The following is a 409,206-nucleotide window of genomic DNA, read 5'->3' on the forward strand; positions in this document are numbered from 1 at the left end:
ACTGTGTGTAGAGCACTGTACTAAGCCCGTGGGAGAATACAATAGAATTGGTGGACATAATCCTACCCACAAGGAACTTACAGCCTACAAGGTGCATGAGGTAAGTTTTGTGATCAATTTTATATCTCTGGGAAGGAAACTTTCAAATAAAGTCCACTTTTGTTTGTTATTAGGTCATTTCATCAATCCTAATGTTACATTAAGGAAAAAATCCCTGCCCACATGCTCTCTCTCTACACACATATACATACACACACACACACTCCTGTGGCAGCACCTGAAACATAGGAACAATACTGAGACAAAGGATCTTCTACTCATTCAGTAACCATACCTGTTGTAGGCCAATTCTTTCAGACTCAGTTCTCTCCTTGTAACTCTCTCTTTAGTATAGGTTGTTATGGATACTGCTTTTTTTAGCTCTGTGTCCAGTTGTCAAACATCATTGGTCAGCCTCTACAGAAGGTTTTTTGTGGGCTGTTTTTTTTTTTACTTCTTTGTTTCAATACAGATACCAAGCAAATAGACTTCCATCACTAGCTAGATTGTAAAAGAAAACATAATTATTTCCGCCCAGTGGACTCAATTTTGCAAGGTCAGCCTGAACACAGCTCCTCCAATTATCTTCATCCAGAAGAGACCTTGAAAGACTCAGGGAAGGCATTTGGCCCTGTTTGCCATAAAAGATGTGTTTATTCTAGGAACCTTGATGTTGACTGTTAAGTCATTTGTACTCAGTGAATGGTTTGCCTGCGGAAGAGAGGGGCCTTAGAATTACATTCCTCTACATGCTCACCTCCCTCCTCCTTTCCTTAAGAAATAATAACAAAATGATGGTAACAATAATAATAGCACTATTTGTTAAGCACTTCCAGCATTGGGGTAGATACTACAAGATAATCAGGTGAGACATAGTCCCTGACCAACTGTTCCCCTTCTCCGGCAGGACGGTCCAAGGTTCCGAAGGGGTGATCCCCCCGGGGACCCCTGCCCCGGGCCACCCCTCCCTCAGTTGGACCCCAGAACCCCTCCCCAAATTGGCCCCTGGCCGGACCCAAGTGAGCCAAGCCTGGCCAGCCACCGGGGCAGCTGAGCCGAGCCTAATCGCCCAAGGATGATCCGGTCCAGTGGAGCAGAGCCCAACCGAGCTGAGCCGGGCCGGGCTGAGCCAAGACAAGTCTTGTTGAGGCCCAACTGAGCCGAGCTGAGTCACTCACCTCCTCCAGGAGGCCTTCCCAGACCGAGCCCCCCTTTTCCTCCGCTCCTCCTCCCCTCTCCATCACCCCGACTCCCTCCCTCTTCTCTACCGCCCCACGGCGCTTGTGTATATTTGTACATATTTTTTGTTCTATTCATTTTATCAATGATGTGTCTATAGCTATAATGCTATTTATCCATTCTGATGCTATTGACGCCTGTCTACTTGTTTAGTTTTGTTGTCTGTCTCCCCCTTCTAGACTGTGAGCCCGTTCTTGGGTAGGGATTGTCTCTATCTGTTGCCGAATTGTACTTTCCAAGTGCTTAGTACAGTGCTCTGCACACAGTAAGCACTCAATAAATACAATTGAATGAATGAATGAATGAGTTAACTGTCGTGGGCAGGGACTAAGCCTGTTTGGTTGTTACATTGTACTCTCCCAAGTGCTTATTACAATGCCCTGCACACAATAAGCACTCAATACGATTGAATGAACCAACATGGGGCTTACAGTCTGAAGGAGGGGCAACAAGTATTTCTTCCCCATTTTACAGATGAGGAAAATAATAAGGGATTGAAAGATGCTTTAGCATTTCCTGCCTCTCAAAACAAGGGTGTCACAAAGACTGGGCTGTGAAGAAAACAGGTTTGAAGACAGGGACCAGACCTGTGTGGATTCAGCCTCAGATGAGACAGAAATCTTTTCCCAGACCAGATAGGAAGACTCCAAACTCTTAAATCTCTTTACTCCTCCAAATACCACGGTCAAACTAAATTTCTGAGAGTCCAGTGACCTTTGCAAACCTGGAATTATCAGCTTCCTAATGGACCTAACTCTCCCCTTAAAGCTCAGGAGGAGAAAAGACACTAGCCTCCTCAACCACCTGGAAAAATTGTTTCCTGTGCTCTGCTCCCAGATTATCTGGCACGGCTGGGTTATTCAATCGTATTTATTGAGCACCAACTGTGTGCAGAGCACTGTACTATGCCTGGCTATTGCTAGGACGATCCTCTTGCTGCTGAGGGGAATTGCATTCTGGGCTAAGAATCTCCCTTTCTTTGTGCTGAATTCTAGGGTGGGAAGATATAGTAGGGGAACGGAACCAGGAAGACCTATGACAAAATCACCATAGGCGCCTCAGTGGTGTCCTACAAGGGTGGATGTAGCATGTGTGTGCAGAGCTGTTTTGGGTGCATGCAGACACGGGGTTCTGCCCACCAAAAGACTCTCAGGAAGGTATCTAGGGTAGGATTCTGGTGGCCATTTTGTTCAGTAGGGCTCTCACGGGAAGATGAAAAGGGCAATAATAGTATCCACTGGACTCTGAGTTGGCCACGAACTGGATTAATATATATAGTACAATGTACATCTCCTGCTTCTGGGTCAACCAAGGGTGTGTCCAATATTCTTTAAAGACATTGGCGTTCCCCAAGCTGGCTACGGTTACGAGGTAAATCAACTCTTAAAAACAAAATGTTGTTGTTATACTGTACTCTCCCAAGCGCTTAGTATAGTCTTTTGCACAAAGTCAGAGATCAATAAATATGACTGAATGAAGATATTTTCTAAGGACTGGATTTCTTTCTAGAGTTTTGTCATCAGTGGGGCCATGTCACCTAGGTAAAATCAACAGAATCTGCTCTGCCACTTGGAATACAAATGAGTTCAAGATACCACCTTTTGGGGATGCCACCAAACCTTCCACTTTAAGCCTCCCTAGATAAAGCTATTTCTATCGCAAAAAAGAACTGAAAATCCAGAACCAACTAGTTTTTGTGAGGTTTCCGGACAAACTTTCTGATTGAATACATTAGGACAGGCATCAAAATATTGGTTTGAAGAAATGGATTCACCACTTCGAGTTCTACATCTGCAATGTTTATCTGCCTATGTGCATCCTTCAACTAGCCAGACCATTCACCCATTTATCCCATTTCCCAAGTCAATGCCTAGGATGCAGACAGACTTTAAAAAGGTTCTACCAGATGGTTGAATCATGCAAGCGCAGAACACTGTTACTGAGTGTTCAGTGTGTAAATCAGGAGATAAAATCCTGGCATGTTGAAGTTGTGGGGAAACAACATATTGAGATCAGAAGCCAATCTCTCCACTAGGTAGTTTAAGGGGGCCTTGGGAACTAGCAATCATTTAGACATGGATTTATTTGAGAATAAATAGTCCAGTGATATGCGAGGGAATTAGATGGGTGCAGTGGAGTGGGATACATGAGAATTTGTTTCATGCCATCCAAAATCAGTTAGTGGTTAAATGCTGTGAAAGAATGAGGATTTCTGGGCCAACGCTGAGTGGAAATTATGTCCACCACATCTGAGGGCCTTAACTTGAGAAAAATGCTCACTGTAGTATCTCACTCTGACACTTCTAATGATTTTCAAGGAAATTAAAGATTTGAATTGGAGTTGCTTTAAATCTATTACCTTATAATACAGGCACTGATGGGGAGGATCTGGGCTATGTCATTTTTGCCTGAAGAGATTCTCCATCCTATACACATCAAGTGTGCTTCAATACTGAGTAATATGTGAGGATTAATTACAAAATGTTTTTACTACCACACATCATTGTTGCTTAATTCTGTTTTCCACTTTTATGCTTAATATTAATAATATTAGTAATGGTGAAATTTAAACACTATGTGCCAGGCACTGTACTAAGCATTGCGGTAGATACAAACAAATCAGTTTGGACCACAGTCCTTTGGCCACATGGAGCTCACAGTCTTAATCCCCATTTTACAGATGAGGTAACCATCACAGAGAAGTTTAGTGACTTTCCCAAGGTCACCCGGTGGACAAGAGCTAGAGCAGGAATTAGAACCTAGGTCATTCTGTCTCCTAGGCCCATGCTCTATCCACACTAGGCAACGCTGTTTATCCATGCATTTTCAAATAGTTATTTTTAGGGCTTCCTGTGATTGGTGTGGAATATAAACTCAGTTTTCATCGCATTTAGTATCGTCCTATAGCACTAGGCTGGCTGAGATGGGATGCTTTATCATCCACATAATGTTAGTTCTAAGTGGGCCATCCTAAACCTAGAGAAATGGGACTAAACTCGAGGTTCATTTTCATTCACATTTTGAAATCTAAGTATCCCAGCATTAAGTGAAATGGAATATTTCTCTAGAGTGTTTATTTATTCATTTCTAAGAACTCTACCTTTTTGCCTTTTAATGCTCCCCATAGGAATTTTAGTCTATTGTTTCCATCTTCCATATCCACTTCTTTTTATAATTCATAAATTGATAGTACTGTGTTTTGTCTAAAAAGATCATGGAGATATTTGGGGGCCAAAGGTCTTTCTTTTAAGTGAATTCTTAAACTTAGCAGAAAGTCATTCAGTGGTTCAACTGACCTGTCCCTAAGTACACAAAAGTTCTGAACAATGTAAAATATTAGAACAAAATGCTATGGTTTGTGGTGAGTTTTTAATTCTTTAGTTGCTTGTTTTTGTGTAGTGGTCTCAATGTGGGGACTTTGGGACTAATTTTTCTTTGGATAGTGCTTTTGCTCTCCCTTGCCTTCTAGTGCCCTTAGTAAATGGCAGGTAGCTAGCATATGCCAGTGACCTGGAAAAACCCAAGCTACTCTCACACCATCCATGCCACCAGCTTTTAGCAGATGTGAGCATCCCTTATTTCAGCTCCTTCTCTGGGCTGCCCTGCTAAAATCAGGACCAAGAAGAGAGGAGCAGAAGAGAGCAAGGGTATCACAGTTGGCTCAACTGTAAGCTCACTGTAGACAGGGAATGTATTTACCAAGTTTGTTGCATTGTTCTCTTCCAAGTGCTTGGTATAGTGCTCTGTGCACAGTAAGCACTCAAATTGATTGACTGATTGAATTCCCTCTGCATTTCACTCAGGCTGGGGAAACCTGCTCTTGTTCTTCCCATTTTTGGATACTTGCCCCAGCTTGGACTATCACTATTGCCAGGAGTAATTTTGAAAATATGAGTCAACTAATAGAGCCAACTAACGATCTTCTACAGACTCCCATTTGGTTCAACTCAATTTTCCTTTTAAGAACAGGACATCCTAAATTACACTCCTGATTAAAAAAAAAAGTATCTCTGGGGGAGCACTGAGTTTCAACCGCACTATGCTTCTGAGATGAATGAATCAACAGAATTTATCCCAGTGCTTAGAACAGTGCTTTGCACATGGTAATCACTTAACAAATACCATTATTATTATTATTATTGAGCACCTATTTTATGAAAACTAGTGTACCAAGCACTTAGCAGAGTGGGTGGAGTCTTCTATCAGGAACCATGAATCAGCCTTGGTCTTGAGACTTCAGGATCAATAACCTATGCAGAAATATTGATTATGATGGTACTGGTTTGTGAGCCCACTGTTGGGTAGGGACTGTCTCTATATGTTGAAAACTTGTACTTCCCAAGAGCTTAGTACAGTGCTCTGCACACAGTAAGCACTCAATAAATATGATTGATTGATTGATTGATTCAGTGACACTCACCTTTCTAGTCCCTGCCAGTTTTAATCCCGATAAGGCCCAGAGAGCAACCAGTGAGGTAGATGGGCATATATTACCAAGTACCTGTTGGATATCCTGTTTCCCAGAACAGGACTTTTTCAACTGGATCAAAAGCAGTGCTACTTGGAAAAGTTTAATAAAAATTAAGGGCTTTGTCCTGCCCTCAAAAGTACAATCTAACTGGGGAGACAGACACAAAATAATTTTCAGATAGAAAGAAGAGAATCGAAAGGTAGATAGACAAATGAGTCTGTAGTCAAATAGTGAAGCATATAAATCCCTATGTGTCCCCCGGGGGAAAGAAAAATCAAATGGGCAAAGTCTCCTGGAAGGAATGGGATTTCAGGAGGGCTTTGAAAATACAGAGTACTGCGGCATAGCAGATTGCAATCTCACACTTCCTCTTTGCTTCAAGAGATCAGGTGGTTTGCAGGAGGAGGGGGGGTTATGACCTCAGCTCACCCATTCCCCCAACCCTGAGGATCATCACCTGCCTTTGCAGTACCATGCTCCAACCCTCTTCCTTCGTGGAGGCTAGATGAAGCAGGGAGAGAGGGAAGGCCATGTAAATATTAAGAATTCTGTTTCTAGGTGGAGATTGAGTGGGGACAGTTAGTATTAGTTGTTGGATGTTTAAAAGCTTTGTTTTATGTGCTTGTCTTCCCCTTGGGGAACTATCTTCAAATTATGCTCCAAGTATTAATAAAAATAATTATCATTTTTAAAATTAATAATTTCCTGTTCTATAAAGCAAATCAGTCCCAAAGTTTTGTTGGTTTGCTGGCTTAATCCAGGGAAGTCATAATTATGCCAATTTTTTTCAGATGAGAAACTGAGGCATAGGGAGGCTTGAAGTAGCATTCTGGCACAGACAATGCTATAGCCATCAAACTTGTTGCCAAGTTGCAATATATATTGCAATATATATAATATACAATAATATATAATATTATATAATATATATATACTATTATATATATAATATGTATACTAAAGAGAGAGAGAGAGAGAGAGAGAGAGAGAGAGAGAAAGAGAAACAACTGTAGCAGACATGATGAAGAATAAATTACAACCCACAGGGGTGTGACAGGTAAGACTTCATCTAGGAAGAATTGTAGAAGAATCTTAAGCAGTTGAGAAACATTGAAATTCTACATCATCTTGTTCAGGCCTGTGGATCGTGGAGATTTTTAGGGGTCGAGTCTATCTGGAAGTCCTGCTAGCCCCTCAAACTCATCCCCTTAATCAAAGATCTACAGAGATGGATTAGATTCTTCTTCATGCTTTTTACATTCAGCATGACAGAAGCCCTTAGAAAGCTGTCTTTGCTCTATCTCAGATTTTAATCCAACATTTTACACCAATGTCTATACCAATACCTTAATGTGCTTAACAGCAATGTCACAAGCCTGTCAGAGGTTCAGGCCCGCCTTGTACCCAAAGTCATTTCGAAATTTCGAATTTCTGGGAGTGGGGCATAGTTTTTCCCAAGAGCAGAAAGAAGGGAAGTCTGAAGAGTCTGTGAAGAATAGGTGCCAGTGTGAGCTGTGACCTGTTGGACAGGTGAAGGAAGTCCTTCAAGATGATCGACAATCAAGGCACCTTTCCTTTGTTGACTAAGTGGTTTAAACTACATACTGTCTGTGCATTAGCTCTTTAAGATAATTGTAGCAATACAACATCACTTAAGTGAATGAAATTGTACCCTTCAGCCATAAAAGACTAAACACTGGAAGCCTGGAAGCACTGTAGAAATGGGAGGGGACAGTTTTAAAGACAATGCATGTAAACGCTCAATAAACAGGACTGATTGACTGATTGATTAGGGTATCATCAGTAGCTTTTACCTCTTCCTAGCCACCAGACACAGGCTTCTACCTAGAGGATATGCAGGAGGAGACATATAAACGTTAAAAACAGAAACTGCCCGTGTCAGGTGGCATCATGTGGCTGGCAGATGATTCAAGTGAATCAAATCCTGTCTGCTGAGGGGATTTGCAGAGAAAACCAGAGGATGTCGCCCCATTAACTGGTCATAAATCAACCCCTTCAACTGAGTGGAGGAAAATCAGATAGGAGCTCCCAGGCACATCCATAACCCAATCAAACGCCCTTAATGCAACTAGCATCCCTGTCACATACCCAACCTGAACAGTTGAATCTAGTTGTGTATTCCTTTCTCTTCTCTCTTAGATCCAGCCAGAAAAGATCTTCCTGTTGTTATTCATTTCTTTCAACTTAATTAATGCCCGAGATATGAGAAGCAGTGTGGCCTAATGGAAAGAGAACGAGCCTGGGAACCAGAAGACCTGGATTCTAATCCCGACTCTGCCAATTGCTTGCTGTCTGACCTTGGGCAAATCACTTAACATCTCTGTGCCTCAGTCTCTTCAGCAGTAAAATGGTAAAACAGTAAAGCAGTAAAATAGTGTTCTGCACATAGTAAACACTCAGTAAATACCATTAATTAACAAATACTATTTTAAAAAAAGAAAAAGATCAAAAGGAAGTTAGAGCAGGTTAATTTGCTTATTTTCATAATTTGGGTGTTATCTTAAACTACACATTATTTTCCAGCCTTTTCTACAAGTCTTAGCAAGTGGTTTAGCTCATGGCCTAACTCCATGGCTTTTGTTAAATCAAATCCTCAACTTGGCACTATCACTCTTTAACCTCAGTGGTTCTAAATAGTACCTTGAACATCTTGCCTTTAGTATTTAATGGTGTGATGTTTTGTGTTACTATTTAAATTGCAACTTTGATCTTGTTTGGTTTGGGAATCTGGTCAGCCACGGTCACTGTTCCTACAGAGAACTCTCCACCTGGTCCTGGTGCGGGTTTATAATCGCAGATCTGCTCTGGATGATTTGTCAGATGATCAGTGATTTTAGCCCGAGTTTGGTGGTCTACAACAAAGCGGCCCCATTTTTGATCTCCCAAGGAAAGAGCCTTGTTGGAGTCTAATGAAATGTAACTGCTGAAAACTATCCCTAGCATACCTAATATTTTCAGTCATTTTTTTCTGAACAGGGACAAGGGAGGAGGGGATACTCACTATTAAATGCAGTTGAGAGCAAGACATTAACGACTTACAAAATCAAAAATCCAAACTGTGGATAGTTCATACCACATTTAAGGCAGACTCTTTGTTTTGCTATCAGTGTCCTCCTTCCCAAAGCTCTTAGTACAGAGAACACAGGAACAGACAACTTTAAAGATTAGGTTCTTTAAAGAGTCATCTGCAAGAAATGTCTTATTGTGCTTTCTACCTGTGGAGTTCAGAGGAAGAGCACAGTAAATTTAGCAAACCACACTTTGGCCCACTATATTTCAAAGCCTGTCAGGTTAGGGAATAACTCTCCTTGAGGCTGAATCTGGGCACTTATTAGGGCATGAATCTGGGCAAATATCACCCTGCTTTCCTAACTGCTCATAACCCATCTGCCAGATGTGAGGGCAATCTGGGGTGGGCCAAGAATGATTGGGAAGTCTGTATCTGACCCAGATGAGTCCGGCACTTGGCTCTCAGGGCTGAATTCTAGACTGTAAGATTGCCCTACTGTGGACTGTAAACTCTTTGTTAGCAGGAAATAATACTTAGGGCACTTGTTAAGCACTCACTATGTGCCAGGCAGGTGAGGTAACAAGCACAGAGAAGTGAAGTGACTTGCCCAAGGTCACACAAACAAGTGGTGGAGCAGGGATTAGAACTCTTGACCTTCTAACTCCCAGGCCTGTGCTCTATGAGCTACCCCATGCTGTTATACACAGTAAGTGTTCAATGAATATTACTGATTTTTGTTAATTTGTTTTGTTTTCTGTCTCCCCCTTCTAGACTGTGAACCCACTGTTGGGTAGGGACCGTCTCTATATGTTGCCAACTTGTACTTCCCAAGCGCTTAGTACAGTGCTCTGCACACAGTAAGTGCTCAATAAATACGATTGAATGAATGAATGAATACTGATTGAACTAATACTACTGAAATATATCAGAGGACCTGGGTTCTAATTTCAGCTGTGCCACTTTCGTGTCCTTGAGGAAGTCAGTTAATCATATTTATTGAGTGCTTTCTAGATGCAGAGCACTGTTAATAAATGCTTGGGAGAGTGCAGTATATCAGAGTTATGGGCAGAGAATGTGCTTGTCTCTAGACTGTGAGCTCGTTGTGGGCAGGGAATGTCACTGTTTATTGTTGTAGTGTACTTTCCCAAGAGCTTAGTACAGTGCTCTGCACATAGTGAGTGTTCAATAAATACAACTGAACACAACTGAATGAAATGGGAAAAGGAGATACCTATGTTTTTTCCTCGATCTCTATAATCTCTGGAAAAAAGAGCTTGGGGGTCAGGAGACCTAGGTTTTAATCCTGGCTTTGCCACTTGCCTTCTGTGTGATCTTGGGCAAGACACTTAATCTCCATGTACTTCAGTTTACTCATATGTAAAATGGGCATCAAATGCTGCTTCTCTCTTCCCTTTAGTCTTTGAGCCCCAGGGCTGTGTCTGGCCTAGTTATCTTGTGTCCACCCTAATGCTTAGTTCAGTGCTTAGCACATAGTAAATACTTGACAAATGCCATAATAATAGTTATTAATTAGTGTCTCCTTTTGACTGTAAGCTCCTTGTGGGCAGGGAACACGTCTACCAGTTGTACTCTCCCAAGTGAATGATACTACGGATGCCTGTTTACTTGTTTTGATGTCTGTCTCCTTCCTTCTAGGCTGTGAGGCCATTGTGTTCAAGGATTGTCTCTATTTGTTGCTGAATTGTACTTCCCAAGTGCTCAGTTGAGTGCTCTGCACACAGTAAGCGCTCAATAAATACGATTGAATGAATGAATGAATTAGTACAGTGCTCTAAATAAAGCACCCCAAAATACCAGAAAACACTCAAGCAATACCACTGATTGATTTTTGAAGGTGGGGGTTAGCTGATTCATTGTTGTGGGTTGGAGTCATGTATTTATTTCCTCATGAGGATATTTTTGGTGTAATAATGACTCTGAAGAGACAGAGCAATTGTCTTTATGAAGGCACAGGCAGCAGAAAGGAGAAATGAGAGTGGAGATGCCCTCTGGGTGGACTGTTCCTTCAGAATCTCTTAATGATGAGGTAGATAGCAATGAAAGCACATTTCTAAAATCGTGCCTATGAGGATGGATGGAAACAGTGATGCCTTAACTTCATGGGTAAAGTGGACATCATCCCTGCGCCACACGTGCCATGATGAATCTCGGGAGGGGAGCGAAGAAAGTGGCAGAGAACTGTTAGCAGGAGAAGCAGTGTGGTCTAGTGGATAGAAAATGGGCCTCGGAATCAGAAGACCTGAGTTCTAATTCTGACTCAATCATTTGTCTGCTGTGTGACCTTGGGCAAGTTGCTTCACTTGTCTGTGTTTCAGTTATCTCCTCTGTAAAATGGGGATTGAGCCTCTGAGCCCCATGTGGGACAGGGACTGGGTCCAAGCTGACAACCTGGTATTTACCCCAGAACTTAGTACGGTGCCTGGCACATAGCACTTGGTTCAGTGGAAAGAGAGCGAGCTTTGGAGTCAGAGGTCATGGGTTCAAATCCCGCTTCCGCCGATTGTCAGCTGTGTGACTTTGGGAAAGTCACAACTTCTCTGTGCCTCAGTTACCTCATCTGTAAAATGGGGATTAAGACTGCGAGCTCCCCATGGTACAACCTGATCACCTGGTAACCCTCCCAGTGCTTAGAGCAGTGCTTTGCACATAGTAAGTGCTTAATAAGTGCCATTATTAACAAGTACCATAAAAAAAAAGAAAAAAGAAAAAGACCAACTTGCTTTGCAAATAGAGACTCTTGTGGAAGTTTTTTTGTTTTGCGTATTTTATGGTATTTGTTTAGCGCTCACTACATGCCAGGTACTATACTAAGTGCTTTGGTAGATACAAGCTGATCAGTTTAGACAGAGTCCATGACCCACATGGGATTCACAGTCTTGATCCTCATTTTACAGATGTAGTAAATCCGGCACTGAGAAATTAAGGGATTTGTCCAAGTTCACACAGCAAAACCTAGGTCTTTATGACTCCTGGGCCTGTGCTCCATCCTCTAGATCAACCTGGTTCAGGGTGCCTTCTTTAATCTTTGCATAACCAGGAGTTTCCTCCCTCATGGCTAGCCCATGGCTACCTGCATGGAATTAGCAGAGCATGGCTTGATTAGTTCCAGGAAAATATACTATGAATAGAATAAAAAACGATTAAGCATCTCTAGTGCCTAAGAGAATGCACTAATGCGTATTAGTCACTTAAGATTACAGTGGAACAGTAACAGATTGCCTTTAATGAGAAATACAATTGGTCTATGTTTACTTATAAAAATACCAATGAAAAAGTATCAGAGTATCACTATTATTGTGTCATTAGCATCATCATCACTCACATTTTTGGAGCTCCTTATACGGGAATCTCTGGTATTTATTGAGTACTTACTGCATGTAGAAAAGCTCTCTGACCAGGAAGCGTTTACAGTCTGGAGGGAGCTCACTGTACTGTAAACCCATTGGGTGGGGTTGTCTCTTATCTGTGGCCGAACTGTACTTTCCAATAATAATAATGGCATTTATTAAGCGCTTACTATGTGCAAAGCACTGTTCTAAGCACTAGGAAGTTACAAGGTGATCAGGTTGTCCCATGTGGGGCTCACAGTCTTCACCCCCCATTTTACAGATAAGCGAACTGAGGCCCAGAGAAGTGAAGTGACTTGCCCGAAGTCACAGAGCTGACAAGAGGCGGAGCCAGGATTTGAACCCATAATAATAATAATGATGATATTTGTTAAGCGCTTACTATGTGCAGAGCACTGTTCTAAGCACTGGGGAGGTAACAAGGTAATCAGGTTGTCCCACGGGGGGGCTCACAGTTTTAATCCCCATTTTACAGATGAGGTAACTGAGGCCCAGAGAAGTTGAGTGACTTGCCCAAAGTCACACAGCTGACCGGTGGCGGAGCCGGGATTCGAACCCATGACCTCTGACTCCAAAGCCCGGGCTCTTTCCTCTGAGCCACGCTGCTTCTCAAAGCAGCTTCTTCCAAGCGCTTAGTACCGTGCTCTGCACACAGTAAGCGCTCAACAAATACGATTGAATGAATGAATGAATGCAACTAAATTCAAAGATGCTGTCTTTACCCACAAGGAGCTTACATACTAGATGGACCAAATCTAAAATAGGCTGAAGAGTAGGAACATAGGTACAATGATAAATAGACAATAAAATATACCCAGACATGCACATGAGCACTAAGGTGGCTGATGGAATGATATGTATTCCTAAAGACCCATTTTATCCATTTTCTTCCCTCACTTTTACACCCACGCAGCGTGCTGGCAAAGCCTGACAGATCCGAAATAAACAACAGAAATGAGAGTGTACCTTGGCTACAGCACAGAGATGTTTCATCAAATCTTTCCACGCACCAAACATATTGTGTGGAAAGCTTCCAAGTCCAATGCTATCCCTGTGTCTTTGCTGTTGTGTAGAAATTTTCAATTCGTCTCTCTGTCCTTATGGGGCTAGTGAATGCCTTGAGAATGATCTTTATTATAGCTATACCATATAATTAACAATATATAAAACAGGCAGGGAAAGTGTCTAATGCTAATAATAATGACGGCATTTATTAAGCACTTACTATGTGCAAAGCACTGTTCTAAGCGCTGGGGAGGTTACAAGGTGATCAGATTGTCCCATGGGGGGCTCACAGTCTTAATCCCCATTTTACAGATAAGGTAACTGAGGCACAGAGAAGTTAAGTGACTTGCCCAAAGTCACACAGCTGACAATTGGTGGAAGCAGAATTTGAACCCATGACCTCTGCAGTCGCAAAGCCCATGCTCTTTCCACTGAGCCATGCTGCTTCTCTACTGCAGGTAGAAAGGCTCTCTGACCAGGAAGCATTTACTGTCTGGAGGGAGCTCACTGTACTGTGAGCCCGTGAGTCTGTCAACTCTGTTGCATAATACGTGTCCAAGCACTTAGCACAGTGCTTTTGAACGTAGTAAGTGCTCAATAAATACCATCGATCAAGCTATTAAAGAGCACTTATTGATCGGAAATCATATCTACTGGCATAGGATAGTTGGAGCTTTCTTCAAAGGTAGAATGACCCTTTTATGTAAGGCATAATATATGTGAGCATCATTGTGCTAATATTAGACTGTGAGCTCGTTGTGCGCAGGGAATGTGTCTGTTACATTGTTACATCGTATTTTCCCAAGTGCTTAGTACAGTGCTCTGCACACAGTAAGTGCTCAATAAATACGATCCACTGCCCTGAAAAACATATAATTTGGAGGGCAGTTGATAACGCTTTGAGTTTGTATTGCTACCGTAGGACCAAATGCATGGGAGTGATTGCTTCCTCAATAAAACTTGTAGTCTTGGTCACCCCAGTCCTCTGAATCAATCAATCAATTGTATTTATTGAGTGCTTACTGTGTGCAGAGCACTGTACTAATCGCTTGGGAAGTACAAGATGGCAACATATAGAGACAGTCCCTACCCAACAGTGGGCTCACCGTCTAAAAGGGGGAGACAGAGAACAAAACCAAACATACTAACAAAATAAAATAAATAGAATAGATATGCACAAGTAAAATAGAGTAATAGATATGTACAAACATATATACATATATACAGGTGCTGTCAGCATGTCCAATCAGGACATAAATATTCCAAATGAGTGCCTTTCTAGCATGTTAGCTCTTTGCAGCACTCCTAGTCCTCATACACACTTCAATTCCTGTTCTTCTTTCCACCCCGTAGGCAAAATGAAAAGTTGGCACCTATCCTAACAATTTCACTCTTCCAAAGCACTTTTATGTCAAATGATCTCCTTTTGTCTTTACATGTCCTTCGCCGTGATGTAGGGAAAGGCAGAAAGAAACTATATTATACTTACTTTACAAATAGAACAACTTGATCAAAGTCACACAGCAAGCAGTGGCTGAGCAAGGAAAAGAACTCAGGTCTCCCGATGCTCTTTGCATCCATTCGTGTTGCTCATCTCATTTGCAGAACTGGCAAATAAAGCACATGATTTAAAAAAAAGAAAACATTAACCACATAGCTACTTGTTGGCCATTACAGTAGGGTTAAGGTGATCTTATAGCATCAGACTCCTGTGCCAACTCAAAATTTAGCACTATCCAAATCTTTTTTTTTATCCAAAAACTGACCATGGGGGCTACTTCCCCAAGGAAACTCGAGAATATTTACAAAATTGGAGATGAGTAATTCCATGAGAAAACATGATTCATTTAAAAATGATCAACACTTCCAAATATCATGTTACAAAATACAAGTTTATTCTGTTGATGACAGTGGAGACACTGACAGATGTGCTAAGTAGACTTAGGTTACCTAAGTCAGAATTAGGCTGAATTCATAAAACAGTACATCCATATTGACTTTGACAAATGATAGGAAGAACAAAAAAACTTTTAAACATAAAATTGGAGGGATTTAAGCCTGATTGTTTGGGGGGTAGTTATTAGGCTAATTTCTGTAAAACCCTAAAAATAATCAGTGTTATACTAGGTGTGAAGAAGGATCATTCAGCCCAATAAAGTCAATTTTGTAATTAGATGGAGAGGATTATGTTTTTGAAGAACCTCGTATGAACAACGTTTGACTATGTAGAGAAGCAGCATGGCTTAGTGGAAAGAGCACAGGCTTAGGAGACAGAAGCTATGGGTTCTAATTCCAGCTCCACCACTTGTCAGCTGTGTGACTTTGGGCAAGTCACTTAACTTCTCTGTGCCTCAATTCCCTCATCTGTAAAATGGGGATTAAGACTTGTGAGTCCCCCGTGGGACAACCTGATCACCTTGTATCCTCCCCAGAGTTTAGAACAGTGATTTGCACATAGTAAGCGCTTGTAGCGATTGTCCTCTTTTGCATCCACTGTCCCAGGTAAATTCACTTCCTTAGCTTTTGTCTCACATAATTCACCTTCTAAACCCTTTCTGAGGCTGGTAACATCTTTCACCTTTCTCTCTAACTTTGCAATTTCCCTCCTTAGCAAACCATTATTCTTTGAACCCCTTCTTGAGTGTATTGATAATTACTGCTTTCCAGGTATTCTGTATTAACAAATTTATCTATTTAACACTTTCTCTGTGAAGATGTGCCTTTACTATGTAACTGCTGCCTCCACATGATGAGCCAGTAATGAGAGGACTCTTTGTACTGAAAGAAGGGAAAGATGTTAGTGGGAGATGGAGATTGTAAACTCCTTGTGGGCAGGGTGCTTATATCTTGTTACTGTTGTATTTTCTTGGACCATTAGCACTGCGTAGGCACTCAGTAAATACCATTTCTAAATCTACTGCTGGGAAAGAACATCTGATGTACTAATGAAACCCTACTGTGAAAATTGGTTCCTTAAGACCCTACTTTGCATGACACAATGAAAAGTCTCATACTATCCTTTCCTCTTACAAAAAGCCTTATTTTAACTGTAAATTTAATGGCGAATTGTTCCTGTTGACAATTGAACTTCGTTGTGGAGTAGTTTCAATGAAATGTACTTGTCACCTATGGATGGCTAGTTTGATTTTTGACTGTTTTTTGTTGTACATCTTTTCTCTATGCCAAGTTTTTCTCCATCACAAAATATACTTCCCATACAAACCCTCTTTGTGCTATGCACAAAGTAAGCACTCAAGAAATACCATTGATTGATATCTCCCTTGAATGTTCCACCTGCACCTTAAATTCAACATACTTGAAATGGAAATCTTAATCATCCCTCCTAAACACACTCCTCTTCCCAATTTTTCCAACTTTGTTGAAAACACAATCATCCTCTTTTGCCTGATGCTCAAAATACCATTAATTGATTGGACTCCTCTCTAACTTTTAACCTTTCACGTTCATTCTGCTATTACATCCTGACATTTATTTCTCTAAAATATTTTTGAGATCTGCCCCTTACTTGCTACCCAAAAAAATCAGTGCCATGGCTCTCAATTAGATCTACAACAGTCTTTTCATTTACTTCCCTGCCTCCAATCTCTCTCTTCTTTAGTCTATACAACGAAATGCAGCCTAGATCACCTAGATTTAGCACATCTCTCCCCTTCCTCGAAACTTCCAATGGCTCCCCGTTTCGTTCCACATTAAACCCAAACCTCTGACCACTGTCTTTTAGGCTTTCCACCAGCTCTCTCTAGTTTGCTTATTGATTAATTTCACCTGCTCCCCTTGAACTTGCAATTTACACCTCTCAATTTGTCATGCTCTCAACGCTCTGTCTCCAGCCAGCCCCTTGCTCAGCCCTTTCCTTGGCTTCAAATTTTCTTCCCCTCCCCATCTTCAAATTCCTTCTGAAAACCCCCATCTTCCAAGAGACATACCCAGTTAATTTCCTTCTTCCCTATTATCTCAACAGCCAGCCAGTAATTATGTAGCCATATTTTTCTGAAGTATTGATTCAAATAGTCTCTTATTTATAAATACATTTATTCACCTATACATCTTTCCATTATCTTGTTATAACCAGTCCTACCCATGTGAAATCAGGACTCTCTGTCCAACTTGATTACTCTGTGTGTGTTCCAATGTTTAGCACAGTGTCAAGCACTACGTAACCACTTACCAAATACCACAATTATTACTGTGTATCCTTTTTCTCCTAACTGTAAATACTTTTGTGTCAGTCTTCCCCCATTGTACTTTGAGCTCCTTAAGGGCTGTGACCATGTTTTCACCTCTTTTGTACTCTTCCAAATACTCCCTGTTTTACACACCTTAGGGACTCAATGAATGAGGAGCAGTGTGGCCTAGTGCAAAAAACATAGGCCTGAGAGTCAGAGGACTTGGGTTCTAATCCCAGCTCCACCACCTGTTCTGCTGTGTGACCTTGAGCAAGTTCCTTAACTTCTCTGTGTCTCCGTTACCTCACCTGTGAGCCCCATGTAGTACCTGATTACCTTGGATTTACCCCGGTGCTTGGTACAGTGTCTAGCACATAGTAAGCACTTAAATACTATTGAAAACATAATCTTTGACTAACAAACCCACTGTATGCTGTAGAAAATAATCTCCCTGTTACTTTATTCCCGGGATCTGAAATCCAAAGCCCAATGTCTTTCTTTTTGAGTTGACATTATCTCCCTTTGGACTTGCTGTGTTAGCGGTAGGAATGACAATCCCCAGGAATCAAACTTTAGGGACCTAATTTTTCTTCTTAACTCTTCCAGTATTTCCATTGAAGGCCTTAGGTAAATCCATTAGCTCTCTACACCCCTACGTAATCTCTTAGTACTCAGCAAGGTATGAATTGAGTCAGACCCTTTAAAAAACTTCTACCTGATCTAATCTAATCACATTTCCTAGAATGCACAGGTTCATTTCCATGTGGAGCAATCAGAGGGCTCCAGTCTTCCAAGCCGCATCCATTCAGATCAGCTGTTAAGCACTGTGGATTCTTCTCGTAAAATATTTCCAAATCTGCCCTTTCCTCTTCAAACAGCCACCAAGGGAAGTAGTGTGGCTTAGTGGAAAGAGTATGGCCTGGGAGTTAGAAGACCTGGGTTCTAATCCCAACTCTGTCATAAACTTGCTGTGTGACCTTGGGCAGATCACAGAATACCTCTGTGCCTGTACCACAAATGTCACCTTAGTTTTTTTTGTTTAGTTTTTTATGGTATTCACTAAACACTTACTATGGGCCAAGCACTGTTGTAAGCATTGGGGTAGATATAAGATAACCAGGTTGGACACAGTCCATGTTCCACATGAGGCTTGTCTTGATCCCTATTTTACAGATGAGGTAACTGAGGCACAGAGAAGTTAAGTGACTTGCCCGAGGTCACATAGCGGACACGTGTCAGAGCTGGGAGTAGAACCCAGGTCCTTTTAACAGTCTATCCACTATGCCACACTGCCTCTCTAGTTGAAACACACATCGTACCATGGTTGCTACCTCAGCCTCCTCACTGATCCCCCTGTCCCATTGTCCTTTTGTCCCATTAATACATATTCCTTCTAGACAATTCTCTCCATGCCTCAAATGTGTCCACTGGCTGCCCATCTCTCTCGCTCCTCATCAAGCAAAGCTCCTTACCACCGGCTTCAAGTCTCTTCCCCAGCTACATTCTATCTTGCACACTTCACTACTTCCAAATTCTCCCCCTAAATGTACCCCAGCCTCTCTCCCTCCATCCACCCACCCTCAGCCCTCCCTACCATCAAAGCCATCTTGAAATACGAGCCTTTCTTCAGAAATTCTCAACACCCAAAATTGTATCAAACCAAGAGCTACCCCAAGGACTTATGTATTTATTTTTATCCATAGTCAGTACTTGTGAACATATGTATATTCAATTATATATTTAATTATTTATTCGGATTCCACTATTTGTGAATGTGTCTGTGTTTGTCTCCTTTAGAGAGTAAACTTATCGTGGGTAGGAAATGTGACCTGTATTTCTGTTGTGTTCTTCCATGCACTAAACACAGTATAGGGGTGTTCAATAAATGCCATTACGGTAGGACTCCTCACAAACACAGGAGTGCACATGCAGCTAAAGGGAAAAAACTGATCCATGATAAGCATTGCTTTCTTAGAAATGAAATTATCCATAGTTGTCTGTTTTACAATGTAATGTGCATGACAAGTACATTACGGAGCAGGTATTATGCATTATTACCCAACCCATGAGAAATCCATTTTTTATAGATTTCCTCTTTTTTTTTTTCTTTTTTGCTCTCCCAGGATGTTCCTTCTACAAAAGTGCTGCTGTGTGTTTTGTAAAAATGACATAAAAAAAATCTCCCTTTCCCACCCAGTTCTCCACATCCAAAATACTAGCAGTCAATATAGTTAGGAACCAAATAGTCAGAGATGCAAAGCTCCACAGGAGAAGGTTACAATATCTCTGGATTTGCCGGGATTATCCCTGGCATCTCTTTTCCTACACCTCGTTCCTTTAAAACACTTTTGCTTTCCATATGCCATCTGAATAAACAACCACAAAAGGACATGGGAGCCAGTATCTGCAGTTTTGCATGGGAGTGACTCATGTCAAACACTGATTATGGAGGATGTGAGTCATTTTAGTGCTCTTAGGGAGTTTACACTTTCAGCTCAACGCAATCATCGCTCTCCCTGACACATCAAGTGCTTTGAGAATTGTGCACTATATTAAACGATGCTACGGAACGCAGGAGAGATGAGAAAGTGTGTGTGCAAATTGGACCGGGCACAGCTGTTCCAAACAAATTGCAGGCATAGTACATTTACATTTCAAGATGAGAGGAAAAGAAATCATGTGACATTTTTAAGAGCAGAGTTCGCAGCTTGAGAGCAAGCGGTGGAATTCTGACACCTTCACCTCCCCCAGGTAAATACCATTCCTCTGATAAAACAGAAACAATTTGATTTAGAGGATTTTTACAAAGCATTTTATTCCTGAGTCAAGACACCTTCTTTCCTTCAAACCATTTTAAAAAGAGACTTGTTTGCCCGCCAGTCCAATCCTGGTGGTGTTACTTTAGACATAGCTACCTCCTCTTTCTCTTTTCCCCAGGGGAGTAGGGACTACTCACCCTAATATTAATGTATTGCACGGACTTGGCTTTGATTCAGGAGGGGGAGATTTCCAAATAATCCTATAGGCCCCAACCCAGAGGTGTACTTTCCTTTAGATTGCAATCAATCAATTAATTGTATTTATTGAGCACTTTCTATGTGCAGAGCAATGTTTTAAGTGCTTGGGAGAGTACAACAGAGCTGGGAGACACATTTCCACAGTTCCTTGTGGACTGGAAACCTGGATTTTGCTTCTATTATATTTTCTTAAGTACTTAGCACTGTGTTCTGCCCTCCATAGATGCTCAAACAATGTCATGAACTGATTGATTAGGGGCAGCAGCTATTCAGCAGAGTGTACTAATGAAAATGCTGCAGCAAACGATTTGCTTTCCGGGAAGATAAGCTAATTGAATGTCAATCTAACCTGGTGCACAAATCGTTTACTATAAATAATAAAATTGCTATCAGGGAGGAGCTCAGACACTGGGTGAAATAGAGCCTAGTGTTTTTCATAAAAGTTACGTTCCAAAATCTTTAAATATTGCTTGTCTTAGAATATGCCCAAAATAGTGGAGTGCATTTTAAATTTCTTACAAATTAAACCAACAGGAAAAATCACAGGAAAGATGAACATTTTGTCAGGTTTCTGAAACTCCCTGACTCTTCCATAAGCAAACCATCTGTCACTGATGATGGAGATCATTGGTTAGGCAGAAATAAGGACTATATATAAACATAGAAAGACTACATTTGAACTTCCAGAAAAATAGATTACATACGTATGTATTATATATATATATATATATATATATATATATATATATATATGAAACAGCACTTATTTGGAGCATCCCATGAAAGCTATTCACTATACTTTCAGTGTTAGGGTGTCTTCTTCTTGGGCCTTGGTTGCCACCCATCACCAGCTGGGTTTAAAAACATTCATACAATGTTTCTTTGTCCAATTATGAGTAGCAGCATGGCTCAGTGGAAAGAGCACGGGCTTTGGAGTCAGAGGTCATGGGTTCAAATCCTGGCTCCACCAATTGTCAGCTGTGTGAGTTTGGGCAAGTCACTTCACTTCTCTGCGCCTCAGTTCCCACATCCGTAAAATGGGGATGAAGATTGTGAGCCCCCCGTGGGACAACCTGATCACCTTGTAACCTCCCCAGTGCTTAGAACAGTGCTTTACACATAGTAAGCACTTAATAAATGCCATCATCATTTCCCAGACGGAGCCCCCTTTTTCCTCTCCCCCTCCCCATCCCCCAACCCTACCTCCTTCCCCTCCCCACAGCACCTGTATATATGTTTGTACAGATTTATTACTTTATTTATTTTACTTGTACATATTTACTATTCAATTTATTTTGTCAATGATGTGCATCTAGCTTTAGTTCTATTTATTCTGATGACTTGACACCGGACCACGTTTTGTTTTGTTGTCTGTCTCCCCCTTCTAGACTGGGAGCCCGTTGTTGGGTAGGAACCGTCTCTATATGTTGCCAGCTTGTACTTCCCAAGTGCTTAGTACAGTGCTCTGCACACAGTAAGCACTCAATAAATACGATTGAATGAATGAATATGAGTCATTTAAGAAACATTCTGCCATTGTTCTTGTACGTCAACATAGGGACGAAATGTGCCTACCAACTCTGTGGTATTGTGCTTTACTAAGCGCTTAGTACAGTATTCAATCAGCCAGTAACTTGATTACCTTGTCCCCTCTGACTTCACTTTGCTGCTCGTCTACTAAAACCCAGCCCACACAATTTGCTCATCTTACTGCTGTACCCTGATCTTACCTATCTCATCACTAACCTCTTGCCTACGTCCTTCTTCTGAAATACTTTCCCTTCTCATAACCGACTATCACTCTCTCCACCTTCAAAGCCTTATTGGAGGTACATCTCCTCCCAGAGGCCTTCCCTAAGCCCTTATTTTCTCTTCTCCCGCTTCCTCTGTGTAGCCCTTGCACTTGGATTTGCTCTCTTTATTCATCCCTCCTTCAGCCAAACAGCACTTATGTACGTATCCGTAATTTATTTATGCTAATGTCTGTCTCCCCCTCCAGACTATAAGCTCGTTGTGGGTAGGGAACGTGTCTACCAACTCTACTTCTCTGTATTCTCCCAAGTGCTTAGTACAGTGCTCTGCACACAGAAGGCACTCAATAAATACCACTGATTGACTGATATCACCCCACCAGCCAACTCTAGCACATATAAATGATTTATACCATCCACGGTACTTTGGTATATACATGTGTATGCAGTGATTTATTTTACCACTCCAGTTGCACTCTTACTCCCCAAAGAGTGGAAGTTCTTTGTGGACAGGGAATGTGTCATTTCTTTAGTCTGTACTTCCCAAGTGCCTAGTACAATGCTCTGCACCAAGTGGGCATTCAATTCATGACACTATCACTACTACTACTGTAGACTGCAGGCTTCTTGTGGCAGAGAATGTGTCTACCACCTCTACTGAATTGTGCTAGAGCTTAGTACAGTGATCTCCATACAGTAAAAGCACAATAAATAAGATTGATTGATGAATTGATTTTACTACAAATACTACTGTTGCAGGAGCAGCTCATCTGTGTCATGGACATAGTTTGTGGATGAACTCAGCAAAGAGTGAGTGAGGAATCCCAGATGGATGTGCTTGCCCCTACCCCAGGCACTGACTCACTTGAACCACAATTGATTCCATGTCCACAGTCACTGAGAATTACCACACTGAGGCTGAATGAGAAGGGCACTCACTATTTTGTTATTGGCTGAGGCCTATGAGGCTGGTGGAAGAAGGGAGTTTTCACCTCTCTTGCCCTGTTGCCATGGACGCGTAACTAGGCACCAGAATAGGGATCTTCCCTGCTGGGACCATCCAGAATAGGCTGAATTGCTCAGATCAGCATTACTGTAATTGCAGAGCAGGGCTTGCCATTATTTCAAGGCCAGCAGGGTTTATGGGCTCCTTTGGGTTGGCGTATCACATCACTAAACTGCCAGAAAGCTCTGATCTTGAAGGAAACATCAATGCATCAACACATTGGTGAGTGAGGGCCAGTGTAAGACACTGCCTCAACGGTCCTAGCATCCAAGAGAGACAATTACTCCTCTCCCCTCCTTCAAAGCCTTACTGAAGGCATGTCTCCTCCAAGATACCTAACCTGCAGCAGGCATCAGGTCTGACTGATTTTTTTTTTAGTTCTCTTCACTATTTAGGTTAGTGTTTGCACCTCATAAGGGCTTAATTCAGGTTAGTAATAATATTAATACTTTGCTGGACACCGCTTTGCTCACGGGGCACTTTTCAAGACATAACTGCAACATTAAGCGAGGAGGAGTGCTATGTAGCTCAGCTCTTGAGCTTGCAATTTCCTGTGCTAGAATGACAGACCAGTGATGCAAACCCTTTCTATCATCATGAAAACTGACATATTGATCAGTTGTGCCACAGAACATGGATTTCTCCCATCTATGAACTAGAGATACAGACCTCAGTGATAATGTCCTTTGTACAGAAGTTAAATCAATTTACAGGCAACAAGAGTAGCTATTCTATTTGGGGGAGAGCTCAGTAATATTGAAACAAAGCCTTTCTGAGGCTCAAGAACATTGAATTTCCCACATCAGATTGGGCATAAATCGCAGCAACTCAAACTCACCAGGGTAGCATTGCTGAGGTGTCACCAGAGCTGCTCAAATTAAATTTGAAGATAATTTCTGAGGGCTCTGTGACTTCCCATTGTAGCAATTATGCTCTTACATTCTGTAATGGGAAATGCAAATTCTGGCTGGGAATTCCAAAAAGGCCCCACAGTCTGGGAATACATTTACCACGGGCCTGGGAGTAGGAGGATCTGTGTTCTGATCCTGGTTCTGCCATCTGTCTGCTCTGTGATCTTGGGCAAGTCACTTCACATCTCTGTGCCTCAGTTTCCAGAAGGATTGTAAAATAGAGATTTAAATACCTGTTCTCCATCCCGCTTAGACTGTGAGCCCCATGTGGGACAGGGACTATTCCCAACCTGACAACCTTGTACCCCAGAGCTTAGAACAGTGCTTGGCACATAGTAAGCTCTTAACAGACACCATATTTATTATTAATTGTGAGTTATTATTTGCCCCATGTTCTCAAGTGGATGTAAAATAGAAGGTTGGGCAACCAACACTCCAAAATGCACTGCACTCTTTCTGTCATTATAACAAGCTCCTAGCAGTGAGGGCAGAGGGCCTAAGCACCATACAAAGCACCATAGGACCCATCCCTGCCTTCTAGAAGCCTCAAAGCAAAGCAGTCCATTGAGCTCTATGAACTCCAGGCCGTTAAAATCACTAAGCAAGTCAGTCAGTTAATCGTAATTATTGAGCACTTACTGTGTGCAGAGCACTGTACAAAGTGCATGGGAGAATACAATAGAACAATATAACAGACACATTTCCTGCCTACAACGAGCTCACTCTCTAGAGAGGAAGCTACAGAATGCTTTTTTGCTCTTCCTCTAATCTGTAACATATGTTGTATCTGTCTTCTCCATTAGACTGTACTCTCTTTGAAGGCAGGGCCCCCATTTTTTCTACCTCAAGAGCTTACTAGAGTATTCTGCTCATGACAGGTGCTTAGTAAATACTACTGATTGACAATGGTAGAGAACCATATTCCTACCACTGCAGAACTTGACATTCCCCACTTTAAACCATGAGGAGCTGGGGTTTGATGGCTGCTCCAGCATGGAAGGACAGACAGACTCTGTCTGTGGGCCATCATCAATAAATCAGTCATTAGTGTGCTTCTGACTGCTTCCTTTGTGCAGACCACTGCACTAAGTACTTGGTTGGAATAATAATAGTAATAATAATAATAGTGGTATTTGTTAAGTGCTTACTATATGCCAGGCACTGTACTAAGCGCTGGGATAGATACAAGCTAATTGGGTTGAACACAGTCCCTGTCCAACAAAGGGCTCACAGCCTCAATCTCCATTTTGCAGTTGAGGGAGCTGAACCACGGAGAGGTGAAATGACTTGCCCAAGGTCACACAGCAGGAATACGGCAGAACCCAGATCCTTCTGACTCCCAAGTCCATGCTCTATCCATTAGACCACGCTGCTTCCCCAGATACGATCCCTAATAATAATAATTATTGTGGTACTCATTAAGCAGTTACTATTTACCAAGTAACTATTTGGTAAATACTAGTAGATCTGAGATACTAGATAAAAGATAGTCAAGTCCCACATGGGACTCACAGTCTAAGTAGAAGGGAGAACAGATTTTGAGTCCCCATTTTTCAAGTGAGGGAACTGAGGCCTAGAGAAGTGAAATGTCACTTCACAAGTGACACAAACAGACAAGTGGCAGAACTGGGATTAGAAGACAGGTCCTCCTACTAATAGGTCCGTGCTCTTTCCACTAGGCCACACTGCTGCTTTTGGTTCTCTCCTTCTGCCCTGCTCTCAATCATATTTATTGAGCACTTACTGCACTAAGCGTTTGGGAGAGTTCAACACAACAATATGAGACACATTCCCTGCCCACAGTGAGCTTACCATCTAGAATCTGAAATCAAGGAGCTAACACTCTAACAGCGCAGGGACATGGCCTCTGTGCAGAACAGGAGGTGGGTCTTGGCCCAGGGAGGAATTGTGAGAAGCCCAGGATTCATGGTCTTTTGGTCTCTGCAAATATGGAGTGAGAGAGGGAGGTAATCAATCAAATTTACTGAGCATTTAGTGGATACAGAGCACTGTACCAAATGCTGGGAGATTCTAGATATGCCCACTTTTGCTACAGTGCAGTTGGCAGGGTTGGAAGCATAAGCTGAGTCTTAGTCTAGGACATCTTCACAATCACCTAAACATTAGTAGTAGTAATAATAATAATAATAATGGCATTTATTAAGCGCTTACTATGTGCAAAGCACTGTTCTAAGCGCTGGGGTGGATACAAGGTGATCACGTTGTCCCACAGGGGGCTCACAGTCTTAATCCCCATTTTACAGATGAGGCAACTGAGGCTCAGAGAAGTGAAGTGACTTGCCCAAGGTCACACAGCAGACATGTGGTGGAGCCGGGATTTGAACCCATAATCTCTGACTCCAAAGCCCGTGCTCTTTCCAATGAGCCATGCTGCTTCAGTAGTAGTAGTAGTAGTAGTAGTAGTAGTAGTAGTAGTAGTAGTAGTAGTAGTAGTAGTAGTAATTCAGTAGTAGTAATACTACTACTACTAACAATAATAATTGTGGGGGGTTTTAACCAGAGTGGCTCAGTGGAAAGAGAACGGGCTTTGGAGTTAGAGGTTATGGGTTCAAATCCCAGCTCTGCCAGTTGTCAGCTGGGTGACTTTGGGCAAGTCACTTAACTTCTCTGGGCCTCAGTTACCTCATCTTTAAAATGGGGATTAAGACTGTGAGTCCACCGTGGGACAACCTGATCACCTTGTAACCTCCTCAGCACTTGGAACAATGCTTGGCACATAGCAAGTGCTTAATAAATGCCATTATTATTATTATTGTTATTATTATTAAGCATTCACTATTTGCTAATCACCATATTAGGTGATGGGGTAGATCTAAGTTAATCGGGTCGGACTCAGTCCCCGTCTCAGATGGGGCTCACAACATAAGCTGGAGGGAGAAGAGGGATTTAATAATAGTAATAATCATAATAATGATGATGGCATTTATTAAGTGCTTACTATGTGCAAAGCACTGTTCTAGGTGCTGGAGAGGTTACAAGGTGATTGGTTGTCCCACGGGGGGCTCGCAGTCTTAATCCCCATTTTACAGATGAGACAACTGAGGCACAGAGAAGTTAAGTAACTTGCCCAAAGTCACACAGCTGACAATTGGCAGAGCCAGGATTTGAACCCATGACCTCTGACTCCAAAGTCCATGCTCTTTTTAAATGACTTGGAGAGAAATAATAATGGTGCTGTTTCCTAAGTGCTTTCTATTCATCAAGTACTGTAGTAAGCGCTGTGGTGGATATAAGATAATTAGGTCAGACAGTCTGTCTTACATGGGACAAGATCCAAGAAAATCAAGTCCCACATGAGCCTCACAGTCTAGGTACAAGGGAGAACATATACTGAATTTCCATTTTACAGTTGAGGAAACTGAGGCACAGAGAAGTTAAATGACTCACTCAAGGTCACCCACCAGACAATCAGCAAAGCCAGAATTGAAGAAAACAGAGAGGATGAACTGAGGCTTTTGTCCAATTTGCACCAGGAAGAGGTTGATTTAGGATCTCCACTCCGGAACACAAAGGGCGAATTGTGCCTGTTGTTTCCAGAGGAAAGTCCCCAGACTCACACAGCTGTGCCCCCTACAACTGCCACACAAAAGTGACATCAGGATGGTCAACTGTCCATAAAATCAGGAATGGTCCATAAAAACGAACTACGATTGGTCATGTCCGTAAAACTTAAAGAAACATTTTGATATCTGCGAATACCGTGACAACATTCACTATTCCTCTGGTTCAGTCCCAAGCTGCTTGGATTTATCCATCAATCAGGTATTTATTGAGCTCTTACTGCACTAAGCATGTGGGAGAGTACAATAACAACAGAGTTAGCAGACACGTTCCCTGCTGACAATTGTGCACATAGCTTTAATTCTATTTGTTCTGACGATTTTGACACCTGTCTACATGTTTTGTTTTGTTGTCTGTCTCCCCCTTCTAGACTGTGAGCCCGTTGTTGGGTGGGGACCGTCTCTATATGTTACCAACTTGTACTTCCCAAGCGCTTAGTACAGTGCTCTGCACACAGTAAGCGCTCAATAAATACGACTGACTGAATGAATGAATGAACAAGCTTACAGTTTCGTAGGGAGACAGACATTAATAAGAATAAGTAATTCACAGTATGCAATTTAAAGATATGTGTTGTGGGGTTGAGGGCGGGGTAAATATCAAATGCCCAAAGTTTGCAGATTCAAGTGCATAGATGATGCAGAAAGGAGAGGGAGTGGGGGAAAAGAGGACTTAATTGGGGAAGGCCTCTTCGAGGAGATGTGACCTTAATGATGCTGATCTTAATGATTTACGGATGTGGGCAACCCAGTTCCAGAGAAACAAGAGACATTGTAAAATGAGCATAAAAATGAGTCAGCAATTCCAGAGAACATTGCCCTATCTTCATCCAAACACCACGGGCCACTCTTCTGGCCTGTTGTACCATCTAGTAAACTAGCTCCTCTGATCCCACCCAGCTTAGCACCCGACAGATGGCCTAAACCTGTGCTCTGTCAGTAGCAAAGTTTGGAATATTTAAACCATGTAGAGAATAATATTGTCCCTGGATCCTAGTTCACAGCATTACTATTTTTCCCGGGTAACCACAGATATTAAAGTACTTATGCACCTTGAAAGTATTTGCTTTCATAGCACGTGTCACACTTCCAACACACTCATAAAAAGGCTTCCCATGATGCAATGGATTAACTGGAACTCATTAGCAGGAGGAGAGTGTTTACCCTGAGTGAAAACATACATTTAGGATTGCAGAAATCTCATCTGCATTATACGTAAACATCTAGCTCTCTTAGGGGGCTCGAAGAGGATGCTACGGAACGAGATTTGTATCGGCATGTGCAAGTGTGGCCAGTCAAACCAATGGATGACTAACAGCCCCTTTCCACATCGGTGCATGAAAACATTGCCCCTTTCTGTACTATTACAGTATTAACCACAGTTCCCGGCATCATTTACATTTCTCTCTAGGTGTCATGATTTTCCCAAAGCCTCAGTTCCCCCAGGGTGCACTACCTTCTGCTGTTTTCCACCGTCTGCTTCTCTGCCACAGTGATTATTCATGTACTCCGTGGTGACGTTAAAGAGTTTCTTCTGCCCACTGTGCTAACACTTACCCCATTTCATCTCACCATAGAGAAGCTGTCTGGGTATTCTGCTGTCATTCATTCTCTTCCCACGACCCAGCTATATAATTTGCATCAGTGATGGTTTGACTGACTGTGTCCCTGAATGTCATGGGACTGATAACCTTGTTCCTATCCTAGAGCTTAGAACAGTGCCTGGCACATAGTAAGCACTTAACAAATATGGTAAATGTAATAAGTAAATATGGTTTTCAACTCTGAGTTGCTGATACTGACATGTAGCATTTGTCACCTGCAGGTTACTAGGTAACTTCAGTATTTCCTAGATTAACTGTCAGTCCAAAGGACTTACCTCAGCAGTTGTGATATGCTATGATATGAACCACCTGTGCTTCTGACCCCATTCCCTCTCATCTTATGAAATCTCTCGCTCCATCCCTTCTCCCCTCCTTAACTTCCATCTTCAACCACTCACTCTCCACTGGTTCCTTCCCCTCTGCCTTCAAACATGCCCATGTATCTCCCATCCTAAAAAAACCCTCTCTTGACCCCACCTCACCTTCTAGTTATCGTCCCATATCCCTCCTACCATTCCTTTCCAAACTCCTTGAACGAGTTGTCTACATGCGCTGCCTAGAATTCCTCAACAACAACTCTCTCCTCGACCCCCTCCAGTCTGGCTTCCATCCCCTTCATTCCACGGAAACTGCCTTCTCAAAGGTCACCAATGACCTCCTGCTTGCCAAATCCAACGGCTCATACTCTGTCCTAATCCTCCTCGACCTCTCAGCTGCCTTTGACACTGTGGACCACCCCCTTCTCCTCAACACGCTATCTGACCTTGGCTTCACAGACTCCGTCCTCTCCTGGTTCTCCTCTTATCTCTCCAGTCGTTCTTTCTCAGTCTCTTTTGCAGGCTCCTCCTCCCCCTCCCATCCTCTTACTGTGGGGGTTCCCCAAGGTTCAGTGCTTGGTCCCCTTCTGTTCTCAATATACACTCACTCCCTTGGTGACCTCATTTGCTCCCACGGCTTCAACTATCATCTCTACGCTGATGACACCCAGATCTACATCTCTGCCCCTGCTCTCTCCCCCTCCCTCCAGGCTCGCATCTCCTCCTGCCTTCAGGACATCTCCATTTGGATGTCCGCCCGCCACCTAAAGCTCAACATGTCGAAGACTGAGCTCCTTGTCTTCCCTCCCAAACCTTGTCCTCTCCCTGACTTTCCCATCTCTGTTGACGGCACTACCATCCTTCCCGTCTCACAAGCCCGCAACCTTGGTGTCATCCTCGACTCCGCTCTCTCATTCACCCCTCACATCCAAGCCGTCACCAAAACCTGCCGGTCTCAGCTCCGCAACATTGCCAAGATCCGCCCTTTCCTCTCCATCCAAACTGCTACCCTGCTCATTCAAGCTCTCATCCTATCCCGTCTGGACTACTGCACCAGCCTTCTCTCTGATCTCCCATCCTTGTGTCTCTCTCCACTTCAATCCATACTTCATGCTGCTGCCCGGATTATCTTTGTCCAGAAACGCTCTGGGCATATTACTCCCCTCCTCAAAAATCTCCAGTGGCTACCGATCAATCTGCGCATCAGGCAGAAACTCCTCACCCTGGGCTTCAAGGCTGTCCATCCCCTCGCCCCCTCCTACCTCACCTCCCTTCTCTCCTTCTACTGCCCAGCCCGCACCCTCTGCTCCTCCACCGCTAATCTCCTCACTGTACCTCGCTCTCACCTGTCCCGCCATCGACCCCCGGCCCACGTCATCCCCCGGGCCTGGAATGCCCTCCCTCTGCCCATCCGCCAAGCTAGCTCTCTTCCTCCCTTCAAGGCCCTGCTGAGAGCTCACCTCCTCCAGGAGGCCTTCCCAGACTGAGCCCCTTCTTTCCTCTCCCCCTCGTCCCCCTCTCCATCCCCCCGTCTTACCTCCTTCCCTTCCCCACAGCACCTGTATATATGTATATATGGTTGTACATATTTATTACTCTATTTATTTATTTATTTATTTTACTTGTACATTTCTATCCTAGTTATTTTATTTTGTTGGTATGTTTGGTTCTGTTCTCTGTCTCCCCCTTTTAGACTGTGAGCCCACTGTTGGGTAGGGACTGTCTCTATGTGATGCCAATTTGTACTTCCCAAGCGCTTACTATGCACCTTTACTGCACATAGTAAGCGCTCAATAAATACGATTGATTGATTGATATCAGCTCCATGGTTGAAAAAAGTATTTCTCTTATACAAAACCACCTTGCATAGACTGCAGCCATCTGGAACATGGAAGTTCAAAAACACCAAAAGGAGTAGGTAGGGAGCTGGGTTCTTTGACCTGGCAGAAAGATGGATTGTGGAATTTACTGAGAGTCTATTTTCATTTTACAGCTTTGCATCCCTGGTAATTTATTTTAAGATGGCATGCCAACCCACCCATGGTTTGAGAAGCTTTGTTTCTGCACTCTCACAAACTGGGAGCTAGACAGTGAGTGTGACCCAAATTTGTCAACTCTGTGCCATAATGTGATTGTCTATACATTCTAAAACCTCCCTATACTGCTGTACTTGTAGCCACTTGCAAAACTTCTTTTAAAATTCAGAGACAGCCTCTTTCCTTCTCTTTTTTTAAAGTATCAGTATATAACCCAGCTACTAGAAAGAAGTACACCATTTATAAGGTTCTTCATTAATGCAAATCACCATGATTATAGTCAGCAGTATTTACGTGGCTAGAGAACTACTATAAACAGTTGGGAAATACATAGAAATAGTAAAAGGTAGAATTCCTGACCTCATGGAGCTTACAAACTAATGAGGAAAGCAAGCTAAACAACACGAAGTACAGTCACACTTTGTGAGACAAGGTCCATAAGGTATTAAACGTAAGTTTAAAAAATGATGGTATTTGTTAAGTGCTTACCGTGTCAAGCACTGTTCTGAACACTGGAGTAGATAGAAGCTAATCAGGTTGGACACAGTCCATGTCCCTTATGGGTCACAGTCTTAATCCCCATTTTACATATGAGGTAACTAAGACCCAGAGAAGTTAAGTGACTTGCCCAAGGTCACACAGCAGACAAGTGGCAGAGTCGGGACTAGAACCCAAGTCCCTCTGATTCCCAGGCCTGTGCTCTACCCACTTGACCATCAATAAGATGAGCCATCATCATCAATCTAGTCATGAAGACTTCATGACATAGGACTCGAATAAAAGCACTGATTACAGAACTATGGGCATGCCCAGCATCACTTGCGCTCTCTCGCCCAAGCATTCATCATCTCCCTAGGACAGTCATTTCAACAATTATATAGGTGGTTGGATTGCAGCAAACTGTGACGTGTCCCTAAGAATTGCATATACAAAACCCTCATTTGCGGCACTGTTATAGCATCCCAGTGTTAAAGGTGTGCTCTGCGACACTAGCCCAGCCTTGAGGCACACTGACTGATTGCTAGGGAGAGAAGCCACCTAGTTTAACTGAGGACTAGTCAGGGAAATAACACATAAACCAGGAGAATCCCTCACTTGTCTCATCAGAGCCAGAGATGGGGTCTAGAAGAAAAAATGGTTGACTGGGTTGAAAGAAACAGAAGTTAAGATTAGAATGGAGAAAGGATCCATTAGCTGTTTCCCAAAGGTTTCCATCAGAGGAAACCTGGACGTGTGAGCTGTTATAGATGACAAGTAAAATTCAGACTCCAGATGTTGACAGGAGATCTGGAAGAGAGGAACTAGAGAGGTGTGGAGAGCCTTGGACAGAATGGGAGCAGGCCGGCTGGGTGATGACTGGAGAGTATGGTAGGCGAAAAGATGGCAGTTTTTAGTATGACAGAGATTTGGGCATGTTTGAGAGCAGAGGTGGAGGAGCCAGAGGAGAGGGAGAGGTTAGCTAAAGGAGAGAAGAGGAGAATGGGAGCATGGATTTTTCAGAAGGCAAGGGAAAGGGTCCTAAGGCACAGGTAGTGAGAATAGCTTTCAAAAATTGGTCGGAGGCTTCGGGGAGACATTCAAAAGGAGGATGAGTGTGTGGATAAGAGTATATTGAGGAGGGGACTGGAACCATCCGGTCGATGATTTGTTAACACCTTAGCTCACCGATGAAAATAATTGTGAAATGAGCACCACTTAAGGAACAAAAATGATTGCTTTTGTTGCTAGTGACTTCATTTGTCTCAAAAGGACCTCCTGATTGGAACTGGCTTGCCTCCATGATGACTGAGTGGGCTGGTAGCAAGGGAAATATGCTCACCATTGGGCCAGAGAGACATTTAATGTCGGTTTTTTGTTGTTGTTGTTTTGCTAAGATTCATGTTCTCCTTTAGAGCACTTCAAATCATTGTCAGACTTCACTGAAGAGAAAAAAGTAAATCCCACAAAGGACCGGGAGAGGGCATTTAAGGAAATGGATGAAGGAGAGTGTGTAACGACAGACGAGCCTTTCAGAGAACCTTCATTTAAGAACCATTCATCATGTAAGCTATGAGTCCCAGTGCTCCTAACTCACTCCTCATTCCTCTATCTTAGCTTTCCATCAATACTGAGTAGCGGACATGGCAGAGGAAGAATTAGGTTCTTAACAAAATGTAATTTGATCAGGAAAGTCCAGTAGGAAGAGTACAAAAGCGGGTGGAGGGATGAGCAACGTAATTGTGGGGAAATGGAGCCTTCTACTCAGACACGCCCCGGTAAAGAAGTGTGGTGGAAGTTTCCAACTGGATTTTCACGGGGTTGGGTCCGTGGACCGGGAAGTTGAACCCCAGTGGGTTGTGGACCCAAATGATGGAAATGGGTTTGCTCACTGTGGAGACTCAGGAACCAAGTCCCGGAGTTCCCTCTGCCCAAATGGCCACGGGGTCTTCCTGTCCACATTCTCCCTTCAGAGGCCTCTGCTGAATGAGGTTCCTCTGTCTGAGACCAGTGATCTGGGCGAAGCAGTAGCAGAGGTAGGATTAGAACCCAGATCTTCTGACTCCTAGGTCTGTGCTCTTTCCCCTAGGCCACGCTGCCTTTTTGGTGGCAGTAAGAGCTGTTGCTGCCACCACTGGCTCCACCATCATCTCTACCACAACACAACTACAATTCCCGTGGAGGCTTCTAAATGGGCCAGTTCAGCTGGGGCCACCCCACAATCGTGATCCAGCAGGAAGCAGCTACAGTCCCAGCAGAATTAGTCTCCCCACATCTCCCTTGCCTGTCTACTTCTCTTTTCTCTCCACCTCCCTCCTTGGTCTCTTGGTCTCATTTGGAGTCCATTCCCATTCATTCGGTCATCACCAGCATTTGCCGAGAAATCCAGTCAGCTTGGTTCCACATAACCTTCCAAAAACTTCTCTATCCTCCGCTTCTTTCCAGGGACAAATTCAGCTCAGCACAAGATTCCTCAGATGACGGGGAATCCCTGGCAGGCACAGCTTATCCCAGGTTGCCATTGTTACAATCAATTAATCAAAGGTATTTATTCAGTGCTTACTATGTGAAGAGCACTGTAGTAGCGGCTGGGAGGGTACAACAGAATTAGTGGACATGTTCCCCACCCATAACACAGAGAAGCAGCGTGGCTCAGTGGAAAGAGCTCGGGCTTTGGAGTCAGAGGTCAGGGGTTCAAATCCCGACTCCTCCACTTGTCAGCTGTGTGACTTTGGGCAAGTCACTTAACTTCTCTGGGCCTCAGTTCCCTCATCTGGAAAATGGGGATTAAGTCTGTGAGCCCCACGTGAGACAACTTGATTACCTTGTATCTACCCCAGCACTTAGAACAGTGCTTTGCACACAGTAAGCGCTCAATAAATACAATTGATGATGATGATATTATTATTATTATTATTATTATTATTATTATTATTATTATTATAACAAGCCGACAGTCGAGAGGATGGCCATCAGAGGGGGTAAGGGGCATATTAGCTTGGATCCCACTGTGCAGGAAGCATGATACCACCACTGCATGGTAGTCACCCATTCCCATTCCCACCTGCAAGGAGCAACAGAAGCAGCAGCATGGCCTAGCAGATAGACTACGGGCTTGGGAGTCAGTAGGACCTGGGTTCTAATCCCGGCTCTGCCACTGGTCTGCTATATGTTGGGCAAGTCACTTCAGTTGTCTGTGACTCAGTTACCTCATCTGTAAAGTGCATTTTAAAACTGTGAGCCCCATGTGGGACAGGGAATGTGTTCAACCTGTTTAGCTTGTATCTACCCCAGCGCTTAGAATAGTGGTTGACATATAATAAGCACTTAATATTATTATTATTATTATATTATTATTACTAAGGAGGCTTGATCTCTCCCTCCCTGATGCAATATCCAGGGGGAGGACAGCTTTCCTTCTCATGTTAAACCATTTAGTTTCAGGACCACAATGACTATCAAAACTGCTATCCGGCAACTGCCAGGTGGCCAATGGTACTATGGACAGCTCTGCCACTCTGCTGTGGAGACTTTGGAGGAAAGTGGGATGCACATACAAAATTCTTACTTACACTTCACAGTATGCTCCACTGGGCTCACCTTCATAATAATAGACTTCTAGACTGTGAGCCTGCTGTTGGGTAGGAACCATCTCTATATGATGCCAACTTGTACTTCCCAAGCGCTTAGTACAGTGCTCTGCACACAGTAAGTGCTCAATAAATACGATTGAATGAATCAATGAATAATAATAATAATAATGATGGTATTTGTTAAGCACTTACTATGTGCCAAGCACTATTCTAAGCACTGGGGTAGATACAAGGTAATCAGGTTGTCCTATGTGGGGCTAACAGTCTTCACCCCCATTCTACAGATGAGGTAACAGAGGCATAGAGAAGTTAAGTGACTTCCCCAAAGTCACACAGCTGACAAGAGGCAGAACCGGATTAGAACTCACGACCTCTGACTCCCAAGCCCGTGCTCTTTCCACTCGAAGTCTGTGTCCCAGAAGGAGCAAGACTGGTTGGGATTAGAGCATGTGCGTGACACCGTGCAAACCACCGACAAAGTAATGGATTCCCTCTGACAGGTTCTTAGTCCTCACATGAGGCTCTTGCTTATCCACAGGAGGAGACTCCATCAACACTTTTTTAGCAGAAGAAATGCAAATCCCTGGGAGTGAAGGGGAGAACTGAACTGAATAGTTATGGAACATGAATACCGACAGGCCAAGGCAAGGCTAGGCAACGCAAAGGCATCCAACAAAGGTCTATAAGGCATTAAGCAGAAATAATGTTGAGAGGTGATTCAGAAAGAAGTTCTCAAGGCCAAAGAAGAGAAGAGAAATTGAACATTAGAAAGAGTCGACTTTAAAAAACATGGCAGTTGTCATGGAAACTCCCCACTGGAATGCAGAGGATTAGATTTTGGAAATCAAAATTCAAACAAGATTTGGAGGCAAGAAAGAAGGGAAAGTACAGAGCCATGGAATGAAGTTAAAGACCTTGGAATGAATAGACAGATTGAGTTAGAGTTGCTTAGGGCATAATTGCGATGAATTGTTGTGAGTCCGTGTGCGTGTGTATGTATGTGTGTTTGTGTATGGAAAGGACAGCACATTGTTCACAGATCCAAATGTGACAGCTTTGAAATGCAGATCTGTCCAGCCAGAAGGTCAGTGAGTAAATGTCTTAGTAGCTTCCTTTTGTGGCACTATAGTGTTCATGACTCATGCTGCATAACAATGTGATAGGTGGGTGTAATCTCTTTTAATATATTTCAAGGAAGAAAAAGCTGGGGTTTTATTTTTGCACTAATGTTATTTCTATACCCAAGTTTCTAGAGAGTTGGAAGATGAAGGCACTTGCTAATTTCATTCTAACTAATAAGCACGGCCCTTCACACATCCCAGTCAACAGAGGAACACTCAGGCATGAGTATAGAACTCATATAACTGTTTGGCAGCCGCTGAAATAGAAAGCAAAGAGGATAAAAGGATTTGTACAACAGCACATACCATGCACAGATTGAACAACAATAAGAAAGTGGCAGTAGATCCTGAAGCCTAGATTATATCATTCCTGGATAAAATATGGTAGGTGGGTTCTTCAGGAACCTTATGCTATGAGAATATGGCATTTTAGTAACCAATGACTCAATGTGAAATAACAGTTTTGTTTTGAATTTTCTATTATAGATTCTTACCCCCTGGTTTATTCGTTTTAAAAGTTTGGCATTGAAACTTACAACTGAATTTCAGAACCATTTCTCTAATCAGCTTGAAAGTACCAGATTTACTCTCATAATTGCCACTTTTTTGCATAAATCTTGCAACATCAATAAAAAGGAAGGGATATCTCTCTAGGCAATATAAGATTTTAATCTAGCAGTAAGGGTAGCAGGAGAAAAGAGAAGAGAAAAGAGGAGGAAGAAAGGAAGGTTGTAGGAAGAGGAAGGTAAAAGGGCACAGGAGACAGAGTGCTTACTTCAATTGCACTCTCCCAAGTGCTGCTTACATTAGGCATTCAATAAATTAACACCCTCCCCCCACCTTTATCCTTTTCCTACCCGGGAGTTTGCATAAGTCAAGAAGATACTACCGCCCCAGCATGAGTTTGCACCTGTGTGGCCTGTAATGCTTCTGATCCTTCTCTTCTTCCTTCACTGCACTTGCCGCTATCACTGCTTACAAACATAACCTTTAATTTCCTACTCAAAAATCAGGGGGTGGGAGAGGATTTGTAAGGAGAGCCAATTATGTGAGTAAATATGGTAATTTGGTTCAGGAGACCAGTTAAGTTAGTCTTTCATAATAGATTGGAGTGAAAGTGCTTCAGTCTGACAGGAAAACTGTACACAATAGGGGTATGTCATAGACAGGTCTCCTAAAGTTCTCCGAGTTATCGTGAACAGGAGATGCTTGAAACCAAGGAAGTTTATTCTATTGAGTGAGTAATAAAGTAGTATTAGAACCTTCAAATGGTTAAGTGCTGTGACTCAGCAAGTCACTGATTTTCTTTGGGAATGTACAAGAATGGACTTCTACCATGTCTGATAAAAACACAGTAGATGCTTCATAAGTTTCAATGAGGGAGCTTTGGAAGGCCAAAAAACCTTGAAAGGAAGGGAGACTGTAGGAGAAGCAGCAGCAGAAGGAGGAAAAAGTGGAGAAGGAGATATATAAAAAGGAAGAGGAGAAGGGGGAGAAGATCCCAGCTCTGAGAAAATCTCAAATTTTAATACTCACCCTACATTCGGTGCCAAGCCCACGAGCACAACCATTTCGGTCAAACCTAGTCACATTGTTTCCTGCACCCTACAAACCCAGATTGTTGGGAGACTGTTCCCTAATTGTGGCTTCAAGATCTGTACAGAAGGGTAGAGAATGTTACTGCACAACTAAGCATTCTTTTTTCTAATCTTGACCATCGGGTCATGAATGATGGTCATGGCTGGTGTGGGGCAGTGGGTGTGGTCACCTCTACTGGAAAAGCAACTCAAGCATGTGTCCTGCTGATGGCAGGTTACCCTCTACCCCACCCATTTTAAATAGAGCTCTTACGCATGAAGGGATGTTGGTCATTTAATTTTGGATATTCAGTGACATCCTGGATGTTTGAGCTAGTAATAATAATAATAATGATAATAACGGTGGTATTTGTTAAGCGTTTATTATGTGCAAAGCATGGTTCTAATTGCTGGGGGGGATACAAGGTGATCAGGTTGTCCCACTTGGGGCTCACAGTCTTAATCCCCATTTTACAGATGAGGTAACAGGCACAGAGAAGTCAAGGGGCTTGCCCAACGTCACTCAGCTGACAAGTGGCGGAGCTGGGATTCGAATCCATGACCTCCGATTCCCAGGCCCACACTGTGAAGACACTCTCTCCAATTCCTTCCTCCTCTAGGCTCTAAGTTCACTGTGGGCTGGTAGCATATCTACAAACTCTGTTGCATTATATTCTCCCAAGTATTTAACACGGTGCTCTGCACACAGTAAGTGCTCAATTAATACCATCGATGATGGGTTTTTAATAATGACGATGCTGATTCATGGAAAAGAGTAATCAGATCTTTTGCGATTGAAAGGCTCAATACTGATAGTTTATTTCTTCTCAGCAAATCTGCCTATTTCATCTTGGAATCTCCAACACAATTTTTTGCCTTCCAAATCAAAGGAGAAGCAGTGTGACCCCAGTGGATAGAGCACGGGCTTGTGAGTCAAAAGGACATGGGTTCTAATCTTGGCTCCACCACTTGTCTTCTGTGTGACCACAGTCAAGTCACTTAACTTTCTTGTGCCTTAGTTACCTCATGTGGAAAATGGGGATTAAGACTGTGAACCCCATGTTGGATAGGGCCTGGGTCCAACCTGATTAGCTTATATTTGCCCCAGTGCTTAGTAAAATGGCTGACATATAGTAAGGGTTTAACAAATATCATTAAAAAAATCAATGACTATTTATTCATTCATTCAATCGTATTTATTGACTGCTTACTGTGTGCAGAGCACTGTATTAAGCGCTTGGGAAGTACAAGATGGCAACATATAGAGACGATCCCTACCCAACAATGGGCTCACAGTCTAGAGGCTTTATGAAAAGGAAATCCAATCTTGGGCCAATCTACCCATTGAAAAGGAGAGAACTGACACATTTGGGCAATGTAATAGCCAAACTGGATTGTTGAAACACTGTGCTCTGGCCAAATCTGGTGTCTAGTTGGGAGGAAGCATGGAGAGGCTGCGCCTATAAAGGCTATGGTGTTGGTCTCATATCCACAAAGGGGTCATGGTTAGGCCCTAGAGAGGGAGCCCTTAAAAGGCAGGTTGTCAGAGTAACTCAGAGGCACATAGAAGCGGGACAACCAGTGGACATCCAGTGGACATCTACTCCATAATAATAATAGCATTTATTAAGCGCTTACTATGAGCAAAGCACTGTTCCAAGCACTGGAGAGGTTAAAAGGTGATCAGGTTGTCCCATAGGGGGCTCACAGTCTTCATCCCCACTCTACAGATGAGGTAACTGAGACCCAGAGAAGTCAAGTATAGATTATATCATTGCCTATCAGGGGTTCTTAAAAGAGGTACAGATCACTGAATCCATGTGTAGGACCAGAGGCTAGATTGCCCACTCCTTTTGCTCATGTCCTCTCCTCTTTCCCGGAATACCCTCCCCCTTCATACCTGCATACTACTATCATCCCTATATTCCAAACCCTACCAAAAGCACATCTCCTCCAGAAGGTCTTCCCTGACTATTCTCATCTTCTCAACCATTTTTTCCCCTACTATTGCATGAAAGATGCACTTGAACCTTCAACCCCTGAGCACTTAGATATTCTTCCCATCCCTTCCTGCCACAGCATTTATGTACATGTATTTAAGCTCCATTGCTCCTCATTACCTGCAAATTATTGTAACATCTGTCTTCCCCATTTGATTGTAAGCTCTATTTACACGTCTACTTACTCTATTATATTCTCCAATTATACAATGTTCTGTACCAAGTGTTCAATGAATATAATTGAGTGCTCCAAATTGAGTGCTCCAAATTCCATACTTCATGCTGCTGCCCGGATTATCTTTGTCCAGAAACGCTCTGGACATATTACTCCCCTCCTCAAAAACCTCCAATGGCTACCGATCAATCTGAGCATCAGGCAGAAACTCCTCACCCTGGGCTTCAAGGCTCTCCATCACCTCGCCCCCTCCTACCTCACCTCCCTCCTCTCCTTCTACTGCCCAGCCCGCACCCTCCGCTCCTCCACCACTAATCTCCTCCCTGTACCTCGCTCTCGCCTGTCCCGCCATCGACCCCCGGCCCACGTCATCCCCCGGGCCTGGAATGCCCTCCCTCTGCCCATCCGCCAAGCTAGCTCTCTTCCTCCCTTCAAGGCCCTGCTGAGAGCTCACCTCCTCCAGGAGGCCTTCCCAGACTGAGCCCCTTCTTTCCTGTCCCCCTCGTCCCCCTCTCCATCCCCCCATCTTACCTCCTTCCCTTCCCCACAGCACCTGTATATATGTATATATGGTTGTACATATTTATTACTCTATTTATTTATTTATTTATTTATTTATTTTACTTGTACATTTCTAGCCTACTTATTTTATTTTGTTGGTATGTTTGGTTCTGTTCTCTGTCTCCCCCTTTTAGACTGTGAGCCCACTGTTGGGCAGGGACTGTCTCTATGTGATGCCAATTTGTACTTCCCAAGCGCTTACTACAGTGCTCTGCACATAGTAAGTGCTCAATAAATACGATTGATTGATTGATTGATTGAGAAAGCTAATGTCAAACTCCTAGATGATTAAAAAAATTTTAAGTTGTTTTAAGACAACAATATAGATCTACTGGAGCAAGGACTCTCGGCTACAAGTATTGATGGGAAACGTGAATGGGTGCTTCTCCGAAATAATGTTCTTGGAAAGGCACTGAAGATTGTGGACAGGGAACGTGTCTACCAAATCTGCTATACTGTAATCTCCCAAGGGCTTAGTACAGTTCTCTGCTCATAGGAAATGCTCAATAAATACCATTGATTGACTGATTGATCATAAGGATTGCAGGGAAATGTCATCAAGGTTCATTCAGTAAAAATCACTCAAAAATTTAAAAAGCATTTCTAACAAAGTAATAAATACACCACCAACATCTTGCAGCTCCATCAACTGAAATGAAATGGAGGCCTACACAGGACATAAAGATTAAAATAAGTAACTTGCACGACTAGTGGTGGCATGCCAAAGCCAAAAACATCCAGAAGAATGCTGATGAGGTTATAGTAGTAGCCATTGTTGTAGTAGTAGAGGTGATAGTAGTAATAGTAACATGAGTATTAGTAGCACTTATTGCCCACAAAATCAATGCAATACACAATACTAGGGAAATCCAGAATAAAGGAGTGACACACTTCCTGCCCACTCTAATGGGGAAATACAGGTAAAAAATATTTACAAGGACCTTTCAAGCACAGCAAAAACAGACAAAATATGAAGTCGTGTCCCAAACTCCAACTTGAGTCAAAGCTATAAAAATGGTAAAGCAGTCAGATCTCATGGCATTCCTGCAGATATCTATAGGCAAGGAGGAAGTATGATTCTCAGATATCTGCATGAGCTCTTTTTCAGCATATGGAACAGTGAAGAAATGCCCCGGGATTTCAGAGATACCACTGTAATTCATTCATTCACTCAATCATATTTATTGAGCACTTACTGTGTGCAGAGCACTGTACTAAGTGCTTGGGAAGTGCAAGTCGGCAACATATATAGACGGTCCCTACTCAACAACGAGCTCATCGTAATCACCATCTTCAAGGAGAGAGAACTGATGTAGAAACCGGCAGGGTATCTCATTGCTTTCCATTGCTGGCAAGAGTCTACCAGGAACCTTTTCAGACTATGAAGAATATAGTCAATGGAGCAATTATTATTAACTGGTATGTAATATGTACATGGCATGGGTTGAAGATGCAGCCAGGTTTGAAGGTGCAGTAAGGAATTTTGGGCCAGGTATGCTTCCAGTACACTAGGAAATTCTTCTGTAAGCTCCTGGGGGGCAGAGATCATATCTATTCACTCTTTTGAAATCTCACAAGTGCTTAGTACAGTGCTCTGCCCCCTGGAAGTGTTCTGATTGATAATAATAATAATAATGGCATTTATTAAGTGCTTACTATGTGCAAAGCACTGTTCTAAGCACTGGGGAGGTTACAAGGTGATCAGGTTGTCCCATGGGGGGCTCACAGTCTTAACCCCCATTTTACAGATGAGGTAACTGAGATCCAGAGAAGTTAAATAACTTGCCCAAAGTCACACAGCTGACAACTGGCGGAGCTGGGATTTGAACCCATGACCTCTAACTCCAAAGCCTGGGCTCTTTCCACTAAGCCACACTGCTTCTCTGTGATCAACCTGCTTCTGTGTGATCAACCTGTGGATACAATGAAAAGTCTCTGAGAGAGTCATCCAGGAACTGGAGCATATTTATGGCTATGCTCTTGAGGCCTATGTAATGATAATGAAGATGGCATTCGTTAAGCACTTACTATGTGTCAAGCACCATTCCAAGAGCTGGGGTAGATACAAGCTAACCAGGTTGGACACAGACCCTGTCTCACATGGGACTCACAGTCTTTATCTCCATTTTATAGATGAGATAACAGGTACAAAGAAGTGAAGTGACTTGCCCAAGGTCACACAGCATACAAATGATCGAGTCAGAATTAGAACCCAGGTCTTTCTGAATCCCAAGTCCATGCTCTAACCTTTGGGCCATGCTGCTTTCCTATTTACAGTTAAGGAAATTGAAGCAGAGTTAAGTGACTTGGCCGAGATCAAACAGCAAGTTAGAGGCAGAGTCAGGATTAGAACCCACATTTCCTGAATTGCAGGACCTTGGGATCTTTCAACTTGGTCACATCATTCAATGTTATCTATTTAGTGCTTACTACATGCAGAGAATTGTACTAAACACTTGGGAGAGTAGAATACAGAAGAATTAATAGGATCATTCCCTGTCCATGGCAAGATTAGACTCTAGAAGAGTAGAATACAGAAGAATTAGCAGACTCATTCCCTGTCCATGGCAAGATTAGACTCTAGAATGCATGCAAGGATAGGCAAATCTACATCATTAACGTCATCTTCAAAACATTAAGTTGGTCATGTTTTTATGATGTAGGCCTCTCTACATGAGTCCATGACCAGTACACCTTGATGTCAGTGCAATTTCCATAGATTTCTCTCATTCCTTTTACCTTTGCGATCCCATTATCTCCAGTATCATCTACGTAAACCAATCCAACCTCAGCACACTCTTATATTTAGCAACCATCTGAGCTGGATTAGAGAGGTTTTGCGAAGTTGGAAATAGTTACCAATGAGAGAGTGGGGAAAATCAGCAGCATGGTTTAAATAGCCTTTTTCAGAACTACCTTATAGGGTTGAATTTGGCTATCGGGAGAGATAGCAATGTGTGGGAGGCCCAATCAGACATAATTAAAGAAGAAAAATACGATAATCCACAATGGGAAACTGTAGCTATCTGATCCATGGCAGTTTGTTCCAATAGATTAAACCAGAGAGTTCGTGAGGAAATGCTTCAGCCTGTTTATTTGCTGCTACAGCTCAATTTGGCGAGAAATGATTGCTCTTTGCTTCTTGTTAGTGCTCATGGGGTACTATGGCAACCAAGCTGCATTAAAAGGGGATGGGAGGGTTGAGGGGAGATGCTGCTTAGCAACCTCAAGATTTAGACAGGCAAGTACTGGCTTAAACTGCGACTGTGAAAAAAAGAAAATGTCAGTTTCAAGGGGAAACATGAGAAAAGAACAGAGAAACCGTGGTAGGAGAAGCTGCAATTTTGGAAAATAATAGAGGAAAATGGATGAAGGAAAACAACTTTAAAAATGAACACATAGGAAACAGTCAGCTTCATGGAAATGGAATGCTTTTCTTCTTATTCAAATATCAATGCCGGACCAGGGAGGGAAAAGCATTAAAACCGGTCAAAAACGTCATCCACTGTGATGCGTCACCTGGATCTTCTTTAGCCATCAATCAATAACATTCACCAAGTATATTTTTTAGGCTAATCTTATTTAACTTTGGTCAAGTGAAAATATTTCTCTTCAGGATTTCCCATTGTGAGCTGGATTAATTTTTCCATTTTCTTAGAATTTTCCTGGTAATAATGGCCGCCAAATGGCAGAGTGGACGTTAGGAATGAGCAAGATCACTAGGAATAAGATGGGTATTGTTTATCAAAAGTAACCTGACCACACGGTGCGATCAGTGCTTTGCTGGACAATACGTGGAGCTATATCCTCCACACATACTGGACAGACACATCCCTTGTTTATTTCCTTTCACACCAAGATCAACTCATATGACATCAATCAAATCCTTAAACACTGATCGTGACGGAGCTCAGTTGATCAGTGCTCTAGTAAGGGGAACTGTTAGATTTGGGCAGCTTTGCTGTCCCACAGCTTTAAAACAGGTAAGAGGCAGGTTAATTGAAGCCAGAAGTGGCCATTCCTGTTCTGGTACTATATTCTCCCTAAGGAACTGTCTTCCATCACTCATGGCAGCAGAAACTCAGGATACAGAGGCGAAGCAATCTGTGTTTTTGTTCACTGAAGCTCATTCCTTGCGACTTTTCACTCAGGTGTTTCCTGAGACAGACATCTTGACTGGGAACTCTCTGGAAAGTGACTTCCCATCTACATGAAAACCTTGGAGATCAGTCACTCCCCTCTGGGCCAGTCTCTCTCTCTCTGGAGAGTATAGATTGCCCTGTGCCATGCAGCAAATCATCAGGGATGGACAGAAAGGAAATTCTATGAAGACAGACTCTAATTCTTCAACTCTGAGAGAAAGCGCTCAACTGTTTTAAGAAATCCTTCACAAAACTCCCATTCAAAGCCACATCCTGAAATGTTCATGAATCCGAAATTCCCCCCACCCCAAATAATAATTAATAATAATAAAAATGGTATTTGTTAAGTGCTTACTATGCCCCAGGCACTGTAGTAAGTGCTGGGAAGGAAACAGGCAAATTGTATAGGACAAAGTCCCTTTCCCACATGAGGCTCACAGTCTCAATCCCCATTTTACAAGTGAGACAACTGAAGGATAGAGAAGTGAAGTGACTTGTGCAAGGTCACACAGCAGATAAGTGGTGGAGGTGGGATTAGAACCCATGACCCCACTACTCCCAGGCCCATGCCCCATCCACTTCACAGTGCTGCTTCAGGAGACTCCTTCAGCTATGCATCTTTCCACACTATCTTTGAGTTAAGGAACAGTGTCGCTACTAGACCAAGTTTAACAAAAAGTCATTCTTGAAGGTAGAGGGATGGAGTCTATAATAATAATGATGGTGTTTGTTAAGTGCTTACTATGCGCAAAGCACTGTTCTAAGCACTGGGGGGATACAAGGGGATCAGGTTGTCCCATGTGGGACTCACAATCTTAATCCCCATTTTACAGATGAGGTAACTGAGGCACAGAGAAGTTAAGTGACTTGCCCAAAGTCACACAGCTGACAAGTGGCAGAGCTGGGATTTGAACCCATGACCTCTGACTCCAAAGCCCATGCTCTTTCCACTGAGCCATGCTGCTTCTCTCTTTTGGGTCCCTTCAAGCTATGTGATTCTAGTGAAACACGAAGAGCAGAGGAAATCACATTTATTTATCTACGTTATCCTGTCTCAACCTGTTCAGTAGGACCCATATGAGAGGCAGCATGGCCTAATGGAAATCACATAGGCCAGGAAGCCAGAGAACCTGGGTTCTAATTCTGGCTCCATCATTTGCCTGTTGGGTGACCTTGGGCAAGTTAACTCATTTGTGCCTCGGTTTCCTCAGTGAGATTCAAAACCTGTTATCCCTATTACTTAAACAGTGAGCCCCATGAGGGACAGGGCCTGTGTCCAACCTGATTAACTTGTGTCTAACCCAGCACTTAGAACAGTACTTAGCAAATACTATAATAATGATAAAATTAAATAAAATATCACCCAACTCAGCCTTACGCTCACAGTTCATAATTAGTAAATGTTGAAGTTGATAGAGTCAGGCAAATTTTAGTAGTTTCTCATACACTGTTTGTTTATTGACTCTTCAACTTTAAAGAGAAAGAAGCACTTTACTAACTTAATTAGCTGACTACTAATTCTCACCTCCTTCCTTTGAGGTGAATGATGCTATAATGGAACACAACATTGTAGGACCTACTTGGATATTGCTTAAGGGGGTGAAATACTAGTCAAAACCAAGAAAAGAAATGAAAGAAAATCTCTAAAAAGCTCATAGTCCAAGAAAATGATGATGTTGGGCAAGTTACTTCTTCCAGTCAGAGGGGCTACCAGCTCTCTCCACCCACCTTTAGTCCTGGAAAGCAAGTTGCAGCCATGACTTAGGGTAGCCTTCACGAGGTGGGGTGCTTTTTTCTGGCTGAAACGTTGGATCATTCATTCATTCAGTTATATTTATTGAGCCCTTATCTGTGCAGAGCACTGTACTAAGCACTTGGAAAGTACAATTTAGGATCCTCCTCCAGTGTGCCTGATCTGGCTGCTGTGGGCCAGTCTGACAAGTCTTCAGACTCATCCAACAGAGTCCTGCTCCTTACAAGTGCACACCCATACCCATGGATATGTTCTCACTGTCATTAGCATTATATTTGAATTGAAAGACAATACTACAATACTACTAGAGTCTATAGATTCTAAGCTCCTTGTTGGCAGGGGACATATCCACCAATTCTGTTTTACTGTACTCTCCCAAGTGCATATTACAGTGTTCTGCATACAGTAAGTGCTCAATAAATACAATAGATTGATCGAGTGATCTGTCGGGTGCTGCCTTAGTTTTTTCCCCAACAATGGGACGTAGCCTTCTTTTTTTCCCCAATGCATATTCATACATTTTAGCCAGAGAGCTCTCGTGAACCTCATTTTAACAAACAGGTTTTTTGTTTGTTTGTTTTTAATGGTATTAAGTGCTTACTATGTGCCAGAAAATTTACTAAGCACAGGGGAAGATACAAGATAATCAGGATGGACACAGTGTATGTCCTACATGGGGCTCACTCTCTAAATTCCTTTTTTACAGATGAGACAACCAAGGTACAGAGAAGTCAAGTGACTTACCCAAGGCCATATAGCAGACAAGTGGCAGAGCCAAGATTAGGACCCAGGTCCTCTAACTCCCCAAACCATGGTCTTTCCACTAGACCACTCTGCTGAAGATCATTTTCCTGCCCTTTAATCTATTCCTCCTGGAGTGGGATGGCCGAAGTCTGCTGCTTCATGGCCTGGAGTGCCACATCCATCAGAGCCCCAGGCCAGAGGGGGAATGCCTCCTGAATGGAGTTTCTCTCCCTGTTCTTCATCAGTGGGGAGAAAACTGATCCTTTCAGAGCGTAGAGGGCAAAATTACCCAGACATTGGGCAAATCATGGCGAAGGGTCGGACCAAGCATAGCTCTGCCTGGAGTGGAAAGGAGTCTGGAACTCATCCCTCCCAGCTGTGTGGACAGAGAGTGTGTCCTAATCAATATTATTACCCCTTTTCCAGTAGAAAGAACACTGTGTCACATTGTAAGGGCTTAAGAACTATCATAAATAAATATTTGAAATGTGCCACCTCATAAAATAGACTTAGTGACCAGCTGCCATTGTTAGGTTTCCCTGCTTCCAGACATAGTAGTATGAATATATTCAATATTATTTAATATTGGTCCACAATTATTTTTATGGGAGCCTGGTATTATTTACCATCATCCACTTCACCCAATTTCAAATGGGTACTCTATGTGGCACAGTATTCAAAGTATATAGAGTTACTTCTAGCTTCATTATCCCCAGCCTCTGGGGATATTGCCTAAAGATCAAGCACAGATAAATCAAAAATCAAATATTCAGCACAATTATCACTGAAACCAATCCCCGCAGGCAGAAAAAGATCAATGCAGCCCTCTCTCTTTGAGACTGGGCCTGCCAAAGGCTTGCAGGCAATGTGTCATCAAACCAAAGATATTCTAACATTCTACCTCTACACTCTTCCCTCCTGATCTGAATGATTTAACTGGAATAAACATCCTAAAATCACCCCTGATTGCCAAAAAAGTGCTGGAGTTGAAGCTACTCTGCTTCAGCCTGTAGGTTCTGTGACGGAATCAGAAATATTTGAATGAACAATCACCCACCGTTGGTGAGTGCCCAGAAACCAGCACTGGTTTTGACTTTCTGGAGTTGCATCAAGCCCCAGGTGCTCCTACTTAGCTACTACAGTGGTGGCAATTAATAACAATAGTTGGGGTATTTGTTTAGGGCTAACTAGGTGCCAGGCCCTGTACTAAGTTGATACATGATAATCAGATCCCACCTGAGGAAGAACAGGCCTCGAATCCCCATTTTTCCCATGAGGGAACTGAGGCACAGAGAAGTTGAGTGACTTACCCAAGGTCACCAGGCAGGTACATGGCGGAGACAGCATTTGGAATCGGTTGCCACTGGATAGAAAATGGACAGGAAAGGTAGTGAGGGTGGCACCACCAAGTTCATCTATCCTGCCCTACTGCTGTGGACCTTCCTTTTGGGAGCTCACTAGGAGAGGAGGTTGATTTGCAGATTTGGCCCTGGAGCCTGAGTTGAGTTCTGATCAGAGGGACTGCCTCCTCTCCAACTATCTGAATTATGATAATCAACTCTTCATTTCTGGGAGCAGAGGAAACTGTTCAATCTACATCACAGTTCCTGAAGTTGATCTCTAAAACTTAGATTAATGCTGGGCTCCGATAGAGCTGATATTGGGTAAGAGTCAGGATGGCAGTAGTTGAGACCCAGATTGAAGCCAGGGGTCAGACATCTCTAAACTGCTGGGTCAGGAGAAATAGTCCTGGTTGCCTAGGGCTTTTGATGATGTAGATTATAGCTTGGTTAAACTCAATTTTTGGAACTGTCATTGATTAGAATTGCACAACAATTCACCTTCAGATATTGAATTCTAGCCCTGGAAATGAGAGATTTATGCTATGGCTTAAGCTTTTGTTCCAAACACCTCCAAAGGAGGATTACATTTCAGCTCCAGCAAGTTTGAATGTGGATTTATGCCATTTCCCCAATGTCTGCAAAGTCCACTTAAGCCCTGCAAGCACTTCCAGTGTCTCTGATTGTTCAGGTCCTAGGGATAGAAAGCATTTTTGCCTTCCAAATCACTTAGCAGCTGGGCTAATTGTCCAGCTAGGGAACCAGCTCTTGAAACAACTAAAATAGATGAGTTTTCCAGTCCCGCGTGGGAGACTTTCAAACATATGGCAGGATGTCGCCCCAGTGATAGCAAATGCCAGAATGGATAACACAAGTAAAGAATTCAGACTATTATTGCCATTAGCCAAAAGAATGCTACCTTGGAGTTAAAGACTGCTCTAGTCTTCTTGAACCTCTTTTACCCTGGATGAATAAGGTTTCTTCAAAGCTACTGTGGCCATGTCTCTCAAGAATAATACTTTCAAATTCACCTTCACATCATTCAAGAAGCTAAAATGATGCCCTGGGAAATAATGAGGAATAATATTTTTAAAACTCCTTGTGAAAATAGTTGCAAAATTTCCATAAATAAAATATTTGGATGGCTTTCAAGCTCCAGCATAATCAAATGTACATTATAATAAACAGTGATGGAATATTGACAGCCTGCTAATGTCTAGGTATGGTTTCACTGCAGAAAACCAGACATTCTCTAACTTGACAGCAATACATTAACACCATATAATGTGAATCTGTGTTACATGCATCATTGAGCCACTGGGAATTACAGAGTTTGGTTTCTGAGGTCTAGGATTTTTTATAGTCCTCAAGACTGCAAGCCTGTTGTGGGCTGGAAATGTGTCTACCAACTCTGTTGCATTGTACTCTCCTGAGCGCTTAGTACAGTGCTCTGCCTCAGAAAGTGCTCAATAAATATTAACTGTTGATCGATTGATTATTTGTTTAAATATCTGGAGAAGTATTGAAGCTAATGGCAATCAGGGAGGTGATTCCAGGACTCCTTACCATCCTTAGCTAGAACCCAGGAGCGTGTGATGGGGAAGGCTCAGGTTGAGGAGTAAAACCTATCTTTGTCAGTTTCGTACTCGGGAAAGGAGTTCAACGTTGATTATGAAGCTCAGTAAATACGACTGAGTGAATTATGGTTTTCTTCCACTTCGTTCTTCCTGATATTTTAAGGACATGGCTCACAGTGGATAGAGCATGGGCTTGGGAGTCAGATGTCATGGGTTCTAATCCCGACTCTGCCACTTATCAGCTGCGTGACTTTGGGCAAGTCACAACTTCTCTGTGCCTTAGTTGCCTCATCTGTAAAATGGGATTAAGATTGTAAGCCCCACACGGGACAACCTGATCCCCCCAGTGCTTAGAACAGTGCTTTGCACATAGTAAGCACTTAAATACCATAATTATTATGTGGATTCTATTTTGTGTACAATTCACTTTCATTTTTGCTATTTGAACCCAGAGACTCACTGTTAAAATCTGGAGAAAAAAAAAGAATAATTCCAGAGGTCAGTGTACTAGGGTCTGATATGCCATAGTGCTTTATTACATTCACTATTTCCACTGCTTTTAGGAATATCAAAATCTTTAATATTTTACCTAACTTTAGGGCAACAACAATATTGCTTGTATTTATAAAATTTAGCTTTTTGGAACAGAACAGCCCCTCTGGCCCATAAGGCTTAGTTTAGTGTACTGCTTTCAGTGGGCACTAAATAAATACCATTATCACAACTAGGATCATCATCAGTCAAAAGGATTATTTGTTGCTACATTCCACACGTTTATGAAAGCATTAGTGAAGCTCCAGGAAGGAAATTTTTGCCTTCCCTTCCCCCGCACCCATCTGCTTTTCCTCTACCTTTCTCACACTTTCTCTGCAGGTAACCATAATAACAAGGAGCCACTCTGTTGTTTCCATATGAATGGATGGAGAAATGATACAGGGGTCCACACCAATAAATAATATTTATTGAACACTTACTGTGTGCAGAGTACTGTACTAACCACTTGGGAGAGTACAATGTAACAATGAATAGATACAGTCCCTGCCCACAATGAGTTTACAGTCTAGAAACCAAACAAGGTTACAGCAGTGGGACTAAATGTGTGAGGCAGTAGGGAGGGAAAACTAGGGTGGAGGATGAATTATGAGTCAGGGAAGGCTCCCGGAGGATATATGATTTTAGTAGGGCTTTGAAGATGGGGAGGGTGCCAGATATGAAGTGGGAGGGAGTTCCAGGCTGAAGGATGATGTAAGCAAGGGGTAAGCAGTGAGAGAGGTAGGTTAGTACTGGAGGGGAAAAATGTGCAGGCCAGGTGGAATGGAAAAGGAATGGAGAAAAGTAGGGGAGAGATAGTTGACTGAGTTTCATGAATCTGATGTAGAGAAGTTTCTGCTTGATGCAGAGATAGATGGGTAACTCCTGTTGAGGAGTGAGAACACATGCACAGGATGATTTTTTTTAGAAAAGCGATCACAGCATCTAAATGAAGCATGGACTGGAAAGAGAAGATGCTGGAGACAGGGAGATCAGCAGGGAGGCTGATCCAGTTGTTCAAGTGGGATATGACAAGAGCTTGAACCAGAGTGGTAGGCATTTGGAAGAAGAAGGAGAAAATCCCAGACATGTGAGGAGATAGAATAGACAAGATTTAGTGAGTGACTGAATATGCTGACTGAAGGAGAGAATGAATTCATTCATTCATTCTTTCAATCGTACTTGAGTGCTTACTGTGTGCAGAGCACTGCACTAAGCGCTTATAAAGGATAATGCCAAGGTTGTGAACTTGCGATACTGTATGGATGGTGATATTTGTCACAGTGATGGGAAAGTTGCAGGAGAGGAGAATTTAGGAGAGAAAATGGAGAGTTACATTTTAAATATGTTGTTTGAGATGATGGCAGGACATCCAAATAGACATGCAAGAGGAAATGTGAGACTGGAGAGAGAGGGAAAGTTCAGGGTTGGAGATGGTAGATTAAGGAATCAACTTTATAGAGATGAAAGTTGAAGCTGTGGGAGCAAATGAACTCCCCAAAGGAGAGAGTATAAATGGAGAATGGAAAGGGAGTGGAAAAGAGCCTTGATGACCTCCACAGCTGAGGATAAGAGGCAGAGGGGGAGCTGGTGAAAGAGACAAAGGAGGAGTGACCAGTGAGATAGGAGGAGAACCAGCCGAAGACTGTGACAGGGAAACTGAACTGATGCTTCCAGGAGAAGGGAGGTGGCCCATGCTATCAAAAGCAATTAAGAGGTCAGGAAGAATTAGGGTGGAGTAAAGTCCTCTGGATTTGACATGGGTGAAATCATTGGTGACTCTGGAGAAAGCAGTTTTGGTGGAGTGGAGCGGGCACAAGCCATATTGCAGGGGGGTCAAAAAGGGGGTTGAAGGAGAGGAAGTGTAAGCAACTGAAGTAAACAACTTATTCAAAGAGGTTGGACAGGAACAGTAGGAGGGAGTTGGAGAAATAGCTGGAGAGTGCAGCAGAGTCAGCCTTGCTGTAGCTTAAGAATCTTCACTATAGTCAGGGATTAGCTTGACTTTCTGCTTTTTGGGCCAGGTGATTGTCTCCAAGCCCAACATTTCTGCTGGTTCCTGCTTGCTGTCCTGACTTATTGACGGTACTGCTCTCCGTTTATCGGACCGGCCTGCTCGCTTGGACCGCCCCCACCCTGGCCCCAGGCCCTGCCAACAACTCCTCATCCAGCTCCTGATAACTACTGAGCCTCCCTATTTCAGTCATTGTCAAAGTTCCGTCCTCTTTACCATCACCATGGTGACCAGCCCACAAGCTGCCATAGAGCAGTTGGCTGAAGGGAGCCAGGTTACTGGCCTTGATATTTTGAAATATACCATTTGCTGCCGAGATCAGGCCTGGATGGTGGTTCACATGAAAGGAAAACTGACCCGTGATCTGCCAAGTACCTTACAAGCCACGGGTGCTTCTGGGCCAACTGGCAGTTTTCGATCCCGATCTGTGGATCTGCCGCTGTGCTCACTGAGCCGACGAGCCAGATGGGATGAGATCTGAAATCATAATATTCACACTGAAAGCCGGGGTGTAAACCAGGCTGGATAGAAACAAATCGTGATTCTGACGGGGGAAGTTTAATCAGCCACCAAATTAACTCCTAAGCTCACTCGTTGTCAGGAGATTCATGTTTGGATGTGAAATTTCTGAAAATTAGGCACACACACATACACATACTCAGATCCCTATTTCAGTCATTTTCAAAGTTCTGGCCCCTTATGCTTCTCATAATGCAATACTCTAATGTGACACTCAAAAGAAAAAATTGGCATCAACAGTTCGCTAAAAGATCAATATTCAGAAACGAATAGTATTTGAAGAATCAGTTCGAGGTGCCATTAACACGGAACTGATTGACTAAGAACGTTCTGAATTATGCATGTATTTAACATTGCTTCTACTAAAATTTTTTATAGCCATTTCATTCTTTTTAAAATATAATGTAATAGTCTATATGTATATTGCTTATTAAGTAACAATCACAATTCAATCAAATTTCAGTATTTCTACTAATAAAAACTTAGATCTTAGAGGCTTTTTTAATCCACATAGTTGATGCATTAGGTATTAACTGTGTTTACTATGTTTCGAGCACTGTTCTAAGCACTTGGGAGAGTATAATACAATAAAGCTGGTAGGCATGTTCCCTGCCTTCAAGAAGCTCACACTGTAGATTGAGAGACAGATATTGAAATAACTATGGATAAGTATATAAAGACTTTGGGAAACAGTTAAAACATCCATTATGAATGAAGTGTGCTGTCAACAGGAGGGTTTTTTTTTTTTAATCTGCTGTTCTCTTGACTCTGATTTTTAAACTTCAGAGACAAAGAATTCCTTCCCCCTGGGAATCTTGAACTTTGTGTAGGTCATCTTTCCAGGACCAAATCTTAGCCATATCACACAGGTAAAGAATCTCCATAGAATATGCCATGATATTTTTCACCCTTTGCCTGATATTCCTGAACAAGCCACTGGAATTATTAAAATGCTGATTTTCACAGGAACCCAGAGGTGGAAAGGATTTTAAGGTCATCAAACCCAGTCCCCTGCCTTTGGGCAGGATTCCTATTAAATAATTTGCAGCCCTCCAAATTGAGAAACATTGCTTAGCCACACCTTATTGCTTAAACCCAACTACATTTCATGAGAGCGCAGTATATCCATTTGGTTACTGGCTAATGCTTCTTTGGAGATGTGAAAAATCACTTCCCATCCCAGCTAGGAGTTTTAAGGATAATAATGCCTGTCTGACATATTCATTCTAACAACATTACTTGAGAGGTTGTTGTAATGTCCTCTTCAAGCATTTAGTACAGTGCTCGTAGAGTAAGCACTCAATAAATTCCATCGATGACAACGATGTAAGAGAAACTATTGCATTTGGCTTTGTGTGGTTGGCCTAAAAGCACACACAGAGATGTAAGGTCCTTGTGGGCAGGTATGGTCTACCAACTCTATTATACTGTACTCTCTCAAGTGCTTAGTACAATGCTCCATACACAGTAAGTGTTCAGAAAATACCGATGATTGGTTAAGGCCCCCTGTCAAGTTTTCCATTCAGAAAATGTCTTTTGAAGTAGTTCCTATTTCTCCAGAGGTAAGGGGACCATTATGATCTGAAAAGCAAGACTGATAGCTGAAATCAAATCATATGGTAGCCAACAGCCAGAGAAATCTAAAGGTCCATAGGGAGGACTGCCTGGATGGGCTGGTGGGGCTTTTCCTCTAGAAAAGTTGCCTCTTAAGTGATGGAATTTCACAACTGACCCCTTTGTTCATGAGATAATGCTCAATTAACAATGCAGTTTGGAGAGGCTAACATTCCAGATTTTATACCATCATGCTACCATAGAGGGGAATAAGATTATTAGAAACTGTTTTTAATTATTATTATTTAGTGCTGTCACGGCAACACTCATCTTTTCTTCCAGCTAAATACCGGGCACTGTTAAAGATGCAAAGTCATACTCCAGTCCTTCGTTCATTCCTCCTCTAAAGTGTAGGGCAACTTTGAGCACTGGCTGAAATGCAATCACAACAGACCTTTTTCCAAGCCAGAAAGAATAAAATGTATTTAGTGCTACTTCTCCTGGCAGGATTCATACTGAGTGCTGGGGTTGAAACATTAGGATATATCTCCCGGGCTCCCAAGAGTTTGGCTCACTGAAACACCCAGAGGAGAGGGCAAGTTGATTTTTAAGAGTGAGTCGGTGTGGAGGAGAAACAGGGGAAAAGAGAGGAAAATTCATCTGAATGTAATGAGTGGCAGCCATTTGCCACCCACCATTTCTCTGAAAATAATACTAACAACAATATTTGTTAAGCTCTTAGTATATGCTAAGCATTCTACTATGCACTTGGGTAAATTCAAAATAATAGGTCAGACACAGTACCTATCCCGCATGCGGCTTAAAGTTTTAGTGGCTCACAGCCTCTTCCAGGAAGTCTTCCCTGATTAAATCACAATCTTCTGATTATGCCAAGCTAACACATAGTCTAAACCCTTATGTACCTTATCTCTATCCTCTGTTCTTTGTACATATGTATTTTAATTAATGTGCTTATATCTATAAAAATTTTCTGCTCAATTGGCCATTTCATCGATTTAAATGAATCATCTGCTGCTTCATCTTTGTCTTGTTTTCACATTTTGTAAATAATTTTCCTCTATCACCCCACTTTAGACTGTCATCACCTTGAGGACATGAAATATGTGTATTTGGCAAGGATTTAGAGCAGTGCAGTCAGGATGCTCAGTAAATCTAATTGAATCTAATCGATTATTGACTGAATCCTACATTCTCTCCAAGTCTCATAAGAGTAGTTACCAGTGGGCTGGATAAGGAAATCTCAGTAATGCATGAATAATAATACTAAAACAAGAGTAAGGGAAGGGGTGGATTAAAAAGGCATCTGGAAAATAAAAGCAATGAAATGGCTAGAGAATTCAGTAGATGTAGATCCAGATTTTTCTGATCCCAGAGTTATGTTATATTTCTTTTATTGGAGACCTGTTCCCTGTGTTTCTTATCATCATCATCATCTTTGAGTGCTTTCTGTGAGTAAAGCACTATAGTGGGCACTTGAGAACCTAAAAGAAATAGGAGGTACAGTCCCTCCCTCGAAGGGTTACCAATTTATTATCCTTTCTGAGAAGCAAAAATGTTACTGTGTATTTGATAAAGCAACAAGTAATTTATTTCATTCCCAAAACTGAGCCATTTACACACAGATCTGTCCTTTTCTTAGGCATGCTATCCCAGTATCACCCCCCTTCAGATAGTTACTAATCTATTCTGTATTCCATATTAGCATTAATTTCATTCGTTTGAATGAGTTTCAATTTCAGTGAGTCTTGTAGGTGATCCAGTCCTGGTTGATCTTCTTAAGTCAACTCGTCCTTCCTTATTTTCTTCCCCTTCAGTACTGTCCTCATTTCCTCACGTTTTCACTGCTACCTTTGCATTAAACAGGTCACTTGGTTTTGTCCAGGTAGAGGACAGTAAATCTAATTTTTGCTACTTACTGTCTTTTTCAGTCTCACTCTATCATGTTTCTTACTTGATCCACATCAACCAAATTCTAGTTATCTCTGTCCCATAACCTTGTCTACTGTCATTTTCCATTCGTTGCAATCATCATGAAAAGGCTTCAGCGGCACGGCAAATTTTAATGGTTTTGTTTAAATCCACACTGTTCACTTACAGTACTTTCTCCTCATTTGGCTTCATTTCTTATTCCAGTCACTATTTGACCTCTAATAGAAGAGTCAGCCAGGCCTCCAGAAGGGAAGCTGTGATTTAGATTCTTCAGGACCATTAAGTAGGTTCAACATGTCCCTGCATGTCTTCTGAACAAAAGAATAGCTTATTTATTTATAATATTGAATTATTTACAACCAAGCCCCATCTCATATTCTGTTCCGCTGATTGTCCTCATTCTCATGGTTGGCTGGTCACCTTGGGGAACATTCCTTTGTTGTATTTGATTCCCCAAACCTAAACTTCTATAAATTACTGAAAAAACAACAAATGCAGAGAATGTCCCTAGAGGTGCCTTCTGCTTTCAAGCCAAATCAATCGTATTTATTGAGTGCTTACCATGTGCAGAGCACTGTACTAAGAACTTGAGAGAGTACACAATAACAGGTACCCACAACGAAAGCTAAAGACACGACTGGAATATGGGAGGGGTGCCACAGTGCTTAGGGGATATTAGCAGTGCTGAAGAGATGGTGGAATCTTGTGTGGCTGTCACATATTTGGAGAATGTTAAGACTCTAAAAGATCGTAGATCCAGTTCTGTGAAAAATCATAGAACAGGATTGACTTGGAAATGCACAGTAATAATAATAATAATAATAATAATTTTGACATTCGTTAAGCACTTACTATGTGCCTGGCACTGTACTAAGCATTGGGGTGGATACAAGCAAATTGGGTTGGACATAGTCCCTATCCCACATGAGACTCACAGTCTCTATCCCCATTTTCTGGATAAAGTAACTGAGGCACAGAGAAGTAAAGTGACTTGCCCAAGTTCACACAGCAGACAATATTTACTCTATTTATTTTACTTGTACATGTTTATTCTATTTATTTTATTTTGTTAATATGTTTTGTTTTGTTGTCTGTCTCCCCCTTCTAGACTGTGAGCCCTCTGTTGGGTAGGGACCATCTCTATATGTTGCCAACCCGTATTTCCTAAGAGCTTAGTACAGTGCTCTGCACACAGTAAGCGCTCAATAAATACAATTGAATGAATGAATGAATGAAGTGGCGGAGTGGGATTAGAACCCACAGCCCTCTGAGTCCCAAGCCCGTGCTCTATCCACTACTCCACACTGCTTTTCATAATTCCAATTCTCACAATGCCAATGCAACTTTAAGTGCAGGTGGCCTAGTCGTGAGAGCACGGGCCTAAGAGTCAGAAGGACCTGAGTTCTAAACCCTGCTCCACCACTTGTCTGCTGAGTGACCTTGAGTGAGTCACTTCATTCACTTATTTATTCAATCGTATTTATTGAGCACTTACTGTATGCAGAGCACTGTACTAAGTGCTTACTTCACTTCCCTGTACCTCAGTTACTTTATCTGTAAAATGTAGATTGTCTGTGTAGGGCATAGACTGGGTCCAACCTGAATAGATGAATCTACCCCAGCGCTTAGTACAGTGCATGGCACAGAGTAAGTGCTTAACAAATACCATTACAAAAAAATGCAAAGCTAGTAAGTGGGGAGTCCCTGTCGCTGAGCAGACTAAGGTTCCTAGAGTCATTCTCCCTTAGCCTTGTCTCAGGGTTTGTCCCACCAGAGTCTAAACTCCTCATGGGATCTTGTCTACCAACTCTGTTGTATTATACTCTCCCAAGTGCTTAACACAGTGCTCTGTCACAGTAAGCACTCAATAAATAGCACTGCAATTAATGCAGAGCATAATACTAAGTGTGACCATGAATTCCTCACAGTTGTTACTCTGCAAACTGTCAGGGAAGTTCAAGTGATCAGAAATAAGATGTCTGTCCTGGAGCACAAGGCTTTGGGAAGATACAGATCTCAAAAGGAAGAAATTAAAATACGACCAGCAGCTGTGGCTAACAAATACAACTGTATGGCAAGGATCAATCATAGGTCATGCCCACATACACTGATAAAAGTCTCACCGTCAGGAACTTCAACTTTGAATCTGAAGAACGGCTCAGAGCTCATTCACAAAGGAAAACAGCACCAACAGCATTAAATAGAAGTGAGAGACAAGGAACCAAATGTTGGGTCAAGTTTTGTGGGCTCCTCTGGGTCCACAGCAGAATTGGAATACTGAAATTCAGACATTTCAGCCTGTTGTGGGCACTGGAATGCTTAGGCAGAAATATAGAAATATAAATCTCACTGTAGACTGCATGGAAAAAAATATCTACAATGCCAATTAATCATTGGGAGTGGAAAATGAATCGGACTGAAACTGAGTGAACTGACATGATTATAAATAATTATTTAACAAATTAACATTGAACTCCTAACCCAATATAGAAATTTGAACAAGTCTTGAAAAACATGATTTTTTCTCTTAGGAATACATTTTTCACAAAATTCTTGTATAGGCAGTTATTTACTGTACACAGTATGACTCCAGCCCACCACTGAGTTTTTGTCTTCACAGTATTTTTCCATTATTTGTCAATTGCTGGAGTTTTTAGGACATTAGTTTTAATGTTTCCTATATCAAGACAACTTGACAAACACAGGCATTGTAAATCAAGCTAATGACACAAATCTCTGTGTGAGATGTTATTTCACAATTTGTCAAGCCCATGAACAATTCAGTTACTGAGGCAATATTAGGATAGATTCTTAGATGCAGAAATTCAGGTTTCGACAGTTCATTTTTTAAAAAAATATATATCATTTCTTCTTATCCCACTCCCTTCTGCATCACCACAGCACCTTGGATTTGCACCTTTATTCATCCCTCCCCTAGTCCCACAGCATTTATGCATATATCTGTAATTTATGTATTTACATTAACATCTTTCCCCAATCTAGACGAAGCTTGCCTTGCCCACTACATGTGTCTATAACTCTATAGCTCTAACAATATAACTCTATTATGTTGTACTCTCCCAAGTTCTTAGTACAGTTCTCTGGACATAGTAAGCACTCAAAAAATACAACTGACTGGTGTAAGCCTTTTGGTGTACTTAGCAGATACACTATACAAGAAGGAAAAAAAAATTAAAGTTAAAAAAATGTTCGGGGTGATTATACCAAATGGGTATGACAAGGTTTTTGTCTGCTTTTCCCCAGATCATATTATTCCAGTAGTTTTCAAGAATGCATATATCTTGCTCTTAAACATTCTCATAGCAAAGGGGGGAATGGAGAGATAAGGGTGCAAATCTATAATTTACTATTTTGGGACGCTCCTTTTCGGGTTCAGCAATCTCCAAGCAGTACTCGACACTTGGTCTGAAAGGAATGATACTTTTGGAACCAACCTGTCATTTTCCTATCTTTATAGGACAGAATTTTCCTTTCTTTAAAATGCATAAGGTAGAGCTGTTCAAACATGTGGGAAAGAATCCATCTAAAAGGAGAGAAGGTGTGCTTCTAAACTGAATAATTACTTGCAGTCAAAACAATGAGAAGGAATTAGAGTCAAGGACCATCAGAGGACCAATTTTATGGCTGAAAAGGTCAAGATAATCAATCTCAGTCTAGGCTGGGGAAGGGTAATTATTTACTAGTAAAATAAACCTATCTTTTAAGATCTCATTTACAATCCACCCTTTATCTGAGGGTGAAAAAAATGTACATCCATATTGCAAGCGAAAGAGTTAATGTTAACACTATACATTTAGTTTGCCTTTCTCTGGACCAGTGAAATTGAACTGCATCAGATTGGAGTAATGGAAGTGGAATTAGGGAGTGCTGCTGACCCAGTTTTCTACAGTAGTAGGGCCACACATGCCACATCAGGTGAAAGGCAAGAGCTTTTCAAGTTCTGGGTCATATTTGTTGCTCTCCTTTGGCTTCATGGCAAAGCTGGAATGCCAAAATCCTGACATTTTGGCCCAGAGTGGGCCCAAGATTGCATAAGCAAGAATATTGATGGCACAGAGAGAAAAAAACGAGTGTAGATATCCATCCAATCAGACTACTCTACTTCTCTACTTTTTGATGATATAAGGTGCCTCTCTACTCCAGGTAAATCTGGGTACTAATTACCCCCAAATCATTTGAAGGTACCTCAAACACCAAGTCTAAATAAAACTCAACTGTGCTTGAGAGGTTGACATCAACAAGCTCAAAACCACGTGGAAAGCTCAGGTGCAGTCAGCTGAACAGAACTGATATTTTTGAGGACATCCGGACCTCTTTGATGAATCATGATCCAAATTCTGGGTTCAGTACTTAGACACCTTCACATAGGCATAGGCAATCCCCAGAATAATGAAAAGAAACTCCTCCTGGGTATGTCCAAGATTTCCTATGTTGTATTACCTTAATTCTTCTATTGGGTAGAGAACACTAATAATTTTGGATTGGGGTGTAATTTGTTCTAAACGAAATGTAATTTCAATGTAACCTTATGATCTGTTTCTATTCCAGAACAGTATTCTATTAAAGGACTAAAGTGCTAAGTAGAGGGAAAAGTATAGCAAGGTTTGCAACACCTCCAGTTTGAAAGGGCCCCCTTAATTAGAAATGAAAATTATTTACTCTGGCTAAATCTTTTGTGAAGAACAAATTTATCAGAATGTCCTTATACTGCAGGGTTGACATTTCCTTCCCTAACCTTCATGCAAAAAGCCTGCTGTTTACTGACCGCTGTGAAAATTTCCAAATAGTTGGGTCACGCTGAGCAGATTGTTCTCCCAGTAAACAATGTTAATAAGGTAATTGTGCAGATCTGTAGTAACTGTTTCCTTTTGGATCACTGGTGCCATAGCAAAAAGGGCCCCAACATTCCATTGGAATCCATTTTAGTAGCTTTTCAAGGTATCATTTGTAGAAATTTGCATCAGGGTAAAAATAAACCAAGACAGCAGAACAGGCTTTTATATAGGAGTGCATGGATTTTTATGAGTGTGTGTGTGTGTATTATGCATATCAACTCTGATGTATCCACATCAGCAAAAGTACTTATTGAGCACTTATTGGGTGCAGAGCACTGTACTTGTGCTTGAAAAAGAAAAAAAAAAAGGATTCATTTCCCCCCATCCCCAAGGAGCTTATAAATGAGTAGAGGAGCATAGGATTTAGATTACTGCAATCACTTTAGTCACTGGGTAGATCCGCCTTTCTTAAGTGGAAAAAACAAGGAATTTGTAGGAGCCACGGTCTCCTGTGAACTGAAAATAAGCAGTGGAAGTTTCTTCCTAGCCACATATTTGAATGAAAAGTAACTACTACCTCAGTTTTGGAACAATATATTAGAGGATGAGCTGCTTTTACTTAGCTGCCTTTTGAAAAATTGCATTGCATGAATGAGATTGCAAAACAAAAGAATTAAGTCTGTTTCCTTGAGCTCTGCTGAATGAAGTGTGGTAATTCCTCACAAATACACAAAGTTGCAATGGGCTGCACCTGTCATTCTGCAATTTTATTCTCCTCTCAGTGGCCCCATAAAATAAAGTACAGTTTAAAGAGGTTTCCACAGATTTGAAAACTCTTAAGAAAATTCAATACTGATTTTGTGGTCTGTGCGAGCTCATTCCTCTAACCAACTGATCTCACTAGTATTAGTCATTTTTCCTATCTTCATATTACTTTTGTTTAAATACCTAAAGGTTTTAGATTATTCTCTTGTAGACACCCTAAAAGATTTCAGGTTTATGCTGCTGTTTATATTCCTACAAGTGATTTTGATTATGTAACAGCTGTTTCAAAGAGCTACACACAAGAGTGTCCTGTACCACTCCCAGTATTCGTTAAGGTGATTCATGTAGATAACCTGTTTGCTACTCTGAGCACGAAGCCATTATCGCGTCATTGTCTTTCTATTGGGGTAACAGCTGGCTTTGCATTAGGACCAAACAACAAGAAATAATAAAACGCTTCACAGTGAGAAAATAACTTTCCACAAGAGAAACACCACATAAAATATCATGATGCCCCTGGTAAGTTTTTCGGGAACACTTCAACTCTATTAGCATTTAAAGAGAAATAAATTGTAGAAGCCATTCTCCTTATGTAAAAACAAGATACTAACCTTGTTTTGCTAATTCCTTCATGCAATTTGTTTCCAGAGCTTCATACCACGGTTTTTAATATAAGGCTATTGTTTTGTTATTACTAGAACACAAGAAAAACGTACAAAGTTTCTAAACGAACATTAGATTTCTGAAGAACTGCATGCACACGCACATGCACACACAAACATGCACACATACACACGCACAAACACACATACACAGAGCCAGGTAGGTTTCTATTGAACCTCTTAGGAAGGGGTATTTCCCCAAAACATCGTCAATGGTGCTGACACCAACCTGCTGTTTGTAATGTTCTGCTGTGTGGATTGTGGTCCTCTTGAGGTGCCATCGGAGGGGAACCCTTAATTCCAGATATCATTTCCTGAGGTCCCCTATGAGGTTTGCACTGAGCCTAGCATAACCTTAGTAAACTCTTAGGGAGTCAATCCCAAACACACTCAGAGGCCTGGAAAGAAAATCTAGGATTGCTTTGCTCCAAGGGATCTGAGGACAGGGAAAAAGAGCCCAGTCTTGTCCGCGTAATAATTATGGTATTTGTTAAATGCTTACTTTGTGCCAAGCACTGTAAGTGCTGGAGTAAATACAAAGTTGATCAGGTTGGACAGAGTCTAAATGGAAGGGAGAACAGGCATTGAATCCCCATTTTATAGTTGAAGAAACTAAGGTGCAGAGCAGTTAAGTGACTTTCCCAAGATCATAAAGTAAGCTAGTGGCAAAGCCAGTGACTTCCAAGTCGGTGCTTTTCTGCTTTAATGGGAGAGAAATGAAGGGCTTCCCTGTCCTCCAGACACCACTTCAGAGCGTGAGTTGATGAATGGGGAGATGGATCTTCATTTCCAACCCATCCCTGTCTGATTGGTCTGTCTGTCCCTTGGAGGGGCAGTACAATCCCTCCCAGGGAGCCACGACAGTTTACACCCTCCCCACATAGTATAATGCCCACATTGGTTAGTCTACGACCCCAATCCTCACTCCAGCAGGAGGCCTAAGCCCCTTCCTCCCATTCCTCATGGAAAGTCTGGCATTCTTCTTCCCCATTGCCACACCCTGGTCGGAAGATCAGGCAGCCCAATAACTTCAACTAAGAAGATAGGAGGCAGTAAAAAAAAATCATTTATTTGATCATTTTGAAGGATTTCTTTAGAATAAGAACTGTCCCACAGACTACACCAATATGTCTGGAACCCTCTACCCGATTTTTCCTTTTCTCTCTTTTCCTCTCTATGTGTGCTCTGTTATTTCCTATCTCAGTTTATCTCTGCCTCTTTTGTCCATCTCTTTTTCTCTATGTCCCTGTCTAAGCTCTAGCTTGTCCCGCTTTCCTGACTTTACCCTCCTCTGGGAAATTTGAAATGTCATCCCTGTCCTCTGCATCTCTCTGAACCCCAGAAAATATGGCCATCGTACCTCTGGTCAAGAATGGAGGAGGCCTCACAGGTCAGGGTAAGTGTCCTGAAATTTCTGGCAACAGAAGGGGATCATGTATCCAGCAGCCCTATTCAAAGAAGGCATATCATACAATTGTAAGCCCCATATGGGACCTACCACAGCACTTAGAACAGTGCTTGGCACAGAGTAACCATTTAACAAATACCATAATTACTATTAATTTTCATGCATTGGCAGTGCCCAGCTTGGGGCCAAAAAATGCGCGTACACTGCCCTCTGAAGATTGCCCCTTTTTGTCTGGCTCTGAGGCTTTGATTGACTCTTTCAGAATCCTCTCCCACCCCCTACTCCAACTCCCAGATACTCAATTTTTCCTACTTCCTTCCCATCTTGCTTGTCCATATGGATCTCAAAATGGATTGAAGAAGTGTTTGGAAAGAATGGAAAATTATTTTGATAGGGTAGGACCAGTTAATCACCTCCCACCTCCCACATGAACCTTGGCCTGAGGGTGAGGGAGAAAGTATTCAAGGATTGCAAACTCTTCTACTCCTGCCTGTCACACCTGTGTCTGCTCACCACCTCTGAGCTCCAGCTGTGGGAAGCTCCATTCCCTTACGACTACTACTAATAATGATGGCATTTATTAAGCACTTACTACATGCAAAGCACTGTTCTAAGCGCTGGGGAGGTCACAAAGTGATCAGGTTGTCCCACAGGGGGCTCACAGTCTTAATCCCCATTTAACAGTTGAGGTAACTGAGGCACAGAGAAGTTAAATAACTTGCCCAAAGTCACACAGCTGACACTTGGCAGACTCGAATTTGAACCCATGACCTCTGACTCCAAAGCCCGGGCTCTTTTCCACTGAGCCACACTGCTTCTCCACGCTACTAGTCTCACAACCCAGATTAGCCTATGCAGGATTTTCCCAGAGTCCAGAGGTGTCAGGCCAACCAAAGATACCAGATGTGACAGAGCAACCAGGGTCAGCATTTATTTGATTATAGGGAGCTTTTATCTAATTTTAAGATTGGGTCAATATGTTTGCCTGACTTCTGGATTGCAGGTTTCTCAAGTAATTCCCAGAGGCCAAACACCAGGGCTCAATGTTTCTCAGTAAATACTCTTTAGCAGCATTAATGATAGGACTTTTGCACTGGCTGAGACCAGTTTTAATATTTATTTGATTACTGAAAATAAACAGGAACAAGATAAATTACTCTTGGCAGCCAAGACTTTAGCCTTTAAGACTGGTTCATGAGATTTAAAGGATAAATTTAATGTAATTATTCAGGGGAAGCTTTGAAATGAAGAGAACAGTAATGCAACACCATGAAAACTGTAATCTAATGATACATAAATTCTTTTTAATTCAGAGATATTAATTTTCTTTCTCAAAGGGATGAAAAGGATGTTTTCTTCCAGAGAATACTGAGGTCTCCTGGGGCCTTCTAAAAAAAATCCTTCAATTTCATTGCTCAGATTCTTCTATTGTGAAGCTGACCAATGATCTAAAGCACCAGATTTTTGCAGACTTTTTCCCGAAAAGCAGAAGAAACACTTACAACATATCAGGTAAATGAGCGAGAAGAAAATCAGGTAGTGAAAACGATCTCCACTAAGTCATCATCCTTGTTTTTTTATAAAATCATTATTGTCAGCATGGAAGGATGTGCATTATTAGCTGATGGCTCCACAGAGGAGTGCTAATTATCTTTATTGGAGCTGTTCTGTGTCACTCACCTCTTTGGCAAATGTTTTTAAGAATTGAACACCAAAGGGGTCAGATAGTCATAAAGCTTAATAAACCAATGTGCCCTAGTGGTTAAATCACAAGCCAGGGACTCAGAGAACCTGGGTTCCAATCCTGACTCTGACACTTGTCTGCTGTGTAAGTCACTTCACTTATCTCTTCTAATTTTATTTCTAATAAAATGTAGTGTCCATCTGGGACATAGTAATCCCAGACTCTGCTTGTTCAATCAAAAGGGAAACTAAACCTGTAAATAGCATTGATTGATTGTGCACATATTACCTCAGGCCTGACTCTCCCTGAGGACTCTCCCTGAGTGTGGATTGAGATAACTATTTTAGGAGCATCCTAGGTTCACTAGTCCAAAGAAGTATTTCCTCTCCCTCCACTCCTCGAGCCCAGTAAGGTACCAACCACAGAACCATCCTAATCCTCCTCGACCTCTCAGCCGTCTTTGACACTGTGGACCATCACCTTCTCCTCAACATATTATCCAACCTTGGCTTCACTGACTCTGTCCTCTCCTGCTTCTCCTCTTCTCTCTCTGGCCTTTCATTCTCAGTCTCCTTCATGGGTTCCTCCTCCCTCTCCCATCTCCTAACTGTAGGGGTTCCTCAAGGGTCCCCTTCTATTCTCCATCTACACTCACTCCCTTGGTGCACTCATTTACTCCCATGGTTCAACTGTCATCTCTAGGTGAATGATATCCAAATCTATATCTCCTCCCCTGTCCTCTCTCCCTCCCTCCAGGCTCGCATCTCCTCCTACTTTCAGAACATCTCCATCTGGATGTCTGCCTGCCAACTAAAACTCAACATGTCCAATACAGAGCTCCTTATCTTCCTTCCCAAACCCTGTCCTCTCCCTAACTTTCCCATCACTGTGGATGGCACAACCATCCTTCCCATCTCACAAACCCGCAACCTTGGTGTCATCCTTCACTCTGATCTCTCATTCACCCCATATATCCAATCTGTCACAAAAGCCTGCTGGTCTCACCTTCACAACATCACAAAGATCCTTCCTTTCCTCTTCATCCAAACCATTACCATGTTAGTACAATCCTTCATCCTATCCCAATTGGATTACTGCATCAGCCTCCTTTCTGCCTTCCCAACCCCCTGTCTCTCCCCACTTCAGTCCATACTTGACTCTGCTGCCCAGATTATCTTTCTACAAAACATTCTAGGCATGTCGCTCCCCTCCTTAAAAACCCCCAGTAGTTGCCTATCAACTCCATATCACATAAACACTCCTCTCTATTGGCTTCAAAGTTCTCCATCACCTTGCCTCTTCTTATCTCACCTCCTTCCTCTCCTTCTACATCCCAGCCCTCACACTCTGCTCCTCTGTTGCTAAATTTCTCACTGTGCCTTGTCCTCACCTGTCCCACCATCGACCCCTGGCCCATGTTCTTCAGCGGCCTCTGGCCTTCAATGTCCTCCCTCCTCAAATCCACTAAATAATCACACTTCTACACTTTGAAGTCCTACTGAAGGCTCACCTCCTCCAAGAGGCCTTCTCAGACTAAGCTCCTCCTTTTTCTCTGCTCCTTCTACCCTCCACATCACCCCGACTCACTCTGTTTGTTCTACCCCCACATCCCACAGCACTTGTGTATTTATGGACGTATCTATAATTATATTCTTATTGATGCCTCTTCACTTGTTTTGATGTCTGTCTCCCCCTTCTAGACTGTAAACCCTGTGTGGGCAGGGACTGTCTCTCCTTATTGCTGAATTGAACTTTCCAAGCACTTAGTACAGTGCTTTTGCACATAGTAAATGCTCAATAAATATGACTGAATAAATCAATTGGATGAATGAAAGGACAGCAGTCATTCTGCCCATCCAGCTGCAAGTGAATGAGGCCTATTTGCAAGACAGCCTTGAACTATGAGGGTTCATCTACCCTGTAGAACAGTTAGTTGTCTGTTGCTGGAATATTAATGCCTGTTACAGGAGAAGATCCTCAGTTTTCTATATGGGAGGAAAGAGACACTGTCATCTCTTGCAGAAAAAAAATCCCAAGTGTTACGAGAGAAGCAGTAGGATGGCTGTTCTAGTGTTTTCTTCCAGCCCCTAAAAGCAGGTTTCACTCAGGTAAGAAGCCACTTTATCCTTTCTTTATCCTTTAATTATTATATGGGAGAATGGCAGGATGAATAAGGGTTTTTATGGGGTTGTAGGTTTTGTGGTTGAAACTGAGCATCCTCTTGCATTCTTTCCAAGTGTATCTTTGATTGAAATATTAATTCCTGGTCACCATTTTATCTAGGGAAATATTCTCTCTTGCCACATCCATAATGGCTTGCATAATGTTGCTATCCAGGTCAGACTCCTTGTCTTCCTCATTCCTTCTGAGTGGCCTGGGTTAACTGGAGTGCTGTTAATTCTGCTTCTCAATCTGGGTAGTTCAGAAAGAAGAGCCCCAGTCTCAGAAATCTGAGTATCATGGCTGTCCTATTTTTTTTCTGAAAGCTTCTAGAAATAGAGATTTCACAACCTCTCTAATCTAGAACAGAATATCATCACCCTGATAGTGAAGACTACAGAGTTTTCTCTCCTCTCCTATGGAGCTGTTTTGCTCTTTTCTTCGTGGTCCTGAAGGGTAATTCACAGCCCAGTGTGACCAAGAATTATATTTCCCAGGCATCCTTCTCCATTTTAACTTGAGTAAAGACAACTACTCTGAGCCAGTAGCTCATCATGAATTTTCTTCCAACACTATTTGGCAAATTCAGTTATGTAGAGTCACTCAGGACTTTCCTTTCCTGGCACAACAAACACTCTTCCAATCTGGTTCCTCCTCTATTGAAATTAAGTTGTTTTTCTAACCAGAAGCCCTCAATGCTCAGTTAATTACTTTTTTGTCACATTAACCAGATTTTATCTTCATCTTAGAACATTCAGTGAACAAGGTAAATTGTTAGTTAGCTGACAAAGACCAAGCTGACACAATAAAGTGGCTGATGACTCTAATTCAGAAATACCCAGGAGTAATTAATTCACAAACTGGCATTTAAGGATCTGTATCAGAAGGACACCTTTATTCACTGTGATATGTAATAAAGTTGGAATGTCTTGAAGAAGGAAGAGACTGTGGTCAAAGGAGCTAACTTTGCCTTCAGACATCCAGCCTCTCATCAACCTACTTAATAGAATATCAGAGGAGCTGGGTTTTAATTCTGGTTTCCACATTTGCCTGCTGGGTTGCCTTGGCCAAGTGACAACTTCTCTGGGCATCAGTTCCTTCATCTGTAAAAAGGGATTAAATACCTGTTCTTCCTCCCCTTACACTGTAAGCACCATGTGGGATAGAAAATGGGTCTGACTTGAGTATCTTGCTTCTATTCCAGTGCTTAGTGCAGTGCTTGGCATATACCGCAGTTATCATAGCCTCATTACATTAATTAAGCAACCACTTGGTGTAACAGAGTACTGGGAGCTGGGAAAGTTACACAAAATTTATAGGACTCAATCCCTTCCCAATCTCAAAAGGAATGTAATTTAAGTGGTACGCTGGCAGAATGCAGCCTCACTGGACTGTGAGAAAGGCATTGGCTACAAGAAGCATAGTTAACTGCTTAGGTTTCAAATCTATTCAGAAGGATATCGAAAATTAAAGGCTTAGACATTAACTAGAAGACAAACTTGGACTAGCTAGCATAACTATACTAGAAGGCTCAAAACTAGACAGGGGAAAGTATTAGTAGTTCTAGTGGTTAAGGGAACAGTGTGAGGGAATGGATGGAGGCAAGAAGGTTGAGAGCGAGATACAGTTAGGAAGTTAGCTGGGTAGGAATGAAGTGAGTGGGCTGGAAAGTAGCAGGTGAAGATAATAGATACGTAAGGTGGGATAAGTTGGTGAAGTGATTTGAATCCAATTGTGAGGAGGGTTTCGAGATTTGGAGAGCTGTGCGCCAAGCAACTCTTTAGGAAGGTGATCCACACGTCAGTATTAAAAAAAATATCTGTATTGGGAAGGAGCTAAAGAGCTAAAAAGAAGCAGTGTGATTTAGTGGCAAGAGCACAGGCTTGGGAGTCAGAGGACGTGGGTTCTAATCCAGCCTCCGACACTTGTCTGCTGTGTGACTTTGGGCAAGTCACTTAACTTCTCTGTGCCTCAGTTACCTCAACTGTAAAATGGGGATTAAGACTGTGAGCCCCCACTATTTGCCCCAGCGCTTAGACAGTGCTTGGCACATAGTAAGTGCTTAACAAATACCATACTTTTTTAAAAAATTTAAAACAAATAACTTAGAAGAAGATTGGAGCATGTGGAAAAAGTCTTAGAAGCCCAGGGAAAAATGTGGGAAATGAATGAAAAGATAACAACAAAAGAGAATGCTTGCATGGTCCACTGGCAGGTCGAGAGAGGTCAGACAGAATGGGTTATTTTCTCAGAAGTGGAGAGCTCACCTGAGAAAGGAGAACTGGAAAGTCCTTAATGCTTCCCAAGGGCAAGCAGGAATTAAAATATTCCAAAGCTGTAAGTCATCTTTTGCAAAGAATGATGAATTTAAAAAATAAAAGGGTCTTCCAATATTCTACCAGATGGAAATCAACTGGGGATTCAGTTGGACAATTGACTCTCATGGGGTAATAGGTATACTCAGGGGATGGAAAGGAGATAGCAGAGGGACTCAGTGCATTATTTCAGGCTTTACTGAGCAAGATGTTAGGAAATCTACATAACCAAATTGATTTCAGAAGCAGATAGTGTAACTGAATCATACCATGATGATTATTCAAGGTGTGTTAAACCAAATTGACACACTAGATGTAGACAAATTATAGGGACCAGGTTGCATCTGCTCATATTTTCTGAAAGAACTCAGAAGAAAGTTGTAGAATTGGGACTCATTAGATGCGGGCTTCACTGGGTTCTCAAGCCACTTGGTAAGCCATCACTTTGTATCAATCTCAGAATTAATGAGGGTTGGATGGAGCTGTCCTTTCCATCCTCTGCAAAAGTCAGGGGAAAGCAAAATACAAGAAAGGAAAAACAAAACAAAGAACAACAAAGCGACAGAATAATGCACAGTTGTTTTCTGCCCAACTAAACAAACAGGAGCATCCTAATAGGGCATGTAACAAGTGGTTGCCTTAGAAAGCAGGGTTATATAGCCATACTTCTATAATTGGGTAGATTTGGAAGACCCAATCCTAGCAGCTGTCTGACTGCAAAAATGATCCCACCATCAGCTGCCACTCTGCTGAGGGGAGACCTGGCCAAGACAATGTGAATCAAGATCTCTTCTCGTTGAGCTACCAAGATGTCCAGTCTCACCTAGTGCTGTGTTAGACTATGGGGATGAAAGCTTTTCAGGATCTCAGTCAGAGGGATTTCAATATGGAGGGATACTTGAAGAGAGTGAATGAGTAGGATGGAAAGAACCAGAAACTCCTTGAAGGCAAGAGTCATGTCTACAAATTCCACTGTGCTTTCATGAAGGAGACAAACTGCAATAGGGTGATCAAAATAAATACACCGACTAGGCATGTATACATGTGCCGTAAAGACACTGTAAATAAGTTCATAAGTGCTACAGATATTGTAATCATAATCAATCGTATTTTTTGAGTGCTTACTGTGTGCAGAGCACTGTACTAAGCGCTTGGGAAGTACAAGTTGGCAACATATAGAGACAGTCCCTACCCAACAGTGGGCTCACAGTCTAAAAGGGGGAGACAGAGAACAAAACCAAACATACTAACAAAATAAAATATACTGTAATAGTATTATTTTCAAAAGCATTATTGAAAGTCAACAATCTCTACTGTTTTCTGAGTTCTCTTTCTCAAGGCGTAACCAAAAGAGGTTTCAAATTGGAAAGGCAAGAGAATCTGTAGAGGTCCAGAAAGTTCATTTAAAAAGGGTAGTTCTGCTATTTTCATTAATGTTTTGCTCGAATTGGTTTCCGATATTTCTAGCGCAATATTCAAGAATGCCAATTCTGTTCCTCTTTTATCACAGTCAGGTCTAAAGTCACCAAGAGCCAACATTAGCTGAGGACCAACACTGACATCTGCTGATCGAGGAAGACACTTCGATTGCATAACTGACAAGATTTCCCATTTTATGAAGCCAAGCTAAGTCAAAATTCAGCAAGCTAGTAAAGACATACACATCTCCTCACTTGTTCATTCTCAGTTGATTTTAGAGAGCATGGTGAGTAATAATCTTACCACTAAACGCAGATACTGGAACACAGGTGGTGAATTAGAACATATGACCATGAATCATGCCATTACTAGGCCAAATGCATGGTCCATCCAAGCTGTGACAACGACCTCACAGTGCTTGGATGGTTGTACTCTTTGACATCTTCTGTGATATTTAGCAATGTGCCACCTAATACCTAATGCAGTCTCAGGACTGCATCTGGAGAGTTTCCTGTATTCTATCGGTCTTGGTTATGGAAGGGAGAGTCAAGTAGAGGTATACCCAGTCCATCCTTAGTATGGGCAGTGGCTAGCGAGTGGAAGGCAATCTGCTACAAGTCAAAACTCACCTTTTCTGGGCAGCAGCAGCCTGGGAGAGATTCGAGGGCAGAGATTCAAGTTTATTGAACAGAAGAAGGCAATGGTAAACCACTTCCGTAATTTTACCAAGAAAACCGTATAGATACACTACCAGAATTATTGCAGATGGAGGTGGGACGTTCTGGGAGAGATGTGTCCATGGCATCACTATGGATCGAAGTTGACTCAACAGCACAAGACAAGAAAATATCACCTAATATCCCTTGCCTTGCCTCTAATTACCCATTTGAATTCTATAGTTAGGTTTACCATATGCTGCGTGAAGAAATAATAAGCATATTTGTTCATCACTTTCTATGTGCCAAGCACTGTACTAAGCACTGGTGTAGGTACAAGATAAATAGGTTGAACACAGAGCCGGTCTGAAGGGGAAGGGAAAAAAGGTATTAAACTCCTATTTTGCAGTTGAGGAAAGGAAGGAAAAGAAAAGTGAGGTTAAGTGTCCATGATTAGGCATCGGGAAACGGGCAGAGTCAGGAGGAGAACCCAGGTCCCGTTTGTCTCCCCCTTCTAGACTGTGAGCCCGCTGTTGGGTAGGGACCATCTCCATAAGTTGCCAACTTGTACTTCCCAAGCGCTTAGTACAGTGCTCTGCACACAGTAAGTGCTCAATAAATACAATTGAATGAATCAATGAATGAATGAATACCAGGCCCATGCTATTTCCACTAGGCCATGCTACTTGAAATGTTTCCTTCAATTTGCTTTGAACATTTTACTTCTGAGACCCATGGGGCTGTGGGTCATTGTGAACCACAATTCCATGTTCACCTGGTTTTTCTTGTTCTGATTTTATAGACCACTCATATTTTTCTCTCAGCCTTCTCTTTAACAAATGAAAGGAACCCAATCATTTCATTCTATCATCAAATAGAAGCTGATTATCCCTCTTTTTATGGTATTTGTTAAGTGCTTACTATGTGCCAGGCACTCCACTAAACATTTGAGTAGATACAAAAGCTAATCATGTTAGACATAGTCCATGTCCCATATGGGGCTCACAATATTAACCCCCATTTTACAGATGAGGGAACTGAGGCACAGAGAAGTTAAGTGACCTGTCCAAGGTCACACAGCAGAAAACTGGCAGAGCCAGAATAAGAACTCAGGTCATTGTGACTCCCAGGATTATGTTTTATCCAACAGGCCATGCTGCTTCTCTTTTTGACTCTATTATGCCTTTCCTAAAGTATCACAACCAGAATTTCATGCTTTAATTCCTGTGAAGACATATCATGGCTTTATATAGCGGAAACACCATGCCTTTTATTTTGTTCATTCATTCAGTCATACTTATTGAGCACTTACTGTGTGCAGAGCACTGTACTAAGCACTTGGGAGAGTACCATACAGCAATAAACAGTCACATGCCCTGCCCACAACAGGCTTACATTTGTTTTCCTGGTGGTGCCCAGAAAATGGTTGGGCTCAGTATTTCTGAATGCTGCTCTGCTCTAAACTGAAGATTGAAAATAGCAGTCAACAATGACTCAGATACCTTTCCTGAACTGTGACTGATAGCTCAGAGCAATCATGATACAGCTGTAATGTGGATTATTTTTTCCCCAAGAGGTATATAACTTGCAGTTGTCCAATTTGGAATGTAGCTGTCATTTTTCTGTTCAAGTCTCAGTTTTTTCAAAATCTTCCTGCACTTTATGCCTGAACTCATAGCATTTCACTACGTGCAAGAGGTTAGTGTAACCTTAAAATTTGGAGATTTTATTCCGCAACCTTTCTTCCATGTCAATGATAAACTGAACTATTCTCAGTGATGTGAAAAGGTTCACTGTGATCACCATTGTCAGCAGTATTTACTATGTAACGACTATGTGCAGAGCCTGTATTATGCATTTGTGAGCATGCAAGAAAATAGAGGACAAGACCCCTGACTTGGAGGAGTTTACAATCCCACGAATTGGGTGGGAGAAAAAGGCACAAATACTATACATAAAAAAGGGAAAAACATAAACACATTTAGTAATGAAATGAAACCAACATGGAGTTCATAAAATATTAAATAAACATAATAAACTGATATATCAGAGTTTAAGACTGCAGATGGGATAATGATGATTATGATATTTGTTAAGGACTTCCTATGTGGCAAGCACTGTTCTCAGCACTGAGCTAGATGCAAGGTAGTCAGATTGGATACAGTCCCTGTCCCACATAGGGCTCACAGTGTAAGTAGGAGGGAATAGAAGTTAATCCCCATTTTACAGATGAGCTAGCTGAGGCATGGAGAAGTTAAGTGACTTGTCCAAGGTCACACAGCAGACAAATAGCAGAACTGGGAAGACAATCCAAGTCCTTTAAATCCTAGACCCATGTTCTTCCACTAGGTCATGCTGCTTCTCATTATTTTGGTAATAACGTTCACTGTGATAATAAAATATCATTATTATGCGCCTGTTAAATTCTTTTCACCTTTACTGGACAATACTTACACATTATTTTAAGAGTTTGTTAACAAATTATGATTATAACCATCTCCTGAAACTTCAATCAATCAGCGGTATGTATCGAGCACTTACTGTATGCAGAGCACTGTAATGGTAACAGTTGGTAGAGTCGCTTGCTGACCACAAGAAACTTACAGTTTAGAGGGGAAGACAGACTTTAAAATAAGTTAGATATGTACTTTAAGTGCTGTAGGGCTGAGGATGGGGTGAATAAAGGGTATGAATCCATGTGCAGAGAAGCAGCATGGCTCAGTGGAAAGAGCCTGGGCTCTGGAGTCAGAGGTCATGGGTTCAAATCCCAGCTCCGCCAATTGTCAGCTGTGTGACTTTGGGCAAGTCACTTAACTTCTCTGTGCCTCAGTTACCTCATCTGTAAAATGGGGATTAAGACTGTGAGCCCCACGTGGGACAACCTGATCACCTTGTATCCCCCCAGGGCTTAGAACAATGCTTTACACATAGTAAGTGCTTAAATACTATCGTTATTATTATTATGATGTGCCAGGTCAACACAGAAGGGAGAAGGAGGAGGATAAGTGATGTTTTTGATCAGTAATGCCTGTTGGAGAAGATATGACTTTAATAAGGCTTTAACGGTGGGGAGAGTGACCATCTGACAGGTATGAAGGGGGAGGTAGTCCCAGGCCAGAGGCAGGTCATGGGCAAGGGGTAGGAGGTGAGACCGTCTCTATATGTTGCTGACTTGTACCTCCCAAGCACTTAGTACAGTGCTCTGCACACAGTATGCACTCAATAAATATGATTGAATGAGATTGAGATACAGTGAGTAGGTTGGCTTTAGCAGAGTGAAGTGAGCGTGTTGGATTGAAGAAGGAAATAAGCGAAGTAAGGTAGAAGAGGGCAAGAAGACTGAGTGCCTTAAAGTCAGAGGTAGAGTTTCCGTTTGATGCAGAGGTGGATGGGCAAGCACTAGAGGTTTTTGAGGAGCAGCGAAACACAGATCAAACTGTTTTTAGAAAAATGATTCTGGCAAGGGAATAAAGTATGGACTGAAGTAGGGAGAGACAGAGGCTGATGCCTCCTCACTATGCTCCTGATGCTCCTCAGATTGGGTAAGTGCTTGGATCAATATGGTAGCAGTTTGGATGGAGAGGAAAGGAAAGATTTTAGCAGTACTGTGGAGGTAGAACCAACGAGATTTGATGACAGACTGAATATGCAGTGTGGCAAAGCGACAGAGTACGGGTCTAGAAGCCAGAGGACCCGGGTTTGAATCCAAGCTGTGCTGTTAGCCTGCTGTTTGACCATGGGTGCGTCACTTACTTCTCTGTACCTCTTTTTCCCCATCTGTAAAACGGGGATAATACTACCTGCCTTGTCTCCCTATCTCACAGGGTAGTTGTGAGGGTTGAAATGAACTAATTAATGTGAGGGTGTGTGGGTAATAAAAGCATGATAGCAAACCAAGGTATTATTATGGAGAAGCAGCATGATGTAGTGGGTAGAGCACAGGCCTCGAAGTCAGAAGGTCATGGGTTCTAATCCCGGCTCTGCCACTTGTTTGCTATGTGACCTTGGGCAAGTCACTTCATTTCTCTGTCCTCAAATATCTCATCTGTAAAATGGGGATTGGGACTGTGAGCCCCACATGGGACAGCGATTGTGCCCAACCCGATTTGCTCGTATTCACCCCAGTACTTAGTACAGTGCCTTGCACATGGTAAACACTTAAGAAATACCATAATCATCATTCATTATGAATGAGAAAGATGAGTCAAGAATGATGCCATGGCTATGGCTTTGTGAGAAAGGGAGGTGAAAGGTAGTGAAGACAGATCTTTAATAAATACAATTGATTGATTGATTGATTTAAGAACAAGTGAGAAGTTAAGGAGACAGGAACCTATATTTTTCACTTGAAATAATTAATCATTTGAACTTTTCATTTGCTAGGTTTTTTTCCTTAAAAATAATTGCAGAACAGTACTTCATTTCCTATCTTTATTATTCATCCTCCTCTCATTATGATCATTCATTTTCTTATGTTGATATTTTGCTTGAGACATAAATATCTTTGTGAATGGCTCGGGTTAAGTGAACTGAAATCAAGTGTTTTATTTTTCATCATCTGTATTATTCATTCTCTTATGATTCATTTTCTTATGTTCATATTTTGCTTGAGGTTTATAAACATCTCTATAGATGACTCAGGGATTAAGTGGACTAGATTCTTAGGCATTGTATTTTGTTTTTCATCATTTCAATTTTTAATCATTTTGTTCATTACAACAATCAATTTCCTGGGGTTTATAAATATCCCAGTCTGGATAATAAGCCCCACGTTTTCCAGGCAAATTAAAACTAAAATGTGTTGCCACCACTGGCAGCTTCACCCCACAACCACGGTGAGATATGGGTTGGACTCTGGGGTTACCCAAGTAAGGAGATAATGCCTCATTCCCATTACCTAGGCACTTTTGCTTCCAAATTCCAGTTAACCTCAATCCAGCTGAAACTGAGACCACTAAATTCAATGGAGACATACCCAATGGCAAGCCCATGAGGACCAAACTAAAAAGAGATTGCGCCAGGAGCAGCATTGTTCTGGAAGGGTAGGAGGCTTTTCCCCTGCTAGCCTCCCCAACAGGTCTCCTGCATTGGCTGTCATGTGCATTGCTTCTAAACATACAGTTTGAGCATGTCAGAGTCCTTCTACCTTCATTGGAAGCAAAGAAATGGGGGTCGCAGAGAGAGAATGGTATCAGCCATAGGTAGATCCAGGCTGATCCCTGTTTGCCGCATACACCACAGCTTCTACTTCATGTTTCCAGTGCTGATAGGTAAACAACAACAAGAAGAGGGAATATAACCTTCTTGAGGGCAGGGACTGCTTCTAGTGATTCAACCGTACTCTCCCAAAGGCACTGTGCAATTCACTGCATACACGTGCTCGGTAATTCAGTTGATTGATTGTAGCAGCTAACAGTAAATTCCAGTCGGAAAGAGAGAAGAGTTGTAGAAATTTCAGAAAGAGGAGCACCATAAATGAATTAGCTACAAAGAAGTGGCAGAAATGAATGCGTCATCTGGGCTTTGCAGTGGGGGTTAATGACCACACTATGATTATCTCATCAGCTAGCAGTGGAAACTTTGATAGTTAAAAAGCTTCTACGTGAAAATTCTAATTAGCCTTACTGAAGTACTAGCTAGGGTGCGAATATTTAGAAAATCACAATGGGATTTCAATCCCATAGAATCTACAGGAGAATTATGGTGGACCAAGTAACAATTGCATTGAACTATTAGAAATCAGCTTAAAGGGGAGAAGGAACATATTCTTATTGAAGAAGCCGATAATTATCTTTATGTTTTTGATTTAAGTGAAACTGTGGGTCAGAAGAACTGCTTTGTGACATCAAACAGCACGCTTTCCCAAAGTTCCCCCAAGTTACACAGCCTCCTGCCCTGAGTCACTCTGATGATCCCATATCCAAGTCTCAAACAGAATCCACTCATGACCTTGAACTGAATTTTTTCAGTTCACATTTCATGTAAATTGAAATAGGAAGAAACCACTTAAATTTCTGGCATAAGACATGGTATTTGTTTAGATTTTTTCAAGTTTATACACACTAGTACCTTCACCTACTGAATCAGTAGCCTCCTAGTAGAATCTTATTAGGAAAGAAATACCCAAAGATCTGCAGGAAATAAATAAAAAACCTTCCAATAAAATCACCTACAAGATCAGGTTATGCTTCTGAGGCATTTGCTGAAAGCAAATAATATATTGTTGTTAAAGTGGGATGGCAAAGACGGGGATGAGATGTGAGACAGTAACTCAAAAAGGCTGGGCAAATCAAGGACACAGTAGCTTATGGTGAACTTTGTTTAGTTCTATGTCATACGCTGAAAGGGAGAGAAGAATAGCATTGATAAGGACAGGGAAGAAAAGTCTGGCAGAAAATGAGTTTTTAAGACTGATAAAATATAAGAACTGGTAAAACTAAGTGCCTAAAGTCTTCCCAAAGAGCCCTTACAAGTTGTACCCCCAAATCCTCAGGACTCCAGGAGTTGCCTAATGCAGTCTTCTCCCTCCCTCTCCACCACCAGACCATCACCAGAGTCAAGCCCTCCCCCTCCCCACCCCTTGTGTTAAGAAAATTTATCATTGTAATACTTCCATCTCAATGAGGTCATAAGCAGGCATGTCCATCTTCTTCTAATATAAGCTCGTGTTCTATCTAGACATACACACTGATTCACTGACAGACTGTGGGAAGCACTGAATTAAACTCTGGGGAAGCATGCAGAGGTGAGAATTAGACATTGTCCCCGTCTCACAGAGGCTCAATTAAATAGCTTTAATCCAGGCATTCAAATATCATTTGAATGAGAGTTCATGAAGAAGTTTACAATTTTTATTTTCAAATTGCTTCCTATACTCTCACCCTTTCTGTCCATTGAAAATGTCTGGGCTACTTATTTACATAGCCTAATGAAAACAAACACTTCATTTTTTTAAAGGATGAAAGACCACCATAAACTAAATCTCCAGGAGATTTGGATAAGGGTTCTGATCTTTGTAGCCAGGCAGCTGCCTTTGGAAATTGCACTGATGAAAAAGCCATCCCCAAGAAGCTCTAACCTTTCTGTTATTCATGGCATCATCTTCCTGCAGGGCTCTCCAGGGAATGCCTTGGCTATTTCCATCTACGTCTTCTTTATGCACATACTACGCCAGCAGTGAGAACTTGTTCTTTGATGACTTCACAAGCAAGTTTATCTTTGGCTTCCACTTCACCTTGTATAGCAGCATCCTCTTCCTCACCTGCTACTTGATGATCATTCTCCCCATGAGTGAACGAGATAGGCAGTGATGATGTGTGCTGCAGTGGGGATCGTTTCCCTAGCTCCTTTCATTCCTAAGACCTTCCTGATTACCAAAGTCCTAACTGATCCTCTTGCTTTGACCTAACTAGCTCAGAAAACCTCTTGGTTGTCAAATGATGTAATTTGCTTCTAACATCACCTTCTTCTTGCCCTTGGTGTTTATGACTCTCTGCTATACAGCAATTACCTGCAATTTAACTCAAGGACCTCATCCTCACAGCTATTATAGGCAGAAATCTGGGAGACTTGCCATTCTCCCTCTACTAGTGTATTACATCTGTTTTTTGCCCTCTTGTGTCTTGAGGGGCGTTTGGATTGAATTTGAATTCGTTTCCTTTAGCTGCTGCACTGGAAATCAACTTCACGGTAGTTACATTGTTTCCAGGCCGTTAGCAGCCATAAACAGGTTTGGTAATAATAATAATAATGATGGCATTTATTAAGCACTTGCTATGTGCAAAGCACTGTTCTAAGCACTGGAGAGGTTACAAGGCAATCAGGTTGTCCCACAGGGGGCTCACAGTCTTCATCCCCATCTTACAGATGAGGTAACTGAGGCCCAGAGAAGTTAAGTGACTTGCCCAAAGTCACACAGCTGACAGTTGGCAGAGCTGGGATTTGAACTCATGACCTCTGACTCCAAAGCCCGTGCTCTTTCCATCTTTCTATCTGCTGTATTAGGAAACAACTTCTGTCAGGCATTCAGCTCTCTTTCAAGATGCAAATCAATTAACTGCAGTAAGCAGCTAGAAGTTAGGAGGTTGCTTCTTGAAATAAAGTCATTCCTTTATCTGAAAATAAACATCTGAATGTTCAGAGCTGTCACTTCTGAGAAGTTCAGGGACATTTCTCCCTCAGTAAAACACACAGAGGTTACTACATATCTAAGCAGTGCAATGTGGCCAGTGGCAGGCTACTGACAAGGAGTTTTCAGTGAGTTTTCAGTATACTGGTGACTGTGACCAGGTAATCATGTGGCAAGTGTGATTGGTGAAGATAATTTTTCAATGTAAAAATCAACTTGGGGAGGTCCCTTTGGCATTTAAGTATTCCTATTAAATTGCAAGCTCTTCAAAGGAGAAACCTTGTCTCCTATTTTGGAGGTTTGCTCTCAAACATCCAGGTCTGCACACAGTAGTAATAATAATAATATGGTATTTGTTAGGCGCTTACTATGTGCCAAGCACTGTTCTAAGCACTGGAGTAGATACAAGGTAATGAGGTTGTCCCATGTGGGGCTCACAGTCTTAATCCCCATTTTACAGATGAGGTAACTGAAGCCCAAAGTCACGTACCTGATAAGTGCTGGGATTCGAACCCATGACCTCTGACTCCCAAACCCGTGCCCTTTCCACTAAGCCATGCTGCTTCTCTAAACACCGATGGTGTTAATGATAAAGATGATGCTAATGAGGCAAGGCTACTGATAAATTAAGCAAACCTAGCAAAGTTACACTTAAAAGGTAAGGTCAACACTTTGCGAGACACTAGCTCTGAGTCTGCCTGGACAAACTTGCTATCAGTGTGTCTGCATGGCTGCTCCTTATGAAAGGAATAGGGATGAGAAAGGGAAAGGAAGAGAGTAGCATGAAGAAAGAGTCAAGAAAAAAGGGAGGTGATAAGGGCAAAAAGGAAAGGGGGGGAATGTATTGAATCAAACAAGTAAAGAAAATCCATGCCATAGGTGGAAGGCTCCCTATGCAAGTAAGTATCCAAAGCTCAAAAACTCAAGTGTATTTTAGCTTTCTGGTTTGAGTTTTATATAATTAGTTTTATAATATTTCAAAGAAGTAGTTTTCAATAAACCATAATACAGTTCTATGTGGAGGCCTTAGAACACTTTTAATGATGGCACTGTGTGACTCTTTTGATCAATTGTAATTGAATTTTCATTTTAAAAAAGCAATTTTTTTCCCTTTCTAATTCTTTGGAGACAATCATAGCAGGTTTTTGACAGACCAATTTGTGAATTGCCATGCTTCAATGATGCTGAACAGTAAAAATATGAATTAAAACAAATTATAGCAAAGAAAAATTAACTCTAGATTGTATTTAGTCAGTATAGTCCACTGTTTTTTCTTGGTCAACACTATTTTCCATTACAATGACAATATCTGCACAGTACTCTGTGGAACAAAATGGACTTCTGGCATCCAACAAATATCTTCCAGAGTTCCCCAAGGCAACAGACCTCTTTCTTGAACTACATTATCACTAATCCTATCTCAGAACTCAGTCTACAAACCCTCATGTCAACATGTTCTCCCGATCGACAGCCTACACAACAACATTTCTCCTATAGATTCTATGGGATTGAAATTCCATTAAGTGATTTTCTAAATATTCAGCACCTTAGCTAGTACTTCAGTAAGGCTAATTAGAATTTTCATGTAGAAGCTTTTTAACTATCAAAGTTTCCACTGCTAGCTGATGAGATAATCATAGTGTGGTCATTAACCCCCACTGCCAAGCCCATATGACGCATTCATTTCTGCCACTTCTTTGTAGCTAACTCATTTATGGTGCTCCTCTTTCTGAAACTTCCACAGAAGTTTCTCTCTTTCTGACTAGAATTTACTATTATATGGGAAATTCTGTTTTAGACATGAAAATAAGATTCCCACTAATCTAAGCTCCTGATGGAAGGGAATGTTAATAATAATAATGACATGCATTAAGCGCTTACTGTGTGCAAAGCACCGTTCTAAGCGCTGGGGAGGTTACAAGGTGAGCAGGTTGTCCCACGGGGGGCTCCACCACTTCATAATAATAATAATAATAATGACATTTATTAAGCGCTTACTCTGTGCAAAGCACTGTTCTAAGCGCTGGGGAGGTTACACGGTGAGCAGGTTGTCCCACGGGGGGGGGCTCACAGTCTTAATCCCCACTTTACAGTTGAGGTAACTGAGGCACAGAGAAGTGAAGTGACTTGCCCAGGCTCACAGTTTAGGTAACTGAGGCCCAGAGAAGTGAAGTATTTATTTATTTATTTTACTTGTACATATCTATTCTATTTATTTTATTTTGTTAGTATGTTTGGTTTTGTTCTCTGTCTCCCCCTTTTAGACTGTGAGCCCACTGTTGGGTAGGGACTGTCTCTATATGTTGCCAACTTGTACTTCCCAAGCGCTTAGTACAGTGCTCTGCACACAGTAAGCACTCAAATACGATTGATGATGATGATGATGACGACTATGTTGTACTGTACTTTCCTAAGCATGTAGTACAGTGCTCTGCCCATAGTACAGTGCTCTGTACACAGTAATTGCTTAATAAATACCAGAGATTGATTAATTCCCTATTCCTACCCCTTCAGTATGGCTTTTATATTTGTTCCCTGATTCCTCACAGCTCCTGTCTGCACTTTGTGCCCCTTTGTGAATTTACCACCCCTGTCTTTCTCCCTGCCACGGCCTGAAAGGAACCACCTACCCACCCTGCCCTGCCCCACCAGCCTGGTCCCCAGCCTTGGCAGTTCCAGAAACCAGGGCTGCAGCTGGAGAAGATTCCAGACTCACCAACAAAACAAGTCAAAATAGGAATAAAATTAAGCGATGCCCAAAGTGGACAATGGGGCTGGGGTTAGGGCGGGGGGTGGCTATTCGGGGGCACAAGGAGGATGTACTCAGATGTTGCAGAAAAAAAGGGGGGAAGATCTTAAATGCTGGAGTGTTGGGGATGATATGAAAAGCTTTAAAGAGTGGAAATAAGGTGTGGGTGGGAAGGGGGCAAAACAGGGCAAAAAGTGGGAAGAGAAAGGGTTGAGGGTGGGTTTACCTGGTTTCTATCCAGGGATGCCCACATGGCATATCCATGGAGAATGAAAATAGACCAAGTGATGCCTGTCCTTCTTGCAAGGGGTTTGCTGCCACCTTGTGACTGAGTCCCCCTCGTAATTGTCTAACAACCTGACACATTTACTGATTTTTTTGCCATCTTTTTACTCCCTCCCCTAGGTTATAAAAAAATGGGATTAATAAGCGTGGTGAACGAAAGCGTGGTAAATAAAACTTACAGAACTTCACCGTGAGTGAACGAAAACTTACAAAAATGTAATCGGATAAAGGGTTGGACACTTTCTGGAAGAGGCTACGTGGGCTGCAAATGCTGCGAGACGGCCTAGGGAGAGAGTCGGCCTTATCTGGGGAAAAAAGCTGGGTCAGGATACTTAGGATCTGCCCCATCGCCAGCAGTCCTCAACCAACACCACTTGAGGAGAGTTCCCACATCATGGCCCACAGCCTGAGGTCAACTTGCTGCCCCTATTGATGTCGGTGACATCCTCATCTGCCTAAGGGCTGTGGCTGCTCTTTCTGCTATTCAGGCCAGCGATGGTTACTAGCATTGGGAATATCTCAAGTATCAGGAAAGAAATTAAAGATCATCTGGCTTACACTGCTTTATCCAGAAGAGGTTTGACCTATTTATCTCATATCTACAGCAGTGTTTAGTAGTGTGTTTGGTACATTATAATTGCTTAAACACCCAAACAACACAATTATTATAATTATTTCTTCCCAACACTTAACTGGCACTCCTATTCCACACCCTGAGACATTGATTGGTCCTGGATACATCACAGAACCCAACTACTTGCCAATACAACATAAAGATGATTTTTTGAGTCTTAGTAGACACAGGCCCAACCACATCATAAACAACCCTCTGAATAAACAAATTGATACTTAGTTTTTTATGGTATTTTGTTGAGGGCTTACTATGAACCATGGATTGTACGAACCACTGGGGTAAATACAAGTTAAGCAGATTGGACACAGTCTATGTCCCACATGGAGCTCACAGTCTTAATCCCCACTTCATAGATGAGGTAACTGAGAAACAGAGAAGTTAAGTGAGGTGCTGAAGTCACAGAGCAGACAAGTGTCAGAGCCAGGAATAGAACCCAAGTCCTTCTGACTCCTGGGCCCATGTTCAATCCACTAAGCCATGCTACTTGCAACACTGCTTGGTTAATTTCATGGACTTCTGCTACCTACCAACCCTCAGCAAAGGAAAACCCGGTAAACAGATCATGGTCAGAGATGAGCATGGAAAGTTCAAGGCTCGACCTGAAACCAAAGTGACTCAGGTCTCCAGTAACTGAATATTTCTTTCTACTTTCTATAGTGTGAAAAGCATTGTCTCTTACTGCAAGGCAAGTATGTACAGTCTATATTGCATTTACACATCAGAAACCAATGAACTGTGTACACTGACTAATAAACTATCATTCTCCATTATCTCAGTTTTTAAAACCAGGAAAGCTAAATATTTACTCAACTGCTCAAAGCAGTTTCCACAGAGGTAAAACTAATTGTTTAAGTATCTCATGGGCAGCAGATCACTCCATGAATTTATCATTCAGGAAAAAGTACTCATCCAAAGAATACACACAATTCTCTGGGTGACCATAAGTGAGGAAGCTGAAAAAAACACTCCAAAGCCTTTTTTAGAATGCTTCATTCTGTTTCTCATACCAAGACAGAAGATGCGAATATTTTTTTGAGCTTTTGTCTCACAAATGGGAAAATTGGAGGATTGTAAACCTGAAGAGGGTGGGGATCATGTCTACCAACTCAGTTGTACTCTCCCAAGAACTTAGTATAGTGATCTGCACACAGTAAGTGCTCAAATACCAATGATTAATTGATTTTATTAGGGCACAAGTGGGACAGGACTTGGGAGGGCCAAGCAGGCTTCAATGAGCTGCTGGACCAGAGCAAAACAATTTGGGGTTTTCTCATCAGATTTTCTCTAGTCTTTCAGGTAGCTGGGAGGAGCAAAACTGAAAGTCCAGCTGAAAAAAGCCATGGGAGTGAAAATAATGGCTCCTCTGTGTTGGCTGGAACCCCCTGATGACCCACTGACCCTCAGCATTGGTATTTGTGATTTCTGATCTGTATCCAATATGAAGAAGGGTGTGAAGAGCAATAATAGTAATTAATAATTGCATATTAAGCTCTTAGTATGTGCCAAGGACTAAACTAAGAGGTGGGTTAAATGCAAGATAATCAGGTTGGACCAGAGTAAGGGGGAGGAAAACATATCTAGTCTCATATTTCAGATGTAAAAACAGACACAAATAAGTGATTTGCCCAAGGTCACACAACAAACAGCAGGGACAGAATTAGCACCAAGGTGCCTGGACACCCAGGTCCAGGAAGTTTCAGGGTGTTTTGCACAAGGCAGTTCCACCACTAACACCATTGTTCCCTTCAACCCCTGCTCCTGCCCTATATGAGTGTGACAGCATTATAGGCAGGGATTCTTTCTATTTGTTACTGAATTGCACTTCCTTAATGCTTAGTACAGTGCTCTGCACACAGTCAGCACTCAATAAATGCGACACTGAATGAATGTCTTTCTTCCCAACTGTGCTCCCTCTGTTCCTGGAAAACAGAGAGAGAGAGAGACAGCGAGAGACAGAGACACAGAGACACACAGAGACAGAGAGTGTGTGTGCGCACACATGTGCTTGTGTGTTACTTTTAGAAATAATGTGATCAAGACTATCATAGCAGATCTGGGAATTAGTAAGATTGAGGCAGCACGGTAAGGTGAATGTAACTGGTATATTTCAGACAGTAACTGCTCAATTTTATTTCTCAAAGTGACAAGATTGTTTCCTTCATATCTAGCTTCTTGAGGGCAAGGGTCAGGCCTACTAATTATTGTACTCTCCCAAACGTTTAGTACAGTGTCCGGTATAGAATAAGCATTCAACTACTATTGCTTGATTGATTTAACCAATCCTATGGTACTGTGACTATGTCCAGCCTCTTTATTTTGAACCCACCTCAGTGCTTAGCACATAATAAACTTAGCATATACAATTTAAAAAAACAATTTTTTAGGAATTTACAGTAGAAGTAGAAAACACAGCCCTATTTTTGAGTAGTTTACCATCTCTTCCCACCACTTCTGTCTTCAATATATCAGAGAGCTTCTAGTGAATGACCAAAGGGCCCTGGGGGACTTTGTTTTGTGAAGTGCCTGTGGGTACATCCAGAATTTGAATCAGGCCTTTAGAGTGCTGGGTCAGTTTTAGTTCTTTTATGTTCATGATTTACTTTGCCTTCTTTGATGTTAATTAAATCATATTTATTGAGCACTTCCTATGTGCACAGCATTGTACCAAGCAACTGAAAGAGTACAACAGAGTTGGTAGACATAATATTTGCCCACAAGGAACTTACAGTCTAGAGAGAGAGACAGATATTAAATGTATTACGGATGTGCACTAAGTGTTGTAAGGCTGAGGGTGGGGTGAATATCAACTGCATAAAAGATACAGAGCTAAATGCATAGGTGACAGAGAGAGGAAAGGGAATATGGGGAAAGGAAGGCTTAACTGGGGAAGGCTCATGGAGAGTACCTGATTTTAATAAGGCCATGAAGGTTGGGAAAGTGGTGATCTATGTTACATGAAGGGGGAAAGAGTTCCAGGTCACAGGGAGTATGTAAGCCCGTAGGGAAGGATGATATTGGGGCCATTATGAGCAGGCAGGCTCCGTTTCCTCATCAAAGGCTGAGCTGCAAAGCTAAATGCAAACCTAAATAAAATTCTAACTAATAAGGAGATTTTACAGCAAACTATTTGAAGGATGGACAGGTGGACAGGTGTCATTCTCTCAAATGATAACAACTGTGGTATTTGTTAAGTGCTTACCATATGCCAAGCACTGTACTAAACACCGTGAGTGATACAAGTAAACCAGATCTGACCCAATCCCAGTCCCACATGGGGCTCATCATCTAAATAAGGGAGAACAGGTATTGTATCCCTGTTTTGCAAACGAAGAAACTGAAGCCTAGAGAAACTAAGTGACTTGCCCAAAGTCCCACAGCTGGCAAGGGACAAAACTGGGATTAAAACCTAGGTCTTCTAACTCCCAGGCCTGTGCTCTTTCCTCTATGCCACTCTGCTTCCCATCACTGTTGACGGCACCACCCTCCTTCCCGTCTCACAAGCCTGCAAACTTGGTATTATCCTCGACTCTGCTCTCTTGTTCACCCCTCACATCCAAGCCGTCACCAAAACCCGCCGGTCTCACCTCCGCAACATCGCCAAGATCTGCCCTTTCCTCTCCATCCAAACTGCTACCCTGCTGGTTCAATCTCTCATCCTATCCCGACTGGATTACTGCATCAGCCTCCTCTCTGATCTCCCATCTTCCTGTCTCTCCCCACTTCAAACTATACTTCACGCTGCTGCCCGGATCATCTTTGTGCAGAAACGCCCTGGGGATGTTACTCCCCTCCTCAAAAATCTCCAGTGGCTACCAATCAATCTATGCATCAGGCAAAAACTCCTACTCTTGGCTTCAAGGCTGTCCATCCCCTCACCCCCTCCTACCTCACCTCCCTTCTTTCCTTCTCTGGCCCAGCCCGCACCCTACGCTCCTCTGCCGCTAACCTCCTCACCGTGTCTCGTTCTCGCCTGTCCTGCCTTCAACCCCCAGCCCACGTCCTCCCCTGGCCTGGAACGCCCTCCCTCTGCACATCTGCCAAACTAGCTCTCTTCCTCCCTTCAAAGCCCTACTGAGAGCTCACCTCCTCCAGGAGGCTTTCCCAGACTGAGCCCCTTCCTTCCTCTCCCCCTCCTCATCGCCTTACCGCCTTCCCCTCCCCACAGCACTTGTATATATGTATATATGTTTGTACATATTTATTACTCTATTTTACTTGTACATATTTATTCTATTTATTTTATTTTGTTAATATGTTTTGTTTTGTTGTCTGCCTCCCCCTTCTAGACTGTGAGCCCGCTGTTGGGTAGGGACCGTCTCTATGTGTTACCAACTTGTACTTCTCAAGCACTTAGTACAGTGCTCTGCACACAGTAAGCACTCAATAAATACAATTGAATAAATGAATGAATGCTTCTCTTCAGGGTCTAATATAGTTCTCTGTATAAGGTAAGTGTTCATTGACTATTAAAGAAAAATGAAGGGAGAAATGAATATTTCTCCACTCTAGTCTTCTTATTTTATGCCATTCTCCCAGACAGACAAGTTTTAACTCCATTACACTTGGGCAGTTGTCAGTATCCAAAGATGCCTGTTTCCTTGACAAAGAAACTCTGCCCTCCCTGTCATTCTCAACTCAAGCCATGCAGATTTTCAGCTCTGGATCCAGAGTCAGGTCAGAGTCAAATTTTCACTTGGATTCCAAAGGCAAAAACGAAGCAGGGATTTTAGCAGGAATGAGGATTGCAAGAGGGCAAGCTTCAAAGAGCTAATAAATATTCACTATTTGTGATCTTTTTAGCCCCCTTGGAAACTCTTTGGTGTTACCCCTGTGGGCTGTAAGCTCCTTGTGGGCAGGGATCACATCTATCCACTCTCTTGTACTATACTTTCCCAAGCACTTACTACAGTCAATCAATGGCATTTATTGAGCAATTATTATGAGCAGAGAACTATACTAAGCACTTGGAAGATTACAACAGAATTAGCAGGCACATTCCCTGCCTATAATGAGTTTAGTGTCTAGAGGGGGAAACAGACATTAACATAAAATAGTATGTAATTTAAAGGAATGTACATTAGTACTGTAGGGGTCAGGGTGGGGCAATTATCGAATGTCAAATGGTCACAGATGTAAGTGCATAGATAGACCAAGAGGACAGAGTAAATCGGGGAAAAGAGGGTTTAATTGGAGAAGGCCTCAGAGGATAAGTACTGAACTCCGCACTCAATGCTTAATAAATACCACGAATTGATTCTCAGAGACCTTATATGATCAAGACTGGGGAGTTCGGCTTAAATGGAGCGAGAACCTGTCAGTCAAAATGTAAAGATTTGAACAATGGAATGAATGTTGTGTGATTCAGTAGACTAGCTATGGTGAACTGCTAAGAATCAAACAAGGAAGGGGGTAGAGGACTAGAGAGAGAGGGAGAGACATAGGGAAATCCTACATAAAATCCCATTAGACCACATGGAGTTAGATGATCCTACATATTTATCCTCCCTTGGCTTGGTTCAAACTTGGGAAAAGGTCTTTCTTCCCAAAAAGTGATAGCACTGCTATTTCTTTTGCCTTTAACTTCCTGGGAAGAAGAGATTTAAAACTTCCTTTTCTGAAAGTATAATGGATCAGCCTCATTCCCTTCAAGCTGAAGGAACCATTAATCCTTCTGATAACCTGAAGCTGATAAACTAATGAGGCAGAACAGCAAAGTTTTGCCAGATCTTTTTGGAATGCTGACGAAATTTGTCTCCTCATCAGAGCTTAGGCTTAATGAGTCCAGATTTAAAAATACTCATGGTACTCAGATCAAAGAATATTTGAATGAGTAACATTACATCTAAGGCCAGTCTCAGTTTAAATGCACAGCAGCGTAGCTCAGTGGAAGGAGCCTGGGCTTGGGTGTCAGAGGTCATGGATTCGTAACCCAGCTCCGCCACTCCGTCAGCTGTGTGACTTTGGACAAGTCACTTAACTTCTCTGGGCCTCAGTTCCCTCATGTGGAAAATGGGGATTAAGACTGTGAGCCCCATGTGGGACAACCTGATTACCTTGTATTTCCCCCAGCGCTTAGAGCAGTGCTTGGCACATTGTAGCAGCATGGTAGTAGTAGTAGAAGCAGTAGTAGAAGCAGTGTGGCGCAGTAGTAGAAGCAGTGTGGCTCAGTGGAAAGAGCATGGGCTTTGGAGTCAAAGGTCAATGGGTTTGAATCCTGACTCTGCCACGTCTGCTGTGTGACCTTGGGCAAGCCACTTAACTTCTCTGACCCTCTCTTCATAAGTATCTGTGTCACTTCAAACAGTTGCAGGGTTTTGAGGGGTCAGAGTGGTTTCAGTATTTACTGAAACTGGCAAAGCATGTTCTCTCTATGAAAACAAGGATACAAGCAACTATTGCATGCTGTCACTTTAGATGATTCATTCAATCGTATTTATTGAGTGCTTACTAAGTGCTTGGGGGAGTACAACAATAAACAGACACATTACCTGACCACAACAAGCCTACAGTCTAGAGAAGAACTTACAGTATAAAGTCTAGATGGTGACATTAGACATGAAGGGAAGAGGCAAAGGGGTCCCTTAAGCTCATTTCTAGGGAGGCATTATGGGCTAGTGGAAAGAACAAGCCTGGCAGTTAGGAAATCTGGGTTCTTGGCTTGGTCCACCACTTCCTTGCTGTGTGCCCTGGGCAAGTAACCTAACCTCTCTGGGCCTTTCAACTTGATCTATAAAATGGTGATAAAATATCTTTTCTCCCTTCCTCTTGGACTATGAGTCCCGAAGGGGACAGGGGTTGTAGCTGATCTGATTATTTTGCACCTACCCTAGCAAATAATCTCAGTGCTTAGCTCACAGGAAGCACTTAAATACCATGGTTATTACAATGATTCAGTGCCCCCCTCCAACCATCCTAAGGAGCAATTACTGAAGTTATGTCTTTTCCCAAGCCTTTGTTAATATGGTAGGGGCACTAAGAATCCACTTGCAGTAACTGCAGGTCGATGACACTAATCTTTTTTTTTTCCCTTAGCCAAAGTCTTCTCCAACTCAAAACTTTGTTTCCTGATCCAAGTGTGTCTCCTGGAAAGAGCACGGGTTTGGGAGTCAGAGGTCATGGGTTCAAATCCCGGCTCTGCCGCTTCTCAGCTGTGTGACTCTGGGCAAGTCACTTAACTTCTCTGTGCCTCAGTTACCTCATCTGTAAAATGGGGTTTAAGATTGTGAGTCCCACTTGGGACAACCTGATCCCCTCGTATCCTCCCCAGCGCTTAGAACAGTGCTTTGCACATAGTAAGAGCTTAACAAATACCAAAATTATTATTATTATTATTATTATTATTATTACATGATCCAGTTGGGTATTAAGTATTAGAATCCTAATAGCCACAAGGGGGCAGTCAACAATTAGGAGAATGATTAGTTTGAACTGATCAGAAAAGAAGGAATTAGAAGTGGAAAATGCTGCTTACGCTAAACTATAAAGATAAGAGATTTGGGGAGAGATTGGATTGTTCATTCAGTTCCCCCATTACCTATAATACCTCCTTTCACTTTTACCTTCCAAATCGAATCACCAGCCCTTTAGGGTAAGGGATTTTTTTGGTAGTTTTTTTTTTTTTTTTCTGATTTTTGTTAAGCGCTTACTGTGTGTCAAGCACTGTTTTATGAGCTGGGGTAGAAATCAATCAATCGTATTTATTGAGCGCTTACTGTGTGCAGAGCACTGTACTAAGCGCTTGGGAAGTACAAGGTGGCAACATATAGAGACAGTCCCTGCCCAACAGTGGGCTCACAGTCTAAAAGGGGGAGACAGAGAACAAAACCAAACATACTAACAAAATAAATAGAATAGATATGTACAAGTGAAATAGAGTAATAAATATGTACAAACATATATACAGGTGCTGTGGGGAAGGGAAGGAGGTCAGATGGGGGGGATGGAGAGGGGGACGAGGGAGAGGAAGGAAGGGGCTCAGTCTGGGAAGGCCTCCTGGAGGAGGTGAGCTCTCAGTAGGGCCTTGAAGGGAGGAAGAGAGCTAGCTTGGCGGATGGGCAGAGGGAGGGCATTCCAGGCCCTTTTCTAGAAAGAAGGTTTGACACAGTTCCTATCCCACGTGGGGCTCGTAGTCTAAATTGGGGGGAAGGATGATGTAATCCCCATTTTACAGATGGAGTAACTGAGGCACGGAGAAGTTAAGTGATCACAGCAAGGTGTCACAGCAAGCAGTTGATAGAGCTAGGATTAGAACCCAGGTCCTCAGACTCCCAGGCCACTCTCTCTCTACTAGGCTATGCCATTTCCTTTTATTATTATTATTATCATTATTATTATTAATAATGATAATAATAATAATGGCATTTATTAAGCACTTTACTATGTGCTAAGCAGTGTTCTAAACGCTGGGGAGGTTACAAGGTGATCAGGTTGTTCCCCGGGGGGCTCACAGTCTTAATCCCCATTTTACAGACGAGGTAACTGAGGCACAGAGAAATTAAGTGACTTGCCCAAAGTCACACAGCTGACAATTGGCGGAGCTGGGATTTACTTTTGTAACTTAAAGAAAGGACTTCGCATTTTAATGAAACATGTCAGTCCCTATTTTCTTGTAGGCCAGAAAAGATTACTACAAGAACACAACCATTTGTTGAACTGGACTAGAAAATATGGTTACAGGAGGTGGTGTGGGAGAAGCTGAGGATGGTAGGACAAAATTTTCAATGGAAGGGCTTAGAGATCCCCTGCTTTATATTCCTCTGGAAGCTGGAGGGGTGAGGAAATATCCATTTGACTGAAAAATAGTTTGGTATATTTAAATTTTTTCCCCCAAACTAACAGGAATGTAAATTAGTTTTACAAGCCTTCCTGTGCTAATACTAAATTGCTACAATGGAAAAAATTTGGAAAACAACTTACCTTGCAAGCAGCATTTCTTCTGTGATTGTAAAAGTACAGTTTATCCCCTTATCATATCACATTTCAGCTATGAACATACAATAATAAGTACCGATGTAGAAACAGCTCAGTTTCTGGGTTCTGAAAGGATTAAGAGTGTGTGAGTAGGCTTAGGGTTTTCCTGATTTAACACGATTTCTATATCCAAATTACTTATTAAAAGTGTGGGCTAAATCCCCCAATCCCACAAAATGTAATTTAAACAAGGAGAATACATTAATATTTTAACTGCTAAAATAAAATTATGGAGATTTACAGATCCATTTTTACTCTTGGGTGAAGCAGCATGGCCTAGTTGATAGAACACGGGACTGGGAGAGAGAGGATTTCTGTTCTGGCCCCTGCTCCACCACTTGTCTGCTGTGTGACCTTGGACAAGTCACTGTACTTCTCTGCGCCTCAATTCACTCATCTGCAAAATAGGGATTAAGACTGTGAGCCCCATATGGGACCTGATTAACTTATATCTACCCCAGCACTTAGAGTGCTTGGTTCATAGTAAGCACTTAAGAAATACCATAAAAGAGGGATAATTGTTCCCATCTCCAACTTTATCAGCATAGTTGGCATGTATTTGGGAATGTAAAATTGGGAAGGTCTAGTCACTTTTAAAAGCATCACAAAAAAAAATTAGAGAGGATTCTCCTTCTATCCAATCTGCAGTCTGTAAATTTCTTCAGTACATATGTAATGTTCCAACATCCATTGTATTTATATTTACACCCAAACAACAGTTTCAAAATGCTGCAGTTTCATTTTATAACAGATGCCACCTGATCCACATATGAGTCTAAAAATGGGTGCCAAAGGGAATGTGATATTTTGAGCAACAAAAGGTTTGACACTATCAACTCCCTTGTCTGAGCCTGGCTGGGCAGAGGAGGAAGGAGGAATGTAGAGAAGGATTCCTCGCTTTCGTAATAATAATACTAATGATATTCTTTAAGCACTTACTATATGTCAAGCACTGTTCAGAGTGCTGGGGTAGATACAAGACAATCAAGTCCCAACTCTGTTGGTATTACACTCTCTCTAATGCTTAGTACAAAGTAAGAGCTCAATAAATATGATTGAATGAATGAATGAATAAATATCACTGCACTAACACATGTTTCACCCAGGGCCCGTCTGTTTTCAAGGTTGCCTCGGTGTTGTGATCTCTGCAATGCCTTTGCTCTTAGAGAGCAGCAATTCTCCCAGTTGCTGCTCATCAGCCAGGCTGCTCTGACTGCTGGGGCCCTGATCCAACTTATATGTGCTCCTTTCCAGCTCACCATGCCACAGCTGGTTGGCTTATCTGCTGAAATCCTGTTTATTCCTGCCTCTCATCAGTCACAACATAGTTTTCCCTCTTCCATTACTGCATCAGCCTCCTTGCTGATTTCCCTGCCTTCTGTCTTCTCTCCCCATCCAGTGTAAACTTCACTCCGCTGTCCAGATCATTTTTCTACAAATACTTTCAGTCCATTATTCCCCACTCTTTAAGAATCTCCAGTGGTTGCCCAATCACCTCTACTAGCAGAAACCCTTCACAATAGACTTTAGAGCACTCAATCACCTTACCCCCTCTTGCTTTACCTCACTGCTTTCCTACCACACCCAGCTTGCATAGTTTGTTCTTTAATGTCAACCTACTCAATGTACCTAAACCTCATCTATCTCATGACCTACCTCTCTCCCACCTCTGACCTCGAACACCCTCCCTCTTCACATCCAACAGACACTCTTCCCACCTTCAAAGTCTTACTGAAGGCATATGCCCTTCAAGAGGCCTTCTCTGATTAATCCCTCATTTCCTCTTCTCTCACTCCCTTCTACATCTCCTTGATTTGTTCCCTTTATTCACCTGTCCCTTGGCCCCTTAGGATTTGTTATATTGTACTCTCCCAACAGTGCTCTGCACATAGTAAGCATGCAATAAATGACCTAGTGATTGATTATCTGAGCACTGCTTTAGTGCTAGGGAACTGATTGCATTCTAAGATCTCATGGTCTCATTGTAAATCTTGTCATGCCATTTGATGTTGAGTAATAATAATAATAATAATGGCATTTATTAAGCGCTTACTATGTGCAAAGTACTGTTCTAAGTGCTGGGATGGATACAAGGTGATCAGGCTGTCCCACGTGGGGCTCACAGTCTTCATCCCCATTTCACAGATGAGGTAACTGAAGCCCAGAGAAGTTAAGTAACTTGCCCAAAGTCACACAGCTGACAATTGGCAGAGATGGAATTCGAACCCATGACCTCTGACTCCAAAGCCCGGGCTCTTTCCACTGAGCCACGCTGCTTCTCCAGCAGTGAGTAGTTGAGTAGGGTTCTTCAGTGGCATTGATGAAATTGCTCCAGAAGCTTTGTATGTGTTTTCTGTGGTGGTTTTCTCCTTGCTGTCCACATCATTTTCTCACTAAGAAAGTAAGGGCCAAGATGGTTCCACGTGCTTTTCCTGAAGAGTGCCTCCAATATCACAGACATTCAAATATGGAACAACAGCAACTGAAAGAAGGGGTTTACAGGATTTTGATTTCACACATTATTCTAATACTCTTAGAGATTGAAAAATTGTAGAGGGGAGTAAATCCGCACACATCCATTTGCATCCCTTAAAGCAGATTGAGAGAAATGCATTTATTCTAAGTTACGAATAATTGTATGCCCCAATGAAGATTAATGGTGACAGATGGCAGCATTAGGAAAAGCAAAATGGGGAATATCAGAAAGAATTTAAGGGACATAGATATAAGTCTATATTTTCTTCATACACAATTCTGAGGAAATCTAAGTTCATTCTTGCTGTTCTTTTAAGCCTTCCTATCACAGTACCTTTGCAATATACTCTCTTCCAATAGGAAGGGTCTTTCTCAGGGTCTGAAAGGGACCAATTGAAAGGCTGGTAGAATGGACCCTCTGATCTGTAATGTCTGTAACATAAGATATTTCCCCATCATAGGAATCCTTTTGAGGATTTTCTTGTGACATGAGGTGGGCATGAGCATTAAAAATGATTTTTCATACTATTTTGGAACCATAATTATTTTAAAAAATGGCACTACGAGTCCTTTCATCATCTTCGAGTGAAAGGAGGTTTGGTGCTCAAGTAATTAGTTGTCTTGATTATTCAAAAATTTTCTCCATGCATGGAAAGGATCGTCCTCCTTTGTAAATCATGAAACCCTGACATTCAAGAAAGAGGAAGTTGAGTTGGATTACATGAAGTAGATTAGTCAAAATTATTTGCATTTATAAAGGAACAATGGGGGTGAAACCACATGGAGGTGATTGCAAATTTTAGGCCTCCAAAATTTGCTAGGCTTTAGAATAGATGAAGTGCAGGGCCCCCTGTTTCATGAATAAGATGTAATCCTTCCTACTGTGTCTCCTATATTTCACATCTATTCACTCTCCTAAGTCTTGTGCCTATTTGTTCAAAGACATGAGAACAGAGGGAGCTCAATTGTACACAAAAAGAACTTGAAAAGTTTGAGTGGTGAGGTAAATTTGATGATAAGAAAGAAGTATAGGTGTGAAGCTACACTGCATAATATTGAGTCACAAAAACAAAGCTTTGTTTTGCAAGAGACATACTTTTAAAGCCTAGGAAGATTGGTATGAATCTATTTCACTAATTCTCTTGTGCAAACCCAAATCTCATCTCTTCAGCTCTCTTCCTATGACTGATTGGCTATTACCGAATGACTTTCCTTCACTCATCCCATCAGTTCAGTTCCTTCAAAATATTCTGCCTTGGATCTAGAATCTTGGTCATCCAATCAGGTCCAGTAGGGCCAATTATAAAAATCAATGTGCAATTCATGACTTAGTTTTCTTACCCCCTCCAATACGCAACCCCCAGGCCATACTTCATCTTTAGTTTCTTTTGATGTAGTGTGGCTACTGGAAAGAGCCTAGTCCTGAGAGTCAGGGGACCAGGGTTTCAATAGCTCTTTGCCACTTGTTTGCTGTGTGATCTTGAGCAAGTCACTTAACTTCTCTGTGCCTCAATTTCCTCATCTCCCTCCCACCTAAACTGTGAACTGAAAACAGGGCAGGGACTGTGTCCAAACAGATACTTCATATCTACCCCGGAACTTAGAATAGTGCTTAGCATATTGTAAGAATTTAATAAATACCATAATTATTGTTACTTTTTCCATGGAATCCCATTAGCCTGGTGATTTTTCATGACATTGGGAAGGCCAAGGGCCTGAACAACAGTTTTTATTTCCAGATACCTTTCCACTGCAAATAATGTAAATTAGATTAAGTACAGAGAGCTATCTGTTACCTCCATCTGGAACACAGCCAATCACAGGAAACAATTAGGAAAGGGACTACTTAATTGGGGGAGAATTCCCTCTCTGAAAGGATCAAATAAGAGAGCTTTAGGACCCTGAGAACATTGGTAGGCCTCCTGGTTTTATGGTGGTGGGAGGAGATTTTGGTCAGTCACAAGGGGTAAAGGAGGGGCTGTCTCCATCCATCAGGATTGGAGGTGGGAAGATACTGGGTGATTTTCTCAGCTGCACAATTGTGTGAAACTAATGTCCTGGCTTCCAGAGATTATAAGAGAAAAGGAGCTAATAGCAGCAGATGAGAGGTGTCAAAGAGAAGCAGCATGGCTCAGTGGAAGGAGTAGAGGCTTTGGAGTCAGAAGTCATGGGTTCAAATCCCAGCTCTACCAATTGTCAGCTGTGTGACTTTGGGCAATTCCCTCATCTGTATAATGGGGATTAAGACTGTGAACCCCACGGGGGACAACCTGATCACCTTGTAACCTCCCCAGCACTTAACAGTGCTTTGCACATAGTAATGCTTAATAAATGCCATTATTATTATATGGCATCCAGAAATGTTGGACACGCCAGTGCAGCTAGAAACTTGGCTGCTTTTTCCCCCCTCAAAAAGTGGAGAAGGAAGAAGTGCACAAGAATCAGTGGGCCTGGCAATCAGAAAAACCTGAATTCTAATCACAGTTTTGCCACCTGTCTGCTCTGTGACCTTGATCTAGTCATTTTGCTTCTCTGTGGTTCAGTTACCTCATCTGTAAAATGGGGATTAAGATTGTGAATGCCATGTGGCACATGGAATGGGTTTAATCTGATTAATGTATGTCTACCCCAGTGCGTAGTACAATGCCTGGGACATAGTGTTTAATACCACAAAAAAAGAGATCGATGCCACACCAGAAGCAGAAGATCTGCCCCATTGTGGGTCCCAGCCTACCAACACACCCACCCATCCATTGTTCTGAGAGTCAGCTCAGCATGTGTTTGTGTATTTCTATATATGTCTGTATGAAGGCATAAGATGCAGTAAGGTTCCACTACACGTTTCTCCTAAATTTCTCCATCTCTTTCTGGTGTTCATTAAAGACACCTGATATTGTTGCCCACAAAGGGCTAGGAGGAAGAGGAGAACATGCAGGGGCAGATCTGGGATCCTCTTTTGACAGGTGAACACCTATAGTTAAGTTTTTTAATCTTATAATTATCAGAAAATAGCATTTCTAATGTGCTCTCTGCTGATTAAATATCCCAAGTTAGCCTGCCTTGTAGCCAGGTGTTCAACATCAGGGATAGTAAATGCATGACTCTGTACCACTGAAGAAAGACTTCTGGCTCAGAAATGATTCTCTTGGAATAAATTATCTTTTTCCAGGGTGCCACCAATTATTTCTCTAGGTGAGACAGCCAACTCAATTACAACCTCCAATTCAGAAAATGGAGCTTTGACTCATTTATCCTCCTGCATCTCCAAAGTATCCACTCAGTCAATAATGATTGAGTGCTTACTGTGTACAGAGCACTGTACTAAGCACTTGTGAGACTACAATATAACAGAGTTGGTGGACACTTTCCCTGCCCAAAATGAGTTTAACAGTCTAGAGAAATACTTGGACATAGCCTAGGTTTCCCGCTTAATTGATACCACCTAGATCGATCTGTCCGTCTCTGAGGACAAGGTGGGCAGACTTTATAGGAAACCCAAATCTGATGACAAGTTTGTGAGAGGTCTAGAGATGTAGGAAACACAGAAGCACATTTTAAGTTGAAATTTTTAATCTCATCCTCTCTTTGAAAGATCTTGATGTTGAACCTACAATGATGACTTATTCTGTATGTTCCTCTGTCTTTCAGTACCTAAAACTCTACCTCCTTAGTGTTGACTTCAAGTTCTTCATCAACACTCTCCATTCACTCTTCATTCCTCCCAAGTGATCTTCTAACTGTACCCAGCTCTTGACCCTCCTGCCTCCATCCATTCACTTAGATTCTCCCCCAGCCTGGATCTCTTCTTCTCCACAAATCCACAGGACTCCAGTCCTCCCTAACTTCAAACTGCTCCTAAAATTTTACCTTTTCTGATAAATCTTCTCTACTCAGTGTCTGCCAAACTGTACCTGACAGTCTTGTGCTTTTCAAGGAATCAGGTCTAAACTAGTGGAAATGAAAGATTTTGGGTCACTGTTCAATTTTTGTATACCACTAAAACAAACTGTTTTGTGAGCCTACTTCTTTGAGGACTCTCTGCTCCTCCCAGCAGAAAAGTGGAGGGTTTAGGATTAGAATCTAGGTCTTTGGCTCCCATGCCATTGTGGCACCACTTTCACATTTACCCAGGAGCTTCTTTATAGCCTATGTATTTATACCCTATCTTAGCACTTTCACACATGATAGACTCTTTGGATGTTTCATGATTTACTTGGCTATTTCATCCTGGCATATTTGCCCTAACACCTCTCTGATCCTTGTTCTTTCTATTGCTGCCACAATTTGTTAATACTTTGGTATGTCTCCTAGACATAGAACATGTATTTTACTTCTACTGGACTTTCCCAACTGTTTAATACAGTGCTTTGCACTCTAGGTGCTCAATAAATATTAATCCTACTACTGCTACTGAAGTGTACCAAAAATTTAGAGCTATGGCAGCAGATTTAAGAGCATAGTTACATATGTGCTTTTCTGGTGCCAATGCACAAAAATGGCATTTAAATTGCTCTCACATAGTATGGATTAATTCATTGGTTGCGGAGTATGGTACCGAAAATAATTATCTTGCCAGGTATACTAGTTGATTACATTTCAGCATATAGTTCTCATAACTAAAAGTCAACTACTATTCACCTGCCATTCGTTTTATATAATGTTTTGGGGTTGGACTTTCCCTTGACTGCAGAATAATCAGGTCTGCTGCTGCAGAATGGTGAAGAGCTATTGAATAACCTGGGTGGAAATGAGGCAATTCCCAAATCCACATCAGAGGCTATAACTTCCTGTAGGTCTAGCTGGTGATAATACTATTCAAAGCTGTTCATGTGCTTCCTCCTCCCATTTTGGATCAAAGCCTCCACTTAAAAAAGAAAATGAAAATTCAGCAGTGAGAATCAGGGGTAAATTGGAGGGGTTTTAAGGGTTTGGCTCAGTCCCCAAAGCAAAGAGGTTGAAAATGAAACTGCCTTTAAAATTCAAATTTCAGAAGGGGAGGTACACAAGGACTGAACAGGATTTAAATGTTTCATTTTTGTGCTGCCCAGCTCCTGGCTATAATGGAGAGAGAAGACTTTGGGTCCAGGATGGCCTAGAGGAAAGGGCACAGGATGGGAATCAAAAGATCCTGCTTCTAATCCTTGGCTCCACCACTTGACGACTTCTGTGTGACCTTGGGCAATTCACTTACCTTCTTTGTGTCCTAGTTTCCTTATCTGAAAATCAGAGATTAAAGACCGGTTCTCCCTCCCTCTTAGATTATGATTGGGACTAGGTCTAATCCGATTGTACTGTATCTACCCCAGCCCATAGTACAATGAAACAAATACCACAGTTATTCTGAATGAAAACTACCTTCCAAGGTTCAGTCCATGGGAATTCAAATTGCCTCACCTAAATCTGGGCCATGTGAATGGAAGAAAGAAGAAAAGCAGCATCAATAATTCCCTTTAATTCCCAATGGCAGTCAACATCAGCATCATTTGCCCATAACAAATGCAGAATATGATTGGCAATACAATCTATCATATGTGGATATCAAAAAATTGATTACAGATTCAAAACAGAATCATATAGGTTTTTTGCAGGCTTGTGACAAATACTTTTTTAATCTTGAAAAACCTTTAACTGAAATTTTGACTTTCCTCATTATTCCTTATTTGTTCCTGTTTTGTCAGACTCATATGTTTTCTCAATTAAAAATAACAATAAATAAATAAATAAATAAAAAGACAGAAATAAAAAGACATTCCCAGCCGGTTTGGTTTGATACACATTGGTTTGGGGCTGGGCCTGGTGTTCTGAGCAGAATGAAAGGGCAGTACAGAAGTAATTTCTGACTTCCCATTGATGATCTCTGATTTTGTGGCAAGGCACCCTGCTTTCATTTTTCTTTAAGTCATTATCTGTAAAATGGGTTAAATTCCAAGCTAAATTAACCATTTTACCAATTTTGCAGTAGGAAAGAATCACCATTCACACCTTGTTCCAGAAAGAAAATCACCCAGGGAAGTACAAGGGCCCAGAAAGACCCACTGAGCAGTTTTCAGATTATCTAGCATTTTTAACAAAGAGCAGTAAATAGAACACCTAGATGTCACAAAACAGTAATAACGGCTTTGAGTTTTGTGCTACTTTATTAACCATGTTCTTCCCCACCTACTAAGCCTTCCTAATAAAAAGCCAACTTCTCCAAGATGAATTCCCTGATCACTGTCCACCTTTCTGGCCATCATCCATTCCCCTCAGCTACCTCAGTATTGGGGAGAAAACTAAGCGCACAATAAATACGATTGAATGAAAAGAGCAGACCTATCTTCAAGTTTAGTATCTACTGGGTGCAAGAAACAGACGGAAATTACTAAAAACTTGAAAGAACAAATCCAAATGATAATGACCAGAGTGAACAGTTCATTAAATTGATATCAGGTATATACTTTAGTGTTGAGGAGAACTTTCTCTCTTTATGCAATAGGCTTCCAATACAGCGTTGTGCACACAGAAGGCCCTTAGGACTGTACAGTGCTCAGTACAGTGTTCTACAGACAATGGATATTTAGTAAATGTTTCTGTTACACTGATTATCAGCAATTTGAGATTGGTCTGTATTTCTTCACAGACTCAATCCTACACTTCCCTTGGCTATGCTTTCTTGTAGCCAAGGTGAATCTTCCTTCTCCCAAACTCCCAGGGGAGAGCTTAATGAATAGAACAACAGACCATGTGAGAGTCTTAAATGTGGTCAAAGGTTTATTCCTGAGCCACATTTTTCATCCACTGAAGGTCAGCTCTGAGGGGCTAATTACCTGTGGTGGGTCTCTTCCACACTTTCTTTTGTGGGTATTTTTAGATTTTGTTAGCAACTTCTTTCTGAAAAGGAAAGGAAGCACTGAAAAGGAAAAAAGTTTTTTTTTTTTTCATTTTGTTTCATCTTTTCAGCAAGCATGGTGAGTCTGTCCTACTCAAATTGGACTAGGACAAAGTGTGGAGGAGGGAGAGAGGAGGTGGAAGGTGGAGAAGGAAGGAAGGGGGAGATGGGGAAGAGGAGTGGGAGAGACAAATACTTGCTTAAATTCACCATATTAAATTGAAACTTCTTTGTAGGCAGGATACCTTTGGAGGTTTGTGCTTCCACAGAGACACTACTGGATAAAAAGAGGCAGTAGAAAAGGGAGTTCAGTGTAAATCAAGAAATGATGCTGTGGAAGTTTACTAACCTATGGAAAGGATAGATAGATTCTAAGAAGGGAAGGAGTTATTTAATGTAATAGTCATGCTTATTTATGTGTGATTATATACAGAAGTCATTTTGGGGGAGTCATGATAAGAACAAACCTAACCACCTCTTTCAGTTTTCCATAGGGTTCCTCTAGAATCCATCAATAACACAGCTCTTCAAAACATTATCTCTCCAATTGTCTTATGAAAAATTTTCATTATTTTACAGTTGGCTGTGGAAAACTCTACCAAGTGTACATCACTTCTAAATTTTCCTCAAGGCTACATCCTGAATATATTACCTTATGATGCCTTAAATCCCGATCCCCGCATGCTTCTGCTCTTATCACCAGTCACGATTCAAGGAGGAAACTGGCTTCTAAGGAAATGTGTTCTGGTGGCACACACCCCAGAAGGAAGGAAGCAGCAGCTTGGCCAAGAAATGAAAACTCTGCAGCCACGTGAGAAGAACTAAGAAGCCTTTATTTCCTTGATCAGGAGAGGCTGGGTGTAAGTCAGAATGTCAGGTGGGCAGGAATTGGAAGAGGTGGAGTTTGGAAAGGATCAGTGCTTTATTGGAAGTAATGAAAACGGCCTATCCAGCCCTAACCAATTAAGTCCATTTTGGAACCATCTGATTAGGGGTAGCCAGGGAGATTAACAATGTATTGGCTCCTCCCGCTAGTCATTCAACTGGAACAGCTGTCATAACCTGCTGAATTTTCAGTTCTAAATTGGAGTGACCTACTATCTCTCTGAAAGACACGCAACTGTGCTCACGCAGTATGGGAAGCAGAGTAGCCCACTGTAAAGAGCACAGGCCTGAGATTCAGAAGACCTGGGTTCTAATCCCACTGCCCTCACTTGCTTGCTGTGTGACCTTGGGCAAGTTAATTAATTATGACATTTGGTGAGTGCTTACTCTGTGTCAGACACTAAGCACTAGAGTAGATAAAAGTTTATCCAGTTGGTCAGTCCTGTCCTATATGGGGCTCACAATCGAAGTAGGAGGGAGAACAGAATCCCCATTTTAGATATGAGGAAACTGAGGCACAGAGAAGTTAAGTGACTTGCCCAAGGTCACTTAGGAAGCAATTGGCAGAATGGGGATTAGAACCCAGGTCCTCTGTCTCCAAGGTCCATGTTCTTTCCAATAGGCCACATCTCAGTGCCTCAGTTTCCTCAGCTGTAAAATGAGGATTAAATACTTGTTTCCTCTCATATTTAGACTGCTCCATATGGGACACGGACTGTGTCTGTCCTGATTATCTCATCTCTACCCCAGTAATTTGTACTTTGCTTGGCACATAAGCATTTAACAAATATTATTATTATTATTTAAGTTGGAATGGTAAGATACTCACAAGATGCCCATGTGAAATCTGGGGGCTCACTTCGCTTGGTTGCGATATTCGCATTACAATAATAGCCTTGATAATATTCTTTTCAGAAATCAAATTAAGCCACCTGAACCAGACATTGTTCCTTGAAGCCATTCACTGAGAGTCATAAAATGGAGTTTTTTTTTTTTTCTAAAAGGAAAGGATGACTTTCAGTTTACAGCCTGGCTAAAAGGAAACTAGGAAAGGGTCAGGAATCTTCAACTATATTGGAAATGGAGTTTCCTTGAGTGGGAATGTTGGGTAGGAAACAGGAAAAAACCAAAGATGGTTATCTCTATAATGACAGTCAGTTCTCCTCTAATGCAGGGTTTACATCCTTGAAGAAACTCACATTGAAGAAAACAAACCTTATAATATTCATGGCTTGGAGCGTGCTAATTAGGAATTGCAAGCACACAACTGTTTCTTATCAACATGTTCTATAACAAACAAACACGTATCGGTAGAACATTACCTTAATATCTAAACTTGCTTTGTAGAAGGACTGAGTGTGTTCCTATTTTCATAACCACAACAATATTTGTCTCAATTAGTGAAGTACTTTTATTATGCTTTAAAATGTTATTTTACAACTTAAGTCTTCTGTAAACTGGGAAATGGCATGTTAAATCTTAGCTGGCCTGGCTATTTATTTTTTAATGTATTTGTTAAGTGCTTACTATGAGCCAGGTACTGTTTTAAGAGCTGGAATTAGATACAAGGTAATCAGGTTGAACATGGCCCATGTCCCACATGGAGCTCACAGTCTTAATCCCATTTTACAGATGAAGTAACTGGGGCACAGAGAAATTAAGTGACTTGCCCAAGGTTATACAGCAGACAAGTGACAGAACTGGGATTAGGCCCAGGTCCTTCTGACTCTCAAGCCCATGCTCTATCCGCTCAGTTTTACACTTGGTTCCTTTTAAAGCTCCTTTCCTAGTCCCATCCCATATATCAATCCACTGCCTTGATCATTCTTGTAAGATGTTGTACTAAACACTTCTCCATACTCCTCAAAAACTCCAGTGGTTTTCCATTCCTTTCTACCTCAAGCAGAAATTTTTGGTCGTTGGCAACCAAGGACACAATCATCTCTCTATGTGCCAAGCACTGTTCTAAGCAGTGGGGTATATACAAGGTAATCAGGTTGGACACAGTCCCTGTCCCACATGGGGCTGACAGTCTTAATGCCCATTTTGCAGATAAAGTAACTGAGGCACAGAGAAGTTAAGTGACTTGCCCAAGGGGAGCCCTAAGGGTGAAGGGGTGAAGAGGCCCAGGACTCTGCCCCTACCAGGTGTGTGCAAACACACACACACACATACACACACAAGAGTCCAGTAGAGAAGGAAGTGAGAGACTCTAAACATATTCCTCAGCCACTTGTCAATTTTTCCCTCTTTTCCCAAAAGAGGAAAGTTCCATGAGTTTATTTATTTTGCACTTCATATTCTAGGAATCACAAAAAGTCAGTGACATCACCGGCTCAGAACAGAACGGTTTATTTTCTCTCTATCCTCCTTTAAATATGTTTATCTCATATGTTGGATCTTGGAGCAGTTTCTACAGCAACATACTTGCATTCCTTATACTTTGTTTCATCCTCTGTCTTGTTTATCACCAGAGAATCAGAATTTAAATGGAATCTTATCCCAGAAGCCTTAGTTCGGACCCTGTACTGTGAAAATGCTGCTTTCCCTATGCAATCATAACATGAAGCTTGGTTTTCTTTACTTGACCTGTTTCTATACAATATTTCTCATGAATGTTATTAAAACTCTGAGTTGTGCAACTTTTTAAATTCCCTAGAGCTCTACTAAAAAGTTAACCTCAACACAGCAAAACAAATGTTACCTCATTGTAATATTCCACTGCTAGAATGGGAGACTACTTTGTTCCCTAGAGCAGTAGGGCAGAAAACAAAGTCAGATCCAAGGCACCAGTGTCCTTTAGAAAATCAGTGGCATTCACTGAATTTTTTAGGGGACATTGGGGCACTCTGTGAGGTGGCAGGGATCATACCTGTCTATGGTAGATTCTTCAGGAAACCTCCTAGCCCATTCCACACTAACTAATCTTCAAAGGACTGCTGAGATGTAAAGAGTGAGGCTGGAATAGTCTGGGAGATAAGCAATGCCTAGATTTCCAATCTTCCCACTGGGGCTGAGGTCCTGGACAGTGCACAATCTGGAATTAGAAAAGATGTCAGATAAACTGCCTGCTTCATCAGTTTAAATTAGGCTCATCAGAGCACAATGCCTGGAGAGGGTTAATGTACCAACTAGGCTTATGACTAATAGAAAACAAACCACCCCCATAATAGTAACAATAATACTAATGATGGCATTTATTAAGCACTTACTATGTGCAAAGCGCTGGGGAGGTTACAAGGTGATCAGGTTGTCCCATTTTACAGATGAGGTAACTGAGGCACAGAGAAGTTAAGTCACTTGCCCAAAGTCACACAGCAGACAAGTGGTGGAGCCGGGATTCAAACCCATGACCTCTAACTCCAAAGCCTGTGCTCTTTCCACTGAGCCATGCTGCTTCTCATGCACTTTCAACTTAGCACTGAGCACTCATGCACCCCCATGCACTTAGTACAGTACCATGACCCCCAAAAGAACAAAATAAATACCATTTATCGATTGGTTGATAGAGAGGGTGTAACTATTGACTTTGACACTATGTGGAATGGGCTGAAGCTAGATATCAGACTTTTCAGCCACCCCACCTTACACCATCAGTGTCATTGCCTTGGTATAGAAAGGCCGCTCTGAATGTAGAAGACAGAGATATTCCTCTCACTGTAGTCCAGGGGCCCTCACATCTACTCTTGGGTCCTGTAGCTATGTCTGGGACTTGGTTAATTTGGGGTCCTTAACTAAGATTTGATGCTACATCTCTTTTGGAAGCAAAGGATGAGGAGGCCACCCCCGTGGGTGAACAGTGGCCTTTCTCTGTCACATGGAGAGGCTTGCTCCAGGGCATTTCAGTATTGAGCTTCCTCAGAATTGGACACTTCATTTTTTTCTGACTCTGCCTTTTCTGGTCTTTCCCTCCCTGAGACTCATTCCCAAAGGAGCCCTGAAATCTAGGGATTATATAGGTGAAGCTACAAATGGGCACCCAACAAATTCTCCCTGCTACAGAGGGGACTTTCTCCATGTTACCCAAAGTCTGTCAATTCTTTCAATCTTTGCTTTCCCTCCTCATCTTTCCTTGCTGCCCCCAGGAAGGTATTAAAGGCTCAGAAGTCTTGCTCAACCACAATAAACTGAAAATTCAAATGGTATCAAACTCACCTTTAGTCAGCTAGGGGGTTGGGGTCATGAGCACAGGTAACTTAGGTATGAGTTGAAAGGGAAAATGGACATCAGCAAATCACTGCATCCTAAAGCTGGAAAGTCCTGGGGAATTTAACCAATTCAACAAAAATCTTCTCTTAACATGAAAAAACATGGGCAGAGCCAATAGTCTAATGGTATGATTATTTAAAAATGGGGAAAAAATTTAAAAAATCCAGCAAGGTCTAGGCCTCAAGAAAACTGGATTTCTGAAGCTGCCTAGCACACAGAAAGGCCATTTAAAATGCATTGTCTGTTTAAAATTCCTACATTGCTCGGATGCCTGGTGCAAATTCATTTTGTCAGCCAACGACATAATTGAGCATCCACTGGGAACAGAGTCCCATGCTGGGTGTGATTTTAGTTTTCCTAGTTCTCCTACATAAGGCTAATAAATGCTTTGGACTAAATATGAACAAAATGTTTGTATTCTTATCTCTAGTTGGTCCATCATGTAAAATAAACTGAAAAACCAGTTTTTTCCAGTAAGAACAGAATTTCCACTGATAGAAATTTCACCTAGAACACTTTTCACCTACAGTGTATATGAGTAACAATGTCCCCAGGATTTCATTACACCAAGGTTTTAAAGTTTAAAGGTTTTCTAGCGATAACCAGTGGAGGAAGTAAACTGGAATGGGCTGGAGTTCAGTTCTGGTAAAAGAAAGATGTCTGGGATGGCCTCAGTGTGGCCTAATGGAAAGAGCACGGACCTGAGAGCGCTTAGTACAGTGCTCTGCACACAGTAAGTGCTCAATAAATACAATTGATTGATTGAGAGTCAGAGCATCAGAGTTCTAATCCCAGTTCTGCTTCGAGCAGCTACCAAACTCGATGAAACTGAGTTCTGGCAGCAGGATAGCTCCCCTGAACATGGGTTCAGCTCCCCTACCAGCGTGACTCAGTGGAAAGAGCACAGGCTTTGGAGTCAGAGGTCATGGGTTCAAATCCCAGCTCCGACAATTGTCAGCTGTGTGGCTTTGGGCAAGTCACTTAACTTCTGTGTGCCTCAGTGACCTCGTCTGTAAAGTGGGGATTAAGACTGTGAGCCCCCGTGGGACAACCTGATCACCTTGTAACCTCCCCAGCACTTAGAACCATGCTTTGCACATAGTAAGCGCTTAATAAATGCCATGATTATTATTATTACCAGGGGCTGGGAAGGCAAGAGAGTGCATTCCAGAGTCCTGAGCTTGCCTTGGCAAACACACCTCAAACAGTGAATCCCTCTGAGCAAATAGTACATTGTAAGATCTGTCCCAGCAAGAAAATACAGTTCATGTAGTTTTGTTTGAATGAAACGTTTCTCGAAAATGGACCTACTCAATCAATCAATCAATCAATCGTATTTATTGAGCTCTTACTATGTGCAGAGCACTGTACTAAGCGCTTGGGAAGTACAAATTGGCAACACATATAGACAGTCCCTACCCAACAGTGGGCTCACAGTCTAAAAGGGGGAGACAGAGAACAAAACCAAACATACCAACAAAATAAAATAAATAGGATAGAAATGTACAAGTAAAATAAATAGAGTAATAAATAAGTAATAAATATAAATAAAAATATATAAATACTCATCTTTGTCCTTGAATTCACTCCTCCTAACTTTCCCATCTCTGTTAATCACATCATCATGCTCAATGTCCTTGAAGTCCACAACTGCTATTAATCTAGATTCCTGTCTTTCAATTCTCACCTTTAACAAACTGCCCAATCCTACCAGCTTTCCTTACATAATACCTCCCATATCCACCTCTTCTTTCTTACTCAAACAGCTATTACCTGTCTAAATTGTAATCATATCACTAGATAATTGCATCAGTAGTCTTTGTGGGTCTCTTCACTCCCTTCCAGGCCATTATATGCTGCTACAGGCACATCAGTTTACATCAATCAATTAGTCAAAAGTATTTATTGGGCACTTATTGTGGGCAGAGTGTTGTGGGCTGAGAGAGTACAGTATAGCAGAGTTGGTAGGCGTGTTCCCTGTCAGTGTTGCCTAGTGGATGGAGCACAAACCTGGGAGTCAGAAGGACCTGAGTTCTAATTCTGGCTCTGCCACTTGTCTACTGTGTGACCTTGGGCAATTCACTTAACTTTCTAATGCCTCAGTTACCTCATCTGTAAAATGGAGATTAAGACTATGAGCCCCATGTGGAATAAGAACTCTACCCAACCTGATTAGCTTGTGTCTACCCGAGTGCTTAGAACAGTGCTTGACACCTAATAAGAACTTAACAAATATGATCATTATTATTATTATCAGGGAAGTAGTGTTGCCTGGTGGAAAGAACACAGGCCGGAGAGTCAGAGGTCCTGGGTTCTAATTCCAGCTCCACCACTTGTCTGTTTTGTGACCCCGGGCAAGTCACTTAACTTCTCGGAGCCTCAGTTCCTTCATCTGCTAAAGGGGAGTTCAATATCTGTTCTCCTGCCTACTCCTGACTGTGAAACCCATGTGGGACCTGATTACCTTGTATATACCCCAGTGGTTAGAGCTTGGCACATAGTAAGAATCGCATGAATAACACATAAGCATTATTATCTCCATCTATTATAACTCTATCTTTTGTGGTTTAAAAGAAAATCCCAGAATCAAAGCTGCCTAGTTAAATTGATTAATCTGATTTCGTTTCTCCACATGTTCTTTGAGGTATTTAGCCGAAATGTCCCCATTTCCAGAATACCGACTGACAGATACATGAGAAAACAATTATTTTTGACATCACAATGATTTATTATATTAACCTATTCATTAAATTGTGCTTTACATCAATGAAAATCATCAATGCTACAAACTATCTTTTTAAAAGGTGATAATGCCACAATACAATCTCCTAATAGCAGAGTTTATACATATTATTGCACATAAACTACAGAAAACATTTCCCAAGGAAAAATAATTTACTGTCCATTTAATACTTACCCCTTCACCTAAAACATGGCAACAGATGAAAAAAGGATGAATTTTCCTTTCAACACTTAATTGAAGAATTCATGAAAAACAATATAGTCCAAATCCTGCAAGTGCATTGGAATCACAAAAAGGGTGAAATGATCGGGCAGAAACTAAGTAGTGAATAAAATGAGGGACAACAATCAAAACACAGAAAAGCAATGTTTCTCAAGAATAAGTCATTGCGGTCATCAGAAAGGATCCAGAATTGTCACTGCTGACACCTGGAACTCAGGGACCATAGAACAGGAATGTTAAGTGTGCTGACAGTTGGGATACCAAAAGGCAGTAGATCTTTGCCTATAATAATAATAGTGGCATTTATTAAGCACTTACTACATGCCAGGCACTGTTCTAAGTACTGGAGTGAATGCCACTTTTAAGACACCCCAGTCAACTGCTAAACACTCTAGAATTTTGAAATTCAGAGTAAGCCAGGGTGAGCAAGGTAGAGTGGGAGAGGATGAAAACTACCTGCTTGGAAGCGTAGATAGAATTTCCATTTATGACTTCCACTGTAACAGGTACATCTGGGTGATGAGATCTGAAGAGGTAAGCGAACATGGAAATTAAGAGGGGCATGGGAAAATTGTGTTGTTTTTGGATCTTTTTCATAGAACCATTGGATTACAGAGTTAGCAGTAATCTCAAGATATTATCTGCTTCATTCTCCGCTTCCAGTCATAGAAATAGCTTAATCCACCTAACTCCAACATATCCCAATTCCGGCAATATATCCCAGAACCAGGGCAGTTTTTATTTTTAATCAATTGTATTTGATTAGCCAGGTCAAAGTAAATTTGCAGTTGAATCAATTTCTTGACAAATCATCTAACATAAAGCTAGCTGAAAAGAAATCTTCTAATCATCCAAAGTTTTTGAAACAAAAAGTGAGTCAAAATGAGACACTCGACCTTGTTCCCAATAACTTTCCCTCATGACTTTTGGACAACAGTCTGTTCGGACTGATTTTGATTTATGGACCTTCAAAGATTTCAGTTGTTAAGAGGTTTGTCTTTCATTTAGATGGATGGTCATCAAACTGGTTGCCTGTCAGGTCTTTTATTCTCATCTTTTCCCTAGCCAACAGGAACAAAATAATTCAATAGAAATTGGATGTTCTTAATTTTTTTTGTTATTTTAGGGACAGCTGATCCTAACATACCTGAAGAAGATGTGGGATGCAAATCAGTGGGGTGATGCTTTATTGGGTAACCAGCAGGAGATGTGAAGTATAAACCTGGCAACAAAGTAATGAAACACTGTCTCAGGCTATTGGACACTGGGGCTAATTTGGGAATCCCACCAGTCTATAGATACATATAAAGTGACAAGCACAGGACATGAAGTACAATACGGGTAATTGGCCTAGATTAGGGAACAACTATAACACAAGAAATGGAGGATTGGGGATGGAGAGTGACGAAAGAGTGAATGAAAAGGGAAGGAACAAGATACACATGGGGAGGCTTTTGTGAACTGAACATTTTTCTTGAAAATTTAGAAATGGCACCCAATCGATGGGAAGTTAGTCTCTTTAAAATAGGGACAACACCTAGTGGATTGTCAGTTGTGACATGGGACTATTTGCTTTGTCCTTTTTTCCTTAAAGTTGCTGGGATCCTTAGACCTCGGCAGTTTTATCTGGCCAGCAGGCTTAGCTCCTCTTGCATCTGTTTGTTTATTTGAATTAGCCTTCAATGAAAAAGAAAACGTCTTTCCATCTTATACTACCACCTCAGGAAGTTGACATGGGTCTGGGTAAGAATGAAACAGTGTAAGGAACTGAAATTGTGATTCAGGACCAACATAAAGAGATGGATTGCATGTCTCCCCAAGCCTCCTGTTACCATAGTAAGAATGCCACTATCAAATGGGTCTTCAGGTAGCTTGAAGATTAGATTCTGCATTCATTTACAGTCACATCCTTAAAGTGAATTTAATGGGAAAGTTCCAATGTTGAATATTTTTATTTTATTTTTTAAATTTTCCACCTACAGCTTAGTGGAGTTTCTCTCGGTGCTGGGTGGAAAGGTAATTTGCAGAGCCCATCTAGACAGGACATCAAGGTTGAAATAGCCAAATGGGAAGTTCTGCTCATCAATTCCAACTCCCACTCTTTTTTGGAAGCAAATTGTCTTCGTTGAAAATGCAGCTGTTTTGTCTGACTAATTCTTGCCTTTTCCTAGATGTCCCCAGGCAGCCCACTTTTCTTTCCTCTGATCCACAAGCAGGAGGGATGCAATTTCTGAGCCATGTTTTTGAAGATCTCTATTCTTATTCTATCACCGTCCGAGGGTAACTACTGAAGCCCAAATTAATGCCCTCATCAAACCACTCCTCTCCTATCTTCAAAACCCTGTTAAAATCAAATCTACAAGAAGCCTTCCCTGATTAGGCTGTCATCTCCCCATCCTATCTCCCTTCCGAGTCACCTCAACCACCACCACTAGGAAATCAGGCATTCACCTGACCCCCACCTACACAGCTCTTATGGATAGATCGTTAAACTTGGTTGATTCCCTTACCTGTAATATATTTTAGGGTCTGCTAGACTGTAAGCTCCTTGAGGGAAGACACTGTGTCTACTAACTCTATTGTATTTTACTCCTCCAAGCACTTTTATAGCGCTCTGAACAAACTAAGTGCTCAATACACATTCCTGATGAATTGAATGATTGATTGATTTAAAGTGTTGAAAAATAAAAGAGCTGAGTGTCTACTCCTGCCATTCAATGACACCTTTTCCCAATTGTTTAGGCCATGGACTCCAGTGAAGAACCCTGCAACAGACTGCCCCACCTCAAGCTCCTTTTAACTACCCTCAATGGGATCCTCCATGCTTCATTTATGTCATTTCTGAAGCAGTAATCTACCTTCCATGAATGAGTAATTACATTCAAATACCAAATCTGCACCCACATATATCTTGTGCAGCCTTTTGTGGTGCATCCCCATTGTGCATTTGATCTCATCCTTCAAATACTGAATTATGAAAAGGAAAGTGACTAAATCAAGCTGGTCTATTTCAAGTTAATGTCACTTATAATAAAATGCCCCTTTCTAACAGAGTTAGAAAATGTTCATTACTGGGTTTTATGCTTTCCTTGATCTTCAGTTCCTTTCAGTTTTCAAGAAAATAATTTTTAATTATGATCTCATTATCCACTATTGAAGAGCCTGTAGAAGTGTGTAAACTCTTTGTGAGCAGGGATTGTGTTTACTACCTGTTTTGTACATTCCCAAGCACATAGTACAGTGTTCAGCACAAAGTAAGTGGTCAATAAAAACCACTGATTGAATGATTGATCAAGTCATATGCGATATCTCCACCAGCACCTCTCCCACGGATAAACTTCTTTTGATGGTGGAACCAACCATTTCCTGCATTTCCATTACACTGCAAGCTCTTCAAAACGTGGACCATTATCTTGTACTACTTTTGTATTCTTCTAAGCACTTAAGTACATGCTCTCTACCCAGCAGTCACTCAATAAATATCATTGATTGATTAACTTATTTGACTCCAATGACATCAAAATCTTGTACTACTTTTGTATTCTTCCAAGCACTTAAGTACAATGCTCTCTACCCAGCAGTCACTCAATAAGTATCATTGACAGATTAACTGATTTGACTCCAATGTCTTTAAAATGATAAATCAGAAAGCAATGGAGTAATGATGAGAAAGGCTCGATCGTGATGACATTTCCAAGATTAACTCATGATTAAACTCATTTTTCTTGTGTAATAAATCACATTCAAATTCAGGCCAACAGAGGTGAAAGATGAGGGAATGAACCCTACTGCAACAGTTAAACTGATGGGTAAATGTCATTTTCTTCCTACTTGAAAATTTCTCTGAACGCTTGCAGAGTAACATGGTTTTCTCTCTTGTTCACCATATTCCATTTATTCTGATGACTTGACACCTGTCCACATGTTTTGTTTTGTTGTCTGTCTCCCCCTTATAGACTGTGAGCCCGTTGTTGGGTAGGGACCGTTTCTATATGTTGCCAACTTGTACTTCCCAAGCGCTTAGTACAGTGCTCTGCACACAGTAAGCGCTCAATAATCATGATCGAATGAATGAATGAACATATACTGTACAAAGTTATTATGATGTAGATCGATTTTAACAGGATTTGGTTTTAACTCCAGCCCATTGGCCCTAGTCCCCTCTGTCATCTACAGGCCTATCCAAGACGATAAGATTCTACTCTGTTTAGTAATGCGGTTTGAAAGGCATTAAGAAAAACATCCCCCAGCTGGTTAAAAAATCAAGAAAACCTAAGATGAAGAGGGGCTGCGTCCACCTCAAGTTTCTGGCAGCCAAAGGGCTCATGACAACTCCCCTTAACCCCAGCCCAGGGTAAATCCACTGTCCACCGCACAGTCCGAATGTCCTATTTCCCCAGGGGAGGAGAGGGAGGCTATGTCACCATCGGACCACCTGACTGTTGTAGTCCTCTGTGACGGCTTCCCCAGTGACCCCATCCACCTTCTGCAATTGGTGGGTCTGGTGCTCTCGCCACAACCTCCTCTCTTCCCTCCTCTTCTCCCTATCCCTCTGGTGGTCCTGCTGTCTGGTGTAGTGGTAACGCTGCAGGAAAAGGTCCTTGGCGAACTCGTACAGCTGCACGTCCAGGAAGTTCAACTTCTCGATGCGCCGGCGGGTGCCCTCGTTGATGTCCACATTGGAGGCGCGGGTGATATTGAACTGGGTGAAGGGAGAGATGAACTTGAGGTTGAAGGTCCTCTCGAACAGATACTGTGTCTTCCGCTGGAATTCGGTGAGCCCGAAGAAGGCCATGTTCTTCAGGTTGTTCTTGGCGCTCTGCAGCAGGATGGCATTCCTCTCGCTCTCATTCATGAACGTCAAGTTGTAGCACCCCACCAGGCTGAGATCCGCCAGCATGCGGACTTGGCGGTTGTTGGCCAAGTTGTACCCGCATTCCATGAAGTCCCTCAAGAGGACCCCAGACCAGTCATCCCCTGAGTAGCAGGATGGCAGCTCATCTGGAGTCGGGCTTCTTCCATCACACATGTGCAGGGATGTCTTCCAGGTAGCACCTCTCTGGACGTGCTTCCATTCACTCAGGTACCGCGACACTGGATCTCTCAACATTGTGATGTAATAGAAGTTTCTGAAATAAATTGGGAAAAATTAATATTTTATAGTTGTTATTCTGACCATTGTTTCCTCTGGATTTTTTAAAATAAATTGAATTCTCCAGTGTTTGGACAAAGAAAATGTCCCAGCTGGCAGATACAATTAAGTATGGCTTCCATGAAGATTTATGTATGTTTCCTTCCGGTGAAAAATGACAGCCTGGATTTGGGGAGCAAAATTATTTTGTCGCCTACTTATTGTCTAGTCAGTCTCAGAAGATACTGCTGGATTTGCATTTCAGGAGACCCAGAAAGACAAATGAACTAGGTCGTTCTTCTTATACCCAACATTACTCACCCCTAGCAGTCCTTAGATCTAGAGCAGATCTAAAGCATGTTGGTCCATGGTCTCTCCTAGTGTAATCTACTTTATGGGTCTAGGATCACCCTGTCGACTGAGGGACCCCTTAGGGTAGGTAATGATGACATTTCCTTAGAAGCCATGGGACTACCCTAGTCTCCTAAGTCTCACTGAATCCAATGGCAAACTTGGACATTTGGTTCGAATTCTGCTGCATAACTTCTCATGGAATCTGGCAATGCAAGAAAGGAAGCTTTAAAAATTCCTCTATAAAACCCAAATACATCATTCATTAATTCCAGATATATATATGTGCTTATACAGATATACGATATGTATGTATATAAACACGATTGAATGTATGAATGAATCCGTAAAACAAAGGGGATGCTACTGTCCACCTGGTTAATCTGGCCACTCAGACCTCTCAGTTACCTGGGTTGCTGCATCCCCACCTGATGAAAATTATCTAAGAATTAAAAGGCTGTTGTGTGCTACCTCTTTGTTGGGGCTCAGAATGTTCACTGAACTAAAGCTGCCAGGGAATTTTGCTGTGGAAACATGCCCTGGGCCTGCCTGCTAATTGCCTGGAAAAGATTTGGGTCGACAGATGCTGTTTAGGGGTGATATTTGCCCCTTCTTCTGCATAAAGCTTCCCTTCTCATAAAAGTTCTCTGGGGTTAGGGGAACAGGGAAAATTAAATTGCCCTATGCAAGCATAGCATCATGCAACTCACATTTCAATAACCAGTCACTGGTATTTACTGAGCACTTACTGTGTGCAGAGTACTGTACTAAGTGCTTGGAGGACTACAATACGATAGAGCTGGTAGACACAATCCCTGTCCACAAGGAAGTTATAGTCTAAGGAGGAGACAGAAATTAAATTACAGCGAGGCAAATTGGTAGAAGATAAGAATAGAAGCTCACTGTGGATAGGGAATGTAACTGCCAACTCTGTTTATTATGCTGTCCCACGAGCTTACTACAGTGCTCTGCACACAATAAATGCTGAATAAATACCAATGATTGATTGATAGATTGACTACAATTGCTGTAGGCTGGGGCGTAACGAATCCAGCCTTATAAAAATTTGCTAACCCACATTTTTTTTTTTATTTGCTTTATTCGTTTTACCTGGAAGGGTGAATTTTTGGCTGTCCCTGCCTAAATTCGGACTTTTTCTGGATTAAATGTATATTTAGAAGGCAAATTCTACTTCTTGTGCCTCAGTTTCTTCATGTACAAAATGTGAAGTTTTCAATGTGCCACCTACCTAGCAGACAGACTTTTCCATAAAGCACTCCTAAGAAGAAAAATGTTCTAAAGATAGAAGGCAGTTAAATCTGGCAGCATCAAATATTTACTGCGCATAGAGGGATGTGAGGCAATGTGCCAGGTGTTTTTTACATCACCAGATAAGATATAGTCCTTGGCACAATACCCATAAAACTAAAATAAGATAGTCAAATCACAAGAAACGAATATCCTAGAAAGACACCAGCTTAAGTGTTTCCCTGCCCCTCACCCTGTCTCTCTCTCCTCTCTCCCTTCATCGTTCACTCTCTCTCCACCTCTCCTCCCATACTTATCCACCCACTGTGGGATGGGAAAAAGCTTCAGAAGTAAATGATCTTTATTCTCCCTGAAAGTTTTGACAAAGGAAGAGTTGTGTTCGATTGTGTTCCTTTGTGTGACAAAGAAAGAATTGTGTTAGAACAGTGCTTTGCACATAGGAAGTGCTTAATACCATTATTATTATTACTATTCCTTTTCGGATCATGGAGTGACCAAGTATTCTACGCCCTTGATAGGCTTCTTGGGAATCAATAGAAAATGAAGAATAGAGAGAAGAGATAACTGACAAAGAAGATTAAGTGGCTGGTCACTAGGCCAAGGTGAGAGGATAGAAACTGGATGGAGACGTAGACTCCATTATTACTGTTAAACTTATAGGAAAGGACAAACACATCTTCTCTAAAAAACAGAAAGAATCGTTACCCCTAATGACCCATTGCTCTTTCCCACTTCAGTGGAATTTGAGGACTGGCCAGAAGCAGCTCTAAGTTATCTGACAGCAAGTGACACTTGATATTTGTTTAGAGCCGAGTTTATTTCCTCAGTCTCCTGAAGAACCCTGTTCCCCAGGAGAGCGTCCTTCTCTGCCAAAAGGCTGAAAGACCAAGAGATCTTGGACAACAGCAGGCAGATTCAGGGACAGAGACTCCAGGGGTGAGAGTCTGGGGGCAAGATCACCTGTTCTGCTCTCGGACTCACATTTCATCCCCCATGCCTTAGCGTGGCTCGGTGGAAAGAGCCCGGGCTTAGGAGTCAGAAGTCATGGGTTCAAATCCCTGCTCAACCGCTTTTCAGCTGTGACTTTGGGCAAATCACTTAACTTCTCGCTGCCTCAGTTATCTCATCTGTAAAATGGGGATCATCATCATCATCATGAATCGTATTGATTGAGCGCTTACTGTGTGCAGAGCACTGTACTAAGCGTTTGGGAAGTACAAGTTGGCAACATATAGAGACAGTCCCTACCCAACAGTGGGCTCACAGTTCAAAAGGGGGAGACAGAGAACAAAACCAAACATACTAACAAAATAAAATAAATAGAATAGATATGTACAAGTAAAATAAATAAATAAATAAATAGAGTAACAAATATGTACAAACATATATACATATATACAGGTGCTGTGGGGAAGGGAAGGAGGTAAGATGAGATCCCCATAAGGGACAGCCTGATCACCTTGTATCCTTCCCAGTGCTTAGAACAGTGCTTTGCACAGAGTAAGCGCTTAACAAATGCCATTATTATTATTATTATTGTTATATATGCTGCCCAGAGCAGAAAGTGATGTTGGTCACTTTCTTCTCTGCCCACACTGTTCCCTGCACTGGCTTAGTATGTACCCATGTGTAACATAAAACTTGCTGTGACTATACAAATGAATCTTTCACTAATTTGTAAATGAATTATGGTATTTATTAACCGCTTATGACGTGTCAAGCACTGTTCAGGATAATCAGGGCAGACGGAGTCCCTGTCCCACATGGGGTTCACAAATTAAGTAGAAGGGAGAACAGGTATCGATCACCATTTTAACCATTTTACAGTTGAAGAGACGGAGGCATGGAGAAGTTAAGTGACTTTCCTGAGATCACACAGCAAGCTAGTAGCAGAGCCAGGATTAGAATTCAGGTCCTCTGATTTCTAGACCTGCATTATTTCCACTAGGCTACACCGCTTCCCATACTACATAAAAACTGTCATCTTTAGGAGAAGCAGCATGGCTCAGTGGAAAGAGCCCAGGCTTGGGAGTCAGAGGTCATGGGTTCTAATCCCAGCTCTACCACTTGTCAGCTGTGTGGCTTTGGGCAAGTCACTTCACTTCTCTGTGCCTCAGTTTCCTCATCTGTTAAATGGGGATTAGGAATGTGAGCCCCACGTGGGAAAACCTGATCACCTTGTATCCCCTAAGCGCCTAGAACAGTGCTTTGCACATAGTAAGCACTTAACAAATACCATAATTACTGTAAGCACTTAACAAATACCATCATTATTATTATTACCTTTACCAATGCACTGTCTGGTTGTAATGGTAAGGACACAATTCTGCTAACAAGTATACAACTCCACCAGATAGTACCTCCTGCTAATCAACTTCCAATTCATGTCAGTAAGTCTCTCAGGCATCCTAGGCACCTTACATATTATCCTATTGTTATCTTGCGACCAACCCAGGTATCTGGAGTATTTCTATATTAACTGTCTTTTCTCCAGCCTTTCCCCACTTAATTCAGCACAGAGATTATAGATTATTGGTATATAAAGAGGTTTAGTAACTCTTGCGTTCTGTCAGGACATCTGAGGTCACTTCACCAATGGGCTCGCATTTTCTAACGCTTTTGGAGATGTGACTTGGTCAGGACCAGACCTTGGGATCAAGACTTTGAGTGACATCTATATGAATTTTCACTGCATTTCCACCCCAATTTGAGTCCAGTACTCCCACTTTTGCATGCAATACCTCATCCAGTTATCTGAATCTGAAAGTGTTTCAGATTCACATATGCGGATCTTCCCAATTTCAAATTGGCCACTTTGGTCTGAGGGTGGGAGTGTACAGTAGTAAACTTGGCACCAGCAGTGGGATATGGGAAGCATCATGGCTCAGTGGAAAAGGGCTTAGGAGTGGGCTCAGTGGGTTTAGGAGTCAGAGGTCGTGGGTTCTAATCCTGGCTCTGCCACTTGCCAGCTGTGTGACTTCAGGCAAGTCATTTAATTTCTCTGGGCCTCAGTTCCCTCATCTGTAAAATGGGGATTAAGACTGTGAGCCCCAAGTGGGACAACGTGATTACTTTGTATCCATTCCCCCAGTGCTTAGAACAGTGCTTGGCACATAGTAAGTGCTTAAAATATACCATTATTATTATTATTATTATATGGACAAGGGAAGGCTTTTCTGGTAGTAGAGTCACAGCCCAATGCAAGTCGCTATTGCAGGTTCAATTCCACAAATTTTGCTCAAATTGTTTATAGCCCAATTGTTCCCCTCAGTTGGCTCAAATTGTTAAACTGAATCACTTCCCTCTCCCTTTTAAGGTCTTTGTCCTGTGTCCAGTTGCACACCAATACAGCAGTTTCACAAGCAAAGTCTATGCCGGATCTCTGATACTAATAATAGTAACCATGGCATTTGTTAAGCACTTATTAAGCATAAAACACTGTTCTAAGCTCTGGGGTAGATACAGGTTTATCAGGTTGGATGAAGTTCTTCCTCACAAGGGGCCCACAGTTTAAGTAGGAGAAAGAACAGGTTTTCAATCCCCAATTTACAAAGGAGGAATCTGAGGCCCAGAGGAGATTAAATGATTTGCCCAAGGTCACAAAGCAGACAAGTGGTGTAATGAGTAAACTGACAGTCATATCAAAATTAAGGACTGCTGATGGAATGATGATCACAATGATTATGATATTTGGTAAGGATTTACTACGTGGCAAGGACTGTCCTAAGCACTGGGAAAGAGACAAGTTAATCAGGTTGGTCACAGTGCCTGTCCCACAGGGGGTGCACAGTCTAAATTGGAGGGAAAATAGGTATTGAATCCTCTTCAAAATATTCCTATATCAATGATTCCCATCTGTACAGGAAACTTTTTTATGGCATTTATTAAGTGCTTACTATGTGCAAAGCACTGTTCTAAGCGCTGGGGAGGTTACAAGGTGATCAGGTTGTCCCACGTGGGGCTCACAGTCTTAATCCCCATTTTACAGATGAGGTAACTGAGGCACAGAGAAGTGAAGTGACTTGCCCAAAGTCACACAGCTGACAATTGGCAGATCCGGGATTTGAACCCATGACCTCTGACTCCAAAGCCCATGCTCTTTCCACTGAGCCATGCTGTTTCTCAAACTTCATTGTTAAACACCAAACTGAAACTCCATCCTCCTTTACAAATGAAACAAAGGTCCATGAATAGAAAGACAATAAGTATAATGCTACTATCACTACCATCTCTTGCATCGCCAAACATTAGCTTTATATGAACCATAACTAACCATGATTCATAACACATAAATACTGAAAAGATTAAATAGTGGGGAAGGATAGATCATGGCTAGATCGTTGCCCTTCAGGTTCAATCTTATTTCTAATAAATGTGTGCCCTTTTCCACAAACCCATTCTGTCATTATTCTTGTGTGACTTAGGGCAATGCATAAAGTGTCTTTAAATTCATAAATCATTTCCACTTTATCATTGCATATGCATATGTAGTCACTACAGTATAATGGAAAAGGATGGAGCATAAAGTAAAGGTAGAAGAAAAGCTACTTTATTTGGGGTTTTGGGGGGTTTTTATATTATACCCACTGAATTTTCTTCTCTGAGCTACTGATTATGAAGAAATAACCATTTCCTAATCTCATCTGTTGAAACTATGAAACTCTCCATGATTTCAATACAATAGGTGATACTAGAAACCTAGAAAAACTAATGCAATCTAACTTTTATCTATCTGCTCCCTTCCTTCTGCCCTGCTCCTCTACTTCTACTCATATTCACTTCCTTATGTTCCTGTCCTTACCACCTGAATTTGTTCTAATTAATAAGGCCATCTGCACTCATGTAGAATAAAAAAAATGCATTTACAATGCATTATTCTAAATGAGAAGCAATATGGCCTAGCGAAAAGCAGCATAGCCTAATGGATAAAGCAAAGGGCTGAGAGACAGAAGGACCTGGGTTCTGATACCAGCTACACCACTTATCTGCTGTGGGACCTTGGGCAAGTCACTCAACTTCTCTGTGACATTATAAAATGGAGAGTAAGACTTTGAGCCCCATGTGGGACATAGACTGTTTCCTATCTGACAAGTTTGTATCTAACCCAGTACTTAGTACAGTGATGGGCACAGAATAGGCACCTAACAAAAAACATAAAAAATACACATAGTCATTTAAATCTCTTGGGGAAAAAACATCAATTTGTTCTGCCTTTCTTTATTTGATCATACACTGAGTCCATTGGCTTAAATTGCAAATGGTCTCCAGGCTATTGGGTCAGATGTGTCAGAAAGTATGAATGTCTATCATCACTAAGACAACATTCAGGGGCATTTCTTTCTGAGTATACTTGACAAGTATAAATCTGAGAAAATAATCAAGAAATTCAAGGTAGTTTTCAAAACAAATCCAGCCAGACCTGCATCGAGTTTGATTTTCCAGTTAAACATTCAATACATGGATTAAAAGCATGTGAAAATACCTGAAAAGCAGAATCAGGCATTCCTAATATTCCTAAAAATTACTACAAATGGGCTATGACTTGGGCTTACATTTTCTCCCTAAACAAGAGGTAATGATCAAATTCTGATCATCACAAGACAAGACTGCTCTTTTTTCCTGAAAGAAGGCACTTTCTACAATCCTTATTCCTGGTACATGAATGAAGTTGAAAATGTTCAGTATGAAAATGCCAAAGTCAGAAAGGAAAATCATTTTCTACCTGCTTTCATTTTTGCCAATTTTACATAGTCCAATCAGAGCCACAAGGGGGCTCTCTAATATTTCCAAATATTAGGAATCAGGTCAAGGATTGAAAACATTTTGGAGAATGAATTCCCACAAATCGATATTATCTATTAATATCTAGATAATATTATAAGGGCCGCCATCATACTTACTAAGTTAACCTCATGAAAAATGATCAGAGCCTGTCAGAAAAAAAAAATCACACTTTTACTTAGCGCTTTCTCTTCCATGTAATAGTAATTGTGGTATTTGTTAAGTTCTTACCATGTACCAAGCACTGTACTAAGTGCTGGGGTAGATACAAGATAATCAGGTCATACACATTCCCTCTCCCATATGGGGCTCACAGCCTAAGTAGGAGGGAGAACAGATATCTATTAGCCTCATGTGGGACAGGAACTGTGTCCAATTTGATTTGCTTGTATCCAACCCAGTGCTTAGTATAATACCTGGCAAATAGTATGCACTTAACACATACCACAATTCTTATTATTATTGCATTCCCATTTTACAGATGAGGGAACTGAGGCCTATGTGGCCAAGGTCACAAAATGGGTAAGGGGCTGTAAACCTGTAATCCCTATATTCTGTCAAAAATGAAAATGACCTCTGAAGCACAGGGAGGATATAAAATACACCTTCACATTTTCAGATAAGTGAAGCCTGGATCCTGGAAACTCAGACATCACTGAGGATGAAAGCCTGGTGACTGATTTCACAATGCAGGGCAGAAAGTATTAATGCTATTTAGCTCTGCAGGTGTGCAGCTCATGCTGAAAGCCTGAAGATGCTCAGGGTGTTTTCAATCTGTAGCGTCTGGCACATACGAGCAGCAAATTAAAATACAGCCTCTAGCTCCAAGACAGGAGACGGGACTAGAATCTAGCACAGGACAAATGCAGAAAGAGAAGTTTCAGGACATAAGGGTCAGGGTTGGAAATAATGCATTTTCCAAAGCAATAAAGAAAAAGAGATCACCAACCTTCACCCACCACCGGGGAAATAACGAGGAGACAGCAAGCCCAGTAATCCTGAATGAAGTGAGGTAGAAAGAGGATGGAAAATGGGGGAGCCTATGCTTTATTTAATATTTTAATTATTTTATATTTTAATATCTGTCTCCCCAGCTAGACTGTAAGGTTCTTGTGGGCAGGGAACGTACTTACCAACTCTATTGTATTATAGACTTCCAAGTGCTGAGGACAGTATTCTGTACAACAATAATAATAATAATGGGATTTATTAAGCGTTTACTATATGCAAAGCACTGTTTGAAGCGCTGGGGAGGTTACAAGGTGATAAAGTTGTCCCATGGGGGACTCACAGTCTTAATCCCCATTTTACAGATGAGATAATTGAGGCCCAGAGAAGTGAAGTGACTTGCCCAAAATCACAGAGCTGACAGTTGTTGGAGCCTGAATTAGAACCCATGACCTCTGACTCCAAAGCCCATGCTCTTTCCACTGAGCCATGCTGCTTCTCTATGAATACTGTTAATTGACATTGATTTATTGTGCAAAGTGAGGTGGGTACTGGTGAGAGACATGATGTCCTTCCTCCTGACCTTCATAAAGGCTGCTGGATAATCCTAGTCATTTGGATTCTAAACCTCCAGGAGATGGTGGACAAGGCTATGGGCTTGCTGGGAATCAAGCAATCAATCAACGATACTTGTTGAGCCCTTCCTTTGTGCAGAACACTGTACAAAGCACTCGGGAGAGAACAGTATAGTTGGTAGACATGATCCCTACTCTCAAGGAGCTTACAGTCTAGGAGGGGAGACAGACATTAAAATGAATTTGAGGTAAGGGAAGCAACCGAGTATTAGTATATTGACACAAGTAAGGGCAGTGGGGATGAGGGCAGTACAAGTTCCTAAGTAGTCAGGTTTGGAACTAAGAACCGGCTGAAAAACCAATTATGAGCCTCTTAGGTACTACAGACATTGCAAATGTGCTCATGTTTGTCAGCAAATAGTGCCAAGGGTGCTGCTCTGGACCCATGTCCAGCTTATGTGACTGATGGTTGGGTAGGGACCGTCTCTATATGTTGCCAACTTGTACTTCCCAAGCGCTTAGTACAGTGCTCTGCACACAGTAAACGCTCAATAAATACGATTGAATGAATGAATGAATGAACTGGAAAATTCCAGACTGAATATGCAGGCACGGTCCGACCGGTGCGTGACTCGCTTGAGTCACATTTGGTTCCGATCCCAGGATCGGCGATTGGTGCTGATGAGAAAGTGCCTTGGGATCACTGCTTTCTTATGGAAAGCAGATAATTTATTTATTAAAGTTATTATTCAGTAGATGAATATTCCACTGAATCCAGCAGTGGAAGCATAACTATTAGCCAAGGAAAGAACATTAGGTAGATATCAGCGCTGAAGTGAGGACACGGCTGTTACTTTAGAAATATATGACAATACCACCCTAATTATCAGTGATAAATGGGCAAGAACTCAAAAAGATGCCTACCAAGGTAAATGGCTTAGCAGGTGCATTTCTACTGAATAAGTCACTTCAATTAAAAGCATTCATTGAGTACCTATAGAATGTCCTATAATGAACACTTACAAGAGTACAACAAGGAGTAGTCATATTCCCTTGGCCTTATACAGCTTAAAATTGTGCAGGGGGAGATAAACTCTAAAATGTTACAGATAGGAGGGAATTACAGAGTATAAAAATACATACAAAAGTACTGTGTGGTTGAATGAATCCCCAAATGTTTACATGGTAGCCAAGTGCTAAAGTGGCATTTATGGGAAATATAAATTGAGAAGATTAGGAATTAATTGGGAAGGGTCTCCCAAGGAAATGCGATTTCAGAAGAGCTCTGATGTTGGGGAGACATACACCTTGGTATGTTCAAGGTGAAAGACTAGAGAATTCCAGGCAGGGAGGAGGATGTGAGCAAGAGGTGGACAGTAAAAAAGACAGGACTGAAGCCCAGTGAGAAGATTGGCTTGGGAGGAATGAAGCGTGCAAACTGGGGTACTGTAGGAGAAGAGAATGGAGAAGTAGGAGGGAAAAAGCTGACAGTGTTTTTAAGCTGATGGTCAGGAATTTCTGCTTGATGTGGAAAAGAATGAATAACCATTTGAGGAGTGGGAGATGTGTGGAGAAAACCACTTGGGAAAAATCTGGGCAGTAAATCTACTTTGGGCTACTGCGTGGCACTAAGGAGCTGCCTCAGAATGCCTGAAGAGAGAGTTACATAACCAAAAGATATCTAGATTAGCTGGGGCAAGATATCAGAACCATCCAATAGACTGTAATCTCCTTGAGGCTAAGGATAGTGTCTACCAACTCTATTATATTGTACTCTCTCAAGAGCTTAGTACACTGCTTTGCACGCATTAAGTGCTCAATAAATGCCATTGATTGATTTACATTCTTAAAAGGAGAAGAAAAGTAAATTTCATCATGAAGAAAGGCTTTCTGGACGAGGGAGAGTTCTCCCCCCCCTCCTTTCTGAGATCTGTTCGACTGGCAAGACCCTCTTTAGTGGTAACTCAGCATTAAGAGCAGGCAATTGTGATTTTATATTACAATGTCTCCCCTTAATGAGAAGTTTCTGCTGACATACATTTATTAGTCTAAGCTAAAAGATACCTGCCCATATGGCTTATACCTAGGAAACATTTGCAGTCATCAATCTTTCCCCTAATGAGCACATTTTCCCCTGCTCCCTGACAAGCTATAAATCTGGTGGGATGGCCAAGAGTGTCTAATATGGGTTATGTCGGAGCCCCTGTTAACTGGCACAGAATGTGAGAAGAAAATTAAGCAAAACTTTTAGCCTCCCAGAATCACTGGAGAATGGTGAGCAAGCACTGTTCCAAACAAACCCCAATCGACACTGACCTTTAGTTGAAAGGATTTCTTTCACATTATTCCTTTCATTGCCCCCTCGTAGACGGTAATAAGGTGCTTCCTCTGCATTCTCAGAGAGGCACTATCAAGGCCTACAGCTGCAGCCAGTGGGATGTTAATCACCACCTTTCAACAGTTAGGGCTGACATGGGCAATTGGAGACCGTGGTGATTTCCTGTTGGGCGATTCTGTACCTCACCAATCCCACTTCCATTAACAGCACTCTCTGGCAGGAGCACCTTACCAGAAAAAGTAGATTTATGTTAATAAAGTCCTTATTCCGGGGTGAATTTAGCCGAGGTATTAAATGGGTGAATTTGAGTGTTGACAGGGCTAATCACTGGAAGGCAGCAGATGAACAGCAAGTGTCTGTGAGACTCTGAAACTGCTCTGGGAGAGGGGTCAGGTGAATAGATGTGGGATGCCAATGGTATTTCAGACTTTCTTCACACGCCATTCATTTGGAAAGGGATTTACTGTCATTACTCTTTTTCTCCCTTAAGGCTTTGGGGATAGGAGTTGTCATGTACCCTCTTTCTTCTACACTGCTAATAATAACAATTCTGTTACCTGTTAAGCACTTACTATGTACCAAGCACTGTTCTAAGCACTGGGGTAGATACAACACCATCAGTTCAAACAGTCTCTGTACCACATAGGGCTCACTGTTTAAGTTGAAGGGGGAAGGGGTACTGAATCTCCATTTTGCCAGTGAGGAAACTGAGGCACAGAGAAGTTAAGTGACTTGTCCAAGGTCAAACGATAGGAGCCAGAATTTGAACCCAGATTCTATGAGTTCCAGGCCCAAGCCCTTTGCCCCAGGCCACACTGCTATCATTGACACAATACATATTTGACTTTATTAAACCCCGTTTTTTAATAGCATTCATTAAGCGCTTGCTATGTGCAAAGCACTGGGGAGGTTACAAGGTGATCAGGTTGTCCCACGGGGGGATCACAGTCTTAATCCCCATTTTACAGATGAGGTAACTGAGGCACAGAGAAGTTAAGTGACTTGCCCAAAGTTACACAACTGACAATCTGAATCCATCCCCTATCTGCTTGTACAGGTGAAAGTGACATTTCATTCATTCAATCATATTTACTGAGCGCTTACTGTGTGCAGTGCACTGTACTAAGTGCTTGGAAAGTACAATTCTGCAACAGAGACAATCCTTACCCAACAATGGGCTCACAGTCTCGAAGAATAATTATGGTCTTTGTTAAGCGCTTACTATGTGCCAAGCATTGTTCTAAGCGGTGGGGTAGATACAAGGTAATCAGGTTGTCTCACGTGGGGCTCACAGATTTAATCCTCATTTTACAGATGGGGGAACTGAGGCTCAGAGAAGTTACACAGCAAGGTCACACAGCAGACAAGTGGCATAGCCGGAATTAGAACCCACGTCCTCTGACTCCCAAGCCCGTGCTCTTTCCACTAAGTCTAAAGAAGAGCTTTGAGATCACCTGCTAATGAATTTCATGACCACTACTCTTTGAGGGATTTGCCAAATAGCAGGATCACTGTCCATAAAGGCCCAGTTTCTTCATGAAGGAGGAGTTAGGGGTATTCGGGGAGATCATGCCTGGTAATTTTGATTTTGTTAACAAAATAATTGACAAGGTTATTGGGGCAAGAGAACAGGGGAGGCAGTAGGGGTTTAAGGAGAGAGGAATTTCTGCTTCTGTCTTTCCAGCGCTGTTTAAAATTAATTGATAAACCAAGTTCATAGTTTGATAAGAGAATAAATCTTTATCTGTTATGATAATTATAGATATTCCTGCTTAGTTACATGTATTCAATCATTTAAGGAGCTCACAACATTCGGAACACTAATACTTGGGCCCCCTACCTTTTAAAAAAGCCCGGAGCAGAAAATAAACTTAAGGGTAACTAAATAAATCAGAAAAGTTATTTCCTGAACTAGACCTGAAAAATATTACTTTTTCTAGAGCTGAGTTTGTGTTTCGTGTCTTTCCAATCGGCTAGACTCAGAGCTTCTGCAATCTGGAAGAAAACAGAGCATAGAAGAAAGGCTTAAAACTTTGGACATGCTATAATTTACTGATTGGATTTCAAGAAATCTGTCTTTTTTATTTAGCTAAAACACCCAAATGGGAAGAAAACAGATGAGCTGCTTCTGTCTGTTCTTGTCCTCACATTTCCAATAGCAACAACCCTGATGCTATATTGAACTAAAACCTGCTTCCCAACCACTCTAAGAATGCATCGTTATTCACACTTGGTCTACTATCATAGTCCAACAGACTTGTTATGACACTGTAAATAGTTTTTCCTGATGTTTAGTGAGATATTAAAATATCCTCCTGAAACTAAGTCTCATCTAGCATGGATATTTCCATAGAGGCCAACACACTAGTTCGTCTACCAGACTGTAAGCTCCTTATGGGCAGGAATCATTTCTCCAAACTCCACTGTACTCTCTCAGGAGCTTAGTACAGTGTTCTACACCAAAGATTGATGAACTGAAAAACTGCTGGTCTTCCATTGATTTTCTGAGTCACTGTCAGAGTGATTCAGGAGTCTGGTGCTATGCTGTCCTTAAGATGTCTCTCTCCTGGCAAAAAGTATTCACGCTTGTAAATACTCCACTCATACTCTTTTTTTTTCAGGCTGTACTGCTGCTGTTTATTTTTAAGACACTCAATTCTCTCCACTCCATCCTGATCTTCACATGACCTTCTCGCTGAGCAGAGCACATGTCACCTACCATTCCCTTAAAATTATTCTGACTGGAAAAAAAAAAAAGGAAGACATCAAAATGAAATCCTGTCTGCTTTAAGCCTCTGAAATCAGGAAGTTAGTTTGGCTGGGAAATAAGCAGCTATTTTTTTTAACAAGTTCCACTTCTTGCCCTATTGCTTAACAAATGCTATTGCATCTGGAGGACTTTGAGATGGTGAATTCTGACCAGCTTCACAGGGGCTTTTGTTGTCAGAGTTTACTCCAGGAATAAAATCAACAAGGACATAACGGGTTTTACCTCCTGCCTCCCTCAGGAATGTCTTTACTTGGTTCCATTGATTGATTGAAGTAGCATTTTCTTTAGTTGGATGTTTTTTCTATTCCTTTGCCTTTGTTAACCCTTTAGATTCAACCAAAGGCAAGATTACACATCCCTTATCTTTAGACAGGATCAGACAGGATCCAATTAACTCAATAAGCCACACTTTTTCCTGTAACTAAATTATTTCCTTCCTGATCTTAAATATAGATGACTAGGGAATCATTTAGTGAATGTATTGCCCTATGATTTTAATTCCCCAATAATTCTAATAGAAAAGCAGCATGGCTTAGTAGATAGAGCATGGGCTTGAAATCAGACCTACGTTCTAGTTCCAGCTCTGCCATGTGCCTGCTGTGTGACCCTGGGCAAGTCACTTAACTTCTCTGGGCCTCAGTTACCTCATCTGTATAATGGGGATTATGAATGTGAGTCCCATCGGGGACAGGGAAAGTTTACAACTTGATTAACTTGTATCTACCCCAGTGCTTAGAACAGTACTTGGCACATAGTAAGCATTTAACAAGTACCATTTTTCTTCTTATTAATATTAGTATTATTATTACTATTAACAAACCGGCCATTGGGAAGACTAGAGGTGACTCTAATCTCTCACTTGTGTTCTTTCAATCAATCAGTGGTATTTATTGTGCTCTTACTGTGTACAGAGAACTCTACTAAGTACTTAGGAAAGTACACTATAACAGAGTTGGTGGACATGGAGCTTGGGGTAGGAGAAGATTAGAATGGCCAGATTGCCAACAGAAAAGTACTTCTTCAAGGTCAAAGAGAGCTTCTATTTCAGTCTAGATAAGAACTCATGATCTTCTTTGTTGAGGGATTGTCTGGGTCTGTACATTCACTATCTCTGGAAAGTCGTATTGACAGATTGGATTGGGTTGACCAAATTCGGCATAAGAAGAGGAAAGCAAATACCGTGTCCACTTACCACCCCTAACCACCTCCACTGTACTGTGCCCTAGAGGAACCACTGCAGACATCAGCTGGCATAGAAGCAAGGAAAAAAATACCTGTAGGTTGACCACTCAACCACTTTTCAAATGTTGTTCCCTGTCCGGACTGTGTCGGGGTGGGGGAAGAAGACTGGCTTTGGGTGTTGGAAATTTTTGAGAGCCTTCAATGCCCTCAACTACTGTCTCTCATCCATTCTCTTCTTTTAAATTTTTCCCTTATTAAATTGCTTCATGTTTCTCACAGATCCTTAACCTCACCAGAAATCAGAACCAAGTCTTATTTCATTATTTGAATTCCTTTAGAACTCCATTGTAGATGAAGTGTTCATGTCAGTCATAGAAATGAAAGAAAACAAGAGCTATCCACAATTATAATTATTAATGATAGTTGTGGAATTTGTAAAGCACTTACTAGGTACCAAGGACTGTACTAGGTACTGAGATAGATAGACGATCATCAGGTTGGACACAAGCCCTCTCTCATACTGGACTCGCAGTCTATATAGGATGGAAAACAGGTACTGAATCCTCATTTTGCAGATGAGGAAACTGAGGCCCAAAGAAGTTAACTGACTTGCCCAAGGTCACGCAGCAGGCAACCATCTGATAGCAAAGCAGTTAAAGAAGTTAGGTGGGCTTGTAAACTCTTCTGCTAGATTACAGATTAGATATATCTAATCTATATTCTATAATCTAGATATATTAGATATAACTAATCCCGGCTCTGCCACTTGTCAGCAGTGTGACTCTGGGCAAGCCACTTAACTGCTCTATGCCTCAGTTACCTCATCTGTAAAATGGGGACTAAGACTATGAGCCCCACATGGGACTACCTGCTTATCTTGTATCTATCCCAGTGCTTAGAACAGTGCTTGGCACATAGTAAGCACTTAACAAATACCATCATCATTATTACTATTATTATAGTTCCTTGACAGCAGGTATCATGTCTACCAACTCTATTGAAAGGTACTCTCCCAAACACTTAGTATGAATCAATCAATTGTATTTATTGAGCACTTACTGTGTGCAGTGCACTGTTCTACATACTGTACTGAGCACTTGGGACAATACACTATAACAGAGTTGGTAAACATGCTCTCTGTTCACAAAGAGCTTCAGTCCAGAGAGGAAGACAGATGTTAATATCAATAAACAAATTATGGATATCTACATAAGTGCTGAGAGGCTGCGGGAAGGGTGTATAAAGTGTGCAATACTAAGTGAAAGGCAAAACAGAAGCAAGTGGGAGAAGAGGAAATGAGGGCTTAGTCATGGAAAGCCTCCTGGAGGAGATGAGCTATTTATACTGCTTTTATGGTGGGAAAAGTGATTTTCTATTAGGTCTGAAAAGGAAGGGCGTTTCAGGCCAGAAGCAGGAGGTGGACAAAGAAATCGAAGGCAAGATAGACGCGATCTAGGGACAGTGAGCAGGTTGGCATTAGGAGTAAAGCGTGTCAGCGGGGGTCTGGTAGGAAGTCATGGAGGTAAAATAGGAGGTGGCAAGGGGTTGGAGTGCTTTGAAGCCGATGGTAAGGAAATTCTGTTTGACGTGGAGGTGGATGGGTAACCACTGGAGGTTCTTGAGCAGTGGATAAAACATTGACTAATTTTTTTTTTAGGAAAATAATTTGGGTAACAGAGTGAGGTATGCACTGGAGTGGGGAGAGACAGGAGGCAGTGGGGACAGCTGGGAAGCTGATGCAGGAATCAAGGTGGGATAGGATAAGTGCTTGGATTAACATGGTTGCAGTTTGGATGGGGAGGAAAGGGCAAATCTGCCCACAGTAAATGTTCAACAAGAAGTACTACTGATTGATTGATAGTGGATGGATAGTAGCTCTGGAGCTGACTGACCTTTAGAAAACCTAAATTGGTTTTCAGCACTGTCATTTTGAGGCCACATCCAGGCGACTTAATCATTCTGTTCAAGGGAATCCATTCAGTCTAAATGGTTTCTTCATCACTTGGAAGAGTTACAGGACCACCCTGAGCACCTGCCAGGGAGTAACTTTTCCAGGTAGTTAACTTTTCACCTTCCAAGTAGTAGCTTTCTATCTGGAAACAGTCAATGCTCATTTCTGGCACAGTGATGCAGGGCATGTCCCCTGACACTGGCAGCTTAGAAATGTTCATTAAATGCAAACCATTTCAAAATTTGACTGCTCTGGTATCCACTGGTATTCACTGAGTGCTTAACGTGTGCAGAGCACTGTCCTAAACACTTGAGAGAGTACAATACTATATATGGAGTAAGTAGACATGATTCCCGCTCACAAGGAGCTAACACACTAAGATGGGAGACAGACATAAAAAGAGATTACAGATAGATATGGAAATAAGTGCTATGGGGATGGGGTGAAAATCAAAGTGCTTAGTGGTTACAGATCCAAATGCATAGGTGATGGAGAAAGAAAGGAAAATAGGGTAAGTGAAGGCTTAGTCAGGGCAGGCCTTTTGGAGAAGATGTGATTTGAATAGGGCTTTGAAGTTAGGAAAAGTGGAGGTCTGTCAGATATGAATGGGCCTACATGAAGTGACTTGAGGAGCTCAGCATGCTCCCGAGATGGAGATGGCCTCTATACTAAGCAAACAAACTGAAAGCCATCCCAGAATTTAGAGTTGAACCCCCTCACTTAGGAATCGCCTACTACCTCTGCTTTTCCAATAACTGTTCTGCAGGCAAAGGGAACTTCATTGTTGGACTGTCAGGCCATCAGCTTTCATGAACACTGAATTCATTTAATCTATTTTAACTAGGATGAGCACAAGCTTGATTTAGAAGGCAACATGATGATCCGAAGGGAACTATAAATGCATCTTAACCACTTGAGCTATTGAGTTATTTCTCTTGTTCTCAGGGAAAATGCTTCTGCTTCACAGGCTTAGTATGCATCCTGTTTGAGTTGTGGCTCTTGTTAGTGCTGCAATAATGTCTTCTTTCTGGCATTTTTCAAGGGCAGTGTTTTCAAATATTTATTGGCAGACAGCACTTCTTCCTCCCTAAGATCAGTGTTTTGGTGGCTAAGCATTTGGGAGACACATATGGGGAATAGGAAATTCTCAGGGGTGAAAGCTTCCTGAGATTCAGTGAATCCTTTACTCTTTATCATTCCAGTCTTAGCTTAGATCATACAGAGTAGTCCTTTGATTCTTAAATTGCATAACATTTACAGATATAGATAAATAGATCTATATAGAGACCTGCTGTTTAATAAAAGGAAGCTGACAGTGAGAACCTATCTATGCATGAGGGTTGCCTGAAATGACAGATTATATGGTGGACAAGACATTCCTTATTGTGTGGACCGAAAGTTGTTTTTGTTGCACTGGTGTACTTCCTGCTTGTAGGGCTTGCTGCTGTTTCTGAAATTGTCTCTCAGGAGCCTGATCTTTATAAAGCTTCCATTCAAGGAGAGCAACCTCAATCCTCTTTGATTTCTGATAGCCTGGTTGGTCTGCCTGCCATCCAAGTAACCCTAATAGTCCACCTCTTTGTCACAATGTTTGGCACTATGCTTCACTATCTTTTTTATTATTTTTTCTCTCTGTGGCTTGCACGTATATTCCTTCAGTTCCCCTAACAGCAGCTGTTTAAGTAGACAGTTCATATCCTCTCCTCTCACATCCTGTCAATCCTGTGTTGCTCTGCATATTTCTACAATGTTGGAGAGTCGACTGAGTTTCAGGGCCTTGTTACTGGTATGTCCATTCAATTGCTATTGAGTATGGTCTGAAGAGGACCCTGAAGAAACTGCTTCTGTGACCGAATGTGTCTTCTGTAGCAAGTTTAGGATTCCAAGCCATAGGTAATGCTAGCTATTACAACAGGTTAATAGACCTTCACCAGCTTGTGGCTCCCATTGTCGGTTGGAGTATGTCCAGGTTTGGGGTCTGGGTCCCTGGAGCTCCCTTGGATTTTCTTCCTCTTCACTTTTGGCTTCTGATGCCAGGGACCTGGAAACGCTCACCTTCCCGACCTAACCAAAATGCTCAGTGAATAAACCAAGATTGATAATGAGGGTGCTCTAGCACCCCAGGCTGCAAACCTGATACCTTCTTACTCAACCAAGAGATGAAGTTGAAACCACATCGTTTCAATCCCTAGGGTTGGGTCGGTACTCACCCTGCCCCTTGTCCCCACCAACACAGATGTACATACCTTTAAACTCTGCTGCTTCCCCCTACCTATAATTCGTTTTATTGTCCATCTCCCACCTTAGCACATAGGATCCTTGAGGTCAGGGATTGTGCCAAGTAGCTCTCTTGTACTGTCCCAAAGGCTTATAAGATACAACACTCCATACAGTGCTTAGTATCACACTCAATATTACTGATTGATTGATTACTCCCCCTCAGAGCCTTATTGAAGGCACATATCTTCCAAGAGGCCCTCCCAGACTAAGCCCCACTTTTCCTAATCTCCTACTCCCTTCTGCATAGCCCTGACTTGCTCCCTTTTCTCTTTCCCCCTTCTCAGCCCCACAGCACTTAGGCACATTTCTGTAATTTTATTCATTTGTATTGATGACTGTCTCCCTGCCCATCTAGACTGTAAGCTCATTGTGGGCAGGGAATGTCAATGTTTATTCTTGTATTGTACTTTCCCAAGTACTTAGTACAGTGCTCTGCACACAGTAAGCGCTCAAAAAATATAATTGAATGAATAAATGAAACGTATTGCTTGGTTTAAACCAAATTCAAGGAAAATAGAGTTAATGGCACACCATCAAGTCATCTGTTTTGAATATACTTAGAAAGAACACAATCAGGAGTAATAATCTAGCTGACAAAAAGAATTAACTGAATCCAAAGAGGAAATTATGGATGGGCATATCAACCTGGTAGTATTTCTTGAGCATACGCAGATCAACTGTACTTGGGAAACAGTACTTGGGGGAATACAAGAGATACAGGACACATGATCCCCATCCATAAAGAGTTTATCTGATCACAAACCTGTGGTTATTTAGTCAAAAATGAGAAGGTTATGGGGTGATTTAATAATTCTTCAAGAAATAAGGTAATCTAAAGAGGGCACAGTTTATAACCATTTCCAGAGAACAGAATACATTATACTGAGATAAAATTGCAGAAAGATATTTCCATTAGGCAGAGGGAGAACTTCAAGTCTCTTCGCTCATAATTATTTTCAAGCAACATTGGGAAATTTACAATCCTGAAGATCTATAGAATAGGATAGTCACATCATGAATAAATGAGTTTATCATGTCCCTACCATCTGTAGGGTTATATATAATTCTGTGAAACCAAAATGATCAAGTAAAGGAGATAATAAAAGAAGGTAAAGCAGATAAGGCAATACATCCTTGACTTGTTTGTTTGAGGGCTTAACTGGTTCTACGGACTGCCAAATATTTGACCAGAAGTGGTGAAATCAGACTGGTACAATCTGGTAAACAATGCAGATGAAACAATAGTTTTGGCAAAGTGTACTTGGATGAATTACCTAGGATTTTAAGACTTTTTTCCAATTATAGCAACTTTCACTCAACCCACAAAATGAATCTCCAGATTTATTTAGATAATTCTGTACTGTACTTGAGATAACATATTATTTTAATGCATGCATTGTCACAGGTTGGTTTTTTGGGGGCTAAAAGCAGGCAGCCAGGTCCCTGCACGTGCTCAGAAGATAAGATGCAGAGGCAAGTTAAAACTTTATGTTTCCACTGAACAAAGTAAATATTCATCTGTTTCATGAGAACATTAATAAATTATCCCCTTTTAATAAGAAAGCAGTGGTTAAAAGACTCTCGTAAATCCTTTTAACTGCTCCTAAAGTGAGCCATATGGCATCCAAAAAGGTTATGACAAGGACGTCATAATGTATTTGAAACCCAGGAGTATCACTGAATTTTTATTGTGCAGGTATCATATGAGGATTTATCTCACAATCATATTTTTGCCATTAGGGCTACCATGGAATATACAGGGCCACTATCAGTGAATCAAGTCTGACTAAACAATGCAGCTTATGCCATAAGAAGCAGCGTGTCTCAGTGGAAAGAGCACGGGCTTTGGAGTCAGGGGTCATGGGTTCAAATCCCGGCTCTGCCAATTGTCAGCTGTGTGACTTTGGGCACGTCATTTAACTTCCCTGTACCTCAGTTCCCTCATCTGTAAAATGGGGATTAAGACTGTGAGCCCCCCGTGGGGCAACCTGATCTCCTTGTAACCTCTCCAGCGCTTAGAAGAGTGCTTTGCACATAGTAAGTGCTTAATAAATGCCATCATCATCATAATGTTTGGGTGCAGTTTTCAGAACCTATTTTATTGTTCCCCCCAAGAATATTTAATATCTAAGAAAGTGTGTTTCCTACAGTACTTTTCAACTGATTAATGAGTTGCACAAAAGCAACACCCCTTTTTTCTACTGACTTCTAAGCAAAGTTGTGTCTTTACATTGAGTCACAAGCCAAAGTTGATATAGACTGCTTGATCTAACAGCATCGTTCTATTTTAACAAGCATACACCACTTTCTTATTTACATACACTATTTCACCAATCATTTTACATATAAATCTCAAGAACGGATTTACTAAAGTGGCATTTATGCCTGTTATCTTTCATCAAGTCATCTTCTAAATTTTACAAGCTGACATGAAGTAACCAGTTCAAAGCTTACTTTTCAAAAGGCTGGCCATCATTAATCTTACCTAGCATCACCACAGTAAAATCATTATACAATCAATCAATCAATCGTATTTATTGAGTGCTTACCGTGTGCAGAGCACTGTACTAAGCACTTGGGAAGTACAAGTCGGCAACACATAGAGACAGTCCCTACCCAACAGCGGGCTCACAGTCTAGAAGGGGGAGACAGAGAACAAAACCAAACATACTAACAAAATAAAATAAATAAATATACACCAGAACTGATTAACATTTGGTTATTTAGTAACACTCCAATCTACTTGTTTTAGTAGACTTCTAGACTGTGAGCCCGCTGTTGGGTAGGGACTGTCTCTATATGTTGCAAACTTGTACTTCCCAAGCGCTTAGTACAGTGCTCTGCACACAGTACGCGCTCAATAAATATGATTGAATGAATGAATGAATGAATGAATGAAGTAGCAAATTTTAGGTGAAATTCTAAACTGACTACTGGCTTCAAGGAAAAGGGCTTTAGTTGGACTAAAAGGAGAGATACCTGGAGAGAAGGTCAATGACTTAAAAGTGCTATCTTGTTTAGACCTGATATGTCTAACTTTGATGGATCAGATAAGTACTTGGACTCAGCATGATAGGACTTCCTTGAGATCAGAGATACCCCGAAGAATATGGTTTTAAGATCCATTCATCTTGCAGAAATAAATAACAGCTTCAATATGATCTCATGACATGCTATTCTCATAAGTGGGTCTGCCAAGCTCCGGCTGATTGCTTGTTGTCCCGTTCAATAGTTCCCATTGCTGGCTGGCAGCTGGAACCCTCAGTCCCTCAGAAAAAAAAAGGTCTGTGCCGGCCTTAAACACTGGACAGATAAAAGTGCTCATTCTACTAAAAAACCTGGGGTACAAATGGGGTGAGCTTCTAGGAGACTGCTTTCCTGCTTCACTAGATTGGGCAAATTTCATTCTTTTTCTAAAGTCATGTAGTTATTGGCCATGGTGATAATCGGCCACTGGGATCCTTAACGTCTTTTAAAAAAAGTTTGTCCAGGATTAATGACAAGGTGACAAGATATAATCCAGGGTTAGAGAGGAAAAAATAGGCTGGATCAAGCCAAGGGTAGCACTGCCAATACTTGAAACTAAAAACTCAACATGGAGCGAATAAGCTTCCCACTAACAAAGAGCAGGGGACAACCTTTCAGCGAGCATCAGCTTGGAAAGAATTGAGAAAGGAAAGCAGTGTGACCTAGTGGAAAGAGCATGGGCCTAGGAGTAAAACAACTTGGGTTCCAATCCCAATTCTATGGATTGTTCTGACAATTGTTGGCTGTGTGACCATGGGAAAGTTTCTTAACTTCTCTGGGCCTCAATTTCCTCAACTGTAAAATGGAGATTCGATACCTTTTCTCCCTCCTACTTAAGACTATGTGCCTCCATTCAAGAAGGGACTGTGTCCAACCTAATTAACTTGAACTTACCCCAGCACTTAGAACAGTGTTTGACACATAGTAAGCACTAACAAGTACCATAAAACCATCTCACATAACAAAGAGGTAAGACTCATCTCCTTAGATGAGTACTCCTGTTGAGATTTGGGACACCATTAGGAACCAGGTTCCCACCGAACTGATGTAATATACACCCAACTTTCTTCAATGATACCACAGATGCAGACACTACACCTAATGTTTACAGCACTCCCACCAATACCACCTAAGGATACAATGAATCAAATTTCAAATGATATGGCAAGGGAAATGGCAGCAGATGACAGGCTGGCCTGAATATGATCATCAGAAATGGGGTGGCTGTTTTAGAACTGAGATTTCTAAAAGATCGTCAGTGAATGTAGAAGCAGCATGACCTAGTGGAGTCTGGGAGTCGGAAGGACCTGGCTTCTAATTCCAGCTCCACCACTTATCTGTTGTGTGGCCTTGCTCAAGTCAATTCACTTTTCTGTTCCTCAGCAACCTCATTTGGAAAATGGGGATTAAGACTATGAGCCCCATATGGGACAGGGCAAATAACCAGATTGGACACAGTCCCTGAACCACATGGAGCGCATAGTAGGGAAAACTGATATTGAATCCCCATTTTTCAGATGAGGAAATTGAGAAGCTAAGTGACTTAGAGGTAAGACTTTTTGAAGATGATTATAGGAATTGGACAGAAACTAGATACATTCATATGTGATTCTCTCTGGGTTGAGCTCTTACGTCACTCACCCATGTTTATTCCAAACCCACTGAGATTCAGTCTGGTAACACTAACTTTTCTCCGATTCTCTTTTGGGTGCACACCAAGAAATTAAATGTACCCTGATTGTTAATCTTTCACATCCTGGCTTCGCCATTTGTCTGCTGTGTGACCTTGGGCAAGTCACTTCACTTTTCTATGCCTCAGTTACCTCATCTGTAAAATGGGGATTAAGACTGTGAACCCCACATGGGACAACCTGATTACCTTGTATCTCCCCCAGTGTTTAGAACAGTGCTTGGCACACAGTAAGTGCTCAACAAATACTATAATTATTATTATTATTATTGCAGTCATTAGCACAATGCTAGAGGCAAAACCTTGTGTTAGAGAATCCTGATCTACGTACCCAACACCAAAGCCAATTAAGAATCTCCTGATTCAAGCAGATGGGCATAAAAGAAAAGTACAAAGGATTGGGTTGGTTTGATGCTCACCTTGATTTACTATATACTATCAGTAAATGTTGCACTATCTCCCTAGTAGTAATATATAAGAAAATGACATGTAAAGGTGAATAGACTGAGGTAGAAAATATCAACAACCATGGACAGAATACATTCACAATTAAGAAATCGATCTGTTTGAGCTACAGGCAGACTCTAAAATCAATTGCCCTGCACAAGATGGTCAAAATTCAAAGCCAATAGCCTCAGAGCACAATAAGGCCGGACAATTTGTAAAACTGTACAGTGGGTGGCTGCCCCCATAATTCCCAAGCTGAGAATTAATGAGAATATCTGCTACTAACACCCATAAGAAAGATAAGCAAGGGTATAACATAGTTTATTCAGAACTTCTGTCTTTATAAGGGGCAGTAAGAAAAGCACCTACAAGGCAAAATACATCAAGAAATGCTACACTGAGCTACAGATTTCCTCTATTCCCAGAACGGAACACATTAAGGAATGATTCATCCTACCTGACTGATTCCAAATAACTAGATGGTTTTTAATGGCTGGTATAACTAACCTTAATGATATAATTGTATTGCTCAAAAACTAATAATTTCTCCTTCCCCATGACGGAATCTATGAAACTGAGGAAAAAATATGAATATTAAAAAATCCAGAGGGTTGCTGTAAAGAAAACACTGAGATTTCATTATCTATTTTATCAACTATTATTGCCTACCCTTAGAAAGTAAATATTTGCATGTAAATTATTTCAAATATTAATAAATACCAATAATTACCAATTGACTACAGATACTCAAATCAATCTGAAACAATGTTTCATCAATTTTCTTATCCATTCAAATACAAAATCAACACTTATATTAGCCTCTTTAAAATCTTTGAAAGCTTATACTATTTTCTTGTTCACCACACAGAGTTATCTGGGCAGTCTCTCCCACATGCACCGCCCAGCGGAACTATATCACTCTAAGCATTGCTTCAGTGCTACTGACATGACACCTTTTTGTTAATCTTCTGTTGCCCATTTCATGTTGAATACTTTGATAACATGTAAAGGGATGGAGTCAGAAACTCAGGCAATGTGGTGGGGGTAACGGAGGGGAGGGTTTAAAGGAGTTGGGAGATATCCCCTTGAGGTACTGCTGGGGAAAATGGGAGAATTCAAGAGAGGGTGGGAAAGGAGCAGGGGATATTTTAGTGAGATCACACCTTATGATGATTTCTCCCTCTAAAGATGTGGCCTTTGAGAACAGCTAATAAGAATTTGACAGTGTCATCACAAAACGAATCATAAAAGAGTCTGGCACAGTGAAGGTTACTTCCGTATTCAGAATGGTTGTAATCCAAAAGCAGTATTGGGGTAGGATTATTGTTTATTTGGCCAAACAACCCAAAAATATGATGCAGGACAAACAATTCAGAATTCAGCCTAGGCTCACCATGATAAATATATCACATTCATGACATCATAGAAACCAACCAGTGATAGCTTCAGATTTGAACTAAAAGGATCCTTTGGAAAAGGAGCCTTTACCAAATATCAGTTAGATTGAGGCATGCATTATTACATGATCTAGTAGACTGTAATTTATATTCTCTAAGGAGAATCTGAAAATCTCTAGAAGAATGTTTTCCATGGTATTTGTTAAGCGCTTACCTTGTGTTAAATACTGTTCTAAGCACTGGGATAGGTACAAGTTAATCAGCTAGGTCACAGTCCCTCTCCCATTTGGGGCTCACAGTCTAAGTAAGAGGGAGAACAGAGACGCTAAGTGACTTACCCAAGGTCACACAGCAAGCAATTGGCAGAGCTGGGATTAGATCCCAGGTCCTTCTAATTCTCAGGACCATGCTCTCTCAGCTAGGTCATGCTGCTTCTCATGGTGGCATTCTAAACATTGTTTATACTAATCTTGCCTTTTTGCAACAGGAAACTGATAACCACACTGATACCTTTATTGCATGTTTGATAAGGATACCATCTCTTGGGTAATTCTACCACCCTTTCATGGTAGAATTAGAATTAGAATGGTAGAAGTACCATTAGAAGAAAAATGCAACTGACAGAAGATTGGGTACATGAGGAAAATATTTAAGGATTAGGAAAAGAAAGGCTGTAAAAGGCAAGAACGAACATATTTTCTCTGTGTGATACTGATCTATGTCCAGAAGAGTAAATTCAGTCACCCAGTATATACACTATACCTCCAAAATGGAATGCAATAGCATAGAGTAATGCTAAATATCAACATTAACTTGGAAAAAATCCTAGCTTTGTGTTTACTGAAGCATGATGAATTGAAGAAGAAAACCATACAAACAATGCACCTTTTAATCTCCTTGTTGACAATGGATTAAAGAACTCAGAATGCTTCAATCACAAAAGTATTGAATTAGCATTTACTCATTTTCGAGAAAAGATCAACACAAATACATTTCTGTTTCACATTTAAAAATATTCATGTGTGCTCCAGTTTTTCTCTGACAGGAATATGAGAGGAAACTAATAATGCTTCACTGTATTTCCATCTCCTATAAAGCAAGAGCAAACAAGTAACATCCTATTGGCACGTCCAGATATACAGACCAAGTCTAATGGAAACGTTTCACCTCTTTTAATGCTAATCATGGTTTACATTTATATATGTGTTTACCACTGATTTGCTCAGAGCATTTTCAACTGACTCTTCCATTAACAACCCACCTTGTTCATAGGTAGGGCTGGCTTCAGACAGTGAAAGAGGGAGGCAACTACCTTTGGATTGCAGTCAGAAAGGATGTGTGCAGAATGGTTGTGGTTGAAAATTTGAAAGAACCCAGCCTCTCTCCAAAGGAGTTAAAATTGGTGTCCATGTTAACAGGAACCAAAGCAGGATGAGGAATTTGGAGCAAGGTGGGGTTGTCTAGGGTGCTTCCTCCCCTTTTTTTCTCCCCAACCCTCACTCTCAAAGAGAAGCAGCATGGCTTAGTGTAAAGAGCCTGGGTTTGGGAGTTAGAGCTGGTGGGTTCTAATCTTGGCTCTGCCTCTTATCAGCTGTGTGACTTTGGGAAAGTCACTTCACTTCTCTGTGCCTCAGTTACCTCATCTGTAAAATGGGGATTAAGACTGTGAGCCCCACGTGGGATAACCTGATTACCTTTTACCTACCCCAGTGCTCAGAACAGTGCTTGGCACATAGTAAGCACTTAACAAATGCCATTATTATTATTATTATAATCACTCTAGCTTCGGAGGTTCAGACAGCCTTAGGTAGACTTCCATATCACATCATTAACTTACACCCAGTATACTTTGGAGTAGTGTCACTAAAAAGGAAGGGCTTTTTATTTTTTCCCCCAATCTCAGGTCAACGAAATGTCTGACGCTGGCCCTGTTCATTAGACAAGTGTGTTTTGTGGTTTAAAATATATGTAATCCAGTGGAGGGTGTTTATAGAGCTTTATTGTGATTTTTTAAAAGTTGAATAAAGTTGGGTTTAAAATTTTGAAATTACAGGTTTCATTTTAGAAGGGTTTTTTTTGTTTGTTTGTTTGAAACCTATTAACCAATATCTGAAAGCAAGAACTTTTTTGGAAATTCCACTCCTTTTTGATGTCCTCAAATGCCACAAACGTTTAAAGGAGCACTGAACATCACTGCTATCACCTTGAACAGAAGCAATACGAGGGCAATCTCACTTAAGTTAGGATATCAGCTAATGTCAGCCCAAAACCTAACAATATCTGTGACAAAGCAAAAAGAATGACTCAGAAAGACTCATAAGAGATAAGCAAAAACCTATCTTCGTGCCAGCTACAGACTTTTTAAGCAATGTGAAGAAGGCAAATCTTTGAAAAAAATATTTCTAAGCATCTGAAAATGAGCAAACCGTCCAGATGATTATATTTTTGAAGGCAGTACAGATACTGACAATTTATCACACAAATGTGCTCTGTCAATAGTGAAATTATTGAATGTGTTTGTAAATCAACATACATCTGTTTTGGCAGTGAAAAATGGCAGTTATGGAAAATGAAATTTTGTTTGAAATTTTTTTCTCTTTTTTTTTCTAGTTTTTCAGAAATCAAATCAAAAAGGTAGAGGACACCCTTAGGGAGACTACTGAACTCTGTGGTAGCAGCACTGCATCAGGTTCCAGACCATACTGAAGACCTCCAGAGACCTAGTTCTGGCCAACCTTCTCCACGGCTCTGAAATTTGGATACCACACCGAATACTCTAGCAGTTCCACCAGTGACATCTGTGGATTAAACATAACACCCTAAACAACAAAATCCTAGAACAAAGTAAATTTCCACACATTGATGTTACGTGCCAAACACTGCCCTAAGCATTGGGGTAGATACAAGATAATCAGTCCCTATCCCATATGGGGCTCAGAGTCTAATTAGAATGAAGAACAGGTATTGAATCCCCATTTTACAGATAAAGAAACTGAGGCACAGAGAATTTAAGTGACTTGCTCTAAATCACTCAACAGGCAAATCATGGAGCCAGGATTTGAACCCAGGCTTTTCCATTGGACCCACTGCTTCTCAAGCAGCAAACTTGTCAGCAAAAAGGAGAGATTTTGTGGGCGTCCAATTCAGTCATGACCATGGATCCTACAATTTACTTATCAATCACACACACGCACCCAAGGGTATATTTCACCATCAGTGGCATCCGTTTAAAGTACCAAAAACTGAAACACGAACATAACTAAATTTTAAACACTGTATCTCAGGTAAAAATTTGTTTAATTTACATTAACAAGACAAATCCCACTTGTTCATCATAGCATCATTATTGTTAGGAATGTATGCCATCATTTTGTCAACAGAGACAGAAAATTCTAAGGTTGAGTGCCTTCTTCACCATCTCACAGCAGATCAGTGTCTGAGTTGGGTTGTCATCACACAAAATGGCATTCAGTCACATATTACAAACCATCTAAGTATTACCCAGCTTACATGGAGAGTTATACTTTGCATTGCAATCCAATCTGGTTTGGATTTCAGATACTTGGATAGTTTTAATTTTAATTTTCAACAGGCAATTATGCACTAATGTGGAGTAATGGATGGTGCTTTTGCTTGAGAATCTTCACTGAAAAATAAACTAATCACTGCAGATTTTGCAGAACAGATTACTATTCAGTGGTTGTGCCTGGTTTCACAATTTCAAGCACAAAAGTAAAGCATAAAACATGCACCTCACATAAGTGACACATTGGATGATATGATTCACCCTGAATCATTCCAGAATAGCAGCACTTTAAAGCTATATCCTGTAGAACTTTATTTGCAATATTCTTATAGTTGACTCTTAACTAAAATAGACAAGATGACAAAAGAGGCAGCCTAATATTGCTCAAAGCACTGATCGCGGTTTTATGGTTTCTTTTAGTTTCACAACATTCTTTACCAGCAATACCCAGAAGTAATTAAATCTGAAAAGCAACTGAAAGGATGTGATAGTTCATTGTGCTAATAGAGAGCTATTGAGCCAGGACACTGTAAATCCTAACAACATCCTGCTCTGAGCTAGAAAGCAACAGCCACTGTTCTTGCCATATTGATTTCCCTGATATCTTAAGAATAAACTATGAGGGACATTTTCTGGTGTAGAATGATGATAGGCAGTGGGGAGGTTGGATATAAACAATTCTCAACGTAATAGAAATCAAAACAACACTTTATTTTAAATGTAACCTTCCTCAACAACAACTGACTTCAACCCAAAAGTTAAATTGGTATTCTGTCAAAAAAATCTAGCCTTTAAACTGGACTATAATATTTGCATCAATAACTATCTTTTCTGGAAGTAGGTTCTGGGGGGGAATTCATGGGAAGACTAAGGATTTAGCTTGCACAGTGGAGTAGAAAATATATTCCCAGGGAAGATGGTGAAGGGAAAGGAGAGAGAAGACATGAGAACAGCTTGGAGTCAGAAGAGTCGAACTGAGAGGTGACAAAGGGGTGGGTTACCTTGGGCAAAAAGGAGAGCCTGAGTAAAAGGGACTGAGAGAAGAGGTAAACTGGAACTCAGTGATCGAGAACTTAATTATTTGGAACAGGAAGAAAAATAAGGATTTAACAGGAATAACAAGATGAAATAGCTAAATAAATAACTGAATGTATTGAATAATTGACTATCAACCCAATGCTCCCCACACCTTAGCTCTTATGTGTTGTATTCCTATCCTTAAAAATCAATCAATCAATCGGTATTTTAATGGTATTTTTTAAGCACTTACTAGGTGTCAAACAATGTTCTAAGTGTTGGGGAAAGTACAGGTTAATTAGGCTGGACACAGTTTCTGTCCTGCATGGGGCTCACAGTCTAAGTAGGAGGGAGAAAAAGTATTTAATACCCATTTTACAGTTGAGGAAACTGAAGCACGGAGAAGTTAAGTGATTTCCCAATGCCACACAGGAAGTAACTGGCATTGTGGCTTAGTGGAAAGAGCACAGGCTTGGGAGTCAGAGGACGTGGGTTCTAATCCTGGTTCCACCACTTGTCTGCTGTATGACTTTGGCAAATCACTTAACTTCTCTGTGCCTCAGTTACCTCATCTGTAAAATGGGGATTAAGACTATGAGCCCCACGTGGGACAACCTGATTATCTTGTACCTACCCCCGCACTTAGAACAGTGCTTGGCACATGGTGAGTGCTTAACAAATACTATAATTATTGTTAATTGGCAGAGCTGGGATTAGAACTCAGGATCTCTGACTCCCAGGTTTGTGCTCTTTCCACTAAACAACACTGCTCCTTTATTAAGCACTTTACAGTGAACTAAATGTGTGGCAATGCACGTTAAAGTTAGTAGACCCAATCCCTACCCTAAAGGAGCTTGCAATTTAGTGGGATAGAGAGGTATTAAAATAAATTAGAGGTAAGGGGAAGCAACAGAGTTTAAAGATACGTACTTAAGGACTAATGGGGGTTGAGCATGTGTGTATGTTTTCATATTTATATTCAATTATTTATTTATTTTTCATCCCATTAATCCTCGAGGGAGGAGGGAAGAGAGAGAAAGAGGGAGGAGGAGAGAGGAGAAGAGAGAGAAAGGAGGACTGAGGAGGAGGAGAAACTGATTTAAGTGCTTAATATGTGACAAACACTGTAAAAAGTGCTGAGGTAGATTCAAGATAAGGTCACACATAACCCATAGTTCAGGTGTGGCTAACAGTCTAAGTAGGAGGGAGAATAGGTATTGAGTTCCCATTTTCCAGATGAGGAAACTAGGCCACGGCGAGGTTAAATTTCACTGTGCTTCACATTCAGTAATTGTTGAATAAATATCATCAATTAATTGCTAAACTGATTAAGATGGGGGGAGATTAGTATGGTCTTGAGGAAGAGTCTGGATGACCTCTGGGTTTGCGTGATGAATAAACTGAAAAGAGGAAAAAGTAGAGGCACAGAGAGCAGCAAGGATCTTTTGCAAATTCCAAAGCCCTAAGGTAATGAGAAGTTAGAATGGGATGATGGCTAGGAGAAAGGAAGAGAATGAGTGAATGTCTGAAATATTGCAGAGTAGAAATAAGCAGGATTGAGAGTGAATGAAAGAAAAGAGTCAAGTATGATACCAGAGCTCTGAATGAAGGGGTCACGGAGGTATATCTTAATGATTGATAAGCCTGATTACAGCCTTATTTCGCCTATTTGCCTATGCACTTGATCTGCACCCATTAAGTCCTTGATATTCACCTGTCACACCGAGTCCCACATCAGTTTTTTTACACATTCATTCCCCTCTCTGTAATGTATTTGTGTCTGCCTCCCATTCTGGACCGTAAGGTCCTTTTTAACAGGGATCATTTTTACCGACTCTATCGCATTTTCTGCTCTTAAATGCCCAGTACAATGCTGAGCACACAATAAGTGTTCAAAAATTACCATTAATTGATGGATTAATTGACTGTTTAGGTAAGTTAGAAGTGGAGAAGTTTTAGGAGTGGTAAGGTTTAGACACTAAATCTACAGGATGAGAGAGATATTTCAGTGGCGATAGTCCTGGGAAAAAGGGGGAAATAGGAAACTAGAAAGATATTGAGAGGTTAAAGATGGGCTACATTTAAGGGCTGTAGATTTGGGTTTATCTACAAAGGGTCATGGCTGAAGATGTGTGAATAGATGAGTTTAAGGGAGAGAGTTAATAAGGAAGAAAATAAAGAGGAACCAGCAAGGAAGAAAGAGCTGGAGATGTTAGATCCTGACCAGGAAATCAAGTCCAGGAAGAGTTTCCAAGAGAAGACTGCTAGGCAGATAGAGATAAATATTTGTAAACCCTTATTAGGCCACCTCAATCTATCCTTTGGGAAACACCATGATAGTGAGACTGAAATTTTTAGCCAACATGTATTATTATTATTAATATTATAAGTATTATTATTATATTTGTGAAACAGCATGGTCTAGTGGAAATACCATGGGCCTGTGAGTCAAAGGACTTGAGTTCTAATCACTTCTCCAAGGTCTGCTGTGCAACCTTGGGCAAGTTATTTAACTTCCCTGTGCCCCAGTTTCCTTATCTGTAAAATGGGGATTATGACTGTAAACCCAAGTGGGACATGGACGGTGCCCAACCTGATTAGCTTGTATCTACTCCAGCACTTAATACAGTGCCTGGCATATTGTAAGCACTTAAGAAATACAATTTTTAAAAAAGCACTTACCATGTGTCAAGCACTGTTCTAATTGCTAGGGTAGATAAAAGTTGATCAGGTTGGATACAGTCCCTGTCCCATGTGGGGCTCATGTAAGAGGGAGAACAAGTATTGAATACCCATTTTATAGTTGAGGAAACTGAAGCACAGAGTTCATCATCATCATCAATCGTATTTATTGAGCGCTTACTATGTGCAGAGCACTGTACTAAGCGCTTGGGAAGTACAAATTGGCAACATATAGAGACAGTCCCTACCCAACAGTGGGCTCACAGTCTAAAAGGGGGAGACAGAGAACAAAACCAAACATACTAACAAAATAAAATAAATAGAATAGATATGTACAAGTAGAATAAATAAATAAATAGAGTAATAAATAGAGTTGTTAAGTATCACACAGCAAGGTCACACAGCAACCAATCAGCAGAGCCGGGATTCAAATACATGTCCTCTGAGTTCGAGGCCTGTGCTCTCTCCACTGGGCCATGCTGTTTCTCTATTTATAAAGCAAGCTATAAATTATTCTGGCTATAACACCACAACATCTTCATAAAAAATGACCCATTAGTCATAAAGTGTACAGCACCAACTGATCCATATACCACAGTAGCCAGCCTCTCAATCGCTCTTCAAATCCTACTACTAGTCTTTCACTGTGTTATTTTTCATAACAGAGTAGACAACTGAAAAAAATATGTTGGAGAAAAATAATGTCTCCCTGGAAAACCCATGAACACACAGCAAGCACTAGATTTTGTCTCATGTAAAATTGATCTCATTCTTCTCTCTTCTGAGTTGTCTCATTCTCTTATTATTTCTCCTCTTTGGACTGCAGTTCATTAGTTTAAAGGTCACAAAAAATAATCAGTTTATCAAAAGAGACAAAAGCTAACTATCACAAAGTGAAAGCTTTGAGAATTGAAGACAAGCTTCTTGCTTTCTGCCAGTCTTGATTTAGGCAAGGAACTGCCCGTCTCCAAACTCCTGTTCAAACAAGTGCAAATATGAAGCCTGTTCATCCAGTCATTAATACCACATTGGGGAGTTTTGTTTGATATCCTGAATATAAAATCACTTCTGCCTTCAATGTGGGAGTTATTGATTTACTCCTACTGTTTGGTTTAACGATTTTAGTTTGTAACCACGTTAGTTATTTTCCTGCAGGGTTATGTAAGGATTATGGTGTCCTTCATTGAAGTTATTTCTAGAGGTTGGATTAAAAAATAAATAAGCCTCTTTGTTTGGACTCATATTTTCATGGAGCAAATCAAACCTACAGTCACTAAAGAAAGAGAGAAAAATGATTAAAGTCAAATGAAGTGTCATTTGTAGCATATTTTTCATTCGGGCTCATATGTGAAATGGTACAGAAAGGAAATGTGCTACTATTCTGCCCATTTATATTCTCTTTTTGTATGTGTATATGCTTTTGTGAAATTATGTGTGAATGTGGGGCCGTGCCTAGGTTAGAGTCAATTAGGACAATTGTCCTGGGCTTCAAGTTTTGGGGACCAGCAGAAAGGTCTGCAGAACTCTAAAATTGTAACTCTAGACAGCTTCCAGTGCATGGGGCAGTAGGGACAGCTCAGGAGTGACTAAGCTTCTGAACCAAAGTTTCGAGCATCCCCTGGAACTTATTCTAACCTTTCTATTTTCCTCCCAGCCCTAAGAATTGTATTCTGTACACAATAAGAACTTAATAAAAATAATCACAATTAATAATTATGGCACTTGTTAAGTACTTACTGTATACCAAGCACTGTTATAAGCACTGGGGTAGATACAAGTTAATCAGGTTGGACATAGTCCCTGGCCCACACGGGGCTTAAATAAATACTATTGCTACTACTACTACTGTGAAAATATATATGGCCACATATACATGTGCATATAGAGATATACAAAATAGATGTTCCTGTCTTCTTTTTCTTTAGAACAAGGGCTCGACATTTGCTCTTTATCTAGGCATCTTCAACTAATAGGAGATTTTAAAAAATGATTTTAAATTTTCATGTGGTACATAGGGTGGAAACAGAGATGGGCCTCTTTAGGGAAAAACACGACTATTTAAGAATTCCTACACTTCAGAACCATTCTCTCATTTCTAATTTGAAATTGGGAACCAAAGATCATGTTTTATTGGTGCCATTGTTTAGTAAATCACAGCCCTGCATAGTAGTTTTAAGGTACAAAGCTTTTTTAATGATACACCCCTTCAAGTACTAGAAGATCTCTTTCCTTTCTACTATGAACATTGAATTCTTGCTGATTTACAACAGTCACTATTGAGGGGATAAAGAAAAGGCAATCAAGCTGCTTTTCTGTTTATTTTAGAGGATTCAATTTAGGTCCTTGTGTAAATGCTTTCATGCAAAAACATCACCATTTTTCCATTTCAGTACGCTTAGAAAAGGAATAGGTAGTTCTATTCATTAGGGGGATTTTTCACTTCTATTATGAAATATTGGACTCCATAGTACAATTTAATGACCACAAACTTTTGATTCATGAAATTTAAGGAAACTGTTATGCTGTCATTACCTTGTGAAAATATATTTCACTGAAGTGTGTGCTCTCTGCAGTGTTTTAATAAGAGGCTATGATTAGCATCTTCCATTAATCATTGTATTAACTCACATGTGACTTGATGATGATGACGAGAACTGTCTATAAAATGAAGGGGCTAACAGTTTAGTGCAGGAGACAGAATAAGATAAGTTACAGGTATGAGGATGAAACAGAATAATAAGATTCATTCATTCATTAAATCATATATATTGAGCACTTTGTGCAGAGCACTGTACTAAGCGCTTGGGAACTACAAGTTGGCAACATATAGAGACAGTCCCTATCCAACAACGGGCTCACAGTCTAAAAGGGGGAGACAGACAACAAAACAAAACATGTGGACAGGTGTCAAATCATCAGAACAAATAGAATTAAAGCTAAACGCACATCATTAACAAAATGAATAGAATAGTAAATATGTGCAAGTATAATAGAGTAATAAATCTGTACAAACATATATACAGGTGCTGTGGGGAGGGGAAGGAGGTAGGGCAGGGGGAGATGGAGAGGAGGAGAGAAAAAGGGGGGCTCAGTCTGGGAAGGCCTCATGGAGGAGGTGAGCTCTCAGTAGGGCTTTGAAGGGAGGAAGAGAGCTAGCTTGGCAGATTGCGGAGGGAGGGCATTCCAGGCTGGGGCAGGAAATGGGCTGGGGGTTGATGGCGGGACAGGTGAGAACCATGTACAGTGTGGAGGTTAGCAGCAGAGGAGCGGAGGGTGCAGGCTGGGCTGTAGAAGGAGAGAAGGGAGGTGAGGTAGGAGGGGGTGAGGAGATGGACAGCGTTGAAGCCGAGACTGAGGAGTTTTTGCTTGATGCATAAGCTGACAGGCAGCCACTGGAGATTTTTGAGGAGGGGAGTAACATGCCCAGATCCGGGCAGCAGTGTGAAGTATAGACTGAAGTGGGGAGAGACAGGAGGATGGGAGATCAGAGAGGAGGCTGATGCAGTAATCCAGTCGGGATAAGATGAGAGACTGAACCAGCAAGGTAGCGGTTTGGATGGAGAGGAAAGAGCAGATCTTGGCGATGTTGCGGAGGTGAGACCGGCAGGTTTTGGTGACGGCTTGGATGTGAGGGGTGAACGAGAGAGTGGAGTCGAGGATAACACCAAGGTTGTGGGTTTGTGAGACGGGAAGGATGGTAGTGCCATCTACTGTGATGGGAAAGTCAGGGAGAGGGCAGGGTTTGAGAGGGAAGATAAGGAGTTCAGTCTTGGACATATTGAGTTTTAGATGGTGGGCAGACATCCAGATGGAGATGTCCTGAAGGCAGGAGGAGACACGAGCCTGAAGGGAAGGAGAGAGAGCAGGGGCAGAGATGTAGATTTGGGTGTCATCAATGTAGAGATGATAGTTGAAGCTGAAGGAGCGTATGAGTTCACCAAGGGAGTGAGTGTAGATAGAGAACAGCAGGGGACCAAGAACTGAGCCTTGAGGAACCCCTACAGTAAAGGGATGGGTGGTGGAGGAGGAGCCCGCAAAGGAGACTGAGAATGAACGGCTGGAGAGATAAGAGGAGAACCAGGAGAGGACGGAACCTGTGAAGCCAAGGTTGGATAGCATGTTGAGGAGAAGGGGGTGGTCCACAGTGTCAAAGGTAGCTGAGAGGTCAAGGAGGATTAGGATAGAGTGTGACTGTGAGCCCACTGTTGGGTAGGGACCGTCTCTATATGTTGCCAACTTGTACTTCCCAAGCGCTTAGTACAGTACTCTGCACACAGTAAGCACTCAATAAATACTATTGAATGAATGAATGAATGAATGAATAGAGTAGGAGCCGTTGGATTTGGCAAGAAGGAGGTCATCGGTGACCTTTGAGACGGCAGTTTTGGTGGAGTGTAGGGGGTGGAAGCCAGATATGTACGGAAGGGATACTGGGGGAGTGCCTAAATGTTGAGGTGACACAGAAGTGCTGGAATGATAGTAGACGGCTGAGGCAGTAGGAATAGGGTGATGAGAAATTCATCAGAAAAGAAGATGTGAAGATGTGATTTCAGAAGGGCTTTGAAGATGGGGAGAGCTGCAATCTGTCAGATGTGAATGGGGAAGGAAGTCCAGGTAGAAGAGTTGTAGTGGAAGTGAGGGAGAAGAGAATGAGTCAGTTGGGAAGAGAGCAGGGTTGTAGTGGGAGAGGTGTGAGGAGTAGTCGGGAGAGAAAGCTGATTGAATGCCTTTAAGCCAATGGTCAAGATCTGCTCGATGCAGAGACGAATGGGTAGCCACTGGAAGATTTCAGCTCATAAAGCCTTCATGATTCTTCTCTACTCCATCCCTATTGTGCCAGCACTTTAAATCTTAAATATACGGACCTCAATTTAATCAGTAATTGTTTCACTACAGCACTATTTACAGTGGGTCTAACAGTGTTGAATGAGACCTGGGCATGGGAGAAAATGGGAAGTCACTTAACGAAAAGCTCCAACACACGAATCTCCTACTGCAGTTTTACTAACACTGACAGTTACCTCAAGCAGAAAAATCAAAGAGTAAAATAATGATTAAGCCGTCAAAAATGTGTACAAAAATCTTATTCCTCTAAAGGTTTTTTTAAATATTCATATAAATCATAGCTGCAAGAAAATGAATATAGCTAGCAAAGGGAGCACAACAGACATAGAAAAGGATGATGACCAGTATGATTGTCAGTCTTGGAAACTGACCCTTTGTAGCATCCAAATCATGGAACCGGATTTAGGAGACCTAAATGCGTCTTCTAAACCAGTGGCTCAATGCTGCAGAGCAAAATCCCCAAATTAAAGCATATGTAATTGTAACTACTACAATTCCCAGCCATGTGCAAGTGGTTGCAGTAGCGTGCTGACATCCAGAGTGTGCTACTCCATACAGGCAACCTATATAGTTTCCTAGGGCATTATTTTGCTAAAGACACCTTTTGATCCTTTCTCTCTCCACCTCTGGCCTCAGAGTTCACCCACCTTTTGCCTAGGGCATCCCTATATCTTGAGCTGGCTCTCATTACATTTGAAAAACTTGACACCATCAGAAGACCTACCCTCAAAGGATGTGTAGGGCAATAAGGATTCTAGCTCTACCAAGCAATTTTTTTTAATTCTTATGGCATTTGTTAAAGACTTATTATCTGTCGAGCACTGTTCTAATTGCTAAGGCAGATGCCAGTCAATCAGGTCAGATACAATCCCTGTCCCACATGGAGTTTGCAATCTAAGCAGAACAGAGAACAAGCATTTGAATTCCCATTTTACAGATGAGGAAACTGAGGCATAAAGAAGTTAAGTGACTTAAGGTCACCCAGCAGGCAACTGACAGAGTTGCATTAGAACTTAGGTTCTCTGATTTCCAAGCCTGTGCTTTTTCCACTAATAATAATAATAATAATTATGGTACTTAAGTGCTTACTATATGTCAAGCACTGTTCTAAGCACTGGGGTAGATACAAGTTAATCAGGGCAGACACAGTCCCTGTCCCAAATGGGCTCATATTCTTATTCTCATTTTACAGATGAGGTAACAGGCACAGATTAGTTAAGTGACTTGTCCAAGATCACACAGTATACATGTGGCAGAGCTGAGATTTGAACCCAGATCCTTCTGATTCCCAGGCCCATGCTTTACCCACTAAGCCATGCTGCTTCTCATACATCACGCTGCTCCTCTAATTGTTTCACTTGACCCTCAGTCAGTGTCTTAGGAAGAGGGTAAAGTTGGGAAGGTAAAGTGGGTATAGAGGAAAATAAGAGTTGAGAAATTAATAACTTTCTTCTGACCTTGAGGTATATAAGTGGCTGAGCTGGAAGACTGAATGTAGGCCTAATCTGCCAGGCAGTCATTCTTTCAAAAAGAAATGCTCGATTATAATCTGGATGGGGAAAACTTAAAGTAAGTGTCTGCCTAAAAACTCCCTAATGTTCAGGGAGGACCTTTCCATCCAGTTGCATAATCACCCGACCACTAGCCCTGCCTCTCAACCTGTCTGGGGGACCCTTTAGCCAGTGTAGTTTGCCTAACTTCACCTTAGGCATCTAGACTTTGCCTCGTTCAGTACTGCTACTCTGGAGGACTCTTTAGAGTCTAGGAGGAATGGGTCCCTATTCATTTCCAATATTTTTGAGAGTTATCATTGCTGAATTAGGCAAACAAAAACCTGGGGCTATCAAATCCTTCTCATGAGAAGTGGACAGATAGTATAATCTAACTGTAATTTATTTTAATGTCTGTCTCCTGTATAGATTATAAGGTCATTTTGAGCAGGAATTTCAACTACCAATTTTATCAAGTGCTCAGTACAGTGCTCGGCACACAGTAAGCATTCAATAAATACAACAGACTGAGTGTAACGAGACTATCAAAATGTCTAAGAAACTTATGAAAAATGTTCAACCTACTCTTGGGTTTGTCCTAAATTCTAGGATTGTCTGCCAGACTTTTTTGTGTTGTTTCGTTTTGATTCTGGTTCTTTTGTTTTTTACAGTGTTTTTTAAGTACTTACTACGTGTCAAGCAATGTCCTAAATACTGGGGTAAATACAAGTTAATCAGGTCAGATGCAGTCCCTGTTCTACATGAGGCTCAAAGTCAAGTTGGAGGGAAAACAGGTATTGAATCCCCAGTTTTTCCAGTTGAAGAAACTGAGGCATGGAGAAATTAAGTGATTTGTCCAGGGTCACAAAGCAGGCATGTGACAGAATCGGGATTAGAACTCAGGTCTCCTGGCTCCCAGGCCATACTATATCCACTAGACGACATTGCTTCCAATTCCACTTCAGCCATGGCACCTAGCATTCACTAAATTTTTAATATTGGTTAAGTAATGGGAATAATACCCCTAGATCCTTTTGCCATTACATTTATCTCCAAAAGTCCTATCTGACACACTATTTTGACAAGATCCGAAGACTCTGTCCTGTCTGATCTAGTCATGCTAACATATTCTCTGTACCTCAGTCTCATCTATCTCACCGAAGACTTCACGCCCATGTCCTGTCTCTACCTGGAATGTCCTCTCTCTTCATATCAGACAGGTAATGACTCTTCCCACCGTCAATTCCTTATTGAAGGCACATCTCCTGACTTGGTCATTATTTCCTCTTCTCGCACTCCATTGTGCATTTCCCTTGCAGTGGAGTTGCTCCCTTTTTTCACTCTTCCCTCAGCCACACAGCACTTATTTATATTAATACCTGTCTCGCCCTCTAGATGGTAAGAACACTGTGGGCAGGGAACATGTCTACCAAGTAAGCCCCTCCTCTGGACTGTAAGCTCATTGTAGGCAGGGAATGTGCCTGTTTATTGTTCTACTGTATTCTCCCAAGCGCTTAGTACAGTGCTCTGCACACAGTAAGTGCTCAATAAATATGACTGAATGAATGAATGAACTCTGTTATATTATACTCTTCCAAGAGCTCTGTTCACAGCAAGTGCTCAACAGACAAGAATCAAAAAGGCCAAGTACATTTTTTGGAGATTGACAAAAAGAATCTGTCAGTTAACATTGGAATATCACATTTTCATGCAAACTGAAGGACTCTAAAGCTGAACTGATGTCCAGTGTTCTACGTGATTATAAGACCTGTAACTACCACAGAAAACATATCAGGTCTCTTGGGTAATTTCATTATAATGCTCTACAAGTCATACTCAACATCATAAGGCAGGATATGGAATAAAGCCAACTCAATAGCATTGAGACAATATTCATAACAGAACTTTGCAGGTGAGACATATGAAGACATAGACAATACAGTTGCTCTATGGTGAGAGGAAATGCTTTTGCCACAAGGAAGGGAGACCAAAAATTGTGAAGGCTTAGTGAAACAACAAAACAGAAACATATTCTTTGCCCATGATGAGCTGGCAGTCTAGAAGAGGAAACAGACATTAATATAAATAAATGAATTTTGATATGTACATAAGTCCTGTGGGGCGGTGGGGGAGTTGGGGAGGGCAATAAAGGGAGCTAATCAGGGTGACACAGAAGGGAGTGGGAGAAAAGGGAATGAGGACTTAGTCAAGGGAGGCTTCTTGGAGGAGATGTGCCTTCAATAAGATACTCTGAGTGAAACTGCTTAGTGAACAACTATCCATCTACAGGTCTCTATTTATCCCTTCGCCACCTTGAAGAAGGAGTTTAAATCTCATTTCTACTTGTCAACAATTAATTATATATCAATCATGAGTCCCATCAGATTAGAGGCCTCTCCTCCCCAAATGTTCTTAACAAATGGAGGAACAAATGAGAAGCAATGAACTTCTGGGGAAGAACATCCATAATCCTTTTGTGGCTGACTTAAAAATATCAGTTTCCAAAGATGATGAGAGCAGTTCAGACATGCCCAGAGCAGTGAGAAATGACTGACTGTAAACATTAGATTAGGATATTACCCTCCCTTATTTTATGTGCAGTGCCAATTCCAGGTTTCCTAACTTTTCTCAGTCCTGTAACTTTCCTCTATACCTTAGTCAGACTGCATTGTTCATTCTCTTCAGTTTTATGTTAGGGACCATGGTTCTGATCAAATCTCAAGTAGCACAAAATGCACATCCAGATCAAATATACAAGTATGAGGTAAATGAAGTGTGGAACTGCACACTAATCCTCCAGACTCTGCCAAGTTTAGTCAGAAAAGCTGGCAAAGTTGGCCTTTTTAAAGTCTCCATTGATGCTGCTTTCCAAAACCCTCAGTAAGGGCAGGGAATTTTTTTTGTTCCAAATTTGCCTCATGCTTACATTTTCTCAAGTGACCTTTTTCATTTGTTCCTCTTCTTGACATAAATTTTCCTTCTTTCTGCACCTGGATGTTGAAATAATTAACATTCCCCAAAGAAATACATTGTGTTTGAGAGTTTACTTGTTTCATTTTTCCTGTGCCAACATAACAACCAAGTATGTTTGCGTTCCTTAAAAATGTGTTTCATTTCTCAGCCTACTCTGGGAGTCAGGGAATGCCACTGTCCAGACAGCTTTGACTCTTTTCTTTGCTGCTAAGTTCCCTGAAGTCACTGTTTAACTATGAGCATTCTTGCTTTGCAGTTGGTTTCCAAAAACTTACTTCTTCATCCTTAGGGAAAAAAATGGGCCTACTTAACTTGGTTGTTGTCAGACCTTTCACGCCACAAACTTTCCTGGTTGTCCTGAAGATGACCGTATACATTGCAGGGTCACCATTATCATGCTAGAGCTTGAAGTCTTAAAGCTCTAGTGTTTCCACCAATCCTGCAGCAGTTCCCAAAGGCTTAGAGGAAAGGAATTCAAAGAGGAAAAGTTCACTGTAGCCACAATCCAACAACTATTTAAAACCGTCCTTGAGAGCTCCTTGAATCTCTAACCCTTAAGCATTTTGATATTCACCCCACCACACCTCCATTAGCTATGTCTATCTCCCCCATTAGATAGTAAGTTCCAAATGCTTTAAATAATGCTTTGCTCACAGTAAGCACTCAATAAATACCACAACCGACTGCTCAAAAATACTAAATGCAAAGTTTAATTGATTGCAATAAAGCCATTTATTTCAAGTTCCATGTATTTAGGATTTTTTTTTCAAATGAGTGCTGGTTTTGCTTTGTGCAGATTGCCACTATTACTCTTATTCAATATCTCAAAGCTTATAACCACTTCAAACTGGTGATTTAATCAGATCATGGGACAATGGTGGTGTTTCCTGGAACTTTATCTTAATTACTGAATTCCAGTTAAAGGCAAAAGTGATTTTGCTTGGGAACTCAGGGCCAGTTTCATCCAATCCTAGACATTCCATAAACTGCCAATCAGAAACAGATGATAGAAGCCAATTACCGTTAAGTCACTTTAAAAGTATTTTAGGTTTTCCTTAGCAACTAGCGTTGCATTCATATGCCCATTAAAGGCAGTTACAAACCAAAGACACTGTACCCCAATTCTCAATTGTTTCATACTGGCAATAGTCAGTAAAAAAAAAAAGAAAATTTTACCTATAATTCTTCAGTGAGGAGAAGGACCTCAGGATGTCCTGCATGAAATCATTATGTTATGCTACATGCCTGCCATAAAACACACAACACCAAGTGTACTGTAGTTACCCAAGGGAGAAAGTGAATTTTTTCCCCACATCAGGTGGCCAAATATCAGAAGCCAGCCCCAGTGATGTGCTCAAAGTCTTTCCCACACTTTCAAACCTGGCCAGTGACACTTTGGGCCTTCCCAAACATTGGCATCACGCTTTAAATCTTTGCTTTGCTTTCCCTTGCTTTATCCAATCTGATTAATTTGCATCTATCCCAGAGCTTAGAACAGTGCTTGGCACATAGTAAGTGTTTAACAGGTACTATTATTATTATTAGCAGTAATAATAATAAAAATAATTGTTATTTGTAATAATGATAATAATAGTGGAGTATATTCGAGTCTTGGAGCAGCTTGGGATCACTTTGTTGGGGTGGAGGAGGCAGAGGAGGAGGAGGAGGATGAAGAGAAGTAGAAAAAGAAGGAGAAGGAAGAAGAAGAAGAAGAAGAAGAAGAAGAAGAAGAAGAAGAAGAAGAAGAAGAAGAAGAAGAAGAAGAAGAAGAAGAAGAAGAAGAAGAATGGAATTTGTTAAGTGCTTACTATGTGCCAAACACTGTTCTAAGCGCTGGGGGAGATACAAGGTTATTAGTTTGTCCCATATGTATCTTAATCTCCATTTTACAGATGAGGGAACTGAGGCACAGAGAAGTTAAGTGACTTGCCCAAAGTCACACAGCTTACAAGTGGCAGAGCCAGGATTAGAACCCACGACCTCTGACTCCCAAACTCGTGCTCTTTCCACTAAGCCACACTACTTCCCCTAGAGGCAAAATGTTTTCTTTCCCCAGAGTGCCCATTTTGAAGCCATGCCTCCTTATCAGCAGTTATCTGCTACTCAGCTTCTTCACATGGGCTACCCAGTGGACTATGTTTGTCCAAAAAGAATGTACTTGGATCCTATTACTATAGGCCAGGTTGGTCTATCTGCTGCTCTGGCCTCCCAACATTCCCCAGCTAGGCCATATTGCTTAAAAGTGTCCTTTTTGGAGATTTTTTTTAATGGCCTCGCTGTGCCTGCCTCCCTCGATTGAATTACAGCTGTTCATATCACTTTGTTTCAGAATTCTTTCATACCTTACTTTCTCCTTGGCAGGAAGTTACTGCTTCTGACCTGTGTCAGAGAGCCATCAATCACTCTTCTTTTATTCTCAGTTATTTGACTTCTATCATTTTTTTTTAAGATGTGCCCAAAATATGTGAAAAATCCCCCTGGCACATCATAGCAATCTAAAGAGTGTTGGATGCTGAAAATGTAGTATCCTCTATTTCAGTGCAGGATGTCACTGGCAGAAAGCCAAGAACTTTTCACATTTCTACCTCTTGATGAAGAAGACAATTGAGTAAATATTGTATGAATAAATGGGTCATTCTCGTAGAGCCAAGGGGCTCTGAATCTTCACCTGGCCATTCAGAGTAACCATCAGGACTAATACTGCAGTCTCTGCAGTGGACATACAGTACCTAGGAATTCTACTTTCCCTCACTGCCTCCAACGGTACTTGGAACAAGAAGCTATCGGAACCACGAAAAGGGAAAATCAAACCTTTAGGCATCTATTATTGAAGGCAACAGAAAGAGAAACTGAATTTTCCTATAAAGAATGAGATACATCAGATAAATGTATGCCTGTTTTGTCTATTTAATACAATTAGTCCATAAAGGAAATGCTTGATAGAATGGCCCATAAAATATCACTTTAAAAATTAACCTCAATTGGCAGGTGATGAGCCCTGCCAGGAAAGTGGAGAGCTGGTCCTTGGATATTTAATGAACTGCGATAATAAATGGCAAGGGGTCTGATGAGAAAGAGCCCAGCAGTGTGCCCGATGCTTGCTGGAAAGACTGGCTGACAGTCTGACAGTAAACACCTTCATCAATGATCTAGAAGTAGCAGCAGCTCATGATCCAAATATCCAGATGAAATTGAATATCAAGTGTCGTGAGTTAAGGTGAAAAAGATCTAATACTCATCTAAATATTCAATAAGAGGGAGAAGAGGTTAGAAGTAATGACAAGTCACTTTGCTTAACCATTTCTAAACTATTTATAGAAGAGAAAATGACATCCAACATATTAAATGCATAGGGAACAGTCTTGCAGGCTAGGAATATGAGGCTGGTGACGATGCCATTTCATCCCTACAATTTATGCCCACACTTCTCTCAGCTACATGGCACCAGAGCCTGGGGACAGAGGAGGGAAGAAAGGAGAAACCTTGCTTTTAAGAGCAGATATTTCTCTTCTTCCAGTTAAATCAATCAATGGCATTTTTTGAGCACTACAACAGACTCATAGATTTCCTCTCCACAAAGAGCTTAAAGCTTAGAGAGGTGCTTACAAACTAGAGCATTGCAGCCCAAGTTCTAGAATTATTCTCTGAGCTGAAATGAGGCTTGGTTGGGTTCAGTGAGATGAGCTCTTTTAATCAGTATGTTTTGGATCTATCTGTGCCTTAGAGGTCTTGTGATCAGCCCCAGTAAAATGCTGTAATAGCAGGATCTATGCTCATAAGCCCTGGGGCTGTGTCCCAGCAAACCTCCATAAAAATTAAGTTTTGCTCAGAGTATACATGAGGATATGAGAGTGGATGTGTCTTTGGGGGAAAATGTATGTTTGAGGGTGACTGTAAAAATGGGGAAAGGAGGGAGGGAGAAAGAACAAGAGAAGAAATAAAGAGGGATTGGGGTTGATGGCAAGGAATTATCTGATCAGTAAGTAGGGGACACACAAAAAATCTCAAGGACATCTTAGTGAAGGGAGAAGTCACGATCAACACATTAGGTAACATACCCAAAGCGGATTTGAATTATTGAACCAAATGACCTGTTTTAATGTTTCTGGCAAGACTACTATCAACCTGCAAAAACACAGAAGAGTAAAGAAAGCCCAAAACAAAGTGCATAATGGGAACCAGTAATTATGATGGCAATTACTTATTTTAAAAGATAAAGCCAGCGGACTGCAGTAAGCCATGTATCTAGAATAGTCTCTTTTATTGCAATGAAATGGTATTTTTGAGTTTGTAATTGCTTTATTGACCTCAAAATAGAACTCTGATGAGGGCATTTCCATCAAGATAAAATATTTATGAAAATACGAATGATTTTTAAAGTCCCAACACATAAACATTATGAAAACAGGCTATACAATGCCCAGGAAATTGCTATTACACCAAGAATAACAATTTGGTTTTCCATTTACTTTTCTCTTGGGATTTTTTTTTGCAGTTATTAAATCTCGAGTGGAATTCATTTTTCTTAGTTTTTAATGAGGAGTTTAATCTATTCTAAAAAAACGGAGCTTTGGGGCACATTTTTGGTATGTCTTTATCATTTTTAAACAATTTATAAATTCAATTATTTTTTACAATGAGGAATGAGGGTGGTGGTGCAAGGGGAGGAAAGAAAATGAGCAATGCCACTATTTCTCATAGAACAAAGTTAAGTGAACCAATTAGTTATATAATGAAATTAATTGAAAAGTTTGGGAATTATTTGAGATGGACAAAGTGTTAGTAATTACAGAAAAATCCAGAAATTTAAGAAGGTTCAGGTTTTCCATTTTTTATTTCCTATTCACTTTGGAGTGAAAACTATTCGAAAACTATGTGCTTCGCCACTCCTGGTTTGTTTTGCTGACCTTGGAGTTAGGTCTCTGACTGGGAATAGTAAATGATCCCTTGGGATTTTAGTTTGTGTGGATAATGGCAAATAAGCCTTTGATGTAAGATGAAACACATTATTTAAATTTCATTTTTCCTGATTCAGTTTGAATTTCCCCTGATATATTATCTTCATTAACCCATCATTTTTGGTATCTTACCTAATTGAAAAATCACACAATACTGACAAAAAATTGGTCAAGTTGCAGTTCTCTTTAGAAGACCACTCCTGGATGGTCCCAGGATTTTAACCACTTCCTCTTCTCCCACTACCTTCTGCATCATCCTTGCACTTGGATTTGCTCCCTTTATTCACCCTTTTCCCTCTAGATTGCCTGTCTCCCACTCTAGACTGTAAACTTGTTGTGGGCAGGGAATGTTTTTAGCAATTCTGTTCTACTGAAATCTGATCTGTAAGCTCATTGTGGGTAGGGAATGTATCTGTTATAGTGTTGTTTGTACACTCCCAAGTGCTTAGTTCTGTACCCTGCACCCTGTAAGTGCTCAGTAAATACAATTGATTGACCGAACTCTCCCAAGTGCTTAGTACAGTACCTTGCTCAAGCACTCAATAAATACAATGGATTGATAACCACCAAACTGGCTCATCCAATATGATGTGCACTCTCTTTGAATTCTGGTAAGAAGAAATAGAGGGTGGAGGTGGGGTGGGAGGGACCTAGAGGTGAGGAGATATCTTGGGTACCTCATGTCCAGTGATTTCAATTTTGTCAGCTAGTACTTAGCAAGACCCCCCTCTCAGGATTGCACCTGGAGAGTTTTCCGTACTCTACCAGTCATGACTATGGCTGAGAGAGTTAAGCAGAGGCATACCCACTCTGTTCCTAGCTTAGGCAGTGGCTAGTGAATGGAAGGCAATCTGCTACAAGTCAAAACTCACCTGTGCTGGGCAGTAGTGGCATGAGAGTAGAGGGCAGAGACTCAAGTTTCCTGCATGGAAGAAGGCAATGGTAACCCACTGCCATATTTTTACCAAGAAAACTCTGTGGAAACACTACCAGAATAATTGCATATGGAGGTGTGGCTTTCTGGGAGAGATGTGTTCATGGAGACAACTCGACAGCACAAGACAAGTTAGCAAGATCATGAAGGATGAGAGAGAGGACTTTGGTGGGGGGAGGACAGGTCTGGGAGTTTCAGGAGAGACTTTAAGATCTGGAATAGTTGGTAATAACAATAATGGTGCTCATTAGGTGCTTATTATGTGCCAAACACTTTTCAAAGTGCTGGGGTAGATGCAAGTTAATTAGGTTGGACACAGTCCCTGTCCCAAATGGGGCTCATGATCTTAATCTCCATTTTACAGATGAGGTAACTGAGGTCCAGAGAAGTGAAGTGACTTGCCCAGGGTCACACAGCAGACAAGTGGCAGATCTTGGATTAGAATTTAGGTCCTTCTGAATCCGAGGTCTGTGCTCTAAACATGAAGCCACGCTGCTTTTCTAAGGAGGGATCTGTACCTTATAAGCACTTGATATTCACCCCACTTTCAGCCCACAGCACTTATGTACATATTCTTACACTACCATTTCCCCTACCTGTAATTTATTTCAATGTCTGTCTACCCCTTCAGGTTGTAAGCACTTTGTAGGCAGGGATCCTGCCAAACTCTAACCAATTCTATGGTAATGTATCCTAATCAATGGTATTTAGTGAGTGCTTACTATGTGCAGAGCACTGTTGTGCTTTCCCAAGTAACAGAGAAGCACCAAAGCTTAATGGAAAGAACACGGGCTTGGGAGTCAGAGGTTGTGGGTTCTAATCCCGGCTCCACCACTTGTCTGCTGTGTGACATTAAGCAAGCCACTTCACTTCTCTGTGCCTGAGTTACTTCATCTGTAAAATGGGATCAAGACTGTGAATCCCACGTGTGACAGGGACCGTGTCCAACCTGATTAGCTTGTGTCTATGCCAGAGCTTGGTACAGTGCTTGTCACAAAGAAAGCACTTAACAAATACCATTTTTAAAAATGACGAGGAGACAGGGAAGGTGTATAACTATGTTTTCATTGACAAGTTATAAGTGTATAAGAGATTTGCATCTTTCACAGGAAAGATGTAAGCAAAAGTGGAGTTCCCCAAAGAAGACCACATCAGAGATAGAGTTAGCCTGCTGGCAATTACTTCTCTGAGAAAATTTCAATTCTGGTTTCAGGCAACACAGACAATTTAAGTACTTTAGTCATGTCATAGTGATCTACTGAAGAATTAGAGTTCCTTTTCCTCCAGGCTTCGAGTGGGCAGTTCCAATTATATGTTAGTGATCCTAACTGTGCATTACATCATTCAGCATGCAACACCTCTCAGACAAATGTGCATTCTATCCTGACAGGTTTTGGTGATGCATTGCGTAGTATCCTGCAATTTAAGGAACACTCCTTTTTAAAAGCACTTTAATACCTACATTGGGATGTTAGAAATTATTTAGTTCATCTAACACCCAGATTCATAAGAGAATACCATTTAATCCTGCCTCAGAACAAGTCTGCACTAAACAAGACTGCAGAAATGTATTTACCTTCCTTTCCTTAACTGACCCAAACTCTCAACCCTGCAGGCAGGACCAATATTTTTGCAGCCATAAGCCTTAAGGTCCAGCCACCCAGCCCATCCTGCAGGCCCTGGTACTGACACTCTAGCTTGATAGGCAGAGAGTGTTTCCAGCTTTCTCGTTTCCACCTATAGAGTGGCCACCGATGGCCCTTCTTTATCTCAGACATGGAGATCACATATAATAATAATAATAATGATGATGATGGCATTTAAGCACTTACCATGTGCAAGGCACTAAGTAAGCACTGGGGAGATACAAGGTGATCAGGCTGTCCCACGGGGGGCTCACAGTCTTAATCCCCATTTTACAGATGAGGTAACTGAGGCACAGAGAAGTGAAGTGACTTGCCCAAAGTAACAGAGCTGACAATTGATGGAGCCGGGATTTGAACCCATGACCTCTGACTCCAAAGCCCCTGCTCTATCCACTGAGCCACGCTACTTCTCATTACATTACATCATATATTACATGAGGCACGCAGTGTGGTGTGATGTCATCAAGGTGCCACTTTGTGTGATTTTGTGTGATTCCAGAGGGTTCCCCTGAGGGAGTCCACATGTCTCCCATTCATTCCAGAGCCAATGTGAGCCTGGGGTAGTGTTCCTAGACAATAATAATAGTAATAATTATGGTATTTTTTAAGTACTGAGCGTGGCTCAGTGGAAAGAGCACGGGCTTTGAAGTCAGAGGTCAGGGGTTCAAATCCTGGTTCCACTAATTATCAGCTGTGTGACTTTGGGCAAGTCACTTAACTTCTCTGCGCCTCAGTCACCTCATCTGTAAAATGGGGATTAAGACTGTGAGCCCCCTGGGGGACAACCTGATCACCTTGTAACCTCCCCAATGCTTAGAACAGTGCTTTGCACATAGTAAGCACTTAATAAATGCCATCATCATTATTAGTAGTATTAGTATTATTATTATGTACCGAGCACTGTTCTAAGCACTGGGGTAGATACAAAGTAATCAGGTTGTCCCACGTGGGGCTCACAATCTTAATCCCCATTTTACAGATGAGGTCACTGTGGCACAGAGAAGTTAAGTGGCTTGCCCAAGGTCATACAGCAGACAAGTGGCCGAGCCGGGATTAGAACACACGTCATCTAACTCCCAAGCCCATGCTGTTTCCGCTAAGCCATGCTGATAGATCTCAGCAGCAGGAGGTCAAGCTGAGGGAAGCTCAGGGATAAAAATTAAAAGCCGGTAATAAAAGCACCCACTGCTATATCAGTACCAGACAAGAGGCAGACCAGATGGAGACCAGACTGTCTGGTATAAAACCAGAAAACTTGCCACCCTACCTGTCCCCAGTCTAGGACAGCATCAACATAATTCCCAGAGTCTACAATGTCTGACAGGTGAGAAATGGGTGACCATTTGCCTGACTTTTGAGAGATGGAAACAGCATGGCCTTTGGAAAGAGCATTGGCATGGGAGACAGAGGACCCGTGTTCCAACCTCTGCTCCACCACTTGTCAGCTGTGTGACCTTGGTCAAGTTACATTCTCCATGCCTCAGTTACCACATCTGAAAAAAGGCGATTAAGACTGTGAGTCCTATGTGGGATAGGGACCATGTCCAACCTGTTTATCTTGTACCTACCCCACTGCTCAGTACACTGCCCGGCACATAGAGCTTAACAAATGTCACTAAAAAGAAAAATGGGTCATGTATATTCTCCAGTCAACTGAGCCAGTAGCTCCTAATCAGACAGATTCAGGACAATCAGAAGACTCACAAAGAACATTTCCTGGAAGAAATCTCCTTTCTGTACAAACTCATTCTAAGTACTTTTCAGCCCTTCTGGAAACACTCAAAGTACTAGTATCAAATCCTCCTATTGTGATCTGGCTGTAATATTCTTTCCACCTACCATTACATTTGCTCCACTGGAGTACTGACAGTGTCTGTGCAATAAAGTAGTTTTGGCTGTTTTCCTGGACTTCAGGACTTTGGGAGCTGCCTCAGAGCAACTGAACACATACAAAGTATTGGCCAAGTTCACAAACTAAAGCAATGCACACGAGCTGGAGGGAGGTTGTCAGAGGTAGCAGAAGCCTCAGCTCTCTGAGTCCCTGGCAGAACTATTACGTGAGTTGAGATCTCACCCTTTGCTTCCATTCATTCATTCAATTGTATTTACTGAGTGCTTACTGTGTGCAAAGCACTGTGCTAAGGTCTTGTTAGAGTAAAATATAACAATAAACAAGATGCATTCCCTGCCCACAATGAGCTCAACATGACATGTGGCCATGTACAACACACAGATAAGTCGATCAGTCTAAGGTATGTAAGGAGCATTTACTGTGTGCAGAGAATTACACAAGGTGCTCAGGAGAATACAATATAATAAAATTGGTAGGCAGGATCCCTGTTCTCATGGAACTTGCAGTTAAGTGGAAAACATTCCAGAAAGGAACAAACAGAGATGGTTCAATCTGTAGGGTGAAGGAAGCCAGAGAGAGCTCTGTTTCAGGGCTCCCTCCCTCTCCCTGACAATTCTGATGAGAAAACCAATGATTAAAGGTCCAGTGCATTGTCCTCAAACTACACAGCATAAAAGATGGGTAGGGTTTTGATAAAGTATGTTGTTGTTGTTTTTAAAAAAAGCCTAGTGTCTCAGAAATAAATGTGGAAACAGATTCTTCTCATTCTGTTGGCTCTTCGTTTGGAAAAAAAAAAAAAAGGATTCAGGCCAAAATTTGACTGACTTCCTCCTGCGGAGTTCCAGCCCAGAGGTAATTCATTTTAACCAATAGAAAATAAATTAGTTCAACTTACATTCCCTGGAAGTCAAATTTATTTAAAACATGGATTAAATAGCTCAATAGCACTATCTTGCTTTGGAAAGATACTAAATGACATTCTGCAAGTGGTTTAAAATAGACCATAATGCATCATGTGGAACCAGGTAAATATGTGTTTTAAACATCCGTGAATCTCTGTTTACAGCTCTTTGATAAATGGTAATGGTTCCAAAGAAAAACACTATGATCTAATGCACCCTTAAAAGACTTTCTCAATATGTACTTATGCAGGAGATCCAAGCAGCTTCTAAAGCAGTTAGGTTCTACTTGATCAATGGCAATCAATTATTATTTTGAAAGTTATCAAATAGTTAGAGTCAGTATTTTAAGACTTCCAGAAGTAACATGTTAACCCTTTTGATAGAATTCTAGGCTTCTTTCTCCTAGGCTGGATTGAAGGAAATTTTATTCATGGCAGTTAAGAATGAAAGTGAACATTTTAAATACGCTCAGTTGTGCCTGACGGGAACTGGGGAGAAAAAGCTGGTTTTCTCTCAGGGGTAGATTTCGTAGCTGGCATGCCATTGACCTAAGGCAAAAAGGATCAATCTGAGTCTTGAAGGTTAGGATTCATTCCTTGGAAGTTGGAACTGTTTGATTCTGTCTGCCATTTAGGGGTCACTTCAAAATTGGTGACATTATGGTTGGCAGAATTCGCCTTCTCAAACACAGGAAATTCAGATGTCTCCTATTTTGTGTAGAAAATAAGGATAAAGGATTGTGTTTTTGTCAGGAAGCCTTCCCCAATGAATTCACCACACTCTAGTTGCGTAAACCCAATATCCACCCTTAGCCCTTATGTATTTGATTAGATTTTTCCATCCTATTTATGTGGAAGTATGGATTTTTTTTCATTTGAACAGTCTATTATTTATTCTGCTACTTCATCTTCATATATTTACTTAAACCGTCTCTCATTACAGCCTTCGAAGCACACTATTTATAAATAGTTTCTGGTTCTTTCCTCTATAGATTGTAAACTCCTTGAGGGCAGGAAGCTTCTCTGGAACTCAACCCAAGTACTGATTACAGTGTTCACACTCAATAGGTGCTGAATGAATACCACCGATTGATTGATTTGTTAAATCCATCTAGGATGGGTCTCCTTAATACATATTGTAGCATTCACAGGAAGAAAGCACTTAAAACAGCACTTTGCACCCTCCATAGGTTCTCAAGAAATACTATTGATTGATTGCCTGAAGAAAGAGAAAGAGTATAGATAATCCAGTGAGACTACTCAGTCTTACTCTGTGGCCTGCCCTTGCTTTGACAGGAGACTGAGAGCAGTAATTCCACAAAGCTCTTGGGTATACTAGATTTGGACTTCAGAGCTTCACCCTTGCTACCTTCGGTCATTTGTTCCAAAGTAATTAACCCCTCTCTGCTAACTAGACCATATCAGTCAGAGGACTAACAAGTGAAAAATGTTTATTCAATATTGCAGGAGGGGAGCCAGGGAATTTTGAAAAGCAGATATAGATTCAGAGTAAAATGTTTTATTACCATTCGATGGATGGAAAAAGTAATCAAGAGACTTTCCTGTGTCAGTTAAGAAACTGGCAAAAATTCATACACACACACATATATATATATATATATAGAGAGAGAGAGAGAGAGAAAGAGAGAGAGAAGAAAAAATAATAAAAATAAAAAAAGAAGGATTGTGAACAAGCAATGAGGTAAGGGGAGGAAATAGGAGTGCCCGAGAGATGAGATAAGAAAAAAAAAAAGAAATGAAAAAGGACTATCAAAAGAGGAAATTTCCAGAGAGGAAGAGCAGATGTGAGGCTCAGGAACAAGAGCCATTTTCAGATTTTACACAGGTGGATTTCCCAGGTTGGGAAAAATATGATCTTCAGCTTCTATGGTCTAGAGCTCTGCTCTGCCCCTTCCTTGAAAATAAGTGAACCTCCTCCACACTCTATTTCCCTCCCAGGTAGCACAGGGATCTGCCAACATATCACTCCCTTTTTACCTCACCAGCTTCCCTTCCCCTCCTTCCCCTCCCATTTAAATTGCTACCATCACCATACACCCAAAAGATGACCACTGGGGAAGTGCAACAAGTTGGAAGAGCAGTTCGTCAAATCTAGCCAGGCTCTTGCGCCAGAGACTCAAGGAGAGGGAGGAGGAAAACTGGTTGCTTCTCTACACCTTCCAAGGGTGTGATGCCAGACTCCTGGGAGCATCAAATGGAGAGAAAAGCTCATTACTGTTGTATCTTCAAGCCTATTTTCTCTAACATGACTCTTGCCTTTACTTTGTGAGGTATTTTTAATTCTTAGGCATCTCTCCAATGAACAGTCTTGTTCAAGCAGACGTGGGAGGGGCAGTACAGCTTAGTGGAAAGATCAGGGAACTGGGAGTCAGGAGACCAGGTTCTAGTCCGAGCTCTGCCACTCACTTCAGTGTTCTTGGGTATATTTCTGAACCTTTCTGGGCCTCAGTTTTCTCATCTGAAAAATGGGAATAAGATTCCTGCTTACTTCCCACCACGTGAGACACACACTGTATCTGACCTACTTTTCTCATACCTATGCCAGTGCTTAGCACTTTGCGTTGGCACATAGGAAATACTTAAATGTCATCATTATTATTATGACCCTTAAAAAAATGGGGCCAGTGTACTGATATGAAGAGCTTTTACTACATATTCCACACACAGCTCTACAGAACTATTTCTGGACCGTTGTTGAGGAAGGAGTGCTAATGCAGTCCCTTTTTCTTGTACTGGATATTCTGCTTATACCCAGGCACTGAGGTGACAGTCTCCACAAAACACAGAATAAGATCAAACTGAGCAATTGCCAGGAAGCAGCAATGACAAAGACTTTGTTATTACTTCTTCAAACACAAGAAAACATATTTTCTGTAACTTCATGTTGAAAAAAGCAGGGAATCAATCAAATTGAAGGTGTCTACCTTGACAACATCAGTGCTATTTCCATCTTCCAATTAGATTAGGAGGTGTTGCAAATTATATGTTGGTCATCTTAAAGCCTTTACAAACACAAATTAAAAGAGCTGCCATTGAGGCTAACCAAAAGTGTTTCTTTGGAAAACTCTAACAGGATGCCCGGTAAAAGCCTGATTGAAGAGCATTCTGGATCAGTTACGTCGCTGCAGAAACAAACAAAAATCTGTCATATTTCTAGACCTCCCAACTGAAAATCCAACTATTTCTTGTGCAACATCTGCTCAATCACACAATTAATCATTAGTTTTTATATTGAGTAACAACTGGGGACAGAGGACTGAACTAAAAGCTTGATAGAGCATGCAGAATTGTGGACATGATCCATGTTCTCAAGGAGCTGACCATCTTGTTACGATTGTTGGCCTCAGGCAGCACTCCATAATCAATCAATCATATTTATTGAGCACTTACGGTGTGCAGAATACTGTATTAAGTGCTTGGGAGAGTACAACACAACAATATAGCAGACACATTCCCTGCCCACAACAAGTTACCATCTAGAGGGAGAGACATAAATAAATTACAGATATATACATAAATGTTGTGGGACTTGGGATGGTGGTAAGTAGGGGGAGCAAGTCAGGTCGACACAGAAGGGATTTTGAAAAGAAGAAATGAGGGCTTAGTCAGGGAAGGCCTCTTGGAGGAGATATGTTTTCAGTAAGGCTTTGAAAATGGGTAGAGTAATTTTCTGTCAGATATGAAGAAGGAGGGCATGAGGGAGGGCATTCCAGGCCAGAGGCAGGACATGGATGAGAGGCCAGTGGCAAGATAGACGAGATCTAGTTACGGGGAGTAGGTTGGCATTAGAGGAGCGAAGTATGCAGGCTGGGTTATAACTGGAGAGTAGTGAGGTGAAATAGGAAGGAGTAAAAGGTGACTGAATGTATTAAAGTCGATGGTAAGGAGTTTCTGTTTGATCTCTGCCCATGACAAACCCATGCACGTGCTTAGGGGGAGGGTGTGGATTGACCCACTCAGTCTCCCTTTCTTCCGTCTCTCTGCTGTGCTCTACCCCGAGGGATGCTCATTTTCCCTTTCCCTTTCTTTAACTTATGTGTCAATTTGTATTAAAATGCTTAGGCAGAAAAAAGCAAATAACCACATATTTAACCTCCTTCAGCAGCTACTTAAAATCTAGCCCTCTTTTTCTTCTTTCTTGAATGGCATAATTAAGCCTTGACTATTAGTAATTTGGAAGCTCAACGAGCTACTGCAGTACTCAATTAGTCATTCTCTCCACCATCAGACCAGTAATTAACACTTCACCTGTCTTATGTATAGTGGCATAAATGAAATGAAAACAAAATGAAATGGTGGTTTTGACAAAATGTGGTGCTAGATAACATGAAGGAAATGTTATGACTTTTGTAGCACGATACCTCTTTGGTTCAAAGGTAACTTTCATGAATGTGACATCAAACTGAAGTATATTAACTGTTTATTTTTAAAAACATTTGTGTTTTCAAAGTTAGTCATCCAAAGGATCTGCCAACATTGTCTCAAAATAAAATTGGAGGTTACTGTTCACCCACAAGTGGCAAAGGAATCCTTACACTGACCAGAATGCCTTTCAGGGTTTTTTTAATGGTATTTGTTAAGCACTTACTATGTGTCAAGCATTGTTCTAAGTGCTGTGGTAGATATGATATGCGCTAGATATGAGGTAATCACGTTGGACACAGTCTGTGTCCCACATGAGGACCACAGTTTTAATCCCCACTTTACAGATGAAGTACCTGAGGCATAGAGAAGTTAAGTGACTTGACAAAGGTCACTCAGACAAGTGGCAGAGTTGGGACTAGAACCCTGGTCCTTCTGACTCCCATCCGCTACAGCAAATGTATGGCACCCACACTGCCCAGCTGGTTTTCTCACCATATGGTTGAGTTTCCTGGACTTGGAGTGAGGCCTCGACTTCTGAGGATTAATTACCCAACTACACTGGTCACCAGAGAACAAAAGAGTCCTTCCAGTGGGCTAAATAATGTCCTAGAAACATGAAGCAATGAATATGCACCCACAATTCAGTTTTCTCACAGCTAAGGCTGGCAAATAAAGAGAAAATAAGATACACAGATAATCACAGAGGACTGATGATGATGTTTCTTTTACTCCCAGGACTTAGGTTTACTTGTAGTGTCAGCTCTTTGTCCAACATAGCACTCATAATATTTATGAAAATAATTATGATATTTGTTATATGTTTACCATATGTCAAGCACTTTTAAGTGCTGGGGTAGATACAAGTTAATCAGTTTGGATACACTCCCTCGCCCTCAAGGGGCTCACAGTCTAAATAAATCATGCACCTATTTATTTTCAATTGATTAGTTTATTCACTTCTGTTCATTATTCACCCCTATTGCCCTACTCTTTTATTCATTGTTTTCTCAGTCTATGATGGCTTATCTTCTTCGACAGATGGCAAGTCCCTATAAAATGAGAATTGTGTCTTGTACTTCCCAAACTCCCAGTACAGGTAGGGGCTTGTTTAATACTATTTATGATAATGATGGTGATTCAATCTTGATATTATTTTGAGGGAAACTGGATGAATATTTTCAAACTATGCATAATTTTATGAAACCACCATAGTTCCTTTCCTACATAATTTATCATACCGGGGATGGTTATAAGATTGATCTACCTCAGCAGCTTGGGAGTTTCAGTTTCATGAATTACTGATGGTTACTATTGCCCATAGCAAGTATGGATTGGGGATAAAAACCAGTCTGTTGTCATATATTTTAATATAAGGAAAGATGCTAAGAGATAAAGAATGTGTATCAGAAAGTGTTTTAGTCTTGGTTTTATTTTTTGTGAAGGTTTGTTTCCATCTGAGTCTGCCTTGTTCTGCCTAATTTCCCTCTAGGTTCTGCTTCTGACTAATCAGTAAATTAATGCAGAATAAATATGAGATCATTTGAGTTACATCGTGACTCTACCACATGTAAAGAACCCTGCAAACACAATCTAAAAAGGACCAATGCCTAATTTGGTCAACCAACCCACCTAATGAACATTGTATTAGGATCCAGAGGAGAATTTGGAATCTCTTTGAACAGAATTTGAGGCCAAGTCCCTATTTTTAGGAGGATCAATGGTAAGCATAGACCTAGGAATTCTACTCAGGATTCCATTAAACTCTGTAAGTTGCAGAGGCCATAACTGAATGGTTCCTAGGAAGACTCCAGAAAAACAAATAGGGCTTAATTCTGAACATAAATAGAGACAAAACAAAGAGCACTGAAGAAGAAGGTTCACAAGGAGATTATCTGCAGGTCCTGAAGGATTTTAGGACCAACACACCATTCACCTAGAAATCAGGTGCAAGGGATTTTCAGACACACATTGATTTATAGACCTATTAGACCCTACTGAGGCTTTTTCTATGGGAGAATAAAGTTGAGGACCTTCAGCTGTATATCACCAAACGAGGGCTAAAAACCACTGGTCACCTTCTATTTGATATTAGCCCAGGTAGATGGGAAATTTAAAACTCTGAAACAGGATGCAGTTGAGAGTTTTTGACAGGCCTCAGTGATCATGACTCAACCACCTTCCCAAATACAGTAGTGATCAAAATTGGGATTTAATTAGTAACATACATGGTAAAAGCTCACAAAAGAGGATTCTAAAGTCAAGAATTTAAAGACATTATTTAAGGCCACTGAGGTTATGATTGTCGGGCTAAGTTAAAAATCTGCTTAATAGAAGTCAGGTGACATATACTAGTCTGAGAATATTGAGAAAAACGCTGGGAAATAGGGTTTTACCTAAAATAAAGTCGAATTAATGAAATTATCTCACTCTAACTTCCTTTTGACACTGGGGATAGCTTGCGTAGAGAAATAAGTTTACTCCACAAATGTCCTTTCTGGCTGGGTCTCAGGAGAGTGGGCAGAAGTGTCCATCACGGCCAACAGCAAGCTCCAATTCTCTGATTTCCCTTCGCTTTGCTTTTGGAGGAAGTTGGCTCCACTCTCAGTGGATGGAGCTCTTCTACTATTGGCAGAGAGGACTTGCTCCTTCCAGAATATCCTCAACAATTCTGGCGGTAGAGTTTGTCATTTCACGACTCCTGTGACTTACACAGTCATCCCCTGAACAAGTCCAGTGCCACCAGCTTTGAACCTGAGAGTTGTATATGTGTGTGCATATACATACACACACACACATGCATATATGTTTGTGTGCTTGTTCTCCATGATCCCTCCTCTCTCTGACTATAGCAATTTTCACTCCTTCTCAGTTCTGTCTTTAAGCCTCTTTCAGACTTTTTTTTACTGATTCTTTATCTGCATATTTCTGGTTATTTTTCTCTCTGCTTCTCTGGGTATTTTTTTCCAGCTTGTTTTGGCTCTGCCCTCTGTCCCACTTTGCAATGCCAAAAAATATGATTATCTCATTCATGCCAGGACCATGAATAACTGTGATCAGAGAGGGCATTTGATTTCTCTTCCAACCTATTCCAACTTAAAATGTGAAGGGAAACTGAAACACTCAGCTTCCTGATAGATTGTCTGGCATCGACACAGTGCAGAAGGCAACTCTACCTACTTGCCAGTAAAGTAATGGGAGAATAGCAATTCTACTTTAGCAGATTAAGCAGACTCTCACAGCTATATATAAAAGGTTACAAACCTCTTCATTCCAACTCTGCTACCTATGCAACTGAGCTTCCAAATGTGCATCATCAATACCCTTTCTTTCTACCCGTTCAATGTGAATTTTGTTAAAAAAAAATCAATTCCTGACAATCAGAATGATTCTTTTTATCATTTGGGGATTCTTGAAAATATTTCAGGTGTGATAATTTTCAATACTTGATAACAATCAAGAAATTGCTAAATGTAGTACACAATGGGATCTAAAAATCTACAATTTTTGCTCTGATAGGACAATATGGCTGATTCTGTATAAGCCAACAGAAACAAAGTCAAACAAGAACTGAACATCTGTTACTCCATGAACATAATTAATATTAATGCAGGAATAGATGCTTTTGAGTGATTCAGTATTGAATCTTAATGTAGTTTAATTGTATTTGTTTACAAGCAACCCATGATTAATGTTACCAGCCAAGAACTAGAAATAAGCAGTCAGTCCTAATAAAAGCTAATATAATATTAAAATCCCTGAGCGCATTCTAAAACTAGGAACCACCCCAAATCTAAGCATTTTGCTGAATTTTTTAAAAATCATATTTTCCTGAAGATATTTGTTTGTTGAGATTGAACAGTCCACACGGCAGACAAGTGGTGGAGGTGGGGAACCCATGACATATCAAGCACTCAAGAAATACAATGGAATGATTGACTGAATGATTGATTTAATTTTACAATAATTGCATTTGTTAATCAATCAACCAATCCTACTTAGTGAGTGCTTACTATATGCAAAGCACCATCTTCCGTGCTGGTAGATGGAAGATAATCAGGTCAGACACAGAACTCAGGACTCACAGTCTGAAGGGGAGAGAGAACAGTTAAAGAATCCCCACTTTACAGCTGAGGAAACTAAACCACAGAGAAATTAAAAGTGATTTGTCCGGGGTCACATAGTGGGCAAGTGGCAGAGTCAGGATTAGAGACCAAACCCCAGGTCCATGCTCTTTTCACTAGGTCATGCAGCTTCTCAGTTTTTTCCGGAATACCTGTTCTTTCATGGGTTCAATACATGAGTGATAAGACCTTTTCCATGGAGCATAACTAGGTTTTCCCATTTTCCCTCTTTTGCATAGTTTCTGGCTAGTCAGTGGACCCCATCACCAAGAATTTTACCAAAGTGAACCGGGATCCATCAGAAGTTGCATTTCAGCAACTTCAAAATCCCATGAAAATATACAAATGACTATTTCTGCTCATGTGAGCCCCTGTGGGCCACAGACTATGTCTAATTTATTCTCCATTTTTCTCTTCCCATTGCCAAAGTACAATGCTTTGCAGGCAGTAGCTTTTAGTAAACACTAGTAAATGAATGTCAAATGTAGGGCAATAAAGTAAAATGCCAAAGAAAGCATCACAACCTCTTCAGCATTTCCTCTTCCCTGCTACTGTTGTTTCATTTGGAATGATCTATGAAGGGGCAGGACAGCACAATATAGATTTCTCTATTTCCGTAGAGGATGACACACTGTCTGGTTATAAAACAGCAAAGTTGTACAGTGGGGAATAAAAATGCCACTCTGGAAGCCTGCACAATTGTAAAAACTCAAGTAAACAATCTGGCAAACAGATATGAGTGAGTTGCCTTTAAACAGCACACCATAAACAAAATATCATACATTTGACTACATATGCAAAATGAAGAATTAAGACACACATAAAACCAGTAAGTGATAATCAGTCGTATTTGTTGAGTACCTTTTTCAGAGAAGGTGAAAAATCAGGACAGGAGATTTAGATTTGGGAATCATCCCCATAGAGATGTATTTGAAGCCATGGGACTGAATGAGTTCTCCAAAGGAGTAGGTGTAAATGGAGAACAGAAAGGGATCCAGAACTGGGCTTTAGGGGATCTCAGTTAGGTGTGGGAGGCAGAAGAATCATAGCCTATGGGAATCAGAAGGACCTGTGTTCTAAACCCAAATCTGCTGTTTGTCTGTTTTGAGAATCTGGGCAAATCACTTAACTTCTCTGTGCCTCAGTTACCTCAGCTACGAAGTGAGGATTGAGACTGAGTCCCATGTGGGACAAGGACTGTATCCAACCCAGTTTGCTTGTATTCACCCTAGAGCTTAGAAATGTACATAGTAAGCACATAGAAAATGCCACAATTAGAGGAGAAGCTCATGAAAGAGACTGTGAAGGAGCAGCTGGAAAGGTAGGAGGAGAACCAGGAAAGGACAGTGTCAGTCAATCCAAGTTGGATAATGTTTCCAGGGGAACAGGGGGTGCCACAGTTTAGAAGGCAGATGAGAGGTCAAGGAGGATTAGGATGAATTAGAGGTTATTGGATTTGGCAAGAAGGAGAAGATTTGTGACCTTTGAGAGGGCAGTTTCTGTGGAGTTAGAGGGAACAAAGCCAGATGGGAGGAGGTCAGGGGACAGACACACATCCATTATCCTCAAAAGGAGACCTCTTCAACATCATTACCATCATCATCATCCATTTTTGGATGGATGGATGGAATTGGAAGTGATGAGGATGATCAGGTTGATGATCTTCTCCCTTTTCCTTCTTCATTGTCCTGATTTGCTCCCTTCATTCATCTCCCTCCCAGCCTTACAGCGCATGCACGCGCGCGCGCACACACATACACACACACGCCCCTGTAATATATTTATTTATGCCTGTTTTCCCCTATAGACTGGGAGATCATTGTGGGTAAGGAATGTGTCCATTTATTGCTGTATTGTACTCTCCCAAGTTCTTAGTATAGTGCTTCGCACACAGCAAATGCTCAATAAATAGGATTGAATGAATAAAAGTTGATGTTTCTTTGGGAATGATGGACAAGGCATGGTTTGAGATTTCAGACCAGAGAATGTGTGCAGAGGAATTGACTACAGAATTGAAGGTTTGCCCAACACAACTACCATTCATTCTCCCTGTCAGTCATGTCACCAGTAGGACATGGGGCAGAACAAACAAGTAGGCCGGTAATGGCACAGAACATTGCAAAGTACACATAAGTATATTTCTAGAACACTGTGCACTAAGCATCTGGGAAATGTAACAGAAGTTTCTGCAACTTCTCATCTAATATCCTTGTTGTGCTCATATAGTGGGCCCATCACTATCATACTGAATCCAACTTATACCACTTTTTAATGTACCACAGTTATTCTATCCAACTGTTTATGCTGCTCTATGATGCAGTGGTAAGGTTACTAGAATCACATTTACAAAGTCAAAGCAATGGGGTGGGTTAATGCAAAGAGCCAGTATTATTATTATCATAATTAATAATAATGATAATAATAATGGCATTTGTTAAGTGTTTACTTGGTGTCAGGCACTATTCTAAGCACCGGAGTAGATACCAGTTAATAAGGTTGGACATGGTTCCCATCCCACATGAGGCTCAAAATCTAAGTAGGTGGGAGAATAGGTATTTTACCCCATTTTATAGATGGAATCTAAGGCACAGAGATGTTAAGTGACTTGCCCAAGGACACACAGCAGACAAGTGGCAGAGCCAGGATTAAAAACCAGGTCCTCTGACTTCTAGGCCTGTGCTCTTTCAATGAGGCCATATTGCTTCTTAGCTACTTGAGAATTTCTCACACATAAGTACTCAGATGAGAGGTGTTCTGCTGATGATTGTGGCTATGTAGGTAATGATTTAAAACTCTAATAAGCAGCTTTGGCTTTTGATTTGTCAGTACAATACTTTAGTTAAACAGAAATCTGGCTTCACATCAGTCAAAATGTAGTTTCACAAGATATTCTTCCATATTTTCACTAAAGGTCATTCTCATCTGAATGGAGAGAGAAAGAGAAGTTTTGCTGAACTGTGAACACAGGGCAAATGAGACCGCAAATTGGAAGAGACATGAATGATAATGAGGAAGAGAGTGAAGATTAGTGTGAAACTGTTTTTGAAAATCTAATGTGAGGCTATTCTCCCATCAGCAAAGTAATAATTTCAATGAACAAATTTGTGGCTTAAAAATATGAAATGATTTCCATATTTTGATATGTAATTATTTTGCTCTACATTTGCACATTTGACTATCATTTCCATTAATCTAAATGCATTTGGAAAATCTAGTTGTTTTAGCCAATAAAATGATAATGGCTTGCATTTGTAGAGATTTTTTATTTTTTCAAAGGTCTCATGTCGGTTGTCTCATGAACTGTGGGGAGAGGAGAGACAGGTATTATAATCCTCATTTTATAGATAAAGAAATAGAGCCACAGAGGGGTAAAGTCATTTGACCAATGTTATATACCAGAAAAGGGTCCAAGGTGGGCCCAGAACCCAGAACTCTCAACTTAGAGTTCCCTGCACTTTTCACTTCACTCTACTGACTCCAATCTGCAGGTCTTTCATGTTAATGATGGATTTTATACTGCCAGATAAAGAACACTTTTCCAGTGCTGCCAATTTTCCAATGTCGACAATTCTGAAATAGTATCTTGGGTGAGAAAGCAAAGAAATGAAGGTTAATTTTCTTTTCCTCCTTTAAGAGAAAAAATAATGTTACATTTTTTAAAAAATATCTATGCAAATTTGGAATATGGTTCAATTGAACAATCTTGGGTGTAACATGAATTTGTATCTTGAAAGACACACTGTGAATGTGGTGAAGGCCATCTCCATCTTCTAAGTCAAGTACCATACCAGGTACAGTTCAAATCAGTTCCTAATCCACATTAGGCCCTCAATAAACACCCAAGGATAGTGGCCAGCAGTAAACTGACATATACGAATATTTTCACTGTGTGAAACAATTGTACCTGACCTCTTATGCTCCTGGATTTTTAAAAGAAATTTGAGAATCACAATGAGTGTCATCATTTTTCTTCCCCAGTATTCATTTACAGTCACCCTTCAATTCCCTGCGAACCAAAATATAAGGAAAGAATGAAGCAATTTGTAAATGATTCTATGTAAAACTCTAATAATACCTGATCAAATGGTTCAATACTGCATGTCGCTTTAGGTCTGATCATCAGATTGAATTAATTCTAATTAATTTAATCAGTTTATGTATTTGTACTAATGTCTGTCTCCCCTATAGACTGTAAACTCAATGAGAGCAGGAAACATGACTACCAACTCTGTTAGATAGTACCCTCCAAAGCACTTAGGACAGTACTCTACACAGTAAGCCCTCAAACATAATTGGTTGATTGACTGCTAATCTTTATCTGTAAAACAGATTCTTCAAAGGCTCAATGTAATCCCACAGATGAATGTGAAAAAAAAAAAAAACAATTTTTCTTCTATCAGCTCTGTCTGGCAAGGAGATTTTGAATAGGTTTTAAACACACCTGAAGAATTCTTGCTTGGATGGGCCTTCCACTAGTTTTCTCACTGTCAAATGTCACTGCCAAATGTACTACAATTAGCTGTATGCTTCAAGCCATGAGCCACACCGTCAAGTGATACCAGGTTAGGGCTGTCTGCTCAAGTGTCTAAATCTTGAAAGGATGTTAAGGATCTGGATGACAACACAATGGGAACTGCTCAGCATGGGGAGTCTTTTAAAGACTCCCTATCGAGTGATAGGCTACTTTAGAGAGAAAATAAAATTCAGGTATCAATTCCTTCTCACCAGTCCCTTCCCCAGTATGTACTTAAAAAGCAGCTATCTTTCATCCCTGATTTTTAAAGAAGCCTCCAAATCGTAAGAAAACTTTGAATGACCCCAAGGAGTCTGAGTGCTTTCAATAACAATAATAATAATAATAATAAGTTATTTGTTAAACACTATGTGCCAAGCATTGTACTAAGCACTGGGGTACAGCCAAGATTAGCAGATAATAATAATGGCATTTATTAAGTGTTTACTATGTGCAAAGCACTGTTCTAAGCACTGGGAAGATTACAAGGTGATCAGGTTGTCCCATGGGGGGGCTCACCGTCTTCTTCCCCATTTTACAGATGAGGTAATTGAGGCTGAGAGAAGTTAACTGACTTGCCCAAAGTCACACAGCTGACAGTTGGCAGAGCTGCGATTTGAACCCATGACCTCTGACTCCAAAGCCTGTGCTCTTTCCCCTGAGCCACGCTGGTTCACCAAGCTAGCTCTCTTCCTCCCTTCAAAGCCCTACTGAGAGCTCACCTCCTCCAGGAGGCCTTCCCAGACTGAGCCCCCTCCTTCCTCTCCCCCTCCCCCCTCCCCATCACCCCTGCCCTACCTCCTTCCCCTCCCCACAGCACCTGTATATATGTTTATACAGATTTATTACTCTATTTTACTTGCACATATTTACTGTTCTATTTATTTTATTTTGTTAATATGTTTTGTTGTCTGTCTCCCCCTTCTAGACTGTGAGCCCACTGTTGGGTAGGGACCACCTCTATATGTTGCCAACTTGTACTTCCCAAGCGCTTAGTACAGTGCTCTGCACACAGTAAGTGCTCAATAAATATGATTGAATGAATGAATGAATGAATAGTACAGTGTTATGTTATAGTACAGTGTTATGGTACTTAGAGTTAACTTACAGTGTTATGTTATAGTACAGCGGTTAGTACAGTGCTCTGCAAACAGTAAGCACTCAATAAATACGATTGAATAAATGAATGAATGTATACTTAATAGGAAAATTTTTCTTGCCACTAATAGCCCCATACTCTTCAATGTTCTCTTAGCTGATTTAGAGTGACAGCTGATTCTGAAAAGCTGAGCAAAATGTGTTTCATTAAAAATGTGTAGAGGGGCAGTGTGAATTTTATTTTGAACATCAGAATAATGATTGAGGAAATGCCTTGAGTGAAGAAAGGACCTTCTCTTTATCATTTAAGTCCTTTTTTTTCCCCTAATAAAGGACAAGTGTGTAATAGCCATTAGCATTAACAGCAACAACACAAAAGGAGAAGAGACTATTCCCTCAGGAAAGAAAGCAGTTCCAAAGCTATGTGTTGACTCAACTCCACCTAAATGAACCAATATCTTCTGACAAAATATGTGCAAGGGTTCTAATCACTTTTCTCCATGCTCTACTTCAAATTTCCATTAACAAAACGACAGCAAAATCTGATAAATTCTGAGATTAAAAAAGAAAGGAGCAAACATAACATGTTAATATTTTTACTCTGTAAAGCCCTAATAAATCTTCAGCATACAGAATAGTGCTTCAGAGAATTTTACTTATCACTAAGAATTTTGTTGAGGCATATCAAGCCTTAACTGATTTAAATCAATAGTATTTATTGAGCACTTATGTGCAGAGCACTGTTCTAAGCACTTGGGTGAGTACAATTAAAGAGAATTAGCAGAAATGTTCCCTGCCTATAATGAGCTTACAGTTTAGAGATAGAAAAGTATAGGAAAATTCTGCTCCATAGATAGATGAGGATAATCAGGGCATTGTCACTGAGATTTGCAAATATGATTAAATTGCTGTAGGGATGCTGCAGGACGGGGCGGCGCTACAAAAATTTCCCCAACTCATGGCAGCCCAAAATCTGCAGCCAGCCCAGGCCACCAGCTGCACATGGTCCCTTGGCTTTGTCTATATCTACTCAGGGAGAGAAATCTGACTTACTTGGGGCCTAAGATGTTTAGAAGTTACCCAGTATAGAGTTATTATTGGTGGTGGTAGTAGTAGTAATAAGAATAAAAATGACCTTCAAGTTTTCTGTGTTTATAAAAAAAGAAACTTGATTTTACTCATGAGGTGACATTTTTGCTTCCCAAAACTTTTAAATTAATTCTCCATTACCAAAGCAAATGTGTACTTGCCAACTTACCCATTGCACTCTAAGTAATTAATTCTCATTAATGGCCCCATCTGTGCAATTATCACTTCAAACAAATTATCCATATATCAAGAACCTAAACACTGAGGGGGAGACCAAGTGTAGTTTAAGAGTTGAGTACACAAACCTTGACAACTCATTCATGCCTCTGCACAGGCACTTCTTCCAACGAAGTATGTGTTATTATTATTACTATTATTAGCACCACATGATGTTCTAGCGAGGCAGATGCATGTTATCTGAATGTTCCCTAGTGAAAATATGTTACAGAACAACTGAGGGGAGGTGAAATATAATTCTCCCAGTTCTGCTAAGTCGTGAAGGGTGGGGTCTTGCTAAGCCTCTTATTAAGGAAGCCCTACTCTGGACCTTTCACTCACCCTGATGTCATCCACAAGCAACCACTGAGTCTCCAGGCTCATGCTATGGGAAGAACATCCCCTAATTCCTTAATTGCATTCTGGTCAAATAGAAAATTCAGGTTAGAGAGGAACCTTTCCTGTAACACGCACACACCACTTTTTATCTTCTTGAGTGGATGCAATACTTTTATTTTAGAGGTTCCTTTTAAAGGAATTAATAAATCAATCAATGGTATTTAGTGCCTGCTGTGTACAAGCACTGTGCGAAGTGATTGGGAAAGTATAATAAAATAGAGTTAATAGCCATCATGTTCTCTGTCCACAAATATCCCTAATTTTGATGTTTATGTACCCTGCAGAAGCTAAACTCATTTACCTGACATTATGAGGGAACACAATAATTAAGACATAAATAAGAACACCCTTCAGGTTTTATAAACAAAATTATAGGGTTTGGCAGGAGAGTGTGGTGAGGTTCAGCTAAAGGTCAGCTGCCACAGCAGGCATGCTATGATGTTCTTGTCTGTGCTGCTTTTCCTTTGAAGGGAAAGGACTCTAACATTTTAGAGCCTTTCCCCTGTGGTGTCTGCCAACACTGATAGGGCTTGACGAATTTGGCTGGAAGAGAGGAGGAGGAGGAATCAGAAGGAAAAGGAGGGTCCGCTCCAGAGAAGCTACATGGCATAATGGATAAAACACAGGCCTGGAATAATAATAATAATGATGGTATTTGTTAAGCGCTAAAGACAGAAGGCCAGGGTTCTAAGCCCTGCTCCACCACTTTCTTGCTATGTGATTTGGGGCAAGTCACTTAATTCTTTCATTCATTCAATCATATTTATTGAGCGCTTACTGTGTGCAGATCACTGTACTAAGCGCTTGGGAAGTACAAGTCGGCAACAAATAGAGATGGTCCCTACCCAACAACGGGCTCACAGTCTAGAAGGGGGGAGACAGACAAAACAAAACATGTAGACAGGTGTCAAAATCGCCAGAACAAATAGAATTAAAGCTATATGCACATCATTAACAAAATAAATAGAATAGTAAATATGTACAAGTAAAATAGAGTAATAAATCTGTATATATATATAAGTGCTGTGGGGAGGGAAAGGAGGTAGGGCGGGGGGGATGGGGAGGAGGAAAAATGAGTAACCACTGAAGATTTCCGAGGAATGGAGAGGCATGTGCCCAGTGGCATTTTAGAAAAATGGCCAAGGCAGATGAGTGAAGTAAGGACTAGAGAGGTGAGACCCTGTACTAAGCACTTGGGAGAGTACACTACAACAGAATTAGCAGACATGTTCCCTCCCCATAACAAGCATGCAGTCTGGAAGGAGATACAGACATTAATATGAATAAATAAGTGATTTTTAGTATATAATATAAAGGCATATACACAAGTGCCGTTGGGTTGGGGGTGGGTTGAATATCAAATGTTCAAAGGTCACATCCTCCCTTCAAAGCCTTACTGAGAGCTCACCTCCTCCAGGAGGCCTTCCCAGACTGAGCCCCCTCCTTCCTTTCCCCCTACTCCCCCTCCCCATCCCCTCCACCTTACCTCCTTCCCCTCCCCACAGCACCTGTATATATGTATATACGTTTGTACATATTTATTACTCTATTTTACTTGTACATATTTATTCTATTTCTTTTATTTGGTTTATATGTTTAGTTTTGTTGTCTGTCTCCCCCTTTTAGACTGTGAGCCCGCTGTTGTGTAGGGACCGTCTCTATATGTTGCAAACTTGTACTTCCCAAGCGCTTAGTACAGTGCTCTGCACACAGTAAGCGCTCAATAAATACGATTGAATGAATGAATGAATGAATGAATGAATAGGGAGAGAGCGCTCCGGACAGGCTGACACTGTAGTCTCATTGGAATATGACAAGCCCCAGGGTGAGGACCATCTGGGGGAAGGGGTGGGAGGTAGATTGGGGAATTGTTGTTGAGGGAAAACTAGCATGATTTAGCAACAGACTGAACTTAATCTCTCTATGCCTCAGTTTCCTCAATGCAAAATGGGGATTCAATGCCCATTCTCCCTCCTACTTGGACTGTGAGTCCCAAGTGGCACATGGACTGTTTCTAGTCTGATTAACTTGTATCTAACCTAACACTTAGAACAGTGCTTGACAGATAGTAAGAGCTTAACAAATGTCATGAAGAAAAATTACCTCGGTTAGCACCACACCATTCTGGCTAGACAGTATTGGCCTGTATGGGTCAGAAGGTCATGGGCTCTAGTCCCTGCTCTGCCACTTGTCTGCTGTGTGACCTTAGGCAAGCCATTTCACTTCTCTGTACCTCAGTTACCTTATCATCATCATCATCAATCGTATTTATTGAGCGCTTACTGTGTGCAGAGCACTGTACTAAGCGCTTGGGAAGTACAAGTTGGCAACATATAGAGACAGTCCCTACCCAACAGTGGGCTCACAGTCTAAAAGGGGGAGACAGAGAACAAAACCAAACCTTATCTGTAAAATGGGGAGTAAGACTGTGAGCCCAATGCAGGACAGGGACTGTGTCCAACCCAATTTACTTGAATCCACCCCAGTGCTTAGTACAGTGCCTGGCACATAGTAAATTCTTAGCAAATACCATAATTTGGGGGTGGGGGGGTTGTTCTTGGGGGTTTGTAGGGTATAGAAATCACATAGTGAAATACACTGATGATTTGGGGTTGACCATGCAGAGTAGAACCTTCTCAGTTTCTAACCTAGAATCAAGTGTGTTATATTTACTCTGCTACCATGAGAAGACTAAAGAAAAATCTATCATGCCAATGTTGATTAAATACTTACAAAGGTGTGAAACAGTCCACTGAGCACTGGAGTTGAATCCATGGACACTGACCGTGATCCACGCAGGCTCCCAAACTAAGATGGGAAGAACTTACTCGCTGGGGGGAAAATGTCATCCTAAATCCTACAGTTCAGATTGCAAACTCCTTCTTGTATTGTAAACTGCTCAAGGACAGGGATATTTTCTTTGACTTTATCACATGCTCCCTATTGCCTAATAACAGTGCTCTACACATAGTATATACTTAATAAAAATGATTGAAGCAATGCCTTTCGAAACACTGGCAGTAAAAGCAATTTTAATAATAATTGTGGAATTTGTTTAGTGCTTACTATGCACCAAGCACTGTACCAAGTGCTAGGGTAGACACAAGACAAACAGATTGGAAAAAGTCCCTGTCCCACAGGGGCTTATGATTCAAGTAGGAGGGAGAACAGGCATTTAATCTCCATTTTACAGATGAAGAGACTGAGGCACAGAGAAGCTAAGTGACATGCCCAGGGTCAGGCAGCAGACAAGCAGCTGAGCCAGGATTAGAACCCAGGTTTTCTGACTCCCAGGTTTGTGCTCCTTCCATTAGACTGTTTTTCAGTTTAGTTCTTAACTCCTTGGGCTCCTCTCCACTCTAGGCTCATTATAGACCCTTTATCATAAATTCATGCTTTTTTTCTTGACTCTATTAGTACTTTCTACCCGCTCAATTCCCCTGATCACCTTGGCTTCTCACTCGTACACTTTGTCCAGCTCTATTATGAGCTTCCCACATTTCACCAAGCAGAACATTACACAATGTTGCAGCTGCAGTTCTCTGTTAAGGCAAAACCATGCCTTTTATCTTGTTTTCTATTCCCTCTGCGAGACCATTTTGGCTACCGCACACCTCGGATCGGTGAGTTAAAAGAACCGTCAACCACAGGTCAGGCTAGCATTGGATAGTTGTAATTTCATTAGCTTTGTCCTAGGTGCATTACCTTACACAGCTCATCATTCTTTCACCTCCTCCTTACTCAGTTTTGAGTTCCTCCTGCAGATTATGCCCATCTGCATGAAAGTTTCCCACCCAGGAGAGCTTAATATCATCTTGTGAATTTGGGAGATTTCACTGCACACTTCCTCTTTCAGATCATCCATCAAGCAATCACTCAATCAATGGAATGTACTGAGCACCTACCGAGTATAGAAAACTGTAGTAAGTGCTTGGGAAAGTACACTAGAATTAATACATGATCCTGCCCCAAACAGACACAAAGTTATTTACAGATCAAGAAGAGGAAGGAAAAAATGATTATATTGATCAGAAAGTGCTTAAATAATATCAATCAGTGGTATTTATTGAGCACTCACTGTGTGCAGAGCACTGTACTAAGTGCTTGGGAGAGTACACTACAACATAGTTGGTAGATACATTCCATGACCATAGTGAGTTTACAGTCTAGAAGACTGTAAGTAGTGTAACAGTAGTGTGTTTATGTTGATTTGTACAGATGTGCTATGGTGAATATGGATGCATGAAAACACAACTGTGCAGTAGTGCTGAAATGGTAGTTGGAGACTAGAAATGACCTGAGGAGAGGAAAATCTAATCAGGAAGTCTTCCCGGAGGAGATGTAATGTCAGAAGGTGGAAAGAAATACACACTTCATCAAGGCTTCTGCACCTTCTGAGAACTTTAAAACTCTTGGGGTCATTGCGGGGAAGGAGGTGGACAACCCATTGCTGTTATTATTTGCTTATAAATAGTTTATCCATTGTTTTCGAAATAATTCTGTGTTCCTCAAAATGTGATCCATATCCTTTGCTACCAAAAAAAACAAAAAAACAAAAACGGGGGTGCAAGTTTCTCTAATCATTATTTAACAAAAAAAGACAACAGTCTTCTGGTAAGGCAGTTGTCAATACGAGGTGGCTTGAATATCCGAGTTACCATTCATCCTGTCAGGTGACACTGAAATAGTCAAACCATAGACCTTTCCTCAACTGCTGGAGCAGAAGACAGGCAAGCCATTACCTCGATGAGGTTGAGAAGACTGTGGTTACTGACTCTTCTTGGAGCCATAAGGAGGGTGAACCATCAACAGGAAGTAATATTTTTATGGGCATTTATTTTAATTTGTTTTCTTTTTACATTTTACATTTTGTATTTCTCTTTTGCATTTGTTTTTCCTCATTCCTCCCATTTTGGATTGTAGGTTGCATTGATCTGGACTGTAAACTCATTGTGGGCAGGGAATATGACATTCCTTTCAGAACCATTGTATTAAGAGTTTCTTTTTCTAAAATTAAACACCCTTGATTTGTTTCCTGTTAGTCTTTCACTCTTTGTGAGAGGTACATTTTTATCAAGGTGTGGATAGTACTACAGGGAGACTGTTCCTCATTTACCTTTTGCTCCACGTGTAGTAGACTACTCAGAATTGAATCCAGGCTATTGTTTTCTTTTGTGGTTTAAAATAAGCTGCTACAGAATCCAGTCCCTATTGACTATGTCCTGTTTAAGCCCTAAATGGGTGTCAGGGTGAGATTTAATTTTTTAGGATACCAAACATTAACTAAAGTGACTTTTATCTTTTTAAAGGAAACCATTTCCTCGTTTTCAGTTTCAATAACAAATTGGCAAATTTTCCAGAAGTGCTGATAGGAGATTAAATTTCTACTGAATACAGAAAGTTATTTTCATGGCATTTTTTAAGCACTTACTATGTGCCAGACACTGTACTAAGCACTGGGATAGATACACTTGTATCTATAGATATAAGATAATCAGATATAGATCAGCTATAGATATATCTGTAGAGATAAGATAATCAGGTTGGACACAGTCTATGTCCCACGTGGGGCTAACAGTTTTAATCCCCATTTTACAGATGAGGAAACTGAGGCACAGAGAAGTTAAATGACTTGACCAATTCCAAAATACATTCTAGAATATTTCATAACTGTCAGCTGTTTAAGACAGAAAGGACGCATTTGTTATCCTAGCTCAAAGATAATCACTTGCCATTGGGTACAGGGAAGAACACAAATTTCACTGATTCCTGTCAGTCAAACTGTCAACTTTGTAAATCCTATTTTCAGCTGTCCTGCCGGTGACAAGCCAAAATTCATTTCGTCTGTTACTGAAATGATAATGAATAGCAAATGTACAAGCATCAAAACTGTCAGAATACCAAGAGACAAATGAAAAAGCAGCAACTGAACCAAAAGTGCTGAGGAGTCCAGAGATGCGTCATGGTCTAGTGGATAGAGCCTGGGCCTGGGAATCAAAGGACCTGGGTTCTAATCCTGGCTCCTCTACTTGTCTGCTGTGTGACCTTGGGTAAGTCCTGTAAATTCTCTGTGCCTCAGTTTCCCCATCTGTAATATGGGGATTAAGACTGTGAGCCCCCTGTGGGACATGGACTGTGTCCAACCTGATTATCTTATATCTACCCCAGCTTTTAATGCCAATTACAGCAGCAATGAATGAATTGTAAATGGTGCAAAGATATTTTCATCAAGCCCTGCCTGGATGGGCAGAATTCACTGGTGGCAATGTCCCCTTTGGAAACCAAGGACAGATTTCTATATATAAAAAGACAAGGGCTACTCCAAGCACTTTGGAATTACCATGTAAATTATCCTCCAAATTACATTCTTTAGCACAAATGAAAATATGTCTGAATGTCACACTTCAAGGAAAGTCAGACGCAGTTATGAAAGGTTTACTTTATCTTTAGTCCTTGTTATCATGGGAGTGTAAATTTCAGAAATTGAAGAGCAGCATAGTCTTATGAAAAGAGTACGGGACTGAGAGTAAGAGGACTTGGATTCTAATTATGACTCTGCCACTTGTCAGTTGTGTGATCTTGGACAAGTCACTTAACTTCTCTAGGCCTCAGTTACATCAACCATAAAACGAGAATAAGGACTGTGAGCCTCAGGTGGGACAGAGACTGTGTTCAACTTGATTTTCTTGTATCTGCCCCAGCGCTTAATACAGTGACTGGCACATAGTAAGTCGTTGCACTGAAAGGCTTAAAATAAGGAGCAAACATGATCATTTAGCCCTCAACCAGTAGACGCTGGCAAAGTGAAAATAGAAACCTAATCATGTCCTCAGGGCTCAGGTGATGTTACCACTCACTTTCAAGTACTTGAAATGTGAAGAAAATACCAGCAGGCCAACTGGGACAAGAGTATTTGGCTTCTTCAACATCTAGTATTGTGAACTTTGGAGGAAAAATTGTTACCGACCTTGTCAAATTAAATGATCCCTTTAAATACATTCACTTCAGCCTTTTTCCTCATAATGGCTGTTTTAAAAAAAGGACATGTCCAGTATGAGTGAACAAAGATAAAGGGATGGTAGGGAAGGGACTTAAACTGCTGATTAAAGATGAATCATAACTTGCCATAAAGGATCTGGTTCACTGCAGACTTCTATTACCGTCTCCCAGCAGAACCATATATGCTTGGCAGTGTGGTGTTTTAAAGCAAAAATATTAAAAAGATTTAATGTCAGTCTCCATTGCCTTAAAAGGAAAGAGAATATAAACATTAAACAATAGCCAGGTTCACTCAGTGGGGACTGTAAAATCCCAAGGAACTCTCTTATTTCATAACCTCACTGAGGTAATAGTCAATTCTCGTCTCTACCCAGTAGGTTTTGCAGAATGACAGCATCGAAGAGCCCCGACAATATTGTGGCCATTACCCCAACTGCCTAGTTTTCTTTTTGAGCCTGTAATGAATGGCTCAAAATTAAAATTCACCTACTCATCAGTGTAGCTTTCAGTGATTCATGCATCCAAAGACAATCATTTCCACACTCTGGGCAGAGAGAATCTTGATGCTTTTTCTACTCCTGTATGTCCTGAGTTTAAGGACTTCTTAAATATGTGATGGAAGCAAACTCAATAACTCTGCAACAGCTGTCACAATTTATAGCATCTCAAGTGAGTACAAGGCCCCTCACTGTTCTCAAGGGTTTTGGGGGTTTTTTTTTGGTAGAAAATCCTCAAGGTTTGGAAACATAATTTATATCCTATATTAGGAATTCCTTGGGTATTAAGCCCCTGTTTTACTGAATTCAATCTTTCTTTCAAAGGAAAGCACAAACCAATTTCCTCTTGCTACACTGTGTCTTCAAAAACAGAACAAATAAGGGCTTCCAAACTACTAAACTGCCCATCAAAAACTTCAAATGAAAATGTATTGCTTTTAATTCATGTTTTTTTAAAGCAAGCACAAGGGAAGTGAGCAGTGAAGAGACCCAAGTTTCACAAAATATGGGATTCTAAATTATTCATTCAAATCTCTTCCATACCCCCAGGACTCACCTGGTCCCATATGCTCTCGGTGATTGCCAGAAAGTGAATTGGTCAACCTGAAGGAAGGTCACCTGATTTGCCTCACTGAGAAATAGCGACTCTTCACAGAAAAGGCCCAGGATGGCTATCCCAGAGTAAACTTCCAACCTTACCTAAGTCCTTCACCCTGTTCAGAAGGAAACAAGTGCTTCTTGGTGTGGGGCCTGATAGGAGAGAAAATATCTGGTGTGGCTGTTGGTAACTGAGGCATGGAGAAATTAAGTGACTCACCCAAAGTCACACAGCTGACAAGTGGCAGAGCAGGGATTAGAACCCATGACCTCTGACTCCCAAGCCCGTTGCTCTTTCCATTGTGCCACGCTGCTTCTCTTCACCATCCTCCTCCTCATCATCCCAAATCTGCCTTTTCTCCACCCAATCTGCCTCTATAAAAAACCCACTCCTACTTACTCTCCTATCCTGGTAGGTAGTAATGATGGTAGTAATGATGAAGCTCTAGGGAAGGAACTGGGAGCAAGAGTTCTGAAGACTAGCATTGGAGGTATTTGAAGGTAGCAGTAGGGGAGGGGTTAAAGTGTGATACCTGACCATCATTAGGGAAAGGTTTGTATGGGAACTTGAATGGGTCCAGGGAGGATAGAGGGCTGAACTCTAATTCGAGTGGGTTTGCATATTAACAGGGGAAAACTGGAGGGGAAAAAAGGGATAGGAGAGTGAGTAGGAATGGGTTTTTTATAGAGGCAGATTGGATGGAGAAAAGGCAGATTTGGGATGATGAGGAGGAGGATGGTGAAGAGAAGCCGTGTGGCTCAGTGGAAAGAGCACGGGCTTGGGAGTCAGAGGTCATGAGTTCTAATCCTGGCTTCGCCACTTGTCAGCTGTGTGACTGCGGGTGAGTCACTTAACTTCTCTGTGCCGTAGTTACCTCATCTGTAAAATGGGGATTAAGACTGTGAGCCCCACATGGACAACCTGATCACCTTGTGTCCCCCCGCCCCCCACCAGTGCTTAGAACAGTGCTTGGCACATAGTAAGCGCTTAACAAATACTAACATTAGTATTATGACGATGATGATTATAGCAACCAAGGAGCTTCAGTTTTCCCCCATTAGACTGTGCTTTTTGAGGGCAGAGGCCATGACTACTAACTCAACTGTGCTCTTCCAAGCCCTCAGTACAGTGCTTTGCACATAGTAGGTGCTCAATCAATTCTACTGATTCCGTACACCGCATGAAGGATTTGATAATCGTAATGGTGGCTTGCCCTTTGCCACTCATAATCTCTTGTCCCTACCAAGTCTTATTGCTGTTGAGAAGGGTCAGGGGTGCAGCACAGGCAAAGCGTTTTTATGTGAACAGGTCCCGGTTACAGGATCTCAATGACACCATGACTCTCCCTGCCTCACAAGCCTATAACCTTGGCATTATCCTCAACTTATCTCTCTCATTCAACCCACATAATCTGTTAGCCAATTCTGTCAGTTCCAACTTCACAGCACCGCTAAAATCTGCCCTTTCCTCTTCATCTAAATTGCTAACAAAGTGATCTCTGCACTTACATCACGCCTTGACTACTGCATCAGCCTCCTCACAGATATCCCTGCTTTAGTCTATATTCTACAGACTGGGAAGCAGCGTGGCCTATTGGAAAGAGCACGGGGCTGGGAGTCAGGGGACAAGGGTTCTAATCCCAGCTCCGCCATTTACTCTCTGTGTGATCTCGGGGAAGTCACTTAACATTTCTATGCCTCAGTTCCCTCATCTGCAAAATGGGGATTCAACATCTGTTCTCCCTCCTACTTAGACTGTGAATCTCATGTGGGACTTGATTTTCTTGTATCTTCCCCAGTGCTTAATACAATCCTAAGCGTTTAACAAATACCACAATCATCATCATTATTCATTCATTCTGCTGCCCGGATTGTTTTTCTAAAAAACTATTCAGTCTGTTGTCTGCTCATTCCTCAGAAACCTCGGCATCAAAACAGAAGCCCCTTACCATCAGGGTTAAGGCACTTAATCATCTCTCCTTCTCTACCTTCTCTCGCTGGTATACTACAACCCAGGCTGCACTCTTGTTTCCTCTAATATCAGCCTATCCACTGTACCTTGATTGTGTCTATCTCACCACTGACTCTTTGTCCACATCCTCCCGTTGGCCTGGAACACTCTACCTTTTCGTATCTGATAGCAATCACTCTTCCCACCTTCAAAGCCATCCTGAGATCAAATGTCTTCCAAGACGTTTTCCCTAAGACTTCATTCCCCCTAATCTCTCTTGAGTCTCTCCTGTGCACTTGGATCTGTATCCTTTAAGTACTTGATATCCACCCCACCCTCAGACCCAAGGCATGTATATACTTATAATGATAATGATGGCATTTATTAAGCACTTACTATAGGCAAAGCACTATTCTAGGCGCTGGGGAGGTTACAAGGTGATCAGGTGGTCCCATGGGGGCTCACCGTCTTAAAACCCATTTTACAGATGAGGTAACTGAGGCACAGAAAAGTTATGTGACTTGCCCAAAGTCACACATCTGACAAGTGGTGGAGCCGGGATTTGAACCCACCTCTGACTACAAAGCCTGTGCTCTTTCCACTGAGCCACGTTGCCATTTCACCTATCTGTAATTCATTTTACTGTCTTTTCTCCCTCTCTACACTATAAAGTCCTTATGGGCAGGGATTGGTGTCTACCAACTCTATTAATAATAATAATAATAATAATAATAATAATAATTGTATTTATTAAGCATTTACTATGTGCCAAGCACTGTTCTAAAGCACTACTGTACAGTACTCTTCCAAGCTCTTAGTACAGTACTCTTTACACAGTAATAGCTCAATAAATGTCATGGATTGATTGATTGATTGATTTTCAGCTGAAGTGACTGTTGTAAGGGAGAACCGTGGGAAGGAGGATGACAGAGGAATGGTCTAACATTAAGTGGGATGACTATGAGTGAGATGGTAACCAAAACGGCTACCTTTACTGTGACTTTCTGTTCTCATATCTCCACACTTGGTGGTAAAATTAATTTTCCATTTTATTTTCATCAATACTTTAGGCCTTCATTCTCTCAGTTTTGTGTCGTTGAGCATCAAGCACTAAGTGTCAGCATAGTTGATAACTTTACTTGGATTATTCCTCCTCAAGTGATCTAAAGGCAAAAATCTCAGCAACATCAGGTAACGTTTTACTAGTCATCTGCAAAGTAGAAAAAGGGTAAACCGTTTTTTATTTCCGTGGCACTCATCGGAGACAGATACATAAAGATAAATGGCCAGTTCCACTGACATGCCTCCAATAAATTGGAAATCTGCATCTTTGGAAACATTGCAAAAGCAGTCCTTAATGTATTTCATAGGTATATTACTCATTTTCCATCGAGTAAATCTGTGCATATTTACTTCTTTTCCATCCTTTCCCGACACTTATCTTTGTCCATTGGGATGTACTGACATGACAGTCAATCCCTGTAAGCTCCTGTGGCAAGGGAATGTATGTACCAAATGTCTGTACTCCCCCAAGAACTTAGTACAATGCTCTGCACACAGTCAGTGCTCAATGAAAACAATTGATTTTTTTATTGTTGTTTTTTGGTATTTACCCATGCTTTTACGAACTAATTCCTTTTGACCTGGCAACTTATCACAGAAAAGGAAAATCTGAAGGGGTCTTAAGATTTTTCTAGTTCATTCTCCACTCTCCAACAGACCGCCCCTCCAACAAGATAGTAGTCTGCTCTTTTCTGAAACATTTCCAGAAAATATCAATTTTCACAATCTCTCCTATGTATGTAGATGGGAGTTTCTTCCCAATACCTAACCTACGTTCCTCCAGCTACAATTTAAGCCAGATCCCTCTTTCCCTCTCCAGTAGAGAGCTAGAAATAAATACAAATTCTCAATGCCACTTACCTGTTATCCTTCCATATTTTATACAGAGCTGTGCTTTCTTATGGTATTTGTTAAACACTTACTATGTGCTAGACACCGTATTAAGCACTGGGGTAGATACCAGTGCTATTACTATTCTATTTATTTTGATAAAATTTGATAAAATATATAGTATTTTGATAAAATAGATATTACTATTCTATTTATTTTGTTAATGATGTGCATCTAGCTTTACTTCTATTTATTCTGACGACTTGACACTTATCCACACGTTTTGTTTTGTTGTCTGTCTCCCCCTTGTAGACTGTGAGCCCACTGTTGGGTAGGGACCGTCTCTACATGTTGCCAACTTGTACTTCCCAAGCGCTTAGTACAGTGCTCTTCACACAGTAAGTGCTCAATAAATACGATTGAATGAATGAATGAATGAATGAAAATACCAGATAATCAGGTTGGATATAGTCCGCATTCCACATGGGGCTCACAGTCTTCATCTCTATTTAACAGATGAGGTAACTGAGGCACAGAGAAGTGAAATGACTTGCCCAAGGTCACACGGCAGACAAGTGGGAGAGCCGGGATTAGAACCCGGGTCCTTTTGAGTCCCTGGCCCATGTTCTATCCACTAAGCCACAGTGCTTCTTCTTGAGTCTGCGTCATTTCCAGTCTGAATTAGTGATGATGTTAGTCTATTCATGTTTGTGAGAGTAGCTGAAAAGATGGGACTAATCACTAACTTTCCATTTCACATTCTGAGCTCCTGAAGGTTCTTGTTTTGTGGCTGTGGTTGTCCCTTAGAGGATCTCTCTCAATTTTTGAGATTGCCTCTTGGTAAATCAATTTTCTTGTAGTGTCTGCTTGAGGTGAGTAACCTCTTTCCTGATTGCTGCAGTGGGGACAGTATCTCAACATTCCTCTGCCATGTCACATGGATAGTCTGGGATTCAGTGGGGCTTAAAACATTTTTCTACTCTCCCTGCTTACGTATGTCCATATTTTTCCGCATCTTTTTGGAATGTCTGCTATTACCTATTCTCCTCATATGTCTCACCCAGGGAAGTGGCATTGTAATGAAATTGCCTCAGTGCTGGTGAGTTGACTATTTCAGGACCTCAGGTTGGGAAGTTTATACTAGCTGTAAATACAGCTCACAGGGGCCACTGAAGAAGCCTTGAGAAACAGGATATGCCTTCTACTTGAGAAACTGGAAGTCCTGGCTTCACAGTCAAATAAAAAATTGGACACCAAAACATTACAGACTTCCAGTTTGGAATGAAGCTTAATAAAAGCCATTGTCAAACTGTATTAATCTCCCAAAAGCCAGCCTGGCTTCCTTGATTTGGTTTTACATTTCTTTTTCTATCTTTAGACTGTGAGCCCACTGTTGGGTAGGGACTGTCTCTATATGTTGCCAATTTGTACTTCCCAAGCACTTAGTACAGTGCTCTGCACACAGTAAGCGCTCAATAAATACGATTGATGATGATGATCTGTGCATCTTTTGATAATGTATTGCTCTGGTAGCGAAATTTGGTGGTAGCATTAATTTCTGTGTGCCAGTGAAATTCTTGGGTGTATGTGGGACCTTCCTGAGATAAACTGGCATATACACTAGCCTTAATTTTCTTCTAACCCATTGTCAAGCCATATCACTGCTGAAATGGTAAAGTGACCTCTGTGTCTGCTCCCAAATTCATGTTTGCTCCTTTTCCCCCAGCTGGGCCAGTCCTATATTAGTTTTTGGTTCTGCCTGGGGTGAGTAATTTTTGCTTGTTTCTTTAGTGCCCCTTCCCTGTTTTTCAGCCTCCATCTCTTGAGACTGCCAAAGCCACGAGGCTGGAGTGGGAAGGGGTCAGGAGGAGGGGAAGGGCAGGAGCAATAGCTCTCTATAGGGACTTCACCCCCCTCCTAATCCTGACCCCACAGCAGGATAGGAGATGGGGTGGGGTGAAGGTGGGGATTACCTGATCATCAACTGATTAGGGCATCAATGTCAGGGCAGGTAAATACACCAACAGTAAAAGTCCACCCATTTTTGCATACTGGGTGGAGATCCAAATACCAGTAGGACTGATACGATTTGTCACTGAGCCCTTTTTGATATTCAGAAGTCCCTCAGACCTCTTATTAAATTCAAATAAAGCAAGCGTTTATTCATATTGAGTCACTAAAACCCTTATGAATTGTGTGTGATATAAAATTAGGCCAAGCTCTAGGCACCTATTTTCTGAATTTTCTAATATTGATTTCATGCCCTCTTTTAGTATTCTTGAATGTACACATAAATCTAATTCCAGGTAGTGATGGTGCTTTAGGAAAGATAATAGTAACAATAACGACGAAAATAACATTTATTGAGCACTAGCAATGTGCTGGAAAATATAAAAATATAGATTTGTCCCTGCTACATCTGAGTATTTCTTGCCAATTCAGGGACCTGAATAGATACCGATCCGTCAGTCTATCTCCAAAACACTATGATGATTATCTCATCATGACATCTTAACTGTAGCATTACTATCATAGCGGGAGGTAAGAATGCAGTACCAATGGCTAGCTTCCACCGTATTTTTATCCCAATCAACTCATTTCAAAAAAACTGCCAAAATGTCTCAGGTTCTTGAGATTCCCAGGGGATTTTTATTTTATTTCATTAAATTGGTGGCAGTTGCACTTTGAATTTCCAAGAAGCGATACCTTTAGAAAACATAAACCAGATTCATTCTTACTCTGGTAATGCGGATAAACCTAGAAATTAAAAAAACATAGGTTGACACCTGTGCATCCTATGCGGAGTGGAAGGTGGACAGAGAATAGGAAATTCAGTCAGTATGTCCAATCTGGTCACCAACTGTGCACCTTGATTCTTTCAATAGGGAGGACTTCAGAAATAGCCAAATTGAACACTTGAGACCAATTCCCTTTCTCAGCACTCTGTCTGTAAGTCCATATTAAAATCAATGGGTCCTGAGACATAACTAATGGGGGATCTGGACGAAGAGCACGGTTTATATCTATAACCATCTCCTGGTAGTATTTGCTAGTGGTGTTCATCAACTTGAGTCCCCGAAAAACGAGTCTGGCAACTTCCATCTATCAATTCCTTCAATAACCTGAACCTTTTTTCACTCTACTCCAACAACAGGATACTAGCTCTTGCAGCACAATTTGCTCAAGCTTAAAAGCTGCTTTTGCTTTGCCAGCAGGTAGTCCATTCCTATTTCGAAGTACCTGTCAGACCCCAACGCACTTTATTCTCCACCGAATCACTGATGAGGTTGTTTACTGAAGCAGCTCCAGGGAAAACTTAGGAGTTTTCCAACTCCTTGGGTACCAGAGTGAAATCCTTTCAAGCACTCAGTATGGAGGGAGGTGCCATTGTATCTGCATATCAGAGGGCCTACTACAGTACCATACACACTTTTAACAATAATGGTAATAATAACAATAATAGGAAGAATTGTGGTATTTGTTAAGCACTTACTATGTTCCAGGAACTATTCTAAGCACTGTGGCAGTTACAAGATAATAGGTTAAACAGAGTTCTTGTCGCACAGAGGACTCATAGTCTTAATCTCCATTTTACAGAGATTTACACTGAGGCAAAGAGAAGTTAAGTGACTTGCCCAAAGTCACACAGCAGGCACACGGCAGAGCCAGAATTAGAACTCAGGTCGCTCTAACCCCCAGTTCCATGCGCTATTCTCTAGGCCATGCTGCTTAACCACTTACTATGTGCTGAGCACTAGAGTGGATGAGTGATAATGAGGTTGGACACGGTCCCTGTCCAAAACGGGGCTCACAGTCTAAGTGGGAAGGAGAACAGGTACTTCCCAAGCACTTAGTACAGTGCTCTGTACATAGTAAGTGCTCAATAAATATGATTGAATGCATGAATGAATATTGAATCTTCAATTGAGATGAGGAAAACAAGACGTTAGGTGACTGGGCCAAGCTCACACAGCAGGCAAGTGGAAGAGACAGGTAAGAACTCAGGTCTCTTGATTCTCAGGCCTGTGTTCTTTCAATTAGGCCATACTGCTTTCCATGCCCACTGCCCCCACCAATTACTCCAAACATCTAACTCCCTCTTGATGTCCCCACTGCCCCCTGATGCCCTTTGTCTACTTTGTTGACCAGGTACCTTCACAAAATACTCCTCTCCCCTTCCAAACTCATTCCCAATGTCATGCCCATTTATTCCTCCTTTTCTGCATCTAGCCTTTTACAATTCCTGCTCCCCTTTTCCAGCTGGTCCAGACTGTTCTGTTTGTAAATATCCCTACTCCGCTTGACACCTGACCAGACATCTTCAAGTCTTATCAAGGCTGGTCTGGTGAGGACCCGCGAGAGACACAGAGCAGAAGGGCTGTAAGTTTCAAAGCTTTTTACTCCTCAAGCAGCTCCTTTCCACTGTGCTCTGAATCCTGGCTCTGAATCCTCCCAAGAGGCACTACAACCCTGGGAGAGGCGAAGGTCTGCTGGCTTTGTGCCCCCACATCTCTTCCATAATAACAATAATTGTGGAATCTGTTAAATTGAGTGCCAAGTACCATGCTAATCACTGGGTTAAATACAAAATAATTAGATCAGAAACAATTCTCATCCCACATGGGGCTCAGAGCCTAAATGGGTGGGGGAGAACAGATATTTAGTTGTAATAGTATTCATTAAATGTTTACTGAATGCAGAACACTGAACTGCAGAACATGGGGAAAGTGTAGAGAGTGGGAATTAGACATGGACCCTATCCCCTCAAGGGATTCACAATCTAAGAAAGAGAAGAGGAAACTGAGGTCTGGAGAAGTTAGGTGACTTACCCGTGGTCATAGAGCAAGCAAATGGCAGAGTGAGGATTAGAACCCAGGATCCTGACTTCTTAGCCCTCCTGCAGTCCTTACCTCAGACCATGCTGTAGTACAAATTCAGCATGGGCTATAAATACTGGCTAATCTCAAAAGACTTGTCTCATGCATTAGGCACACAGAAAATCCAGCTCCATGGCATGACGGCAACAGGGAGCCTGGTAATGGCAGGTCAACCAGTATCACATTTTTTCTACTGAACCGCAGAGCCTCTGATCTCTATCCGAACCTTTCTGGATCTTATATCAACCAGAACCCTACCTGACCTAGTGAAAAGAAGTCAGGCCTGCAAGTCAGGGGACCTGGGATCTAATCTTAGGTCTGCCACGTGTTGGCTGTTTGACCCTGGGCAAGTCACTTTGTCTCAGTTTCCTCATCTGTACAATGGGGATTCAATACCTGTTCTCTCTCCTCCTTAGACTATGAGATAGGGACTATGTCTGACCTGGTTATCTGATTATCATTCTTCTTCCTAGTCGACATCTAGTTACAGTGGCATTCTAAGAAATATATATACACACACACACACACACACACACACACACACACAGACAAATATACATTATATGTATAATGTATATATTTGTGTGTGTGTGTATATATATACGTATGTATGTATATACACAGAGATACATATATTTTTAAGGTCTACACCCAGGTGGGGCACAATACCTTGCAGGATTAACAACATCTTTGACATAGGGCTCTAGTAAATTAAAAATTACTTAAATATTTTACAAAATCAGTCACATACCCTAGGCAATCCAGATGAAAGCTTTATTTCAATTTCCTCTCTGACTACATGTACATTGCTTTATTTTCCTTTGAAGAAACTGCAGGAAATGTGTCTGGTTCAATGTATTGGAAACATTTCCCGCAATATAATCAAGATTCATCTTTCTCACATGCCTCACTTCCAAGTAGATTTTTCTTTCCCCCAGGTCATGCGGCTTCAACTCCGAACCATGTAAGTCATCATAAACAAGGTCTGAATAGGCTTTTTCAGACGGCATCCAACTGGGAGAACTTCTGTAAGCAAAACACTGAGGCAAGGTACACATAAAACAAGGGTAATCTACATTTTAAATAGCTTGAGAACTGCTCAGTTAGAAAATAGTTCATCTTTGTATTACTACAGCCTCCTGGGCTATAACAGAATGACTATATTTTTAAGTGCAATTGCAACCAATGGATTTTCTTGCCCGAAACGAAAATGAAATGGAAAAACGGGGCAATGTGGTGATGATTATCTATCACTCTTACAAGGATTCTCAATTGCCCATTAGGCTTGAAAGCTTTGCGGTCCTCTGTGTCCTTTTAAACTTTCTAAGTTAACTAACCCCTGACTCTGCTACCCATATCTATCCCAGAGTCCTCACCTGTGACAAGTCAACACGCCAACAGTAGAGGAGGAGGCCATAGCGGCTGCTCCCACTTTCTAACCTTTATGGTATCATTTTGATAGAAAGAAATTGCCAAAATGAGTAAGGCCTCAGAGTTCTTCCTTACACAGGTCCTTCTGCCAATGTGTCGCTGTAACCCCTCATCTATCACTCTTGCCCAACCTACTCTGCAGAGAAAGTGTAAGGGGCGCTGGGCCATTACTACAGAAGATGGGACATTAAAATAAAAAATATTCCAGCTCTTTGATTTCCTCTGATTTTGTGGGTAATACAATAACCAGAATGAGATAGCTGAAACCAATAAAATTTGATTTATAGTGTTAAAAGCAATCTTTATAGCGCTTATTTATGGTACATTACATCTAAAATCCAATTTCACAGGCTGCTGTTTGAAACTTTCTATTCAATCATAAATACACTCCTTACACTGTACCTCAGTGCCATGAAGTTAGATTATATAAATGCCTGAATTCCTAGAAGGTACGAAAATTTTGCTCCTACGGTGGTGAATGAGTTTGACAGCAATTTCCCTAACCAAATGTCCAACAAAGGTTCCAGTAGGAACTTGGTAAATCTGGTAAAACCAGGCACATCACTCCATTCAAAGTGCCCCAAATAACTAGCCACTTCAAACTCTGGCCTGAAATGAATATTAGAGAATTTATGGAAAGACAATGTAGCTCTTAGTACTGAATCTGCTATTAACAGAAGGACCCTGGGGGTAAATTTCTGAAACTGATGAGGAAAGACTTTATCATACAACACCCTCTGATGCTAATGAAAGATACATGGCTCAGAGAATACACACTGTTTTGAGACTACCCTTCCATCATCATCATCATCAATCGTATTTATTGAGCACTTACTGTGTGCACAGCACTGTACTAAGCGCTTGGGAAGTACAAGCTGGCAACATATAGAGACAGTCCCTACCCAACAGTGGGCTCACGGTCTAGAAGGGGGAGACAGAGAACAAAACCAAACATACTAACAAAATAAAATAAATAGAATAGATAGGTACAAGTAAAATAAATAAATAAATAGAGTAATAAATATGTACAAACATATATAAATATATACAGGTGCTGTGGGGAAGGGAAAGAGGTAAGATGTACAAGTGTCCATATTTGTACACTTCAGTGGAGAAAGCTGTATTCTGTTCAATTACTGCAATGATCATTGAAGAAAGGGCAGAGAATACAATATGACTTTCAGGAAGGCATTGACATTTGAATCATAAGCAGATTTACAATGATTCAAAAAGGCTTTAGCCTAGAAAAAAATCAATGGGTTCTGCAAACCAAGAGTAAATTTAAATGTGAAACAGATTGAAAGATCTTTGAGGACAGGGACTATACATTTCAGTTCTATAGTATGTTCCCAAGCACCTCACTGATCTACTCACAAGAGGTACTTAATGGGTTAAAAACAGATCCTGTCCATGAGATGTCGTTGCTCAGAATCTGAGATTTATTTTTGAAGCACAAACAAATATCTATTGTGCGTCGATAGAGTACTTAGCTCTCTAATAATAATAATAATAATCGTGGTATTCGTTAAGTTCTTACTATGTGCCAAGCTTTGTACTAAGCGCCGGTATGGATACAAGCAAATCGGGTTGGATGCATGGTACTCTAAATCTTAATCCATAATTTACAGATGAAGTATCTGAGGCACAGATAAGTGAGGTGACTTGACCAACGCCACACGGCAAACAAGTGTAGGAGGCGGAATTAGAACCCATGACCTTCTGATTCCCAGCCCCATGCTCTATCCACTGCTGCTTCCCCATGTTTAAAGTTGATTTGCACACAAAGGCACATTTCAAACTTCATACTGCAGCAATATTCAATCCACTGTTTGGAAATTAGGCCAGATTCTGAAAATTAAGTGGGAAAAGTCAATTTATCTGTAAAATACCTTAAATTCGCTCTTCCCAGCTAGATTGTAAACTTCTTGAGAGCAGAGATTAGTTCTCTTAATTCTATCTTGGAATGCCAAGGATGGTGCTCTGTGCACAGTAGGCATCAATAAATACTATTGATAGATCAATTGATTTTAATGTAGAAATACAAACTGGGACCATGATCCTTTATGAAGGAATTGGTTAGTGCTAGAGGTATGTGCAATGCCACTTTCTCAACTCTGCCGGTTATGATAATAATGGTATTTGTTAAGCGCTTACTATGTGCCAAGTAATACTACTACTACTACTACTAATAATAATAATGGCATTTGTTAAGCACTATGTGTAAAGCACTGTTCTAAGCGCTGGGGGGATACAAGGTGATCAGGTTGCCCCACGTGGGACTCACAGTCTCAATCCCCAATTTACAGATGAGGTAACTGAGGCTCAGAGAAGTTAAGTGACTTGACCAATGTCACACAGCAGACATGTGGCGCCAGATTTACCAAGTTCCTACTGGAACCTTTGTTGGACATTTGGTTAGGGAAATTTCTGTCAAACTCATTCACCGCTGTAGGAGCAAAATTTTCTTACCTTCTAGGGATTCAGACATTTATATAATCTAACTTCACGGCACTGAGGTACAGTGTAAGGAGTGTATTTATGATTGAACAGAAAGTGTCAGAAGTGTAGACTGTGAGCCCACTGTTGGGTAGGGACTGTCTCTATATGTTGCCAATTTGTACTTCCCAAGCGCTTAGTACAGTGCTCTGCACATAGTAGGCGCTCAATAAATACGATTGATGATGATGATGAAGTGTCAAACAGCAGCCTGTACTGGTCTAAGCACTGAGGTAGATACAAGGTGATCAGGTTGTACCACGTGGGGCTCACAGTCTTCAGCCCTATTTCACAGAAGAGGTAACTGAGGCACAGAGAAGTTAAGTGACTTGCCCAAGGTCACACAGCAGACGTGTGGGAGAGCCGGGATTAGAAACCATGACGCCCAGGTCCGGGGTCTTTCCACTAAGCCATGATGCTTCTCAGTTTCTCTTATAGTTTTATTACAGTATTGGGGATGGTATCTGACTAAATGTGGGTGGATGTATGCAAAAGCAATCAAGCAATACAGAAGCACTGTGGCCTAGTATTAAAAGCCGGGACCTCGAAGTCAAAGCACCTGGATTCTAATCAGCGTGGCTCAGTGGAAAGTGTACAGGCTTTGGAGTCAGAGGTCATGGGTTCAAATCCCGGCTCCACCACTTGTCAGCTGTGTGACTTTGGGCAAGTCACTTAACTTCTCTGTGCCTCACTTACCTCATCTGTAAAATGGGGATTGAGACTGTGAGCCCCCCGTGGGACAATCTGATCACCTTGTAGCCTCCCAAGCACTTAGAACAGTGCTTTGCACATAATAAGTGCTTAACAAATGCCATTATTATTATTATTATTATTAATCCTGTCTCCACCACTTGCCTGCTGTTTGACCTTGGGCAAGTCACTTCACTTCTCTTGACTCACTTACCTCATCTGTAAAATGGGAATTAAGACCGTGAGTCCCATGTGGGACAGAGACTGTGTCCAACCTGATGATCTTGTATCTACCCCAATGCTTAGTACAATCCCTGGCACAAAGTAAGTGCTTAAATACCATTTTTTAAAAATGGTATTTGAGCCCCTATTGTGTGGAACAGTACCATCTTGGTACATTATGTTGCCAACTTGTACTTTCCAAGCGCTTAGTACAGTGCTCTGCACACAGTAAGCGCTCAATAAATACGATTGATGATGATGATGATGATGATCTTGGTGTTTCTAATGGCCCTTCTCTTTCTCTAGGGTTTAAATCTATGAAGCAACTAGGTTAACAGGGGAAATGCTCTCAGCTTCTTATGCTGAATTCCCTGCTAACCCTACATTGTCTCTTGCTGCAGATAATCTGATGTTTTGTTACCCAGGGTGTAGGCCTAAAAGCTTTCTATTCTTCTTTACCTGCTCTGGGAGATGGAAAGAAGAAAAGGGTATGAAGGTTAAAGAAAAGATAGTGAAGATAGGGAAGAAAAGGAGGCACGTACTTTAAATTGTTACAGATTCTGCTTTGGTGGGATCAAAATGAATAGTAATAATAATCAGTGTATTGGATTTGTGATTACTGTGTGCCAAGCACTGTGTGCTAAAATGAAATATAAACAGATTGGGCATAGTTATTATGCCCACATAGGTCTCACAATTTAAGTGAGGGAGAACAGGCAACCGACTCATATTTTACTGATGCAGAAACTGAAGCACACAGAAATTAAGTGACCTGCCCAAGGTTACCAGCAAGGTAGTGGTTAAGCTGAGACTAGTACCCAGCTCTCCTGATTTCCAGGCCTTTGCTCTTTCCACCGTCACGCTTCTTCCTTCTTTAATTAATTTCAGTATATTAAAAAATGGTGGCATTTCTTAAGTGGTATTTAAGTATTTCTATAAGGTATTTATAAGGTATTTCTATAAGGTATTTATTCTATAAGTATTTCTATATTTCTATAAGCACTGTATTAAACACTATGATAGATACAAGATAATCAAGTTGAATAGAGTCCTTGGGCTACATGGGGCTCACAGACCAACTGTGGAGAGCAAATATTTAACTTCCATTTTACAGATGAGAAAATGGAGGAATGGAAAAATTAAGTGACTGCCCAAAGTCATATAGCAGGCCAGTGTGGATACAGAATTAGAACCCAGGTCCTTTGACACCCAGGTCTGCGCTCAGTGAGCTGTGTGACCTTGGACAAGTCACTTAACTTCTGTGGGCCTCAGTTCCCTCATCTGTAAAATGGGGATTAAGACTGTAAGCGCCCCGTGGGAAAACCTGATCACCTTGTAACCTTCCCAGTGCTTAGAACAGTGCTTTGCACATAGTAAGCGCTTAATAAATGCCATTATTATTATTCCACTTAGGCCATGCTATTTCTCTAATTCTTATTCCTACCAAAAGCATTCATCTATGTCCCCCTAGAATATAAGCATCCAAGTAAATATTTAACTCATTTAAAACGGACTAAGCTGGAGAAACTCATCAGAAAGACTAGTTGTTGATTCCTAGTTTTCTTTTAGATTTTTTTTCCCACAGTCTATCCAGTACTAGGACTGAGCCTGAGCCACTAAAACATCTTTTTCATTCAAGGATTTATTCTCATCAGGTTCAAGGAGTCTGTTGCCAAATGACACAGCAGGCTTTAAAGGTGCCATTAGACTGACATCTGCTCTACAACGCTTGCTCCTTACCAACGACAGTTTCTAGTGCATCACTACAATTTAAGAGAAATAAAAAGGACAGAAAAAAGTCAAAAATGAATTTATTAAAAAATATGCAAGTGTTATTCATATTGGTAGATAGATGTATGGTGATATGCGCAGACAAGAGCTGGCATTAGCTCTGATCTGATACACCAACAGAATATTTATCACATCTTCTGACTCATTTTCAAGCCTGCTTATGGTTTGCCTACATTTCTTTTGTCTTTGTTGGTGCCCTTTGCATTTAATGAGCTTGGACATAGAAGAAAGTCTAGCACACTCTTTCACAAGAAGGTTCAGAAATTAAAAGTCGAGTTCCTGTGGCCAGGACTGACTCAAGAAGGTCTTGCTTCCTGAAGTGAAGTTTGAAGGGCTGAGTACCCCACTTTTCCCAAACCTCTAACACTTGATGGGGCAGGTCACGGGGCAGGTCTCCACCACACGACAGAACAATGATTTCTAGGGTTGGCCTCCAGATCTAAGCCTTTCCTCCCTTGCCTTTGACTCCCAACTTCCCTTTCCTGTCAAATCACTAAGGGCTTAGTGAATTAAGTACGGCATCTCTCCCCTGGATGAGGATGAGGAGTAGTGTGCCTTAGTGGAAAGAGCACAAGCTTGGGAGTCAGAGGTCGTAGGTTCTAATCCCGGCTCCACCACTCATCAGCTCTGTGACTTCGGGCAAGTCACACTAGGAATCAACAACTAGTCTTTCTGATGAGTTTCTCCAGCTTAGTCCATTTTAAATGACTTAAATATTGACTTGGATGTTTATATTCTAGGGGGACATAGATAAATGCTTTGGGCAGGAATAAGAATTAGAGAAATAGCATGGCCTAAGTGGAATAATAATAATAATAATGGCATTTATTAATTTATTCTCTGTGCCTCACTTGCCGCATCTGTAAAATGGGGATTAAGGGTGTAAGCCCCACATGGGACAACTTGATTACCTTGTATCTACCCCAGTGCTTAGAACGGTGCTTGGTACATAGTAAGTGCTTAGCAAATACCATTATTATTAATATCACGAGGGCAGCAACAGTTAAGGACAGAGAGCGAAAGAGGAAGTTCCACACTCTCGGGCACATCTCTGGGTAAATCCTAGTTGTGGGTATGGGGGACATGGGTCCCAAACTAGTACCAAAGCTGCTCCTCTGGGTCTTGAACACAGTCCTTCCTGGTACTGTCCATCCCCTCTTCCCTCACCTCCTCACACTGCTCAGGCACTAGTTCCCCCACTGCTGCCTGCAGCCTGTTTCTCTCCGCCCTGGACCCACCCCAGATTTTCCAGACAGGACACCCACATGTAGAGTCGGGCAATGTGGGCAGAGAACTCTAGGTTCAGTGGCCTGGATTTGCCAGGGGAGGCAGAGGGGCATGGCACCTCTGATACTCCACCTCCAGGCCCCCGGTCACTCTGAATGCTGGAGCCATTCCCACCTTTCAGCCTGCATTTTTTACACCATTTTACAGATGAGGTAACCGAGGCACAGAAAAGTTAAGTGACTTGCCTAAGGTCACACAGCAGATAGGTGGTGGAGTCTGGATTAGAAGCTAATCTAAAGACATATAAAACATTGCTATATGAACATAGATGAGGTCACATGAATTCTTTTTTTCTTTGTTTTATGGTATTTGTTAAGTTCTTACTATGTGCCAGGTACTGTACTAAGCACTAGGGTAGATACAAATTGATCATATTGAACACAGTCCCTGTCCCACCTAGGGTTCGTAGTCTTAACCCCCATTTTACAGACAAGGTAACTGCCGCACAAAGAAGTTAAACGACTTGCCCCAAATCACACAGCAGACAAATGGCAGATGTGGGATTAGGACTCAGGTTCTTCTGGCTCCCAGGCACATGCTCTATCCACCAGGTCATGTTGCTTCTCTCTTCCTGCTTCCTTGCAGCTTCCTGTGCATATGGTGAGGAGCTGGGCATTTCAAGTTAAATGTAGGAACAACTCTAGCTATAATTAGTCTGGATTAGTCTGGATTGTGACCTCTGACCCCCAAGCCCATGCTCTTGCCATGCTGCTAGATTTCTGCCCCACCGGATCCTGGCCCCCAGCCCCAACCCACTTGTCTGCCACTCTCCCTCTCTTCAAACCCCTGCTCCGCTGCCTTTGCCAGCAGGAAGTATGAAGCCTGGGTTCATCGGGCCCTGAGATCCCACCCTGTTTTCTCCTGAGCACCTGAGCAGTGTGAGGGGACAGCCAAGCTCAGACCTGCTTGCACCCCCACCATTCCTGGGTTGAGAAGAGACAAACCTAAATCACTGCTATGGACCATCACCTCCCCCTGGGGAAGGTGTTTGTACTCTGGACAGAAGATACAGACAGGCAGACCATCCACTTCAGTTCCCCACCACAGACAAATCAAGTGAATCCCCAGGGATTCACTCTCGAGTGACCACTTATCTTCTTTACCGTCTGAAGCCAGATTTGCCTAAACTTGACATTGCTTAAACAGGACAGGTAGGAACAGGTAAGCCTTTCCCCTGTGAGAAAGGGTTACAACATAATTGGAAAATGTTGGTCTTAACTCTGTTCCTCCTTCAATAGCTTCAGAAACTACTGAACAGTTGAATAAACAGTTAATGGCATTCACTCTTGCTGTTCTGTAAGAACTATTACAGTGCAGTGAGTAAAAATGATGGATTATTGTGTAGTATGAACAAATTGAAGAGCAGATGGAATAGGAACCCATTATTCATTAATATGTTGCACTGGGTTAATTCAGCCAATAAAAAATGGAGACTGAAGCAGATGGCCATTTATGGTTCTCTCGATTTCTTCACCTACTTTATAGCTAGAGTTGTTCCTACCTTTAACTTGAAATGCCCAGCTCCTCACCATATGTACAGGAAGCTGCAAGGAATCAGGAAGAGAGAAGCAACATGACCTAGTGGATAGAGCATGTGCCTGGGAGCCAGAAGAACCTGAGTCCTAATCCCACATCTGCCATTTGTCTGCTGTGTGATTTGGGGCAAGTCACTTAACTTCTTTGCGCCGCAGTTACCTTGTCTGTAAAATGGGGGTTAAGACTATGAACCCTATGTGGGACAGGGACTGTGCTCAATATGATCAATTTGTATCTACCCTAGTGCTTAGTACAGTACCTGGCACATAGTAAGAACTTAACAAATACCATAAAACAAAGGAAAAAAGAATTGATGTGACCTCATCTATGTTCATATAGCAATGTTTTATATGTCTTTAGATAGAAGACAAACTCTTCCCAGAATTTACCTTTCTTGAGGTAATTTGAAACATTGTTATGGGCTTGGTATCATTCTGGTTATTGGTTTCCCGACTGGGGGCCATGAACATGTCATTGTCTGGAGAATCACTCAAGACAGGATAAGGAACTTGGGGGTGTGACTCCTTCCACTGCTGCCAGAGACCTGCAGGAGTGATCGGGGAAATATGGTTCATGACAGCCAGTGGAGAGGCCCCAAGTTACTGGCTCAGCTGCAAGTCCTCTAGGTTCACACATATTACCCAAGCAAGACTTATACCTATTGCTGGGCAAGATTAATCAAAAAAACAAAACAAAAAAAAACCCAACACTACCAAAAATAATTTCCAGTTCCTGCAGCGCGTGCCTGCGATTCATTTCCTTCTCCTGTGTTTTTCCCTCTCTCTCCTTCCACCCACACCTGGTACCCAGCCTTTGATGTAACAATCATGTAGTATTCCGGGCCTGCTGCTTGTGTCTCGTAAATCATCATAATAATAAACATGGTATTTGTTAAGCGCCATGTGCTTAACAAATGTGCCAAGCACAGTTCTAAGTGCTGGGGCAGATATCAGGTTGTCTCACGTGGGGCTCACAGTCTTAATCCCCATTTTACAGATGAGGTAACTGTGGCACAGAGAAGTTAAGTGGCTTGCCCAAGGTCACACAGCAGAGAAGTGGCCGAGTCGGGATTAGAACCCACGTTCTCTGACTCCCAAGCCCATGCTCTTTCCACCGAGCCACACTGCTTCTCCCTGCTTTTTCATCCCTTGCTGGTCACCAATACCTGTCCCTGGTTCAGAGTTCCACCATGCTTGATTTTCACTGCGGCAGAATAATGATGTCAAAGATATTGACACATTCAAGAATTTTAATATTTGACATATCTCGTGGCCATTTAATCTGGCAACTGTGCAAAAGCATACTATGTGAAATTGATCAAGTCTTTGAATGTATTGGCAATAGAGTGTCCATGTCTTGGATTCAGTGACCAAACTACTGATGTCCTCTAAGTGATGCCCACTGACTTTCATCTCGGGCTGGATATTAATATGGCCAGGACCCTGGATTTGCCGAGGTATCATATACGGCTCCATGAGCAGTTTCATCCAAGACAAAAAGCATACGACATACTAAACTGCACTACTCTATTTTCTTATGAAAGTTGAAAACATAGGGTCATGGTCCTTACTTAAGAAATACTTGAAATGGAAATTAATGCACCCCAGAAAATCTTCAAAGTAATGTTAGAAAATGTTTCTACTCATTTATCATACCCATTTCTGGCTTTATTTGATGACATAAGGTTAGTGCTATGTTCAGTAAGGAATATAAATTCCCCTCGTGCTCTAGTCACTTTTATTAATAATAAAAATACACATCAAGTTTTCCATCATTTTCAGAAGGTTTTTACAAGCTTATTTAAATGCTCTAGGGCTTGGATTGGTGAAGCATAACATTTGAAAATCTTGCAAGCTTGTGTCTGTTCATTTATCTATGAGAAAATGGTATGGAAACTTGGAAACTATCTGCCCATATCAACTGTGACAAAAATCAGCACAATTCCAATGGCAAAAAAACAGTTGAACAAATTAATGTCTGGTAGTAATAGCATTTATTGAGCTCTTACTGTGTGCAGAGTACTGAACTAAGGACTGAATAAGGGCTCAATCAGTTTGTTCAGTATACCTCAAGGAACAGCAAATAATAGGGAGGTAAATAAAAGCACTATCTCCAACAGACACCTTAAGACCAAAAAGATCATTTTGAAAAACGATACAAAGTGTTCCATGTCAAGATGCAATTTGCAGAACTAATACTCAGGTAGGGTTAAAATACAGTCCATGTTTCTTACGGTGGCCAAGGTCAAGTGGTATAGAAAATTTAAAATTTACAGAGATTTTATACATGAAGTCTTTCAAATATCCTTTTCAAAATGGTGAATAAAGAATAAAATATGGTAAGCTGAGCTACTTCCACTAACGACCGGGGGTGTGGAAATGCAACCAATGTCCTGAAATTTGAAATATTCCAAGCAGAGCTCTGTTTGTTCATTTGCCAACAACAATACCAAACGAAATTGGTTCTAGTCAAAGAGATTGCTAGATGAAGCACTCTTAATTAAAACTAGAAACGTAAGGAAAAAATCTGCAATCAACCTGAATTAAGAACACACTCAAGACACATTGTGCAATTAGAAAAATAACCTGATATCACTTCTCACCTATGATTGGCTGAAACACATAACAAATTTGTTCCTTAAGTGATTATTAATGCATAGTTTGAATTGTCGTGGAATGAGGAAAGTCTACGTTACTGAACAAATGCTACTAGTTGAATGATACCCTTAATTCTGAAAAGGGAAAGGATTGTAACATTCGATTTTTGGTCATGTTGCTAATAAGATATGTGCATTTTGCTGTGATGTAAATAGAATCAAGATTTTAGATTAAAGGAATGAGAAATCCTTCAATAGGTGGGAGGTTGTCAGAATTTGGCTCCATTTTACCATCGAAATTACAGGCAGCTGGAATTATTAAGGCTCACATTGGGCACCCATGTTTAGAAAGATCTGGGAAAGAAATGTAAAGGCATAAGAGCGAATGGAGGGGTTTAGGGATGGGGTTCAGGGCCCCCCATAAAAATGTTCTAGGTTGAGTTACCTTGATGGACTTCCACAAAATGTAGCATGACATCAGGTTACACCAGATACCCAGCATAATGCTTTATTTGTTTCTTTTGCTTTGAAATTAGCCTCAAGGACTTTCAACGAACCTAGGTTTCTCACAGGAATATGTTTTGGTTTTTGTTTTTTAAACAAGGCTACTAGTTTCCTCAATTTCATGGTTTTCTATTTCCACTCTGAATCTCGCAAGCAGATCATGAATACATGAATGAACAAGTATCTCATGAATACTTGGTCATTCGGAGATTTTGCAGTTTTTGTTTGTCAATATTCCAATGTAAAAGCAATGTAGGTGACACTTCACAGATCACAATCTCAGTTAGATCTTCACTAGTCTCCTATAGCAAGCAATATCAGTAGTATTAAAACTGACCTTTGATTCGAAGGCAACGCTGTACCAAGATCTAAACTGCACAACACTTATGTTAGTATTTTGGTATAAGTGACAGTGATACAAATGATACTCAAAAATGTGACTTTAGGTTTAATGAGTAAATTGTGGAGCGGGAACAATAATTTCAAAGAACTTCTCCGTAAATTATGTTTTCTTTTTTTTGAAAACATAGTTTAATTGAGCTCTCTTCAATAAAATGACAGGTTAAAACATGCAATTTGTTTTTCTTTGCAATTGAGCTGCAGCCAACTACAAGTTTCAGCAATTTGGCCCATTGTTCAATGGGAAAATAAGATGGAACATAATCCTGAAAGGTTAGACTTAGCTTTCTTTGAACTGTTATGTGTTAATGCTGATAACGGTGCTTTCCCCCAAAAGGCTGCAATGCCACCAAGTATTTTCTCTGTCAAAGATTATGGTAAGGTTGAAAACATTTCAAACCAATCAATCAATCATATTTATTGAGCGCTTACTATGTGCAGAGCACTGTACTAAGCGCTTGGGAAGTACAAATTGGAAACATATAGAGACAGTCCCTACCCAACATTGGACTCACATTTCAAAACTGCTAAGGGCACAGAAACATAAGCAAAGACATTAGAATGATGTCAGAATAATGAAAACCCAAAACTTATACATTTCACAATTCAATCAGGGTGAGAGTTTCCACTACTTGTAAAACCAGGAAAAGGAATATTTATTAAGAAGTATTTCCTCTCAAAAGCAGTTGCAATATTTAAGCAAGATATGCCTAGGAAATAATCAGCATAAAATAATAACATCTCACACCATCTTTTGAACTAATAATGGCACCCAAATGAGCTACAGTGAATTTTTTTTTAGGTAGGGCAGGCATATCCGAACACCACACACAGACAGTCCTCCAGTCTGTACACAAATTTCCCCTGGAGATGCAGCTCTTCCACATTCTTCTGCAAACACAGCTCTCCATTTCTCTTTCCATCCACACCTACTACCGATACACAAACATCTAGACATATACACAGTTAAAAGGGTGGCTCAGAATAATTGAATATACTCGATCAATCAACTGTACTTATTGAGTGCTTACCGTTTGCCAAACACCATACTAGGCAATTGGGGGGTAGAATATACTAGAATTGGGAGACATGATAGGAGACACAAAAAGAAACAGTGTTGCCTAGTGGATGGAGCAATTACCTGGGAGTCGGAGGGATCTGGGTTCTAACACAGGATTCGCCACTTGTCTCCCGTGTGACCTTGGGCATGTCACTTGACTTCTCTGTGCCTCAGTCCCCTCATCTGTAAAATGGGGATTAAGACTATGAGCCCCGTGTGGAACATGGACTGTGTCCAACCTGATTAGCTTATATCTATATCTATTCCAGTACTGGATATGCTACTTGGCACACAGTATGCACTTCATAAATACCATAAAAAAGAGCTTACAGTTTCATTGTTCAACATTTGAGAAATGAGCTTAGAGTCACAGACCACGCTTCCCTTCTGAGTCCTTAAATGATAGCTTCACCTGTTACATTGTCAAAGGTGATTTAGATTGCAGCCAACTGCACCTAGAGTTATATCAGGTATGTCAATTAAATATACAGCAAGATAAGGTCTCCGGACAAAACCAAGTATAAACCTAGAAATCTCACAGACTATGGGGTCAGTGTAGTAAAAAGTTCCGTGATACACAGGTGTTAGGTAACCATTTTTAGACAGGAAAAAAGCTCCAATAATGTCCAGAAGGGAATGATGCAGGAACATAACTCCAGTAGCACCACAATCTGACATACAGGTAGACAGTTAAATTGATTACACCTATGGGGAACTAAATATTTTTCCTCTCCTTCACTTCAATGCCACGCATGTCTGGAAAATACAAATCAAAACCCCTATGTGCATAAAGGAAAGATTGCTGAAGATAAAAGCAGTCTTCTGAGAAGGCAATGCCACTCATCTTGGGGCAAGCTCCATGGCATTTTCATGGCCATTTCTCTGTTCATTCATTCATTTAATCGCATTTACTGAGCGCTTACTGTATGCAGAGCACTGTACTAAACGCTTGGGAAGTACAAGTTGGCAACATATAGAGACAGACCCTACCCAACAGCGGGCTCACAGTCTAGAAGGGGGAGACAGACCAACAAACCAAAACATATTAACAAAATAAATAAATAGAATAGTAAATATGTACAAGTAAAACAGAGTAACAAATCCGTACAAACATATAGGAGGGCACTACCAAACAAAAATCGATCCAGTCAATCAGTCATTAGTATATCCTGAAGGCTTATACCATCCACAGCACTTTACTAAGTACTTGGGAGATTTTGATACAGTTGGTAGACAAATACCATTGACTGAATGAATGACTGAGGCAGCATGGTGAAATGGACAGAGCATGGGCCTGGGAATCAGAAGGTCATGAGTTCTAATCCCGGCTCTATCACTTGTCAGCTGTGTGACCTTGGGCATCATTTCATTTCTCTGGGCCTCAGTTAACTCATCCGCAAAATGGGAATCGGGATGGTGAGCCCCACCTGGGACAGGGACTGTGTCCAACCCGATTTGCTTGTCAGTTCCATAAATGATGTCTTGGGGGCATTTTACATCAACCACGCGGTTTGAGGATTTGAGAATCTTTGGCCTGAATTACTTCACGGTGGGATTTGGTGAACGCTGATCAGGTATCAAGCACTTTTCTAGGCGCTCGGGGAGCACAGGTTTAACGGGTCGGATGCGCTCCCCGCCTCCCCCATGGGGCATCCGGTCTTTGTCCCCACAAAACGGATGAGGAGACTGAGGCCCAGAAAAGCGGAGTGAATTGGCCAACGTCATTTGGGGATTTTTTTAATTCGCTGGGTTAAGTTGAGGTTTATCGGTTTGGATGCACTCCCTGCCCCACGTGGGACATCCACCCTGTATCCTCACATCCCAGTGGAGGAAACTGAGGCCCAGAGAAGTGCAGTGAATCGGCCAACGTCATACATCGGGCAGCGATCATAGTGAGGAGTAGAAGCCACGTCCGTCTCATTCCGGCCCGGGCCTGGTCCCAGATCGGAACCCCTGGCATTTGCCCCTGCCCCACCTCCCAGTACAACAGACCGTCTTCTAGACTGTGAGCCCGCTGTTGGGTAGGGACCGTCTCTATATGTTGCCAACTTGTCATTCCCAAGCGCTTAGTACAGTGCCCAGCACACAGTAAGCACTCAATCAATACGATTGAATGAATGGCCAGAGGGAGCAGACACCTCCCTGCCCACAACGCCCCGTCCCTCCCTCGCCCGCTCCTTTCCTTCCTCTTGCCCGCTCGCTCCATCTTTCTCCCTCCCACACTATTTGAGGAAAAACAGGATCTATCTCTGTGGATTGTCATCCATACATCTGTGTTATCATCTATCAGGGTCCAAATTTAGTGTTGCCAACAATCTGAATTCCAGGCCGAGGCCTCTCCCTTCACCAAGCGATTTAGCTCACGTAAATAGCGCCCAACTCGCAACCTATGTAGCCTAAGTAAACGGAGCGAAATTCACCATCTATGGATTTTCAATTCAATTCGCTGAGTGTGCTCATCACCCGTGGCACCCTCCACTCATGGCAGCATTTTTGGCCCTTTCTGCCTCCGGCCTAGGGGAGCCCGTGGCCCACGTTTCGGGAATCGACCGAAGACCCGCAATTGGCGTAGGTTTGGTGAATCGCAGGGCTACGCTATTGGCGTTCGTTCCCGGGGCGCCGAGGTACGCAACTTGCGTAGCCTGCCGGCCACCACGGAGAAGAGGCCGTGGGCGCGGTTCTCTTGTCCTCTCACGGGCCACGATGGGGAGGCGGGGCGGGCAGAGGCCCAAACAGGGGGTAGGGGGCCGCGGCCAGCTGGCATTTAGGGCATTTTGGCTTCTCTCCGTCATGGATGGCACTTACATAAATCACGCATTTCGTGCATTGTAGCTCAACTCCGCGGATTGCGGATTGGAGAAGGTTTGGCCTCAACTCCTTCACGGTGGTATGTGTGAAGCACTAACTAGGCTTCAAACGCTCTTCTAAGCGCTGGGGTAAGGACGTGCTTCTCAGGTCGGATGCCGTCCCCGTCCCACATGGGGCTCCCGAGCTGAATTCACATTTTACAAATGAAGCCCTGGAGGCCCCGAGACGTGGAGTGAATTGCCGGAGGTCACAGGGCAGGCAGGTGTCGAAATCTGCACTAGAAGCCGGGTCTTTCGGCTTGCGAGGCCCGGACTCTTGCCACTAGGCCCCGCTGCTCACGATGAAAATCTTGTAGTCGGATGGCTTTCAGCGACATTTCATTGAGACTGCAATAGGTGCCAAAGGGGAAGGAGCAGATGATCTTCTACAAAGGTATATTTGATTTCACAGCAAGATTGAAAGAGGGTCTAAGCTCATCGTCGGCAGGGAATGTGTCCGTTTACCGTTATCTTGTACTCTCCCAAGCGCTTAGCACGGTGCTTTACCCGCAGTAAGGGCTCAATCGAAACCACTGAATGCGAAAGTATGTGGGAGAATCAGGGAGTGAGCGAGAAAGGGGGTGGGGGCGAGAGGGGGTGACGGATGGTCTGAGATGGTAAGTTAGGGCTCTGGCTCCTGACCCGCCTTCCAAGAGGCCAGAGGGAAAAGACACCTGCCCTGCCCACCACACTCCCTCCCAATCTTCTTTTCTCACTCGCTTCATCTTTCTCTCACACATAGTATTTGAATCGTTATGAAAAAAAAGATACACCTTTGTGGATTGTCATCGACATAGTCCCCTTTGTCAACCACCGGGGTCAGCTTAATCTTAAACTGCGGGCCAAGCCTTCTCCAAAACGCAGTCAATGAATCGCAGGGAAATGGGACCAAATACGCACCTTAAGCAGTTTACGAAAAGTGAGTGAAATACGCAATATAGGCACTTGAAAAGAATGGCCTAGAGGGCACATATCACACACATTTCACTACTGGGGCAAGTAGGCAATTGGGGGACTTGAAGCCGGTTGACCAAGTAGGCCAATGGGGGCCATTTCCCGAATCGCCCCAGTTCCACATGGCTCCTGACTGCGCAATTTGCGTATGTTCAAAGAACAAGAATCCCTTGTTCTTCGAACTCCTTCTTTCCACTTTTTCCTAACGTCTGCATTTCATCCTGGATCTTTGGTGTGTGTCGGTTTTGGGGGGAGTTATTCGTTAAGCACTTACTGTGTGCCAGGCACTGTACTAAGCACTGGGATAAATATATGCTAATCAAGTTGGACACTGTCCATGTCTCAAGTGGGGCTCGAGTTTTAATCCCCGTTTTACTGATGAGGTGACTGAGACATATATCAGTTAAGTAACTTGCCAGAGTTCACACAGCAGACAAGTGGCAGAGCCAGAATTTTGTTGTCTGTCTCCCCTTTCTGCACGGTGAGCCCGTTGTTGGGTAGGGACCGTCTCTCTATGTTGCCGACGTGTCCTCCTCAAGCGCTTAGTACCGTGCTGTGCACACAGTAAGCGCTCAATCAGTACGATTTGATGAATGAATTGAGAACCCAGTTCTTCTGACACCCAAAGCACTTTCCACTAGGCCCGGCTACTTCATATTTTCTCCATTCAACAATTTATCGATTAGAGAATGATTTGGCTTCCTTCCACTTCCATCCTAACTGTGATGTATTACAACCAAAAACAGAGGTTTGCTACGCTCCTACTTAAGGAGAATCACATCCAAAGCAGCCAAGTCCTCCCCTTTACCTCCCTCTCCTCTCCCTACTATGGCATAGTCATACCTACACACATACATACATGCATTCTTTCATTCCATCGTATTTATTGAGCGCTTACTCTATGCAGAGCACTGCACTAAACACTAGGGAAGTACTAGTTGGCAACCGATTGAGACGGTCGCTACCCAACAGTAGGCTCACAGTTTAGGAGGAGGAGACACAGACAAGTGTGGCAGAGAGTTTGAGGTGGGGGGGGCTACGCCAACGACGTAAAGCGTTACGCACATGACGCATGTTACGCAAACGACGTACCGGTTTACGTACGCTGCGTAACCTACGCACTTTACGTAACGCTGTACGTAACGGGCCGGACAGGTGCCAGCTGTGTGTCATTGGCAGTGACTGCGTGGAGCAGGTGAGGAGATGCCACCAAGGTTTATTGCATTTCACAGTAGGATCCAAATACTGGGGGAGATCGTGGTGGGCAGAGAATGTGCCTGCTGATTGTTGTACCCTAAGAATAATAATAATAATAATAATGGCATTTATTAAGCGCTTGCTATGTGCAAATCACTGTTCTAAGCGTCCTCTCCCCAGGGCTTAGTACAGTGCTTTGCACGCCATCAGGGCCCCGTCAGTCCGATCGAAGGAAAATGTCAGGGAGGAACGGGGACTGAGCGAGAAGGGGGGAGCCGGGGGAAGGGGACACGGGGACACAGGGAGGGAGAGAGGGGCCCACGGGGGAAACCCGGCTCAGCCTTCTGCCCGCCCCCAAAATGGGAGGGAGGAAAGCGAAGGAATGGGGGCCGGGACTCGGCGAGCCGCGACCCATCGGTGCCTTTGCACCGATGGAAACAAAAGGAGAATCGAAAACATCAGTTAAACCAACTCTTACACATTTGGGAGGTCAGAGGGGTACGGAGAAAAGGGTGTTTGTTTGTTTGTTTCTTCTATTACAAAAAGCCAGCAACTGGCCCGATGAATAATGTCGAATCTTACCCATCCACGTCCTCGAGCCCTGGATCTCTCTCAGGTTTTTGCTCTCTAATGAGAGTCATTGGAACATGGTGCAGGAAAACCTGGGACTAAGAGTCGGGAAACCTGGGTTCTAATCCCGTTTATGCCAAAAGCCTGCCGAAATACCTTGGACAGGTCACTTAGCCTCTCTGAATCTGGGGCCTCCTCCTCTGTCAAATCGATAGGAAGTGGGCGAGGGGACGAGATTCCCCCGTAGGCTCCGCAGGTTATTTAGAGGATGGGATTGAGGCCGACCCCCTCGGTTGTCCCTATTGCTCAAATGCCACGGCGCGGGCATCTCTGTCGTTTAGGCAGGGCGGTGGGGGGCCGGGGGTGGAGAGGAGGGGACATTTGCTTGGAGAGTAAAAGAAAGGCCGGCGCTGCAGAAGTGGAACTGGGGAACCCGGTGCCCTGTGTGAGGTGGCAGGTTCCTTTATTAGGGGGAGAGGAGTCAAGGAGGACACCCAGGCTGCGGGCTTGTGAGATGGGAAGGGTGATAGTGCCGTCCACAGGGCGAGGACAGGGTTTGGGAGGGAAGATAAGGAGCTCAGTCTTGGACGTGTTGAGTTTTAGGTGGCGAGGGGACATCCAGGTGGAGATGAGAGTTGAAGCCGTGGGAGCGAATGAGTTCACCAAGGGCTTGAGGATCGATTGGGAACAGAAGGGGACCAAGACCTGACGCTTGAGGAACCCCTAGGGTTAGGGGATGGGAGGGGGAGGAGGAGCCCGAGAAGGAATACAAGCATGAGAGGCCCGAGAGATAAAAGGAGAACCAGGAGAGGAAGAAGTCCGTGAAGACAAGGTCGGATAACCGGTAGCCACTGGAGGTTCTTGAAGAGCGGGGAAACCCGGACTGAGTGTTTTTGTTTCAAAATGATCTGCCCAACAGAGTTAAGCATGGATTGGAATGGGAAGAGACAGGATGCCCAGAATCAGAGGAGCGGGTGAAGTGGCCAAGGAAGGATAGGGGTTTGGATCAGCAGGGTAACAGTTTAAATGGAGAGGAAAGGGTGAATTTTACCATCGCTTTGACGGTAAATTGACAGGAATTTGTGACGGATGGAATATGTGAGTGGAATGAGAGAGAGGGGTAGAGGACAACGCCAAGGCTGTGAGCTCGTGACAAGGACAGTGCTCCACGCACGGTAAGCGACCAATAAATACAATTGAGTGAATAAGGGAGGATCGTAGTATCCCATAGAGTGGTAGGAATACAGGGAGAGGCCAGGAATTGGGTCGGAAGATCAGTTCATTTTTGTACTTGTTTAACTTAAGGGGTCGACGGAACATGGAGGTCAAGATGTCCTGAAGTCAGGAGGAAATGCCAGATCGAAGGAAAGGCGGGATCCTGTGTTGGGTGGGGACGATGCGAAGGGTAGGAAGGGGTTGGATGGAAGTGAGCCGGTGGGGGCCACTGAGGTGGAAGGGGGCTAAAGGGGGGGTGGGGGCGCTGGGACAGGATGCCATGGGGCTAGGGCCTAAGAAAAAGCCAAAGCCCGAGCTGCAGGAGCTGATCTGCGGCCCCGGGGGCCTGCACTGCTTTCCGTCCTTGCGACCCCGCCCTTCCCAGCCGGGGGGAAACCACAAATTCTGATCTGCCATTAGCGAGTCATTAAAGCCTCTGTCCGGAGTGAATGGGCAAGGGCTATCAAATCATTAGATGTGATGGCTAATTGTTGACACATCCTTATCTCTTGTAACTCCAGGCTATTTACTGAACCTCAGGCTGGTGGAGGGTGGAGTTGAGAACATCAATATGGTCTTGAAGAGTAGTTCGAGTGGATAGGGAGGCGAGGTAGGGTGTGATGCGCCGATTGGGAACCTGGGCCCGTGGGTCTGTCCGGGCCATGCGGGGGGGGGAGGAGGAGAAGAGAGGGGCGGGTTAGGGCTCGGGTGACAGTGGGGAGTTAGCCCGAGGGGGGCGAAGCCTTCTGCCGCCCGGGGTGGCATGGCACCACATGGGAAACCCTGGCTCTGGCTCCTGGCCCCCCCGACCTCCCCACAATACACCAGAAGGGAGCAGGCACCTGCCCTGCCCACAACGGTCGCTCCCTCTCTCCCTTTCTCCCTCACACACTGTTTGAATCATGGAGACCTTTGTGGATTGTCACCCACATGCTTCCTTTGTCAATCACTGGATCATCTTTGTGCAGAAGCGTTCTGGGCATGGTACTCCCCTCCTCAAAAATCTGCAGTGGCTACCAATCAACCTACGCATCAGGCAAAAACTCCTCACTCTCGGCTTGAAGGCTGTCCATCCCCTCGCCCCCTCCTACCTCACCTCCCTTCTCTCCTTCTCCAGCCCAGCCCTCACCCTCCGCTCCTCTGCCGCTCACCTCCTCACTGGACGTGGCTCTCGCCTGTCCCGCCGTCGCCCCCCGGCCCTCGTCCTTCCCCTGGCCCGGAATGCCCTCCCTCCGCACATCCACCGAGCTAGCTCTCTTCCTCCTTCCAAAGCCCTACTGAGAGCTCACCTCCTCCGGGAGGCCTTCCCAGACTGAGCCCCCTCCTTCCTCTCCCTCTCCTCCCCCTCCCCACCCCCCGCCCTACCTCCTTCCCCTCCCCACAGCACCTGTATAGATGTTTGTACAGATTTGATACTGTATTGATTTTACTTGTCCATATTTGCTATTCTATTTTATTTTCTTATGTTAATACGTTTTGTCTTGTTGTCCGTCTCCCCCTTCGAGACTGCGAACCCGCTGATGGGTAGGGACCGTCTCTAGATGTTGCCAACTGGTACTTCCCAAGCGCTTAGTACAGAGGAAGCGCTCAATAAGTACGATTGAATGAATGAATGAACTGGAGGCAGCTTGATCTGGATCACAGTGTGAACTCAGGGCCAAGCCTTCTCTAATACACGATCGATGGAGCTCACGAAACTGGCACCAAAATACGCAGCTTAAGTAGTCTATGAAAACTGAGCGAAATAGGGAATATCCGCATTTTCAATTCATGGCGTAGAGGGCACATCGGAGATGTCTCCCGACTGGGGCAATCGGGGGATTTTACGCAGGTCGCCCCAGTAGGCCCATGGGGGCCCTTGCCTCAATCGCCCCAGTCCGGCATCTGTAGGGGCTGCGCAGTTGGCGTAGGTTTCGTGAATCGCACCTTTACGCTACCTGCGTACGTTGATGAATCCCGTCGGTACGCACCTTGCGTAGCTCGCCCGGCCAGGCGGGGGAAGCCCCGTCGGTGCTGTTTCCCAAACAGGAATTCACTCATTCATTCAGTCGTATTTCTTGAGCGCTTTCTGGGTGCAGAGCACTGTACTAAGCGCTTCGAAACTACAATTCGGTAACAGGTGGAGACCATCCCTACCCAACGACGGGCTCCCAGTCTAGATTGGACCCCTTGCCCGGTTCTGCCGTCCACTCTTATGTTGTACTCTCCCAGGCGCTTAGCCCGGTGCTTTCCATAGAGTAAGGGCTCAATCGAAATAATTGAATGGGGATGTATGCGGGAGAATCAGGGAGCGAACGAGAAAGGGGGTGGGGGAGAGAGGGGGCGACGGATGGTCCGAGATGGTCAATTCTGGCCCTGGCTCCCGCCCCGCCTTACAACACGCCAGAGGGAGCAGACGCCTGCCCTGACCACAACGCTCCCTCCCAATCTGCTTTTGTCGCTCGCTGCGTCTTTCAGCCACACACACTATTCGATTCGTTAGGAAATAAAAAGATACACCTTTGCGGATCGTCAGCCACATATTTCCCCTTTGTCAACCCCCGGGGTCAGCTTAATCTTCGACTCCGGGCCAAGCCTCCTCCAAGACGCGGTCGATGAATCGCAGGGAAATGGCACCAAATACGCAGCTTAAGTAGCCTATGAAAACTGAGCGAAATACCCAAAATGCGCATTTTCAATTCATGGCGTAGAGTGCACATAGCCCACGTTTCACGACTGGGGCAAGTGGGGAATTGGGGGACTGAAAGCAGGTTTCCCCAGTAGGCCCATGGGGGCCCTCGCCTCAATCGCCCAAGTCCTGCATCTGTATTGACTGCGCAGTTTGCGTAGGTTTCGTGAATCGCACCTTTACGCTGGTTGCGTATGTTGAGGACTCCCGTCGGTACGCCATTTGCGTAGCCCGCCCGGCCAGCCGGGAGAAGCCCCATCGGTGCTGTTTACCGAACAGGAATTCACTCATTCATTCAGTCCTATTTGTTGAGCGCCTTCTGTGTGCAGAGCACTGTACTAAGCGCCTCGAAAGTCCAATTCGGTAACAGATGGAGACCATTCCTACCCCACAACGGGCTCCCAGTCTCGATTTGAGCCCTTTCCCGGTTCTGCTGTCCTCTCGTGGGCCGAGATGGGGGAGTCGGGTCGGGCAGAGGCGGTAACCGGAGGCGGGGTGCCATGGGCAGGGGGAATTTACGTCCTTTCGGGCTCTCAGTGTTACGAATGTCAGTTCCATAAATGATGTCTTTGGGGCATTTTACATCAACTACGCAGTTCGTGTATTTGAGAATCTTTGGCCTGAATTACTTCACGCTGGGATCTGTTGAACGCTGATCAGGTATCAAGCACTTCGCTAAGCGCCCTTAGGGGAGCACAGGCTTATCGGGTAGGATGCGCTCCCCGTCTCCCCCATGGGGCATCCAATCTTTGTCCCCACAAAACGGATGAGGAGACTGAGGCCCAGAAAAGTGGAGTGAATTGGCCAACGTCATTTGGGGATTTTTTAAATTCGCTGGGTCGTTTCGGTTTATCGGTTTGGATGCACTCCCTGTCCCGCGTGGGGCTTCCACCCTGTATCCTCACATCCCAGTGGAGGAAACTGAGGCCCAGAGAAGTGCAGTGAATCGGCCAACGTCATACATCGGGCAGCGATCATAGTGAGGAGTAGAAGCCACGTCCGTCTCATTCCGGCCCGGGACTGGTCCCAGATCGGAAACCCTGGCATTCGCCCTCCCCATAGTCACTTCCCCCCCTTCTCCAAGCCCCCGGCTCTCAACCCTCTCTGCTCCTCTCCCATCCTTCCCAGCGGTATCCTCAGAGGAGCTCTCCTCCCTCCTCTCAAGTGCTACTCCGGCCACCTGTGCTTCTGACCCCATTCCCTCTCATCTCATGAAATCCCTCGCTCCATCCCTTCTCCCCTCCTTAACTTCCATCTTCAACCGCTCACTCTCCACTGGTTCCTTCCCCTCTGCCTTCAAACATGCCCATTTCTCTCCTATCCTAGAAAAACCCTCTCTTGACCCCACCTCACCTTCTAGTTATCGCCCCATATCCCTCCTACCATTCCTTTCCAAACTCCTTGAACCGAGTTGTCTACACGCGCTGCCTAGAATTCCTCAACAACAACTCTCACCTCGACCCCCTGCAGTCTGGCTTCCGTCCCCTACATTCCACGGAAACTGGCCTCTCAAAGGTCACCAATGACCTCCTGCTTCCCAAATCCGTCCTCTCCTGGTTCTCCTCATCTCTCCGGTCGTTCATTGTCAGTCTCTTTTGCAGGCTCCTCCTCCCCCTCCCATCCCCTTACTGTGGGGGTTCCCCAAGGTTCGGTGCTTGGTCCCCTTCTGTTCTCCATCTACACACACTCCCTTGGTGACCTCATTCGCTCCCACGGCTTCAAAGATCATCTCTACGCTGATGACACCCAGATCTCCATCTCTGCCCCTGCTCTCTCCCCCTCTCTCCAGGCTCGCATCTCCTCCTGCCTTCAGGACATCTCCATCTGGATGTCTGCCCGCCACCTAAAGCTCAACATGTCCAAGACTGAACTCCTTGTCTTCCCTCCCAAACCCTGCCCTCTCCCTGACTTTCCCATCTCTGTTGACGGCACTACCATCCTTCCCGTCTCCCAAGCCCGCAACCTTGGTGTCATCCTCGACTCCGCTCTCTCATTCACCCCTCACATCCAAGCTGTCACCAAAACCTGCCGGTCTCAGCTCCGCAACATTGCCAAGATCCGCCCTTTCCTCTTCATCCACACTGCTACCCTTCTCGTTCAAGCTGTGATCCTATCCCGTCTGGACTACTGCATCAGCCTTCTCTCTGATCTCCCATCCTCGTGTCTCTCTCCACTTCAATCCATACTTCATGCCGCTGCCCGGATAGTCTTTGTCCAGAAACGCTCTGGGCATGTTACTCCCCTCCTCAAAAATCTCCAGTGGCTACCAATCTGCGCATCAGGCAGAAACTCCTCACCCTGGGCTTCAAGGCTGTCCATCCATCCCCTCGCCCCCTCCTACCTCACCTCCCTTCTCTCCTTCTCCAGCCCAGCCCGCACCCTCCGCTCCTCCACCGCTGATCTCCTCACCGTACCTCGTTCTCGCCTGTCCCGCCATCGACCCCCGGCCCACGTCCTCCCCCGGGGCCTGGAATGCCCTCCCTCTGCCCATCCGCCAAGCTGGCTCTCTTCCTCCCTTCAAGGCCATTACTGAGATCTCACCTCCTCCAGGAGGCCTTCCCAGACTGAGCCCCTTCCTTCCTCTTCCCCTCGCCCCCCTCTCCATCCCCCTAATCTTACCTCCTTCCCTTCCCCACAGCACCTGTATATGTTTGTACATATTTATTACTCTATTTGTTTATTTATTTTACTTGTACATATCTAGTCTATTTTATTTTGTTGGTATGTTTGGTTTTCTTCTCTGTCTCCCCCTTTTAGACTGCGAGCCCACTGTTGGGTAGGGACTGTCTCTATGTGTTGCCAACTTGTACTTCCCAAGCGCTTAGTACAGTGCTCTGCACACAGTAAGCGCTCAATAAATACGATTGATGATTAACCCCAGTGCTTAGTACAGTGCTTGGCACATAGAAAGCACTTAACAAATACCATAATTAGTATTATTATATGAAGGTGAATAAAGGGTAGAAATCAAGTCCAAGGGCAACACAGAAGGCAAAGGGACAAGGGGAAATGAGGGCTTAGTTGGGGAAGACCTCCTGGAGAAAATGTTACTTTAATCAGGCTTTGAAGGTGGGGAGAGTGATAATCTGTTGGATATGACAGGGAGGGAATTCCAGGCCAGGCAGCGAGATACATAAAATGGACTGGGTACACACTAAAAGCTTTTCTCTTATCCAGTGTTGGTGAGAGTTGCCATACCCCAGTTTTGGAGCTGCCAATCGAGTGCAAGCTAGTTGCCTGGCACATTCTCTCGTATTAAAAATTCCTGGACAAAAGAATGTAAGCTGAGTGCTGTCAAAACTGCTCATTTCCTACCCTGTCCAAGTGCAGGAATTCCAGAATGGGAATGGGACAGAATGGGAGAGCTCTTAGAAAATAACTGACTGAAAGCAATTAATCTGACTGGAAGAAAATAATAAATACAGAGTGTACAACAGGCTAGTAACCTCACTGAGTGCTGATTTTTCTGAGGTTTCTATTTTTCCTATTGTAATTCCATATAAAACTACAGCTATTTGTTGCATAAATAGGATTTCTCCTAGCACAATTTCCCAGTACCTCAGTGGCACAGAAAGCTTTAATTATGTCAGATTCTAGCAGGAAGCACCTAATGATCTGTGAAGAAAATGGAACTTTAGCTCAGAAACTTCAAGAGTCTTTCTCGAACAGATTACAGCATAGTTGGTGAAAAGAGCAGAAAGCAAGTTGAACCATTTTCTTTTAAAACACATTATCTGCACCTTCTGCTTTTCACCAGCATGTAATTCGAAGGCTGGAGAAAGAAGGGTGTTACACTTTCAGTCACCAGAGGTACATCATGCTAAATTGTTCAATTATGCAACTGTAACCATTTTTTTTCAAAATACAGCATACAACAATTCCTGAACATATTGATTTTAGCCAATCACAGTTACGGCATACTACATTATTTCTTTTTTATGCCTAGGTCCCAGAAGGGCATGGACAGTGGGGAGGAAGAGGAGAGTCAAAGGTTGGAGTGGGGGGTCCCAGAGTCAGAAAAGAGAGTAGCAAGAACCCCATCCAGGTCTCCTAGAAGGACAGGTGGTAGAAGAGACAGCAGGACCCCAGTATGGAGAAGCAGCATATCCCAGTGGATAGAGTACGGGCCTGGAAAGTCAAAAGGACCTGGGTCCTAATCCTGGCTCTGCCACTTGTCTTCTGTGTGACGTTGAGCAAGTCACTTCACTTCTCTGTGCCTCAGTTACCTCATCTGTCAAATGAAGATTAATCCTGTGAGCCCAAGTGGGACAAGGACTGTGTCCAACTTGATTAGCTTGTATCTACCCCAGGGCTTAGTACGGTGCCTGGCACATTGTAAGTGCATAACAAATACCAAAAACCAACCCACAAATCAATCATAAGTGAAAATGGTGATGATAGTAATGAGGGGTGGGAGATGAACCGTTCATATCTTTTTCTAAACCTATGCTGCCATTCAAATTTTTATGCATAATGTAAATATTCTTTTTAATTGATTTTAGGAGTGGATTGGTGACAGATATATGACAAATAAAATGATCAGAATATAAAAGCAACATGAAATACGAGAACAGGGATAAACCTAAAAATAAAATTTAATGAAAGACAGGGACACTGTGGCTAGGTGAGCAGTTTCAGACTTCTCGAGCCCAGCCTAATTATCACAACATCTGTCACAGGATATAGGGGACTATTGACCCACAGTGCTCTGCACACAATACGTGCTATCTAAATATGACTGCCTAACTGACTGACCACACTACCTTTCATGTGGAAAATGCTTTTTTTGTCCTAGAGACTCTGGTTTTAACTTAATGAGACTGAAAGCTCCTTGTGGATCAGGAATGTGTTGGCTTATTATATTGAACTCTCCCAAGAGCTTAGTACAGTGTTCTGCACAGAGCAAGTGCTCAATAAATGACTGAATGATGAATACACCAGTGACTATGTCTATTTTGATTGCATTGTGCAGTACCATACTCAGGTGAGCCCTTAATAAATGGTTTTGAATGATGCCATTGATGATGATCACAGTAGTGGCTGAAAAACAAAACAAATTGTACCTGTATTCAGAGGGAGTGCTTGACTAGTCCAAAGAAATTAAGCCCCTACCACAACTCCTTCAAAAGTGTGTTTTGACATATTGATGGCTATATGGAAGATTCCTGAACTGCAATTCCCAGATGCATAAAATCTCTTCACCAACATGATCATTATAAGCCTGTACTTTATTAAATATCCAAAAGGAAAGGGATAATAGTCCTTTAAGGATAGTTTTGTTACAAAAATAGAATAGTCTACTGTGTAATATGTTTAAATGGTTTCAAAATGTCATTGTCATTAAGGTGATCAAAACCTTGGTTACTCTCATGGAAAAAACAGCAAGGCTTCCTAGTACATAACTAATTCTAGCACTTCTTCTCAACTCTTCCATCTGCTGTGAATAATGAAAGGAACGGTCTAACCAAGTATGGGAATTTTCCATCCCAGCACCTTTAAAAATAGACTGATTTGGGTTCACACACACACAGAGCATAGAGGACTCTGACCCTCAAAATCAAAACAAGGGCTCCTATTATTGATCTCCCCAGAAGTGGACCTCCCCCACTGCTTTTAGTAACTGGGAGTGGGGGCAGAATCCACCAACCCAGGAGCTAGAATATTGGGATTGTGCTGCATTTTAGAAAATAGATGGTCTTGCCTAGGAATCCAGATACTATTCCCTCCCAGCAGTGGTGTATTGTTAATTGGACTGTTGTTTGGAATGACTGCATTTATAGCCTGTTAATTTTCCCTATGCACTTGTCTTTCTCAACCTTTAGACTGGGAAATACATTGTCCTTACACCTTCCTAACGCTTAATATAGTGCTTCTCTTCTAACTGTTGCAGGTCAGACTAATCTGCCTGTTGCTACTGCCTACCAACTATCCACAGTCATGAACTATCACCTCCCGCTATGCTTTACTGTGCCTTTGGAATATCCCTCTGGTATACTTGTTTACACCACACCTTTTCATTTCTGTATTTATTCATTCTGTAAATTTTTACTTGCGTGCATGTCAATATTGTCCGACACCGTCCTGCCACACTAATTTACCCCAAATCACACAACAGACAAGTGGAGGAGCCGGGATTAGAACCTAGGTCCTTCTGGCACAGTTTTTTAGACGGTGAGCCCACTGTTGGGTAGGGACTGTCTCCATATGTTGCCAATTTGTACTTCCCAAGTGCTTAGTACAGTGCTCTGCACATAGTAAGCACTCAATAAATACGATTGATGATGATGACGGCTCCCAGACCCACGCTCTTCCCACTGGGTCATGCTGCTTCTCACTTCTCACTTTTAACTCCTAATTCAATTTGGCTGGGACAGAAAAAAATCCATTTTTCCTAATTCTCTGCATTCACCTACTGCAATGTGACCTCTATCTCCAGAGAAGAGCAGTCGGATGCTTGAATAATTCCACTTTGTCATGTACTGCTGCCAGACCTACTGAGATGTAAAAGTCCCATTTTTCGCAAACCATTTATAGATTCAGTCCGGAACTGTTTAATTCTGTTCTACAGAAACTGGGAAGCAGGAAGGAGAAGCAGGGAATGACAACTGAAGGAAGAGTTGATCCATCTTCATATGCAGTGCTGCGTTAATTCTTTTTTAGAGCTCTGGATCAGAACACTGACTGAACCTGAAACTCCTGTTGGAGTGACGCAGTTTAGCTTCCTTTAACGACATTTATTCGGATTGGGGTGTAAGAAGAAAGGGACACTCATCTTTTTTGGCAATGGTTCAAGTTCAAATGATGCTGGCCTCCAGTAGCAGATTCAAGAGTTAGTTTAAATTGCCTGTGGTTTCAAGATTAGAACAAACAGGTATTTACTAAAGCAAATCAATCAATCATTAATATTTATCGAGCACTTACTGTGCTCAGAGTACTGTACTAAGCCCTTGGGGAAAATACAAAATTGGTAGAAAGGTTCCCTGCCTAAGAGAGGCTAATATCATGAAGTTGCTACTGGCCCACACATTTCCTGGTTTGTTGCCTTGTTTTTAAATCCTTCCTTTCCTGTAACCTTCTCACTTAGGAAGTGTGGGCAGTAGGTCGTATTATCTTGTGAATTCAGTACAAACAGGGAACGTTTCTATCAACTGTCACGTTGTACTCTACCAAGCTCTTAGTACAGTGCTCTGCACACAGTAAGCACTCAATAAATACAATTGATCGATTGATTGAAACTCAACAATCTAGGCTTTGCCTCATGGGCCTCCCAACTATTGGTTCTGGTGCTTGAATTAACATGGCTGGAAGTCAACTGTTCTCCATCTCTTGAAGACAAAGGAGGAAATGGGTTTACGTTGGGCATGAGTCATTCATTCATTTATTCAATTGCACTTGACTGCTTACTTTGTGCAAAGTACTGTACTAAATGCTTGGGAGAATACAACATAACAAATAGACACAGTCCTGCCTGCAAAGATGCTCACAGTCTAGAGGGGGAGACAGACATTAATATAAATAAATAGATAAATGAATGGAATAAATTACAGATGTGTGTATATATATATATGTGCTGTGGGGATGGGAGGGAGCATGAATGAAGGAGCAGTTAGAGTGGTGCAGAAGGGAATGGGAGAAGAGGCTAGAAGGGCTTAGTCAGGGAAAGCTTCTTGGAGGAGAGGTGTGTTGATGTTAGATATGGGAAATAATTTTCTGGCAGAAAACCTTCTAAACATTAAATGAGTTACTAAGTAAAGATGCAGAATCTCTGTTTCTGGGAAGTCCTTGGATATAGAAGAGATTTTTCACTCTGGGCAGGCTCAGTGTGACCCTGCCTGAAGGCAAGGATTAATTAGAAGATCTTTTTTGGTCCCTTTCAGCCCTCTGATTCTATATTGAAATGTATGTTACTCTTTTAATAAAGGAAAATTGTTCCAATACCAAAGATTGGTCATCATTGTTCTGACGCAAATTGTATTAGAAAGGCCCTAATGAAATTCCATTCATCTTACTAATGTAGTTTTGTTTCCAAGCCAAGACCTTTTGACCTGGGGTTAGAGTTTATGGTCCTCCTCTTTAGTTCTGCTTTTGTTTTAGTCTGCTGAGATATTTTTATTTGAGTTTTTGCTTTACTTCGTCCATAGAATGAGAGGCTAGGTTCATCAAATATCTTTTATAAGTTAAAAATAAGGTGATGAAAATTGTTCAGATTTGTTAAGTGAAGAATGATTTCCTTCCCCATGTGCCCACATGCAGGCAAAGTACGTGCCATTCCTCTGTACTAGTCCACTTGTGAGTAGCCAGGTATATGAGGCAGAGAGCCAGGCAGCTGGCATCTGTTATATTGTTATATCCTACTCTCCCAAGCACTTTGTCGAGTGCTTTGCACTCAGTAAGTGTTCAATGAACATGAAGGACTGACTTACTGATCATACTATCACCACTCAGGGCCATCCAGGGCTTTTTTAGCACTGTGTTTTTTAGCACTGTTGATAAATGCTTCTTTGGGGCAGACCACTTAGGGTCCACAGGGCCTGGAGTCTCTGTCATATCTGTAGTACAATAAAATCTTAGCTATCCAGCCTGCTTGGGGAGTGGGAGGTGCCACTCTGTCAAAAATGGCTTTCCCCGAATCAGGGATGTTCAATGGGAGCTATTGTATACCCACACAAGAGAACTTGAGTTAAGTCAAGTCTACCTGGAAAAAGACACTGGAAGTCTGCAGGTTGGGAGAAAACTGTTTCCTGCCTGGATTAAGGGAGAACTTTGAGCTCTAGTTTTCTCCCCATGTGTAGCAAGACCAGATTGACAGTGAGCTCTTAAACTAATCGGATCAGCAGAAACAAAGGGTTGGGAGCTTCCTATCCTGGAAGGACTTACCCATTATAAGCCCCTTCTCAATGGCAGAGTTCACCTTTGTATGAGGATCCTTGGGAGTGCTGCTTAAGACTGGGTGGGCCACTGCTGTAAGGATCACTGTGGCCTCTGAGCCATGAAAAGCCTGAAATTCTGCTCCTCTAACCACAGTTCACTCTCGACTTTTGCTTCTTTTTTGTGTAACCGCCAATATCCTTATGCTGTCTTAGTGTTTTGTTTCATTTTACCTTGTGCGTCTGTCATCAGTCCCCTTTTCCCACTTTTATTTTTAGACAGTGAACCCCCTAAGGTGCAGGGACCTTGTCTAATTTTCACCTGTGAATTTTTTTCCAATGCTTACTACAGTGCTCTATGCACATTAGGAGTTTAATAACCACTACTACTACTACTTTTACTGCAACTATTCCTATCTAGCAGCTGCTCGTGACACTAACAGAAAAGGTGCTTGGCAAAGCCCACGTCCTGGCATAAAGAAAAAGCAAAGGGACATGTGTGGAAAGTGTAGACTCCTTACAGGCAGAAATCATGTCTCCCAATTCTATTTCATTCCCTCCCCCAATTGCCTAGTACAGTGCTTTGCAAAGGGTAAGCACTCAATAAATGCCATTGATCGATTCACTGATGGGTTGCTGGGGTTGAAGAGATAGAAGATGATGCAGACAAAAATCAAACAGAGGACTTCTGTCCATGGGGGTTTACTACTAAACAATTCAGCTGACCCAAGGCTCAGCCAAGATTCTTTGATTCTTTGGTGCTCATGTGGTGGACCATGACAAAAACTGAAGGAACTGTGACCCTATCCCCATCATTAATAGGGAAAAGCAGTTTTGAGTACTGCGTTCAGTCTTCGTCTACTCAACATAACTATGTTTGAGCCCATAGCAAGGATTCTGGAAACTGATACTTAAACATGATTCTGCTCCTCTGAAAAATTCGTCCTACTGGAGAGAGGATGTGCATTAATTGAAAACCTTGAATCACTCATTCTAGATCAGCTGTTGAATGATGATTTTGCCCCAGGAGCATGCATGAAGAGCTATAAATAACTGGGAATTGGTTTTAAGGAATCATTTGTGGGCTGACGTTTGTCTAGTGAGTAGCAAGATTATTTCACAACCAGCAATAGGAAAGTGGCATGACCTAGTGAACAGAGCACAGGCCTGGGAGTAAGAAGGACTTGGGTGTTAATCCTGAGTCTGCTGCATGACCTGGGGCTAGTCACTTAACTTCTCTGTGCCTGTAAGCTTCACTGACTGACTAACTGTGGCAAGGATTGTGTCCAACTTGGTTATCTCGTATCTACCCCAGAGCTTAGTACAGTGCTTGGCACTTAGTAAGTGCTTACAAATACTGCCATTATCATTCATTCACTCATTCAATCATATTTACTGAATGCTTACTGTATGCAAAGCACTGTACTAAACGCTTGGGAGAGTACAAAAATAAAATATACACATTCCTGCTCACAACCTAGAGAGGGAGACAGACAATATAAAAAATAAATAAATAACTGGTGTTATATATTTATACACACACACACATATATATACACACACACATATATATACACACACATATATATATATATATATACACACACACATATGTGCTTTAGGGATGGGAGGAAAGACGAATGAAGGAGCAAATAAGAGCAGTGCAGAAAAGAGTGGGAGAAATGGAGAGGAAGGCTTAGTCAGGGAAGGCTTCTCGGAGGAGATGTGTCTTCAATAAGGTTTTAAAAGGGGGGAAGGCAATTATCTGTTTGATATGAGGAGGGACGGCATTCCAGGCCAGGGTAGGATGTGGGTGAAAGGTCGGCAGTGAAATAGATGAAATCGAGATACATTGAGAAGGTTAGCATTAGAAGAACAATTAGCATTATTACCATTATTACCATGATGGCACATAATAATAATAATGATGATGGTATTTGTTAAGTGCTTACCATGTGCAAAGCACTGTTCTAAGCACTGGGGGGGATACAAGGTGATCAGGTTGTCCCACGTGGGGCTCAGTCTTCATCCCCATTTTACAGATGAGGGTACTGAGGCACAGAGAAGTGAAGTGACTTGCCCAAGGTCACACAGCTGACAAGTGGCAGAGTCGATATTCGAACCCATGACCTCTGACTCCAAAGCCCGGGTTCTTTCCACTGAGCCATGCTGCTTTTCACGTCCCTTTTCCTTTCTCTTCATCTCCCCTACTGCCAATATGGAAGCTCGTCCTTGCAGGGGCACATTGCACTACTAACCTATCCATTTTCCTGCTGCCACCATGGTGGCTCTCTCCCCTCCTTTTTGTCCGCTTCCCTCCCACTCATTGGCAGTATGTACATATTTTCAAACTCTGGTGCTTCCACCAATCTGTAATTTATTTTCATGCCTGTCTCCTCTACTAGTCTGAAAACTCCTCGAGGGCACAGATCATATCGATTCATTCTATTTTACTCTTCAAATCATTCAGTACAATGCTCTGCACACAGTAAGTGCTTAATAAATACTACAGGTTGATTGACTGACTTGTTGCTGCCACAACTGCCCAACTCCTTCCTGCTCAACCCTCTTCTTACCTGCTGCTGCTTTGGATGCTGTCTTTAGCAAACGAGAACTTTTGATTGTGCGTAGGATTTTCTGGGTGAAGTCTGGTTCAGAACTTTGATTCTCTTCAGAATTATCATTGGCCTGTAGCACTGTGTATTTGCATTTATTCGTCTGTATGTGCTCTTAGAGCAATCACCTGGATCTAGCAATTCCTCAACTACCATCTTACAGACTTTTGGTGATGCTCATATCCCAAGTTTCCCAGAGGATCGGACAATTATTCTGAATCCAAATTGAAGATCTCTTACAGCTTAGAAGAGGTTGACTCAAACAGCCCTGCTTTATTCTGAGAGTAATGGAGAAAAGATCACACAGGTCTCTTCATAACTCTTTCTTGACCAAACCTTCCATCAGAGGGTAGCATAGGGAGCTTGGTGAATCTCTCAGAATGGACAAATTTGTATAGCAATTTCCAAAGCCTGGACTGTAAATGTTGTCAAATGCCATCCACATAGAAAGCAGTGTGGCTTAGTAGATAAAGCATGGACTTGGGGGCCAGAGGACTTGAGTTCTAATCCCTGCACCAACACTTGCTTGCTGTGTGACCTTGGGCAGGTCACTGAACTCTGTGCCTCAGTTTACTCAGATGTAAAATAGAGATTCAATGCCTGTTTTCCTCCCTCCTTTTTAAATAGTATTTGTTAAATGCTTACTACTTGCCAGACACTATACTAAGCACCGGGATAGATACACGATAATGAGATTGGACACTATGTCACACATGGGCTCACAGTCTGAATCCCCAGTTTACAGATAATGTGACTGAGGCACAGAAAAGTTAATTGACTTGCCCAAGGTCATACTGCAGACAAGCGGCAGTCTGGCAGAGCCAGAATTAGAACCCAGGTCTTCTGACTCTGTGGTCTATCCACTAGGCCACCTTCCTTCTTAACTATGAGCCCCATGAAGGACAGGGAATGTGTTTAATCATATCTACTCCATATCTACTCCAGCACTTAGTACAATGCTTTACACACAGGAGGACCTTAAAAAATACTGTATAAAAATGCCTTAATCCATGAATTTAAATGGGGAACAGTGACATAAATGCTGTTCAGCCCTAATGCGGCAAAGATTCTTAATCCATATTAACTGACAAGAATGACTTGGTCTTGAGTCAGTCCTCACCCACTCTGCGCCTCTACACCTACATTTACAAAATTGAATTATTATCCATCCCCATCTTCAGATGGTTTAATGAAGATTAATGAGCCTATACTTTGAAGCAACGGTGTTCTCAAGCCTAGAATACCAGAAGCCTTAAATGGATTTTGAAATTAATTAAACAGTATTACACTAAACAACCACAAAATCAATTTGCCAAATGCCAAATAGCTGTCAAATACTGCCTCACGCTGCGGTTTCAGTCCATCACTGGGGAGCAAATGAGAGGGAAGATAGAATACCATTAAAATAAACAAATAAAATAAAGAGCACCTATCAAACCAGGTCTACCATACAGTCTTTCTTCCTTTGGCCTCTTTGACTTGTGCTTCACTAATTGAATTAATCAATGGTATTGGTGGAGTATTTTCTGTGTGCCAAGCACTGTATCAGGTGCTTTAAAGAGTACGTGCCCACAAGGAGCTTACAGTCTAGAGGGGGAGACAGGCATTAAACTACATTATAGATAGAGGAAATGGGATGCTCCACTAGACTGTAAAATTATTGCGAGCAGGCATCATGTCTACGAGCTCTATACTGTACTTTCCCTAGAGCTCAGTACAGTGCTCTGCACACAGTAAGCACTTGAAAAATACCATTAGTTTATTGGATTGCAAATTTTGTGTTGTCATGGCCATCCTATGAAGATTAGGGGTTCAGGTGAGTTACAATTGAAGGCTGCTCTAAAACACTTTCTCATCCCTCTAAACCAGTAATTTGTGGTAAATGGAGGACAAAGGACGGGACACAACTACCATTTCTGTGTTGCTGGTGATGCAGTATCATTGGACTTTCCTTGGCTCTTTGGCCCAAACCTGTCTGGTCACAGTGACATTTTTATCCTCTAGACTGTTTATTGCTGTACTGTCTCCCAAGCGCTTAATACAGTGTTCTGCACAAAGTAAGCACTAGATAAATACAATCGAATGAATGAATGAATCCCGCTCCCTCAGCTTTATAGAGTTGTTTCTGTATCACAAAGAAGTTGGGGATGAATCCAAACTGGCTCTTTATGAAACTTTTTGCAGTTGCCTCAAGAGAGCAGAAAAGCAGGTTCTGGTAACCTAGGGGAGACTATTTTCTTAGCTCTTGCTACTCCACTCTTCAATGGGCAGAGGAGAGAGGAGCGGGCATTGTGCATCCTGGGGCTCTGATACAGGACAGCCACTAAACTGAAGCCTCAGCATTTCCCACGCTGAAAATTTATCATCCCCAAATCAGACACTCTACGCTAAGGCCTTTCTGGGCCTATTGGAAAATCTCCCACTGACTTTTGGCCTTCTCAGGCCATACCACAAATTACCCGGAAAGTTTGGGGCTATTTTTAAAGTGAATAAGGCCACCAGATGCACAAGAACGTTTACAGAATGTTTATCCTGCTTAGAGTAAAATTTTAAACTGAATTCAAAAAAGGTTGTACCACAGTAAAGGAAAAAAATCCCTCGTGGCTTAACTGATTTTCACTGGCTTAGTAATAATTTTTAAGTCCCTTTAAGTATGTCCAATTCTACAGAATTTTTCATTTGAAGAGCAGCTCCCTTTTTATGACATCCCATTAACAGATTTCTAGCATGTTGTTAGTACCTAATAAATATTAAATGAAAATTAAATAGGGAGCCTACTTTCCCCTCTGCTTGAGATACCATAACACTTTCAGGTCTGCAGGGGACAATTTAAATATATTGCAACAGCAATGTAAACACACTTTCTCTAGACACTCTGCCTTGCATTTAATGGTACCGGGATGCTTCATTCATCTGAGAAGGCTCAGAAAAAATCACTTGGGTATCTACTCAGAGCCTGCATTCATACTGCTCTAGATGCTTAATGCTCTTAATTCGTTCCATAAAAATAGTGTGTTAAGCAAGAGTGCTGGATGGGGTATAGTTTCCCCAAGGAAATAATATTAAATGCACTAATGTGTTCCCAGGAGCAAAAATAAAAAAATTAGAAAATGACCAAAACAATATAAATATACTGAAATCAAGGAATAAGGCACAATATAGTTCCATGATAAAATAGCAATGTCAATACATACTAATAATGATGATTTTTGTATTAGATTTTTACAGAAGGACTTAGTACAGTACTTGATTTTCCAAGTGTTATCGTTCAAATGTGAGTCCCCCAAGGGACAGGAACCATACCTAATTCCCACCTGTATATTCTCTTCCAGTGCTCCACACACAGTAAGTCCTTATTAAATACTATTAATACTACTATTCAGCAAAAAGCCACCTTGCGCTAATAGATCTTCCATGTTCACCATTAAATAGATGTATTTCACTAATGCTAAATTGTAATAGGTCTTAAGCATTCCATCAAGTCAGTTGAGTCTCACTTTCAATCACACCTACATGTGCCAGTAACTTCATCCTTGAAAAACTATTATTCAAAATCAATCTATCATATTTCTTGAGTGCTACTCTGTGCAGAGCACTGAACTAAGCATTTGGGGGAGTACAATATACCTGCTGGTATATTCCACTCACATTCCAGGCTCATAAGAAGCTTTAAGCCTAGAGAAAGTGAAGGGCAAATTTATATGGAGGCACAGCCTAGGTAATGACCACCCAATGATACAATCAACCTGAGGATTCAACGGTAAGGCTGTAAACTTTAGCTCTAGAATGTAAGCTCATCCTCTAGACCGTAATCTTGTAGTGGGCAGGGAATCTGTCTGCTATATTGCTATATTTTATTCTCCCAAGCGCTTAGCAAAGTGCTCTGCACACAGTAAGTGCTCGATAAATACGACTGACGGGTTGTTTTTGTTTTGATACCTTTCCCTACAAATACACTCAACCAACCCCGACATACCGGCAAGTCCTCCAGGCAAACAAACCCTGGCTCCAAACCAGTTCTGGTTTGAATTAAGCAATCAACCACAAATAAATCTCGGAGAAATTGTTGCCCGCAATTTGTGCCTGATGTTCAAAGAATTGAAGGGAGTCCTGAGAGATAACCAAGGACATTGATGAACTGGAGAACCAATTTAACTTAGAAATGGATGTCAGTGAGTTATATGAATCACAAGATTCTGAAACAGAAAACAAAGTTATGGTTTCTCCAACAAAAGCTAAAATACTGGGATTAAAAAGCTTTGCATCAATTTTCAAGAGAGTAATGAAGTTATAAAGGATTGGAAAAGACCATAATATAAAGAGGAGTTCAAAGGTTCTAAGAGGGGTTCAAAAGAACCTTGGGCAAGTATCTTAACTCATCTGTACTGTAAAATGGGGATTCAATACCTGTTCTCCCTTCTTCTTAGACTGTGAACCCCATGTGGAATGGGACTGGGCCTGACCTGATTATCTTGTATCTACCCAAGTACTGCTGGCGCAAAGCAAGCACTTGATCAACACCACGAATATTATTACTATTATTGCTACAGAAGGAACTAATGGACTACAGGATGCTTAAGAGAAGAAGGGGGCTGCCATTTAACTTAAATTGGACAAATTCTTCCACACTTCCGATTGAAACCACTATCATAATCAGCAGAACGAGCTGCTATCTATGTTACTTTCTTCAGATTCAAGATCATCACAACTCCTCATTTATTTAAAACTGTGAAATTTCGCTTTGAATAACTGTGAAAAAAACTGCAAGATTATTTTATGACACTTATTTACATCTATGGCAGATAAATTTCATATTACTTTACCTGACATTGTGGAACGGATCATAATTTATAACCTATAAGCCTTTGGGTATGTATACCCCACAATATAACTATTCCAAAACAACCACAATTTCAAAGACTGGTTGTATCTTATGATATACCTGGATACACCTTATTAGGAAGACAAAAGATTAATGTACTTAAAATTAGTACCCAGACTCCAATTATAATTTTCCAGTCCTTTCTACCCACGTCTTAAGTGTTACTGCAACAAAATAACAACAGTGATGAATGAATAGAAAATCATGGGAGCGCTTTTATAATTTAAGTCTTAAATGTACGGTACCAACTAAATATGAGGCAATTTTGGTCAATTCAAATAACAGGAAGCAGGACATCCGTCAAAATGAACTGATCTTTCATCTCAAATAAATAATGACTGCATAAAGAAACAACCTTTATAATTAATAGGTAAGGTAAAAATTGCCATCAAGGTGGCTTGACCATACCCGAGTACCCAAATGTATTTTTAGAATTACTGTATAAATCATTCAGGGACTTGTGGAATAATAATACCAATGTCTATTTGTATAGAAATCAACTGTCTTCCTTTGAACATGTCCTGAGGACCTTGTCTAATGATCAGCCCATAGAGTACTTTGCTTTGACAGTGAGTGAGAGTTACTTTCCTGGGGCTCCATATTAATTCGGTTTTACTTGTGTTCAATGTCTATTTCATTTGTGCTCCATGACTGTCTGAACAGCTTTGGGAGTAGGTGAATGGGTCAGTGGATTCCTCTATATCTTCATCATTTTTGTAAGCACAGAACTGTACTAAGCACTTGGGAGAGTCCAAAACAACAGAGTTTGGTAGTCACGTTCCTTGTCCACAATGAGCTTATGGTTCATTTCTTAGATTTTGGAATCCAAAGTGTAATTTTGACCTTGTTATTGCCAACTTGTACTTCCCAAGCGCTTAGTACAGTGCTCTGCACACAGTAAGTGCTCAATAAATACGATTGATTGATTGATTGATTCAATCAGGGGCCCTTCCCAGAAGCAGCGGAAGATAAGCGGGAGAAGACAATGTTGTCTAGTGGAATGTGCACGGGTCTGAATGTCAGAGGACCTGGGTTCTAATTTTGGCTTCCCCACTCGCCTGCTGTGTGACCTTGGGCAAGTCACAACTAATCTGTAAAATGGAGATTAAATCCTCCTCTCTCCTACTTAGACTGTGAGCCCCATGTGAAACTCAAAGGGCCTGTGTCCAATCTGATTATCTTGCATCCACCCCAATGCTTAGTAAAGTGCTTAGTACATAGAAAGCACTTAACAAGTATCACAAAAAAAGACAGATGGACATTATTTCCTCTCTCCATGCAGTCAGGACATTCCCGATCAGTTGGGGGCCCCCACGTGGGGCAGGAATTGTATTTAATATGATTACCATGTATCTATCCCAGAGCTCAGCAGAGTGCTTAGTGTGAAGTAAATACTTAATAAATACCATCCTTCATTTTAATTAAGAAGCTTAAGCTTCCCAAACCCTGTCTATGGCTAACTTGATTGCTGCAGTTTATAAAAAGATGGAGACAAGGTACAGTCTATAGCTGATGAGGTCTCAAGGGGCTCTTCTGCCTCATGATCACAGGCTGGCCCCACTCGCCCGCCAATCAACTCACAATACAGGCTATCTGTTAATAATAAAAATTATGGTACTTGCTAAGTGCTTACTATGTGCCAAGCACTGTTCTCAGCATTGGGTAGATACAAGATGATCAGGTTGGACACAATCCCTGTCCCACATGGGGCTCACCACCTTAATCCCCATTATTCAGCTGACATAACTGGGGCCCGGAAAAGTGAAGTGACTTGCTCAAGGTCACACAGCAAACATATGGCAGAGCTGGGATTAGAACCAAGGTCCTTCTGACTCCCGGGCCTGTGAAATATCCACGCTGCTTAAGTGCGAACTGGAAGAGAAAGTGCTGATAGCTCAGTTCTGCCCATCACCACCATTATAATAATAATAATAGCATTTATTAAGCACTTACTATGTGAAAATCACTGTTCTAAGTGCTGGGGAGGTTACAAGTTAATCAGGTTGTCCCCCGGGGGGGCTCACAGTCTTCATCCCCATTTTACAGATGAGGTAACAGAGAAGTTAAGTGACTTTCCCAAAGTCACACAGCCGACAATTGGTGGAGCCGGGATTTGAACCCATGACCTCTGACTCCAAAGCCCATGCTCTTTCCACTGAGCCACGCTGCTTCTCGGAGACCAGTCAAGCGCAAGTCCCCCTGGCAGTAGGCTATGACTTTCCCCTTTTCTGTTCTAAACTGATGCCAGACAGTCCTTGGGGAGTGGCAGCTCATTACTGATCTCTTGGCAGAAGAGGCAGAAGCACCATGGTGTACTGAATACAGCATGGGCCTGGGCGTCGGAAGGTCATGGGTTCTAATCCTGACTCTGCCACTTGTCTTCTGTGGGACCTTGAGCAAGTCACTTCACTTCTCATTGCCTCAGTTACCTCATCTGTAAAATGGGGATTGAGACAGCCCCACGCGGACCAGGGACTGTGCCCAACCCAATTTGCTTGTATCCACACCAGCGCTTAATTCAGTGCCTGTCACCTAGTAAGCACTTAACAAATACCATTATTATGATTATTATTATTGTTCAACAGTGCTCACCCACAAAAGTTGTCAGGCTGGAAACAGGGCCCTCCTGGGTTTTTGTGGGTAAAGTGGAGAAGAGACTGTCTTTCAACTAGATTTACACAAGTTGGCAGAAACTCAGCAGCAGTGGCATCTTCAGCTACGAAGGGAAGCTAGGATATATGGTATAAATTATGCACGTAACAGCAAATGGTTTTTCCAAAGTGCAGTCAGTTTTCCCATCACTCATGTTCGCATTCTGTGTTTTGGATAGAGCACTGTTAGAGAGTTAAGAAATATTCTTCCAACTATCTCGATCTGCCTGGATAGAACTTGAGGCAATGCTGGAAAAAAAGACTGAACATGTACTTACGGTATCAGTCTAGGGCTGTGAATCCATGTTTTTCTAAATATGGGGTGCATTGAGAATGCCACCTTTGCATTATCAAGGAACTGACTGTGCTAATCAATGCTTGTATCTGCCTCAGGACATAGTTCAGTGCCTGGCACATAGTATGTGCTTAACAAATACCACAATCATTATCATCATCATCATCATCAATTGTATTTATTGGGTGCTTACTATGTGCACTGCACTGTACTAAGTGCCTGGGAGAGTACAACAAAATTAGCAGGCACATTCCCTGCCCATGATGAGTTTACAGTCTAGATGGTGGGGACAGACATTAATATGAATAAATAATTCATAACATATAATTTGAACATATGTACATAAGTGTTGTGGGGCTGGGGTGAATATCAAATGTCCAAGGATCACAGATTGAAATGCATAGATGCTGCCGAAGGGAGAGCGAGTCAACTGAAAAGGGAGCTTATTCGGGGATGGCTTCTTGGAGGAGATGTGACCTTAGGCTCAGTGGAAAGAGCCCAGGCTTGGGAGTCGGGTCATGGGTTCAAATCCTGGCTCCATCACTTGTCAGCTGTGTGATGTTAACTCATCTGGAAAATGGGGATTAAGACTGTGAGCCCCACATGGAACAATCTGACCACCTTGTAGCCTTCCCAGCACTTAGAACAGTGCTTTGCACATAGTAAGCACTTAACAAATGCCATCATCGTTATTATTAATAATGTTTTGAAGGTGGTGAGAGTGGTGGTCTGGCGTAGATGGAGGGGAAGGGAATAAGAGGCTAGGGGGAGAAGGGCGAGATAGATGAGATCGGGGCACAGTAAGGAAGCTGGTGCTAGAGGAGCGGAGTGTGCAGGCAGACTGTAGTACGTTATTAGTGAGGTGAGGTAGGATGGGGCAAGCTGATTGAGGGCTTTAAAGTCAATGATAAGGAGTCATCAGTATAAGGAATCCTCATCATCATCATCATCATCATCATCAATCATCAAGCAAAAGCCATTCAATGATGAATGTGCTGAATATAGTTCCTATGTAACCAATGTAATACATTCAAAAACTGTCTTTGATTCAAAAGGGGCCCCCTATGAAGGAATTCTAGTTAAAGCAAAGTTTTTGAGGGTTTCCAGTCTAAATGAGTTAACTGCTAAAATCATGTATTCCTACCTCCAAAAAAACTCCTCTGCTAATCAGCTATAACTGTATTACAAATCAGTCAATCAACCAACGGTATTTATTGAGTGCTTTCTGTGAGCACAGCACTGTACTAAATACTTGGGAGCCTACAATACAACACGGTTGGCAGACATGTTCCCTGCTCACAAGGAGCAAGTGCATGATATTCTTTTTTCCTATCCAGCAGACTACCTTTGAATGCACCATTAAAAAAAAATAAGCTCAAGCCAAGGCAAAGCATGTGGTTGATTACTGACCCTGTATAAAAACTGGGCTTTGAAAAGGTTCAGAAAAAAAGAAACTAAAAAGTGGCCTGATTTGAGGTGTGCACCGACTCAACGGGTGTATTTCTAATGTACCAAATCAATCCTGTCAGGCAATCATTTAGGCCAACTGTGACAAGAAGTGGCTCTCCCTCTTCTTTCCTTCCCCTTTCTCATTGAAGAACCCCCCATCCCTTCTCACCCACTCTCTACACAGAGAAAGCACTTGTGGATTAGTGTCCCTTGCACAATTCACCACTAAACTTTAAGACAGAGAGCAAAAGTCACCTGCAATTGGGTGTTCAAGCCCCTTCCCAATGTAGCTTGTTGGTCGACCCTCAATTTCAGAAATATCCATGCTATCTGAATGACTTTTAAGGAGAAGAAAGCACAGAGATGGGATTTTAGACATTTTTCTCAGGACCACGTTCCCAGTAAGCCCAGTGTTCTTGCCGTAGCCCAACTCTCCACACATGATCAATAAATCAATGGTATTTACTGAGCAGTTACTAGATGCAGAGCACTGTAAGGAATAATCCTTATCCAGAGCTCATCCCTGTGCATTACACTCTGTCTTTCCCTCTACATTAAATAACATATAGACACTCTCCTCTTTCTCCCCCAGCCTGAAAAATCTTTTCACTAGTCCCTAGTTGAGCTTCCAATTCTCCTCCTTCCTTTCATTAAATCCAACCCCATCCTATGTGGTGGTTATTCACTTAGCCGCTTCGCCCTTACCCTGTCTCCCTACAATCTGGCTTTCGTCCTCAGTATTCTACTTAAATCACCTTCACTATGGATAACAATGACATGATCAAACCACAGAGGTCCATCCTCAATCTCTTTGACCTTTCCACTATATTTAAGACAAGATAAATGCGCCAGCCTGGCTCAAAATATTGCCAAATCTTGATTCTCCTCCGTCCTCCTTTGTTATTTCTTCAGCATTTTGATCACTGGACCCTTTTCCTAGCCCAATCTCCTCCCTCCTCCCGTGCTGCTTAGCTTCAAATGTCTAATCATCTGCTCTTTTCTCTCTATATTTGACCTCAGGAGCTCATCTGCTCTCATGCTTTATTTTTATCACTGACAGCAAATATACCCAACCCTCTCTCCACTCGTAACTTCTCTCTTTACAACCCGTCCTCTTTCCCCAGACATTTTGGGCATGTGGCCTCAGCCAAGAGTCAACAGCAGACGAAACACCATGGCCTAATGACAAGAGCAAGGGCCTGGGAGTTAAGAGGAGCTGGGTTCTAATTCCAGCTCTGCCAATTGTTTGTTCTGCAACCTGGGGCAAAAGCAGCATAGCCTGGTAGATAGAGCATGAACTTGGGGGTCAGATGAACCTGGTTTCTAATCTCAGTTCTGCCACATGTGCTGTGCGACCTTGAGCAAGTCACTTGGCTTCTCTGTGCCTTATCTATAAAATGGGGATTAAGATTGTAAGCCCCATGTGGGACAGGGACGGTGTCTGACCCAATTTGCTTGTATCCATCCCAGCACTTAGTACAGTGCCTGGCACATAGTGAGAGCTTTACAAATGCCATAATTATTATTATTATTATCTGTGCCTCAGTTTCCTCAACTGAAAAATGAAGATTAAATATCTGTTCTCCCTCCTACTTAAATTGTGAGCCCCATGTGGGACAAGGGCTATGTCCAACCTGATTATATTCTATCTCCTCCAACACTTAGAATAGTGCTTGGCACATAGTATGTGCTTAACAGATAATAATAACAATGATAATGATAATAATAACTTTAAAAATCAGAATAATATAATAAACTCATTTCCAATGAGCCAAAGAGATTTCAAGACATGGAATAAAAGTGCTCAACAAAGAAGTAGCTACAGTTCTGCAATTTGTGGTGCAGGGACTGACTGGTCCCAGATTTCACAAAATGCATCTTCCCGGTTTCGATCTGTGAGAAAGAAGAGGGCATGGAATTTTTGCATCTCTATCTAGAAAGAGGTCCACACAGGCTGCTTAAAGGCACATGGAGGCTCTGATCCTGAGGGATCCAAGTAAAACAGACAAACAGTCTTAACCACCTGATTTGGAAAGCTGTGAGGTTGGGCTGGAGGGAAAGGAGGAGTATATATTCCTAAACTCATAGAGAAAATCAAGTATGTTTGTGTGACTGGTCTAGCTAAACACTGGGTAAACAGACAGCCTTCGAATAGTAGAATAATTCCCCAAAAAAGAATAAAGTCCTGAGCCCCAAGAGCAATACCCAAGAGCAGATACTTATCCTGTTCCCTCACCACTGCCAATGAGGGCGGGGAGAGGGGAGGGGTGATAAGAAGGAGAAATGTGGAAAGGAAGGGACTCTCAGGGCTAGACAGAATGAGACTCTGTTTCCAGTTGGGAAGCCTCTGGGGATTGCTCGAAGATTGAGCACTTAGTCATCATGTTAGATGGTTGAGGCGGCATCATTTATCAAGGATCTAAAGTTAAATTCAATTTCCATGGGAGTGGAGGATGGCGGCAGGAGCACTGCTCCTTGTAGCTGATCTCCGCCTGTTGATGCCTTCTGAAGTGGAAATGATGGATGCCACATGTTCTGGCTCTGATTAAATTTGCTTTGACAAAGCAGCATGGAAATCTGATTTTCAATAGACTGCCGCATTTCACCTAGTGCTGAGTAAACAGATGCGGAGCGTAATGCCTACATGGCTGTCAAGCCGGTGGCGAATTCATTGGGCCCATCGAATCACGCTGGCCATTAAAATATTATTTGTCAATAACATGCAGAATCATTTGGGAAACTGTGAGGAATGAGAACTTTTTAAAAAAGCAAATAAAGAGGGAACCTTGGAATATATCAGGACCTATCCCTGCCCCTGTCACTTATTACGGATCTTTACAAAGAGTGAACGCTTAATAAGTGTTATCATTACTGATGATAATAACAATAGCTGTCCTAAGAACTCCAACCTAACATTCTATCCCCGTGCTCCATACAATCAAAACCTTACTGAGTCCATTAGAGCTTCTGATCACATCCTAGACATCGCCAATAGGAGAAATATCATCCAATTAACAGCACAGAAGGAAGCTATGAACATTGACATGTTTGCATCCTGGTTTACCTTTTAAAGAAAATGAAGCAGAACAGCACCCTAAGAATACAGCTGATGTTAGAGCTGTTAAGCACCTGCCTAGAAATACCGCAGCTGCTCCAGCTCCTGAAAAAGACGTCGTTCTGGGATGCCCTGGCAGAGTGGCGACAGCAGGGAACTCTGGCTTGAAGGGATTGACACTGGCAGGAGTCTTCATTGTTAATTTATTTCTCTTTATTTTGCCCTTTCAGTCACTGGAATGAGGGCCCTGTCCGGTGTCCTTCATCTGCTTCAAGTCCCTTCGATTTCGGCCCTGCTTTGTTGCTCAGCTGAGGCAGAGGCAGACACGCGGCAACACAATCTCAGCCTTGGGCAAGCTTCTTTAGTCCTGCTTTCATACCAGGACTTCATACCACGAAGCTATTACCGTGCTGAAAGCCTCTACTGACTCCTCCCCGTGAAGGCGACTCTAGAACTGACCTAATGGCCCCATAGGAAGATGTTTGGAGCTGCCATCGCCTGCCTCTGAACCATCCTCTGATCTTTCGGCGCCTGAAGTAGAACGATAATCAATCAGTTAATCAATCCTTGGGATTTATTGAGTGCTTACTATGTGCAAGCACTATACTAAGTGCTTGGGAGAGTACAACAGAGGTAGCCAACATGTCCCCTGCCCATAGCGAGCAGAGTCTAGAGGGGGTTTGTAATTACAAGGGAGTGAGCTAAAGTTTAATGTAATCATAGTGATCTGAAAATCATGTTCACCAATACTAAGGCAAGGCTGAGGCATCCCTTGCTTCCATTCTCATCTTTGGGTGTAGAATAACAAAATGCTACCTTTGTGATAGCATCCAGCCCTAGCTTAAAGAAAAAACAAGGCTTACCCACATAGTAGACACATTAAATATTACTACCACTATGACAACTATTTCTCTGTACCCAGCAGACGCCTCATAAATACCACTGACAAAATCATCATTTGTTTGAAAAAGTATCAAGAACTACATATGCTTTTTAACTGCAGTAAGAGAAATGCCTTCATTTTCAACCCAATTAAAGGGGGAATTTGTTACTACACCAATTCACCCCCAAATGACTAGAAACTACCAGAGCTGAAGTTTAACAGGCTTTATTTTTTCTTTCTTGCTGGGAGAGAACATCCTCATTGCTAGGATAAAGTACAAAATATCGATTGTGAGTGCTCTATAGGATTTTAACCAGTCTGTTAGCTTGGACCATATTTTCCCTAATTGAAAGCTGCTGCCCTGAGATGCTGTTTCTCCTGCTAAAAATTGAGAGAATTTGCAATTTATATTTGGTTTCTACGGGCGCCCAAGTGGAAACTCAAGAAGCCCCTGAATGAAAAGCGGAAGGCTTATTTTGTCAGTCTAGTGAATAACTAACTACAAAGCTGTGTTGTTGTTTTTTTCCCTTTGAGGGTAATTTGTCTGTGTACAGTGTTAGTCAACAATAGGCAGAAGTCCTTATAACTTGGCTTGAATAAAACTGCTCTCTCTATAATCTGGCTTTTTCCCCACATACAGCATTATCAGTTTGCTGGGGCCTTTGTTTTATTTTATTATGAGGAGGTTTTCCTTGTTTTCCCTTTTCATTTAATAACTTTCATGGAATCACATGATATTTGTTCCTTGCAGTATTCACTTTATATTAAATTATCTGCCCAAAGGAATTTTACCACATTTTCCCATTCACAAGCCAATTCTCCCTTTCCTCCACACTCCCAAAATACTAGTAGCTTGCAATTGACAAAATAGAAGAGCTGCAAGGTTAAAAAAATCCAGGACATATCCTAGTCAGAGTAGGGCCAATGTGAGATCCAAATTCCAGATAAAACAAGGTGATTTTAGGTGGCAAATTACTTAATAAAATCATCAATGTGACAATTAGAAGTGGACTTTGAACGAAGAATAGTTATACTAAAAATATATAGTCACAGATAATAAAAGCTTAGAAAATGCTCTCAGAAATTTCCATTACACATGCTTGCTGTTTTCAATAAAAAGCCAATAGAAAATGAACTCTAGACCTATTTGTGTCTGAACCTGGCCATGCTTAGTTTCCTAGATAAAATGGCCACTTGTCCACTCATCCATGACTTACAACAATTTATGCCGGGAAAGAGATATAGGATGTCACTAAAATATAATACTCCATGCATCTTTTAGACTAGTAAAAAAAATGGGTCTCGTAAATGCATTAAACTTGTTTTCAGAGTTGATATATTGCAATGGAAATGTTTTTGTTGGCACATTTGCACAAACATACATACACAAATGCACACATATATATGTGCACATCTATACATATTTGCATATATACATATACATAGATGCATATATAGATAGATTTTATATATATTATCTTTTCTATCTACAGATAGATCCTATAAACACAAAAGGAACCATGTCTTTCAGGGAATTTCATTTGAACATATTGGTTATTTATAGTGATCCCTTTGGTCACAGGCTTTATAATAATAATAATAATGGCATTTATTATGTAACCTCTAAGCGCTAGGGAGGTTACAAGATGATCAGGTTGTCCCACCTAGGGCTCACAGTCTTAATCCCCATTTTGCAGATGAGGTAACTAAGGCCCAGAGAAGTTAAGTGACTTGCCCAAATTCACACAGCTGACAATTGGCGGAGCTGGGATTCAAACCCATGACCTCTGACTCCAAAGCCCGTGCTCTTTCCACTGAGCCATGCTGCTCTTATGGTTAGAAAATATTGAGTTTCTCTTTCCTATATACTAGTTTCCAGGAAAACCAAGCATAAGGACAGAAGGAAAAGGCAGAGTAGATTCAATGTTTAAATTAACTGCCTGAGATTCCACGACAGCACTGTAGCCCAAATCCATCCGAATGCAGTATTTAATTTTCTGGTGGTCTCGAGGGGTGAGGTGGGAAGAGCAAGGGGGTTTCCTGGCACCACTCGAATGCTACTATGCAGGGACCATTGTGAAGTCGGTATGCTCTACGCCCCAGACATCTGGGGAAACAGATTGAAGATGAAAGGATATTGACTTTTACCTGGCCCACAGTGGGGGCACAACCTGGAATGCCCTCCCTCTGCCCATCCGCCAAGCTAGCTCTCTTCCTCCCTTCAAGGCCCTGCTGAGAGCTCACCTCCTCCAGGAGGCCTTCCCAGACTGAGCCCCTTCCTTCCTCTCCCCCTTGTCCCCCTCTCCATCCCCCCACCTTACCTCCTTCCCTTCCCCACAGCACCTGTATATATGTATATATGGTTGTACATATTTATTACTCTATTTATTTATTTATTTTACTTGTACATATCTACCCTATTTATTTTATTTTGTTAGTATGTTTGGTTTTGTTCTCTGTCTCCCCCTTTTAGACTGTGAGCCCACTGTTGGGTAGGGACTGTCTCTATATGTTGCCAATTTGTACTTCCCAAGCGCTTAGCACAGTGCTCTGCACATAGTAAGTGCTCAATAAATACGATTGATGATGATGATGATGATGAAGAGGCTGGGGAAGGAGCTATGGGGCAAATTCAGCCAAGACACCAGCTCCTAACTGCTAGGAAGAAATAGTTCCCAGGCTGCTCCAGGGAGGGCTATCCTTGGTCAAAACTGCCAAATCCTTCCCTGAGTTCTACAGGTTGGGCAGAACGCTGTGCCCGCCTTCCATTCCTTTAGGGGAAGGTGTCTTCACCACCATTATTAGGTGCCTCCCCCTGCCCCCTCCCAATCCCTGGACCAAGGGTGAGGGTGCTACAGACCCACAGCTGCAGGCTTCACATAATATTCTATCAAGGTGCACTCTCTTGAGGATCAAAGCCATGTCGATGCCTTTAAATTAGAGGAAAGCAGATTAAATATATTACATATACTATATATAAATATAAAATGTATTAAAATATGAAATTGAACTCTTGGTAAAAATCAAAAGGACTGCTGAAGTGAACGTGTAAAAGTAGAGAAGCAGTGTGATCTACTGGATAGAGCAGGGCCCTGAGAGTCAGAAGGACCTGGCTTCTACTCCCGGCTCCTCCATTTGTCTGCTGCGTGACCTTGGGCAAGATACTTGACTTCTCTGTGCCTCAGTTACCTCAACTGTAAAACAGGGCTTAAGACTGTAAAGCATTATGTGGGACAAGGATTGTGGGGCTACGTCCAACCTGATTAGCTAATATCTATCCAGGTGTTTGATACAGTGCCTTGTATTCAGTAAGCTCTTGACAAATATTTAAAAAATAGTAATCAGCCTCCAAGTGATGCAGCATTGCAGTGAAGGGGCAGCAGAAGGCAGGTAAGCCTGATATTCAGCAATCGGAAATGTAGTGCCTTGGAGCAGACTGTGACCTCTGGGACAGAAAACAGTGCCAGGCACTGTGGTGAAGAAATGCAACAATGCGGCAAGGGTTAAACTTTATATGAACACAAAGTGGAGGGGGTTGCCACTGTCCACTGGTCTATTGGCCATACCCTTGCACAGTAATGAAAATCTCATTATGAGAAGTATAATTTTTTTTACCTCGAAGGACAGATAAATACCCTGCCATGCCAATATAGGAATTATTTTTATTGGGGATGAATAGCAGGCCTGCTCTTCCACCTGGCCATATAAATCAAAGGAAAACAAAAAGACAATGTTAGTCTGAGTAATTCCCAAGTTAACAGTCCATGTCAGAATATGCTTTTCTCTTCTCTTGATCCCAACGAAACACGTGAGCCTCTTGAAAACAAGATCCTGTGAAGGTCAAATTCAGCTCCACTGGCCATTATCAAAGTGGCACAGCTGCAAGGTTCAGTGAATGGGGAACTTGTCACTTAGATCATCGCCAGCTTCACTGTCTATTTCTTGTGACACACATCATTATCTTTTACAGTAAAGGTATTGGAAGGTTAACCAACATACTATGCATGACTTATGCACCAAACTAGCATGCCGCCAAAATTACCAAGCACAAACTACGAATCTTACAATTCTTGATACTTGTAAGAACTGAATGGGATCTGCCACATCCCCATGAGGAAAAAAATAATTTCACCAAAATAATTTCATTCAAAATGTATGTTTTCCACCATATTGGGAATTCATGTTTACTCTTCTCCATTGTCAGCACACTGATCCCCCTTTAAATCCAGGCAGGCAGAATTTACTCTGTCTGCCCAAGACCATGGGGATGGGAAATAACCACATTCATTCCAGTGGGTCTTAGAAAGGCTTAACAATTATCCAAAATCCTTTATCCCTCAATCCTCAGGTGCAGCAGTATCTAACACCACCTGTCAATTTTCATTTCTAGAACTCATCGTTCTGCAGCAGCACAAGTTTTAACAACCCATCCCCTGAGAGGAGTGATTGGCTTTCAGCTACCCATAGATACAGCTGGAAGTGATCCAAACGCCATAAAGCTACCATGTGGATAACCTGTCTGGCTGCAAAGTAATATTTATGCATATTCCACTGTGGCTGACAAAGGGCTTGGACTATCTGGACTTGTTCTCCCTCTGACTTAGACCATTAGCCCCACGTGGGACATGGATTGTATCCAACCTGATTTTGTGGTATCTACTCCAGTGCTTAGAACAGCACATAGCACACAGTATGCCCTTTAACAAATACAGTACTACTACTAATAATTTAATTACTTAGTTTCTGAGACAGGAGTGGAGATATCATATGAATCTCTGTGAATAGATTTCATTGGTGCCCCCCTTACCTCCTTCCCCTCACCCCCTTACCCCCCTTACCTCCTTCCCCTCCCCACAGCACCTGTATATATGCATGTATGTTTGTATGTATTTGTTACTCTATTTTATTTGTACATATTTATTCTATTTATTTTATTTTGTTAATAAGTTTTGTTTTGTTCTCTGTCTCCCCCATCTAGACTGTGAGCCCACTGTTGGGTAGGGACCATCTCTATATGTTGCCAACTTGTACTTCCCAAGCGCTTAGGCACACAGTAAGTGCTCAATACGATTGAATGAATGAATTGGTCCTAAAGCAATGCCAATCATTTAAATGAAAGGGAATTTCTCACTGGAAAGAGTATTTAAAGCAGTAAAATAGGTTTGATAATAATAATAATAATAATAATAATGTTGGCATTTGTTAAGCGCTTACTATGTGCAAAGCACTGTCCTAAGCGCTGGGGGGGATACAAAGCAATCAGGTTGTCCCATGTGGGGCTCACAGTCTTAATCCCCATTTTACAGATGAGGTAACTGAGGCTCAGAGAAGTTAAGTGACTTGCCCAAGGTCACACAGCAGACATGTGGTGGAGGCGGGATTCAAACCCATGACCTCTGACTCCAAAGCCCGGGCTCTTTCCACTGAGCCACGCTGCTTCTCGATCTAAGTTTGATCTAAGTAAGGGTGCAATTAATTCTACAGGAAGTTTGCAGGCATTTCAAAATGATGGAAATGTCTCTCAGAATTAATCTTCACTAGAGTCCCTTGGCTTCTCCGGGATCTCAGTGTATCCATCTGTGGAGTGTTGACATCTTTCCTTCCCTCCCTCTGAAGGATGTTGCTGTTCAATTAATCGATCAATTAATTGCATTTACTGAGAGCTTATCGTATGCAGAGCACTGTACTAAGTGCTTGGGAGAGTGCACAAGGTAATCAGTTCGGACACAGTCCATGTCCCACATGGGGCTCACAGTCTTAATCCCCGTTTTACAGATGAGGTAACTGAAGCCCAGAGAAGTGAAGTGACTTGCCCAAGGTCACACAAAAGACAAGTGGTGGAGCTGGCACTAGAACCCAGGTCCTTCTGACTCTCACGCCCGTGCTGTATTCTCTAGGCCACACTGCTTCCGTGGTCTAGTTTATGATTTTATTACATTATTACTTACTGAACAAAGTGATATCCCATGAATCATTCAATGAATTATTTTCTCCCCCTCCTGCTTCTCCTGCTCACCCTCACCTTTCTATTAAGCTCACGTCAGTCTTTCAAAGCAGTGTGGCCTAGTGGAAAGTGCCTAGGTCTGGGAATCAGATGACCTGGGTTCTAATTCTGGCTGTGCAGGCAGATCATTTAATTTCTTTGTGCCTCCATTTCCTCATCTGCAAAATGAGGATTGATTCCTATCTCCCTTCCCCTTTGACAGTAAACCCCACATGGAATAGGGATTGTGTCTGACCTGATTCTCTTGACAGGGAGCCATTGGTGGGTAGGGACCGTCTCTATACGTTGCCGACTTGGACTTCCCAAGTGCTTAGTACAGTGCTCTGCACACAGTAAGTGCTCAATAAATACGATTGAATGAATGAATGAATCTACCCCAGAGCTTAGTACAGTGCCTGGCAGATAGTAATCACATAACCAATATTATTACTATTATGGTGATTATTATTATCATTTTCATCATCATCATCATAATCCTGTATCCGGGCCATCCATTTCTTTGTTGCTTCCATGCTTCCTAAACATGCCTCAGATATATATATACACACATGTATACAGGTGTTCTGCATCTCTATTTATAATGATGTTGGTCCCCCCCGTAGAGTGTAAGCTCATTGTGGGCAGAGAACGTGCCAGGTAACTCTGTTGCACTACACTTCCCCAAGCACTTAGTTCTGTGCTCTGCACACCTTAAGTGCTCAATAAAGAAGCAGTGAGGCTTACTGGATACGGCATAGCCTGGGAGTCAGAAGGACCTGGATTTTTATCCCAGATCTGCAACATATTGGCTGTGTGACCTTGAGTTAGTCACTTTACTTCTCTGCACCTGAGTTACCTCATCTACGAAATGGGAAATAAGACTGCAAACCAATGTGGGACATGGACTGTATCCAACCTGATTTGCTTGTATCTACCCCAGCACTTAAAACAGTGCCTGGAACAGAGCAAGCACTTAACAATTACCATAATAATTAAATAAATAAATAAATAAATAAATAAATAAGTGTCATTGATTAATTCCCATTTTGCTAAGAGATCTATGTGGGACAGGGACTGTGTCCAATTTGATGATCTCGTAACTACCCCATCCTTACTACAGTGCTGGGTACATAATAAGTGGTCAACAAATACAACAATTATTATTACTGTTGTTCTTGCTAAGAGATTTCACTTTGGTGAGATAACTACTGTCAGCATCAGCGCTGAGATTCACTTACTCATTCACTCACATTTATTGAGCACTTACTATGTGCAGAGCACTGTACTAAGCACTTGGGAGAATGCAATACAATGAACAGTCACATTCCCTGCCTCCAACAAGCTTACAGTTTCCGGGGGCAGGGGGAGAAACGGACGGACAGTCATCAATGCAATTAAATAAAAATTACAGATATGTAAGCATAAGTGCTGTGGGGTTGGGAAGGGCGACACAGAAGGGAGTGGGAGATGAGGGAATGTGGGGTTTATGCTGGGAAGCCCTCTTGAAGAAGATGGGCCCTCAATGAGGCTTTGAAGGGAGGGAGAGCAATTGTCAGATTTGAGGAAGGAGGGCGTTCCAAGCCAGAGGAAGGACATGGGCTAGGGCTTGGCAGAGAGACAGGAGGTTAGGAGGTTAGCATTAGAGGAGCACAGTTAGAAGGTTCACACTGCTGCCCGGATCATCTTTGTGCAGAAACGCTCTGGGCATGCTACTCCCCTCCTCAAAAATCTCCAGTGGCTACCAGTCAACCTACAAATCAAGCAACAACTCCTCACTCTCGGCTTCAAGGCTGTCCATCACCTCGCCCCCTCCTACCTCACCTCCCTTCTCTCTTTCTACAGCCCAGCCCACAACCTCCACTCCTCTGCCGCTAACCTCCTCACTGTGCCTCATTCTCACCTGTCCCGCCGTAGACCCCCGGCCCACATCCTTCCCCTGGCCTGGAATGCCCTCCTTCCCTCCGCACATCTGCCAAACTGGCTCTTTTCCTCCCTTCAAAGCCCTCCTGAGAGCTCACCTCCTCCAGGAGGCCTTCCCAGACTGAGCCCCCTTTTTCCTTTCCCCCTCCCCATCCCCCCGCCCTACCTCCTTCCCCTCCCCACAGCACCTGTATATATGTTTGTACAGATATTTTACTCTATTCTACTTGTACATATTTACTATTCTATTTATTTTGCCAACGATGTGCATCTAGCTTTACTTCTATTTATTCTGATGACTTGACACCTGACCACATGTTTTGTTTTGTTGTCTGTCTCCCACTTCTAGACTGTGAGCCTAGGTTGGGTAGGGTCCATCTCTATATGTTGCCAACTTGTACTTCCCAAGCGCTTAGTACAGCGCTCTGCACACAGTAAGTGCTCCATAAATACAATTGAATGAATGAATGAATGAAAAGGTTAGCACAGTTAGAAGGTTAGTACTAGACGAGTTAAGTGTGCGGGCTGGGTTGTAGAAGGAGAGAAGTGACTGTAAGCTCTTTGTGGGCATGGAATGTTTCTGCATTATGGTTATACCGTACTCTCCCAAGCGCTTAGTTGTTGTTGTCTTATTTTGTCGAGTCATGTCCGACCCACAGTGATGCCATGGACACATCTCTCCCAGAATGCCCAGAACTTCCATCTGCAATCGTTCTGCTGGTGGATCCATAGAGTTTTCTTGGTAAAAATACAGAAGTGGTTTACCATTGCCCCTTTCCATGCACTAAACGAGTCTCTGCCCTCGACTCTCTCCCATGCCGCTGCTGCCCAGAGCAGGTGAGTTTTGACTTGCAGCAGATTGCCTTTCACTCACTAGCGACTGCTCAAGCTAGGAATGGAATGAGTATGCCTCTTCTTGACTCTCCCTTCAGTAGTCAAGACTGGTAGAGTACTGGAAACTCTCCAGGTGCAACCCTGAAATGACCAAGTGCTTAGTACAGTGCTCTAAACACAGTAAGCGCTCAATAAATATGATTGACTGACTGACTGGCAGGGGGCTCAGAGTGTAACACTGACAAAAGACTCAAAACATCAGAACAGAAAATCCCCAGGAAGACACAGACAAGAGGACTAAGGGAAGATGGAATATTTTTTTTTCTCTAAATCTGTCCAGGCAATCAGAGATAACTCTTTTCTAGGTAACTGTAACCCTTAGTGTGTGACATGTTACAGTCATAGTTCATCATGCTGACACTAGTGTGTGTCCATGTGGGAGCTACTGAGATAGATTCTAGCCATAAAACAATTCTCTTTCAATCAGCAGCAATGAGTTAATGGCCATATCCACTAAACAAACACACTCACCCTTAGCAAGCATTTTCAGCAGTGTAATGCATTAATATTTTATGGGCTTTCATCTTCTGCTTATGAATGATCCGTGTAAAATATTTTTCTCATAAATTTTTCAGTTTCTTAATACTGGCTTATGTTTTAATCATTTTAATTTCCATAAAAATCCTGAATTGCCCATCCATTCTGATTTTATTTCCATTAGAATACATCTCATAAAACTAGTTTGATGTTATTTCTGTAAATTGAACTTGAACTTGTACAGTGTTTTTTATTTTTCTAAAGTATTTCTCATTGTTAAATGACTGACTTCTTCAAAACTTCCTATTAGGTAGGAAGGGATAGATAATATAATCTCCATTTACAAAGGAGGAACCTGAGGGCCAGAGAGGTTTAGCGACATATTCCAGGTCATACTGCAAGCCAGAGGCAGAGCTGGGCCTAGAACCTGAAACCTTCGAATTTCAGGGGATCCATGTTCTTTGCTTAGTTCTTTCCACTAAATCACGCTTCTCCCACTTTCTCCCCGCTACTTTACTCGTCTCTCCCTCTGGGGTTAATGTTAGAATTTGGTTCATCATTTGCTGTTTAATAGACTTGAACGGATCTCGCGGGGATTTAATAGCAAAAAACAGGTGACAAAACTCCTTCTAACATATGCCAGTCAAGACAAACTCCTTCTCCATTTGCCTACCATAAAAAAGGACAAATATTAAAATACAAGATGCCAGGTGTTAGACCCAGTGAAGCACCATTTAAGCCCCGCTTTGAGTAAGCATCCAATGACATATCTGAGGTACTAGCTCACACTGAGTTGTGCGGTAACCACAGGCTGTGATGCTGCCTCTCACTCTCCTTACTGCTAATCTGGTTCCTCCACAGACCCGGTCCCCGAGTCAGCGTCATACATGACCTTGGGCATTCACAGCTTTCCTTCTGACTCTAACACTTTTCTTCCTTCTACTCAAATACTTTCTCCTCTGGTATCTAAAGCACGTGGCAGCAGGAAGGCCAAGCCTCAGTCACCACATCACGATGCTCACTCCCGTGCCAGTTTGGTGACAGACGGCAGCTGCCAGTTTGAAGTATACACATAAACTCTGCTTCTCCAAAGTCTCGCAGTGCCATCCCCTCTTCACTCGGTCCCCCTACCCGACTCTTCTCCACCCACTCCCATGTCACCTAACATATGATGACAAATGGCACCGGTTTATGTGTCACCAGTGGCCATCCTATTCTGTGGGGCATCAAGAATGGCACCTAGGCTTCCAAAGCAGTACCACAGTGGCTCAAACACAGATGTGGCTGCTGCAGCCCAGCCACCCAACATGCATTCTGTACACTGCCAATATCCCACCACAGACCAGCATGCCCACTGACAAACAAAGCCAGTACCTGGCTAAATTATTTTTTTTCAAATGGGCTGGGAAAGATGGCAGAATAATCACATGGGCACCACTTTAATCATCCCCAGTGGTATTCCTTTTTCTTACAGCCGTCTTTCCACTAGATTCAAGTGGTTAGTTGATTTTGCTCTGTACTGTGAAACCAAAGGTGCCATCCTCAGAACTGTACTTTGTGCACATAAAGCATTAATATCTGGAGAGAAACAAGTAGCAAGGCAACGGGACCTGCTTCTGAAGACTCCTCAAACAACAGTAGCACTCAAATAAGGCCAGTAATGAAACAGCTTCTTAAGTTATCAAAAATTTAGAGTGTGTGTGTGAGAGAGAGAGAGAGAGAGAGATGCACAAGAGAGTAACCCTCTAGAAAAATGACTTTAGAGATTTACAGTGGTAGGGTCTGGGAACCACGATAGTGAGATCATCAAGGAAACAAAGTCAGTAACCATCTTCCCATATTACCTGTTCAGTTTGAGTGAGCTCAAGAAGAAGGCAGAGATCATATAATAATAATAATGATATTTTTTAAGCGCTTACTACGTGCAAAGCAATGTTCTAAGTGCTAGGGAGGATATAAGGTGATCAGGTTGTCCCACGTGAGGCTCACAGTCAATCCCCATTTTACAGATGAGGTAACTGAGGCACAGAGAAGTTAAGTGACTTTGCCAAAAGTCACACAGCTGACAAGTGGTGGAGGCGGGATTAGAACCCATGACTTCTGACTCCCAAGCCACTAGCCACGGGGAGTATTGGAATAAAGGAGAAAAAAGGGGCAAAATTAGTTTTTTGTAAACACAAAGAAGTTGTAAATGGACTTTTTACTGGGTCAGAAAGCTTCCAGTTTTAGGCGCTCTTATCTAAACCTATTTCAGACTATTTATTTGTTTGGTATAACCCGGAGCAAGGAAATCAATCAGTTCAACAATCCATCATTCATATTTCTTGAATGCCTACTGTGTGCAGATCGCTACATTAAGCAGTTGGGAGAGTACAATATAACAGAGTCGGTGGATATGTTCTGTGTCTTACACTCTAGAGGGAAAACCAGCTCCTCTTTCTAATCTAGGGATCTCTAACCCCTCTTTCTGCTCTCCCAAGATGGATTTCGGAGTGGCCGCTCCTCTAGCAGCCCCACTCCAGCTCAGTGGCTGCAGCTGGCACAGGGTTTGGCATCTAACCCCAGGTGGAAACCGAGAATCACCACCTCACCCCTTCAAGCCACGACTACCGCACTCCCTTCCCACCCTCCCCTGTACCCAGTCACCCTCCAGGCAGAAATGGAGAAAAAGAAGCTGTATGGATACAGTAATCTCACCTCCATCTGAAAAGAAGTTTGGCTATCTGAAAATGAGGTATCTGGTATTCCCAAGTAGGTGTGTTCTTGTATTTGTTTCAAGGATCTTCCTCTAAATTCAAATTCTGCCAAAGCCTCCCTGCCATCACGTTAGTTGATGGAACCATGGATTTAAAAGCACTGAAAGAGGGAGCCTCAGGTGAGAAGAGTACATACTCCCCATCCAGGGCAACAGTCTGTCATATCAGTATAAGAAAACATTCCAGTGTAGGTAAAACAATATAATAAAAATCTGTTGGACATTAGACCTCATGATGGAAATTGGTTTTATTGCTGGAGATCTGAAATGCTCAATTTTCTGTCACCTTTCAGTTAGCATTCAATAGGAACGGGACAACCAGGGAACCACGCCAGGAAATGCTTCAACCCCCTCTTCTCTTCAATTTCACCTCTGACTAAAACTATTCCCGGATAGTTCTACTTCAAAAATGGTTTGAGTGTGAATTGGTAAAATAAATCATAAAATAGCAGGGAAAGTATCACACTGGCCCAACACTCTAAGGCTGGACTAAATATAGAGTATCTCCTCCAACCACTAATCCTCACACCACAAAGATTGATCTATGATGAGCATGTTTCTGTCACAAAGGTCAGTAAAGACCACTGATTTTTCCCTTGTAAGCATCTCTCTCCCTGCCCCATGTGGGACAAGGACTGTGTCTGTTCTTCTTAGAACAGTACTTGTCACACAGTGAGCCTTTAACAAATATCAGTTTTATTATTGTTCCCACATCTCAGCAACCTTACTTTCCTCTCCCTCGCTACGCCATGTCTGGTGCAGGATACATTTCAAGTACCTCAACCCCATCATCTTACCCTATTTCCCTCCTCCATTTTACTGATGAAGTAACTGAGGCCCAGAGCGATGGATGAGGTGGTGTGTGTCATCATGTTGGTGGGGGTCAGAGGAAGGGGGTACTCCTGAGAGGGGACACTCCCTGACCCCAGTGTTTGTGGGGAAAGAATCCCACTGTCTGCTTTACCCACCATCCACTGATGGCTACTCTTTCCAAGGAAGCAAAATCTTTTTGGTCCTGGGCATAGGACATCAATGTTAAATCCTGAAGAGAATGAATAAACAAAGAATAAACAGCTAAGGTGAAATTACTGAGTAGGTTTCCTGAAGGAGAACAAAAAGGCAAATTATTTATCAAAAGGTCTTTTCAGACAGGACAAAGCATAGGAGAAGACAAAGTTCACCGTAGGGAGCAAAATCAGTGTCAAGATAATACTTCGATCACATGCATAACGTTAAAACATTCAAGATAATGGTTTCTACGGTAAGCATAATTTGGTCCTGTTGCACATATACAGTACGGTATTTTCTATTATAACTCATGATAATGAATTCTACGCCTCCAGATGTACTTGCAGTGAGGATGAGTTACCAACTCTGCTGAAACTCTGACACGAACTAAACCTTCAATGAACTCTCCTATGCAATTAATGTTCTTGGCTAAAAAAAAAAAAAGAATGGCATACATGAGTATTTATTTCAATATGTTTGAATATATGTACATATGTATGTATGTATATATGTTTGTACATATTTATTACTCTATTTATTTATTTATTTATTTTACTTGTACATATCTATTCTATTTATTTTATTTTGTTGGTATGTTTGGTTTTGTTCTCTGTCTCCCCCTTTTAGACTGTGAGCCCAATGTTGGGTAGGGACTGTCTCTATATGTTGCCAATTTGTACTTCCCAAGCGCTTAGCACAGTGTTCTGCACATAGTAAGCGCTCAATAAATACGATTGATGATGATGATATGTTATAAAATGTGAAAGATTCCACATATGGTGAGAGTAGAGTGACCACATGACTAAATGAATGTTCTGCAGATTTACTTTAATGTTCTCACAGTTGCATCCGCTTAAAGGTGAGAGCAGAGAGGGGGTGAAGGAGGGCAGTAACTGCAGCGCCCTAGGAACTGAACAGTCATTCAGGAGACTCTCCGACTTGGGTGTCACCAGCCACCTTGCAGCCTGCTATCACCTTGAAGCCCCACCCTCCAGAACAGGAGCTGTGACAGTGGCTTTAAAAATTTTGGAACAGTGGTGGCTCTTCTTGCTGAGGCTACTGGGAGATAGGAAGGTGAGTGGGAGGAAGCGAGTGACTTCAATGAGCTGAGAAAACCTGCCAAACTGCACTTATTTTGGTGTTGAAAATGTTGACTATTAAATTGTTGAGTGTCTCCATATTTGTCTTCCCCTCCTAGATCGTGAGCTCTTTGTAGAAAGGGATCAAGCATGTGCTAGTGGAAAGAGCGTGAGTCTGGGAGTCAGAGGACCTGGGTTTAATCCTGGTCTTGCCAACTGCCTGCTAGGTGACCTTGGGCAAGTCACTTAACTTTTCCATATCTCGATTTCTTCATCTGTAAAATAGGGATTATCTGCTCACCCTCCTATTTATTTATTTATTTATTTTACTTGTACATATCTATTCTATTTATTTTATTTTGTTAGTATGTTTGGTTTTGCTCTCTGTCTTCCCCTTTTAGACTGTGAGCCCACTGTTAGGTAGGGACTGTCTCTATATGTTGCCAATTTGTACTTCCCAAGCGCTTAGTACAGTGCTCTGCACATAGTAAGCGCTCAATAAATACGATTGATGATGATGACAGTGAGTCCCAGATGGAACAGGGATTGTGTCTGATCTGATTATCTTATAGCAGTATGGCTCGGTGGAAAGAGCCCGGGCTTGGAAGTCAGAGGTCGTGGGTTCGAATCCTGACTCCGCCACATGTCTTCTGTGTGATCTTGGGCAAGTCACTTAACTTCTCTGGGCCTCAGTTACCTCATCTGTAAAATGGGGATTGACTGTGAGCCCCAAGTGGGACAACCTGATCACCCTGTATCCCCCCAGTGCTTAGAACAGTGCTTTGCACATAGTAAGCGCTTAACAAATGCCATCATTATTATTATTACCTACCCTAGCGCTTGGTATAGTGCTTGGCACATAGAAAGTGCTGATTTCCTACTACAATGCAGTTCACGCTCTTCATTCCTTTAACACCAACTTACTCACTGTACTTTGATCTCACTGCAACTACATCCTCCCTCTAGCCTGGAACTCCCTCCACCATATTTGACAAACCATCACTCTCCACAGCTGCACTAAGCACTTGGGAAAGTACAGTGCAACAGAGCTGGTAGACACATTCCCTGTCCACAATGTGTTTATAGTCTGGAGAGGAAGACAGGCATTACAATAAATGACGGATGTGTACGCAAGTCATTGGTTCTCTTCACATGTGCTTCCCAAGAAAGGTGTTGTGTATGGTCTTAGTATTGATAATAATACTGGTGATTAGGGTGCTGAAATGGAGAAACTGTAAACAGAGAAGAGAAAAAAGTAATTTCAAAAACACAAAGCAAAATGTGAAGCCATGTGTGCGACTGTGGGCGGGTCGCTTGGCTCCTCTGTGCCTCAGTTCCCTCACCTGTAGGATGGGGATGGGGACTGTGAGCCCCCCGTGGGACATCCTGATCAGCTTGTAACCTCCCCAGTGCTTAGAACAGTGCTTTGCACATAGTAAGCACTTAATAAATGCTATCATTATTATTATTATTATTATGTGGCAGAGCAGTGGATAGTTGAGAGAAAGCAGCAGAAGAGAGGAACAACCCAGCATTCAATAATCAGAAATGGGTTGATTCTGATGGGATAGAGGCTACGTGATGATCATGACAGTGGAAAACATGAAAATGGAGCCAGGCACTATAGGTATCGGTGGCGAAAATGCAGCAAGTATCAAAATTTGCAAAATCACAATGTGGAAGGGATTGTCAATCACATATTAATTCAACCGCTACACACCCATGCACACCACACACTGATAAAAATCTCATCATCAATTAAATCCTCTTCAAACAGGAAGACTTCTGCAGATACACCCAAAGACATACTCACATATGCAAACACACACACACACACACACACACAAACACACACTCTATCCCTATAAGGAAGAATTAAAAATCTGACCTAAAAATCTATTACAGGCTACAAATAATTATACATTCATTTCACATAGCTGAATTTGGTGCAGCAAAGAAAAGGATCCCATTAACTAGAAGTTAAAATTTGCAATATTTCAACATAAAAAATTGCAGAAAATAATAATCCTTAATCCAGATCAGTTACATCAGAATATGCTGCTTTTGAGAATCACATTACGAACAAGTTTGGGGAATTTTTTGTACTTTAAGGAGTGTTATTCTGTTTAAAATGAGCCTAGGGCAGGAGAAACCCAGTTCTCAAGCTGTGTATCTGTGAACCTGATTACAATAATGCAGATAAAAGAATATGGAAGTTTAAATATATGTGAATCTGGGGTAAAGCAAGGGAAATCTATTTTTAATATGATCTTATCTTTCAAGAAAAAGGTAAAATTACCATAAAAAGCATCTTGGGTTCTTTTTGTACTTGGTTAGATCAAAGACAGAGACCTTTATTAAGGCTGTAAAAAATAAAATGTGTAAAGTGGAACATGAAGGAGAATCTACGGAAAGCAGCCACCTGCTCCTGAGGAAATACAATCACAACTGTCAATAAAAATATTCTATTAAAAAATGAGAATCGAGGACAATTTCATTTTCCATACAACTAAGTTGTGGAAAAGTTCCAAAGTTATTTGGATAGATTAGTTTGGGCAATAAGAACCTGAAGGAGCACTATAATATACATGAACAGTTATCGTCAACCAAGCATGTTTGCATCTTTAATGAGACTCAATAATCTTGAAGGTCAGTTTTGGCTTTAATTCCCCTTGATGTTTATTTGACCAGGCATGCAAAAGGAAGAATCCTTTGTTCTTTCAATGCATTTTGTAAAGCCAATATTCAAACTGAAGTCTCTAAATAAAATATAAATGTCTTAATTCAATATTCATTATATTCTAGGTCTTATGCAAATCCTTTTATATATAGGTTTGGGTCTATATTGTCTGATTTACCTTACATTACTCTGAGAAGTAAAAGTAATGTCACTTAGAATAAGTCTATACAAATGAATAAACAGCAGTTCCTTGAAGACTGAAAGATCCTTGTGGGCAAGAACCACAGCTACCAACTGCTTTATTGTACTCTCTCAAATACTTAGTACAGTGCTCTGCAAATGGTAAGTGCTCAAAAATACCACGTATTTAGCAACATCTCAAGAAAGTGCTGCGATGGGTAGGTATGCTATTTTAAAAGCAGCATTCAACTGTGTGAGAGTACTGTCAAATGGAACCACGGGCAAGAAGTAACAAAGGACACTAATAAAAAATAATGTTTATCTCTATTAAGAATCTGTAATCTCAGAAATGGACACAAAGCATATACAGGCATCCATCTAATGGTAAATATCCAGAAAATTCATTGATTCAAATATTCATATTCAAGTGATTGTCTGTTGAGTAAGGTCCTGAAAAACAAACCAAAGATTAATGTTGAATAAAATGAAGACTCTAACATGGATTATTTTTCCATACTTTGTGACCTTCTAGACATGGGGGGACAGAGTGTCTTTACAATTTGCTCAGAAAACAAACTAAAGAAGAAAGAAGAGGGCAATGATTGAACATCAAATGCTCAAATTTTTGTTTATACCCAATAATAATAATAATAATAATGTTGGCATTTGTTAAGTGCTTACTATGTGCAAAGCACCCAATGAACAGGTTGGCTGTGTAGTCTGACGATGGTTATAGCTCTCCTTAGTTAATTAACACTCTGCAACAGTTAATTTTGGATTACATAAATACAAGCAAAGAGAATTCTAAATTATAACACCAAATGCAAATTTCATGCTCATTGCTAGTTTCAACTTAGGTCAGGGAGAAATTCCTGGCTACATTCAGAATTTCCTTTTGCTAGAGCCTCTAAAGAACATTACAGTATATTATTTCCCACCATAATAAACCATAACAAACAAAAATAAATCAACACGACTGCTAAGTAGAGAGCTCTGTGCAAATAACGGTCTGTCAAAACATGTCAAAATGTAAAAAATCCACTTGGAAATTTTCAGTGTCGGAAAAAAGAGAGAAAGAAGAAAACAAATTCCTTGGGCTTGTTTGTTTTTCAGTGTATTTAACCACAAACCATTCTCAACCACCCTTAGTTAATCACTTAACTTCTCTGTGCCTCAGTTGCCTCATCTGTAAAATGGGGATGAAGACTGTGAGCCCCCTGTGGGACAACCTGATCACCTTGTAACCTCCCCAGCGCTTAGAACAGTGCTTTGCACATAGTAAGTGCTTAATAAATGCCATCATTATTATAACCACCCAATCTACCTACAACACCACAAATACATGGAACATTAATTGATTCAATGAAAAGAATATGCCACTGCCATACCAAAAAAGAATCCTCTCTAATTACAATGTGCATTGCCCACTAAAAAACACAAATAAAAGACTATATTACAGCAAGACAACTTTTCAGAATCAAATTTCAGCAATATAGCAAATCAAATGTGCACTGCTCATCTTTATCAACCCACAACGTCTTCAACTACAAGGTAGACCTCAATTTAGAAAGAAAAAAAAAATCAGAGAATTGTAGTAGCCATTTATCTTGTTCAGGAAACTCAGGAGAAAATTTTCCCCAACTATTTTGTTTTATAACCCTGCTGCTTCTTAAAATCAGAGATTCTTAAAGGTGAAGGTATGAGTGAGCAACTAAAGGAAGGGAAGAAGGGAGGGTGGCAGGCACCTATTCCAAGAGATGAAGAAAATACCAATTCTTCCTGAGGCACATGCTAATTATTTATTTGCAGTCTCTCCCTTGACAATTTGCTGTCTGAGAAATCCATACCGCTGAACTCTAGCCCCAAGAAGTTGCTACTTCCTAGAAGGACAAAGTGTGAGGAGGACAAGGAACAGTTTCTTGCTGATTCTGCAGCAGAGACTAAGACTTCCATTATCAGTAAATTAGTCAATAGTATTTACCAAGTAGCTACTGGGTGCAAAATTCTGTACTAAGTGCTTAGGAGAGTACAATAGATGCAGGAGACATGATCTCTGTCCAAGGGAACTAGGAGTCTAAAGGGGAAGAGTGATACATTATAATTTACTTCAATAGTAGAGTAATCTATAAGACACAAGCAATTAAAGGATTTTTCTTTTTCAGTGGCTCTTTTATTGTATTTATTGAGCACTTTACTGTGTACAAGGCACTGTACTAAGCGCTTGGGAGAGTACAGTACTTTTGGCCCAGCAACTGTGGATTTGGCTCTGTGACTGTCTTCTGTATTCTGGGTAAGGAACTCAGAGTTAACTCATCTTTAGCTTAAATTGCCAAGTGCTGGATTTGAATACACCTAATTTGTTAGAAAAATTAATCCCACATTTTGTAGAGATAGATTTTCAGGGGCCACCTCTGCACAATCTCCTCATCCAAGCAGACTCTCTCAGGCAAAACACCGACGGAAAAGCCTTGAAAACCATTCTTGCAGACAACTGAAGCGAGACGTGACACCATGAAGTGAAGTCACCCGGCCTGGGAAGGAACCACCAGTGGAAAAACCTGTTCCAAACATTTTTCACTGTAGATCCAGGGGGCACCTAACTTTGCTCCCAGTGGGTGTTCTGACCCCAGAGTGCTGAACCTAATGTGGTTGATCTTCACTCCTCTTTTCTAAAAGAAAAGCACAGCCTGAGCCCATTAGTTCAAGACTAAATAGCCAAACGCGGTGCTCAGCTAGGATTATCGGTTACCTTTTAAACAGTTCAACTGCAAAACCTCCAAAGCCGTCATCATTATTATTATTATTATCATCATCCCCATCTCAGGGTCACACCTGGAGAGTTCCCAGGACTCTACCAGTCTCAACTACAGGAGGGAGAGTCAGGCAGAGGCATGTCCATTCCTAGCTTGGGCAGTGACTAGCGAGTGGAAGGCAATCTGCTACAAGTCAAAACTCATTTGTGCTCGGCAGCAGTGGCATGGGAGAGAATCAAGGGAAAAGACTCAAATTTACTGTACGGAAGGAGGCAATGGTAAACCATTTCTGTATTTTTATCAAGAAAACTCTATGGATCCACTACCAGAATGATTGCCGATGGAGGTTGGGCGTTCTGGGAGAGATGTGTCCACGGTGTCGCTATGGGTTGAAGACGACTCGACGGCATAAGACGAGGCATCATCATCATTATCATTCCCCAGCCGCTTTGTCCCATGATTAACGTAGCTCCTTAGGACTCTGTCCTATACTTCTAGAAAATACTGAGTACTTTGGTCTGCCCAGAGAATTTTGTAGATGTCCCATTTTCAGTCCCTACTGATCTCTGGGGTTGCCTCCCTCCATCTTTCCCTCCACCTGCTCAGCATTTCCACATCAGACAAGTGACAGCAGAACACCAGGCATCCTGACCCTATAGAGATCTCAGCTTGTGACCCCAGTCACCCACAAAGTTTCTGAACCAGCACTCAACTATTTCAACACAGTGAGACTGCAACTGTGACTGGAAGTTTGGTCTGTCCTCCATGCAAATAAACAAGATCATGTTGGCAGTATCAGAAAGGCAAGCTGGAAGAGCATAGCATAACATGAGATTAAATGCCATGCTTGAGCTACCTCATCCCAAAGAAAGCAATAATAATAATGATGATGGCATATATTAAGCACTTACTATGAGCAAAGCACTGTTCTAAGCTCTGGGGAGGTTACAAAGGTGATCAGATTGTCCCATGGGGGGCTCACAGTCTTAATCCCCATTTTACAGATGAGGGAACTGAGGCCCGGAGAAGTTAAGTGACTTGCCCAAAGTCACACAGCTGATGATTGGCAGAGCCGGAATTTGAACCCATGACCTCTGACTCCAAAGCCTGTGCTCTTTCCAATGAGCCACGCTGCTTCTCAATGTAATGAACTCACATTATAATGAAATAAACAGAAATGCTATTGTCATGTCTTTCCATTTCTGATTGATCCATGCACTATGTGATATATACATGTCCTGGCCACTCATCACCCCCGAGTCCATATAGCAGGTTGGTTGCAGACACTGGAAACACAGTCAGGTTTTTGTGTTCATTTGATCATACTTATTGAGTGCTTACTGTGCACAGAGCAGTAAGTTGTCCAGAGTCAATATTATCTATGAAAACTGTGGAATCTGTTCAGAACTTACAATGTGCCCAACACCATACTAAGGACTGGGGGAGATATAAGCAATTCGGACCCAGTTCCTGACCCATAGCCTAACCCCCAGTTTCACAGATAAGGAAACAGAAGCCCAGAGAAGTTAAAGTATTTGCCCAAAGTCACAGAGCAGGCAAGTGTTGGAGTCAGGATTAGAACCCAGGTGTCCTGAATCCCAGATCCACGCTCTTTCCTCTAGACCATGATGCTTCTCTATATCTCATCCAAGTTTTTGGGCCAGTCCACTCATTTTATTTCATCAACAAACTTGAATATAATGCTGTCGTTTACCTCTGTAGAACCAGGCAGAAAATTGGTCTGTGCTTTTTACAGGGATCGATATATAGTTCCTCTATTTCCTTCAACAGAGAATGGAATTGCTGAAGCACCTGATCTGCCTGAAGATAGGCATGGCCTCTAATGGCAACTTAACTGACACCCATCAGTCAAGCCTTCTACTTTAGATGTCTTCTATAACTTGAGTGATTGGTTGAAATTCAAAGCCAAGGATCTGGAAAGCCATTTGGCGTCTCTGGGCACAAGAAGGTTGGAAAAAAAAATTCCATTGCATCTTTTATTCCCTCTAATCCAACTTAAAAGTGAGAGTTTGGCTAAACCTGGATCTGTGTTAAATCTAAAAGGGAAAAGGATGTTTTCCTCATCCGAAAATGAGCAGGTCATCAAATAATTCAGTGAAGGAGGCTGGTGTGGACAGATATTTTGAAAACATCTATGTTTCATGGAGATCAATAGACAGATTATTAAATAAGACTCAAAACAAATCATAGATGTTACTGTGACCGACATCAGTGGGGAAACTTGAAAGTAGTAGTCTATCAAAGCGGTTCATAAAGCTGACAAAAAGCCAATACTCTCCTGAAAAAAATGGCTTTGCTCTATCCATTCCATGTATTAGAAACTATTCAGCTCTGAAAAGTGCTTGAAGAAAACCCCCGTGTGATCTACAAAATGCCTGACAACATAAGGTAACACTGACTTCCCTGAGAGTCAAGCTTTTGGTTTTTTTTTACGGTACTTGTTGAATGCTTCTATGGGCCAAACACTGCACTAAGCACTAGTATGGATACGATATGGGTGAAAGGTTTGTGGGAATCACAGTAGTGGGAGGGACAGAGATGCCAATTAATCAAGCCTATGCAGAGTTTTCCTTCTATTGGAAAATAATTCTGATGGCCACAAAATTTCATTCATAAACATGAGTGTCCCTGAGAAAGTCTCTTGTGTACTTGCACAATGAACCAATGAAAATACATTGTGCATCTTTTCTGGCACCTTGCCATTTGGGTGAACACTGCTCCTTCACTAATGTTTAAAGGGGGACGATTGGTTCTTATGATGTAATTGAGGGTTCTCACCCCTAAATCCCTGGCTATGGACTGTAGACAGTAAACACGTTGTGGTCAGGAAATGTGTCTACCAACTCTGTTGCACTGTACTCTCCCAAGAGCTTAGTAAAGTACTCTGTACACAGTAAGCACTCAATAAATACCACTGACTGATTGATAAAGAACTCCCGGAGTCACTTTGGGAGGGCCCAAACCCCAATTATCCTCTACCGGCTCCACTGGCTCTCTGCTATGTGCTCACAAAATCCCTGTACCCCCACTGCTGCCACCACAACCACCTAGATATTCTCTCCAAAGGTGAAGGAATCATTAAGGAAAAAACTACCACCCTCACTCTTGGGGCTGCCTACAGGAAGCTCATAGAAGAAAATGCTCATCCTGCACCCACCACTCCCCAGGGCCGAGGGTCTCTCCATGGATTCCAGAGCTATGGTGGGAAGACACCAAGATCTGAGATCTCAACAATGTTTAATGCATTCTCAATTTGATAACAATACAATTCCTGTTCAAACCGCCTTTCCCTACATCTACTACTTTACCCCAGTCCAGGGACTTCTGAACTTCCCAGTAGGGATCCTGGGACTTACATTCTTCCTCTTCTTTCTCTTCTAGGGAATCCTATGATTCATCCTCACCCTCTATGAGTCCATTGGAAGAAGGGTCTCAGCATTCTTCCTCTCCCCTCAGGAGAAGGATCCTCACTCCTCAGAGTCCTAATTCTGTCCCCTGAACCTCCTGGATCTTTTAACCCTAACCTGGGATCCTCTCCACTGACACATTTTTACCATGAAAACTCTATGGACACACTACCAGAACGATTGCAGATAGACAGCGGGGCGTTCCGGGAGAGATGTGCCTGGCACATAGTAAGCACTTAATATCATTTAAAAAAAAAATAAATGAAATAAAGTTAGGCTGAAGAGCTTCAGCTCAAGGGCACTGAAGGGAGCAATGTTTTTTTTTCTAAATATGAGGTCACACCCTTTTTGAACCTCTCAATTATTTATACTGTGCACTGATGATAGGGAAAAGTGTATCCACTTACCCCTCTTCACCAGACAACTTACACAAAGTGTTTGCTTTATTAAGAAGCAAGAACCTTGGGAAAGCATACATATTTAGAGGTGCTACATTAGGTAGGTCAATAAGCACAATGAGATGGTGCTGATTTAACTCAGCCTCAGCTCAGTGGCCTGAAAAAATCCAATGAACATGCAAAATGAGAATTTTTTCAAATCAACTCACCTTGGAACTTGTACCTTTTCATCAGTAACTAAGCTATTACTAGTGCAAACTAGTCTACATGACCCAAAGGAAAATAAGCTTTTGTTTTTCCCAAAAAGTTGTTCCAAAATAGCAGTGATTCCAGCTCTACTGAAGCAATATCTGAATTTCATGTTTCATTTTTGATAGATTCATGCTGTTTCTTCTCAAATGAAGGTATTCCAAAGTTAACTACCATTCAAAATAAATAAATTAATCGTATTTATTGTGTGCTTACTGGGTGCAGAGAATGATGATGATGATAATGGCATTTGTTAAGTGCTTACTATGTGCAAAGCACTGTTCTAAGCACTGGGGAGGATACAAGGTGATCAGGTTGTCCCCAGGTGGGGCTCACAGTCTTAAGCCCCATTTTACAGATGAGGTAACTGAGGCCCAGAGAAGTGAAGTGACTTGCCCAAAGTCACCCAGCTGACAATTGGCAGAGCCGTGATTTGAACCCATGACCGCTGACTCCAAAGCCCGTGCTCTTTCCACTGAGCCATGCTGCTTCTCTATCTGAAGGACAGAGAACTCTACTAAGTGCTTGGGAGAGCAAAATACAACAGAGTTGGTAGAAATGGTCCTTGCCCCAGATGACCTTACAGTCTAGAGGAGCTAAGTCTAGAAGGTTGAAACTTATATCCTGAATTGACATTAATTGACATTATTATTAATTTGTTTTTTTCATTTTCTGGTTAAGTACATTATATGATCTATAAAAATAGATGCTTAAATTGTACCCAGCATACTTGCTTTTCCAAATGATTGTTTCATTCCATAAGAGGTAAACCAACTGAATTGCTTTATCTTCAGTAAATATTGAGCAATCTCTGGTTCAGTACTTCCAATCCCAAAGTTAGACCACGGAAAGGTCAGTGTCATAGGTTTGACCTATTATTCTTTTATTTATTCATTTATTTCCAGCTCCCTGTTGCATAATCAGTGCCTAACTTTTCCTACCTACCAGAGTTGTTGTAAAGGTAAACTGCTATGTGAAAGGGTTTACACTATCATCATCATTATTGTTATTATACAAAATTAATTCAGGGAATTCTAATTCCCTTCCCCAACACTTACTGAGATCATTCCACATCTTTGATAACACTTTTTCAACTTTTGAACAACTGCTTTTTGTTTCATTACAATTTTACTCAGACATCTAATTTTATTGTGCTTCAAATTTTCAAATTTTTCAAATTTTTCAAGCACATTATGTATCAAATACTATTGGAAAATGAGGGCCAAAATGTTATCATTCAGTGCTTCCAAGGAAGCCTGATGCTTGATCATTTATCAAAAACTACTAGATGAAACCTTTCCTTTTTAGATCAATCAATAAATGGATCAGTAGTATTCTACCACTTGCCTGCTGTGTGACCTTGGACAAGTCACTTGACATATCCTTCTAGACTACAATCCCCTCTAGACTGTAAACTCCTTGTGGAAAGGGAACATGTGTACCAACTCTGTTATACTGTTTACTTCAAAATGCTTAGTACAGTGCTCTGCACATAGTAACCACTCGATAAATATAATTGATTGAATGCTCTGTACCTCAGTTTCCTCATCTGTAAATCAGGATTGTGTCAAATGCAATAGCATCTCTTCCAGTCACTACAGTTCAATGATTGTTAAGGGAAAATTGATGTAGGTATTACTCCATGACAGGGGGTAATTAAAAAACACATTTAAAAAAAACCCCCATCCCTGCACGCACTTCCACTGTTTATGGTCTGAGAGGTTGACAGCACAAATCAGATTAAGTGAGGCCGTTTGGTCTATGTGATATTACAGGTGCCAGTTGTCATTTTTCCCCACTAACTAAAACAACGAAGGGATGTTCTGCAAATCTCCTAAATAAAAAAGCAATCTCGCTTCTGGCAAGCGGATCGGCCATGGCCACTTTGTACAAATGAATCTGTCATGATTTCATTTGTGTACAAGCTTGATCATTTGAAACAGCCAAAACAGCAAGCTCTGAGGTGGATATTCTCTATTTATTTGAGAGACTGCTTCTTCATCTACAACCCTAGATGATAACTCCTGCAGATGACAGAACACACTGAAAATAATAAGAAAGCTAATCTTATTTTTAAAACCTTAAAATACTTTTCAATAAACGACAATTTTACATTTCATTCTACTACTGCTTTGTGTTATTCCCACTGACACAGGGTGATGAGTAATAAATTGATCATTTCCCTTTATCTCATCATCAAAATGATGGTATTTATTAAGCAGTATTTGCCAAGCATTGTGATAAGTGCTGGGGGAGCTAAAAAATAGTCAGGTTGGACATAGACCCTATCCCAAATGGGGCTCACAGTCTAGGTAGGAGGAGGTAGGATTTACTCCCGATTTTAATGGAAACAAACTCAGAGAACTTAGGTGACTTGCCCAAGGTCACACCGGAGAGACGTGGCAGAGCCAGGATTAAAACCTAGGTACTCTGACTCTCAGCCGTGTGCTTTTTCCACAAAGCCACACTGCTCCTCCAGCTAACGGGAACCAAAAAAGTTAATAGTAATAATAACTGTGATATTTATTAAGTACTTAACTATGTGCCAGGCAGTGTACTAAGCACTGGGGTGGACACAAGCAAATCGGGTTGGACACAGTCACTGTCCCACATGGGGCTCACAGACTCATTCCCCATTTTACAGTTAAGGCACAGAGAAGAAGTGACTTGTCCAAGGTCACACAGCAGACAGGTGGTGGAGCTGGGATTAGAACCAATGACCTCCTGATTCCCAGGCCCTTGCTCTGTTGCATTTTCCATATTTCGCTTCTTGGAATTTCATGCCAAATGCCACTTCCACTTGCTCCGGATGATCCTCAATGCTGCTGGGAACAAAAGGAAGTGGCATAAAAAAAGGATATTTTCATGAAACCAACCACATAAAGCTCAGACTGGTAGTTTTGAACATAATCAGTTTCCCTGTGCCAATATATGGTCCTAAATTATCTGAAAGTTGATCTCGCTTCGCCCCAACTCTTATTATTCAAGCTCACTAGTACCGGAAATGCTCTTTTAGGCAAGGCCATTCCAAATGGTTTCTGAGTTGGAGGCTCCTAATTCCAAATGCAACCCTTGGAGGCAAGCCTTACGGCAACAGAGCTTGGCTGGAAAAGTCATTTAAAGAAAATGGATGAGAGCAGGATGCCCAAGCAGCTGCTGTTGAAAGACCTGAAAGGGAGGACCTGCAAGTCAGTTGGGTAGGAGAACCAATTGGCCGACATAGTTAAGCACAGCATCAAACAACATGGTATAGCAGGGGACTGATCATACACAGCAGGAGCAGAGAGACCAGCCAGGCCACCTCCGAGAGGGGATACGTCACAAAGACTGGGAGACTATTAGTAGTGATGGCACTAAGCATCAGTGGGTAAACCAATCAATGATATTTATTGAGCACCTACTGTGTGAAGAGCATGGTACTGAGCACTTGGGAGAATACAAAAGAGTTGGCAGACACGTTCCTTACCCACAATAAGTGTGGCTTAGTGGCAAGAGTATGGGCTTGGGGGTCGGAGGACGTGTGTTCTAATCCCAGCTCTGCCACTTGTCTGCTGTGTGATCTTAGGCAAGCCACTTCACTTCTCTGTGCCTTAGTTACCTCATCTGTAAAATGGGGATCAAGACTATGAGCCCCACATGGGACAACCTGATTAGCTTGTATCTACCTCAGCACTTAGAACAGTGCTTGGCACATAGTAAGCGCTTAACAAATACCATAATAATTATTATTATTACTAGTCTAGACGGTGCTTTCAGTCTAGAGGGAAATATACATGGATGAGAATCAGACCTTGCCTCTCTGACCCTAGTCACAGTATTTTGCACGCAGTAAGTGCTCAATAAATATGATTGAATGAATGAACAACCTAAGGACAACAGAGCATGAGGGAGGTTGTGCTGGACACATAAGGAGTGATGAAATAATGAAAACTAGGACAATGATAAATGTAATAAGAGCAAAAGGGTACTGTGCCTAGAGGAACATTTTCAAGATTTCCATGGCCAACACTGAAGACTGATAGAGGCCTGCATGGGACACCCACATCAATACAAGGAGCAATTTATGTGGTGTCCACTTGAAGTGGGTGGCCAGTTGGGCATCCTTATTGTCCACTACACAACGTCTCATGGATAGATTCTTACCAGCAGCAGCATCTTCTTGGTGCATACATGAGTTTTCATAACTTCACGAGCTGCACTCTAATATCCTCCCAATGACCTCCTCAGGTACAAAAATGCACTAGTTAGTTTTACACGTGAATTGCTTGAACAGGTAATCTCGTTCACCAAGCAACCATCTTGGAGCTACAGTATGTGGTTCTAAATTGTCTTCGAGAGTGTGGGATACCTGATTTTGAAAGCCAACATCTGCTTATGATTATGGCAGGTAAATTTCAAAACAGTCAGCTCAGCTTATATTAAAGTTTTAATTTTGAAGAGTTAATTTATTTGAAGAGATTGTCCTCCATTGCCATGAGATGGTTTCATTAAAATCAGTATATTTTCTTATAATTGACACAGCTCTGGAAGAGCAGAAGGAAAATGAAAATGAAAACAGACTCATGGACATCTAGCATGATGGGATTTAGCAAATTAGAAAGGGAGATAAATGAACTGGCACCTGATCAGTAAATCAATTCCTTGTCATTTACTCACTTCTGCTCAATCACTATCTGGGATGTGTTTGGTAATATTTAGACAAACTATGAGAAATAGAAATGAAAATATTATTTCTTTTTTTGGCAGACTAACTGACCTGTGTGATCATTTACAGAACCATCTGTGTAATATGCTTAATGGGAATTTTAGAAAAAAAACACCTGTGTCATTCTAAAGACTCGAATCAAATTTGACCTTAGATCTAATAAAAGCAATTAAACCCACCTTCTAGGTTTTATAATTTCAGGGATCTGTCTCATTTTTAATTTTGCTGGGCAAGGAAAGGTATTTGACTATTGGACATCTTAATTTATATAACACTATTTTGCTCATTTAGCATAATGGCTAACAATCATAATTGAAACTATGGACTAAACTAAGGGCCTTCCTTTTATTACTTAAGACAACAAAAGAGAAGATATTACATTCTTCAAAACTATCATAAATCAAAAGACAAACTCAGCAGCAGCAATGGAAAATTTTTACTAGAAACAACCACACCTCCCATAATTCAGACATAGACACTTTTAGAAATCAGGATCCCCATAACAATAATGATGATGACATTTGTTAAGTGCTACTATGTGTCAAGCACTGTGCTAAGCACTGGGGTACATAAAAGGTAATCAGGTTGTCCCCTGTGGGGCTCACGGTCTTAATCCCCATTTTACAGATGAGGTAACTGAAGCACAGAGAAGTTAAGTGACTTGCCCAAAGTCACACAGCTGATCAGAGGCAGAAGCGGGATGAAAACCCCTGACCTCTGACGCCCAAAGCTGTGCTTTTTCCACTATGCCATGCTGCTTCCCCATGGATTGTTGAGCACATTCCAACTTTTTCCCACCAACAAAATGAAATGATCAGTGGATGACGACCTCCAGCATTCTGCTTGGCCCCAAAATGTACGTGTCTGTGTTCACCACAGATAACTTGAGCGTGTTATTCAGACTATCAGCTACTGCATGCCAACGGTACTTTGAGTGAATTAAAATGAACCTGAAATGTTTAGCTAAAAATTTAGAGTACATGCAGTAAGAACTTGGAATGGTCATCCCAAACTTCTAAACATTCTTTTAAGGAAGGAAAGAAATATTTATTCAAGCAGAGGTTTCCTCATCTTAGGTTAATCCAAAAAGTATACATACATCTTTTTTTTCCTAATTTTAAATATCGAGGAACAGTCTGCAGCAAGAATTACTGTATTATTCTTGATTACTGCCTAAAGGTAATAAAGAATTGATTAGCAAGACCGATTAGTAAGTAATTAAACAGAACTAATCTAAAGACAGCACTATACTATTTAAGAAGCTAGCTTTCTAATGGTAATACACTGGGATAAAAGGTGGAAAATTCAGAAATAAGTCTACTAGTCACTCAGGAGAAAGATCACTTTTCTTTTTTTGGAAGGGAAGAGAGGCTGTATATTGTCTTCAACATCTAAGTTTAACTAAACATCAGAATTGTCTGAAGGACAGTAATCAATCAATAATATTTATTAACTGTCTAGTCTATGCAGGGCTTTTTATTAAGCACTTGGGAAAGAACAGCATAACACAATCCTACTCTCAAGCATTTTAAGAAATGTATTTTAGCTAATATGCCCAGTTGCCCCATAATATATGTGTGTGTGTGTGTGTGTACGTGAGTGAGAGAGACAGAGGGAGTGTGAGAGATAGAGCTAGAGAGAGAGTTACAGTTCGGTGGAGAGGAGGCTACAGAATCTTTTCAGAACCTAATGCCCATGACCTAATGAAAAGGGCAAAGGATGTGAAGTGGGAGACCTGTTGTGAGATCTTCACCAAGTTACTTAACTTCTCTGGACTTCATATTTCTCCTCTATAAAATAGGAATGAAATACTTGATCTCTCTCCCTATCAGACTGTGAGTCCCAGGAGGAATGGGGACTGTTTCAAGATCTGATTATCTTATATCAACTCCAGCACTTAGCAAAGTGCATGGCACATAGTAAGTGCTTAATACCATCATTAATATTAAATATTTCCTGGACCTGGGGCAAAGCACTTTACTGGACTCCATGAGGTTGGAGACCACAACAGACAATATAAACTCAGTCGCTAGATGATCATGTAGACATGGAAACATTGATCATATATGGACTTTAGCAATTACATTATTTACAAGAATTAAAACACCTTTATTCATTCAATCGTATTTATTGAGCGCTTACTGGGTGCAGAGCACTGTAGTAAGCACTTGGGAAGTACAAGTTGGCAATATATAGAGACGGTCCCTACTCAACAGCGGGCTCACAGTCTAGAATGTGGACCAGACCTAGTTTGACTGTCTACAGAAATCCACATGTTCTTGCACCAACACTTAAAAGGATCCTTTGAACAGGTATGCGAATTTGAGATGTTGCTGACACAGATTGCCAAATGTAAACCTTCTCCATCAGCTAAATATAGATCATTTATTTCCCCCAATTTAGTAGTTGAACTGCACAGCCTTCTTGAAGGTCCAAAGATGCCCTTGGGATCATATCAAGACGCATCATGGCCTTGGGGATAGATATGGGCCTGCGAGCCAGAGGACCTGGATTCTAATTTCAGCTCCCCCTCCTGTCTGCTGTGGGACCTTGGCCAAGTCACTGTGCTTCTCTGTGCCTCAGTCTACTCACCTGCTGCAAAAATGGTGGATTAAATCCTACGCCCTTCTACCTAGACTGTGAGCCCCATGTGGGAAAGGGACTGTGCCCAAATTGCTAACTGTAACTACCCCAGCACTTAGAACAGTGTTTGGCACATATCACTAAAAATATTTATTATTATTATTATTATCTGTTCTTGCAACTGGGTCTATTAAAGTAGGCCTTGCAGCATTATTTGCTACTTGAGAGCCTGGTGCCATTTTCATTTTTCCAAAAAAGTCACCCCATTTCTAAGGGTGCTGCTATAACAGTTATCATTATGGCATTTAGTAAGCTATTACTATGTCTTTTGGAAGCTGTACTAATTATTTCAGCCCATTACCCAGTCACTGGGAAACTACTAACTGCGCAACAAATGGTAACTTAGTATGCTTAAAAAGAATTGATGAAGTTCCGCACTGTGATACTTAAATGTTGGGAGAATCTGATTTACTAAAAATTCAGTGGGAGACTCTTACTATGCTCCCATTCCCTTGGTGCTGAGTTTAGAAACGGAGCTAAAAATTACTAAGGTTTACTCTTTTGAAACACTGCAATAAAGTCATTTAGTGTGGACCACATCTTATTCTAAGAAAACCGTTCATTTTGAAAAGAATCAATTAGAAGGCATTATCAAAGGCTAATATAAATATCAAAACATTTCTCATTTATATCCCAAATTGAGGATTATAAATACAACCTAATTGCTCTTCCAGACTGCCTGTTGAAGCATCCATCAGCTAAAGGGATTAACACACTTTATTTACACTTATGGATTTATATGCATTTTTAATTTGTGTTAACATGTCTTAACCATATAACCCTGGATGCAAGTAAATGAAAACATTTTAGTTTCACATCTGTGGTCAAATCAAATTCTGGAAGGCAAAAAGCAACAGAAGTTACCCCAGCCAATTAATAGAATGCTAACTCTCCTTGCAAGGTTTTTTTTTTTCTTTAAAAAACAGATTAAAACAAGAAATGTTTAAATTCCTAAAGGGTAGAAATATGGACAATTTCATAACAAAGTAATTTCATTATTACTAGAATTGTCTGTTAAATACACCACCAAATGAGATTAGCAACAGATGGCATTAGCACTTAGTCTTTAGCATTTGCATGAATGTGCTGATTTTATTCATGCCTATTTTGGAATAAATACTCCAAGTTTGGCAATACCTTTTTAACATGTGAAACAAATATATTTAGTTGTATACTAGAGAAATAAAACTATGAGCATACAAAAAAAGTACACTAGTATCCTTGAGTTAATTTTCTATCTCCTTGTCTTTCATTACATCATTGGACAGAATGCCACCCAGGTTATAGTATTCACTACCAGTGTAAGTAGAAGTGTTAATACGAACCAAACTTTCAGAAGAGTAATAAAAAACCTATTGCTGAAAAATCTTAAAAAAAATAAACATTTGTTGCTTTCAAATCAGGAAACAAAATCCTCAGATACTTCATAATAATAACAATAATAATAATGGTATTTGCTAAGGACTTACTATGTGCCATCACTATTCTAAGCGCTGGGATAGATACAAGGTTAACAGGTTGTCCCATGTGGGGCTCAGAGTCTTAATCCCCATTTTACAGATGAGGTAACTGAGACACAGAGAAGTTAAGTACCTTGCCCAAAGTTACACAGCTGACAAATGGCAGAGCTGGGATTAGAACGCACAATTTCTGACTCCCAAGCCCGGGCTCTTTCCACTAAGCCACACTGCTTTCAAGTAATCCTCTGGATTTAGTGGTTTGGTGGTATTTAAGCACTTACTATGTGCCAGGCACTGTACTAATTATTGGAAGGGATACAAACAAATCGAGTTGGACATAGTCCCTGTCCCACATTGGGCTCACAGTCTTAATCCCCATTTTACAGATGAGGTAACTGGGGAACAGAAAAGTTAACTGATTTGCCCAAGGTCACACTGAAGACAAGTGGCGGAACGGGAATTAGAACCCAGGTTCTTCTGACTCTTAGATCCATGCTCTATTCCTAGACTATGCTGCTTCGCTACTGTAAAGTCCTTTTGGGCAGCGAATGTGTCTACAACCTCTGCTATACTGTACTCTCCCAAACACTTAGTACAGTGTTCTGCACACAAGTACTCAAGAAATACGATTGATAGCGCTGATGGAAAATAAAAATAAAAATGAATTTAAGACGTCAAAATTTGGTTCTCTTTGGTATTAATGTCTCCCTTCTGTCCTGCTCAATCGCCTTTTCCTAGCAAGACCTGGCTGACGGAGGGCAGCCAGTGATTTTCTTTAACAAGTAGTTTTCTTTAACCCGGGGCTCTTCCAAAGTATAACTCTGGTCCTTTTTTATCAGATGGCTACTTGTATATCATAGCAGAAGTTACACAGATAATCCATGGGGTCCCATATTGTTGCTCTATGAGAAGAAATTCTATGAAGGTTTGTATGCCAACAGACAGATTTATAAATGGCACCTGGTACTATAAGCAGTAAGCGCATCTTACATAAACAAAGTGCAATCTTCAGGTGTTTGGGGGATGAATTGTCAATGCACAGATTTCATGTTATCTTTGGGTATCAAGCACATACATACTACATATGCACCACTACCATAATTTTCTATTCTTACCCCAAGAGTAGAATCCGTTCTTAAACACTATCTGCTCTTGTGTGTAGAGTTACACTACCTACTGAGTGAGAATATGAGTTCCACCAATCAGTCCTCATTCCATATGGTTACACAGCCCTGTTTCTACACTGCCAAGCTTGACATTCACACAAACAGTTTATTACAGGAAACGAAACACTCAAGATAAAATGTGGAAGTAGGAAGTGGGAAAAAAAATAAAGGAAACTCAAACTGCAAATGAAATCCAAGAGTGCTGTGCCCTAGAATGAACTGTGAAAGAGTCTAAGGAAAATCTACTGTACTTTTTTTATGGTACTTGTTAAACACTATGTGTCAAGTACTGTCCTAAGCACGGGGGTAGATATATTCAATCAGGATGGACACAGCCCCTGTCATGCATAGGGCGCACAGGCTAAGAAGGAGGGAGAACAGGTTTTGAATTCCCATTTTACAGTTGGGAAACTAGGGCACAGAGAAGTTAAGTAACTCGCTCAAAATCAAAGAGCGGAGCAATTGACAAAGCTGGGATTAGTACCATTCCTCCGGCTCCCAGGCCTATGTTCTTTCCACTAGGCCACGCTGCTTCCCTAAGCAGATGACAATTTAATTTGAATTCAGCTCTAGAAAGTGGTAGTATTAAAACTGAACTCTTCCCTTTGCCTCACCAAAGTCCTGAGGATACTTTGGCTATCATAGTAGCATGATAGGCAATGTGAAAGAAGAATTTTCTCGAGAAAGATGATGCTAGCCTTGCTCTATCTATATAAGTGAAGATGAAGCAAATGATGCTCGTTTTCATTTATTGTGTGAGACATTGTCAGGCAACCAGAGGTACAAATATGTCGGTGATGCGGGGAGACAGGATTCTGGAATGTGGTAAACAAACCTGTAGCCTGATCTACATTAGAAGTCAGTTTCAAGAACTAACAGTGCTGCTTCAAAAGCTTTTACTTGATAGCAACCTAAAATGGTTTAGAAGGTAAGGGACCTTATTCCCCTTCTGTAGGGGAGTTAGAATCAGATTGTTGGCCCTATGGGATTCTATAAAAAGAATCCAGGAGGATCCCAGTGGTGTTCAGGGCCATCAAAGAGGGCACACAGAGACATCTGCTCTAGTTTCAGGGCTTTGTGGGCCTCAGTCTTACACAGAGTCACTGACCTCACTTCTCAAGCTCCTTTCCTCAGCAACCCAGCTTGACCCTACTGTCCCTGAAACGTAAGCCTTCAAAGAGGGTATGGGTTAGTATATATCAATCAATCAATCATATTTATTGAGCACTTACTGTGTGCAGAGCACTGTACTAAGCGCTTGGGAAGTACAAGTTGGCAACAGATAGAGACAGTCCCTACCCAACAGTGGGCTCACAGTCTAAAAGGGGGAGACAGAGAACAAAACCAAACATACTAACAAAATAAATAGAATAGATATGTACAAAATAAATAAATAGAGTAATAAATATGTACAAACATATATACATATATACAGGTGCTGTGGGGAAGGGAAGGAGGTAAGATGGGGGGGATGGAGAGGGGGCCGATCGGGGGAAACTATATAGAAAACTCCGGGAAAGAGAATCAGAGTACCATCATTCACCAACACTGCAAAGTGGCTAGTTTGAAAGATGGGTGAAATTCTACATTCCTAATGCCAGAAGTGGCAGCATGGCCTAGTGGAAAGAGCCTGGGCTTGATTGTCAGAGGACCTGGGTTCTAATTCCAGTTCTTCCAATCAATCAATCGTAGGACAGATAGAAAGGAATCTGTTTAATCAGACTGCATATCTTTAAGGATAATTATTGAGAGTATTGCTGACCAAGTTGTCCTCTCTTCCTACAGAGGACCAAACTGCATTGTTCACCCAGAAAATAGACAGAACTTCTTGCTCGGTTTAGGTGTGCCAAGATGCCGTTGGCTGAACCAACTGTTCCTTTGAAGGAACATCCAGTCCTAGTTTCTATGATTCTATGATCATCAAGTATGGAAATTTATTCTTTGAATTAAAATTCTGTCCAAGAGAAGAAAAGAAGATTAAACAGAATGTTCTGAACAAAAGAATAGCAACAACCAATGTTGTGATATTCAAATCTCACAGTGCTTGGAATGTCAACAAAAGTGGGTCATGCCATCTGAGGCTGGCACTCCCTTGGGATAACAGGGGAAACACTCAGCCATTTATTTCTAACAACATGGTAGGAAATTATTAGACTCTTATTCTGTGCCAAGCATTGCACTAATCACTGGAATAGATACAATTATACCAGGCACAACTCCACTCCCTTCTCAACCTACACCGATTCTCACGCAGCTGTTCGAATCGCAATTATCTGGACAATCCTGAGTGAGGACTGCAATTATCTGGACAATCCTGAATGAGGATTCGGGCTGGCACATCATCAGCTGCAGTGGTCTCCTGAAACAGAGACAGATAAGGAGTTTGGGAAAGGGCAGCAAGCTGAGGTTTAACTCATACTTCACTGTTGTGGCAACTTCATGCAGCTGCTGGGCTGTACTACACCAGAGGCTGTTTACAGAATATCTTCTCATTTTGATAACAACTTGGAACTTCCAATGTCTTTTCTTCATTTCCATTCAGAGAGTGTGTGCAAGCCATAAAGCTGAGCTTCAGGGCCCAAGTTATCTTAACCACCCAGAGAGGCCCATGTGATTTTCTACATACGGCTTCAACAAAGGCCACACAGCCAGGGTCACATCCCAACATGGGATAGGACTTCAAGCTTCTCTGGAACCACAGGTTGCAGAACTAAGATCAGGCTATGTTTCTAGGCCCAGGGATACAACCTGAGTTTAATTAATCAATCAAGCAATTGTATTTTTTGAACACTTCTGTGTGCTGAGCACTGTACTAAACATTTGGGAAAGTACACAATAACAGACACAACAGACACATTTCCTCAATGGGTTTACAGACCAAACTCAAAACTTAAACTTCCACCTGCCCGAACAGGGCAAGGGTAAAACTTTGCTTTTCAGTCCCCATTTTATTCTCATTCAAGTGCAATGAGACATGATCAAATCCATGTCAGAAGTGTCCAATAACCCATCTCCTTGCCTGTAAGTGCTTTTATTGTGTTCTCCCTTGCAAAGATGACAGAGGCAGCACCGAGGTGCAAAGCAAGAAGCAGGTCAGGCAGGCTAGAAAACAACAGTTTCAGGATTTTTCCCCTTGTACAGCAATTCTCCAGAGCGACTTCACTGGTGACTCTAGAGATGCTTTCTGGTGGAATCCTCGATTATGCTTCCAGTAACTATCAGACAGCTGTTAACATTACCTAAGGCAATCAAGTATTTTAAGGAATTTGCTTTCTACTTCACCACACAGAAAACTGAAGAAGGGTGGGGGGGTGATCTTTTGATTCAATATCTCACTATGTCTCATTAAAGGCTCTAAACCAAATGTCCCTTCCACCCATCCTGCCAAATGTTTGGAGGGAGAAAATATTCACGACATGTCACCCGTGGGTACTTGAGATCTGAGCCACTAAAAACCGTGTTTTATATGGTATCTGAAGAGAAAATGTGGATAATGTTGGTAGAGAGATCATAAACTGGTGAGGGTTCTTTAAGGGAGTAAGTATTGCTGATAGCACTAAATTTGATAAACTGAAAATTTAAAAATCTTTAGCAGACACAGCACCACTATCGCCAACTATTATTTTAGTGCCTCAATCTCTAATGCTTGTATCATCAGCAGTATCATCAGCACCTTCTTCTTTACCATGTATTAACAACCTATTAGGCAATCCCGCCTCTCTGAACGTAGTTTTAAAAATCATTTTCCAGTCAAAGTCAAAAGGCATCCATTATCTAAAATGGCTTCTCTCATTCCAACTTTATTTTAGATATGAACTTTGCATCAACTGCAATCTTCTGGCCAATAGGCAATTTGCAAAAATTTTAGTGAAAATGAAATCACATTTATTTCTCCAAAGAAAGGAATTGTGACCATTACATTTGCACATTCACTCTGACTCCAGTAATAGAAGAAATAGGCTTATTCACACAGTTAATGGGTATGGATAAAGAAAGATTTAATGAGGAACAAATGTTTACAGGAATATGTGTTAACTGCTCAACAGGCCTAAATAATCCAGGTATTTTCCCACAGCTACTATGGAGGCGATTTCAATAAAAAGCAATACCCCAAAACAAACTGATTTCATGCTGAGGTGTTTGTTTCTTTTGCAGTTGCTAATTTTTTGCCCCAGATCAAGTCCCCGAGGAAATCTGACTATGGATGAGGTGCCCCTTCGACCCCTCACCCATTAATGCATCTAAATCTCTCAATATCTCTTGGCTTCAGCTCCGTTTGTCCACTTCTCCTACAACTACTTCACATGACACAGATGAGCCTCATCTCAAAACAGAACTATAAAATGACATTATAAAAATAATAATAGTGGCATTTATTAAGCACTTACTCTATGTCAAGCACTGTTCTGAGCACTGGAGGTAGATACAAGTTAATCAGGTCAGACACAGTCCCTGTCCCACATAATAATAATAATAATAGCATTTATTAAGCACTTACTATGTGCAAAGCACTGTTCTAAGTGCTGGGGAGGTTACAAGGTAATCAAGTTGTCCCACGGGGGAGCTCACAATCTTAATCCCCATTTTACAGATGAGGGAACTGGGCCCAGAGAGGTGAAGTGACTTGCCCAAAGTCACACGGCTGACAATTGGCGGAGCCGGGATTTGAACCCATGACCTCTGACTCCAAAGCCCGGGCTCTTTCCACTGAGCCACGCTGCTTCTCTAAGCCCCATATGGGGCTCACAATCTAAGTAGGAGGGAGAACATGTATTTAATTCCATTTTACAGTTGAGGAAACTGAGGCCCAAAGAAGTTAAGTGACTTGCCCAAAGTCACACAGAAAGCACTTGGCAGAGCCGGGATTAGAACCCAGGTCTTCTGACTCCCAAGCCCGTGCTCTTTCCACTGGGCCATGCTCCTTCTCATTAGTAAATAGTAAGCTATCTCATTACATTACCGCACAGGAGCACTAACAGGATTTATTAAGTGCTTACTGTGTGCTGAGCACTGTACTAAGCACTGGGAAAATATACAGAGGTAGGAGTTGTACACCATTGTGCCCTAGTGGCTAGAACACAGGCCTAGGAGTCAGAAGGACCTGGGTCCTAATCCCAGCCCTGCTACTTGTCTGCTCTGTGACCTCGGGCAAGTCAATGAACTTCTCTGGGCCTCAGTCACCTCATCTGTAAACAACAGGAATTAAGACTGTGAGCGCCATGTGGGACAGGGACTGTGTCCAACCTGATTTGCTTGTATCTATCCAAGAGGTTAGTACAGTGCCTGGCTTATAGTAAGCACTTAAATACCATTAAAATAATAATGATAACAATAATAATAAAAGATAAACCATCCCTGGCCCTCAAAGGAATCACAATCTAAGACTACAAGAGGACTGGCAAAGGACATATAAGGAACGATGAAATAATACATTGCTAAAGCAGAATACAAGACGAAGACAAATACACAAACAAAAACCCGTATACTGCCGGGGCTTAAGGAGCAGGATTTCAGGCTTGTCGTGGTTCAGACCAGTGCCATCCAGCCCAGGGGTCTATCTCTGACAGTGGCAAGATGACACTTGGAAGAACTTGAAGAAGTAATGTGGCTTAGTGGATAGGGCACATGCCTAGGAGTCACAAAGACCTGGTTTCTAATCCCAGCTCTGCCACGTGGCTGTGTGACCTTGGGTAAGTCCCTTAACTCTTTGTGCCTCAGTAACCTCATCTGTAAAATGAGGATTAAGAATGGGAGCCCATGTGGGACATGGACTGTGTTCAATCTGATTAGCTTGTATCTACCCCAGCGCTCGGTACAGTGTCTATCATACAGTAACTGCTTTAAAAAAAATCATTTTTTTTTAAAAAAGGATGAAGGTTGCCTTGCCAGACAATCATCCCATCTAATAAACATAATTTTTTTCACCTTTTACCTCGGCAACTTTCTCTCTAGTAAGAGAGAAGCAGCATGGCTCAGTGGAAAGAGCCCAGGCTTTGGAGTCAGAGGTCATGGGTTCAAATCCCGGCTCCGCCACTTGTCAGTTGTGTGACTTCGGGCAAGTCACTTAACTTCTCTGTGCCTCAGTTCCCTCATCTGTAAAATGGGGATTAAGACTGTGAGCCCCCTGTGGGACAACCTGATCACCTTGTAACCTCCCCAGTGCTTAGAACAGTGCTTTGCACATAGTAAGCACTTAATAAATGCCATAATAATAATAATTATTATTATTAGTAACCTGTCCTGGGAAGATCAGAATTCATCTGAGCCCCTCAGAAACCACTTGGGAATTTCCTGTACTGAAATCTTACTTGTAAAGGCCAGCAGTCCTTCTTGCCAAAGTCAAGTCTTCTCCATCATTCAAGGCTTAAATCAAGCAATCTGGATGATTACCACATTTAGTGTCAACAAGAGACCTCCAGCAGAGTACTGCACTATGTTACTGGTGCAAAGCTGGACATTGGCACAGCAATAACCACGAGCCTGACTCCTGCAATTACTCTGAAAATCAATTCAGTCAAAAGCTTTTTGGGTGCTTTGATTCTCTCAGATGGCGTAGGAATGCTGATTTTCAATCAAAGGAACTGTTCCTGTGTTATTTCAGCTGTAAAGATGGGCTATAGAAATCGAAGAAAGGTTAGAGCAGATTTTCTCAAACCTAGGGAGGAAGTGTTCAGGGTGGGTCTCGGGGGCTTATTTAGTGGGGATGGTGGGGGGAAGACTGGAGAAGGCGGGAGAGGGGGAGAGGTGACACCCTGGAAGTCAAAGGTTCCAGGTTCTGGTCTGGGCTCTGCCACCTGTCTACTGTGTGGCCTTGGGCAGGCCACTTAACCTCCCTGTGTCTCAGTTTTCCCATCTGTAAAATGAGAATAATAATAACTGAACCCTACTGTGCAGGGGTATTGCGGGAAGCAAATTAAAATAATTAATGTAAGGTGTTTGGGCAATAAAAGCCCCAGATATAAACTCCACCTCTAGACAAGTTTTACTCTTCTAGCCTATAAGCTCGTTGTGGGCAGAGAAGGGGTCTACCAATTCTGTTCTATTGTACTCTCCCAAGCGCCTAGTACAGCGCTCTGCACAGAGCAAGTGCTCAATAAATACAAATGATTGATTGATTGGGAAAGAATACTATGTCGGTGGGAACTGGCCGAGAGAATATACTGGAGAACTTTCCAAAGTTTGTCCCTTTCCCCTACACGATGCTCTTGCTTTAACAGATTCTCTTCACTGCAGAACTGAAAAAGGGCTCTCCCATCAGTGGATCTACAACGGGTGAACTGCCTGGAAGACAGAAATGATAAAAAGATTGAGTAGTTACTACTAAATTGTACTTCCCAAGCGCTTAGTACAGTGCTCTGCACACAGTAAATGCTCAATAAATACGACTGAATGAATTGTATCTTATGGTCTTGGTGCTCCTTGCCTTTTACAATCCAGCGAAAGAAAGATTTGGCAACTCTACACAATTAGCCTTGAGACTAACCTGCCTGGATCGCCTCAACTTTAATATGCCTTTCAGCTCATTTACACCCACTGGATACAAAACAATAAGCAGCCACTCCCCTTATCGTTTGCCAGATATTGTTGAGTCAGATACCATTTGTACCACTGTGGCTGAAATGGTTTTAACCTGCTCTTAGGTTTTGCAAGGATAGCCACATGCAGAGAGGACAGAAATTCATTAGCAGGATGGGAAAGTAAACCAGTTTGCAGAATAATCTTCATTCAAAGTTACAAACCTGGGAGAGTCAAGGCATTATCATCCAGAGTGTCTCCCACCGCTGGCCAGAAAGTCCATGGGGAACTGCTAAAATGCTTTTTAATGTCTATTTTCTCTTCTAGACTGTAAGCTCCTTATAGACAGGAATAATGTCACCAACTGTGTTATACTGTACTCTTCCCCAAGCATTTAGTGCAGTGTGCTGCATACAGTAAGTGTTCAACACATACCATTGATCAATCAATCGATTGATCGAATTGAATCATTGATTCAATGGGAAGCAGCGTGGCTCAATGGGAAGAGCACGGGCTTGGGAGTCAGAGGTCATGGGTTCTAATCCCGGCTCTGCCGCTTGTCAGCTGTGTGACTTTGGGCAAGTCACTTAACTTCTCTGTGCCTCACTTACCTCATCTGTAAAATGGGGATAAAGACTTTGAGCCCCATGTGGGACAATTTGATCATTTTGCATCCACCCCAATGCTTAGAACGGTGCTTTGCACATAGTAAGCACTTAACAAATGCCATCATTATCATCATCATCAATAGATACCTTAATAAATATCACCCCAATGACTGCCACTCTTAGGATGACCTATTTCTGACAGATATTATGAGCCTGAAGACCCTTTTAGGAATTATCGGTTAGATTTCAATAACTGAGGTGATTCAAAAAAAAAGACTCTCAACAGTAATGGAGAAAAATGTGCTCAGATGGATGAGCTTCATTTGACACCGCATGGCTTCTCTCTAAGTAGGGGAAAACTTGTAGCTGATAATTAAGCACCAAATGAACCATTCAAAAATTCTATGCCATGAGCAGAAGAAAATTAAATTAAGTTAAAATTAACATATTAGGTCTGGGTTGACTAAAGATAGATTACTGCTTTATGTGGCTTATGTGTCATTAGCGTAAAGCAATTTTTCAAAACATGACCCTGAAACACAATTGATAGGATGACATTAACAAACAAAAGGACTAAGCATGCTAATTGAGTAATTTAGGTTCAAACTAAGTGGCAAAAGAATTCCATTTCAACATTTCAAAACGAAGAAATCATCAGGACTTTATGAATTGGCTTTTGTAAAACAATATTTACATAGAGGTTATAAAAACTCCATTTTGTTCTTAAAATAGAGGCTATTCATAGTGGAATTACTCTCTTCTCAACCCCCTCCAATCTGGCTTCCGTCCCCTACATTCCACCGAAAATGCCCTCTCAAAGGTCACCAATGACCTCCTGCTTGCCAAATCCAATGGCTCCTACTCTATCCTAATCCTCCTCGACCTCTCAGCTGGCTTCGACACTGTGGACCACCCCCTCTCCTCAATACGCTATCCAACTTTGGCTTCACAGACTCTGTCCTCTCCTGGTTCTCCTCTTATCTCTCTGGCTGTTCATTCTCAGTCTCCTTTGCGGGCTCCTCCTCCCCCTCCCATCCCCTTACTGTAGGGGTTCCTCAAGGGTCAGTTCTTTGTCCCTTTCTGTTCTGTATCTCCACTCACTCCCTTGGTGAACTCATTCGCTCCCACGGCTTCACCTATCATCTCTACGCTGATGACACCCAAATCTACATCTCTGCTCCTGCTCTCTCTCCCTCCCTTTAGGCTCATGTCTCCTCCTGCCTTCAAGACATCTCCATCTGGATGTCTGCCCGCCATCTAAAACTCAGTATGTCCAAGACTGAACTCCTTATCTTCCCTCTCAAACCCTGCCCTCTCCCTGACTTTCCCATCACTGTAGACGGCACTACCATCCTTCCCATCTCACAAGCCCGCAACCTTGGTGTCATCCTTAACTCTGCTCTCTCGTTCACCCCTCACATCCAATCCGTCACCAAAAACTGCTGCTCTCACCTCCACAACATGGCCAAGATCCACCCTTTCCTCTCCATCCAAACCACTACCCTGATGGTTCAACCTCTCATCCTATCCCAACTGGATTACTGCAACAGCCTCCTCTCTGATCTCCGATCCTCCTGTCTCTCCTCACTTCAGTCTATACTTCACGCTGCTGCCCGGATCATCTTTGTGCAGAAATGCTTTGGGCATGTTACTCTTCTCCTCTAAAATCTCCAGAGGCTACCAGTCAACCTACGCATCAGACAAAAACTCCTCACTCTCGGCTTCTAGGCTCTCCATCACCTCGCCCCCTCCTACCTCACCTCCCTTCTTGCCTTCTATAGCCCAGCCTGCACCCTCCGCTCCTCTGCCACTAACCTCCTCATTGTGCCTCGCTCTCGCCTGTCCTGCAGTCGACTCCCGGCCCATGTCCTCCCCCTGGCTTGGAATGCCCTCCCAGCGCACATCCGCCAAGCTAGCTCTCTTCATCCCTTCAAAGCGCTACTGAGAGCTCACCTCCTCCAGGAGGCCTTCCCAAACTGAGCCCCCTCCTTCCTCTCCCCCTCCTCCCCCTCCCCATTCCCCCCGCCCTACCTCCTTCCCCTCCCCACAGCACCTGTACATGTTTGTACAGATTTATTACTCTATTTATTTTACTTGTATATATTTACTATTCTATTAATTTTATTTTGTTAACATGTTTTGTTTTGTTGTCTGTCTCCCCCTTCTAGACTGTGAGCCTGTTGCTGGGTAGGGACCGTCTCTATATGTTGCCAACTTGTACTTCCCAAGCGCTTAATACAGTGCTCTGCACACAGTAAGCACTCAATAACTACGATTGAATGAATGAATGAATGGAATACATCCTTGTGCGTGCATTGGCGTATGACTGAACAGAACATTCCATAGTGTGTTGGTGCCCATATAAAGATGGTGCCTTGATGAGGTGATGTTATCATTGATGTTACTGCCTCATTGCTAATTTTGAAATCATCACTAAATAAAAGTCTTCCCAAAGATGCTGTTTTCCAGCTAAATTTCTGTCTCCCGGTTTGTCCATTTCAGTGGTCACTTCACTGTTAACTGGTCGTTCTTTCTCAGTCTCTTTTGCAGGCTCCTCCTCCCCCTCCCATTCTCTCACTGTGGGGGTCCCCCAAGGTTCAGTGCTTGGTCCCCTTCTGTTCTCGATCTACACGCACTCCCTTGGTGACCTCATTCGCTCCCACGGCTTCAACTATCATCTCTACGCTGATGACACCCAGATCTACATCTCTGCCCCTGCTCTCTCCCCCTCTCTCCAGGCTCGCATCTCCTCCTGCCTTCAGGACATCTCCATTTGGATGTCTGCCCGCCACCTAAAGCTCAACATGTCGAAGACTGAACTCCTTGTCTTCCCTCCCAAACCTTGCCCTCTCCCTGACTTCCCCATCTCTGTTGACGGCACTACCATCCTTCCCGTCTCCCAAGCCCGCAACCTTGGTGTCATCCTCGACTCCGCTCTCTCGTTCACCCCTCACATCCAAGCCGTCACCAAAACCTGCCGGTCTCAGCTCCGCAACATTGCCAAGATCCACCCTTTCCTCTCCATCCCAACCGCTACCCTGCTCATTCAAGCTCTCATCCTATCCCGCCTGGACTACTGCATCAGCCTTCTCTCTGATCTCCCATCCTCGTGTCTCTCTCCATTTCAATCCATACTTCATGCTGCTGCCCGGAATGTCTTTGTCCAGAAACACTCTGGGCATGTTACTCCCCTCCTCAAAAATCTCCAGTGGCTACCAATCAATCTGCGCATCAGGAAGAAACTCCTCACCCTGGGCTTCAAGGCTGTCCATCACCTCGCCCCCTCCTACCTCACCTCCCTTCTCTCCTTCTACAGCCCAGTCCGCACCCTCCACTCCTCCACCACTGATCTCCTCACCGTACCTCGCTCTCGCCTGTCCCGCCATCGACCCCTGGCCCACGTCATCCCCCGGGCCTGGAATGCCCTCCCTCTGCCCATCCGCCAAGCTAGCTCTCTTCCTCCCTTCAAGGCCCTGCTGAGAGCTCACCTCCTCCAGGAGGCCTTCCCAGACTGAGCCCCTTCCTTCCTCTCCCCCTCCTCCCCCTCTCCATCCCCCCATCTTACCTCCCTCCCTTCCCCACAGCACCTGTATATATGTATATGTTTGTACATATTTTTTTTACTCTATTTATTTATTTAATTTATTTGTACATATCTATTCTATTTATTTTATTTTGTTAGTATGTTTGGTTTTGTTCTCTGTCTCCCCCTTTTAGACTGTGAGCCCACTGTTGGGTAGGGACTGTCTCTATATGTTGCCAATTTGTACTTCCCAAGCGCTTAGTACAGTGCTCTGCACATAGTAAGCGCTCAATAAATACGATTGATGATGATGATGAAGTGTCCCACTATTTTAGATTGTTCTTGATTCACTGTATCTTCAAGATATTTGTTCTGTCCTTGAACCCTTCTCATGTTCCCTTCCACTGTATCTTTCAGGAGCTAGTTGGGGTTCCACTTTCCATTCATTCTCTTCACCTGTCTTGACCAGTAGATCTGGGGTTGCAGTAAAAACTGCCTCCAAATGATGAGCAGACTGCAATCCAAGCCCTCATTTGGATAATCCTGTCCTGCCAATTGATGGGATTATGATTCATAGGTGATACTGTTGAAACTCCCCAAGAAACTGGCCTGGTCTTCTGTGGTAGGTCCCAGTCACACTGATCTGTATTCATTTTTTTTAAGGATATTTGTTAAGTGCTTACTATGTGTCTAGCACTGTTCTAAGCACTGGGAATAGATACAAGTGAATTAGGTTGGACACAATCCTTGTCCCACAGTGGGGCTCACTGTCTAAGTAGGAGGGAGAACAGGAGAACTGAGGCATAGAGAAGTTAAGTCATTTGCCCAAGGTCACACAGGAAGCATTTGGCAGAGCCAGGACTAGAACCCAGATCCTTCTCACATATCTCTTTAAGGAAGTGGGTAGGGCAGTTTAATGATCACTTTAAGATAAAGGAAAGGAGAGAACTGGTAGAAACAGCTTTAACAAGGCTAGAAGACCTTAGAGGGATGATTCAACAAGACATGGGACTTTGCTATTTCACAAATTCTACCTCAGGGATTTTCTTCTAAAATCATTCAGCTTCTGGGACACTGACCCAAAATGTCTATCTTTTCTGCAGAAGAATCTCTCTTTTTGTGAAAAACTGATATATTATTAATATATTAGTTCAGCTACATCTGAGCCATAAGGTAATGAGCTGTGGGGATGTGGAGAGTTTGGCTGTGGTCCCAGAGCCAAGATAAAACCTTATGCTCAATTTGCAACTTTAAATAGAGGTATTGCCCCGATCCCAAACTCATTTTGGGGACTACAGGGAATTTTCAGAAAACTCCCCACCTATGTCAGCTGGTAACAGGGCTCCATGCTGGGAGAATTGACGTCACACGACCAAATGACAAAATGCAATCGTACTTAAAGACAGCGAAACCATCCACAGCAGCATCTTCATATATAAAGTGGTCCTTATCATTGCTCGATTCAAAAAAAAAAAAAAAAAACCAAAACCCAAATGCCGTTTCAGAATCTTTATGAAATGCGAAGAGCAGGAAATTTCAAGTTTAGCATCAAGGGAGAGTTCTTAAGAACCCTCAGAATCAGTGTAAAAACAACCATAAATCAATTAATCCCCTTTCATTATCTCTGTCCACTCTTCAGTCTGCAAGAGGAATCTGTTTTGACTCTAGCATCAAGACTCATCATTAGATTTGAAATTCAGACCAATCATCACTTTGAAGAGCTCATTTTTCTGACAATCATCTTTAGGCTGAACGTTAATCTTTGAAAAATAGAGTTCATGATTTCATTTGCATTTCTTTTAAACCCCTGGAGTCATTCTGAATACAGAGAGCAAAGCGTTTTTCTAAATTACAAAACTTCTCACTAAGCTTCATGTTAACAATTAAGCCTGCCAATTTACAAAGCCTCCACAACATCATTAAAGTTTCTCTCCCAATTAAAATGATCAAATCTAACCACTCCAACTATTTCCATTAATTCCAGGCACACCCCTATAGACGTGCACTGGCCAATTTTAAAACGTTCTTTATATTTCAGAAAAAAGAATGAAGCCTGGTGTAAGGAATAATTTATGAACTTTTAAATTTACATCTATTGAAATAAATGGAATATACAGTGTTGCTTTCCACCCAGGCCAAACACAATTCTCTGAAAAACAGACGCAAATGTAGAAGATGGCTAGTCTTTTAGCACAAGAAATAGAGTTCTGCCAAAAAGTTCTAGATGTGCAACCACAGGGAAGTGATACTTCAACGGAAAAGTTCTGAGGTCAGTAACGACGTGTTCCATCTACGGCCTGAAGAAGACTTAGCTTGGTTGGGGCAGATGTCTGCCGGGGGTGTGCTGAAATGCTGTCACGGCTATTTCTTACGTGACTATTGGAGGTGCTTCCCAGGAAACTGGGACAACTGAAGTTGTTGGATAACACAACCAGTATTCCTCAGTGCTGGCAGTGTCATGAGGCAATCAACGTGCAGAGTAAGTGCTTGGGGGTATACAGAAAGAGGGGTGCTTAGCCCTTCCCTCCACCCCAAGAGGCTCTAGGCCAAACTGGACTTAGCACATGCTTGGAGGATTGTTTAGAAGCAGGTGAACAAATTCTAGTTATTTTTCAAGGTTCCAATGGGCTTGATGCATCACCCATGATGTATCTGCAGGGTGATGCATCAAGCCCACTGGAACCTTGAAAATGGATTTGACCAAGTGTGGAATTGATAGGGAATTGGAAATCCACCTGAAGACCTGGGAATCTAGACTGTAGACTGTAAACTCATTATGGGCAAGGAATATATCTGTTTATCTTTCTTTTGTACTCTCCCAAATGCTTAGTACCGTGCTCTGCACACAGTGCGCACTCAATATGAATGAATGAATGAATCTTCCGTTCCTCTTAATGCGGCAGAGAGGAACGGAAGATTCATTCATTCAGTCATATTTATTGAGTCTAGATTCCCAGGTCTCAGGTGGATTTCCAATTTCCTATCAATTCCCTATCAATTCCACACTTGGTCAAATCCATTTTCCTCACCTAGTCTAAGCATTCCAGAAGGTTGGAAAACTTCGCAGAAAAACTTGAGCACTTCTCTGTGTCTCAGTTACTGCATCTGTAAAAAGGAAGTAAGACACCATTCTCCCTCCACCTTAAGCTGTGAGCCTCATTTGGGAAGAGACAGTATGATCTAACTGCTTGTATCTATCCCAGAACTTGGTATGGTGCTTGGAATACATTAAAGCACTGAAATGCTACAGTTATTATAACCAGATTTGCACATTTACTTGAAACAATGAACTTTCTTCACTGCTTCCTATTCTGGGAACCCTCAGTTTTAAATTAGAAGTTATAGCTTATCAGAACCAAAGAGTTCACAAAGGCACGGTGTCTTTAAGTGTACGATCCTGCTATTTGGAGGCTCCTTTGAAGATTGACAATCATGGCGCTGGTGTAGCAGGTCGATAACACTCTCCCGAATCATGTTTCTGGTTTCAAAATGTGCATAGTGAAAAGTCTGCCATCCAACTGAGTCCAAGCAGGGAAGGGGAGTGTCTTTAGCTCAGTTTGGATTCAGAGCTCCCTCCTGGCAGGCTCCGTGGCTCCAGTATTTACTGGAAATTGCATGTTTCTTATTTTAAAATGTCCTAGAATCCCTGAAGAGAACAAGATCAGGTTCTTGTTAAAATGTGCACAGTGAACACGATGAAATGTGCAACCAGCTCAGTTCAGACAGGGAATGATAATAAGAACAATAATAACAAAAATAATAATAATGATAATTGTGCTATTTGTTAAGTGCTCACTATGTGCCTGGCACTGTATAAAGTGCTGAGGTAGATACAAGCAAATCATCATCAATCGTATTTATTGAGCACTTACTATGTGCAGAGCACTGTACTAAGTGCTTGGGAAGTACAAATTGGCAACATATCAATCATATTTATTGGGTGCTTACTATGTGCAGAGCACTGTACTAAGTGCTTGGGAAGTACAAATTGGCAACATATAGAGACAGTCCCTACCCAACAGTGGGCTCACAGTCTAAAAGGGGGAGACAGAGAACAAAACCAAACATACTAACAAAATAAAATAAAGAGAATATATATGTACAAGTAAAATAAATAGAGTAATAAATATGTACAAACATATATACATATATACAGGTGCTCTGGGGAAGGGAAGGAGGTAAGATGGGGGGGAGGAGACAGATAGAGACAGTCCCTACCCAACAGCGGCAAATCAAATCACAGCGCTAAGAACGGTGCTTTGCACATAGTCAGCGCTTAATACATGCCATTATCATTATTATTATTATTATTATTATTATTATTAAATCACATGGGGCTTACCGTCTCAAACTTCAATTTACAGATGAGGTAACTGAGGCCCAGAGAAGTGTAATAATCTTCACACAGAACCGCTCTGTAGGGTCTTCAGTTTGACTCAAATCCACAGGATAAGTAAGGTACAATGATGTGATGTGTCAGTAATCAGAAACTAGGATTTCCTGAGGAGAATTAGTTTTAAAATTTAATTTAAAATACTAATGTTTCAGCTTTGTTGTCAGTCCCGCTTTCAAGTGCTAAAGCAGTTTTGGCTACCCACACACTGAATGAATTAAGCATCAGCATAAGCCTTTAAGGTCATATTCCAAATGATTAAAAATGGTAGAAGACTAAAGATTATCCTTCGAAATAAATTTTATATAACATCAGTGATTTTCATCACTCGTCCATAGGCCAATAACAAAAATAGCTGTTAAAGAAAATAACAGAACAGGAGGGAAATGCATCTTTTCATCTGCAGTTAAATCCATCTGCTTAGAATATCCATTTTGAAAATGTTGTTTGTGCTGCCTGAGGTTAGTGGAACTCCTCACATGCTTTGCACTTAGAAGGAAGAGCAGGGGAGGAAAGGCACAAGGGGGAAAAGTGGGACTAAATTGAAGCAACATGTTGAGTGGTAGGATAATGGATATTTTCCAGGGAAGACGGTCCAGTCCATTCACTCTCCAGCTACGTGAGTCTATCAACCAATCGTATTTATGACCACTTCCTGGGCAGCGAATTGTACTAAACACTTGGAAGAGTTCAATACAACAGAGCTGTGAGACACATTCCCTGCCCACAATGGGTTTACAGTCTACAGGGTGTTACAGATATTACACAGAAATAAATTAATTACAGATATATACATAAGTGCTGTGTAACTGAGGAAGGGGTGAACAAAGGGTGCCAGTCCAAGTGCAAGGGTGATACAGAAGGGTGTAGGAGAAAAAGAAATGAGGGCTAAGTTGGGGAAGCCCTCTTGGAGGAGTTGTGTTTTTAATAAGGTTTTGAAGGTGGAGAGAGTGATCGTCTGTATAGGATAATAATAATAATAATAATAGCATTTATTAGGTGCTTACTATGTGCAAAGGACTGTTCTAAGTGCTGGGGAGGTTACAAGGTGATCAGGTTGTCCCACGGGGGGCTCACAGTCTTAATCTCCACTTTACAGATGAGGGAACTGAGGCCCAGAGAAGTTAAGTGACTTGCCCAAAGTCACACAGCTGACAATTGGCGGAGCCGGGATTTGAACCCATGACCTCTGACTCCAAAGCCCGTGAGCAACACTGATGATGGTGTTCCAGGCCATGGGCAAGAGATTGGTGGCAAGACAGATGTGATCAAGGGAATTGAGCGAGCCATTTCTCCTGAGCCTTAGTTAAGCTCCGGGAAAAAATCACCCAGCTCTGGAGGCTTGGGCAGGTCTAAATGGCCCCTCCAACCAGCAATCAATCAATGGTATTTATTAAGCACAAAGTGTGTGCAGAGCACTGTACTAAGCACTTGGGAGAGTTGGCAGACACGGTCCCTACCCACAAGGAGTTTACGGTCTAGGTGTGACTCCTTTCTCCCAACCTCACCAGAGGGATGCCAAGTTCCAGAGCCACCAGAGTTTGAGGAGCAACTCTACACTGTCTCTAAACTGTAAGCTCTTTGTGGGCAGGGAATGCGTCTGCTTTATTGTTACATGGTACTCTTCCAAGCACTTAGTTCAGTGCTTTGCACACGGTAAACGCTCAATAAATATGGCTGGATGAATGACAATGGGCAGGTGGAGGGCTCCTGTTATGCGGCACTGCTGGGGTCATCCTGAAATGGATGGGGTTGTCATGCTAGTTAGGGTCTGTCTCACGACCAAAAAAGTCTAGGGGGAGACTCATTATAGTCCTTCCTAAGACTGGGGTAGTAGGAGGGGATGCTGGGAGCTCAGAATGAGAAGGTGATGGCAGCAGCAAAACAATAATGACAAGCAGCATGCCCTAGTAGAAAGAGCACAGGCGTGGCAAGCAGAGGTTCTGGACTCTAATCCTGGTTCTGCCACTGGCCTGTTGTGTGACCTTGGACAAGTCACTGTGCCTCAGTTACCTCATCTGTAAAGTGGGGATTATCAGGCAGATTATCAGGCAGAAACTCCTCACCCTGGGCTTCAAGGCTCTCCATCACCTCGCCCCCTCCTACCTCACCTCCCTTCTCTCCTTCTACTGCCCAGCCCGTACCCTCCGCTCCTCCACCGCTAAGCTCCTCGCTGTACCTCGCTCTCGCCTGTCCCGCCATCGACCCCCGGCCCACGTCATCCCCCGGGCCTGGAATGCCCTCCCTCTGCCCCTCCGCCAAGCTAGCTCTCTTCCTCCCTTCAAGGCCCTGCTGAGAGCTCACCTCCTCCAGGAGGCCTTCCCAGACTGAGCCCCTTCTTTCCTCTCCCCCTCGTCCCCCTCTCCATCCCCCCATCTTACCTCCTTCCCTTCCCCACAGCACCTGTATATATGTATATATGGTTGTACATATTTATTACTCTATTTATTTATTCATTTATTTATTTATTTTACTTGTACATTTCTATCCTACTTATTTTATTTTGTTGGTATGTTTGGTTCTGTTCTCTGTCTCCCCCTTTTAGACTGTGAGCCCACTGTTGGGTAGGGACTGTCTCTATGTGATGCCAATTTGTACTTCCCAAGCGCTTAGTACAGTGCTCTGCACATAGTAAGCGCTCAATAAATACGATTGATTGATTGATTGATTAAGACTGTGAGGCCCACGTGGGAGAAGAACTGCATCCAATCTGAATAGCTTGTATCTACCCAGTGCTTAGAACAGTGGCTGGCACATGGTAAGTGCTTAACAAATCCCACTGGAAAAAAAATAGGGATGTGGAAAGGGCAGCCTGATCTCTTCCTCCTCCTTTCCAGTAGCTCAGGGCTAGGCTAGGCTAGCCCAGCATGAAGCCTTTCATGAGAGCAGGATCTCGTGAACCCAAGGCCTCTAGCCCCAGTGAAACATTTTTTTTTCACATGTGGACCACATTAAACTCGTGGGACCTAAGGTTTCTGATAAGAAATCCTACATCAATGAGCAACATTGTGTGTAAATCAAGATAGAAACTTGCACAAACAGTATCAGGATGCAAAGAATTAAGATTAAGCAATCAATTGTATATATTGAGTGCCTACTGTGTGCAGAGAACAATATCAAAGACACATGCCCTGCCCACAACGAGCTATTCAAATATGCTGAAGGTACATGTCCCCAAATGCAATTGTCAGCACCCCTGAATGGGACAAATGGTTCCACCTTCATCACAGCCATGTACAAAACAAATCTTGTAGAAAAGCATCAATGTCATAGAGTGCTCTTCTAAAAACACATTTCACCACCCAAGTTGAACCCCTCTGAAACTTCGAGAACCTGCCAGATTGTGAAAGAATAGGATTCCCTCCAACTTTTCTGGAAGTCACTATCAAAGTCAGGAAGCACAGTGTGATGGAGCTGACAGCATCACTGTAAAAAAAAAAAAAAAGCTACAGGACCAAAGAAGGTGGCATCTGCAAAGGTTTTTTTTCTCAATATAGAAACTGGGTAAATGCCCAGAAATTCAAAGACGCCACCACAATCACCAGTTCCAAGAAAAAAAGGTAAGAGAGCTGACTGCCTAAACTTTTCATTGCCAGCTAGATTCCGGCCAGAATTCACTTACTCGAGCTACTAGGAAATACTGTAAACTAGAATAAACTCCTTAAATCATGGGATGAAATATAGCATCCCACCAGGAATGATGAATGAGTTTTGGTCTCACCTTAAGACCAAGAACCCATGCAAAGGAGTGGATTTTAATGGTAGCAGTCTGGGCAGCACCAATAGCCTTCCTTCATCCCTGTCAGCCCTGTTCCCATTGAAAAAAAAGAGATCAAAACATGACTAAGTGGTCCAGCACACTGGAAATGCATGGGTGTTCTCCATCATGAAACCAGAGGTTTCATGAAGCAGCAACTTATGCTCTCCTGTAGAAAATAAATCATACAGAACTAGGAGCTGTTAATTAAAAGGAATCATCTGGCCTTTCTGCTGCATAAATCAAACTATATTTGAGGGAATTATGTGATTATAATAAAATTACAATACTGTAGTTTCTGTGCAGCCAAAGTTTTTCTTTCTCTCCATAATACAGCTATCTTCATATCTGTAATACTTAAAGTGGGGAAAGAATAAATTAATTCGTGGTGTTGTTTGGTGCACAGATGCATAATGTTTCAATAAAAATGAAAATTTGAGAGAGGGAGCAAAATTCCCCTAAGAGAAACATTTGGTATGTACTTTAGATTTCCAACAAGACAGATTTTATATCAACCAACATTTTGTAATTTTTAAGAAGCAATTAAGTTAAAATATTTATATCATGCCTTTAAGACATAAATGGTAATTTTTTTTGGTAAATATGACTTTCAGAATTTCTCAGAAATATAATATCCTACACAAATATCACAATTTGTAGAAGCATATACTCAGTGATATTAATTTTGACAAAACTGTTTCTCATTTCTATACATTTAAGAAAACATTCAAAATGTCTGTGATAAGTATATACATGTACGTTTTGATAGGAATAAAGCCTAGTAATTTTGCTTTCTCAGAATTCTTTTTCTAGAAATTGTGGGATATATTGCCAAAGAAAGGTAAAGCAACAGGTACAAAAACTCTACTCCTTTTCTCCTCTTCCTCCTGTGTTTTTTGAAATCCTTCCATATACACTGTTCTCTTCCAATTTTTAATTCCCTATGGTATAACAACTGCCTGTAAAATCCAAAGGGTCTCTATCTACCACTGACTTTACTCCTGAAAGGAATTTAAGGATTGACCCACTTTCCTCAGCTTTCTTGACCTCCAAATGATCGAAATTTCCTTCACCTTAATCTATCACATCAACCATTGGCAAGTGAGTGGTTCAGATGGAATACCCTTTTGTCTTGTGAGAAGTCACCTAATTCTTAGAAACGTATAGTTTAGGAACAGGAGATGGCTAGAGAAAGAGTTTGGTCCCCTCCTTGTCCTGATTTGAACAGTATGTTATTAGCGATGTTTAGAAAATCGGAGAAGAGTCAGAGAGATAGGTTTAAAAGGGTCATGCTCTAAAATGAAGTTTTCAAACAATGCATTCCACTTCTTTCTCCTCATTGCCAATAGTACTTTCCAAACAAGGCCAAAGAAAATTTGTTGCAAATGTTTAAACTTGGGGAAATGGTCTCTAATAAGCTCCCCTTTTCTGCTTCTTTCCCCTAGCCTCTTACCTATCGAGACAAATTTAGCCCTTCACCTTTCCCAAGCCAACTTGCTTAAATATATATATATATACAGATAAGTTCAAACAGCCGTATTTGAGTGCACAAAACACTCTCACCCTTCTGCCATTCTTCACATCTTTTCCCTACCTGGAATGTGCTTTGCAGAAGAGAGTGTTGGTGATGATAAACTCCATTTGGGACATTTTCTGAGCATAACTAGGCCACTGCTATTTAGTTTTCCAGTCCCATGAGAGCCAATGACTTTTCTCCACGTTTCTGCATCACTGCCACCAGTGCAGTAGACTCTCCCATGTTTCAATCAATAGCATTTCTTGAGTGCTTACTGTGTGAAGAACAACGTAATTAGATTTTAGGAAAGTAAAATATACAACAGAATTGGTAGATGTAATCCCTGCCAACAAGAGCATACAGTTTACAATCCAGAAGTCTACAAACCAGTCTACAGTCCAGAGCATGAGCCTGGGAGTTAGAAGGGCCTGGGTTCTAATCCCAGCTCTGCCACGTTTGCTTTGTGGCCTTGGGCAAGCCACTTTACTTCTCTGTGCCTCAGTTATAACTCTTCTGTACAATGGGGATTGAGACTGAGCCTTACATGGGACAGGGACTTTGTCCAACCCAATTTACTGGTATCCACCCCAGTGCTTAATACAGTTCTTGGCACATACTAAGGGCTTAATAGCATAATCATTATTACTATTATTCTCTGTAGCTCAGTTACCTCATCTGTAAAATGTAGAATAAGACTGTGAGCCCCATGTGGGACTGGGACTGTGTCCAAACCTGATAAGCTTGTATCTACCCCCACGCTTAGTACAGTGCATGACACATAATAAGCACTTAATATATATACATAAAAAATCACCACAAGTCCTCTTTTCCCTCTTAATACATAACTAGCTGATGATTTGCTTATTGATTTTGGAGCAGATATGATGACATTTTCCATGTCCTTAGATAATTTCTCTCTCTTCATTTGTATCTGTCACTGTTGGTAGAAAAGGGAACCAGATCTGATTCTCAACCATGGATGGGCTTGGGAGTCAGAGGTCATGGGTTCTAATCCCGGCTCAACCACTTTTCAGCTGTTTGACTTTGGGAACATCATTTAACTTCTCTGTGCCTCAGTTGTCTCATCTGTAAAATAGAGATTTAGACTGTGAGCCCCATATGGGACAATCTTAAATCCCGTATCTACCCCAGTGCTTAGAACAGGGCCTGGCACATAGTAAGTGCTTAACAAATACCATCATCATTATTATTATTTTCTCCAGCACTTTTGCTTCATGAGCAAGTGTACACTCAGTCAGTCATTTAAGCACTCATCTTCCAAATCCGCCCAGAGCCTTAAGAACTGTCTGATTTTGATTATAACTCTGATGTAGGAAATCTTCTCCAGAAGAAGGTGTCGCTGGCAACTACAGTTCTGAGCTGTCCATCAGGTAGTCTAATTTTGATCACTCCCAACAGGAACTACTGAGGCAACTAATGCTTCAGAAGGCAATATCCAAACCGTTAGGAAGGACTGCTAAATACCATGCCCTTGGAAAAGACCGAAACCCTCAAAAGTGTTTTGAGATTGTAAATTCCTTGAGGGTCAGGAACATGTCAACTAATTCTATTTGCCCAAGAATTTAGCATAGTGCTCTGCACAATAAATACAACTGATTGATTTATTCCATGACAACACCTTAAACACCTTAATAATAATTATGGGATTTGTTAAGTGCTTACTATGTGTCAGGCACGGTACTAAGTGCTGGGGTGGATACAAGCTAATCAGGTTGGACACAGTCCCTGTACCACGCAGGGCTCACAGTCTCAGTCCCCATTTTACAGATGGGGAAACTGAGGCACAGAGAAGTGCAGTGATCTGCCCAAGGTCACACAGCAGACAAGTGGTGGGGCCAGGATTAGAACCCATGATCTTTTGACTCCCAGGTACATACTCTATCCACCATACCATGCCAGCTATGAATAAAAACGTAGACCGTGAAAGGTCACTTCCCTAAAATACTTTCTCTTAGGGAAGGAGGTACCACCAAAACTGGTTTGACTGAAAAAGAAAATCCACCTTGAGCAAAACACAAATGTGTCTACACCACCTTGCAGAGCCTCATGGTCATAACAAAATGGAGGGCTGCAAAAAACAAACCAACAAAAAAGAAACTGTCCCAGGACATACAGGTCAAGCAAAGAAACATCAATCAATCAATCGTATTTATTGAGCGCTTACTGTGTGCAGAGTACTGGACTAAGCGCAAGTACAAGTTGGCAACATATAGAGACAGTCCCTACCCAACAGTGGGCTCACAGTCTAAAAGGGGGAGACAGAGAACAAAACCAAACATAATAACAAAATAAAATAAATAGAATAGATATGTACAAGTAAAATAAATAAAGAAATAAATAGAGTAATAAATATGTACAAACATATATACAGGTGCTGTGGGGAAGGGAAGGAGGTAAGATGGGGGGATGGAGAGGGGGACGAGAGGAAGGCAGGGGCTCAATCTGGGAACGCCTCCTGGAGGAGGTGAGCTCTGTGCTCACTGTTGAGGTAAAGCAGACGAAATGCCAATACATGTCGACCATTGCCAAGACAAGGACTTTTACTCATCCCTTAAAGAGTTCATTAATGCTAAGGTTAGTGTATGCCTCTGCTGATGGTGAGACTGCATCCATGAGTGTGAGCCTCTTCGAAATCAATCAATCTTATTTATTGAGCACTGATTGTGTGCAAAGCACAGTACTAAGTGCTTGGGAGAGTACTATAATACAACACAGTTGGTAGATGGTCCCTGTCTACAACAAGCTTAGAGTCTAGAGTACTTTGAAGGAGATTCTCTTCTACATTTGAACACTTCGTACAATACAACAAAGTTGGCAGACTCATTCCCTTCCTACAAGGAGCTCACAGTCTGGAGTGGGGAGATAAACTATGGATATGTACAGAAGTGCTGTGTTCTAAATACAAGAGAGGCTCAACTGGTACCGCTAATCAAATCAGTTAGATTTGATTTCTTCTCATCAACTACTTCTAAATCACAGTGACATTTCTCAACAGCAGAAAGGTCTGTTTTAGATCTGAAGAATGATGGTAATAAAATCAGTAATATCTTGTCTCCAGGAAGTAATGAGGTGAACAGATTTTTTTTTCCCTGCATAGGGCAAGAATAAGAGGTGTATAACCTATTAACTAGTAATGAGATTTCATTATGTGATGATTTAACTGAATAGGGATAGGAAAAGATAAAACCTTGAGCTCTACACATTCGTCAAATTAGTATATTTTAAATGGAAGTATTTTCTTCCTTGTGTATGTAACCTGTTAAAAAAATGTGCAAAATTACTATGAACATATGATGAAACAGCTGGAAAGTGAAAGCTGCTCCTTGAGCATTGTCCCATGTCTGCCTATATGACTTCGATTTAAATTGCATACTATACAGTAGAAACAAATCATTGGAGAAGCAGTGTGGCTCAGTGGAAAGAGCACTGGCTTTGGAGTCAGAGGTCATGGGTTCAAATCCCGGCTCCACCACATGTCTGCTGTGTGACCTTGGGCAAGTCACTTCACTTCTCTGTGCCTCAGTTACCTCATCTGTAAAATGGGGATTAAGACTGTGAGCCCCACGTGGGACAACCTGATCACCTTGTATCCACCCCAGCGCTTAGAACAGTGCTCTGCACATAGTAAGCGCTTAATTGCCATCATTATTATTATTATTATTCTTATAAAAGCCTATTGTTAGGTTTCTTGCACTCTTCCAAGTGCTTAGTACAATTCTCTGCACATGGTAAGCTCTCAATCAATACCATTGATCGATGGAGCTATTTTTAAATAACTCACATTTCATCTGCACAGAGGGAAAATGAAATTGCATAATGCTCTACCCTCTGCCTGGAATTTCCACCCCCTTCAAATTTTACAAACTAGAGCTCTGCTCATCTTCAAAGGAGATCCATCATACCTCCTCCAGGTAGCCTTCCCCAATTAATTTCAGATCTCTCCTGCTTATATTTTCCCCTACCACACCTAAGCACATAAGTATTCACAACCTCCAACAGCACTTTTGCAGATATATCTTACATGCCTTATTACTTATGCTCTAACCCAACCTATGTAACCCATTTTCCTTCTTCCTCTTATCTATCTGCATATTTGCATTACCAAGGAGAGCACAATACTTCTCTAAATTATACCTAGGAGGCACATTGTCCCCTAATGTGCACAGAAATAAAATCATGAAACCTGAGAGAATCAACCATTTCCAGCATCATTTCAAATGAGACTGAAGTTGTACAGATAAATGTAATAATAATAATAATAATAATGGGATTTATTAAGCACTTACTACGTGCAAAGCACTGTTCTAAGCGCTGGAGAGCATACAAGGTGATCAGGTTGTTCCACGGGGGGCTCAAAGTCTTCATCCCCATTTTACAGATGAGGGAACTGAGGCACAGAGAAGTTAAGTGACTTGCCCAAAGTCACACAGCTGACAAGTGGCAGAGCTGGGATCTGCCTTTCTTTGATAGCTACCCAATAAGTAAAATCCAGCGCTTAGAACAGTGCTTTGCACATAGTAAGTGCTTAACAAATGCCATCATTATTATCATTATTATTAAAATCCACTCACTTTATAGGTTCCCAAAAATTATTTACATACAATAACAACAATAAAAAGGCAAGAATGGAATACAATAAGTCAACTCACATGAAATCTATGCTCACAGCACAGAGCTTTCCTGTCTGGGACATGTGAGGTCCTGAATGACAGTAGGAGATCCAAACAAATACTGTATTGTGAGTGGAAATACGGGGGAGGTTGTGGGACGAAGGGGCATCTGAAGGAAGAAGGGTGAAAGAAGTGTGTCTAAAGACAAAATGAAATTTAACTTCCAGTGAACCAGCAGGGAGCAACAAGACAGATCAGACCTGTGGTTCCATCAGGAATGGAGACTCAGAAAACGTGTAGTATCTGAAGGAGAGAGATTTAAGGAGTTAATCAATCAATCAATCACATTTATTGAGGGCATACTGTGTGCAAAGCACCATACTAAGTACTTGGGAGAGTACAATATAACAGAGTTGGTAGACATACTCTCTGCCAACAACAAGCTTACAGTCTAGAGGGGGAGACAAACATTAATATAAAGAGTGAATAACGATACATAAGTGCTATGGGACTGAGGGAGGGAGTGAATAAAGACAGATCAAGATAACAGGAAGCCAAATTGAGAACTTCTGCAGGCACTACAAATAGCAACTACAGTGCCACAGCAAAGAATTATTTTTATCTGTGTGGAGTGTGGAAGAGACTATTAGTAGCACATTAATCTCTTTCAGCCAGTTTCACACATGCAAAAAGTTCAACTTACAGGATCATCATTCATTCATTCAATCGTACTTATTGAGCACTTACTGTGTGCAGAGCACTGTACTAAGCACTTGGGAAGAACAAATGGGCAACATATAGAGATGGTCCCTACCCAACTACAGCTTTCTTCAAAGGAGGACACCCACATAAAATTCACTGTACATTTTTTCCAGTTTCTCAGACACATTTTCTTAACCATTTTTTAGCTATTGATTTCCTTACTGGCTACTCCCTTATTGCACCTGTTCATCTGGCTTAGATCTGGCACATTTTTAAACGTGGAACTGTAAATGCATCAGGTAGGCTAGTCTCTACATAGGATCAAAAACTAATATTTTCTATGGAATTTAGCTTTATTATAATATAAAGATTTTTAAAATGAAGGAGCAATTTGGCACAATGCTCATGACAAGCAGTGTGGCCTAGTGGAAAAAGCACGGGTCTGGGAGTAAAAGCACCTGGGTTCTAATCCCAGCTCTGCCATTTATCTGCTGTGTGACCTTGGGCAAGACATGTAACTTCTGTGCCTCAGTTCCCTCATTCTCAACATAGGGATCCAATACCTGTTCTCCCTCCTTCTGAGATTATGAGCCCCAAGTGGAACCAGATTATCTTGTATTTACCCCAGCGCTTAATACAGTGCTTGATATTGGCTGAGACCTTACCAAATACCACAATTGCTATTTTTGTGAAACTGTAAAGCAAAAAAATGGCTTAAGCATTAATTCAACAGTGAACTAAAAATGTAAAACACATTTTCTCTAGATAAAAACACAATAACATACCAGGGAAACAGAGAGAATGCACTTCAGTTCATGGATGGACAAACACAAGGTGTTCAAGATGGGAGAAGATGATGATTTAGGTGGGGGAATGAAAGCAAAAGGAGAGAGGAGGAGGGAAGCTCTTCTACAATTCAAATACCCAATAACAAGCATCCATTAGAGGTTTCTAAATTATGGCAAGGTATGTGCTAGGCTGGAAAAATTAATCACTGAATTAAATGGAGATATTCATGTGGAATTTATTTTCATCCTAACACTAATCGTGTTGGAAGGGAAAGCAATTCTGCATTATTAGTACACTATTTCAAAATCCAAGTGAGAGGAGTTAGGTTTCATTTTGGGGGGTTTTTTTATATTCTATTTTGAAATGCTCACTATATCATTTTCCATGTTCATTTCAAATTTAAAACAATTGTCCCATAAAGGTATTAAATAGCCCAAGCTCTGCCACTTGTTGATGTGTGATCTGGGGCAGGTCACTTCACTTCTCTGTGCCTCAGTTCCCTTATCTATAAAATGGGTACTGAGACTGTGACCCCCATGTGGGACAGGGACAGAATCCAACCCGGTTTGCTTGTATCTACCCCAGTGCTTAGTGCTTGACACACAGTAAGCAAATAAGAAATACCAAAATTATCATAATTATTATAGTCATAGATTACATTTTAATCTTCTATACAGTTTTCCAGGGACATTCAAGATTGCTGTATTGCAATGTAAACAATACTAAAGATGAATTTAAGCACATGGAGAATATTTGAAAAGCAAATCCAATTAATTTCAAAGATACTGGACCCTGAAAGTTGACATGGTTCCTGAGAAATATTTTTTTTTTCTTTTATATCACTGATAAGTGCAGTGCTTGTTAATGGCAGTACTTCTGCTTGCCTGGAGACTTTCCCAAACACCATCTCTCTTCAAATTCTAGCAAAATGCAGGACCTATATAAGGATCACTCAGTCTTCTAGACTGTGAGCCTGTTGTTGGGTAGGGACCATCTCTATATGTTGCCAACTTGTACTTCCCAAGGGCTTAGTACAGTGCTCTGCACACAGTAAGCGCTCAATAAATATAACTGAGTGAATGAATGAAATAACCAGTATCCTCTGCCCTCTGCCTTGACTACAGACATATCAAGTTAAGAAAATCATAACATCAAGGCCTTTGCTAAGCAAGGAGACAAGAGAAGCGGATGGCTAGTGGTTAGGGCAAAGATGGACCTGGATTCTAATCCCTGCTCCACCTCTTGTCTGCTGTATGACCTTGGACAAGTCACTTAACTTCTCTGGGCTTCAGTTACCTCATCTGTAAAATGGTGATTAGGATTCTGTGCCACCTGTAGGACCGGGATTGGGTCCAATCTGATTAGCATGTATCTATCCTAGTGCTTAGTATACTGCCTTGCACATAATAAGCACTTAATAGATACCATAAAAATGCCCTTGCTAATTGAAGAAACAGATGCACCAACAGAAAAAATACACCTGTAGTAGAGTGCCCTGATTTTTACTTGGCAAACAAGTGAAGTATTTCAATTTCCTATTTTCTTACAACTAAAGAGAACATACTTTGATCAATGTACCAGTGTGCCATCTTGCTAAGACATAGCATATACTCAGTAACTGGGACTGATGAATTCTCTTTCAGGGCTAAGGTAAGTATATGAAAACAAATAGAAAACTATCAAAGACAGCATCAATATTAGAAAACCAATATCCTTTTTCTCACTCTAATACTTTTTTAATAATAGTAAAAGCACTTTAACCTCAAAAATAACCATGGGGTGAGGAGAAAGTCGTACAGTTGCCTGGTTAGATAAAGAGGTTTTCCTGAGGTTGGGGAAATGAGGGAAGCTGAGCCTTCCTCTGGAGAAAACAGCACGGAAAATAGGTCAGCAGGAGAGAGTCAGATCTTGGGGAAGGAGGGGGTAGGGGGATGCGCATGTTTGAAATAAGTCCAGGATTCAGAAGCTTTATCCCAGTTATGGTGGGAATTCCACTTGGAAAAACTCATCTCCATTTCACCCATTATTTAAAAGTCCTTAATAGTGTATCTTGTAGCATTTCTACAAACACAAAAATCATTCTGAAGGCACTCTTCCACCCCTGCCTCTAGGCTGAGGCCCCTTACTCTGCCTGTTCTCCCCAAGTTTGTGCAGCTAGAAATGAGGGTCTCCCATATTTTCTTCTCCTTCCCAGTATGCCTGGCCTCGGGGCACTGTCTACCATCCGGAGGCAAGAAAAGGCGGGAGTGCAGGTGGTCGAGCTAGTTCAAGCCAATTTAGGTTCCTCCAGAAGTGAAACATGACTCTAAAAACAGTAGTTTTCCAAGCTTAAGGCAATTCTTCCTAATGCTTGCTTGGCATCAAAGGTAAAGTTTCACTCATTCTAATTCAAATCCAAAATGAGAAGCAGCATAGTCTAGTGGATAGAACACAGGTCCATCAGAAGGATCTGGGTTCTAATCCCAATTTTACCACTTGTATGCCATGTAACCTAATCACTTACCTTCTCTGTGCATGTTACCTCATTTGTAAAATACAGATTAAGACTGTGAGCCCCATGTGGGACATGGACTGTGTCCAATCCATGAACTGCTTAGAACAGTGCCTGGCACATAGAAAGCACTTAAAAAATACCATAAAAAAAAAGAAAACTTTCCTCTGGAAAATACTTCTCAAAAATATACAGCCAGGGACAGGGATCTTCCATACCTTGTGTCTTTAAGTGGAGGGTCTTTCAAAATTTTGGATGAAATGTCAGATTCCTTTCAAGACCTATGAGCTGGGAATTGCCTTAATAACTCTTCTCCATCTTACAGCTTGTGTGCCTCTAAGCTAAGTCACAGCAAAGAGATGCTCAGAATTTCATGTTCCACAGCTTGCTTTTCTTTCTTAAATGTTGATTAAATAATATCAGAATCTATCATAAGTCAGTGACTCATGAAACTGAAAGGGGGAAAAAAAACCCAAAATACCATTCTGAAAACCTTTCCAGTGGCTCTAGTTTGCCTTAAACTTCCTATTGACAGGGCAAGGTGATGGATATATTCTTTCTTCAGTTCTACTAGAATCAGCCCAAAGGAAAAAGAGTTTTGAAACAAATCATCTTTTGCAAGGGCCTATAATTAAACTTAATAAACAAGCTCCTCATTATTGTAGTAATGCACCATCTATTAATTGGCCACAATTTGTATTCTCCTTAGGAGGGCAAGTAGAAGAAACTTGAATTTCATTATCTTGTATAACCTTGCCAAGACCATAAAAACCTTTAAGAACCTGTACTAATTCATTACACCTGTTCATCCCGCAGAGAAAGCATGACAAATCTGGGATGGGGGAGGGAGAGGAGCTGAATGCAATCAAGGCAGGGACCAAAGCTTGGTGGAGAGGGGAGTATTTCTGCCCATGGCTGTTCAGGATGAGCGGTTGAACAATTCAGTTAAGACAGCTTAATGGAAAACATCTCCTTTCTGCCATCACAAACAGCTCCAATTATTTTCCACTAGTTTCCTCATATCCACCTGCCTAGAGATTCAAAACACCAGCTGTGACATTTTCTCAGAATGAGCATTTTTTCCTTCTTGGTGGGTTAAAACAGATTTTTTAATGGGTTTTTTAAATGCTCCTGGCACAGTACGCTTCCCTGGCATCACAGGATGTGGTCACGGACACCCAAGTTCCAGAGTTTAAAATAACTTCAAGCAACCTTGCTCCAGCTCTTCGGGGCACATCTCTGAAGGGGGTAATGGACACTGTGACAACAGTTTTGTAGTAAGTCAGAAAGTAAACCCTCCCTAAACAGATATATTGATCTGAATATATTAAACTTATTTTATCAAATTCTTGAAACATGTTGTCCATCTCCTCTCCTACTCCCCTCCCCCCCTGAAAAAAAGATATCAGATAGGCAACAGACCTTCTAAAGCCACCTTAATCCAGTATAAAATAATTGTACCTGGATTGTACCACACAAAAAAAGTATTTGCACATGCCAGGAGTGTAGACAGTGGAAATTATTTACTTAGAGTGGGGCCACTGAAGTGAAAACAATATGACAGGGAGAGACTAGAGTACCTCTTTTATTCATTTTACCGCATAAGTGTAATCCTTTTATTTTTAAGCTTTTCAGGGAAAGGGTACCTACCTGCTTCTTTGGGCTTTCATCTTTCTGAATAAAAAGCAGAAAATGATAATGTGATGCCTGAGTCCACAAGTCTCTCACTCCCCTTACCGCTCTGTCTGTCTCCCCACTCCCTCTCTCTGTCTCTCAGGCTCTGGTTCTTTGTGTTTTGCTGGCTGCATCTCTAGGAGAAGTTTCTGGCTTAGTTTCACTTTTCCTTCTCGTATATCCTGTCTGCTGGAAGTCCCATCCCCAGAAAACGGTCATGTTCATAATTAAAAGCTGACAATTATTCTGCAAAACATATCTGGCTCATGCACTGTGCTAGAAGGAAAAGGATCTTCATTTAGAAATCTTTCGCTTCCCCAGACACTACGGTTCATAGAGAGGGAAAATGCCCAGGAGCTGGGAGTTGAAATTACTGCCCAATCATTTTTATTCACAGCTCATTAATCACAGGATTCTTGATCACAATTCAGCAGCTGATGTGGGACATTAAAGGAAACTATTGATTCTTCTCACTTGCAACCATCAGTTACAATACCAAGGTGTAGGACAGCATTTTTTTTCCTCTTTAAAGCAATAAAGGCACTAAATAAGCAGTTACCTTTTGGTACTTGAGGTCGGTAGCTTGGAGAGGCTTGGTATACAGCCCTCTTTGGATGATGAACTAATAGTGTCAAATGGCTCACTATGAGAACCAATCAGCCTCTGTTTCTTCTCTAGAGAACCCTGTAAAATATCATTCCGGGGGGGGAAAAGAGCAAGGGCCTGGGTTCTAATCCTAATTCTGCCACTTGTCTGCTATGTGACTTGGGGCAAGTCACTTAAACTTCACTTAGTGACTTCAAGTCAGAAGCAGCATGGCTTAGTGGAAAGACTACGAGCTTGGGAGCACTTAGAAGCAGCGTGGCTTAGTGGAAAGAGTATGGGTTTGGGAGTCGGAGGTCATGGGTTCTAATCCCAGCTCCAAAGCTTATCTGTTGTGTGACCTTGGGCTAGTCACAACTTCTCTGTGCCTCAGTTACCTCATCTGTAAAATGGGGGTGAAGACTGTGAGCCCTATGTGGGACAACCTGAATAGCTTGTATCTACCCCAGTGCTTGGCACATAGTAAGCGCTTAAAAAATACCAACATTATTATTATTAAACTTCTCTGTGTTTCAGTTTCCTCATCCGTACAATAGCAATTCAATGCCTGCTCTCTCTCCTTAGGCTGTGAGCCCCAAGTGGGACAGGGAGTAGGTTCCACTTGATTATCTTCTATCCACCCTAGTGCTTAGTACATTGCTTGGCAGGTAGTAAGTGCTTAACATATAGAATTATTATTATTATTGTTATTATTATCAATTATTATTATTCCTCCAAACACTCGCAGGTGGAGTTATAAAAAGTGGATGAAGGAGTGTGAAAAAGTGAACTTTGATAAAAAGGTAGGAGTGGGGGGGGGGTACATGCTTTTATAATGGTATTTGTTAAGCCTTTACAACATGCCAGGCACTGTACTAAGTGCTAGGGTAGATACAAGCTAATCAGGTTGGACACAGTCCCTGTTTCACATGGGGCTCACCATCTTAATCCCCATTTTACAGCTGAGGTAACTGAGGCACAGAGAAATAAGGTGACTTGCCCAAGGTTACACAGTAGACAAATGGCAGGGCTGGAATTAGAATCCAGGTCCTCTGACTCCTAGGCCAGTGATCTTTCCACTAGGCCATGCTACTTCTCCTTCCACGAGGGTGGTCTACTGGCAACACTATGTTTCAGAGAATAGCTAGTTTATCAGGCCACAATTTGGAACCTAGTAAAGCATTCCCATGACAGCACTGCGCAATGGCTATCCACAGATCCCAACAGCATTTAAAGATGCCCTCTATTTAATGAACACTATCTTTTATGCTGGAAAAGAAAATCAGCAGCAGAGTATTTTATCTTCTTCGCTTCACTGCAGGCTCCATAGAGCTCATTTCTTCTTCAAGTCTCAAAAATTAGGTTCTATTAAAAGGGAAACGTTATCGCGCAGAGAGGCAACAGTTGAGTTCGGCTGATTAAGTAATTCTTCTGACTTCCTTTAATCAGGTGGGAAAAATCTGTCCCCTTTCTGGAACTTGAATTGGAGGACTTGCTGGGGGTGCGGGTTGTATAATACAAAATAGGCAAACTGAGCTTTTTTTTTACTTGCTTTGAAACCCAAAAGGTGGCAGCCAGCACTGCTAAATGGTAGGGAGTTTCCCGCTGTCCTCAGTCCTGCCGGCATGCCTCTACATCCCTCTCGGATCACTTCTGTCCCCTATAAATTCTCGCTGCTTCCCATTGCTGGCAGGTAAAGAGTCATGTGGGCTTTAGTCAGTTTTACCCAGTGGGCAGAAAGCTACGTGGCCTAGTGAATACAGCACAAGCCTAGGAGTCAGAAGGACCTGAGTTCTAATGACTGCTCCACCACTTGTCTACTGTGAGACCTTGGCCAAGTCACTTCATTTCCTCCATGTCTCGGTTCCCTCATCTGTAAAATGGAGATTTAGATTGTGACCCCTCCGTGGGACCGGGACTGTGTCCAACCTATCTTGTACCTACTGCAGCACTTAGAATGGTGCTTGGCACATAGTAAGACCTTAACATACCTTAATTATTATTTCAGTGCTGCATTGGATCACACCTGACTGCATCAGAAGGTTGGGTGATTTATTTGCAAGGAGCTTCGTACACCAGAGAATTACTATCCTTCCAGAGGCTAGGAGAGGCGTATTGGGAAGCATGTCAGTCCTATTATTTTCAATACTTTCATCAGCTTATTATTGGGGAAAAAAAATCAGGCTCTTTCCTAGGTTAGCTGGCTCTCTCATAATTTCAGGACACTAATATGTATTGCCTAAAAGTAAGAATAAAATGCTCCTTGGAAACACATTTTTGGTAAGCATATGCCTTCCTGATATAAAAAAATCTCATATCTGTGACTACTCTTCCCTCCAAAATAAATTCTTCATGGGGGCATTTTTAACAAGAGGCAATGAAGCTGTTAGAATTAATTTAATTTTCTGAAATGTGGAATACTGCTCTCAGATACAGGAGTTAAAATGATGTGCAAACATTTCAAGGGGAAATGCAAGATTGTTTAACCTCCAATCTCGGCCAGACCATAGCTCAGGCTCTTACATAAATTCAATTTATATGCATAAATGTGGTTCTTTTGTATTGCCCAGATTTCCCTACTTCTCTGCTGTACTTTTTACCTTGAATAGAATATCCGCATGCAAGGAACATGGGTTTATTGTCCTGAAACTGACTCCAAATTGAAAAAGCATGAAACTTCTGAGAATGGGATAGGATGAAAGAATTATGGATACCAAAATAATGACGGATAAATTAAGATTCAAAACCAAGTGAAAACAAGGTGAAACTAGGCGAAAACTGTGAGGTGTCAAATCCCAAGAACTTTATGCATTATGAGACCAGTTCATGAACATGAATGTTGGGTTGAAGTTAGTCAATGGATTATCAACCTGAAAACAAGTAATCAATCAATAGTATTTATTGACCAGTCACTGAGAGCAATGACAGTAATAATTATCATACTTCTTAAGCGCTTACTATGAGCCAAGCACTATTCTAAGAGCTGGGGTGGATACAAATTAATCAGGTTGGACAGTCATATGTATGTGGGTTCTGATTCCAGCTCCCCCACCTGTCTGCTGTGTGACCTTGAGTAAATAACTTAACATCTCTGGGCCTCAGTTTTCTCATTTGTAAAATGTGCATTAAGAGGGTGAGCCCCATGTGGGACAGGAGCTCTGCCCAACCTGATTATCTTGTTATCTACTCCAGGGCTTAGTACAGTGCCTGGAACAGAGTAATGCTTAACAAATGCCATTTTAAAAGTAATTTAAGATTATTACTTTTGTAGACACCATCCCAGTTCCACATGGGACTCACAGTAAGTGCGAGAACTAGCACTCAGTCCCCATTTTATGGCTGAGGAAAGGGATATAACCTTATACTCTAACGTGACTGTGATCAGTGCACACTAACAAGATCTGGGTATTTCCTCCAGAGCTAGAAGAAGGTGTTTTGGACCTGCAGAAGAGCTGTATGGAGGTCTTTTTTATCAACATCCTTATTTTACATCTAGAGACCTTGAATCATAGAGCACTTTTTTTTGTCAAAAGTTCTCTCACTTTGCTTTTCACTTACTGTTCTTAAAACAGCCCTCTGAGATAGGGAGAGTCTGGAATCCCATTTTACAACAAAGAAAACTGAGGAACAGAAAGATTAAGTCACACAGCAGGCCAGTAGCACTGACTCTCCTCCCAGATAATGACCTTTTCTCTAGACCACAGTGCCTTCAAGTATTTCAAAAGATTGTACGGGAGCAGCCATTTGGGCTGTGGCAGAAGCAGCTAGTTTTTGTTGGGTATTGTGAAGACAAATGAAATGGTATTCCTTGTACAGATCTCTGGTAAAAGATTTGGTGGGCTTAAAAATGTACCCTCTAAGCACTTGATATTCGCTCCACTCTCAGCACTTACATATATAGCCATACTTTATTTATTTAAATGTTTGTTTCTCCCTGTAGACTGGAAATTCCTTGTGGGCAGGGAACGTGTCTACCAACTCTGTTGCATCATACTCTCCCAAGCACTTAGTACTGCGCTCTGCACACAGTAAGTGCTCAAATACCTTTGATTGATGAATTGATTGGGCAAGATAATTAGAAGACCACCTAATTTGGGGATTATTTGTGGATTTTGTTCATTCATCTTCATTCACTTGGTTAATTGAGAACTGAATATTAGCAGTAGAGCATATTTTTCTTCAGAGACTCTAATAGCTAAAATGTATCCTGCCAAGAAGGCTGGAATATATTTATTGGCTTTAATATTCCATCATCCTGATGAAATGAACTAGCAAATGATCCCACTCAAGTGATCAACAAGATGAATTTATGTAAATAAGACTATCACCCTCAGAAATGGATTATTATAACCTCTTCTTTCAATAGCTATTTAATAATGTGTGTTTCAACTGCACCCTTTTTTCAAATTGACACAATTTGGGGCAGAGGACTGGGGGAGCCTTGAATTTTAGTGAGTTTTAGTCTCATTCTATTTAACCAAGCATGTGAGGAATGCTCAATTTAGGCAGTTGAAAGAAACATATCAGAGATCATTCAGTAGCAGAAATAGGATCACAGGCCTCCAGGTACCCATTCCAGGGATATTTACCAGCCTCCCTCTACCCTGTGAGGCAACATAATGCAATAACTGATGAGGAAATAGTGGGAAATCACTTCATTCTGCTTGAAGGAATGCTAGCTCATTAGGAGGGAAAACAATAAGGAACGAATGGGCCATGTTCAAAACTGCATCTCCCCTCATGCCAGTCCAAGGTCACCCAGCTGGGCCTCAAACTACACGTGCCTTGTTGCCTGCTGACCATAAGCTCCAGAAACTGCTCCTGCCCAGAACCCCTACTGCTATTGTATTTACCTTTTGACCTGCCCTTGGAACTTTCCTCAGCCTTTCGAACTCTCAATTCCTCTACTCAAACACTTCCACCCTGCTTAAACCAGTTAAGCTTCCACCTCTATACTTGGGCCTGTTGTGGACAAGCTCAGGTAGACAGATGAATTGAGACCCAGGGGTCTGAACCAAAAAACATGAAGACTCATCAGATGTCATGCTGGCCTTGGTGTAATTGGCTGGCCTGTTTACTGCCCCTACTTCTAACTGGAAATCACCCTTCTTCTCATCTGAATTTCCACCATTTATATAAAGTTGCCCTTTGAATTAGAAGACGCCACTGATGAAGAAATTCTCCAGAAGTATGTTACCAAAAAGTCCAAGAAGCACCCACAGTCCAAGATACATTGTGTATCATATTATCTTCTCTTTTATCTCCTTCAGCTACTTACCTCACCGCTACCAATACTTGCTCTGATATAGTCTCTTATTGGGCTACTCGCAGAATTCTGTGTTTAAAAAATAAACGAGCTTTTTCCCTTTGATATTTACTAAAATTCTGCCAATAGAGTGTCCTATCTAGTCAAAAATCAATCAGCAGTGACAAGCTACTAAAAAATTCCTGACTGGCCACAAGCATGTTTAAAAACTGAAGAAATTTTACAGGGGATAGATGGTGGAGGCTGTGTTGGGAGGTGAGTACCGGAATGGTGGGAAACAGGGATTCCTGAGCAATGGTAGAGAGCTGTGGGGGAAAGAGAAGAAGTAATTGACTTTCTGGATCCCCCAGCCAGGTTGGATGAAGGTATTAAATGAACAAGTGATTGTAGGGACACGGGGAAGTGGGAGAAAGATGGAGAGAACAGTGGGTAATGTCGCTGCCCTTTCTTCTGACGGCCCAAGATATCTGATTTAATATTGGATGGTCCACCATAAGCAGGTTGTTGAAATCTTTGGCTAGAACAGAGATCTAAATTTCAAACGTCTAAGAATAGTTTGGAATTAAATTAAGAACCAGGTAAAAGGAAAAAGATTGATAATGAGCATATTTAACTTCATGGCTAACAATACGTCATCAATGAATTGATCGGCGGTATTTATTGAGTACTTACTGTGTGCAGAGCACTGTACTAAGTGCTTGGGAGAGTGTAGTGCAATAGAGTTGGTAAACACAACCACAAATAAAAGCCAAAGAAAACTAAGGCATTAATATAGAAAAATAAATCTTGACTGTTGAATGCATTTAGCATAAGTGATGGCCTATAAAGTATATTCTTTACTCATTTCATTCTCAATCACTTTGAATTCAGAATTCATGCTTACTGTATACAATTATTCCTGGCTATCAATGTAATATTTTTACCTTGTAATTTTTATTAAACAGCAGTATCCCTGACAAGAAAAAAAGAGAAGTGGATCCAGGGAAATCCTTCCAATAAGAGATTCTGAAAATCCAATTCCTGCAGCAGTATGGCCCATGTTCCCCAAATAATTATTTTAAAGGTCTATTCCTATCATCGTTGTATAAACATAAATGAATCCAAGAACACCCAGAGCTCACGAAGTAATGACAAAGATGGAAGAGATAGTCTAGTCATGCATGAAATTGATTTTATAATAACTGATTTCTGTTGCCCTCCATGTGTTAAGCAAATAATTCTGAAAAAGGGGTAAAGATAATAAAAACAAAATCATTAACTGTCCCTACTAAATCAAACACTGAACAGAAACCTGTTGCCTTGTTGACCTTGAAGACTGTTTAATGGCTAATTAAAGTGCTTACTTCAAGCATGGCACAGCCCTTAATCACCAGCACCTTTAGATGCACAGGCCAGGAGAGTTTGTCTCTTACCTTGTTAGTACGTAGTTTGCAATCCTCAACCCCCCAAGTTGACAGCAAAAGTCTAACAGTTTCCATGGTCGAATGAAGAGAGCCAGGGTCATGAGCCAGATATGGCTCTTCTTGTAACCAAGTATGGTTCTCAAGCACAGATGCCCACCCTCAGACTTGGCACCATGAGGGTGATACCATTAGCTTTGCCCCCGCAGCAAAAAGCCATGGGGGAATTGGACAGGATGTAGTGGGTCTGCCCTGCCCCACTGAGCCAGGAAGGGGCTTAGATGAAGCGCTCAATAAATACGATTGATTGATTAACTGATTGGAGCTGCCATCTTGGTCCCCATGCACACCAAGTCTGGAAGCAGTTAAGCTGGGGTGGTAGCAGAGAAAGAGGAGGAAGAGATGAAAACTAACTCACTCTCTTCCTTTCTCCTCTCTCCCCCACCCCTGACCCCCACTCACTTTCCACTCACAAGCAGGGTAGGACATGTACTGATCTTACCAAACTATCCCAGCACTCAGGGCAGTGTTTGGTACAAGGTAAGCACATAATAACTAACCGTGGTTATTATTGTTAGAAGCAGTCTCTTTAAGCTCCCTCTAGACTGTCAGTTCACTGTGGGCAGTGAATATGTCTGTCAGCTCTGTTGTATTACAAACCCCGCCCTCCCGCCCCCCAGCACTTAGCGCAGAGCTCTACACACAGTAAGCATTCAGTAAATACCATTGACGATAATGATGTGATTACGGTTCTGCTATAACACCGGTTTTATGTTGCGTGATTTGGAGAGGATACAATGGAAGAAACAGGGAGCATTTTTCCCTGAACACAAGTCTATTCTAGAATACCACTTCCTTTTTCCATCTGCTTCACTGATAAAGCCAGCCTCTTCTCCAGCTGCTTTTTATTTTTATCTCAACATTTCCTAAATTATCTAAATGACCACTAGCTTGGTTCAGACACCTGTCACATCCTGGATTGACTACTGTGTCAGCCTCTTTTCTGATCCCTCTGCCCTCAGTTTCTCTCTTCTCTAATCCATACTTTATTCTGCTAACTGGATTATTTTTCTCTAATGACATTTTGTATGTAGCTCCAAAAATCTCCAGCAGTTTCCCATTCCTCTCTGCTACTGACAGAAACTCCTAACAGCTGACTTTAAGGCACTCGATCAGCTCTCACCCTCTAATTTATACACTCTTCTCCCACTACACTCCAGGTGACACTTTTGGTTTCTCTCATGCAAATCTACTTTTGTGCCTTGTTTTCTTCTTTCCTGCCTGCAACCTGGCTCGTGTCTTCTGTGCTGCCGGGAACTCCCTCAAATGCACCAGACCACACCTCTCCCCATCTTCAAAACTCTCATAAAATCATATCTCCTCTAGGAGATATTCCACCATTAATTTTTCTTCTCCCTAATCATAGCCCTTCAACTACCAACTCAACACTCCTGCATCAACTACACATTTATGCCCTCACACCCACCCACCGCACTTGTCTATATCATCTCACATACCAGACTTTTAACCACTTATCATCATCCTATTTTCTTCTCTCTTCGATCTGAAAATTACTGTGTCTGCTTTCCCTGCTACACTGTAAACTCCTTGAGGGCACACACTGTGTCTTCTGACTCTATTATTCATTCAATCAATCATACTTACTGAGTGCTTACTGTGTGCAGAGCACTGTACTAAGTGCTTCAGCGAATACTATATTAAAGTTGGTTGACACGTTCAATGTCCACAAGGCTCTTACAGTATGGAGGGGGGAAACAGATATTTGATATAAATAAATTGTGGATATGCACATAACTGCTGTGGGGCTGAGAGCGGGTGAGTAAAGGGTTCAAATTCAAGTTCAAGGGCAACCCAGAAGGGAGTGGGAGAAAATCAAACAAACCCTCCTCATTACTGGCTTCAAAGCTCTCCATCACCTTGCCCCTTCTTACCTTACCTTCCTTCTCTCCTTCTACATTCCAGCCTGTACACTCCGCTCCTCTGGTGCTAACCTTCTCGCCTGTCCTGCCGTCAACCCCTGGTCCACGTTCTGCCTCTGGCCTGGAATGGCCTCCCTCCTCAAATCTGCCAATCACTCTTTCCCACTTCAAAACCCTACTGAAGGCTCACCTCGTCCAAGAGGCCTTCCCAGACTAATTCCCCCTTTTCCTCAGCTCCCCCGCCCTTCAGCGTCACCTCGACTCGCTCCCTTTGCTCTCCCCCCCGTCGCCCCCGGCTCCACAGCACTTATGTACATATGTATACATCTATAATTCTATTTATTTATATTGATTCCTGTTTACTTGTTTTGATATCTGTCTCCCCCCTTCTAGACTGTAAGCCCGGCGTGGGCAGGGATTGTCTCTATTGCCGAATTGTACTTTCCAAGCACTTAGTACAGTGGTCTGCACACAGTAAGCACTCAATAAATATGACTGAATGAGTGATGAATGAATAAATGAAAAGATGAAACGAGGGCTTAGTCAGGGAAGGCCTCTTGGAGGAGATGTGCTTGGTTGGGGCTCGTGTAACAATTGTAACTACTGTTACTTCCCAAGGACTTAATGCATTGCTCTGCACCCAGCAGGCTCTGAATAAGTCCCATCACTTCATTGATTGACTGACTGTAGCCCCCAGGGCCTAGGGTGGGGTGGAGCAGGTAAGGAGAGGAGCAAAAGTAGTTTGCTTCCAAGCCTCCTAACCCAGTTCCCATGGCTGTTTGGTGATCCTGGGGACTGCCATTGGGGAAGGGGATGGGTATGACCATGTACCGATTTAAAAAAGAAATGTGGTGGGGAGAGGGAGACTGGTGGCTTTGCACGCTGGGAAGGAGCATGAGAGCCAAGGAAAAATGAAGAAAAAAAATCTAAAAGTCACAGAAATGGTCGGGAAAGGGAGTTTAAAAAGGAATAGGGACTGGGGAGGGACAAACCGGGCTTTCTTGGTCACTAGTCAGGTACGTCAGGGTGGAGATGACACAACTACTTTCCTCTGCTCAGGTAGTGAGACTGGGAGAGGGAAAAAAACTGTTCAGCTGCTTCTTGCTGTTTCCTCTTGTCAGCCACCAATACCTGTGCTGAGCTTCCAGAAGTTCATCGCATCCCAAAGGCCATTTTTTTACAGCTCAGCCACACTGGACTTCAGGGGATCCTGGCAACCATATTTTTTGTTTGGCAGCACATTTGGCTTAGATCCTGGTAGTCGAGAAGTGACAAGAGCGAGGACCTGGGACTCAGAAGGTCATGGGTTCTAATCCCAGCTCGGCCACTTGTCCGCTGTGTGACCTTGGGCAAGTCACTCCACTTCTCTGTGCCTCGGCCACCTCATCTGTAAAATGGGAATTGAGACTGTGAGCCCCATGTGAGACAGGGACTGTGTCCAACCCCATTTCCTTGTATCCACCCCAGTGCTTAGTATAGTGCCTGGCTCACAGCAAACACTTAAAAAATACCACAATTTTTTTTTAAGTCAACTGAAAGGAACACAAAGCAGCCAATTTTCAAACTATTCTCAAAGACGATTTACTAGAGGTAAAAATCAAGGGGCCAAAAAGGGATTCTATTCTGGGTCAGGATAGTGATGAGGCCTTAAGTGAAAAACAGTAACAAGAAGAGAGCTCGGTAACCACAGTAACAAGTAATTCAGCTTTTATCTTGACAATGTCTAACATGAGTAAGTACTTCATTTCCCTTCGTATTAACATTCAGTTATACAAAACTATAATAATTCAGACTTCGGGCTGGTCGTTTCATTCAGGATATGTATTGGTCTGGTGAATTCTCAGTGAATGACAGAAAATATGACAACCCCACTTATTCTTGCATAATTAGAATCCCTTTCAAAAGTTATTTTCAAACTTCAAAACACGGTAATGTCAACCCATGACACATGGTAACAACTAACAGTCACTGCAAAACAATCTCCACTCTTGCAGTATTAAAGGAAAACCCTGCTGGAAAAAGCTGCCTTATAGAACCTCAAATTATCACCGCTCCATAAGTGTTTTGTACTGTTCTGAAAAACAAAATTAGATAAGGGGAATGAACAGAGTTTGCATACAGTATGCATTTCAATTTCTATTGATATATGAACACATTTTATAACAGTCCTTTGCATTCACAGATGATACCACCCAGAGTGATAAAAATACTTATGACTACATTTTTGGCTAAAAAGACCAATGCATGACTGACCTTTCATTCCGTACTGTGAGGACTTAAGGTAGTCCAACTTGATTAGCTTGTATCTATCCCAGTACTTAGTACAGTGCCTGGCACATAATAAATGCTTAACAAATACCAAATATACATAAGAGATAATTTACAGGTGGGAATCGGACATGGTCATCATTATTCAATACTATTAGTAGTAGTAGTGGTAACACATACGCAAATTTTAAGTGGTATTCATTAAGTGCTTACTTTGTGCCAGACACTGTTCTAAGCACTGGAGTAGATAAAAGATAATCACTGGACACAGTCCCTGCCCCACATAGGGCTCACAGTCTTAATATCCATTTTACAGTTGAGGTAACTGAGGCACAGAAAAGTTAAGCAATTGAACCCAAGATCACTCAGCGGACAAGCAGTGGAGCCAGGATTAGAAACCAGGTCCTCTGATTTCCAGGTCCCTGCTCTTACCACTAGGAAACACTGCCTCATACTGCAATGCACACATTACTGCACTAAATGCTATGGGGCTCATTAATTTGCAAAGAAATCTTTATAATATGATTCTTCTTAGCTTTTGCCCCATCTGGAAGTCAGAGCTAAAAAGTCAAAGCTGCCTTGACAAACCAGTCGGGCCGGCCTGCCCCAGGGTGTTAAACAGGAAAAGCAATTGGTACCAAGTCCCACCCTCTCCTGTTGGCTGCGTTTGCAGCTCATTAATGGCTGTTTTTCAGAGTCTGAATATTTCCATTGATTAGGACTGTGAACAAAGGACCTATAAACAATCTACTGCTAAGTTTTGCCAGTTCTTCCTACATGGCATTTCCCAGATTTGCATCTTCCTCTGCACCCAGAGAGCTGACAACCTGGTCCAAGGACTTAACACAACCAGACTAATTCATTCAATTGTATTTATTGAGCGCTTACTGTGTGCAGAGCACTGTACTAAGCACTTGTGAAGTACAAGTTGGCAACATATAGAGACGGTCCCTACCCAACAACAGGCTCACAGTCTAGAAGTGGGAGACAGACCACAAAACAAAACATGTAATGATCGCATCAGTCCCATCACTGGTCTCTACAGCCTCCAGCCTCTTAGCCCTCCATTTTATACCACATTGCTGCCTGGATCATCTTCAAGAAGACAAAGCATCATGGCATCCATATCTCCACTCCTCAAAACCCTCTCTTGGTTTACCATTTTCCACCCACCACATCCCAATCCTTGTCTTTGTTCCTCTCAAGTCAACCTTTTAAATATACCTCATTCTTGACTCGCCAGCCTTTGACCTCTTGCTCAAGCTATTCCCGACCTGGAACTCCCTCCCTTCCCAAATCCAACGAACCGTTGTCTTCCCCATATTCAAAGCCCTCCTGAAATCGTACCTTCTCTGACAAGCCATTTCCTATTAACTCCCAGCATCTCAAGTCTATCAGATCCATCAGCCATCTCTAGCATTTGTGAACTTACTAATACCCATCCTCGACAATTATGCTTATCGCTTTAATCAATTTTATATTCATTTAACTTTGACTACATTTTAAATATGTTTATGCCTGTCTTCTTTATTAGAATGCAGGCTTCTTGGGCCTTTGTTTTGTACTTTCCATGTACTTACTACAGTGCATTACTCCCTGCAGGCACTCAATAAATGTTACTACTATTACTACTACAACTACTACTTACATATAGACTGCCTTCATCAGTTACTCTCCACCTTGCTCTTGGCAACCTTTGCAAAATTGCACTACTACTAATACTACTATTACTACTACAATACAGCTACTACAATAAATACCATTACAAATACTACATGAATACCATTTCTTCTACTACTACTACTCTGAATACTACTACCACTACTACTATAGTGAGATCTGAGGAAATCAGGAGGCTCAATCTCCAAACATAGTTGTCTAGTCACTGGGCAAGCCTTGCTATCATTAGCTTGGTGGTTAAATGCAAGATGGCCCTTAGACACATTTGAACATGTAAATTGAGCTAAAAAGATATTTTTCATGGAAACAGCCTTTCAAAATCTGTTCCTGGTTTCATGCCAACATGACCAACGTGACATAGGGAGTAATCACTAGCCAATGAACGCCCTCCCCATGGACTTCAATCAGTAGCAGAATGAGCTCTAGTGATTGGTATCAAAAAGTTCAGCATCTAATTTCATTTCTTCTGATGAAATTACAGCCCCACTGTATATACCTGACCCACTTATAAAATAGATTTGCCTAAAATAAAGCTTTTATATCATCTTTGAGTTATGCCAAAGCAGTTATGCCAAACCCCTAGGGTGTGGCTTTTTATTGGATGAACAATCATCACTGTAGAAATATTCTGCTCCAAATGAATTTATTCCCTTTCACAGTACCAATTACATCTATAAAGAGCCAGGTAGATCACTTTCCACATCACTTTAAACATAGCTGTTTTGGCTTTAATAAAATGTTCCTCTTTTCATGGGAAAGATCTGCAGTCAACAAATGCTATAAACCTCAGTGACAAAACTGGTTTTAATGTGATAAGGCTATTTTGGTTTCCAATCATTAGAACAAAGTGATTGCCATGCCAACCTTTCTTCCCACTCAGTAACATCAAAAGTGTGCTAATCTCACCTAGCTTCTTATAAAGAAATTACCCTACTAGCTCCATGATAACCACAGCTCGCCTTCACAATGGATGGGACAAAAATAGTCTCGTACTCTAGGTTGATAACAAATAATGAAAATGTATTAATTTAACCGGTATATAAGGAGCAGCAGCATAATTCAAAGGAAGAGATCTGGCTGCTTTGTTGCAGAAGTTCATTTTTTTTTTCTTTTACAGTATTTGTTAAGAGCTTACTATATGCCAGTCACTGTACTAAGTGCTGGGGCAGATACATCTATGGCCCACATGGGGCTCACAGTCTTAATCTTAGTCTTAGAGAAGAAGCGTGGCTCAGTGGAAAGAGCACGGGCTTGGGAGCCAGAGGTCACGGGTTCTAATCCCGGCTCCACCACTTATCAACTGTGTGACTTTTGGGCAAGTCACTTCACTTCTCTGCGCCTCAGTTACCTCATCTATAAAATGGGGATTAAGACTGTGAGCCCCACCTGGGACAACCTGATCACCTTGTATCCCCCCCAGCACTTAGAACAGTGCTTTGCACATAGTAAGCACTTAACAAATGCCATCATTATTATTATTAATCCCCATTTTACAGTTGAGGAAACTGAGGCCCAGAGAAGTTAAGTGATTTGCCCAAGGTCACACAGGAGAAAAGCAACAGTCCTTCTGACTCCCAGGCCCGCCATATATCCACTAGATCACACTGCTTCTGTATTTGATAAATTAACTCAATTTGAGTTAAAATTAGGATTCTTAACAATTCTTCCGTCTCTCAGCCTTATATTGTTTGGACTGAAAGCCACTGCACTAAGTTTTAAGAAGTAAATACAGAAAGCAGCTGGAAGATGAGCCAACAGTGAATTCAGGATAGGTGACTATTTCACCCCCTACCATTCTCTTTTGCCATTTTCAACCAAGTTCTTTGAGTCATGTCAAAAAGTTTTAAGATGTGGAGATGCAAAACAAACTCAAAATTGTTTAGATACAAAGATGAGATGTCTAGAGAAGAAGGTGAGAAATTCTATTTTGGACATGTTGAGATTGAAGTGTCTGGTTGATGTGCTCTGCAGGGAAGGAGAGGCAAGATAATAATAATAATAATATAAATATGATAATAATTGTAAAACACTATGTCTGGTTGATGTGCTCTGCAGGGAAGGAGAGGCCAGATAATAATAATAATATAAATATAACAATAATTGTAAAGCACTCACTATGTGCTGAGCACTATACTAAGCACTGAGGTAGATACAAGGTAATCAGTCCCTGTCCCAAATGGTGCTCACAATCTTAATCCCCATTTTAGAGGTGAGCTGAGGCCCAGAGAAGTGAAATGACTTGCCCAGGGCTACACAGCAGACAGTGTAGCCAGGATTAGAACCCAGGTCTTCTGACTCCCGGGCCCATAATTGTGGGGAGTCATCTGTGAGCAGAATAGCGCCCCAAGAAAGTGAGTCGAGAGCAAGAAGAGTATGGAAACTGGAAATACTGCACATAGTAAGCGCTCAATAAATATGATTGATGAGAAGAGTTTTACAGGACATGGGAAATCAAGAGATGAGAGGTGGAGGAGGAGCCAGTGAAAGGAAGAGAATGTGCATGCATACATACACACAAACACACACACACACACACACACACACACACACATTCATCCAGTTGCCACTGTATCCACTTCACTGTATCCACTAACACTCTCAGCCCTCTTCCTCTGCTGCTTCTGAGATTTCTGAGGTAGTCACCCTGTTACAGATACAATACCACTGAAAAACGTAGAGGTACAAAAGTTTAGGACAGTGACAGCAGCAGTAGCAGCAGCAGAAGAGGAGAAAGAGGACAGGAAGAAAAATGAAAATTAGCTGAAACTCTATTCCCCTCCCCTACTTATATTTGATTTGACTCCACTTCTAGCTCCTCCCATCACCTCAGAAGAAATCAGACTGTTTGTGGTTTCACCTACCATTTTTCAGGTGGCAAAAAGACCCCCAAATGCATACCTACCCCTCTGAATAAGGAAAATAGGGTCACATACGAATCCAACTTATATGAATCCCACTTTCCCTAACCTTTGTAATCAAATAAGACCTTGATTCGTCATCTTCTTCAGAGCTGAGCCTTTCTTTCAACTATGACCATCAGCAATTGTAAAACACCATCACCAGCTGGGAGATCCGGCATTTTTTAAAGAAAGAAATCACAGTCAGGAAGTCTTTCATGAGTTGACAGCCGTAATATTTTCAAATCGGACTACTTATTAAAGGATATCCTAGTTCACAATTAACATCATCATTCAAATTACACCTACATGATTGGCCTAGATTGTTGATCTAGAATATTTTTCACCATTTTGTCTGAAGTCTGGCTGGTAAATGATGAAGACCAAAGTTCACCCACCCAATTAAATGCCTTCTACTTTTCTCTCATAACAATCATATCCCAAGGCAACTTTTTATCTTCCAATGCCCACAGTGAAAGGTTGAGGTGATGGAAATTGGAATTCACAAAACTATAAAATAGCAGAAACAGTACGGCATAGCAGAAAGAGCACAGGACTGGGAGTCAGGAGACTCAGCTCTATTCCCAGTGCTGTCACTTGTCTGCTGGGTGACCTTGGGAGAATCATTTAACTTCTCTGTGGTTTAGTTTCCTCATTTTGAAAATGGGGATGAAATACTCTCACTCTAAGCCCCATGTGGGAAGGGCCCTGTTGTTCTGATCTGATTATTTCACCTCACTCAATTAACTGTATTTACTGAGCACTTAGTTTATGTGGAGCACTTTTTGAAGCCCTTGGGAGAGTAGAATATAACAAAGTAACAGACACATTCCCTGCCATAATGAGTTTATAATCTAGCTACAGTCACTCCCTTGCTCCAACAGGGCACTAAATAAAGATGGTTCTGGTTGCTACTATTATTATTATTATTATATGATTGAATGAATTACTTCACTATTACCAGTACAAAGATTACGACAATGACAATGACGACAGATGTATTTTTCTCCACACATATAATAGGTTTTTCAGTGGAAATACAAGTCCCGCTGAGACCAATACACTACATATAAATCAATTGATCAGTGGTATTTAGCCAGTCAACCGTATTTATTGAGTGCTACTGCGTGATGAGCAATGTACTAATCAATGTAACAGACACACATTCCCTACCCACGACGAGCTTTACGGTCTATAGGGGCAGATAGATATTAATATAAATAAATGAATAATGCATAACACAGTCCTAAGCATTTGGGAGAGTACAATTACAACAGAGTTGGTAGATGTGTTTCCTGCCCATAAAGAGAGTTGGTAGAGACAAAAACCAAACCCAGGCATTATTCTTTTTCATGGCATTTGTTAAGCACTTACTATACGTCAAACACTGTTTTGAGCACTGGGGTAGATACAAGTTAATTAGTTTGGACACAGTGAATGAATAACACAGTCCCTGTCTCACATGGGAATCAGAGTTGAAGTAGGAGGGAGAACAGAAGAACTGAGGCACAGAGAAGTTTTGTGACTTGCTCAAGGTCACACAGCAAGAAATTGGCAGAGCTGGGATCTGATTTCCGGGTCCATGCTCTTCCCACTAGGCCATGATGCTTCTTAATTGCTTACTGTGTGTGCACAGCCCTGTACTAAGCGCTTGGAACAATACAAGAGAGTTGGTAGACACCTTCACTGCCTACAATGACCTTACAGTCTAGAGACAAGCTGACATCCCTGCATTTCCCAATTTTCTTTTGAGGGACCACTGGATTTGATCCTATTTGGCATTCTTCTAGTTCTCTTCCCTCATCAGTTTATTTATTTCCATTTCAAACTTACTTTACCCATAATACTTCAAATTGCAGTCATCTACACAAATGCTTCAGCATTTTATCCTAAAAGAGTGCTCAGTGGTTCTCAAGGCTACAATCACATTTTTATCTGACTATAGCTTTCATAAGCCAACAACTGGAAATGGACTGAGGCTAAGAAAAACCAGAGCAAGAGAGTAAATGACCAATAGTGTGAATGTTGACATGAGATTAATACTGACACTCTGTTAGACATGTCAAAAGCTTTTGAGAAACTCTGGGATGCTGAGGTTTGCCCTTGTTTAGAAAAACAGCAACCCATCTATGACAATAACACTTCAAGAACTGAAGAGCTAGAGAACAAGAGGGAGACAGAGAGAGAACATCTGCATAATATAACTTCTCCCATCTTCTAATTTTGTGGGTATAAGTACATTTCTACAACACAGGGAGATGTAAGCACAAGAATATTATGAAAATAATAATAATAATAATTATTATTATGACATTTGTTAAGCCCTTACTATGTGCCGAGTACTGTTTTAAGCGCTGGGGTAGATACAAGGTAATCAGGTTGTCTTTCGGTATTGTTGGGCCTTTCACGTCACAGTTAAGCCCATATTAGCTACTTAGAAGACCAAGCAGCTACTACCAAAATTTGGATCCCCTGAAAAAATATATCAAAATTCCAAGGTTACATCATATCAACCACTCAATCAATGGTACTTACTGAGTGTTAACTATGTGAAGAGCTTTGTACTGAGTGTCCAATACAACAGAATTAGCAGACATGTTCCCTGCCTATAATGAGCATACTTCTGAGAAGCCGCATGTCCTAGCGAAAAGACCACGGACCTGGTGGCACCAACCTGGCAGCAGGATTCGGATCACAGCACCTCATCTTTTTCTTGGACCTTACTGCAGGCACTGCATCTATTTCTAGAACTTGAACATTTAATTAGAAAACTTAACACTGACGCACAACCACTAAGCAATGTCTTCCCCCGATGAAGCCCTCTTTGCCACTACACCCACTCCCTTCTGCATTGCCCCTGAACCTAGGGGCAATTTAACTTAGGGGCATCCTTAATTTACCCCACCCTCAGCCCCACTGCAATTAGGCATAGCTCTATAAATTATTTTATTGTCCATCTCTGCCTGTAGACTGGGAGCTCCTTGTGGACAGGGAACTTGTCTACCAACTTTGTTATATTGTTCTCTCCCAAGCGCTTAGCACAGCGCTCTGCATACAGTAAGTTTTCAATAAATACAATTGATTGATTGATTGACATAAAATGCTAAAACAAGATCACAATCAATGAGATCCTGGAGTGCAGTTACCAGGGGCAAAGCAATGCTGTCACATCACAGCTTCATCTCGTGGAAAATATGAGGAGAATGGATGACAAGAAGGATAATCAAATAGTAGCTTGGGTAAGATGAAATTTGGTAACCATAAATAAGGCAGACAGAAAGAGCACCTTAAAAATATAGTGATGTATAATGTAAAATCAGGGGGCATGGCTGTGGACAACTGGGGACTAACAGCATCAGGGAGAAATGGTCTGAAGTGAATCAATCAGAAGTGGATATGGAAGTCACGGAACAGAGGCTTAGGACAGATGCTTATACCAAGATGGAGTAAAGAAAACAGCAACAGGCAGTGAGGATGACAAACACAAAAGTACAGCCTTGGGCAACCTCTGAAAGCCAACACTGCTTCAGAGACAGTCAGCCTTGAAAGTGGAAGAGACCGTTGGAATGGTTTTATCACCTTCACCTTAAACACCCAGATAGAAATCTCACTATCAGTCGTGAAATCTTCCGATTCAAATAGCAATAGCAATTATTGCTATAGCAATAGCAATATGGCAATAGCAATAGCAATACTCTAAAATAAGCTGAGCAGCTTCGCAATACCTAGAAAACCGAACAGAGGAATTGTACTGTGATTAATAGGGGCTTTACATAAAATGGTGGAAGTCTTTTTGGCATAAATCATCTTGTTCTACAGTAAGAACAAACGAGAATGCACGCTTCCCAGTGCAACTGGGAAGATCCTATCCAAATTAAACTGTAGATAGATACAAATTGCTTTGCTGGTTTATAGCCTTGAACTGGGAGTACAGTGCCCTCTGGCAGAATTTCAATCCAACGATAACCACGGAGGCAGCAGCATGAGGTTGGCTTTGCTCCCCATTTCTATTTTGGCCCAGCTGTGGCTTGACAGGACTGCTCTGTGCAGACTGGACCAAAACTGAAACAGTTGAAATTCCTAACTAAAGAGTTTCCCTAAAGCTGCAACGGGAAACTTGGTTAGAGAAGCAGCGATTTCTGGGAAGACCCAATATCTTGAGTCAGCTGTGTGTTCGAGATGGCTCAATTAAATCCAAAGAAAGACTGTGAACATGATGTGCGAACCACCTATTGCACAACCTGTCCAGAAGACAGATAAGATTTTTTTGCTTTCAAATATTTGAAGACAGATTTTGAACTCCTGGTCCTCAGAGCAACGTACTCCTCCTTTCATTCACATTTCATGCATTTGTCTTTCTGCTGGAAATAGACTGGTAAGAAATGACCTGAAGAAGAGACCCGAAAGAAAATGACTCAAAAGGAGTCCTCCTGCTAGGGTAAAATGCATAAATTTAACTTAAAACCAATAGGTTTTAAGTCACTAATGTACTACACTTGACTGGCACCAGATTATTGTGAATGCATGATGACTAAGTTAATGATGCGCTACTCTTTTAGTGCTCCATCTGTACTTGTCTGACTAGAGCCATATAGGTGCCAGCACATTAACTCAATAGACTTTCTACCTGAAAAACCAGCTTAATTAGGATCATTTATCAAAAATGACACTTGTTTTGTATGGCCAGATCAAATTGATTACTGTTGTTCTTCTGAATTTCCACAAATGCTACCAAGCAACTACTTTTAGAAGCAAATGTTGGATAAATATTTCTCCTGAAGGTTGTAATGAACGTTTTGTTGTTTCTGGAAGAAAAAAAAAAAACACTATTTAAACAACTCCTGTGCTTACAAAGTAGAATGTGATTTTGATTTTTCACACTTGCCATTTGGGGGTGGTTGGGATTTTGAAAAATGGAACTAAAATGAAACCAAAAAAAACCCTCAATAAAATCATTTGGGTAATGAACTCTGCACTTTCAGAAAGAGGATGTCATGCTCATCTCTCCCATAGGCGGGGCCTTGCATTAAGAAAATCTGTTCTTCCAAATGGAAGAATGCTATTAGTAAAGCTCAATAAAGTAAGAGTCAGTTTTCCGCTCTTAGGGAAAGCATTTTGAATAGGAAGATTGGAACAGAGTCAGCAGTCACCACGTATGGGCAATCAGTCTGCTGTGTAGCCTATCATGAACCATATGTGGAGGCTGAAGCAGATCGGACAAAGTCAGAAAAGGCATGAGTGTCTCACACGTCTCTTAGAGGAGCATCCAGGGGTCCCTTAAACCTGGAGTCCTGGGGTTGCAACACCATTAGCCCATGCATTCATGCAACCCTGCCTGTGTCTTTTCTGGCCAGCACGTGTGAGGAGAAAGGATGACAGCAGGACACCCAAATAGTGCCATGTACATGAACTGAAAGGGAGGAGATGCGAACCAGGAGGGTGAGGATTCTGTGAAGCAGTTGCAACAGAACAGTGAAATGCTTTATCTTCAATCCCCATTTGCAGATAAGGAAAAACGGACACCCGGAGAAGTTAAATGGCTTACCTGAGGGAACAAGCAGGTAAGTGGCAGAGCCGGGATTGGAACCCAGGTCTTCTGGGGGCCCGTGGTCTCTCCACTAGGCCACACTGTTTCTCTAACGGCTTAATCTCCTGCTACATCACTGACGCAACCCTCCTCTAAAGCCTAATAGTACGTAGTTCTCCACTTGCAGCTCACAACTCATGTCGTGCTCTATACGCTAAGCAGCATGACTTAGTGCTTAGAGCATGGACCTAAAAGTCAGAAAAACCTGGGTCCTAATCCCAGCTCCTCCACTCTTCCGCTGTGTGATCTTGGGCAAGTCACTTAACTTCTCTGGGCCTCAGGTAGCTCATCTATAAAACAGGGATTAAGCGTGTGAGCCCATGTGGGACAGGGGCTGTGTCCAACCTGATTAACTTGTATCTACCCCAGCACTCAGAACCGTGCTTGGGATAGTGAGCGATCAACAAGTACCATAGTTATTATTACTTGGCACGATAATCTAATGGAGGATGGAATAACTCTCCTGTGCAGCATGCAGCGCTATTTTCGGGCAGGTCAAGACTGGGCTACAGGCATCAAGTGAGGCTACCTCCTCACTGTGCCTCGTTCTCGCCTGTCCCGCCATCGACCACGTCCTCCCCCTGGCCTGGAATGCCCTCCCTCCGCACATCCGCCAAGCTAGCGCTCTTCCTCCCTTCAAAGCCCGACTGAGAGCTCACCTCCTCCAGGAGGCCTTCCCACACTGAGCCCCCTCCTTCCTCTCCCCCTCCCCATCTCCCCCGCCCTACCTCCTTCCCCTCCCCACAGCACCTGTATATATGTTTGTACAGATTTATTACTCTATTTTACTTGTACATATTTACTATTCCATTTATTTTGTTAATATGTGTTGTTTTGTTGTCTCTCTCCCCCTTCTAGACTGTGAGCCCGCTATTGAGTAGGGACCGTGTCTATATGTTACCAACTTGTACTTCCCAAGCGCTTAGTACAGTGCTCTGCACACAGTAAGCGCTCAATAAATACGATTGAATGAATGAATGAATTGCAGTGGGCAGTCAGGTCTGGCTCATAGCAAATGGGAGATGAACTGCTCTCCGTGAGCAAGGACTTCCCAGAAATGGGAGCTAGCAAGAGAAAAGCAGCATGGCCTAATAGAAAGAGTACAGGCCTGGGAATCAGAGGACCTGTGTTCTAATCCTGGCTCTGCCATTTGTCAATCAATCGATCGTATTTACTGAATACTTCATATGTGCAAAGCACTTTACTACATGTTTAGGAGAGTACAATATAACAGAGTTTACAGGCGCATTTTCTGCACATAAAAAGCTTACAATCTAGGGGGAGACAGACATTAATATTAATAAATACATTATGGATGTGTACGTAAGTGCTCTGGAACAGAGGAAGGGGTGAATAAAGGGTGCAAATCTAAGTGCAAGGGTTATGCACAATGGAGTGGGAGAAGAGGAAATGAGGGCTTAGTTGAGTAAGGCATCTTGGAGGAGTTGTGTTTTTAATAAGGCTTGGAAGGTGGGGAGAGTGATGGTCTCTCAGATGTGAAGAGGAAGGGGGTTCCAGGGCAATCTAGGTCAGTGGAAAAATAGATGAGATCAAGGTCCACTGAGTCGGATCAATCAATCATATTTATTGAGAGTTTACTGTATCCAGAGCACTTGGGAGAGTACTGAGTGCCTTGGAGAGTATAATATGACAATATAACAGAGTTGATAGACATACTCCCTGGAGGGCATTAGAGGAGTGAAGTGATCGGGCTGGGCTGTCTGCTGTTGGCCCTTGGCTACTGTGTGACCTTGGGCAAGTCACTTAACTTCTCTGTGCCTCAGCTACCTCATCTGTAAAGTGGGGAGTAAGGCTGTGAGCCACATGTGGGATAGGAACTGCAACCAGGCTGATTATCTTGCATCTAACCCGATGCGTAATACAGCGCCTGGCACATAGTAAGCACTTAACAAATGGCATTTTTTAAAAAAGCATGAAAGCAGAAATTGGAACTTTATGGGACAAACCCACTAGTACAATAGGGATCTACCCTCCCTGCAAACAGTTCAAAAAGGATTGTCAGCCAGGCACTGGTCTTCTCAGTGCACACTTGCATATGTGCCTGAGATCTTACTATCAATAGGGACATCTCTGAAAATGAAAGAACTGCTCTGCCATTTGCCTGCAGTATGGCCTTGGGCGAGTCAAATTCTCTGTGCCTCAGTTACCTCATTTGAAAAATGGGGATTCAATACTTGCCCTTCCTCCTGCTCAGTCTGAGAACCCCACATGGGGCATGAACTATATCTGACCTGATTACCTTGTATCTACCACAGTGCTTAGTACAGTTCTTGGCACTGTAGTAAGGACTGAAATGCCATTTGATTTACCCAAAATATTTTCTTAAACTATAGGATAATAATAATCATAATAATTATTTATTAAGTTAGTATTAAAATTGTTAGTATTTGTTAAGCACTTACTATGTGCCAAGCACTGTTCTAAGTGCTGGGATAGATACAAGGTTATCAGGTTGTCCCACATGGGGCTCACAGTCTTAATCCCCATTTTACAGATGAGGTAACTGAGGCCCAGACAAGTTAAGTGACTTGCCCAAAGTCACACAGCTGACAAGTGGCAAAACTGGGATTAGAACCCATGACCTCTGACTCCGAAGCCCATGCTCTTTCCACTAAGCCAAGCTGCTTCTCTTGAAACCTGTTTCATTTGTAGTGACTTCTTCAATTGCAAAAATAATGGTGGGCATAATATAGTAGTATGCATAAACCATGCTTTTTAGTTCACCTGAGAAAAATCAAACTACCCTTTTGGGAAATTACAATGACCCCCTCATGGCAACAATGCAAACCTGTGCCATTTTGATTGGAATAAAAGTCCGTTTATAATTTCAAGTGAACGGTTATCCCTAGCAGTCTCTGCTAAGCGCTGCCAAGCGTCTTAGTGAGAAAACAGGCTTCCTACAATCTAGAAAACTCAGTAGAAGCAGGTCCTTACCAACAGCTTTGCTTCAGGAAGAAACTCTTTAGTGTGGATAATTGTGCCAGGAGCCTCGTGTGTAGACACTTCGCTCCCACTTTCCAGAGCCCATGTCTCTTCTCATCCCCCTAGGCGCTGAGGGTTGAGGCGGCCTAAATGGAGGAGAGCGAGGGAGAAATTCATGGGCAACCCAATTCCCCGGCAACTGAAGCTAATTTAGGTTGGGCCAGGCAGATGTATAGATTGAGCGGCAGCCAGAGAGCCTCCAATCTGCCAAGGCATAACACCACATAAACAGATCTGCTTACCAGAGTTTGCAGCGTATGTGTCCTGATCAGTAAAAGGGGAACAGGTGGAAAGAGCACGGGCCTGGGAATCAGAGGGCCTGAGATCAAATCCCAGAACTGTCACGTGGCTACAGGATCATCATCATCATCATCAATTGTATTTATTGAGCACTTACTATGTGCAGAGCACTGTACTAAGCGCTTGGGAAGTACAAATTGGCAACATATGCCCAACATATGACCAACTTGACCTTGGGCAAGTGACAGAACTTCTCTGTGCTTCAGTTTCTTCATCTGTAAAATGGTGACTAAAGACTCCCTCCCGCTTAGACTGTGAGTGGGGGAGGGATTGGGTCCAACTTGAATATCCTGTATCTACCCCAGTGCTTAGTATGCAGTAAGGACTGAACGAATAGCACTATTATTAATATTATTATTACTCTAATCAGAATGCTAGGTGTTGCATTCACTTCTAAACAAAAATAAGTAGTTTCAGACTTTCAACTTGCAGTAATATTTCCTACAGCCGTCTTATTAGTTCATTTTTAACACGCCACGTCCTAGAAAACCATTAAGCGCTCCCCCAAACTTTTATGGCCAAGCTGTACAAAAATCTATTTTGCTACAGCCAAAGAGTTCAACGCCAAAGTATGCCTACTTATAAATGAAGGATAAAACTGTTGGAAGAGAGGCAAAGAGAATCCAAGTTATTGATGGCATAAAGGCCCTATAATAGCCCTAAGTTTTAACTGCATAATTATGCATCTAAAATTCACTAACATGCAGTAAATTTGTGTAAATAAATTCATTCTGATTGTTCTGCTGCTGATTCAGTAACACTTACAACCGTCAACACAATTACTAGCTGTTAAGTCTGAATAATGAGCTCCCATTTAAGCAGTGGTACAATAAGAGAAAAATGACCAAGAATTGAAACAGGACAGATATGTTTTCTACAAATCCCAGTTGGCAAATCCTACTTCAGGGGCCAGTTTCACCAGGGAAAGCTTGGTACCCATCATAGCTTTTACTGTCCCCTTATCCCCTTGCCTCGGAACCTACTTAGCTGTATCTGTTCTTCCCTGGGGTTTATACATGTTTTATATTTTTCAGGACTAAAAGAATGAAGAACAGGCTTTTCCATAAGAAGCACTGCTGGTCGCTGTTCAACTGCAGACATCAGCATCACTGTTTGAACCCTAAAAGTCATTAAAAGCCCATTAATGACTTTTATTGAACTTTGGTTTCAATAGGCTATGCCTTGGCAACAAAAAACATATTCCCTGCATGCATCATCAAGAATCATCATTATTATATTCTTCATTATTGGTTAGTAGCAGTGCCTCTTTGGAAGCAATTTAATGAACCTGCAATTGTATTCACTTCTCCCTCTTCAAGTGGCTTTCAATCTAAAGCCAAGATCCAGATTTGGGGTAATGCTGAGCTTTTATTTTATCCTGGGGGGTACAATTGTACTGTCACTTTTCACCATGAACGTCTGAGCATCTGAACCACTGCATACAATATTACATTAAGCCCAGAAACTGCAACTAAAATGTTAGAATGAGATCCCCAATCTGACTAGCCTTTATCTATCCCAGTGTTTGGCACATTGAAAGCTCTACCTAAATAGGGTCATTTTTATTTCTATTTTTATTAATGATATGGGCTCCAGGGTCGGCAGAGGTGGGTGTCTTCACTGGGAAAACTACACCTTCTTCTTCACCGGGAAAACTCATCTCACTGGTGGTGGGGTAAGGAGAAGCCCCTTTCAGACTGATGGGAAAGTTTGGCTCGAGGAGGTGGAGGAGTAGTGAAGAGTTTGGGCTACTTTCTCCCAAAAGTGACGGGACTACTGCTTTATTCGGAGTTAGTATCAATATATTGTTGTTTTTGCTGCCCTTTGTCGGATATTCCTTTCCTTGTGTGTCAATTCTTCCTCCACATTTTAAACTGTAAACCTCTTTTAGCAAGGCAGCATTTGTGGATCAAGACCTTTATGCCTTTCCCTTGCACAGAGAAAGATCTTTTCCACATTGTATGTGCTTAACAAGTGTCAAAAATAAATAAACCTTGATAATTATTGTGCATATAGCTTTAATTCTATTTGTTCTGACGATTTTGACACCTGTCTACATGTTTTGTTTTACTGTCTGTCTCCCCCTTCTAGACTGTGAGCCCGTTGTTGGATACGGACCGTCTCCATATGTTGCCGACTTGTACTTCCCAAGTGCTTAGTACAGTGCTCTGTACACAGTAAGCGCTCAATAAATATGATTGAATGAATTAATAATTAGAAGAAGCAACCTGTTTCTTTTTTGTCTTCATAGATATGACATGCTATAGAAGAGGTGGGGGAAACAAAATCAGGCCATTAGTTATCACCTATATGTGACAGATCACTTACTAAGTGCTGGGAGAAAATAATAATAATAGTAATAATGATAATAGTATTTGTTAAGCGCTTACTATGTGCCAAGCACTGTTCTAAGCACTGGGGGAGATACAAGGTCATCAGGTTGTCCCACGTGGGCATCACAGTCTTAATCCACATTTTACAGATGAGGGAACTGAGGCTCAGAGAAGTTAAGTGACTTGCCCAAAATCACACAGCTGGTAAGTGTGGTGGAGCCGGGATTAGAACCCATGACCTCTGACTCCCAAGACCAGGCTCTTTCTGCTAAACCACTCTGCTTCTCTAAAATAGCAGCAAGGGGTGCATTCCTTGCTCTCACTAGCTTCTTAGCCCTGTGGAGGTCAGGGACTGTGCCTGATCTGTTGTTAGCATCTAGACCAGCTGCACAGAGTAAACATTTAATCAATACCATTAGTAACTCAAGGAGTTTACAATCTAATGAGGTAGACATAGATAGGGCAAGTGGTGGCTTTGTGGGATTTGGAGGGCAAGGAGGGTCTATGAGGGGAGAACAAAATCAGTGAAGGGATGGAGAGTGAGTTAACCTTGGGAGGAATAACGATTGCAAGCTAGGGAATAGCAAGTGAAGAGTGAATACCGAGAAGACAAATGGAGCATCTTGAAGTCAATGATATGAAGTATTGCCAATGAACTGTTAAGTGTGGTTCCATGAAACGAAATCCACCATCTCAGAGAAATATCTCTCTCCAAATACAAGACCAAAATGAATTTAGCAACCTGTTTTCTTAAAATAGTGTGCAAGTCACTTAATTTATCTGCCTCAGTTTCTTCATGTGTACTTACACTCTACGGCCCACGTGGTGCAGGGACTAGGACTGAACTGATTGTCTTTTATGCACCCTTGGCACATAGTAACTGATTAACAAATACCTTAGTTATTTTGAGGGTCTTTTGGAAGGGATATGGTACACACTGTGGAGTACAAAGGATCAGGCAGATTGAGGAGGTAAAACTGAAATCAATCAATCAACAGTACTTAATTAGCACTTACTGTGTGCAGAGCACCGTACTAAGTGCTTGGGAGAGTACAAAAGAGTTAGCAGACACATTCCCAGAAAAAAAATAAATACTAATGTCGATACTAGCAGTCCTGAGAAGAACAACTTAAATGTATTCCAATACTAGACTGTAAGCTCATTACGGGCAGGGAACATGCCTATCAACTCTCTTGCATTGTACCCTCTCAAGTGCTTAGCTCAGTGCTCGGCACACAGCAAATGCTCAATAAAATCCATTTATTGAATTCAGGTCTGTTTATCTTATTCATTTTTGCCTTTTCTTTCTGTTTCATTCTGCACTGTGTGTACATGTCAGAAGATAAATAATAAATTTTACTACCAGCTACATTTTGTATAGGAAAGGGAGAGTGAAAGTGCAGAGAACTGGTAACTCATTTAAACACAAGATGCTTAAAAGTGCTACTGCTAATGGTGCCATTCGTGATGGAGGGAAGTAGAGTTGGGAACAGGGTCTCCACACCACAAGAAGATGGGAGAAGAAGAGATGTGGCAGGGCAGTGGCTGGAAGGGGAAAGTTTTAGGGAAGGGAACGAGATCTGTCTGCCCTGCTCTAGCCCATCCCTGAGTTTAGTAGAAGTAACAGTAGGAAAAGGAGCTAGGGAGACTGGAGGAGGAGTATTGGGAGGGAGAACAGGAAAGCAGTGAGGGCAGCAGGAGGTATGAAGTTACACCATCCATACTTTAAGTTTCGTAAGTTTGGCTCTGATGTTGTAAACCTGAAAAAAAGGTGCTGTTTGTTGTAATCTGAATACTTGTAAATTGAGAACTGTCTGTATTTTCTCAATGCCCAATTTTCCAGGAGAGTTGATGGAAGTAGAGTGGCCCTAGTGGACACAGCTTGGGCGTCAGGAGGACCCAGCTTATCCCAGCATCACCACTTGTCTGCTGTGTGACCTTGGGCAAGTCACTTCACTTCTCTGTGCCTCAGTTACTTCATTTGTAAAATGGAGATTAAAACTGTGACCCCCATTTGGGACATGGACAGTGCCCAACCTGATTAGCTTGTATCAGTGCTTAGTACAGTTGCTGGAACATAGTAAGCATAAATACCATGAAAAAAATGTCAGAAGCACCACAGCTAAATTAAGCATGAAGCCAATCAGTACAATGCTTACTTCCTCTGAGGATCAGTTGAAGGAATTTAATTAATGGGGAGTATCTGTAAATATATTTGAAGCTCTCCTCCACTATTTGCAGCACACATTAACAGATACATCAAGGGAAATTTAATCACTAGCAGTAAAATCAATACTTTTCTTCATTAAGATTCCACCCCACAAGCTGGAGAATATTTCCTCTGAATATATAATTATAGTTTTTCCCTAAGAAGACTCAGATTCTATTTGAAAACCCAGTCTAGAAATCATACAGTGGGCTGTCTGATCAGATTAAGGAACAGGAAGATAAAAAAAGTCTTTTATTCCATCATCTATCCATTGCTCTTACTACCTGCTTTTGGTTCACTATTCCAGAACTGTCTGACCAAGAGCAGCTGTCTCAAATTGCTGAGTTCATCATCATTGTTTTGTTCTCTGTCTCCCCCTTTTAGACTGTGAGCCCACTGTTGGGTAGGGACTGTCTCTATATGTTGCAAATTTGTACTTCCCAAGCGCTTAGTACAGTGCTCTGCACATAGTAAGCGCTCAATAAATACAATTGATGATGATGATGAATTATTATCAGGGGCTGGCACTGAATCCATTCTATTGTAATCCCCTTGTGGGGAGGATGACATCTTTCATTCATTCAATCATATTTATTGAGCGCTTACTGTGTGCTTTGCTTCCTGTATACTCTCCTAATCATTTAGCAAAGTAATCTATGCACCAGAAACACTCAATGAGTAGCTGTGGTTGATATGTTTCAAGAACTTGTCCAAAACCCAGTCCTCTCCCAGGACCATGGGACCACAAGGCCACAAAAAGCCCTAAATGGTATGATGTTAATACTCCAGCACCCAGCATCTAAGTGTGTGGGTCTAGACTGCCCTGAAAGTGTCCCCAGGGATTCCCAGCTGGACCAAGAAGTGAATTCAGTTCCTAATTCTAATTCAGGGGCCTCTTCCACACCCCGAGAAGCATGGGGTGGCCTGAGAGTTCCAAGCCTCACTGAACCCACCTTAGAGGGGACCAAAACTCCCAAGGTGTCCATAATCACTCCAAATTCCTGGGGACTTTCAAAGTAGGGGGCTGAACTGAAATGCTTCCAGGTGTTTGGGAAAAACTCTGGGACTCATTCTTCAAAAACCTTCAGCGGCTGCCCATCCATCTCTACATCAACTAGAAGCTCCTTACCATTGACTTTAAAGCAATCAGTCAGCTTACTCGCTACTACCTAACCCTACTCTCCTCTCTCAACAATCCAACCCACACACCTCCTCTAGAATGTAAGCCCATTAGGGGAAGGGAATGTGACTGCTAACTCTGTTGTATTGTACTCTCCCAAGCACTTAGTACAGTGCACTGCACATATTATGCACTCAATAAATGCCACTGATTGATACACTGCTCTAATGCCAACCTACTTATCGTATCCCAGTCTCGTTTCTTTCATCATCAATCACTGGCTCACATCCTCTCTCCTGCCTGGTACTCCTTCCCCCTTAATATCCAGCGGACCACCACTGAACTCCTGCTGAACTCACATCTCCTCCAAGAAGCCTTCCCTGACTATACTCTCATTTCCCCACCGTATCATCAATCATCATCAATGGTATTTATTGAGTGCTTACTGTGTGCACAGCACTGTACAAAGAGTTGGTAGAAATGCTCTCTGCCCTCAAAGAGCTTATAGAGGGAAGACAGCCATTAATATAAATAATTTATTAATACATAATTTATGGTTAGGTACACCCCATTCACCCTCCCTACTGCATTAGGTATGTATCCCTTAAGTACTTTGATAATTACCACATCCAAGCCCCACAGCACTCATATACATTTCCTTATATCTGCTGCTTCCTCTATCAGATGTTTTATTAAAAATATCTATTTTCCCCACAAGACTGTAAACTCCTTGAGGGCAGGGATCTTGTCTAGAAGCAGCATGGCCTAGTGGAAAGAACACAGGAAAGCAGCAGGGATTGCCCGCAAGTGACAAATGCTCTAGGTGTTTGTGCATGTTAAACACAATCCCTTGAGTGCCTATTGCAGTATTATAGTGTTCTACTTGGCCTATTTCCTTCAATAATAATAATAAAAACAACAAAATTCGTGCCCTTAGTTAAATGCTTATTATATGCCGAGCAGTGCATTAAGTGCTGGGGTAGATACAATATAGGCAGATCAGACACAGCCGCAGTCCCACAAGAGGCTGAGTGATCAAACAATAATATTTATTGAGAACTTACTCTGTGCAAAGCACTGGACTAAGCATTTGGGAGACTATAGCACAGAAGAGTAAGATGACAAAATTTCTGCCTTCAAAGAGCTTACACTCTAGCAGAGTGATCATACAATGCTCTAATTGTATGAAACTGAAAAACCAATTGATTCAGTTACTCTTCTACATATCATACAATTATAGAACTGAAAAAGGCCACAAGTGAACATTGGTTTTGCCAGACTGCTCCCTAGGCCATTCAGAAAAGAGTTTCGGCAATCTCCCTTGGGGACTTATCCCAGTATTTTATCAAGAAGTCCTTCCTTTCAGCCAAGCCTCCCTAAAAAAAACTCCTCATATATTTGAAGCAGTTAAGTCTTCATTTTTCTAGGCAAAGCAATCTAAATTCTTTTAACTATTCCTCATGTGACCTACTTTCTACTCCTTTAATCATTTTAGTCATTTTTGTTCCTGGACGCTCTCCAGAATTCTTATATCCTTTGCAAAGTTAAGGAACCCAAGCTGAAAAAAATAGTCTAATGAGACTCTTGAACAATTCAGATTATTGTGGAAGGACTAGCTACCAACTCCTCCATGTTAATCTCTTGCTTTACATGAAAATAAATAAAAATGTACATATATCAGGTTGGCATTTTAAATGATGAAATGATATCAATGATTCACATTCATTATCTAGTAGACTCACACCCTCAGTTTTGGCTTTTCTAATACTGCCCCTATGTAACTACAACATTTTTGCTACATTGTTCTTTGAAGTTTGGTTTATTTTCACATTTTGGAGCTTCCCATTGTCCTTCAATTCTATTCACAATCCTAGATTGAGTTAATTTGGGATTTTATAACCTTTTTCATCCTTCATACGTATTGGTAGGGTTTTTTCTTGAACTTAGAGAAAAATGCTTTTGAAGAACAGCCGGTTTTCTGGGTCTTCCTTACTCTTGGATTTCCATTCATTGAATCGTTCCTAGCCTAAACTATATTAAGATTTGCTTTGGTAAAGATCATTTTCTTGCTGAAGTTTTGCCTTCCTTGCCGTTGGATTTTGAGTAGGACTATCAATTGGTTCCACCCAGGTATTCACTAATCCATTTTTGACTAATTATCTCCTATAACTAAGGAACAAATCAATGAGGCCATTTGGCGCAATTAAGTCCTTCAGAGTATTCAGCCACTAGTCTCTGTTTACATGCAGACATATAATTTTTTTGGACAGTGTGCAAAGTAAAGTGAAAAGGGCACAAGCCTGGGAGTCAGAGGATCTGGGTTTTAATCCCAGCTTCTCCACTTGTCTACTGTGTGACCTTGGGCAACTCACTTAACTTCTCTGTGCCTCACTTCTTTCATCTGCAAAATGGGGATTCAATAGCTGTTCTCCCTCCTACTTAAAATGTGAGCCCAATGTGGGCCTTGATTATCTTGTACTTAACCCAGAGTCTAGCACACAGTAACTACTTAACACATACCACAATTAGCACTTAGTACAGTGCTCTGCACATAGTAAGCACTCAATAAATTTTACTGAATGAATTATAGTTATCTGTTCAATCAATTTGCTTGTTTATATTCAGTAGCACATATGTCTGGGTTTAGTACAGTGCTCCGCACACAGTAAGCACCAAGCACTTAGTACAGTGCTCTGCACACAGTAAGCGCTGAATAAATATGATTGAATGAATGAAACACGATTGAATGAAATAGGATTGCTTGATTTATGTCATAAAGACCTACCTGGTTGCTAAAGAAATGGAATTCTTCCTTCATTCAGAAACTTTTACTATCAGTATTATAAGTCAATTACCCTCAGTTAATCCTTTCAAATGATAGGGGAATACTGATGCATTTTCATGTTACTCTTGTTTATCATTTTAGAACTACTCACCTGGATGCAAATCTTTCATATTCAGAAATGTATCTAGACATAATATGGTAAAAATAGCTTAGGCGGGACTAAGAGTGTATCTAAAATTTAGCACACTTACAAAGAAGAAACTTGAAATAAACAGTAAACATTTAGAGTGCTCTAAATAATAGCATCTGAGTGGAAAACAATCTATTCTCTGGAGACTTTTAAACTACATATTGCATATTTGAAAAAAGAAATAAACCTAAACAATCATTCAATACTGTGAATCAAATACCAAGAGCATGGCTTAGTGGAAAGCGCATAGACCTAAGAGTCAGGAAACCCGATTCTAATCCTAGCTCTAATGCTTGCAAATCAGCAAATCACTTAACTGCTCTGAGCCTTAGTCTCATCTGTAAAATGGGGGTTCAATATCTACTCTTTGTCCTGCTTACACTGAGAACCCCACATGGAACAGGCTGCGTCCAACCTGCTCATCTTGTATCTTGCTTAGTACAGTGCTTAGCCCATAGTAAGTACTTAAATACCACAGACATTACTATTACAATTTTTAGATCTGATCTCTAACCTGAAGGAGCTAATACTCTAGCAGGCTTGACGGATATTAAAGAACGTTATAGTTACGAGGAAGAATTTAGACCATATAAGATATGTACATAGGAGCTAGGGTGGGATGAGTAATTAAGTGCTTAGGTGGTGCACAAGTGCTGACACAGTTGGAGAAGAATATAATCAGAGAAGGCTTCCTGGAGACAATGTGATTTCAGAAGATGAGAAGAAGTATGGTCTGTCTAGGGCAAGGAGTTGGGGGGGATTACTTTTCATTTATAGAAAACAGTGAATCGTATTTATTGAGTGCTTACTGGGGGCAGAATGCTGTACTAAGAGCTTTGGAACATAGAGTTAGTAGACACATTCCCTGTTCACAAGGAGCTTACAGTCTAGAGGGGAGAGACAGACATATAAGTGAATAAATTTTGGATATGAAAATAGTGCTGTGGGACTGAGGGAGGAGTGAATAGAGGGTGCAAAGCCAAGTGCAAGAAAGATACAGAAGGGATTGGGGGAAGAGGAAATGATGGCCTCATCGGGAAGGTCAATGAAATTAGAAATAATACCAATCATTTTGTCAGACATTCCCTACCAAGTAATCCATTAAGATCCCACAGACCCATAGCAGGGAACTGTTTCTGGAGGTTCAGGAGCAGAAACATTTTAAACACATCCATGGAGAGGGAGAGGAGAAGATAACAATGAAATGCTCGGTGGCAGGAGATATCAGAATGAGACACAGTGAGGAAGTTAGCCTGAGAGGAAGAAAGAGTGACAGCAGAGATCTCGTGATTGAAGAGAGTGGATAATTGGGGGGGGGGGGGAGAGAGAGAGAGAGAAAGAAAGAAAGAAAGAAAGAAAGAAAGAAAGAAAGAAAGAAAGAAAGAAAGAAAGAAAGAAAGAAAGAGAGAAAGAAAGAGAGAAAGAAAGAGAGAAAGAAAGAGAGAAAGAAAGAAAGAAAGAAAGAAAGAAAGAAAGAAGGAAAGAAGGAAAGAAAGAGAGAAAGAAAGAAAGAAAGAAGGAAAGAAAGAAAGAAGGAAAGAAGGAAAGAAAGAGAGAAAGAGAGAAAGAAAGAAGGAAAGAAAGAAAGAAGGAAAGAAGGAAAGAAAGAGAGAAGGAAAGAAAGAAAGAAAGAAAGAAGGAAAGAAGGAAAGAAAGAGAGAAAGAAAGAAAGAAGGAAAGAAAGAGAGAAAGAAAGAAAGAAAGAAAGAAAGAAAGAAAGAAAGAAAGAAAGAAAGAAAGAAAGAAAGAAAGAAAGATAGATAGATATAAGGGGCGGGGGGGGGGGGGGGAGTCAAGAAAAAGCCAAGGTTACTGGCTCAAGAGATGAGAAGACAGGGGTGTTATCTTTGACCATGATGATAAAGTTAGGTGGAAGAAAGGATTTCCAGGGGAAGATGAAGGGTTCAGTTTTAAAATGGATTCATAGGTGCAGATTTATTAATAGGCCAAAGGATAAAATTTCATGAAATTTGAATCATCACCATAAAAACCTTCTCACATACTACAGCAAACTTGCATATATCATTTTAATTAATTACCTTTTCAGGAAACACTTAAGAACTTGCAAGATTCAATATGATTAATACAGGATTAGTGTAAGTAATGACATAATAAAGACTGTCTAATGAATGCTTTCTCCAGACACTTTATATTTGCAAAGAACTGCAGCTCACCAGGCAACTTGATGTCTTAACAGATAATGCTGCAATCTGTTCTGCGAAAGATGTAGTCTTTTTCAGCTCCGCTAGATTTAGACCCGACGCATCACTTGTAAGGTCTTCAGGCTGGAAGGAGAGACAGCACAGACACTACACTTCAAAGACCCCCGGAGGCATTTGCAAAATAGACCAATAGCTTCCATAACAGATTGGACAGCAATTGGGAAAGCGATATCATAGTTGGATAGGAAAAGGATTAAGGCAAACGGCAGCCAATCCTCAGATGGCACAACAGGTTGGTGAATTTTGCTCCACAAAACTTGACTCCGGGACTTTGGGATGATATGATAAACGAGTGCTTTTTAATGGTTATTAGTGGGTCATCTCATAGTCTAAATTAATACATCACCTGATCTGCCTAGCAGGGGGCAGCCCCGGGGGAAGAGGGAGGCAGGAATTTCCATGAAGCTTGAGAAGAAGGAACCCAGGCCAACTGCGGGGAAATGGACTGTCCACTGGGAACACGAGCGCACGATTTCCTCCAAAACAGAAGCATGTGTGGGTGAACCTGGTTCCGACTTCGGACACCGCAGGGAAGAGGGGGAGGGCCCAGTCTGGACCACTGTAGCTGGGGGCTCCCCCAGCCAACTGCATAAAGCTGCGGCCGCTTCCGCCACCATTACTGTGCTCAGGACTGAAGGAAGGAAGAGAGGTGGGCTGCACTTCCCCAGAGAGGTGAGGAGACTGCTGCTAAAAGGAGCTGAGGAGCAGGGTGGCCTAATGGATAGAGCACAGACGGTTCTGGGTTCTAATCCACCTGCTTGCTGTGTGACTGTGGGCAAGTCACTTCAATTCTCTATGCCTCAGTTACCTCATCTGTAAAGCACGATTGAGACTGAATACCATGTGAGACATGGACTGTGTCCAACATGATTAGCTAGTTTCTACCCCAGTACTTAGTACAGTGTCCAGCACATAGTAAGCACTTTAAAAATACCATTACAAAAATGCCGTATGGGTGAAGGGAAAAATATCCGTACGTGGTTTCCACCAGGAGAGGCTTCTCCTCACGGGCAGGGGAGTCAGTCTCCTCATTCATCAGCCCAGATTCTGTAGCGACCACTGCCCGGTCTAGACGGGCCATGCATGGAGGGCAGGCACCAGGCGGCAGATTGCACGCAACCGGCAGGAGGAGGCGGCAACATACTGGATCGTAGTTCAACCCCTTCACTTTAGGATGCCCAGACAAATTTATATGCCAACCAACTGCCTCTTATGCAAATCACCCACCCCCCCACCCATATGGACCCATTGGAATCCCTTCCTCAACCGGGAAAGCCCTCAGCAAGGCACTAAGAATAAAACTCTCATAGCTGAAGACTTAAAACCTACCTTTTTCCTGGGCCTGCAGTGCATTTTAGAATGCTAATCGGACCATAAAATGTCTTCTAAGTCTTATACATATTGAAGAGCTCACAGGGAAAATGTTTAAACTCCCTGACTTAAGAGACTTCTCCTAGCAGCTGCATGGTTGAAAGAAACAGGTTGTCAGACACAGCCTACTTAGAACTACTGCATACCCAGAATAGTAGTATTAATCAATCAATCCATCATATTTATTGAGTGCTTATTGTGTGCAGAACACTGGACTACATACTTGGCAGAGTACAATATAACAGTTAGTAGACATGCTTCCTGCTCACAAGGAGCTTACAGCCTAGAGGAGGGGACAGCCATTAACCTATTATGGATATAATAGTCTATAATAGTATAATAATAGCATTTATTAAACACTTACTGTGTGCAGAGCACTATACTAAGCACCGGGAAAGAATACACATATAGGAATTAGAGACGATCCTCGTCTCTGAGGGCTCACACTCTGAAATTTAAAAGTAGGAGGGGATTGACAACAGACCACAAGGAGATGTGAAACACACTGAGGTAACTTGAAGACAAAAGCACAGATCTGTAGGGTACCATGGCTAGGAGAGCAGATTTTCAAGCTCCTCATGGCTCAGACTTCACAAACCACAACTGCAGCCCCAGTCACTACTGCAGCGGCATCTGCCTCATTTTTCCCAAGGTTTTGTGGAGGTGGCACCAGCCTGCGGCTGCTTTTCTCTGTCCCATCAGGGTGTTGGAAGGCAGGGCAGGTTAGAATTACCACACATTATCCAGCACATCCTCTCACACACGGTACTTTCCATAATGACATCTCCAAAACCGAAAGATACTTTATCATTAAAGCTCACCATACGCTTTCAATGGTAGCACCAAAGTTATTTCATTTGCTAATCATTATGTTGAAGGATAGGATAGGTAACCCACTTTTTGCAAAGCCGTTCTCTAAACGGGTCCTGTGTTTATAAAACTTCCTGAGGAACCAACTTGGGGGGGAAAAATGACCTGCACGAAATGAATTTCTAGAGGAAAAGAGCTCAGGAACTCTTTTAAGATTTTCTAAGAGAGTCACCAACCTTATTGCTGATCTCTTCCTCAGTATTCTCTGTGCCTCAGTTACTTCATCTGTCAAATGTGGATTAAGACTGTGAGCCCCACGTGAGACAACCTAATAACCTTGTATCTACCCCAGTGCTTAGAACAGTGATTGGCACATAGTAAGTGCTTAATAAATACCATTACTATTACCCCAGGGTGGAGAGTAACCAGCAAGTGTTCAGGGTGGAGGGAGCACCCATTTTGCATGGGATAGGCTATTTTTCCAGAATGCCTGCATTATCCAATTATGCAATGGTCTGAGGATTTGTCGAATGACAAGGGGAGACAGTGGTGAAGAGTTGAAATGGGGGCAAAGCCACAGTGAGGAAAACAGCCGGGGAAATTGGAGGAGAGGCCCGAGGGGGAGTGTTTCTGGGAAGGGCTGCAGGTCAACACCATCCCCAAAGTTTAAACACTTTCCAACCCATTTGCTAGTACTCCCCAAAGCTCCTTCGAGGCTGGCCCTCTTCCCACCCTCTAGATTTGTAAGCTCGTTATGGGCAGGGAATGTGTCTGTTATATTGTACTCTCCCCAGCGCTTAGTACAGTGTTCTGAAAACAGTAAGCGCTCAAATACAATTGACTGGCTGAGCCTATTGCCACTCTTAGGGAAAAGCTCCACAACTGATGTTGATTTGACCACAACTCCTGACACATATGGAATAATAAAAACTGCGGAATTTGTTAAGCATTTACCATTGTGCTGTGCACAGAGCTTGGCAGAGCACAATACAAGCACAATACAATAGGATCATACATGGTCCCTATCCCACACAGGGCTCACAAAGGGAAAGTGATCCCCAATAAACCATAAAAATCTTGTTAGAGAAAGGAGTATGTCACAATGACATAACACAACAAGTTGAGAATATTCATGAGTCAGAACTGAAATAGTTATCTCAAATCTCCTTCACAATAAGAAACAGAAATTGACCTCTATATAATTTGCATGATTCATTTTTAATTTGGCCACTTGGTTAATAATAATGAATAATAATGGAGTATGTAATTCATATACAGAACTGACTAATCTGAAACTTGCAGACATTTTGTTCCTCCTAGAGTATAGTTTTCCTTTGTTTTGTGACCTGATTCCCTGTTCTTTAAAATCTTTCCAAATTATAAGGTGGCAAGTACAGTACATGTGGAGTTTGGTGATAGCCAGTCAATTTGGGTTAGCGGGAACAGAACTAGGGAGAAATTCATGTTATCTGTAAACTGTAAGACTGTAAGCTCATTGTGGGAAGGCAACATGACTACCTACTCTGTTACACTGTACTCTCCCAAGCACTTAATACAGTGCTCTGCACACAGAAATATCTCAATAATATGTTCGATTGAAATTCATGGTGGTCTCAAGTATCCTGATAAAATTGATAATTATGATTTTTTAAGCAATTACTCTGGGTCAAGCACTGTACTGAACTCTGAGGTAGATGCAAGATAATCAGATTAGACAGATTCCCGTTCCACCTAGAGATCATAGTCTACAGGCATTTAATCCCCATTTTAGAGATGAGAATACTGAGGCACAGAGAAGTGAATTGAAATGCCCAGGGTCACAACAGGAAAATGGCCGAGCCGGCATCAGAACCCAGGTCCCCTGATTCCCCGGCCTATTCTCTTCCCACTACGCCATGCTACTTCTGAAACCATAACAGAAAACACAAGGAATTTTTTTAAAAAGACAATATTTAAATGCTTACACTTCTGTAAAATCCATAACCCTGTAAATACACAGATTTCCATAAACCCAAAAGCAAAATGGTAAAACCCACATAGAGCTCTACAAACACACAATATTCTTGGGCCCGAACTCATGTGTTTTGGTTTCACTACTTGGAGGAAGGTAAAGATGTCATTCCAGAATGCTCTTCCACTTTCTTTACAGTCGACCTCCGGCAGCAACGGAGAGTTGTCCTACCAACCATGCCACTGAGATTTCCATCAGGCTTCCATCAAGCCTTGTTCAAGTCTGGAAGAACTCAAATATTAGGAGTCCATCATCACTCCCTTACACCCAACCTCCAGGGTCTACTGCACAGAACACAAGTTGCCCCAATTCCATGACTCCTGGACTCCAATCGGCCCCTGTTCCAACCTGGAAAGGTTTCAAACGAAAGCCTCAAAGAGGCTTCTCAACTTTCAGAGGGTTGGCAAGGCCCCCGCCGTGGTGAAAGCTGTGACTGTCTACTTGTTTTGTTCTGTTGTCTGTCTTCCCCTTCTAGACTGTGAACCCGTTGTTGCATAGGGATTGTCTCTATCTGTTGCCAAATTGTACTTTCCTAGCGCTTAGTACGGTGCTCTGCACACAGTAAGCACTCAGTAAATACGACTGAGTGAATGACTGCTGGTCTGAGCAGTGAGGAGGCTGAAGCCATGTAGCTCCTGCTGTATTTACCATCATCCTTGTCTTTTATATTTATATCTCCATAATCCCCTATGTGTCCCTCACCAACCTATTACCACTCGCCTTTACTCTTAGATTGTGAACCTCTTGGGAGCCAGGGACCATGCCTGTATGTCATCCATGTACTTTTCCAGCACTTGGTAAAGTATTTTGCACACCTTAGACCCTTAGTAAATTCGATAACTATTACTAGAATAGCTAGTAGAGTGAGGCACGAGAGAAGAGAACACCCCGCCTACCCAGTACTACAGTGCTGTGACTTGCTGACTGGATCTCATGAACATCTTGTAGGGTTCAAATCTCTGAGCGCTTAAGCGCTTAGTACAGTGCTCTGCACACAGTAAGCACTCAATAAATATGATTGAATGAATCTCTGCTGATGGTCCATTACCATCTCGCAAGGTTCAAATCTCTGCCGATAATTCTGGGAAATGTAGTTCCCAAAATGATAAGCTTGCTACTTTTTTTTCCAAATACCCTTTTGCTATAACTTCATCTACGACAAGTTGACTATTTCCTCCAAAACTGGCAGTCCCACTTTGAGTGCCCCCATAGTTTCTACTTGAAATATTTTCCGTGCCTTTTCAAGGATTGCCATTTCTTTCATTAATATGCAGCTACTCACTCATTCAGAACCGAATAGACATGTATGAATTTTTCAGAAAACCCCAGTTCACAAGGTTGCTTTCTATATTGAGATCACAATCATTGGTATATTTTGAGTGCTTACTCTGTGCAGAGCACTGTAGTAAGTGCTTGCGAGAGTTTTATACAATAGAATTGGCAGAGGCATTGGTAGCCTCTTCACGTGAAATGTATTTTTCTTAGAGATTATCACTTTCCCAATTCAAAACTCTGCTTTTGGCTCCTTGAAGTGGCTCTGATGACAGGCCAAACATTGAATCTTTACTAGAGATTTCTTGCACAATGTAGAAAATGTCTGGAGGTCTTAAAGGCTAATTTCATTCAGGGCATTTCATTATTCTCATTATTTTCACTGAAGTCTACAAACATAAGTCATACAAAATTTTTCCAAACTAAACTCCATTCAGTAGAAAAATTAAGCCAGCTTCTCCCATAACCTTTACTCTACCCCTAATGCTTTAATTTATAACAATGATGTGATTTTAATGCATTTTAAAACATTTAATGAAATATTAATAAAGCTAATTATTCTGCAATTATGTGCACGCAGGACTCATGATTACACAGAATCCCAAATCACCAGTGCTTCATTACTTAATATTGAAATTTTAAAGTTCTCAACATTTGAAAACCCCTTTTTAAATTCCATTCATAATTAATACTTAGTGGAGTCCTTAACATGGAAACTCTGTAGACTCAATGTGTTTATTAAAGATAAATTGGAAAGAATATTTTATCAATTTCATTTGGTATATCATGATCTGCAGTTCCTCCTATCATCTCATCAATTAAACTCTGATATCACTGATTAAACTTTCTACATCTTTAGCTGAGGTTTTGGGTATCATACACTTACTTGAATTCAAACAGCAGCTAGGTGAAGACTTTTTTGATGACAGTAGATTAAATTGTAAAAATTACATCTGGCCAAATACATTCTCAAAAGCAAAAGAGTTTAAATACTTTACTTATTTTTGAATAATTAGTTGAATTATTTTTGAACACAGAGAAAATAGCTGGTCTTGCTTACTCAACTCAAGACTAGAGGTTCGAGGTTCTACTTTCCTAAGCACCTCTACAGGGCTCTGCACCCAAATGTATACAATAAACAAGATTAACTGATGGACTATTGCTCATTAGTACCGGCCCCAATTTTGTCATCAGTGAAACAGGTACAGCGATGATAACCTTAAATTTAATAGCCATAATTAACCTTAATTAATCAATCAACAGCATTTGACTGCCTACTGTGTGCATACTCTACTATGGTTCAATAGCATGGAAGACCCTATCCCTGCCTTTAAGGAGCTAATGAGCTAACAAAATCCATTAATTACTGTACAGCATGCTCCTATCTCTAATTTATTTTGTGTCTATTTCCCTTACTAGATTGTAAACTTGTTGAGAGATCATGTCTCCCAATTCTATTGTACTCTCCCTAGTGCTTAGTACAGGGATCTCTGAACACAGTAGGCACTCAAGTATTCACACTGAAAACAAAATTGCTAAAGGAGGGTTTGATTGTCCCTTTATATCACTCTGTTTTTGAACAGGAAAAATCAGAGTTCTGAAGATTCTTCCTAGAGCTACGGCAATGAACTCAATCATATTTACTAAGTGCCATGGGGAGAGTACTGTACTAAGTGCTTGGGAGAGTACAACAATAAGATAGACACATTCGCTGCCCACAGCGAACTTATGGTCTAGACGGGGAGACAAACATTAATATCAATTACAGATATGTACATAAGTTCTGTGGTGACAAGTGTGGTGGGGGTGAATAAAGGGAACAAATCAAGGTGACGGAGAAGGAAGTGGGAGGAAAAGAAATGATGATTTAGTCCGGGACAAGAAGGAGATGCGCCTTCAATAAGGTTTTGAAGGTGGGGAGAGTAATTTTCTGTCAGATATCAAGAGGGAGGCCGCTCCAGGCCAGAGGCAGGACACAGACTGTAAGCTTGTCCCTCTAGACTATAAGCTCATTGTGGGCACTGTGGGCAGCCTGTTTACTGTTATATTGTACTCTCCCAGGTGCTTAGTACAGTGCTCTGCACATAGTAAACAATAAATACGACTGACTGACAGGACGGGGCAAGAAGTTGACAGCAAAAGACGAGATCAAGGTAAAGCACAGATTCACGGTCCGTTTTAACTTCAAAAACCTATGCTTTATTCTTACCCTTAAACATGACACTTGTGAGCAGCAGGGGTTGGCCCTGGGCACTGATGGGTCTATGCTATGTCACTCGATATTTGGGAGTCCTATTTTTGTTTTTTTTTAAATAATGTCAGGGGTAAGAATTCCACAGCCTGCCTTTTCCTGTGTTTAATCTCCCTTATTTCAGAAAGCCTTCAATGTACCTGATCTAAATGAATTTAAATAATAATATAATCTAATCTAAATTCCCCCGCTGCAGTTTAAATACATTTCCTCTTGTTCTGTCTGGTACAAAGGTGGAGAAGAGCCAGGTCTCATTCCCAGTGTAATACGCTTCATACTCCTCAAGACTTATTAAACCATTTCTTAGTTTTATATGCTCAGATTAAATCACCACAAATCCTTTAATCTCTTGATTAGGTCTGATTTCCCCACTGTTCAGCGATCACTCTCAACTCATGAAGCCCAATTGGTAGAGTCAATTAATCCATCAGTCAAATTGGCACTATTTATTGAGCTCTTACTGTGCGCAGAACACGGAATTAAGCACCTTAACCGACAAGGCGAATAAACTCTCCAAAAACCTCAAGTCGGGGTAACTCCCACGGTTCCACTTATTCCATCCTAAATGTATCTGTCCCACTAAATCTCAAATTGATCCCTCTTTTAAGAGCTTCTGTTTTCATGTTAGAGAGCATTCCCTCAGGAGGAACTATCTGTGTAGCCTTGAATCCTTTGGACTCACCTGTCAGAGACCCTTCCAAGAAGAAGATTATTTTATTCTAAATAGCATCTTCAGCAAGAAAGGGTAATGATTAAGGTACTGAGACCGAGCAATAAAATATATGTCTAAACCACCTAAAAGCTAAAAAAAAAAAAAAAGAAAGCAGACTTCATGACAACTGTGCACTTTAAGATTCTGTGGGAATTGCTATCTAGAGGTAGTGTTATGTGGTGGCAGTAACCGAAAATCTTCTTTTATTTTTTGCACTGAATCTTCAGCTCAACCTTCATTACTGCAGGGACATTTTATTATCCAAAATGATGTCCTATAATTAGGGCAGAAGTCCATTTTAATTCCTATTGTAGAATTTTCAAAATCTCATTTCTATTTGTTTTATATCACTTCGTAAAAACATGCATATTTCCATTTGCTACATTGATCCATTTAACAGGGAGGTAGAGTTAGAGTGATTTGACTTTGTTCTTTTCATTCTAATCTCCTTTTACATATCATTTCTTATGATGTGTTATGGTCATTAGTAAGAAAGCTCACTTAATGATTCTCAGTTGAATTCCAGGAGGATAAGTACTAAGAGAGTGTAGGAGTTATTTTACACACTATAGCTATTAAAGTAATTACTCTTACAAGTTTTATTAATACCTAGACTCATAAAGAAATACAGTCTTAAAAATTTCTGAAATCATTGCTCTTTCTAACAATTTTCATTTTAGCAGTGTACATATCTTAAACCAGTTACAACTGTCACCTAAGAATACTTTCAAGAAACAGTAAAAATGGGTATTGAGACAGCTATGCCTCACCCAGGTGATGTTTTTCACAAATTTCTTGCAGCGAAAAAAACAACAGATTGTGTTATTATCTATTAACAAATTTGGAGATTGGAAATGTATCACACTTCTGGAATTGCTTCAGACTAAACAGCATTATAAATGATTTGCAAACTAAGATGCTTGCTCGAAGCTTGATGGTATGTTAGTATCATGCACTAGCAGTCTCCCATAAGACATGATCAATCATATTTATTGAGCACTTACTGTGTGCAGAGCACTACACTAAGCACTTGGGAGAGTTCAGTGTAACACGGTTGGTAGACACCTACCTGGTAGGCAGCTCGAGCTCTTCTTTGTCCATCTTTGCATCCTTAAACAATGTTTTGCCAAGGCAGCAGAATTCGGTGCTGGAGTTCAGCTCTGTACCACCAAGACCATCTTTGATTTTCTTGAAGAATTCCTAGCCTAGGTTTGTTTTATTAACGAGAATGACAACTAGTGTTCACGAATGTAGGAGAACATGGCTAGGTTGTGCTGCCCTCTCTGTGGGTGGTGAGAGGAATTCCACCTTGTATGTGTAAAATGTTTATATTCTTCCAAAAGCCTTTCCTATCACTGACCTCTATTTGGGAGGGTGGAGGTGGGGGAAGTGGTTCCACATGGGGCTTTCTCCTATTCAGTGGAGTTCCATGTGGCAGGGGTCTTATGTCAAAAGCAGGTCGAGGTCTACACAGTCTGAACAGAAGGGGGTCTACACCTCCCCTGGTGAGTCTCCATCATATCTAACCAAATTCTGACCCAAACCCCTTCCAAATTTTAAAAAGTTTCCTGAATCAACAGGGCTGATGTCTTATTCTACTTTCCTGTTTGGTCAGAGACAGCAGCAGTTCTCCCTGGGTTCCATAAATACACTTTGATAGCTGGGAACTAAGCCAAATTAAAAAAAAAATCCAAGCACATTTATCTTCCTTCTTTTCTACCCACTCTGGTGGCAGTGGGACACAGGCAATGGCCATCTGGATGACCCCAATTCAAGTCCCTTTGGGATAATAATACCCCTTTGGGGTATTATTGGGGTAATACCCCTTTGGGGTAAGCGCTTAGTACAGTGCTCTGCACACAGTAAGCGCTCAATAAATACGATTGATTGATTGATTGATAATACCAGCCTGACTAGTTCCCAAGAGCTCGGACAGTGGGAATCACGGCTCCACAAAGAGCTTTGATCACTTTCTTCCTATCTCTACCCCAGTGAGAGATCAACAGATACTCTGCAACTGGCTTCCTCTCTTTGTGACCCAGGTCACCAACCCAAGGAACTCAACAATGAAATGGAGAAACTGAGAAATTAAATATGGCCTTAAGCCACCCTGACTTAAAGATAACCTTAAACCACATTGGCTTGAATATGCCCTTAAACCACATTGGCTTGAATATGGAATTATGCAATTTTTATTATTAGGGAATTTGTTAAAGAGCTTACTATGTGTCAAGCACTGTTCTAAGCACTAGGGTAGGTACAAGTTGATTAGCTTGGACAGAGTCCCTACCCAGCTTGATGTTCACATTCTAATTAGGAGGGAAAATGGGTATTGAATCCCCATTTTATGGAAACTGAGGCACAGAGAAGTTAAGCAACTTTCCCAAGGTCACCCAGCAGGCAACTGGCAGAGCTGGAATTAGAACTCAAGTCTTCGGACTCCCAGGTCTGTGCTCTTTCCACTAGGCCATGTTGCAAAGATGCTTTAAAGGACCATTCAGAACAGTTTCATAGTGCAGGCTCAAGGCCTCCACTCTCTAGGCCCTGACCCTTCAGAAATGCTTTCCATCACGAGTAGATCTGCTACTGAATTTCTGCTGAGCAGGCCTAGGACCAGAAAACTTCCCCAAAATCCAGGATGTAAAATGGCTCCATCACCCTTCACAGTTCCACTGGAGACGGTATTGGAAACAGCAAACTAAAATTAAATTCCTTGCTGGGACTAGAAAATTAAGGACTAAAGAATAGAACGTGCTTTCAGTGTTTTATATTTAACTGCAGTCAGTTCAGGCACCCACTATTAAGAGTAATAAAGCATTTGCTATTCCCAATATTTCCCTAGCCCATACCTCCACCTTCTGCTAGAGTAGAGCTACCACAGACTGCTAATATGAACTAGAAAACATTCTAAAAAGTACATCAGTTTAAACATCTGTTGGTGTGGAAAAGCGTACCAATACATTTTTAAAGATAAAAACATTTCAAAATTAGTTTAGTTTTCCGGTGGCATTATTCTCACCAGTAAGTTAACTTTTTTTCTTATACCATTAGTAATTCATGATTTCTTTGTGAAAATGCCAGCAGAATTAAGACTCCAACCCAATAAATATCTTAACAGAACTCAATAAACAAATGAATTGCTTTCGATCAATAGGTGCTAAAGGGAAAATTATGGAGCTAGTAAAGCCCAATATACTATATTGACATCTTCATTACATTAATCACTCGCTATAATGTATGCAATGAACTTGGACAATAACATTTATGAAGTGCGGAGATTTATCGGCAGCAAGTCTTCAGGTTCATCTCTGTAATCAAATGAATAGATTGTGGTTTAGGGTTCTAATATAAGCTTGCAAAACAACCTGAATATAGATTTGTATTTACTTAATGTTTACAAGTTTCTTTATGATGCCTGAGCATATTAGCATAAAAGTATTGCATATCTAAGTGCACGCACAATAAAAATGACCTATGAATATGCAAAAATTATTGCTCTACCATCGATGTCCTTTGTGTTTTGGAATGATTCCAGATGAATGGCTCTGCTGTATAAAATTTTTGATCATAATAATAATAATAATTGTGGTATTTGTTAAGTACTTAGTGTATGCCAGGCACTGTACTAAGTGCTGGGGTGGATACAAGCATATCAGGTTGGACACAGTCCCTATTCCACATGGGGCTCACAGTCTCAACCCCCATTTTACAGATGAGGTAACTGAGGCCCAGAGAAGTGAGGTGATTTGCCCAAGGTCACACAGCAGACCAGTGGCGGAGCCAGGATTAGAATCCATGACCTTCTGACCCCCAGGACCGCGTTCTACCCACTGAATCATCAATGCACTTAGACAACATGAAATTATGCAGATTCATATATCAGAAAAGTGTTTAAGCAAATGTATATAGGTCAAGAACATCGAACTGAGGCCAAAGATGTGGAGAAAAAAATGAGTCCAAATGGCCCTAAATCATCAAATGAAGTACAAGCTTCCAAGGAGATACAGAGACTCTTTGATCACCTTCGGACCACCTTCTGTGGCTTGAAGAGAATATAAAGGTTAATCTGAAGAAGTTTTATGTTATTTGGAAGAAAGCCCACGCAGCAGAAAGCATCGCATTTAAAGCTCTGACTTACTAAATCCTAAATGGAAGCAATTGAATAGGAAAGGCTTTCTCTCCACTATCTAAAGAGTTAGATTGTTCTTTAAATTATTTATTAAACAGCTACCCACAGCAATAATGTGTTGGCACAAAAGGGAAAATGTTACAAAATATTTACCCACGTATCAAATATCTTATCTCTGCTCAGAAGGTATGTGTGATAGTAAAATCCCATAATCAGCATTATCTTTATTACCCTCCTGGCATTAATTGTGATTTGTCCAGGGCAATTCGAGAGTGGGTATTAGCTGCACTAATTACACTACAAGTAAAAGATGACACCTCATCCACTGTACATAGAAAAATTAAAAAGGAAATACTAGAGGTCAAAATCACTTACAAGAGTCAGAGAACCCATTATCGGTGTTACAAATGTGTTCACTAAAGAGCTAATATCTGACAGTCTTATTTTCAGCACTTCAAACAGTCTATTAAAGCAGAGGGGATGAATCAGCAACGAGACACGAATTCTCCAAAGTTTCAAACTAAACTGAAGTAGAGAGAAGAAATGTCTCACGATTTAAAAAAAAATACCCTGAAGTTCAAATGCACATTAATGCCTTCTCTGGAGTTATAAATCACGCACTCCAGCCTATTAGGTTGTTAACTGCATCTAGTGCTTTGTATTAAGTCACAATGTTCTTGGCACTTCTTTTTTCTCTCTATTTTCTTTTATATTCTTTGCTTTTTGACAGTCTCTCCCATTTTCCCTCCATCTCCTTGAATGCATTCCTCCTTTTGTTCCTGCTTTTCTTCATCACTCTCCTTCCCACCCTGTGTTTTGTGTTTTCACTTTCTGTCCTCTCTCCCTTGACATGACACCTTGCTCTTTGTGACAGTTTACGGATTTCACCTGCAGATTTCAACTCATATTGGTAAGTGGGTTCAAATGGGATTACTGGACTTGAATAATCCAATTTGGGTATCTACAAAGATCAAATGATCAGATGCAAAATCTCAACTTGTATTCTGTAGATTCAAACTGAGTTATCACGTCCAAGAGTGTGTTATATAAACTAATACTGACCAATGCTTGTTCAGATAGAAAAATGCAGACATCCAAACACGATTAAGAAGAGACCACGAGTGCTTGAGAAAGCAGCTAAATCACTCGTTTTTTTCATTCATTCATTCACTCAATCATATTTATTGAGCGCTTACTGTGTGCAGAGCACTGTACTAAGCGCTTGGGAAGTACAAGTTGGCAACATATAGAGACGGTCCCTACCCAACAACGGGCTCACAGTCTACAAGGGGGAGACAGACAACAAAACAAAACATGTGGACAGGTGTCAAGTCATCAGAATAAATGGAAATAAAGCTAGATGCACATCATTAACAAAATAAATAGAATAGTAAATATGTACAAGTAAAACAGAGTAATAAATCTGTACAAACATATCTACAAGTGCTGTGGGGAGGGGAAGGAGGTAGGGCGGGGGGGATGGGGAGGAGGAGAGGAAAAAAGGGGGCTCAATCTGGGAAGGCCTCCTGGAGGAGATGAACTCTCGGTAGATGTACACACTCCTGTCAAAGGAGCTGGATGAATCTCATTTACCTACTCAGTAACAGGTGTGGAACATAAACTCAGACTAGTGGATAGGAAGGGATCCTAAGTGGGAGCCAACCCAAGTTCCCACTCAGTTTTTTTTTTAATATAGCATTTGTTCAGCACTTGCTATGTATTAAGCACTGTACTAAGCGCTGAATAGATGCGAATTAATCAGGTCGGACATAGTTCCCGTCCCACATGGGGCTCACAGTCTAAGCAGGAGGAAGAACAGGTACTGAATCCCCATTTTACATTTGAGGAAACTGAAATACAGAGAAGTTAAGTGACTTGTCCAAGGTCACCCAGCAAGCAATGGGTAGAGCCGGGATTAGACTTACAGGCCTGTGCTTTTTTCACTAGGCAAAACTGCTCCCCAGGTTGTAGAACCAATATCTTTCTAATTGCCTCTAATATAAAACAAAATCATCACTTTCAAGGTTCTTCAACAGGTAGTATTTTCATTGTCTGACTAACCACTTTTCTTATTACATCCTAGCTAAGCCCCTCTGCTCTATCTAAACGAATCTCCTCTCTTTGCTCCACCCTCAAAGTACTTAACTTTAAATTATATATTAAGAATTATTTATATTATTGTCAGTCTCCCCCTCTAGACTGTAAGCTCGCTGTGGGCAGGGAATGTGTTTGCTAACTCTGTTATAATGTACTCTCCCAAGCACTTAGTACAGTGCGCCGCATATAATAAGTGCTCAATAAATACCATTGATGGATTAACGGTCCCCTGCATTCGACACTGTGAGCCTCTGCTTACCCCTCTCTTCCTCCCCCCAGGAATCTTCTCCCAACTCAACTTCTCTGACAGTCCCAACCACCTTATCAACCTGCTCTGCATTTCCAGCTAACTTGCTTTCCAACTATTTGTACGTTTATATTTGGTGATTAAACTCCACTGGACTGAAAGCTTCTTGAGATAGGGATTTTATTTATATTTCTTTTCAGTTTCTAATACAAAGTCTGCTAAAAGCGGGCACTAAACTCCGTAAATATCTTTGATAATGATACCATAAATAAAGATTAACTCGTGGATTAACTCAAGGACTTATTTACCAGGCAGGGTCACTCAATCAATGACGTTTAATAATTGTGGTATTTGCTAGGCACTTACTAAGTGCCAGGCACTTCTTCTAAGCTCAGGGGTACATACAAGTTAATCAGGTTGTTGAGTGCTTATTCTGTGCAGAGCATTGTACTAAGTCCTTGGGAGAGTGCAATACAACTGAGTTGGAAGACATGTTCCCTGATCCAGTCTACCCTAAAGTCTCATCAAATAAAGAAAGCAGAAACAAAGCAGGAATTAGAAGGTCCTCACCTTCTCCTTTCTCCCACCTCACTTCTTTCTCATTAAAGATGACCGTTACTTTCAGGCTAAAATCAGTTATTGACTTTAACCCAGAAGCTAAAATTTGACACACCCAATTAAGAGCACAAAACTGAGTTTAGTATGCAAAGTATCTTCATAACTCATAGCATTTTATAGTGCATATATGAATACTTTGATCAAACTTCACAGTTTGACGTATTTGATCAGAACAGAGGTCAGTTTCAAAGAAAGAAGTGGCTGTGTGACCTTGGGCAAGTCATTTAACTCCTCTAAGCCTAAAACTCCTCATCTGTGAACAAGAATTTAATCTCGGGGCTCCTTCCCGCTTAGACACATGTGGGACAGGGATTGATCTGATTATCTTATATCGAGCCCAGTGTTTGGTACTGCTTGGCTCATTAAGCACTTAAAAACCACAATTGTTACTACTGCCATGTGCATCTACTGGAGTAGAACTCTGAAAAAAACCTTGTATGCTTTTCCTCACTTGTCTGAAGAAAAGCAACAGAGGCTGTACAAAATGGCTACTACGTTATTAAAAGTGCAATGAACTACATTTTTTTCTTCTAATAGAGGGCTTCTTAACGTCAACGTTTCTCAACATTCCTGTTGAGAAATCAACTCAATGCAATTAACCAATCTGGTCTTTCCATCTAACGAAGCAGCACATTTCCATTACGGTTTTAATAATGATGACTATGGTATTTGTCAAGTGCTTACTATGTACCACACTGTACTAAGTGCTTGGGGTAGACACAAGATAATCAGGTCAGATACAGTCCCTGTCGTACCTGGGGATCATAGTCTATGTGGGAGGAATCACTCCCCATTCTACAGATGAGGAAACTGAGGCACAGAGAAGCCAAGTGACTTGCCCAAGGTCACACAGCAGGCAAAGTGACAGTGTTGGGGTTAGGACGCATGTCCTCTGGCCATTAGGCCTGTGCTCTTTTCACTAGACCATACTGTTTCCCTATCATTGATGTAAATGTTCCTCTGAGTTTGGGGGTCAAGAACTCCCTAGCCACATTAGCCCAGAGCAAAGCACTCTGTCCCTTCTTCAGGAAGTTTGGAGCTTTCAGGATCATTTTCCTTCAAATTCGAAGATACTAATAATTCAAAGAAGATGCCACTGACAGCGAAATTCACCGACAAGTGTGGGTGAGGCTGAAAAGGCCAACGTGGGACCCACTGCCCAGCCACAACACACCCACAAAAAGGCTGTCCCTCGGGCTCTCCTGTGAAATGTTTGCAGCTTCTGCTGCTGTTCAGTCTACTGCTCCTTATTTCTTTTTCTTTTCTTTCTCTTCTTGCTTGAGAAGACCCACTCCTTTACTGATATTAGAGCTCTGAGCATATGAACACAATGATAAAGGCAAATGAATGAAAACGTGGTAAATGGAAATCAAAATTGTATTCCAGTGGATAAAGTCAGGAATGGCAGGCTCTAATACTGTTCCACATAGCAGAGGAAAGGCAAAACAAGATTGCAAAAAACGGCTCCACAATCCCAACCCACACTAAACTCACTAGCAGCACAATGAAAACACCTTTAGTCCTCATTCTACGCAACTTGGTCTAGAGCAGCAGAACTAGGCATCCTGTCTTTCTGGAGACGCCAGAGTAAACTGGTCAGCTAACCCAACCAGTTTTTCAGTCAGATCCAACCATAGAAGACAAAATCTTGGATCCTTAAGGATTTGTTTTCAGTTTTTTTTAGTGTTACAAACCATCATAGATTTGCCCTCTTGCCATAATATTGATAATTTTTGCAATAATTTTTCAAAACAATAACCACTGTGAATCAAGAATTATACCAAGTCGGTGACCAAGGTCCTGAACAATGAACCTCTTTGAATTGGGGCTTCTGGCCTGACAGCAGTTTGGACGTGATCAGTGAACCAATCAAGGGCCGTGTCTGAGCACCTACCAAGTAGGGAGCACTCTACTAATCAATCATATTTACTGAGCGCTGTGTGCTGCGCACTGTACTAAGCACTTGGGAGAGTACACTATAACAGAGTTAGCAGACACATTCCCTGCAATACTAAGTGCTGAACGGAAGCAAAAAAAATTTGTTCTCTGTTCTCAATGACTTTACTATCTAATAATAATAATGGCATTTATTAAGTGCTTACTATGTGCAAAGCACTGTTCTAAGCGCTGGGGAGGTTACAAGGTGATAAGGTTGTACCTCGGGGGGGCTCACAGTCATAATCCCTATTTTACAAATGATGTAACTGAGGCACAGAGAAGTTAAATGACTTGCCCAAAGTCACATACCTGACAGTTGGCGGAGCCGGGGTTTGAACCCATGACCTCTGACTCCAAAGCCCATGCTCTTTCCACTGAGCCACGCTGCTTCTCTAATGAGGGAGTGATAAATTACAGGCGTAATTCTCTAAAATGGAACTCCTCAAAATTACGAGGGAGCACAGAAAAGGGGATCCATTCATTATCATCAACTGCAGTGAATATTGGATTGTAAGCTCCTTGGAGGCTCATGTCTATCGACTTCATCGTATTGTACTCCCCCAAGCGCTTAGTGCAGTGCTCTGCCCACGACAAGAACTAAACCGACTGACTGACCCAGAAGTTCCTGGTTTGGTAACATATCCTTCTATTCTATTATTTCCCCTATCTGTAATTTATTTAAATGTCTGTCTTTCCTGTAGGCTGTGTGCTCCTTATGCATAGGGGTCTTGCCTCCCAACTCTATTTTACTGTACTTTCCCAAGCTCTCAATACAGTGCTCTGCACATAATAAGCGCTGAATATATATCACTGATTAACTGAATGCTACACGTTCAGGTGCTCCAAAGGAAAGGAGTTTAAGGACCAGGAGAGAAACCCATCTGTCTGGAATAATCTTCAAATTTATCTAGAAGCAGAGTAATGGGTTAAATTTATTTTGTGCTTTCCAGAATCACAGAGGGTGTCACGTTCTGCCAATTTCATTTATTCGGGGGGGGGGGGGGATAAATAATAATAATAATAATAATGGCATTTATTAAGTGCTTACTATGTGCAAAGCACTGTTCTAAGTGCTGGGGAGGTTACAAGGTGATCAAGTTGTCCCACAGGGGGCTCAGAGTCTTAATCCCCATTTTACAGATGAAGCAACTAAGGCACAGAGAAGTTAAGTGACTTGCCCAAAGTCACACAGCTGACAATTGGCAGAGCCAGGATTTGAACCCATGACCTCTGACTCCAAAGCCCGTGCTCTTTCCATTGAGCCACGCCAAATGGGAGAGGGAAGTCCTGCCCTGGCTTCTGGGCATGCCTAAACTCAATTGCTGGCACCACTGAAAATCTTTAGTCAGTTCCTGCTTTTTTTCCACTATAACCTAGAGGGGTAAAAAAAAAAAAAAGGGGGGGGGGGCGCGAGCGAACGAGGCAATAAAACTGGAGTTCACACAGAAGCTGAAACTAAAGAAACAGAAGGTCAAAAAGAATCTAGTGTCATAGGTCTATGTCTCCCAGAAAAAAATCCCAAGTATATATATTTACGTGTTATAGAGTCGCAAGTCATTGCTACTGAGGCTGAGTTTGAAACTGCATTAAGTGCTGTGCCTAATACAAGTTACCTCTTTGACCAAGGGAAAACTCTAAATAGATATTATTCTGCACGACAATAATTAGTTGAGGGATCAAGTTTGAAATCACAGAGCTGCGTGTGTGACTCTAATGCATAGCCTAATTCATATCTTTGCCAAAAAACTACCACCAACCCGAAGAATGGAGGGCTCCATAAATCCTGCAACCTTTTTCCACTAGGAACTGGCATCTTATTCCAACAAAAGGCTTCCTATAAATAAAGTCACGAAACGAAGGCCCTTGAAAAACCGCCAGAAAGTCAAGCTCTCGTAACGAAACGAAATGCTCCAGCGGTGGCCGTGAATCCTAAACCTGGGTGGCATCCAGCTCCGAAAGGTTTGCCGGGGGCATCAGATGAAAGAAAACTACCTTTTCTACTCTCTGCTTCGATGGGAAAACCGTCTGATTTTCCTGGAATCGAAGTTTCAAATCCAGTGAACTGAACGGCGATTTAAGTGGGTCTGTTCTACCGGAGTTGCCAGTGATTTTCTGCTATTTCCACTTCCCTTGAAGAAGGAAGTGTGATGGGGTCTAGGTTAAAAAAAAAATCGTAGCAGCTAAAAAAACAAACAAAATTTCTCGTTCCTTTCAAGACTAAATCCCCAACCCCTCAATTCCACAGAGAAAATGTCAGTGACGGCCCTGGTGGTCGAGGATGAGCCCCCGGGGGCAGGGGGAGGGAGAAGCTGCTGGACCCACAGGCCCCATCGGTAACCCAACACCCCAAAACACACACACAAAAAAAATAAAAAATAAAACAAAAAAACACGGAGAAAAATTGTGGCTCAGTGGAAAGAGCCCGGGTTTGGGAGTCAGAAGACGCGGGTTCTAATCCTGCCTCCGCCACTTGTCTGCTGTGTGCCCTTGCGCAGGCCACTTCACTTCTCTGTGCCTCATTTACCTCATCTGTAAAAAAAAAGGGGGGGATTAAAACCGTGAGCCCCACGTGGGATGCCCTGATTACCTTCGGATTACCTCATCTATCTTAATTACCTTCTCTAATTGCCTAGAGATCTAGACTGGAAGCCTGGGGGGGGGGGGGGGGCGGGGGGAATCATCTCTATTCCTGAATTGAACTTTCCAAGCAGTTAGTAAAGCGCTCTGCACACAGTAAGCGCTCAACAAATACGATTCGTTCATTCCATCGTATTGACTGAGCGCTTACTGTGTGCAGAGCGCTGTACTAAGCGCTTGGAAAGTACACTTGGGTAACGGATAGAGACAATCCCTACCCCACAACGGGCTCACAGTCTAGAATGAACGCTTTGTATCTCCCCCAGCGCTCAAAAGGGTGCTTGGCACATAGTAAGCGCTCACCTCCTCCAGGAGGCCTTCCCAGACTGAGCCCCTTCCTTCCTCTCCCCCTCGTCCCCCTCTCCATCCCCCATCTTACCTCCTTCCCTTCCCCACAGCACCTGTATATATGTATATATATTTGTACATATTTATTACTCTATCTTACTTGTACATATCTATTCTACTTATTTTATTTTGTCAAGATGTTTGGTTTTGTTGTCTGTCTCCCCCTTCTAGACTGTGAGCCCGCTGTTGGGTAGGGACCGTCTCTATGTGTTGCCGACTTGTACTTCTCAAGCGCTTAGTACAGTGCTCTACACACAGTAAGCGCTCAATAAATACGATTGATTGATTGATTATTATTTATTATTAGAAGTAGTAAAGGAGTGGAAGGGATGGCCCTCCCCCGGGGGCTATGGGGTTTACCCGGATCACTTAGGGGCCGAGTGGCCCCCTTAATAATAATGATGGCATTTGTTCAGCGCTTACTATGTGCCAAGCACTGTTCTGAGAGCTGGAGGGCCCGTTGTTGGGTAGGGACCGTCTCTATTTGTTGCCAACTTGAACTTCCCAAGCGTTTGATACAGTGCTCCGCACACAGTAAGCACTTGACAAATACAACTGAATGAATACAAGGTGACGAGGTTGTCCCACACATGGGGCTCACAGTCTTCATCCCCATTTTCCAGATGAGGGAACTGAGGCCCAGTGAAGTGACTTGCCCAAAGTCACACAGCGGACATGCGGCAGGACCGGGATTTGAACCCACGACCGACCTCTGACTCCCAAGCCCGGGCTCTTGCCACTGAGCCACCCCTGCCCCGGCCCATTAGAGGAGAGGCTGGAGCAGAGGGAATAGTGACGATGATGATGGCATTTATTAAGCGCTTACTACGTGCCAAGCACTGTTCTAAGCGCTGGGGGAGGTTACAAGGTGATCAGGGTGTCCCAAGGGGGGGCTCACAGTCTTCATCCCCATTTTATAGAGGAGGAAACTGAGGCCCAGATAAGTAACCTTGTAACCTCCCCAGTGCTTAGAACAGCCATCCCTATTATTATTATGAAGTGACTGGCCCAAAGTCACCCAGCTGACAATTGGCGGAGTCGGGATTTGAACCCAGAACCTGTGCCTCCGAAGCCCGGGCTCTTTCCCCCCTCGAGTCCTAGTGCCATCACCCATCACTATTTTTATTATCATTATTATTATTATGAAGTGACTGGCCCAAAATCACGCAGCTGACACTTGGCAGAGCCGGGATTTGAACCCAGGACCTCTGCCTCCCAAGCCCGGGCTCTTTCCCCCCTCGAGTCCTAGTGCCATCACTATTATTATTATTATTATTATGAAGTGACTGGTCCAGTATTATTATGAAGTGACTGGTCCAGTATTATTATGAGGTGACTGGCCCAAAGTCACCCAGGTGACACTCGGCAGAGATTTGAACCCAGGACCTCTGCTTCCCAAGCCCGGGCTCTTTCCCCCCTCGAGTCCTAGTGCCATCACGATTATTATTATTAATTATTACTATGAAGTGACTGGTCCAGTATTATTATGAAGTGACTGGCCCAAAGTCACCCAGGTGACACTCGGCATTGGTGGGATTTGAACCCAGGACCTGTGCTTCCCAAGCCCGGGCTCCTTCCCTGCTCGAGTCCTAGTGCCATCACGATTATTATTTATTATTATTATTACGAAGTGACTGGCCCAAAGTCACCCAGGTGACACTCGGCGTTGGCGGGATTTGAACGCAGGACCTGTGCTTCCCAAGCCTGGGCTCTTTCCCTGCTCGAGTCCTAGTGCCATCACTATTATTATTATTATTATTAATATGAAGTGACCGGTCCAATATTATTATGAAGTGACTGGTCCAGTATTATTATGAAGTGACTGGCCCAAAGTCACCCAGGTGACACTCGGCGGAGGCGAGATTTGAACCCAGGACCCGTGCCTCCCAAGCCCGGGCTCTTTCCCTGCTCGAGTCAATCAACCAATCAATCGTATTTATTGAGCGCTTACTGTGTGCAGAGCACTGTACTAAGCGCTTGGGAAGTACAAATTGGCAACATATAGAGACAGTCCCTACTCAACAGTGGGCTCACAGTCTAAAAGGGGGAGACAGAGAACAAAACCAAACATACTAATAAAGTAAATAGAATAGATATGTACAAGTAAAATAAAGAAACAGAGTAATAAATATGTACAAACATATATACAGGTTCTGTGGGGAAGGGAGGGAGGTAAGACGGGGGGGGGGATGGAGAGGGGGACGAGGGGGAGAGGAAGGAAGGGGCTCAGTGTGGGAAGGCCTCCTGGAGGAGGTGAGCTCTCAGTAGGGCCTTGAAGGGAGGAAGAGAGCTAGCTGGGCGGATGTGGGGAGAGGGAGGGCATTCCAGGCCAGGGGGAGGACGTGGGCCGGGGGTCGACGGCGGGACAGGTGAGAACGAGGCCCAGTGAGGAGGTGAGAGGCAGAGGAGCAGAGGGTGCGGGCTGGGCTGGAGAAGGAGAGAAGGGAGGTGAGGCAGGAGGGGGCGAGGGGATGGACAGCCTTGAAGCCCAGGGTGAGGAGTTTTTGCCTGATGCATAGGTTGATTGGTAGCCACCGGAGATTTTTGAGGAGGGGAGTAACATGCCCAGAGCGTTTCTGGACAAAGACAATCCGGGCAGCGGCGTGAAGCATGGATTGAAGTGGGGAGAGACACGAGGATGGGAGATCAGAGAGGAGACTGGTGCAGTAGTCGAGACGGGATAGGATGAGAGCTTGAACGAGCAGGGGAGCAGTTTGGATGGAGGGGGAAAGGGCGGAGCTTGGCAATGTTGCGGAGCTGAGACCGGCAGGTTTTGGTGACGGCTTGGATGCGAGGGGTGAACGAGAGAGCGGAGTCGAGGATGACACCAAGGTTGCGGGCTTGGGAGACGGGAAGGATGGTAGTGCCGTCAACAGAGATGGGAAAGTCAGGGAGAGGGCAGGGTTTGGGAGGGAAGACAAGGAGCTCAGTCTCGGACATGTTGAGTTTTAGGTGGCGGGCGGACATCCAGATGGAGATGTCCTGAAGGCAGGAGGAGCTGCGAGCCTGGAGGGAGGGGGAGAGAGCAGGGGCACAGATGGAGATCTGGGTGTCAATCAATCAATCAATCAATCAATCGTATTTATTGAGCGCTTACTATGTGCAGAGCACTGTACTAAGCGCTTGGGAAGTACAAATTGGCATCACATAGAGACGGTCCCTACCCAACAGTGGGCTCACAGTCTAAAAGGGGGAGACAGAGAACAGAACCAAACATACCAACAAAATAAAATAAGTAGGCTAGAAATGTACAAGTAAAATAAATAAATAAATAAATAGAGTAATAAATATGTACAACCATATGTGTCATCAGCGTAGAGGTGATAGTTGAAGCCGTGGGAGCGAATGAGGTCACCGAGGGAGTGCGTGTAGATCGAGAACAGAAGGGGACCAAGCACCGGACCTTGGGGAACCCCCACAGTAAGGGGATGGGAGGGGGAGGAGGGGCCTGCAAAAGAGACTGAGAATGAACGACCGGAGAGATAAGAGGAGAACCAGGAGAGGACGGAGTCTGTGAAGCCGAGGTCGGACAGCGTGTTTAGGAGAAGGGGGTGGGCCACAGCGTCGAAGGCAGCTGAGGGGTCCAGGAGGATTAGGACACTCTGTAGGAGTAGGAGCCGTCGGATTTGGCAAGCAGGAGGTCATTGGTGACCCTGGAGAGGGCAGTTTCCGTGGAATGTAGGGGACGGAAGCCAGAACGGAGGGGGTCGAAGAGAGAGGGAGAGACATGGGCATGTTTGAAGGCAGAGGGGAAGGAACCAGGGGAGAGTGAGCAGCTGAAGATGGAAGTTAAGGAGGGGAGAAGGGCCGGAGCAAGGGATTTCATGAGATGAGAGGGAATGGGGTCGGAAGCACAGGTGGCCGGAGTAGCACTTGAGAGGAGGGAGGAGAGCTCCTCTGAGGATACCGCTGGGAAGGATGGGAGAGGAGCAGAGAGGGTTGAGAGCTGGGGGGTTGGAGAAGGGGGGGGAGTGACTTTGGGGAGGTCGGACGTGATGGATTTAATTTTATTAATGAAGTAATGAGTCCTAGTGCCATCACTATTATTGTTATTACTATTATGAAGTGACTGACCGAAAGTCACCCAGGTGACACTCGACGGAGGCGAGATTTGAACCCAGGACCTCTGCTTCCCAACCCCGGGCTCTTTCCCTCCTCGAGTCCTAGTGCCAGTCACTATGAAGTGACTGGTCCAATATCATTATGAAGTGACTGGCCCAAAGCCACCCAGGTGACACTCGGCGTTGGCGGGATTTGAACTCAGGACCTGTGCTTCCCAAGACCGGGCTCTTTCCCCCTCGAGTCCTAGTACCATCACTATTATTATTATATTATTATTATGTAGTGACTGGCCCAAAGTCACCCAGGTGACACTTGGCGTTGGCGGCATTTGAACTCAGGACCTGTGTTTCCCAAGCCCGGGTTCTTTCCCTGCTCGAGTCCTACTGCCATCACTATTATTATTAATTACTATTATTACGAAGTGACTGGCCCAAAGCCACCCAGGTGACACTCGGCGGAGGCGAGATTTGAACCCAGGACCTCTGCTTCCCAAGCCCGGGCTCTTTCCCCCCTCAAGTCCTAGTACCATCAGTCAATCAATCAATCGTATTTATTGAGCGCTTACTATGTGCAGAGCTTACTATGTGCATCACTATTATTATTAGTTATTACTATGAAGTGACTGGTCCAATATCATTATGAAGTGACTGGCCCAAAGCCACCCAGGTGACACTCGGCGTTGGTGGGATTTGAACTCAGGACCTGCGCTTCCCAAGCCCGGGCTCTTTCCCCCTCGAGCCCTATTGCCATCACTATTATTATTAATTATTATTATTACGAAGTGACTGGCCCAAAGCCACCCAGGTGACACTCGGCGTTGGCGGGATTTGAACTCAGGCCCTGCGCTTCCCAAGCCCGGGCTCTTTCCCCCCTCGAGCCCTACTGCCATCACTATTATTATTAATTCCTATTATTACGAAGTGACTGGCCCAAAGCCACCCAGGTGACACTCGGCGTTGGCGGGATTTGAACTCAGGCCCTGCGCTTCCCAAGCCCGGGCTCTTTTCCCCTCGTCGAGTCCTAGTGCCATCACTATCGTTATTGATTCTTACTATGAGGAAGTGAGTGAGTGGTGCCCGGTCACCCAGGTGACACTCGGCATTGGTGGGATTTGAACTCAGGCCCTGCGCTTCCCAAGCCCGGGCTCTTTCCCCCCCCTCGAGTCCTACTGCCATCACTATTATTATTAATTATTATTATTACGAAGTGACTGGTCCAAAGCCACCCAGGTGACACTCGGCGTCGGCAGGATTTGAACTCAGGACCTGTGCTTCCCAAGCCCGGGCTCTTTCCCCCCTCGAGCCCTACTGCCATCACTATTATTATTAATTATTATTATTACGAAGTGACTGGCCCAAAGCCACCCAGGGGACACTCGGCGTCGGCGGGATTTGAACTCAGGACCTGTGCTTCCCAAGCCCGGGCTCTTTCCCCCCTCGAGTCCTACTGCCATCACTATTATTATTAATTGCTATTATTACGAAGTGACTGGCCCAAAGCCACCCAGGTGACACTCGGCGTTGGCGGAATTTGAACTCAGGCCCTGCGCTTCCCAAGTCCGGGCTCTTTCCCCCCTCGAGTCCTAGTGCCATCACCATTATTATTAATTATTACTATGAAGTGACTGGTCCAATATTATTAGGAAGTGACTGGCCCAAAGCCACCCAGGTGACACTCAGCGTTGGCGGCATTTGAACTCAGGACCTGTGTTTCCCAAGCCCGGGCTCTTTCCCCCCTCGAGCCCTACTGCCATCACTATTATTATTTATTACTATTATTACGAAGTGACTGGCCCAAAGCCACCCAGGTGAGACACGGCATTGGCAACATTTGAACTCAGGACCTGTGTTTCCCAAGCCCGGGCTCTTTTCCCCTTCGAGCCCTACTGCCATCACTATTATTATTAATTACTATTATTACGAAGTGACTGGCCCAAAGCCACCCAGGTGACACTCGGCGGAGACGACATTTGAACCCAGGACCTCTGCTTCCCAAGCCCGGGCTCCTTCCCCCCTCGAGTCCTACTGCCATCACTATTATTATTAATTATTACTATGAAGTGACCGGCCCAATATCATTATGAAGTGACTGGCCCAAAGTCACCCAGGTGACACTCTGCGTTGGCGGCATTTGAACTCAGGACCTGTGTTTCCCAAGCCCGGGCTCTTTACCCCCTCGAGCCCTACTGCCATCACTATTATTATTTATTACTATTATTACGAAGTGACTGGCCCAAAGCCACCCAGGTGAGACACGGCATTGGCAACATTTGAACTCAGGACCTGTGTTTCCCAAGCCCGGGCTCTTTTCCCCTTCGAGCCCTACTGCCATCACTATTATTATTAATTACTATTATTACGAAGTGACTGGCCCAAAGCCACCCAGGTGACACTCGGCGGAGACGACATTTGAACCCAGGACCTCTGCTTCCCAAGCCCGGGCTCCTTCCCCCCTCGAGTCCTACTGCCATCACTATTATTATTAATTATTACTATGAAGTGACCGGCCCAATATCATTATGAAGTGACTGGCCCAAAGTCACCCAGGTGACACTCGGCGTTGGCGGCATTTGAACTCAGGACCTGTGCTTCCCAAGCCCGGGCTCTTTCCCCCCCCCTCGAGTCCTAGTGCCATCACTATCATTATTAATTATCACTATGAAGTGACCGGTCCAATATCATTATGAAGTGACTGGCCCAAAGCCACCCAGGTGACACTCGGCGTTGGCGGGATTTGAACTCAGGCCCCGCGCTTCCCAAGCCCGGGCTCTTTCCCCCTTCGAGCCCTACTGCCATCACTATCATTATTAATTCCTATTATTACGAAGTGACTGGCCCAAAGCCACCCAGGTGACACTCGGCGTTGGCGGAATTTGAACTCAGGCCCTGAGCTTCCCAAGCCCGGGCTCTTTCCCCCTCCTCGAGCCCTACTGCCATCACTATTATTAATTACTATTATTACGAAGTGACTGGCCCAAAGCCACCCAGGTGACACTCGGCGTTGGCGGGATTTGAACTCAGGACCTGCGCTTCCCAAGCCCGGGCTCTTTCGCCCCTCAAGCCCTACTGCCATCACTATTATTATTAATTATTATTATTACGAAGTGACTGGCCCAAAGCCACCCAGGGGACACTCGGCGTCGGCGGGATTTGAACTCAGGCCCTGCGCTTCCCAAGCCCGGGCTCTTTCCCCCCTCCTCGAGTCCTACTGCCATCACTATTATCATTAATTACTATTATTACGAAGTGACTGGCCCAAAGCCACCCAGGTGACACTCGGCGTTGGCGGGATTTGAACTCAGGACCTGTGCTTCCCAAGCCCGGGCTCTTTCCCCCCTCGAGTCCTAGTGCCATCACTATTATTATTAATCATTACTATGAAGTGACTGGTCCACTATTATTACGAAGTAACTAGCCCAAAGCCACTCAGGTGACACTCGGCGTTTGCGGGATTTGAACTCAGGCCCTGCGCTTCCCAAGCCCAGGCTCTTTCCCCCCTCGAGTCCTAGTGCCATCACTATTATCATTAATTACTATTATTACGAGTGACTGGCCCAAAGCCACCCAGGTGACACTCGGCGTTGGCGGGATTTGAACTCAGGCCCTGCGCTTCCCAAGCCCGGGCTCTTTTCCCCTCCTCGAGTCCTAGTGCCATCACTATCGTTATTGATTCTTACTATGAGGAAGTGAGTGAGTGGTGCCCGGTCACCCAGGTGACACTCGGCATTGGCGGGATTTGAACTCAGGCCCTGCGCTTCCCAAGCCCGGGCTCTTTTCCCCCTCGAGCCCTACTGCCATCACTATTATTATTAATTCCTATTATTACGAAGTGACTGGCCCAAAGCCACCCAGGTGACACTCGGCGTTGGCGGGATTTGAACTCAGGCCCCGCGCTTCCCAAGCCCGGGCTCTTTCCCCCCTCGAGCCCTACTGCCATCACTATCATTATTAATTCCTATTATTACGAAGTGACTGGCCCAAAGCCACCCAGGTGAGACACGGCGTTGGCGGGATTTGAACTCAGGCCCCGCGCTTCCCAAGCCCGGGCTCTTTCCCCCCTCGAGCCCTACTGCCATCACTATTATTCTAATTCCTATTATTACGAAGTGACTGGCCCGAAGCGAAGTGAAGCGAAGCGAAGTGGCCCGAAGTGACTGGCCCAGGTGACACTCGGCGTTGGCGGGATTTGAACTCAGGCCCCGCGGTTCCCAAGCCCGGGCTCTTCCCCCCCCCCACCCCCCCCTCGAATCCTAGTACCATCACTATCCCTTTTAGACTGTGAGCCCACTGTTGGGTAGGGACCGTCTCTATATGTTGCCAATTTGTACTTCCCAAGCGCTTAGTACAGTGCTGTGCACACAGTAAGCGCTCACTAAATACGATCGACGATGCTCCCTATCGTTATCGATTCTTCCTATGAGGCAGTGCGTGAGTGGTGGCCGGTCCCCGAGGTGAGCGTCCGTGGGCCGCGGGCCGCGTCCCTTACCCGTCCCGGGGCTTTCGGCAGGCGCGTCCCCCGGCCTTGGTGGCCATGCGGGCGGGCACGCAGCGGGTGAGCTCGGTCCAGTCGGCGTGGAGCCCGCAGGTCCAGCCGGTGGAGAAGCGGGAGAAGAGCCAGGTGTCCCCGCGGCGGCGGCCGGGCCGGCGGCAGGTGCACTTCTTCTGGCCGGGCCCGCAGGCGCAGGGCCGCTCCAGCCGCATGTTGCTCACCAGGTGCCGGCCGAACGTGGTGCCGCCGGTCTTCTGGATGTGCAGGAACACCAGCACGTCCCGGCCCCGCATGTCGAAGGGGAAGCGGGGCCCGGACGCCGCTGCCCCGCGCCCCCCGGCCCCCTCGTCCGGGCCGGCGCTGGCGGCGTCGGTCCGGGCCCCCGGGTCGGGGCAGGAGGCGGCGCGCCGCGGCCCCGCGTACTGGCAGACGACCAGCACGAACAGCAGCGCGAGCAGCGGCGTCAGCGGCCACCTGCCGCGGCGCTGCTCCATGGTGCCGCCGCCCGCCGCTCCGCACCGCCATCCCCCGCGCCCGGGACGGGGGGCGGACCCGCCGGGGACCGACCGACCGGACCGGACGGACGGGACGGCGGGGGCGGCGTCCGTCCGACCGCTCCGCCGGCCGGCGGACCGGGCGCCCTCTCCGTCTGCTGCCTCGGAGGGGCGGGGCCCGGGAAGGGGGCGGGGCCCGGACCGGGGGGCGGGGCTCGGGGCGGGACCCTGAGCGGGGACGGAGCCGATTGGCCGGGAAGGGGGCTCGGGGGCGTGGCCCGGACCGGGGGGCGGAGCCGATTGGCGGGGAAGGGGGCTCGTGGGCGTGGCCGGGACCGCGGGGCGGAGTCGGTTGGCGGGGGCGGGGCTCGCGGGCGGGGCCCGGACCGGGGGGGCGGAGCGGATTGGAGGGGGTGGGGCTCGTGGGCGGGGCCCGGACTAGGGGGCGGAGTCGATTGGCGGGGCCGGGGCTCGTGGGCGTGGCCCGGACCGGGGGGCGGAGTGGATTGGCGGGGGGGCTCGTGGGCGGGACCCTGAACGGGGGCGGAGCCGATTGGCGGGGGCGGGGTCTGTGAGCGTGGCCCTGATCAGGGGGCGGAGCGGAATGACGGGGGCGGGGCTCGAGGGCGGGACCCTGACCAGGGGGCGGGACCCTGAACGGGATTGGAGCCGATTGGCTGGGGCGGGGCTCGTAGGCGTGGCTCTGACCAGGGGGGCGGAGCCGACTGGCGGGGGCGGGCCTCGTGGATTGTCAGGGGCGGGGCTCGTGGGCGGGGCCCTGACCAGTGGGCGGGGCTCGTGGGCGGGGCCCTGACCAGTGGGCGGGGCTCGTGGGCGGGACCCTGAACTGGGTTGGGGCCGATTGGCTGGGGCGGGGCTCGTGGGCGTGGCCCGGACCAGGGGGCGGGGCTCGTGGGCGGGACCCCGAACTGGGTTGGAGCCGATTGGCTGGGGCGGGGCTCGTAGGCGTGGCCCTGACCAGGGGGCGGAGCCTATTGGCGGAGGCGGGGCCCTGACCGGGGGCGGAGCCGATTGGCGAGGTCGGGCCTCGTGGGCGTGGCCCTGACCAGGGGCGAAGTGGATTGGCAGAGGCGGGGCTCGTGGGTGGGGCCCTGACCAGTGAACGGGGGTGGAGCCGATTGGCTGGGGCGGGCCTCGCAGGCGTGGCCCTGGCCAGGGGGCGGAGCCTATTTGGCGGGGCGGGGTTGGTGGGCGTGGCCCCAACCAGGGGGCGGGGCTGATCGGCGGAGGCGGGGCTCGTGGGCGGGGCCCTGAGCGGGGGAGGAGCCGATTGGCGGGCCTCGTGGGCGAGGCCCAGAGAACTCAAGTGACTTGCCCAAAGTCACACAGCCGACAATTGGCGGAGCCGGAATTTGAACCCCTGACCTCTGACTCCGAAGCCCGGGCTCTTTCCACCGAGCCACGCTGCTTCTCTAAGAAATACGATCAAATGAATGAATGAAGTGCGCGGTTAAAATCGAGTGTGGACCGGCGTCCTTCCGACGGTACCAAGGTGCCGGGGCTCAGTGTCCTTGGCCATGGAGCTTGTCCCGACCAAGCTGGGATGCCGGAGGGTCCGCAGGGCCGCCTCCTCCTAAGGCCCACCCGAGAAGCTCTCTTACCCAACCTTCAGCTTCTTTAGGCTCCCCGGATTATTTCCCTGTAGAAACCCACACTCCGCTTATTGAGACAACTTGCATGCCCTCCCTCTGCCCATCCGCCCAGCTGGCTCTCTTCCTCCCTTCAAGGCCCTGCTGAGAGCTCACCTCCTCCAGGAGGCCTTCCCGGACTGAGCCCCTTCCTTCCCCTCCCCCTCATCCCCCTCTCCATCCCCCCCATCTTACCTCCTTCCCTTCCCCACAGCACCTGTATAGATGTATATATGTTTGTACATATTTTTTTTTACTCTATTTTATTTGTACATATCTATTCTATTTATTTTATTTTGTTAGTATGTTTGGTTTTGTCTCCCCCTTTTAGACTGTGAGCCCACTGTTGGGTAGGGACTGTCTCTAGATGTTGCCAATTTGTACTTCCCAAGCGCTTAGTACAGTGCTCTGCACATAGTAAGCGCTCAATAAATACGATTGATGATGATATATATCTATATCTCTATAGATACGGTGAGCGCTCAATAAATGCGATTGAATGAATGAATGAATTTTACTTGTACATATTTATTCTATTTATTTTATTTTGTTGGGGTACGGACCGTCTCGATATGGTGCTAACTTGTACTTCCCAAGCGCTCAGTACAGTGCTCCGCACCCAGCGCTCAATAAATACGATTCAGTGAATGAATGTGGTTAATATGTTTTGTTGTCTGTCTCCCCCTTCTAGACTGCGAGCCCGCTGTTGGGTAGAGACCGTCTCTAGATGTTGCCAACTTGGACTTCCCAAGCGCTTAGTACAGTGCTCCACACACAGCGCTCAATAAATACGATTCAATGAATGAATGTGGTTAATATGTTTTGTTGTCTGTTTCCCCCTTCTAGACTGTGAGCCCGCTGTTGGGTAGAGACCGTCTCTATATGTTGCCAACTTGGATTTACCAAGCGCTTAGTACAGTGCTCTGCACACAGTAAGCGCTCAATAAATACGATTGAATGAATGAATGAATATCTAGGCACATATATATAATAATAATAATAATGTTGGCATTTGTTAAGCGCTTACTATGTGCAAAGCACTGGTCTAAGCGCTTGCGGGGGATACAAAGTGATCAGGTTGTCCCACGTGGGGCTCACAGTCTTAATCCCCATTTTACAGATGAGGTAACTGAGGCTCAGAGAAGTTAAGTGACTTGCCCAAGGTCACACAGCAGACATGTGGCAGAGCCGGGATTCGATCCCATGACCTCTGACTCCAAAGCCCGTGTTCTAACACACACACACACACACACAAAAAAAAAACCAGCCTACAAAGGGAGCTAAAAATTCCCCATTCCCTATACTTGGAGATACTTTCAGATCGGGCATCTCCCAGGAAAAAGAGTTTGTCGCCTGCATGCCGTGGGCTTGGCGCGTGCTAGGTCTTGCCGAAGGATTTGTGTGTCCATGGATGGCCCTGAATGTGCATTCTCCCTTCCAAGCTCGTCCCCAGATATATAGAAATATAGGTGTTTTCGGTGCCGGTACGGACAGCAAAATGCGTCCCTTCCATCACTGGACCACCCGTCTCCCCCATCTCTGGGATAGTTGAGGGCAGCCAAGGTGATCACGGTAATAATAATAATAATGATGGTGTTTGTTAAGCACTTACTATGTGCCAAGCACTGTTCTAAACGCTGGTAGGTAGGTGGGTAGTAGAGGCGGTTGCTCTGGAAATCAAAAGAAGGGAAAGTGGAGGCGGTGAAGATTGGGAGATTTGACGTGGGAAAAGACTACTTTGGGTTGGCTAGGTCAGAGCTGAGCCATTCCCCATCATCATCATCATCGTCATCAATCGTATTTATTGAGCGCTTACTGTGTGCAGAGCACTGTACTAAGCGCTTGGGAAGTACAAGTTGGCGACATAGAGAGACAGTCCCCACTGTCATTTTGTAAAACAGGGGTGCATTGTGAGCTCGGTCCTGTTCAACTGATCAATCAACCAATCAATCGTATTTATTGAGCGCTTACTGTGTGCAGAGCACTGGACTAAGCGCTTGGGAGGTACAAGTTGGCAACATGTAGAGACAGTCCCTACCCAACAGTGGGCTCACAGTCTAGAAGGGGGAGACAGAGAACAAAACCAAACATATTAACAAAATAAAATAAATAGAATAGATATGTACAAGTAAGATAGAGTAATAAATATGTATATACATATATACAGGTGCTGTGGGGAAGGGAAGGAGGTAAGACGGGGGATGGAGAGGGGGACGAGGGGGAGAGGAAGGAGGGGGTTCAGTCTGGGAAGGCCTCCTGGAGGAGGTGAGCTCTCAGCAGGGCCTTGAAGGGAGGAAGAGAGCTAGCTTGGTGGATGTGGGGAGGGAGGGCAGTCCAGGCCAAGGGGAGGACGTGGGCCGGGGGTCGACGGCGGGACAGGCGAGAACGAGGCACGGTTCTGATTCTCCGCTACCAGGGTGAGGGTTGCAAGACGAGACCCAGCCACAGGAAACTCCATGAAACAGACTTTGAGCATCTTCCAATGTTGGTTGCAGGTAACTGCCCCCTCTCCTCTCAGTCCCCTACCCCCTCCTCTCAGAGGCTGACACCCAAGGAGAAAGGCAAATGATTCTAAACCACTGTGTCTCATCAGCCTGTTTGGGACAGGTGATAAGTCCGTAGAAGACGGAGAGGTGGTACACACAGACAAAATCCACACTGGAAACACAGGGCTTAATGTGGTTGCAGAATGTTGTTGCCGAAGCAGCACGCCGATCAGTGGTGCATCAACAAAAAAGGAAGTTAAAAATCAAATCAAAAAGGCCAGCACCGTCTTCTGGAGACTGTCAAACAGAACGAAAGGTCGACAAAGCCGGGGTGTTGTCTGACGGCCTCTACGGTTGAGAGACACAGCTTCTGCAAAGGCGGCACACTCTAAAACTTGAGCAGTTTCACTGGTGTCCCAGGTTATACTCAACATCAAAGGGCAGGACAGGATCACAAGCTACAAAGTCCTGGAATTAAATCAGTCCTCCTGGCACTGCAGCTATGTTCATCGCAGCACTGCTGCTCCAAAGATAAGGTGGGTTATAATTGAAAATGTGAAGCCTTTGCTCTGCCTCAGTCCAATGGGACTCTCATTAAACCCTGGCTGCTGAGCTCCTCTTTCCTAAATTCTTTTCCTCCCGCTTCAACCTCCAGAATAAAAGTAAACACTGCCCAGTGTCTCGTGAGATAATAACCGGGGCAGAGGTGTTTGGCAAGAAGAAGCGGTTTCTTCAATGTCTTTTGTTCCCGTTTTGTTTCTCACACAAATAGTGTACTCCCAAAGCAATCAATTGCCGTGTCATAAAAGACCAAAAATCACTGCCCTCCTGGCATTCTCTTTCCCGGGAATGTACTGTGGATCAGGTGATAGACAGAGGTCTTAGTGTAAAAGTACTTTTTCTTTCTGAGGCTGATGCATTGTATTTTAGTGACTTCTCACTTCATGACCCAAGTGAAACTTTAGAAAGTCATTTAGTGCCGATATCAGGTACGGAATGCATACACTTGGAAAGGGAGGAATGGAATCAGTTAAAGGCTTTTTCTTGGGTTTTAATTTACACGTTTGAATTCAGGAATCCATAGATCCATTACTCGGGCGCTGGAGGGCAACGGGAATTTAGGAAGCCCTTCCTTTATGCAGCCCCATTCTTAACAAAGGATTGAAGCTAGGCCATGGTTGGAAGAAAAGAGACAACTAAGAAGCAGTTGAGCCTAGTGGATAGAGCACAGGACTGGGAATCAGAAGGACCTGGGTTCTAATCCCAGCCCCATCACTTGTCTGCTATGTGAGCTCGGTCAAGTCACTTTACTTTTCTGTGCCTCAGTTACCTCATCTGTAAAATGAGGATTAAGGTTGTGAGCCCCATGAGGGACTTGGACTGTGTCCAGTCTGATTGGCTTGTGTCCAGCTCAGCACTTAGTACAGTGCCTGGCATGTAGTAAACACATAATACATACAAAAAAAAGGGGGGGGGGCATGATTCTGGTTCCAACTCTGCCACCAGTCTCTGGAGTGACCAAGGGCAATTGACTTAACTGTTCTGGATTTCAGTTTCTTCATCTGTGTGTAATGGGAATAAGATATCTGTCCTCACTCCCTCAGACTGTGACACCCATGTGTATGATCTGATGGTATCTATCCCAGAACTTAGCACATGGCATGGCACACAGCAGAACTCTTAATACATCCTGAACTTTTTCTAGAAAAATAATTGGGGCAGCAGAGTGAAATCTGGACAGGAGAGAGGGAGAGACAGGAGGCAGGAAGGACAGTGAGGAGGCTGACACAGATGTCGAGGCAGGATATGATAAGTTATTGGATCAGCCTAGAAGCAGTTTGGGTGGAGAGAAAGAGGGGGATTCCAGAGATGTTGAGAAGGTAGTCAACAGGATTTAGTGACCGACGGAATATGTGGGTGCCAGGCTGAAAGGTGGCTTCCAAGAAAAGAAAAGAAAACCCATCTAAAGGCATAATTATTACTAATAAGATTCAGCTCTGGCCAAATGAAAAGTCTGCTCCGCCCTCAACCTCACTTCACTGATGAAATAAAAGTTCTCAGCAATGTGGAGAAAGATGGTCTGAATTTGTTCAAAACTCCTTCTTCCAAAACATAATAGATTCGCTCATCCGCAAGTCCAGAATCCATTTTCAAGCGAGAGTAAGAGGGGGAAATGAATAAGACTGAATCCTGTCTAGAGGAAAAGGAAATTCAGGTTTGCATTTATCCTACATATGTTGCTTCACGACAACGCCAGCTGGAAATTGTTTGGGGCTGACAGGTTGCAGTTACTGTTGCTGGGATTCCTATTGACATTTAAATTATTAAAATAATACAACCAAGATTTTTCACAGTGTTTTTCCTTTTTCTCTACAAGTTTAACACTAGAACTGATGCCATCTGGAAACAATCTGTTCACTTCACTGTGTAACTTAACCAGAGGAGTTACTGTTCCGCGAACAGGTGAGATAGAAACACAGTCATGCTCACCAGGCTTGCCAACCATTCACAGATTCATGCACGGTGCCCACCATAGCGGCTACTGAAAGCACAGAAACAGTGACGCACAGAGGTCTGATGCCCCCAGAGTGTATATGGCTATCTAAATATTTTTTACTGACTTTGAGGACACGAGTAACTTTAGTTCTTTTTTACGAGAGACAGAATATACAGCTCTTTCAGGATGGTGGGAGAGGGCACATCTGCTCCCACACTTTCAGTGGCAGACACAGCTGCGGGACTTGACACTTTGGCATGAATTTATGGACAAGTGGCGACGCTGATGCTCTCACACACTCACATCCCCAAAATCAACCCCCGCAAACACAAACCCACATATATATGTACATCCATAGACTCATGCGTGTCCATTCTTATGCTTACCCAGCAAACACGTCCTCACACATTCACACAAGTTTCCACATAAACGTGGCCGTGCATTTTTTACGCGTATAAGCATCCGTATGCAGAACGTGCATTCACACGTACACATACAATTGAACTCCCAAGCAGACATAAACATCCAGACACAAGTGTCGGGAACAAAACAAGGGAGTGGGCTACAGAGTATGAAGTAATCCTATAATTGAGAAGCCGCAAGGGAGGGAGATCTGGAGAGAAAAGGACTGCAGAAGGCAGCAGCGATTGAAGGGGTTGGTTGGTGGCCTTGTTCTTCTCTTTCCAGCCTGTCAATCAGCCAAATATATTTAATACTCATGCTCTTTCTCCCTTTAGACTGTAAGTTCATCCTCTAGACTGCAAGCTGGTTGTGGACAGGCAATGTGTCTGTTTATTGTTAATGTCGTACTCTCTCGAGCACTTAGTACAGTGCTCTGTACACGAGTGCTCAATACATACGATTGACTGTTTCCATTCCAAAACTTTCTCCCCCTTCACATCTGGCAGACCAGAGCTCTCCCCATGTTCAAAGGCCTTCTGAAATCACATCTTCTCCAGGAAGCCTTGCCCTTAATTCCTCCTCCTGGGTCTTTTCTCCCAACTACCACTTTGGCACAATTGTACCAGCTATGCACTTGTGTACTCACAACAATAAGCTAGCAATTTAAACATTACTCATATGCCTGTCTACTTCTCTGCCTTCCCACTACATTGAAATTATTTCAGTGCGTCTCTTCCGTACAGTTTGTAAACTCCTAAAGGAAGGGATTGTGTCTACAAACTTTACTGTACACTCCCAAGTACTTAGTACTTAGAGGGGACCGATGACCTCATTATTAATAAGTATAAAACGCACTGCACCTAATAGGTGCTCAATAAATACGTACCTACCAACTCCGTTACCCTGTACTCTGCCAAGCACTTAATACAGTGCTCTGCACACAGAAAGCACTTAATAAATATGATTGATGGATCTCTTATGAATTTCTAAAGGGAAAGTTAGGCGTGCCAGATGGCACACCTCTAGCCATTCAGATGGCCGTCCGGGAGGACGAGCATCTCATTGCCGCGCCAGAGTCCCAATCCTGGGCTGTGAGGACCATTTTTTCTAACTAGTACTGGTGCTCCTTAGTTGCTTATATTAACAATAATAATAATAAAATAGTTATGGTATTTGTTAAGTACTGACTGTGTGCCAAGCACTCTTCTAAGCACTGGGATAGGTACAAGGCTATAAGTTTGGACATAGTCCCTGTCCCACACGGGGCTCAAGGTCCAGGTAGGAGGGAGTAGGATTTAGTCCCCATATTTACAGATGAAGAAACGTAGGCCCAGTGAAGTAAAGTGAGTTCCCCCAAGGTCACATGCAGACAAGTGGCAGGACGAGGATTAGAACTCAGATCCTCTGACTCCCATGCTCTAAACCGCGCTGCTTCTCTATGTTCTTGTGTTATTCTCTTACGGCGTGCCACCCTCCAAAATCAGGGGTGGTCATGATTCGGAGGGCATTATTTTCTCTTCTGGTCATGAATAACAAAATCAAGGAGTTCTATGCTCAGGACGAGTTCCTGTGGAATGCCACTGAACCTATTGCACGCAAAGATTTTTTTTTAATCCTTTTTTTTCTCATACTTCCTCTTCCAAGAATGGTAGCTGAGGACTGACTATCCACCCTCGTGCTTTACTCTTAAACATTTAATCTCTAATTCTTTCCAATGTTAGTTGAAGGGTTGCACTTGTGATTTTATAAGGCAAATTATACCCCATTTAAATGTCTACTAAGGTGTTGTCCTAGTGTTGCAACTACAAAAACATCTCATTTTCCTGAAAAAGGAAATGGAAACATCTGTCTTGCTCTGTCTTCACAGTGAGTCAATATACGTGCTAAAAGCACAAAACACCAGAGCAAAAAATGATCGTGTGCCTCGTGATGGTTAGTAATCCAAAATAAGCACATCACCCACAGAGGCACTGGCTCTCAGGGCTGATTTATTTGTTTTCACCCGTTCAATTACTGCTGCCTCTTCTTTGTTAATTCTGCTTTTGAATATATAGAAGATGGTATGCAATATTATGCAGTCGTCAAGAAGAAAATGATGAGCCTGTTTTTCCTTTTCACCTTGAGATGCTTTGGGGGATATTAGGAACACATTTATTTAGCTATTCTAAAGTCCTTGTCTATACTTTCAGGACCTTTTAACTTAAAACAACACTCTCCCTGCAGTATTTAAAATACCATTTTGTCCTAAATGTATGAAGTGTGGAGAGTCAAAAAAAAATAATGAAAATGTACAAACCAGTAATTTTGGAGCATGAAATGGATTGCCTAAATAAAGATGAATATGCAAAATAAATAATAAGCATACAAAGTTTCCAACTCTGTAGAGAAGCAGCGTGGCTCAGTGGAAAGAGCACGGGCTTTGGAGTGAGAGGTCATGGGTTTGAATCCTGACCCTGCCAATTTTCAGCTATGTGACTTTGGGCAAGTCACTTGACTTTTCTGGGCCTCAGTTCCCTCATCTGTAAAATGGGGATTAAGACTGTGAGCCCCTGTGGGACAACCTGATCACCTTGTAACCTCCCCAGCGCTTAGAACAGTGCTTTGAACATAGTAAGAGCTTAATAAATGGCATTATTATTAGAGAAGCAGCGTGGCTCAGTAGAGAAGCAGCGTGGCTCAGCAGGAAAGGGCCCGGGCTTTGGAGTCCAGAGGTCATGGGTTCAAATCCCAGCTCCGCCAATTGTCCGCTGTGTGACTTTGGGCAAGTCACTTAACTTCTCTGTGCCTCAGTTACCTCATCTGTAAAATGGGGATTAAGACTGTGAGCCTCATGAGGGACAACCTGATCACCTTGTAACCTCCCCAGCGCTTAGAACAGTGCTTTGCACGTAGTAAGCGCTTAATAAATGCCATTAAAAAAAAACTCTGGAAATTAATGAGCAGATTTGGCTACCCTGAAAAGGTCATCAAGATCTCGAGGCTACTTTCTGATGGCGCTGGTGGGTTTGGGCAGAGTGGAGGGTAGCCTGCTTGAGAAATTTCTCAATTCCAGGGGAGTAAAGTAGGGCTGGGTAGTGGGCCCGGTCCTGTTCAATTCAACTTGGATCTGCTGGATGATACAACAAAAGACCTGCCTTAGCAATATCCCTTCATAGCTCTAGCTCGGCGATGATGGGTCAGTCAGTGGAATTCATTGAGTGCTTAGTGCGTGTGTGTGCACAGCACTGTACTAAGTGCTTGGGGGAGTTCAGTACTCTAGGGTGGGTAGCCATGATCTCTGCTCACCAGCAGCGTAGAGTATAGAGGGGACCGATGACCTCATTATTAATAAGTATAAAGACTCAGTTTGGGTTTAATGGAAGTAGATCTGTAACAGTGATTCTTCTAAAGTAAACGAATCCCTGCAATCACATGTTTACTTTATCTGTGCCCTCCTTTTCCATCTCTAGACAGCTTATATCCCAAATTAATATTCATGTATTATAACTTGCTTATTAAGCACGGTAGTCTCTCTTGCTCCATTTTTAGTCTTACCTCGCTGGTTCGGGGATTTTATTTACTTTGGGAAGTATAAGTAGGGAGGTAGACTCCCCCGCTGTAGAACAGTGGACACATTTGTCAATATCCATTGATGTATCTATTCCACAGAGAAGATTCAAGTTTCCAAACACATTTCCCTAAAGGGAACATCAAAAAAGGGCAGGTATCAAAAGAACATGGGTTATCAATAAGTTTTCCATTTATATCCTGACTTCAAAATGGATCTCTCTCATTTCCCGAAAGAATTACCGCTTTTGTCCTCTGTTCATTCTTTCCTGATGCTCTCCAATCAATTTTATTTTCATCCTCCCGTCCTACTTTTATTGGCTTCCCCAGCCCATTATTTTTCTGCCTCCCACTTCGTTTCCTGTTGACGTCTCCCTCAGGAGAAATCGGGCATTCCCCTCTTTGAATATTCATGATTCAGCTTCTGTGAAATGAACCTAATACCGGCAAAACAGCTGTCAGCACCTCTAGAAGAGTCTATTCCTTGGATTAAGACCATAGCATGCACCTGCAGATAAATGTTATTCCAACTTTCCGAGTACACCTATTAAGTACCTCATAGTTGTTGATTCCCACAACTCTGTTAATGACAAACAACATCAGGCGTGCACAAATAGAAGGTCACTAAGCACCCCACTGCCAGCAACAGCCCTCTTGAGCCCTAGCATTTTTTTTTACTCACACAAATATGTAAGACAAGAAAGTAAGTACAGAACGAATCCAAGACCCAGGGGGCACGGAAAGTAATAAGAAACTGAACTACTCAAGCTTCCCCGCACTCTGGACAAAATCAGTTTTAAACAATCACACAGTGGTACATGTTGTTGGCATCACAACCTCAGAGCCAAAATGCAAAAAGGATTTCAGTTTCTAAGCAAAAAGCGTGACGGTAAACAATGGAATGAAAAAGCAAATGCCGCCTTATTTACTCTTTCACTAACAATTTGTTCTTCAGCAGATTTCTCCAACAGTCTCAGACAAAGAATTTGTAACTGAGAATTCAAAACTAAGTTGGACCTTTAAATCCTAGAGAATAAGAATTAGCATGTAATCAGAGTTTATTCATTCATTCATTCAATCGTATTTATTGAGCGCTTACTGTGTGCATAGCAATGTACTAAGAGCTTGGGAAGTACAAGTTGGCAACAAACAGAGACGGTCCCTACCCAACAGCGGGCTCACAGTCTAGAAGGGGGAGACAGGCCACAAAACAAAACATATTAACAAAATAAAATAAATAGAATAAATATGTACAAATAAAATAAATAGAGTAATAAATATGTACAAACATAAATACATACATACATGTGCTGTGGGGAGGGGAAGGAGGTAAAGCAGGGGGGATGGGGAAGGGGAGGAGGGGGAGAGGAAGAAGGGGGCTCAGTCTGGGATGGAGCAACAGTATCACCACCATGGTTGTCATCACTGAGAATCTGCACTGAGTATTTTATTTGGAAAGACTGAAATTCAGTACAGGAAGATGAGAGAGGAGATGGAGGAGTGGTTTGGGAATGAAGTCTAGTCAATCCAGTTTATTGAGTGCAGAACCCTGTGCTTAGCACTTGCAAGAGTACAGCAGGACTGAGATGGTAGACACTCTCCCTGTCCACAACATAATGACCAGGGAAATGCTTTTCAAACTAAAAAAGAGACAGATTCCCAGCACTGTAAACCCCTGGAGAGGCTTCTAATGGAAAACAACTCTTTCAGGGGGGATAGCGAAGATAGGCAGTAGAGTCAGAGAGGGTGGTAATTAGGAATTGCCTAGAGGAGGTGAGAAAAACCCTTGAAGAGCTCTTCGAACTGCTGGGTATTAAGGGAAAGGCTCACCGTGGAAAGAGTTTGACTAGTAGTAAGCGCTCAATAAATACGATTGATTGAAACAGAAGGATGGAGAGTGAGGTTCAGGTTTGGAGGGATGATGGGTATGAACCGGATGGGGGTGAATGAAGAGAGCAGGTATGAAGGGAGGAGAGAGCTGCTGGAGTCTTGAAGACAGCGGGCAGGACCTTCTGTGATGTGGAGAGAAGTATGTAACAGTTGGAGATTTTTTTGAGGATAGGAATGATGGGTTCTGAACGACATTTAGAAAGATGGGCCAAGTGACAGATGGTTAGAAGAGGGAACAGGCTAGAGGCAGAAATGCCAGTAAGAAGGCTGATGTAATAGCCCATCTGGGAGTAGACAAGAGCTTGAGTTGGGTGGCCACATATGGGAAGAGGCAGGAAGGGGCAGATCAAGAAACATTGAAGAGAAAAAACTGTCGAGATGCAGAAACAGACACATAGGAAATAAAAGGCAGAGAATATTCAAAGATGACACCACTGTTGCAAGCTTATGGTCAGAAAGACTAGAAGATGAGAATTAGGAGGAGTGGTTATAGTAGGGAGGATGAAGAATTCAGGTTTTAGCCATGTTTGAGTTAAAGGTGCCAGCAGGTCACCCAGGTCGAGGTCCTGAAAACAAGAAGATCAGTGTGATTCATTCATTCATTCAATCACATTTATTGAGTGCTTACTGTGTGCACAGCACTGTACTAAGCGCTTGGGAAGTACAAGTTGGCGACATATAGAGATGGTCCTTACCCAACAACGGGCTCACAGTCTAGAAAGGGGAGATAGACAACAAAACAAAACATGTGGACAGGTGTCAAGTCGTCAGAATAAATGGAATTAAAGCTAAGTGCACATCATTGACAAAATAAATAGAATAGTAAATATGTACAAGTAAAATAGAGTAATAAATCTGTAAAAACATATATACAGTGCTGTGGGGAGGGGAAGGAGGTAGGATGGGGGGATGGGGAAGAGGTGAGGAAAAAGGAGGCTCAGTCTAGTGATCCAGTGGATAAACCACAGGCCTGAGCATCAGAAGGACCAGCTAAGCACTTTGCTGTGTGACCTTGGGCAAGGTACTTGACTTCTCTGTGCCTCAGTTACCTCATCCGCAAAACAAGAATTTAGATTGCCAGCCTCATGTGGGACATGGACTAGGTCTAATTTTGCATCTACCCCAGCACTTAGTACAGCGTAGCTTCTGGCACATGGTAAGTGCTTAATATCATTACAAAAAAAAAGGAGATTCAAGATGGAAAGGCAGAAGGAATGTTGGGGCTGGCGGTAGACTGGTACACAGTGGCAGCTGAAACTATGGGACTAGATAATCTCACATAGAAGAGTGTAGGGGAAAAGGAGAGGAGAACCCAGAACAGAACCTTTTGAGACATCCAGGTAAAGGGAGAAAGAAGGAAGAGGAGCAGTCAGAAAGGTAGAAAGAGAACCAGGAGAATCAGTGTCAACCAAACCAAATTCAGAGATTGCTTCTAGGAGGAGAAAGTGCTCGGTAAGTTTTGAAGTCGGCCGAGAGGTCAAAGAGGATTAAGAGAGAGTAAAATCCATTAGAAGTAGCTTAAAGGAGGCTTTCATGAGGTTAGCCTTAATAAAGGGAAGAGGGTGAAGACTATAATGCAATGTGTTTTAGGGAACAGAGTAGGTGGAGAGGAAGTAGAGGCGGGAAGGTAAGGACAGGAGTGGTAACAGGGAGATGGGATGATAGCTGGAGAGGGCAGTGGAATTAAGAGGAGGGTTTTTTGTGTTGCAGAGACTTCTGCAAGTTTGAAAACAGAGAAAGAGCCAGAGATGTTGAAGAAGGCAATAGGAGCAAGTGCTTTTATGAAGTGAAAGCCAGCAACTATCAATTCAAAAAGAAAAGTTTCTCCGGAGAGCCTTTTCCAACTACTTTATAATTTACAATCCTGCATTTTCCCCTGCCTTCATGACATCTCTACTTGGATGTCCTGCCAACACTTCAAACTTAACATGCCCCAAACTGAACTCCTCACTTTAATTATGGTACATATTAGTTATGGCACCTAGGTGTTTTCTATGTGCCAGGTACTGTACGAAGGGCTGGGGTAAGTACACGTTAATCAGGTTAGACACAGTCCCTGTCCTACGTGGGGCTCACTGCCTAACTAGGAGGGAGTAGGGTGTAATCCCCATTATACAGATGGCATAACTGAGGCACAAAGAAGTTGAATGACTCGCACAAGGTCACACGGCAGACACCTGGCAGAGCCAGGATTAGAACCCAGGTCCTCTGACTCCCAGATCCGTACTTTTTCCACTAGATCACACTGTTTCTCAGTGTTTCTATCTTCCCTCAGTGGTTTTCTACTACAACCCAGCCCGGACACTTCGGTCCTCTAACACCAACCTATTCACTGTACCTCGATTTCATCTATCTTGCAGCCGACCCTTCTCCCACCTCCAGCCTCTGCTCTGGAACTCCCTCCTCCTTCATATCTGACAGACCATCATTCTCCCCACCCTCAAAGCCTACGCATTTGAATCTGTACCTTTTATTTGCCCTATAGCTCCTCCATACATATTTGTAATTTATTTTTATGTCTGTTTCCCCCTCTGGCCTTTACACTCCTTGTGGGTAGGGAGCATGTCTACCAAATCTTTCATATCTACTGTCCCATGCACTAAGTACGGCGTTCTGCACATAGTGCTCAGTACAATTGATCGATTGATACCATGTCAGTCCAAGCATTTATCATCCCCAGCCTCGACTATGGCATCAGTTTCTTCACTGACTCCCTAAACTCAGTCTCTCCCTTCTCTAATCCCTACTTTGCTGTCCATATCTTTATTCTGCACAAGTCTCCCCCCTCCTCAAAAACCCCCAGTGGTTGCCCACCCATCACCCCATCAAGCAGAAATACCTTTCCACTGGTTTTCAGGCACTCGAGCAGCTCTCCCCCAACTACCTAACCTTAGTCCTCTCCTACTACAATCCAGGCTGCACATGTCACTCCTGTAACACCAACCCACTCCCTTCACCTCACCCCTATCTCTTAGGTTTTGACCCATTGCCCAAGTCCTTTCTTCTGCCTGGCACCCCCTCCCACTTCCTATCCAACAGACATACTACTCTCCCAATTTTGAAAGCCCTACTAACATTGTATATCCTCTAGAGTGCCTTCCTTCTCATCTCTCATCTTTTCCCATCCTATTTTCCTTCCCCACTTTGTCACTATGCACGAGTCCAAATCCCCTCAGCACTTAAGCATTCACCCCGACTTCTGCAGCACATATATACACATCCATATGCACTGTTGTTTCCTCTACATACAATTTGTTTTAATGTCTGTCTCCTTCACTAGATTTTAAGCTCTTTATTGGCCTGGGTCTACTTACTGTATTATACCCTCCCAGGTGCTCTGCACAGAGTAAGCATTTAATAAATGCCACTGAATAATCGAATGAGTTGAGAAACTGCAATCCTTGAACTGCAGAAAAGATCCAAAGAAACTGAGCCTAAAGCCACAGCATCATTTCCCTTATGTGAGAAATCGCAGAAAGCCAACATCAGCTAATTAACTTACTCCGGTACCGCATGCTGAAAATATGAAGGTTACAGCCCTTACTGGCCTTGAAATACCATAGTATAGCATAGCTATAGACCCTCTGTATTGTTTTCATTGATGTTTCATCTGGATCTCATGGGACACATGAGTGAGTCTCAGATTAAGTACTCTTTCTCATACGGTTCTGCAGCCGACAGTTGCCTGTTGTTGCCTGTTGTTTTTACGTAGCGGTGGTGTTGCCATATTGATGATAAAAATTTGGGACGGGTGGATTACTACTTCTTCTATTAGGTGATTCTGGGAGATCAAGTTACTGAGTTAGTTCAAATTCCGGGTAAGAGTGGTAATCTGCTGAGAAGGGATTTCCGGTTTGGAAGAGTCTATGCCTGTTGCTTAGAAAGAAAGGTTATTTCTTGATTTCAATCCCTGTCTTTATTATTCTATTTTTATTTATGTTGTGTTTCTGTGATTTTCTTCCCTGTCATAATGGGCAGTGGGCAATAGATCAATGGTATTTATTGAGCGCATACAGGGTGTGGAGCACTGTACTGAGAGCTTGACAGAGTATAATATAATGGAGTTAGCAGACAAGTTTCCTGATCATGACAAAAGCTATCTTCAGCTGTACTCTCAAACCCAGAATTTCCTGAGCTAGAGTAGTGTATGCATCTGGATAGTCTCTGGGGAACGTCAATCTTCCTGTGTTATTTGAATATTGTCTTCGTGGGTTTTCTTAGGAGGTTTTTTTTTTTCCAAACTGGCCAGTAGTTTGTTTTGTCTTTGCTATTTTGAATGGTATTTAAGCGCTAACTGTGTGCCAGGCACTCTACTAAGCACTAGGATAGGTACAAGATAATCAGTTCCTTTTCTACACAGAAGCCCTGCTGATTGGTGGAGTTCGGCTTCTTTGGGCCCTTTCTTTGTGGTAGAAGATTTCCTGCTTATGGCTCTATTGATAGTGTAGGCTGATAAACTTCAATTGCAACCTCTCTTTTCATGCTGATGGCTGTGACCTGATTAACTGTCACCAGGTAATCTTTGCCAATACTTTAAATATAAAGCTTTATAGGAGACGCAGCATTGCCTAGTGGATAAAGCACAGGCCTGGGAGTAAGAAAGACCTGGCTTCTAACACCAACTCCACTGCTTGTCTGCTGTGTAACTTTGGGCAAGTCACTTCACTTCTTTGTGCCTCAGTTACCTCATCTGTAAGACTATGAGCCCCTTGTGGGACATGGACTGTGTCTAATCTGATTACTTTCTCTCTACCCCAGAGCTTAGAACAGTACTTAACACAGAGTAAGCACTTAAAAAATACCATAAAGAGCATATAGTCCTGAAGAAGTGTAACAAGGTTCCAAGTGACATAGCAAAATCAGGTAATAAAAAAAAGTAGGGACGAAATGATCATGCTATTATGGCATCAAGTTTCTAATTAGCTTCAAACCCCCTCTTCACAACCACAATAACTGGAATCCTACTAGGTCCCCTGGAAAAAAAATCTGAAACGTTCATTTCACAGTCATCAGTGGTGGTGATCAACAACACCTGATTTCATCAAGTTTTGGTGAACAAATTTCCCAACAGTTTCATTAGGACAAACTCTTACGAGACAATCAACGTATTCCTAAATGTACCCCACTGGGGAATTCCATCTATCCAAGCCATCCCAAAGGTACTTAAAAGCAAAGAAAGAGAGCAAGGAGGCAGGGAAAGTATCAGTGTGAGAAACAGTGTGGCCTAGTGGAAAGATCAGGGGCCTCGGAGCCAGAGGATCTGGGCTCGAATCCCGGTTCTGCCACTGATCTGTTGTGTGACCTTGAGCAAGTCACTTAACTTCTCTGTGCCTCAATTCCCTCATCTGCAAAATGGGGATTCAATACCTGTTCTCCCTCCTACTTAGACTGTGAGCCCGACATGGAATCTGATGATCATGTATCTACCCCAGTACTTAGTACAGTGCCTGACACATAGTAAGCACTTAACAAATACCATTACAAAAAAAGCCTTAACGAAACCCACAATGAATTATTATGATTATGATTATTCTGTATTCTGTATATCCCGTGTGATTTTCACAGTGCAGTGCAACAAGTGGTGCTCAAGAAATACTACTGCTTCTACTACCAGGAAATTAAAAGCAATGATTCAATGATCATATCAAGGTTCATAAACTTCAAGCAGACGCAACAGAACATGCAAACAACTTGTATGGTACAGTTACTTTGAGAATTATAATTTGAGTTCTATTTTGCACATTTCATTTTGCATCCATGATAGCAACATAGTTTCATACATTATATATGTGTTTTCCTTATGACATGTTTTAACGCGTATAATTGAATTGAACTCAAGGGATCCCCATAATTGCTTAATAACAGGGGAGCAAATCAGAGCAGAAAGAATAAATGAATTTTAATTAAACATGCAATAGCTAGTGGCTGCTGTTTTTGAAACACACTTATTCCTGGATGCCTCTTACTTTTTGGATTGATTTTAAAGCTATTTGATGAATTGTAATTATGACTCAGTGTAAATCATTAGAGTTTAAAATTTTACATACCCAGACTAATGGAAAAAGAAATGAAATGCTCGAATGTATTATTGAAAAGTAATTTTTACAGCTCCCAGTAGTTATACCCAATATAAATAATTGAGCAGACCTATACAGATGAATAAACCCTAGATATTTTATTTAAAATCATGAAAATGATATATAATACCTTTACAAAAATTTTTACTCATTTCATTCATAAAATACTCTTTAGGTATATCACTTAAATGGCTATTAAAACTTGATTTATTGTAGGTTATAGTAGTCATCAAATAAAGTCTTTTGCTAGCATTGTTTTGATTTTTGTTGCTATTGAGCCTTTTGTTGCCCTTCATTTGATCAGGCAAGGCCTTCGCTACAATAATGTTGTGAGTCTCAGTCCTAATTTGGTTAAAAGTTAATATAATAATTAAGAGAGCTCATGAGTCTTCTTTATATTTTCTTGGAACTGTGCTCCTGGACATAACAGTGGTGTCATTCTTGCAGCAAACTGAGGCTGGTATATTGTCTATTCATTCTGACTTGAGTTACCCCTTAGGTGTTGATGGCACAAAAGAGCACTTATTTAGCAGAAATTAAGCTCCCCCTCTAGACATCATCAATCATCAACATCATCAATCGTATTTATTGAGCGCTTACTGTGTGCAGAGCACTGTACTAAGTGCTTGGGAAGTACAAGTTGGCAACATATAGAGACAGTCCCTACCCAATAGTGGGCTCACAGTCTAAAAGGGGGAGACAGAGAACAAAACCAAACATACTAACAAAATAAAATAAATAGAATAGATATGTACAAGTAAAATAAATAAATAAATAAATACATAGAGTAATAAATATGTACAAACATATATACATATATACAGGTGCTGTGGGGAAGGGAAGGAGGTAAGATGGGGGGGACAACTCTTGTTGTACTGTATCTCCCAAGCACTTAGTAGAGTGCTCTGCACTATTTATGTGTTCAATAAATACTATTGCGGCCAATGATGACAATGACGAAGAATTAGGGACATAACAATCAAGAACCGTATATTTTATACTTAGTTTATTTTTGAAGATATGTATGAATATAAACTACCTAGAGCCGAATTTGCAAAGGCCTTCTTGGCAGTGAGAGATTGGAATGGAGGTATTTTACAAAAGCATCAGCAATAACAATAGTATTTGTCACGTGGTAGCATGGATAAATGCTTGGATTAACATGGTAGCAGGCTGCATGGAGTGGGAAGGGAGAATTTTAGCGATGTTGTGCAGGTTAAACTGACAGGATTTAGCAACAGACTGAAATGAATGAAAGAAATGAGTTGGGTGCATCTTTACCTCCTTAGTAAGTAAGTTAGGAGGCGCAAACAAAGCACTAGTGTGGACTTGCCTAATATCCTAAATTGCAGGATCTTATGATAAATAATATAGTTTTCAATAAACCAGAAGATTTAGATTGGGTCAATGAACATTTTGGCCTCGGGTTCAGCACATAGTACAGACCAACCACAGCCATTTCCACTTCTGAAAATCCAGAGTAAAAACTACATGATCTTCAAATATAGCAAAAAATGAGGAATTTCTAATGGATTAAAATTGCCCAATTCAGGTCTCAAAATGAACTTACTCTTCAACTTCTTTAAAGAGTCCAAACAGATGGACTCTGCCCACTTTGATTGTGCATTCTGTTCAGGTGAGAAGCCCCCTCACCCCAGCTGATGCTGGAAGCTATAAGGGGCAAAAGGGATTGAAGGTGAATGGGTGAGATCCTCTTCTGCCTCCATATAAGACCTCAATGGCAAGGAAGGCAGATCTATTCTTTCTCAGGAGAATAGGGATCAATGGATTTTAGAATGTAAAAAAAAAGCTATATAATTTAAACTCTATATTATTCCCGATGAATTTATTGAGGGTAAGAGTTTCAGAAATTAAAGTGGACAAGTCTACTTCAGAACCTATTTTTAGCGACGTCAACCCCCCAATGCATATACATAAGTTCTGTCGAAGCGCATGTTTTTATTATGTGTTTTGATAAGAGCGTTGTTAAGAAATTAGGGAATGTTTATCTGACATCGCCAGCTTTCTTGGATACAGGCTAGCGTGATATCTGAAGAAACAGCTTGGGCATATACACACATGCACACACATTGGAAACTGTGAGTACCTCAGCGGGACTTTTCCTTAGCAGAGAGATTTGCCAGAATGCGACTGTTTCAGAGAACTGGGTGCACGTATATTAGCAGAAGCACCTGGAATTGCCCAGGAAGGATTTATTCAAGCTGGTCCCTAGGCTGATCCTGGACCAAGACTTATATTTTCCTTCCCCAGAGCCTGTCCAACTCATGGGAACCAGTGCATTGGCTTGAGTGGGGGCATTCCAGTCCATACTTCACTCTGTTCCCCAGATTAGTTTTCTATAAAAACATTCAGTCCATGTTCCCCCACTCCTCAAGAACCTCCCTTCTGTATCACCCTTGCCCTTGGCATGGTACAGTGAATAGACAATGAGCCTGGGAGTCGGAAGGTCATGGGTTCTAATCCTGGCTCTGCCACTTGTCTCCTGTGTGGCCTTGGGCAAGTTACTTCACCTCTCTGGGCCTCAGGTACCTCATATGTAAAATGGGGATTGAGACTGTGAGCTCTGTGTGGGACAGGGACTGTGTTCAACTCGATTTGTTTGTATCTATGCCAGTGCTTAGTACAGTGCCTGACATATAGTCAGCAGTTAGCAAATACCATTATTTATTATTATTATTGGCTCCCTTTACTCACTTCTTCCTCAGCCCCACAGCAATTATATACATATCCACAATTTATTTATTTATGTCAGTGTCTGTCTCCCCATTTACACTGTAAGATCATTGTGGTCAGGGAACGTGTCTACCAAGTTTGTTATATTGTAATAATAATGTTGATATTTGTTAAGCGCTTACTATGTGCCAAGCACTGTTCTAAGCGCTGGGGTAGATACAAGGTAATCAGGTTGTCCCACGTGGGGCTCACAGTCTTAATCCCCATTTTACAGATGAGGTAACTGAGGCACAGAGAAGTTAAGTGACTTGCCCAAGGTCACACAGCTGACAAGCAGCGGAACTGGGATTAGAACCCATGACCTCTGACTCCCAAGTCTGTGCTCTTTCCACTAAGCCACAGTGCTCTCACAGTACTCTGGACACAATAAGCACTCAATAGATATGATTGATCGATCGGTGAGTGGATCGTGCCAAGACAGCAAAAGACACGTGCAGCGGACTTCTGGAGGGTTGTCTCTTTATTCCCCAATTCTCCCTCCCCTTACTTTATCTTTCTTCTCCCCCTTCCTTCCCCATCATACAGCTTTAGGGACTACAGAAGCATTTGAAGTTGCCTTGGAAAACTGGCAGAGGTCCAGTGGAAAACTGCCACTAGTGGGTTACTCACATGTACCATATAACCACCCTTCCCACCCACTTTGTCTCATCCCTTAGGCTCTGCCCGGTAAGCCCCTATAATTATTTAAATCATCCAGCATATTCTGGTGAAAGAGTACTGCACTAAATTAACCAAGGGGACAGTATTGCTTATCCAAAATTTGACACCTGTAGTTAATCAGGAAATACGACTATTTTGCACTAAATCCACCATCACTTCCAAATACATAACAGGTTCCTGCACACGTATAGTCAGTTGTCATATGTTTTCAAACACGACAGTACTAATGACAAAATTAATGTGGTTGTGACTGAAAAACTGTTGCACGCTCAACAATAAAGTCCATACTGGGAGCATGTTAAGGTAGTTCCTTGTTACATGGCTGTATGTGTTCACCACTTGTAGTGCTCTTGGTTTATGAGTTTGCTTTTTGGTTATCACAATCTTCCTGTGGCTTCTGATTGCAACTGACAGAATGATTCACTGCCACATCACATTCTTAGAGATTGTGCTTTACCATGATCGATTTTTATGATATTTTGATATCATCGTATATTTTATATTTTCAAATTCTGACTAGAACCTTTGGTCTTCCCTTCTTCCTTACAGATGCCCTTATTCAGACAGTGGTTGTTTAGGAATCCTGCTATTGTCACAGTTCTCAACCAGAGCACTGGCACAACCTTGCTCAGTTGAGTCCATTGCAGAATTTCATTGCTGGTAATCTTGTCCTTCCTTTTAACTTTGAATATTGGTCAGTGGCATTTATTGAGTGCTTTCTGTGTGCAGACACTGTACTAAGTGCTTATTGCTAGTACAGAACATAGATAGTAGGTGTTCTGGTATTCTAGTATATAGTATTCTCGTTCTAATATTCTAGTATATAGAATATAACCGGTGGGTGATACTATTGAAACAGCTTGAGGATGTGAATGCTCCTTTACATCCAAGGAGAATGTTTGGAGACCACGATTCCTTGACAGACATTTGGTTTGGTGGGAATCTTTGCATTTCACTTTTGCCAATTACTGTCAATCTCCTGAGGATAAGTAGCATGGCCTAGTAGACAGAGCACAGGCCCGGGAGTTAGAAGGACCTGGGTTCTAATCCCAGCTCTGCCACTCGTCTGCTGTGTGACCTTGGACCTTCACTTCTCTGTGCCTCAGTTATCTCATTGGTAAAACGGGTATTAACACTCTGAGTCCCATAATTAGCTGGTATCTACCCCAGTGCTAGAATAATGCCTGACACTTAATAAGCGTTTAACAAATATAAAATAAACCACGCTGACCTTCTTGATTTTGTTTTCTCCGTACTTTGGCTCTCTATGCATCAATACATGGTGAATTCAGTGACAACATAAAAGTGCATTTTTACCATTTTTCATGAAAAACGTTTTTCTGTTTAGGAGTCCCAAGAATATGTTTGCCTATGACTACACTTTTCTTCAAAGCTATCATCACTATGATATTTTGCTGACTCTACAACATGATTTATAATCATCTGATTGGCTTCCTGTGTGTGGCTTAGCATGGGCATCAGAACACAGCAATTCTTCATGGCCTTTTTCAAAGATTTTTGATGTTGGTTATAGCCTGTTAAGACTTTCTTCTGAATCAGAAATATATTCTGACTCCAGATTACAAGCCCCTTGTTGCATCCTCAAACACAATGACAAAGAATTAATTGAACAGTCTTATTTTACTCTGACAGTTATGGGGAAAAGGTCAGATACAGAAGACCTTCAACTGCAACTCAACTGATCATACCATAGTGAAATAGCCTAAGGATCTTGATGAACTTTTCTGGGAAAATTAATTTGCTTAGTAGTTGCCAGAGAAGAGCAGAGCACAGAGCATCAGTTGATGGTATTGAATGCTTTCTTTAAGATCTAGTAATGGCTTTGATGTGGCCTCTTGCGCTCCTTTTGCAGTAGTTATGCAATGAAGCGCAATACTATTGTGCTGCTTTTCATACTAAAGCTATATTGGAATTCTTTAATTAACCAAATTTTTTAGTAGCCTGTCAAAACCCCTGTCAAAGCCTTATTTAAAGTCAAATTTCTTCCAATTGGCCTTGCCTAAGCCCTTATTTTCTCTTCTCCCATTCCCTTCTGTACTTTGCTCCCTTTTATTCACCCCTCCCTCAGCTCCCCAGTACTTATGTGCATATCCACAATTTATTTATATTAACATCACTCTCCCTGTCCATATTGTAAGCTCTTTGTGAGCAGGGAATGTGTCTAGCAACTCCATTGTATTGTTCTCTCCCAAGTTCTTAGTATAGTGTTCTGCACACAGTAAGTGCTCATAAATATGACTAATTGATTAATTGAAAAAAGATTCTGACTAGAAAACAGCCAGTAATGGAAAGCAGTTAGCTCAAGTTTCCAAGTTAGTTCCCTCAATCATTAAAAATAACATCAATTGGTTGATCAATAGCATCTATTAATAATTTATTACTCTCCCTAGGCTATAAGCTCACTGTCGGCAGGGAACGTGTCTACCAACTCTGGTATATTGTACTCTCCCAAGTGTTTTGTACAGTGCTCTGCATATAGTAAGCGCTCAACTGATTAAATTGATTAAATGCATAAAATGGGAAAAGAATTGTATTAAACACTGGGAGTACGACCCTGTTATTGATTCAGACACCATGAATTGGCTTTTTAGTGATTCAAACTGAATAAATGACTCCAGCCTCAGTGAGCCGCCTTGAATTTGGGAAAGATAGTCCTATTAGCAAATCATAACTCCCTCATTATCATCAACTAACTCAGACTCTCTGGTACCGTTTTCTCAGTGGACAGTTAGACACTGGGTAGATAAATGGAAAATGGGGAAAATCTGAATAAAAAATACTTGTACTCCCTCTTCCTTAGACTGTGAGCTTCATGTGGGCCAAGAACTTTATCAGATCTGCTTATCTTGTATCTATGCCAATGCTTAGTATAGTGCTTGGCATATAGTAAGCGTTTAACAAACTACAATTATTATCACTGGTAACGTGAAGGGAAAGAAATTAAGCCTAATTCTTTCAAAACCTAGCATAACTCTCTATTAGTGGGTAACACCTTTTACAAGGAACATTAACTCTTTCTGATCATTAGACAACCATTTAGAAGTTTGCAACAATTTATGTCCAAAATATGCACAATGAAATGGAAGATCCACTGTTGATTTGAAAGACTTCCCAAATAACTTAATTTGGTGCCAGAGAGAATTGGGTGCATTCTACAGAAAGTTTTAAAGGTTAAAGGTTGAGAATGAGCAAAGGAATTTCCTATACCTCCAACAGTTTTAACTTTTTTAATGGTATTTATTAAGCGCTTACTATGTGTCAGGCACTGTTCTAAGCACTGAGGTAGATACAAGACAATCAAGCAGCATGGCTCAGTGGAAAGAGCACAGGTTTGGGAGTCAGAGGTCATGGGTTCTAATCCCAGCTCTGCCACTTGTCAACTGTGTGACCTTGAGTGAGTCACTTCACTTCTCTGTGCCTCAGTTACCTCATCTGTACAATGGGGATGAAGACTGTGAGCCCTATGCAGGACAACCTGAATACCTTGTATATACCCCAGTGCTTAGAACAGTGCTTGGCACATAGTAAGCACTTAACAAATACCAACATTATTATTATTATTATTAGATTGGACACAGTCCATGTCCAACATAGGGCTCACAGTCTTAATTCCCATATTACAGAAAAGATAACTGAGGCACGGAGAAGCTAAGTGACTTGTGGTCGACCAGGGGTTAGAACCCAGGTCCTTTGTGATGTCCAGGCCCATGCTCTATCCATTAGGCCATGTACTTTCTCATGCTCCTTCTCAAAAGTCCCTTAAAAGGCTTTGCCTATAGCTTCTGATTCCCTTGCCACTCTGGATTTTGGGGCGGTCTTCGGTGCACGGAAAGAATAGCAAACTATTGTAGATCTAAGCAGCTTCTCCTTTTCTCCTGGTTTCAAACAATAAGAGATGTGCATATGCAGAAACAGCATCTGCCACACTGTCTTTATAGTAATAATGATGGTATTTATTAATAATAATAATATTGGTACTTGTTAAGCGCTCACTATATGCCAAGCATTGTTCTAAGCACTGGGGTAGATACAAGGTGATCACGTTGTCCCACATGGAGCTCACAGTCTTAATCCCCATTTTACAGATGAGGGAACTGAGGCCCAGAGAAGTTGTGACTTGCCCAAAGTCACACAGCTGACAAGTGGCGGAGCCAGGATTAAAACCCATGACCTCTGACACCCAAGCCCAGGCTCTTTCCACTGAGCCACACTACTTCCCTATTTGTTAAGCTCTTACGTGCCAAGCACTGTTCTAAGCACTGGGGTAGATACTAAGTAATCAGGTTGTCCCATGTGGGGCTCACAGTCTCAATCCCCGTTTTACAGATGAGGTAGCTGAGGCACAGAGAAGTTAAGTAACTTGTCCAATGTCACACAGCTGATAAGTTGCGGAGCCACGACGTCTGACTCCCAAGCCCGGGCTCTTGTCACTAACCCATGCTGCTTCCTTTATCTCCAGGCTATAGTAATACTTTTGTGTCTAGTCTGGGATCCCTGTTTTTTTATCTCTGCTATTTATAGCTCTTAGTTGTCTCTTGCTACAGTTCCAACAGGCACTCTGAAAAACAATTTAAAACTTTACAGCCTCCTGAAAAATCCTTTAGGGTGAGAGAGACACAGAGAGAGAGAGAGAGAGAGAGAGAGACATAGAGACAGAAACAGATGGAGAGACACAGAGACAAAGACAGAGACAGATAGGGACATGGAGACAGAGGCAGAGAGATACAGAGACAGAGGGAATCAGAAAAACAGACAGAAGATAGGTCAGTCAATCGTAAGTCAATCATTATTTGAGTGCTTACTGTGTGCAAAGCACTGTAAGCACTTTGGAGAATACAGTATACAAATATAACAGATAAATTCCCAGCCCACAATGAGCTTACAGTCTGGAGGACAAGCTTGCAGTTATGTACCAGGATGAATAAAGGACAATTGCCACCTGCTCTACTCATTTTAAAGGTTGTATAAGGTTAGTTCAGTGACATTGTTTTGGGGGAAAAAGTATGGCAAGGTTCAAATTCAATCAAATTCAATGTATTAGTTTATTTTCAAAATGAGTTACTGTGACCCTGACATTCTCATAGAAAAATAGTTCATGTTGGAGAGAGTTGGCTGCTTTCCAGCCAGTTCCCCAACTGATCATTCCAATAAGGTAAACTCACATTTCTGTAGTAAACATGAGTCATAGTAAAGCTATTTTGTGAAAATAAGATAAGGCTAAATGGTAGTCCCTAAAATATCCTGGATGTCAATTGACTGCAGTCTGAAGTCAAAAATCAATTAGCGTTTTGTTCAGAGCTATTGTTTAGCACGGCAATACTAAACTTAAACATATTTTTCTTTCTTAAAAGCCTGGACAGACACTTTTGCCTACAACAGAATTGAGGGAAAAAAATCCAGTGTTTTTTAATCTGGCATAGAACCACAGAAACCTTGTTTTGATTGTTTAAAATGGTAATCAAATCCTTTCAGGGAGGGTTTTGTTCATTTTGTTTGTTTTTGCATAGGAAAGACTGCTCTTCACTGCCTCATTCAGAATCATAAAGTGAAGGGTAAGCCTTTTCAAATATTAAAAAGGATTAAACCAATATTTGTTAGTTGCTCATTTGTTGAACAGTACATCTAGTCATTAGGCTAGACATTTTTGTGATGGGGGTTTAAGAAGCTGCATTCGGATATTTAACGAGTTTGATTGTTATGTCACTTGGAATAACTTTTATCACTACCTCAAAAAGACTTAGTTCAAAGTTTTAGAACACTGCTATTGTTCGTCATATGCACAATGGGCTTGGTGATGCCTAACATCATGTCTGTTCTGGAAAGGTGAGATAGGGGAAACTGAAGGGATTCTATGCTCCTTTCTTCAAAATTACTCCCCAAAAGGATGCGATTATAACAATAAACTAACAGGGTAAACATAGTTAGCCAATCAGTATAAAGAAAGAGCACTTTCGTTCATTCATTCAATCATATTTATTGAGTGCTTACTTTGTACAGAGCACTGTACTAAGTGCTTGGGAAGTATAGTTGACAACATATAGAGACAGTCCCTACCCAACAATGGGCTCACTTGCTCCAAATTCCCAAGACCCATTTAGGCTCTCGAACAATCTTGGAGAATAAAGGTTCTGGAGCCTTTGGAACATAATGAGGTGTTATACAAAATGAATGTGGAAAAGATTGCCAATAAATATCACTTGTGAGTAGGAACTCAAGTGTATCAAAAGTTAACTCAGTTAAGGCTGCTATCCCCTATGTTTCTTAGGCACACGTACTTAGGTGCGCTTTTAGGAATGTCTTTTTTTTTAAAAAAAGCCTTAAATCTCTATTTTTGTTGGATACCTGAAAACTGTGTCTAAAATAATGACACCAGGAATGGAGAGATCAAATTGGGAAGCTGAAAGTAATGAGGACATGGAAAACATTTGAAGCACACAGTAGAATAAAGTCTCAGAAAATGTTGCATTCTAGCTGACAACAGAGTCAGTTGCTGAGAATTGATCAGCATGGCGTTACTGCTATCCAGAAAGGAGTGGCCTCTGCTAAAGCATCATGAGAAACAAGAGACAAGGAAGCAATAGACAAAACAGCGGCAGGTGC

The 409,206-nt window shown here is 42.1% G+C and overlaps 1 protein-coding gene across 1 annotated transcript; it reads right to left on the bottom strand.

Moving 5' to 3' along the window:
* Positions 1–115,260: 115,260 nt before the first annotated feature.
* Positions 115,261–380,697, bottom strand: HS6ST3 (heparan sulfate 6-O-sulfotransferase 3). The gene is made up of 2 exons (XM_038759426.1): positions 380,128–380,697; positions 115,261–116,353 (listed from the first exon to the last, which is right to left on the bottom strand). The coding sequence occupies exons 1-2, from the start codon at positions 380,622–380,624 to the stop codon at positions 115,645–115,647; spliced, it is 1,206 nt and encodes a 401-aa protein (XP_038615354.1). The 5' UTR covers positions 380,625–380,697; the 3' UTR covers positions 115,261–115,644.
* Positions 380,698–409,206: the final 28,509 nt, after the last annotated feature.

This window comes from Tachyglossus aculeatus, chromosome 17, assembly GCF_015852505.1.
Source record: "Tachyglossus aculeatus isolate mTacAcu1 chromosome 17, mTacAcu1.pri, whole genome shotgun sequence".
Taxonomy (NCBI): domain Eukaryota; kingdom Metazoa; phylum Chordata; class Mammalia; order Monotremata; family Tachyglossidae; genus Tachyglossus; species Tachyglossus aculeatus.

Bases quoted from the DNA above. Each gene is read 5' to 3' on its own strand.
- HS6ST3 (XM_038759426.1), bottom strand. From the start codon at position 380,624: ATGGAGCAGCGCCGCGGCAGGTGGCCGCTGACGCCGCTGCTCGCGCTG. The intron at 116,354-380,127 runs GTAAGGGACGCG...AATTTATTTCAG, and splicing joins TGCCGAAAGCCCCGGGACGG to AAACTTCTATTACATCACAA.